This window comes from Camelus ferus, chromosome 17 (assembly GCF_009834535.1).
Source record: "Camelus ferus isolate YT-003-E chromosome 17, BCGSAC_Cfer_1.0, whole genome shotgun sequence".
Classification (NCBI taxonomy): Eukaryota; Metazoa; Chordata; class Mammalia; order Artiodactyla; family Camelidae; genus Camelus; species Camelus ferus.
The window spans coordinates 37,410,658-37,938,083 of NC_045712.1; the positions used below are offsets into that span (position 1 = coordinate 37,410,658).

At 44.7% G+C, this 527,426-nt stretch overlaps 5 protein-coding genes, 4 long non-coding RNA genes and 3 other non-coding genes across 15 annotated transcripts; 4 read left to right on the forward strand and 8 right to left on the reverse strand.

Moving 5' to 3' along the window:
- Window positions 1-3,785: 3,785 nt before the first annotated feature.
- On the reverse strand, window positions 3,786-64,768 carry SACM1L (SAC1 like phosphatidylinositide phosphatase). Its single transcript, XM_006173917.3, has 20 exons — window positions 64,577-64,768; window positions 43,778-43,875; window positions 40,777-40,851; window positions 39,414-39,541; window positions 35,892-36,041; window positions 31,339-31,398; window positions 30,410-30,443; window positions 25,525-25,626; window positions 23,456-23,541; window positions 22,605-22,691; window positions 22,044-22,112; window positions 15,486-15,565; window positions 13,038-13,136; window positions 10,485-10,623; window positions 8,661-8,730; window positions 8,488-8,560; window positions 7,754-7,847; window positions 7,552-7,644; window positions 6,906-6,963; window positions 3,786-5,451 (listed from the first exon to the last, which is right to left on the reverse strand). The coding sequence occupies exons 1-20, from the start codon at window positions 64,606-64,608 to the stop codon at window positions 5,315-5,317; spliced, it is 1,764 nt and encodes a 587-aa protein (XP_006173979.2). The 5' UTR covers window positions 64,609-64,768; the 3' UTR covers window positions 3,786-5,314.
- Window positions 5,773-10,580, forward strand: LOC116657229. Its single transcript, XR_004312298.1, has 3 exons — window positions 5,773-5,882; window positions 6,865-6,988; window positions 10,449-10,580. It is a non-coding gene; the product is annotated as an uncharacterized LOC116657229 (long non-coding RNA).
- Window positions 64,769-65,042: 274 nt separating the features above from the next.
- On the forward strand, window positions 65,043-65,115 carry TRNAR-ACG. Its single transcript has one exon. It is a non-coding gene; the product is annotated as a tRNA-Arg (tRNA).
- A 2,837-nt stretch (window positions 65,116-67,952) lies between these two features.
- On the reverse strand, window positions 67,953-128,547 carry LIMD1 (LIM domains containing 1). The gene is given in 9 exon segments (XM_006173916.3): window positions 67,953-71,964; window positions 73,261-73,329; window positions 73,821-73,872; window positions 74,491-74,621; window positions 78,951-79,013; window positions 81,701-81,768; window positions 102,142-102,243; window positions 127,123-128,403; window positions 128,406-128,547. Coding segments are annotated over 9 exon segments (2,019 nt in total). The 5' UTR covers window positions 128,521-128,547; the 3' UTR covers window positions 67,953-71,826.
- LOC116657230 lies at window positions 103,948-111,127 on the reverse strand. The gene is made up of 3 exons (XR_004312299.1): window positions 111,117-111,127; window positions 107,149-107,154; window positions 103,948-104,285 (listed from the first exon to the last, which is right to left on the reverse strand). It is a non-coding gene; the product is annotated as an uncharacterized LOC116657230 (long non-coding RNA).
- TRNAV-CAC lies at window positions 115,509-115,580 on the reverse strand. The gene has a single exon. It is a non-coding gene; the product is annotated as a tRNA-Val (tRNA).
- An 18,592-nt stretch (window positions 128,548-147,139) lies between the features above and the next one.
- LOC116657231 lies at window positions 147,140-162,034 on the reverse strand. 2 transcript variants are annotated; one of them, XR_004312300.1, is made up of 3 exons: window positions 161,818-162,034; window positions 155,249-155,374; window positions 147,140-147,494 (listed from the first exon to the last, which is right to left on the reverse strand). It is a non-coding gene; the product is annotated as an uncharacterized LOC116657231 (long non-coding RNA). The 2 variants fall into 2 exon arrangements; XR_004312301.1 differs by lacking the exon at window positions 161,818-162,034 and adding an exon at window positions 155,562-155,696.
- A 1,972-nt stretch (window positions 162,035-164,006) lies between these two features.
- Window positions 164,007-296,469, reverse strand: LARS2 (leucyl-tRNA synthetase 2, mitochondrial). 2 transcript variants are annotated; one of them, XM_006173915.3, is made up of 21 exons: window positions 296,313-296,469; window positions 294,365-294,619; window positions 289,305-289,433; window positions 275,768-275,859; window positions 273,165-273,225; window positions 249,187-249,276; window positions 240,494-240,637; window positions 224,651-224,758; window positions 223,321-223,480; window positions 214,272-214,376; window positions 211,444-211,559; window positions 208,307-208,590; window positions 204,578-204,676; window positions 201,692-201,829; window positions 186,967-187,067; window positions 184,402-184,584; window positions 182,719-182,888; window positions 181,039-181,116; window positions 177,309-177,420; window positions 168,708-168,835; window positions 164,007-165,450 (listed from the first exon to the last, which is right to left on the reverse strand). In XM_006173915.3, the coding sequence occupies exons 2-21, from the start codon at window positions 294,596-294,598 to the stop codon at window positions 165,271-165,273; spliced, it is 2,712 nt and encodes a 903-aa protein (XP_006173977.2). In that variant the 5' UTR covers window positions 294,599-294,619; window positions 296,313-296,469; the 3' UTR covers window positions 164,007-165,270. The 2 variants fall into 2 exon arrangements, with proteins under 2 accessions (XP_006173977.2, XP_032314917.1); XM_032459026.1 differs by lacking the exon at window positions 296,313-296,469 and adding an exon at window positions 295,365-295,729 and having other exon boundaries at window positions 164,010-165,450.
- Window positions 195,116-195,187, reverse strand: TRNAA-AGC. The gene has a single exon. It is a non-coding gene; the product is annotated as a tRNA-Ala (tRNA).
- A 97,649-nt stretch (window positions 296,470-394,118) lies between the features above and the next one.
- TMEM158 (transmembrane protein 158) lies at window positions 394,119-395,997 on the forward strand. Its single transcript, XM_032459027.1, has one exon. The coding sequence runs from the start codon at window positions 394,475-394,477 to the stop codon at window positions 395,357-395,359; it is 885 nt and encodes a 294-aa protein (XP_032314918.1). The 5' UTR covers window positions 394,119-394,474; the 3' UTR covers window positions 395,360-395,997.
- A 34,586-nt stretch (window positions 395,998-430,583) lies between these two features.
- LOC116657233 lies at window positions 430,584-452,421 on the reverse strand. The gene is made up of 3 exons (XR_004312302.1): window positions 452,359-452,421; window positions 439,850-439,982; window positions 430,584-430,647 (listed from the first exon to the last, which is right to left on the reverse strand). It is a non-coding gene; the product is annotated as an uncharacterized LOC116657233 (long non-coding RNA).
- Window positions 451,751-508,254, forward strand: CDCP1 (CUB domain containing protein 1). 2 transcript variants are annotated; one of them, XM_032459028.1, is made up of 9 exons: window positions 451,879-451,987; window positions 478,162-478,371; window positions 483,439-483,801; window positions 484,733-485,101; window positions 496,993-497,214; window positions 498,253-498,633; window positions 500,041-500,406; window positions 502,460-502,547; window positions 504,915-508,254. In XM_032459028.1, the coding sequence occupies exons 1-9, from the start codon at window positions 451,906-451,908 to the stop codon at window positions 505,345-505,347; spliced, it is 2,514 nt and encodes an 837-aa protein (XP_032314919.1). In that variant the 5' UTR covers window positions 451,879-451,905; the 3' UTR covers window positions 505,348-508,254. The 2 variants fall into 2 exon arrangements, with proteins under 2 accessions (XP_032314920.1, XP_032314919.1); XM_032459029.1 differs by lacking the exon at window positions 502,460-502,547 and having other exon boundaries at window positions 451,751-451,987; window positions 504,915-505,093.
- Window positions 508,255-527,426: the final 19,172 nt, after the last annotated feature.

A 527,426-nucleotide genomic window follows, 5' to 3' on the forward strand; every position in this document is an offset into this window, starting at 1 on the left:
TATTTCATATTCTTTTTCACAAGAGGCTATTTTTGCATATGGCTCCTTGTGCTATACAGTAGAACCTCCTTTTTAATCCATTTTATAGTAGTCACTATCTGCATATCACGAATTCCCAATTTATCCCTCCATTTCCTCTTCTTTTCCCCCTGGTAGTCTTAAGTTTGTTTTCTATGTCTCTATTTCTGTTTTTGTTTTGTAAATAAGTTCATTGGTATTATTTTTTAGATTCTACACGTAAGTGATATGTGACAATTTTCTCTTTATGGCTCCCTTCACTTAGTCTGACAATCTCCAGGTCCATACCTGTTGCTCAAAATGGCAGTATTTTAGTCTTACTTTTAGGCTGTATAATAATCCATTGTGTGTGTATATATATATATATATATATATATATATATATATATATATATATATATATATATATGTGTGTGTGGTGTGGTACGTACGTACACACGTACGTACACACACAACACACACACACACCCCACCTACCTCACATCTTTATCCAGTCCTCTGCCAGTGGACATTTAGGTTGTGTCCATGCTGTGCTATGAACATGGGGTGGGGAAGGAGGTATATTTTCAAAGTAGATTTCCCAAGAGTAGGACTGCTGGGTCACAAGGCAAGTCTATTTTTAGGTTTTTCAGGAACCTCCACAGTGTTTTCCATAGTAGTGCCGAAACCACCCTCCCACCAGCAGTGTAGGACGGTTCCTTTCACTGCACCGTCTCCAGTATTACCGTTCGTGGACTTTTTAATGGTGAACAGTCTGAGCGGTGTGAAGTGATACCTCGTAGTTTCGGTTCGCATTTCTCTGATAATTACTATAGTACGTCCTGAGTTCGGCGTCTGGTTGCCGGTGGAGGTCCTTCATTGTTCTTTCAGGAGACTTGTCTTTTCACCGAGTGTTTTTCCCCTGCTTCTTCATTTTACTTATCTCTGTGTGACTCTATAGATTGAGGAGTGAGTCACCTACTGGCATCTTGAAGGGCTGTTTTCAACTGGGAGCATCCGTGTGTGCCTTGCATGCATCTAATATTTTTGTTGTGGGGGCTGTTTTTAGCATGTACAGCTGCCACATCTTTCCTATATGTGTGTCAGCTGTTATCTCCTCGACAGGGGTTGTGATTGGTGTTGTGGTGACAGATCCTGCACTGGATCGTGCGTAGGACCTCCTCTTTGCTCTCTGGTTGTCACAGCCCTCTTGGGGGCTGTCTGCTCCCCAGTTGTTGGAGTACAGGCCCACAGCTCCATTTCTGAGCTGCTGTGTGAGGCAGGACTGGAGCACTTCTGCTGGGACAGGAGCCACTGGGTATTCCTCTGCAGGAGCTGCCCCTTGTCCCCTAGCATGCAGGCTCACACAGCACATTGGCATTGGTCCTGCTCTCAGCCCTGCCGCAGCTGTGGGAACGCAGGCCGCCTGCGCTGGTGCCCCGCCCCGTGCACTGTACTCACACTCCAGGTGCTTCCACTGAAGTCAGGCCCCGGGCCCTGCTGTGGGTGCACATAGTCGTGCAGCTGGAGCCGCTGTGGATGTGCAGGGTCAGCCCAGAGCCCAGTCCTGCCTCCATCTGCTCAGCTGGTGTTAGTGCTGGACCTGCCCTCGCCGTACACCCGGGTTCTGCTCAGGTGTCCTGGACGCGCTGAGCTTACAAAGGCACCAGTGGTGTAAGTCTGCAGGTGCTGCCTTGGACAGGGCTCAGATTTCACCCCAGCTCCCAGTCACGCCACCCCTCGGAGGGAACTCAGATTTCAGCCCGGCCTCTACCTGGGGGCAGCCGACCAGCACTTGCAGCCCTGCTGTGAGCAAGCTAAGGAGACTGCTGTGGCAGGTCCTGGCCCTGAGTTCGCGAGCACGTGTTAACAATGGGGCTTTTCTGGTGCACCCGGGCTCCTCTGCACACTCCTAGTTTCAGCCCACACCACACTGCAGCCTCTCGCGGCTGTCTCCACACAGCAGACCCCAGTCCTCTCCCCAGATCTGTCCTCTGAGGTCCTTGCTTCAGCTCCCAACCCCCACACGCACCGGTGGGCTCGGGCCTTGAGCTGGGGCTGCACAGATCCTGTGCTGGTTTCTGTTCTGCCTGTGGCAAAGTGGCTGCTTCACTCTTCTCTGAGCCTCTGAAGCGCCCTTTCTGTCCTGGCTGATGTCCCCGCCAGTGAAGAGGTTTTCCAGGGTGAAGGAACTTTTCCTCTTTCCCAGCTCCTTCCAGGTCCTGTCCTGGTCCCCACCCGGTGACGTGATTTTTCCTGTAGCTTGATTGAGATCTGCCAGAGTTCAGCAGGTATTCTGTGAGAATCGTTCCACATGTAGGTATATTTTTGATGTATTTATGGGCGAGGGTGAGCTCCCTGTCCTTCTATTCTGCCATCTTGAAGCCCCTCCCATGTGATTTGTCTTGACCAGTGAAATGTGAACAGAATCGACTGTCACCTTCAAGCTGAAACTTTTTCCTTTTATTTCTGCCAGGACAACTGGTAATGTTCCAAAGTGCCGATGCTCACCACTCCGGCTCCCAGGATGCAGGTGTCAGGTACAGAGCTGCAGCCGACCCTTCAAGGAAATAGAGTGAGTGAGAAACAAACCTTTTTTTTTTTTAAACCATTGAGATTTGGGGATCATTTGTTACTGCAGCATAATCTGATCAATCTAGATTGACAAAGAACTTTTTCTTACTCCATAGGAGGGAAAAAAGACCTAAAAGTGAAAAAGCAAACTTATGTGAAAAATACGTCTTTCAGGTGCAAACAGTGCTGGGAAATGTTCAGTAAATTCACCACCACTGAAATTATATATTTCTTTCATAAAAAGTCACCACAAGAAACTTAAAAGACAAGCCACGGACTAGAGGGAGATGTATGTAGTACACATAATCAACCAAGAATTATTCTCCACAGAGTATAGCTAACTACTGGAAACGGCAGACAACCTCAACACGCACAGCATGGATACGCCTCACTCCCCCGGCACTAGCTCCGAATCACGCCTTTGGGTTTTTCTCTCTTTAGAGGTTGTGGGAACAGATTTCTAAAATGGCCCCCCAGAAATCCCCACTTCTGGCATTCATGCCCCCATACCATCCTCTCCTCCTGAGCTGGACCTAGTGACTTGCTTCTAATGCACAGAATGTGGCAAAAGCGATGGGATGACACTTCCAAGATGAGGTTATGAGAGACTGTGACTGACATATCCTGCTGGCTTTGCTGGACCAAGCTGCCATGTCGGAGTGGCCCAGGTGGCGAGGAACATACTATTTTATGAAAGAGTTATCTGAGTTAGGTTAACTTACTCTGACACCTGGACTCACTCCCCAACTTGTTTAAGCCGCGTCCCCCCCGAAACACCCCTTTACATACACACACACACACACACACACACGGGCAGGGGTCTCCTGCCCGCAGGGGTGTCCGCATCAGTGCTTCCCTCCTGCTAGCGGGCAGCTTCCTGTGGTCTGGGAGAACGTTTTCTCATAAGCAACACTGTCCCAATTCTCGGTTATGACCTCTATCATTTTGAAAAATAAAGCACAATTTGGAGCTGGGGATACAGAGGACACCTTTTAATGAACATTATACTTTACCAAACATTCCCCTGGTTTGATGTGTAACTGAAAAATAATTACAAGGATAAGCACACTTCCTCAAGTGGCCAAAGTGAAAGCAGGCCTGCAGAAGCTATTCCTGTTCTTGCTTAATTACATCATTTGATTTTTGACTACACATTGCTTTGCATGATTTTTAAAATTCTAAAGTACAAGGTACAGGAATGACACCAACAGGAGTTAGAAAAGAATATGACATTTTATTTTCACTTATGGATTTACAGTACATGAATTTAGAAATAAAATCACTGCAGGGTTCTGGAATATTGACACCTTAAGATTGAATACACCGACGTTAGCCTACTCACTGCAAAACAGCCACATTAGCAGTTCAGATTTGGTCTTTGTGGTGTTAAAATAAGTTCTTAATGTGAATGCCCAGTAGCATCTGAGTAACATAGTACAGCAGACGTGAACTAAGGTTAGATAGCTCATCTTTGGAACAAATTATACTTAAGAGTAGGTAGTTCTAATTACTTACCCTATCATGAATGCCAACGACTGATTTTAAGCTACACAGGGTTTTCCAGCTATTTCCTTTAGAGTTTCTAAAAGCAACAACTCTTATTAATGTTTATAAAAGGTAATATTGAAAAAAAGGTAATGCTGAAATCAAGGCGCTTTTAGAGATATTTAAGGACAACAAAAGGTATTACTAGTGAAACTACATTTTTTCAAGCACAACACAAATACTGGAGCAGTATTTGAGCTATTTTAAAATAGTGGCAATTATGCCACCTCATATACTCTTCTAATATTTAAACTTCATAATTATAATTTGAACACACGTCCACTTAGAACTCTGCGCAACTTCTAAAGCCTGTTTTTCAGGCTTGCTTTTGCACATAAAGTTTAAGTTGGTCCTTGATTAGAACTATAACTACGTGGAAGCACTAAATTGTAGACACTTACTGACAGCTACCAAAAACCTTTACAGAGTGAAAAGCATCACTACTACCATGCGTGGAAAAGCAGCCGCTGCCTCCAAGTGCGACACCGAATTCAGCACCAGACCCACGCACAGGCCGGCACGTTCCGAGGGATGACCCTCAGAGGAGCCCAACGACTCTGACCCACCAAAGGCATTTTCCACGCCGGGGCAGTCCTGACAACACAGGCGGCTTTGGACCTTTAGCGTAAGAGAAGACTTTACATTCTTTGATTTCATTTACACCTTTTAAAAAAGATAAAGTATATTCTAACTCTCTTCATCACACTCTCCTAAGGCAGCCCAACTAAAACTGCAGAGGAACACGAGACCCAGGCTCCTCCTCCTCCGCGCGTAGTCAGGTTATTTTGCCCCAAAAGTATGCTTGCTAACAGCAACTGCTTCTACAGTGACAAAACAACAGAGCTAGAAAAATAGTTTTACTGTTTTAAATAATGACATTAGACTTTTTAAATATATTACTTATTCTGCAACAGTTGATTAAATTGACAGTGAGCAGATTCCTTCCATTCTGTGAGCTGAATTCAGGTTACATTTTAATTATAGAATAGCTTCAAATTACAAATATAACCATCCCAACAGTAAGAAGATCATCAAGGCAGTAACATCAGGTCAATTCTAAGTCATCACCCCCACACAAAGCACAATATGTGCTTCTGGATAAAAAAGACCTCAGGCCGATGTGGAAAGCGGGTCAGTAAAGACTCCAGTTCTGCATCATGGAGTCTTCCAAGCCAAGCCGCTTTCCACAGACACAAATTCAGTCTATCTTTTCTTTCTGTACCAATCTGGGAGCATCAACAAAGTCTTTGCCATTGTAAAGAATGATAAAAAATGTTCCAATGCTTGCAACTGCCCAGAAGAGCACATAGGCCAGTGTTTCTGTCCAGGTGTCACCTGTTGATTTAAAAAAACAATTGATAAATAACAAGTCATTTTATTAATACGAGCTACCTCCACTTTCAGCCGTTTAGCGTATCTTGACAACATTTAAGTTTACAAACAAACCCACAGGAAAAATAAAAACCTTTAACTTAAGGTTTCAACCTTAAGTGGCTAAACTCAAACTCTGGCTGGCTAGCTAGCATCAGAAGCTTGAGAAAGCATTGATGGCTTGACTTCCCCGCTTCTCGAGAGGTTCCACAGGGAAATGTGAGTATTAGTCAAGAAACCATAAATGAGTTTCGTTATTGTGGTCTGTTTTGACAGTGTGGCTCCCAGAAATTGGGCAGTGTTTTAAAGAAGTCAGAGGATCCAGGGCGTGCACAAAACCGTGAGCAGCACACGTGGGTGGTCCTGTCCTCTCGCCCCGGACCTGCTTCTGGACTGTGAGCTAAGAATGGTTTTTACATTTTTAAAGAGCTGTCAAAAAAAGCAACAGTGACCCTATGTAGTTTCAGATTTTGCAAACATTATCTAGCTCTTTTCAGGAAACAGTTGCTAACTCCTGCCCTAGAGTAACAGCAGTCCTTCCTGTGTGGTGACTGCTGCACCTGGGGTGGGGGTGGGGGGGGGGCGGTGATGACAGATGAACAGGTCCTGAGCCTCCCCAGGAGACGCTGGCAGAATTAGGGTGGAACAGGAGTCCTTAATTCAGCAAACTCGGGCTGAGGGCTCCCTATATCCCAGACACAGGAGAGAGAACAGCATCTGCCCTCAAAAAGCTGCTGCTGCAGGGAGAAAGACGATGGGTGTGTAAATCGTTACCAGAAATGCACACCAGGTGTGTCAGGGACACCGACGACATACAGCACCTCTGAAACAGACCTCCCTAGGTACTTACAAGGTGAACAGAGGAACGTGCTGTAAGAGGGGTACACATGGTGCTGCTGAGGACAGAGAAATGGCAGCCCGGAGCAGTCAGGGCAGAGGAGGCGACTGGACATGCCTCTCCCTGCGCCGCCCAGGCACAGACTCGAATGCCCAGAGCACTGAATATTACTTAATGAACAGAGACACCTTCATCTTACATGCTTATTGACTGAAACATAGGAAAATGGGGAGAAAATCAGTAAAGAGACACACTGGGTGTGTCAGGTTCTTAGGCAATTTTGCTACTAAAATTCAGTAAGTAATGCATCATCTGTAATAACATTTGTCTAACGTTACATGGTTAAATGGACTGCACATCCATGAATACTTTGCAGCCACTAAAAATGACACGGGAAAATGTTTATATTGCTCAGTTAAAAAAAAACTTTTTAAAACATCAAAATGTTAAGAGTAATTAGCTTATCTCTGGAAGGTAGGGTGATAAATAATTACTCTGTATCACTTTGGTAAGAAGACTGATCTGCTCACTTTACTCAGTATCAAGTAGCTGTGAAATGAAAGCATGTGGACAGACTTACCAGCCATAAGCAAACAAATAATGCACATGGAAAAGGCAACCACCATGATAATAGGCAACTGGAAAAGAGAACAGACACACCAGGTAAGATGCTGATAAGCAGCTGCAAAATCAGCTGTGCACGCTTTGCTTGAAAAAGAATAAAACTCCAGTGCAATCTAATATACAAAATATTTTTTCAACAAAATATTGTTACTTAGGGGCTCAATCATAACTGCCCAAATCTTCAAATGGGTTCTGGCTTTCCTCCAAAGGTCGCCCAGATGAGAACCCAGGACTCTGCCCACTGGGATGAGACCCTAGAGAGGCTCCTGCAGAGTCTGGCAGTGAGATGTGTCAAAAACCCACTTTGCCCTTCCCTGTCACAAGCCTGCCCCCAGCACTCCCTGAACCCAAGGGGAGCAGAGTCTCCCTGAAATGAGAACCTCACACTCCCGGTGCTTCTGTGTTCTCACTTCAAAACGATGTGAGAAAAGAGTCATGTCTGAAAGACAACCACTCCAAAGTTAGCTCCTCTCCCCGGGGAAACTTAAGCCCTTATGTTCCGTAAGAAAAATTTATCTTGTTTTATATCAAGGGCAGGTGGCACCACCTATGCCTTCAAGCTGTTAAAAGCACTGTGTCTGAAAAACATAAACGTTTCTTACAGCTAGGAATTTCAAATCCCTTGGAACACTTAAAGGACTGTGAGATTCTAATTCATCCACTGAGTAGTTCCCAAGAAATAAGTCGATGGAATCCTAGAACAGAAAAAAAGGCAATAACCCCCCAATTAGATGTGATTACTTTGCTGAGGAACTAAGATGTAGCCACCGGATGACCAAAAACTAGCATCAAATATAAACTTACCTGTCTAAATCCATCAGAAAAGTTGTTCTTGTAGTACCGTATGAGTGAGTTCCAGCCATCCATTAGAAGTCCTAACTGAGTTCTCTTCCCAGTTCTGGTTAAAAGAGGTTAAGTTTTGCATATTAAATCCTCACACAGTTTTATGGCCAGTAAGTATGTGGTATGGAGATAAGTGTGTTACAAAGATTTTTAACATCATCCCTGAGTATATAAAGGAAACATCCATCCAGTCCAAGAAATATGTATTCTCTTTCTAAAACATCACCACAGTGGGCCTGAAGAAGATGCTCAGGCCCACTTTGCAAGGACAGGAAGGCGAGGAGTGCAGGGCGCAGGCTAAGGGCTATGAGACAGCAGAGACTAGGCATCTTACTGTGCTCCTAGGGAATCCCTGCAGCAGAAGGTGGCCCTTCTGTGACAGTCACACCCCAATGTGGTCCCTGAAAGCAGCAGCAGCTCAGGCCCCAGACCTGCTGGCCTGACTGGGGTAACCCGGGTGCACAGGACATTATGAGAAGAGCTGAAGCCCATGGTTCTCAACCCTCACTGTGTGTCATAATCACCCGGGGAGAGAAGAAGCCCTAAGGCCGCCTCTCCCAGCAGCACGGGCTTGCTGGGTCTGAAACGAGGCCCAGGCATGGGTGGTTTGCTGTCGTCCGAAAGCTGCCCGAGCGACCTCCTGGGCACCAGACTTGTGAGCACGGGTCTGGCTGCCATTTTACCGCACAGCTTGCCTGGTAAAGTCAGTCTTCAAGGCACCGGTTCCCGCGTACTGCTTGGCACAGGCATTTGCATTGTCAGCCCAGGCTGTGACAAAAGTAAAAATCAGCTGATAATGCTCTAAACCCAAAATATTTATTTCGTTCAAAATCTGAGTAACTCGGCCCCTATTAAAGAAATTACCTACCGTTTTTGTAAATCTTCTCAAATTCATCTTGTTCTTCAAGCTTTTGTCCCACGTGCAAAACTCCTAGTCTCTGGAATAAGAAAACACATGTTTGTGTCTAATAGATTTCAGCACCCATGACTGAGGAAGGAAAAGCAGACAGTCCCCAAATCACATCATGTGGCCCTTGGCTGCAGGCGGGAGGTGCTTTCTTTGTCTGCGGGGACCCTGACTGCCCTCTCTGCGGCCTTCCCTCCGCCCGCAGGCCCACAGGAACAGTGGCAGGACTCCAGTCATCACTTCCTCCTCTCCTGCCACCCACCCCCCCCCGACTCTACTGCCTTTACCCATCTGCCCTCCTCACAATTCACTCCCTGACTTCTTACCCCCAAACTTACCCCCTAACTAGGGACCTCTGAGAACTGGATGAATGCTAACCCCCTAACTCCCTCCCCACAAACTGCACACAGGCACAGCCCTTTGCCTAGAATCTCAGAGGACTGCGGGCCATCCTGAACCTCTATGGACTCCCCTTTAGAGTTCGTGGCCCACAGATGGGGAACCCTCTGAGAACCCACAGCTCCACTGCTCACCCCGGATGACACCTGGCCATCTCTACCTCAGAATGGGGCATTCCCACCCCCAGGGACCTTTAACTTGGCTGGGGAAAGACTGCCCTCACTGGAAGGGGAAAGGCACCACTGGAGTCCCACATTAGCTGGCACGATGCTAGAGAACTTCCTGCCCAAAGACTCTCTGAAGGGTGGTTGGGTTTTATGATACTATTTTTAGCATGTAAATTAATCAAATACAAATCACAGAACCTAGTTAAATAGGTTTTTGTTAATCAGCCTTTGAAACCACCATTCCTAACATTGTTTCTACTGAAAAATATTATCTGAAGTAGATCGAGCAGATTGACCAGGACACAGTACAAGCTAGACAGTGCTCAAAGAGGGCAGCCACTCCTTTGCCACAGGCTCCTTGAGGATTCAGGGATTCCACAGTTCCTTCCCGAGTCCCGCTAAATTGTCATCAACAAAGCTGAATGTGCAGATTACTTAGGCAAAAGCCACTTGGGATGCATTTTGTCTGCCCCCCCCCCAACAAATGCCAATGTGATCTGGAAATAGAGGCTCTACTTATTTTTAATTCCAAATATAAGCAGAAGAAAATATTTTTACCTATTCTTCCTCAACAGCATAGTCTCAGAGGTAAAGCAAAGCTGTCAGAAACGTTTAACCTGGGAGTTAATATTCCTTGCCCACAATAAAAGAGATGCAAACGAAAACAACTTTGAGGTACTATTTTATACTATTAAAAAAGGACAAAAAGCTTTTAAAATAAAAATATCAAATGCTGGTGAGAGTTCAATGAAATGGATTCACTTGTCATTGCTGGCTGGCGTTAAGGTAAACTGGTCTGACCCTTTTGGAAAGTAAAACATGTATTCTCTTAAACCCAGTAATTACACTTCTAGGATTTAACCCAAAGGAAATAATTCAAGCTGATACTAATACACACAGGTGCATTCTCTACAGGGTTATTTACAAGCCCCAAATGCAGCAGCCTAAATGGCTTAGTAAATGTTAGTACAACATGACTGATGCTAGAGGAAAACGGCACAGTTCAGCACTGCATACACGCACCCACCACGTGCACATCTGCCTACGGCAAGACACACAGACAAAAAGAGCTGGGTTAGGGCAGAACGTAGTTAACCAGGTTCTGTGATTTGTATTTAACTAATTTACAAGCTAAATTTATTTTTGTTACTGGTTTTTAAAGATGAAGTTTCTTTCATTTTAGCTGTACTGTTTTAGTAAAAGAAAAAAGAATCTGTACCTGAAGCTGGGCCTGGAGCGAACGACGGGCCAGCAGGCTCTGGATCACGTTGGTTCTGTCCAGACAATCCATGCAGTTGCTGCGGAACACGCCTTCCTGGTTACTCACCACCATGCCGGCAGAGTCCACTAGAAAATAACTAAAACATATTTGTATAAACACTCTCATACCAAAGCAGCCAAGTCTACTACGGACAGACCTCTTACAACACAGGTCCACGTCAGAAACATTAAAACTGGTAAAGTAAAAGGTCACAAAAGGAAATGTACAGTCCAAGTGTATCTGGTTACCATGGACCAAAAAAGGAAGTTCGAATAGCGAGGCAAGACGGCCCCCATCCCAAAACAACTGTACCATCGAGCTCATTTCACCCAAGAGATGTGAAAAAGGAGCGTCGGGAGTCCTGGAGAGGCTGCTCTGGACATCGCCCTGCTGCCTAAAGGCCAGAAGAGGGCTTCCTTTGACATCGTTATTGTACCAATGCCCCACACTTCAGGGTTTCTCCAAGCACAGTCCCTGTGCTGTCTCTACCAGAATTCCCTGAGTTGTTTGTTAAAAATGAAGATGCTTGGCCTGAGACAAACTGAGTAAGAATATCTGAAGCAAGGGTTGGATACTGCACATTAAAAATATTTTAAAATCCCTTCTTAAAATGGGTAATATATACAAATAGTACAAAATTTATAACTTTTCCTTCTCCCCTTAACCACCCACATGTCCATAACCATAGTTACCAATTCCTGTGTTTCTTTCATTTTTAACAGTCTTTTCAGATAATTCTATGAACTCAAAAACCTGACAACACACAGTGTGGCAGTGAAGAGCATGGGCTTTGGTTTGCTGGCCTCAGCTCCTTGGGCAACTTACTAGCTGTGTAACTTTAAATAATTAACCAAATCTCTCAGAGCCTAAGTTTTTTCATCCACAAAATGGAGATGACATTAGGCTGCACTAAGGTTTAAATAAGATAATAAAGTGCTTAGCAGGGTGTATGGGACTGAACATCCAATGAATACTAGGTAATATTTATTGCAATTATTCCCCAAAATCAAAAAGGGAGGGGGAAATGCAATAGATTCACTAAGGGCTAAAAATCTTGACCTTAAAAATAAGGGCCTAAAAGAATGTGTTTAGACTAAAAATATACATAAGGTTCATGCAGAACTGATGAGGTTAAAATAGTCTGTACATACAGAGGGCATGTGAGACCTGACACCACATCAGAACTTATAAATACTTCATATTTTATAAATATTATTTTTTAAACTACACAGTAAGTCTATGAGCTAGGTATTATTATCTCTATAGTTGGAAAAAAACAAGATTTGAAGATAACTAACTTCCCCGGGGTCACGTGACTAATAAGAGATTTCACACTGACTGTAGGACCCCGAAGCCTAGATTCTTTCCTCTTCCCCAAAACTCCTGGGGAACAAATGTCCAGAGAGGTCATCAGAAAGTCCCTGGTGAAAGGGCCCCTGCCCCTGTGGACACAGTGAGTGCAGTGGATACAGATTCTGGTGTCCATCCTCCCTTTCTTACACACTTGTGTGGCAGCAGCTAACAGGAAAACCCAAGGAAGCCCCCTCTCTGACAATGCGCCGCCCCAGCCAAGGTTTCTCTACCTCAATAATGATACAGATCACCCCTCTTCCCTAGCTGTGCTCGTAACGAGAACTCATAGGGAAAAACAGTAGATTTAACTAGCTATGGCTGATTACTTAGTATGTATAAAAATATTTTTTGAAAAGCTGGGCAAACATCCACAGGAGAGGTTTTACTACGTTACTGTGTAACAAATTAAAAAGTGCATTTGGCTTGCCAGGGTTTTAACCCTGGTAAGAACAGGCAGAACAAAATGATAGGCTGGTTTACAGATTCCTCATTTTGGTTTTAAAACAGGTAAAGACTGGCATGTGCACAAAGTCCATACAGTAGGCCCGTGAACCCAGACAGTAACGTCCTACACCCACGTGAAAAGTAAGTACCACAGACATTCAGACCCTTTCATCCATGATTCCACCCTCAAGAATTTGTTAGCAAACAATTTAGCAGAAGTAAAAATATATTTATACCCAGAGTTATTTACTGCAGCACTATCTTTCATGGTAGGAAGAGAAATTTTGAAACAAACCAGATGCCCAATGTGAGCGAGAGCATTTAACAGCAACTGTACACAGTGGAACACAGAAGAGCTATTAAACGTTACCATCAGAGACCAGGTAGGCTAATGACAAAATACCTGTGATAGAATGTTTAGTGAAAACAGCTGAACATAAAACAGTAAGCTGACTTCAATTATATAAAAATCTGTAAATGTGTGGAAAATCATAAAAATATGAAAATACCTGGACTAGGGTCATTTTTAAGAATTTAAATTTTAAAATCACCAAATCTCATCTTTCAAAAGAAAAAAACTAAAAATGAGTATAGACACATGCTGTCAACCCAGTGGACTGTGTCTGTAAGTTTGCTGGATAATACATAATAAATATGATCAACGTGTGCACATACCTCGACCCTCAACCTCCACAGGGAAATCACACAGCTTACCTTAATTCGTCTTGCATTTCTGCCACCTGATCCAACAAAATACTTAGTCGATCCCATCTCATGTTTTTACATTCCTTATGGAAGTCAAAGGCAATATATCTACCAAAAGAAAAGATACTCAGAAACCGACTAAAAAGGATTCATCTTCCTTCTATTAATAACACCTTCATCCGCGGACCTTCTACCAGCGCGCACACATCACTCGGGAAGGGCAGTGCCTCCCCTGCTCTGCCACACCGCTACACGTGCGCACACGCACACACCTACCTTCTCAAGCTCGCAACTACTGAAGGAAAAAAAACTAAACACACACACTCTTCTATCTCCACACGTTCTTCCAGAGGCCCTCCGACAGGAGTAGAAAGCCCAGCAAAATGCTAAAGAAGTTAGCTCAGGAGCAGCGTGCAGGCATGAAACACAGAGCAGCCTCGTCCAGCTGAGTATCTAGCATCTGTTATTCCCAACCCCAAGTGCAAACAGGGTCCACCTTTTTTTCCCCCTCAAATCGATTAAAATGTTCAAACTGGTCAAATTCGATTCAGTTGAGATCAGACTGTTGTGTACTACAGGTTGTGAGAAGAACAGGCAGGATGGTCCCCACTCTGGTTATTACTGTCCATCCTGACAAAGTCACTTGATCAGTATCTAGACGTCACATGTACAAGTGTAGGGAGATTTTTCTTGCCTGTTAGTCTGTAATGGGTTGTTTTCGGTTATCTAGTATTTAAGAGGCATAAATGTCAAAGTCAGAACACATCTAACAGTGAAGGCGTCCTACCATGAGCTGGAAAATGTCGCCCCCCAAGAGGGGAAAAAGAATCATGAGCCAACTCCTGAAAGTAGAGGGAGGAAGAAAGCACGCAGAGAAGCTGAGCACCAGGCACACGGAGCTCCTCACCCCGACACCCTACTCAGGGACCCTGCCACACAGGAGGGGGACCAGACGGACCTCATGCTCCCGCCTACACAGTAACATGCACAGTAGGCATCTGCTCTCATGTGACTCCTCTGGTTCCAACAGACTGAAGCTAACAGAGTGTGGGCTTTGAGCAGGTCAAGAGAGGGGCGTCTATCACCTCAATGTTTATCTCAGGGGAAAAAGGTGTCCTTAGAAATTAGTATAAAAATAGAGGTTAGCCAACTGAGAGGCTAGACTTTGGGAGTACTGGGTGTTGCGGGGGAGCATTTTCAAAGGCAGCTCTAACAAAAGTGGCGGTGGGACAGCTGCTTTCGGAGTGCTCTGACCAAAAGTCACAGCTCTAGACTTGTTTGAAGAATTTACGTAGCTCACTAGCCCTTACATGCATTTGGATTCTTAAGCTTACTCCCTTCTAGAATTATATTTGTATCTTCTAAGAATATCTTACATCATTATTGTTTTTGATAACAATAGTGCTGGCGTGTTCACTCTTAGCAGTAGGTGCCCTCCAGGTGCCCTGGAGCACCAAGGGCATAACTTTAGACTCTGACTGATGCCTCAAGTTCTCAAAGTCAGCTGCTTCTACAAACTCTGGAGGCACCTCTGGAGGCGAGCACACCTACAGAAACCCTCTGAAGCAGAGGTAGGGTCTCAACCACAGGAGCCAGCAGACAGACTTTTTCCAGAATATCCATGCTGGCCTCTTTAAAACCCAGATTCTGACTTTTGAGGTCTTAGGTATAGTCTGAGTAATTCCTTTGAGGATTCTGAGGCACATCCTGGATGGGAATCACTTCTCTGATTCCTCCAAAGTATGTCTGGGCAGGTTCCACTGTGAGAAGGCAGAAACGTGCATGGAGTTAAGGGTCTGATGAATTTGCTAGTTTTTTTTGAGTTGGATAAAACAGAGTTAAAACTCCTCCCCAGAGGTTCATTATATATTCCACTTTTGTATATGTTTAAAATTTCCCATAGGTTAAAAAAAATTCTCCCCAAATAACCCAGTACCATTTCTTTGAAAGGTCTTCCCCCAATGCCTGTGACCACTTCCTGCCACAGTACACCCCGCCTCCTAGCCCAGCCTCCTGCTGCAGAAAGCTCCAAGTGGGCTGACTCATTACCCTGCACGTTCCCATAGGGCAACCTTTGATGTTTAGGACCCCCTCTTTTGACAAGGCTACACAGAGTTTGTAACTTGCCTGGTGACTTAAGGAGAGGCAAGCTCACGTGGTGGTCAGGACCAGGAAGACCACACCAAACAATCACAAGGAACTGAAATTCAAGACCCAACGGCCACAGCAACAAGGAGCTTCAAGGAGAGAATTTCAATCAGGGACTAAACTTCTACAAATGCAAATTAAAACTCGACTGTTAAGAAGTTATTCTGCAATATAAATCATGCCAGAGAAAATGTCAAGCTAACAAAATCATGGACAACAACAAGCTGAAATATGTGTAGAGTGATCTTCGTGTATATGGAAGTGCACATCTAATCTGAAAAGACCTGCAGAAGATTTCTAGCGCAGTACCTGATCATTCCATTCGCCAAGGAAGACACCATTGCTGCAAATGCCTGCTCAAGTGGCTTCTCTGAGCCCTTCTGGTTAACCTGTAAAAAATTTAAAGTATCATAGCTCTCTTTTAAGCTTAATTAAAAGGAGAGAGTGACACAACATGGCAGACTAGGAAGCTCTAAGCTCTTGTACTCTCAAAAAAACATCAAAAAGAAAGAATGAAAAAAGAAAAAGAGAAGCCATCTAAATCAACTTTGTAGGAGCTCTGGAAAACAAAGGTTTACAGCAACCAAGCAAACACCCAATCAAGATAAAGCCATCTTCAAAAGTGTAAGGCAGTTTTATAGCATTTTTCTTGCCCTGATCTCACCCTTTCCTCAGTGCAGTGATGATCTGAGACTTAAGCAGCAGCAACACAGTTTTCAGTACCCCTCTTCAAATCGGAGGGAGCCAACCAAACCTTATTTGCAAATTACTGTGTATGTTTTGTTCTGATCTGAAGGAATGACTGGTTTGTCACTGGCATATATCTGAACACAGGCAGACAAAGTAGTAAACACTGTTCATACAAGCTACAAGAGGACTACAAACCAGCAGATGCCTAGGGCAAGACACTGCAGGTGAAGAGATAAAAAAGACCGTCTAAAGCCTGCAGAAGAAGCTGGGGTGATAGTCTTTGGGAAATTAGGATATTCAGAGCACGCCTAACTAGTAAGGGAAGGAGCACTGCGGCACAGGACCGGTCGGCAGAGACTGGGAGACGGGTTGTTCTCTTTCTTGTTTTTCCCTTTGTTTGTCTTTTTCAGTTCCTGGTACTCAAGGAAACTTGTCAAAACATTAGGTGAACACAAGCTAAAAGAATAGAGACTTCAGTGAGCATAAACGACAAGGAATAGTCTTTGCAAAAACAGTTTTGAAAAGTCTCAAAACAAATGGATTACTACACAACAATCAAAACAAAAACAAAACAAGAGCCAACCCCTGGGAAAGATGAATCTGACTTCCGAGTTACCACACTGGAAACATTCAACGCCCGATTTTCAACAACAAAATCACAGGCATACCAAAAAAACAGGAAAACAAGGCTTATTCAGTGGAAAAGGATGAACTGACAGAAATCATGCCTGCAGAAGTCTTATTATAAAAAGCTTTCAAAATAACTATCCTAAATAGGCTCAGAGCTAAAAGAAAACATGGACAAAGAACTAAAAGAAATCAGGAAAACGGTATATGAAAAAAATGGAAACAACAAACAAATTATTCAGAGTCAAATAGTAAGTCTGGAGCTTTAAAGTATAAAACAAATTAAAAAGTCCCTAGAGGAATTCAGCAGCACATCTGAGCAGGAAGAAAAAGGAATCAGCAAACTTGAAAATAGGGCAAATGAAACTAAGTCGGAAGAACAGAAAGAAAAAAGAATCAGCAGCTGAACCAAGCCTAAGGGACTTCTGGGACACCATCTCGTAGGCAACATATTCATTATGCGAGTCCCACAAAGAGCAGAGAAAAAGGGGCAGAGAGATTATTTAAAGAGAAAATGGCAAAAAAAAAAAACCCCAAAAAACAAAAAAAAAAACCCAATTTGATGAAAGATATAAAGCTTTAAGAAGTGCACCAATCTCCAGATAAAACAAACCCAAAGAATCCCACACAGAACACATTATATAACCAAACAGCTGAAAGACACAGAGAGAGGATCTCAAAAGCAGCAAGAGGAGACTCATCACATGAAAGGGATTCTGAATAGAACTGTATGCCAGTTTCTCTTCAGAAACATTGGAGGCCAGAAGGCAGTGGGATGATATAATTAAGGTACTTAAAGAAAAGAACTGCCAACCCCAAATTTGATGTCTAGCAAAACTTCCTTCAAAAATGAGAAATTAAGACATTCTTAGACAAACAAAAGCTGAGGGAGTTCATTATCAGTCGATCTGCCCTACCAGAAATGCTAAAAGGAGTCCTTCAGGTTAAAATGGAAGTGCACACAAATACATGTATGTGTATGCATGACTGGGACATTGTGCTGTGCACCAGAAACTGACACTGTAACTGACAGTACTTAAGTAAGGTAAATAAATAAATAAACAAATAAATAAAGTCAGTCAATCAAGGAAAAAAAAAGTATACTACAAAGTAACTAAGAGCAACATAAAGGTATTAAGATCTCCAGTAAAGGTAAATACATGGGCAAATATAAAATGCACTTTGTAACCCTGGTCTGTCACTAGGACTTAAAAATCAAATGCATAAAAAATAATCATAAACTATGTTATTGGGAAGAAAATGTATGAAGATGTAATTTGTGACACTGAGACTATAAAGGGGAGAGAAAAAGCTTTAAGGAACAGAATTTCTGTACACAACTGAGGTTAAGTTGGTATTAATTCAAATTGGATACTGTAACTTTAGGATGTTATATGTAATCCTCATGGTAACCACAAAGAAAATATTTGTATAATATACACACAAAAGGAAATGAGAAGGTAATCAAAAGACGTCACCACAAAAACAAAACAAAACAAAACAAAATGGAGGGACAAAAACTACAAGAGGTATGGAAAAAAATAGCAAAATTGCAGAAATAAGTCTATAAATCAGTAATTACTTAAAAAATTAATGGATTAACTCTCCAACCAAAAGGCACAGGTTGGCAGAACAGATTAAATACATGATCCAACAATAGAGTACAATAATTCACTTTAGATCTAAAGTCACAAACAGGTTAAAAGAATGGAAAAAGATATTCCATGCAAAAAGTAATCAAAAGAACTAGGGTGGCCATATTAATATCAGACAAAATAGACTTTAAGTCAAAAACTGTTATAAGGATAAAAAAGAACATATATTGATAAAAGAGTGAATTCACCAGGATGATATAACAATTAAGATACATATGCACCAAACATCAGAGCCCCAAAGTATATGAAGAAACAATGAAAAAATTGAAGGGAGAAAGACAGTTCTACAATACTCGGAGACTTCAATAGCTCACTTTCAGTAACAGAACAACCAGACAGGTCAATAAGAAAATAAAGAATCTGAATTAGACCTTAGATACAGATAGAACATTCCATCCAACAATAGCAAAATACACATTTTTCTCACGCGTCCCTGGAACAGTCTCCAGGATAGACTGTTCAGCCACAAAACAAGTCTTAAGTAAATTTTAAATGACAGAAATCATCCAAAGTTTTTTTTCTGATCACAATGGAAAAAAGCTAATCATCAATAACACAAGAAAAACTAGGCATTTCAAAAATACATGTAACTTAAACAGCACACTCTTAAACAACTATTGGATTAAGAGAGAAATTAGAAAATACCTTGAGACAAATGAAAATGAAAATGCAAAACACCACATCTTACGAAAAAAAGCAAAAGCAATGCTAAAGGGAATTTACAGCTGGAAACATATACATCCATAAATAAACAAACATACATTCATAAATAAAACCTTTTATCAATTATACCACTTTTCACTGTAAGGAACCAGAAAAAGAGCAAATGAAACTAGCTTTGAGTATAAGCTAGCAAAGGGAAGGAAATAAGATTAGAACAGAAATAAATAGAATAAAAAAAATAGAGAAACAGAGAAAAGTCAATGAAACCAAAAGTTGGTTCTTTAAAAATATCAACAAAATTGACAAACTTTTACCTATAATGACCAAGAAAAAAAGGGAGAAGAATCAAATGACTAAAATCAGGAATGACAGTAAGGATATTACTACCATTTTGAAAAAATGAAAAGGATTAAAATATGAACATTTTTTGTCTATTAAGGAAGTGGATAATGTAGATGAAAGGAACAAATTTCTAGAAACATATAATCTATCACAATCAAATCATGAAAAAACAGAAAATGTAAATAGACTTATAAATACGAGAGAGACTGAATCAATACAAAGAAAAGCCCTGGACCAGATGGCTTCACTCTGATGATGGTTCACAAAGTTTCTACCAAAAATTACATGTGAACACTAATCTACCTCAAAATCTTCCAAAAAAAACTGAAGAAAAGAGGCTTCCTATTTCATTCTATGAGGCCAGGATTATCCTGGTATCAAAACCAAACAAAAACACTACAAAAAAAAAAAAAAGTAAAGATCATTATGTCTTATGAATATTGTTGCAACGCCCCCACAAATACTGCTAAATACAAATCAAAATCAGCAGCATACAAAAGGAGTATATACCAAAACCAAGTAAGATTTATCCCCAGAATGCAAGGGTGGTGCAACATGCAGAAATTAATAAATATAGCATACAACATTAACAGAATAAAGGGGAAAACAAACAATGATCATCTCGACTGATACAGAAAAAGTATTTAACAAAATTCAACACCCTTTCTCAATGAAAACACTCAACACAATAATCTAGGACTACAAGGAAACCTCCTCAACATGATAAAGGTCATAGATGAAAAACCCACAGCCAGCATCATCCTTGATGGTGAAACACTGAAAGCTTTTCCCCTAAGATCAGGATCAAGAGGATTTCGACTTTTGCCACTTGATTTCAACATAGTAGAAGTCCTAGACATGGTAATTAGGCAACAAAAAGAAAAAAGCATCCAAATTGGAAAGGAAGCAGTAAAATTATCTGTTTGCAGATGACATAATCATGTATGTAGAAAACTCCATGAAAAACTTTTAAGAGATAATAAATGAATTTAGCAAAGTTGCAGCATACAAAATCAAAATACAATAATCAGTTGCACTTCTATACGCTAATAACAAACAATCCAAAATGGAAACTAAGGAAACAATTCCATTTATAATAACTTCAAAAAGAATAAAATACTCAGGAATAAAATTAACCAAGAAGAGGAAAACTCATATACTGAAAACTATAAAACATTACTGAAAGAAATTAAAGAAGACATAGATAAATGGAAAGATACCTGTGTTCACAGGCTAAAAAGCTTAATATTGTTAAGATGACAATACTACCCAAAGTGATCTGTAGTTTCAACGTAATCTCTATTAAAGTTCCAATGGCATTTTTTTTTCAGAAATAGAAAGGACCCATCCTAAAATTCATATGGAAGGTCAAGTGACCCCCAAGTAGCAAATAACAACAACAACAACGACGTTGGAGGTCTCGTATTTCATGATTTCAAAACTTACTACACAAAGTCATAGTAATCAAAACAGTTTTGTACTGGCCTAAGAACAGACATAAAGACCAATGAAACGGAGAGCCCAAAAATAAACCATTGTTGAGCCGATTCTTGACAAGAGTGTCAAGATCATTCAGTGGGGAAAGGGCAGTCTTCAACACTGGTAATGGGGAAACTGGATATTCACATGCCAAAGAATAAAGTCAGACCCATTCTTTACATCATATACAAAAATTCACTCAAAATGGATCAAAGACCTAAACATAAGATCTAAAACTATAAAATTTTTAGGAAAAAAACAGGAGAAACTCATCAGGACATCAATCTGGTGGTTATTTCTTGACTATGACACCACGAGCACAAGCAAAAGATAATAAATTGGATTCATCAAATAAAGAACTATTGCACATCAAAGGACATTATTAAAAACATGAAACGACAACCTAAAGAATGGGAGAAAATGTTTGCAAAGCATATATCTGATAAGGAATTAATTCCAGTATATACAAAGTAGTACTATAACTCAACAACAAAATCTGACTAGAGCTGATTAAAAGTGGGTAAAATACTTAAGTAGACATTTCTCCACAGAAGATATACAATGGCCAATAAGTGTATGAAAAGATACTCAACGTCACACTAGTCATTAGAGAAATGCAAATCAAAACAAGACACCACTCCATATCCCTAAGGATGCCTCTAGTCAAAAAACAAAACAAAAAAGCAAATCCAGAAAATAGCAAGTGTTGACAAGGACATGGAAAACGTGAAACCCTGGTGCATTGCTCGTGAGAATGTAAAACGTAGCTACCGTGAAGAACAGTACGGTGGTTTCTTAAAAAGATAAACAAAGAATTACCATACGATCCAGCAATTCCAACTCTAGGTTTATACCTAAAAGAACTGAAAGCAGAGACTCAAAAAGATAGTTGCATACCAATGTTTAGAGCAGCGTGAGTCACAATAGCTAAAATGTAGAAACAACCCAATGTCCATCAGTGGATCAATGGATAATGTATATGGATATACACACAACAGAGTATTATTCAGTCTTAGAAAGAAATAAAATTTTGATACATGCTATAACATGAATGGACCTTAAAAACATTCTAAGTGAAAGAAGCAAGACACAAAGGAACAAATATTACATGAAACAATTTATATGGGGTACCAAGAATAGGCAATTTATACAGACAGGAAGTAGAATGGAGTTTCCAGGGGCTGAGGTGAGGGGTAATAGGAAGTTACTGTTTAATGGATACTGAGTTTCCATCTGGTATGGTGAAAAGTTCTAGCAATGGCTAGTGGTAATGGTTGTACAAACACTGTAAAATATTTAATGCCACTGAACTACACACTTAAAAATAGTTAAAATTGTAAATTTTCTTATGTTAAAAAAAAAAACAAAAATGATGCTAAGGTTTTATTCCAAGAAATGTTAAGAAACTTACCAGATTGATTATGATTTGTTTTCCATAAATAATTACTTGTGAATCAAAATGCCTCTGGAAGCCATCCAGCTAGAGGGAAAAAAAAAAGTTACATGCTTTGCCAGATTACATTATAAGAATATTTATATATGTTAAAAAAAAGTATCTCTTTAAATGTCCTATCTCTACAGTCAAAAGAATGACATTAAGATGGACCATGTCTTCTAGATATTCTAAGTACAATGTAGTAAGCAGTAATTATAAGCCATTCTACTCTGAACTATAGTAGTACAGAATACACGAAATATACTAAATATTCTAAATACTGTAAGGCTGCAAATCTTACTGAGATCTGTAAAATCGAAATCTGCCATATCATTATATCAGTTTGTTTTCCACATTTCTAACGTGCCATCTATACAGCCTTTTGGTTTAGAGGTTCACTAGGTGCCAGAACCAAGGACAAAGGCCTCAAAGATGTTGAATTCTGACTTATGAGGAATAAATACACGCTCTACATGCAAGCTATAATGCCACTAAGCTTCTGCTTATAGCCAATGAGAAAACATGGAAGATACACACATGATTTGCTACTTTGTTGATCAGTGGCTGTGGTTTGTACTTGAGGTTTGGTCTCTGAGACCAGTAAAGTGGTATTGATCCTCGAGTCTAAAAGAAAAGAAAGATATGTAAAAAGAAACATACACACAAACTTGTTTTTCTCAGCTTACTGTCAGGGGTATACACATATTAGTGACTGCAAATGAAAAAATAAAAACACAACCTATCAACTACGAAGAAATCCATGTGTACTTGCTCCTAAAGTTCTTATTTTGTGGGGATACATTTGGAAACGACGTTTTCCTCCTCATTTTATATACTGGGGTAGTAGACAGTTGTGTTTCTGAAGTCTAAAATAAATCAATTTATCTACAAGTAAGAATTACCAAGTTATGTCTGCTATATAATTTGGCATTATAATAAAATTAGAAAATTGCTTTATTCATTATGAAAAGAACATGTTTATGAACTTAAAAACATTTTTTGCCACTACTGCTCTGAAGCAGCAAGTGACTGACATCCCAGAGACTACGTCACACCGAAGGGCAAGGCAGGTAAAGTCTGTCCTAAGACAGGATGCTTGTCCTGTCACTGCTGTCCTGAAGAAGTCTGAAGAGTTAAGCGGACAGATGGCTCCATTTCCCTAATTCACCCTCCTAGGCCCTACCCTATCCTTTAGGGAACTGATTCAAGGGCAGGCAGTGTCAGCAGCTGAGTGTCAGATCTTTGTTCTGGGTGAACTTTTTCCACATTGTAGATGGTACTACTTTAAAAAAGGAGCAAAGAGGAGAAAAACTTCAACCATGTAACAGGAAATTACAATCCAAGTAGAAAACCAACTGGCTGGCTGCCTAAAAGACGCATTAACTTGCCTGTACAAATGAAGCCCTGCTCCCGTTGTAGTGCACAATTTGTTCTGTTTCTACAAAGTTAGCTGCATGGCCTTCAGAATCAATTCCTAAATTGGAAAAAAAAATAATAACTGTATTTATTATGTAAGAAAAACACCAGAAACTCACTAATTCTAACTTGAAAACAATTAAGTCAGTTCACATTAGTGGAAAAAAACTTATAAAACTACATTTCAAACAAACACACAATACACCATCAGAAAGCTCACAGAAATTTACTTATTTAAAGAGACTTTGAAGGGGAGTATTAAGGATCTATTAATAACTAGATGATGTTGCTATTTAGTATGTCAATTGTTGGTATATACACAGTTCCTGTAAAACAGTGTTTCTCAAATGTGGGACATATTTTAAAGACAAAAGTCTCATACCCTGAGAGTATGTCCATAGATCCCAGCTCAAAAAATACTATTTTAGAAGTTAAAACCATTAAACACAGTATTAAATGCAAATGTAGGCATTTTAACTGTTAACAGTATTTTGTCATAACGATGCAAACAGTCCAGCAGATGCTCATAATTTTAATTATCAGCGAAAGCACAAAAATTGTATATGAGAACTACAATTTCTATAACTCCATGAATATACCCACAAAGCCTAATTTGAAAAGCACTGCTCTTAAATATTTAGCCTTGATTTGGCTTATCCTTCAGAAGTTTGAAGCACTACTTAAAAATCTTGTGTATATTACCTACTTTTACTAAGAAAAGCTTGCTAAGCAAAGGCAACTTCCAAGCTAGTCCCTGACTCAAATTATCAGAAAAAAATAAATGAATTTTCAACCATCTCAAGTATTTATTAACCTCTTTTCTATCTGATACATTTCTCAAACATACACCATTTAGAGATGTAACATATAACATCAGTGTTTTTGTTAATATATTTCCAGAAGGGGACAAAATTATGAGTCAAAACAGCAATAAAATGCCTTCTAAATATCTTCTAAAATTATTTGTCAGAAGCATGGGTTGTACTTGGTTCTTCCCATAATTCCCATTGAGGAATAATAAATAGTTATTTTAAAAAGTGAGATTGAGAATAAGAGTGAGATTGTGTGTGTGAGAGAGAGACTGATCTTTATGAAGAAATTTCAAATATATATTAAATTGGAAAAAAAACTAAGGTGCAAGAAAATGTACACAAGATATAACTGCTGTTTACAAAAGGAGGAGAACATGCTTATTTGTAGTCAGAACTGACAAATATTTTTAAATTGCAAATCTTTTTATACTTTTGATATCTGATCTATATGAATGCATTGCCAACTCAAAATTTTTCATTAAAAAAAAGACCCCATCCAAGAAAACTCTAGTTACAATGAGGACTGCTAACTCTAATCCTGGTTCTGCGACCTTGGCCAGGTCACTCACTCGACGTCTTTCTTCCTCTGCCGCATCAGCAGATATACTGAAGGAGATTAACCAGATAATTTTTACAATTTCCTGGCCCAAAACTTGTACGATTTACCTAGGGTCCATAGAATTTTATACTGATATACTTGAGCTTAAAACAAATAGTAAGAGTTAGAGGAACTCCTTTTCGTAATGACAGTAACTTTGATTTTGAAAGCTTAGTTTAAGCAAGTTAGCATGCTGCTAGTACAAAGGCCAAAGAGTGCTCAGATGTAAATCTTTAAAGCCGAAGGAATAAAGTCAAATGTCAAGCTTTATACACGCAAAGAAACCAAAAGCAATAAAAGAAAATACTCTCTCGTATGAGTTTAGGTTATTGAAAACTACAGTAAATTCAGCTGTGCTTTCAGACATCCAGCAAATGACATGATCAACTCCTCCTGAAGCAGTAAGCAGCAGCCTCCAGCGTCTGACATCTGCCATGTGCCATGTGGCTGGAGTCAAGCACAGAAGACCTACCTAATTATTACAATGAAGCAGGAGATAAATATTTAGCAAGGCTATCAAAGGACAACGAAAATAAAATATAAAAGGTTACATTCGTGTCACCACGAGCCAAACATTAATTAGAAATAGGTACACCCCAGTACTGAATCATGCTGACAAAATTAATCTCACCTCTCACATAATAGCGCACACCAGCTCTGAAACAACTCCTCCTCGAAATGAGAATCCAATCAAAGTATTTTCCATTAATGGAACATGAGTGCATAGTAATAACTTAACTACATTAAGAAAAATATAATATATGGAGAAGTCATATGTATTATTTTCATTAAATTTGAATCTATCTTAGTAAAAATGACTCTGTCTTTGAGAGAAGAAAAAGGACAGAAGATAAGCAAACAGATCTTTTTTGGTCCTTTATGAATATCCAAGTCCTTAGTGCTATAATACTCAATGACATATAGATGCTGTGTTTAACTGCTCATTACAGTGTTTCTATTTAAATAATGATTTCCTTTTCCAGATATTCTTAACTTTCTGAAAGTAAAGACTTAAGTATTAACTATATCACAAAAAAATCTTTGAATGAAAAACAAATTTAAAATAGATTAACCTTCAAATAAGAAATGGAAAAAGGGGGAAAGAACTAGGCTACTGAAGTTTAAAAAAAAACCTAAAATATATTATATGCATAATTACAATTAACAGTTGGTAAGCATATAAATATTTACAGACCAAACTGTAAGTTAAAGATTATCCAGAAGCAGAAAATTTAACTCTACTTTTTCCTTGACACAGGAAAAGTGAACCTGAATATGAAAAAAAGAGCATATCCCCCAAGCTTTTCTGGATATAAAACTATTTCCCTCACCACCGTTAACGGTCCATGCTGCACACTGACTCACTACCACTCAGGAATGTGGGAGGGTTATGTACCTGGAAATTCTATGCTGCCGCAGAAGCCTTTGGAGATGGCAAACCACTTACATTAAAATAGTTATTGTGAAATAAATAGAAAAGAGTATTTATTACATAAATATTTATAAAAACACCCATTTATGGGGAGTTATTGCTTAATGGATACAGAATCACTGACTGGGTGAGGGGAACTTTTTGATGCTGTTTGTACAACACTGTAAATGTAATTAATGCTACTTACTAAACTGCTGCTTAAAAATGCTTAAAATGGTGAATTTTATGTTAAATATATCTGGTCACAATAAGAAATATTAAACATACACACACCCCCACACGTGACCCCCCAGCACCTCTGACGCACCCAGAGGGCACTCAGCCCTCTGCCTCCAGCTCCCTACTGCCCCCAGGAGGTAACACTATCTACTCAGCTCATCAACTTACTTGTCTTTCTAGTTTTGCCACTGAACACTTTATTGTTTAGTCTGAATAGTTTTTGACCTTTTTTTTTAATTTAACAGAATGTAAACATATATTCTTTTGGCTTGCTTTATTTGTCCAACATTATGTTCCTGAGGTTCACCTGCTGCCACGGCTGTATAATATTCCACTGCATGAATATACCATAGTCTCCCCATTCTACTGCCCGGGTTTCTTAAGTTTTTGCTATCACACAACAAACATGTCTGTTTGTGAATCTGTGGAGGTGACTCTAAGGAGCAGTACTCCTGGGTCACAGAGTACATTCACCATCTGACTGTATTAGAAAATGCCAAATTGTTTTCAGAATTTCTTTGACTTTTCATCCTTACCAACATTTGATAACTGTCTGCTTTTTAAATGTCTGCCGGACTGGTGGGTGTAACAGAGAGACGGGTTTCTTTTACTGTTTCAATGGCCTTAATTTTTTTCCTTCCTCATTTGTTTGGGTTTGCCCTATGGTTATTTTCTATAGATAACATTTAAAAATATAATTTAATTCATCATTATAAAGCACAACTGCATAATAAAACAAGTATCCATAAACCTGCCATCCAACTTCAGAATAGCATCAAAACCCTGAATCTAATTTCCTGTTCCTTCTTCATCCCATCCAACTGCCTTCTTGCCCAGAAGTAACACCTATGCTCTGGCATGTGGAGACCATTCTGCTTTTTGAGTTTCATTACAGGAAACCATGACTTAAAAACACACAGCTTGCTTTTGAGTTTTATAAAAATGGCACAACACTCTAAGTAAACTTCAGGCCCCGAGTAGGTTCTGAAGAGTCATCCTTGAACTGCATGGAGCAGTTCGCTCCTCTTCAGTGCCGCGTGCAACCTGTAAGGACTATACCACAGAGATGGGATACTGCTGCTGCTGGAACTCGTGGTGTTCTCAGTCTGCTCTAACAGTGGTGCTGTCGACATTCCTGTAAAAACCTCCTGGCATAAACATACTGGGTATGCAGATACACAAGAAAATGCCAAATAGTTTTTAAAACAGTAACCCAAAGACACTAGCAATATGAATTTCGAATGACTCATCCCTCTGTTACCTGGTATCATCTGAATTAATAATGACTTATCTTGAGCTCCCAAATCACAGTCCTTTAAAACCCACAGTGCAAGAGAAGATGCCACAGCAGCATTCAGTCATTTATTCACCCAAATTATCAATTTGGAACCAAGGCACAAAGATGAATCAGACATGAGCCCATCTTGAGAGAACTGAGTACAGCATGGGTGTGTCTGACTGCTTTATGAATCATTCTCCTCTGATTACGAGTATCCACCCAGAAAGCATGCAAGGAACAAGAGGAAAACAAAAATCATGCAGAATTTCACCACCATCACACAACTTTTCAAATGTCAGTGTATTCACTTCTAGCCGTTTAGTGACTCCCAGGGCCACACACTCCCACTTGGGACGCCCATTTCACACTTTCTCTTCAACCTCCAACTACTACTCACAGCTAACGGCACTGCTCCCAATTCCACCGTGAAAATAAAAGCCATCCACACGCTCCCACCACGTCTGTCTGCCTGCCAGCCTCCACATCCACCCATCTGCTTCCCTTCTACCCCGGGGCGCAAGCCGGATGGCGGATGAGCTGTCTGTGCACTAGACGCCGCCCCTCACACTACGACATCTCACTCTGAGTAACTCTATGACCTGACCTTCCAGTTCACTTCCTCTGGTTCCCCCACTTCACAAGTCCTTTGTCCTCACTGAGGCCGACAGTCCGTGGTTCCAGCATTTATTCACTACCCGGAACCCCCTTCAGGGTGTCGCCTCTCTTTCTCCACACCTTTCTCTTCTCTATACACATTCCTTGCTTCGACGATCTCATCCTGCTTCGTGGCTTTAAATGCCGTCTATAACCTGAGGACTCTCAGATTTCTGTCTCCAACGTGGACTTCTCTCCTCAATTCCAGTCCCATAAATCCATGTTTTCTTGACATCTTTACTTGGATATTTACAGAAGTCTCAAGCTTAGCATGTCCAAATCAAAGTCCAGATATTCTGGCCTCCCTCCCACCTCGACTCTTCCCCATCTCAGTGGATGGCTTCCTTCCACTTACTCTGGCCCAAAACCTTAAGATTCATACTAAAATCTCTTTCACCCCCCATGTACAGTTGGTCAGAAAATCCTTTTAGCTCTACCTTCAAAACATATCTAGAACCTGATTGTTTTTCATCACCATCAGTCTACCACCCTGGTCCCAGGCAACCTCTCACCCGGATCCCCTCCTTTGCTCACCTTTGGCCTTTCCCGACATCACTGTCAGAGTGATCCTATATCACTGTGCCAATCCTCTACTCTAATCCCGACAGTTTCTCATAACAGTTACAGTAAAAGACAAAACCTATAAAGCTCGGCATAGTGTGGGCCCAGCTCCCCTGTCCACTCTGCCCTGGACATGCTCCCGCCCTGGGCCCTCTGTTCTTGCTGTTCTCTCTGTAAGTATTCGGAACATCTCACTACCGTTCTTATCAAAAAGCTACACTAAACAAAAGCCAATGAAAAGCTTTGGATTTAAAGCTAAATGGATAAACTGCTTCTAAAATTGCCTAGAAAGAGTGTTCTGTAATTAATCTCATTTGAAATTAATCTGATTTGATATTATTTGCCCACTGACAATATTATTTTGGAATTTAACACACAAACACACACACACAGTTGGCCCAAATCCTTAAAGCTCTACCTAAACGGTACATTTGTTATTATTTTATCCTTGGAAGAACTTAAGAGAGCTCCAGGGAGGGGAGTGAAAAACAAAAACAAAAACCAGAATAAACAAGAGCTTTTATCCTAACATTTTCTGTCTTTCATTTCGCCACAACTGTGGAAGATGCTTCCTCCATTACTTTTCTGCTTTTAAGTATAACCAGCAGAATAATTTAAGGAAGTCACACTAATACAGTGAACAAGTAAGTCACCACTGTTGTGTTAGTTAATAATCTTCTCTGAGGGTCCTTGATAGAAAGACCCCCTCCGTTTCTGCAGGGCAGAGTCCCGATTACAGGTCCTCATGAGCACACTGTGCTTCCCCTTGAACAGCCAGCTCACCTGGCTTCCCTATTTTGATTATGGTGTCTATGATAAAGTAAATTTTTAAAATGAACTTACAATTAGATCACTCATTTTGCGTTTGCACTAACTGCCCCACCAGCATTATTCTTTGTACACTATTATTTTCACTTTTCTGTGGTTATTTCAAATGACAAATATGATTTTTAATTATAATTCTCTCCAAGTTGCTGATCACCCTAGTTTGAGTCTAACTTTTTTAATTACTAAGGAAAAGTTTCAATAGTCAGGCTAAAATTACTCTTGTTTATTGATACAAAGTCTAACAAAGGCAAAACATAGAACAAGTATTTCTTCTTTTAAACCACCAGCCCTGGAACTCTTTAAACAGAGAGAGAATAATTTAGTCTAGAGTTCATTCTGTTTAAAACAAAAGAAAACCAAACCCCCACTGGTCATTTAACCAGTATTCTAAGATTTTATGTTAATGGCTTCATTTTATTACCAAAAGCAATTTCTACTAATTCTAAAATACTGTCCTCATGCAACATTTGAGACTGTCTTTAAATCTGCCTTAATATGTAAAGAATGACTGCTAGAAAACTAAAGAGTAATATGTAAGGATACAGCCATGTAATACTGGAAGAGCAAACCGATGGACCTGAAATGAAGATACATGTTATTATTTAGGGATAAGTATACTTTAAAAATAAAGAAATGAAGCCCTACATAAAAAATATTTACAGATGGGGAGGTAGTATATAAATTTAACAAGGCAGTAAGCTTATGGGCAACTTTTAATTTTAAAAAACTTCTCTAATATAACATTATCTTTTCAATGAAAAAATTTAAGTATGTGCTACAATCATTTGGTCTTGAACATTCGCAGAGTCTGGAACACTAATAAAACTACATGAAGTTGCAGAATGTTTATCTCCCTCCTTTTCAGTCTTTGCCTATAACAACTTCACTCTTCCAGGGAAAAGACAGCCCTGTGCTGATTGTTTCAGTTCAAATTACTTTTCCAAAAAAAGCAAAGCAAATGCCAAGAAATAAAGCCATGATGCAAATCTACTTACTGAGATTCAATACATTACGCTTCCTGGCTGGGCCCCCTGTTTACACCTCATTTGTATAAAGGAGGACAGAGGGAGGCGACTTCTATGCCTGTGTATCCTGGGTGACTGAAGGGAGTCACACCCCACAGGAAGACAAGCGTACAGCTCTCCACTTGCCCGGGGAATTAGCTCTGGCACCTGATTTCTACATTATTCATCCATCAACACCCATCCTATCTCTCTTACTTATAAAAAAATATTTTTACTTAAGCATTTCTTTAAGGCTTCTATAGAAGATCAGAATAAAATAATTAGGTTTCCTCCACCTAGAACAATGTGAGAGGGTAGATCTGATTAGAGTTTGTAAGTTATAAATGTTTAGAGTTAAATTGGAATTCTTTGCCAAAATCCTTGGTGATTAGGTAGCCATTTTATTACATGTATTCAATTAAAGCCTGGACTGTAGCAAATAAGCTGATTTTATTTAGTGTACATTACCTCTGGCTGAGCAGAAAGTTCCCTTAGAAGATGACCATTCCATACAAACCGCTGGTCTGCCTAAGAGAGGAGTTTTAAAATTAATAAACTATCTCCCACCAAGTTGAGTTTGTACAGGAAGAAAACTGTAACAATCAGTGTCTCCACCTGGTGGCTAGAAGGTCTCCTTGGCATGCTCCACACAGAATGCTTGCCCTCCAACCTGGCCGTCCTCTGGGCATTCCCTTCTCCTTGCCTCAAGCCAGGGCTGCTGGCTAGACACAAACTGGAAGTCCTCGCAGGCTCTTTCTCTTATATTCAGTCAACTGTCAAGTCCTAAATCTCCGTCCAGATCCATCTTCTCTTCTGTAACTCTATTCCCACCACCCTGGGCCAATACTTGACTGCAGCCCAGCTACCGCCTCCCTTGCCTCCAGTCCTGGCCTGGCCCTTCACACCTTTCCTCCACGTGCTGCCAGCAGGAGATGTCGCCTGTGTGCTGGAAGTTCACTGGCTCTCTGTCATCTAAAGAACCGCATCGTCACATGGCCTAACCAGTCCTGGAATCCAGCAGCCCCTACTTAACTCTCTGATTTCATCTCTAGCCACTCTAACTTTCAAACTGTAAATACAGAAGAAGCTCCCTCAACAACACAGATTAGCCAATTCTATCCATTCTCTTTATAAAACACACCAGGGGACACTCCCCTGTCCCTGTCCCCAGCTGAAAGTCACGGGAATGGCTCTTGCACTCAGGCATAGCTAGCTGAATGGCATATTCCCTGAGATTTTGGTGTGTCCCAGGCAGACTGTGCCCATTTGTACTTGTTATTCATCATAACATAATTTAACTAAATATTTTATAAATCAATGAAATAAGACTTAAAAACAAACTGCTATTTCTATAAAGTTGAATGACTCAAGAATATAACTTGATAAAAGGCAAGCTGCTAAAAACAAAACTTCTGTTGAATTAGGAGTGGGAATGGCAACTATACAAAATTAGAGAAACAGTAAAAATCTGTAGGATTCTGCAAGCAGATTGCTCTGTAAGTGTCAAAATTTTTAACGAGAATCAAACTGGAGCACATAATGGATATAATTTATATAGGAAAGACAATTAGGAATCAAGGAACCAAAAACAAACAAAAGCTTATGGTCCTACAAACAATCGACCAATCAATGTAAAATTTTAAGTTGAGATAAAATGTTTACAGTATATATGGTTCGTTTATCACCTTTATGATTCCTTATGTTAACTGACTTTTTTTTTTTTTAACTGAAGTACCCTCAGTTATAATGTGTCAATTGCTGGTGTACAGCACAATGTCCCAGTCATGCATATACATACATACATTTGTTTTCATATTTTTTTTTCCCATCAAAGGTTATTACAAGATACTGAACATAGTTCCCTGGCTATATAGAAGAAACTTTTTAAAAATCTATTTTTATATATAGTGGCTAACATTTGCAAATCTCAGACTCCCAAATTTATCCCTTCCCACCCCCTTTCCCCAGAAACCATAAGATTGTTTACTATGTCTGTGACTTTATTTCTGTTTTGTAGATGAGTTCAGTGTCTTTTTTTCTTTTTTTTTAGATTCCACATATGAGTGATATCATATGGTATTTTTATTTTTCTTTTCTGGCTTACTTCACTTAGAATGATGATCTCTAGGTCCAAACTCTGGACTCTTGATTAGCTGATAAAAAATTCCTTCCCATCCCAACAGATGAGATGGCTCCTTCTTCTTCAGTTTAGCCTGATACTGCCACAGCCTCTGTCTAGAACCCTCCCTCTCCCATTGTCACCTGACCAACAAAGCCTAGTCATCATTAAGTCTCAGCTCAAAGATGACCTTCCCCTGTTAAGTCGTCCCTGACTCCCCCAGACAAAGTGAGTCCCACCTTACTTCAGAGTCCCACCACACTCTGGTACGCATATCCATGACAAAATTATCCCTTGTACTGTGTGCCTGGACATCCGCTTCACCAGTAGACTGCAGCCTCCCACAATGCAGAGGCATGTCTTTTCATTCTGTGTCCCCAGTGGCTCATACAGTGCCTGGCACAGAGCAGGCAACTGAGACATTTCATAGCACAAATGGAGACTGTAGCAACTGCTTTTAAAAGCAAGAGTCTCTTTGCAATTAAAAGCCAAAGTTCTTGATTGCTTAGCTTACAACTAAACTTACATCAAAGTCCAGATATAATTTTACAAGATTAGACTATAAAATTTTTAAAAAGCCAGTCAACAAAAACATTGACTTAGGCTGAACTATATGAAATTATCACTTTTATAGGTCAATAATGGTCAATTAATGGCAATTGCATATGGTCCAACCTAAAAGATAACTGACAGCAACCTTTGAAATTCCATCTGCCCCTGCACACAATAAATCTCCTAGAAGAAAACATAGGGAAAACATTCTCTGACACAAATCTTAGCAACATTCTCCTAGACCAGTCTACCCAGTAATGGAAATAAAAGCAAAAATAAACAAATGGGACCTAATTAAACTCATAAGCTTTTGCACAGCAAAGGAAACCATGAGCAAAACAAAAAGACAACCTATGGAATGGGAGAAAATATTTGCAAATGATGTGACTGACAAAGGCTTAATTTCCAGAATATATACACAGCTCACACAACTTAATAACAAAAAACAACGCAATACAAAAATGGGCAGAAGACCTAAACAAGCATTTCTCCAATGAAGACATATAAATGGGCAACATGCACATGACAAAATGCTCAATACTGCTAATTATCAGAGAAATTCAAATCAAAACTACAATGAGATTTTACCTTACACCAATCAGAATGGTCATCATTTAAAAGTCCATGAACAATAAATGCTAGAGAGGCTGTGGAGAAAACACTGCCTAGTGGGAATGTAGTTTGGTGCAGCCATTATGGGAAACAGTATGGAGATTCTTCAAAAAACTAAAAATAGACTTACCATATGATCCAGCAATCCCATTTCTGGGTATATATCTGGAGAGAACCCTAATGCGAAAAGATACACGCACCCCTGTGTTCACAGAGGCACTATACACAATAGCCAAGACATGGAAACAACCTAAATGTCCGTGGACAGATGACCGGATAAAGAAGCTGTGGTATATTTATACAATAGAATACTACTCTGCCATAAAAAATAATAAAATAATGCCATTTGCAGCAACATGGATGGACCTAGAGATCATCATTCTAAGTGAAGTAAGCAAGAAAAAAAAAGAAAAATACCATATATCACTCATATGTGGAATCGAAAAAGAAAAAAAAAAAAGACAATATGAACTCATCTACGAAACAGAAACATACCCCCAGACACAGTAAACAATCTTATGGTTACTAGTGAAAGGGGGTGGGAGGGGATAAATTGGGATTCTGAGATTTACAAATATTAGCCACAATATATAAAAATAGATTTAGAAAAAACAGTTTCTTCTGTATAGCACAGGGAACTATGTTCAATATCTTGTAACGATAACCTTTGATGGAAAAAATATGAAAACAAATATATATATGCATATGCAAGATTGGGACATTGTGCTGTACACCAGAGACTGACACATTATAATTGACTGTACTTCAATAAAAATAAAAATAAACTAAATTCTGTCTGCCCCCTAGACATATCTACTTCTGCCAATAAAAATCAAGGCAGCAATTATCTAAGTTCTTGAATAGCAGAAATTTTAAGTTGAGATCATCTGAGCCCTAGTTTTTTGGGGGCATTAATAATATTTATTTTAAACACTTTTATTGTGGTATGGTTTCTGTAAACTACACATATTACAGAAGTACAATTTGATGAATTTTGACAGATGTATATACCCATGAAACCACCACCACAATCAAGATAGCTAACATTTCCATCACTCTCCAAGATGTGTAATTTTCGAATCCCCAATTTATCCTTTCCCATCCCCTTTACCCTCTGGTAACCGTAAGTTTGTTCTCTATGTCTGTGAGTCTGTTTCTGTTTTGTAGGTAAGTTCATTTGTGTCTTTTTTTTTTTTTTTTAAGATTCCACATATAAGAGCTATCATATAGCATTTTTCTCTTTCTGTAGCCCTAGTTTTAAAGATACATTTATCTTAATAAAAAAGCAAAAAATAAGCAAAATCCCACCTTAAATAAAAGCATATTTTTCAAGTTCTTAAGTTCTTACTTTTCTAGTTGTAAAAACTTTTAAATACCACTGCAGAAAGAACATCACCTGTCAGAACCATTACTTTTACAAACACAGTTATGTTGCTAATGCTAGTAAGTGTTACACCACAGAACACTAAGAGCTTGGCAATAACCAACATGCAGGTTTAGGCTGGATTTCTGAAAATGGACACCCCTGGTTCTCAATTCTGTCTGTGTAACATACATAGATTCTGCGGTCCTGTATTTGGAATTCTGATGTACACTTGAAACATGGTGTGTTTTCAAAGCCCCATACGTGATCCTGACACAGCCAGAACAGAGAGAAATTAATATATATTGTCACAGATGAAACAGAAGCATGTTCCTTGAAATTAAAATAATAATAATAATTGAAGATTAAGCTTACCCTTTCCAAGAGACTCATTTCCTGGAATTCTGGACTAGTGTTGGACAGTCGCTGCAAAGTATGGGTCAAATCATACGTTGTTGAGAAGTAAAACCCATCCACAGTCAAGACATGGTTTATCATTGCTAGGAAAGTTTTATTATCTTGTAACTGTAAACAAAGGAGAGAGAACAAGCAGTTTATTGCATACTTGAAAAGGAATCTATTAGCATGACAAAAGAATGAAAAATAAAAATCTGTTAAGTCCAGCTCTGTAAAATACCACTGGCACAAAGACTGGGCAAGGAGGCTGTTCGCCATTTCCCTAGGACCTGGGACAGTTCCTGACACATGGCCAACGCTCGACAGCATAGGGTATTACATTAACTGATTAGGTAGTACTCTCCACTGGTATCCTTCACAATTTTTACTCTAAAGGACAGAAGAGTTATTTTAACAAAACATCACCACCTTAGGTTATGACCTATTGTGTGCTAGACACTTTACACAGATTCTCCTTCATCTTTGCAACAACCCCTAGTTTAGTGTAATGATTCTCATCTGATGGATGAAAAACAAATTCATGAGAGGCCCAGTAACACACAGAGTCAATAACAAGAGAACAGAACCATCCTCATGCCTAAGAAACTTTACTGGTTTCGGCTAGTTGGGAAATAAAACAAAATTCTTTTTTCATTTTCTTTTTTTTTTTTAAAGAGCAAAGATTGAAAAGTCCAGAAGAGAGAGAAGTGGCGAAGATGGTAGAGTAGGAAGACCTTGAGCTCACCTCTTCCTATAGGCACAACTATTCACAGGGCAACTACCTATGAAAATGACCTGAAGACTAATAGAAAAGATTTTTCACAACTGAAGATATAAAGAAGAAAGCGTTTCCTCCAAGATCAGGAAGAAGAAATAAACTGTCACTGTTTGCAGATGACATGATAGCATATACAGAAAACCCTAAAGACCAAAAAAACTAGTACAATAAATGAATTTAGTAAAATAGCAGGATATAAATTAATATACAGAAATCAGTTGCATTTCTATATGCTAACAGTGAACTAACAGGAAGAGAAATGAAGGAGACAATCCTATTTACAACTGCATGAAAAATAATAAAATATCTAGGAATAAATCTAAGCAAGGCGGTAAGAGATCTGTTATTGTAAAACTGTAAGACATCAATAACAGAAGACAACATAAACAGACTCATAGATACAGAATAAACTGGTGGTTGCCAGTAGGGAGGGGGGTGGGAGAGATGAGTGAAACAGGCGAGGATGAGTAATTAGAGACAAACTTCCAGTTATAAAATAAAGTCATGGGGATGTAACGTACAGTATAAGGAAGACAGTCAATAACATTGTAGTAACTTTGTACGGTGACAGACGGTGACTAGACTTATCATGGTGATCATTTTATGATGCATAAAAATATTGAATTACTATGTTGTACACCTGAAATGAATATAGTAAGTTTATTGTACTTCAATAAGAAAGAACAGAAGATCCAGTAAAAGTAATGTTTATTTTCTGATAATCATTTTAGCTGACTTTCCCAAGGAATACCGAGACTGACATTTTCACCTTGTTTTAAAAAGTAATTTTTCATGTTTGGTAATGTTTAATGTTTATCCAATTATTAACATGTCAGTCTACATGTTACAAATCTACATATTACAAAATTCTTAATTTGGCCTCAGACTTTAAAAAAAAAGGTGTAAATAAGCAAAACGTACACGGTGAAGAATGCCAAAATTAGTCACACGGCCCGACGATAAACTACAGCAATCAGGAAGAAACTGTTCAAGTAAATATTACTGGGCTATTAAATGAATACAACCATTTTTACCTTAAATTATCATGTCTTATAGAGAATGAATATATTAATACATTGATTGACATATATAATGTATATATAATAAAAAAATAAATTTTAAGTTTTAAGTATAAAAATCACTCTGCAGTTTTACTTAGTCAATAAGACAATAGAGCTAGCACTAATTTTTTAAGTGTTTATCATACTTAAGTATGTGTTTTAGAATAAGTTTTCTTTTAGTAACAAGCTTTTGGTAGTCTTGGGAATCAAAATACAACTTAAAAATTTTAAAAAGCAAACATATAAATAAAATTACATTTAGAAAACAAATACTCAATAGGTATAAATCTCTAAACATAATGTTGACTTAAAAAGAGTAATTTTCAAAAACTAGAACAGGGTTAATGCCATTCATATTAAGTTGTGAAAATACTTCAAGCAAAAATAGATATTGTCTGATTATGAACACAGGCAGTCTCCACTTTGCACGAAGGTGTGCGACTACAACAATGACCATGCTATCTTCAAAATCTTAAACTATCTTAATAATCAACAGGAAAAATTAAAATTGTTTCATAACACATTTTTTTATCAACACATTAAAAACTCCTACTCTAAGTTATGAATGTACAGGGAAATGAAAAAACAGTAAAACTAGTATTATTTAGTACACTGTAATTTAAAACATTAGAAACACTGAGAATTTAAAATACTTTATTTCTTGTCAAAAATGTATCAAGAATAGCCTGGACAGGGCTTGCGTTCTTCTCGTCACCCAACTTACGATGCCATCTTTCCTACACCCTGGTGACTGTCATACATCTAAGCCAGAACCAGCTTCTAACACTTTATTCTTTGCACTATGAAGTCATGAAATACTTCCATGAGTTCCTTTAACGTGAAGTCTGCTGTTGAGCTCACCTTCTCTTTCATCACAACAACTTTGTCATTAATGTCGACACAGTCACCTTCACTAAGACTTCGGGCTGTGCATCTAGCCTCTCGAACAGCGACAGCATCAGCAGTCCCGCCATCAGCTGCTGCTTCTATACTCTATTCATGTTTAATTTGAATTTCACTCCTAAGAGTCATCCCTTTTTGATTCTTTGCACTTTCATCTTTGGTGAACTAATTTTTTAGGTGTTATATCATGGAAACCAAAATTTAAACTGTGCTGTTGGGGGCTGGTGTCAACTGAATGAACTGTGGTAACTGAAATCCACGCATATAGGAATTGTAAAAGGAATTGTAAAATTGTAAAAAGGAGGACTGTATGAACATGTACACATACATTTATATTCACATGTGGCAAAAGTGAAGAAAACACTTTCCCTGGGGAAAGAGGGAAGGAAACAGGATAAGCGGAACTTCAAAGATATCTAATATTTCTTCAGAAAAAGGAAATGAAGTTAAATCTATGTGTTGAGTACACGTGCCTTTGCTGTTTGTCTTTTTCTCTCCGTGTGAAATTTCATATTTTAAGAACAGAGTCAGTCTAAAACAAAGCAAAACAAACCCAAGAGCAATAAAATATATAAAGAGTTTTTTTTTTTCAAATACATTTTATGGCTAGGTATGTAGAGCGACTCTGCTTTATTTGTTGCTTAAATAATCAGGCTTAAAAGAAATCCATCAAACATTCTTTGTGTTCCATCTCCCTCTCTCCCCACCCCATGGTACGTCCTGGGGGTTTTGCAATTAACAAGTGCTTCCAGTTCTTACCTGAATATCAGTTAAGTGCAACATTGTCTTCTTATAAGAAAGGACATCAAAATCCGTTGCTTTCCAGATTACATGATTGAAAAATTCACCTATTTTTTTCTTTTTGGTAATGACAATTAGATAATTACCTGCAAAAAGCAAAGCCAAACACACATAAATATGAACAAGGCAACTGTAAAACCAAAAGTAGCAGTCCTTATTGATCAAACTCTGAAGGCTAGCAGAACTGTGCTAAATAGATAAAAGACCCATACTTGTTTTAAAGCACTCTTATAATTTATGAATAGAAAGACCAGTATATTACTTAGAAAAATCTTTACTGACAGGTCCAATTTTTTCTCAAAAAGATAAAAGCAAAAGTTACCTTTGGAAGCCAGAGCAGTGACCCTCGCAGATAGAAAGCAGAGAGAGAAAACACCTCTCTCTCTCTCCCCCCGTCATCCCCAAAGCATCTGGGCTCTGCTTATGCATTTCCTAATGTGTAGCTTAAAGCATCGCAGGTCATGAGGTCTGGCCATGCAGGACAACATCCCTTCTACACCTCCCAAGCCCTTCACATCATTCTAAATGGTAGAGACACGTGCCGGGGTAGCATAACTAACTGGTTACCACAACACTGCAAAGAACAGTCAGGAATCAAGAAGCCATCACAGCACTGTGCATGAGACACCAGCTCTGATACTGGCTACCTCCTCCTCCCACAAATAAACAGGGAAAACCTTTACTCCTAGATTAGTTCTTCAGATCTGTTCAGGGCTCTACCACAAGTGCCCTCCCTGAAAGTTTTCCTATGCACATCTCTCTCCTAGGACCTGTCACACTGTACTGCAGTAACTTACTACTCAAATGCCTCTCTCACTGGACTGTCACTGCACGACAAAACGACTTCCACCTTTTATAAAGAACATCTAGTATGGTGCCTGATACAACAGGAACTTTTTTAAAAGGTCAACGAAATAAAATTTAGATAAACAAAATCACTTTCCTGATAATTCAGAACCAGGTAACTTGCAGCACTATGTCATATTAACCCCATTATGCAGCTGAAGGTGCAGAATACTCTGATCCATCAATGCATTAAAACTGTTATTTAAATACTCTTAGAATTTATGAAAAATGTCTAGTTGACGAGGGGTTTCAACTCTAGTTGAATAAAACCAAAATCAAAACGTTAAAAAATAGAATCTCAGGCTTATAAACTTAACCACTTGCTATTTGGGGTCTATTACTTATAGAAATTACTGACAAATACTTAACGTACAGATGTATTGCCAAAAGCAAGGTATAAAGTATGTCTTCATCTTCTACTCTAATAGTGTCAACTTAGTTACCTGCTTTGTCCATCTTTGTTCGTTTTTCTTACCTGCCACCAGGTGGATTGTGCCCAGAATACCAAATATTGGTCTTGTGACAGCTGAGGGAGGAATATCTTTCTTGACTTAAAAAAAAAAAGAAAGAAAAGGAAAAAGAAAGAAAAATCGCTTAGAAAAAGCTAACCAACAGAAAGAGAAACTTAGTTTCATGCCAACGGTTACTTCAACTGAATCAATATGCATGCTTTGTTCTAGGAAAGCAATACTCCTTCACTTTTGTTAGACCTCCATTTTGGCAGAATTAAAATAAAGATGTTCATGTTACACATAAAGGTCTCTGCCTGTCTAGAATATGGTACCAAAAGTAACATGCTTCAAAACCTCACCAGGTAACTAAGGGTTATTTCTAATGTCAATTTTCAACTAAATTCTTAAACCTCTTGTCAGACACCAATTCCCTATCCCTTTACGAGAATTAGAAAGTAAACGGAAGGAGAAGTTGAGAAAAAATTTTAATCTCAACGTGTAACAAATGGAATGCAAAAAAAGACCTGCCTGTTCCTGTCTAAGAACGTGGAAATGGAGACAGAGATCTGAAGGCAGAAGGAAGGAAAAGCCTCCTGCTCGTGTCCAACAGAAATTTATGCCGGTGTGCAGGAAGTCATCACCATTACCTGTGATTTTATCAACAATGCCCTTATTAATAGAATGCTTAGATGACAAGGTTCATTTCACAGCTGTTAAACTTTAAGCCAATGTGCTTCACAAAACATTTTGTAGAACACTACTTCAGGGAATAATGCCCAAAAGGTGGGGAGGTAGGGTCTCCCAGTCCAAGAAGCTTATTTTGCTACATCCATACTCCCCCTACACCCTCTTCCAGAGTCACAGTGCACAGCAGGAGAAGGAAGGCTCTGAGGAGGCCTATAGCAAAAGAAAGCTGTTCCACTGATTAATTCAAAGTTTTCCCAAACTTACGTGGCTATAAAACTTTTCTTTCAGTTACAGTTAACTTACCATCCTGGAACACATTTTGAAATACTACTGTAAACCCAAGTCCTGTTTCTTAAAGGCAGTCCTGTTACTCTGAATAAAGGTCTAAAATCCATTTGTTTCTCTCGATAATCCAGCTTACTTGTTAGCAATGCTATGCCACAATTGACTAACATGAAGAATGGAAATACCAGTGCGAAAGTTCAGAGAAAATCCTGAATATACTGAGATCATCTGATAAACATAAATGTACAATTGACAGAGATGTTAAGTTATATTAACTGGAGAAGAACAGTAATAAAACTATGATAATTTCTAAGAATGTTAGTTTTTCATGGAAGAAAACGATGCCTCTTTCTGCCTCTCTGCCTTTTTCATGCCTCTCTGTGGCAATAGTCTGCATTCCCAGTGGTATAAAGAAACCGGCAGAGAAATTGTGAGCGGATCAGGCCGTCATCATCACTGGCTTCAGGTCAAAGTATCTCTTCATGTGTCTGCTAATGACTGCGGTATCATTTTTACATCCACACTGTTCATGACCTTTAGCTTTGTCCACTCAAATGGGTCTGCAATCTCTGCTTACAAATAAAATGTCACTGAAAGATCAAAAATAATTGAAAATACACCCATGCTAAAGCTTTTATTTACTTATTTGTTTTTTGGTGGGGGGGAAGTAATGAGGTTTACTTACTTATTTATTCTTAGAGGAAGTACTGGGGACTGAACCTAGGACCTCACGCATGGTAAGCATGCGGTCCACCACTTTAGCTATATCCTCCCTGCCACGCTAAAACGTTTATGTTGTATCAATACAGTTTAAAGACGTAGTGTGACTAAACTTTAGAAGAAGTGGACAAACAGTGGTTAAAACCACAAAGCTATTCTGAGAGAGCAGCCACAGAGCAACAGTCATAAGAAATACCAAATTATCAAACTAAAACAGCTCTCATCCTGTTTGGTCAAAGAAAAAGTTATATATGGCACCTACCAGAATAACCAGATAACCAACGAAATTAAAACCTACAGTCATACTTCTCTTACACTTCAGCACCTATGCAAAATATTTTCATGTTACACTTTATCCATTCAAATGATATTTACTATTTACTGAATGCCTACTCTATGGTTACTCAAATACTATACTTAAGAAGAAAACAATATAGAACCCTGTCTAGAGGTGAATTTTTAAACAAATGAAATATGAAATTCTAAATGTGATTATCACGTGGTACATTAATTCGTCACCAAAATTATTTCACATTAACCTAGTCAGAAAACAGTGTTCCACACAACTGAAAAACAAGTTGTTTTTCATACCCCAAAGAAATAAAACCAAAACATAACTGGATAGATAAGACAGATAAATCATTCTGCCTATACCATATAATTTGAGATCTGTCCATCTTGCTGCATGTATCAGTCGTTTGTTCTCTATTATTACTGAGTTGTCCTACTGTACCACAATTTGTTTATTTGCTCACCATCTGAAGAACATGAGTTGTTTTCAGATTTAGGAGATTATGAACAAAGCCATTGTAACAATGAATAAAGGTTTTTATGTGAACATAAAAAAAATTAAATTAAATTAAAAAATAAATCATTCTGCCTAAAACACAAGTTTCAGTCAATGATACACATATTATTTTTCATTAAATTATCCTGTCATGAGTATTTTCAAAAACAAAGCAACTGTTAAAATTCCACATACTTAAGGCTAAAACAACCTTCTCACACTCCAATACTTTAAATCTTACAGCTAGAAAGGAACTCACACATCAATAGAACCAGTCCTATGACAGTACCACTAAAAGAAGAAAGAAATGATTATGTTTTAAATCCTTTCCAGTAGTAAAATGCTACTTAAAATTTTAAGATCATTTCTCCATTTCATGAAAAGAAGAAAGCATAAAATATATAAAAATCAAATGAGGTAGCAAGAATTGAAATTTTCTAAGAAGACACTCAGAGATCCGCATGCTGACACAGCTCTCATCAATTTAACTATTGCAACGTAGGTGTAAAATCTTTCTGACATCTCTAAACCTGGCTATAAAATACCTGAGAGGGTAACTTCTGTGGACACGCGGTCGATGATAAGTACATCATTTGCTCCATCATCACAAGCTTCTACATAAAATTTTTCAGGTGTAATATGCCTAGGAAGAAATTGAAAACCATACGTAAGTAATCAAATAAAATGACTCCCCAAAAAACTATTTTAACAATTTTAAAGGAACCCTCCTACACTGCTGGTGGGAATGTAAATTGGTGCAACCACTATGGAGGACAGTATGGAGATACTTTAAAAAACTATAAATAGACTTACCATGTGATCCAGCAATCCCACTGCTGGGCATATACCCGGAGAAAAATATAATTCAAAAAGACACATGCACCCCAAAGTTCATAGCAGCACTATTTACAATAGCCAGGACATGGAAACAACCCAAATGTCCATCAACAGATGACTGGATAAAGATGTTGTGTATATATATACACAATGGAATACTACCCAGGCATAAAAAAGAATAAAATAATGCCATGTGCAGCAATATGGATGGACCAAGAGATCATCATTCTATGTGAACTGGGCGGGAAAGAGGAAGAAAAATACCATATGATATCACTTATATGTGGAATCTAAGAAAAAGGACACAAATGAACTACTTATTATTTATAACTTAGATGACTGATTTCTTGAATATGTGTAAGCACATTTGATGGTCCTTTATGACTGGATTGCTGCATTCTGTTGAATCTTATTTTGTGGGTGGCTTTATTCTTTTGATAACTATGTAAGTTTAAAAAGCTAAAGCTCTAAACATTCTTAGGAACCATATATATAAAGGTACAGGAATGGTACATATATATAAATTTTTAAAAATATGTGCCGAGTATTGTATATATGTATTTACATGCAATATATTATATATGTGCAGTAAAACTAACAATTCTACCTAATAAAACTGAAAAGTGAAAAAAAACTATTACAACAATTTTAGCAGTGCTTACATTTGCCATCAGTTTCCCAGCTTCTGAATATCTATTACTCATACTCTCTTTTTCTTCAGTTCCCTTTTCCATAAAACGATAATACCAGACTCACTAAGTAGCACTGTTGTGGAGAAAGTGAGCTAATCTTTGATAAGCGCTTAGAACATCCGATACATAGTAACCAAGATCTAAGTATTAGCTAAAAATCATAAACACATTTCCAGTATATTGTTTAAAATAAACTACTTTAACATTTCAGGGTTTTTGTTGTTGTTAGAATGCCACATATGTGTTCTTGAAAAAAAATCTCATTCTGCAAAATAAAAAATAAAGGGGGTAAAGTTAGAGTTGGAACAGAGGAATCAAAATTCATGCAACTTTGTAAACTGAATCTAACAAAAATAACAGATGGCTCTTCGGGAGACCACGTGGATGACTCCAACAAACAATTCAGCATGGTTAGGGACTGCCTCAGGAAATAATGAACAAAAACAATAAAGTAAAAATAAAGATGTGCAGGCACTAAAACAACGGAGATGGAGGCTGCTGTTAAGGTGGGCACGTGAGTAAATACAGGTACAGGCCTGGGACTGGTTCCAGGTACCGAAGTCTGGGGATACTCAAGTGCCTCATATTAAAATAATGCAGAATGGTCGGCAATCACAGATTGAACCAACCACAGAACCCGCAGCTACAGAGGGTCAAGTGTACCGCCCTCCAGGAGCTGACCAGAGTTGGGGAGGGAACTAGTTTGTTTTTCCAGGGACTAATCTCTATTGTTCTTAAACCACACATGAAAGAACTTCTGTTTGTGCAGCAGCCAATCTGAGGGCTTTCGCCTTTCCTTTTTAATTCTGCTTCCTTTCTTCCACTCCCTTTGCCTGTGAAAAATCTTACATAAACCCACACACCATCACTGATATCATCTCTTATTTACTGACTGTGTATAAGTTATTTAGTGTTACAGATACAAGTCCTGTAGCAGAACAAACTGTAGTGACCATTTTTGACTAAGTTTTTCCAGCAATAATCAACACTTAATTACCCAAACATAACTTACATCATTTCATGGTTCATCTATAACTAACTTCTTAATGTCAGGCTAGCTTCCTCCATGGGTGGAGGGAGGGGAGCGGATATGCTAAGGGAATGAAAGTCAGTATTAACACAAATCAAGAAATGCTATGACAAACACTATGCTGCCCACCACCAGAAATTGACACGACACTGTAAACCAATTATACTACCAAAAAAAAGTTATAGAACAGTTAAAAAAAAAACAAAAAGGAAGAAAGAAAGAAATGCAACAAAGAAAACAAATCTGCTTCAAATATGGCAGTCTTCAATTCAAACAAAACATAATAGCTCATTTCTTTTTATTCCTGAACAGTATTCAATTGTGTGGATATACCACAATTTATTCACTCACTTGCTGATGGACATCTGTACACTCCCACTTTGGGATATTATGAATAAAGCTTCTATGAACATTCTAGTACAAGTCTTAGGGCAGACATATGCATTCATTTCTCTTGGGTGACTACCTAAAAGTGGAACGGCTGGATTACGTGGTAGTTGTATGTTTAACTTGCCCAGAGAGAGGAAAAAGGGGAAAAGGTTACAGGCACAAGGAAACATTAGGGGGTGATGAATGTATTCATTATCTTGATACTGGTGATGTTTTCACAGGTTTAAAATATGTCAAAATGTATCAAAATGCACACTTTAAATATGTGCAGCTTATTGTATGTTAACTATGCTTCAATAAAGCTATAAAAAAAAAAGAGGTCCTGAAACAAACTAAAATATGAAAAACTTCCAGAAAATCTAGTCACAGGATAGTTACCTTTAGTCTCAAATCATTAAAAAAAAAAAAAAAAGGAACAAAAAACCCCAAAACATCAGTCCATATCTGCAGATGTTTTGTGCAGGAGAAATCACACTCTAGAAGTCAGTAAATTTATTGAAAAGCTGCCATGTGCTAAGCATTATACAAGCACTAAGGGACAAGGAGGTAGGTGATAAACAAGTCACAAATAGGAAAAAAAAAAAAACAACTTAAAAAGTGGACTTGAAAAACAAGACTTCTTTATAAAAGCTTTCGAAAAAAGTGCAGTCTCTCAATCAGATGGCATCCTCCGGGGCTGAAATAGGCTCAGGACCTGGAAGAGTCTCGTGAAATGTTCTCCTACAATAGCCGATGCTATAACAGAACAGCCTGTCCCATCTCTAATGTCCTAAGTAACTCCATGAGCTCTCTTTAGAAGGTTCCAATGGATAACAAAGTGTCTCTCCTCTGTTATCTTATTTTTAAAACAAAGATCATAGCATTGATAAGAAACAGTCCATTACCAATGCTACTGTAGTGTTAAGTCAACTACGAATGACTTGTTCTAGACCCAGTAACATGAAAGCAACCATTCAGGATCACAGTCAATCAACAAACACATGCAAACACACGTAGGCCTTGTTTATACAGGAAATCAAAATCCAACATTCACACAACTGACCATAAATCTCTAATCAAAACATTACTTCAACAAATTATAAGAGCACTACATTAGGAGTAGTCACAAAGAAAAGGCCTCAAGATTTGCAGTCAAAAATTATCCTGACTTTGCTAATTACTAGCTACTTAATGCCAGCCAAGTTATGAGCGTCTACCCCATGCCAGGTTTTGTTAGGTATGAGTGGTACAAAGTTCTTGGATCACAGAGCTTACATTCCAGTGGGAAAGACAATCAAGATACAAAGAAGTAATTCAGTGATTTCAGACAGTAGTCCATACTATGAAGAAAATTAAGATAGGGTAGGGAGACTGGGGGTTAGGAGAGAGAGGATTGAATGAAACAATATATAAAAACTACTGGCACAACTGTGAACAAAGGGAAGCCATCTCTGCCCTTTATTAAGCCTGGCGATGAGAACGCTTACCCTAACTACCAAACAGAACAGCAAGCATTAAATGAGCATTGATAAAGTACTCTTGCAAAGCATAAAAGGCTGACTCAGGTATGATTTTTTTTAATCATTAACAGAAACATCCTTTAGCAGAGAAAGGAGAAAAGTTGCAAATTTTCATTATAGGACTCCGAACACACAACCAGAAAGGTTATCCAACTCATACTTTCAGAAATAATACAATAGAAGGTATCGATATCTTTGCCACATGGACAATCTGTAAGCAATTCTGTTTTGCTAGGAAGATACCAGAAACAAATTATATCTCAATTTAAATATACTGTTTGAATAAATATAACTGAAGTACACAAATAGCAACATATTAGCAGATAGCTATGCTTTAATTCATATTTGTCCTCAACTGTATTAAGCTAGCAATTTTCTGATATGTCTAATTACATATTATTACTCCAATAATGCTATTCTAAAAAAGTAAAAACACCTAGGTTTCACATTTTGGCTCCAGAATTACAGTGAAAAATCTGCCTTTCTCATCATAATTCCAAGTTTCTTAATACTCAAAAACCTAAAATAATTATTTTCCAACATATCTGGACAGAATTCACACCAATGTAAATCTGCATGTTTATAAGAAATACATTCTTCGAGCCAGAATATAACAGAAACAAATCTGAGAAAAAGTTACATTCTAAAATAAGAAACCAGAGTTGTATATTAGGGGTAAATCCCCACCCAAAATATCAAGACTATATAAAACAGAGCTCTGATTTACTAAAGACAATGTTCCAGAATAATAGAAATTTTGAAGAATTATGAATGAATGCCTTGGTTTATTTGTAAAGATTATGAGTCTACATCAAGAAAACAGCTTTTAGTACAAAACACAATGTTAGTTTTTAAAAGACAGTTTTTAAAAGACAGTTACACCCGGCTACTTCTCCCAGCAATCAGTTTTACTCTGCACAACTAAAAATTTGAACAATTAAACTGCAGACTGAATATGCTGAAAATGAAGAGTTTTACTGCAAAAGTGGTTATGGTTAGGCAGAATTCTAGAGATTAGCCCCCAAGATTCCCATCTCCTGATTATTCATTCAATCCAGGTATTATCCTGCAGATGGAATTAAGGTTACAAATCAACTGGATTGAAAATAGGGAGATTATCTTGGATGGTTGTGGTGGGTCCAGTGTAATCACGTGAGCCCTTAACAGCAGAAAACTGCATAAGAGCCCCTCAGAGAGATGCAGCAGAATGGAAGGAGAGACTTCAGTCAAGAGAAGGATTTGACAAGCTTCCTGATGGTTCCTGAGATGTTGCAGTCACATGCAGGGACAGGAGAGAGGCCTCTAAAAGCTAAGGGTGGCCTCAGGCTGATAGCAAACAAACAAACGAAAAACAGGGACTTCAGTCCCACAACCACAAGAATGTAGATTCAGTCAACACACTGAATGAGACTGCAAGTGGATTCTTCCCCAGAGCCTCCCCTGAAATGCCACCCTGCTTCACACCTTGATTTTAGCCCAGTGATGGGCTTTTGATCTGAAGTAACTAAGAGATACTACATTTGTATTGTTTTAAGTCTCTAAATTTACACTAATTTGGTACAGCAGCAATAGAAAACTAATGCAGTGATCAAATCCCTCCTAAAATGAAATAAACTTCACATTAACCCCTGGTCAAAACATACAAATAGAAACACTATCTTCCTGACACTAAGGAAACAGAGTTTCCTTCAACTGAATCTGTTATCTGGTGTCTGAGTTCCTAAGTGATAAAACTTCTTAAAAACCATTCTTAATAGAATGTCTTTAATTTATAGTATATTAAAACAAGGTTTTTCCTTACTTCTTAATCTAAGTAACGATGTTTTCTTGACTGGCTGGGATCTATTTTGAACACATCAATTTCTGTGCCATCCCACTGATGCCTTCAAATTATAGTAACACAGTCTGGTGAAAAAATTACAGGTTTTAAACTCTTACAAATCTGGTTTGAATTCCAACCCTATGCTTACTATCAGGAGTCCCTAAGCAAACCACTGAACTTCATGGCTCAGCTTTCTCACAGTTAAAAAGAGACAAATGATCAGTGAGGATAAAAGAGAGAATGTGTGTGACACGATCCACACTAAGAAAGACTCCAAGAAATGGTGGCATTGTTTTCTTACCAACTGACCTCAGATCACTGAGTTGTGGTTTTGTTTACTCTCCTGCTGTCCCAGTCTCTTGACAAAGCCATCACCATTGCCCCTACTCAGCTGCTTTACTTTTACATCTGGGACAAAGGCTGGGGAGCGTTCCACAGTTCTGACCACAGACAGAAGTCCGTAAGTTTTTTATATCCATTTTCTTCATATTGCTCAGGGGCCTAAGCTCTTCTAAGTTCTCAGTTGTATTTGGGGAGAGTTAGCACAACTGACTTCTCCACAAAAATTTTGTGCTATGTTTTTAATAACCAATGTTATTCTTGATATAAAAAATGATTATCAACATACCATCTCAGAAATCAAATTTCTCCACTTTTTAATACAATGCACAAAAACATAAAGCCTGTATATCTAAATAAACAGCCAACAGAGAAATGCACACACTGCCTTCCCTCAATAGCTCCACCCTCTTATACTGTGACTACCTTTATCTATACACGGTTGGCCCTCTGTGTCCATAGGTTCCACATCTGTGGATTTCACCAACTATGGGTTGAAAATATTCAGGAAAAAAATTTTCCAGAAAGTTCCAAAAGCAAACCTAGAATTTGCTGGGCACCAGCAACTATTTATATAACATTTGTATTGTATTTACAACTATTTACATAGTATTTACATTGTATTAAGTATTACAAATAATCTAGAGAGGATTTACAGTATACAGAAGACTGTGCATAGGTTATATGCAAATACTACATCATTTTATTTAAAGAACTTGAGTATCTTTGAATTTTGGTATCTGAGGGAGGTCGTAGAACCAATCCTCCTTGGATATCAAGGGACGACTCTAAGTGTGATTAAGCTTCTCACTTGAAAAACTTCTATAACAAAAATTAAGTATTTGAATGAAGTAATGAACTGAAAAAAATCGCACTTGTTTCCATACGCAAGTTTTGTTGTGTTATCTAACAGATAGCTTTTAGCCAGTGATATTTATAGTAAAATCAAATGTTTATAAGAGCAGAAAAGTCTTCTATTAAAATTTTAATACATAATTATAGAAAATGTATACATATAAATACATACAAATATACATCTAAAAAGTCTCCCTAATATAAGCAATTTAGAAGTTTTTCCCAACTTGGCATTTAAAACTGAGAGTGTGGCAACACTGAAAAAATATATACATCTTGGATTAAGACTTTAAACCATACACAAAAAAATATACAGCCATAAAAATAGGTCTTTACTAATTGTTACAGTCCTAATAATCACAGTAAAACTGAAAAATCACAATAAACTAAAGAATACTCCTTGAGAACAGAATAAAATGATAAGAGCTGCAAAACATGAAAACCTAGGGAGGAAAAAGGGGGAAAGAAGAGAGGAAGAGAATGGCACAATTCAGGGTGTTCAACATCCATTTAACAGGAATTCCAGAAGAGCACACAAGGAAAAAAGAAACTTATCAAAGAAATAGTATAAAAACAAACAAAGAAGAAACCTCAAACCAAAGGACAAGTTTCCAGATGGGAAAGGCCCATCAAATAAATGGAAAACACAGACACACACACTCACTCACAGGCACATTAATCGTAAAGCTTCAAAACACCACACAGAGACAATCCTAAAGCTTCTAGGAAAAATAAATAAGAGAAAGAAGCACTGAAGTTGTCAACAGTCACACCATTGGGCTATTCAACAGCAACATACTGGGCTATTCAACAGCAAGGTGTTTAAAATTCTGAAGGATAATAATTTCTAACTGAGAATTCTACTTAGCCACACTATCAAACTTGAGGCTAGAATGAAAACATGTTCAGATGTGCAATGTCTCAAAACATACTTCTCTTTCACTCTTAGAAAGAAGGAAAAGTTTTGTTGTGTTTTTTTAACCAAAATGGAATAAGTCAACAGTTAGACTGCAAATCTAACACAGGAGAGAAGTAAAAGAAATTCTCATGATGATGGTGAACAGAGGTTCCAGGACAACAGCTATGCAACAGGTCTAAAGAACAGCCAATCCAGATTAAAGCAGGGGGACAGGGCTCCCAGAGATAAGACTCAAAGAAAATGAACTGATAGTTACCAGACATGTTTGAGAGTTTTACTGTTGTCACAGAGACTGAAGATTAATTAGAGATAGGCACCTTAAAGAAAAGTGAAGCAAATCAAAAGAAAAAAAGGCACCTTTTAATTCAAGGAAAAACAAAGCGTTTTCATAAGAAAATGTAGTTTTAATACACTATCGACTTCTTTTGAGTCACATCTACACAACCATAGTAACATGAACACTGTACGTCTTACTGTAACTATAGTAAGAGAGGGAAGGAATAGAAACGTAAAAGTTAAATTCTCATCTGAAGTAGAAAGTCATCGTATGAATAAAACCAAAAAAAAAAATCAGGAAACAGCAATATAAGCATGTTGTTTAGAAATGTGGAGTAAAATAAAAGAAAGTGATTAAAAACATGAAAGCAGAGGTCTCTGGGACAGTGGGGACTGCGAGTGCAGTAGAGTGCTCTTTTTTTATTTTCAAGCTTTGTGCATTGTTTATTTTTAAACCATATAATTGTATTAGATTACAATAAAAATTAAGTTTAAAAATGTGTTAAAAGAACAGAAACAAAAATAAGAGTAACTGTCGACCAAGGCAGCGAGTCCTACCTAGCCCAAGGGCTCAGGGATCTTTGCTCCATCTTCCCTCTCACAGAGATGTTGCTAGAATCTAAGTTGCTGGTGCTGCCCCCCAGGCTGCTCTGATAGATGTTACTGAAAATGGCTTAAGAACTGGAGCAATGAACATATGCACGGTGACTGCCAGCTAATCAATACTTTTAAGAAGAATAATTATAAATAACAGCTCAGAATCCAACTAATCGTAACGGCAGGTGTCATCCCAACTCAGATATCTACAGGTGCCTTTGCTGACTTCCTCTCTTCCTTCCCCTCCTTCCATTTCCCACCACGTTTTAATTGGCCTTAATATTGATCTGAAGTATATTTGCTTTGTGTAACAAATTTCATTCTGTAAGTTTTATGCTTCCAGGTTTCATTTCAAAAGCTAGTGAAATTAACTTTCACTCTCTAGCACTCATAGTCCAAAACACTTGAGTAAACATTCAAGGTATAATTTTTGCTGAGGTTATGGTTTTATTGTTATTTTTGTGTTTAAATCTTCACCAAACATAAGCCTCTGCAGACAAGGACTCTGCGCTTTACCTACTTCCATTGGTATTTCTCGCACAAGATAGCAAAAGTTCAATTTTCTTAGAGAACAGGACATAATTAGTCAGCAAACATGCACATTAAGTTGTTTTTTTAAATATATGGCTCTTAGCTAATATTTTCTTCGGCTCAGCTAATATTTTCTTCTGCTCAGTGAAAGAATAAACAGAATTTTTAAAATTGTATCCTTTCTCTTAGCTAAGAAAAGAACATTGACAGGTCAAATTTTAACTGGATTTGAAGTTATACTATAACTTATAAAGAGGAGAAAGAGGAAGTAGGGTGTTCTCTGATCAGAAAGTCTACAAAGTATCACTGAAGCCAAGTTCTGCCTGGAGTTTTTCCAAAATTAACATGTCAACAAGCTATACTAAGTTCTCAATGTAATAAATACATGGAAACCAAGACAGAAGACTCAATGATAAAAATCTAGGCTAAAGCTCTCCCTGCTGCAAAAAGAATGGCCCTCAATTGGTGTGATGTTTCTTATGTCAATAAAACTCTCTCACATTACTTATTTTATGAAATAGATTTTAGAAGTTAAGACAAAAAGATTTCCTCCAAGAAGGTTATTTGGTCATTCATACTAATGGCCAAAACGCTTGTGAAAAAATGCTCAATATCACTAATTATCAGAGAAATGCAAATCAAAACTACAATGAGGTTTATCACTTCACACCAGTCAGAATGACCATCATTCCGAAGTCCACAAATGACAAATGCTGGAGGCTGTGGAGAAAAGGGAACCCTCCTACACTGCTAGGAAGAATGTAGTTTGGTGAAGCCATTATGGAAAACAGTATAGATATTCCTCAAAAGACTAAACAGACATACCATATGATCCAGCAATCCCACTTCTGGGTATATATCCAGACGAAACTCTAATGCAGAAAGATACATGTACCCCAATGTTCATAGCAGCATTATATACAATAGCCAAGACATGGAAGCAACCTAAATGTACATCGACTGATGACTGCATAAAGAAGTTGTGGTATATTTATACAATGGAATACTACTCAGCCATAACAAAGAATGAAATAATGCCATTTGCAGCAACATGGATAAACCTAGAGATCGTCATTCTAAGTGAAGTAAGCTAGAAAGAGAAAGGAAAATACTGTATGATATCACTCATACGTGGAATCTTAAAAAAAAAAAAAAAGACCCTATGAACTCATCTACAAAACAGAAATACACTCACAAACACAGTAAACAATCTTATTATGGTTACCAGGGAAAGGTGGTGGGAGGGAATAAATTTGGGTTTGAGGTTTACAAATGTTAGCTACTACATATAAAAATAATTTTTAAAAAAGTTTCTTCTGTATAACACAGGGAACTACATTCAATATGGTGTAATAATCTTTAATAAAAAATATGAAAATGAATATATATATGTACATGCATGACTGGGACACTGTACTGTACACCAGAAGACACATTGCAATTGACTGTACTTCAATTAAAAAAGATTATTTGGTCATTAACTATGCTGTTGATATCAATTCTCTAAAGTTCAAAGTAACACTGTATACTTAAAAAAGGCTCTGGTTCTACATAAACTGGTGAGCTTATCAGAATCCAGCAGGTATCAACTATTAACTCTAACTGAACAGGAATACTCCCTGGTTTCTTTCAAGACAGGGGATTCAATACCAACCCAGAAATCTGGTTTCTGTTAAGATGACACATATTTTGGAAGATATATCAAAGGAGGCTTGAGCGTGCTCTCTCTCTTCTTGATCCCAGAGACCATGCACTTCAAAGCCGTTAGGTTTTAAAAATAAAGGCCCAGGGAGATGTGTGGCCAAGATGGCAGAGTAGGAAGACCCTGAGATCACGTCCTTCCACAGGTATACCCAAATCACAACTATTTACAGAACAACTATCCATGAGAAAAACTGGAAGACTAGCAGAAAAGATCTTCTGTAACTAAAGACAGAAAGAAGGAACCACAACAAAATGGGGAGGAGGGGAGGAGACACAACACAGTGGAGACCCTACCCCAAGGGGGGCGGCTCACAAATGAGGGAGAATTCCAACTGCACAGATTCTCCCAGAGGGCTCTCCAGCCCGGCGTTCCTGCACCAGGAAGACCCCAGAACGTTTGGCTTTGAAGACCAGTGGGACTTACTTTCAGGAGAACTAGAGGGCTGTGGGAAATAGAGACTCCACTCTTAAAGGGCACACGAAATCTCACATGCTCAGTGACCCAGAACAGAAGAAGCAATTTGAAAGGAGCCTAGGTCAGACTCACTTGCTGATCCTGATAGGCAGGAGGCACCTAATGCTGACCCTGGGTGACAGCCATCTTTGGGAGCTCATCCTACCACAAGGACACTGGTGCTGGAATCCTCCTCCTCGCTTATTAGCAAAAAAACCTGGCCCCACCCACTGCCTAAACTGGCCCCATCAGCACCAGTACTGGGATGCCTCAGGCCAAGCAAATAGCTGGGCAGAGACACAGCCCTAACGACCAGCAGACCTGCTGCCTTAAGACCCTCTGAGCCCACAGCTGCCCCAGGACCCCGCCCTGTCCACCAGAGAGCCCAGGACTGGCCCCAGACACCAGTGTCCCAGTACTAGCCCCAGGATCCCCCAGATGCTGCAGCCAGAGATCCTGGGATATGGCTCCACCCATCAGTGTACTGGCACTAGCCCTAGGACCAGGTTCACCCACTACTGGGTAGGCACCAGCGCCAGCTCCAGCGCCACCCACCAACGGGTAGACAACAACCCCAGGACCACCCCAGCACCACAGCCTGTCATACCAGGACCCAGCCCACCCACTAAGCCCTGGCCCTGCCCACCAGCAGGCCAACACCAGCTCTGGGACTCCGTGGGCTCTGCAGCCAGTGAATATAACCAGTAAAACCATCTACATCCACAATAAGTAGTTAATGGATACACAAAACAAAAATTTATAAAAGATAATGTCAAAACAGTAAACATGCTGGGGCAGCAAAGGGGAAGGAGCAAAAATGCAGGGGTATTAAAATGTGTTTGACTTAAGAGATGAGCAACTTAAAATAATCATAGATAGACAGACAGATATACACCTACAAAAAAGGAAACATAATACTAAAGACAGTCAACTAAACACAAGGGAAGAGAACAAAAGAAGAAAGGAACAAAAAACAATCCCAAAGCAGTTTTTAAAAATGGCAATAAGTACATACCCACTAGTAATTACTTTAAATGTAAATGGACTAAATGCTCCAGTCAAAAGACACAGAATGGCTGAATGGATTTAAAACAAAAAATCCATATACATGCTGCCTACAAGAGACTCATGGGATTTAAAGACACACAGACTGAAAGTGAGGGATGGATGGAAAAAGGTATCCCATGCAAATGGAAATTAACAAAGCTGAGGTAGCAATATCAGACAAGACAGACTTTAAAACAAAGACTAACGAGGCTAAGAAGGACATTATATAATGATTACGGGGTCAATCTAAGAAGATATAAAATTGTAAATACATATGCATCCAAAATAAGATCACCTAAATAGAGAAAATATTAACTGACAAAAAGGGAGACATTGACAGTAACACAACAATAGTAGAGGACTCTTAACACTCCACTTACGTCAATGGACAGATCAGCCAGACAATCAATAAGGAAACGCCAGCCTTAAATGACACGTAAGACCAAACAGACTTAACAGATACAGAACATTCCACCCAAAAGCAGCAGCATATAGTCTTTTCAAGTGCACATGGAACATTCTTCAGGATAGTGTGTTGGGAAAACTGTACATCTACATGCAAAAGAATCAAACTGGACTACTCTCTCACACTATGTACAAAAGTAAATTCAAAATGGATTAATGACTTAAATATAAGATCTGAAAACAAAACTTCTAGAAGAAAACAGGCAGCATACTTTTTGATATCAGTCTTAGAAATATTTTTTGGGATATGTCTCCTCAGGCAAGGGAAACAAAAGCAAAAATAAACAAATGTAACTACATCAAACTAAAAAGCTTTTGCACAGTGAAGGAAACTCAACAAAACAAAAAGGCAGCCTACTGAATGGGAGAAAATATTTGTAAACAATATATCTGATAAGGGGTTAATATCCAAAGTATACAAAGAAACAACTCAAGATTTTAAAAAATGAACAACCTGATTTAAAAAATGGGCAGAGGATCTGAATAGACATTTTTCCAAAGAACAAATTCAGATGGCCAACAGGCACATGAAAAGATGCTCAACATCTTTTAGTGAATCCTGAGGGAAACACAAATCAAAACCACAATGAGATACTACCTGACACCTGTCAGAATGGCTATTACCAAAAAGACAAGTAACAAGCATTGGTGAGGATGTGGACAAAAGGGAACCCTCATGCACTGTTGGTAAATTGGTACAGCCACTATGGAAAACAGTATGGAGGTTCCTCAAAAAATTAAAAATAATGGGTGAAGGCGATGGCTCAAGTGGTAGAGTGCATGCTTAGCATGCATGAGGTCCTGGGTTCAATCCCCAGTACTGACTCTAGGAATAAATAAATAAATTAACCTGATTACCTCCCCCTACCAAAAAAAAAAAAAAAGAAAAATAGAACTACCATATGTTCCAGCAACTCCATTCCTGGGAATTTATCTGGAGGAAAACAAAAACACTAATTAGAAAAGATATATGCACCCACTATACTCAATGCAACATTATTTACAAAAGCCAAGACATGGAAGCAACCCAAATGCCCATCAACAGATGAATGAATAAAGATGTGTTTTATACACACACACACACACACACTGGACTATTACTCAGCCATAACAGAAGAATGAAATCTTGGTATTTGCAACAACCAACAGACTGAGAGGGTATTATGCTAAGCGAAATAAGTCAGAGAAAGGTAAATACTGTATGATTTCACCTATATGTGGATCTAAAAAAGCAAATAAACAAACAAAACATATATGCAAATGACATGATACTATATATAGAAAACCCTAAAAGCTCCACAAAACACCAGAGCTAATAAAAAATTCAGCAAGGAAGCAGGATACAAGATTAACATACAAAAATCAGTTGCATTTCTTTACACTAACAGTGAATCAACAGGAAAAGAAAGCAAAGAAACAATCCCTTTTAAAATTGCATCCAAAACAATAAAATACTTAGGAATAAATCTGACCAAGGAGGTGAAATACATACATGGAGAACTACAAAACACTGATGAAAGAAATTAACAAGACTTAAAGAAATGGAAAGAGGGGGGAGGGTATAGCTCAAGTGGTAGAGCACATGCTTAGCATGCAGGAGGTCCTGGGTTCAATCCCCAGTACCTCCTCTAACAGTAAATAAATAAGTAAACCTAATTACCTACCCCCACCATAAATAAATAAATGAATGAATGAATGGATGGATGGATGAAAGAAATGGAAAGATATTCCACACTCTTGGATTGGAAGAATCAATATCATTAAAATGGCCATACTGCCCAAGGCAATCTACAGATTTAATGCCATCCCTATTAAATTACCCAGGACATTTTTTTACAGAACTGGAACAAATGATCCTAAGATTTATAAGGAATCACAAAAGACCCAGAATTGCTAAAGCAATATTGAAGAAAAAGAACAAAGCTGGAGGAATAACCCTCCCAGACTTCAGACAATATTACAGAGCTACAGTAATCAAAACAGTATTGGCATAAAAAAGACATATGGATCAATGGAACAGAACAGAGAGCCCAGAAATAAATCCACAAACCTATGGTCAATTAATCTTTGACAAAGGAGACAAGAATATACAATGGAGAAAAGACAATCTCTTTAGCAAGTGGTGTTTGGAAAACTGGACAGCAGCATGTAAATCAATGAAGTTAGAACACTCCCTCACTCCATACACAAAAATAAACGCAAAATGGCTTAAAGACTTAAACATAAGACAAGACACAGTAAAACTCCTAGAAGAAAACATAGGGAAAACATTCTCTGACACAAATCTTACCATCATTCTCCTAAAGCAGTCTACTCAGGCAATGGAAATAAAAGCAAAAATAAACAAATGGGACCTAATTAAATTCATAAGCTTTTGCACAGCAAAGGGAAACCATAAGCAAAACAAAACAACAATCAACGAAATGGGAGAAAATATTTGCAAATGATGTGACTGACAAAGGCTTAATTTCCAGAATATATACACAGCTCATACAGCTTAATAACAAAAAACCAAACAACCCAATCCAAAAATGGGCAGAAGACCTAAACAAGCATTTCTCCAATGAAGACATATGAATGGCCAATAGACATATGAAAAAATGCTCAATATCACTAATTACCAGAGAAATGCAAATCAAAACTACACATCACACCAATCAGAATGGCCATCATTCTAAAGTCCATGAACAATAAATGCTGGAGAGGCTGTGGAGAAAAGGGAACCCTCCTACACTGCTGGTGGGAATGTAGTCTGGTGCAGCCCTTATGGAAAACAGTATGGAGATTCTTCAAAAAACTAAAAATAGACTTACCATATCATCCAGCAATCCCACTTCTAGGTATATATCCAGAGAGAATTCTAATGCAAAAAGATACATGCACCCCTATGTTCAGAGCAGCACTATATACAATAGCCAAGACATGGAAGCAACCTAAATGTGCATCTGCAGATGACCGGATAAAGAAGTTGTGTTATATTTATACAATGGAATACTACTCTGCCATAAAAAAGAAAATAATGCCATTTGCAGCAACATAGATGGACCCAGAGATCATCAATCTAAGTGAAGTAAGCCAGAAAGGGAAAGAAAAATACCATATAATATCACTCATATGTGGAATCAAAAAAGGGGGACACTATGAACTCATCTACAAAACAAAAACAGACTCGCAGACTTAGTACATAATCTTACAGGGAGAGGGGGTGGGAGGGGATAAATTTGGGAGTTTGAGATTTACAAATGTTAGCCACTATATATAAAAGTAGATTTTAAAAACCACTATATATAAAAGTAGATTTTAAAAACAGTTTCTTCTGTATAACACAGGGAACTACACTCAGTATCTTGTAATAACCTTTAATGGAAAATACATGACAGTGAATACATGTATGTATATGCATGATGGGGACATTGTGCTGTACACCAGAGACCGACACATTGTAACTGACTGTACTTCAATTAAAAACAAAAACAGAGGCAGAGTTACAGACACAGAGAACAAGTGGTCACCAGAGGGAAGGTAGATAGGGGAAGGAAAGAAATATTGAGGGAGATTAAGAGGTACAAACCTCCAGTTATAAAATAAATGAGTGATGGGTATGAAATGTACAGTGTGGGAAATATAGTCAACAACTATGTAATATCTTTGTATGACATATCATAAGTAGACTTATCAAGAAAATCATTTTGAAATGCACAAAAATACCGAATTCATTACAGTTGTATATCAGGAACCAACATAGTATTATAGGTCAATTATACTTCAAAAGCAAACACACAGAAAAGAGACCAGATTTGCGGTTACAAGGGGTGGGAGAGGGCATTGGATGAAGGCAGTCAAGAAGAGGGATGTGTGAATAATCTGAATGTTCACTGCACTGGATAGATTATACACATCTTCATCACAGTAGAGCTTAGTTTAAATCTCTTCTTAGTGTTCCATCACCTCTGTCTGACTGACCTCACAGCTATGACAATCTTTTAAAAAGAAAGGCGACTTCTTAACTGAGGAAACAATGTTTCTTTCCATACAAGCCGCAGCCTGATTCACTTTCTGAAAGATGTCCTGCCTTACTCTTATTTCACTTGACCTATCAAAAGAAAAAAAGTATGCTTTAAATGTTTCCAATAATGGATTTCAGTCCTGTCTTGTAATTTCAAATTTATCTTTATTTGCCATTACCCAGGTTTACACAAATGACTTAAAAAGAAAAAAGATGGATGTTTAAAAAGTATAAAGTTTAAAATTTTGAACAACTCAATGTTGTTTTCTATATTAAAAAAGAGTATGAAACAAATACGTATATGCATGCATGACTGGGACATAATGCCGTACATCAGAAATTGACCCATTGTAACTGACTATACTTCAATTAAAAAAAAAATCCATATGAACTTGTCAATTATTTCCCAGTGTAAGTGACTCATTTCTATACCAGACATGTCCAAGGACTAAGGTGAGAGCAAACTGATAAGAGAAAAAAAGGTAATTTAAACCATGCAGTGTAATGGAAAGATCACTGGACTCTGGGCCTGCTGTGGTCTGCCATGGTGTTTGGCTGTGTGACCTAACTGTGGGGCCAAGGGCAATTATCTCCTTGTCTTCAACAACGACGGAGGATATATATCAACCTAGACCTCACAGAGGCATCGGAAAGATAATACTGTATATGAAATGACTTAAGCTGCTGCTAATGCAAAAGAATACGTTCCAAGTTACCCGACTGTTCTTTTTGAAGTGCTGCTGGTAGGTGTTCTACCCTGGAAAGTTCTTTTCATTTTACTAAGGTGATCCACTGAGAATCGGCACTGCACCAAGCTTTATGCCAGGTACTGAGGAGGATTAGGGAAGAAATCAATGTTACGGTGTTTCTAATATGTTCTACATATTTGTAACCTAGTTGGAGAAAAAAAAGTATATATGATCTCATCATTTCGAGGTGGCAACATGAGTGGTTCAAACAGTGCTATGCCCTGAACATCCTAATGTTCAGCCCTCTTCTCCATTAGACAGTAAATACACCGCTAATGAATCTTAAGAGACAATGTGCAAACTCATATGGATCCTTGGTGTCTAGTCCCTGTGACAGTGAACTGTAATGGGAGCTCAGTGAAGGGAAAGACATGGGAAAAAAGGTTTCTCAGAGAAGATGAAAATCTGTTAAGTATGCTAGCTTCATCTACACTCTCTTTCAATCCTTATAATGCTCCTGTGAAGTAGGAACGTTCCCATTTTACAAATGAAAACCCAATTCAGAGAGATTAAGTAACATGGTCAGGGCACAAAGCAAGTAGCAGGTCAGGATTTGAATCTAAGTCTGTTCTGACGAAGAAAGCCTGAGCTTTCTTGGCTCTACCATAGATGTGATCAGCATGCAAAGTAGGGAGAGAGGAAGACATTCTGGATGGAAAGATTAACATAAGCCCAGGCGTAAAGCGAAAGAGGGTGGCCAAATCAGGGGGAATGGGAAAAAAAAGCACTGGGCAGTTATGGGAAATAAAGTTAGGGGATAGACCATGAAGAGGTTTGAATACAGATGGCTAAAAAATGTGGGCTTAATCCTATAAATCAATAAAATGGAACTAGAGATTTTAAGCAGGAGAGGAGAGGATGAAACTAGGGCATTAGGAAGGTGAACATCACAGGACAGAGATGGACTGGAGAAAATGTATGGCATAACATAGAACAAATTTTTAAAATCCCAAGCACTTCAATATTTAAATAAATTCAGTAGCAATATTTCCCTAATAAAATAATCAAACTATCTCTTGTATGGATCTTTCTTAAAATACATCTCTAGGCACTTTTTAAAATGGCCATTATGTCTTACTAATTCTTATATGGGTCAGAAACCTCTTCTACCTCCAAATGCATCTAAAAAAGAATATTCCTTAGGTCAGAGGTCACATTTTAAAACGATGCCTCAGCAAGGGCCAAACCAAAGAAATAACAGCAGTGACCCCAACTCACAAAACTCCTTGGCAAAGAAAAACAAAGTTGTAAAAAAGTTGTCCCTTCATTTACAGAAGCACTTAGAACTATTTTTTTCAGGGGAAAAAAGTTAAGAACTGACAAATGAGAATGACTTTCATATAACCTAGATTTACTTTCTTACCCAAATTTATAGTTTCCACTTCTTATAAAAATCAATACAAAAGCATCAGCCTCACCACTTAAATGCCAATTTCCTTTGTCTTTTATGGATATAGTTTGTTTCATTTTATTTTTTAAGGCCTGGACTGGTGCATTTAGTGCCTCTTTGGCAGCATATAATCTATCATCATAACTCTCAAAGTTCTCCATCCCATTCAATCTTAGCCACAGGAAAATTCAATTGCATTTTGTAACCTAACACTGAGCTGCAATCAAGCCATGGCTCCATATTGCTTAAACACAATTGAGACCTGGTGTAGGATCACCTGAAACCCTTAGTGACTAACAGATAAACAACAATAACCTAATTAGCCAGCAGAGCACACGTGACACTGGTTGGGCCAGTACCTCAGTCAAAGACACTCTGCTAGACTTATTCAATAACAACGTGATCACCTTGCAAAGGGGAACTGGGAGAGAATAAGGAAACTTGGCGAGGTAAATGTGAAGGAAAGTGTGCAGCTGGGGTTTTCACAGGGAATTACGGTAAGGCAGGTGGGCTGAGGAAAAAGCAATCATCTTTTACGCAAAACACCTGAGGTGGAGCAGATGCCCTCTCTCCCAATTTTGCACCTCTAAATTGAACCCTCCAGAAGTTAAATGAGCTTGAGGTTCTGGAGAGCACAGAAAGTGCCCAAACCACATCTTCATGTCCTCATATCCCTGCAAAGGAAATGTGATACCTATGCCTAAATCCCAAGATATTTTAACTTATTTAGGGATGGATAAAGCATCTCAAAAATTACATCTGCTTCTGCTGCCAAAGACATTCTCATATTATGGCCAATGGATTTTCAGTCTAGAGCTAAAGTATTAAGCAGAGTATACACCTGAAACTAATGTTGTAACTCGACTACTCTTCAATTAAAAGAATTAAAATAGAAAAACACCAAGTAAGTAGAACTAAGTTATTCACAGACAAGAAAAGTGTAGGGACTGATGGCAGTGCTAAGGGAAATACATACGTTTTTTCTAAAAATCGAGGACAAACCCCAAACCCTGCAAATACCTAATTTACAATTCTAACAACCAGAGCCTATTTCTCAAAGCCTCAAAGAGCTACACTTTACCGAAAGTCAACCTGCAGTGCGAAAATTCTCGAAAATAGCCTCTAGCTGTCAATGTGGACTTAAGAATCTGCTCTGTGCTTGGGCTGTATAATATTTAAAGCCAAAAAAATCCTTTCGGACCTTTAGAGTATTGACTGTACTTTAAATTTTTCCAGCATCCTAAAGACTGGTCGGGAAAGCTTCAATGCCCAAATAGAGAAAGGTTTGTCCACTTGTGTGTGGACTTTAACGTGCTATGGGTCTATCAAATAAGAAAAAAACTTTCTCTTTTTCACTCCTAAGCAATAAGGATAAATTTAGCCGCCACCTCTCCAAAAAAAAAAAAAAAGTGGCGAGGAGCGTGCTCCTAAGGGCTGCATCCAGACGCCGAGTCCGGCAGGCTGGAAGCACGTCTGCAGCTTCGCTCTCCCGCCATGGGCGCTGAGGCCGCGTCGGGCGGAGAAAGCCTGGCAGGACTGCCGCTCCCGGGCCTGGTGTGACTCGGGCGGGGCCTGGGGGCGGCCGCGCCCGGCGAGGAAGGCCAGGAGCGTGAGGGGCCCCCACACCCGGCCCGCCGCCCCCGGACTCAGGAAGCCTCCCTGCGGCCGACGGCCCACACCTGCCGCCCACCCGCTTCCCCGCAGACCCTCTCGAGCAACGGCACCCGACCCGCGGGACTCACAGCTTCAGCCGCTCGTAAGTCGTTGCCGCCATCCTGCACCGACGCCTCCTTCCTCTTCTTTTCCCCGGCTCCGCCCCGCGCCGCGCAGCGTACAGCCGCCACCTCTGCTACAGCACTACCGGTCACCCTGGCACTGCGGCCGCAGCGCCGGACCTCACCTCACCCGTCTCCCCGCCCCGGGCGGTCTGCGAGCGAACGGGAAGCGGCTATGGACAAACTTAGTGCGCGCGCGCGCGCCCGCGCTAGAGAATGCAAGAGACGCGGTCCGAAGCGTCGGATTGGAGCGGGCGGATGAGTGCCGTGACGTTGCCGCTGCGGATTGGCGGAGCGCGTTGACTGAAGCTTTGGCCCCTGTGGGCCAGCTCCGCGGCGCCCGGCGCCGGGCGGAAATGCAGTGCTTGTGTCACGGAATTGTTCAAGCTACACAAGGAGTGATCTATGTTACAGTAAGAAGTCTAGTAGTACGGGGCCAGTGGCGCAATGGATAACGCGTCTGACTACGGATCAGAAGATTCTAGGTTCGACTCCTGGCTGGCTCGAGGCGTACTTTTTTTCGCCACATCTGGGCTTGATGTTACAAGGTCTCCTTGGAAAAGACTCTGGTTAAAGTGTGAAGGTTAAATGTCTTTAATTTTAACGCCACTTTGTCCGAAATGTCATCTTTTAAGCTGTGGTTGGAACCTGGAGTTGTGTGAGGTTTGTAAATTGCCAAGCGCCCTATTAATGATGCACACGAGAAGACTCTGTAAACGGAGTACATTAAGGAAAACATATCTGGAGTGGTGGTAGTTTGGAGATGTGAGGGCGTGCTGTGGCTGGAGCGCATTTAAGGCAGCAGTCTGGCACCTTTGGGGAGCAGAAACCACCATGCATGGTGATGTGAAAAGCGGCGCAGTCCCGGTTTACCAGGATGGGGTGGGCTCCAGCTCTGAGTACAGTGCAGCTGCGCGCGCGCGAGGGGGTCCGCAAAGTGCCGGAGTCTACAGCCCTGTCCTTTGAGAGCTCCTGACCCCAAGTTCCATCGGAAAACCTTAGCACATGGGTGTTTTTACAGTATGAAGACCTCAGGTAATCTAGTGTGTTACCTACCTACCTCCTCATTTTGTAGCTGCCTGGCTGGGAGACCTGAGAAGGACCGAACCGTCAACGGTGGAAAGGGGAGTCGAAACTGAACAGTGGCTGAGATGTCCGACGCTGTCCATTAACTAATCATTAAATCAATTTCTTTCTCCAAAAGAATGTTTTTTCCTCCTGAGGAAATTATAGGAAATTTGTAAAATACAGAAATTTACTGGGAATAAAAATAATGCAAATTCCCATCCCGAGATCATTACTATTAGCGTTATAATTTTTTCCCTTACATTTTTTCTTCCACATTTTTAGTATAAATACACCTACACATGTACGTTTTTTTCAAATTTGAGGTTGTATCAGAAGTGTCTTTATGTTCTCGTTGTGTCCCCTTAGTTTTTTGTCTGAGATTTAAGGTCATTATTCTTTGAAGATAGCCCATCAGAGAACTAGGTATTTTAAACATCATCCTCTTTGTTGAGAATTTGAGTTGTCAGTTTAACACTTTTTTAAAAATAATGCTGTTGAATAATTTCTGATATGTCATAAATTTCTAGATGTTGGTAGACATCTAAATGTCAGGTAGACATTTTTAAGATCCATTTCACGGACGTTTTTAAGACTTTGGTACATATTTTCAAATTGCCTTCCAAAAACACTAAACAAATACACACTTCCTTCAACAGCATGTTTCCTTACATGGTAACACTGAGTATAATGAATTTCATTATGATTTCTTTACAATTTTCATAATTGAAAAATGGAAGTTCCTTTTACATTTATTACATATATATTCTGATATGTGTACTCATTTTTTTCTAATGGATTTGTTAAACTTTTTAATATATTAAGGATATTAATCTTTAGCTGTCAGACACATTACAATCTTTTTCAATTTTATCTTTTACATTTTCCTTTTTCTTACAATATTTTTGAACCTAGAGTAATTTTCACTTTTATATATTCCAGTTTACCAATATTTTACCTTATGGTTTCTTTTATTGCATATGTGCTCTTTTCAAATTGTTTTGTGTTTGTATTTTTTTTTCTATTTACTTTAACCCATTTGTAATTTATTTTGTTAGTCATCCCAATGGAAAGATCAAGTACGTCTTAAACCTGTAACTCTTATAGAGCAATTAAGGGTTCTAAGCTCTTGGACTAATTCAGTCAATTCCACAACAGTCCCTGTAACTAAGCTCGATGGTTAGCCCCATTTTTACAGATGAGGGAACTAAATTTGCTTACAGACATTGAGCAATTAGGTGGTGGACCATGAGGTAGAATTTGAATCTGGGCTTTTGACCCCAAAGCTGTCCCACCTGTGGGCTTACTGTGCACCCCATGAGTAGACTCAGGGCCATTCCCCATCTGGACATAGATGGCAATGACATCTGCTCCTCACCCCCCTCCCACGTTAGCAATCAGAAGACCTCATCTCTAGTCCTGATGCCACATCTACTCACCAGCTCTGGGCACTTGGACAGTTCTGCTCCTTTAATAAAATGGGGATTTAAATTGCAGCCAACTCTTCAGGAAAAGGATGCTTCCAGCTGAACCACCACTGCCCCGCAGAGAGCTCCTGCCGGGCTCTCTGAACATGTCACCATGTAGAAGTTCTGCCACCACAGAACTAAGGACACAAAGGTTAACCTTTCTTTGCCAATTGTGTAATACAAGCCAAGGCCTTTGTGAACCTTCAGTGAGACTGAAATTAATCTGAGCAGAAACAGGCATTCTTCTGGGGTTTTTAAAGGCCAAATAAGTCAAAATCAAATTCTGAGGAAATCAGTGGTAAGAAATCAGCCAAGTGTAGGTAATAAAAATTGACAACTTTAGCCAAGTTTTCTCTATAGTGAAATTTTGTTATTTATGTAAATACAAATATAATTTTTATGTATATGTAGACGAAGCTATATAAAAGATAGTGGTCCCCCTGAGCTTGGGTCCTCTTGTACTGCAGCCCCCCGTATGTGCAGGTATCACTGGCCCTCTTCACAGGGCCCTATAGGAACTGGAGCTCAGGGAACCAGGGCAAAGGCTGATGGGGTGAAATGCCACTGCTGTTGCTATGAGTAATAAAGTGTCCTTTGTCACTGATGTAGGAGTCTCATAAGTTTGGCCAGGATCCACGAAACCATGGCATGCTAGCTTATTACCTTGTGAGTAGAGTAAACTCTGAGACCCTTCAGTTTCGACATCCATGTGCTCCCTTAAGAATCTAGAGATCTAGAAAACCAAATCCTGTCAGCAATAAGCACGGTCTGCTTACTCCACATACACAAAGAAGACCCGGTCAACATCATTTTGTTGGAGATCACTTTAATAGTCTACAAATTAAGACAGTTTTATTGTCATGGTATTTGGGATCTTACAATAACAGTAAAGTTTTGAATCATTGTATAGTAACAATATTCTGCATAATTTTATAGTAACAGTGAAACTTTGAATAATTTTAGAGTAATGATATTTTGAATTAATCAAAGTAAAAGAAGAGACACAGAGGAAAATAATTTCCCTGCAGAGTGAAATTTTCATACACTACATGGAAATTTCCCACATCCGTCCAGTTCTGGCTCAGAACAACAGATAGCTAACATATCTTCCTCTTTTTTTTTCCTATTGCTTTTAAAAGTCGTTTCAAATAGGAACTGGGAAATCAGGACTTATTCCTGGCACCTAGGAGAATAGAAAGAATTTGGTTTCCTGGCTGACGGTTTTAACAAGTGCGTCAAGCTACAATGGTTTGGGGTCAAGTCCTGTACATATTCTTTGCAAGGTTGTCAGGGGACCATCCCAGCTCTCATGCTTCCACACACATGGGGAATGGTACACAGGAACAGACTGCAAAGGAGCGTGAATTGCAGATAATTCTCTCAAATTCTAACATTTCTGTTTCTCATCTCGCATGACTCAAGCCCGCGGAAACAAGGTGATGGTGGCACGCGAAAACGATCAGAACTCCTTGATTATAGTACCGGGGACCCGGGACTCAGTGGCACAACCGCAGTGGGCTCAGCCAAAAGGTTTTCTTGAAAGCACTAAACACGGAGAAATGCAAAGCCCTGCCGCCACATGCAGGCAGTGACCCAATGGGACTCAGTGCCCTTTGGCATGAAAAATGAACAAACAAATCACTCTTTACTCAGCTACAGATGGGGGGATAACATCTGAGAGAGAGGATCCTGATATAACTGGTCAAACGGGATTATTGGCTTTTCTCAGATCACCCATGCAGATTTTGAATGACCCTGGCGGTGAGGGGGAGGAGGGGCCAAGAAAAACTAACAGGAAAAGTGAGGCAAGGGAGAAGGCTGGAGGCTGGCTTTGGGGTCTGGAATCAGGCCATAATTCTCCTTGTTTATCTAAAGTCCAAGAGTTGTCTAGGGAACTCAGGACAGGGCTATTTGCTCTACCTCTTAAAACAAACTTACTCATCCTGGTCTACAGAGTGCTTGTGCATTCCTTCTACATGCCTATGAATACAACCCCATTACAGCTCTACTTGGCTAATAATTTATAGGAAGTTTAAAATACCCTAAGTGGGCACCCACTCATGGCTTCTGTGCAAGTGCCTGAGAAGGAGACAAAACTGGTGCGAGATTCCTACCCAACACCCTCTCCACGGAGCCTGGTCATTAGAGAAGTCGCTGCTGGGATTTCTAGGGTGTCCAGAGATTCTCTTAATTGTTCTTCTCAATGGTATAAAGTGTTCGCTGAGATATGGGATTGCTTCAACCCAGGCCACTTGAAAATTTTCATTTAAAAAATGAATCACAGATTTTTAAACTACGGTTGACCCTTGAACAACTTGGAGGTTAATCCTCATATAAACTATAGTCGGCTGCCCATAACCACGGTTCCCGGCACCTGAGGGTTCAACCAACCATGGACCGTGCAGTACTGTAGTATCTACCACTGAAAAATATCCACATATCCGTGGACCCATGCAGTTCAAACCCGTGCTGTTCAAGGGGCAACTGTTACCCAATTTGCAAACAAATCCCTGCTACTTCTGATGTGGCTCCAGGGCAATGTTTGCTCTGCTGGACTTGAAAGTGGAGCAAAGAAAGGTGTGTCAGCCAGCCTAGCTCGGCAGAGACAGGCTGAGACATACTGGCTGGCTCCATCTGCTCACCCGCCTTGCTAAGGCTGAGCTGGGTGACTTGCTGGGTGCGATCCCAGAGCTCACCTACCTAGCCCCATGTGCTCATGGATTTCTGGGAGGCTCAGCCTGTGAAAAGGAACCAGTGAAAGCCTGGGCTGACGTGACATCTGGCCAAAGGATGCCAACAGAACGCATTTAATAGTAATGGAAAAGACAATTCACGGTGACCGTTCTGTGCTTCTTAAAGGCAACTGCTACTAAATGAGTCCAAACTGGGCCTAGAATTGGAGCTGAGCCCAAGGAATAGTCTGCTAGTTCCTTGTGCCTTTGGGTTCCACTGACCGCCCTTGGAGGCCCAGCCACCCAGTCCCCTCACTCCGTGTGTGAGGTGAGGCAGTGAGGGCAGGTGCTCCCAGCCCACCTGGCAGTGGTGAGACGGCCCTGCCTGCCCTCCTGCGACAAGGCCCGGGGGCCCTCCTCATGGTCTGAGAGGGCAAATGCCAGACAATCTTTTTTTTTTTTTTAAACACTTTCTTCTCATTGAAATTCCAAGGGGTATTGACCTCCGGCCTCAGGAGTGTGACACACAGGACAAATTTCGCCTCTTCAGTACAGAGGTGGCCTTGAAATCTGGCCAGTGTGTGGCCCTCCCTTAGCCCTTGCCCCCTGGGGAAGCCAGCATGATGACTGCACCACGCACCTAATTTCAATCTGATCTATTCCAAGATGAACTTTAGTTAAGATTACAGTGCCCTGACCCACTGGACTCTGGCCTGGGTAAAACCAGAGATTCCTTACACACACTGGGGGGAGTCCAGCATGATGGCCGAATTCCTCCTTAGTCTGAAACTCTTTTCTGTGAGGTATTTTGTGTGTGTGGAAGACTGAAAGTAGTGGGAAATAATTTAAAAAGAAAAAAGAAAAGAAAAGGAAAAAATAGACAAAAGCAGTGTACCTTATACTGGTTTCTTCAAACGTAATGCCTGTGCCAAGAATTGGGCAAGAGAGGAGCCTGTGAAATGAGTATAATAACTTATCATGAGGCACTCTCTCCCATGCTGGCTCTGAGATCTCACACACAAAAACTCTCCTCATTTTTACGGGGCTAGGTCTCAGGACGTGGGCAGGCTTCCAAAGAGCCCACTGGTAAATAAGTGAAAACAGGCACAAGAGAAGGCCCACGGGAGATCCCAAGAGCTGTCTTTGCAGGAGCAGCTCCAAAGTCCCAGATTCCCGAGGGCTCCAGAGGGAGAAATCAGAAACAGGCGGGCGAAAGAGGCCTGGTGCCTGCACCAAGTTCTCGTCCCACAGGACACTTTGCTAGAATAGGACCAACCTCTGTCGGGCCCCCAGCTGCCTTTAAGGAGTGAGATTTGCAGGGGCCCACAGAATGCTGTCAGGGTACAAGCAGGAAACCCCGTCTCCCTTATTTCCAAACTCGGCTCTGGTTTACCAAGTAAATTCCTCCTAAGATACAAAGCACACGTCAGAGCTTGCCTCTTGCAATAATGCAGTTAAAATGTGCAGCCATTCTATGGAAGAACTGAAGCTCTGGAGTGGAGGGAAGTCCTAAATTATGTGTGTTTGTGTGTCGGAGGGGGGTGTTGGCAGGGGGTGTCTGGGTGCAAGTATTTTCCAAAGCAAAGGGAAAGGATTGAACGTATTGGCAGCTGAAATCTTCCTTCAGATGAAGTCAGTGCAAACCTTTCCCTCTGAAGTGTGAACTATTTCCAGAGGGGACCAGGGGTTCACTCAGGCACACTACTGAGATCTCCTGTCACATGCCACGCACTTGCTGGAGCATCTTCCTGAGTAATCTGAGGAAGGCGTGGCAGCGGAGAAAGGCACTTGGAAAACATACAATACCAGACGGGCAGCGGGCAGCGGGCAGCGATCCCTTCCCCGATGAAAGGAAAGGCACCCCCCAGGCACACACTCAGGAAATCACCTGCTCCCTCCTCCACTCCCCTGACCCCAATCCCACCCCAGGGGCCACGGAATTAACCGGCGGACTTGTCATTGTGCAACCCTGGCTTCTCATCCCCGCCGTGAGGTCTGCAGGAGGCTCTGGCTAGAAGCGGTGCTGATGCAGGGCTGCGGCCGAGGGGCCCTTCTCCAGCCTCTTCACATGGCAGGAGTGACAGAACAGGTGGTCCTCCAGGGGGTAGCAGCGGTGACCGTCTTCATCATTGAGCTCTAGACCGCAGTCCTGGGGTGAGGCAAAAAGGTCTAGCAGTGGCAAAACCAGACTCCAAGAGTGACACGGAGGCCGCGCACAGTCCCAGACACCAGCAGAGGGCGCCATGTGATTATTGTCCCGGCAGAAAACGCCGGTGCAGAGACGCAAGTCCCCCACCCAGTGAGGGTCTGGACTTCGCTGTCCAATACCCGTACCACTGGCCCCACGAAGCTCTCCAGCACTTGAAATGGGGCTGGTTGGAAATGGGATGTGATGTCCGTGTAAACACATACCCAAGTTCCAAAACTTGGGACAGGAAAAGGAGATAAACTATCATGAAAACTTTTTGATCTCAACTATGTGTTGAAATGATGACGTTTTGGGTATGTTGGGTTGAGTAAAATATTACCACAAAAATTAATCCTGCCTGATTCTTTTTACTTTTTAAATGCAGCTACTGGAAAACAAAATCATACACATGACTTCAATGTGTGGCTCTCAAATTTCTACGGGACAGCACTGGTCTGGAAAGTGTGCAAAGTGCGGTTGAGCGAATGTCTTTACCTTTTTCTCCAGCACCTGGGTACCACTGACAGTGATTCCCACCTAATTCTTCAGTGCTGGCAGTGGGACCAAGCTGTATGTCACCCATACCCGCTGCTCTCCCCACTGACAGCGTCACTAAATAAACCTAATCTCTGTCCCCAGGTAAATCCACTTAATTCTGGCTGAAACTCCATGGGCACTTAAAGCGTTTGCACAGCCCTGGCTCTCTGGACAGTCACGGAGCACCAGTGGCTCCTTTAGCTTGGGTGTGACACACGACAGAGAAGGGGCCCTACCCGCCTTCACACCCACCAAAGGCGTGCCTTCACACCTTTCCATGGCGGGAGGGGGGTGGTTCCTCATGATCTCCGGGGCTCAGCTGAGAAAGGTCTCCTGGCAGATAGGACGGTCTACAAGCTGGAGGGGAGGGAGTCTGTTTCCCAAATCACACACTTGCCTGACAATCTGGCCCCCAAACAGGACCTGAAACCCACGCTCCCTGAGACCCTCCACTCTGCAACTTCAGGGCGGGCAGCCACAGCCGTTTTGGTGGTTGGAATTGGTGGTTACAGATGCAGAGAAAATAGTAAAGGCCTTTGTATCCCAACATCTGCGTCCTCTCCCACCTCCCCACCCCCACCAAAGCAGGCTGCATCCCCTTCTTCCGTCAGTTCTGGGGGGCGGCCCCTTGCCCGCGTCTTGCCCCCATCAACTGTGGTGCTTCCCTCTTGGACTTCTAGAACAGGTCTGGTGGGCGCATCTAGGGCACGGGGTGCCTACCTCGCAGTGGTAACACTCCACGTGGTAGTCTCTGTCCATGGACACAACACGGATGGTCTCATCTGAGCCCTGGGCCAACGAAAGCAAGAACAAGAGGGTAGCTGGGGGGCCATCGGGCTCCACTGCCCTGGGGTGGGGGTGGGGTCCAAGCAGCAAGGAGGCGGCCTGAGAAGAGCAGGAATCAGTTGTGGACACTAACCCCGGCAGGACAAAGGACCCATGTGGCAGACGAGAGGAAGTGGGAGGGACGTGGTTCTACCTTCTGGAATGTCAGAGTCAACACTGAAAAAACCCAGCTGGTTTTGCTTCTCTGCCTATCTGCTAATCTAGGAGTCATATCAGGTCAGAGAGTTTGACCTGATCACAGGGACAAACAGGGTGAGAGGACACAGGGCTGCGGGAGGCAGCTAATGGGAGAGGAGCTTCTTCCATTTATTTCCCAGTTGAGATTTGAGAAGGATTTTTCCTGTCTAAGGACAGGACACAGATCTTGTCAGTGACTCAGGGAGATAAGTCATGTCTTGGAAGACCCCAGAAGCAGGTCTGAAAATGCATCTTACCTCAGGTGGAAGGATGGGGAGGCCACAGGCTGCACACTTGGGGGCTAACACCCTGGTGGGAGAAGCGAAGAAGCAGTGAAGTGTACACTGTGGTGTTTCTGGGAGACATGCCTGGAGCCTTCCTCGCCGGCCGGGCCCGCCTCCCGCCAGTCACTCCTCCCTCCAGCTCTCCTCATGGACGGGCCTGGCTCACTCCTGGGAGCATCGCTTTGGGATGGTTCCCCAATGGTAACAAGCGCATTTGGTCCCCTCACTCTACTAGGGACAGAGATTGCCCTGTCTGCTTACCCCCCTCACGTGCCTCGTACAGGCCCGGGCAAACCAAGGGTGGCAGACACCAGCACTGAATCGGTGCCTTTTGAAGTTTGGTAAAGCTGCAGCCATGGGGCTTGGCAGGTTCCTTCAGAGGCCGAGCCAGGAGTCTGATGACAGGTTTGGGGTTCTGTTTTTCCAGTACACATAATTCTTTAACCAGTTCCTGTCTGCACTGGCATCAGCGGACCCCCAACACCCCAGCTTCTCCCCTCCAAACCACTGCACGTCTGCTGCCCTGTGGATAACGGTGCGAGCAGCCAGGTGACGTGCCTCAGCGGGGTTCCACCCTGCCCTCCGCTGACTTTCAGCCAGCGTGGCTTCCATGCTCAGCTCCTCTCGCCCTGTCCCGCCTTACTTGTGGTAGTCCCGGACACAGTAGATCTTGTTCTCTGAGTCCACGGTGAAGGGCACTCCGTCCAGACACTCATTACAAATGACACAGCGGAAACAGCCAGGGTGGTAGGACTTCCCCAGGGCCTGCAGGATCTGGGGGCGCAAAGGAAGATGCCAGGACTCAGTGGGGATTGCGGGGAAGGAAGGGCCAGTGGGAGGGAGGGACATGTCAGGCTGAGGGACCACAGGAGAATGTGCCACGTGGAGCTCCCTCATCCCTGTTTCACCTGGACCAAGGTCAAGGATGATGAGGCAGGACAGGCTAACCTAGTTACCTGTGTAAACAGGGGCAAACCAAACAGGATCCTTCTCCTACACTTCATAAACCTCCAGGAAGGAATCTGGAGGGCTCTCCATCAGAAAAACTTTTATGATTATTTGCAGGAAATGATGCAAAGCAGGGCCTCAGAAGGATCCACCCCAGATCTGGGAAGCAGCCAGTACACGGAAAGATGACAGGAAACGCCACAAGGAAATGGCAGAGCTCTGGAAAAACCTCTTAACTTCTCCCTCTTGGGTGCCCCTTCTAAGCAGCTTTGACTCTACAGTGATAATCCAGGAGCTGTGACTCAGGCCGGATCAGCTCAGATCCAAGTGTAAGCAAAGCCTCTTTGTCACTGCTGCTTTAAAACGCAATGGAGAGAAAGCCCCAGGCACCCTCTTTCTCTCAGTGTCATTTGATCTGGACCATAAGAGGCCATCCTGAAACCAAGGCAGAGCCTAGACTTGGCGTTTGGGAGATAGCAGATGGAAAGAACGTCCTTGGTGGTGTCAGTGAGTCACCAGATTAACTCACCTCCGAACTGCCTATCTCCAAGCCTCTTGTTAGGTGAGACAAAACATTTTTCCTGTTAAGTCAGTGGTTCTCAAAGTATGGTCCCTGGACCTGCAGCATCAATATCCCTTGGGAACTTGTTAAAATGCACATTTCCAGGCCCTCTCCCAGCAGCAGGTGGGGTTTTTTAATTTATTTTTTGAAGAGTGACATTTATTTATGTAGGGTTTTTTGGGGGGGAGGTAATTAGGTTTATTTATTTATTTACATCTAGAGAAGGCACTGGGGATTGAACCCAGAACCTCATGCATGCCAAGCATGCACTCTGCCACTTGAGCTATACCCTCCCCCAGGGTGTTTTAATAAAGTGATTCTGATGCGTGCTGAAGTTTGAGAACCTCTCATTTGAGTTGAGTCTGGGCTTTCTGTGATTTACTGTTGAAAGCACCTTCGATGACTCAGGAGCAGGTTCATTTCTGTGATTACCTGCACCACGAAACTTAGCACAAACAACAGAACTCCAGAATCACACCAGTAAGTGTGCCCCACAACACCTGTCAGCAAGGAACATACTGAATGGTCGTCAGCATCCCCGGGTGGGATGGGGACCTAGAACCAAGGAGAAGCTTGGCAGAGCATCATGAGACCTGTAGGAAAGCCTTGCGGTGCTCTGCTCCTCCCAGCGCCCGACGCTGCCTGCGGAGGCCGCACCCCGCAGCCCGGGGCGGGGCCAGGAGGACTTCCTGCTGGTCCAGCTCTCCTCTGAAATCCCAGCCTTCCTGATTCCTCATTCCCTCTGGGATTTCGCTAACCTTCCAGGCTCCCCAGGCTGCCAAAATCGGAAGAACAACCGGCTGGGCTTCAAAGTCTACTTGGCAATCCGGACCTTGGAATGCATTCTGCCTCCAGCCTAATGCTGTCTTGGCAGAAAGAGACCCTTACATTAATTTAACCCACATGGTGCCAGAAGTGTGGTAGGATAAAATGTCGTTTTGCTGCATTCTGACTAGCTGCAATTTTTTTTGTTTCATGTGGGAAAACGCCCAGTTCCAACCTCCAAGCCCAGCGTATCCCCTCTATTAACAAAGGCAGGGCAGGGACAGACCACGTCCACCAGGAGCTGGACAACTGGGGCCCTGCTGGAGAACCAAGAGTGGCATCTGAAGGAATCTTTCTCTGTATTATTATAATTCTTGGTGACGATGAAGGGCTCGGTTTTGAAGACTAAGTATCCCTACCAGACAGACATTCGCTGACAATTTCCAAGTCAGAGGGCAGACCTGCGAGAATCCAGGGAGACCGTGTTATCCCGTGGGGTCGAGGTGGTCTCCAAAGCTCAGTTCCTTCCGTCTCTGTGCTCACAGGCTGATCCTCACCACGAACTGGAGAATCCTCCCCTCCACCCCTTGAATCAGGACTGGACTATGACTCTCTTTGATCAACATAATGACGAAGAAATGATGTTCTGAGACTTTAAAGTCAAGGATGTAAGAAAACCGACAGCTTCCACCCCCTCTCTCCTGCTGAACGGGAGCCCAAGACATACTACTGAGTAAGACTAGCGGCCACGGGGACAGAGGCCTGGAGTGGGAGAGGTCGTCTTGGGCCACCAGCTGAACACAGCTGAGTCAGTGACCCCAGCCAATGCCACACAGAGCAGGGGAATCGCCCTGCCAAGCCTTGACCTAATTCCTGACTCATGGAATCAGGATAAATAATAAATCACTGTTGTTTTAAACCATTAAGTTTTGACATGTAGCAACAGATAAATGAAATACCCTGAGTCGTAAAGAAGGCTTAGGACAACCAGAAATAAGAACAAGGTATAGTCATGTTCAGAGATGTGGACACTGTTGGCCTTGTACACGGTGGGTTGGTCAGAAGGGACCTAAAATCAAGGACCAATTCTGCTAAAGAAATGGAGCCCCGTGGAGCCGGGCAGGCACTTGGGGTGGGTGGGGTGAGGGGTTGCGGCTCCTGCCTCCCCTGGGGGAGTGGCTGGGGGGCCCTGTTCCCAGGAAGGCCTCAGGGGCTAATGTGGACACAGCTCACAGGGCCGAACTGTGCTGTGCTCTGTCAGAGCCTGGACGCCAGCAAGTTCTGGTCACAAACCGCAACAGCTCTGGTTCACTGTTTTATACACATCAGTGTAAAACCAGCAGAGGTGAGTGTTTATGTCCATCAAAGACATGCATAAGAAGGGGGAGGGCAGAGGTCAGTAGGAAAGTGTGTGCTTAGCAGGCAGGAGGTCCTAGGTTCAATTCCGAGGACCTCCATCAAAACAAACAAACAGACGAACAAACCTAATCACTACTCCCCCCACAAAAAACCAAAACCAAACCAAAACAAAAAAACTTCACCAAAAAAAAAAAAAAAAAGAAGACATGCATAAATGTGTTCCCAACAGCTCATTCATAAACTGCCCCAAAACTGGAAAACACCCAAATCTCCATCTGCAGGAGAATAGATAAATAAACAGTACTATATCCATACAATGGAATCCTACTTTGCGATGAGAAGAAATGAACCACCAACACAGGCAACAACACGGATGAACCTCAGAAACATTTTCCTGAGTGAAAAAAGGCAAACCCAAAGGAGTCTATACTGTACGATTCCACCTGAATGAAGTTCCAGGACCAGCAAAATGAATCTGGGGCCATCAGGGTCAGAAGAGTGGGTATCTGTGTGGAAGAGGGGCTTTCTGCATGTGGGACGTGTTCTGTCTCTTGATCTGCGTGGTGTTTACACACAGGTCTATACATATATATAGACATTCGTTCAGCTGTACACTTAAGATGTGTACCCTCTGAGTTGTTTCTCTATAAAAAAGGTAAAAGAAAAACAACAAAAAAAAAAACCGACTAGCAATTCCCTTCCCCAGAAAGGAATTAATGGATCAGCTTAGGGAGGTATTTAACTCAACTGAAAGAATGTTATATAGTGATTTTCTCTGACCAGTACATTAAAGAAATGTGACAGGGCCGCCCTCCAATGGTGAACAACTTGATCCCTGAGACAGAATGAGAACCCTGTGCTCGTTAACCTCACAACCTTACCCTGTGAGGAGGCCAGGAAGGAAGAAGTGTTCCCGCTGAAGAGATAAAGGAGCAGAGGCCCTGGGAAGCTCGGAGAGCTGTGGCTGAGCGAGGAACAGGATGTATAAAACCTGCTCCCTGCTCCGCTATCTCAGAACCAGCCACGGGCCCCAAAACTTCATCCGAGGAAATGTTAAGCTGGGAAGAATAGGGGCAAAAACGACTGTGTTTATCCGATTTCCTGTCCCCGCCTCCAAAGTGGCTTAGACTTCTGCAGTGAAAACACACTCTGTCTGGCGTCTCAGCTGGGATGCCATGAGGATCCCAGAGAACCGGTGTGGCCAGTGTGATGGGAACAGCCCCGGGGACGGCGCGTCATCAGACACACGACGCCGCGTGGACTGGGCGGCTAAGGATGCCCGTGCCGGCAGAAGCCAGGCGTGGGTCCCACCAGAGCAAGGGAGCAAGCTGCATAAGGTCTTCTTAACAAAACCAGCCACAACCACAAACCAAGGCAGGAAATACTGTCCTCAGTTACCAGCTTCTTTTTTCTCTGAACGCCTCCCCCCTCCCACCATGCTACTTCCTTGTTCGGCGGATCCCACTCACCATGTCCATGATCAGATGACCACAAAGAAAACACCTGTCAGCAGACTGCTGGAAACCAGAGTACTGCAGAGGAAAGAGAAAAGAAAGTTACGTCCAGGCGGGGCAGATGAACCTAGCTCCTTCCCCACCCGTCATGAGGATCCCAAGAAAGATGTATCACTCTATGCAGGAATCTGTCATTTCCCTGCGGACAACGGCGTCATGAATCATGGCATATCCTCTGCCGCAAAGGCCACACAAACTAATACCGCTCGCCCACCAACAGCTGCGCCTGGACACCCACGACACGCCAGGCTCTGCGTAAGAGGCTGCACGGAGAGAGAGGTATTGCTCTCTAATCCAGTGGTTCTCAAAAAGGAGTTCTCTGGCATCACCCAGAAACTTGTCAGAAACGCAAAACCCTGGGCTTCCCAGCCAAGACGCACTGAATTGGAAACTCAAGGGGTGGGGCCCGGCCACCTGGGTCTCCATAGCCCTTCAGGGGATTCTGACGCACGCTCAAGTTTAAGACTATCACTCTTATTTTCAAAACAATTCTGCAAGGTATGTATTACACCATTTCCCAAATGGAAGCAAAGGGAAGCTCAGAGAGGTTAAGTGATCTTCTTAAGGTCACACAGCCTATTAGGGGGAAGGACAAGATTCAAATTCAAGTCTGGGTTTGGTTAAAAACCCAATGAAACTAACTTTTATAGAAAGAAACTTGATGAATATTATTTACCTTACCAACACACACATACACACACACACACACACACACACACACACAAACACACACAAACACACAGAGCTGGAGTCTTAAAAGATACCAGGAACTCACTTCAGAAAACTTACTAGAGGAGCGGGCGGGCGGTCCGCCGCGAGGCGAGCCACCGCCCGTCCCCGCCCCTTGCCTCTCGGCGCCCCCTCGATGCTCTTAGCTGAGTGTCCCGCGGGGCCCGAAGCGTTTACTTTGAAAAAATTAGAGTGTTCAAAGCAGGCCCGAAAAAAAAAAAAATACTACATACTGCTACACACTGGAAGATACAGAAGCTTAGATGTCACAAACATAACTTAATGGCAGGGGGGTGGGGTGGGGATGTAAGAGAAAGGAAGGTGTAAAGTAAAAGGGAAATTTTTTGCAACTGTGCACCACATGGTGCAGGGTTTTACTGCCCAGCACCTCCTCCTGATTCTTAGGGTAACAGTTCTTTATTTTTTCATTTGCGATCCAGCCCCGCTCCCCAGTCCTGTGGTCCCGTGGTTCCTGTGGGCTGACCCCACACTAGGTTCCAAGGCGAGGCACTGGCTCAGACTGGGCTGATCCAAGCCCTGCCTTCCTCCAGCACCCATGACTTTGCCCGGAGATGAACACGTAACCCACCAAGAGCCCATTAGACTCCAGCAGCAGGACGGGACCTCGGCCCATCAGACTGAAAGCTGGGAGACAGTCAACTCTGGTGTGCTGCCACCATCTGATCACCACACACACAGCGCCTGAGAGTGAAGCGAACGCTGGGAGGAAAGGACCCCCGAGGGCACGCAGGAATGAATTTCCCTTCTGCTTAAGCCAGCTTAGATTTGCTTGTCTGTTACTGGCAAACACAAGTCATTATGAGTCAGTCCACGCTTCCACGAAGAAGCTGGCCTCGAGCCATCTCTGGGTCTCACACTGGTCATCCCACTGACTGAGCACCACTCCATGCCTGGCGCTGTGTTAGGTCTGAAGGTGTAAAGGTGAAGCAGTGTGTTCTCCCCCCCCAGCTGCTTACAGTCAAGCCAGGGAAGGGCAAGCCGAGGCAGCAGCACAGAGGAGGGGTGATCCACCGCGGGGCGGGGGATGCAAACGCTGTCGGGTGATCTGGGCAAACAAAGGGTGAAGACCTTCCAAGCAGGGACACAACAGTGCAGGCTAAGGCATGAAGGGACGGGACCATGCCGAGCGGGCAGAGAACCACAAGCCCCCGAGTGAGTGGGACGAGGCTGTGAGGGAGGCTGCCCAGGGCCATGGAGAGCTTCTGCGTGTGCTTGGAACCCTGGGGGCATGGGAGGAGCCTGGGTAGGTGGGTGACACTGCGCAGCAGTGTGGGGGCAGCTGAGCCACGCTGATGTCCTGAGCCAAGCAGGACTGGGGAGGACGCAGTGGCACCAGGCTCAATGCTCGGCAGCACTAGGGGAGAGACAGGAAGGAGGAGGGATCGAGGAGGAACCGAGGAGACTGTTCTCAGAGAGAAGGTCCCAGGCAACGCAGTTTTTCTGCTTTGGGTGACTTTCAAGCAGAGTGGGAAGGGCTGGGGGATGGGCTGGGAGACAACCCTGGGGACTGTCCAGAGGGCAGGGAGATGTCAGCAGCTGGCCTCAGAGGTGCTGACAGGGCTGGAGTTCAGATCTGGGAGTCACTGGCATGTGGGTAGACTGTGGGTGCGTGGGAGCAGGCAGGATGGATGAGAAGTCAGGAGGGCAGGGATCACAGACAGAGGTCTAAGAGCTGGGTGAGGTAGGCAGAAATGGGCAAAACACGAGGACAGACCACGCCACTCAAAAGTCCCCAAAAAGCACAAAGTCTGCGGTTTGTCATTTGCCCAGGAACGTGGGCCGCGCCGTGCCCCTGAAGAAGGAAAGTCAGGACCCTTTCTCCAGCAAGCCGGCTTCCAGAAGGCACTGGGGACCACGGAGAGAAAGCACTCTTCTGCCTGGCCCTGCCTCTCTGCACCCCCCACCTGACTCTAACTCAGGACCTCGGGGAGGAGAACCACGGACAACAAACTCACCAGGAAGTCTTCCTCACAAAACACTTTGCCGTTCACAAAATAGAAGGCTTTTCCTCTCAGCTTCCGGCCTGGGGGGAAAAAAACACAAAGGTGGAATGAAAATGTTACTATGCAGTGAAAAGCGAAAAATGAAAGGCAAAATCTTTTTAAGCAGAAATAAACATGCAAAAATGCCAACTGTCAATAACAGTTTTCAGTTACTGAAAACTGCTGAGGTCCTTGGCAACAGGCAGACTCAGGCCAGAAGACAGGGTATCCTGGTGGGTCTTCCTGGCAAGAAGACCGGGGGCTGACTTGGGAATCATTCTATACCCACTTCTCACACTCCCTGTCTGTTGAGAAAGAAGCCAGCGAGACACTCGGAGACAGAAGGCAGAGGCACCTCCACGAGGGTGTACCAGGCAACAGTCTCTTGTGAAGTTGCTGTTTCCCACAGGCGTTGGGGACTGTCACTTTTGACATGTTCCCCAGGGGATGCTGGTGACAACCTATCAGGAAACCCTATGAATTGGTCAGCTCTTTCTTATTTTCCTTATTTTTGCATATTTTTTTCATCTGAACGACAGAAAACACACATTGTTGGAAAGATGATGGTTCTTCCTGTTTTCTCTTGATCTAAATGGGGTGGGCAGGCGTGGGAAAAATTCAAAGCACCCCAACTCCTTAGATGTAACTTTAGTTTCCATAGAGCTAGGGCACTGACAAGAATAGCATACGTCATCAATTCCTGGGGTCCCTTATGAGAAAACACAGTGGGCCACGTGTGCAACGTAAGCAGGGAATCTTCACGGGAGACCTTGGGTCTGTGACTCTGCAGTATCCCCAGATCTGAGAGCACTTCCAGGACCTCCCATGAAACATACTCAACAGACTCCACCCAAAAACGGAATGAACTCTAAACATGAGTGGAATCAGGTCCCTTAGGGCTGAAGTCCACCTGAAACCGAAATCACAAATGTCACAAACATTAACAGTGCTTGAGACACAGGGAAGTCCCCTCCTCACACAGTGAGTGTCCTCGCCCGTGATGCCCCAGGGCAGGCAAAGAGCACAGGGTGACAGGGGAGAGACTGTCAATGAAGACTTGGAGCTCAGAGAGGACTGTGAAAGCATCAATGCAGGGGAAAGCCACAAGAAGGGAGATTCAACTATGAAAGCAAAAATTTCCAGATGGACTAAAGACCTCAGTGTGAAAAACAAAAGCAATTATAAAAAAATACAGGCAACGGTCTTTGACTTCGGCATGGTAAGGATTTCCAACCACTGACCACCCACTTCCCCGCCTCTCTACTAGGCTTATTAGGAAGATCCTGCCTTCTCCTGGCCGGGGCAGACCCTCTGCCTCGTGTTAGTAGCTGCCAGAGTCACTGTTAACTCAGTGTCTCCCCATCCCTCTGCTTCCTCTAGAACGTTTTAATGCTCTGAGGATATGCTACATTCCTTGAGGATGTAACTGTAATTTTAACTCAACCTCACACTAGGAGGGCTTGGCAGCAGTCTAACTAAGGACAATAAATGAAATAAAAGGAAAGGAAGTCGGGCATCAGGAGGTGGCTGCAACACAGAACAAGGCACTAGAATCTAAACTACCTAAAGAACACCAACAATCATAAGCAAAAGACAAGCAACCCAACGGGGAAAAAGAGCAAAGGAAGGTGCAAAGAAGGGAACACCTGTTAAACGCTGGCAATAACCATTTCAGAAGGTGTTCAGTCCCACCAGCAACAGCACCCGCAAATTAAAACCACGAGAAGATACTCATTCCCAGACGGGCAGAAATCCCGACGTCTGACAACTCCGTGTCTTGGTGAAGGTGTGGGACACGAGGGACCCTCACGCTGCTTGTGGGAGTGTTTTGACTGGAAAGACCGCTTTGGGAAGAACTGGCAAGAGCCAGCTGACATTACCCACAGCACACTGTAGGGACCCCCCAGTGTGCGGAAGGAGGCGCAGGTACGGATGTTCACAGCAGCAGTGGAATGAAAACCCAGAAGCCCAGAGCACCTTCAATGTTCAAAATGGAAAAATTGAGAAACACACTGAGGAAGAATCTGGAGTTACGGTCAATGGATGCGAGACACCACACAGCAATCAAAATGAATGAACTAGATCTGTATGTACTGTTCTGAGCTGAACATACACGGGTGTAAATGAGGAAACTTGCTCAATGGTGCATTAATATGAGATGGCGTGCATGTCAGTTAAAGTGAGCACATGTACATACACACACAAACTAACCCCATATATTGTTTACTGATACTTGTATATGTGGTGACAGTATAAAAGCTGGGACTGGAAGGGGCCACACACTCAATTCACAAGAGCAGCTGCCCTGGGGAAGTGGGAAATGGGGGGGGGGGGGACCAAGATGGTTCCAATGCATCTGTAATATTCTACTTCCTTTATTAAAAATAAGCCAAAATGACAACATATAAATGTCGGTGCATTCTGGGTGGTACATAAATAAGGGTTATTTCTTACAGTACTTTCCTGTAGTTTTTCCTTAAAAAATTTTTTTAACTTTCTTATAGTTTTTAAACTGCACACACACAACTTCTGTAGGTGAAACACTATAAACCAAAAGGCAAATGACAAACCTAGAAAGAATATCTGTACCATGTGACAAAAAGAACTTAACTCCAATATGCAAATACAGTCCAACATTTTAAAACCGGGCAAAGAATGGGAAAAGACAAATGACTAAAGTATATGAATGACCAATGAACATAACAGAATTTTTAACTTTTCTCATGACTCTTTAAAAATTGCAAGTTAAAATAGTATACCAAGTTTTATCTATCTGATTGGCAAAGGTTAAAAAGAATAACACTCAGGGTTAGTAATGACAATGACAGACACTCTCCGCTCTGCCGGGAATAGCAGAAACTGAAACAAGCCTTTTAAGACACATTTAATAGTAAACTTCAACAGAATTTAGAAAGTTCAGATTATTTTTGACCCAAACATTCTACTGCAGGAATTTATTCTAAGGAAAAAATCTGTCAGATTGTTTAAAAGATCTTCATCTCAGCATCGTTTATACTAGCTTACCAAAAAAATTGTCAAGCAAATGTCTAATTCTTATCAGATAAATTATAGCATATGTACTATTATGAAGCCATATTAAAGACTGTGTTTTCCAAAAATATTTAATGGCACAGAGAAATATTTAAATACGAGGTTAAAAATGTCTGTGTGTGTATACACAGATGTATACCAAATGTTAACAGTCATAATCTCTGAGTACAGGAAATGGTATATTTTTATTAGTTTTTTTCTGCAATGACTCTATTATTTTTACAGCCTGAAACAAACTTTAATGGAGTGAGAAATGTATGGCCCACATACTGGAAGGCTACAAGTCTTTCGCTCTCCAGACCTTCCCTCCTGCCCTACCGTCAAAGCTGTTCTAGGAGTTTCCCATCCTAGGACTTTTGCAAGCATTTCCCAACTCTGCTAGACTAGGGTAACCAGGATGAGTGCCTCCAGCTCAGTAATTCTGGGGTTCACTAACAGAACCCCTGACAGCCGTGGAAGTGACATTTAATTACTTGCCTGGCTTATAATTTCCCCCTCTATAAAGAGATTCCAGAGGACTCAAGGTTTTGGAAAATGAGAACCAACTGGAGCCTCCTGTCCACCTGGTGTCCCCATCAGGTGCAGGGTGAGAGCTGATCTGCTGCCCTCTGTCCCTCCCCGCAGCCAAGGTGACAAGGACACAAACGGCCCTCCCTAAGAGGAGCTGCTCAGCAGTGCAGGAGAACAACTCCCACACGGTCTGGCCGCACATCTGTAGAGCGTCCACGTCCTGCTGCTCCCTTCCGGGATGTCCCACTGGGATGTCCCACTGGGATGCACCGGTTCTGATGAGAGGAAAGGAAGCAAGGCTGCAGTTCCTGAGGAGGCCACTAGAGGGAGCAAGGAGACTGCCTGGAAACGCACGGGACTTCCTAGAGACGCCGCTTCAGAGCCAAGGCGTGGAGAGCGCGCTGCTCTGGCTCCTGGAAGGGGGTCCAGGAGGTTTAAGGAATCTGAGTGGGAATTAGCTTTCAGGTTTAAGAGAGGGTAGATAACCTCTGTTCCAAAAATTATAGAGGAAAATCATTACACATGCAACAGTGTTGAACCCTCCATCATCTAAGAAACACAAATTAAGAGCTTTCTCACTTATGATAACAGCAAAGATTTTTTTTTTAACAATCACATTTGTTTGTGATGGCCATCAGTGCGTATTTCTGTAAGCTACAGAGGAGAGTGTAAAATGAAAAACTCCCTGGAGAGGAAACTTCATTTATCTCTGACTTAGTGAGGCTCTCTGGGACTTGGCTTAGGGAAAGAATCAGAAACGTGAATGAATGTTTACTTAGATCCAAATTGGCAGCCTTAGAGAAATGATCCCACAAAACAGAGTACTTTTAAATGTAATATTATGCAATCACTTAATATACTATTCAAATAAGTATTTCAGTGGTATCAGAAAATGCTTTATACTACAGGATACTCAAATTACATTAGTAAGTGAAAAAAGCAAGCTTGACAGCTGTATTTATGGTACAACTCCATTTCAGTAACTCATACACATACACACACACACCACTGATAGGAAAAAAACTGAAGACTGCATACTAAAATGAACAGTGGTTAGCACTGCTTGATAGTATTAAAGAGAAGTTTCACTTTCTACTTTATAATCTTCTTTTTAAAACTTACCTAATTTTATACAGCACTGACAGGTCGTATTATTAAAGGTAAATTTCACTCACCACTTTGTATTTGTCAATATTTAAAACCTCTCTTCTCAGACTAAATACATTGGAAGATGGTACTAGAGAGACATTTCACCCTTTGCTTCTGACATTTCTAGATTAAATTTTTCTAGAATTTCTACATAAGAAACAATACTTTTGGTTTTTTTTAAAGACCTTATGTAATAATGTGAAAAGTTAAAAAAAAAAAAAAAGAGTAAAATCCCACTAATGTAAAGAAGAAATTCAAAGAAAAAAGACTGGAGAGGAAATTTGTTCAAGAATGACAGCGTCTCTGAGTGGACATGTATGGTGTCTGCATGACTGGGGACTGAGGGGAGCAGTTTCTCCAGCTGTTTGCCCCTTCACATACTTTCCAACACTTCCCCAAACTTTTAATAATGAGTAGGTATCACTTTGATCATCATTTTAAAAAGTGCCCAACTGGCTAGACAAATCCTCTTGCTACCCGGCCCCAGAGCTGAGAAGTCCCATGTCCAGACCCTAGAGGCCACGGGGAGGCTCAGAGGCTGCGTCTGCATTTTATTTATGAACGAAAAAAAAAATTGAGGACTCCCCCACAGACCCATGAAGGTGGGGCCTTCCTCCACTCTGAAGGACTCAAGCTCCCGTTTTCACTTAAGTTTTAAAAGACTCCCTGACTTTAGAAACTGGATCTCACACCCACATTTATTAGTTTGTGTTTTGTCAGAGTGAGAGGAAAAAAACCAACATCTGTTGATTGCCGTCTATGTTTCAAGTACTGTATTTAGAAGTTTCATGTACTAAAAAAATTTTAAAGCTGTCCAAAATCATTGCCACGCATGTTATTGCATCATTAGCCCCCTTTCTGTCCCCATCCGCCCCATGCTTTTCACAGAGACGTCCACAAACCACTCCCTGTCACCTACTCTAGGTTTTGGTCGGCGTGGAAAAGGTTTGCCAAAGAATTATGCAGAAACAGAACCTGTCACATATCAATATCACTGAGCGGTGCAAGGAGGCAGGAACTGCTTAATCTATGGAATCACTGGAAATGACACCCAGGCATGCTCCCAATCCTCTGGGTTTACTTTTCTCATCATAAAAACACATACTTGTGGGTGAAACATTATCACCTCCGTTTCATAAATTCCCAGGCTCAGAGAGGCTCACCCAGGTAGAAACTGGGTATGTCAGAACCCAGGTGGTCTGACTCTGATGTGCATGTTTGTTCCCGTTGTATCACGATCCCTTCCGTGCTGTTTAAAGCTTGCTGAGTGCACACCTACCTGTGGAACCCAGTTTCCCCCTTCCTACCGGGGAATGGAGAAGGGCATTTTCATTTTTTAAGGCGCTTTCTATGCACTGGGCACTTTACCTACATGTATCTCTTTAATTGTCTTGACAATTCTGTAAAAATCCCTTGCCTTGGCATCTACGTGGATGTAACCTGAGTGGTGACTGAACGCCACCTTCTAGGCACATTAAAGGAAGGTGAAGCCAGGCAGAAAATAGCAAGCAACCTCATCTTGAGAAGCAGAGAGGCAGAGAGAAGGTATTCTCCAGGCAGAATCACTCCAGATCTGGGCAATGAAACAGACACCATCCAACTAACCTGGAAATTCCTAGCATTGCGGCCACTGTTTTGAAAGTTGCAATCAAGTGTAGGACCCAGAACCGTCTCTTATGGACAAATAAGCTAGAGCAGCCAAGCACCACTAGGTGGCGCCAGACCACAGGCAGGACCGGGACAGGTGGGAGCAGCACAACCCGCTGAGAACTCCAGGCTAGCAGTGGAGACGGCTGGCTGGGGTCATTTCATTACTCCTGCCACGACGTGACCCAGCACTTTAGGCAGTTTAACGCCACTTATCGTATTATATGCAGTTTTACTGAGTCTTCATTTTGCAGATGGGGAAACAAAAGCTAACGAATTCAGGAAAACTTGCCTATGCAGCTAAAGCAAAGAAGAGTCGGGATTTTGTGTGCGTGTGTAGCGAAAGATTTTTAAAGATTAATTTTTTAAAAGGTAAAGTATACCTCCAAGAACAGGAGGCAGGCTGATCCACGGGCACAGGAGGAAACGCCAAGAGTCAGGATTTGAATGCAGTCTCTCTAATGCAAAGTCAGGACTCTGTCCACCACACTACATTACCCTCCTCGCCCCAAAAGAGGGCGGTCTCAGACCATGAATGGGGAAGAAGGTGGCTTTTTTGGCCTTCCCAATCACGCCTCTTCCCCACCAGACTCCCTTGAGAGGTGACAAGTTTCACTGTCCTCACACTTCCCATGGTGGCACACACTTGGAGCTGTGCTAAGCTCACCCAGATCAGAAGATACAACGGAATGGTTGAGGCCTGAACACCAGAAAATTAGGCCAGCGGTTCTCAAACGTTAGCATGCTTCAGAACCACCGGGTGGGTTTGCTAAAACACCAGATTGCTGGGCCCCCTCCCTGGAGATTCTGCTTTAGTAGGTCTGGGAAAAGCCTAAGCATCTGCCTTTCTAAGGAGCTCCCAGGTGATGCTGACTGTGCTGGTCCGGGGACCACACTGAGAAGCAACGGGCTAGGCTACGCCTCTGGCCTGTCTCTGAACCAGCATCTCCGCTTGATGAGATTCATCTCGGTCAAACAAAAGCGCTAAGAAAAGACCCAGACAGTCCTTAAACAATGAGCATCAAACATGAAGCTGTTGAAAGGGAGGGTGTGTCTGTGCTACATCTTTATAACTCTAGTTTCAGAATCACCCTGCTTCCGGCAGAGGAGTTCCCTGTACCGGGAGACAGCTAGTGATGTGCACATGAAAAATACAGCAAAGAAAGTGTTTTCTCAGAGCTTCAGCATACGGTCATCAAAGTTGCTCTTTATTTTCCAATCACAATAGTTTATAAAATATTGACTAATAAGTGTACATACAGACTCATCAAGAATTCACTTCAAAACGCCGCTCCCCATAGATGCCGAAAATGAGTTATTTTACATATGCCTTTGGGAACACCTTCAGATGAAAAGAGAAAAATGTGGATAAAGTCAGAGTACCCTGGTGAAGGGAAGAGCAGTTGAGGATGACACAAAGACCATTGTTGGCCATCTAATGTGACCAATAAAACTAAACTTGCAATGCTCACCATTCTCTCTTGTTTCTAGAAATAGAAACACCTCTATTCTGGAGAAGTAACTGGCCCTTGGTGTGAAGACTTCACAGCAAATTTCAGTTTTCAAAATACCTCCCTAAAAAGTAAAAATGCAAGGTTTTCCCAACAAGGAGAACAGTTCCTGAGAAATGTAAAAACTAGTAATTGTTTGGATTGTGGTTTGTTTCTTTTTTTAATTGAAGTACAGTCAGTTACAATGTGTTACTTTCTGGTGCACGGCACAATGCCCCAGTCATGCATATACATACATATATTTGTTTTCATATTCTTTTTCATTAAAGGTCATTGCAAGATATTGAGCATAGTTCCCTGTGCTATACTGAAGACAATTTTTTTAAAAATCTGTTTTTATATATAGTGGCTAACATTTGCAGCAACATGGATGGACCTAGAGATCATCATTCTAAGTAAGCCAGAAAGAGAAAGAAAAATAAAAATACCATATGATATCACTCTTAATGTGGAATCTAAAAAAAACCAAAAAGGACACTATGAACTCATCTACAAAAACAGAAACAGACTCTCACAGACATAGTAAACAATCTTACAGTTACTGGGGAAAGGGGGTGGGGAGGGATGAATTTGGGAGTTTGAGGTTTACAAATGTTAGCCACTATATGGATCATGTTTTTATTGTACTATTCCAAATGGTAACTCCTACCTGTGCTGTCCACGGTGGCTACTGGCCATATGTGGCTACTGGTATGGAAATTTGAATTAATTAAAATAAGATAATATTAAAAATTCAGTTCAAGTACTTGAACAAGTATATTTAAGTCCCTGAAGGCCACTTAGGACTAGGGCAGCTATACACTTGCATTATCCACAAACGTCTACCTGATCTACTTCTTCAAACAGCTTTTTCCAGAATATGTTAACCCTTAAAAGGTGTTGCTAATAACAAAGCAACAGAAAGAAACCAACCAGACTGGCTTGGCTCCAATGAACAGATCAACTTGGATCCCACAGGCTCACCCCTCCCCAGTGGGACGAGGAACAAGGCAGAAAGAGGAAAGGGAGAAAGCGCTCAGGTTGGGGTCCTTGGCTTTGCCACTTCCTGGAAGTGAGAGGCTGGCGGGTCCCTTAAAGTCCTGGGTTCCTTGGCAGAGGGTGATGTGGGGAGGACAAACCAGGGTCACAGTGGGGAACCAGCTCGGTGCTGGCCCATACTAAGTGTGTGGCGTAAGTTCCTGTTGCCAGGATCCCTTCAGTAACTTTCAGTTACTGAAGCTAAAAATCACGTCCACCTCCGTCTCCCTCTTCATCCAAATCCTCCAGGTCACTCCTCTCTTCTCAGTGGTTAAGGGCCAGGTTTGAGGGGGATTTCTTTTTAATTTCCATCTATCAGACTTATTTTCTTGTAAAACACAATAATGTAGAAAAACAAAACCTATACCATCCAAGCCCAATACACTCGGTCAAATTGTTACGAAAGTTTCCAAATGGTCTCAATGTCTGTGCGCCCCTCCTTCCCGGCCAGCACAGGTCGAGGACCACACTCTGGGCAGCCCTGCTCGGCACCCTACTTCTCTTTTCACCAGCCACTCCCAAGTCTTTTTTTCTCTCTTTCCCTTACAGTTAACAAATGCATTCTCTTTCTGTTTTCCATTCTCACTCTTCCAGACCATCATCACCTGGGTCAGAGAACAGACAGCTACACAGAGAAAAAATTCCTGGAGATTTGCAGAGAGTCCCCTTTGAGGATTTAGCAGAACAGATCATATGCATGTGAAGAAACTAACCATGGCTCCAGGTAAAAAAACGTCCAAAAGGATGAGCGAGAGCAGTGCCTGGTGTTCACGAGGGCTGGAAGCAGCGTCTATTCCCACCACACAGACGGGGAAACGTCATAATAATCTGTGGGACATTGAGTAAAATACTCAGAATTTGCCCTGGGAGTGGGGAATAATTAGCCCAAGACTGCGCTCTGATCTAAACTCACTTAGCAAATCATAAAAACCACACTGGAAAGGATTATTGTTTCCAAATAACTTATCTGCACCCCCGAAGATTTAATGAAACATAAAAATATCTAGGACTCCACAAGGTACAATTCACAATGTGTGGCATCCAGTCGAAGGTGATCAGGCACGCAAAGAGGCAGGAAAACATGACCCACGACGCAGAGGACAACCAGTCCACGGAGGTCAACCCAGATCTGACACAGACATTAGAATTGGTAAAGAAGGACATTGTAAGTTATTATTGTTCTGTTCCACATGCCAAAAAGGTAAACAGTGACACAGAAGGTATTTTTAAAAGGCACAAACTGAAATACTGGAGATGAAAGATACATTGAATGGCATGAAAAGCAGATTACACATTGCAGGAGAAGAGATCTGTGAAATTAAAGACATGGAGATAGAAACTGCCCAAAATGCAAAAGAGAGGAAAAGAATTTAAAAAATGAAAAGATCGTTAAATGAGCTGTGGGACAACTTCAAGATGATTAACCAAGGGCCCATGGGAGTCCCTGAAGGAGATGGGAGGTGGGTGTGGCAGAAAATTTGAAGAAGTGATGGCCAAAAATATTCCAGATTTGATGAAGGCCATAAATGCACAGATCCAAAAAGCTCAGCAAACCCCAAGCACAAGAAACAAGAAAAGTACACCAAGGGATATCATGATTGAACTTATCAAAATCAATGATTTTGATTTTGAGGAAAGAGGAAATCAGAGGAGAGAGACATGTTACCTACAGAGACAAAGATAAAGATGACATTGGAAGGAGGGGAGTATAGCTCACCTGGTAGAGTGCATACTTGGCATGCATGAGGTCCTGGGTTCAATCCCCAGTACCTCCTCCAAAAATAAATAAATAAACCTAATTACCTCCCCTCTCAAAAAAATTAATTAAAAAAAAAGATGACAAAGGATTTCTAACTGAAAACAACACAAGGAGGAAAACAGTGAAATACCTTTAAAAATAAAAGAAAAAACTATTGACCTAGAATGCTACATCCATTAAAAAGTATCTTTTAAAACCAAAGTGAAATAAAGATGAATTCAGACATTCAAAAGCTGAAAGAATTCATTACAGGCAGATTCACACTACCAAAAAAAAAAAAAGTTAAGGAAGTCTTTTAAGGAGAAAGAAAATGGTATCAAGGCAGAGAGGTGGGAAAGGGAAAATGTGGCTGTAAACAGAAGAATGAAAAGGATCAGAAATAGTAACTGCATGGATAAATAAGATTTTTTTCTTATTAGTTAAATCTCTTTAAAAGATAATTGAATAGAGCAATGGGATAAAATTGAGAGACAAGAAATAAACCCTCACATTTAGGGTCAATTAATTTTTGACCAATTTGCCAAGACAATCCAATTGAGGAAGAATGGTCTTTTCAACAGATGGTGCTGGGAAAACTGGCTATCCACATGCAAAGGAATAAAGGTGGACCTCCTCCTCACATCACAAACAAAAATTAACTCAAAATGGATCAAAAATTCAGTGTAAGAGCTAAAATTATAAAATTGTCAGAAGAAAACATGGTATGTTTCGCTGGTAGGGCAATGTGTTCTTAGATAAAGCACCAAAAGCGTATGAAACAAATAAATAGATAAATTAGACTATATTAAAATTTAAAATGTTTGTGCTGCAAATATAAATAACATCAAAAAAGTGAAACAACAGTCCACAGCATGAGAGAAAATATAGGCAAATTATATATCTGATAGATTTATATGTAGAAATGTAAAGAACTGTTACAACTCAATAATAAAAAGATAAATAAATCAATTTAAAAATGGATAAAGGATCTGAATAGACATTTCTCCAAATAAGACATACAGATAAGCCCACGAAAAAGTGCTCCACACCATTGGTCATCAGGGAAATGAAAGTCAAAACCACACTGAGATTCAACTTCACACCCACTAGGATGGTTAGAATCAAAAAGGCAGACAATCACAAGTGCTGGCAAGAAGGTGGAGATACTGGGACTCCCCTACATTGCCGGTGGGAAGGCAAAATGGTGCAGCCACTTTGCAAAACAGTTTCTCAAAAAGTTAAACATAGGGTTACCATATGACCCAGCAATTCCACTCCTAGGTATCTGTCCAAGAGAACTGAAAAACATATGTCCACACAAAAAATGTGCACAGGAATCTTCATGGCAGCATTGTCTGTAACAGCCAAGAAGTGGAAACAAGTGTCCACTGACTGATGAATGGATAAATAAAATGAGGTACCTACAGACCATGGAGTATTATTCAGCCATAAAAAGGAATGAAGTTCTGATACATGCATACATATATGGAAGAATCTGGATCACAGTCTACTGAGTGAAAGAAGCTAGTTAACAAGAGGCCATGTGTTATATGAATCTATTTATATGAAACATCCAGAATAGCAAATCTTAGATCAGCGGTTGCTTAGGGCTAGAAAAAGAGGGGTGGAGGGTGAGGAGTGACAGCTTATGTACACAGGGTAATGGGTAAGTGTCACCTTGAGGTCCTCCGACACTTACTTGGTGTTAGCTGTGTGCTCAGCATTACACTAAAGGTGGCAGATCAAGGGTTAATCAGGATCAGTTAAACACTTGTCCCCATTCTCACAAAACTGACCATGAAGGGGGAGACACAGACCCCTGCAGATGGTTTCAATCTAATCATAATTCAAGGCACCACGAGGCAGGTAAATGAACAAGGTGGACACGAGACCTGCATCCAAGGAGCCACGATGGAGATGAGATGGAGGATGTCACTCAGAGAGCTATATGTACCTGGTAGGAGGAGGGTGACAAGGCACAGGGATGGGAAAGGGTGGGTGATGTTCAGTGCGGCTGGGGATCCCGGGGGAAAGGGGGTGGAGGAGACAGTGGTCAGAGAGCAGACAAGAGAGGAATTGGAACTATTTGAAAGAATGTGTTCAACATCAAGTAAAGGAATTAGACCAAGACATTATGAGAAGTGGCAGAGGTCTTGGAGCCGGGGAGTGGTCCCCTCACAGCTGCGTGGTTGGAGGTGGGCAGGGCGGCAAACAGGACCTGAAGCAGGATGTCTGCTAGTGAAGCCGGGGCTGTGCACTGTAACAGGCTCCTTGGGGCTGGGGCTGGTGTTCAGTAAAGGGTGAGGACCACAGAGCGGTGGCAAGGACCCCAGTCCCCCCCACACCAGCTGTGCAACGGCTCTGAGACTCGATTTCCTCTTGTGTAAATGAGTGTGGCTGGAAGCAAATGAGGGGCATGAGACAGAGCAAACACTCCATAAACAGTGACTCATAGTACGACCCATGTCAGAGAAATGGGAGCACCGATGCAACCTCTGGTGCAAAAGAAATTGTCAGTGTATCTATGGGGAAGGCAGGGCAGGGGGAGGGAGAGGGGAAGAGAGAGAGACTGATTGGTTATAAGGAATTGGCTCACATAATTTTCAGGGCTGACCAGTCCCATGACCTATAGTCAGCCAGCTGCAGGCCCAGGAGAGCGATGGTGTAGTTCAGTCCAAAGGCAGGAAACAACTGGTGTCCCTGCTTTAGGCAGTCAGGAGGGAGGAAATCCCTTTACTCCAGGACGCTATTCAGGCCTTCGACTGATTGGGTGATGACCACCCACATTAGAAAGAGCAACTTGCTTTACTCAGTCTATCAAGTGTTACTCCCAGGTAGAAACCTTCACCGACATCCAGAATAATATCCAAACATCTGGGCACCCCATGGCCCAGTCAAATTGACACATAAAATTAATCATCACAGGGCCAGAGTGGGGGACAGACGTTTAAGAGAACATTTGAGACACAGAACATTTAAGAGAGAAGAAATGCTCTCAGCAAGATGAGAGACCCAAGGAGATCCAGGCAATGTCTGTGATGCCAGAATAAAGTTCAGTTTTCCGTAAAAGGTCTCACTCTCTAAACCCTGGATTCTGGCTCTGAGATAAGACACCCAGTGCAATGTCTTCATGCTAATTAGGATGGAGTGTCTCCTGGCATATCTGCACACCCTCCATTCTGCTCTTAGAGTGGAGGAGACACCAGGTACCAACAGGTCTCTCCCTTGGTCTGAGATTACTGAAGGAAAAGGTGCAGATTTCCACTCAAATCATTCATGTGCAATTATCAGGTGCTTGGAATGCAGATGTGGCAATTAATGCTACCCGTCACACTGGAGTTACCCTCGCAATACAGCTCAGAAAGCCCAGATGCCTTTAATGTCACAGGCACGAAGGATCTGATGTCCTCACGCTGTTGGGAACTTCATGGCCTCTGATTGCATCAACCAAGTCTGATCTGGGAAACCAAGTCTGGTCCCAATTCCAGTGCACCCGGCAGGACTGGGTTTGCTGGAGAGGGACGTGAGACCCTCTGATGACACTCTAAGTAAAAGCCACCCCTCTGCTCTCCTCTGACCTGCCCCCAGCCCGGTACCCAGCTCCGTTTATTTTGGTTGTTTCCTGATTTCACCCTCACCCACTGATTTCCTTTGTATCCGCCCACTCTCCTTTTCTCACATTCTTGGTCTTCAGCTTTTCCTTTAGATCCAGCTGACTCATTCAGCTCATACATAAATGTGGAATATGATGAGAAATACTGGGATGACTCAACAGCTCAGAGATGCAGGGATCAAAGCCCTTAACCCACTTCTCTCCTACAGGTGCATCCCCACCCACTACCGAATTCTAGCTCCCCTGTTCCAAGTCCCAGGCCACCCTTCTGCACTCGCAAGTCAAGAGTACCCTGGAAGGGACAGACTGGGATTTCAAAATGTAGAACAGATAAACAAGATTGTACTGTGTAGCACAGGGAAATATATACAGGATCTTGTGGTGGCTCACAGCGAAAGAGACTGTGACAATGAATGTATGTATGTTCACGTATAACTGAAAAATTGTGCTCTACACTGGAATTCAACACAACACTGTAAAATGACTATAACTCAATAAAAAAATGTTTAAAAAAAAAAAAAAAAAAGAGTATCCCGGAGGGGAGCGTACAGCTCAGTGGTAGAGCACATGCTTATTAGCATGCACGAGGTCCTGGGTTCAATCCCCAGCACTTCCACTGAAAAAATAAATAAATAAACAAATAAACCTATTTACCTCCCTCCCACAAAAAAACAGACAAGCAAGCAAAAAAAAGAGTAACACAAAACCCAACCTCTGCAGTCACACAGCTCCCGGCCAGCAGCTGAACCTAAGAAGCTATGGCAAGATCCCATGTCCGGAGCCAGCGTCTCCGAGCAAGGGTCGTGGGTCCACACGTGCTGGGTTCAACAGCCAAGCAGGCTACTTAACACGATGTAACCAACCAGAAGCAAACTTAACTCCCCAAGCCCCTGCTCATCCGCAAAGTGAGGGTGACAACAGTGCTGAACTGCTACAAGGACCTGGTGAGGGCTCAGGACTCAGGGCAGGGTGACAGTAAGCTAGAAGGCTCACCTGTGAATTACTTATAAATACTGAGATGATCGTCTTCAGGAAGCAGGCCTGCAGTGAATTAAAGGAAGACCTTCCTAATTCAGGCACCATTATTTCAGAATCTGGGCATCCTCAGAGGCTTGGGTGGGTAGCATTCACAAAGGCAATGAAGAAGGTTAACACGATGTCAGAAGCTATACTCCGACTTGGTTAAGAAAAACAAAACAGCCTCCAAGGACCCTCCCGTACTTCGGATGGGAGCTTACTGGTTGACAGATCGCCAGTCGCTGATTTGTTCATTAAGAAACCTCTGTCCCACAACACTGGGCTCGCTTCTAGCTCTTTGATTTATCTAAAGGAATGAAATGGCACTTTCGAATGTTCGAGAAGCAGGATTTCTCTCATGCAGACAGACTTCCCTCTGACGGGGTCTAAATAAACGTGTGAGATTTCACTACAGAATCCCTTCACAAGCTTTGACAGGCATGGATGTTTGATTTTTTGGAAGGTGGGATGGGCAATGGAATATATTCTTAGTTTTGTTTTTTCCCTAAGGTGTGGTTGGCAGATCACAGTGCACCCGCACCCCCACCAGGAGCACAAGCGCTAGGTCACAGCACTCAGTCACCTGTACATCCTTGACCTGCACATCCCAGCCCTGCCCCCTCAGTGGACAACACCTGGCCCTCGGCTGCTTTCCTCTGAGCCCAGGCCCGCCCTGGGCATAACCCCCATCGGCCTCGGGACGGCCTGCCCCCCAAGCCTCACCCCTAGGGCCAGGCCCCTCTTGTGGTCTATGGGCTTCTGGGGAGGAGACTGTCTAATCTAGTCCGTCATTTTCCAGCTCATACAGCTGAAAAATAATAGCGGCCATGAACACAGCAGACTGGTTTCACCACGACTCCAGGATAGAATATACTTAGTCTTTACAAATTCAACAAAAGCTTACTTTTTGAACCTCAAATGGCCTGGGGGTGAGAAGGACAGAGCCTGGCCTCCTCTCTCCCTCACAGTCTATTCTGGAAGGTGCCAAGGAGACTCCACTTGACCCGAGTCCAGCACGCTTTTTCTTCCTTCTCATTCTGCCTCTCTCGAGCCACAGACCGGCGCCAGCTTCTCCCCAGTCAGGCCACTTGACTTCCAGAGCACCATGGACACCAGCCAAGGTCACCCCTGCCCTCTTCACCGACCCTCCACCCACCCTACACTGTGCCAACGGCTTCCTGAGGGCATCCAGCTGGGGACACGGCCGCCTGGGGTGGGCAGAGCCCGCGGGGGAGGGGGGAGGGAGACCCACCGCACACATCTCCATGGCAACCAAACACACTCGCCACTGCCAGAGGAGGAGCACGTCAAGAAAGAACTTTAACAAACCACATCAACGCCCACGCATTGCACCCTGAATTCTCACCTCGGGGAAGGAACACCAAGGAAACAGTTCAGGAGAGGGAGAAAAACGCGCAAGCGCAAAGGCATCTGCCGGGGCTTCGGTAATAACCAACATGCCCGAAACCCGCTAAGAGCCGTCAAACCGTGGTACAGCTCAGTCGATGACCACGTGACTGTCAAAATGATTATTATTATTGCGGGTGAATTTATGACATAATGTTAAATCACAAAAGGATACCACGCTGTTTACACACTACTTTCACAACTCTAAAAAAAGGGGGTATAAATTTGGACAAAATCTAGAAGGGAAAATATTAGTGAAAATACCTGCTCCAGAATGATCACAAAACTAGTTTTCGTCTTTAAATTTTTCTTTGTGGTTGTCAGGTTCCCACAACTAAAAATGAAAGAAAACGCTGTTGCTTGTTGGCGGGTGGGGAGCCGGCCGTGATGCGATGCCCGGGAGAACGTGAACCAACCAGAGGCAGAGGTTTGTCTGGGGGAGGGGCAGGCCTCGGGATCCTCCCGCACAGGATGGGAGGCTCGCAAGGAGCTGCTGTAAGAGCGTCTCCAAGAGATGAGACAGTCTCTCATCTCTGATGAGGTGCAGGCTCTCTGCTCCACCCCTCAGAAAGGAGCCCTGGATAAGACCACTCAGCCACACCCAGGGCCAGCTCAGCATCCCCCAACCTGCACTGCAGTCACCGGCCCTTCTGTTTCAGTGTCGTCCCTCCTGGGGTGTGGGAGAGGGACAAAGGCACCTCTGGCAGGTCCTTCCTTTTGTTGCTTATGAAAGGAATAAATGATCTGAACCTGGAAGGAGCTGGTTATATTTTTACTGGTCAAATCGGTCAGGACTTGGCCTTGCGTTCTAAGTGTGTGTGAGCTCCAAAGGTCCCAACGTTACGTTTTAATAAAGTCTCGATAAGACCCAAGAGGTGAGTGTGTGCATGTGTGTGCGTGTGTGTCTGTGCACCTGCACAAATAAATCTTGATGGTGTTTTAAGCGAGCTTATTTTCATAAATGAAATGGGAAAACAGAGAACACACTCACACACACACACACACACACACACTTTAACCAGCCAGACAAATGGGGACGTGCAAGGCTAATCTAATCTAGATTCAGGAGCCATGGATTCAGGTGTCGGCTCCACTGTCCAGGTTTTTAACCTTGAGAAATGCTCTTCCCCTCTCTGGCCCCATTTTCTGTTCCGTGAATGAAGGAGGGGACGGACTGGATGAGCCCGGCCCCAGCAGTGCTATCTCCACGAGTCGAGGCTCACAGAAACAAACTTGAGGACCTGCAAAGCCAGGACGTGGGGCACCCCAGTGCCTCTCTCTGCTGAAAGCAGTTACTGGCAGGAGTAATTTAACTGAACAAAGGCAGATGATGTCTAGCGTCCATGAGAAGCTGCTCAGACACGTGCCTGGGTCTCCAGCTGCTCCCTGTGAGTGGGGAAGAAGCCGTGTGTCTACCCACAATGGGAATGCCACCGCTCACTCTCTGACAGAAGTCAGTTTCCTCCAGCAGCTGTTCTAGGGCCTGGTTTGCTGACACTAGAGTCACAGAGAGAGTGGTTCATAGTCTACGTGGGAAGGCAGGGCATGCCCAGTTCGGGAGATATGGTTCCTTCCTGCTCTTGGAAGAGGGAAGGCTTCCTGGAAGAGGAGGCATTGGAGCTGGGTCCTAAAGGCTGGACAGAATTTAAATGCATGAAGTGAGGGGGAAAGGAGGTTCCAGGGAGCAGCGTGATCAGAGACATGGATATGGAAAAGAGAAATTCAGTCTGACTATAATAAGGAAGTAGGAAGCAATAAGACAGACAGACCACAAGGGCTATAAATGCTAGAGCAAGTACAATCCCAAAGCAGCTGTCTTCCTAAGTGTTCGTATTTGTCATAATTTGAGGATAAACTCAACGTATTAAGGAACTGATAGCTAGTCAAGCAGCCGAGGGTGGAACCAGCGGACTCACCAATAGGTCCCTCCCCACAACCTTCTTAGTTTAATGATAAATTGTTTGAGGTGAAAAACAGCCTCTATTCAATATTTATCTTCTGTTTTTCTGGAAGATAGAACAAACATCAAGAAAGAGTTGCAGGAGCCAAAAGTCAAAAGACAATTTTTAAAAGAAGGCATGATAGCAACTCTTCAACAGATAAGACACAAACACAGGTCAAAGATTTTATTTAACTTATCAATTAATGATGGACTAATTAGATGTCACAACCGGGAGACTGCAAAGAACCATCTCTACGCAGGCCATCAGAAATGCTGGGGTAAATTTGCTTAACAGATGCAAAATCGGTTCGATCTCCACAGGGAGACAATCAACAGCTTCTCCGCCAGACATAGTCTGCACCACTGTGGACCAGAACCACGAGATTCTACAGCATAGAGTGTAATACAGCTCGAAGACAAGGAAAGGCCCAGAGACCCAGGGAATCCGATAACCAGACAGCTCCTAGGTTTCCACTGCGGACAGCTCAGGAGACTTTGTGATCCATTTCAGTCTTTCACAATTTTCCCTACAAAGGTGAATGCTGATCGAGGTGTAAACTGTAAACTCGCAGGCATGTGTTTTAATGGGAAATCACAGTGAGGGTGAAGCCCGAGGTTTGCAACCGGGCATAAGCCTGTGCCGTCAAGGCGTGGCAGGCCCTGAGCTCACCTGGTGCATTTCAGACTGGGAACCAGGAGGTTCTCGAGGGCTGTGCCACAAACCAATCGAGAAAGCCCCTCCCTTTCCTGTCTCCAGAAGCTTCTAAAATGAGGAGCCTGGCACTAACCCCAGGTGCTCGGTTCTGGCCACACCCGGGAGTCACCTGAGTTGCTTGGAAACAATACACGTGCGCCACTCTAGAAATTCCACCCCTAGAGCTTCTGATTGCACTGGTTGGGGTGGGGCTGGAGCATTACTGGCTTTAAAAATCTCCCTCATCCCCTCCCCCAGCCGCGTGATTCTAATGGACAGTCAGGACTGAGGACCACCCAGCCAGAAGATAAGACCCCTTAGACCCGGACGCTCTGTGGCTTTGTTGTAATGTTTTCTTTTAATTGATGGCTGCTAGCCTGGGTATAAAATCAGAGAACGTCAGTGGGACATTTTCCAAAAATGCTCCTCAAAATTAGTCTTTGGTAGAGACCAAGAAACAAGCACAACTTGTGACTCAGTCAGTCGTGGCAAACAGCCTGCAATGTGTTGGAATCTTCCACTGTAGTTGCCATCAGCTCAACGAGCAGTTTGCCGAGCTGAGCAAAGGCCTGGTCTCCTGACTTGCTGATCTGGACACAGTGCCCGTAATGAAGTACAAAGATGCCGACATGTGTCTGCTAAGAGGCATCGGCATGCATGCACACACAGGCATTCGTGCACACACACTTCACACCTGAACAGCAGCCTCCAAATAAAAGACCAGGGCCAAAGAGTTATAAAGAACCCCACCACACCTTGGGGTAACCCTTTGGTTGTCTGGTCCCCACGGTTGGGGAGGTAACTGACAATACGGGGGATGATGGTGAATCCCAGCGCTTTCCTCCCAATTCTGCCGACTTCTGATATACATTACAAACCTGACATTACTAGGGATTGCTCAACTCTCTGTCACCCGAGTGGGCCACAGGCAACCCCTGGGGCTCCGTGATAAGTCAGCTAACCCTGCTGGGCCTGGTGCTGGTGTGCAAAACCCTGCTACAGAGGACGCCCTCCTGCCTTCCTGCAGACCATGGAGGGCCGTGGGCCAAGTGTCTCCAGGAAGGATGCTCTTCGCTCTCCTCCCTTCCTTACCCTGCCCCCAACACAAACACACTTACTGCAGGCTGCGCAGGTGAAGCACGCGTCGTGGTAGAGGTTCCCCATGGCCTGGCAGGCCTGGCCGGCCCCGAACACCCCCTTGCTGCATTTCACACAGGCTCCTGAAAGGGAAAGAACAGAAAATACGAAAATAAATATATGTATGTCTATGCATGATTGGGACATTGTGCTGTATACTAGAAATTGACACATGGTCACTGACTGTACTTCAGTAAATTAATAAATAAATGAGTATTTAAAAAAAAAAAAAAGGAAGAAAGAATAAAAGAAAGAGCACAGCCGGGAGTCAGGAGGGAGCCAGTGTAAAGTGAGTCGATGGACAAAGCGAGATACCCATCTGTCCCCATACCAGCCCGTCACCAAATCCTGGCAATCACTCCTCTAGAAAGTTTTTCTCTCACGCTCTCTCTCCCTATCAGCCTTTCGACTCTCAGTCCTTTCAACTGCAGGAATCAGCCCCCAGGCTCAATCCCAGGCCCCCTCCACAGGGCACGCTAATGTTCAGAATACCTCCACATCTTCCACCTACTCCCTTGCCCAAAGCTTTCAAAGGTTCCCACAATTCCATCCAAAACGCCAAGTACACAGGTCAGGCAATTTCAACTAAATTGTTCCCTTTAATTCTCAATGGGAACCACCAATGAGGATCTTCACTTTTTGCAGAGAATGATCAGGCCCCAAGCCCCAGGCCATCAGACTGCCCAGCCAGCGCTCCTCCCTACGCCCATCCCCTGGCCACGGGGTCTCAGCCCCTTGCCTTTGCTCCCCTGCCGGATCCCTATGACCTACCCTTCTGTCCTTTTGAGTCCTTCAGGCTTTCTTCTGGACCTTCTCTACAGGGCTTCTGCCCTCTCTGGCTCTCTAACTCTGAAGACAACATGATGGACCAGAAATTAAAAAGCCAGGTTCTAACCTGAGCCTCCCACCAACTCACTTCTCTCACCATTTAAGTTAACCTGGTAAGTTCTCTGAGCATCAGTTTCTTAATTAGAAAAAAGAGGTTCGTTCTACCTGCCCCCACATGTTTCCAGGAGCAGGAAGAAAGGCTAGTTGTAAACCAGAAAGTTCTAGAGTCATCTGCCTCAGATAAGTCCACAACTTAGTAGCTACGTGACCAGGGCAGGTTACTTAAACTCCCTGATGCCCTGTCTTTTATCTATAGAAAGGGGGCAACGGCAGCCCCCTTATAGGGTTCCTAGGGGAGAATACACGAAGGGTGCTTGGCACGGGGTCCTTCTTTTATAAACACTCAATAAACAGGCATGTAAATCGTAAGGATGATAGTAACGTTACTGCATTAGCAAGAAGTCACTTCATTGTAACATGAGCTCTCAAAGAAGCTCCACGCCTCCCAGAATCTCACTCTGTGCATAAACCGAAGTCTCTCAATCTAGACCAGCCCAGAAGCTCTGCTGCAGCAGCCCGGGCTCTGGGCCAGTCCACATGAAAGGAGGCTTTGGAGTCTCCCTTCCAAATAACTCCCCCATGATAGTCAAAGGAAAAAAAATACAGTTATGTAAATAATGCTTGAAATTTTTTAAAAAAAGATTCAGGAACTTTACAAAATTGTCAAGTTAAGGCTGGTTTTACTTCTTTGCATCTTCTGTATTTAAAAAAAAATCTTAAAAGAGCAGGCATTGTTTTATAGCTAAAAAAAGTCTCATCTCAAGAAATGTTTGGATATGTTTAAATATATAATGTTAAAAATTCTGAAAAATTGATTATACATATACACACAATTTATAGACAAAGTATAAATATAAAATTGATTTTTCAAAAATTTTAATATATATGAAAAAGTCCCCCAGCGTCCAGCAGGGTAGCCAGCTCACATCATTGGTCAGGGACTCAGACACCTTTTTCTAGCTCTGGTTCCCATCCGGCAGGCTGTTCTCAGGCTGCAAATCTCCAGCCGCATTCTGCCTACAGAATAGAAAGCCCCGTGTTTCAGAGTTCTCATCATTTCAAGTGAACTCCAAGCTAACACATCCTTAAACGTGTCTGCACTGACCACACCAACCACACCAGGTCCACAGAGAACACACGAAGTCCAGGGCCTTCAAGTCGCTTCACCAACACTCCCTTAGGAAGCCGGTGTGGCTGTTGTCTGGAGGAACAGCACTGTGCCAGCCAGGGAAACTGGCTCTTGAGGAAATTTGCTTATGGAAAGCTCAAGAGATCACAGCGGTGGTTGTTTGTGGTTCTTCTGTTTTGACATTTTATTATGAAAACTTTCAGACGTGCAGAAAAGTGGAAAGAACCATACAGGGAACATCTATATGCCGACCACCCCAGGTCTACAAGTGTTAGCATTTTGCTGTCCGTCCCTCAGTCAATTCAACAATCCATCTTACGTCTGATGCACTTCACAGTAAGATGCAGACAACAGTCCACTGCACCCTGAACACTTCAGCCTGCACCTCATTAACGAGAGTTCACTCTCTGCTTACGGTTATTTTTTCAAGATAGAATTCAAGTAGTGAAATGCACAAATTATGTCTATCATCCAATGAGTTTTGACAAATGTAATGTAAACCCAGATCAAGATCTAGAATATTTTCAACACCCCAGCGAGTTCCCAGAGGCCCTTGCCTTCCATCTTCTCTTTCTGTCTGTGAACCTGCCTGTGTGTGTGTGTGCGCACGTGGGCACGTGTAGGATGAGACTGCTGGCAGCTGATATTCCCGTACTTAGCAAGCAGCACTGTGAAATAATAAATAAAAAGGCCCCATCAGGCCAGCCCATGGGAGTGGCTCTGCACCCCTAGCTCACCCCTGGGCCTCATCCAGGTGACCGCTCCTCTCCCAGGGAGGAAGGGAGGCCTCTGGGAGCTGTGGGCATTTTCTTTAGCTCTGACCGGATGCCGCACGCCATGTGGCATGACACAGCCATGACCCACGTACTGCGCTGAAGCGCGTTGAGGCCGGGGTGGGGCATGCAGTCAGGTGTAGGGGCGGCTGCGAGGGGGCAGATTTGAATGAATTATTCTGTACCCAAGTTAAGCAAGGCTTTTTCTCAGCAGAAAGTTGCAGCCTATGGACCTGGGTGGCTCTGGGCAGCACTGGGAGTCAACAGGCTCTGGAAGAGGAGCCAAGTGTTAGGGGCAGAGCTGGACCAGTGGCCCCAGCAACAGGCTTCCCCCTAGCCACAACACAAGCTCACGGGAAAAACCCCAAATGCGGCAGGTACCAGGCAGATGGCCGCCTCTCAAGTCTGGCTGTAGGAATCAAGGGAGAAGCCCATCACTAGGTTCCAGTTCGGGGACAGGACCACAGTGCCTCCAGTTGACTCCAAGGTGCTGCCAAGGTTGAGAACCACGGATGCAGATAACACAACAAACCCCATCCTCCCTGGCACCCGGGCCTCCCCTGCCTGCCCTCTCTCCCACACGCCCTATAGTTCCCAGGTCAAGGGTTGAAACTCTCACCAAGCCACAAGGGAAGTATTTAAGGCCATTCAGGGCTACAGCATCATTGCACAGTCTACTTTCTTCACTCTGAAAGCTGCTCAAAACCCACGTTGGCCTCATTTCACTGCAGTGGGAAAAGAAGTTTCTCTTGCAGTTTCCCAGTCACCACCATAAGCCAGAGCTAGCCTTGCCAGGCCACCTGCAGGTGCACTTCTGCCCCAGGGCCCTCCCATTCTCTGGCCTCAATCATTCCCGGCCCTCACTCTCCATAGGAAAAAGGAGTTCAAAGTACCCCGGAGCAAGACCTGCACCCCACCCTCAGCCGCTCCTAAAGCCACCAGGGAAGCCTACAGCTGCGGCTACTGGACTCACCCACCTGTGACCTTCCCCTCCCTCCAGTCTCTGCACAGAGGCCGGTTGTCTTTCTCAACTGTAATCTGAAATAGGAATGGCCAATCAATGTAGGAAAAGATGAGCCACATTGCCTGGAGGCAAATGCAAAGATGCCACTGACTCACGGGCAAAGACGAAAAGCACTGATGACAGTGTCATGGAGGATGCAGAGAAAGGACATTCTCGGACACTGCTGGTGGAGGCACAGATGTGGACGGCCTTTCTGGAGGGCAGTGTGGCAGCACGTATCAAAAGCCTTAAAAAACCTTCATGTCAATCAATCTGAGAATTTGTATTGAACTGTACACTATCAGAGGGTGGATTTACGGTATGTGAATCACATCTCAGCAAAGCTGTTATAAAAAAATAAACATAGTCGTTAAACTATTATTAAAACACTTACATATGGGTACTCAGAAACAATACAAATACCCAAATGAAGAGGTAGAATTAAATAAATACTATATAACTTTTAAAAATCATATTTAACAGCAGCGTTGTCCAATAAAACTTTTCCTGTGATAATGAAAATGTTCTGGAGGAGGGCACAGCTCAAGTGGTAGAGCGCATGCTTAACATACACAAGGTCTTAGGTTCAATCCCCAGTACCTCCTTTAAAAATAAAGAAATAAGTAAACATAATTAATAATTACCTCCCCCACAAACAAACAGAAAAAAGAAAACATTCAATTCTGAATTGTCCAATATGACAGCTCAAACATCTGTTGGGCACTTGAAATGTGGCCAGCACACCTTCGTAACTGTTTTTAAATTTAATTTTAAATGCCTCATGCATTGGACAACACAGTTCTAGAATATTCTTTTATGACATAAATTCTTCATGATACAGTGTTAAATGAAAAAAGGAGATGGGACCACCATGCATATGCACCACATTGTTCTCTCCTGTTTTTTTCAAGTATATTTATATGTAAAGACGTGATGACAAGGATGAACAATAATTACTGTCCACGGTTACTGCTGAGAAGTAGGCCTTTTGGAGGATTTTTTTTTCATTCTTTAACCTCTTCCTCATTTTTCATATATTCTAAAATGAAGATATACTACCTTCATAATCAAAAACAAGATTTAAGATTTAAACAATGTTATAAATACAATACCTCACGCAAACTGCTCAAAAATCCTTTCTGTCTCTGACACCTACGGGAAAAGTGCTCCTCAGAGCATCCTGCAGCCCCACAACCAGACCCTCCCCACACACAGAGTTGATGCTCCCCCATTGTCACCCCAAGCCCATTCACTTCCAGGGTCTTCTCCCACCCAAGTACTAACCAGGCCCGATCCTGCTTAGCTTCCGAGATCAGACGAGGTCGGGCACATTCAGGGTGGTATGGCCGTAGACTTCCAGGGTCTTCTCATGTGATTTCAGACCCACAAACAAGTTGTAGAAGTAATAGAAAGACTTTCTATACACCCTTCATCCAGATCTGCCAGACGTGAACTCTTACACGACCACAGGACAATTACTAAAAATCAGGAAATTAACCCAGATATAATAAATATTACTACATATTATTTATATATGTACACACACACATATACTATCCTATAGAGCTTATTAAAATTTCACCAATTGTCCCTCTAATGTCCTTTTTTTCTGGACCAGGATCCAATCCCAGAACTTAATCCACTGCACTGAGCTGTTGTGTTTACTTGGCCTCCTTTTATGGGGGACAGCTCCTCAGTCTTTGTCTTTCATGACCGTGACACTTTTGAAGAGCCCTGGCCAAGTGTTTTGCACACCGTCCCTCACTTTGGTTTATCTAATGCTTTTTACATGATCAGACTGAGGTTTTGCGTATTTGGCAGGGACTCCCCAGAAGTGATGACATGCCCTTTTCAGTGCGTCCTATCAGCATGTACATGGTGCTGACACGTCTTAACTCCCGGGGACAGAAACTCTGATCTCTTCTTAAGGTAGAATCTGTCAGGTTTCTCCACTGTGAAGTTACACTTTCTCTTTGTAATGAATAAGATGTTCATGAGGAAATCCTTTGAGGTTAAGTAAATATCCTTTTCCTCATTCTACGTGTTTGCCCATTATTCAGCATCCACTGATGATTCTTGCCTGAAACAATGACTACAATGGTCTTTCCAAGTGGTGACCTTTCTCTTTCCATCGTCCTTTCTACAATTCTCTAATGGAATCTTCTGTGTGAGAGTGTTTTTTTCTTCCTTTCTCCCTGTTTATGTCTTTGTTTCACTAGGGACTCATGGATATTTATTTTATTCTCTGGGCTGTAATCCATATTTATCATTATCCATTTTGTTGAAATTGTCACAGATTTGGAAGCCCCTTTCTCAAGTCAGCTCACTTCTAACGTCACTCTTCCTTGAGAGAAGGCTCAAAATTGTGCACACTTCCCAGGACTTCTGCATAAACATCAACTTCTAGAACAAATGTCAACCTTCAGCAGAGAGGCTTGAACCCACTTTGCAGGCTGCGCGGTACGGCACTTACATCCCTGCTCCTCACCTGTCAGGTTCTCCTACACAGAGCTCTCCTGACAGTGGTTCGCTTTCCCCTCAGCCCTTCAGAATCCCCCTGCCAACATCCTGCCCCCAACCTGCTTTCCTCCTGGACTATTTCCCTCCCTCTGGCTTCAGAATCCTCTAATACTTCAAATAAGGCTCAGCTCCATTCCTCACCAGCTTCAGCTCTCCGCCCAAACCAGGGTTGCCAGTTAACTATGAATTTTAGATAAACAGTGAGCAATTTTTCATTACAGGTAAATGAATAATTGCAAAGTATGTGTTATGTCCCAAACATTGCATGGTACATACTTACACACTAAAAAGATTATTCATTGTTTACCTGAAATTCAGATTCAACTGGGTGTCCTGTACTTTTATGTGTTAAACATGACAACCCAAGTTCAAGCATAAAGAAGGGCTGGCATTTACTGACTGCACAATTGGGGATCAATTTAGTCAAGAAGATAAGCAGCTAAAACACTTTACAGAGTTCATGATCCTTTTCTAGGGAGTGGTGTGTGTGTGTGTCTGTGTGTGTGTGTGTGTTTTCCCCTAAACACTTTTATTGAAACATAACATACATAAAGAAAACCCCCCAGAGCATTAAGTCTACCACCCAGTGACTTCACAAACACCAAGCAGATCAGGAAAGGGAGCATCACTCCTGCCAAGCCTGAGGAGGGCCCTGCCCCTCTCCTGTGGTGGATCTGGACAGAGTGGGTTTGTGCATAAACCCTGGGTTCAGATCCCACCTCGGGCACGAGCATAGTTTCCTGCCAAATGGGATTAAGAACATACACATTTCCTGGGGTAACTCTGAGGATTCACTGAGATCATGAAATGGTCTGAAACTGCTCCTGGCACTGTGGGAGGTACCCAATTAAAGTTCATTTCCTTCCCTCCCTTTCCAGGAAAGATATTTTCCTCCCTAGTTTCCTACCAGGCCTGAGGACTGAGAAGGAAAACGTACCAGCCAATCTCCTGAGGGTCACCCGCACTCCAAATACCTCACAGAGCCTCCTGAGTCCTTCCCGGAGGGGACCCCTCCGGTGCTCAGATCTGAGCTCCACCCCCACATCTCCCCCAGTGCATTCTAACCACATTGTTGGGGCAACTGCCTCCGCCCAGGCACACATGGGCACTCAATGGACATTTGCTGGTTGCATGAATGAATGAATGAATGAACAAACCCACACACCCTGCCCACACAGCTCCATGCATTTCCCCACTCAGCACTTTCCCAACCTCACTGCTGCATCATCCGCCCCACAATGGAAAATACAGCAGGCGGGGTGCCTGGTCCATGTCTGGGTCAGAGGGGACAGCTGTGGGACTGAGATTAGTGACCCCAGAGCAGTGAGACGCCCCACACGACAGTCTGATGCCATAGGAACAACTAACCATGTGGAAGCAGAAAGCAACAGGAATGAAAATCCTTTTTTCAGGAAAAAATAAAGTCCTGCTCTTTTCTCAGAAGTAACCCAAAGCTGATTTTAGAGATGCTTTCAATCCACATTCACTCGAGAAAAGGGTGTGACGGAGGACAAAAAGACAAAGTGAAAAGTGCTGGTCAAACCTTGAAGCTCAGGGGAAATGTCTTCTCTCTCCAATTTCCAAACAGAGTCCTCTTCCCTGCTTTTCCTCCCACTCCCCGGGGAGTCAGGAGCAGAGACCCCAGGCTGGGTTGAGCCCCCAGCTTCAGTGCCGGTGGGAGAGCAACGCCGGGGGATGTCCCCTTGGGACAAAGAGCAAGTCTGGAAGCCCACTTTGTTTGGTTCTGGTTACCCGGCGAGCCACCCAGACGAGCTACTTCATCGCTCTTTGCCGTAGCTTCCCCATCTTCAAGGCCGGAAGTGGTAACGGGCACTCTGCTGGGAGCCCGAGACACCTGCACAGACATCACTCCTTCGTCAACAGTCCTGAGCCTGCACACGGGAATAGAACGGAGGTTTTAACAGCACTTTTAGGCTTGACTGAGAGAGTGACACAGGGACACATCTGTTAATTCCCCTTTCTGAGAAAAGAGAAATCATTGCTCTTTAAGATACCCCATTTAGAATCTGCAGAGTAGGTGAGCTCCCTGCGAGGCACACACAGACATGAGTTTCCTGGGGGGGCCAAGAACCAAGACATCTTTCAGGGAGGGACCTGAACAACTAACCCACCCAGAGGAAGAAGCGTGGAATAGCGATGCCCACCGTGCATGAACTGGGAGGGGTAGGACATGAAAGACTTTCTAATAATCAGAACTGGCCGGCCCCTCTCAAGCCGCCTTGAGACTGAGCTCCCTGGACTGCTGGTGTTCCGGAGGCAGGAAGGTCGGAGCAGGGATTCCTGCTGTGTGGAGGGGGAGGGGATCCCGGCTCTCAATTCTGATTCTATAATTACCTGTATAAAATTAGATTGACTGCTGACCTTGCAAAAAATCAAGACAGCAGCCAGGATGACACAAAGTCCCCAGAAAGTTCCAGAAGCCAAACGGAAGTGGTATTTCCAACAAGCAACAGAAATGGAAAGTGCTTCATACACTGGCTTCTACATTCAAGTTTTGTATCATCCAAGAGAACCTCTACCAGCATAATTTTTACTAACTGTCTCAATTCACTCAGATGCTTAAAAAGTAAATATCTATGTGTTTAAAAATAGTCTGTCTGGCGGGAAGGGTATAGCTCAAACGGTAGAGCACATGCTTAGCATGCACAAGGTCCTAGGTTCAATCCCCAGTGCCTCCTTTAAAAATAAATAAGTAACTGACTGATATATATAAAATAGATAAACAAGTTTATATTGTATAGGACAGGGAACTACACTTGATATCTTGTAGTAGCTTGTGGTGAAAAACAATATGAAAATGAATGTATGTATATTCATGTATGACTGAAGCATTGTGTTGTACACCAGAAATTGACACAGCATTGTACACTGACTTTACTTCAATAAAAAAGATTTTTTAAAAAGTAAACCTAATTACCTCCCCCACAAAAAATTTTTTTAATCAAAAATTGTCTTAACAATTTGACACAACATTGTAAAATGACTATAAGTCAATAAAAAAAAATGTTTAAGAAAATTGTCTTAACAAGATTATCCCTACATAGAATGATGGGTGCCTTTTATTACTACTTTTGTCTATATGTTCTGTACTTTTCTACAGTTAGTTGTGTTTGGTTAAATGTTTTAAAAATGACAAAAACTACAGAAGAAAGCTGGTGAAAAACATCAAACCTTTAAGAAAGCACAGTAACTGCCCAAAAAAGGGATGAAAAGAAAATCGCTTGTGAAGCTATTTCAACAGAATAAACTGGAAGGGTATCAGCCAAGGGATACCAGCTGGGAGAGCAGGTGGCTTGAGACTGACAAGCAGAGCAGAGCCCAGAGAAACTCCTGAGTCAACTCGAGTCAAGAACCACAGAACTGGTGCAGCCACTGCAGAAAACAGCTCCTCAAAAAACTAAAAGTACAACTACCACATCATCCAGCAATTCCACTTCTGGGTGTACATATCCAAAGAAAATGAACTCTAATTCGAAAAGATACATGCACCCCAATGTTCATAGCAGCACTATTTACAATAGCCAAGACATGGAAACAACCAAGTGTCCACCAACAGATGAATGGATAAAGAAGTTGTCACACTCACCGAATGGAATACTACTCAGCTATAAAAAAGAATGAAATTCTGCCATTTGCAGCAACATGGATGGGCTTGGAGAATATTATGTTTAGTGAAGTAAGTGAGACAAAGAAAGACAGATATTGTATGATATCATTTATATGTGGAGTCTAAAAAATAATGCAAATGAATGTGTACGCAAAACAGAAAACAGACTCACAGATACAGGAAACAAATTTTTGGTTACAAGAGGGGAGAGGGAAGAGGGAGGGACAAATTAGGGGTGTGGGATTAACAGGTACAAACTACTATATATAAAATAGATAAACAACAAGAATGTATTATATACCACAGGAAATTACAGCCATTATCTTGTAATCTGCAAAAATACTGAATCACTATGATGCACACCTGAAACCAATATAATACTGTAAATCAACTATATATACACATATATATAGAACCACAGGGGGCTCTTACACTGCTGGTTAGAGTGTTACATGGCACAGTCACTCTGGGAAACTTAGTGGCAGTTGCTGAAAAGGTTACACATATTCCTACCCTATGATCTGGCAATTCCACTCCTAGATATGTACCCCAGAGAAATGAGCACATACGTCCACACAAATGATCAGAGTAGGCTTATCTGTAACAGCCTTACACTGAAAGAACCCAAGATTCCTCCAAAGGGAGCTGGAAAAACAGACCGCTGTATTCACACCATGGGGTGCTACTCGGCAGGACAAGAGGACCAACAACTGACACAGACGACAACAGAGATGAACTTCACAGACACTGAGTGAAGTAAGCCAGACAAGGGTACTACAGTAGATTCTCGCTATTTGAGGCAGTTATGTTCCATAAAGTCACTGCAAATACCGAATTAGTGAATGCTAAACCGCTGCTCACAGAGGAAACACACAATTAGGTTCCTGTGAGCCTCTGGTCACAATGTCTCTTTCCATCAATTAAACAATACACAAACTTGTTTTATCTGTTTCTGTTTAAAGATACCTTATTTCATATATACTGTTGTGACTCGAACATTGAACTCACAGCCAACAGCCCTATAACTCGTGCCTGAACGAAGCTTGTCTAACACACGAATTTTCTCCACAAGGCACATCACAGCCGTCTCAAGTTTAGGACCGCTAGACAGCACTTCAGCACTATACCTGGGCCATTTTAAACAGAGAAATCACCAACAAAGAGCACAAAAATGCAACAACACAACAAAACCCAAAGCATGGCACTAAATAGATCAAGGAAAGGACACTTTACAATATGGGAGCTGAAACAAGCAGGCAGAGCCTCTCCCCAGGCAGCCTCTGCTGGGAATGTGTGTGGGGCGACGCAAATTGTTCACCACTCTACACATGTCCCGAATGATCTCCAAAGTGCTGTGAGGATTGATCTGGGTTTACAAATGAATTTTAGCAAGTAGACAAATTCACCCATACAGAATCCGTGAATAATGAGAATCAACTCTATGAATATGCTCTATGTTTTGAAACAGGTGAAACTAATAAATGGTGAAAAAATCAGAAAAGAGGTTGCCTGGGGTGGACACTGACTGGAAGAGGCAAGAGGGAACCCTATGGAGTAGGAACTGCTGTCTTTTCTTTCTTTTTTTTTTTTTTTTTGAAATGGAGGTACTGGAGATTGAACCCAGGACCTCATGCACGCTAAGTCCCGCACTCTACCACTGAACCATCCTCCCACCCCCGGAACTACACTCTCTTGATAAGAGTGTGGGTTACACAGGTCGTGCGTTTGTCAAAACTCATTGAACTACACGTTATTTCACTGAATGTTATTCCTTCCCTCAGCTTCCTCTGCTCTCTGGCTGTAAACCTGGGCAGAGCTGCCCCTCCGCACACCCACACGTCCATTTTCAGGCACAGGTAAGCCAAGGGTGGCAGCCATAGCAGGCCACTGGGCAGAGGAAAGGCTGCCAACCCTGGCCCCTGGGCTTTTCAAACTGACCTCCAAGCTCGGCTAACAAAGGGCCTCTGTCTAAGCCCCACCACCTGAGAGGGAAGCCTCAGCTCATTCAGAACAAGCCCCAGACAATCGGGCCTATGGAAGCTGCCTGGAGAGCCACCCCGACCTGGCCACCAACCGCCACACCCAGGCAAGGTCTCCAGAGCCTGGAGGGAGGTTTAGGGAGTGGGGAGCCTGTCAGCCAGACTCCAGGAGGAGCCAAACCCCAAAGGGCCTGCTTCCCACCTCTAGACAGGAAACACCTCTCTAACTACAGGGACAGGATGGGTGACCTCTTTGGATGCTCTGCCTGCACCCGCTAAACTGAGGGTGCGTATTTAAGTTCCCAGAAAACTGGCTCAGCTGCAGATACCAGCTGCTCCACCACGCCCTGTGCAGATGCCAGCTTCACACCCCAGGGTACCTTCCTCCTCCACCAGAACACACACGAGCCTCAGTGGGTTCTTTGGGGGGGGAGGTGGGAGTGGGGGATGGCAATTATGAAACCAGTCTCCCTTGGACAAGTAACAATCTTTATGTTTAAGTATTTGTGGGTCTGAACGAATCAACCGAGCCTGGTTTCAGACAGGACAAGCAAAGTAAAGGAGCTTTAATACTTTTGAGAAAATAATAACTCTAAGTGCTCATACAGTAAGTGGCCGCCGCGTGCCACAGCCTGTTCCAAGTGCTTCGTAGAGCACAGCGCCATCCAACGTAAAAATAAGGCAAGCCACGTGTGAGCTTACATATTCAAGTATTAAAAGTAAGAACTGACAAAACTCAATTTAATATTTTACTTATTAGCCCAACATATCCAAAGTATTCTGATTTCAACATATAATCAATATAAAAATATTAATGAGCTATTTTGCTTTTTTCCACCCCAAACCAAGTCCTCAAAATCCAGGGTACATTTCACATTCAAGCCAGCCACCTGGTGAACAGGCTCAGCAGCCTCCTGTGGCTGTGGTTCCCCAGCTGGACGGCACACATGTACACTAATTAATTTAGTCCTCACAACAGCCACATCTGCATTTTCCTGATGGGGAAACTGAGGAACAAGGATGTTGAGCAGTCTGCCCAGGGCAGAGCCCATAGTCTTATATGGCTTTTCATCCCCACCAACAGCTCCTCAAATTCTGGCTTTTCGTGTAATGTAAATGTCTTCTCAGAGAAGAAAATCTCTCCAGGTTTACAGACTAGCTCCCCCGCCACCAGCCATGTCACCCATGTCCTCGCCCAATAAGCTCATCCTTCAGCTCAGACGGGTTGTCAGGGTCTGACAGGGCATCACAGCAACCAGCCGGCGCGGTCACAGAAACCCGTGCGTCTAGCATCCACTGCATCTCAGCCCACTGGCATCGTAACCAAAACATTTCAGTTTTTTACTCTGATTGCATAATGCTATAAATACACACTATGACTGATTCACTCAACAAATACTTCACAAATAATTTCTTTTTTTTTCTCAATGGAGGTACTGGGGATCGAACCCAGGACCTCATGCCTGTGAGGCATGAGCTCTAACCCTGAGCTATACCCTCCCCACCGTGAGTGACTTCATAGAATAGGCTGGAGTAGGAACTGCTCTTTTTGCTGTTGTATTTTGAATTTTTGTTTTGTATTTTGAATCATTTCACTGATTCAGTGTTTGGTTTTATTTCCTCACTTTCCTTGCTTCTTAAGAGCCGCTTTATCATAGAATGTAGTTCTGATTTCATGAGCGAGGCTGATGGTAACCAGGCATTATTAGTGGGAGAAGGGCATTTCAGAGTCACCTTTGCTGGGACGTGATCTCCCAGAGGGACCCGGAGGGGTGACTGGGAGCAGCGCCTGTCATCACCACCCACTCACCTGCTGCCCAGGTGTGTCCATTAACATATGTGTTTCTCATGCCCTCCCCACCCTGGGCTTCTGCGCTCTGTTGCTGACTTCTCTGCAAGTGAACGAGGGACCAGCATCCACAAGGGATCAGCTTCCACTCAACTGATGTACGCCCACTCCCTACATAGTGTGACTCAGGTCCTGCCTCTAAAACCATCACCCTCAGAGCAAGGAGTCTCCTCCCAGGCAATAGCCCTGAACCCCAAACAGGCCCTGGGGGCTTCGGAGCATAGGAAAGGAAATGGAATTCTAAGGAGCACAGGACATTCAGTCCCTGTCAGGTGAGGAAACTGAGGGCAGTAAAGTGAAGCAGAGTGTCCGAGCTGGCACAGCACATAAGCACCACCAGGCAGGCCTGCACCAGGCTGTGTCTGCTGCCAGCAAGTTCCACGTGACAATAACTCTGTAGGCTAATGCCCCAGGGCCTGGCCCTGAAATCCATCTCTCTCTAAGTTCACTTCCTTACTGCACCACCAGGAAGTGATGCGAACTCAGGAGGGGGAAAGGGAAACAGAACGGGCCATGTTTCAGCAGACAGGAACCTACCCGCATCCCTGGGGCGAGCCCTGACTGTCATGTGGCTCCCCCCGGACAGGGAGGCTCGGGAGGACAGGGAGGCTGCTGTTAGGGATTTAGGCAGCAAAAGGCAAATCTACTACTGTCTTATCAAGCCGATGTGACTGTCACATGCAGTCGGGCCCAGAGCCTGCTGTGACATGGTTCACCCCGACTCAGGGCCTACATTATAAGAGGGGTGCCTTGTCCACTACACCTCCCAGGATCAGCTGCGGGGTAGACCCACTGCTAAACTCAACTCCCTCCTCTTGAGTGACAGAGAGCATCTTGGCAGGCTTCCAGAGCTTTCTATATGTTACAAAAACGTGTCGGGGAAGGAAGGTAGAGGCCCTGATATGTTCCTAACTTCCAGTAACCGGGAGTAACCGGACCACGCTCTCCTGGGACATGCAGAGACGAACTGCAGAGCAAAACAGATGAGGGAAGAACTTGGCCAAGTCCAGACTCGTGGCTCTCAAAATTTAAAAATAACCTGGCTGTGGATCCTAAAGTATTCCCTTGGAAACACTCAGGCAGAAAGTCTCCAGTCTTCCAGGGTGATCCCTGAGATTCTGTGTCCAGCTGGTTTCCCTGGGAGGGGACAGATGAAAAACAAAACCTGAAGTAGATATAAATATTTGCTGGCAAGTGCTACCCTGCAGTTGACACGCCTTGGAAATTTTGGAGGCCTGTTTTGATTTAGGGTAAAGTTTCTGTTCAGCTCGCCAGATGGACTCTGAGCATAGTTCCATCCAAAGTTTGGTTTTGAGCATCTCCGCACATGGCCTGGGCTTGATATTGACTCTTAGACCAAGGCATCCTGGCTGCCCCCAAGGAAAGTGTGGGCTGGCACACTCCTGTCCCTGTCCACAACACTTGGGGCATGGCCCACTCCCTTCAGGGGAACACGAGAAGTCAAGAGTCTGAGGGGTTGTAGGCAGTCAAGGCCCCTGCGTGGCCCATATATGTGCCTCGGAGGCTCCACAGCTCCAACGCTGCCCTGCAGGGAGGGGCTGGTCCGAGGATGGGCTCCTGGCCTGAAGAGGAACCTGGATGTACTCACCCGCCAAGAGTGGGATACCTCCAGCCAGCTCAGGCACCCCTCACGGCCGGCCCTCCTCATTGTCCACCAGAGAAGGGGGAGACCTCAGGCCTGAACTACCTGTGGCCACAGTGCCCCTTGAAGTCCCTCAGTCAGAAAGCCACTGTGCTCCCAGGAGCTGAGGGCCAGCGTAGCACGGCGGCCAGGATCCAGGAGTCTGCAACCAGATTCAGCAAAGCTCCTTAATAAATGTAGTGGGCAGGTTACTTAACATCTGTGTACCTCAGTTTCCCCATCTATAAAATGGGTATAATAAAACAGGGTTGTTGGAATGACTAAACAAGTTAATGTGTGTGAGATGTTTAGCAAAGGGCCTAGCACAGAGCTAAAAACCCCTTCCCCTCCCCTCTTTGCACCCTAACTGAGCCTCTCCATTTCTTCAAGAGATATCCACCAAGCCCCAGCTATGTGGGGCCCTGACAGTGCCAGGCCCTGAGGCCACTGTCGCCTGTCCAATGACCAAGCCTGAGACCCAGAACATCTGAGGGCACCACAGGAGCCCTCGAAGGTGTCCTGGGACGTGTCAGCAAAAACAAGGTCAGCAAGCCCCATGGCCAGTGCTCCCAGCAGTCCCCCACCCTAGGGACCCGAAGCTTAATTAGAATGAGAGCCTTAAAAGTCCTCGAGGATGGGTGACCCCTGTGATACCAGTGGCTCCCCATGTGTGATTGTTTCCTAAAGCAGATCTCCAGTTCTTCCTAATCCCACTTCTGTCAGACACAGTGCAGAGCAAACTGGCCCCCAGCTCAGTAAATGCCTCTACATCTGGCCAAAGAGCCAAGAACACAGCACATCACCCACCTTCCTCACCGCGGCTCCAGCCACTACTCTGGGTTTTTTTGTCCCCTAGGGCAATAGAAATTTATTTAAAAAATTTTTTTAATTAAAGTATAGTCAGTTTACAAAGTTGTGCCAATTTCTGGTGTACAACACAATGCTTCAGTCATATAGGAACATATAGATACTCGTTTTCATATTCTTTTTCACTAGAGGTTACTACAAGATATTGAATATGGTTCCCTGTGCTATAAAGTATAAACTTGTTTATCTATTTTATGTATATTAGTTAGTATCCGCAAATCTAGAACTCCGGCCACTACTTTGGACTGGAGACTTTCTGCTGAAAATCTTAATGCTGGTTATTCTAAGGGTGGCAGGCATGTCAGTAATTCATGGTTCTCATTTTAATTGTATGTATTTTCCAGAATATCTAAAGTAAAAATGATTACCACTTACAACTGAAAATGTTAAGTAACTAAACAAACAAACAAAAAAGTTGTTTTTTAACTCTATAGAAGCCTGGAAGGGAGATGGGATACTGGGCTGCTCAGCCCTCAGCCTTATCCAGGCCCTCGTCACTGTGGACAACACTGCCGCCCAGTCCCTTGTTACTCGGTCAGCTAAAATCCAGGCATCCGAATGTACCCAAAGTCACAGCCACAAAACTTCGGGCCAGGAAGAGCCCTCGGAGGTGGCCCTGGATCAGCACAGAGGAACAGTGGGCAGCCCCACATCACACCTGCTGGCAGGCTCGGGCCCAGAACACCTGGCTGCCTCGCTCCCAAATGCGTGCCTTTCTTCCACAGTCTCTTCTCCCATGTGGGAGCCATAAATCAACGGATGTAAAGAAACATAACTTGTCAAAACAACCTCTAGCGAGAATGGCCATGTCAAAGGATCAGTTCGATGTTCTGGATTATGAATGGAAAGAGCAGGAGGATTTGATGGAAAAAAACAGGACATTTTTTCCCAGGCACAAAGGAACAGAACAGAAACACCCCAGGGAAGGAGGACCTCAGAAAGACAGCCTGACAGAATGAGGTAGCTGCTGTGGGACACGGATGTCAGGACTGGCCAGGGCTCCAAATGGAGACCCTGCCACCCCAAGCAGGATCGCAGTGGGGCAGCACCATGCTGGCCAGAGGATGTGGGCCGGGGAACGGCAAGGGCAAGGGCCCTGTGGGGAAGGAACTCCACAAACTCAGGCACCAGCCACCAGGCTGGCACAGTGGGAGCCAGTGATCACGGTGGGGCTGGAGGGACATCCCGAGTGAGGGCCTGAGGCCAGGGTGAGAGAAGAGGGGGTGTCACTGCGAGTGCGAGGGCTGCGTCCTCCAAGCCCAACGTCCTTCCAGGCCCAGTGCTAAGAGCACGGACATGTGGACCCAATGAACAGATAAATTCCTCTGCATGAATCTGGGCGTCTGCTCATCATCCTGCCCAAAATCTCAGAAATCTGTGTAGAGAGCTGGAGGGTAGGGATGGGGCTAAAGCATGTGATGGAAAGTCCATCCCTTCGGAGAACACAGAGGACCAAAATGGTGTTGGTGTCCTGACCACTGACCACTGAGGGAGCCGCCAGTGTCACAGAGTGGGACAGCCCAGCGGACGGCGACGGAGCCACTGTGCCGATGGCACCCACTCCTTGCCGTCCCAGCCTCCCACGGGCTCTCCAGCCATCCCAAACCCACCGTGATAGGTTTTTAAATATTCTCAAGGTTTTAGAAGTTACTCCAAATCACACGATTGCTCAAAAACTCGTGTTTGCAGTCAGAAGTCACAACTACAGTTCTCCTTGGAGTGTTGAGGTGACTGTAAGGGGGCTTCTTATGTGCTGGTCATGTTTGGTGCTTTGATTTGAGTGCTAAGTGTGTTCACTTTGTGAACATCTATAACACGTGTATGTCATACATCAACAAAAAGTTAAAGTACACACCTTCCTGGTTTTGAGGGGAAGATTGCCTGGCCTACTAAAAAACATACACATAGGCTACCCAGCTTCTAAAGGGTCGGGAGTCGCCATATCTCAGGGTGTGCACCTGCCGGGGTATAGACTGGCACAACTGGAGTCCTGAGTGTCATTTACAAAAGTTACCAAAGGGTCAGAAATCTACTTCCATGGCAATGGGAACCTGGATCTAGGAGTTCAAATGGTGGCACCATGTCTCCAAAAGGAATGTGGGCAGAAGTTCCCAGGTAAGCACACGTGGTCGTGCCTGCTACACAGAGCCAGATGGTTAATGATCTTCTGCCGCCTTCTGCTACTTCGGTACTTGGTTTGGGTTTACTGCAATGCCTGATATTTGAGGGGTAAGCAGGACCTCAGGGTGCACACAGGCCCCTGTCCTGAATTCTGCAGGGGCTGCCTTTCTTATAGGATTGGCCGTATTGTTTCCTTTTATGTGAAAAATGCTCTGAAAATCACCCTCAACTTTTTTTTCATTCAAGGCTGAATTTAAATCCCATATTTCAAGCATCTGTTACTAATAAAGTCAGATAAGAAGTGCTTAAAAAGTCATTAAGACAACATGCAGCTCAATGTTTAAGAGACTGTCAGATGGGAAGGAGGAGACAGGACACTTACAGGTTCCTTGTTTGGACAGCTTACTTAACCTCCTCCGTAGCTAGTAAAACAAAATCAAGTGTGACAGGGTCCCTGGCCCCTGGCAGGGCAGGGCCATCCCCAGGAGGACTCACACCTGTCCTCAGGCTCCCAGGCTAAGGTAGGACTGCCACTGCAGCTTTCTGGGTTCAAATGCTGCATGAGGAAGGGGTATAGCTCAGTGGTAGAGCACATGCCTAGCATGCATGAGGTCCTGGGTTCAATCCCCAGTCCCTCCATTAAAAATAAATAAATTAACCTAATTACCTCTACCCGTCGGGGGGGGGAAAAAAAACCACAAACCATCCCCCTCCCCGCAGAAAAAGAAATGCTGCAGTAGGAATTTCCACCCAAGACAGGAAAACTAAATACAGAGCCAGGCACTTCTCTCCCTGTGCAGGCGGGGCGGGGCCCATCTACCCACTTGCTGGGTGACAGGGACCCTGGAACCAGCTTCCTCTTGCCTCCCAGCCTCACTGGGTCCTAATGGAGTATGGCTCTCTCCCGAGTGGCACTAGTGGTGACTGGTTCCCCAGGCCCACCCACAGCAGAGAGGGAAGGCGCTGGGACTGCAGGCTGAGTCCCGAACCGTTGCATGTGGAAGAAGGTCTGGAAAGGGCAGGGAGCCCACTGCTGCCCCTGCAGAAGTTGAGGGGAGAGTGAATCTAGAGGGGCCAATAGAGACCACCCAGCCCAGCCCCAAAAAACCACCCAGCTCTCCCAGGCACGTGGTCAGGGCCCCGGCTGGGGTGGCAGCACCACCACCTAGAGCTGGGTGGTCTTGGGTACTTCACAGCCTTGGTTTCACAACTGTATGCACAGAATAATGGAGCCGGGCCATGAAGGTTAAATAGAGGCACTATGATTAAAATCATGGCCAAGGTCACTGTGAATGGGGTCTTAGCTGCCCAGGAACACTTGAGGGGTAGGGGGTGGACACCTAGATCTCCGGTCACTGAAGGAGCCGTGGCCCAGCCGCTGGAGGTGCAACCAGGAGGGGCCCTCATCTGTTAGCCCCTTCAGGGACTGCCCCAGCTACACAGAGCCACCTCGCCCAGTCACCCCCTCCGCAGGGCAGCCCACACCCGATGACCTGCCCACAGGGGAGTGTGAGGGCCAGGCCAGCTCACACCAACTCAGGACAGCTCTGAAGGGCTTTTCTAGCCCCCAAGCGCCCTGGGGGTCGGCCCAGGGTGGTCAGGCCTGCCCTGCAGCTGGGGCTTCTCCTCTACCCACTGCTGCTTCCTCCCCAGCCCTCCCCACCTACAGTCCCCAACAGCATCTCTTAGTAAGCCCCCTGCACACCAGACTGTGTCTCAGGAAGCCCAGCCTGTGACAAGTGGTGCATTTGTGTCCTTTTCCCTTAGGAAGGGAGGAGACGACCAGCGTGAGGAAGACAGATGGCTACCGTGGAGGAAAAGGTGGGAAAGAGGAAACAAAAGGCACGAGGGCCTCTGACTTCCTTTGCAGTGACAGCAGTGGAGTGGAAACCACGTGGGGTGGCATCCTCCAGGAGCAAGGCCCGGGGAGGTGCAAACCCAACAACGTTCTCCGAGCAGCATTAAGAGTTTGTCCTTAGCTCTTTCCTCCAAGACAGAAACACAGAGAAGCCACAGAGAAACACCAGAGAAGGAAAGAGAGGGAAGAAACGCCTCCTGGGACCAGACTGTCCCAAATCCACAGAGACCTAGCCATGGAAAGTGCCAGAAGACTCCTGGGAATGAGCTCATCAGTAACTGCACACCAAGGTGTCTTCAGACCCACGGTGGCAAGGGTTCACGAGCTCCTCCCACAAGGCCAAGTGCCCCTGAAGGGGTCTAAGTAAGCAACCCAAACACGGACTTTGCTTTGCTTCTGGCTAGAATTACATCGACTCTGATGGTGACCATTACGTTACCCTGATTCTCTCTGGCAAGAACCCTGTATCAGATATTCTTCCATTTGGAAGTAAAATTTCATCATTATTTAATAAATGCAGTATGCTGGACAGACAAACTCTTTCAAATAACACGGGAAGTAGAGAAGGGAAAGGCATCTGCTGACGGGAGCCCCTCAGCTGGCCCAAACGCCTCGTACTACAGATGAGGACCGAGGCCTGGGCAGGACCAGGGTTTGTTCAAGGTCCCACAGTGGGGCTAGACCACAAACCGACAGCCAGGTGCTCGGAGGACAGACTTTCTCCTCGGCCACAAGGCAGGGTCACGTTAAAGTGGCTGGAAGCTCAGGTGCCAAAGCAGGTGGAGGCAGGCCCTCTCCTGTGTGATGGGCAGTGGGGCCCCGGCCTGAGCTCTGCGGAGAGCAACCAGGCAACATTTAAAGGGAACAAAGCCCCCGCCCTGCAATCCAACCCCCCATCCCAGGAGTTTATCACACGTCTAGGCTTGCAGTTGGCCCCTTCTGAAGTTCACCACAAGGCTGCTTACGTGACCTGGGGCACATCCACACAGGGTGACACTGAGCCAATTCAACGCGTGCTGATGCAGAACAGCCGCCAAGACACACTGTTCGGCAGGGAAGGAAAGAGCAGGTGGACGGCAGGCTACCGCTGAGACCCTCAGGCAGACACACACACACATACACATTCATCCCACACCCAGACGCTCGGCTGGAGAAGGGGGTGGGGAGGAGACCAAGTTTTCACTGTATGTGGTTTTGTGTCTTTTGAATTTTCTACAGGTGACTACATGCTTAGTCAAAAAATAAAATTATGCAGGGAACTATATTTAGTATCTTGTAGTGACCTAAACTGAAAAAAGAATATGAAAAGGAATATCTGTATGTATTTGCATGATTGAAACACTATGCTGTACACTGGAAATTGTCCCAACATTGTAAACTGACTGTACTTCATTTAAATAGATAAATAAATACCAAGTTATAAACTTTAGTTTAAAAAATGAATAAATAAATAAATAAAGTATGGTTCCCTCTATATGAAATATCCAGAACAGATAAAGCCAGAGAGATAGAACATGCATTAGTGGTTGCCAGGTGCTGGGAGAGATGGGGGAACGGGGAGCTACTGTTTTATGGGGTGTGGATTTCCACTAAGGGTGATGAAAACGTTTTGGAACTAGACAGAGGTGGTGTTTGCACAATACTGTGAAGGCACTAAATGCCACTGATTAATTTCTGGATTAATTTTAAAGTAATCGAAATGACTACTTTTATGTTATAGGAAGTTCACCTCAATTTCTAAATAAAATAAACAAAAATAAATAAAATAGGTTTTCACACCTGTGCTTAGGAGGCAGCTGGTCATTGCTGGTTAGCAGAATGAGCAGGGAGGCTGAACTGTGGGGCTCAGATCCCAGCAACACCTAGAACCCCAGGTGAGTCCTGGGATAAATAATCTAACCTCTCTGAGCTTCAGTTTCCAGGCTGGTGAAATGGATGTAAGAAAGGAACCTGGGTCATGTGAGTAAATTAAATAGCCTCTAACACAGCGCCTGGCACAGCCCAAGCCCCCAGGGCCTCTGCTTTTGCTGTCTGCCCCCCGGTCTCCTTCAAACCTTGCTAGAGAATATGGGATCTTCCTTAACCACCTGATTTAAAACCAGAAACCTCCCTGCCACTCCCTGCCCCGAGGCTCCACCCCTCCTCTACCTTTTTCTTTCCCTCATATTTGCTTATTTATTTTGTTCATCTCTTGTCTCCCTCTACAGCACTGTCTGATCTGGAGAAGTCAGGGTTTCTGTCTGTCCTGTTCACAAAGTACCCTATGGCCCAAGGTAGGTGCTCAGTATACACGGGCTGAATGAATGGATAGTGTTAGCTAATGTCCCTGCTCTGATCTGGTGTGTAAACCTGCCTCTCTGAAAAAATAAAACTGCTTTTTTTTTCGTTTAATGAGCTTGAAATTAAAAATTGAAGACAAATACTGTATTTCACATTGATGTGGAATCTAAAAAAACACAAATGAACAAACAAAACAACATAAACAGGGTAACAGATAACACAGAGAACAAACAGGAGCTTGCCTGAGGAGAGGGGCGGAGTGGGGAAAGAAATAGGTGAGGGAGAGTGAGGTACAAACTTCCACCTGCAAGATAAATCAGTCACAGGTATGAAATGTAAAGTGTGGGGAATATAGTTAATAGCTATGTAATATCTTTGTATGGTGACACACCATAGCGACACTCACCGTGGTGACCAGTTTGAAATGTACAGAAATATCGTATCACTATGTTATGCAATAGGAACTAGCACAGTCTTGCAGGTCAATTACACTTCAAAAACAAACTCATGGAAAAGAGATCAGATTTGTGGTTCCCAGAGGCAGGGGTCAGGGAGCAGGAGAGGGGAACTGGATGAAGGCAATCAAAAGTATAAAAGTCCAGCTATAAGACAAATAAGTACCAGAGATGTAATGTACAACATGATAAATATAAACACTGCTGTATGTTATAGATGAAAGTCACTAAGGGAGTAAATCCTAAGAGTTCTTATCACAAGAAATTTTTTCCTATTTCTTTAACTTGTACCTACGTGAGCCGACAGATGTTCACTAAACTGACTGCAATCATCGCTTCATGATGTACGTAAATCAAATCATTATGCTGTACACCTTAAACTTACGCAATGCTGTATGTTGATTATATCTCAATAAAACCGGGAGAAAAAAAATTCAACAGAAGTTTAAACTAAAAAACCCGCAGTATTTCTAGCTAAGCATTTATTCCCAAAGGAGGGTATTTACAAGGGAGAAGAGAAGGTTCACAGTAAGATGGTGCTACGTGCTCTGCAACGTAAACCAGTGAAACGGTCACCCTGACCACTGACAGCCATGGGAGGTGTGAGAACCGTTCCTGCCAGGCTCTCATGAGCAGCCTCGGACCCTGACCCTGCAAGCATCTTGGGGCAAAATCGTTCATTCACAAAGAATGGGGTAGACCGAAAGCAGCAAGCCAGTCGTCTCCCTGTCCAGGGCTTTCCCTGCCCCGGCCTCCTCCACCTGGCAGAGATGCCTACCCCAAGGGCACTCCACTTCCCAGGGCTTTCAGGCCTCATGTGGAGAAATCGCGACCCCAATGATCCAGAGATCAAAACTGAAAAAAATAAAAGAAAACCAACTCTCAGACTCTTCTAAAAATAGGCTGTCTCCCTTGTAAGCTCTCCTAGGCTACATCATTACTCAACAGAAGAATATAAGCTGCTTTCCTCCCGCCTTCAAACACTGTGTGGAGGAAAAAAAAAGCTGAAGCCAGCAGTCTCCAAGAGTTTGTGGCTTTCAAAAGAGAATAAAACAAAACCTGCAAGCTGGAGTAAAACTAGCAAGGGGCATCTTCCATCCTCCTGGGAGCCACGACTGGTTGTCTGGGTGTCTCCTGGTTGCTGGCCAGGTGGTGGTGGGGAGGTGTTAAGTTAGAAGGCACCTAGTCCACTGGTCTCAAATTTCCCTGAATGAACATCAGGATCACAAGCCGGAGAGGTTTGTGAAAATGCTGATCGCTGGGTCCTACTCCAGAGTTTCTGATGCAGTAGGTGTGCGGTGGGGCCTGAAAATTTGCATTTTTAACTAGTTCCCAGGCAGAGGGATACTGCTTGTCCAGACTACATTTTGAGAACTACTGCTCTAGAAGAAAGACTTCCATGTTAGTGTTTCATCTCCCTCCACTGCACCTGTAGGCAGACATGTGGGCGCACACACACACGCGCACACACACGCGTGCGCACACACACACACACACACACACACACACACACACGGCTGTAGAGAGCCCCGGCCTGACCACTGGTCCTCAAAGAGCCAGACCTACCTGGCCCAGACAACAACCGATGGAACACTCAGAAGTACCTGGACCTGAGAAGCCCATTCAAGTCCTGCCTGAGCCAGTCACTGACTGTGAGAGGCTCTAAGTCACCCCCGAAACCCTTGAAACCCAAAGTCACAGCATTTCCCTTTTTTGAGAGCAGTCATGAGCAGTCCCACCCCGCTCCGCCCTTCGCACATGGGTAACCCCAGCTGCAAGATCTTTTTTCTGCCTAGGGATGCTTTCGAGTTTCTCTTCAAGTCTCAGAAGAAGCAGCTGAAAGAGGAAGCCAAAAAAACAAAAAAAGGCAGCCACTTAAGGAGAACTACAGCATCCCTTGTGGGGAGCACCCCCCCAAATACAAGGACCCTATCTCCCACCGTGGGCAACCGCACCAGCCTCTCACTCACCAAAGTAATCGGCCTTTGGGTGAGCATCCATCTCACGCTCCAGACGTTGGGTAAGGGCTTCTAATTTCAATTCGGCAGCAGTGGGCCCAAGCTCAGGGCCTGGGATGAGGGTCTGGCAGGGCAGCCTCACCCTGGGAGGACTGGGGTTTTCTGGGAGCACAGCCCCCAGGCTGCCATCAGGAGACCAGCCAGGGGGACCTTCTTTACAAGATAACTCAGGCAGGGTGGACATCACTGGATGGACGAGGCTGGTGGGGCTAAGCTTGGGACCAATGCCAGGGTCTGTGCAGCCTGGCTTGGGACCCAGCCCAGGGGCTGCACCCGGCTGTATGTTGTCCATGCTGGCTGGTGAGGATGATGGGACAGAACTGGAGAGGTAAGATTTGGGCCCATCCTGGAACCAGGGTTGAGGGTCCACTGTGGGTTTGGGCATCATGCCTGAAGCCTCACTCCCAACCCCCGAGTTTGTTCTTGGAAGAGTTCCTTGACTGGGGCGGCTCGGGGCCAGAGGCGCTGAGAAAGAAGGGGTCCTGGGCTGAGCAGGCCCCAGGAGGGCCCCGTTCTCTGGGCCTGGGGAAGGCAGGCCAGTGCTCACTCGCTGGGAAGTGGCTGTAGTCCAAAGACCTGCTGGCTTCTCACTGCTACGGCCACCAACACCACCACCATCCTGGCCGCTCTGAAATGACCTGCTGGAGCTTGGGGAAAGCTGCGGCTGGTACAGGTGATGATCCCTGGAGGGTTTGGACAGTGGTGGGTCACTCCCTGGGGTGCCAGACCACCCACTTCCTACACCCAGCTTGATGCCAGGGGATACTCCTTGTTGGTCGCCCCACCTGGGGCTTGCTAAGGAGAGGTTGTCATAATAGTCTCCATGGGTGAGGCAGGAAGGATCCTCGCAGGGTCCCGGCCGATGGAAAGCTGACAGCTCAGAACTGGCTGTGCGCTCCTTGGATCCACAGTCCTGGCTGCCTTCCTTCGAGCCTCGGACATACAGCCTGGCCCTCTGATCCTGGGGTGGGTACAAGGGCTGCCCAGACGCGATGGTAGTGGCTGTCCCAGGAACCACTGTTGAGGCAGCGAGAGGGGGCTTGGCAGCACCGTCCCCCATCAGCTTGCTGCCAGCACCAGCTTCCCCGTGGGCCTGTGCACCCAGACGGCCCCCACCGTTAACGGGACCTCGGCTCCCCCTGGGCAGGGTCTCCTCCTGCAGGAGCTGTTGCTGCTGCTGGAGGTGGATTTTGGCCATCTTGGTGGCAAACACCCTGCGTGTTTCCTCAAACTCGGGTTGTTGCCTGCACCCTTGTCCACTCGGAAGAGTCCATCCTTGGAGGCCTCGTACATGTTCAGGTCCTCAATGAATTTACTGGCCTCCAGGCCCAGGTCGTCGTATTTATCCATGTTGCAGACAAAGTTCCAGGCCTAGCCCAGGTGCTGTGTGTTGAGCGCGTGGAGTTGGGGAGGCGATGCTGGCGAAGATGGAAGCTCAAGTCCAGCCCAAGACAGGTAAAGCCTTCCACCTGCCCAGTATGAGAGTCATGACCCCAGGCCTTAGAGCCCAGCCGATGTTGAGGCCTCAAAGTCACTTGGACCAAGTTTGCTTCCAATTCCCTTTCCCCTCAGAGATGTCCACGTGGGGGCAGCTGGTGGAGCTCCGCCATCCGAGCTGGATGTGAGTTCTTCCCTCTTCAAATCTTAAAAGGAAAAATAAGGTGAAAAAAGAAATCACATCCTCCTTAAACAACCAAACTCGGGAACCCACAGCTAGGCAGCAGCCGCTGGACGGCGCCGGGGTGAAGCCACTCGACCGGAGAGAAAAGTGCAGAGGCCGCGGACCCGCCGGGCCGGGTAAAGGCGCGGCGGCGGGAGGCGCGGGCACGTCCCGGGTGCTCAGTCCTCCGTTGCTTCTCCCGGTGGCGCGGAGCTGTGATCTTGGCCCGCGCGGAGAGGGAGCGCGGTCCGGGGCGCACGGGCCGGCCGGGCCCCGGCAGGAAGTTCACGGCAGCAGGGCTGGCGGCCTATTGTCCGATGGCGGCGGTGGCTGGGCGCGCGCGGGCTGGAGGGCGGCGGGACGCGGAAGTGAGTGCGCCGGACGCCGTCCCCGCCGCTCGGTCGCCAGCCGGGCACGTCGCGAGCCTGAGAGGAGGCGGAGGCGGAGGAGGCGGCCGAGGGGCGGGGGCGCCGGCGAGGGGCGGGGTCGGCGCTCGGAGCGGCGGGCGCCCCGGGGCAAGACCGCGCAGGGCGGGGCTGGGGCGCCTAGGGGTGTGTCCCGCGCGCCCCTTCCAGCGCTGGAGCGCGGGGATGGCGCGAGATTTTCCCCGCCACTGCCGCCCCCTGCGAGGCCCGGCTCCCGTCCTTCGGCAGCGCTGGACGCGTGCCACCGCTCGGAGACCGCTGGCGGGTGGCTTGGACAGCTTGCATGGACCCGAGACGCACCACTTGGAGTTTGAGGGAGTCTCGAGGGCTCGCGCTCCCCGCCCGACCGTGCCTCAGTTTCCCGGGTGGGAAACCAACCCCTTATGCCCCTGGAGGCCGCCTCTGCCCGGGCCGGGCCGGTCCCAGTCCACAGGGTGCACGTTTGGCGACCGGGGGTGTCACCCGTGGGCTGGCCCAATGTCCTCTTCGACAGGCAGGGAGACTAAGGCACAGAGATAGAACTGTCCAAAATGCCATCGTGACCAGCCAGGCGTGGATGGAAGCCCAAGTCCTCTGAAAGGGGATTAAAACTCATGCTGTGGCCCGGAACACGCGTATTTGAGGTCTTCAGTGGGACAATATAAACAAGTGCCCCGGTGGCTCATTACTCACAACACAAGGGGATTCTTGACCCTGAGTAGATCCACGCGACTCAGGGGGGCGGAGGGCCTGACAACTCGGGGCCCTCCGCATGGCCCAGCACTCCCTGCACTACCTCCGAGGTGACCCTGGAGAGGTTTCATTTCCCAAACAGCAGCCAGCGTGATCCCAAGGCAAATATCAGGCCAGTCACTTCCCTGCTTAAACCCTCAATGATTACCCCGAACTTGGATTGGAATTGACCCCCCTACCACGGTCTTCCTGCCCTGGCGGGCTCTGCCTCCCTCAGTCCGATATGGGGCTCTTCCCTCCCCGCAGCTCTCCAGGAGCTTCCCGGAGTCTGCCCAGAGCTGGCCCTTGAACTTCTCTGTGGCTCCACCTTCCCATCTGTGCCAAAATCAATCAATCAAAATCCTCTTAGAACCCTTCTTTTTCAGTACCCTCTTTATTTCCTGATCAGTTCTGATCACTGTATACAATTATTTGTTCATCTGTTTACATGTGGTTTTTTTGGTGGTTGGTTGGTTTTCCACCCCACTAGACCATATCTGTATGCCCAGAATCTGCAGGTAGTAGTATCTAATGGTTGAATAAGTGAATTAGTGAATCTGTCTGCCAGGATTGTGACAAGGAACAAATAATAAAATATACATGAAAGTGCTTTGTACTCTGTAAACCCAAAGTGTAGTTCATGGGTGGGTAGTCTGGAATCACCAGGGAGCTTAATGAAAACGCAGAATCTCACAGCCCTGCCCCCCCACCCCCCAAACCTACTGAACCAGAAGCTGCATTTTAACAAGATTCCTATGTGGTTTGCACAGTAAAGTTTGAGAAGCCCTGCTGTAAAGAACTATACTAGAATGAGGTATTTTTACTTGTAAAAAATCTTGTAATTGTTTTTTAATCTGCAAAAGTAATACATGTTTATAAAACAATTTTGAATGATTCAGAGATACATAAACTTTAAAAAAAATTGCCCACAGTCCCCTTGTTCAGAGGTATTCAGTAACACTTGTTATTTAATAACTAGACTTACCCATAAACTGTGTGCTTTGCTTATGAAATTTCTAGAGCACTGGCTCTCAGAGTATGGTCCCAGAACCGGCAGCATCAGCATCACCTGGAACTGGTCCACATCAGTGGTTCCCAAACTTGAACATGCATCAGAATCCTCAGGGAGCTTAGTCAACGCTGGCTGATAGGACTGCCCCCCCCCAACCTACCCCTCCCCCCTCCCCCCCCACCCCAGTTTCTGATTCAGCAGCTCTGGGGTGGGGCCTAAGAATTTGCATCTCTAACAAGTTCCCAGGTGATGCACATGCCACTGGGTCAAAAACCACACTTGAGAACCACTGGTCTAGATAGAGTCCCAAGTCCCAAGCTTCCTCAAAGCACCGTGGCAGTGTCCCTTGATGCCCATAGTGGGGAGGGCATCTCTCAGAGTGGAAGGCTGTGGCCTGCTTTGCCTGACCCTAAGTACTGGGGATGGAGCTGACGAAGCACTGGAAACACACAGCCATCCCTGTGCAAAGTCTAGCAAGCCCAGAGCCAGCCTCCTGGGTACTCACTTATAAAACAACTGGGACCCTGGTGCTGGAGCCACAGACATCAGCCAGCACCTCTTGCAAATTAGTTTTCTCTTTTCATTCTACCTTATCAGCTGCCTGGGCCCATAATCCTTGGTCCCTTTCTGCCCCCTGCCCCAGCTTTGACTTACCTGGAGTGCTCAGAGGCTGTGGACTTCCCTCCCCACTCCCACTGCATTCTAGAAGCAGCTGCACCACCTCCTCCAACTAAATACATACACCTGAATCGATAATCCACATATTTCTTATCAGACTTTCTTGTCCCCTTTAGTCAGTGGAGTACCTTATACCTTTACAAAACCGCTTATAAATATGGCATCCCATGAGCACTGAACCCATGGTATACCACCGTGAAAGGGTACTTAGAAATGCTGGATGATTTATTGCTGCTGTGAATACTTAAGGGGCAGAGACGCTTTCAAATCCTGTGCCCAACATTTAGAATCCCAGCTGTGGTTATTTAATACCGGCCAGTTTTGTCTGTACCATATGCTTGGAAATGTCTGTTGATTAATACCTCAAAAAATGTGTTAATACTTGTACACCAGTTGTTTAACAAGCAAAATACTGAAGAGCTCAATATTGTTATCAATAAGTAGGCAGAGATGGATGGTTTTATTCAAGTGTTTACCAGTGTTTTGTTTTGCTGTGTTCTGTTTGGCGAGAAATGTCCCACGTCCTACTTTACCAGTAAAGCCGTTTCAAGACAGTGCCCTTCCTATATAACAGAAGCCATCATCAACACAGCACTTCCCTTGAAGTCTATTTTCACGAGCACAAGGATGTCAAACTTGCCTGCCCATGAACACAACTTGTGAAATGTGGAATTTTCAAGTTGACCTGCCCAGAATCTCAGTCACATCAATCAGATCATGTCCGTCCCCAGCTCTCAACCCTCCAGCAGCATCCCAAACCACACTTAGAGTAAGACCCTCCCCTTGACCCTATGTGATCGGGCCCCTTGCCACCTCTACCCACTAATTTCCCTTGCTGCCCACTGCTTACTACACTCCGGCCACACTGACTTGGCCCCTCCTGGCCCTTGCCCCTTACCATGCTTTTACTCGCTCACTGGGCAGACATGACTGGGCCCCTCCGATGCCCTGGGCCCTTTTCCAGGTGCTGGGGAGATGGCAGTGAACAAAACACACATTCCTGTCCTGTTTGGACTTACATTCCAATGTGGGGGATGGGGAGTGAACAATTAAAAACAAAAACCAAACTAGATACATGCCTTGTAGAGTTTATTAGCAAGTGATGAGAGCCATGGAGGAAAAGGAAGCCAGAAGAGGACATTAAGGGGAGGGGGCTGTTTGCAGTACATGGTCAAGGAAGGTCTCCCTGAGAGAGTGACACCCGAGGAAAGACCTGAAGGAAGAAAGCGGTGGGAGACAAACAGCCATCTGAACAACTCTTCCCAAGAGTGGCTGGGTAAAGTGGAACAGAGGAAAGAGTGCCATTAAAAAAGGTTTTAGATTTTTTTTTTTAATATGGGAAATTGTACTGCATCTTTCTGTGCTGCTGTGATGGGGGGGTGGGTTGAGGGAGAATTGTCAATGCAGGGGAGAGGAGAGGATTTGGGGAGTGGGGAGCCTGGGGAGCAGAGAGGGGCGGGGCTCTACTTGCGCATTCCCTCCGGGTCATAAGGAGCAAGGATTTGGGCAACAGTCTGTTGAGTCAGTATATACAGTGGTACCTTGGGGTGGTAGGTACTCCTGATTAATTTTCTCAGTGGAATAGCCACAGGCAACGGAAGCATGACACCTCCCCTCCCCGCCTCCTCACCCCACCCCAACCCGAGATCCAGTGCCTGAATTACAAGGAGGCAGGCCAGATCCGGGGCATGGTCCTCTCCAGCCAAGGTTCAGCAGCACAGATGTGGGTGTGGAGTAGGTGGCCAGTTGGGTCTAACCAGGGCTGGCTTTTGCCAAGTGAGTGCAGCGGAACTAGAGTGGACAAGGGAGTTGCCGTTTCATTTGCCTAGAACTCACATTCCAGATATCCATGTGACTCCCTCACTTCCAGTCCTCACTCCACTCAGCAGTCACTGCCTTGGTAAGTCTGGGTGCCCCTCTCTCCATCCCTGTCCCTACCTGCCAACACAGAGAACAGCTGTCTCCTCATCAGACTGCAAACCTCACAAGGCCGTGAATCTTTGCGCACTTTGTTCATTGCTATTTCCCCAGGAAACTAGAACGGTGCCTGGCACATGGTAGGGTCCCCAAATATCTGGTAAGTGAATGCATAAGTCACATCAGAGAAGGGACTATGGGTGTTACTATCTATAGGTGGAAAGAATTAATTAGACTTAACAGTGACCCAGATTCAGAGAAACAAAGAAAGGAGGCTGTGTGATTACTCTTGTCACTTTGTGTGTCACTGCAAACCTTCTGTAGATCTTGTTTGAATACCTTGTACCAAGTATTTATCTACATAATATATCACATAATTTGCTCGTCAAGAGTTTGACTACATAGAAATGTATGCGTGTGTGTTTGAAAATATAAAGGATATTGGGCTTATGAATATGTTTGTATGCATACATATATGTTTTTATGTAAGTGTGTATAAAGAATTGTTGACTAAACAGCATTTGAAAAACCCTAATTCAACAGACTGTAGGCAGTAAACGGTGCTAAGACAGGGGCCCTGAGAGGCAAAGGGCCCCTGCCTTTGGACAGAGCCCTGCTTGTTTTGCAGCTAACTGAAAGAGCTTTTCTGCCACTTCTGCTTGGCTACAATCAAAGTCCCTACGCACAATGCTGTGTGTGTCCCAAAGCTGGAGGGCTACTCCAGGGAGGGCTCTGAAAAGAATCTTTGTGTCTCAGCCAGGCACATGGATGAAGGATGAAGAACCCAGGGCTCCTTCGGGCTCTTTCCATCCCACTGATGCCTCAAGCAGACCGCCTGGCCCTTCCAAATCTGTTTCCTGAGCCTCGGGCTGCTCTGGCCCCAAGTTTCACTGTGAAATCATCCCACAAATAGAGAGAAGCAGCTGCGATGAAGGCCCTTTCCTGGAGCTCCTAACAAGCCTTTGTCTCATGACTGTCTACCCTGGAAAGCTGCCCAGGCCAGACTCAGATACTTGGGCCATGACCTTGCCCTACGTGTGCAGCGCTGGGCAGGCTGCTGAAACCCACTCTTCTCTAGTCTCAGCCCCACACCCCGGGCCTTCTGCCACACAGGAAGACCCAGCTGGAGGCATGTGCCTGGCCACAGGGCCCCACGTGGCTCCCCACACACCCACGGGGGAGGGAGGCTGCCCCCTGGCCCTGGCCCAACCCCTCCCAGGGCCATCTGCTCGGAGAGCAGCAAAAGATGTTTAACAGGACACGGTGAACTGGAGTGCTGATTTTTGAATCAGCACCCATCTCTGCTTACTCTTTCTTTTTTAAATAAGGAACGCCTATTTGTGGCTTGAAATTCAAAAGAAAATAATTGCAAAGAAGGAGTGAAAAGTAAAAAGAAGTGAAAAGTACAAAGGAGTCCCTTCTGCCCCTAAGCCCCTCCAGAGACAACCACTATCCTACGACCAAAGTACATAGGCACACACATTTCTTTTTTTCCTTTTCAAACACAGAAATTAAAAGTGCACTGCCCTCCCTTGCTTTTTTGCATTTAACGATGCTCTTGGAAATCTTTTCGCATCATTTCACAAGCAGCCGCCTCAGTCTTTTGAAGGGCTAATATTTCTTTCTTTGGGTGAGTCATGGATTTCTTCACCAGGCCCCTATTCACAGACACCTAGGTTGCTTCCAGGCTTTTGCTCTTACCTACACAGCAGCCATGGCTAACTTACAAACCGCATCACACCTGTGCAAGCGTAGCCCAGGGACAAACACCCACGAGGCAGGCATATTCTCGAAAACACCACCATGCTGCCTGGATTTCTTCATCGACACCACAGAGCCCTGCCTTGCTGACTGCTGGTTACCATCTCTCTGGGGTCGGGGTTAGAACCGTTGATGAGTCATAACAAGAACACCGATGATTAAGCCATCATACCACCTACTCTTTGCCCAGCACCTGCGTATGTTACAGGGCTGAATTCTCCCAAAAGATCAGGAGATAGGTTCTGTGATCCACTTGTGTATCCAAGTGAGGAAACTGAGGCACAGAGGAGATAAGGAACTTGCCTGCAGTTCCACAGCTAAGGAGACAGTGCATCTGGGATTGGAACCCAAGCAGTCTGGCTCTGTGCCCCACCACTTCTCCTAACAAAATCCTCTGCGTAGACACTTGGCTACTAAAGCTGCTTCCGGTGTGTGTGGATCACTAGGTGCTTGCCTGCAAAACACCAGTGGGAACTGTGTCTCCTGTTTCCAACACCACTGTGTACCCAGAGGGAGTTTGGACTAGCCTGTAAATTCTGTGAGGGCAGAGACCAGCTCTGCCTTGTCCACTCTGGTACCTTGCCTGCTGCTCAGTTATTGTTAAAGGAATGAATGAGTGAATGTTACACTGGATACTAATAATGCTAATGATAGCTGATACTGATGGAGCACCAGCTAAGAATTTGCCATAAATTATCTCATTTAATCCTTGCAACAGCTCTCAGAGATAAATCCCAGTATTACTCCCATTTTACAGGTGGAGAAACAGGCTCACAGAGGTTAAGTAAATTGCCTAGGGACATACAGCTGGTAAGTGGATGAGTTGGGATTTGATCGCTGGAGGTCTGCTCTCTGCCTTGAGTGATTTCTGAGGTCCTGTCTGCATCTAAGTTTGGGAATCCATGAATTTCCTACCTAGGAATTGACCTCCCCTGAGTGCAGCCTGGCGAGAATAACCAGATGTCCTTTTTAAAAAATTAATAAACCATTTTTAGAGCAGTTTTATATTGAGAGAAAAGTACACTTTTGTGTACTCAAAAGTACAGTTTTTAGTTTCATAGCAATGTTGAGCAGAAAATACAGAGATTTCCCGTATACCTCCTGACCCAGCACACATACAGCCTCCTCCACCATCGACAACCTGCGCTAGGGTGGTGTACTTGTTACAAACAATGAACTTAAGCTAACACGTCATTACCACTCGAGGCCCATAGTCTACATATGGGTTCATGCTTGGTGGTGGACATTCTACGGGTTTGGACAAACCTATAACGAGGTTTATTCACTGCATCACACAGAGTAACATATAGAGTAGTTTCACCGCTCTCAAACCCTCTACCAGCTCATCCCTCCCTCTTGCCTAACCCCTGACAACCACTGGTCGTTTTACTGGCTCTGTAGTTTTGCATTTTCCAGAACGTCATATAGTTGCAATCATATCCATATTGGCTCCTTTCACTTAATAATTCATATTTAAGGTCCCTCCATGTCTTTTCATGTTTGATAGCTCATTTCTTGTTAGCCCTGAACGATATTCCATTGTCTGGATCAGACACTTGAGTGTATTTATCCATCCACTTAATGAAGGATGTCTTGGTTGCCTCCAAGTTTTGGCCATCAGCTGCTATGAACATCTGCTGTGTACAAGTCTGTGGGGAGCATAAGTTTTCAATTCGTCTGTGTTTGGGAGGGCAGAGGTAATTAGGTTTATTTATTTATTTCAGTGGAGGTACTGGGGATTGAACCCAGGGCCTCGCGCATGCTAAGCATGTGCTCTACAACTGAGCTATATCCTGATCCCTCAATTCATTTGATTAAATACAAAGAAGTGAGACTGCTGGAGCATATGGTAAGAGTATGTTTAATTTGGTAAGAAACGACCCAACTGTCTTCCAAATGGCTGTACCATTTCAGATTCCCACCAGCAATGAATGAGAGTTCCTGTTGCTCCACATCCTTGCCAGCATTTGGTCTGTTCTAGCTCTTGCTAGCATTTGTCAGTGTTCTAAAGTTTGGCCTTTCTTATAGGTGCAAGGTGGCGTCTCGTTGTTTTAATTTCAACTTCCCTGATGACATATGACGTTGAACATCTTCTCATAAGCTTACTTGCCATCTGCCTATTTTCTTGGTAGGATACTTGCTAAGGTCTGTTGCCCATTTTTAAATTGGATTGTTCCTTTTCCAATTGTTGAGTTTTAAAACTTCTTTGTATATTTTGGATAACAATCCTTTATTGGATGTGTCTTTTGCAAATATTTTCTTTTCTTTTCTTAAAAAAATTTTTTTGGGGGTAGGTAATTAGGTTTTCTATTTATTTATTTAATGTAAGTACTGGGGATTGAACCCAGGACCTCGCGCATGCTAAATATGCACTCTACCACTTGAGCTATCCCCTCCACCCCCTGCAAATATTTTCTCCCAGTTTGTAGCCTGACTTCTTATTCTCTTGACATTGTCTTTTGCAGAGAAAAAGGTTTTAATTTTAAAGAAGTCTAGCCTATCAATTATTTCTTTCATGGACTGTACCTTTGGTGTGGTAGCTGTCAGCTTACCCAGTATCATCTAGATTTTCTCCTGTGTTATCTTCTAGGAGTTTTATGGTTTTGCATTTTGTATTTAGGTCTATGATTCATTTCAAGCTAATTTTTGTGAAAAGTGTAACATCTGTGTCTAGATTCATTTTTCTGTTCATGGACATCCAGCTGTTCCAATACCACTGGTTGAAAAGACTATCTTTGTGCCCAGCCTTCTTTTTGAAACTTTTGATAGAAATAGGGCACACAGAAAGGGTACAGCATGGTGCATTTTCATAAACTGAGCATCTCCAAGTCACCTAGATCTAGATCAAGAAATAAAACATGATCATCTCTCTAGAAGTCCCCTTGTGTCGTCACCCAGTCACCACCTTCCCAAGGGCATTTTGACTTCTAAAAGAATAGTTGAGTTTTGTCTATTTCTGTTTTTTTTTTCTTAATGTATTAAACAGAATTAACATGGTGTAAAGGTTAATTTTATGTATTAACTTGACTGGTGCCCAAATTGAACGTTGCTCTGGGTTTGTCTGTAAGGGTACTTCTGGATGAAATCAGTATTTGAATCACTGGACTCAGTAAAATAGACTGTCCTTCCCAACATGGTGGACAGCATCATCACCACTGAGGGACACGTACACACAGACCCAGCCCAGCAGAGCCTTTGCAGATCGAGTCTCATCAGTTGGACTTAAATATGCCCTGGATTGATCACGTCACTGAATGAAACCTACCCCTGCCTCTGGGGCTCATACATAGTGAGAGAAAGCTGCTCACCAGACACCCCACCAAATGGACGCTGATCGCAAAGCCTGATGACACCAGGAGTCAAGGATGTGGAGCAGGGAAGGCCCTCTCTCCTCCGCTGCTGGGGGTCCACTGCAGGACCACTTGGGAAATAGATATCTCATTGAGCCTACATGTAGATCTCACCCCCAGCTTCTCTGCTCCTGCACTGTCTCCAAGCAACCCAGGCCCTAGGACACAGGTACTGAAATTTCACAGCAGTATTGTCAGTAATAGCAGGATCCTGGAAAAAGTCCCCAAGCCCACGGATGGTAAAATGGGTTATATAAATACATATATTCCAGTCACACATTTTATGAAATACACTGCTATACGGTATCGTAGACGCATCCTAAGGTCCCAGAAGACTACTTACACCAAGAGACTGTTTTTTATAAAGTTAGAAACAAGCAAAAGTATAAGCACACACAAGGGAATAATTTAAAAAAAAAATAATAAGCTTCAAGTATTAGTTACCTCCCTGTGTTACTGTAGACGGGAACACATGAGCTTCAGTAACGCAGGGAATATTCCAGTTCTTAAATGGGATGGTGGGTTCGTTGATATGATTTTTAATGCTCTGCTTCACAACTTACATATATGGTTTATTTATATGAATCAAGTAATTCCTAATTAACTTTTAAAAATTATTTTTAAAAGTAAGATGTTGAAAGAATATACATCAAACTGGTAATAGTGGTTATCCTGATAACACAGGAGAGAGGATTGTGGGGGACTTTTATTTTCCATTTTATGCATTTCTAATCATTTAAATCCTTTAGAGTAAATAGGTTACAGTTTGTTTTGGTGGGTGGGGGAAGGCCAATAACGTTTAAAGATAGAAAGAAGAAGGGGGAGGGGATAGCTCAGTGGTAGAGTGCCTGCTTAGCATCCATGAGGTCCTGGGTGCAATCCCCAGTGCCTCCATTAAAAAACAAATAAATAAACCTAAAATTAAACCTAATTACCTCCCCTCCTGAAAAATCAAAGAAATAATAATAATAAATTTTTTTTAAGTTTTTAAATAACCTGCAAAGAAGAAAGACAGCTAAAAAGTAAACCATTGAGTCTGTGGCCCATTTGAAAAAAACAAGGCTGAACAGAAGCAGAAGGTGGTCTCTCTAGCCCGAGGTCTCCTGAGGGGGCTGTCAGGTTTACAGGGCCTCAGGTTCACACTTTTAATTACTGCCTTCAAGTGAAGACAAACAGAGAAGCACCAAGAAGATTGAAACAAGAAAATGTGTATCACAGAGCTTCATGCCTCTGTGCTTGTACCAGCCACACTGCCCATGTTGTGTACAAGGCAATCATTTAAAAAAAAAATAAATCCTGTAGTCAAGCTGTGCTTGTGGAAGTCTTGTGTGAGTCTGAGTGTGTTAAACACACCATTTAGTTAAATGTAAATATTTCAAATACGCCACAAACTTTGAACTCTATTTTGATGCTATTTGTTTTCAAATATACTGGGAGCCTCAACAAATCAAAGCAGCCAGGACCTCTCTTGACTCTTCAGAAGCCCTGTCTGTTTGGGATCCAGGGGGAAAAGGGGGTTAAAAATGAGTGTGTGCCCCTGTTGTCCAGCCCTGACCCCGTGGAGAGGATCTAGAATGCTGGAGCAGGCTGACAAAAGGTTGGGGGCATGAGCACCACGTTCCAGTGTGGACAGAGAGGGTGCACCCAACCCCCCCATGGCTGACACTTTGCTCTGTGGGCTCCAGAAAGTTCTGTTGCTGCTTCTGCTAAGCATCCTGTCTTCTATGTGAGATGGGAGATCAACTGTTGTAGGTAGATGAGACACCTATTTCACCTATTTTTTTTTCTCTTGTCTTGGAGAGACACCCGATTTTTATTAAGCAAATGAATTTCATGATCCACGGGGTTTCAAATTTGCAGAGCACATCTGAATGTAAAGATACCATCTTTATATGTATTTGTGTTTCGTGTAAAAGAAAATATGTTTTCTGATGCCCCAAATAATATAATCTTAATTGGCAAAAATTGGGAAAGCATGGCAAATGCATAGAAGAATATCAAAACCAGATCCCTGGGAAGCAAAAGCCAAGACAGAGTTAAAGTGCAAGTGATTAATTCCAAATGTCGGGGGGAGGGTATAGCTCAAGTGGTAGGGTGCTTGCTCAGAACCCATGAGGCCCCGGGTTCAATCCCCAGTACCTTCTCCATATAGAAATATATGAATAGACCTAGTTACCTCAAGCAAAATGTGTGCTTTGATATTAAAAAAAAATTCCAAATGTCGCCTGGGAGGGTGTGCGGACTGTGATGCAGGCCCAATGGGAAGAAGGAAGGAGGCTTGGATGTTTGGCAGAAATGACCCGGCCCTTATCATTCAAAAGTCCACAAATGACAAATGCTGGAGAGGCTGTGGAGAAAAGGGAACCCTCCTACACTGCTGGTGGGAATGCAGTTTGGTGCAGCCACTGTGGAAAACAGTATGGAGATTCCTGAAAAGACTAGGAATAGACTTACCACATGACCCAGTAATCCCACTGCACCCCAATGTTCATAGCAGCACTGTTTACAATAGCCAAGACACGGAAACAGCCTAAATGTCCATCGACAGATGACTGGATAAAGAAGATGTGGTATATTTATGCAATGGAACACTATTCAGCCATAAAAACCGACAACATAACGCCATTTGCAGCAACATGGATGTTCCTGGAGAATGTCATTCTAAGTGAAGTAAGCCAGAAAGAGAAAGACAAATGCCATGTGAGATCGCTCATATGTGGAATCTAAAAAAACCCACCAAAAACCAAAAAAACATAAATACAAAACAGAAACAGACTCATAGACATAGAATACAAACTTGTGGTTGCCAAGGGGGCAGAGGGTGGGAAGGGATAGACTGGGATTTCAAAATGTAGAATAGATAAACAAGATTATACTGTATAGTACAGGGAAATATATTCAAGATCTTGTGGTAGCTCACAGCAAAAAAAAAAATGTGACAATGTATATATATATATATATATATATATATATATATATGTTCATGTATGATGTACACCTGAAAAATTGTGCTCTACACTGGAATTTGACACGACATTGTAAAATGACTATAATTCAATAAAGAAATGTTAAAAAAAAAAAAAGAAAAGAAAAAAGAAATGACCCGGCCCTTAATACCCCCCCATGCTTAGTCACTTGCTGTGGCTGCTGGGAGAGAGGCTGGCCTAGGCTCCTCCTCTTGGCAGGATCTCTCTCAAAGGAAGAGCTGAGTGGCATATCTCCACGGCCACAATATGTATGTGTGTTACTGTGAATATATGTGTATGTACCTAAATTACTTTTGTTTTACAAAACTGTGATTGTATTGTACAGACTCCTTGGGAGTCTGATTTTTTTTTCGACTTTATGCTACTGAGTACACTGACACACATCAGGAAATGATTCTTTCAAATTATGATTCATTAAATGGAGCTTTGGGGAATCTGTGAGTTTTCTGAAATGATTTGCTAAATTTTATGAAAAAATACTTATATGCGTTTTCCCAAGGAGAGGGCTGGTAGTTTTCCTCACATCCTCTAAGAGGTCCAAAAAGGTTAAGGACCACAATCTACATTGTTTGTGGCAGTGGGACACCATGATGTGAAACCAGACCCCTACTATTGAGTGGTTTCCAATTCTTGACTACAGTGAACATGGATGTTCATAAATCTTAGCATAATGTGACTATTCTCTTGGGATAAATTCCTATACAAGCAATGCTGAGTCAAAAGGCATGTGCCTCATCTTTAAGGCTTTTGATGCTATTGCCAAGTACACTGATGCCTGGGAATAGAGAGACTTGGGCAGACAATAAGAAAATCCTGGTCGCCATATTTTCATCTCTTTTGTCTTCTCCATGGGTAGACATTATTATTCCTATTTTACTCATGAGTTCACTGAATCTCAGAGAGGTTAAGTGACAAGTTCAGGGTCACACTGGGTCCAAGCTGGGATTCAAACTCACATCTGTCTGGCTCCAGAGAAGCTAGACTAGGGGGGATTTTTTTCATGAAGAGCCCCATTACTTAACCATCCATAGGCTGAATCTTCAAACGCTTCCCCTCTGAATTATTTATGATTCTTGTGCTTGCCAGTGACAGGGGCCCTTTTCAACCTAGCTCAAAAACAAAGGAAGCTGACTACAGGATAGTCACAGTGCATAAGGCTTGGAATGCAGGGGATGCCGGTGCGTGAAGGATGGTGCTCAGTCAGGGTCCTGTCTCACCACCTCCTGTCTGCTCACCACGGACATGCCACTGGCTTCCCAGGCTGCCTGGTAACCATCGCCAACGCTCAGGTCCCGCCTGTTAGAGTCCAGGCATACATGGGAAGAGTGACTATTCGTTTTTGTCTCAAACTCAAATTCCTGAGAAGGAACTCTCATTGGCCCAGACTAAGTCAGGTGATTCTCAGCTCAGCCCCAGTTGCCGGGAGGTGGGGGTGGGCTGTCATGTATTAAGAGGAGCTCCGTAAACTAAGTAGTCATCACAACTAGGGAAATGCCATGACCTCTACAGTCTGCTCTAGAAAAAGGAGACTAGGATTTTCCACGGCCCCTCTTGGGCTCAGAGCAATAGTCTTGGAGGAGAGACACACATGTCCTTGACCTGGGGCTCCACCTATGAATGTGGGAGAAGATATGTAAGGCGTCATTTCATCGCTTAGCCTGTTCTTTGTGGTGCTGGCAGTGAGGCCCGGAGCAGATGAAAAGAATCAATTAGCCTTTTGGCTATGAACACTTAGCCTGCCCCTCTTTCAACCCATACATGCTCCCCATAGTCCAAAGGGAGGAGAAGAAGTAAAGGGGCAGATTAAAGTACAATAAAGGCACATAAACTTTCAGGGAGCCTGTTAGGGAGGTAATACTTAAGGGGAGATTTGGAGATTGGGAAAAAGCCAGGCATCCAAATACTGGGGGAACATTCCTGCAGAGGGAAGGCAGCCCCCATTTCCAGGGGAGCAAGACCAATGTGATTGGAGCATGGTGAGTGGGGGCGCTGAGGCTGGCAGAGGGGTCTCACTGGCCCATTGCTGGGTTTGCCCCTGGGGATTGTTAAGGCAAGTATGTGTTTGAGTGAAAGCTCAGAAAAGGTCAGCACAGCTGCCATGGTAAGAATAGACTTGGGAGTGGGGCTGGTGCCAAGGGGAGAGCAAGAAGGCAAGGAGGCTGTGAGAGTACTGGGGAGGTGATGGGGCTGAGAGCAGGGAGTGGCCCTGGAGCCATCCCAAGTGGACCAACTCAAGACACCTGGGAGGTGGAGCAGACAATGCGGATGGAGATGAGGGAGACAAGGCAATGGGGAGACTCAAGGAGAATTCCTTGATTTCCCATTTGAGCACTTGGATGGTTGGGTGATGGGTCATTTACTGAAAAGGAGTGGACTTGGAGAGAAACAAGGTTGCAGGGAAAAATCAAGCGGAGATGCAAAGAAGCCAGCTGAGTGGCCAGAAGAGAGGTCTGTCTGGACATTAGATTCAGAGTCACTGGTGTTTGAAACCACGAGCCTGAGTGAGCTCCCCTGGGCAGGCGGTGGGGCTAGAGAAGAATAAAGAGCCCAGGACCACGTCCTGAAGAGCTCAAAGAGAGGGAAGGGCCAGAAAATGAGCAGCCAGGGAGGGACCAGGAGAAGAAAGAGAGGAAAGCATATGAGGCATTAAGAGGAGGGTGCATCACTGTCCGGGGGGTTGCACCATGGAGGTCACTGGTGGGGCAGTTTCCACGGGGATGGCCATGACTCCCCCCTCCCCCCATCTTATGAGAATGAGGGCTGATCTATTTCATTTGGGTAATAAGAAAGTGGGTGACTACAGAAGACCAGAGGACTTGGGGACCTTTGTGCTACGTTTGTAGAGCAACATGAAAAAGAAAAAAGTGTCTGTGACATTTTCATCAACTGACATGGTTGGGGTGTGAGCTACGAGGGCAGCCTGCGGCAGGCTGAGGAATGCCCTCGAAGCTGCTAGAAGAACTGAGTGTGAAGATCTGGGTGTGTAGCTGTTCCCCTCCTGCGACCAGGGAGGAGAAGTGCCCCGCCGCTTGGGGAACGTGAGCCCTACAGACAGGAAGGAAGAATGCCCTGTTTATTTCTGTCTGCCCAATTTCACGTCTGCTGATGTCTTTACACCCACCTTCCTCCCCCTCTTTAAGCTTTAGTGGTTTAGGAGATAAAAATGTAGCCCTGAAGCCAAAGCTATGTGTCACGCTTGGTCAATTTGGTACAACCAGTCTACTGGGGAGCTCAAAATGGGAAATACTGAGAAGTGAAAATACTCACAACCCTCTAAACCTGTAAAACAAACACCCCCTCCCCCCAAAAAAGACAGAAAAGAGTTGCTCCACGCCCTCTGAGTGTTATGGATGGACCCTAAGACCTAGTGGGCGTCCACAGGACACCAGCCACATCTGAGGGCTGGTCCGAGCCACTATTTTTTTTCTTGTCAAAATAAAACGGGCCTTTTGTGTTGAAAATGATTTCGTGGTTTGATCTCCTCCGAGGACATCCAACCCTCAATGACGGGAAAATGCCTCATATAAACTCCCAGTGCTGTGGGCTGGCTGTCCTGGGTGACCTTCACTCCGGGTGAGCGGGGAGGCCAGGGTGGGACCACTGCCTCCCTCCTGCAGCACCCTACAACGTGAGAGCTGACCTAGCTGGGATCCCCCAGACCCCAGGATCCTTTTCTCACAAGGGCCAAGCAGATGGCAGGGCTGGGAGAGGACTGCTGGCCCTCGTGACCTACAGGCAGGCCCTCCAATCTCCTACTGTGGGGAGCTGGATTGCCTGATGCCCCAGATGCCAGGCTCTGAACCCAGGTGTGCTGAGCCCCTACCTCCCAGTGGGCTGCTCCCAGCCCCTGGTTGACCTTGGCAGGGACAGATGCTAAGACAGGCCCATTCCTGGAAGATTCGAGGCTCCTCCAACAGGCAACTTTGGCCTAAGGAAGACCTTCCTTCTCCCTTCCTTCTCTCCTTCCAGAGGTCAACCTGCATCTCCACCTGAGGGTCCCCCAGCCTCCTCCATCTCCCTCCCCACCATCTCGCATGGGCGTTTTCTCCAAGGTTCTCTTGCATATCGAATCCTATGTTGGTATTTGCATCTGAGAGTCCAAATTAACACACCAGAAATTGACAGGAGTGCAGCAAACAGCCCCAAGCGTTCGTTGCCTGAAGGGCACGGTCAGTCTTATGCATGGCTTTTACCAAAGCCTGTCTATAATTGGGGTCCTCACTCTGTCTCCTTCAGAGGACAAACGGCTTCCTTCATGAGAGGTGCACATCGCATCCCGTGTCTTTGTGGCACCTGCTGTGGAGTGCTGATGCTGAGCCCTCAGCCTGTCTTAATCCACTGCAACCCAAGTCACTGCAGGTTCCCATGATGGGTGCTCCAGTGAGTTAGTGCGCCCCATGTTCAAATGTGAGGGGACATGTGACCTCACACTGAAAAACATAGTGGGCGTTGGGGCAGAGTCAGCAGTTCCTCCTCTTGTGTGTCCGGGGATGTGATGGTCGCTGACCTTACCCAGGGATTCTGGGTGCTGTGGGACTGGAGAACAGGGAAGGGGAGAGGAGAAGGCGGATAACACAGTCCCACTTGCTGACAAATTGGCACTTTGTTTTTCTAAGTGGGTTCTAAAGTCCTGCTGCCACTTACATCTCAGCAGGGATCGTTTATCTGCTCCCTTCTCAAGGAGAGGCATGGGGATGGCAGTGAGTGCACAAGCAGGAAGTTTGAGAAATCAGACAGAAAAGAGCCACTGAAGACCTGTCCTGAGTTGAATAGTGCCCTCTGCCACACCTCCCCCCCAGAAATCATGTCCTTCCTGGGACCTCAGAATGACATTATTTGGAAATAGGGGCATTACTGATGTCATTAGTTAAGATGATGTCATACTGGAATAGGGCGGCCCTAAATCCAACGTGACCCATGTCCTTCTAAGAAGAGGAGAGACACTGAGACCCAGGAGGACACGCCACGTGAAGACAGAGACACAGGTTGGAGCGATGCAGGTGCAAGCAGGGAATGTCAAGATTGCTGGGCACCACCAGAAGCTGGGAAGGAGCAAGGAAGGACTCTCCCCTTGAGCCTTCAGAGCGAGCATGGCCCTGCCAACACCCTGATTTTGGACTTCTGGTCTCTGGAACTATGAGAGAATAAATGTCTTGTTTAAAGCATGGAGTGGTGGTACTTTGTTATGGCAGCCCCAGGAAACGGACACAAGACCCCCGCACAGAGGCAACAGTGGCACATGGCCGTCCTTCAGCTCCCTCTCAACCAGCTCAGCTTCCTGAACTCAGTCAGAATCCCGCAGTGAGGCAGACTGGAAAAGGCATTGTAATAACAGTCCATTCATTCATTCAACAAATACGGACTTGCACCTACTCAGTGCCTTGCCCTGTGCTACGTGCTGGATGAGCCACGGGAAGGAAGTAGGTGTTCTCGCGGCCCCCGGGAGCCTCGGGCTAACAGGAGACAGGCACACGGGACAGTCACATGAATGGATGGAGAAGTTGTAAAAAGTGCTGGGGAGGGCAAAGGACACCTTCCTGTGAGTGCAGTGGGGCAGGAGGCACGAGGCTTAGGTGAGGAGTGGGATAGGCAGCAAGGACTCGGTGAGGAGGTGTCGGTTCAACCAGGAGGGTGCTAGAGGCAAAGGGGAAGAACCTGAGGCAGGGTGGCTGGGCCTCTGGACCGAGCGGGTGGGCGGGGCGTGCGGGGCGGTGCTCACCCGCCCGGAACTGAAAGAGGGCGGGGCCGAGCTCTGTCGGGGGCGGGGCGCGGCTGGGAGACGGATGCAGCTTCCTAGGGCTTGTAGGGGTTTCTGGGTTTATTCTAAAAAAAAAAAAAAAAAATATATATATATATATATATATATAAATTTATCATTGTATTATCTAATTATTTTATTTTGGTGGGAATGGTAGAAGTAATTAGGTTTATTTATTTTTAGAGGAGGTGCTGGTGATTGAACCCAGGACCTCCTGCATGCTAAGAATACACTCTACCGCTTGAGCTATATCCTTCCCCCACGGGGTTTATTCTAAATCAGTGAGAAACACTCGCAGCTAAACCTTCACCCCAGGTAGTCATGCTCATGAGTGAATTTTAAAATAGGGAGAAGAGAGGAGCCCAGATGACAGGCTGTGATGAAGTGTCATCATCTCCTGGGCAGCAGTGGGTCACCTCGGCTGAAAATGCGCCTCCTTCAAGTGTACGTGTACAGCCCTCACCCCAAGTGTGCATGGAAAAACAGGCCTACATCTGGATTCCAAACTGAGAGGGAAAGGAAGGATAGCAGAGGTTGGAGCGGAGGTTCGGCGCTGGGCAGCATCTTAACCGTGATGACGGGTCATCTTGCTGTGCAAGTGTGGATGCCCACAGGCCTCGAACGGCCTTCCTCGGGGCAGTGTTTAGAGAAGAACATTATTTGAGTCTCATCTCCCCCTCAGGGCTGCCCTGGATCTCAGAGGCCCCGCTGCTCTTGTGTGTGGGGGTATCTCTTCCCAATGCAGGCAGCGAACCTGAGAGGAAGGGGGAGGGCTGAGAAGCTGGTCTCCTGTGTGGGTCACAGATGGTGGCAGCCCCAGCTCAGCAGGGCTTCCTTCTCCTCTTCTGTGACACAGCAGGAGCAGGCCAGGGCCCTGGGCAAAAGAGGATTCTTCATCTGCAGCCAGGAACATTCTGATTCCCATGGTGTCACCCAGGAGAGAAATTCTCAGCATCTCTGATCTCCACTGAGAGTCTCACTGTCCCTTCTTCAATAAATGAAATTACTTGGGTCTCCATTTTTATGTCTGTGTGCCTCTCATCACTTTACTTGATAATATGTACTCATTCACCCAGTCACTCATGATTTCATCCAACATTCATTGCAGTCAGCATTCTTGAGCTGCAAATAGCATCAACCTCAAATAAATCCAGAATCTTTAACACAGCTAAATGAGCTCCCATCCATATCTTCATGGTCCCCTGCTCTCACTCACTATGTCCTGGTCACTCTTGCCTTTCAGTTCTTCAAGGACGCTGAGTCCTTTCCCATCACCTAGCATTTGTACAGGCTGTTCCCTCTGCTGGGACCACACTACCTTCTAGTTTTCACCTGACTGATTCCCACTGCCCCCCTGAAGCCAGAGATCTCCCATTAGTCCTCATCACCCTACCCTAGTAAAAGCCAGTAGACTAGCATTTCACTTGGACATCATCTTGCTGCATCTGCTTCTGTCTCCTATGTCAGGGAACTCATAACCACTCTCTGGGACCCATCGTTCAGAACTGGGGCTCATCATGTTCCTGCAGAGTGGGTGGCTCACCCTCCTTTTCATCATGTCTGATTTCTGACCCTGACATGTGTACCAATGGAAACATTGTTGGAAACAAGTTCACAAAGTGAGACCAACTACGTGCTAATGTGCCGTCCTCAGTCAGTGAGGAAGTGAGGATGGCCATCTCTGGGTTACCCGCTGCTCACCCTCCAGGATGGGAAGACAATGCCTAAATCTTCTTTTCTTTCTCAAGGGAATTCCTTAGTTCCATCTAGATATGTACACAATGCTCCAAACATGCTTCTCCTCCCATAACATCCTCAAAACCTGCTGATCAAGGTTAGTGTTGCTTTCCCTGCCTTTGATCACTTTATTGTCTCCTTTTAAATAACTACTTGATAGAGCCGCATCCTTCAGAAGGGCTGGGTGTACTGGTCAAGGTCCTCTCTGCTCTGGGCTTGACTCAGTGAAAACCATGTTCTAAATGCCGTGTTGAACCTCCACCCCTCTGTTAATGTGCTCCTCCAAAAACTTACATGTCCATTCAAAAAATATTTAATAGGTATTAGCTTTTTGACCCAATTCACAGCCACTCATTATTGATGGAAATCAGAGAGGGATGAGACATAACGCGTGTGGTGAGGAGGGAGAGGGGGCAGGGGAGAGTCAAAGCCCAGGTCATTTCAAAGGCAAAGGCATGGTGGAAGGTGGTGGGGGAAGAACTCTGCCATGGCCTGAAGGTTCTGGGAAGGCTTCCTGGAGGGAAGCCTTGTAGATGAATAGTGGTTGGCCTGGTAAAAAAGAATGTCCTAAAAGACTTTCTGGGGGTGACACTCAGAGTTGCCATATCTCCTTAGCCACCTGTTCAGAGACCATATCTGCTGAAGGGAGGGGCCAGATACCCACTCAAGACTTGAAACTAAGTGAACTGAAACCACTAAAGCTATGACTGAGCCCCTGGAGAGTTCGACTCCTGAGCAGGTGAAGAGGCCAGCCCCCTCCACAGCTTCCTGACAGAAGACAGGGCAAGTCCTTTTGGGGGGGGGACATTTCCACCTCATTCTCTATTTTGCTTTTATACCTATGTCTGGAATACATTGAAAAAAAAATTATAAGACATGTGAAGAAGCAGGAAAATGTGATCCTTCATCAGGAAAAAAACAAGTAATAGAAACGGACCCACATATGGAGAAAAGGGAACCCTCCTACACTGTTGGTGGGAATGTAAATTGGTGCAGCCACTATGGAGAACAGTATGGAGGTTCCTTAAAAAACTGAAAGTAGAGTTGCTATATGATCCAGCAATCCTACTACTGGACATATATTTAGAGAAAACTAATTCAAAAAGATACACACATCCCAAAGTTCATAGCAGCACTGCTTACAATAGCCAAGACATGGAAACAACCTAATGTCCATTGACAGATGACTGCATAAAAAAGATGTACTATATTGATACAATGGAGTACTACTCAGCTATAAAAAAGAATGAAATACTGCTATTTGCAGCAACATGGATGGACCTGGAGACGTCACACTAAGTGAAGCAAGTCAGACAGAGAAAGACAAATACCATATGATATCACTTACATGTGGAATCTAAAACAACGATATAAATGAACTTATTTACAAAACAGAAACAGACTCACAGACGTAGAAAACAAACTTACGGTTACCAGAGGGGAAAGGATGTGCGGAGGGATAAATTAGGATTTGAGGATTTAACATATACACACTACTGTAAATAAAATAGATAACCAGCAAGGACCTACTGTAAAGCACAGGGAACTATATTCAATATCTTGAATGTAGAACCTATAATGGAAAAGAATCTGAATAAGAATATATATATGTATGTATAATTGAATCACTTTGCTGTACATCTAACATAACATTGTAAATCAACTGTACCTCAATTAAAAAAAATTAAGAAACAAATCCACACATAATGTAGATGTTGGGATCAGCAGACAAGGTATTTTCAAAAACCTTGAAATATCTTAAAGAATTCGTGTAAAAAGATAGACATATATAGGAAAAAATGGACTAATTCAACAGAAAAATGAAAACTTATTTTAAAAAATCAAATGGAAAATTTAAAGTTAAAGTATATAGTATCTGAAATGAAGAATTCATTATATAAGTTTAACAGTAGACTAGATGCAGGATAAAAAAGAATCAGTGAATTCAAAAACATGCCAGTAAATATACAATTACCATATGACCCAGGAATTGTACTCTTGGGCATTTATCCCAGAGAAATAAAAACTTATGTTCACACAAAAGTATGTACATGAATGTTCATGGCAGCTTTATTGGTAATAGCCAAAAACTGGAAACAACTCAGATGTCCTTCAGATAGGATGTGCATACCATGGAATGCATCTCAGTAATAAAAAGGAATGAAGTATTGATAAATGCAAGAACTTGGATGAATTTCAAGGGAATTGTTCTGAGTAAAAAAAAAGGCAGTCCCAGAGGCTACATACCATCTGATTCCATTTATGTAACATTCTTGAAATGATAAAATTATAGAGATGGAGAACAGGCTGGCTATTGTCAGGGGTTAAGGATGGGGTGGGGATGTGGTAGGGAGGTGAGGTGGTTATAAAAGAGTAACATAAGGGACCCTTATAGTGATGGAACTGTTCTGTATCTTGACTGTGGTGGTGGACACAGGAACCTACTTTGCGATCAAACTGCGTTGGACTAAACACACACAAACACACACATACACCAGATCACTGCAAGTAAAACTGGGGAAATCTGATCTGATCGGTGGGTTGTATTAATTTCACTATCCTGGGTGTGATAGTGTACTACAGTTCTGCACGAGGTTAACATTGGGGGAAAATGGGTCAATGGTACAGGATCTGTTTATATTATTTCTTTCAACTGCATGCAAATATATTGTTCAAAAAAGAAAGAAAAGAAGGGGGGAAAAAAAAAAGACCAAAACAGAGCATCAGAGGACTGCAAGACAGTATCAATGGTCCCAGATATATGTAAGTGACATATAAGATAGAGAGGAGAGGGAAACTGGGGCAGAAGAACTATTTGAAGATTTAATAGCTAAGAATTTTCCCAAATTGTTGAAAGATAACTCTCAGATGCCTCATGAACCCCAAGCAGGCCAAAAAAAAAAAAAAAAAAAAAACCACCAACAACAAAACAAGACAAAGAAAACCACATCTAGAGATATCCGGCTTAAACCACTGAAATACAGAGTTAAAGAGAAAACCTTAACAGTAGCCAAAGGAAAGAGGACATCTTCAATAGAACAACAGAAAGAATAATAACTAAGTTTCATCAGAAACAATGAAAGCCAGAAACCAACGGAATGGCATTTAAAATGTTGAAAGAAAAGATTGTTACCAAAAGGTCTATATCCAGTGAAAGTATAGGGAAAGGATTTCTTTCCCCAGACAAACAAAAGCTGAGAAAAACTGAGAGAATTTACTGCCAGCAGAAGCACTGTAAGAAACACTAAAGAAAACCCTCTAAGTCAACGGGAAATTGTTTCTGATTGAAGACCAGATCTGCACAAAGAATCAAGAACACAAGAAATGGAAACAAGGTCCTACTGTATACAGCACAGGGAACTCTATTCAGTATCTTGTAATAACCTATAATGGAAAAGAATATATATGTGTATAACTGAATCACTAGGTTGTATACCAGAAACTGATACAACATTGTAGATCAACTATACTTCAATTAAAAAAAAAAAAAAGAACACAATAAATGGCAAGAATTTGGGCAAATATAAAAGACAAATTTTTTCTTTTTAAAATTCCCTTAAAGACTGTTGGCTGTTTAAAATAAAAATAATAATCAATTTGTGTGGCATTTATAAAATATATAGAAATAGTTTGACCGTGGCCCATAATTGGACAAAAAGAAGGGGATACTGTTGTAAAAACAGTTCAGTGTGTTCACTGAGAAGTGCTACAACATTAACTCAAGGAAGACGACTATCAGGTAAGGGTGCATATTGTAATATCTAAAATAACCACTAAAAATAATTCACAGAGATTTAATAAATATATTATCTATTCAATGCCCACGACAACTGGGTAGAACGGGCATTAAGTACCACTCAGTTTCACAGGTAAAGAAACGAAGCTTGGAGAGACTCAAGCTTTGCCTGAGGGCACCAGATAAGGAACAGGTGCACAGAACTCAAACCTGAGTGTTCGGACTCCCCAAGCCCAATGCCCCATCCATCATTCTGAGGTTCAACAAACGTTCTCTGGGCGGAGCCAGATAATAAATATTTTAGGCTCTGTGGGCCACAGAGTCTCTGTCACAACTACTGAACTCTGTGCAAAAACAGCCACAGAAAATTCATAAATAATCGAGCATGGTAGTGTTCCAATAAAACTTTATTTATAAGCTACTGGCCCCTGGGCTACTGTTTTCCAATCTGGCATTATTCCATTTCCATTGCATTGTGATTCATAGCGAGGGTCCAGAACCACCAACAGGGCAACAGGCTCTTATTGGTCTAAACACATGGCTGTCCCCCACCCGTCTCCTGGCTTGGTTCCCCTGGACTGTGACCCCAGCATTGTGGTAAATAGAAACCTTAGTTCCTTTTCATTCCTGCCTCAGGGGAAATACTCAAGTAAAGCTCTGGGACTGCTGGACCCCGATTACTGCACCACAGTTTGCTCCCACATGGCTCCTTCTTTCCAGCCTTAAAATAAATCCATAGGAAAAATAAAATAATAAACAAACAAACAAACCCATAGAGCTTCCCCCAGCAGCTCCTCACTGCCTTCTCACACTATCTCCATGTGGCCTTTGGTCGAAGCTCCCTCCCCTGGGGGCTTCCAGTCCCTGGGGTCAGCCCAGCTCTTGACAATCAAGACTTTAAGACACACACAGATTATATTTGCAAGAGGCTGATGCGCTCCAATAAGGCCCGGTGGCTAACGCTCAACAGTGACTCTTGGCAGCCCAGGCGAGAGGAGCCAGAACCGAAGCCTTAACCGAAAGGCCGAGCAGGAAACCATCCTGTTGCCATCCTTTTGTTCTCCCGGCAGAGAAACCTCCAGATTGTCATTTACTGCTCAGCAGTTTCCAGTTTACAAAATATCCCCTGACTATTTTCAGCAGTTTTCCCACCCAGGACACGCATCTCACCCAACAGTTGGCATCACTGGGTCAATTTTGTAACTAAGGAGATAAAAACTTCTGCTGAGTTTCACAACTTGCTCAAGGTCACCGAGCCCACTTAGGGCCAGAATCAGAACTCAACATTGTCCTGCACCACCCAGCCTCACCCAAAAGTCTGTGACCACTTCTCGACCCTTGGAATCACTTCAAGACTTTGGATCAATGTTGAAGGTCAGTCTTTCAGCCCATCCTGACCTGCTGCTAAGGACTCCTAAGGTGAGAGGCACTGCAGGGAAGATTTTGCTTAACGGTGGAGGAGCAAATCCCGAACACCTCCAGAGCGTATTTCTACAACCCTGCGTGCTCTGGGCGCTTATCGGCACATGGCTTGGCCAGCAGAGCAGGATTTCAGTCCCACTAGCCTCCCTGACCGAAAACCTTTGTGCAGTGTACAACCTACACAACCACACCTGTAGCCTTACTGAAGAAGCAGTCTAGGGATTTCAAACTCTTTCCATTCTCCCAGAAAACAAATGAGCAAGCACCTTTGTGGACGGTACACAGGAGCCGGAGACTACCCAAACCCACAGGATGTCAGACCATTAACAAGCTGCCCTACTGTGTACGGTGCTAGGTCTGGAGACTTGAAGGTCACCAAGGTACCGTACGCTCAGTCTTCAAGGAAGTGGTCTTGTGGGGAAAATAGACACCAGCATGATGTCAATACAGTGGGGCCAATGCCATCTTAAGAGGTTAACTCAAGGTATTCAGTAGACACAAACGGAATACATGTTCATATTTCATCAAATTTTAAGACATCATCGGGGAGGGTATAGCTTAGTGCTAGAGTGTGTGCTTGGCATGCAGGAGGCCCTTGGTTCAATCCCCAGTACCTCCATTTAAACAAACAAATCTCATCCCCCACCCCTTGGAAAAAACACAACAAAGCCCAAAAATTAAAAAAAAAAAAAAGAAAGAAAAGACATCATCAATTTTAAAGTGCACCAGTATCTTAAGTACCACAAATAAACAAAATGCTGCCATTAACTGTTCATTTTCAGGTGTATTTTCTTAGCACAGCACAGAGCAAAGTCCAGCTGCTCAGGGGTTTATGGCAGCCTGTGGGGCTGCGGCAGCCGATGCAGGGGTGCTCAGCCCTGCAGGTGACCTGGTTGCAGGGGACCTGGGGTTCTCTATCCTTACCTGCAATCTGTCCCGGAGCTACTGCTCTCCCAGGAGGACGGACACAAGGTGCGGGGAGGGGAGCAGCCTCCAGCTCGTGTTCCTGGCTCTTGCACTGACCACTCCGTCTCTGGGAAAGATCATCACCTGGATAAAAAAAGAGATGGGATCTGGAAAGTGAGGACGCCTCCCTCTCCCCCCACTCCACTCCCGCCTCTGCCTCTCCCTGACCCCAAGGCTACCCTGTGGGAGGCTTATGTTTGTTGCTACCCCAGGCTGGCCACGGCCCAGACCTCTGACCCCTGCCCCGCCCCAGGGTTGTGCCTCAGCTCACCTGCCCCACCTGTGACCACCTGTGAGTGGCCGCAGGGAAGGGGAAGGGAGGGCTGCCGGAGGGGAAAGCAGGGAACCAAGGTCAGGCCTCTGACCCATCCTCTCCCCCTCTGCTCCCTCCCACAGGGCCCCTCTCAGGCCAGGAAAACAAGGCAACAGCGGGAAGCAGAAGGTTGCTGTCATGTTCTAAGCACTTATGGAGTGCCGGAGTGCCGAGCCTAGCGCTTGGCCTCGTACGTGTGTTGTATGTTGGTGTGTGTGGTATCGGGTGTGTTATGTGGTGTGTGTGGTATAGCATGTATGTGTGATGTGTTGAGTGTGTTGTATGTATGTGGTATGTGTGTGTTGTGTGTGGGCTGTGTGTGTGTTGAGGTGGGGTGTGTGTTCATGTGCTATGTGTGTATGTGTTGTATGTGTACGAAGTGTGTGAGGAGTTTGTGTGGGGGGAGTGTGTGAGAGGAGTGTGTGTGTGTGGTGTGTGTGAGAGGAGTGTGTGTGAGGAGTTTGTGTGTGTGGAGTGTGTGTGTGTGTGTGTGTGGAGTGTGTGTGTGTGTGGGGAGAGTGTGTGTTGAGTTGTGGGGCGAGGTATAAGTCCCCCAAGGACCAAAACCCGGTGAAGCATTTAGGGCTGTGTCACGTTTCCACCCTGAATAAACAGCCCTGACCCTTCAGAAACAGGAATCTGAAGAATTTCCCAGGTTTCCTGCAGGGCGTGTGGGAAACCTGCCTTTCTCTACCTTTTAAAATGCCCTACACCCTCCAAACCGCAAAACACAGCAAACTGTCTCCACTAACCAACGTGTGAATCTCACGGAGGGAGGAGAGTGGGGAGAACTGGAGACCAACCAACAGACCTTGGAGTAAAAACGGGTCATTTATAAAGTGGCACAAAGCAGGTCTGTGACTTCGTCCATTTCTGGAGCAAGGCCTGGAGTCTGGGACAGAGGGCAGGGCTGCACTGGGCAGGCAGGAGATGGAGGAGTCTGACTGCAAACTATTTCAGAGCCACAATTAGCAGCTTTCACAGATTCAGAAGGTAAACAGTCATCGCTCAGGAGATGCCTGTAAACCCAGGTGTCAGCAGATCACTGAGATATTTAGAAGACAACTAAGATGTACACTGACAACCAAGAGTTTGGGCACGGGGGCAGCTAGCTGCCCACTGGAGATGAGGCTTCCCATTCCCTTGTGCAGAGTTGTTGCTGGGAACTGTTTGCCCAGCCAGGACCATATCTTCCAGCCCCCTGAGACCAGGTGACCAAATTCTGGCCAAGAGAAAGTGGGCAGAGTGATGTCTGCCGCTTCCAGACCCGGCCCATAAAAACCTCCTTGTGAGATTCCATCTCCCTCTCTCCGTGTCTGCGGGCTTGACATCAATGTCCAGGGCAACCTTGAGAGCCAAGAGGTCAAGATGGCAGAGGCTCCGTCAGCCTGGGTTCCTCTGACAAGCTGGAGTAGAATGGAATAGAATCCCTCCTCTGCTCCCTTCTCCAGAGAATTACACTTACGGGAGTGAGAACCAGTTTGCCGTGTGAACCCAGCGAGGTTTAGGGGTTTATCTATTATAGTTACATTATCAGTTAGCTGATAATTAAAAAGAAATTATTGCTAAAGGAGACTGCTGGACAATCAAGACACCAGCAGACCACTAAGGTGCTATGGGTCATAACGAGGCAACTGGTAACTAAGAGGTCACTATGTTCCCTAAGAGGGGGACTGACTCCTAAGATGTTTGCTGATGCCTGAGACGACAGTAGTTGTCTTGGTTACGGCTGCTATAACAGAGTACCCTCGACTGGGTGGCTGATAAACAGAAAGTGACTTCTCGCAGTCCTGGGGGCTGACGTGTGAGATCAGGGTGCCAGTGTGGTGGGGTTCTGGTGAGAACCATCTTCCAGGTTGCAGACTGGCTGACATCTTGTGTCCTCACAAGGCCGAATGCAGAGCAGAAGCAAGCTCTCTCCTGACTCTCATGAGGACACTAACCCCATTCACGAGGGCTGCATCCTCGTGAATTCACCTTATCCTAGTTAAACTCCAAAGCCCCACCTGTTAATTCCATAACATTGGGAAGCACAGTTTCAATATAGGAATTGTAGGGGGACACAAACGTTCAGGCCATAAAAAAAAGTCAATTATAGCATTACTAGAAAGCTAACGTATTTCCTGGAAACTGACAACTAATAATGGAGATACTCGGTGACACCTGGCTTAGGTTCCTACTTAGACTATTTCTGCGTGGTGGCACCGTGTGTCCTGCCCGCTGACAGCAAGCCGCCTCCGGAGCCCACCTCGGCCCTGTTTCTACTGGAAGGGAGTTGCATTTTCCCTGATGAATGACATTCCAGGCCCTGTGAATTATATACCACCTTCACCTCCCCTGTTGACCCCAGTGTCCACTCCACACACTCACACTCCTCCCTCACCTCACAGTGTCTGCGAAGGAGGATCCCAGTTCTCCTCCTGGTCCTCAGAGCAGCCCATGAGGGCACAGCTGCAGCAGGTGTGGCCAGCGAGTCCACCTTTGGGTGTGGCCAGGGCGGGCCATCCCTGAGTAATCCCAGATGGGGTTCTTCGGTGGTGTAAGGAAAGGATGTTTCTGGAGAAGACACTGGCTTGGGCTGCTGTGAGGCCAGGTAGCTCTTACTGTGACCACAGGCCCAGGCTGGGTCTCCCCTGCTCCCTTCCATGGGATTCTACTCACGGTACGTGGAGTGAAGCAAAATTGACCCCCTGACTTCTAGGTCCCGCTGATGGGACCCAGAGGAGTCTCTGTCTGTCTGCCAGGGAGAGATGGCTCCCTGGGGGTGTTCAGTCCCAGGCTCAGAGAGAGAGCCCGGATCTTTCCCAGGCACCAGGGATGTGCTCACCCAGGTGTCCACAGACAGCAAGTGTGAGCTTGGCAGGTTCTATAGTACTTTGGGGACAACTGGAGGGAAGGCCAGAAATGAGGACTATCTTGGAAAACCCAGCATGTTCGAGGGCTGGTTTGCACCAAGGCCTTTGGGAAGCAATGGAATGGAGCGAGGTGGGAATCACAGCTCTGCCACCCTCCCATGTGTGGTCTTGAGTGGGGCCCCTACTGTGGTAGGGCACTCAGAACAGGGCCTGGTGCATAATTAGTCCTCATTAAATGGCACATGTTATTACTGTTGCTGGTATCAGGGAATCTCAGGCTGTGGCTCCTGCACACTGAGTGTCTGGTACAGGCCAGCTCTTCCAGAGGCCTGACAAGAAGCGAAATTCAAGTTCAGGGCTTGAGACCAAGGGAGGTGAGTCATGACTGGTGGTTTCCAGGCCCAGCAGGCCTGGCTGGGGCCTCGTTATTCCCTGCATCCCCTCCCTCACGTGGGCAGAGAAGATGGAGACCCGGAGTGAGGTCAACCATTCTGGACGATCGCTGGCCCCACCCTTGGCTCCCAGGCCGCTGCCCACAGGACTGGCCTTCCCTTAGCTGCTCCAGGCTCCCTGCCGGCACTGTCACCACCCACCCACCCGGGGGGACTCCCTCTTACTCACTGCTGGTCACCCTAAGATTCTGATCTCCAGACTCATCAGCTTGGATGAGAGCCTTTGGCTGCCCACCCTCTGAGCATCAGACAGAGACTCAGACCATGAAACAGATGTTTTCTGCCTGCTCTTCTCACAGGAAGAAAGGCGAACACAAACTCTTCTCATTTTGTCTACCCCATGCCTTCCACAACTAAGAGCATCTACCTCCTGAGCTACATTTTGCCTGACGGTAACACCCGGCTTTTCCTGCAGGGGAGGGGGTGGGGCCCCCAAGTGAAAAGAGCACAGAATGCGGGTCAAGATACTTCACCACTTAACATAGGGCCTCAAGCAAGTCATAGCCTGTTTGAGCTGTGGTTTTGTCATCTGCAACAGGGGGATGATAATGCCTTCCAGGTTGGTCTCACCCACTGCCTTGAATGCCGGGGCACTGCCTCAGGCCACCCAGGCAGGCATGAGGGCAGGGTGCAGGGTGCAGGGTGTGGGGTTGGGGGTAAGGGTAGTAGGGGTCTCAGCTTGTCCTGATCCCATCCTGTGCTCACTCCACGTCTCTTGCGATTCTGCTTCTGTCTAGAGCCTTTCCTTACCCACAGACTCGCTGCTTCTCAGGCTTGGACTCACCTTCTTCTTATGGTGGTCACCTTGGATGCCCTCCCGCCCCCCAGCTCCTCATCACAGGCTGGAGTGCCTGTCCCCCAGCTCCTGTGCATGCTGGTTGCTGACAGCCCATCTGTGTCCCTCTCTGGAAACTTTCCCTAAGCCAATGGGAGTCCCTTCATCCCAAGATGCCCAGAAAGTTATTAACCCCTCACCCCCTCAAGTGACAGACAGATTCAGGGTACAAAAGCTCAGCCCCCTTCCTCCAGGAGGGACAAGTCTGCCAGGCCACATACCTACCAGAGCTCTAGTTCAGAATTCCCGGGTCAGAAAGAACAAGAACAAGACATATTTCCTCCCAAGACACCCCAACCGCTTCCCTTCCGGAAGGCAGGTTGGAGCTGTGGAGAAAACACGAGCGGTGAACAGAAAGGCAGACCTGGGGCTGAATCCTGGCTGGAACAGTCACCAGTGCCATGACTCAGGTAATTCGCTACACTTTCCTAGGCTTCAGTTTCCTTCCTTATAGGATGTGGGTCATAATTCCCACTTCGTAAGCATCAATGTGAGCATTTAAGAGCAGTAGCAAACCCCCTTGCACGGTGCCTGGTGCACAGAATGACCCCGTAGCCTTGTCTGCCTCCTTCCCTTCCCTCCTTGGAGGAGAAAGACCAAGAGGGCAGCTGGCAGTGGAGGCCAGGGCAGCTGGTGCACGCACCATGCCCTCTTTGGCCCGTGTAACGGCCAACTCTGGCCTAACAGGAAGGCCGTCAGCCCGGTTGGATGCTGCTGCTTGTCTGGGTGTGCTCGTGGCCTTGTAACCCCGACCTGGGCTCAGTTCAGGAATCAAACTACCTAGAAATGAGGACCAAAGCCAACTTCTGATGCTCCGCTTTTGGGCTGGAGGCCTGCTGAGAAGCCCCTGGGCCATGAATAGCTTGCAAGGTGGGCTTCTCCACCCGGCCCAAGCCTCCTCCAGGTCACATCACTGCGCCATCTGCTTCCAGCAGCCTCAGGCCATCAATCAGTAAAATACAAGCCAAAGCAGCAGAGGCAACAAGAATGGTGGCCACTCCACTCAGTCAAGAGGTCCCCCCAGCAAAAACCAAGCTCCCCTTCCAATGACTGCTGTTGAGGGAAGAAAGCAGAGGCCGCTCAGGGAAACCTACTCTGGGCATAGGCAGCCAGGCCAAAATGGACTTGATCTGAGGGCTCAGGCTGGGTCACACCTGCCGTTTCCAGCTCTTGGCCTTTCATCCCTTGACCCACCCCTTCCCATGTCACAGTCCACGTGTCCTGGGGCAGAAGAGGATGCTGGAAGGAGAGGGGCCCAAAGGAGGTTTGGGAGCTTGCAGGACCCTTGTTAAGCCTTCATGACACTGGGCTACCATGTAAGGAAGAGAAGGTCTCCAGCACCAAGGAGAAAGCACTGTTACACAGATGGAAACTAACCAGGAGGAGGCATGGCCCCAGAACATGGAGAGCAGATAGTACTAAGCATTGCAATATATAACATATATTATAATTACATAACATGAGTAGGAACACTAAGGTTTCAGGGCATGAGCTGAAAACACTACATAGCAGGTTCTGTCAACAGGATCAAAATCCTCCAAGTTTGGTGGTTAAAACTCTTCTTCACAGGCCTGGGATGGCCAGGACGGCCATTTGTACCTGGGGTCATCCTTTTCTAAACATTCTCTTCTTTTTGACCAAAGAGAATCCCATTCTAGACATCAACCTATCCTTATCCAGGCAAGACTGATTATAATAAACAGTTCCCATTCACTGAGAACATACTATGTGCCATGTGCTTTACACACATTATCTCACTTCATCCTCACACCTCAGGGTACTATTATTTTTACTCCTGGGTTTTACATTTGCTGAAACAAAAGTTCAGAGAGATTGCATGGCTTGCCTGTGTCATGACGTTTTAAGTGACAGAGCCTCAGAGAACAGAGGTCTGGCTGACTCCAAAGTGCATGTTCTTGGCCACCAAATTGCTTTGTCCAGTAAGGACAGGAGAGTCCCATGAAGGGAATGTTACTTTCTGTACTTCTGTCCTCAGATTGCAAGACCACAGGCTGAGAGATGAGACGGAGCTTCCCACATCTACCCACACTGAGTGACTGTGCAAACAATACCTTCGTGGGGATGCTTTTTGCTTCTCTGGATTCCACTCTATGCAACAGAAGGGGCACATTCTAACCAGGGCACATCCTCATGGACAGCCAGATACCCTGAGTGGGAGAAAAAAAGGCAATTCAAGGGGACAGGTCCTTAGCTCATCTGGATCTTCACAAAATTGTAGATTTTGATGGTTTTCCCCCAATATGGAAATATGACATCAGAAAAACGAGAAAAAAGTAGACGGAAGGAAAGATTACGTATAAGGTTACGTAACCAATGATCTGTGGACAGATTTCTCTCTCTCTCTCTTTGCAGGGTTGGAATTTAAAGAACAATTATGGTTGGGATCATATTGTATAAGTATACTGCTTTATTCATAAGAAAATGTCCATATTCCACGTTTTTAAAAAATGATTTTTTGCCTGCTGCCTCGTCTTCCATTGACTGGATGTGCTCTATTTTCCTTCACTAGTTCCTTGAAGGTGTCTGTTTAGGTTGGGATGAGGCATGCCTATGAGGTTTCCCCACTCACTTACTGTTTTAGGGTCTCTGGGATCAATTTCATTTTTATTGGCAGACAGTTGGCTCCTGTGGCCGTGACATTTGCTGAGGGGATTCAAGGCCACCTCTTTCCCTGTGCACAAACTCTCTTTACTTATTTCCCCAATGGAACAACCCTGACATCACCCATGAGCCTGGGCCTTCTACTAGTCTGGCAACAACCTTCACCTCCAGTCCTAAGGGACCAACACTGCGCTCCTGGCCTTAGTTGCCACCCGTCCCTGTTCAGAGGGCACTGCTGTGATTTCCAGTTGGGAGGACTTCACAGGAGGGGAGCCTGGGCCAGACTCTGCTCAGGATGCCAGCTTCCAGCCAGCATCTCAATTTTCCTGACTTGTGTATTTGAAGCAAGATGGGCAATTAGGTAAGGGGCCTGGCAGACACAGTGGGTGGTCAGAAGACCTGGGTTTGCATCTGGTTCTTCTACTTATTAGCTGTGGAAACCAAGCAAATTATTGAACCTCAGAACCTGGGTTTCTTCATATTTATGAGAGAAGAATTCTTTCTCTCTTGAGTTATAGTGGAAATGAAGTGACATAATGCAAGCGAACTTGTTGAGGCCCAGTTTTTGACCTAAGCAAGACAGTTAATAAATGACTGAGATCATGCCTCACCCAAGGGATCAGATTTTTCTGTTCAATTGTTCCATTACTCCAACTATCTCTTAGTAGCACCAGTGAGCTCTTGTTTTGAAAGTTTTATCCTCTTACAGAAAAAATTCTCCAAAGCCATGCTGGTCAGTCCAGGGGCCTTGAGGCTTTACTGACCCATTGCTTTGGAGAGATTATGTGCAGATAAAGGGCCCCCTACCCTCATCTTGTTGACAGACCCAAGACCTTAGCTTACTTTAGGAACAAACAAGACAATCAAGCAAAACACTCACTTCCTCCTTGTACCAAATATCCTCATCTGTTTGCTTACATTTAATCCACATTTGCTGGTACACGGAAAGGGATCATGTACACTCAAGTCAGCTCTGGGAACATCTTTTTTTTTTTTTTTTTCCAGGGGGGAGGTAATTAGGTTTACTTATGTATTTTAATGGAGGGATTAGGGATTGAACCCAGGACCTCGTGCATGCTAAGCATGCACTGTAGCACTGTACCCTCTGAGCGATACCTTCCCCCCAGCTCTGGGAACATCTTAAATACCTGCTCGGGAGTTCTGGCCCCTGGTCCTAGTCCTTCCAAACTCTACTTTGTCGTGTTTTAGTCCTGGACCAAGCTCATTCCAATTAAGCCACAGGTCAGGGAGAGAAAGGACCAGTTAGACATGGTTCAAATGCATCAATTATTCCTGTGGTTCTCAAACTCTGCTGTCCATTAGAATTACCTGTGGAGCTTTTACGCTGCCTGATGCTCGAGTGCACCTCAGATCAATTAAACCAGGATTTCTGGGCATGGGGGCCAGGCAGAATATTAGGCTTGAGCCAAGTGAGGCAGTTGCTGTTGCTAATGTTCCTGAGTCAGAGTCGTCTCCCATGTTCTGTAAGTTCCACACTCATCTCACTTTGTAACGCTCCATGTGGAGTCAGGCACACAGCCAGGGCTTCTGGTGACGTTGGAACACCTTCATGTGTTGCTGATTAACTCCTAGAATTGGAATATGGTGGCTATTCCAAGATCACACATATGTCCAAAAGTCGTACATGACAAACACTTTATTCCATTAAAAAAAAATCATCTGTTAACTGCTGAACTGCAGGGGACCACATCTGAGGCTACTTCAGAAAAAGCCATCAGAGAACAAATACAGATTTTCAGCGCCACAGAATGGCTAGATTCTCCTCCTCCTCCCCCCATTAAATAGTAATCAGTGGCTTAGGCCAGTTCTGGTGAGACCACCCGTGCTGACTTCACAGAAAGCCAGGATTACCCTAATATGCAGTGACATGGGTCCAGTCCTGGTGTCTCCCTGGCAGCCTGATTGCTCTGGCTCAAACATAGGAGGTGGTGCCCGGGTGGCATCCGTCCCACCCTCTGCGCTGAACTTGCTCTTCTTCATGACTGCCTCTGGGGACCACACCCACGGTGGCATCGCCATCTGGGGCTCACGTGAGCAGACTCCCTGTCTGGCAGCAGCGGGCTCCGAGATGGGTTCTGTCTAGGATTGGAACCAGCTTGGTTCCGCTTCACTTCACAGCAAATTTTATACCCTGAGGGAGTGGTTAGGAAGTGCTGCTCACCGGTCACAGCAGGAAGCGGTGCTTCACCCAAGAGCCTGAGTCTCAGCGTCCAGCTGCGCTGGGGAGGAAGCAGCCCGCCCGGCAGGGCTGAGGGGCGGTGGGGATGCTGGCAGCGGGACTAACACCACTTGCCTCGATTCTGAGCAGCTTCTGAAGACCACAGTGTCCATTCCACAGTGGATGTTTGGACACGACCCAAATGTCTTCTCCAACTAACCTGAGGGTGGGAGACCACCCACCATGATGCCGAGGCTCTGTTACCTGCTCGACAGTGGCTGTTCCCGAGCCCCCGTGGTTCCCCTGTTTAGCCTCATGTTCCTGGGATGCGCCTAAGGCGGTGGTTTCCTGGGTCCAGGCTCCCAGGCTGCTCGAGAGGCATCGTGCTCACCTCACTTGCTCCTCCTTTCTCCCTCCTGCTCCTGCCCAGCCGAATCTCTAGTGGCTTCACCCGCGGTCTGACGCTTCCCCAACCCTGCAATGGTCAGGGGAGGAACAGGCTCCCCCTGCCCACCCTCATATTTCTCCTCTGCCCACACCCACCCTCTCCCCTGCACCAGGCCACGCTGCAGAGGTACCCTGTTGACGCCAGCCTGTCAGGGGACGAAGACACACATTCAAGACATTGGCTTTTCCCTGTCCCTGGGCCTCAGACTCCTTCCCGTCCCCTCAGGCCTGCAGGAGGGGCCTCACAGGCCCTGTGGCAGCTGCAGTGTCCCTGCAGTCACTCCTGCACCAGGAAGTTGATGAGGGCAGTTCTGGGGGAGAGGAAGGCCTTCTTGATGCTTCTTCCTTGTAAGAGCCTGATACCCAGCTCGCTTTGGAGAACCAGTTCGTGGACTTTGTCCTGGTCCCGGGCGACTTGCTGGGGCACAGGGATTTTGCCACAGGCTTTGTTGTTGATCTGAGAAGGAGAAAAGTCGAGACAAACCGTGAGGAAAGTCCTGAGAGGCAGGCAGCTTGATGCCAATACCCACCACCCGCAAAGGGTACCGCTGCCTCTGTGTGTGGATGGGGCACGGGAGAGAGAAGGAAAAGGCAGCTCCCAGCTTCCCGGAAGAACAAAGTGCAATTAGATGGGTCGGATTAATGCCTGAACACTTGGGAGAGGGGGAGGGAGAGGGAGCAGGCACCATGCTTCCTAAGCAGCCCCCCTCCATGGCAGTGGTGGAAATCATGTCACAAGTCCTCATCAGGAGATGGCAGGCTGTATCCGGGGGAAGAGGGATTACCGTGTTACTGAAGATCAAATCAAGCTCAGATCTGGCTACAGGGGGCGCCATCGAGGATTTACCCAGGTCTCAAGTGGACTACTTTCTGGGGAACACAGTCAACCTCCCTCTCTGGTGACTGGCTTCAGAAGGGGGCGCTCAAGTGTGACGACAAGGAAACCTGACCCACATCCCATACAACTCGCTTAAAATGGGCCAGTACAGCTCCAGACATCAGTGGTGTTCACCGAATACTGGTTCGACAAAGATCACCTTCACAGCAGATCTGAGCTGATGTTCCAGCCGAGGAAGGCGACACATGACCGAACAGCCCTGCTTCAAAGCCTCCATCCCACTGCTCCCCTCAGAACACTTACATTTCTTTTAAAGTCGCTGTATTATGACAGATTACTAGGAATAATTTCTGAAGATCCAACCAAAGCACATTATCAAGGGTCGCTTAATCACCCACTTCCATTTTTTCAGATTTATGGAGAACGCAGTGGCATTTTTATGGGCTGCGTTAGCCTAGATCACTGGGTGGGAAACAAACATGGCATCACCTCAAACAGAGACTGTTTGACTTTAATAAAGTCTCTCAGTCCCCCTTTGGTGGCCATGCAAGCTTCTGCTGCTCCGACTTTGCCACTACCACACCATGACAGTCCTGGTCCAGGCCTCAGCATCGTTCTCTTTTCCAGCAGCTGCCTGGAGGCCCCCAGCCGCAAGCCCTGCTCCCCCCACCCCACCCACCACGACTCACCAACTGGAGGGCTGCCTGCATTGGCTAAGGACAATGAAACCCTGTGAGGCAGGGCACAGCCACTCCATCCCCACTCTACAAAGGGCGAGGCTAAGGGACAGGAGGCGAAGCCACTTACCCAAGGGCCCCCTCCACCAAGCGGTGGAGATGGGTTGACCCCATGGACCCTCCCTCCACTGCCAACCCCCCGTCCTCTTGGGAGACAGTCGTCTTCTCTCCAGCACCACCTCTGCCTCTGCTCCAGCCCCTCCACAGCTCACGCCCAATGAGGGCTTCCCTGACTTTGCTCCTTCTCTTGGCGAGGGAAATGCTGCTCCTCCTTCAAAGCCAAGGTCCACGTCCCCTTCTTCAGGATGCCTTTTCCAATACCCCAACTGCCAGCAGTGGCCATGCTGACGCTAGCAACAATTAGCATTTACTGAGTGAGTTATTAAGCCCTGTTCTGCTACTGTCTCCTCACTTGTAAAATGGGGTTGGGCACGTAACTGCCTCGTCTGTGAAAGGGGAAAACAGCAGCGGCTGCCTCTTAGTCAGTGCTCACTACCTGTTGGTTAGTGGGTTTTGTCATTAGCGTGTCCAGAAGCAGGCTAAGTACCTCCTGGCATTATCCCATCTAATTCCTTCAATAGCCGGGTAAGGCAGGCCCTGTGTTGGCCTCCATTCTCTAACCGAGGACACTGAGACATAGAGAAATCAAGTATTCTGCAAAACCGAGACTTACGTCCCAGATGCTCCGACTCCCAAGCTCTTATACAAACTCCTGGTGTGTGCGACAGCTCGTGTGCTCCTGCGGACCATCCCTCCTGCGTGCTGGGCTCCAGGAAGATGAGGAGCCTCTGGGTTCAGAGCACACAGGCCCAGCTGAACCGTTACTAGTTACACTGTTCTGTGCTGTGGGCACGGCACCGAGTGAGATCACCTGGACACAGAACCCGGACCTCGACAGAAGTCCTGCCACGTAGCCCGGCACCCTGACCTGGAGGCTCTCCAGGTGGGTGCTCTCTCCAGGAGCCCTACAAGCATTTTAAATCTTAGATTTTCATTTCAATGATAGTCTACAATTATTCTACCAGTTAGCAAAACTAAATGCCTTTTCTGCAGTGGTGATTGAAAATGGAAAGACATTTTCAGACTAGAACTTCAGTGTTTCAAGCTGCCATCTCTCAGCTGTGCTGAGGACCAGATCTCAGGGGTACACAAGTTACTTAGAAATATGACTCAAGTTAAAGAAATCGTCTCTCTGTGCCACAGGCTGTGTTTGGTTTTGAGGATTTTTGGAAGAGGCCTAGCTGGGCAGCCCCTCCACCTCCCCTGTGGGAAGGTGAATTGGAGGCAGTGAGGAACTGAGTGCCAGGGGAGGTGGTGTGGAGACTGAGTGGCCAGGAAGGAGCCCGTTTCCTGGGCGACACTGTCTTTCCCAACATGGACTTGCTGTCCCTCGGCCCTTGGGTGGGCTTGTTCGTGGCACTTTTCACAGTTTGCAGTCATTTTATTTATTCTTCTCTTTCCTTTTTCTTTTCCCTTACCTTTCCCACTAGCCTTTAAGCTCCTTGAGGGCAGGGACCCTGTTTGTTGTGTTTGGTTTTGTGTCCCCAGAGCCTAGCACCATGCCTGACGTAGAGTAGGTGACTTGACGACGACTGAGGAGTAAGCGAACGTGGGCAGGGTGAGCTCCTCTGAGCCCGTGTCCTCAACTGAAAACAATGAGAACGCGATGCCTACCTTTCAGGGTGCTGAGAGTTAAACTTGGGATGGAAATTAGCTGCCCTCCCTGTGGCTGAGACACTTGCTCCCGTTAAAAGGTCCTCCACCCCTCAGCCTCTTTCCCTCTTCTGCCACATCAGCATATTTAAGAGACATTCCTCATAATGGGTCTCAGATTAAACAAGCATATAAAAATTACAAAAGCATAAACTAAGAGTTATTTGCTCGATAAAAGGTCTAAATGATCAATTACTTTTATTCATTAGAAATCCCACTTTTTCATAAACATGAGGACCACAAGTTTTATGCTCACAAGCTTTTGGGATACAGCAACCTCAAAACTGAAGGTGCTGACAAAGAAAGACGGACCGGAAGGTTGGGCAGAGGGTTTGGTGGGCTAGAGAGGCCTGGAGAGAAACCTCCGGACCCGGGCCATGTGGGCAGTAGGTTTGCCCGGCTCTGGGGGCTGTGGGGGACACTCACCAGAACCACCATCTGCACGACGTCGGGCTGCTGGAGGAACTGCGGGTCCACGGCCGGCCAGGCCTGACTCAGCACGCCGGCGTCCCAGGCATAGTGGGCACACAGCTTCCTCGGCACCAGTGCCAGGCCTGCAACATCGAGACACAGAGGGTCACTGAGCACCCACGAGGCTCGTGGGAGCAGGTGATAGAGATTCCCCCCAGCAACACAGCCTGAGGCCCCAGGAAGCCACACATGGTTTTCCACAGCCCACGAGGGGCCCCCTTCCTTTGGCCTGGCTCACTGTCCCAGTCTACATCTAGCTTTTTCTATCTTTCTTTTTTTCTTCAAACAGTACCCAGAGCTGTAAAGATGGATGGACACACGGTTCTAAAGTGTGCGTTTGGAAGAACAGGCTGCTGATTTTACTCAGTCTCTCTGCAGTCTTGTTGGTGAAGGAATCCTTTGTGCTCCTGAGAGCAGATCCCAAAGTCGTAAGCGGCATTTACTTCCTTTCTGCACTGCGAATACTTGTGGTCTGAGAGGGCCTCCCACCCAGTCCTTTTTCTCATCATTACCAGAGCCAGCATGCCGAGAACAGCAGGGTGCTCCTTCTGGACCTCCTCAGAGGAGCTCAACCTTTCCACTATACTTCCTCTTGAGAAGGGCTCCCGCCACTACCAAATTGGAAAGAGCTGTCCTGGGCTCAGGGTGGGTCAAGTGGGAGCAGGGAGGAGTGACACCCTCTCAAGTCTTGCTTCCCAGAGTCTTCATGCTGCAGCCCCCAAACCAGAGGAGTCTCAGCACCCAGGACTGCACGGGGACAGCCGTCAGTGCTCTGGAACTTCCACCAGGGGCTTCCCAGCGGGGAAAGTTTGATTTTCACGCCTCTGCCGATCTCAAGAGCACAAGAGATGGCCCCAAATGTGCAGTAAACACACAGAGCAGAAAAAACACTGATTACTTTTGTAATTTGAAAAGATATTTAAAAACAAAGCTTTCCCACACTGTGACATTGGTGCCAGATTTTTCTTCTGGTTTCTTTCCAAGGTTTCATTTTCTTCCCCATTCATTCATAATTTATTTTAACTATCCATAATTTATTTTGTGTATAATATAATCACATGTATCATTAAAAAAATTACAGGGCCAATTTTCCAAACCCAGTCTGTTAAGTAAAACTTCCCTTCCCTGTTGGCTTGTGATTTTTCTTTCACACTATATTATACTAGGGGTGATTTCAGGACTACTCACTACAAAGATACTCAAAACACTTGTCGGTGATGAGGCGAAGAACAGGACAGAATATAAATCAGCACACTGTTTCCTTCACTGAGGAAGTCTTGCTCCCAAAAAACTGGTCATATAATGTGACTGTGTGCTTAGAGACACAGCTGATGTACGTGCCAAGCCCAGGCTCCTTATCCTGTCCTGGACGGTAACAGCTCCCGGACCAGCCTCAGGTCTGCAGATCACTCTGAGTAGCACCGGTCCATTTCATTCTGTTGATCTCTGTCTTGGTTCCCGTTCAGGTATCATAGATTTGTTGTGGCTTCCTACGGTTTATCACCTGGCACTCTTGTAACCCTGTGCTGCCAGTCAATTTGAGGGAAAGGCAGGCCATCAGGGTCTGAGGATACAGTGGCGTAAAAGACGTACTCCTGGGGCACAGCTGGCCCCGGCACCCCAGGGTTCCTGCACTTCTAACACACGTGCTCCATTTCTAACAGATGCGCCTTTTGGCAGAAGCACAAAGGAGCTTCCTGCTTGTTCCTCAGAAGGGATGCTATTAAGACTCATATCTAAATACAAGACAGAGGTCAGAGAAGGAAGATAATCGTTTCTTTATTTGAGCAGGCTGGGCCAGTGTGGCCGGTCCTGTGACCCAGCTGCAGCGGGAAGCCCTCCAAAACCGCCGCATGGCAGTTGTACAGGATGCCTGGGAGATGAAAGGACCTTGGACACAAATGTTCTGGGCAGAAGCTGTTACAAATTCCACTTTAAAAAAAATGAGGAAGCCCAGCCTTCCTGGAGCAGTCAGGATGCTTATTTATAGCGGCCTGGGCCCCCGCCAGTGTTTCCATATAGATGGGAGTGGGGCCACCCTGCTTAGCAGGGAGGAACAGAAACTCATTGCCACACGTTCTACGTCATGTTTTTCCCTCCCAGCTCTTTGGAGGGAAGTAAAAATACCTAACGTTTGCATGGCAAACACAATGGTTTCTTTACGTGACATGGGTCACGTCAGGTCGAGAGCTGGCCTTTGGGAAGCTCACGGGGAAAGTCTGAACACAGGCTAGGAAGTGGCAAGGCCCTGGCACACAAGACCACCAGGCAGGGCCAGCTCTCGCTCACGCCCGGCCCCCTTCCTTCCCCTCCTCTGGAGAGCTGTTGTCGCTGACCTTCCTATGAAATAACTGAAACAAGGCTCCTCTCCTGCTCTGAGAGCTGGTGAGGTCGCCACACTGCTAGAGACACCTGGAGTGAGTGCTGGGGTGGTCATGGTGTCTGTGGATGGCCGGCCTCTCCTGACGGCCACCTGTAGGTCTGTCCCCCGCCCGACCCCACCAACACAAGGGAGGACTTGGGGATTCTGGGGCGTCTAACCCCCACCGTGTCTCGTCCAGCCCGGCAATTTCAAGGAAATGGACAGGAAGTCATGCCACTACACATTAGCCTTTACCCACAGAAAGGGTTCTGTTGACATTATTCTGAAATGACAGCTCTGACACAGCATACACGTTCCTGTATAAAATCATCAGAACATCAGCAGGTAACGTACTGTCCCCTACCACGATCACGCACACATTTCCAGATGTTTGCAGATTCACAGTTTTGTTGAAATAAGTGAATAGAGCATGTATGTACAGTACAACACTATAGCTACAATATTTAACAGCCATTTTTACGAAGGAAAATGGACCTATGGCGGTAGACTCGAGATTATGAGTTACTTTGGAAACTCAAGGGAGGGAAAAGGGTCACCTTGCTGTAACCCTCACAACTAAAGTGCTGATGGAAGACTTAGAGACCACAAGAGGCAGAAGCCTGAGGCAAAAGCAAGGCAGAAGAATCACTGTCACACTATAAAAATGGCCAGAGAAACAGAGATCTTATCACCACATTTAAAATAACTTGTATTTTGGACAAGAGGCTCATCTCAAAGCAGTACAAAAAAAAAAAAAAACAAAAAACAAAACACCCAAACAAACAAAAAACCCCAAAAACAAAAAAACAAAAAAGCCCAGAAAAAGAGGAGAAATCACTCAAATGCCCATCAGTGGATGGCTGTTTAACAACTTATGGCACATTCATTGGGTGGGACATCATAGAGCTGTTAAAAAAGAACAGGGTAGGTCTGTAAGTGTTGATACAGGACTACTTTCAAATACAGTAAGAGAGAAAACTGTGCACAGAATGCTAACATCTGTATGAAAAAGACAGACATTTCACATACAGGCATGGAGCTCTTCCGTCTAATCAGCTATCACACCGGCGGTGGAGGTGCTTGAGGGGAGCACGTGAGCACTGGGGCGACGGTGGGAGGGAACCGAAGACACACCCTTTGTAAGAGCTGAAGGTGTTACGATGTGCATGTACATGTACTTTTAATGAAAAATCCAGGTTGTGCTTTGCTTTAAGAAACCCAGAGAGGTACACTGGAGGCTGGAGTGATTTTCTGCATGCTTTTCTTGGGGACCTGGGCTTGTATAGAGGCAAGGTTGTGCTCAAAGAGCAGGGTGTCTTGGGCACTTAGGACAGACCTATCCTGTCACTGCCAGCTCCTGACAATTCCTGTCACTCTGCCCGGCGAGGGAGGAGACACGGACACCTCACACACCAGCGGGATGGATGGCTGTCTTTGGTCAGTTGTGCGTGTGTGTGTGCATGTGTAGCATGTGTCTATTAAAACCTCCTACAACTAGAAACAAATTCCTTTCTCCCTTCCTTCCTCTCTCGTGGTCCACCATGCTCCTGGACCAGAATCTCAACACTCAGGACTTGTGGGTTTAGAAAGGTTATTTAAAACCAAAAAACCCTTATATTCTGAAATAATTATGGATTCAGAGGAAGTTGCAAAAAAAATGTACAGGAGGCCCTGTGACCCCGACCCTAGCCTCCCGCAGTGGTAACATCTGGCATAACTACAGCATCATGTAAAAACCAGGAAATGGACATTGGGACAACCCACTCAGCTTATTCAGGTTTCACCTGTTTTATAAGCACTGCTGTGTGTGTGGCTTCATGTAAGCACCACCTCGGTCATGATGCAGAACTGTGCCACCACCACAAGGCTCCCTCGTGCTCCCCTTCTAAGGCCTCCACCCCTTCTGCTGGGGACCTAAGCCCTGGCAACCACTGATGTGTTTTCCATCACTATAATTTTGTTTTTTTCAAGAATGTAATATAAATGGAATCATAGACGAAATAACTTTTTAAGATTGGGTTTCTTCACTCAGCATAACCCCCTTGAGATCCACCCAAGCTGTTGCCTGTTAGAAAAGTCATTTTTGCAATGATGGAATTAGATCTTTAACTAGAGAACCACCAAGGAGCTCCCTGTTTGGAGATTTTCTGCTCTTTTACTGTCTTCCAACAAAGAAACCTTGTGTCCCTCGTCGGGAAACAGTATCGGTGACTCCAAATACTCAAAATTTCCCTAACACCCTCACGGATAGGACAACGTTCTATTATGGTAAACAAAAGATAACGTTGTAAATTCAGATGTGGTGTCTTGACCTTCTCGGATCTGAAGCTTCAGGAAGGAAAAAAAGATTTCCTCATCCTGTTAAAGTGAGCACACTGCCAAGACATTGGTTCTGTTTCTTACTGAAGGTCCCCATTGACTCTTTGAGCGGTTGGTAGAGGATATTAGGCCCCAAGTGCCTTGGGCTTCTCAGATGTTTCTTTTTATCCAGAGCAACAACAGCCATTTGCGAGGAATCGCCCCTGCAAGGCAGATCTCAACTCTGCTGCCCTTCGGGGAGGATGTCTCCCGTGAAAACCTGCTTCTCTGGGGAACTCTGGGAAATGGTAATTTCAGAACATTCCACCCTCTCTGACCATATTCCCACTAGAGTCATTGTGAGGTTTCCTCTCCAAGATGTAGGAATGAAACCAGAAGCTATATGAAAACTACGTTTTCTAGAATAAACCAAATGTATGTAAAAACTGTCCCAAAGCCTTGCAACAAGAATGACTGACAGTGTGGGATGATAATAATGACGCTCCCCCACAACACAGAGCTTCTATTTGCAAAGGACTCTGAACCCCTTGTGACACTGGCCCTCATCCGCTGCCACGTCCCCGTTCTCTCCAGACGGCACCCGATCAAGACCTGTGTGTTAATGACCAGGGTGATACACTCGGCTCCTCACTTGACTGTACTACAGCCCTGCTGCTCCTTTGTGGGGGGCCACAGGCATACACACGTGCAGAGCCAGGAGACAAAGGCGTACCATTGCTTCTTTGAATTAAAATAAAATTAGTTGCTATGACTTTGTAAAGCTTCAGGGAAGACCTTCTCAAGTGAGTGAACACAGACTACAGTGCCCTCCCCAGCTTTCCCACAAGTGCCTAGAACAGAGCCTGGCACAAAATACTGCTCACTGAATGGCTGAATGAGACCCGGTAGCAAAACTAAGATTCCGTCTCGACCCACTCCTATTGTAACACAGCTCACCAAAGCCCACTGGTGGTGTGTGGGAAAACCATGGAGTCTGAAATGGGCTAGTTTCTATCTTATTGCTTCAGTGCATATCCTGCTGGAGATCTTGTCACACCACTGAAGGACAGACCGGCGGGGGTAATGCCACAGTGTACACTTGTACGGTAAGACCTCTCAGCAGGGACAGGGCGCTGGAGAGAGCAGACCCTCTCTGCCACCCCCAGATGCCGGCTCACCAACACAGAGACTGGAGGGGCAGCAAGGAGGGAGTTTCTCCCATTTATATGCATCCCTCCCGGGAGAAATGAAATGAAGGAGGCACACAGATAACGTGGGACAAAGAAGGACGATAAAAAGGAGGATGTGTATATTCTAGGATGAGAGCGAGGATGTTTATTACAAATTAGATAAGTTTTGTTTTTAAAACAAGAGAAAACTGGGAAGGAATTAACAGTGTGCCATTTAAGAGACTTAATGTGATCACCAACGCTAAATGAAAGAGGCATGCTTCCTGCCTAAGGAAAAAATGAAAGGCTGCATGATCTAATGTAATATGGCAGCAGCCAGGCGGGCCTAACGCCACCCTCCCTGCAGGGCGTTCTGTCCATTCAGGCAAAGAACGGGCGAACGCCTCGTCCTGTGCAGTCTGTTCTAAAGCCCAGAAGCAACTCTCGGCTCACTTGGTGAAGTCGGTGAAATGCACACTGAGAAAATGCACACTGGTCTCGCTTAAGTACATAATTGCAAAATCCTAAATAAAACACTCGTGAATAGAATTTAACAGTCTGTTAAAGGTTTACTTCCCCAGGGTCAAGATAAATTTATCCCACAATAGCCTATTAGGCAATCAATTAATTGGACACAAGTCGTATCAACAGGGCAAAGGGGAAAATGAAAAGCAAGGGATACAACACCTCAGCAGTTGAGGAATGGATATTACATAAAATGTAACTCCCATTCCTAATATGAGTTCTAGTAAACAAGGATGGAAGGCTGCTTCCTTAACATGACAGGGAATATTCATTCTAAACCAACAGCCAACACCAAACCCAACGGGGAAGTGTCCCATTTAAGTATGGAAATGCTTTCCATTCTTAGGTGGATGTTTAAAGCCAGAAATTCTAGATATGACACATAAACCAAAAACTGGATGGTAACTCACCCCTGTGCATGAACGTTAGCATTCGGCTGAGCATTTTGAAGAGGCTTCAGATACCAAAAAGGATAGAATCCAAATTGAACTAATGGCTTTACAATGAAAGCAAGTGCATAGGTTCTCCTCTTCCTCCAGGGATGAAATACCCTTTCCTTTTGACAGAAGTACTTGCTGACACTGTAAACAGAGGGCACTGGGAAAACAACGGTCTCACCTTAGCTAAAAAGTAAAAGGAATTAATGCTCCCTCCTCCTGGGACACAGCAAGGCCCAGAGGTACAACAGAAGCTCCCAGAATTCATCAAACAACCACACCTCCAACAAGGGCTTTCTCCTTCTTCTGAGCCAGTCAAGACAGCCCTGCTCCCTTTCTCCTTCTTTACTTAGTGGCCCAGATGTCATCACTTCTTTCTTGCAATTCCTTGCCTTTTCCACCTCACGTTAGTCTCTAAAAGACTTCAACCGTGAGCTCTCATCCCGTGACTCTTTTGTAGAGTGAGTGGTCAACAGTACTTCTTTCATGACTTGGTGGTCCCCACGTGACATCGCGTGGCTTTTGGCTGAGATGTTCGGGAAGGGTGCTGCGAGGTCTGCCACTTCTCAGAGGCCCCCAGATAATTCTTGGCTGCCTGTCTCCTGCAAGCTCCGCTAGATCATCCACAGAAGTGACAGGAGACCTCCAAATACGGGGTCTAGGGAGTGGGCCCAGCACAACCACCACCGAGTCCTCCTGCACAGTCCCTCCTCACTCCCCTTCCATTTCCAGATCAGGGCCAGTGCTGGGGACAGTAAACCAACCACCCTTCTGCAGCTGCCAGGATGTAGAACAGCAGTGCTGCCGGGAAGCCGCTCAGATTGCCAACCCTGCACCAGCCTTCCTAAGGGGACCGAGGATAATTTGGGCAATATGACTGAATGGCAAATGAATTCTATTTCTTCTAACAAAGGAAGCGACTATAAACCTCCAGGTAATCCCATATTAAAATGAACAAAAAGTAGAGATGAGGAAGGAAAAGGAAAAGAAAAAAAAGAGCAGTTTAAGAAGATAGCTTCACGTAAAGGATGTTCAAATTATTTCTTAAAAGGAGCGGCTGTAGATACTCCTAGTGGTGGCCTATGAAAATCACCAACGGGCCCTGTAAAATGTTCTTAGGAGGCTGTGCAGGAGAGAAGAGGCAGGTCTCGCGGTTTCGGACCCAGGCCCCTGCCTGTGCATTGGAATCGCCCAGGGGCTGGTTAGAAACAGTCTCCCTCACTCTCCAGACTCCAGAATTGAGATCTCCAAGGGGGAGGGCGAGGCGGTGTCCACATTCAGCCTGCGGGAGCCTCAGGCAGTAAGCCCTGCCTCAGCACTTAGTTCAGGAATCACAGGCTGGTGGAGAGCACTGAGCCACAGCCCAAACGAGTACGTTTTAGATCTGCAGTGCAGGCCCACGTGCCCTTCTCTCTGTCTGTAAAGTGGAACTGAACATGAGTTTCCACCTTACGAAGGTAATTTGGGGACGTGATATCCAGGAGGCTGGGTTATAAGAAAGAACGTTCTGTAGGGACATCAATGTTCACGGTAGCCTTGGGGGGCACCCTGTTCCAAAGTGGAGAAATGCCTTTCCCTTTGGTGGGGGTGACAACGTGGAAGAAAGAGTATCACCATTCAGAGCACCAGAGAGAAAGCTCCCAAGTGCAGAGGGCAAATGCTGGACCCCATGGCTGAGGACATCTGAGTGCTGGGTGATGTTCAGAAAGGGGCTTGCGCACCAGCTGGTCAGTAGGAACTGGTCAAGCAAGGACTCCCCGCCTACCTGCCCAGAGCTCCGAGGTTATGTGAGGGGCCATGGGAGCAGCCATCACCATCAGGGCACACAGAGTGTCCTCGAACTCAGGGCTGTGGAGAACAACGCTCTGCGAAGCTTGCTGAGGAAGAGAAAAGAACAGCGATGTACACGTGTTGTTTATCTATTTTATATACAATAGTATCTGCAAATCTCGAACTCCCAATTTATCCCATCCCACCCACTTCCCCCCGGTTACCATAAGTTTGTTTTCTGTGTCTGCGAGTCTGTTTCTGTTTTGTAAGTTAATTTGTCTTTTTTTTTTAGATTCCACATATAAGTGATATCATATGGTATTTTTCTTTCTCTTTCTGGCTTACTTCAGTTAGAAATTGACACAACATAATAAACTGATTGTACTTCAATTAAAATAAAAAGCATAGCAATGTAAGAACACTGAGGTGTACACGATAAGCTTGGGTAAGAAAGGCCATGAACGTATCCAAAATCCAGAGACACAAGCAGGTGGGAAGAAACCCTCTTCACCATCATTTTTGCTCTGGGCAAAGAACTTTCCCCGTTTAATCACAGTATTAAAAATAGTTGGAGCAGCAATAACAGACATATTACTGTTGACTGAGCACTGACCACGCCCTTGGTCTGACATTAACTCATTCAGCTCTGACTATCCTGTGAGGGCGTATCGTTGCCCCACTTGACAGATGAAGCAGACAAGGGTCAGAGAGGGAGAGCCATCTGCCCCTAGCACACAGCTAACCAAGAGATGGAGTCCAGATTAGAATCCAGCTCGGTCCTAATTCAGAGTTAAACTCCTAGCCACTCTGCTAGGTTTTGTGTGTGTGCAGGACCTGTGGGAAATGAAGAAACTTGTTCACAGGTTCTACAATGTGGAGCCTCCAGGGCAGGGGTCCTCTTGCCCACCTGGGGGATCTCAGGGGTCCCCATTCCCTTAAACTCCTTTGCTAGTTTCTGCAAACATTCAGAGTCTTCCTGAGTTAACAATCAGTTAACCCAGTCACACCCATTCAACTTATGGGGCACCTACTAAATACTAGGCTTCAGGGATGAAACCTCCAGAAGGGCGTGTCTCTGCCCTCAAGAAGCTTACAGTCAATTGGGGAGGGAACGGACAAATGAATAGATGGATGTCACAGCGAGGGAGGGTGGGCAGAGCAGCCAGGTGAGAGCTGGGGTGTGTGGTCAAAGGGAGGCAGGAAGGGAGATTCGGGCTGTACTGGGGTGACTGCAGGAGGAATCATACTAAAAGGATTTCACAGAGGCCGGCGGTTCTCAAGGCCTCCTGAAAAGTCATGATAAAATGATAAAAACTAGCCTTTTTTTTTAGTTAAAAAACAAACACCCTAGCCTAATGTGGCTGTGGTACTCAGTACATGTTCATAACGCCCTGTGACCAAAACATTTTTTAATTTTAGCAAACACATCATAAAATTAAACCAAAAGTCATGGCCCATACGATGTATTTTACTGGGTATAGAGAGGCCAAAAGTATTATACATGGTCTTCTTCAAAATACATGAAATAATAGAAAAAAAAATATATTGGTCTCTGTCCCTGGTTCTGGGCACAGGGCTCCTAAAACCCTTCTAATTTCCTGAGTGATAAGAGTGCCAGGAGCATCTTTTGTTCTAATATTTGGTCTCTGACCCTGGTTCTCGACACTGAGCTCCTAAACCCCTTGGGGTTTCCTGGGTGATGGGAGTGTCTTTTGTTCTAATGAGGCAACTCTTGGTGGGCGCCTGAATAGCTCCCGGGGTGGGGGTCGGTCACCAGAAACACCAAGCCATGATTAGAAACAGGACTTTCACGGCCTCCCCCTATTCTCCAGGGAGGGGAGAAGGGGAGGGGCCGGCAATGGACTTGCAATCCCAGCGTACAGGGTTCAGGGAGCTTCCGAGTTAGTGAGCACGTGGCAGTGCTGGGGGAGGGCTGTGCTCAGGAGGATGCAGTTTTTCCATTACAACACGATCTTTGAAAAATCATCTATGAAACTGGAATAACTTCACGGGTAAGTGTATAAAGAAAGTCTCCTGGGAGGGCTGTGGACAGAATTAGCCACCAGAGAGTAGACATTTCATTTTTTAATTTAATTTTTCTATAATAATTACCCCTTTTTTTATTTAAAAAAACAACAACCCACTTAGCATAGAAAATGTGGGAGATACAAAACCGTTCCTGCAGGAAAAGCAAAAAAGCAGTGTATTTTATCTCAGTCACCCAAAACGCAGAAGTACGTGAATACACACACTCAGACGTGTAACATTTCCACTGGGGTTTGCACCACATGGACACTAATGTATTGTGTGTTTTCACTTAGTGTTATATCACGAACAGGTTCTGACAGTAAGTATTCTTGGAAGACACAATGGTTTAGGTGGTGTCACATTTCCTTCTTATATAAATCATTTCATTATTTCCCCATTGGAGGACATTTGGGGTTCCAAGTCTCTGTGATTATAAATCATCTGCCAATGGACATCCTTGGGTCAAAGGATACATTCAGTCCCAGGACTACCAACTCACAGCTGGAGCACTTCCTGGCGAGTTACCCACTCCCATCACTGGTGTCTGAGAGCATGTCTCACTGTCTTTGCAAAAGCATGCAGATTATTTATGTTAAAAAAGTCTATGCAAATGCAATCGGTAAAAAAACGGTATCTCATTTTAAATTTGCGTTTCATGATAATTAGTGAGGCCGATTTTTTTCTTCCACAAGTTTACTGACTATTTCCATCTCATCTTCTGTGACTAATTACCTTTTCACATCCTTTGACCACTTTTAGGTTAGGTATTTCCATAGTAATATGTAAGAGCTCTTTATATATTAAGGATATTAACCTTTATGTGATATATTTGTTAAAATGTTTTCCCCAGTCAATCTTTCAATATGGCATGTTTTAATATACTGAAAGTGGTTTTTTTTTTTAATTGAAGTATAATCAGTTACAATGTGTCAATTTCTGGTTGTAAGCATAATGTCCCAGTCATGCATATATATACATATATTCATTTTCATTGAAAATTGTCAAGTTTTATGTAGTTAAATCTAAATTTCTGCCATCATTCTTAAAAGCCTGGAGAGAGCTTCATTATAAGAAGCATTTGTGAATAGTTTTAATTCATAGTTTTTACTTTTTGTTGTCTAACTAGCTAATCGCTTGCCCAAGTTCCATCTGCTGACAAATCCTTTATCTGGCAAGAAAAATGACAGTCACATGTAGTAAGAAGATGAGTCTATACTGAAAAGGCTGATTTTTGTTTTCAGTGAGAATAAATCTGATCCACTTAGGTTAAACAACTGTAAACTGTTACGGAGGCCAAGGGAGAATTACAATTCATTCAGGAAATCAGGCAGAGGGGGCCACAGAAAAGAGCAGAGCTGGGAGAGAGGAGGCCTGAGTCTGGTCCTGGACATGTCACTCATCAATCAGAATGTCAGCTAACTTCCTTCCTTGTGCCTGGGTGTGGGTGTGCTCTTCTGTAGTATACGGGTGGTGGGGGGAGGGGTGTGAACCAGACAATCTTGAAGAACACTCCACGATAATACTAGGTTGTGTTGAGGGAAAAATCTTCTTTAAGACAACAGAGTCACACCAAGGAGGTGACACTGTGATGCTGCTTTCAGTCTCCAACCCAGGACCCTTCAGGCCACCTCCCCACATGGCTGGAAGCCACCCTCCCTCCTCTGATACCAGTAAAAGAGCAGAGACAGCCCACCTACCGAGAGGGCACTGCTGAGTCCCATCAGATGAGAAATCGCCGAGTTCAGTGAGAAGTCCTCTGTGAAATGGGCAGTCACCTATTGGTAAAAGTTGAATTATTCACTTTCTTCAAAATTCCTTTAAGCTTTCCACAAAAGATTGAATTATCCAGAAAATGTGAAGCTAAATGAATGCAACTGAAGGTGTTTATAAACGTATTCACTATCTCAAAAAGTCACCATAATGTTTCGTTAGCACAAAGATTTAAAAAATCAAAGTCAATGTTATTTCCAACACTCAAGACTGCTCCTCTTCCCCCATATCTGGGACAGACAGGATGTCACTTCTCCGTGGTTACATGACTTTAATTCACAATGAAGATTATTGGTATATGGGACAAGGTTAGTTTTATATTTTCAAACATGGAGACAACATAACACAAATACGATTTGTCAGACTTTTCCTGTTTGTGTGCTTTTTTCAATTTTGACCATGGGCAAGGATGTAGAAAAATAACACATCCTTAAGATGTCAAGAGTTCCCAACTGGTTGAAATAACCCAATTCTATTATCTGACAGAATAGAAGAATTTGCCAAATCCAGAGAGAAAATATGTGGTATGAAAACAATCATTCAGGCATCACTCAGATCACTAAGTTCAATTCTGTGAGCTCTGTTTCTCCACACTAGAGTAGAGAGGATGGAAATAAAGCTGAAGAAGTGTCACCAAATGAGACCCTGCTGGACCCATGGCCACTGTTGATTATACAAACCAGAAGGGAAGCCCTGTTCCTTCAATGTCACCTGTTAGTAGAGATCAGAGAAGTGACATTCACTGACTTTGTAAGTTTGAATCAGCACATCTTAAAAAAAAACCCAAAAAAACTCAGCCTAAGAAGTATTTGGGAGTCTCTGGTACCCATTAAAAAATGGCTTCGGATTCCCTAAGTGCCTTCCTTCAAAGACGTATGACATTTTCCCACAAAGTTCTTAAAAAGGTGAATATCATGGTATTACAGAAGACTTCTAGGTGAAAAATTTTAAAGGATATTATCAGTGAAGAGTCTTTTTAAATGATTTAGACAATAATATACAATTCTCTAAGAAGGTACAATGAACCATTCATTTATTTGCAAAAATTAACCCACAATAGCTCACATGAATATTGTGTAACAAAGTAACTGAGTGAGACGGTCATTCGGAGGCTGAGTATCAGCAAACTCTGCTCAATTCCCCACTAGCTGTGTGACTTTCACAAGACATTTAACCTCTCTGTGCCCCAAGTCTGCCCCCGTCTGGAAGATGAGGAGGCTAAAGAAGAGAGTCTCTTCATGCCCCTTTCATGTTTTTATAACATATATAGGGTGTCATCAGTGTGGTATTAAATTTGGCTCTCTACCTAGATGTGCTAAATACAGAAACATGGAAAGTGGGCCGCTTCCTAAGATCCAGGATGGACAAATGGGAAGCATCATTAGAGGGAGTCATTTCCTGAGAGCACCCCTTTTCATGAGGACCTTTGCACTGTTGCTCCGCCTTGGTGAAGTACCCAAGCAGTAAGATCAATTAATCAAGGCAAGTGGGGCCACCGTAATCAGGAAGCAGGAAGACCCATCTTTGCCCACCGAAGGCAGGGTGAGCCTCATAGATCAGGAGGGCTCAGTGACAGACCACCCAGTGTCCCCCGGAAGGCCTCTGACCTGAGAGATGACTGAGTTCTTGTACTCCCACAGCTTCCTGGCTTCAGCTTTCTCCTCGTTACTCAACAGCTCAGGCCTGGGAACCTTCACAGAAACCCTGGCCTCGATGAATTGAGTTGCCAAGGACCACAGACGCTGCTGCCATCTCAGCACCCCGGGGAGCGCATCGGCTGAGGGTAACGTCAGTGAGTGAGAAGGAGAAAGAGAGACACATGAGCAGGATCGGTTTGGTCACACGTGAGACTGAAGAGACACTTCCCTGAGCCTGAGGGGTTTTTCCAAGGGCAGGGAGAACAGTCCCTCTGGGCTTCCAGTGTCTGGGAACTCAGCAGGAATGACTCTGTCATTTCTCATGGCCCCAGATATTCAGAGCACAGGACAACAGGGCTACTGAAAGTGCCCCCATCAACTGTCACTGGCTCACAATGAGCTTGGAAGCTTGAGCATGGGTGTGCATGATGCTACTGCCTCCTTGGTTAGGAAAGCCTGCTGTGACAAAAGAGTCCTTGGAACTAACACTGTGCTTGGAGGCAGGGTTGACTTACACTGCAAGCTCCCCATCTCACGTGGACAGGTAACACGTGGTGGCAGTGGTCAGCGGATCTGCTTGGAGCCACACTGCTGCACAGCGTGAGGTGTTTTAACACAATCCCTGTCCTCACCAGCGCTGTGTGTATTACATCTTTCAGACACGTGCATCAAATCCAGAGGCTCATCTGATCTTCTGAAGAAGCTGAACAACTTCACCTGGTGGCCCTGGGTTGCTGGTCAAATTAGGGCCAGTTCTGGTCTTTTAGACTTTAGCCACAGACATTCTCAAGCCTGGATGCACAGCAGGACCTTCTGGAAGGTGTGTTAGAAACAGATTCCTGGAGCTGCTCCCACAGGGAGGGGTGGTGAACCTGCACCCGAGGGCTCCCAGGGATTCTAACGCAGTAAGTAGTTCCAGGACTGGCGTCTGTGACCCCTGCTCCAGACCACACTTCTCACCAGAAGTGGGTGCTGAACTAGACAGTGAGTCCAGGCATCTGACTTCTTCTCCTGTTAACACACTTGGGGCGGGCCACACGAAGGAAAACTGAAAGGCTGTTGGACAGCTTACTCTAGGGTATTCTGACACTGGAGATTATTTTCCTTCACCCTATTTTTAATCTAAATAACTCTGGAGGGATGAATCTCCCCGAGGGGGGCTCTGGAGGGCACTGGGGGTGACTGAAGAGGTCACAGGTGTCATCAGGACCAGGCCCCAAGTGGGGTTTTCTGGATTGGTGAGGGGCAATGGCACTATTCTGGAAAAAGCCTTCCACGGTAGACCACAAGGCGATGGGCCTCCGTGGACCACCGTGGGCCTGAGAACCATGAAAGCCAAAGTGGGGTCCTCGTAGAACCTGCATCAGGACACCATAGATTCACTAAAGGCAGACTCCGGGCCCCACGCTAGGGGCGGGGTCAGCAGGAATCTGCAGTCACAACGAGCTCCCCCAGTGGTCTGAGGCTCGTTCCTTCTGAGAACATTGGCTTAGGAACTGTACCGGATGTTGGGCAAACCGCCACCTGCTTCTTGGAGCTGATTCCTAGGACCCTCTACCACTGTCTGCAGCAAAGACACTGCCTTCCCAGAGTTCCTGCGGCCCCTGAAGGGGATCCCAAAGGAGGCAGGCCAGGAAGAGGAAGGCGACTTACTCTTCACATCCCACAAGATATCCTTCTCAGGAGGGGCGGCGAAAAGGATGTAGAGGCGGATGGTGTCGATGCCATACTGTTCCACCGCCTCCTCGGGGTCCACACCGTTGTGCTTGGATTTGCTCATCTTCTCCCAAGTCACGTCTAACTTCTCCCTCGTGCTTGCATGAACAGGAGCAGAGCCTAGACAGCAGAATAATGCATCAGCAGGATCAGAGTTGGTTCCACAGCAATATATTCAATAATACTGGGTGAGCAATTCAAAGTGTCCATTTGAAGACTCCCACTAGTTCACTTAACATGCCTCGTTCTCTCCCTGCAGATTACATTATAAAATGCTGCTTCTTTCATGAATATAGAGTACACACATGACGCCTATGCCAGCTTCTTCTCCATCACAAAGTAAGACAGAGCAACTTCTCTCCCTATAAAAAGTAAATTACTTATATACAAAAAAGGAATGTAGAAAAGGATAAGAAAGGTTCACATATTGCTCTTTCTTTGTGGACTCAGGGTCTCCTCTAGAAGCTGGCAGCCAACCAGTCAGGGTCTGAGAGCTCAAAGAGCCTGAGAGGTGACTTCACCGAAGGCCGGCTTCCCCTGTCCATGTTGAAGTCACCAGAACATGATCTTGCACCCTCGGGGCCCATGCAGTTAGCTCACTGGGCTCACACGAAATGTGGTTTCTCCTCCCCACTCACACACCATGGATCTAGGCAGTGCTGATGGAGGAGGCCTTCCACGGCCATGTTTGGATGAGGTGACCTTGCTAAGTGGGGACCAGGAAAAACATCTGACAAGGCTAAGCCTCTTTCTCAGGAATTGGAACTAAGAGACAGAAACTCTGTTCTGATGCTGTTGGGCACTGGAACCAGAAGGTCCTAAGGAGACGGGGCAAGATTTGGCACTGTAGCTGCCCAAGGTCGCTTGGTGAATTGAAATTAGGGAGAGCAGAACCCAAGCCTGGCAGAGGAAGAAAAGGGTAGAAGAACAGAGAGCAAAAGGAAGAGGAACTAGAGGCCCGAGAAAGACAGAGGAGAGGGAGTGGCCCAGTGGCTTCCTACGTGCTGTATTTCCTGCAGCTGGGTTTGGGTGATGTCCTGTAACCTTGTGCTAAACGTGCCTTTGGGTGGATTTCTGTTCTTTCCAGCTAAATATTCCCTGACTCCAATGGCAACCAAGGTCCCCGAGGGACCAGTGTATATACCTACAAGCCAACTCTTCATGAGAGGCACACCCATTAAGCAGATGGACGCCTTTCCCGGCTGATCCAAGTATGTACTCTCCCCCAGGGGGCAAGTCTGTGTGGGAAGGGACAAGATGTTCACAACACTGCCTGGCCCCATGACATCAGAGCAAAAGGGAGACTGAAGTCTCAGATGTTTCATTCAGGCTGCGGTAAGGCTCAGGGAACCATTGCCCCCTCTAACCCTTACCCCACGTCAGGGATGTGGCTGGACTTTACAGCACTGTTGTAAAAATTAGGAAAAAGGCATCTTCCTGAGCAAAGAAGTTGGCAGGCATGGCTCTGAAGTGTATGGTCTGGAGAGAGGCTGGACTTCAGGCCCTGCTCACCCCCTCGCTTGGCTGCCTTTGTGCAGTGCACAAACCGCACAGCCATATGGGGCAGCCCTGCCCATGACACAGAGAGCATTTCACCAACAGCTGAGTCAGGTGTCCCTGGATTTAGCTCCTTTCCCTCTGGTCTGTGTGGGAGAAGCACTGTCAATTTCTCCCATGGACTATGGTGACCCTTCCAAACCTTGAGAAGTTACTGCTTTAATTAGATAATTCCATTGACTGCTTCTACTTAAACCTTCCCTCTAGTGTTTGGCTTGGGAGGCTGCCTACCATGTCAGGGCTTGCTGGGTTTACCTAATTTCATCCATTACACACTGGTTATTCTAAATTTATTGGCCAGAGTTTTCACTGATGGGGGTTTTGCACAGCTGCCTTTCAGTCATCTAACATGTCATTTCTTTGTATGCTGGGCGCACATGATAAACCCTCGTCATGCCACCTAAAGATCCTGGACAATGAGTGAAACCAGAGTGGAAAGAAAAGGCCTGGGAAAGCTGGGAGAAGAGGAAGTCCAGGGAGTCAGCATGGACGGAGGCATTTGGCCAGGGAGTGCTAGACGGTGCTGCTCTGGGTGCTACGGAAGCAAGGAGAGTGGTGACCTCCGAGGGTCTGAAATGCCCCTCTAGAAACGCTGGGAGTGCCCCAGGCTTACAAGACTGTCTCTTGGGTCTGACGGCTCTGTCCCTGAGATGGGCTGTCAGACACAGGCTAACACAGGAGGTGAAGCCAGAGCTGGCTCCATGACACATACAAACGAAAACTCTTCCAGAAGCTGAACTGACACCCGGGCTGGATGGGGCGGGGCTGAGGGGCAGCCAGTCCGAGCCCCTGCTTCAGAGGGCACTGGCCCAGAGCAAGCGGAGGCTTCGAGACCACAAGGCTGAAGGGTCGCTCTCCGGCATTCCCATCCAGCTAGGGCCCGGCAGCACATGCCTGCTCAGTTCTCTGCAAGCACCCGGGTGGGGCCAGGTGGGCCATTCTCACCTGTGAGATCCACCTCCTCTCGCTGTAGATACTGTCCAGATGGTAGGCGGAATGTCTGCCCCTTGATAAGGCCTTGGGCCAGCAGCTTATGAAAAGGCTCTCTGACGAAAGATAACAGGGAAAGAAAATTGGTGGGGTAAGCACTTGAAGCATCCAGAAAACAGCAGGACACACCTTACCAGCCGATGGGTAGCGATAACTGCCCTTTGTGAAAACAGACAGGCTGACCAGTGCCACTTGTAAACCCAACTTGAACAAACAGTTCTTTATAAATAAGTGATAAGGAAATTAAGTCAAATCAGCAGAAATTAACTACTTTTTGATGTGGCGAAGTGGAAAGGACACAAGGCCTCAGATCTGAAGTTCTGTGCCACTTCTCAATGACTTTTATGAGCCAAGGCAAGTCACTAACTTGCTCAGAGCATCAGTCTGCTCATCTGTAAAATGGGGAAGATAAACCTCAAAGGATTGTGGGGAGGATTAAATGAAGTGACCACATGAAAACACTTGTACATTTTAAAGGACCACACAAACGTCAGTTATGTTGAGCATGGTATAAAGAAGGACTCAGGAGGCACAGAGAGGCTTGCGTTTGGGGTTTTGTTCAATATTATTTCTTCCTCCCTCACCTTTGATACAGTGCCCACTTACATTCTTCGTAAAATTTTAAAATCACACAAATTATACATGAATATACACTTTCTGTTCAAATTCAAACACCCCAGCTCCAGCCTTCCTAAGCCTATTCTCCTCTGACAAGGCTCTTATTATTGGTCTATACAGATCTATTTCATTTTAAAATAGCTATCTAGTGTTTGACATATGGGTGGATTATAATTTATTTATAGTGCCTGGCTTTATAAAAGTAGTGTTAGTCACACCCTTACTGGCTGAATAGTGATATATAAATGTTTAACTAAATTTAATATCTGCCAAATGCAGTTACAGGCACCACATTTCCCTTAAGAGGACAAGTAGAGGTTGACCCTCATACTGAGATCACTTTATTTCAGATTTGAAATTGCTTTGAAGCATGTGAGCAAGAGCTATCCCAAACTCAAAGGACGATTTGTGGAGACATCTGCTGAAAGCAGGCACGTACTTCACGTGTATAAAGCAGCAGGGGGAGCGTCTGAGCTGGGGGGACAGAGTGACATTCTCCACCAGCATCACTCCCGTGCGGCACACCTTTCCGTGTACAAACTTACACGGAGTGGCTTTTATTTAGAGGCTCAAAACCCCAACAGCCTCCAAGAGGCCAAGCAGACCCCAAACCTAGCTCTAGTGACGGAGGTAGATGGAACTGGCTTTCTTAATTTAATAGAGTCTCATTTCACGCGTGAGGCTGTCTAACTTAGATAAATCCTGATACTCGGTAAGGCCTCTGGACAGGCCCCGGATTTGTACATTGGGCAGCCCCTGTCAGGGTGACTGTGTGGACAGAGGTGGATTAAAGGAAACTTTCTAGTGGATTCAGGGGGTGGGGTGGAACAAAGAGATTGACTGGGAAAGAGATAAAGGGCAGCTAGAAAAAAGGATTTCCGACCTTCATATTTTAAAATTTTATTATGAGTGTGTGTATGCATATGTGGGGGATGTGTGAGTTTGGTGGTGTGTGTGTGGGGTGTTTTCCAAGGTGGAAACACATTCTATACATTTAACATTCAAATGGAAATGTAACACCTATTTTTGAAACCTCATTCAAGTTATTCAATGGCACAGGGCCCATCCAACATGGTACCGTGTTAACTTGGAAGAAGTTCCACGTGTGTATACATACAAAAACAGTCACCCCATTGCTCTGGCTCTAAAATCAATCTTAGTAGTAAGCTCTTTTGAGACATAAAACTGCCTTTCTTCTACCTCCAAGACATTCCAACAGCAAGGTCACAACCAGCACCATGACGTCCTTTTGTGCCATGTCCCAGCAAGAGTTCCAGAAAGTGTGGGTGACAGAAAGATATGAAAAATGATTTAAAAATACAACGCACTTGGATCTTACACTTCATTTTATTTTATTTAATTAATTTATTTACATGTTAGTGGAGGTACTCGGGATTGAACCCAGTACCTTGTGCAAGCTAAGCACGTACTCTACCACCGAGCTATACCCACTCCCCCTTACACTGCATTTTAATACGGAAGCACCTAGAAGGGGGAGCAATGGTGTCTGTGATCCCCATTTTCCAGGAACACTGGCACAGACACCATAAGGAACCTTATGTCCTCGGGCTACACAAGCCATACCCAGGGCAGGCTGGGGTTTTGATGCCTTAAGGACTCAAGTGTGCATTTTCCTCAGGAAGTTCAGGAAACGGTTCCCTACAGACCGAGCATCCAGTTTTCTCTCTGACCAGACCTGTCTACCTTCCTGGCCTCCCCACTAACACTGAAACGTCCGTGCTCCCCACAGAGGTCACATGACACCTGGCTGCTCCCAGAACACTGTGCTCCCCAGGACTCGGTAGGAATGCCCATCTCAGCCTGGGTTCCCACTCTTCACAACTGAGCTCAGGCATGCCCTTGTCCGGTGGCCATCCCTGCCCTCTGCACGCAGCTCCAGACCCTCCTGTGTGCCCCATGGTGTCCAGAACCATCTCTGTCTTCCATCCGATTTGAGGTGGCACCTGGATTTTAACTTCATTCCAGAAATACAGTTTTAAATACAATACGGTTTTAAAACAGAAGGTGAAAATTGTATGGGTGCTTCTTATTGGGCAGGGGAAGAGCCTGGATACAAATACATTTAAAAGCACAAATCAAACTGAGCAAGTGTTTTACCCAGAAGGGCTGCCTCTTCCAGCCCCCCGTAGTGCCTTCACTGGGCATCGGTGGGCTCGACAGGGTGGACATTTTTGAGCACCAGTTCATCTTTTAGGAATCTTCCTCAAATAATTATACATGCTACTGCCTAACACAAAAGAGACGGACTGTAACCTTGTCCCCGCCGTGCTCGTTGCCAGGAGGATGGATTTGCTGTTACCGTCTCAGGCTCTAGTGTCCCTGTACCAGTTTTTGAGATTTTCTTCCTTGCCTCTCACTGTGAGTACATGGCTTTGGTCACACTTGAGAGAAAGAAAAAAATGTCTTTGGGATTGAAGGAGGGGAGGAGTAACCTGGATCCCAAACATATAGAATAGTAGGCTGATCAGTAGTGTTTTGCTTCCATTTGCTTTCAGAAGGGGCGGGGGCAGAAACTAGGATCCATCCCCGCAGTTTATCAAGTGGCACAATGCCGCCCCCTTCTGGGAATGGGGGGAATTGCAATCTGCCAGAATCAGACCCAAACTTCAGCCTTTCTGCCTGAGGCCGCACTCCTCAGGCCTCATCTTTTACAACTCCCTTGTCTTTTCTCTCTTTTTTAAAGTAAATTTTTATAGTTTTTGTGGTGGGGGGAGGTCATTAGGTTTATTTATTTACTTTTTAATGGAGGTTCTGGGCATTGAATCCAGGACCTCGTGCATGCTAAGCAGGCACTCTATCCCTAAGCTATACCCTCCCCTCCCTGCAAAGAAAACTTTTAAATGAAATAAAGCACCACATACTGAAAAGCATATAAATCCTATGGGTAAAAATTGAGGAATTTTCACAACATAAGCACACCTGTGTAACCAGCATCCAGGTCAATGGCCAGAATGTGACCCACTGCCTAAAGCCTGCCTCCTGCCACTTCCAGGCACATCTCCCCACTGTGGGTGCCCCTAGCCTGGCCGCTAACATCATGGATCAGTGCTGCCTGTTTCAGAACCACTTCTAACCCTTTCAGAGTGCAGGATCTCAGAGGAGAGTCCAAACTGGAGGCCCCCCAAGAATGGCAGGTGTTCCCTGTCAGATAGCAACACACCCAAAACAAGGCCTGCTAGCTAAATAAGTCCTAATTAATCTCTGAGAGTTAGCAACGACACAACTCGATAGCTGAAGCCCAGGGTTGCAGTACAGTTGCCGGCAGGGATGGCCAGCGTGGCAGGGGTGGGGGTGGGGGAAGGGGGTGTTATCTATAGCAGGGATGGGGAGACTTGGCCTGACTGCCCTGGGGCCCTCGCCCACCACCACCCCGGCATCACTGATCCACTGCTGCACTTCCTGGTGGATTCAGATGAGCCTCAGAACTCTTCTCGGAAAGCAGAGTTATCACGTGAGATCTATCATTTATTTATTAGCAGGTATTTACTGGGTGTTTACCATGTGTTTGGCATTGGGCACATCATGGTGGGCAAAGCAATCCCTGCTCTCAGCGAGCCAGCCTGCCTGCTATCACTGAACAAACCAATGACCTACCACTCACAGAGCAGTGAGGAAGGAAGAGGTCCAGTCAGATCTGAAGATCAACTCCTTCCCATTAAATCCAAAGTACTCAGCTTGGCCGTCAAAGATTTCTCTCCCTCCCTTTTCACTTCCTTCGCTCTTCCTACATGTTACCCATACTCGCTTCCATGTCCCCACTCACACTGTTCCCTGAAGTGTGACCCAAATGGCCCATTTGTCAAAAGTCTACTCCTCACTTTCAGGCTCAACTCAAAAGCCATCTCCACTGGGAAAGTGTTTCAGACCCTCCTGGGGGGAATCAGATGCTCTTTCCTTGTTGCTGCATCCAATGTGGTGCCTGTAACTGCATGTGGCAGACATTAAATTCTGTTGTGTGTTCAGGTGAGTTGCTTTGCTGCCTGTCTTCCTCCTGTGAGGAAGCAGGAGGAGGAAAATCTTTGAAGATCCCTTCCAGTGCCTAATTTATAGTAGATGCTCAATGAATGCTAATTGGTTTGGGCTAGACCAAGTTAGACTTAACTCATCTCCTCTGAATGAGGAGTCACACTTGTTTATTCATTCATCACCTATTTGAGCGACAACTGGGTAAAGAGCGCTCTGCAATTTATCAAAGAGCTTACAGTACACTAGGCAGCCCAAGACATGCTCATAAATCACCACCACCACCCCAAGGAGGAGGCACTAAGTGTGACACGGAGGTGCACAGTGCCTGGGAATGAGGGACAGGGGACATCAAGGGCCCTGCTGGACCTGGAGCCCAGTCCTGATGGAGCAGAGGTCACATCACATTGCCAACTTCATTAGTCAGACTCACAACAGTGTAATTAATGCATTTTCCACTTGTCTATTCATTCATTCATTCACTCAACAAATGGTACTTGGGAGCAAACTTGTATAAGCAACTGAGTAATTCATGCATCATAATGACTGTGTGTAGCAGCGAGCTCTATGACAAAGTGAAAAATCTGTAACTCTAAACCACAAACCCCTTCTGACTCTGAAACCATCAAAGGTGGAGGTGTTATGCAGGGCCTCTGCCTTGAGGAAGGCCTGGATGGTTTCATTTTCATGCATACAAATGTGCGCTCTTTTCTCTGAGTCAGCTTTCTTCTTACTCCTTCACTACCATCCCAAGGGATGGATTACATTTGTTTGCACTGCAGCACAGCTATATGCAGGCAGAATGATGAAAAGTGATGGGACCGTCAGTGTTTCCTCGATAGTGGCGACTGCCCTAATTCAGAAATTATAACAGTTAATACCTGCTGGTCATTGAAAGGCATCTTTGTTCAAGGAAGGAAGGAAAGAAGTAAGGGAGGGAGGAGGATTACTGACTATTAGGATAAAGAAGGAATTTCAGAACATAGATTGATGGCCTATTTCAAGCACCCTTATCAAAATCACCGCATACAGGACTGTATCAACCAAGATGTGGCTAAAAGAATCAGGGTTCATCAGAGCCCCAACTAGTCATTGCAGATGACCCTTCCCCACTTACAAAGTCCTGGACAGCCTGTGACCCAGGCTCCTGCCTGGTCGGACAGCTACTATGTAGATTTGAAAAGAAGAAAACAGAAATCCGTGGATCCCTGAAAATAGTCTCTCACTTGGATTTTTCAGACTAAATTCACCTGGCTCTTCTTCCTTGCCCTTCCAGGACCATCATGTTCACATAATTACCACTTTCCAAGTATCAAGCCATGACTCATCCTTAAAATGTCCACTGTTTCTATTTCCCAGCAGCCAGCCAGGGGCACGGAAGAAAGCCTTATTAATACAGCAAGACTCAGGTAAGGCTTCTCCTTCCTTCCTTTCCGTTTCCCCAAGAGTTCCGTTTCTGGTGTGATCAGAGAAATAGGGAAAAGCTCCATGGACCATGGACAGCAGGTGGCAGATAACCCAGGAGCGGCAGCTTCTGACGCCACCCCTCTTTGTTGGCTGCAAACTGCAGGGAGAATTTCAATTCAGGGAATTTAGCGTCTCTCTGAGTTGTGTGAAAGAGGAAGAACAAAAGCAGACCAGACTCCGCGTTACAGCTGTCTCCCACAAAGGGAGAGAGAAGGCTTCCTGACCCCATGTCCGTGCAGATGAGCAGACACGTTCCCCCACTGAAAGCGCCCCCTGTGGCTTCCAGCCTCGCGCTGAGGACCAGCCAGGCTGGTGCCAATCCCACACTCACGAATCGCACTGGGAGGCCCAGCGCACTCCCCTACTTCAGAATATAAACCGTAAATGATTGCGCTTTATTTTCCGTTACAAAATTGCACAATCATTGTAAAACATCTGGAAAAAATCAGAAATGCATGAAAAAATAATAAAATCATCAACAAGCTCATCATCCCGAGAAAACTAGTGTTACCGCGCTGACGTAAGTTATTCTTGTCTCTTCTCTTGCTTTGTGTATGTGTGTGGGTGTGCGGGGACTTAGAAAGACAGAGACAATCAGACTGCATCTACAGTTTTATATCTTGCTTTTTTCCCTTCAGCATTACTTCAGATGCATTTCTCCGTGTTAGTCAACACTCTTTGCAATGTAATTTTAAAATGTACAAGAGTCCTCCATATAGATATAGGGCTATACTCTGCCCTTTCTCAGCATTTTAGGGTATTTAGGTTGTATTCAAATTTTGAGCTACTTGAAATAATACTTGCCCTATCACTTTGGTGTATAAGTTTGCATTTCTGATTATTCCCTTAGGATAGATATCTAGAAGTGCAATTAGTGTGTCCAGAAGTGTGATTGTTTTTTTTAAATTGAAGTATAGCTGGTATACAATGTTGTATTAGTTTCTGGTGTACAGCATAGTGATTCAGTTATACACTTATATATATTCTTTTTCATATTCTTTGTCATTATGGGTTATTACAAGATATTGAATATAGTTCCCTATGCTACATAGTAGAACACTGTTATTTATCTATTTTATATGTAGTAGTATCAGCAAATCCCAAATTCCTAATTTATCCCTCCCCCACCCTTTCTTCTTTGGTAACCATAAGTCTGTTTTCCATATTTGTGAGTCCGTTTCTATTCTGTAAATAAGTCCATTTGTGTCATTTTTCTTAGATTCCACATATAAGTGATATCATGTTATTTGTCTTTCTCTATCTGACTTATTTCACTTTGTACGATAATCTCTAGATCCATCCATGTTGCTGCAAATGGCATTATTCCATTCTTTTTTATGGCTGAGTAACATTCTATCATATATATACCCCACAACTTCTTCCTCCAGTCATCATAGTCAGTAGACATTTAAGTTGCTTCCATGTCTTGGCTATTGTATACAGTGCTGCTATGAACATTGAGGTCCATGTATCTTTTCTCATTAGAGTTCCCTCTTGATACATGCCCAGGAGTGGGATTGCTGAATCATATAGTAAGTCTATTTTTAATCTTTTGAGGAATCTCCATACTGTTTTCCAAAATGGCTGCACCAAACTACATTCCCATCAGCAGTGTAGAAGGATTCCCTTTTCTCCCAAAAGTGTGTCCATTTTTAAGTATCAGTATATATTGCCAAAATGCTTTTCATAAAGGTTGTTCCCAACTGCCTTGTAGTTTATAACACAGCTGCCCTGATTGGGATGCTACATGGAAAATGTTACCTCACTGCTGTTTAACTGTATTTCTTTTGCTGCCAGTGAGATAAACATTTTATGGTATGTTTTTGACCACTTGTATATCTTCTTTTGCAAGTTTCCTGTTGACATCAATTCCAGCTTAATCATCAACCTGGTGTTTCAAACACATAATAAAGGCATCTGCTGTTCCATGTGATGGCCCACCCAACCTGGAGACCAGCTTCTTATGTTTAACTTTTGGGGGGTGGGGGGTGGGGCTAGGTTAACTAATTAATTAATTAATTAATTAATTTTTTGATGTAGGTACTGGGAATTGAACCCAGGACCTCATGCATGCTAAGCATGCACTCTACCACTGAGCTATACCCTCCCCACTGAGACCAGCTTCTTATAAATAGTTAAGAGACTTTCTGAATGTTTAAGCTGCAGACCTAAATGTGCAAGTGCTGAAAGAAGGGGCCAGGACTCTTTTAGGAAATAGTAGAGATTATTAGATCCACATATGCCTTTACTTTTTGTATCTAAGGACATCTAACCAGAATCGTCGAGTAAAAAGGGTGCTCAGAGGTGTCTGAATCCCTAACCTCCGAGGCCACTGAGAACCCAAAGTGTTAGATCTCTTGTCCACATTGCTAATTACAGGCCCAACTGAGCGTGGGACAGAGGTCTTTGGACTCCCGGTACAGAGCTACTACTTGAGACAGTGGCCAAGGGGCTAAGAAATGAAAACAAAAATAGAACAGCTGTAGTCTTAAATCTCTCCTGAAATGACAATGCTAATCAAAAGGAATACAGAAATCAACATAAAATTCCAGTTTACACACATTTCAGGAAAAATAGCTAATAAAGAGAAATACACATGTGGTTGACAGTTCTCAATTTTTCCTCCAGGCCAACTTGATAACATTGTTTGAAGGTTTTAAAAAATTTCTAACCAGAGAGTTCTGAATTACTTATCACAGAAAGTGGGTGATTTTTATTTCATTTGAGGCTGACTGGTTTACCAAAACACCTCCGATAAAGAGGTCACGCTCAGAGAGAGTTTTTAGAGTCTGTCTCCCTGATGAGATTTAACAGGAGTAATTCTGACAACTATGCTGAGAAACAGAGATAAGATGATTCTGCACCTTCTTCAAAAAGGTCAGACTCTTGAGGACTTAAAATAAATTTTCCTCTTTTTGGTGGGGGGGCAGGAGGGCATAGAATCTTACCATCTTGTCAAGAATTTAAAAAAAATATATCACATAGGTATATTTCCATTTATCGCATAGAGCTATCCCTTACAGTTGACGGCAAAGCAAATTCCAGGTGTACCTCAAGGCTTTGCAAACTGGAAATTCATCTGAATAGAAACAAGTCATAACCAAAACTGTAATTTTAAAATTATACTGGAATGCTCCAACCTTTTTTTCTCCTTGACTACAGTTTGAAGACACTGTCAAGAAGTCAGGAAAGTAGCCAGGGCCTTCTCTATATCTCAAAATAGTTAGCCATTGAATACTTTATGGATTCACTCATTACTTCTACAAATAATTATTCCAACGATGAGAAATGTGCCCTATGGTTAAGGAGCCAAAAATCATTTATGGTCTTTGTTTCCACACCTATCTGAGAAGGATATATTTCTCATGTTTTATTTGGTCTTTGAAATAAACCTCTATCCAATTCTCCTACCTCAAGGAGAACATTTCCTTTGAGGAACACAAACTTTTATCTTTTGATATCAAGGGGTTAAACTCAACTTAAACAAATATTCACTGAAAATGTACCGCAATTCCTTAGATTGTGACAGTAACAGGACTCAATTTCCATCTTTGAGGGTAACTTTTATCTAGTGAGATAAAGCTTCCATAGAGAAGAAATGGTAAACTCTATAACCCAAGGTTCCACATCTGTGGATTCACCAAACTGCAGATCAAAGATATTTGGAAAAATACAGAAATAAACCCACACATTCATAGTCAATTAATCTATGACAAAGGAGGCAAGAATATACAATGGAGAAAAGACAGTCTCTTCAATAAGCGGTGCTGGGAAAACTGGACAGTCACATGTAAAAGAATGAAATTAAAACTTTCTCTAACATCACATACAAAAATAAACTGAAAATGGATTAAAGACCTAAATGTAAGACAGGAAACCATAAAACTCCTAGAGAAAAACATAAGCGGAACACTCTTTGACATAAATCATAGCAATATTTTTTTGGCTCTGTCTTCTAAAGCAAAGGAAACAAAAGCAAAAATAAACAAATGGGACCTAATTAAACTTAAAAACTTTTGTACAGCAAAGGAAACCATCAGCAAAATGAAAAGACAACCTACTGAATGTGAGAAAATATTTGCAAATGATATGATCAATAAGGGATTAATACCAACATATATAAACAGCTCACACAACTCAACATCAAAAAAACCAAACTAGATTAAAAGGTGCGCAGAAGAACTGAACAGACATTTTCTCAAAGAGGAAATGCAGATGGCCCACAAGAACATGAAAAGTTGCTCAACGTCGCTAATATCAGGGAAATGCAAATCAAAACTACAATGAGATATCACCTCACACCTGTGAGAATGGTTATTGTCAAAAAGAACACAAATAACAAATTTGGCAAGGATGTGGAGAAAAGGGAATCCGTGCACACTATTGGTGGGAACTGTGCAGCCACTGTGGAAAACAGTATGGAGGTTTCTCAAAAAACTAAAAATGGAACTACCATAATGATCCAGTAAATCTATTCTTGGGTATATATCTGAAAAAAAAAAAAAAACCCGAAAACATTAATTCAAAAAGATACATGCACTCCAATGTTCACAGTAGCATTATTTACAATTGCCAAGATACGGAAGTAACCTAAGTGTTCATCAACAAATGAATGGATAAGGAAGATGTGGAATACAATGGAATACTACTCGCCTTAAAAAAGAGCAAAAATTTGCCATTTGCAGCAACACAGATGGACTTGGAGGGCATTATGCTACGTGAAATAAGCCAGAGTAAAACAAATACTGTGTAACACTTACATGTGGAATCTAAAAAATACAACAAACTAGTTAATATAACAAAAAAGAAGCAGACTGACAGATATAGAGAACAAACTAGTGTTTACCAGTGGGGAGAGGGAAGCAGAGAGAGACAGGATAGGGACAGGGGATTAAGAGGTACAAACTATTAGGGATAAAATAAGCTACAAAGATATATTGTATAACACAGGGAATGTAGCCAATATTTTATAACTATACATGAATGTAACCTTTAAAAATTGTGAATCACTATGTTGTACACTGGAAGCTTATATAATATGGCATATCAGCTACACCTCAATAAATTTTTTTTAAATTCTAGAAAGTTCCAAAAAGTAAAATTTGAATTTGTCCAAGTAGGCAACTATTTACATAGCATTTATATTATATTCATAATTATTTTCATAGCACTTATATTGTATGAAGTATTGTAAGTAATCTAGAGATGATTTAAAGTGCACATTGGATGTGCCTGGGTTACATGCACACATTGTACCAGTTTATATAAGGGACCTGAGCATCCTTGGAGTTTGGTGTCCACAGCGGGTCCTGGAACCAATCAATATCCAGGGATGATTGTAATTTATTTATCTGAAGATTAATGCTGTTAGTGTGTTTAGTGTCCTTCTGATGCAGGTCAGTTTATTTTTATAGAAGAAGGTCTCTGGTATTAATGAGAAGAAAATTATTTTAAGTATTTAATTTATATATCTTAAATTGACTTTCTGTCCAGTAGACATTTATCTGTTGTGCAGGCACAGAGGGAAGGAGCAAGTCTGAGGGTGGGGTGAAGGCAGGAAGCTTTCAGTGTGCTGCATTTTAATGAGACTGTATTTTCGTCTGCATTAGGGAGTTTTTTTAAAGTAATGTATTTTTATCTATCCAGATTTTTAAAACACATATCCTTTGACTTAGCATTCCCTGGTCAGGACTTGAGCCTTAGAGATATGATCCCAGGCAGCTGCCAAGAATACAGATAAGGAGAGATACTGGATTTTATTTTTTCCTAATAGCAATTGGAAAAGTAGGTAGCTGCTTAAATAAATTATGCTATATCCATATGACAAAATACTATGCATAAATTAAAAAGAATGGGAGATTTGTAATATGCTGATGTGGAATGATCACTAAGATACACTATTAACACAAAAAAGCAAAAGACGAAGATGTAATATATGTAACATTTTAAAATGAGTATATCAAAAGAAACATGGAGATATGCAAAATAGTCCTCTGGAAGAAATCAAAAGAAACTTTTAACAGGTTGTGAAAAAGGGTAGAGAATGGGGTGCAGGGAAGGAGTTTTCAATATTCACTTTCTGTGTAGTTAAAAATTTTTGATCTTAGACATGTATTACTTTATTGTTATTTTTTAAATTGTTAACATGAGTTTATGTGGACATAACTCCCTTGGAGTTATGGAGATAATCATACATTCTTTCTCCCTTTAGAATAATTAAAAAATACTCTAAAGGACATTGTATCTAAAAAACCAAAAAACAAACACAGCAAAAACTGAAAAAAATTCGTTATTATGCAGTATGGCAGACAAGAGAGCCTGAATTACTGTCCCAATGAGAAACAAGTGAAAAGGCCAGATAAAGATTTAAAAAAAACCCCAAAAACATTTTAAATGTGTCATTGAGCAAGCAAATTTTAAGAAATGAGGTAAAAATAAATGTTTTTTCAGACAAATAAGAACTAATAGATAGATCTTCACTAAAGAACGTAAGAGATATTCTAAAGTATGTATTTCAGATAAAAGGGAAATTATTTCAGATGTTAAGGTCAGAGATGAAAGTAGAATGAGAAGGTATTAGTACATCTATAGATTCAACGCAATTCCAATTAAATCCCAACAGATAGTTTTGTGGAATTTAACCAGCTGAATCCGAAATTTACATGGAAGAACAAAGGCCCAGTTATAGCCAAGATATTCCTAAAGAACAAAATAGGAGGACTTCCTTTACTGGGTATTAAGACTTGTAAAATTAAAATTAAAACTCCAATGTATGGAATAAAGACCCTATAAATAGTCTTTTGCATATATATGAAAACTTGATTTATAATGCAGAGGGCACTACAGATCAGTGCGGAAATGGGTGGACTGTTTCAGCAAAGGTGCTAAAGACACTAAAAGCAACAGTCATTAAGGCAAAGATTATTAAAATTTACTACACTAAATTAAGAGTTCCTCTTCATCAAAAGATACCATAAAAATAAGACAGGCTAAGAACTAGGAAAAAATATTGCAATACACATAGCTGAAAAGGATTAGCATCCAGAATATTTATAGAATTCCTACAACCAATAAAAGACAGCTCAAAAGAAACACAGGCAAAGGACACCAACAGGGATTCAATGGAAGAAGAATCACAGAGGTCCGTAAACATATTAAAAATACGCCAAGCTTCTTTAAGTAAGCAGTGTCTTTACATTCAAATTTAACTCTCAAAGTGATTCATTATATAACTACCAGTTTGATGAAATTTTAAAAATTGGATGGTACAGTCACTCTGTCTTTATGATCAGCGGTTAGTTGAATCTGTGAGTGTGGAACCCATCCCTGTGGATGCCGAGGGATGACTGTACTACATGTTCTACTGACGAAGATGCAGAGCAACAGGAAGCCTCACCTCTGCTAGTGCGAGCGTAGGTTTATATAACCAACACTGGAAACCAGGTGGATGTTCCTTAGTGACGTGGAACACATGCATATCCTGTGATTCAGCAATCCTACTGCAGGGACACACCTAGAGAACTGCTGACAGGTGTATGTCAGGGGACGTGTACAAGGATGCTCAGAGCACTTTTGTTCATAAATGCACAAGACAACCCACAGACCATTAATGGTGGTGTGGACATAAACTGAGCTCTGTATCAGAAATTCCATTCCGTATAACAGAATACCAGATGGCAGTGAAATGGGAACGAAACAGAACTCCAAGCAGCAACATGGACGAATCCTCAGAAATGCTGAGCAAGGGAAGAGAGGATATGTGAAATATGACTCGATTTCTATAAAGTTCAAGCACACGAAACTAACCAACACATATTGTTTAAAAACATATACAGAGGTAACAAATTTAAGGAAAGCAAGAAAATAATAATTTAAAATTCAGGATATGGGTTAGTGGCAGGGAGGGGTGGTGGCGTATGGAGAGGGTGATCTGATTGGAGAGGGGGCACCCTGGGCATCTAAGGGACCTGGAACACCCTAGTCTTGGGGGGGGTGCACGGATGTTCATTTTAACTTTTAAAGTGTATAATACATTAAATACATATCATATATGTATGTGTATACATATATGTGATGTACTTCATGGGGAAAAAGCACACACACAACTTTCTGAACATTATGGGGACTAGATTATGACCAACAGGAACAGAATTTATGAATGGATTTACAATGTGGTTCCTTAGCTTTCAATCCATTATATACCTTTATCAGAGTGACACACTGAGGGAGGATTCAGTCAAGCTTAGAAACAGAGCTTACACAGAGGGACCAGGTGACAAACATGACCTCACACAAGAAGCCATTAAAAGCCGTATGACATTATGAACTGTCCTTCTCTGCCTCACAGGTGAAAATCTCAATGACTTAACTCAGTTCAACAGTGCAGAGCTTAAGGGAAGATCCTACGTGAGCAAGCAAACACCACACGCTAGAACTGACTAAGCAACGTAAATGGACTGCAGTGGTTAAGGCTGACGACGACCTCTAAAGCATTCGTGAAAAATACAGTTCTTCCACGACATATATTTACCTTGCTTCAGAAGAGCTGATACTTGCTTTCAGTTGCTGTTCAAGGAACTGAATTCTATCGCAAAGCAGTAGGAACGCTCACCTGTGTTTAACCATTTTTTGATTGTGGCAAAAATGACTAAAGAATCTCGCATAGAACAAGTGCATGACAGCGTGTTCTTTCCCTCCAATGTACAAATCCACAGGCATCCAGTAATCTGCCAGCGCTGTGCTGAAAGGGCTGGGAGGAAGAGAGACAGTCATTTTAAAAAACCCTGCTTTGCCACAATTGCATAAATTAGACAGACCAATTGTAATTTGCATATGCCCTGAAATAAATTATGTCGGAGAAAAACAGTGATTTTTCTCTTCAAAATATAATAAGAGAAAAAAGCTTACATAACAAAGGAGAAAAATGTCAGATCAGTGTTAATTTACAAAATTTATAGAAACTGTTTCAGAAACTATTATTGACGTATTTTAACAAATGCGGTTTTCACAGATAGTGAGGACAAGAGGAAAACACACCAGTGAAAGAGGTATTTTTATACAATGTGCATTTGAATATCTCGACTTATTTTAATTTTTATTATCATAGACAACTGAGATTTTTGAGTTCTTACCAACAGAGGGCAATATGGCATTTACCATGGAGACTCACGCAGACGCTAAATGTTCATTTGAAAACAGAAATTCAACCATATTTTTAAAGTATTCTTAAAACGCAGATGGTCGGCAAGAGCATCTACATGCCTCCTGAGTGCAGTGAGCCCGACAACTCTTCTCTCATCTAATAGAGACTTTGTCTTCAGTAGAGGTCCTGAAAGAAAGACCTCCTCACTGGCAGCTTCATTCCCCAGTCCTAATGGATGTTAGGGAGGAAAAGAAATGCCACTCCATTTTCTGGCTTGGACGCTTAGACGTGTGTGTGTGTGTGTGTGTGTGTGTTGGGGGGGCAGGGGGATTGTTGGGGGCTGGGTGGGGGGGCAGGAGAGCAGCACTGGCTGGGAAGCAGACCTCTTCACTCAAGGTAGAGTCCTCACTTTACCTTGTGGTAAAGGTCTTCTGATGAAGGAAACCTTTGTCTTTGGAGGATCTGTACTCCACGATTTCCCTTATTTGTGAATTCTCTTCCCCACACCTCAAGGCACTTTTTCCCAGCATGGACCAGGCTGGCTCCAGCTCAGGCTGCAAGCAGAAGCCGGCGTTCAGCAGGTGGGCCTGGCCTACCATCCTGTGTTTGCATCTTAATGCAGCTTGGTTTTCTCTCCTCCGGTCACAATGTCAGAATTTTGGTAAAATTTTTTTAAAATGTTGTTTCTACGTGAAAAATGGTTCCCCCCAAGAAATCTAACTGCTCGTGCAGGTGACAGAAAAGTAAATGATGTCAAGGATGGTACTCGGCCCGAAAGCAAGTTTATTTCAATAAATTGAGGAGTGAGATGTTGAAAGGAGCTATAGCTTGGATCTACGACCTGCTCTGGAAACCACCTGGTGAGAACACAAGCCAGTGTGGAAACTAATGGCAGCATTTTATGATGTGACACATGGTACTCCCAAACTGGGGGCTGTGGACGTCTCCAGGATGTATCCCTCACCAGTTAAGGGTCCCATCATTAAGTCAGTCTCCATCATCTACAAGAAAGTTTTCCCTTGAAGCATTCTGAGAGGTGGAGAGCCTCATTCCCCCTTGCGTTCTAAGGCAGCTCTTACTGAATGGAAAGCACCAAAGGTCTAGAAGGAAGACCCCGAAGAGGGGCTCCTCTGTGGGTTAGCCGGGGCTGCCCGGTGGTTTCCCAGCTGCCGCAGTCACCCTGTAGCCTTTCCATCACTGCTATTTACTCCAGATCTCACTCATTTCTGCATGGCCTGAGCTCAAATCACAGAATCACAGTACTGCAGGGCGGGCAGGAGCACCCGTCTCCCTGGAAATACATTATCTTACAACTAGTGAAGAAAATGGGGGTATTTTATACAGGGACCATGGGGTTTCAGAATAATTGTCCTCCCATGGATGAGAGCAGGCTGGCAAGGTCTTTGAAGCACAGTGTCTGTGGTTTTCCTGTGCTCCGCAACAGTTTTCTTTTGTTCTCATTTTCTGTCCTCACCTATCTACCTACCGCTGGCTCTCTTCCCCTGATTTATTTATTTCTGTTAAAGAAGCACATGCACAGAGCTGAAAAAAAATCACATAGTACTGAAGGTTTGTAATTTAAAACAGTGGTCTCCAGCCTCTCTCCTTAGCTAACCTCCCACCCTGCCTCCCGTCCCTTAGCCACCTTTAATTCTTTCAGGTGTTTTTTTGCTGGCAATGATTAAAAACTATGTTTACCACTCTTTGTTCAATGATCAGTTTTGGAAATGATCCAGTGACTGTGTGTGCAAAGAAGTCATGCTTCTCAGCTCTCTCACATTCCCCACCTCCTACCTTCCCCTGTAGAGTTACATCATTACTTTCAGTGAAGTAACATCACATCTTTACAATTGTATAAACGCGGTTCACCGCAGGACCAGTGAGGGTATTACAACAGCACCTCCTTCTTTTTCTGTACCTGGGATTTACTTGGCTGTGAAGAACCTAATTTAATAATCAAACACACTCCCTTTAAGAGGCCTGTTTCAACTGCTTCCAGATGTTCCATCTTTGGATCTCCTGGGCATTCATGCCAGCCCAAGCTCTCCTGAGGAGGGCAGACCTGAGCAGTTGCTTGCTCCCGAACCTGGGAACTCTCTGATGGACCATCTTTGCTCAGGGCTTCCCATTGGTCTGTTTGAGACTTTCTCAAGCTGCACTATGGTTTGCGGCTCCTTCTACCCCAGCCTCCTGCCTTCCCCGACTCATTTCACAGGCTTCGGACCAGCATCACAGTCAAGGGCTCTCCTGCTCCCCCACAAATCTCTTGCCCATCTAATTACATCTTGGTGTTTGCTTCTTGGAAGACTAAGACCCAGACGGACACCCACCCACAAATTCAGCGGGGCTCCTTACCTCTGTGTGTTCTGAGGGTCAGTATATCTGAAGTAGTACCAAGCAGAATCCACAAAGGTATCCATCGTGTCTGTCTCCCTCGTGGCTGCTCCCTTGCACCTGAGAAATAAATGAGTTCATCAATTGCTTTCTTTTTAAATATTAGTGCAGTTTTCTGCCAGCTTTTGAGAAATCTCTGACAGTTAGCATGGAATTTAAAATGTCCTAAGAACAATGCCACATCATGAAAAGGCAATTCAGAGAATTGACTCTTTCTGTGCTGTATAGTATGTGATGTTTTAAAGAAATTTACAAAATAAAAAATTCAATCTTCTACCATTAAAAGCCATATTTTCCTTCTCTGAATTTAGCATGGTAGAAAAATCTAACAACCTAAAAGAACAAGACAGGAATCTTGTCTCTTTCGCACATTAATTTCTATTTTAGGCATGTCAAGACTGCCTTCAGCCAATGCCTACTTTATGATGCTTATGAGGCAAGTCAGTTTATGAAGAAATGCTGAAAATCAAATGTAGTGAGAAGCTGTGCTAAAAAATGAACTTGGCTTTTTCTCTATCTTTGCTCTAGGGTGAGGGGAGCAGAAATCCACTGGGGTGACCTTAGGAAGAACAATCCCCTTGGGGGCTCAAAGGCAGTGGTGTGCTGGACCTAGCTCCTACTGGCTTGAGAATCAGCTGTTAGGATCTCTTCCCAGCTCTGGGACAAGTGACGTCAACTTGACAGTCTGAAATGAGCCCTTGGCAGAAGTACCTATGCCACAGAAATGGGACAACACTACAAATCTGAAGCCGCCCCATCCAGAGGGCTATGTAGTACACACCTACCAACACACTGCAGCCTAAAGGGAGAGTGAAGGGTGAAGAGTGAAGATAGCCCTATTGTTTAAGAAAGTGAATGAAGCGAGATGCTTGGTGTGTGAAGGGCTGCAAAGAAAAAGCAAGCCTCGTCCCAGGGATGCAGATGCCCTGGGGAGGACTGAGGTTCCACAAGGGCCCAACTGTGTAATTAATTTTGAAACATGTTATTAGGGTGATGACGGGCCTTTGGTACTGGAGCCAAAAGCCACAACTTCTGACGGGGGAGGAGATAGCTCAGTGGCAGAGCGCCTGTCTAGCATGCATGAGGTCCTGGGTTCAATCCCTAGTCCTCCACTAAAAAAATAAATAAACCTAATTACCTCCTGCCCCCAAACAACAAAAGCCACTTCTGGGAAGCCAAGAGAGGATACCCTTAGCCAAGGCTGGCCAAGGAAGGTGCTTGGCTTCCTTGAAGACCCTGCAAGGCATGGATCAGTAGAGGGGAAAGGGTGAGCCAGCTACTAACAGCTATTAGCAGGGGCCCTTTATGGCAGCGAGAAGCCACAGCAGGAGAACACAGCTCAGACTCTGGGATCTCCCTTTTGAAGAATGGAAACAGGACCAATCATCCCTCCAAATGCTGCCCTGTTGGCAGTGTAAGTCCCTGGAGGCTCTTGGAGGATGTGAGGAAGGGGATGAGGAGCCCGAAGAGGAACTGATGTATCTTCTGCTAATTTAGCAGGCAAGGGCTTGAGTCTGTTTTAAATTAAATTTTTTTTTTTTTAAAAAAGGCTGCTATAGATCTTGCATCTGTGAAGCAGTTCATACTGGTTTTCTCAATATTACTGGAGGAAACAGCCACTCCCCACCTCTTGCTTATTAAATGGAAGTGGTTGAGCAGAGGGCACCGGGGCCCAGTCATGACAAGGCTCTGGACTCCCTGGGGCCCCCTGCACTTAGAGGGCCTCCCACCGGGAACAGTGGTGGTTCCTGGGGTAGGAGCTTATCAGAAAGAGCCCCGAGGGAGTCCTAATCCTGTTTCCTACCACCCAGGGCTGCTCTAAGACGCTGATCTCAACAGTGCATCTTTAAATTACAGCCAGGTTTTTTTAATTTGGAGAGCGATCAATCAAAACACATACTATATCGGGAAAGAATTAGAAGATAAATGTTACTTCTTCTCCCTCACCATTAGGGCACCTGTACAAATTAGGAAGAAGATGGAGGATTCAACTGATAAAAAGACTAACGTCTGGTTAAAAATCTCCATGCTGATTTTCTTTTCAATGGTCATGTTGGACTTGAAGACAACCAACATGTTTTACTGCTGACACTAAAAGCCGGACTATACAGAAGAGGCTACTTGGTAAGTGGGAGGGCAGAAGATAATGACGGTGACGTTATTAACATTGTTTGCTCCAACAGTAATAACATTAACACTGGGTGGCAGGCACTAAGCCAAATAAATGCTTCATAGCCATTATCTCATGTAACCCCCAGTAACCCTGGGGGCTATACTACGCATGTCCCCACCTTGCAGATGAGTAACTAGGGCCCAGAGAGGTTAAGGAATCCACCCAAGGTCTCAGCAGTCAAGGGTGAGGAGTCCACCTCTGTTGGACCACTGTGCTGTCCTGCTTGGCCACTAGGGGCTCAGTGGCTGTCAGCCCAGCTTGCTCATTAGAATCATCAGGGAGCGTCCCTCAACCAAGACCAAGGCCTGGGCTCTGCCCTCCAGGAATCTGTAGCCAAGGTGGGAAACCTTGTCCCCAACACCAAGGCCCTGAGCTGCTGCAACTGGCAGGCTGAAGGCTACAGACGTCCCCGGCAGGAAAGCCCTTTGTCACTGCTTATCAACAAAGAGGGTTCCCTTCTGCCTTAAAATGGCCCAGAGCTCCCTACGTTCCTGCCTATAACCCCCATCTCAAATCTCAGAGCCACCCGGGTGAGGACCCGGGAGGACTGCTGGAAGCCCCTGGCAGGATGGTCCTAACACTTCCAGTTAGAGTGTTTGCTGTGTGCCACTGTACAGGGTTATAGGCATTAATTCTCATCTTCTGAACAGCCCCTCAAGGGGGTTATTTTAGCCCCGATAAGGGAATCAAAGCTGAGAGAGGTTAAGTGACTTTCCCGAGACCACACAGCTTATGAAGAGGCAGGGCCAGGACTTGAAGCCATTATCATCTGACTCCCCAGCCTGAGCCGTGTACTGCACTATGTGGTTACCTAATTACAAACCTAGTAACTCAGCTCTGTACTGGCAGAGGACTAAATGATTTTAAAACCACCCCATCATGATCTATAAAGCAGAGAAAAACGGCTTTTCCTTAGAAGGAAGAGGGGAAATACTACAGCTTGGTATCTGTTATATATTTGTTTAATCAGCTGGTTTGGCATCATAAAAATCACATTTGTGACATGCCAGTGAATTGACAGAAAAACATAATCCCACTTCCAAAATGAGACGAAAAGAAATACGGTTTCATTATATTAAAGAATGAACCTCTTGTCATTGTGGTTACCACTCTGCTACTTGTGATAAAATCGCCACTGTTATCATAGTCACTATGTGAGAAAATGGTAAGGCATTTTCTCTCATCTCTGAGAAGTTCTTTGGAATATAAAATGGAGGAGTGGTCTTCTCCAAAGCTATGAGGAGAATGTGTAGCGTTTCCATCAGTTGGATCAGATGTTTCCGGGAAAGATGTGAATTGACAGGGCTGCTTCCACCAGCTCAGAGGAGAGGAGAGGGCACCGATCACAGGGGCTGGGCCCCAGATTCCAGCCCCTTCTCTTAAAGGTTGCCAGAGACCTATGGTAGTCTTTCCAGCCAGCTGGAAGTCCGGAAGGGGGGTTAGCACCAGGAGGGAGGAGGGAGTCTGACACCCTAGCAGGGTTCTGGGACCACAGACTGGGGCCCGTGGTTCCTTACCTAGGGCAGGAGCAGTTCACCCACTCGGAAGCCGTAGCCAGTGGGGAGCCTCCCTTGCCGGTGAAAGAGGCGATGCTGGGCAAAGTCACGGGCAAGTCCTCCAGAGGCACGGGCACGGGTCCGCAGGCCGGGCAGTGGACCATGGGGATGGGTGTGCCCCAGTACCGCTGCCTCGAGACCAGCCAGTCCTTCAGTTTATTACTTGTCACGTCTCCACCCACTCTCTTCCTCCGGGCTTTCTCAGTCAGGGCTAGAAATGCATCCTGCCGGCTCATACCTGTGAACTGAGAGGGGAAGGAGAGAGATTCCCATTCCTCCCTTGATAAGAAAGAGCTGCCACCTCCATGCGGCCACCCTGGATTGCCACTTTCTGAGTGTCTGTGCAGGGCCACATCGTGATCTTCCCGAGCCCTGGGTACATTACCTTTGTGGTCCCTTCCTCCTTAAAATGGCATTGAAACTTTTATGGCTGTGTTGAATCAAGATACATATAATTTTTGACCCTAAGGGTTCACTTTTTTCCCTGATTTTAAAAGACATTAACATTGTTGCAGAGCTCCAGACAGTACTGGGGGCCCCGACACTGTGTCCACTGGGTCAGTGGGCCTAGTGACCCTGGTTTGTTGCTGTCCTTATCACTGAGCCCTGCCGCACCTGAAGAGACAGGCGATTATCAGCATTCGGCTGCCAGTCAAGAATTGCGTGATATGTATTTTTAATGACTACTCCCTTGTGGGGGAGAAAGTATCCAGGAAAGAAAAATTCAATATTCTCCTAGAGCAGAAAGAATTCAGGCAAGCAGGGGAACAAATTGAGGCCTCAGCTTGAAGGAGAAGAACCACCCCCTTTGTATTTAAACACTCCTATGTTAGAGACAGCAGGGCAGAACACTACTAGTAGAAAAGAGAAATTCTCTGTTGACCTGATGCCTTTCAGAGAACTAAACTCATGCTAAGAGTAGGGCCTGCCTGCCTTGCCATCAAGGGGGAGGTGGTTACCCTGGAATTGGTTCACTGCAGATGTACTGCACACCTGCTACGGGCCAGGCTTGTGCTGGGCGTTGGGGGGACGAAGATAAATCTGATCTGCACCCCGCGCCCCCCTCCTCAAGGAGTTTACAGCCATGAGGTGTAAAGAATGAGAAAGTACGGCTCTGTGCATCAAAAGCAGCCCTTTTCATTAGGGGTCTGCGGTGCCTTCTGAAGTAGGATGCTCTTTACCAAGGAACCACTTACACCCCGGGAGGGTGCTTTCTTTGTCCCACGTTCCCACTGTCATATAATTATGGTGCAAATGATCACAAGCTCTCCTGAAAGCCTGTCTTCTCCATGCATCATTGCTTTTTATGTTCCTGGAGCTCACTCACTGGAGACATTCACCATTCCTTCTCCTTCCATCCATTAAAAGAATTCCTTTATCCTAGATGTTCAATCTGGGATCACCAGAGGATTCAACAGACCATCTGAAGCTATTGGAAAGCCAGAGTGCATAATTAATGCTCGGTCCTCTGCTAAGGAGGGGTCATTTTCCTGGATATTTCAGAAGCCTAAATTTTGGCCATGACTGTCCTCTTTCTCGTCCCACAGAGGGTTATCTGGGGCTCCTTTATGGGCACCTTGGCTTGGCTCTGCCACATCCAAGAAGCCTGCTCAAACAAGTCTTAGAAAAGGCTGAAGGTTCAGTATCTTAAAGCATGACTCATGTCTGGGGATACAATTTTTGAAGTGAAGGCATAAACATAAGGTCAGAAAACAGTCACTGTTTATAGAGAACAAAACCTGGCCACTCCCTTATTCTTCATGTGACTGTCCTTATCACCTGAGCCCTGTTGCACCTACAAAGACAGGAGATTACCGGCTGCCAGTAAAGAATTGCATGATGTGTGTTTTTAGTGACTACTCCCCTGTGTGTCGGGGGGGGAAATATCCAAAACATCCTGCAGCTAGGTAGTCCCAAACCCAGAAAATCTAGATCTCCAAGTCTAATTACATCAGGATCACTCCGGGTGGGGCCAGAAAGCATCTCCCAAGTGTTTCTGAGACCTGGCCAGGTATGCAATCGCTGCTAAGCCAGGAGTTCCCAGACGTTACTGCACGTTAGAATCACCTGGGGAGCTGTGAAGGCTCCTGATGTCTGATCCATATCCCACCCCTCCTCCCCCAACCATCAGATCAGAGTATCTGGGGTGGGACTCAAGCATCAGTATTTTTCAGAACTTTCCAGGTGTTTCCAAAGCAGAGTTTAAAAAAGAGTGCTCTAAACCAGAACTCTCACGCTGTAATGTGCGTACGAATCACAACGGAGTATTATTAGACCCAGGCAAGGTTTGTCTACACTCCTAATAAGTGATGCCAAAGCTGCTGGTCCAGAGACCAGACTCTGTGTAGTAAGGTTTTCAGCCAGTGATTCTCCAGATGTGGTTCCTGGATCAGCAGCTGTAGCAGCACCACCTGGAAGCCTGTCAGAAATGCAGATTCCTGGGTGCCCCCTGGGGCTCCGGCATCAGAATCTCTAGTGGGGGACTAGGCGATCTGTGTTTTAACAAGGCCACCAGGTGATACTGGTGTGTGCGCAAGTCTGAGACTCACCGTCTAAGCCACTTCCCACTTCCCTCTCCCACACCTCACCCTACCTCTTTCACCGTAATTTCTGACCTAGTTCAGTATCGAGGCTGAGCTCAAATCCTGTCAGACTTACTATCTAGCAAGAGATGACCTTGACCAAATAAATAAACATGACTCAAAACTTCTCTGTTGATTTCTAAAAATGAATTAAACTTTAGGTGGAAATAAGTCAGTAATCTGGGGTGAACAGAGATCTCTAAAAGGAACAGCCAATTTCAGTCACCTGTCCCAAGGAATCGGTTTTCCAGGGAAGAGGTAATTTTTCGCAAGCAGAAGATTCCCTAAAGAAAGTTTAGTTAGACTTCAATAACCATACTATCCTAGGATCTGGTTCAGCTTGGAGTTGGTAAGCTTTTAGATCTTGAAAAAGAATATTATTTTGTTTTCATAGATTAAGAAACGGGGCTGCAAGACTTGGGCGTGGGGATGAGTGAAATGGTAGGTTGTAACTTGCAACCAAAGGAAAACAGTTCATCAAACTTATGTCAAGGTCACGATTTCACAGGCACCAACCTCAGCAGAGCCGCTCAGTCTCTCTGTGCCATCCGGCAGTGTTTCAATGACTTCAGAGTAGGGGAGGCCCAGGGTTTGGGCTAAGATGGTGTCCTCTGAGCTGGTGCTGGGAATTCCTGTTCGAAGGGGAAGAAACACAGAATGACTCCTTTGCAAATGCCCAAATCACAAAATAATTCATAGCACTGACACTCAGCTTTAGCTTCTGAAAGGAGACTCTATCTTTCTTAGTTACAGAAATCATATAACCACATCACATTCATCGGGGAAATGGAGAACAGTCTTGGAGAGACTCACCACCCTAACACAATAGCTTATCATATTGGAATTACTTCCTGTAAGTTCTCCTCCTTTGCTTAGCTTCTTTAAAAAAAAATCTGTAATTTAAAAATACACAGTGTTGGGTGCTTTTTGCCACATCCATAGTAAAATCACAAGCATCTAGGGAAGGCTCTTCTTTGAATTCCGTCAGTGACAGAGGAGGCGTTCTCTTGAGAAGCAGGGCTGGCTCCTCCGGCATTTCCCAGCACCCTAGAAAAATCCACTCAGTCAGGAAGTGGAAAGCTGGAAACCGTGTTTCTTCATGCTGTGCTTTGTTCCCAGAGGCAACAGTACATTCTGAATAGACATTTATTCTTCAACCCACATACACCCTTGAGGCCATGGAGTTGAACGTAAGTAAATCACTCATCCAGAGGCCAAGGCCCGCTGTTTCAGCTTCAGCTATTCATAAAAACAGGGTTTTTCGTTGCTACTTCTCAACCTGGGCCCTACTGATATCCTGAACCTTGTGTGGGGGCTGTTCTGTGCCTTGTAGGAGGTCAAACAGCATCCCTGGTCTCTGCCAGTACTGCTCCCCCTGTTGTGACAAATAAAAATGTTTCTAAAATTGCCAAATGTGGCCTGGTGGCCAAATCACCCCTGGTTGACAACCCCTGTGGTAGGGCCAACTGTCAAGACCGCTGACATCCTTGTGGACACAACGCACCATGTGGCACTGAGAGAGAAAACTAAGGGTATATGCAAATGCTCACGTCGGACTTCCATAAACAACCTCTCTGGAACACTGCCCTAAAGGGGTGGTTTAATGTTTGGCAGACATGTTCTAAAGCTCCTTGGTAAGATGGAAAGCTCCGTGGTGTGATGGAAAGTTCTCTGGTGTTCCAGCTGAGATTATTGACAAGAAGCATCTAATGAGGCAAATAAACATTCAGAGTGGACTTGAAGGATACTGATGGGTGAGGACAAACAGCAAGCAATAAAGATTACTGAAAAGTGTTCATGGTCAAGAAGGGAAAAGGTCACTTCCTCCATTCCAAAAGTGTGTCTCCCAGAGTAACAAGGAGCAATGTTCGAATGGACATCGTTGTGACCACAGAATTTATTTGACCACATAAAGAATGCTCTGGGCCATGGTGTTGGTCACGTGGGGCTCAGCAGAATGTGAACTGCTTGTAACATGCAAGTGAGATGCTGGTGAAAACACTACTTTATCTCTTGTCTACTTCTGTTTCTGTTCTTCCTGGAGGGCAAGAGCCAATAACTAGAAACTGTTCGTTATGGAACTATGGGGAAAATCAAGACAACAGGAAAAATGATTTCCCACGCATGCCCAAGAAAATCAGATTTTCCTTTTTCTTTTTTCCTTCAGAACTCTCAATATTGTTTCAGTACTTTGACTAAAAATACCAAAATGAAAAAAAAAAAAAAAAAGCCACATCAACAAGAGCTCCCTTTATTGTTTACCTTGGCTGGTCGTACTAATGAATTTTGCTAATTATAAAATGCACTAAAGCAACAGAAGATACTATTTCCTTTAAGCAACATACTTTCTAGGTTTGAATTACCAGAAGGGAATAACGTGAATGGCTTAATAGCTATTTCCTCTGTTGATATTTCTTCAAATCACTTCGTACAAAATGGATCTGAGAACTGTGAGAAGGAATATGATTTGATAAGAAATGTTATTTCTTCTGTGTGCCAAGAGAGAGACGGGACAGAAATAACTGTCCCTGCAGGTTCTGGTACTTCGGCGACGGGCTGGATCTACAGTAGGAAAGTTGTAAGAGAGACACTCGGGTCTGCCCAAGGGCAGGTCTCAGACGGGGCCGTGGTTGGTTCAATCCCAGAACTCCCAGACTTCCCAGACTTCCTGTTAGGTGACGATCGTTTAGAACTCTCAGGAATGAGTAAGGTTGCCAAGGATATTCAATTTACAGCTCTAAAGACATCTTTGATTTGACAGCTGTTTCACCATCCTCCTCCACAAAGCCTTCACCACAAACCCAGCCCACATCAATCATGCGTGTCTTCTTAACAAAAATTTTTAAGCTTTTTTGGGGGGGAGGGAGGAGGTAATTACGTTCATTTACTTTTTTATTTTAATGAGGACCTGGTGCATGCTGGGCATGCGCTCTACTGCTAGAGCTATGCCCCCCTCCACCTTCCTCCATCATGTGTGCTTTGAACCCATCTCAGCATTTGCTGTTGGTTCTGTGAGTCCTGGAAGTGGATTTTCACCTGAGTTGTACTGTTCCCCACATCATACGTGCAAGTCTCACCAACCAGCTCTACTGGCAAAATCCATGGGCCAGACACTTTTTATTATTCTCAGAAGCAACTAGCAAGGGGTGATAGACTCGGTATGTTTCCAAAATGTGGTTCTTAAACAAGAGATGATGAAATGAAGGGGCGTTGGTTTTTATAAAGAGTCAAAACAGATCATGAAATCTACACAGATCATGGTATCAACTAGTTCTTACAGGCTAGTATTTTGATCTTAAACCTGCTCAGCACATTATCCTGATTACATTTTAATAGCTACTTACCTATTTTTGCATCCAGAGAGCCCTCAAAGCCAGCATTGGCCAAGATGATGATTGGGACCTCCCGCTGGGTGAGCATGTTTGCAGCCGTCACCGGCGCGAGGCAATCTGAAAACGAGAGCAAACAACTGTGGATGCCAGTCAGCTGGGACTCTTAACACCACCTGAATCTCAGAGGAGACAAGTGAGAAAAATAAGCTTTAGAACGTCTGTGTTTTGTGCTAATTATTAAATAATTGGTCCTTTGAAGGTATTAACAGATAATTCACACTAGCGGAGAATCAAAAGATTAAACAGATACATGAAAATATTCATTCATGCTCCTAACCGAAGAAGTGAAAATGGCATTTTTACTTTCAGGTGGTGGAGTAAAGACATTCTGACCACTCCCTTTTCCTTTTGAAAAGTACCTCAAAAATGAAAGACGGAGAAACACAACAATCCATCTATGGTGAAACTAGGAGGTAACTGAAATTCTAAACCATACCACTTGAAAATGGAAATGGATAGGAGAGTAGAAAATGACTGAGCAGGGAGATTTCCAGACATACAGGGACAAAACAGTTCCTTCCCATGTGCCATTTCTAAGGAGACATGGGAGGCTGTGGTCCAGCAAAATGAAGGGGTAAATCAAGGAAGAGACAGACATGGGATCCAGGAAACGGAGGATCCAACAAAGAAAAGAGGGTAAGGACATTGGTAGGACAGAGACAGAGGGAAGTCCTAGCATGACAGATGTACAGCAGAGCCCTGGACAATGAACAAGTCAGATCTGAGCAAGACAGAGGGCCCCAGGGAACGTCTTTCAGGAACAAAAATGGAACTGATAGATTATCTGACAGGTTGGAATATGTCGAAAATTTAAGAGGAGTTTTAAAGAGCTTCTGGGAGGGCGTGGGAAGACTTAGTCAGAAATTCAAAGAACACAAAGCAAATGAAAAAAATGAGGACATCATGAACCTCGGGAAAAACAGAAAGTTATATAAAAAGGAGAGTGTAATTACCATATACTTGGCTCAGTTATGAACAATATTTATGTGATCATAATAAAACACTTAATTTGGAATTATCCAAACAATGTGTCATCTAAATGAAGCTTGTTACAACTATGGCAGCAGTGAGACAAGCCATGTCATACCTACATGAATCTTCACTGAATATATGTAGGATTGGAGCATAAAGACCCCAATAAAGTCCAAAAGGAATTAGGGATGAGAAGTGGAAAACAATTAGTGAGTTCCTTTGAGCTTACTGCAACATAAGTAATTAACAACAGCTATAATTTATGAATTATTACTATGTATACTTGCTATGTTTTAAGACTTTTTCTAATTATCTAAAATATGTTCTACAAACCCCAAAGTTAAAATAAGCCTAGGAATTGGGATTTATTTTTCAAAGAAGTAAAGACAGGCTCTGAAGGCATCCAGGCCAGCTCTGATCTTTCACGTCAGGCGTCAGGAAGCATAGGACAGGGTATGGTGGGGACAGAGTGAAACCCTGTAGACCAAATGCGTTTACAGGGATGAGGTTTGGCCAGGACCCTGGTACCATGGCTGGGAGGGACCTATGGTTCTCAAAGTGGAGACCCATAGTTTTGATTCCATACAGGCCTGTCTCAAAGAAAAGGTGTACATCTGCCAATTCCGCAATTCTGCCATGTTATTAGGAAGATGGAAGGTGAGGTGTGGTGGACTAAGAATAAGTCACTAGGTAACGTGTAGAAGTGGTGAAACAAGAGACAGCAGCGTAGGTACATTCCACAGATGCGTGGAGGTCTGTCCCGGAGAAACAGCCGTGGCACAGACTGCCAGGTGACCCCACATGTGTCTCTCCTTCTGACTCAGCAGTAGAACGTTTAGTTGGACACAGGACAGAGCAGTGGCAGCACTGGTCAGCCTCCCATGCAGTGGGCATGGCCATGGGGTAAGTGCAGAAGCCACTTTTAGGTCATGCTCTCAAAGGGAAGGAGCTGCCCTCTTTCCCCCCGTCTTCCTGCAATGCGATGAACGCTAGAATGTCTTAGAACATACAGATAAGGGCAACGCAGAAAGAGCCTTGGCCCTGGCCACGTCACAGAGCAGACGTGACATACCCACTCTGTCTTTCATGTGGGTAAGAAATAAATTTCCATCCTTCTAGTCACTGTTTTTCCAGGACTCTGTCACAGCCACCAAACTTATATCCTAAGTATCACATTCCCAAAGTTACTAAAAGCGATTGGGTAAGGAGGCTGCTGCTACTGTTGTGCTTAGTACTCTCTGAAATTTCACGTAATACACAAATATCACCTAGATTTTCAAAAACACAAAAGAATTTTTAAAAAGAGATATGGAAATTAAAATAATCTTGAAGTATTATCATTTTACACCGAAGTTAGCAAATACTTTTGGAAGGGCAGCAATGACGTTTGTGACGCTGCACTGAAATTCCAATGTCATGGGTATGGTACTCGAAAGTGACGTAGCCCTTTCAGAAACCAATAAAAGCAACACGTAAAAAGAGCTAGAAAAGGGTTCATACTCTCTGACCAGTAAAATCTCACTATTTGGAATGTCTCCTAAGGAAGTAATTCTATAGAGGCATAGAGGTATGTGGACATAATTTTTTTTAATTTAAGTTATATATTGGGGGGAGGGTATTAGGTTTACTTATTTGTTTATTTTTTCAGAGGAGGTACTGGGGATTGAACCCAGGATCGTGTTTATGCTAAGCATGTGCTCTACCACTTGAGCTATATACCCTCTCTCTGAACATAAATGTTTATAGTAGCTATCTCTGTAACAGCCTAAACATGAAAAAGGCCAAACATTCAAAATGGTAGGTAAGATTTAGGATATTCTATCAAAGGTTGATAGATCATTATGCGTAGATGAAGAAACAATTGGGAAGCCTGCATAAAAACAAAGAAATATTTTCTGATATCATAGTAAGTGAAATCTAAAAAAAAAAAACCAAAAAACAGAAGTAGTCTGATTTTTAAGATACATGTGTGCAGGAACATGAATATAAAAGCTATATGACCACATGCAAAAGAATGAAGTCGGACCCTTCCCTTTGCCATATATAAAAATTGTATTTAATTTAAAAATGGATTAAAGACCTAAATGTAAGATCTGAAACTATAAAACTTGTAGAAGGAAACAGAGGTGTAAATCTTCATGATCTTTGATTAGACAATGGTTTCTTAGATGTGAGACCAAAACCAAAAGCAACAAATCAAAGAATAGATAAACTGGACTTCATCAAAATTAAGAATTTCATGCTTTAAAGGACATCATCACAAAAATGAAAAGACAGCCCACAGAATTAGAGAACATTTTTCTAAATTATATATTTGATAAGAAACTTGTATCTAGTATAAGCAACTATTAAAATTCAATAATAAAAAGGCAACTCAATTAAAAAATGGGGAGATGATCTGAATAGGTATTTCTCTACAGAAGATATACAAATAGCCAATAAGCACATGAAAACATGCTCAACACCATTAGCCATCAGGTAAATGCAAATCAAAACCACAGTGAGGTAATGTCTCACATCCACTAGCATGACCATAATAAAAAAACCCAGACAATAACAGGGAGGAGGGATATATATATATAGTGGTAGAGTGCATGCTTAGCATGCACAAGGTCCTGGGTTCAATCCCCAGTATCTCCATTAAAACAAAAAAGAAAGAAAAAAATCTGAGAGAAGTTTTCAGCTTTGATTTTAAAAAAAAATAGATGGACAATAACAAGTGTTGGCGAAGATGTGGAGAAACTGGAACCCTCATACACTGCTTCTGGGAATGTAAAATAGAGCAGGTTGCTTTGAAAAACAGTCTGATAGTTCCTCAACCAGTTAAAAATAGAGTTACCATATAACCCAACAATTACATTCTTAGACAAGAAAATAAAAACATATGTCCACATGAAAATCTGTACAAATGTTTGTAGCAGCTAGCTAGAAAGTGGAAACAACCAAAATGTCCATCAATTGACAGGTGTGTAAAAAAAAAGGCCATATATACAATGGACTATTATTCTGAAATAAAAAAGAATGGAGTATTGACACAGGCTACAACATGAACAAACCTTGAAAACATTATGCTAAGTGAGCCAAGCCATCCATAAAAGGACAAATTATCGAATGAGCCAATTTATACGAAATGTCTAGAATAGGCAAATCTATGGAGAAAGAAAGTAGATTAGTGTTGCCTGGGCCTGGGGGAAATGGGAAGAATGGAGGTGACCACTAGAGGGTATGGGATTTCTTTGGGGGAGGGTGAAAATGCCCTAAAATTGACAGTGGTGATGCTGGTACAACTCTGTGGATATACTAAAAACCATTGAATTGTACACTTTAAATGGGTGAATTTAATGGTATGTGAATTATATCTCAAGAAAGTCATTACAAGAAAAATATGGGGAAAAAACATAGAGTATTGCATTAAAAGGCTGGATTTGTTTCTATTTTCCCACAGAAAAGGTCTATTATGACAGTTTTTCCATTAGAAAAAAATTAATCTTTGAACTTAAATATGAGCAGATTTGTAATGAATGCAACTTGCATGCTGTACCTGGTCAAAATCTATTTCTTAGAAAGAACAAAAAGTAAGATCTGAAGTTGCTGATCAGGCCTAGTGTTCTCCACATTCTCGGCAGTCCTGTGCCCGGCAATGGGAAGCAAGAAGTTGTGGAGAAATCTCATGTAATCTAAGCAGTCACACAGGGGTTAGATCACAGCTAAATGCTTTAGAAAATACAGAGGATTACTCATTTAATAATTAGTCATTACAAAGGAGACATTCCAGGCCAGAAGCTAGCTGTCCTCTGCTCTCAGGCCCCCACTGCAAAGAAGGCAGGTCTTTCACATCCTCTAGGAAAACAGACTCAAAGCTTTGGCTTAGTGTCCAGCAAAGCAGCGCTCCTCACAGCTAGGTCCCAGGGATGCTCTGTGTAAACAGGGTCCAGTGGTCAGTAAGTGTGGAGCATGATGTACAGCTTCCCTTCGTAGACAGCTGCAGCACACGTCAGCACAGCGAAGGCACTAAGTCCAGAAGCAACGAAACCTGCTTATTTTTGCTTTATTCCAGGTTATCTGAGCACAGAAGCCTTCCTCCACATAGCACCCATTAACACGTGCTGAAAGGATGCCAGTAGCAACAGTTTGGTTCAAGAACAAACTTATCCACAGGATCCCGTCCTTCACCCTTGTCCCACCCCGTGCTGATTCTGTGGAGACAGGGGCAAGGCAATAGGGAGCAATGAATTATTTAATGTTCTGGGGCTTTCAGGGAGATGAGGCTCTTCTTGCTAATGTGTCAATAACAACAGGGTTCCTAAGTCACCCATCAGGGAGACCTCATTTACCTGTTTGGCAAAAAAATGCATTGTGTGGACCACTGGTGACTCACAGCTGAAATGAGTGGTTCCAAAGCTCCAGGATTTGAATATTTTAATATGAAGGATGTAAGAAAAGACTCCAGGAAGACAGACAGCTTCTAGAAAGAACTCTGATGGTATTTCTCTATTGATGCTTTTTATGGGTTCTAGACAGAGCTTACATAACATGACTTATGTCAGAGGCGGTCAGCTGAGCAACGTCAATGATTATGGAAATACACTCAATTTCAAGAACTCCATAGGGAAGGACCTTACTTTTTGCTCTCTTAAAGGAAACTACCAATTATGGGACACCAAGCCAAAAACAGTACATTAGTCAGTAACATCAACAACCCAGTCAGCCAACCCAGAAATCAGGGAGTTGTCCCAGGAGCCTTCCAAACACCTCTCAGAGCCGTTCCCGCCCCTCCATTCTGATAGCCACTCTTCTACAGTCCTCACCATCTCTTACCCTATCTAATGGGGCAAGCCAGTTCTCCCGCCTCCACTCTGCTACTCAAGCATTGCCCTGTCCACCCGCGTCACCCTCCTCCTCGGAGCCCCTAAGGGCTCCTCCTGCATCCACACCACCTGGTCCAAAAGCCCCATCACCTGCACTGCTGAGAAAATGAAACTTACAAAGGCGAAATGACCTTCCTTAAGTCATAGGGTAGATCTGGGATCAGAACCTTGGTCATCTTGTGCCAACTCGGGAGCCAACACGCAGAAATCAACTTAGCAACTCCAGAACTCATGTTTGAGAATTTAAACTCCTGCCAAGTGATAAATTCAGCCACAACTGTGTGCTGCCATGACTTTCAGTGGTCACTGCTTTAATACGAGTTACCCTCAAAACCGGACATTTGAGGGAAAACCAACAGGCTTGCCTGATTTGAGCCAGTTGGCAAGGGTAAATGACAGCAGTGATATATCAGCCAGGTTTAAAATGTGACCTCAAGGCCAAAGGAGGCATACATTCATATTCATATGTTAATTTTAATTCACCTTTTGGGAAAACTGCATTGCACTCAAAGAACTGTCCTGGCCTTATGTGACTCATGCCACGTGTCAAAATCTAGAAACTTGACCTGCAAATTAATCTAGAGACTTCAAATAAATTGCATCTGCAGAAAGAGTATTTCCACTCTGAAAATTAGAATTGGAAAACTTGGAGCCAAGAGTAACATTTCATTTGGAATTATTTCAGAGATTATTAGAAAGAGGGGAGAACAAAGTGAATGAGCCATTCAGTGCCAAAATGAAGTGACCAGGCCAAGTTGGATGTGCTGATACCAAACTGATCATGAGAACGGTGCTCTCTGCAGATGTTAAAATTATTTTTTAATTTCTTGCATATGAACATGTTTTGGATTAAATAATGGCTTTCATGTCAGAAACTCCATCTTTTATAACTTATTAGCTCATTAATCCCCTATTGATATTACCTCATTTTAATTTGTGTCCCCAAATTAACCATAAGGAAAAAAAAAAATCTAAGGGCTAGATGTCTACATTCTTCAGTTTTTCAATTTTAGATATTCCTCAACCATCACAGCCCTCAAGGAATCTCAAAAAGCTCATGAGAGTAAAAATGATGAGTTTTCCCTTTAAACAGTTGCAAAGAATCCAATTTTTCTTTTTGAATAAGTGGAAGATAAAACTGAGAGAGATAGCTACACTGGGCTTTATAAGCACACACTGAAATTTTAACTCAGAAGAGTCTTCCTCTATTTCAATACATAACCACCGAAAGAGATGAAGCCGAGTGTTATCTGTCTTGTGCCAGTGAATTACATATGAATCTGGCTCCTCCTCTACGACCTCCAGGAAGGCAGGACTGCGAATGGCCACTGACACACAGTGCTCAGCATGCAGCAGGCTCTCAGTATGAACTGATCTGGACATTAATGTTGGAAGTAAACAACCAGAAGCCTTGAGCAGAGATAAGTTGAGATGATACTGTTTATCTTTCCAACTTGATTAGGAAATCTTCCATTCTGGCTATTTTTAGAATAGCACTTAAAAAATTTTTATACCACCATTCAAAAATTTTTATTTTGTTAATTAAAAAATTATTTTATTTATTTAATTTTTTTTAAATGGAGGTACTGGGGATTGAATACAGGACCCTCTACCATTGAGCTATACTCACCCTGCTTTGAAAATTTTTATTAATCTAATCATTTAAATAGACCTCCAGTAATTCAGACTCTGTGCTTTGGGTTGAAGTTTATAGTCTATGAAAAGAGAAGTGGGCTGAGATTTTTATAGAAATATTTACGTTTCTCCAGGGACCAACTTCTAATTGATGGGGGAGTTCCTTTCACTCGACCAGGATCCATAGCCCCTTCATCTGGTTAGAGAGTCTCTGAGTTACCTCTTCCTCACTTGTTATAATCTTGGTGGTCTACCAAGGAACGTGCCCAGCCTTCCCTTGGCTAAAAAAAAGGCCAGGGGCCCCAGTTATGCCAATCAGACACCTTTCCCCGCAAGAGGATTCTCAAACCAAGTGCCCCAAGCACAGAGGGCAAGGTGAGAGTAGATTCACTCAGTCAAGAGACTGTCTATTGTTCTTGCTGCCAAAACCCTCATGGCTAAGTGGTTCAAGTCCTCTTCCAGACTAGTTTTCCCCCAGCTGGGACCTGGGACCCTTTGCTGGAGTGCTTGTACCTGGACAAATGGCTCCTAAAGCAACAGAATATAAAGAAACTATAAGGAACTAAAAGTAACTGCATACATGCACAGTTGGGGCAAATCATGAACAATAAAATACAAAAAGGCCAAAACCCAACTCCACTTTTGAGTTGCCAGGAGCAAAAGCAGAGTACTAGCTTAGGCACGATCCCTGCACACTGCACCATCAAGGCCCCTCTGGCCCGACCCACCCATCTCCCAACCCTCACTCCATTTAAGGGACCAGCTTGCCTCCCTCTGGGAGTAGCAAGGGAACCTGTTACTTATTTTCACTCCATTGTGCTGCAGCACAAATCCCAATAAAGCCTTGCCTGAATTTCTTGTCTGGCCTCTTATTAATCTCTGTTGATTAAAGAGTCCAAGAATCCTTGTCAGTAACAGATCTTCCCCACAGCTTTCCAATATGTTCCCCTTTTCCTCTGATATAGCCAGAGATGGAGTCTGTTGCCTGCAACCCCAGAATCCTGACTAATGCACAGGCACCTCCCAATCCTCACTGACCAGCAACACTTGCTATGGCAATTCCAGGTCAACTCAATATAGCTCTTCAATGAGCAGGACTCTGCTTGACTGCACAGATCACTGTGTGAATTCTCAAAGACACTAAAATTCAGTTACTGAAAACATTTCCTCTGATTCTCACCAGTTTCCATCCTGTCCCTATCAGTGTAGTTTTATTTGATGATGAAATTACAAATTAAGCAGATGATTCTATTCCTATTAGAAGAGAGCTTTAATCTAGATTATATTTAAAGGGAAAGTTGAGCTTTCATTCAGAAACTCAAGAAGCAGATAAACTAGTACTCAAAGTGAAATCACAGGGTCGCTTAACATTTTCAAAGCTCTTTTCGATCCTCACATTTTAAAATCAAAACATAAAAAGTCAGGCCAAGGAGAAGAACACAAGATGACATGTGTGAAAGAACCATGAACTCTGTGAAATGTAAGGCATAAACGCCCCCCGTCTTAACCTTAACTTGCCGACTCACCTTTGCCAGGAATGAGAGCCTTCCGAAAGACTTCCTTCAAGGAGCCATGCCCGTGTAAGAGTCTGTGGCTGGGAGAGATGGCCACGTGGGAGGTGCCATAAACGGCCTCAGGCGTGGCCGTGTAGGCACTCAGCTTTTCTCCTGTGACTTGCCCATCAACCTGGCAGTGGGGAAGCAGAGACATTTCATTTCTCAGTCCTCCCTCTGGGCTGCTGTGCTCCCCAGCCACCTCCCCTCCTCCCACCCTCCTCAATCCCAAACAGTGGGGATAGCTTCTGACTGCAGCCCCAGGGCTCTGGGGGCCCAAGATGGTCCCTCAGGCAGGAGAGAAGAGGGCCCTCTTTCAGGAGGCCTCCCCCGTGCCCGTTGCCAGGCATATTTGGGGGCCCCAAATGGAAGGTGGTCAAAGCATGCTCAGAAAGATGTCCTCCCCAGTTCCTTGCTCCTTTGTTCACAAATTAATAATAACTGTCAATATTATTTGTCCTGAAAAAGGAGCTACATTTTCCTCCAGGATTTAAGCTACAGTTACCAATAAAGGCATCTACTTCTCTAACCACAAAAATTGTCATTGAGTCTAATTCCGTTTTGAAGAGAGAAGAAAGGACAGTCTGAGCTGAGCTCAGGACTGAGTGCTCCTAGGGCTGGTTAAGTGCTTTTCAAGGAAGAGTCATATATTAGGCACCAGCTGAATGCTAATAATGTGACAGACATGGAGGACACAGAGAGGCCGATGTTCCTTCCTTCACACATTCAAACATGTTCACAGAGTGCCAGTGATGTATGGAGCACCTGGGGCCCAGGACTAAAAGTCCACACTATGGTCTGAGTTGCCAATTAGGTGTCACCTATGGAGCCAGGCATGGGGCCACAGAGGCACAGCTACACAGCCCTGCACCTGCAGGACTGAGAGTGTTTCCCCCTGAGATGTCTCATTTTCAGGTGGGTCCAGGAATGGAGATAGAAACATTTTCATAATATAATGAGCAAGGGAGAGAATTTAGAAGACATTCCACGTATACAGCTCAGTGGCTCAGAGCCCCACCTCCCTCACCCTGATGGAGAGGCAAAGGACTTTAATGTGATCACATCTTGAAATGATCATTTTTTGGATATAATGGGTTAAATAAAATATGCCATTAAAATGAATTTCACCAGTTTCTTCTACACTTTAAAAATGTGGCTACTAGGAAATGTGAAATTACATCTAGGACTCCCAATACTGCATAGCCCTTGGTAGAGTCTCAAGTGGCTGGTCTGTTCGATGAGCTCTAAAAATGCAGGAGGGCTTTGTGAGCATTGACTGCTGGGGATACTCTTGCTCGATCACCTTTAACATGAAGTCCAGGTGGCAGCCCACACAGTCCCCGATCCAGTGGGCCTGCATGCCTTTTATTCCGTACCATTCCGGAAGGTCTGCCAACGCGTCCTGCATGGCCTGGAGGAATGAACGGAGAATGGAGAGGTAGAGCACACAGTTTACTAAAGAAAACGCAGATGCTCTGGGGCTCATGAAGGTGTGAAAAGTGAAGGAGGCTCAGGATTTAGCCCTCTTCATCTGCCAATGAGAGGAGCCCAGCAAAGGAGACACAGATGCACTCATCGTGACTCATTTCAGTGAGATGGGTTTCACCGACTTCCCTATTCTGAGTGGACCAAGGTCTCACGGAGGGAAGACAATTTACAAGGAAAGACCATGGTTAACATCTTTGATGGATGTGGTTAGTGCGTTCTCCTCCACAGTCTGCCAACTAAACAGAAGAAGTTCCCAGTTTATGAATTCTGAAACTAAGACAAGCCATTCACAGGTACAGGTGTTCTACAACTCAGCTGTATCATATATAGAACACTATAAATTCATTTTAAAAATAAAAATCAGCATAAGGGAAACCATCAAATTGACATGCTATTTTGATATATTGCTGTATTTACTCTATTTGCTATATTGATAGCATTTGCTATTAGAAGCACACATTCATTTCATCGTTATTTGTCTAATTCCAATCCTAAATTCCTATAAAAGGGAGGCTTTTCAATAAATCATTCTCTGTGGCCTCAAGCACATGCTGTCTGTTATTTGATGATGAGACACATTCTCTCAACAAATGAGTTTAAAAGTAAATCATGTATTTATAATGAGTCCAATTTGAAATTCCTAATTGTGTTACGCTTAATATAGGCAATACAATGATGCTTTGTGTGTCTAGTGTTTTGTAATTCATGAAATGCTTTTACACACATCTCTTCTCACACACTCTGGACAAGGTAGCTCATTTTCAGATGAACAAACTTTTGTTGAGAAAGGCTTTCTCTTGTAAGGCAGCAGGGAAAGATGCGCCAGGACTAAAACCCAGACTTGCCCATCGCACTCTTTTCCCTACAGCTCACGGACTCTTACTCTCTCACGGGAGAAAGAACTCAGAGCAGTTTCTATACTTGGCATCTATCCAGCCATCCATTCTCATTTACTCAGGAAAGCCTGGGAAGCTTCAAGACTCAGAAATTTCTTTTGAGGCAGAAATTGTGGATTTTTTTTTTAGTGGTTTTTTTTTTTCCTCCTGTATTTATTTATTTATTATTTATTTATTTTACTCTTTTTGGTGGGGGGAGGTAATTAGGCTTATTTATGTATTTATTTTTAGTGGAGGCACTGGGGATTGAACCCAGGACTTCATGCATGCTAAGCACACACTCTACCACTGAGCTATACCCTCCCCTCAGAAACTGCGGATTGCAGACACCATCAAGCTGACCAGCAATGTGTTCGTTCATCTGTTTATTTCCCAGGAATGTATTAACACCCATCCTCACACCGGGACCTCATCTAGGCATTGGGAACCTGGGCATACACAATGCAGGATGTGCCCAGAGTCCCTAACATGAAGTTCAAATAATGCATACATGGGGTCTGCTGCTATTAGTTGGGTAACTGATTAAAATGCAACGCCAGATGCTATTAGCATCAAAGAAGATGGGACATGGGTCATGGAGATGAATCAAAGGAAAAGAAAAATAGTGGGAAGGTAGGGAAGAAGAGGAGCAGAGTGAAAAATAGGGAGAGACACGAAAGAGTGGTGGACCACAGAGGAGAAGGAAAGACAACGAAAGTGGGTGGGTGAGGAGAGGAAAGCTCCAATAAGAAAAGAAATGAAGGAAAAAGAAGCAACTAAGGAGCGTCAGCCCAGTGTACGGTAGGGTGCAATGACCAGTGGCTGCAATGTAAAACACTGGCCTTACTGTCTGGTCACCAACAGGGTGAGCCTTCCCGCCACAGGGCTGTCAATCCTGAGTGACAAACAAAGGAAAGAGGGAACAGGCTACTCTAACAATAAAATAGAAATCAGACATGTGTCTGCAAAATGGGAAAAGGAGAGTACTGGAAAGCCTCAGTGAAGAGCTCCAGTTGTCCTTTTAACTCAACATCACACCAAGGCTCTGGAAAGGTAGGTCCCCTTCCTTTCAGCTGCCAATGAACATTAGTCACATGACACTTGGCATAATCCTCAGCGCAGAGACCCAACTACCCGAACTACTGATGTTTGTAGGTCATTTTCAACAAAATGATCCTAGGTGCTCCCATTTCTGGACAGTTACTCAAGAAAGATGAAAACGCTTTTCAGGAGAAAATGTCATCAGTTGGAAATGGTAGATATTTTAAAGCCTACCTGTTCACTTGGAAACGAGATCCATGAAAACCAAAGACCTGATAATGAAGATTCGGAAATATTTTAGGTAAGTTTTGAAACTTGATAATTCAGCACGGCCTATGCTTAAGACAACTTCATGATGTTGATGAAACTACATTCTGCTAGGAACGCTTGCCCAACTTCCCTGGGTGGCATCAAGGAAATCTAGAGTTGCTAGTTTTAAGTAAAATAAGAAACATGACCTAATGCCATTCACATGTTCCAACTTCTAGTGATCGTGAGGCAGCTTTTCATAGGATATGTAAAATACTTGATGGTTACAAGTAAAGTTGCCCGACAGGACCATTGTTATTTCTGTATTTGCCTGAGTGAAAAATGACTTCTGAGAAGGTGGTAGAAGTTCTTCTTTAGGTTCTTGATTGTTCGTTATGCTTCAACTAAAGTTGCTTTCTTTTGGTACAAACTACCACGTAGAAAATAAATAAGCTACAAGGACATATTATACAGCACAGAGAATACTGCCAATATTTTGTAATAACTATAAACGGGCCCCACCACCAACTATGGAAGCTTGAAAGGGTGTACTTTTCTCATCCCACTCTCCTCCCAGGTCCAAGCTAAACAGCATAACCAGTCATAGGCTTAGTACAGTCCTGGAACACTGGGGTAACCCGGAGGCACAGGGTCAACTGGTTTAAATATCACACCAGCACTGAGAGGCTGGAGATGCTGGTACCAATGGCAGCAGTGGCTTAAGCAGACCACTCCTGGGACAAGGTCTCAGCTGTACCCTTGTCCTCCCTGATTCCCGCCTAGGTCTCCAGCCTTCCCATCCAACTGTGAGGAAACTGATCCTCTTCTGATCAATTCCTTCTTGGCTTAAGTTAGCCAGAATAACTTTACATGGTTTCAACCAAGTTTCCTAATTATTAATGGAATAAGAAAGTTTCAATAATCTGATGTATCTCTGTATTAGCTGAAACTGTACTGTCTTGATATCAATGTAGCAAAAGTTTAAAATCTTGAATATATTGATTATATATTAATATTACACTAACAAAATACAATATGTTAATAAACTATTAATCAATCTTCTGATACCATTATATATTTTAGAAAGCTTTTCAATTTATGCAGCAATATAAGGGGTCTTAAATGCCAACAAGCACGTAACTAGGGCATGATGAACTCAGAAAATTACCCGTGGCTTTTCTGCTCCAAGGATCAATGAGGTTCCATTTAACTTCCAAGCAAACCTACATGTGGTCTCATGGGATCTGATCTCTCTTTTTTTAATTGAAGTACAGTTGATTTACAATGTTGTGTTAGTTTCAGGTATACAACAAAGGGATTCAGTTTATATGTATACACACAGACACATATATATACACATATAAATATATTCTTTTTCAGATCTTTTCCATTATAGGTTATTATAAGATAATGAATATAGTTCCCTGCTTTCCAAGAGATAAAACCCACATTATATGATTCGAAGATCAGCTTCAACTCCTACTCTATTGTTTCCTGCCACAGAAAATTTGGAGTTGATGGGTTTCATTTCTGACACATTTAAGGTCCCTCCCTTCCCCTGCATAACTAAGCCACAGTCTATAAACCCTCTCATTGTATTTTTCCTCTCAATTGAATTGTCAAGGCTGGAATAGTTCTTATGGAGGTGATTTTGGCTTAATCTATTCAGATCTTGATGAGGACAAAAGATTCAAATAGAATGAAATGTGAATGTTTTGATATGCTAATTGTGGGAGAAAAAAAATCCACCTGCTTAAAACCTCACCAAATCTATGAATATATTTAAAAATCAAAAGAAATGAAAAAAAATAAACCAAATGAAGCCAACATCTTGAGAACAAGTCAGCAAGCCCTTTTTAGTCTCCACTGTAAAATAAACTCATTATTCTCGACTGATTTTTGATGATCAAGGCTCCAGAAAACACCTGCCCAACAGCTTCCCACAATCTCTCCCTTGTCCCAGGGCTGGCCCCACCAAGTCTTCATCAGAACAAGAGCAACCTGGTGAGGATTTACAGTGCTACAGGTGTTCAGTCTAAAGAGCTGTTTTCATTTGTTTGTTTTTTTGGGTGTTTTGTTGAAATCACATCCTTTTTGTGGTTTTGCATTTACAGCACATGGCATTCATCTCATTTCATGCCCTTATATTTGCCAAACAGTTGGAAGTGCCTCCCTTCCCCATCCTGGCCAACCTCAATTTATAGAAATCTTACTGGTTCATAGAATCCAAAAACTTAGGGAAAGAGCAGGTTTTGAGACTCTTTATTAATGTGCTTTGAGATCCCTTTTCAAATAAAATCTGAGGGAACCCAATATCCAAAAGTTGAAAGCTGAACTATTCTAGGAGATGCCCTGCTCTCTCCTCCAACCCTTCTCCATCAACTCCCAAGGCTTGGGTACAATTTGAAAACCACTCATTTATTCAACTGCCCTCATTTAACTAAAGAAAAAATGGCTTACTTGACCAAGTCAACAGTAGACACCAAATAATATGAATGATCCAGATCTCCTGATTATTCTGGGACCACCATACTCAGTTTTCAGGTAACTTTCGGTAAATTAAAAAAAGACAACTTCTTCCATATGTAAAACCTAGAAATTAACAATGTGAGTGGGCTCTTCATTCAATTTCAACAATAATTATTGTGGTTAATACTCAGCTGAAGTCAAATCTCCTGTGGTTATTATTTAGCATATATAGAAAGTCCGATGGTTTACAGAGGGGCCTTATAATCATTTCACTACGCTAAGTCTGGAAAGGCAGCCACTGTTGTTCCACAGGTACACCCTGGGAATGAAGATGCTTTCAGAAGTTGAAACAGCAATGTATATGAATGAGTCGCAATAGAGGCCTGTGCTTAAGACAATGGACCACTAGGAGAAGGGCTGAAGGGAACATCCAATTGAAAAGGCTTTAGTTACACAGAATAGAATCAGGAATAAGAAAGAGGAAGATCAAAACTACAAAGCTGGGGATAAAAAGAGGATTAGCTATAACAAGGCTAATATGACTCTTCCTTCAAAGAAGCAGAAATAATGCCAGGAATAAATCCATACTTCCCAGGAGAAGGCGGGACGTGAGCTAAAGCATGAAGAACAAGGTGCAACAGGATCATAAATAAGAATTTGTGGCTTTAAAAACATGACACATTTTTAAAAACTGAAGTATAGTCAGTTATAATGTGTCGATTTCTGCTGTGCAGCATAATGTCCCAGTCATGCATATATATGTACACAAACATTTGTTTTCATATTCTTTTTCATTAAAGGTTATTATAAGATATTGAATATAGTTCCCTGTACAGAAGAAATGTGTTTTTCATTTATTTTTATATATAGTAGTTAATATTTCCAAGACATGACACATTTTAAAGATCTTGGTTAAAAAAAAAAAGTTTAGGCAAACTGAGAAATACAGACCTTTTAAAACAAGGGGATTTATTAGCTACTAAGGGGGAGAGTTGAGAAACCAGAAGACTGGATACAGATTTGAGATAGGACTTAATGAGATTTAATTAAAATGGACAGTTTTAAAAAGCTTAACACTTAGCCTACTTCTGAATCAGTGTGATTTGATTAGCAATTATTTTTTAATTATAACTTGCCTTTATTTTTTCTAAAACTTATTATTGTTGCCAAGATTTCTTTATTCTTTTTGTTTTTGGAATCATTTTGATGCAATTACTCCCAAGACACAATGTATATTTGAGCTGTGATAAAGGAAAATCAATTCTGAAGGCAGTAAGATATTTAAACAATGTAGATGTCCCCTCTGGAATATTCTAGAGGAATAAACTCTCTCACGACTCTGGCATGAAGTTAGGCATGCAGGTCACACATTAAGAAGCTCTGGCATGATGTTTACCTTGTCTACCTCTCTGATGGCCCTACTTTAACCTGTCTTCTGAAATGTGCTACGTATTTCCAGCAAAATCCATTTGTTGTGGCATCTCACTGCAATGCATTTATTCGCAAATACAGTTGTGCTGTCCAAGAGTCTCAGTTGCAGTGAAGGTGCTGGTAACCCAGAAGGGAAAAAAATCAGTTCTAAGCAAGGCCCTGCGCGGATGATGTATGACTTGCCAACAAGGTGTGGATCCCAGGACTGCAGGGGCAAAAGGAAGAGAGGCACCGAGGAGCCCATGCAGACATCAGTGTGTATCTCAGAGCCATGTGAAAAGGAGGGACAAGCCAAGTGCTATCAGATAGCTTCTGAAAAGCTGGAAAGGAGGAAGTGCTGTCTGGGTATGACCCTCAGGGATGGCTCCCTGAGCATGCTCTGTGTGAAAGGATGTGGTGAAAGATATCAGGAAGCTGTCGTGGCAGCCAATTTGGCTAATCTCTTCTTACTCATAGATTAACTCAGGCCACGTATCAGCCTTTTTTTTTACCCCCTTCTGACTTAGGCAATCTAAGTCAGCAAAACGAGTTAAATTCCACCAACTTTCACAAGATGGTAACTAGTTTCTGAAATGTCACTACCACACTCCTAAGAATGCAGATAACAGAGGACAAACTCTTTCAATGACACAGCCACCTGTCTGATGAGACAGCCTCTGATTCCCAGAGGCCACCCCCATCACCTCACTGCCCCTGGCTCCACAGGACAAAAGAGAATCTGTAACTGCAGCCCATGGGTGGGGGGAGGGGGGAGAAGTTAAATACACTGTAAACGGAACATGGTTCTTAGCCTCATCTGTGGCACTGGGCCACCCTTGCCTGAAAAGGTGGCTTTGTTCTGGGAGAGGGGAGTCTTGGGAGCAAGACTAAAAGCTTTTATTGGTCTAATCAAGAAAAATAAAATGGGGACAGCAGTCCCAGGGGACATTCTGCTCAATTACCTTCAAGTTGGAAGCCTGTCTGTAAATTTAAACTTGCGAGAACATGTGACCATCCCTTTCCAGGTCTAAAAAAGATGTGTAAATAAACGCTGACATAACCCTGCTATCAGGCTGTTTTGTTTGATGACTACTGAAATAATAATAATCATTATGGAAAAATGTGGAAAAGACAGTAAAGGATGAAGAAAAAAATAACATTTACCCCAAATCAACTTAAGCATCCAGGGAAATCACTATTCATATTTATTCTATAGCTTTCCATCTTATTTATATCCCATCTTCCATTGATTCTAAGATGCAAGTTTCCCCCACAAATCCTGAAACTGGGACATATCTTACAATCAGTGGTATCTTTGATTGACAGCATTTTTCATTCTTAACGGAGCATAAAATTTAAAACCAATCGTGTGTTAGAAGTGATAAAATTTGTATGAGTGTGTGTACTTGTGTTTTTTACATAGTTAAGATCATGCTGTTAATATACTCTTTTAAACCACAAGAGTTTGCATTTTACCGGAGTTCACAGCTTAATATAGCTCTAGAAAGGATTAAATCTCTATTTTGAGCAAATCTGACACTCAGAATCAGTAAGCAAAATATAGAGAGACATAGAAAGAGACTGGAAAATTGTCGCCTTCAATGAGAAAACAGAGTTTGAAACAAAGGACAACAATAGAATATGGATATCTACGTGTCTGTTAGTGACCGTTGGCTTCCCTGATCGCAGTGGAGTCCCACTGTCCTCTGAGCAGCTGGGTTCAGAAGGCCCGGGGCTGAGGGAAGGGTGCTGGAGTAGAGACTAATGACATAACACAGGACACTGCTCAAGCCAATTCCATCAAGAACAACCTAGAAATCCCTGCACTTTCTGCTACCCGGCCATTTGTGCCCGCTCCCTGTGCCTGTACCATTCCATCACTTGCTAACGCCCTGCCTCCCTGCGCTGCTCACCCTCCGACTGTGTGCCCTCCAAGTGTGGTTGTAGGGAATGCCAGTTGCCGGGCAGCCAGTGCTCAAGAGCAGGTGGGCAGAACGCAGGCCTGGGATGGAGGAGACCCAAGCTGGGTCCCGGCTTTCTGAGGCTTGGGGGCCTCAGTTATAAAATGAGGAATGGGCTCAGTGAAAAATTTTCCAGGACACCTCATGCTGGCCATCAGCCCTCCAGGGCAGCAGGAGGAGGGTAGGATGCGGGCTACTTAAAATAAAGCAACACCTTATCCCTTTGTTTTTAGACATCATATTGATTTTCATTTCCAGCAGCACGCATGAGGGTTTTTTGTTGGCTTTTATATTTTTCAGATCAGGGCAGGGATTAGGAAGCATGGGAGACTATGCTAAATGTGGAAGAATCGGCACAATGTTCTCTTGAGTTTCTTCTAGCATTAAAATTCAAATGACTCCCTAAGCTAACAGGGTTCATTGGTGACACCCACGAGCACACCCAGGGACCGTCCCCAACAAGGTGCTCATCAATCTCTTTCCTCCCATGGAGTCAGGCAACACCTCAAGAAGAAAGGAGGCCTTTACTCCAACAGGACCTGGCAGGGAGCTCAGTAAGGCTACTCGGGGTCGAAGAGCATTAAGGCATAATAGTGACGTCTGTCTTCATTTTTTCCTAATCAAATTTATAGTTTATTTCATTGTCAACACACAATAAGGAATATATTATTAATTTATTTCTCCCATTTTTCCCTTTCAATTGTTCATTCTATCTTGGAAACAAAAACACATAACAAAGGAAACCTTCCTGTGTGCAGAGCACGTGTGCTTCCTTCCTTCAGAAGTGCTTGTTCATTCTCACAGGCTTTGGAGCGGGTTGCATGCAGGGCTGTCTTTAGTTGCCTGACGGCGGGACAGGGTGTGGGTAAGAACTCAGGGCTAAGGAAGTAAGGCAGTCCTAGAGGCCTGGCCTAACAGAGACCACACGCAGGTGTGATTAGGCATCAGTGGGGGACGTTCCGGACACAGGCAGGAGAGGAAATCTAATTGCCTATACTGTCACGAAATACCATGGGTTTCCAAATCCAGAGCTGGGACCCGGCCCTGCTCCAACTCTGGTGAACTCTTCCAGGCAGAAGTTCCTTCTAAGGCCTGCTCAGAGCCAGCCAGTGGCCTTCTCCCAGCAGTCTCATCTTCACACCTGGCTGACATTAAAGGGCCTGTCCCCTTGGCTGTGGCCTTGGGAGGGCAGAGAGTCTCCTGATCCACTCCAGGCAGCCTCGGGCTTGCCCGCAAAGTGCCAGGGAACTGTCAGCCTCAAATCACCTGCTTTCCTTTTGCCTCTGTCCCCTTCCCATCCCTGTCCACCCCAACCCCCAGAAGGTCTCCCCTGTAACAACTCTCATCTGTGCCCCTTGGCACCGGCCAACAATCCCCCTGAGGAGGACAGAGAGAAGAGGATGAAAGACGGAGAACAGAGTTTGGCTTAGCGCCTAGGAGAGAAGAGGTCCTGGAGAGACAGGTTAAACACAGAACAGAAGGAATCATGAGATCTTATGTAAGAAGGAGCAGAATTTAACAATTAATTAGCTTTGTGAGACAGTGAGTCAAAACTAGATCCTGGGGATGGGAGAAGAGCCTGCTGTTTCTGAAGAAGAGACAGCAGGGCCTGGGGGAGAACTCAAGCAGGAAGCCGCTCTGAGGGTGTGTCAGGGCTGGTCTGAGTCCCGGGGTCTGTAGCTGATGAACTAGTTTTTACCAGGAGGAAGGATAAGGCCGCCCTCTGCCCAGACAGATCAGAGGGGCGTGGTGGGGTAAATGCAATCACAGCTGTAAAGCCACAGGGCTTTCAAGGGAAAACCCTCACAACAGATAAACCTCAGCCTTAGCTTCGTTAAATCTGGCCCTGGTCTGTGTCCTCACAGTCTTTTATCCCAACAGCCCTGCAGAGAAGCTGACAGCTCATTAAATGTTTCTCACTTGCTCCTCTTGGTCCTCAGAGACTTTGCTCCCTCAGCCAACATCGAATCTGTGCACAAGCCCCGCACATGAAGGCCCAGGCTGCACACACAGGACGTGACACTGGGTCCAAGGGTCTTTCTTAGGGAGTCAGGGGCAGAGTGGGGCCGAGTCGCCAAACCTCACCAATCAATCCCTTTGCTAAGTTTCCTGAGCAGCACAGGATGACTCTGGTGCTGGTACGAAGAGGCATTTCCAGGCACCACCTGTGAGCCGGCCTCTGTTCTGGTCCTCTGATCTGAAGGTAGGAGCAGAATGCCAGGCAGCAGCCCACTTTCCAAGAGACAGCCAAATGCTTTCACGAGGAACTCACGGCCTCAGGATTAGAGCAGCAAGGGTGCACAGGGATTCCCTTTCAGAGCGCAGGGAACTCTTGAACAGTCAGGGGCACCCAGGGGACTAGACCCTGGTGCCACTGCTCCACCGTGGCTGTCTTTCTGCTCCAGCCTCCTCCTCCACCTCCCCAAAGAGCTCCTGTCATGAACCTCACTCCCTCCCCTCACCTCTTTGCTTCTCCATTCTCAGCTTTTCCCTCTTTGCAGGGTCCCACTCCAGTAGTGCTTTCTGGTAAAGGTACCCCTACTTTACCCAAAAGTGCAGCCTGAAACCAAGGAATGAAAGGCACACGGTGGCAGGGAAATGGGTGGCTTATTACCTCCCATCCCCCGTGATTTCATAAGGGCTCACTGTTGCCCGTCTGATTCAGGAATTCTACTTGGAAATACTTGTGAAGCGTGCAGTTTCCTACACGTCCAAAGGCAACAAAACACGCCCTTACAGACATTCTGCACTTCTCATCTTTCATCACCTCCTCGGTGATACCACCTTGGATCACTGGGCAGAACTGGGGCTTCTCCTTGCCTCACCTGCCCCCTCCTGCAGTGTGACTGTGATCCCAAGGGCTGTGACCTCTCACATCTACAACTGTCCCCTGCACTAGCCTCCAAGCAACCAAAAAGCAGGGACGTCTGCTTTTCTCACTTGTATTCTTAGCATCTAGGCCAGGCACTCAATAACATCTGGGGAGAGAAAGAATGAACCCAGACTACCTGAGAAGTGGTACAGACTGCTGGTTAAGAGCTCAAGCACCCGGACTGGAACCCCAGTGCTGATACTTATGACCAGCATAAGCCTCAGTTTCCTCATCAGTAAAATGGGATAACAGGCATACCTAACCTCCAAGGGATAATATGAAGGTTAAGTAAGATGGTGTAAGTGGAAGCCTGAGAACTGATCAGATCGAGGGTAAGACGGTAGGAGGTGGGAGGCGATCACAGGCTTGGTTCATATTCTAGCAGTTGCCAGGTGATTCCTGAGAATTTAGAAAACATAACCACCCATTTGGTGTGGAGGTTGACTAAGCACCAGTCGGGATAGGATTATGTCCATCTAAATGCCAAAGAGGAACCCACGTGGAGTGCCCCAGCGGCTGAGGACCTGGGAGGAGGCAGCCTCTGGCGGCTTCAGACGGCAGCACAGAAATTGAAATCACAAATCTATTAGAAAAGTTCAAATGGGAAGCTGTCTCTCTATTTGTCTCGCCTTCCAACTGTCACCGAGCTGTCAGGAACTAAAGCGTTCAGACTCTGAATCCCTTTTGCTTTCAGTATGTAAGTCTCCAATCCACCCTCCTCCCCTTGCTCTCACCTCGCCGTGCAGCCCACAAGATTCCTCCCACACATCTCTGCCAAGACTAATTCATGTTCCTCAGATACTCCTACTGCCAGTTTTCCTTTTCATAGAACTAGTGGCTGAAATCACTTCTAATGTTTCATAAAGCAAACAATCCTAGGAAGACTGGGTTGGGGGTAAAGGGAGAAAAACCAAATACATCACAGAACAGCCTTAATAAAGGATTTTTATACTTCAAGTTTCCCTGTAATTTTCACATCAGGCATCGTCTTTGTAATTTGGAAGTTAAGTGAATGAAAGGAGGGCTCCTCCACAGCCATGCTCCCAAGCAGACCACCAGCTGACATCACAGAGGCAGCCCTCAGAGCTGCAAAACCAGATGCAAATACAGAGCTCTAAAGATAATTGTGGCAGGCACAGCTCACTGGCCATCCCAGCACCCACTTCCCATCCTCCTCCCACAACCATCTTGCCTATAGAAGCTAGAAAGCCCCAGACTTCTTTCCTAGTCTCCTTTGAAGCTGGGGGTAGTCACATGACACAACTGGGGCTAATAGAACATCAGTGGAATTTTGCTGGGAGTTTGTGGGAAAGTTCTCGCTTTCCAGTCACTCACATTGCCTCTTCTGCTTCTTTCTGTCTTGAGTGAAAATGTGATGTCTGTGCTGCAGCAGCCATCTTGCAACCATGAGGTGACAGGAAGGAAGAAAAGGCCAAGAGAACCACGGAGATGCCAGCTCGGAGCCCTATCCCAGTTCGGTCTCAGCAAATGGGATTTCTTATGTGGGAAAAGTAACTTTCCATCTGTTAAGCCACCATAACTTGGGTTTTTAGTTACTTGCAGGTAAAAGCATTATTGATTCAATATCTCACCTTTATCTATACAGCAGGCCATCATCATTAATGCAACACTATTACTGCCATACCAAGTTTTAGATTAGATGTTCTACCTCATTTGATCTTCTTTGAAGTTTTGGACTCATTTATCCAAGCATCAATTATTTTTACATCTCTATGCAAATGACTCATGGCCAGTGCAATCTCAGAAAGGGTCAGAACTATGTCCCTTCCAGGACTCCTTATCCCAGGGAGCAGCTTAATCATTCACTAGGGTCCAAGTCAGAGTCTTTTTCGATGACACCATCTCCAACATGCTCTCATCCAATATCACCAAGTTCTATAGATTTCACCATCTGAATATTTTTCTAACCTACTCATTTCTTTCCATTACCACCAAAGTCTAAGTTATGCAGGCCTGGACCATTGCAATAGCCTTCTAACTGGTCTCTCTGTATCCACACTTGCTCTTTCCACAGTGAATTTGTAAAAACACAAAACTGACCATGTTATTCCCTTCCTTAGGATCATTTAATGGTTTCTCATGGCTCCCATGATAAAGTACAAATTTCTTAAGACCTAAAAGGTGTTGCCTGATCTGACCCCCACCCACCTCTTCAGCTTCTCTTCAGCCTCTCCAGCTCTATGTTGAGTCTCTCCTCTAGGCTCTCTCAGTTTTAGCTATACTGTCATTATTTCAGCTTCTCAAACTTGTCATATACCTTTCTGTTTTCAAGGTATCACTCGTTATGTTCCCTATATGGAGGGAGGGGCTCCCCTATAGCTTTATGGCCCACTTAACCCTTATTCATCCCTCTGCAGCCCAAATAATAAATTTTCCATGTCAGATTTGTACTTTTCTGTTCTAGATTCCAGTTTTTAAAAAAAATTGTTTCCATTTCTTCTCAGAGGTTCCCCATCTGTTCACTCATTATGACCATCCTTCCCTTTAAGTCCCAGACCATTTACATATAGATGCCTCTAGCTTTATCTCCTAATTCCAAAAGCTGGGTTATCTCAGGAGCTATTTTTATTGGGCTGCCCTCCGTCCCTTTCTCCCCCTTTATTATGGGTCACAATTTCCTGATTCTTGGAAGTCTAGTAATTTTTTTATTATATGTTGGATATCACAGATGAAACCAACTTGAAGGAGCCTGGATTATGTTGTTTCCCTTTAAAGGTGTTGAGTTTTGTCCTGAAAGTTCTTCTTGAAACTGTAAGGCTTGCTTTTATTTTTTATTAAGGTGAGTCATTTTGATTTTGTTCTTGGCCAGAGGGTTTCATCCACACTTGTAATATATAGCCTTTTTGGGGTCCCAATTGCATACTTCTGGCTGGGCCATAACTCTGAGGTCTCAGAGCACTGTGCAGCCCCCTGGTATTTCTGTTCTCCTCTCAATCCTATTGCAAACATTTTCTATTAGGCCTTATGGAGTCTTGCTTTGTGCATGTACAGCCCTCAGCCAAGGACCTGAAGTGAACATAGGTATCTGCCCACCTCTACCACTCCTACGCCACTCCCTGTTCTCCTGATTTTCAGGGCAAACCAAGTGCTGACCTCCAAAGACAGCTTTTTCAATAATTCTGCACTGGAGTTCAGCAAGAACCAGGCAAGTCACCATGGTAACTAACCACTTCTGCTGAACAGTTGAAAATTCCCAGCTGACAGTTTAAAGAATAATGCCACTCAGGTTATTACATTTCCAATTAGAGGCAGAGGTCAAAACAAAAGCTAATTAGGTGGCCTTTCCACCAATGCCTATTAGAGAATCATCTGACAGGTCCTTGAAGTGACCTGACATCCTTCCTGGTAATGCGGTGGACCCCAGCTCTCAGGAGATAGGGGCTCCCACTGCCTGCGATGTTAGAGAAAGCAATGTTCTCAGCTTTCTTCTCGTTCAGTCTCTCAGTATTACTAGTGTGCTTCAAAGGAGCAAAGCACTATGTTAACAAGTTCTAAATGAGTAGTTTTCTAAATCCATATGCTATTCTCTGCTACATTGTGAATAAATTATAATGCGAAAACAGCCTCATTTAAGACATGTCTTTTGAGTGAGGGAACTAGAGGTCATACAGCCATATGGCACTGGTATTGTGAGCTGGTGTTCTGCAGTTCTAATTCAGCAGAGTTTTGTAGTGATCCGAGGTTATTTATAACTTTGTGCTTTCTTTGCATATAAGAACAGTATTGGACCCGACCCAAAGTGCATTTCAGCCCACTACCCTATTTCTGACGGACCAAGCCCCGGGCTACTTTGGAAGAATACAACTATCCTTCTTATGGTGACCACCACAGGGGAGAACTACCATGACATACCGTCAGTAGCCCTTCATGATGCTTTTACTTTTCAGATCCTGTTTACTTCCAGTCTTATGCTAATTCAGAGATTACCAAATTGCCATGGGAAATGCTCCTGATTTGCTCTAATCACTTTTCTCTGGAGTTTTAGGGAGTGATCCTTCAATTCCATGTCCTGAAACTTGGTAAGTTCAAAGAATACTTTGCAGAGTGGTTCTAGTATACACAGAACAGGTTATTTTGCCCAGGCTATTAGTGATTTAATAAGAAAGCTCCCTCTTTCAATGGTTGGTTTTGCCTTGAATTCCTGAAAATACAAAGAGCAGGAAGGCACCTTAAAGACCACTTGGTCCCACTGTCTCCTTTTACTGATGAGGAAACTGAGGTGCAGGAACTCGCACCAGTTTACACTGTTAATCGGAGACACAAGAAGGGATAAAGTCCAAAGCTTTGGTTCCTGGCTTAGTTCATGGAGACTGCCATCAGTCCTTTTAGATGGTCTTCTCTGGACCTTCTGAAATGTCATTCTGTCTTTCTGGGGTCTTACTAGAACTACACAGACGAAGATACTTTTCTCCTTTCTAGCTTTATTGCTGATATAATCGCAGATAAAGATGAATGTTTTTTGCCTCCATGGCAGTACAATGATTGTTGAAAGGTGATGCAACCAGATACAAACAATGGCCTACAGTGACCTCCAGGTGCTACTCTTGATTTCCAACTGAAAGACCTAAAAACCATCACCCTCCAGTGAGTGACCCAGTGAGTAACCGTGAGGTTCACTTGTTTGCTGTCTGCACACGCACAGCTCTAACAGCCCTTCCTAGGGTTCACCTCCATCAGTGAGGTTCCCCAATACCCAGAAGACCTTGGTGTTGCCTCCCAACACGTATGCATTACTGGGGAGCCTCCAGGCTGACACTCACCTTTGCATAAGCAGTTGTCTTAATAAACCACTGTCTGAGGTACTTCTGTTCCACCTTGGCTCCAGAACGCCACGAACAGCCTTGTTCATCCACCTGCTCATTGGCAAGCACTGTTTGATCCACTGGGTCCCAGTTAACCAAGGCCTGTTAAAATTCATGAAACAAAATGATGCAAGCTGGTGAGCAGATTGAATAGGGTCACTCTGAGGTTCCTTACATGTGAGAGGGTCTGCAAATGCAGTGTCTCTGCTCTGAGACTTGAGGGCATCTCCTTGGAGCATCACTTGGCAAGGAAACCACTAGCAAGCTGTAAAAAAAGAATGTAAACTGCCTCTGAGCTCTCCTGGTATTAGAACAGGCTTGGGAAGGAAGGCGGTAAGCATGTGTCCAACTCAGGTTTGGTATCTGCTTGTATGAAAAGATGAACCTGCAGGTTGGAAATCTTAGTATACAGAGGAAAAGAAGAAAAAAATGATACCTAGAACTTAGCAGTATTGGGTTATTTTAGGGGGAAAATATATTTACTTTTATATAAATAGCTAACACTTATTGAGTGATTACCACATGTTAGACACTGGGCTAAGTGCTTTACTAACATTGGCTCATCTAAACCTCACAACAATCTCTTGAGGTAAGAATATTATTATCCCTGCATTGCAGAGGAGGAAATTAAGGAACAGAGAGATTAAATAACTTGCCTAAGGTCACACAGTCAGTGAGTGACAGAGACAGGGCAGGAACTCAGGTCTCTAGGAACTGTAAACATTTTTGCAATTTTTTAAAACTTCTGTTTAAATTAAGGTACAACATACATAAATTAGTGTGGCTAAATCTTAAGTATACAGCTCAGTCAATTTTTACCATCACTCTTATCAAGACATAGAACGTTCCCAGCACCCCAGAAAATTCTGTTGTGCCTTCTCCCAGTAACATCTGCCCCACAAAAGGTAATAATATTCTGAGATCTGTATAGATTTATTTGGCTGACAGAACTTGTAGTCTCAATCATGAGGAAGTTTCTCTCCATAGAATTCTAATTCACTTCTATTCTCACTTAAAATAAATACCTCTGCCATCTACAGTCACTCCTTTATAATGTTTAGGTACAACTCAGTACAAAGAAGGCAATGAATACACAGATGTGTTTGGGCAGCAAAATACACATGGTTTTTAAAAATTTTGCTAAGCAATTCTAATGAATGATTACGGCTTAATGTTGTCCATTTGCTTCTCCAAATCCTTCCTCCCACCCATCCTGTACCCCAGGAAGCTGACTCCTGTGCCTGCGATAACCAGGACCTTGCCCTCTGGCTGGGTTCAACCAATGAGAGGCACTCTGGCTTCTTCCCAGGTGGGCACGGCCCCCGTTGGGAAGGGCTCTCTTACAGCTTCAGCCACAGCTCCCCTAGTTCCAGTATCGGCTCCCTGATGTTGCCCCTGCCGCCTGGGGTGGAAAAGGTTTCCCTCTGGTGCCACTGCCAGGTGGCCTGACTATCCCTTGTGGGTTTCTCTAAACTGCTCAGAAACGGTCTTTTCATTACATTTTCTTCAGTGACTGCTCTTGGGTAAGCCCTCTACTTCCTGCTGGGACCCTGACTGATGCAGAGACATAACTAAAAATTACATAAAAAGCAGGAGTGGAGGAGAGGCTAACCCATCTATGGGTTGTGATTTTACAACAAAAAAGTAGTACATCCACTGAAAAACGTAAGCCTATGAAGCCTAGTGTTGGAGCAGGAAAGACACGCACTGAATGATCTCCTCGCCCTTGCTTATTCTAGCGCCCCCGCTCATTCTAGCGCCCCCCTAAATCCTTGAATCCATAAATACAGAGACACAAAATACAGGACAAATTACCTTAGACCTAAAAACTTGAGGTTAATAAACCAAGGGTGACTGACTCTCCTATTATCACTGCCTGTATTAGGGGATGGGGGAGGGGTACCACTTAAAATGAAAGAAAAAAAGAAAAGGTCAAGTATTGTTTAGTAGCAAGGACAGCTTCTTCAAGAAGCACTCCCCCCCCCCCAAATCTATGCTCAAATAAAACGTGAAAGAAAGGGAGAAAAAAAGCCCTATACGCCTTCACCTCTGCCTCCTTCTCCCTGCAAACCTCAGAGGACACGGGAGAAACAAACACTCAGCACTGCAGATTGCAGAAACAAATAGGACTTTATTTTCTTATCAACATTGCCCACACGGCCTGGCATCTCTCAGACTCTAGGTGACAAAATGCAATGAGGGAGATGTGTTCCTAAGAGGTTTACACGTTATAATAAAAACCTGGTGTCAAACGAAAGACAAATAAAAGCAAAACACAAAAGTGATTTCCCCCTAGTGAAAACTCGTGGGAGGAGAGGGGAAAAACACCAAAGGAAATAAAGTCTCCAATCAAAGATGCATCATTGAGACCCCACTTGTGCTTCTTCCCAGGACAGAGACCCACCTCCAGCACAGAGACGCAGGGCCCAGACTCAGCCTCCCGGCATTTGGTAAACACAGGGGTGGTTAAAATGCAGGGCCTGTGGGGTCCAAGGAGCAAGTACAGCACGTGCAGCCTCTAGAAGCCCTGGAGTTGCTTCCCAAATCCCCTCCTCTGGGTCTCCTCTCTGTCTCCTCTCTTATACACAGCTCCCCTGCATGCAAGCCACGGTCTGTCTTCTCTTATTCCTGGATTTTCACACTTTGAACACAGACTCTGATGGATGTCCCAATTTTTCAGCAAGCACAGTCTTGCTACATAGAATATAGTTTCTGGACAACTTTGCTGACTGCAGCCACTTCCCTGTTCATTCTGCTATCACCTCCCAAAGCCAACTCCACGCTCCTTAGAGTTAACTAGTCTTAGTTGTAAAACACAGCGTACATCTGTATGTTGAAATTCACCTTAAGTCAACACTGACATCATTAAAACACCAGCAGAAACAATGAACTCAATTTTGCCCACTGCTTCCCTCACACGAGTGACCTGGCAACATCACAGAATGAGCTGCTCCAAATAATAGAACTTCTCCAGTTGATCAAGGGTTAAACACCAGGATTCATATTTTTTTGTTTGAGTGATTTGCGAGATGCTTTCAGCAAGCATTTTAGAAATATGCCCTACAACATGATTCTAAATATGAATCATGCATGTTCACAGGGTGAGTTTTGCACGGCGACAGTGGGTGCCCCGTGATTTTCACCTCCTCCCTCTCTCCTTGGCTTTTAGGCTCTCAGAGGTGTGGGTGACTGTGGGGACAACTGGGGGTTCTCCAGGCAATAGCATCCTGATACTGAGTTTATCATTTCTCCTTCTGCAACACAGCAGCCTGCTGCCCCAGTGGGCCTCCGTTCCAAACCTCATCCTTTCTCATCTCATCCGCCTCCTACCTCGGCTCCTCCTTCCCCTGCCTCCCTGGGCCTAACCCTTTACAAAGGGTGCCAGTCCCTTCCAGAGCACATCCTGCATTAGTATGCTTTTGTCTCCGAGCCAACACATCGCACTTCAGGCTTTTGGCTGCTCTCCATCATTATCCTCACCTCTTTCTCCTCAAGCTCTGCTTTTACATGATGGAAGAATTTTTCTTAGTATTCTGTCATGCAGCTTCAGATTCCAGAAGGCTGGTAAAACATATGATTTAGGGTATTGATTTTTCTCAAGGTCTATTAGCTTTTTTTGTAACAAAAGCACACTTAATTAAGGAGCGCCACGTAGATCTTATTAAAGGATCTAATTCTTGGAATCGATCTTGCTCCATTCCATCCAGAGTGGGCCTGAATTTGGACTGAGTCCAGAACGTGGGAGGGTGGAAAGTCCCCAAAGCTATTGTTTATTTATTACTTGCCACCACCTTCCAAGGCTACGAGGTGGGCAGACTGGGAGAGGCCGCCTATTTCTGCACCATGTTTCTTTAAGACGAGGCCACACAGCAAACCGAGCTTAGGCAGGTAAATCCCCAGCTGCCACTGAAGTCATGGAGACAGCCGAAGACAAACTCACAGATTAGGAGGTTCTCTACAGTTCCCTAGGACGTCCACATAGAGCACGGCAGCACTCTTTTCTCTACGAGCTACATCCACAGAACAATTCTTTTTAAACCCAAGAGGTGAAATTAATGTTCTCCCAAGTAGAGGTCTGTATATTCTTATTTTTGGCTGAGAATACTTTTGTTTGTGAGAGCAAGAAAGGATCCCTTTTGCAATGGAAATGAACATTTTGATGGACAGTACTTGTTAAGAATAAAAGCTTTAAACACCCCACTTCTGTCTCATAATGCTCTGCTAAAATACTTTTCCTAAATGTCCATTTATACAGATTATAGCAGATCTGAATTTAAGAATTAAGGCTACCTTCTATTTAAAAAAATAAGTTATGACAAGGCTATTAGAGAAAAAGTACTAATATATGAGTTAGTTTTGGCTAAATATGCTTTATGGGGTATGCACTATGCAGTCTTTCTAAAGCAAATTAACTTTCGAATGTTAATTTCAAAGTTTATATTTTGAAATAAACCCCAGAAATAGAATGCTAACTCTTATCAATATATTTCATGTTTTAAAGCCAATTTGAAAACGGCTATCCAATAAAGGAAATCTACCTGGAAAAAACACCTTGAATTAGAGCTAACACTGATCTTCAAATAATGTACCAAGAGTGCATGTTTGCATTCTAAGATTTTTTTCCCATAAGATCTTATCATTTAATAGTGACTTTAAAAAGTTAATACATCAAAAACATTTAAGTCTACAACTAGCAATAAAAACACTATCTTTCTAAACGAAAACCCATGAAATAATCTACATTGTTCTTCCATAATACCTTTCCATGGATGGGCTTGCTTTGGAATTAGCCAGGAAACTTAAGGATTTTCTACTTTTTATTTTTCCACTTTAAATACAGTAACGACTCCAGGTAACTGCAGGCTCATTAAGGTGGGCATTTATTGAGCACATACTCTGTGCCAGGCACCATCCTAGGCTCTCCACAAACATTCGCCTGTTTAATCCTTGTAACAACCCTATGAAGTGGGAGGACAGGCTTGGGGTATGCAGAACAACTGCACCCCAAAGACGTCCACGTCCTGTCACCTGGATGCCCATGTCACCTGAGACCAGTGAATATGCTGCCTACAGGGTAAAAGGTTTTTTGAAGATATGATTAAGTGAAGGATTTCGAGATGGGGAGATTAACCTGGATTAACCAGATGGGCCCAAAGTAATGGCGAAAGCTCTTAGAAGAGGAAGAGGCAGGCAAAGAAGAGGAGATGTGAGGATGTAAGCACAGGTCCAACAGAGTTCAAGGTGCTATGCTCTGGCTTTAAAGATGGAGTTGGGTCAGAGGTCAAGGAATGGAGGCAGCCTCCAGCAGCTGTAAAAGGCAAGGAAATAGATTCTCCCCTAGCGCCTCCAGAAAGAAGGCAGCTCTGCCAACATCTGATTTTTATCCCGGGGAGACTCATTTCATGGACTTCTGACCTTCAGAACTGTAAGACAATAAATTTGTGTTGTTTTAAGTGACCCAGTTTGTGGTAAATTGTGACAGCAGCAGCAATAGGAGACAAATATAGGCTGATCTCAGGAGAGAAGCAGTCAGAGGGAAAACTGGACCAAATTCCCCAGAAGCATGAGTATGGGGGGCAGTGGAGGGAGGGGGAGCATCACACTGATTTGGACACAACTTGGGAGAAGAGAGGCATCTGGAGCCAGCAGGATGGCTGTGCTCGGCAATGGGGGTTCCCTGAAAACCTTTCCATCTTTAGAAAAGATGCTGAGTGGATTGGCTTTGGATCCAATCCAATAGTGATGAGGTTAAGCTTCCTATTTGGGTTTGGTGTGCTTAGAACTGAAGCAGTGTGAACAAACCAGGAGCAAAAGGGGAGGAACAGAATTGGTGGGAGAATCATGAGATTCCCACTCCAATCAGCATATTCGGTGTCAACCTAGCAGCCTGACAGACCCCATCCCAAAGGAGCCTCCCTTGCTCCAGGTGGATCAGAACTGTATCCAGAAGGGGTTTCCACACTGGAATCACCCATGAGTCCAGGCAGAGGCAGTAAGATATCTGAGCTACATTAGGTATCCCAAGTGATAGCAAGAAGGACGAACAAAAATCAAAGTTGTAAGACATGAAAAAGCCACAGCAAAGCAGAGAGCATCCTGCAAGTAAATGTTCACTATATTCCAAAAGTCAGCTTAACTATACAATACATAGATACCAAACCTCAAGTGTTCTGTAAAGGAATACCACTCAGCCCACATAAGGGCTCCATGGGAGAAATATTTATACTATTGCATTAGTCATCATTTTCATATCCCCTGCATATAAAATAAATAGTAATCATGCAACTGAGGAGCTGTGACACTGGCTAATGTAACTGATACTGTGTACAACTTCTTACCTGCTTTAAAGAACTGTTCATTCTGTCCCACAGAAAAGACTGTCCCAAAAGTTAGGTTTATTGCTTTGTAGGACATTAAGCAGTTTTGATTCTATTAGCTAATTCATTTCAGCATGCCTTTGACTCTATAAACCACCCTTCCTTGAAGTCTCATTTGAACCAGTCTTAACATATAACTGGTTCTCTCACTAATTAATGAGCTGAAATCTCTGACATATGCTCATTTTGTATTTGTATGGGAGTCACGTTTGAAAATTATGCTTTAACAATACAAAAGGTCTGATGGGGAAGGTATAGCTCAGTGGTGTCCGAGGTCCTGGGTTCAATCCCCAGTACCTTCATTAAAATAAATAAGTGAATAAATAAGCCTAATTACTTCCCCCCAAAACAATAATACAAAGGTCTGTTGCAGTCAGGAATGTTGACAAGTACTCCTGTCTCTCACCATTCCTTGCCTAACAGGGCTCTGGGCAGAGGAACAGTGACAGTGTGTTAAGAAATTAAAGTGACCAGGAGGGTCTACAGCAGTTGAACATTAGTATGACTCAGTTCCACAAAGTTCTCTTTGTCACTTTATCCCAAATGCTAATGGGAGCTCAATACTTTCTTTAAAACAAACAAGCTTGACAACATCATACTTTAAGCAACTAACATTTTAATATCCCTAACTTAAAGATGAGAGTCGGGTAGTGATTGCATACTTTGTACAGTAGTTCTCACAGTGTGGCTCATAAACCTCTGGGATCCCTGAGATCCCTGCAAGGAGTCTTCAGGTCAAAACTATTTTCATTATAATAATAATGTGTGGGTAAAAAAATCCATTCAGAGTGTAAAATAGACCAACGCATTTTAATATAACAGAGTACAAACAGTTCATTGATGTTTAGATTCAACATTGCAACTGACCTTTAAGAACCAACCACTTGTTGAGTTTTGGTGTAGTATCAAAGGAGGATATTCGTAATTATTTGAAATTATTATTATAACACTCCTCCACTATTAGCAGGGTCTGTTCATTAGTTCTTCTGGTACTTATCACTATAACTTTAAGTAATAAAATGTCAGGACTTCAAGTTTGGCATACTAGCTTCAGACAGTTCTGCTGACTGTCTGACATGTAATATGAGATAGTCATCATGGTCATACAGCCTTCCTCCCACTTGACCCCTCTTCTAGTTTCTGTTATCTTTGTTATCTTTAGCTTTAATAGTTACCTTTCAACTTAAAAAAAAAAGTCTTCTATTACTCCTTGTTATGAAAGGTATAGGGATCATCTCACACTAGTTTCCACTTCTCTTCTCCAATTTCACCTCCTGATTTTTGTTAGCTATATTATTTTTTATATTATTATTTATGGTTTAAGAAAGTTTAATAAATTTTGTGTTATTCTTCTATTCCAAACTGAGCCTTCTATGTGTGTCTCCATACAGACTCTAAAAATCTTTAAACTTAAAACATGACTATATAAGTACTGTTCTTTATAAGACTAAGCAGTGTGATGTGACTCACGGGAAAGTAAATATAATTCAATGTTGTTGAATTCCTCTGATCAAAGGAGAATGCCTCATGCATAAAGGTACAATGGGTTTTCTACTTGTTACTTCTGAATTTTCTAGATCAGTGCTGCCTAGTGCTTTTCTTACGGAGAAACATGTTCTATTAATGATGCGAATGTTCTATGTCTGCTGTCCAACACCAGCTACCAGCCCCTGAATGTGGCTGGTGTGACTGAGGACACAAATTTTAGTGTGATTTGATCTTAATTACTTTCAATTTAAATTTCGTTTTTCAATTAAAATTTTTTTTTCATTTTAAGTTTTTTCAATTAAAGTACAGTCAGTTACAATGTGTCAATTTCTGGTGTACAGCATGATGTCCCAGTCATGCATATATATACATATATTCACTTTCATATTCTTTTTCATTAAAGGTTTAAATTTAAATTTCAACAACCACATGTGGCTAATGGCTATCATCTTACTGGACAGTGTAGTTCTAGGCTGTGCGATGATGCTTTCTCTAGTCTCCCACCATATATGGGTTAGGTACTGCTACTGAGCCCCTGCCACAGCCAGCACCCTGGGAATTCAAGGGTGGAAGAAGCCCAGGCCCTTCCCTGAAGGCAACAAACTAAGCCAGACAGTAGTTACTTTCTGGGTCTGCTGAGATTGATTTCATGAACTTGAGGTTGGGTTCCTTTTCACAGCTACTGTCTAAACAGGGCTTATTTTATTTCTTACTTAACAAATGATGTGTTCTAAGAAGATGGAGAAGATTTACGGAACTTTTAAAATATAGCTAACTTTAACTTACCTCCTTCTGATAGGCCAGTCCAGCTTCATAGAGTTTAATAAAGAGATATTGAGTCCATTTGTAGTAATCTGGTAAACATGTGGTTATTTCCTGCCAAAGAGGGAGAAAAATCATGTACAGGCCATTGTAAACATTCCCTCTCCCAATGTATGCCTCAGCCTTGCAATTCCATTTTGAAAAGCAATCATGCTACAGAAATATTTACCAACCTATAATATTTTTACCAATTCATAAAGTAAGGGAAGAAGCAATTCTGGGCAGAGAGATTTTATTGTGATGGCACCTTTACCTTTTCTAGGGCATGTTTAATGTTGAGAAACTTGACTTGAGTTTTCTGCACCACCCTACCCCCACATTCAGGCAAGTAACAGGTGAATTATGCTGTACAAAATTCGGTATTACCATTCTGTCAGCATAAACATATTTGGGGAGCCATGAAGCTAATTCATAAGTGTAGTTCATTTTGGAAGCAATGACAAAATTTAAGAGAAATATTTGCCTGATTCAGTATGATCCTCATTTGAAAACAAATCTGTGTTTCTATATATAACTGAGGCCTCGTAGCTCTTTTTTAGACTCATTATATTCCATTTATCTCATTATGTGAATCAGGCTGTGGTCTACTTAGAAAGCCCTATTAAAAACATTATCAAATATTAAACTTAGTGAGAAATCACCTGGCTTGTATTTCCAAGCCTTAATCGAATGTTCCCAAAATTTATTTGCTGTCTCAAAAGCACATTTGCTATAGACTCTTTAAAATCAGGTTATTAATTCACGAACCAATAAATTTAATTAATTAAATTGATTAGCCGGTGAGGTTTGCAGTTGATGAAGTCAAGTAAGCATAAAAACCTCTACACTGTCACACAGTTTCTTTTCTAGTGTTCTTCTTCAAAAAAGAGCTAAGGAGAAATGGATGCAGGCCAGGTGACATTGTGAATGGTTCCATTTGTGGACTACTGATGGAAGGCATACTTCTATCAAAAGTGTTAACAACTCTTATTAAACAACAAGGACCTACTGTATAGCACAGAGAACAATATTCAGTAATTTGTAATAACCTATAATGAAAAAGAATATATACGTATGTATAACTGAATCATTAAGCTGTACGCCAGAAACTAACACAACATTGTAAATCAACTATACTTCCATCAAAAAAAAAAGTGCCAACAACTCAGTCTTTCTTCAGATGAAATGAGTACATGAGGGGAGAGTTCAAAGCCCAGGACAGGAAGGTGAGTGTGGCAGGAACTGAGCAAGGTGTCAGGTAAACTCTTGCTGCCTGCAATGGGCAATATTTCTTATGTAAGATTCTTGGGTCCTTTTGTATGGGTCCTTTTGTTTGGTAATAATAGCAGAGGAATAACTATTAGAAAGCAAATAACTCAACTCTGATCACTGGCTCCACTCACCCCTGCAAGGCAGGGAGTGATTAACCAGCCAGTCCAGCTTTGCCCACACCATAGCTTTCCCATCAGGCCGCCCGAGCCACGCGTACACACAGCCTCCACCAGTTCCCAAGGCCCCAGGGATCTCAAGTCCACAGGGGCGTCACATGTAAAGCAACTTCACCAGCACAAGAATCAGACCAGCGCGCTGTGGGCGGGCTTGCTCCCCCAAACCTCCACATTCATCCTCATCCCATCATCTTTTACTCACCAGCTATCCCTCTACAAGGCTGCCATGGAACTCACTTTCCTGACAAGCAACTTAAGAATTCCCACTGCTAACAAAATCCAAGGTTTCAGAAACTAAATTCAAATTACCCTGGTCCACAAGATGAACTGGAACAGGGAATGGGGTGGAGGTAGGGGCAATGTAGTGGAAATATTCCCAGATCTTGTTAACATGCATGTATTTTTCAGAATTCTTCTCCATCCAAGGTTTAGAGAAATAGGTGCAGCAAAGATGACAAAAGAATGACAGCTGTTAAATCTAAGGGTTGGGCTCTTTTCTCTATTTTTCTGTATATTTAAGTTTTTCATAACAAAAATATCAAAACATTCCTAATGAATATATATGTATATACATGTATATTTTCTCAGCCTCTGAATTGGCTTCCACAGATTGAGAGTAAAAATTACACAGCAATAGAATAGCATGATAATCTTCACTTAGGTTTGTGGTTTTGAAGATCACTTTTATCTAAAACAGAAAAAAGATGACAGAGCCAGTCGGGGGTGGGGGTGAGGGGAGATTGTTATCCAGCCAAGCATTAGCCTACTTTCAGTCAGACGTGTGATGCAAAGTGCAGTGTCTTTGGAAGCGTCTGTTCCAAGCCGAGGTGATGGGTCGGGGGTACAGGCCCCCTGCTTTCACTCTGCCTTCAAACTTGGGTCTGGCCTGTTTTATTTATACTGTGGTTTTGGTCAAGTCATTTGAAGAAAAAGTGCTGCTGAAAGAGTACAGATTGAAAACCACGGCTCCAGGACCGTCATTACAATCCTGGCAAATTTGTTTTAACACGTGTTCACCTCACTTGCACTGTCCCCTCCTGCTGGGTGTTGGAGTCTCTGCTGAGAGGAGGCTGGGAGCGTCCTGAGGACAGGAATTTCGCCCCTACCCATTTGTTCCCATCTGCTGCACACATAGCCCAGCCACGACCCTCAGTACTGCCCAGTCTGTGAAGAAACGCCAGAACAGGAGTCCAGTCTCATAAAAACTGTAAACATAGTCGGGGAGAGACCCTGCTCAGAAATTCATTTCCTAAAAAAGTGATAAAGCCTTTCTGGAACCTCCCTTGATTTGCTGATTTAAAAAAAAAAAGAAAAGAAAACAAATCCTCAAAACTAAAAAATCCAAACAGCTATTTCTAGTCTTCTAAGGCCTCATCTCAGGAAAAATCATCAAAGACATTTTTCTGAAAGTAAACTGCTTAAAACCTTAAACTGTAGTCAACTGTCTAGAAATGGAGACTCCCTTTTCATGTTTTGGGAAGGACTTATTCAAAACCTAGCCCTGCAGACAAAGGTTTTCTGGGGTTTCAGTACCCACAAAGATGTTAGGATCCCTTCTTTCCTTTTCCTAAAGCAGGAATTTTTCAACTGGGAAACATTTGCTCCCCTGGAAACGAATGGAGACATTTTTGTTTATGACAACTGTGGAGGTGAGGGGGACACAGGGGAGGGAACTGCTAAAATTGTCTGGTGGGTAGAGGCCAGGGATGCTGTTAAAACCCTACAAATGTACGAGACAGCCCCTAGAACAAAAAACTATCCAGCTCCAAATGTCCATAATGCCAGGGGAGAAATCCTGCTCTAAGGGTTTTGATCTTTTTAGTTTGAGTCCGTAACCACAGACAGGGAGATTAAGGGGGATGAGCCAAGCAACTCCCTGGAGAATATTCCATAAAAAGCGATAAAACGTCCTTGGGAAAAGTGGAAACATGAGTAAATTAACTTCAGTTTCCCTTCTCCAGCTGCTGGGACCCCATCTCTCTCGAGCACATGGTGCAGTGCACATGGGAACCCAGCACGACACAGCCACCGGCCCTTCTGCCAACCCTGAGACCAACCAGAGGGGAGACCAGAACGTCTTGAGGGGAAGCTGTAGGCATGCCTAATGCTACTGCCAGGGAATGAATGACTTGACAGTCTAAATTTTAAATCATTTAATATGCCTCCAAGTAGCTGTCAGGGTTGGAAAACCTCCTGTAATAAATTCATGTAATAAATTCCCAATTTTGAAGTTAGAGAGGCATACAGTTTTCCTTGCTACAATATCATTTTACACCCGCCCATGAAAGAGTTGTTGAACAAATACATGTTTAAACATCATCTGTTGGAATCAGGCCCAGAGCACCCAAATATTTAGGCCCAGTCCAGCCTGTACCCCAAGGGGGAGCCCTCTGTCTGTGGGGTGGGGATCCCTACCCCCAAGCACCATCTTGGGAGGACTTCTCAGCGAGACCACCAGAGAAGTCAACGAGGGCTGTTGACTGTTCCAAAATCCCTTTTCATTCCTGTGCCTTCCTCTGCCCTGCTTTCCAAATAAGCCAATACCTAGGTGAATGCATCCTTGTTTTTAAAATGAAAAGTCGGGTAAGTCAGTTAAAGCTCCAAGAGCAACTGCAATTCAGCCACACTTCACAGAGATCTATATTAAGGTGTCAACTTTTATATCCCCCTGAGATCTAGAAAGCACAATCCAGCTGCCAACAGACCAAATTTATACATCCAGGATCTCAACTAGAATCATCCCTCCACACTGCAGTTTTACATTCAACAATACCTGGTTTTTAGCATTAAAAATATTTTGCACATTCACAGCCAAACCCAGGGCCCAACAGAGAAGGTGAACTCCCTCAGAACACAGGTGAGGATGCAGACATCATCCTGGGAGACCTGCCACCCACAACTCAGTGACTGCACAAAATAATAACCAAGCCAGCCTTGCCAGGACTCCTGCACCCAGTGATTTAGCAATGACGAAATCCAAGAAGGCTGAGCCTCAGGGGCCCACCTGACATCCCTGATAGAAAACAGTCTGTGAAGGAAGAATCACCTGCCGTGTACCTCCCTGAGGTCTCCTCAGGCTGACACTCCTTGCACCAGGAACAGAGTGAGAGAGAGAGGGAACCAAGGGAAAGACAATCCACTTTGGAGCCATTTGACTGGGTTCGAGTCCTTGCAGCAACGTTAGCTTTGTGGCCAAAGCTGAGTTTCCCTATCTAGAAGAGGGGGTGATGAGGCCCATCTGAGAAGGGCTGTAAGGACAAAGGTGATGTGTGTGAGGCACACTGGGGCACGTGCAAGGGATCAATGGTGATACTTCCCTTGACTCGAGTCAGACTGTGTTTTGGGAGGAGTGAGACTGGCGCCGTGACCACACCTGCACGGAGGTGGCTCCTGCCCTCGTGGGGCTATTGGGACAGGGTGAAAGGGAGAGGAATGGACCGGGGTCAGAATGGCTTTTCATCACCATCCCTTACCAAACAATGGCCTTCTGAATGAAAAGAGATGGTGTTTATGAGGGAAAGACCAAATGACCCCGACCCAGAAATCCACACAGGGCTGCTCCCAGGCACGTCAGGTGGCATCGCACGCCTCAGGGACAGCCAGCTAGGTCGCCTCCTACCCCTGTCTTCTGCTCTGGCAGGATCTAGCTGAGTCTCTGTTTCTTGGTCCCACTGCACTTTTGACAGTGGTTGGTCCCAGATCACAGAGCAGCTAACGTCACTCAAAGCCATCATGCATGTAGTTTGCACTGCAACCTCACAATGTTTAGATTGGCTATCAGGATTTTAGAAACTGAAACCAACCAAAACCTGAGGCAGTGTATTTATCAAGTCAGTCATTTTGTGGCCCTGGACATCGGAAAATAAACAAAATAAGAAAGGTGAGCAACCACCATGCATCATGGTTTCCAGAGAGCAGGCATTGCCTCTCCCTCTCCTCGGTCTCACCACAAGCCTTCTGCCTCCAAAACAGCTAGTCTTGTAAACAGAGGAGAGAGGTAGGGATGCATTTCTGTCACTCGCCCTTTTCTGCAACAGAGCCGAAGGAACTGTACAGTAATGACCTTGCCTTTCACTCCTTCCCCGGTTCTCTAATTCTGAAGGGGAGGGGTTCTGAAAGCAAGCACAGCTTAAAGCCTAGAGAATCCAGCCTCAGGATTCACCTTGCACAGCTTAGAAAAAATACATATCCTGCATCAGCTGTTCCTCGCTGGTGATGGTTCAAGGTTCTAGTTCACAGCTTTGTGCACCTGCTGTGTTGGAAGAAGGGAGAGGGAGGCTTACGAGGAAAATCTGCTGGAATAGGACATTTGTGGCCACCCCCACACTCAGTCCTCTAAACTTAGCACTGGCTCTCAAACTTGGTTGCACCTTGGAATGGAGCTTTAAAAGTTACTGATGCCTGGGTCTCACCCTACTCCCAGAAATTTCACTGCAAAGAGGTTCTTCCCAAATATATCTCCCTCCCAAATGCTGCACAAGCGATGGAGTCCTGTCCTGCCCTTGTGTCGTCACAGAACTTAATGAATAGGGCTTCAACAGGAGCTCAGGGCACAGTTTAGTCCCCACAAGATTTCTAACAAGGCCCCCAGTGCACTGTGCTGAGAAGGGACCCTCAAGGACATGGCCCTGGATTCAGCTCCTCCTGCGCCTCAGCCCCACTCCAACGCTGATTTTCTTAGTCCTTACAGTCAATCCTCGCTATGTTTTTACAAAATAAACCTAAGCAAACAATAAGAAATGACCACCTCAAAGTCCACCTCCATCCAACAGATATGGAAACTTGATTAGGTAACTACCTGTGCTCAGTGATCAGCTGCTGAAAAACACCAGACTGTCTGACAGCTCATTTCTCTTCCCAGAGGAGTTACAGTTCCGGAAGGGAAGCTAAAGAAAACCCACAAGAGTGGCCTGGCCCTCCCCTGGGGCTTCACAGGAAAAGGAAGGGGGAAGATGGCTAACTCCTCACTGAGAGGCACTTCTGGATCCATAGGCAGGAGGGGGCACAGAGAGTAGAGGCAGACCGCTCAGTACAGCCCTGGCTTTGAGTTGTAATTAGTAAATAACAGGACACATTTGTATACAGCTCGGTGCCCCCATCGTGTACACCACTCCTCCCTCTCTCATCTCCCGTCCCACGTCCCACGTTGGCTCTGCGCAGCAGGTGCCAGGCACGCTGCTTTGCCCTGAGTGGCCTGCCCGAGGCTGTCCAGCTCTCGGGTGGCGGAAAGGAGACTGGAACCCAGGTCTCTGGACTCAGGGGCACCATGCAGTGAAACAGGACCTCGGGAAGTACAGCCTGGCTGTGCCCAGACTGTGCCCTGACTGACTCAAATGTGTGCTCCAAGGAGGTCTGTGTAAATCAAGCAGAAGGAACAGGTTGGAGCACTCCCAGATGAAGGAATACTGTGGTGAATATTCTTTTAGGAATAACAACAGCAGTAATAGTAAAAACAGCAGACATTTCCCCCTAAGATGGCCCTCAGTGATTCCTGCCTCCTGGTACTCACAACCATATGAAATCCCCTTCCGGGTGGAATCAGTGTGCTGCCCAGCCCACGTGGAATAACAGGGAGGCCTAATGCTCCATGCTTCTGCCCAGCTGAGTCATAAATGCAAAGTACATCTCCATCTTTTAGGACGTATTATTTAAGTCCCCAAGTTCTGCTTACCTTCCTAAACAGGCTGTCTGCTCCTAAGGGCAGGTGAAAGGCAGTGGATGGAAGGAGTGATGGGTAGGGGGCTGAAGATTGAGGTCTGAGCACTGGACTCAGTCCATGGGTCTGCTGTGGACTCGCTGGTCACCCTGGACAAATGACTCACCTCTCTAGGCTTCACTTTCCTCATCCAGAAAATGGGATGCTATAACTGTTGTGAGGATCAAGGGGTCTGAAGAGGGTCAGCCTGCCTTTCCAACACTGTCTGACCCAGTATGCATGCATGGCAGGCGTTTAATAAATCTCCATTAAAGCAACAAATAACATCAAAATTCAGGAAGTCAAGTGTCGCTATGTTTAAAAAATAAAGCTTTGAGACAGAACCCTTGTCTTAAATATAACAGGTTTTCTTAAAAAAAAAAAAGTAGAATATCTTTGTTCTTGGAATCAGTCTGGCTTATTCATACCAAATGTCAAATGTGGGTTCACATGAGAGATGTCGCCCCAATTCACACCACACAAAGTGTTCAAAGAAACACGTGTGCAGAACCTTCAGACCTCTAAAGGCAAATAAGAACCACATTTACCTCCATTAGCAACTTCTACGACATCAAAAACAGGCAACAGCTTTTCAAAAGGAGACACCCTTCAGATCAGTTTCTCAGCAACCTGGTATAAGACTGGTTCAGAATTCTGTTTCTCCGCATTTAACACATCAATGAGAAGACATCCACTGAGGGCCTACTACTTCCCAGTCCTTATCCTGAGACTCACTAATTGGCTGCAGTGATAGAAAAAGGAGGTGCAGAGAAAAGGAAGAAGGGAGTGTCCATTCAATTCAAGGTTCTGTTTGCTCATTCACTCACTGAATGATTCCACAGACATTTACTGAGTACCAGTCACATGTCAACACTGAGTCAGGGGGCATGAAAATTTAGGCCATCTATAGCCTTTTCACAGTCTTTCCTCTCTAGCAGTTTCTCTGAAATGCCATCCCTGCTCCTATCCCATCCATTCCCATTTGCTCCTGAGAGAAGAGAGAGGCAATCCATCACACACACTAATTCCCACAGATGTTCCAGGCCCTAGACCCATCCCTCCCACCTCTCCAGGTTCTGCTTTATTCCATCTCATTTGCATCTTTCCCAAGAACCCTTTGTCACCTACAGGCCCAGCGAGGGTTGCCTGTCCCAGACCATATGGCCACTGCTTCCTCCTTCCTAAAACTCTGTGTTATTCCCCATGACTGCCACCGCCCAGGTTCCTGAGCCTCACTGTTCACTCCATCTTGGCCCCATCCTCTCACGCCTCTTCCTTCAACCATCTATTAAATTCAATCTTCGCTGAGTTTCTGCCTCTGGCCTCCTTCACCTTCCCTGTGCTCCTCCTTTTTGCCAAGCTGAGGGAACAGGTGTTAATAGCAGGGTAATTAATTCATCATGAACCTAACATTTGTCTAAGAACTCATTTTTATGTAATTATGTTTCTTCATCTCAGGACTAACTTCAGACTGAAAATGAGCATTTAATGAAAATTGAAAATGATAAATGCTAGACACTCTGCCTTTAGGGAGCATGAATTTTATTCTTAAAGGTCTTGTTTTTCAGATCTAGGGCTACAGCTAAATTTTCAAGTAATTTGAAAGGTTCCTGTTCTATGTGCTCTTGAAGTCAATTTAGAGAATGAGTATTAATGAAAGGGAAACCATGGTCTTTGCAGTTTTGAAGATAACTCATACTGTGTCTCTTAACTGAAATCAGATTGATCAGTAAGCTCCTCTTTTTGCTATTCTCTTGATCATCATTTTCTGAGTATTGTCATTTTTATGGTAACCTAAAAGCTGTCTCCTGCTACAAACTACACAAGATTCTGTGAACTATCCAAAACCAGATGAGAAGCAACAATTTGCCTAATTTCCTGGTAAATGTTCTTTGCCAGATGACAAGAAATTCATCAATGTAGTCAAACAATACAGACAGCTTTTCTAACTAGAAAGTTGGGAAAAGAAAACCCTCCATTAAACTACAGATGAGATTAATGGGTTTGAGTTGCAATTTGTTATCAGTCTACTTGGGCGGATGCCAGCATTTCAACTATCCAAGCCAAACCAGCTCTCTACAATGGTTCAATTTTTCCGGAAGGAAAAGAACATTAATTTTATCTGCAACATGCTTGAAAATTTCAGGATCAACAGGGCATAGTCATCTGAAAGATATTTTTGAGACGTGAGTTCTCTAGGTCTCCTGAATAATAGGAAAGCTATTAGTCAGATACGGGCATGGATTCAGAGGAAGAGGAAATATAAATTCATCAATTCCACGGATACACAACAGTGACAACCATGCCCAAAATGAGCTGTTTTGCTGCCTGCAAACTCCATAAACAATGAGTAGTAGAAACACATCACAGCTTGAAAGAGTTCATATGTGACACAGACCAAGAAATAAACTTAGAAAAAAATAGTATAGAAAATTATTTTGAAGACCTTTCAGTCCAATGATTTTTAAGGGATGGACTAGGGCAGGGAAATACAGATCAGAATCTCACAGGAAGAAGGGGGAGATTTAAAACTGCTCATGCCATCTTCTTCTTCTGGAGAGATGGAACAGATACACTTTCCCCTATATTTTCCACTAAGTACAACTAAAAACTCTGAACATTATATACATGTAAGACAAACATCAGACTCCAATAAACTGAGAAGAGAAGCAGACTAATTAGGGACCTCAACACCTGAGGAATGACATAGTGGTGAGTTCCATGGATTTTCGTTATGCCTCATAAATCTGAGAATTGGAGCTAATGAAAGCAGTAATCCAGAAATGTCAAAGAGTGAAGGAAAGAAAGAAGGAAGGAAGGAAAGAAAGAGAGAGAGAAAGAAAGAAAAAAGTGAGAAAGAAAGAGAGAGAGAAAGAGAGAGAGAGAGAAAGAGAAAGGAAGAAAGAAAAGAAAAAGAAAGAGAGAAAGAAAGAGAGAAAGAAAGAAAGAAAGAAAGAAAGATAGAAGAAAGAAAGAAAGAAAGAAAGAAAGAAAGAAAGAAAGAAAGAAAGAAAGAAAGAAATCTTATAATAATGAAAAAGCATATGAAAACGTATATATGTATATACATGCATGACTGGGACATTATGCTGTACACCAGAAATTGACACACTGTAACTGACTATACTTCAATTAAGAAAGGAAAAAAGGAAGAAAGAAAGGAAGAAAGGAAGGAAGGAAGGAAGGAAGGCAGGAAGGAAGGAAGGAAGGAAGAAAGAGGTCCTTTAGCCAGAGTACTGGGAAAGGGACAGCCTAGTAAAATAGAAAATTTAGACAATAACTGCTCTACTTCAGTCAACACTACAGGAAAAAAGAAAAAAAAGAGAGGGAGAGCCCTAATCCTACCAGCAAGGGCTTAGTCAAGAGTCTAGACTTACAACCTTGGGAGGCAATAACGAGGCACCCCAATCTCTCTCTCCATCAGGGTGGTGTCAGAGGAAGCTGAGTACAGAGCCGGGACGTTCCTATCCCTACTGGGCACTAATGAACAATCCCCCATGGAGGTGTTAGCAGAGACCACAGAGGGGTCTGGACTTCTACTCCAACCAGCAGTAATGAGGTACCCCTCCCTCTTCCTGGTGGGACAGTATCAGAAGGGTTCAAATGGAGGGTTATCCCTGCTTAGCAGTTAACGCCACCGCTTCATAGTGTCAGTGGAGTCCAAAGGGGACAGGAACAAGGTGCTCCTTTCTAGTCAGGGTGATATCAATGAAGGCCTAGTGGGGAGTGTTATCAAGGTAACCCAGCAGTGACAAGGAGGTCCTCCCTCCCTGGAGGGTCAGTGATGGCCATGTGCAGATCCTAGACTCCCATGTCCTCCTACAAGCGAAAAAGAGGTGTCCCCTTTATCCACTGGAGCAGTACGAGAGGAGGACTGCTAAAATATAAGCTTTAAATAAGATCCAGAGTCTTAAAAGAATCCCACAGTTGTCAAGGTTTCAATGGAAATTTATTAGCCATACCAAGAACCAAAAAGATCTCAGGCTGAATGAGATAAGACAATCAACATATGCCAATACCATGATACAGAAAGTCAAAATTATTTGACAAGAATTTTATTTTATTTTTAATTCAAAAAAAATTTTATTGAAGTATAGTCAGTTTACAATGTTGTGTTAGTTTCTGGCATACAGCACAGTGATTCAGTTTTATATATGTACGTATGAAACTGAATTCATATATATATTCCTTTTCATATTCTTTTCCATTATAGGCTATTACAGTTATTAAATATAGTTCCCTGTGTTATACAGTAGAACTTTGTTATTTATCTATTTTATATATAGTAGTATGTATCTGCAAATTCCAAACTCCCTATTTATCCCTCCCTTACTCCCTTTTCCCCTTGGTAATCATAGGTTTGTTTTCTATGTCTGTGAGTCTGTTTCTGTTTTGTAAAGAAGTTCATTTAGGTCATTTTTTTAGATTCCACATATAAGTAATATCATATGGTATTTTTCTTTCTCTTTCAGGCTTACTTTGCTTAGTATGACAATCTCCAGGTCCATCCATGTTGCTGCAAATGGCAGTATTTTATTCTTTTTTATGGCTGAGTAGTAGTCCATTTTGTGTGTGTTTGTGTGTGTGCGTGCCACAACTTCTTCACTGACAAGAATTTTAAAGAAAATCTCCAAATATTGGGAAACCAAACAACACACTTCTGAATAATCCATGAGTTACAGAGGAAGTTTCAAAAGAAATTTTAAAATATATTGAACTGAATGAAAATTAAAATATAATAAATCAAATTTAATGTATCCAGTGAAAGTAATGCCTACATCAGAACTGAGGAACAGTCTCAAATCAATGATCTAAGGTCTTATTTCAAGAAACTAGAAAAATAAGAGCAAAATAAACTCAAAGAAAGTAGAAGGAAGAAAATAATAAAGATAAAAGTAGACATCATTGAAACTGAAAACAGAAAAATATTGGTAGAGAAAAACCAATGAAACAAAAACAATTGGTGTTTTGAAAAGATAAATAAAATGAACAAAGAAAACTAACAAAGAAAAAGAAAAAGAAACAAATTACTAAAATCAAGAACAAAACAGGGATATCACTATAGACCTTGCCGACATCAAAAGGATCACAACAGAATACTATAAACAACTCCACAAGAATTCGACAACTTAGATGAAATGGACCAATTCCTCAAAAAGCACAGACACCACAACTCACCCAGTATGAAATAGATAATTTGATTAGCCCCATAACTATTAAAGAAATTGAATTCATAATTTTAAAACTCCTCAAAAAGAAATTCCCAAGCCTGGATGGTTTTATTGCAGAATTCTAACAAACATTTAAAGAATTAACACAAATTCTACATAATCTCTGCCAGAAAATAGAAGGGCGAGCCAAACTCATTCACTGAAGACATTATTAATATCGACACAAAACCCAGACAATCCCAAGAAAATAAAACTGATAGGTGAAGAACTGATCAGATAAATCCAAACTGAGAGACATTCTACAAAAGCACTACCCTAAACTCTTCAAAACTCAAAATCATTGCCTTAGTCTGCTTGGGCTGCCATCACCAAATACCATAGACTTGGTGGCTTAAACAGTAGAAACTGATTTTCTCACAGGTGGCTGGATATCTGAGATCAAGGTGCCAACATGGCTGGGTTCTGGTGAGAGCTCCCTCATTGGCTTGCAGGTGACCACCTCACTGTGTCCTTCCATGGCCCCTTCTGTGTGTGTACACAGAGAAAGAAAGAGAGAGACAGGAAGCTCTCTGGTGTCTCTTCTTCTAAGGGCACTAATCCCATCCTGAGGTCCCCACTCTCACGACCTCATCTAAACTTCCCAAAGGCCTCATCTTCAAATACCATCACATTGGGGATTAGAGCTTCCACAAATGAATTTTTGCGGAGGGGGACACAAACAGTCCATAACCACCATTAACAAATAAAAAGGGGATTGGGGTACGGTAGGTAGAATGGCTTCCCACGAAGATGTCCACGCCCTAATTCCTTGAATCTGTGAATGTGCAAGTTAAGTGGCTAAAAGGACTCTGCAGATAAATTTCAAATAGAGAGATTATCCTAAATTAGCCCAGTGAGCCCAATGTAATCACTTAAGCAGGTAAAGGCAGACGTCTTCAGCTGGAGTCCGAGAGATGCGGCAGAGGGAAAGTCAGAGGGATGTGAAGCATGAAAAGGACTTGACCCACTGTTGCTGGAGGGAAGGCATATAAGGAATGCAGGCTGGAAAGCCCCGCCCCTTCCCCAAAATAGTTGGAATAATCCTCCTGCTCATTAGCATATGAAATACAGGCCCATGAAAACTAACAGCCCAGCCCGTTGCTCAGTCTCTCTCTTGCCTTCTGAGATGGCCGGCACTCTGTCTATGCGGTGTGTACCTATTTTTACTTTAAACTAAAGTAAGTTGGATGGCACTTGGTCTATGGAGTGTGTATCTCCCTGAATAAACTTACTTTCACTTAAAAAAAAAAAAGAAGAAGGAACTCAGGCAGGCTCTAAGAAGCAAAGACTGGCCCTTGGAGGACATCCAGCAGAGAAATGAGGACCTTGTCTTACAATCACCAAGGAACTGATTTCAGCCAACACCCTGAATGAAGTAGCAAGTACGTTTTCCCTAAAGCATCCAGTAAGGAACACAGCTCTGCTGACACCTTGATTTGGGCCTTGTAAGACTCTAAGCAGATGACCCTGTCAATCCCACCTGAATTTCTGACGAACTGAAACTGTGACATAATAAATTTGTACTGTTTTAAGATGCTAAGTTTGTGGAAATTTGTTATGAAAGCAATGGAATACTAATACCAGAGACCTGTCTAGGATAAAAACAATTACAAAAGACATTCTGGAGACAACTGGGAAATTCACACATGGACTGGATATTCGATAATAACATGGAATTACTGTCAATTAATTTTCTTAGTTGTCAAGTGATATGGTGGTTATGCAGGAGGACGTCTTAAGTCTTTAGACAGGAAAGCTGAAGTACTCAGGGCTGCAGGGCCACCATGTCTGCAAGTTATGAAGCAAATATGGCAAAATACCAAGTGCTGAATCTTGGTAGAAGGCAAATGAATGTCCATTGGGCTGTTTGTTCAGTTTTTCTGAATAATGGAAAATATTTTCTAATGAAACGTTGGAGAAAAAAATGTTAAGTTAAAGAAGCTAGTGACAAAAGGACACATACTATGTGCATCCATTTATGTAACCATGAAAAACATAGGCAGGACGTAAAACTCAACTGAAAACAAGGCAGTGATGATCATAAATGTCAAACAGTGGTTCCCTAGCGTAGTGGTAGTAGGGAGAGACGAAGTTGTGATTTAGGGCTCATAACAACTACATATAAAATAGACAAAAACCAGATTTCTTCTATATAGCACAGGGAACTATATTCAATACCCTGTAGTAACCTACAATGACAAAGAATATGAAAACAAATATATGTATATGTATGACTAGGACATCATGCTGTACACCCAAAATTGACACATTGTAACTGACTCTACTTCAATTAAAAAACAAAAGAAGAAGGGCTCACAGAGAGCTTTCTGGGTGCTGCAAAATTTTATTTCTTAACCGAGATGGTGGCTATACATCCCAACGTGTTAAGCTTTACATACATGTTTTATGTTCTAGTGTACACATGTGCAATATTTCACAATGAAAGAAGTTATAAACATAATCTTGTATTTTTAGAAACATTGACTATTTAAAAAAAACTGTTTTTATTATTCATTTCTGCTCTACTTTATGTCAGAAACAATTGATGGTAGGCCTGCATTATGATTTCTACCTAATAAGGTTTGGGAGCAAAATCATTCCTAAGATTCTTCTCTGAACAGAAAAACAAAACCACAGACCTACTGCATCAGAAACCCAGGGGGTGGGGCCCAGAAATCTGTGCTTTAACAAGCCCTCTTGGTGATTCTGATGCTCGCCGATGTTTGAGAACCACTGATATAAGCACAGACAAAAAATTATCCTTGTTATTTTCATGGAGAAACAACTTCACCTTCGAGACCTTTTGGATAACCCTTCCCAACACGCCTAGAGCACAATGTATCACACACCTACGTTCTGTCAAGAGGCTGTACTGGCTACTGTGCAAAACTGACTTGGAGACCTGATTTAGCCTCAGGGAGAGAAGTTTTATACTCATATATTCTAAGGTATTTCAAGAGTAATCTGATCTCTTCAATAACCATAAGAAGCTGAGGCTCAGGGGGCAATAGATCATGCCCATCATGTGTGAATGGCAAGACCCATCACCAAAACCCAGGCCTCTGGGATAAGCGTCCAAGATCCCACCTTTTAGAAGAATTTAACAAGCTTTAAACTGAGAAATTCTATTCACATTAGCCAGAGGGTGCACCTTAGATGGGGCTCATGACCACCAATGGGCACTGAGGATGAAACAAGTAATTTCTTGAATGGCCAAATTTTTGAGCAGCTCCAGCAGATGTCCATTAGTTAGGGCTGAAAAGGCCAAGAATGCTATCCTGGCTGAGGATAAACAAAAAACTTAACCTCCATGTTTTAGGTTGGTAAGTGTGTGCTAGGTATTCTCGATGAGATGAGATGAGATGGTCCCAGCCTCGACATGACTACAGCCCTGAACAGTAACCCTTCTGCATCAGCACCAACCTTCCTTTAAATGAAAGCACTAAAGATAAGCTGCCAGTTCATTTCAGCTAAATCAAAAGCACTGCCTCTTCTCTCCCAATCAAAGGAAAAACCTTCAGAAAGGGGTTAATTTTATGATTCCAAGGGACAGCAAATAATCTAGAGCCAGAGATCTACCAGACAAACTGCTTTACCTCTGCAAGAACTTGAAAGAGGACTCGGAGAGTCAAACACTTCGAGGGCCTGTTACATGTTGTCAAGGCAACCACAGCTCTGAGCTCGCACAATGGGAATCTTCCCAACCATGTTTTCAATCATTCACTTGCCCCAAGTTCTTTTCGTTTTAAGCTATTCTTTACATTCCTTTAAAATGAAAAAAAAAAAAGTTAAAAATACATCTTTCTATTATCCTGAGCCCTCATTATTTCTTGGAGTTTAATGCTTCCTATCCAATGGCTAGTCCTCTATGTGAATAAAATTCCAAAGTGGTAAGAGCCTTGAAGCAATAATAATTTTCCCTTTGTAATCAGACAAATCATGCTGTCTTTGAAAATAAACTCATGTAGGTATGATCCAAAGAGCTTGTGCGTTTCAGATGAAAAGACAGTGTTAGTCCCAAACCAACTGGTACTAACCGACTTAATGACATGAGTGTGGGAAAGAAAAGGCTAAACAAAGACCAGCAGAATTGCAGGCAACTGACAAGACAACCAGAGAAATCTGCAAAATGACTGTAGTCCATGATTTTATGGTATGATTGTTAACTGTTTTAGGTGTGATAATGGAATTATGAAGAAGGAAGGAAGGAAGGAAGCAGGGAGAGGAAAGGTGAGTCTTCATCTTCTAGAGATATATACTGAACTCTTTACGGATGAAGTTATGCAACGTCTGGGGCTTGCCGCAAATAATTTGGAGTGGAGGGATAGAGATGAAATAAGATCAGTCACAGCAACTGTTGAAGCTGGGTGATGAGTGTCTGGAGCTTCCCTATACTATTCTCACTTTTTTTAGTTTAGGTTGGAAATTTTTCCATAATAAAAAAATTGTAAAAAAAAAAAAAGGCAAGAGAGAAAGAAGAAAGAAAGAGAGTAAAAAGAAAGCAGGTGAGTCAAGGAAAATGGATGAGAGAGAACAAGGGAGTGGAAAGAGGACAGTGAAAGGGAAGAAAGATGGAGAGAAAGGGAGAAACAGAAGCAAAGAGATATGTGCACATGGTGGAGATGCCACGGACGCCTCAGTGACCCCCATACTTTACACAGGCTGTGTGGCATTGATGGATAGAACTGGGAAAGGCTCAATGTCATAAATGCCTGTCCTGGTAAAATTCTGATAGAGCACAGTTCTGATGTGCCTTTTCCACTGCTCTAAGATGGCCACACTCCACATCCCTCTTAGCACACAGCCTTCAGGGAATGTGGGGAGGAACACACATTTTGAGTTCGTTTCAATGGATGACTGTCTTGGGGGCAGTAATTCCTGTGTTTGTCTAGCTTCCAGGGGACTGATGGGCAAAGCCATCAGTCTTATTACTGGGCACCAATATGTACAGAAGACAGAATGTAGAAACAGGAGAAAGAAATCAAACATGGGCATTTAAAATCCAATGAAAATGAGTGCAAATAAAAACTCTTTAGATCTCCATAATAAATAAACTCAGCAAAGGGTCAACTCTTGATTATTCCAGTAAATAAGATAACAAAGGTTAATCCAAACATCATTCATGCCCAGCCCTGGAATATATTTCCATTTTCTTTTGTTTTGATTTTACTTTGGAGTATGAATATTTAGGGGTTGCTCAGCAAGCACCATAGACAACTAATAAAGCCTTGCTCTGGCAGATTCCATTACTTTGAATCCTATCTGGTTTGGGCTTTTATTTTTGCTTCATATACTTGTCTGGTTTTGAAGGGAACTTCTAGGGACTGCCCCCCAAACAATTATTCAGGCCCCAGAATCCATTCCAATCAAGATTCATCACCAACATCCGGTCAAGAACCAGCTCAGCCACCAGAGCACTGGTGAGAGGGCAGAGATCAGAGGCAGAGACACCCCTGCCTCAATGGGCCACACCACACAACTCAGAAGCTAACTGTCCCAAGAAACTTACAGGCCATCTCCTAAGACCAGTGCGTGATCACCAAGGCCATAACCTGAACCCACAAGAGTAGAATGTGGGCCACACCCTCTCCGGAAAGGCTGCCAATAATACCACAAAGTAAATGCTCCACAAAAAAACACATCATATCTCTCTCATTGCACAGTTTGAAGTTTCATTACTCTTCTTTTAGTAAGTGTTCAGCTATTCAAATTCAGCTTTCAGTTTCTTACTTTCTGTCTCAAGATGATACAAGCTGTTTGGGGAATAATATCTGAAAAAATGAAACACACAGTGCTGAGCTGAAAGATACCATTTGATTATCATTCTGGTTCAACAGAAATACATTAATTCCAGAAATGTATACTTTTTTTTTTTTTAATTCAGAGAATTAATCCTTTTATGGAAGAAAGATGAGAATGCATTTCCAGAGCTGGACCATTCCTACAAGGATTCCCATCCAGGCAAGGGAGGAAGAATGAGGCCATGACCCAGGTTTTCAAGTTAGCTTTCTCCATCTGGGGGAAGGAGATAACATTTCTGAGCCATCTTATTTTTTAAATAGTCTGTTAATTGTCAGCTAGCCATCTGCTTAATTATCCAGTTTTTATGAGACTTTAGGAATGTTTTTTGCAGAGGGCACAGATTTGCCTTGTCAGTTAAATAAATGATTCCTCTACCGCCTCGCTTTGCTGCTCTGTATGACCAAACAGATTGTAAAGGTTTCATCAAATAGCACTGGTGGATTTCTGGGCAAGAGGGCATCAAGAACGCATATATCTCAACTTGTCTCCATGACGCCCATTAAAATGGCCAGGAATATAAAGATGGGGGTTGAGGGGACTGCACCAATATTGGAAGCAACAGAGGTGCCGCTGCCATGCCAAAAATGTCAAGTAATTTTGAGACGGGACCAGATTGAAGAAGAATACTGTAAGCCAAATAGCATCTCCCCCTCTTAAGAACAGACTGGGTTCTTGAGAAGCAGGGCTCTGGCCCCCACTTGGAAGGGCAAGTGCAGAGGGGACAGTGGGCTATGGAGCAGATGGGAAGTCCTCAAACTGGACACCTCTGGCTGTGGTGGCTCAGCACCACAGAGCACTTCAAGTCAGGGGTACCTGTGATGCCACAACTCATGCCTGGGTAAAGATCAGACCAAAGGGAAAGATGCACCCAGAGCAGTGGATTCCCCAGACGCAGACAGAAATAAATGAGGCAGAGACTATGCCAGAGTTTCCACTCTGCTCCCCTCGGGCTGATGGATCTCTAAACTGAAATACTAGTCCACCTCACCCAGGAAAACAGGAGACAAAATCCACAAGGTGTCTATGAAAATATTCTGAAACAAACAAGGAGTACACAGCATTCCAAACTTATAAAAAGATTTATTACAAGAAGCAAACATAATTTTTCAAGAGCATCTCCTTGTATTCTCAAGAAAATTTCTGAACCTATGTGGTCTATGAAATGAGGTAAGATAGCAAAATAATAATAAGAAGAAAAAAGCATCTGGTCAAGAGGCTTGAGAAAGAAACAGGAACTGAATGAGATGAGGAAAACTAAGAATTAAGCTAAAAATACAATAGCAATTACTATCTGCATTAGAAACCCACAAACAGCCCTGATTCAAACTGAACCAGTGATGTGGAAGGCAAACATGAGAAGTCCTTCCACAAGGCAGAGAACAAAGGGACCAAAATCATGAGAAAGATGCTGAAAACAGTGGAGGACAGTGAACAGAGCACAGACCGAGAATCAGCATTCTTGAGAAAGAGAGACTAGAAAACTGCCACAAGGAAAGACCCACAACTGTGCATCAAAAGTGGTCACCAAGCCCCAGGCAAAAATAAAGCAAAAGGAGGGACACTGATGAGAACTTTAATGGCAAAGGCAGAAACAAGGATTCCAACAAGCATCAAAACGAGGGTAGGAAGATGACTGTATTACAAAGAGACAATGTGGGCTGGCCTCAGACTTCTCCATGGGAGGTCAACAGGCCAGGTGGTGGTGGTTACATAAATCTACACATAAGATTAAACTGCACAGAACTACTACCACTACACGTACACACAGAGTGTGTGCATATAAAAACTGGGGAACTCTGAATAAGATTTGTACTCTCGTTAATAGTATTGTGCCAATGTTAATGTCCTGGTTTTGATATTGTATTGTCATTATAGAAAATGTTATCATTGGGGGAAGCTGGGTGAAGGGTATTTAGGGCCTCTCTGTACTATCTTGGCAACTTCCTATGAGTCTATATATATATTTTTAAAGGCAGTAGATCAACGATCAAGGTCTACTAAAGAAATTTGAAAGATAAAAGAATTCCATACCCCAGGAAGTTGTTGGACATGGGAAAAAGCAACAAAAAGTCATTCTCCATTATGAAAATAGTATGTAATGTCAGAAGATTCAAAGGAAGAGCTAATACAACATTGAAAAATTTTTCGTGTATCTAAGTTTTGAAAATAGGCGGTCATGTTCTGTAAGGTATACTGATGAGCACTGAAGCTAGTTAAGGAGCATTCAAATTAAGTCACTGTTTGAAGATGATTTTAAAACCAAAAGCAAATATCTATGTTTAGGTTTAAGAAATGATATATGGTCAGAAAAATTACAATAATAAAAAAAATTAGGCCTAAAATCTCAGAACATACCCCCCAAATCTCTGGAAAATAGGTTTAGAAAGTGAAAAAAAATGTAACTGCCAGCTAATCTCCTTATCTTACATGTGAAGCAAAAACATACATATACACTGTTTTATCTTTCTTGTTGATACTAGACATGTGGTTTCTTTTAAAACTCTTAAAACCATGTTTTAGCAGAATTTAAATAAAAAGAACTGATATACTAGGTATGGAAATAAACACAAATGGCTTACACTTTCCTGTTAAAGACAAAGACCCTGGACTAGCCAAAAGAAGGTTTCCCCCATCTGCTTTGTCCACCTTCTAATTTTTTAAATTAATTGTATCTTCATGTGATGCACCAAAAGAATTCAACAAATAGAGGATAAAAATTTTTTTAAATGGGCAATAAATATCAAGGAAATAGAAACACAAGACAGTAGGGATAGCATTGTCGATATCAGACAATAAGGGAAAGTACTGTTGCCAGGTATTAAAGCCAATTATAAAGCAATTGTAATTAAGTAGTTTAATAATGACATAGTAATAAACAGATCAAATGAAAAGAAAGAGAACTTAGTGTGTGATAATAGTATAAAAGAACATGGTTGCAATAAAGGTAGCCTTTTAAACCAGTGAGGAAAAGACTGTTAAAAAATAAAAAAACAGCAACAATTGGTTGCTTAGAAAATGTAGGAATTCCTTATACACTAAAATAATCCCAGTTGCATTAAATGTAAAAATTAAACAACAAAAGATCGAGAAGAAAATATGAATGTATTTATCTATCTCAAAGGCCTTTCCAAGTACATATTTGCATGCTAACAATAATCCCACTACAAACAAAATGCAAGGCAAAGGATAAACTGAGAAAAATATTTGTAACAAAATGAAAATCATCAAGGACAAACACCCCCTACCTAGACAGGCAAAAGACATTGATTAGATCTTTCACACACACACACACACCCAAAATTCAAACATTCACTAAGCACATGAAAAGAACTCCTTACCACTAATAATAAAAGAAATACAGATGAAAACAAACTGTATTACAACGTGGGAGTGAAAATCTGTATAACCTTTATGGAGAATAATCTGCCAAGAGCAAAGTAAAAAAGCAAATTATACCTTTAAGTTTCCTTTAAGTTCAAGTACCATAAGCTTTACACTTCTTCATGGCTTCTTAAGAATTCAAATTAAGGAAATAAAACATGTACTAAAATTTGTGCTCTAAGTGTGGGGGATGAGCACCGCAGTCACAGACTGGCTGGTGGATGAGCCCAGCCCTGCCACGTGGGTGACCAGCAATAAAATGATGTCAATTAAAGTACCCACGCGTTAGAGCTTTCTAGGGGTCTGAAGAGAGAATGGGTGCCTGACCCATGGGAACTGCTCATTAACTATTAGACAGAGCAGCAGTGGTGATACTTCTCTACGACTGTGCACTCACAGGTTCAAAGTCCCTTATCTAAAATGCTTGCAGTCAAATGTGCTTCAGAATTAAGACCTTTTTGGATATTAAAAGATAATAGTGTATTTACCCAACTAGGTCTAAGACAGTACCTGGTAATCAATTATCTTACTATTTCTAGAGTAAAATATATGAGTAGTCATCCTAAGTGAGACAAATATCAGTTCAGGTTAGGTTTTGCAGTCAAGTGAGTTGTGAAAAAATTTTCCCTTTTTAGAGCTTTCTGGACTTCAGATTTTTAAAGGAGGGATTGAGAATTTGTGTTTATAATAAAGAAGGATTAGACTCTAAATGTATGATAATAAGGGATAGGTTACATAAATTATGGTATATTCATAAGATGAAAAACAACAGCTATAAAAAAAGTCACCTTTTCAGAATATTTAATGAAATGAGAAAATGTTCATGAGTAGCAGGTGAAAAAAAAAAAGCAAGATAAAACATATGCATTATGAATTCAATTTTGCAAAAGTATATTACATAAATGTTTATAATTCCAGAATAAAAGACTACATGGAAACATGTAGGACGTTAGATTAGCCATACTGACTTAACGTTCTTCTTTACACTTTTCTGTATTTTCTAATCTTTTATGACAATCAGAAAAATAATCTATTAATTTTTGGAACCATTTATGGTTGCTGTTCCCATGCAGGACAAGGGGAGTTCTCATCTTAGAGGGTGAATAAGTCCGTCTCTGCCCTTAAGGAGTCTACAGTCCCATCTCTGGAGAGCTTGGGACATCATTCAAGTCTCTCCACATTAGGATGCATTTCATCCTCTATCAGTGATTCCCCACTGGCACCTCAGGACAACTTGACCTGGGCACCAGGGCTTCTTCACACCTCCAACAATGAAACCCTGGTGACCTTGCAAGTGAGTGGCAAAAATGGCACCAGTGCTGCAACAAGAACTTGATTCAGGAAACTATATTTGATATCTTGTAGTAACTTATGCTGAAAAAGAATATGAAAACGAATATGTGTATGTTCGTGTATGACTGAGGCACTATGCTGTACACCAGAAATTGACACAGCATTGTAAGTTGACTATACTTCAATTAAAAAATTATATATACAAAAGAACTTGATTCAGCCATGACCTTATCTAAAGAGGCTTTAAAAAAAAAAAAAAAAAGGAAAAAAGCAGGGACTGTTCAAATGTGTTTGACTTTCATTCTTTTTCACTGTACTCATCACATCTCAATCATTTAAGAAATTGTAGGGGAGGAGGAAAAGATCTCATTAGAGTTTCTTCCAGGTGCTTCCTATGAGTAAAAGGATGTGAACTTGAACTTGACAGGCCCAGTAATGAGAAGCATTTTGTGGAGTAAACGGGACACTAAGATGGATCATGACATTGGAAAGGCCTTTTGTGGAGAGGACAAGCAGCAGTTCATCTTACCTAACAGATCACTCATCAATGTCTAAGGAGTGGCCTTTGGCCAGAGATTTGAAGGGCTCAGCCCTAAGTGTCAAAGTTCCTAATACCCAGCTGGTCTTCCCTGAACTCCTCCCAGGTCTGTAATTCCCCAGTGGTTTAATACACAGTTTGAAAGCAGTTTATACCAAAAGGCTATTTGTTATGAGCCTCAATTCCAAACTTGGAACAAAAGATAGATAAATGATCCATCAACTTAATCCCTAATCACCTAATGGAATCACAAGGGTTGAAATTTAATCACTTTACATAGATTCCAGTAGTCATTTTGAACTAGTGCTGAGAACAGGAGAAATCTTTGTGCAAAGCTTTTACTGAACATAAATCAGAAATTCAATATGAAGTTAGCTCTCTGAGTTTAATCCCTCAGAAAAATTTGTTTGCACGCAAATTACCCACTGGGGATACCTTTTTATTTGTGGAGTGCTAATCCTTTCCTCCTGCTTTCTGTCGCCCTCCTTTCCCTCCTTCCAACCCAAAGAGGAGGAATCTGGAGTAAACATGCACAGTCCCGTGTGCAGTCGGGACCCTGGTGAAAACAGAGACCTTCCAGGAAAAAGGCAACTTACCCTATCCCAGCTGAAGCACAGGCCCAGTCGATCAAGCTGTTTCCTCATGTGTCTAATATTACTGTGAAACAAAGGAAAGAAAGTTTGGATTTTAGAAACAGGAAAAGCCATGAACAAACTACAATTTGAGAATGTGAAAGGGAAACTGGAAGAGTCTAGATTACTTCAAACGGCTTTAAGTGTTGTTGGCAAAAAAAAATAATCACTAAGAATCAATGAAAATATCTGCATAGTAGAAGAGACCTACTCTTTGGACCCTGGCAGAATCCACTAGAGACCACAGTGGTCTTTGGCCCTGGGGACTGACCCTTCCCCTGGCCATTCAGGTAGGCAACTCCTTGGATTTGTGTCCATTTATATGTCTGTATTCTGCACAAATTTAAGCCAAGTATTTACAAATTTAAAAGCAATTGAAACAGATAAATAACAAGTTTAGACTGTATAGCACAGGGAACTATATCCATACCTTGTAGTAATTTATGGTTAAAAAGAATATGAAAATGAATATATGTATGTTTCTTTATGATTAAAGTATTGTGCTGTACACCAGAAAGTTGACACAGCATTGTAAACTGACTATACTTCAATAAAAATATTAAAAATAATAATAATAAAATAAAAGCAACTGAAAAGAAAAATCTTAACATACAAATTGAAGGAATCCAAAGGAAACCATACAGTGCTTGTCAGTCAAAAGCTAAAACCTACAACTCTCCAACAGCTGGAAAAGAGAGACATGGATGAATCAACTTTAATATAATATGAAATAAGGAAATAAATTCTTTTTTCTTTTTAAAGAAAAAGGACTAATTCATTTCTACTGTGTCCTCCTTCAGTTCCAGCAGAATGAAAATATGAAAAATCATGAAGAAGTGGGTGATCTCAGATAAGCTAGCTAACAATACCTGATTTTAATTCCAGGCCTCATATTAAGCATTTTGCAGAAAAGTGCTTGCCTTAGACTGAATGTTTTTGTGTCCTGCCCCCAAATTCATATATTAAAACCTAATCTCCAAAGTGATGGTGATGGTATTTCAAGGTGGAGCCTTTGGGAGGTAATGGGATTAGTGCCTTTATAAAAGAGACCCCAGAAGGCAACCCTGCCCCTTCCACCACGCAAGACACTGAGGGGAGGTGGCCCTCTATGAACCAAGAAGTGGATCCTCACAAGACACCAAATCTGCAGGTGCCTTGACTTTGGACTTCCTGGCCTCCAGAAGTGTGAGAAATACATTTCTGTTGTTTATAAGCCACCTAGACTATGGTATTTCTGTTATAGCAGCCGACTAAGACAGTGCTCAATCTTTATCCATTCATAAGAGGTAAGAACTATGACTGTCCCTCTTTTATAGATAAATAAACTGAGGCACAGATAGGTTAAGTAATTTGCTCAAGGCAATTAGCTAGCAAGAAGGAAAGGCAGGAGTTGTACCTGCATGGCCTGATTCAGGGGCCATCTTGTTTACTCCTACGCTCTAGAAGGGAAGTTGGCAAACTTCTTCTGCAAAAGGCCAGATGGTAAATGTTTTCAGCTCTGTGGGCCATATGGTCTTTGTCACAACTACTCAATTCTGCCACTGTATCATGAAAGCAGCCATGGTCAATACATAAACAAATGGGTGTGGCTTGTGTTCCAATAAAACTTTATTTACAAAATCAGACAGAGCGGAATTTGGCCCATGGAATTTGCCAATCCTTGTCCTTGCTTATATCAAATTTATGCCATATTTGACTCATTTTTGTGAATCACCATTTCTTCCTTTTTTCATCACTCCCATTAATTGAGAATTAACCATAACTGGAAAAGTGGAAACTAGGGTTAGAAAAAAAAATAGAAATAGATGGTGCAGTATATATATATTACAACATAACCTTAGGCAAGATAAAGCAAAAGGAGGTGAAAGACAATGGGGAAGGACCTTGAACTGCCCTCTACACCTCTGAGAGGTGGGGTGAGGAAGGGCCCCAGATCTTTGTGAAAGGGGCTGGAGTGAACCCAGAATACTGGGCTGGATTCTGGCATGAGGCTCTCAAGGCTTTATCAGGAGGGAGAAGAATGGGCACTGCTGGCTCACAGGTATACGGAAGCCTGAGGCACAGGTGGGGTTGGGACTATGTCCCCCTTGGAGAAAAGCCACACTCAGAATAAAATGACCATATATTTCTTCACTGAATGTCTAAGTTCCTCTTGCTTCAGAATGTGAAGGCAAAAAATTAACACAATTTACAGAGAAAACCATACTGCGGAACTTGGATAGAGCTCAAACTCTGGTCAAAAAGATGAGGCGCATTGTAGAAATTTAACAAATAAATGTTACCCTTTCCTCAACATTTTTCCTTCAAAATGCAAATACTCAAAAGGAAGGATAACTTTGTAAATAACAAAGCATCAAAATGAACACATGAATGAATATCCAAACCCTCTGTTATTTCTTAGACAAGAACACAGCATGCTAAAAGGCAAACACCAATATAGACGATCTTGTTTATTGCCTGGCAGACTGCAATATTTTGTTTGCTTTGCTTTCTACTTCTCATGCACAGGTTAAAAAAATTTTAAGGGTTCTGTATACAAGTGTCTGAATATGCCTGCAAACACATACCTTTGTGTCCAACTTTCTGGATGTAGATTCCTCTCAATCGCAGCATTTTCAGCAGGCAACCCAAATGCATCCCATCCCATGGGATTGATGACCTGGTACCCAGAAAAGAGACATCAGCCACAGCAGATTGCTAAAGCCTTTACCAGTTTTCTCTTCTGGGCAATGAGCAGGCATTCTCTCCTTCTAACATGTCTTATCCCTTCCTGGAGGATTTCAAACTATGCTTTTCAAAGCCAGCTGGCTACCCAAGACATAAGCACAGAAGAGAATTTAGAAGGTTATACACCAAGGTGCCAAGAGCAGTTATCTCTGAGTAGGTGTTTTCGTGACTACTTTTTACTTTCTTGTCTGTATTGTCTAGAATGAACCCAAACTGTTTTTCTGAAATTATAAAATGTTTCTTTCAATTTCAAAAAATAGATATACATCAAAATGAATATAGGCATTCCAAATGCTTGCCTCATGTTAGTATTTTCCAATTAAGGTGCTGTGCTGTCCAATAGGGTAGCCACTAGCTACATGTGGTCAGATAAATTTAAACTTAAATTAATTAAAATTAAATAAATTTAAAATTCAGTTCCTCAGTCACACTAGACACCTTTCAACTGTGCAACAGCCACTGTGAATCACTTCTGATGAGATATTTCCATTTTCTCAAGAACAAGGAATCCCAAGATCTTAGAGCTTCGAAGAAGCTTTTGAGATCTATCCTCTACCCCCACCCGCTTTATTTGACAAGTTGAAGCAACTGTGGCCCAGCAAGAGTAAGCAGCCTAGCTAGGTCACACCAGAAGCAATTACTTCAAGCCAGGACATGCCAGTAAAGCATTCATTTCTGCAAATGGACGACCAGTCACAGCTCAGCTGGCAGCTTCAACAGCAACTTCTCTCAACCTAACTTACACTTCGTGAACGGGAACAATGGCTTGAAACACATGCTGTGACATCCAGGGACAGCTTCAGGAGGCCAAGCTCTCTAGCCACTGTCACGAAGGACACCTGCTCTGAAAACAGTCCCTTACCCTTCTCTGATGCTAATTTCAGCCACAAAGCCACAGACACAGCTTCTCTCCCGGCCAGATTTCTAAAGTTTGCCTGTAGGTGAGGATGGCCTAAGGGGGCGCCACTGTTTCTAGGAAACAGCCCTTTCCAGCTGACCTTTTCACGTCCTATCAAGCTCCTAGTCTGTCAACTGCCAAGAGCTGGGTTTGTTTGTTTGTTTGTTTGTTTGTTTGTTTGTTTGCCTGTTATCACGCAGAGAACCTGAGCTTCTGTTCCCACACGTCTCCTTGGATGGCGATGAATACTCAGGCGCACCTGCTAGCACCACCTTAACCCCCCTTGCATGTCACGATGGGACATTTTCCACTAAAGAAACAGGTCTTGTTTTCTTTTATAAATAACTTTCCCCTTGATTATCGAAGTAATCCATACTCACTATAAATAACTTGGGGCATGGAGAAAAATATTCAGAAGAAAATAAAACACCCATAATTCTACCATATAGACATCCATAACTTCAATTTGGTAACATCCAATTTTTAAAAATTGGGTCATAATATTTCTATGTGTGTTTTTTATCCCCTTTTTTTCCCCCACTGTGCACTTAAAGAGTTTTTTTCCATCTTTCTGTCTTGTTCAAGGACTCTTTGAGGTGCAAATGATGATCATTCACGGCCATCTCTGCCTCAGGTCCATAAGCACCTACAATTCAAAGTGTCCCCAACTGGACTCATGCTCCCTCCCCAGCCCCCAGCCCCCAGCCCCATCCTCTACAGAGGTCCTCTTAGGAGGTCGCAGCAAGAGAATAGGCACCGTCCTCCCAGTGGTAGGGCCTTAAAGTCATGCTTCCATTCTGCACGCTATTCTTTTTTAATTAGGTTTTAGTTCTGATGGAAGAATTCCATCTCAAGAAGACTATGCATCTAAAATCAGAGTCGTCCTAACGCCTTTGGCTGGTAAGTAGGAAATAACAAAAAAGGCTCACTCTTCGGAGGCTGTCTGGTCTGAGGGGAAAGATCCTAAACCCAGAACTGCATTTACCAGCAGTGGGACCTGAGGCACATCACTTATCCACCGTGACTGAAAGCAGCCATGTGAACCGTGGAAAGTTACTCGCCATGATGCGTCCGGCACAGCACAGGCACCCAGTAAATGGCAGGGCTGGCTGCGGTGGCAACGCTGTCATCTGCTTCATTTTCAGCGCCTCACAGCGTCTCACACCACCGGTTCCCTTGTCAGGATCTCAGCCCGTGTCTCTTCTGGTGGCTCTCGGGCAACAGGCAGGAAGACACCTTGACCTCACACACATCCTCATCCAAGTACCTTCCTAACGGTGGGCTACTTATGACAAGTCTCCATAGCAGGTTGGTGCCAGGAACTGGAAGTTCTTAACCAAACTGGACAGACCATGAGGCTCAAAGGGCCAGCCAGCTACTTGGCCTCTTTTTCCATAAAAGAGGCCCAGCAGTTCTTTTTTCCACCTAATTAATGGTTCACATCAGGAGCTTCGTTTGTAAGTAGCCCAGCTGTTCTTGCCATGGCTGATTGGACCGGGGACAGTCCATGAGAAGAAGGCGGCCGCCTGTGCCACTGGGCAGGAAGGGCCCTGCCTCTGCCTGCCCTGGGCAAGGACACTGCCCAGTAGATTTTGCCGTATTTGGGCTGGTGGTGGGTCTGATCCACTCAGCCTGCTTTCTGGAAGGGAGACGGGCTTGGGTAGCAACAGTGCTGTGGATCTCTCCAGCTTGCTATTGCTTTAGGAGAGGCTGGTTTGCCATGTCCTCTGCCTCCCCATCCTGGGAGTCTGGAAAGTTCAGGAAGGCCTGGACTTCCAGTCTAGCAAGACCTGACTCCCAAGCCATCCACCTTCAGCCCCTGCATCCACACGCCTGAGGCCAGTCTCAATAGGCTCCTCCTCTTTCTCCTTAATTGGATGCTTTTCAAATTATGAACATAATACAAGCTTATTAGCAAGTGAAATGCCACAATTCATGGTATATAAAGGCAAGCTGATCCTCTCCTCCTGGCCCAGGCTCCCATTCTCAACTCCTTGATGTAACCAGTAACACCAGTCTTTGCATTCTTCCACACCTTTCTCCTCACTCAAATACAGATATACAAGCATATGCACACATATATAGGAGCTGGCTGGGTTACTTTTATGGAAATAGAACCCGTTATACACTATTTTATGACCTGTTTTTTTTCATTGAACATACTATGGACATCTGTACAAAATATGCAAGTATTCATGTGCATATGTGTGTATATAGTTGTCTTTTTAAAAACTTCCAACATTCCCTATGTTAGATAGGGAATATCTATTCTATGTAATTTTAAGAAGCTGTCTAGACATAACCCACTCTAGCTGATCTTTCAGATCTGAGGTCTCTTTTTCTCTTGCTCAATGTGGCTGACCTGAAGTATTTCACCTTTCTAAACAGCACCCTCCCCTTCTTCGGGGAAACTGCTCCTCCGCCAACTTCACATAGTCTTGCTGTGAACTGCCAATTGCAAAACCCATCAGTCTGGCTACAGGGAAGGCATGTGCATGAACCCTCTTCCAGGCTTGTCTGATGCCTGGAGCTGGGGGTGGGGGTACAACAGAGACCAGGATGACAGCCACACATGCTCTTCTCTCTTTCCTCCTTGCTCAGGAGAAATGAGGATATGAGACCAGAGCTCCAGGTGGCCCTGCCTTCCACCTGGTGGAGATGTCTGAGAAAACACAGCTGGCGTGGAGAGAGAAGCGGAAATGGGAGGTGGACAGAGACTGGGGATAGTGATGTGCTTCAAGGACCTGGTCCCAGTTCCCAGGGAGCCCTAGTCCTACAACATTTCCTTTGGTTCTGTTACACCAGGATCCGTAAAAACAAACAAAGCCTCCTTTTTTTTGCTTAAGCTGGCCTGGGCTGGGTTTCAGTCCCTGATAGCCAAGAATCCTGATGAAAACATACACCTTTTAGGACACAGCTTTCAGGAGTACTGCTTAACCCATAGATGAAAAACACTTCCCTGTATTAACTATTAAGCTTCACAAGTTTTCTTTTCTTTGTCTTTTTAATTTTTAAGAGCTAAAATAATATAAAATTAAATTAAAACCTCATACTGTGGCTTTGTGCTTGATTACTAGAAAGTTCTGCAATATTTCCATGGATAATACCGGAGTACGGCTTCCAGTTGTGCTTTAATTCTCCCAGGGCTGCTTTGCTGGCAGAATAATATAACTACTGTGTAACCATGTTCCCCGAGAAAGAGGAAAACTTAATTACCACTTGGTTTCTTTGTTGGAACTGCCAAAATGGCACCAATTCAATGTTTCTGCCTATGAACATTCTGTTAGGTTATCATCCATATTTTTAAATAAAGTCAATACAGGGACAGTCAAAAAATCTGCCTGGATTTACGTAACATACTTATTCATTTCTATTTTTGTTGTCAGATGAAATTCACATGAAAAGATATTCTTAGCTCACATGTTACCCACGCTGTCTATGAAAATAAAGTTAGAAAAATCTAAAAACTTCTTAATATTTCAGTCTTACCAAAAATTAACAAAAAACAAATGTCTGCCCTAGAATACAGACTATCAGATGGCCTTTTTTTCATCTTAATGTCAAGATAGTTCTTTCCACCATGGGCTGGACCACTGGAATCAATGTTTCTGTGAGCCAAGTTTCTATGAAACAGGAAAAGGTCCCATTATTTCTATACCCTGGGTTTTCCAGATACCCAGTGACCAACTCATTCTTGTGCTATAAGATGATTCTCTACTGTCCACGGGGAACAAAGGAAAGACCTACAATAAGATAATAAAATACCAAAGCTTGTCCCTTTCCCCGAGGCAAAGACTGAACTTGCTAGTCAAACTGTTAAAGCCCATTTATGTAAAAGATACCATGTCAGTGCTTCCTTTGCCAACCTTGTTCACCTCTTGGTGTCTTCTATATAGTCCATACCCTTTCTAGATACATGATACCCACTTTCTCACCTGTGATTTCTCTATGGCCAAGACTTTCCAAAACATTCACTGGAGGAACTCAAAACTCTTCTTGGTTCTAAAATTTAGATTCTTTTCTAACACCATAACTTGGTTTAATCCTTTCATAGTTCCACAAGTAACAAAACCTACAGCTCACATATGCCAACTAGACAATTTATCCTAAACAAATAAAAACACTTCAACATCTGTATGCACAGTCTAGGGCCACCTGAGCCTTCTCAGTTCCCTAGGCATTAACCTCTTCTTGGATAGGAGTGCTTCCAGCAGAAAGAGAATCAAGAAAGAGTCCTGGCAGCTATAGCTTGGAAATCTATAAAATAAACTTCCAGGGTGTGAAAAACCAGGATTGCCGGCTGTTCTAACAAATGTTCTAAGTATTTATAATTGAGTGAGAGGCTAAGGGGACAGGGAAATAACCCAGAAATTAGGGCGATCAGGACAATGCCCCACCTCTAGATGAAGGAACAAAAGGAGGAAGCAGATATCAGAGCCCAAAGGCTGAGACCAGTCAGTTGCAGAAGCTGAAATAGGGAGGTCTGGCCAAATGCAACTGGATTAGTGCATGAGACACTAACCTGGGCACAGAGAGAGAGATCCCCTAGCTTCTTCCTTCCTCCTACCCTACAATCTTGCCAGAATTTTTTCTTGTCCAAAACCAGCCAGAGGCCAGCTAACACCAGCGCTTAGGAAACATGGCCTGTAGGGGTCTGCCCTCCTGCCATACAAAGCAAAGCAGGGGATGGACCTGACAGCAAACTGGTGGAAGACCAGCATAGGAACACAGGTAGGACTACAGAACTGACCACAACTTGAGATATCAAAGTGGGGTTAGGGCCAGCTACTGCTGAGGGGCAAACACAGGGATCAGTGCCCTGGCAAATCAGACCAGAACTGGCCAGGAAGCGAGGTATGGGAGCTGGGGCAAGGCCAGCCTCTGGTGTGGACTCCATCACGTGACCATGGCTCACCCCTCAGGACCTCTTGCCTCCCTTCAGGCAGAGGTGGGCACCTCAGGGTTGGCAGGCAGGATGGATGGCACACAGACGAGGAGAAGGGATATAGGAAGAGCAGAGTCACACATGACAATGTGCAGCTGAAGCCCCCAAGGGATGTGTACTGGAAAATGATAGGGACCACTACCCAGAAGGCCTGGGCAGGGTGGGCAGTCAAAGGGGACTAGCCTTCTCTATGCTGTATTTCTCTTCTTTAAAGGGGAGAACACAGAATTTTATGTACCATATTAAAATACTTTTTTTTTTTTAAAGAAGGAAGAAAAGAACAGACAAAGGTCCAATTCTTCCTCCAACACAGGAAGGAAGATCAAGTAGAGTTAAGACGACTTCAAAGGTAGAAGGGAAGGAAGCTGGGCCAGCTGGTTGTCTGCCCTCCCAACGAGAGGGAAGTACCAATTCCCCAGGAATGGTCAGCTTTCTCTCCCTTTTAACATAAACCAAAACTTTACATTTGAAACCAATTCAGCTTCTAATTGAGAGCAACCATGGTTACTGCTTCTCAAAAAAAATTGCTATTTTCAGAGAGTGCTGTGGTTTCTCTGGAGTAGATTCAACACTTTTATTTCCAAGAAATGAGAAACTCAACGTTTAGTTTCATTGAGCAAGTGTAATAAGCTACCATTATTACAGACTGGGGATCAAAATCAAGCGGATACCTCAAAGTAAAGAATCCAAATGACGGTACCTAGGCCCAAAGCAGAAGCCTTTCTCTGGGAATGTGGAGGCAGATAAATCAGCCAGTTTCCAACCAAAATACTGAACTGGTAATTCATTCTCTCTTTCAAATCACATCTGAGAGGATAAGCCCTGGAAATCCACTCTCTACTTTCAGATGCTACAGAGATTTGAAAATTTGAAAGCTAAAAGCCATGAGATGCACTCTCTGGGCACTTCATAAACACTTGTTGCCTGATTGCCAACTGAAAACTAATGAAACATATATTACAGTTCACTTGCTAAGAACTCCCCTTGCCTCCTGGTATTTGTGGGTAGTTGCATTATGATCATGCAGCTGCCAGCCACACAGCCTCAATTTCCTTCCTCCTCCACCGTGAACAGCAAAAAGGCCCAAGCAGAAAACTCTGCTTGGACAGAGCCTGCAGCATATTAGTCCAGCCCAACCCCGTGAGGGGGACCCGGCACCTTGATGCTTTAATTGTCCTGCTTCTGGCCCGGAAGGTGCTGAGGAGACCGGTCGAAGTGGAAGGTGGGTCATTTATTTTCTAACCCTCTGTGCATACAACATAGGAAAACACAACAAAGTCACTATATAGTGATAAGCTTCAAATGTGTCATCAGACATTGTTTAAGTTTAAGAAGAAACTGACTGGCAGTGTGGTCTTTTCTGATTCCTCAAAGAGAATAATTGATCTCTGGCTTCAAGTGTCCCCTGCTTAAACACCCAAACCTCAGGACTACCTTTATTATTGCTATTATTAATTGGGTTACACTGGAAAATCGCATTACAGTTTTTAAATCATTTTCTCATTGATTAACTCATATGAATCTTGTAACAAATCTGTGAGGTGGGAGGTAGGTAGGAAGCTGTCATTGACTAAAGCTGCAGATTCCTGATCAACTCATCACCCCCAAACCACCTCTCTGCTCGTCAAGTCCACATGTAATCAATTTGTGCGCCCAAGGTCTGGTACAGTGGTTTGTGACTTTAGCTTTCCCCAAGAGAACTGGGATGATCATGATGTCAGGCACATCTCCATGAACGACAACAAGAACGTGGGGGACCCCAAGGATCTACTTGCACTCTTGTCTCATGTTTCTCCTTTGCACAACTTACTTGCTGTTCTAGGAGGAAACCAAAATAAAAGCAACCTGGAACTTTCCAAATCATCATTCTCGCCCACTGTCAAACCCAAGTTACAGTCTGTGGTCTGGCCAGGCTCACAAAATGCAGTATTTGCATTGTATTTAAGTAACAAAGAATCAATAACCCAGACTATATGAAGAACTCCTACAGTACAAAATGAAAAAGACAAACAGCTCAAGAGAAACTTGTCAAATTATGTGAGCAAGCCAATTAGAGAAGAGGAAACTCAAATAGATAATAAACATATGAAAATATCTCAGATTTCCTAGGACAGTACTCAGGAAAATGTGAATTAAAAACAGTTAGATGCCATTTCCTATATATCAAATTAGCAAAGATTAAAAAGCCTAACAGTAAGTGTTATCAAGGATGCAGGACAGTAAGAAATGTCACTCACTGCTTGTAGGAGTATAAATCAGCACCAACACTCTGGAAAGAAATTTGACAAGATGTGTTTATGCTGGGATTGTACACACTCTGCAACGCCTCTCCTCCCACAGGCTAAGTCAGGTTCTCTGAAGCAAATATCTGAAACAAGCTAAAACTCTAGGTCAATGCGAAAATGGATAATTAAGTAGTCATGATTATACAGCACTTAAAATGGATGGACTAACTCTAGAGACACAGTCAGAATAAATCTTGAAACAAAATATTGCCTGAAAAAACAGGCAAGATATTAAGTAAGATGGCTTTTGTATAAAAGTAAAAACACACAATACTTCACGTAACTGCGTATGTATCCTTAAACAATCTATAAAGTAAAACCCTGAAAACGTGAAGGCAAAGGAGATACACTAGCTTTTTTTGTTGTTTTAACTGAAGGATTGGAATCTGATTGTGGAAAGACACAACTGTATCTGTAACATTAAAAAAAAAGAGTTGAGGCTAATAAGATTAAATGATAAGATCTATTACATCAGGATGGCAGGTCTGAGTATTTGTGATAATGATCTCTGTACTTCTGTGTTGGAACTGTTTATAATTTTTTTTAAGTATCATATTTAAACTAAAGGGGAAGGGGAAAAGGGTGGGGAGGGATAAATTTGGGAGTTTGAGATTTACAAATGTTAGCCATTATATATAAAAACAGATAAAAACCAAATTTCTTCTGTATAGCACAGGGAACTATATTCAATCTCTTGTAACAACCTTTAATGAAAAAGAATATGAAAATGAATATATGTATGTATATGTATGACTGGGACATTGTGCTGTACACCAGAAACTGACACATTGTAAATGACTATACTTCAATAAAATAAATAAAAATAAACTACAGGGGAGAGAGACTACCTAGGGAGACTAGACAGAGAAAAAAAGAGAAGGCAGTGTAGACCAGAATCTGAGGAGGGCAGACAAAGCCCTTGAAAAACACATCTTAAAACTGACACAGAGTAAAACAAGATCTGAATAGCCCTATATCCATTAAAGAAATAGAACTGTCATTTTAAAACTTCCCACAAAGAAAACTCTAGGTCCATATACCATCACTGGTGAATGCTATTGAACAACAAAGGAAGAAATAACACCAATAATACACAATGCTTTCAGAAAATAGGAAGAAGGGAACATTTCCTAGCTTGTTTTATGAGGCCAGCAAAATCCTAATGTTAAATACAGACAAAGACATTATAAGAGAAGAAAATTACAGATCAGTATCTCTCAGGCACATAGTGATATTAACAAATGAATACAGCAATATATATGTTCAAAAAACTAACATCATGACCAAATAAAATTTGTGCTAGGAACACAAAGTTGGTTTAATATTTTTTTAAAAATCTATCAATATAAAAACATCACATTAACAGATTAAAGGAGAAAAGCCATATGTCATCTCAAAAGATGCAGAAAAGGCATTTCACAGAAATCAATACCCATTCACAATAAACATTCTCAGCAAACTAAGAATACAGGCATAATCTCATTTCACTGCACTTTGCTTTATTGCATTTCACAGATACTGCGGGTTTTTTCACAAACTGAAGGTGTGTGGCAACCCTGCCACTGAGCAAGTCTATCAGCACCATTTTTCCAATAGCATCGTTTTTTAAGTAAGGTATGTACATTTTTTAGAGATAATACTATTGCACATAATAGACTACAGTATAATGTAAACATAACTTTTATATGCACAGGAAAAACAAAAACTTCGTGTGACTCACTTAATTGCAATATCTGCTTTATTGCAATGGTCTGGAACTGAACCCACACTATCTCCGAGGTCTGCCGGTAAAGGGGAACTTTCCAACCTGCTAAGAGTATGCAAGATGGAGTAGAGCAGGAAAACCTTGTGAAGGAAACTGGGAGGAAGAAACGAAGATGCAGGAGAAAAACCTAGAGAGTGGGGTCTCATGCTAAGAGCACAGAGTCTTTCAAGGAAGGGGAGGCGGTCTACTGTATTACGTGCTACTGCGGTGAGAAAGACAATGACAGAGACACAACCAGGGAGGTCACTGGTGGCCCCGAAGAGAGCAGACCTGGTGCGTAGGTCACTCCACTTTTTACTTCCCATCTGCTGTTCTTAGGGTGCCTTAGAATGACTTCATTCAAGAATCAAGCAAATCAACCAACAAATAACTTACAGAAAAAGGCAGAGCTTACTGAATTTTTCTTAGGCCTACTGACTGATTTTAAACCTAAGACTCTAGTATTAGCTATATAACATAATAGAAAGCTCAGTGTATGGATTAAAGCTGGTGCTCGAGGACTATTTATTGAATGAGTCAATCAACACACATGTTAGACCTTGCTTTTCCAGATCAGACATTCCTTCCCTCCTTAGAGTGAGGATCATTGAACCTGACCTGAATCCAACCCCTTTCTATCCCAGGGACTAGTCCTGACATCAGGAAAGAAGGATTTAAAATAACAGGAAGCTCAACAGGCTTTCCCACTGTTGACCGTTATAGAGATTTCTGGTTTTGTCCATTATCACTTAGAAATAGCAGGACAAGTTTTCACCAAACTTGGCAGGTATTTTATGGATGATCTGATTTAAATATGGGCTATGAAAATTAATAATAAATTAACTTCAGGAGAACCTGGAGGATATCCTCCCAAAGACAGCTTATCATCTTAAAGAGAGCAAATGACTTCTGGTTAGCAGGGGGGAAAGCGGGGGAAGGGGTGTAAATTGGGAATTCAGGATTTGCTCATACTAACTGCTATATATATAAATAGATAAACAACAAGGTCCTACTGTATAGCACAGGGAACTAGATTCAATATCTTATAATAAACTATAATAAGAATATGGAAAGAAATATATATATAGCTGAATCACTATGCTGTGCACCAAAAATTAACACATTGTAAACCAAGTATACTTGAAAAAAAAAAAGAAAAGAGAACGAGAGCAACTGAAATTGAGGAACAGAAGGAACCCGAGGTGCCTGCTGGTCACACCAACTAAGACACTGTAAACCAAATAAGAAAGAGTGGTTTCAGGCCTCAACCAAGTCAGAAGTCACAGTATAGTAATACAAGTTGCAGGCAACGATCTACAGTCAAGCTGTTTCTCAGAAGGCAACTCCATGCAGGTTCCAGGCAGAAGAGAGCATGGATTGGTTTATTAAATGGCAGTGAATGACTTCCCAGATCAGAATAAATAATAATCATGGCTACCACTTACTAAGGGATTATTATGTGCCGGACACATGTACGACTTCATTTAACCCCTACAACAACTCAGGAGGGAAGGATAATTATTATCCCTACTTTAAAGACGAGGAGAGTGATTTTCAGGGATATTAAATGACTTGTGCTGCATCACTCAGCAAGAAAGTGGTACAATGGTGTTCAAAGCTAGATTGCCCAATCCCTGGGTCCATCCAGCCTGACCTTGGGCTTCAGTTATTGTAAGGAACTCCATTTTGTCTTTTGGGCCCGAGCTGCCTCCAAGGGTCCGAGCACCTCTGGGCCTGGGGATTTACCTTTAACTTTCTCTGTAACATCTCATCCATTCAAGGGAATTAGAATCCCACCTACACCCCTTCAACCACCCATCTGCTAATGTATCATGAATGTTCAGTTTTGCTCTAAAAGCTTAATCTTCAGCAACTGGCCTGCACTCACTAATTGTCCAAAATAAGTTGGCTTAAATTAAAAAAAAAAGTTAAATCTAGTTGAAGAACCACAGTTACGTAAAGAATTATACTTCATGCCAAGAGCCAATTCATTCTGCACCACCTCTTTCTAATAAACATAGCGGGAGTGATGGAAAGCAATGTCTGGGAAAAATAACACCTGGCATAGCCCAGGGAGACGTCCCCTGTAGAAGGCAGATCTCTGAATCTGACAGTAAAAGTCGTTAACTCTTCAAATGACAAAGAGACGTTATAACTTGCCTTCCTTTTTAGGAACACTTCCTGCTGCCAGTGTCAGTTCAGCATAAATTTTCAAACCAATTATGACAATGGATGCACTTACCTTTCTAAAAGAAAATCTTCACAAAGAACTGGGAAGTGACAGATACCCTTTACACAGGCCCTGGGAGGTTAATAATAGCAACAACCAGTGGGAGTGCCAGGAAATGTTTAACAATGGACTGTCTGGCAGAAAAAGCCCTGATTTGTCGGGTTTGCTGATTTCCATGATGTAAATACTCCCACCATGGCGAATTTCAAGCTCCTAAGGTGACTAATAATTAACATGAGGTTGGGCACAGTGGCTCTCAGGAGCTGGTGCCAGCAGGCTCCAGGCCCCCGCTGGCGATGCTAGTATTTTTTAAACTCTTATGTGCTAGATGTGTGCTAAGTGCTTCATAATCATTTTCCTTGAATCCCTGTAACAGGCTAATGGGCAGTACTATTTTATCCCCATTTTACAGATGAGAGAAAACTCGGTCTTAGGTTAATTCAGTAATTAGTCGAAGGTCACACAGCTACTAAGTACTAAGAGCTGGCATTCGAATGCTGGCCGTCTGGTTCAGCGGTCCAAGTGCTCAGCCCCACTTTGATCCTGCCTCCCTTTGTGGTGATCATTCCTGCTTCATCTTACAGATGACATGTTGCTAAAGAGTAAAGCGCAGGCTCTGGGCTAACTGGCAGTGGGGTGAGGGGGTCTGACCCACACCAGCCATGGAAGGGTCTTTCTCTTCCTTTCCTGGTAAATTTCACCTTGTCCTTCAGGAACCCTAGGCAGATGTTCCCTCTTCAGTGGAGCCTTTCCCAACTGCCCCAGAGTTGTTACTCCCCACATATTTTTTTCTTACAAAAATTTGACTGTTTCCATTATAAAATAAATACATGCTCATTAGGGAATATAGAAAATATCAAATACAAGGAGAAAAATCTCTTGTGGCCCCACCTCCTACTCATAACATTTGTTTCACATTCCTACTGTTGATTCATTCCCCTGTATGGTGTTAGTCTATTTATTTATGGGTTTATGGGCCTCATCCCCATGGGACCATGAACTCCTTCTAGGGAGATATCATGTGTAACCTCCTTCCACTGCACCCACGGCCCACCTCCATCCTCAGCACAACACTCAACACACAGCTGCCCCCAAATGAATCCAGACGCTTTATTATGTCCTCCAATTCATTAAATGAACCCTGAGCTTTTCCTGTGTATCCTCACAGCTCTCCTAATCTTAACTAAGATTGGTTTTCTTCATGTGTCCTGAACACATATTACCACATTCTTGTTGTCCTGAGTAGGCACTGCCCCATCATGCATCTTTCCTTACCTGCATCCCTCTCATCTTCTGGAAGCGGGCAATGGTGTCACTGATGGTGTACACACGTACGTGGCCCATGTGCAGCTTGCCGGAAGGATAGGGGAACATGGAAAGCACGTAAAACTTAGGCTTTGATTTCTAGGAAAGAATGACCAAAAAATGACAATCAGTATTCATCAAGCATTCCCAGGGAATACTATTTTGGCATTTTACCCAAGATAATACTTTAACATTTTAGAAAGTTTTCTTTTTAAAAAAATTCGTTCCCACAAGGTAAATTGACAAAAATATCAAATGCCGAATTCAAAGCCCTGGCTTCACCTAAAGAATGTCCAAAACAATGCTGAACAACTGCAAAGTGCTAATTACCCATATGTATTTTTAAATCCGTCTTTTTCTCTTTTAAAAGCTTCTCTTTCAGAATAGCTATCAAGGTCTTAAAGAACTATGTGTTTTTCCAAATGAAGCTCTGACACATATGTCCATGTACTTCAAGGAAACAATAGTGAATCACAGAGAAGTGACAACTCTAGAAATGGAGCCCCTCCCGAAATTCCCTGCAGCTGTGTAGACTTGGATGGAAAAGGGTCCTAAGGCACCGGTTCAGGTCCCGGGTTTCTTCGCTGTATTGTGAGCTTATCTCTCAACAGAAAAAGTTGAAATGGGAAGGTAATGAGAAAATCATAGCCAGGTTGCCCTTTCCCAGGGGGCGATCTACAGGAAGCCTCAGGCCAGGGTTATATAACTCTCCAGCTTCCAAAGCCACAGCTTCATCATGAGAAGCAAAAAAAAAAAAAAAAAAAAGATACTTGCATCAGAACAGGTTTAACACAGGGCAGGCGGTCCTTATTGGAACACTGACTTTTGGTGCCTTAATTCTTCCACTGTAAAATGCTGAATATTGACACAAGTTTGTGCACACGAGAGGATAAGGCTCCAAAGGAAAGGTGGTAGTCATTTAATTGACTTCTTATTGGGGGCCTGTTGTTCTAGGGCAGGGATGGTGCTTTAATCATCTCCCCACCTCCCCCTCCCTGGCTGCCCCAGCAGGAATTTAATAACTCTTGGATAAATGTTTGTTGGCCTTTGTGCTCTGACAGCCCGATTACGAGTCTCTGTAGAGCACTTATTACCGAAGGGCATTTTTCCCAGCACACTTCACCAATCCTGTCCAGGTGACAGAAGCGTCCCCACTACCCAGCCTTAAATCTTCCTTTGGGGGAAAAGGGGGTGCCTCTGAAGAAAGGAAGAGAACAGGTGTCTGCTTCTGTGTAGTCACTAAGGGTCTGGGCTGTCTGATATTATCAGTATTTTATTTATTTCGCATTTTGTTTTTCTCCTTCTGTCTTTACTCCCTTCCTAGAGCTCTACTAGAGTTCTTTAGGCTTTGCTTCTCCAAAATTAATGAAAACGAATGCAAAAGAGAATATTCATAACCATTCTTTTGTGTATGTTAGGGGGGCTATATTTTTTTGCTAAGTATTTGCATGACTGATCATTGACACAGCCAACTGGAATCAGGGGAGCAGAAGAAAACAGAAATCAGATTCTTGCCAAATTGCATTTGACCCCTTGCTTTAAACTTCCTTCAGCAAAGAGGTTAAACATATCTCTAGCAGGAGCACTACATGTAGCAAAACAGGCCAGAGTGGTACCTTCCTCTGTACTGCCCACCCTCTAGAAACTAGCAACTGAGTGGTAAGTAAAGCTGCTTGAAGGAAGAGAAAAGTGAATAAATAAGGAGTCTGGATAAATATATAAACTAGGAAAGATGAAATACTGACGTGCTAGCTGTTGTCAATTTTCTAGAAATGAATGGAAAGTCCCACACTGATCACACACTGTCATTGGAAATGCAGATCCATAACTCTTCAGAAAACCTCAGGAGCTTGAGAGGATCTGAGATTCAGGAGTCAGTGGGGACTCAAGACTTCCCTTCTTTAAGAAGGTTAAGAGACAGATAATCCTCTCAGCTTGCAAACAGGTCCCTCAAATGAGGGGCAAGACCTCATTCTGTTACTTGGTGCAGAATTGGAAATAAACTGACCATCCACTTGATTCAAACCTTACTCATTGCCATGGGTTAGGCCCACTGCCTTTCCCTTGAGAATTTTTAGGGACATGGGAAAACAGCTATTACAGAGTTCTTTGGGATCTGAAAAAACAATAAAATCCTTGATATAAACTATTTCTAGTCTTTCATTTTAAAGTTCTAACATTAAACCTATTTTTTATTATAATCACCTTGTTTTTATTATAGTGACATATATTTTTCATATTATGTTTATTTAACAGTCTTGCCCCAAACATTTCCCACATGTAGCTTCTTCATTAACATTTCCTTTCTGTAGTCTGTCCAACAAAGATTAAATTTAGGGCAAAACAGAGGGATTTGTTATATACTAGCTAAGCCAAACTACAAAACTGAGTTTACAGAAGATATATAGAAAAGTACTGCTAGCAAGTCTTTGCTCTTCACAGATATTTTTGTTTATTGCAGAAAATGTATTAGGCTTACTGCTTGTCCCTGCCTTCTGCTTTTCTGTGTGAATTAAGTCATTTTCCTCTGTGACAATGAAATGACTTCTATCCTCTGGGGGTGGAAAGGAGGGTAGGAATTATGGGAGTTTATATTATAATTGAGCAGGAATCTGGTGGAAAAGGAAATTCTCATGATCATATAAAAGTGTAAGAATTTAAGCCTCTAAAAGAAATTAAGATTGGAAGCGATGGGAAAAGGCTGGTTTTTATAAGTGGGTCCTATTATTTTTGTCAACTTCTGATGTCAGGAGAAAGGTAACTTCTGTCTCTTTTATAGATGAATTTAAAGGATGGAGGGGGAATCCTGAGACCTTAGGCAAAATCCTTTGCCTTTGTGGGCTCAGCTTACAATCTGTAAATCAAAGATGAGGCAAAAGAAGGTTCCGTGTGAAAGCTCAAGCTTCAGAATCAAATGTGTCTGGGTTTGAATCCTGGGCTCTGTCACTGGTTAGTTGTGCATCTCAGCAAATTACCCAACCTTCTTCTGAGCCTCAGTTTTCTTACCCCTCCACCAAATGAATATGATAATGTCAACCCTTAGGGTTGTTTCAGGATTAAATGAGATAATAAATGCAAAGATGGTGGCTGACACACAGTAAAGTGATCCTTAATCATCGTTGTAAAAAGAACTTCCATTTATGATGATGATGGCAAGATATTCAATTTCAAGAAACTCATTCATGTGGATTTCAAATGTTGCTAATACCAGAGTGAGGTCGATTCGGAATGCTTCCAAATCCACCAGCATCTAGTCATATTTTCAGTTCCTGACAAAGGTAACATATTTTTATTCCTCTTGTATCTTTCATGTATGTAACACTTCAGTTTGTAAAATGTGTTCAGTTACACATTTTGTCATTTGATTTTCCAAACAATTCCGTGAGATAAACAATGCAAGGAATCGGAGGCTTAAAGAGGTTAAATGATGCCACTGAGATCATACTGACTTGGGGGCAGAGCCAGTATTACTGCCCAGGCTCCACCAAGCACTCTCTCCACTTAATCATTCCTGGATTCAAACCCAGAGAGCGCCACCAGGGGATCACCCAAAATATCCCTAATACTATTTACCTGATTAGTGACACATCATTTATTTTGATCCCTTTAATTTTGTAGAAAACTACTCACTTAAGAATGCAACATCACAAGATCAATAAACTACAACTTCAAAATGTTTGGAAGTCACTAAATTATAACCTAAACCAATAGAAAAAAGAAAAAAGCTAATTTTAGGCTCCTCATTCAGAATTACACTGCTCCCTAAGGTCTGCTTCCAAAATACACTTCATTACATTAGTCCAGTCATGTTGCCACGAAGAATTTTCACTTCTTAATGAGGTAAAAGCCAAGCATTTATTGTATAATGATGCATTACATTCAAACTTTCCTTTTTATCATTTCACGTGTTATATGGTACATCTCTTTCGATACCAGATTTTCTTTGTAACCGATGCCAAAAACTATCCTTCAGTTTAACACAAATAGCTCCCCACCCCCATTTTTCACAGAAAGAATGAGTCTGATAAGAATAGGAATCATGAAAAGGCGGTTGCAGCACAGTGTGGTCCTGTGCGGATCCATATTTACTCAACAGCTTGCCTTTGGCCTAACCTCTGTAATTAAACATAGAGGGTCTGTATTATTTGACTGGTAACTATTAGGTCAGAATTTAAGAGTAAAACTCTATTTTATAGTGCTGTGCTCTGATCAGATTCAACTTTTTATGTAACAAATCACATCTTCCATTTGTCATTTTGACCAATATCGAGAGATAAGGATTTAATGCATCCAAGACTGATCCCCAGCAGGCTGGCTTCTCAGAGAAAGAGCTGCCCTCCAGCAGAGCACTCCATGGAAACTGGTACAGCCAAGTACTTAAGATATTTAATTCAGGTAGAGCGCTGAGCTGGTGCATACAGACCAGAAGCCAGGGATCTACTAACTTACGCAGCAAGGTTGGACTCTGGCCCCAGATCACACCAGGGAAGGGCTGGTACTTCCCAAACCATGATGGCAGAACAGAGTTGGAGGCCAATGTCATGCCAGGGGAGGGGCAGGCACTTCTCAGAATATGCTGCTGAAAAGTTCCACAGTTGAGGACCCCAGGTGCCTCTCCTAGAGTCTCCCATCTGATCCTGCCAGATCGCTGTGTGCTGCCCCACCCTGGAATGGACCAGGAAGGACCTGACACCTGCTATGGCTCCTGTCTTGATGTGTTTCCCCAGTAAATGCTGCTCCAGAATGCCCAGCATGGCGCCATCTGCACACACCTTGCGGGTACATGCACCACACTGAAACTCGTCCAAGCACCATCCTTGTCTCATTCCGGTTACCCCTCACAAGCATCCTAGGAAGCAGGTGGGCACTACTATTATCACCGCCCATTTTCAATATGAAAACTGAAGCCCAATGAGATTTGGTCATTTGGTTCAAGGTTACATACTTAATAACTTACCCAAGCAGTCTGACCCCAGTCCAAGCCCTCAGTCCCTCTTCTTGACCCTTTTAGAAGCTCTTAGAATACTCACATCAGCTTCTGAAATTTTGAAAGCCTGTTCTTTTATTCGTTGATGCCACCATTTCTCAACATCCTTTCTCGTCTGCAATGTGTACTCCTTGGTCCACTTTCCTGTGGCGCTGTAAATATCTCTGAAACAGCCCGGAATCACTCTCCTTCCCAACTTGATGACATCTGGCCCACTATTTGGCTGTCTTTTCAGAAAAGAGGCATATAAACCCAGTCTCTGCCAAGCAGAAGCCATTCTTCAGAAGGCAGGAAGGCCCTGAAAGAAAGGGTGGAGAGCACAAGTGTGAGCTGCCTGGAACCCTCCCTGAGCTTGGCCTTCCATTCAGGACAGCCCATCCTGAGCATAAAAGCAATGGAAGAATTCATAAAAGAAAATATTAATAAATCTCTCTAAAAAGTGTAAAATACCTGCATATCAAAAACACCATGAACAAAATTAGAAAGCAAACAATAAGCTAAGAGGAAATTGCCAAAACTGCAACAAAAGATTATCCTTCTCTATAAAGAGCTCACATATGAGAAATGAAACATTAAAAACCTAATTTTAAAAACTGGCAAAGGAGAAAAGGAAAGAGGAAATACAAATGACTAATAAATATATGAAAAAGAGCAACTTCACAACTAATCAAAGGAATGCAAATTAAAACATGGAAATATTTTGCTTATTGGATTGGCAAAACCTGTTATTTTAAAAATGTGCATTTTTATGCACTGCTGGTAGAAATGTAAAATGATTCCACCTCCCTGAGGAGCAATCTGGTAACATCTGTCCAGACCTTTTAAGAAAACTCCACACGCTTTGTGTTAGGGGCACCCCAAGACTCAGTGGGGCTCAGCATATAGCACATTCAGGGCTATGCTTTATTACAGTCTTGGAGCTCTGCTCAGTTCCCTTCTTTTACTTCCCAGACTCTGCTCTGAGCCACTCCACCACTAACCCCTGATGGGCACTGCCACTTTCTGAGGGGGAGTAGCCATTTTATTGGAGGACCAGGCCATACCATGAATGTGAAAGGTGTGATCCATGTCTTGTGTTAGGGTCAACTTGGTCCTTTTCTTCCTTAGCTCTGTCACATCCAGTTTCTTGTCTAGATGTTAAGAATCTTGTCTCTTCTTCCACATCCTTCCAAAGCATCAATCCCCACTACCCCAATTCTCTTTAGAGTCAGCCCAGACCTCAGCCTCACTTAGGGCTTAAGGTTAAGTTTTTTGAGAATAGTGGGGGTAACGTGACATAAGCAGGAGGTGGGAGGAGGGGGCTGAGAACTGGACCCAAAATGACAATCATACATGGACAGAGAAACTGAGGAAATGAGTAGAAAAAGACAGGCAAAGAAAAAGAACACATTGGAGAAGCATATGAGGGCATTTGTGCGCGCCCTAAGAAAGTGTGCTGGGAAAGTATTCTTAAAGGAATCAAGTTTTGTCCGTCCCCCCCCCCCCCCAAAGCCCCTAACTCCCTATGTGACCTCGGGCAAATTATTTCCTGTCTAGAAAATCAGAGTCTCCTTAAAATGAAAGATGAAACCCAGACGATCTCTGAGGATCTTCGGGCTCTAACATGCTGTGTACAATGACCTGTGGCTCACAGAGACGATTAGAGTCAATGGATGACTTTTAACAAGACCAACCCCCCCGCCCAGGGAGTAAAGATCCAGGGATGAACTGGGGTAGGGGAGCGGCGGTGAGAGGAACTTTAGCGCAAAACTGTATGTACATGTGTGTTTTTCTGGGAGAGAGTCCAAAGCTATCAACGGGGTCGCTGGCTCAAATAGTCTGAAGATCTGAATCTCGGAGACTTCCAGTTTGGAAACTGCAGGGCTCCGAGACCACCAAATCCAGCCCGCACCTTTCCCTTCCGGCTCCCAGCAATTAGAAATCTACTGATCCAGGAATAGAGGAGATAAAGCCTTGTCTCTTGTCCCGCTGAGCCACGGTCAGGGGTTTACCTGCTCACAGGCTCTAGCCTGCGGATCCTTACGCCTCGATTCCCACCTTAGGCGAACACCAGTCTGTCACCATGGGCGCCGCCATGCTGGCAAAACAACAACTTTATTGATGGTGGCCGCCGCAGACACAGACAGGCGGGGGCGGAGTCGAAGGAGGTGGAGCACTGCCTTGTCCCCACTCCCGGCATTCCTTGGGTCGGGGACAGCTGCATGGCAGTCCCGGTTCCGCTGTCCTGTCACAGGCACCGTCCCCGGTCGCCAAGCCCCGCCCGTGGGCACAGTCCTCTGCTCTGCATCTGGCGTCAGCAAAACTAGGGGTCAGATTCTTACAGATGTAGCAAGCTTGTGGAAGCCATCAGTTCGGTGGCCCCGAGAATAACGTAGGCGGCACGTAGTGTAAAGACCGCTGGAGGAGTCCTGAGGCCAAAGTTCGAAGCCCATCGTAGCTACAGCCTCCTGTGGGGCTTGGGCAGGTCTCTCAACCTCTTGATCCTTAATGCACCACATGATGGTTAAAGCATCTTCCCCTGTATCTTGTAGCTCTGGGAGGGGTATTACCAGGCCAAGACTGGAGGTAAAGTGTACTTTTCTCACCTGCTACATGGGCTGGGAGTCAGGAAAGCAAGATGCCAGACCACCCACTTTCCTATTTCCTTGCTACAAATATATAAATGAATCAGTGAATGAACTGCAAAGGACCTGTAGTGTTAAGGTATACTTTTCAAAACTGTAAAACTTGTTTAAAGGAGATTTTGAAGAACACACATATGTGAGCAATCAGGAATCCCAGATTTGCTAATTGTGCAAAACTGGTTGATATCCTATAGGATAAGAAAAAGTAATGTTTGGGAGCTATCTTTTTCTACAGCGCTGAAATCAATTGTACCTGTAGCAAACAAAATTAATCCCATTACTTCTATGCTACACCTGTATTCTAAATCTTAACTTTTACAGAGCTGAACAATAGAAGACAAGCAAGTGTACACACCCCATAGCACCAGATAATCCCCAGACCAGCACTCCACCCACACACTGTATCTCTTGCCCATTTCCAAGTCTTTAACAGTTTCCTGATAGTTCAAAATCCAAATACTTTGTTATTCAGTGTGGTCTTCAGACCAGCATCAGCCTCACTTGAGAACTTGCTAGAAATGTAGAATCTCAGGCTCCACTCCAGACCTGCTGAATTAGACTCTGCATTTTAACAAATCTATAGGGGATTGTTAGGTGCATTGAAGGTTCAAACTCACTGTCTTAGCATGTGAGAGTTAGAAAAGATCTTGAGAACATTCTAGTCCAGCCTCCTCATTTTCCAGATAAATAAACTGAGGCCCATCAGAGCTGTCTAGCTCAAGGTCATAGCCAGTTAGTACAGTCATCTCAGGGTATCCCAGGGAGATTGGGTCCAGGACCCTGCAAGGATATCAAGATCTGAGGATGTTCAAATCCTTTATTAAAATGATGTAATATTTGCATATAACCTATGCACATCCTCCTATATACCTTAAATCATCTCTAGATTACCTATAATACATGATACGATGTAAATGCTATGTAAATAGTTGCCAGTTTGCAGGAAATTCAAGTTTTGCTTTTTAGAAACTTCTGGAATTTTTTTTCAAATATTTCCCATCTGTGGTTGGTTGCATCCCACAGATGGGGAGGGCTGACTGTAAAAGGTTTGGTATTCAAAACTGGGTCTCTAGCTTGCTAGGATAGCGTCCTTCCCAGACTGCAGAAGGAAAGGTTACTAAGAGCTTAGACAACTTCCAAGCCAATCCTCTCATTTCAAAGATGAGGACACTGAGGCCCAGAGATTGGATACAGCTTGCTTGAGGTCACACAGCTAGTTGATGGCAGAGCCAGGATTCTAACCCAGGTCTCCTGATTTCTCTACCCTGGAAATGGGATGCTTAGTTTAAATTGATATCATGGAAGCAGTGACTCTCACATTAACATACCACACAAAGCGATTTAACCTTCAGGTATGTCATATTGTATCCATATATAACAAGAGTGCCTTTTCTCTAATTTACCACCAACACTAAATTCTAAGTAGCCTCTGCCCTTATTTTGGTTCAGAATATCCCTTTCCTTTTATGAATTAAAATTAACATTGACATTTTTAGGAGATTGTTCAAATAGAATTTTTCTAAAAGTTCACTTGCTTTACTGAAAGTTGCTATTTTTACATCAAAGAAGACAGTAGCATGAAAGTAAATATCTTTCACTCTTAAAGAGCTTGCTACAAAGATACATTATTAAATGAAAGAGACAAGTTGCTGGGCTGTGTACAAAGTTATCCCATTTTTGATTTTTTAAAAAGGAAAGGAAATAAATGAAATACATGCATTAGTATATACATGGAAAGAAATCTAAAAAAATACAACTCAAACTATTTCCTGTGATGATCTATAGGGATGGGGGGGGGGGTTCTATGGGCCTCTTTCTTCATGATAGTTTCCTGTGTTACTCTTGCTTTTTCTATTAGCCTGTGTGGTAGGCTGAATAATGGTCCTTAAAGATATCCACGTCCTAATCCCTGGAACCTGTGAGTGTCAGTTTAAATGGCAAAGGAAACTTTGCAATGTGATTTAAATTAAGGATCTTGAGATGAGAAGATTATCCTGGACTATCCTGGTGGGTCCTAAATGCAGTCACAGAGAGAGGCAGAGGGAAATTTGAGACCAAACAAGAGGCAATATGACACTAAGCAAGACACTTCCTGGCTGGTTTAGAAGATGAAAGAAGGACCATGAGCAAAGGAAAGCAAGGAATGAAGCTCTAGAAGGTGAAGAAGACAACAGTATACATTCTCCCATATGATTCAGCAACTCCATTTCTAGGTAGATACCCAAAGGAATTGAAAGCAGGATCTTAAAGAGATACTTGCACACCTATGTCATAGAGGCATTATTCACAATAACCAAAAGGTGGAAGCAACCCACATGTCCATCAAGGGATGAATGCATAAACAAAATATGGTACATAGATACAATGGAATATCATTCAGCCTTTAAAAAAGAAGGAAAATTTGACACAGGCTACAACATAGATGAACCTTGAAGACATTATGCTAAGTGAAATAAACAGTCACAAAGGACAAGTATTATAGGATTCCTCTTGTATGAGGTACCTAGTTTAATTCATAGAGTCAGAAAGTAGAATGGTGGTTGCCAGGGGCAGGGAGGAGGGAGAATGGGGAGTTACTATTTAACGGGTACAACATTTCAATTTGGGAAGATGAAAAGTTCCAGAGATGAATGATGGTGATGAATGCACAACAATGTGGATGTATGTAATGCCACTGAGCTGGACACTTAAAAATGGTTAAGATGGTAAATTTTATGATTATTTTACCACAATTTAAAAAAAGAAGGGAAAGAAAGGAAAACAGATCCTCTCCTAGAGCCTCCAGAGGGAGTACATTTCTGTTGACACTTAGATTTAGTCCTAGGGAAACTAATTTTGGATTTCTGACGTCCAGAACGATAAGAAAATAAATGTGCATTGTTTAAGGTACCAAGTGTGTGGTAATTGGTTATGCTATTCAGCTTCTATGCCTTTGTATACAGGAAAATATTAAGAAGACATTTTGTTAAATAAAGAGACTGATGCCCATCAACATTTGTTTGATTTCATGCTTGATTGGGTGTTGTATGTTATTAACATTCCAATTTGGGGGTCTTCAGAAGATTCTTTCCATGGCACCCTCTTGTCAAAGGAGCCTAACTCTCCAGAGTCAGACCCAAACATTAGTTGTCCCCTTTGAACAGGACTCAACCTGAAGGGCAGGTCAAGGTCAAACACGCTAGAGACCAGAGAGTCGTTAAAGAGAAGGAAAAACTCTCATACTTGAGTAAGCGCTGCTAGTAGCCATGATAGTGGCCAGCCTCATCCTATTCCATTGGTCCCTCCCTTGAATGGAGTTGCTTCTAAGGTTTTACTGTAAAGTATAACACTTACTTTAAAGTTTTTGGTAAATAAACACTCTTTGTAGTATCTCACCTCTAAGGTACCACCAATACTAGCAATAACCCCCATCCTGGTCTTCACACCCTTGCGTATCTCCTCCCACACTATGCTGGGCTGGATTAGCATGACCAATAGAATACAGCAGAAGTAGGTGTATGTGACTTTCTACAGTAAGTGTGTGTGTGCGTAGCATCACTCACTCAGATGGTGGGGTGAGGGGGTACATCATGAACAAGCCTGTGGAAAGAGCTACATGGTAAGGAACTGTGGCCACCTGCCAGCAGCCAGCTCAGTGGGCTTGGAAACAGTTCCTTCAGTCTGGTCAAGTCTTCTAAGATTGCAGCCCATGCAAACAGCTTAATTGAAACCTCAAGGGAGACCCTAGGAAGCCACTCTCAGACACAGTGTGAGATAGAACATGTCTGTAGTTTTAAGCTGCTATGTTTGGGGATCATTTTTACTCTGCAACAGATAAATCATGCACTCTATCACGTCAGAAGAGTTTCCTCCTACTCTCCAGTCTAGGATCCAGTCTAGGGTACCCCGTCCATTAAGATACAATTCTTCTTGGTTTCCTCCAGTCGGGGACAGCCCCTCCATCTTTGTCAGCTTTGCATGATCTTGATATTTTTGAAGAGTACCGGTCAGGTATTTTGTACAAGGTCCTCCTGATTTAATTCAGGATTTGTATTGGGGGCAGACATGCCTCAGAAGTGAAGCTTGAGCCCTTCTTGGTGCATTTTTTTTTAAAGGAATAGGAAATGCATGAACATGTCTGTAAGGGAGTGAAGACTGTAAAGTCAGAGGAGGAATCAGGCAGCAAATGGAAGGAATAACCAAAGGAGAGAAGCCTGGAACGGTGAGAGGGGGGCAGGACGCCGAGCTCCCGGGGGTGGACCTTCACATTTTACTCTGTGTTAAAACACTGAAATTTTAAACAACAGACATGTTACTTTTGGGATTAAGAAATGAAAAATACTTTTTTCTTTTTGCTCCAGGCTCAATCTTGTTTCAGAAATGACACTACCATTTCTTTCCATATCATGAGAGGCTTCTACAGCACAGACACTTGTGAATTTTACTTTCCCTCCAAGTAGTCACTCCGTGTCCTCTACCGGCCAGTGTTTGATCTTCAGCCTGAATGGCTGTACCTCCCATCCCCCGGTCTCCCCTTCCAGCTTCCCGGCATTTCCTTCTCTGGGTCCCTCCTGTCTTCGTTTTCATTCAGCCAGAGCTGCAAACACTGTAAGAGCCAGGCTCTGCGTCAGGAAATGGGTAGACAAGGAGGAAGCAAACAGGCTCCTCGACATCAGGAGATCCTCATGTTCAAATTGTTTCTCTAGTTCTCTCTGCCCGGTGCCCCTGCCTTTCCTCCATCTGTGTGCCTTTCATATTATGGGGTTTGATCTTCCAAGTTTCTCCTCTTCCCCCCTTCTCCTCCTTCTCCTCATCCTCCTCCTCCTCCCCCATCCCTCTCAATCCTTTTGGACTGTCTCTTTCTGGTCCCTCCCACGTCACCTCCTCACCCTCTTCCCACCTCATCTTGCCCCACCAACTCTGTTGGAACCTACTGAGCTTCAGACACTCTGGATTAATTTGAGCACTATTTTAAAACCTGTAATGACCAATTTTTTTAATGTAATGACCAATTTTTTTAAATGTAATGACCAATCTTTGCTGATTCCTTTAACATCTTTGAGTTTTATTTGAACCACTGCAGCTTTACTTCTCTACTCTTTGTTCATTTTCCTTACCTCTTGCATTTTGCTCTGCACTCTCTTTGATTAATACAAAAGCCTGAAATAGGAAAACAAATATATGTACGTATGACGGAAACATTATGCTGACACATTGTAACTGACTTTACTTCAATTTTAAAAATATATATTTACAAAAGCCTGCATGTCAGGATTTCCAGGAATAGGAGTCTCCATTTCTTTGACTGCTTCTTTCCTTAGTGTAAAAACAAGACCGTTTTCCCCTGCTTACCTCACTAGGTAAAGCAAACTCACTAGAAATGACCTTGAAGTGCAAGAGTTATAAATAATTCCCAACCTGGCATTTATTTCCATGCTTTTGTGACCTTTCAAAAACGAAATCCTGGACAGCCATGTACATTCTTATCTGAGCTGTCACGTTTCAGACACTGATTCAGATCCTCTGGGAACAACTTTGTCTTCCATTACGGAGAGGAAGGCAAACCCCAAGATTCTTGTAACTATCTGGATAAAAATGCCCCAGCTGTGATAAATCACTTAAGGTACAGATAGGCTTGTCATCTTAGATTTTTTTCCCCCTCACCTATTCCTCCCTCTTTTCTGATCACTGCTCCTGGACTTCCCTTTAAAAAACCATCCCTCACCCCAACTCTGAGCCGTTTAGTCTTGTGAACTTGACACCTCCTCACCCCCACCCCACCATCACCCCTGCCGCCAGTGCCCCAGCTCTGATGTCTGGCTTAACCTAATCCACTCCTTCCATCCCCTGACCACAGAAACAGTTGAGGCAGGCACATTATCTAAGCCAGACTAACCAGAGGGAAGCATAGGACTTCTGCTGGGAACCAAGAACCCAGATTATCTTTCCTGCTATGTGGAAATAAATATCTTAGGAATTGTAGCAGCCATCCCAGAACCAGATGGACAAATCTTCTAAAACTGAAGGCAGGAAGCCAAGAGAGGAGTTGGGTCCTGGTGCTACAGAAGGGTCTGCCAGATCAAGCCCAACCTGAAGCCAGCTGCCTCTTAATCCTTTTCCCGACTGGACCTCAACCTCTGGACTTCTGTGTCTATCTTTGCATGGCCCAATTGTAGCAAGAATCCTGCTAAGTCAGTTAAGCCAGAGTCCCTTTGCCCTATGTTTGTTCCTCATCCCCCACTATCCCCTAGGTGATGTCTGATCACGCTGGCCTGCCTTCAGCAAGAATCCTGTTAGGTTGGCTTAGCCAGACTCTTCCCTCACCCTTCATGTCTCTTATTGGTAATTTTCCATCCACTGACCCTCACTCTGCTCCTTGGCTATAAATTCTCACTTTTCCTTGTTATATTCAGAGTTAAGCCTAATCTTTCTCCCCTTCTGCAAAATCTCACTGCAGTAGTCCCTATACCTTTAGCAAAAGTCCCCCTGAATAAAGTCTGCCTCACTATTTTAACACGTGGATAATTTTTTCTTTAACAATTCTTGCTGATCTGAAAGTTAAGCCTAGCACTGATAGGTCAAAAGACTCATGATGACCTCTGCAAACCCAGCGTCCAAGAGGTCAGTAACCAAGAAAATGTGAGTAGATACCTTTCTGAAGAGCAGTCTTGGCCTTGAGTGGCCTAGAGCAAAATCAGTACATATTTTAGGTGCCTGATATTAAAAAGTACCCATTTTGGCATCCCATCCAGGGTACAGTTTGCTAAAAGAGACCTCTTTTGTTGACTTTTAAAATTTTAGGCTTTTCTCCCCCTGAGATGCCTTACAATTTTGAGTATATGAAAAAAACCCACTTGCAGTGACTCACACCACAATTATCCTTGGATGCAGAGACAAACCTTGGGATTTAAGCTTTTAATCTGTTCATTACAGGGGAGGAAAAAAATCCTTCCCATTGCTGCAAATCTCCTTAGGCCCTGTGATTGCTTCTAGAAAAAAATAATCCTATTTGAAGAAATACTGAATGTATAAAACAGTATTGAGTTACATTTGACCTGAGATATTCAGAATTTACTCTTTTCAGTCTAAGAGTGGGCTATCAGTTCCATATGTTTATCTGCAAATGTATGAAATATATCTTGCCCATCTTTTGGTGATATCTGACATTTTAATAAATAAATGTGAATAAGATCTTATAGGTCCTACACCTCTGCCATTAATTTGGGTCACACCACCTTTTGATATCTCTTGTATTCTTGCAGAGTTAATTAGTCCTTGAATTTGTATATATATATATCTCTTCTCTTCCCAAGTAGACAATAAATTAATTAAATCAATGATCACATTCCTCTGATCCTTGATCAGCAGTGTAGTTTTGTACACAGAGGATGGCAAGTTGTGTGTCATTCCCCGAGATCTAGTTTAGCGCGTTACAGCAGACGAATAGACAAAGCATAAGCTTCAGCTTCCAACTCTGCCCAATTTGTGAGGTGTAGGAGTCATGTATGGAAAGAATTTCACAAGTACTAGGCACGTGGAGGGAGCGTAGGAGGTGGTGGGCTGCTTTTAGTGGGAATGATGATGTAACAGCCCCTCAGTGCCCTGCCGTGGCTGGAGGGACTTGCCAGTACGTCCTTCACCTGACAGTGGCTTCCCAGTGGCTGGTGACAAACACACCCAGAGTAGAGAGGATGCACCAAAGAGTCTCTGCTTTTCCTACTCATCCCCTTTCAGAACAACCAGACTATGTGTCTGAGGAGCACCTCAGAGTTCCTTCTTTCTAGCCTCTTCTCTTTCCACTCCCTCTTCATTCCCTGTGGATCCCTCCCTCTCTCCCACAGAGTTTCTAAATCCTTAAGACAAATAAGCCTTTCTCTTCCTAATACTGGTTGTCTTTCATAACAGAATTTCACGTTCTTATGCTGAATGATCTCCTACCCACCAGGAGGGGATAGAAGATGAAAAGAATAAAAGCGGAAAAGGGACTGAAAATCCTGATGGCTGAATAATAACAAGGATAAAATCATCAGCATCTCCAGCACCATCACCGTTGTCTGAACTCTTGGCCTGGAGCCCAGGGTGAAAGTAGGATGGGAGAGGGAGGGAAGAAAGAGGAGTTGAGCTGAGTTCAAAAGCTTGATTGACCACAGGAGGAGACGGAAGAGAGGGAAGAGGAGGAGGAGGAGGAGGCTGGGCAGGAGGAGGAGACTGAGGAGGAAGAGAAGTACGTGGAAGAGGGAGAAGGCACCTTGGGACAGGGCACACAATGAGATATTGTCCCTGGCTCTCAGCTCAGGGTGGGGAAATGCCATTCCAGAGTCTGCAAAGGGTTGAAAACAGAAGATGACACTACAGTGCAGTTAACAAGTCAGTTGCACTACTTTGCAACCATTTAAACCTGGACCGTCCTGTCCCCAGAAAAAGGAGGAGGATGCTAACAGCCTTCAACTACAGAACCCTTGTTGCAGGCCAGGTACTGTGCCAAGCCGGGTGGCAGCAAGCTGGCTATCTCACCTCTCTAATCTTCAGGCTCTTCACCTGTAAAGAGCTAGAAGTGGTATCTACTTCATAGATTTATTGTAAGAACTCAGTGAGAGAATGCATATCAAGTGGTTAAAGGCAGTCTTTTAGGGGCAGTGGGGCTGCCCCTTCTAGAAGGTGTGGGTGGGGCAGGCATGGAAACCTTTCCAGCGTGTAGATCCCGTGAAAGTGTAGCCCACTTGGTGCTGATAAATCGCAAAGAGGTTCAATACTCTTCTTCAGGTTCCATCTCCACATTGTTTCCAAGGTACGGGACAGGGACGTGGTCCAGGTTACTTAAACCTCTGTCCTCAAACATGTACATGCATATAATCACCCAGGGGTCAGATAGTCTGGGGTGAGCCTGAGATTCCACATTTCTAACAGGCTCCCAGGAGACAGCAATACTGCCAGACCACAGACTGCACTGAACACAGCGAGGGCTAACTGATAGCTTTGGTGGGACAGAGTCAACTTATAACATGAAAGCAATGCAGAAGTAAGGCAAGATGCATGAGTACCGATTTACTTCCTAATATTCATTCTCTTAATTTGGGGAACAAAGTCCCATCTGAATGAATGGGAAGCTTGAATAATGAAACCTCTAATAAAAAAGAAAAAAGGAAGGAAGAAAGGAAGGAAGGAAGATGAAACTAAATGAAAGTGAATTACTACTAAGGCCATACAGTAAAAGGCGATGAGAGTTGAGCGAATTTTGCCAAACAGAGATTGGTCCTATCGAACCTACTTGAATAAACACATTTAAATCATTTGAAATTAGCCAACTGTTCACCAAATGGGGCTTCCAGAGTGCTTGGAAAAGATTTTCTTTTTTTAAGAGTGCTTAACATCTCTCCACCCGAGTCCTGTTTACATATTAAATTTGCACAGCAGATCCAAAAGCAAAGACTAATCCCTATCAAAATAACCATGTTTCTTTTTGAATCGAACTAATCACATACGAACAATTCAATTCAACCCATCAAATAACATCTGGACATCCTGTACGTGCTGAGCAGCGTCTTCCACTCTGGAAATGAAGAGAAGACACTGAATGTGAGTTCTCAGAGCTCAGGGTCTAACGGTGGAGACAGACACGGAACTTTCCCGCATCTATGACAGTGGTCAGCACAGGGACGGCAGGGCACAGAGGAGGGACACATCTCAGCCTGGAGAGAAAGGAGACGGCGCAGTGGGTATAAATCAGGAAAAGCATCCTAGAGGGGGCAATTTGAGCAGTTCCTTGTTTGTGTGATTGGAAAACAGCTTCTGGATGTTCATTCTTCAAGTTCCCAAAACTGGATCTTGGGAGATGGGTGGTCTACTGCCAGAAAAGCAATCTCCGGAGTCCTCTGGCCTCCCTAGTAATGAACTTCTGGCTGGGAAGTCTTCGGTTCCTTGGCTTCTTTGCTAACCCATTACTCTCCCCCCTTCCTCCCATCCCTCTACCTCATGGCCAATAGGGAGAAGAGGCAGTGGTCCTGAGCAAAAAGAAGTCTCCAGGAATTACACTAATGTATGCAGTAGCATCTAATTAGCATCCTTTGCCAGCAGAAAGCACATAAATAATTCATTGGTTCTGCTCTAGAATGTCTGATAGAGTGGTCCAAACTCCCTTGCAGAAAGGGGAAGCCTCAGGAGCTGGGGGAAGGCTGAGAAGGAACACCAGCTCTCAGGCTGGAAAGTCTTCACTCATGGGCCCACAGTGCTGCTCTGATGGAAGCGAGCAAAGCCATGCATCACTTTCCTTTTTACCCAAGAAGGAGATCCCTATTCTATAAACAAGACCCTCTAAAAGAGCGGAAACTGACCAGATGTGACCCACTTTCAAAATGGAATAGAATTCACTGTCAGGAAGCCTTAAAAGACTGACTGGTGCTTTCTACTTTCTGTCTCTTGGAACACTTGCTCTGAACCCTGAGCAGAATGCAATCCAATTACCCTGAGACCATCCTGCTGGAGAGGCCATGGTAGATATTCTGGTCAACACTCTGAGCCCAGCCTTCCAACCACCCCCAACAAGGCTCCAGACACGTGAGTGAAGCCATCCTGGACCCTCCAGTCCACCAGCTGAGTAGCACTGAGTAATCTCAATGGACACCATGACGGGTCGATCTGCCCAGATTCCTGACCCACAAAATCACGTATTAAAATTGTTGTTGCTTTAAGCCATGGCAGTGGATAACAGGAACAAACAGTATTTAACATATTTTAGTTCAGTAGTTTATAACTCTTGGTTTTATATTTAATAGGAGAAATCTCTTTTCCAATAAAATCTCACATGGAACCCTAATATGTAAAGAGATCCAAGGACCTACTTTGCTCCAGGATGGAGGATATGAACTCCCTCAACTTTTGTCTCCCTGCCCCATGGCTAAGGCACCTCCAAAAAAGTGTATGGTCCTCAGAACACAATTTAAGACTGCAAATCCAGTCCTACTCCTTGTTTTACAAACACTATACTCAAAGTCCAAGGGCTAAATAGCTTGCTTTATGTAAGCAGTTCTCAAAGTGTGGTCCCTGAACCAGGAGCCTCAATACCATCTGGAAACTTGTCAAAAATGCAATTCTCAAGCTGTACCCCAGATCTACCAAATCAGAAACTCTGGGGTGGGGCCCAGGCATCTCTCATAACAAGCCCCACAGAGGGTTCTAACGCACGCTAGAGTGTGGGAACCACTGCTCTGTGGCACAGAGTGAGGTAATGACTTCGACTTGATCTGACCTGGGTTTGAATCCTGGACACTTCTTATCTTTGTGACTGTAGGCAAGGTATTTAGTGTCTCACAGCCTCCATTTCCCTCTCTGAAAAGAGAAGAGAGGAGTAACTACTGTTGACTCCCTCTTCCATTCTTACATCCTCCTCTGATGGTCCCAACCCTTCTGGGTAACTGAAAAGGAGAGAGGGCTCTAAGCCCCAGACTGATGTGGTGACTCTGAGCCCTGTTGAAAGAGTGAGTGGCTGTCATTTCCTGAATTGGGTTCTGGAGTTTCCTTCTAAGCAAACTTGATTAATTCAAGAAGAGCAGGGAAGGCAAGGAGGATATGCAACCACTGAGATTTTATTTACATTGAATGACCACCAAAATTTCTGAGAGGAGACTCAGGGGTCTCTCGCATGTGCGCTCAAGGGCACCCCTGTACAGAAGACCCTGTCTTTCCCTCCAGTCCTCAAGCTTCTGTCTGCAGCATCAGCCCAAGAGCTGTCTGCCCCTGCCGGGCTCCTCCCCGGACCTCCCCCCCAAGATGAAGCAAGCCAGACCACAGCTGGTTCCGTCCCTAATGACTGTTTTCTTCATGTGCCTGTTTTTCCTTCTTTCTCCCAATAATGCCAATACCAGAGAGGAGGTTGTCAGGGCAACCCAGAGTGGAGGTGAGAAGTTCATCCTTGATCAAGACCTTAAGTCTGTTTGGTTAAACACCCACTGAGTTCTTGGCTGCCCTCTATTTCCTGGAAGCAAGAATGTAAAAGTTCTACATTTTCTGTTTTTCTCCTCTTTTCTCTTCTTCTAATCATCTTTATTAACTTCTCTGTCTCTCTCTCTCTCTCAAGTCAGCCTGACCTGTGTACATTCTCCTGAATTTACTAGCTTTAACTCCCTCTGTTTCTACTAACTAACCTTGATACCCTTTTCTCCCTGACTCAATATATTGAGACCCTCCAGTACCCTGTCGGATCAGTGCTGCCCACACCATCCATCTTCATACACTGGTGGGGGAGGGATTAGATGTGGTCCAGCACCCAGAGGGCTGGGGGCATGTGGCAGATACACAGATGTTGGGCTGGTGATATTACTGTCTTATTAATCCCTGTCTCCTTGGCTGTCATTCTCTCCATTACAAAACCAGGATGTTAGTACTTAGGGCTGCCACAATTGTGTTATGATACCATTCACAATTAAAGAATAGAGAGAAATAAACCAGAATACAGTGATTAGGTCTAAGAGATGAGAGAAAAATTTTTACATTTTTCTGTATTCCCTGATTTTTCAGTAATGAGCATACATTACTTAAAAAAATTTTTTATATAATTATAGATTTATAAGAAATTGCAAAAATAGTACAGAGAGGTCTCATGTACCCTTCTACCCAGGTATATATTACTTTAATAATAGAAAGTGAAAACAAAAAAATACTCCTAAGCACACAGGAGCCAATTTGAGAGTTCCGAATGGCTAAATCTGAGAAAATCTGAGCAACAAATAACCGTAGGAATGGATTATAACCCATAGGAAAAGAATCCACAAGTCCATACTGATATAAATACTTGAATAAGTAGATAAGAAAGAGATGGGACAGTTTCTTCTTTACAGTAGAATTCCAATTAATAGATATAGAAGGAATGATAGAAACAGGAAATCAACAATAGACAAATAACACTGTTAATAATTGTTGTCCAGAAGCATTATCAATGGCTGCTAAATCAATGGGCAAAAGAATGAGAAAGAGTATATTTGCACAGTCTCAAAGTGTCTCCCCACAAGATAATTATTAATTACAAAAGGAAAAACAGAAACCGAGCAGACACCCAGCACCTTAACCAAGTGATCAAAGTCACCATCACCAGTAAGAAGACATGTTGGTATCATGGATCCCTGATATGATACACAACATCACTTCTGGTGTTCTTATCCAAAATGCATTACCTCAATCTAATCACGAGAAAACCTCAAACAAACTCAAGTTGAATGACATTCTACAAAATGCCTGCTCAGTACTCTTCAAAAGAGGCAAGGTCATAAAGGACAAGACAAGACTGAGAAACGGTCCCAGGTTAAAGGAGCCTAAGGAGATGTGACAGTTAAATGCAGGATCCCATGAATGTGGGATCCTATGTGGAATCTAAACTATAAAAGGAGACTACTGCAAAAACTAATGAGCATATCAATTAGGGTTCTTGGTTGTAAGCAGTGTAAACCAACCCTGGTGAAATACAATTTATTGGAAAGCCATCAGGGCGGGGAAGAGGAGGCCAGGCTTAAACCTAGACAGACTGGTTCTGTAAGTCTAGCTTCTAACAACTGCATTTTGTTTCCTTTTGACAAATAAATAAGCCTTTAGTGAGACTTTCTGTGTTGCAGGCACTGGAGACACAAAATTGAACAAAGAATTGGTCCCTGATCTCAGTTATTCACAACCATGTTGGTATCACCAGTCCTGAGCACAGTGCCAGACTCCCAGCAGGTGCTTAATGGCAATTGAATGAATCAATGAACCAAGATGGCCTTCAATGATCCTCACTTCCAGATATTGACTCTTTAGGAAGTCCCCTCCTATACTTAGTAGCGTTGTCCTGTGGGACCAGTTTAATATGGTGGAAGTGATGGTGTGTGATTTCTGAAGCTAGCTCAAGAAAGGCATTGTGGCTTCAACCTTCTTTTCTAGGATCACTTGCTCTGGGGCAGCTGGCTGCCATGTCACAGACACTTAAGCAGTCCAGGTTCACATGGATAGAAACTAAAACCTCCTCCTAAAAGCCATGTGAGGGAACAATTTTGGAAGCAGATCCTTGAGTCCTCATTACGCTTTCAGATGACCGCAGCTCTGGCTGGCATCTTGATTTCCCCATCATGAGAGACCCTGAGCCAAAACCACCTAGCTAAGCTGCTTGCTCTTAAATTCTTAACCCACGAAAGCTATGTGATAATATTTATTGTTGTTCAAGGCAGCTAAGTGTTCGGAAAGTTTGTTACCCAGCAATGAATAACAAATATAGTCAGTGAATGAATGAATGTCAGACCTATTCTTTCCCTCTTGTGTCTTGTGCTTATTTATCATTATAGCATTGCCATGACGACATTTGATTGTTTACATGCCTGCAGCACCTGGATGCCCTGAGGACATTGATGGTCCTTTATCTCTGGGTCTCCAGTGCCTGATGCTCAATAAATACTTGTTGAATGGATGAGTGCAAAGGGACAGAGTCCTAAACCTATCTTTATCCAGAGTTCTCCAGTAGTCCTAAAAGTATTGCTACTGGGAAGAAAGAATAGATTTTTACTGAGAACACTGAAGTCAGTAGGGTTTTTTTCCTCCTGACTTCTCATCATCAATGTTTTCCAAATATTGTATTCCAAATAGTTCCAAATTTGACATGTAAGTGTTTAGTATGGAGATCAGTACTCTCCCACCACCACGTGAGTTGAGGAATGGCACCTCCCTCCAAGCCACAAAGGTATAAAATGACCCTTCACAGGTCCCCTCAGTGGGCTGGTTTGTCACTGTTTTGTAAATAACACAATGTATAGAAATTAGTTATATTTAAAGTTAAAAATTTCCCATCTGCTTGGAAAATTAACAAGCAGTCATTGAAAATTAGGAGAATTATTGATCGATATGGAAAATATATAAAGTTCAGTGGGAAAAGCAAGGATAATATCATATATGCATCACAAAGACTGTATTGAGCAACTCTTCAGATGTGCTTGGCCCTGTCTGTCTCTTAGTCCAGCGCATGCTGGAGGGACCAGTTCTGGGGGGGCTCCAGCCAGCTTTTCACAAGTGCAACCTGACATTATGTGTCCTCTGCTTATGCCTCTCACGCTGGGGCTTCTTGTCAATGCTGTTGCCTGGGACCTCAGGGAAACCCACTTGGCACCTATGAAAGGCAGCTCACAAATGGGGGGATTTACCTCACGGGGAAAGTTTTTTGCCAACAGGGGCTGGAGCCAATGGAAAATGCTTCTTCCTTTCTCCCCCAACCCATGGAAGGTCTTCCTGTGGCTCCTCAGATGATTTTGGATCCAGCGCCCCAGGTGCACTCAGCTGTGGCCAATTTAATGACACGTTCTTGCCTGCTTCATGCCCTATTCCTCCTTCCTGCTCCCTGGAATCACGTTCCTCAGTAAAATCCTTGCACAGAAATTTTTGCTCCAGATTCTGCTTTCTGGGGAACCAGGACAAGACAAGAATCACAACGTTTAAAGAAAATGTATTTATAGGGACAGAGACTGCAAGGAAAAGCACCAATATGATGATAGTGGTTGTGTTAGTTGGGGGTGGGGTGAGGATTATGAGTGATTTTTTTTCCTTATTTAAAACTTTTTCTTAAATGAAGCTTTGCTTTTACAATTAAGAAACATACATTTAAAAAATCATTTCCAGGGCAGAAGACCTAAACAGACATTTCTCCAATGAAGACATACAGATGGCCAATAGGTACATGAAAAAATGCTCAACACCGCTAATTATCAGAGAAATGCAAATCAAAACTACAGTGAGGTATCATCTCACACCAGTGAGAATGGCCACAAATGATAAATGCTGGAGAGGGTGTGGAGAAAAGGGAACCCTCCTGCACTGCTGGTGGGAATGTAACTTGGTGCAGCCACTATGGAAACAGTATGGAGATTCTTCAACAAACTAAACCTAGGTGTACCATATGATCCAGCAATCCCAGGGAAAACTGTAATTCAAAAAGACACGTGCAGCCCAGTGTTCATAACAGCACTATTGACAATAGCCAAGACATGGAAGCAACCTAAATGTCCATTAACGGATGATTGGATAAAGAAGTCGTGGGGTAAATATATGATGGAATACTACTCAGCCATAAAAAGAATGAAATAATGCCATTTGCAGCAACATGGATGGACCTAGAGATTATCATAGTAAGTGAAGTAAGCCAGACAGAGAAAGACAAATATCATATGATATCACATATGTGGAATCTAAAAAAATGACACAACTTATTTACAAAACAGAAACATACTCAGTCATAGAAAACAAATTTACGGTTACCAAAGGGAAAAGGGTGGGGGAGGGATAAATTAAGTTTGGGATTTGCAGATACTATACTACTACAGATAAAATACATAAATAATAAGGTTCTACTGTATAGCACAGGAAACTATACTCAGTATTTTGTAATAACCCAGACTGAAAAAGAATATATATATAAATATATAACTGAATCACTATACTGTACATTGAAAACTAATGCAACATTGTAAATCAACTATACTTCAATTTTTTAAAATCAGAAATCATTTCCATTTTTAAAGTTGTTGTCAGAAATGGTACTGAACCAGACAGAAAAACTGACAGGATGTCATTTGGAGACCTCTGCTCATATGTTAATTACCTTTCTTAAGGGGCAGGGGCAGGGGAGAGATACTGCCAGGGTCACTGCTCTGTGGGGGACACAAGGAGTGGAGGTAATTGGTCAGAGCATTGCTAAGGAGAATCTGCCCTCTCTACCGTGCTGGTTTCGGAGTTTGACGTGGAGTGTTTTTCAGCATTTTGACCAGCTATAATTTTGGCATTTTCTTTTACTTAAAAACCCTCTACTAATATTGATATATTTAAACATCCCAGGAACTTTTGAGGCTCTTCTTTGGGAAAAGCTCTTCAGCTCTTATGGGATCTCCTCATCCCACCTAGTCAGTGGCCAAGGTTAGGGCTGGGGTCCCAGGGAAAATGACATAAGAGATAGCGGTTTTGGTGGGAGACAACCTAGGAGTTCCTATGGGTCAGAACAATCATGACAGCATCTTTGGGGCAGGAGAAAAGCATTGGAGCCTGGAGGAAACCAGGGTTAACAGAAGGAAGGTCAGGAGCAGGGTGGGGTGCGCCAAGCAGGGATGTCCCCTTTGGGCTGGTCTGGAGTCTTAGCCCTCCTTTTGAGACTGGTCCTGGTAGGTGACACACTTGAGGTTGTCAGCTCCAGTCCAAGAAGGCAAGCAGATATCTGGAAATTTCAAGCTCCAAATCCCTACACTGTGTGCATTTCCTAACAATGTTTCCAGAGGCACCCCGATGTGTTGGTTTTGCTTTTCATGCATCGATGTGGGAATTACCAAACAGAGAATCCCTGGTATTCCAGGAAGCCAGATAACAGGGCTTAGGATAGCATGTCGGGTACTCTCTGGGCTTCCCTTCACTAAAGTGGGGGTGTCAGTGAGACCCCAAAGATGGTAAAAAGTCAGTTTCAGAACAGAGTCCCCCAGGGCCTAGCTTGTTCCTGCAGCAACTCCACCCCATGCCCCCCGCCTGACACACACACAAACATACACACAGTGATGCTGAGATTCCTCTGTTTGGATCTGAGCCTTAGAGTCTTCAAATGTGCTTTCACACACCCTGGAGGTACCTGGGGTAGTGATCCACATTATCACTCCCATTTTACAGAGGAAGAAACAGGCCAGAAGAAGTCAAGGGGTTAGAAACACAATAATCTGTGTCAGGCTCAAACCTGCCAAGCCCTCTGGCCCCCATGTTTAGTGGTCTTCCCACTATACCCTTAGTCCAGCAATTCTCAAACTTTTCCATTTCAGAACAACTTTACACTCTTAAAAATTACTGAAGCTTTTGTAAGCTCCTTGAGGGCAGGGGCAGGGTTCAGCTCTTCTTCAATTCCCTGTGCCCACCCCTCCCCACGGAACTCACACACGGTAGGTGTCAATTCTTATGACGGGTGAGAGAGAGGGTGAAAGAAAATGGAAGGAAAAACGATCCCAAGTCCAACATGACTGTGGTGTTACCCACCCCTCCATCTCAGCAGCTCGTCCCTGGATGCCCCTGCCGGTCATAAACACTGCCCCTTCATGAATGTTCCACAGTGACCGACAGTTAGAGCCTACAGGCCAAGAGGAGCTGCAGACAGTCGAATCGTCATCAGAGAAGAGGCAGCATTTATTGAATATGTACTGTGTGCCAGGCACAGTCCTATCACTTGACATGGGTGGTATTTAACCCGATGTGTCAGCTGGTATTATCTTTACAGATGAGGAAACTAAGGTGCAGGGGAGTTAAATCACCTGTCCATGGTTACAACATAAGTACATGGAGGAACCACAGTCTGCTCCAGACTCAGCTGGCTTAACCACTCCTCAGTGCTGCCTCTCAGAGTGGGAAAAATTAATCTGGAAGGGGCTGCCACAAGATAGGGGCACTTCAAGGGAGACGACAAGGCCTCAGTGAGGGAAACACAGCCAGGGAAGCCGACCCTGGGCCACACGCACCCCTGCAATCACTTACAAATATACCCAAGTTCAGTGGGGTGCAGGGAAATGTTTAACGACCAGCTCTCTGGAGTGGGAGGGACTGATTTGTAAGCATTTGGTCATTTCCATTGTGTAAACATTCTCCCACTATGGCTAACTTTAAGAGACTAATGATTTAACACCAGTTTACAAAATTCCTGAATATTGAATTGGCTCTTGTGAGCCTGTAGGATGCGACTCCAGCATACCTCTGTACAAGCCCACCCAGCAGCACTGATTTGGCCCCATAGGTACCCAGCCACATGCTGGACACTACCTGAACAACTACCACAAGATGGGCTGTTAATGACATTATACAGACAGTGACATTGCAGCTTGCAACACATAAATAATTTTCTCAGGGCCACGAAGCTGGAAAGAAATTGAGCAGGGACTCAGATTCAAGCCTCTAGACCTGCTCTGTCCAGGACAGTAGCCACAAGCCACAGGTGACTATTGAACACTTGATGGGAGGGCTGGTCCAAACTGAGATTTTACTGTAAATGTAAAACACATGCCAGGTTGTGAAGACTTCATAAGAGAAAAAAAAAGAATGTAAATTACCTCATTTATGTATTTTTATATTGACTGTAGGTTGAAATGATCATTTTGGATATGTCGGGTTAAATAAAATCTACTTTTGAAATTGATTTTCTTTTTTTCTCATGTAGCCACTAGAAAATTTAAAGTTACGTATCTTGCTCACGTTATATTTCTATGAGCATGACTTGACTCCCGCAGCATCAGTCTCTTTGAGGGGTTCTTCGGAGAGAAGGATGTTTGCCTTGGTGCTGAAAGATTACGGCTTGTGAATCTGAGCTGTAGGGCGGACCCCTGAGAAACGACAGTCTGAGCTGCGGTGTCCCAAGATGAAAAGTGGCTCCTATTGGGACCCAGCTTTTCCAAGCTATCTTCTTCCTGAATTTTAAGGCTTGAATTTTTCCTAACAGCAGTTGCCTATGACCAAGAGGGTGCCATGTCAGAAGCTCATTGCTGCCTGCTTCTCAGTGAATTTGCACACCCTTGTGTATGTGTGAGGAGAGCAGGAAAATCAACGTATTTTCTCTCAGGCTTCTCTCCACCTGGTCTGCTAGACACGATGAACCTCTGTTTCACCAATCTGCCGCTATCTCAGGACAAGCAAAGCCAATCGCAAGGAACAACTTCGGCCTTCTGCAAAACCCACCAATCTGCATCTACCCTTCAGCACACCTTATCTGCATAGCAACTTCCACTTCCCCGGACCTGAGTGAGAACTATTGGCGGGACCGTTCATCCCCGCCCCTCTTTCAGACACGCCCCTTTCAGGCTCGGTATACCCACCAATCAAAATTTACTTCTTAGTACCACTTATTTGCATAAGAACCCATCAATCAGCTTATTTGCATAATAATCCACCAATGGGGATAAATAACCCAGCCTCTACACAGAAAAGCAGGCCGACTGGAGATCCTCTTGCAGGTTCCTGCCAAAGCCTGCATGCAGTGTGGGTTCCAGTCTAACTGGAGACCCCCTCTGCAGGTCTCTAAAAATAGGCTTGATTCTGCGGTTAAGCTATCTCTCTTTCCTTTTTTTCTCTTCGACTCTGACATGGTCCACAAGCACAGTTGTTCAGTACACTGCTGGTTGTGCTTTGGATTCATCACACTCAGTAACTTTTAAGGCTATTTGAAAGTTAACAGTCATTGAATATCTCTAAAGGGCTTTGTTTTTTCCTTCCCTTAAGCAAAAAAAAAAAAAAAAAAAAAAAAAAAGCAGCTCTTCCGGCCCAGGTGACATTAATCTGACAATCACATGGAGGTAATTATCCAAATACAGCCTTCAGAATCCATAAACATACACTGCCACAGCCTCTAAGGCGCCCGAGAAGGACGCTGCTGCTAGAGGTCTGGGCAGCCCCTGGTATCCCTCACAACCAGGGAGGGTTTATAGAAAGGCTCATCACAAAAAACAGGTAGGCTCTGGAGATGAAGCCTTCCTGCTCATAACTGCTTAATTAGATGGAATATTGCCTGCTGGATTCAAATTAGATGAGCTTCCATGTAGACACAGCTGGCTACAAAGGCTCTGGAAGGACAGGGGCAGGGCAACACTGACGATTCCAGAACATGTGATAGGACAGGGTGAGGCCTGTGTTAGGAGAAGGGAGTTATTAAAGTCTCTTGCCTCTCACTGCCATTCAGTGTCTGCAACGTTGGGCTGCAAGTAGCAGAAAATCCAGCTCAAACCGGCTTGTCATTTATTATATCACATAACAAGAGGCAGAAGAGACTGTGCCTCAGGCAAGGTACTGTCATCAGCTCGATGTCTTGGGAGGCCCAGGTTCCTTCCCTGCTGCCTGTGTTTAGTGGCACCTTGTCATCACAAGGTGGCTATGTTCTCTCCACGTAGTACATCCCAGTTCGGAGGCGAGAGGGAACATCTCTCTCACTGGAGAGGAGGAAGCCTTTTCCCAGAGGCTCCTCCCAGAGACCTCCCCTCACATCTCATTGGAGGAACTTGGTCACATGCCCACTCCTGAGCCAGTCATTGGCAAGGAACATGGGACTACCTGGATTAGCTCTGAGTTTAACTGAGTCACCTCTGAGTCACTGGGGGGGACCACGGCCTCTGCAAAATTCTAAGGTTCTGTTAGTAAGGAAGAATGTCTTCTACAGATACCACTTACATTTAAATGGAACACAGGACAGGACTGGTCCTTCTGCATTCCCACTGACCTTCTTCCATTTGTCTCTTCCTCCTTTTTACCCTTTTAATCTCTCTGTTCTAGTTCTAATTGTAGAGCATATAAACCAAGTCAAACTGGCTAAAGACTTGAAAAAAATTGTTGGCTCAAGTAGCTGAAAAGTTGAAGGGAGATTTGACCCAGTTTGAGCCAGGGGTTTGAAGGTATCTTCAAGGAGAGCTGGATCTTTGCCCTCCTCTTCTTTGATAGCCCTGTGCCCGCATATTTCTCAGGCCAGCTTTTCGTCTCTATTTGTTAGCTGATATGGCCTTTGGCAACTCTAGGCTTCTACAGTCCTCTGAATCCAGGATCTAGAAGGATGGTGTTCCAGCTAATAGGAGCCACCTATGCAGTTAATAGTAGTTATTGCTGTATTAAAAAATCACTCTAAAGTTAGCCTTCCAGCTATGTGCTCACATGGTCTTTCCTTAATGAGTGCTGGTGACAGCTCTCTGGTGTCTCTTGTAAAGGCATTAATCCCATCATGAGGCCACCACTTTCATGACCTCATCCAATCCTAATTACCTCCCACAGGTGCTATCCCCAAAACCCATCACGTTCAGGATTAGGGCTTCAACATATGAATTTGAAGGTATAACATTCATTTTATAACAGCCAGTAAGACTCAAATGGCCAGGATCTGGTATCATCTAAGTGCTTTTTCACTCCATGTCTGGCACAAGGGGTGGGATGACTCAATGATTAAGGGCTTATATTCCCTCTCTCCCCTCCCCTGCCCTCTCCTCCTCTCTTCTCTCTGGTCTGGCGGCTCAAGGCCCTAAGAGCAAGTGTGTCAACAAACAAGACAGAAGCCACATGATCTTTTAAGCTGGAGTCTTAAATGTCAAATGGTGTCACTTACATCATATTCTGTGGTCAAAGCAGTTATGACCCTGCCCTAATTCAAGGGCAAAGCCATGGGCTACAGTTCTAAGGCAGGAGTAGCAAAGAATTTGTGGCCATGTCTTAAAACCACCACAAGGGGTCCCCCTCTCTCCCAGAGTCCTCAGGATCCCAGAAGAGAACACTGATTGGCCCTACTGGTGTCCTAGGACCACCTCTGGACCAATCACCATCAGCACATGGATGTGGTATATGTCTTAAGTGGTCAGTCTTGGATATAAGCTCCAACTTGTGCCAACTGATGGACTGTGTGACCTTGGAGGGAGAGGGTTGAGCCGAAGAGTGCGTGTAGGCCAGCAGGGACCTTTGGGTTCATGACTAGAGTCTATTAGTCTTAAAATGATGAAACGTACAGATTCTTCTCCACTATTTCGCGTTGGTAAAAATCGAGAAAGAAGAATAGCTAAAGGCAAATAACATTAAAATTGTGTCCAAGCAGACCCCACTCCCTTGCCTGCCCCAAGACTGTCCTTTACTTGAGAGGACCAGGCAGAGAATTAGCCACTACAACCCCTAGCCTTCACTCAGCTTTCTATGAATTGCTACCTCCATCTGGTCTCCCTAACTCTGTTCTCTTCTCCCTCCAAAACAGCCCACCAATGGCCAGATTTAACTCCCTGAAATGTGACTTCTACTTAGGATGTTCTATGGACCAAACTCCGATCATGTCATTTAAGGCTGATGAAAGCCTGGCCCCACCTTACTTTTCTGGCTGTATAATTTTATGACTATATCTGACTAGCTTATCAGCATGAACCCCTGCCTCTGGCCAGGCAGATCCTGAGAACATGCCTGGTGAGGCCCTTGTTCCACTTCTGGCCATGGTGCCTTTCTGCTCGTCTGCACCTGATCAGCCTTCAAGGTACGACAGCTCACCTCCTCCTGACACCACAGACCACAGGGGTTTCCTCCTTCCCTGAGCAAATGCACTGCCCATTATAGACCATTACTGGTCTCTGCATTTTTCTTCTCTATTCTGTCTCCTCTAAAACTCACCTACAAACCTGGCATCTCCACTCCTGGGAAGGATTCTCCTCTGAAGCAGGAGTTTAAAGAATTCCAGGGATTCTGTGTTAAGTTACTCTGGTTGCCACTTCAGCTCCAATAACTGGATTCCTAACTTGTGCCTGACAAAAATAATGACATCCAACATATCCAAGTTCTGTCTACGTGCTTTCCATGTGTGTTCCCATTTCATAGTAAAAACAGTTCTAGCATTTTTTCCCTCCCCTTTTACAGAGGCAACTAAAGCACAGAGAAGGTAAAACCTGCCCCCTCTTCAATGGAGAGAACAAAGACTCTACCTCTTGATGTGAAAGTGGCAAACTTTTGGAAGACCACATTGCATCCATGTTTAGAAAACACAAGCTACGACAACATGTACTCCTTCTTAAAATTACTTTCCATTTTCAAATAATTGTGAAGATTTGCAAAGACAGTACAGAAAATTCCTGTGTGCTCTTCCCCCAGGTCCCTCTGCTGTTAACATCTTACATAACTGTGAGTCATTTATCACGGCTCATCCAGTCACCAGGTCTCCATGGCCTCCTCTGATCTGTGCAGCTTGTCAGCCTTTCCTTATCTCTCATGGCCATACTACTTTTGAAGAGGACTTGTCAGATGTACACTCATGTTGCTAAATATACAAATCTCACATCCTGCTTTAATGATGTATGAAATTTAAAAAGTAAATGAAATTCTATGACCACAATGTTGCTGTCATGTTGTATGCTTTTCCCACTCTGCATGACCACAGGAAGATTATGATTTTGTCACCTGAGAGATATGGGCCCTCTTTCTCATATGGAAAACTATTCATTGGCTTGTCTGAGCCTTATTTTCCCTATTTGATAATAGAAGAGGGGTGGGGTGGGGCTAGATGGTCTCCAAACTTTGCCTCAGCTCTCAAAGTTGATCCCACAAAATCAGTTCCATTAATTTAAAGTAGATTTTTTGATCCTTAAAGCTTGGTCAACTTTCTACCTTGATTCCTAGGTAATTAAACAAAATTGAATGAGTTCCTTTAAAAGCCTGAAACCTAACTGGTCTCTGTCTCTGGGCGTTCCCTCTCACCCTCCCCTCACTGCACAAGACTCAAGACTCTGGGAGGGTGGGGTGGACCTCAGGATTCACCATGCCCCAGTGCTCAGCCGAGTGGCCAGCCTCAGTCGGCACTCTGAACATTGGATAGATGAATGAAATCACTGCAGATGGACTGCCCCCATTTGCCTCCACATTGCTCTGTTTCTTTCACTAACTTCTATAGCAAGTACATTTTTTTTCCTTCCAAATTACACACTCAAGCCCTCCAGGGTGGTGACCTGGGGTACTATTTCCTTTATCCCTCCCCACACTGTGCCCACTGTATCAACCTCAGAGGGTGGTCGAGGAATATTGTGGAATGATCCATTTGTTCCTTGGGCATCAGCACAACTGACTCTGGGCACATTTGAGTGAAAGAATTTGTCATTCATTCTTTCAGCAGATACTTACTGGAGACCTAATACATGCCAGTGGTTTTCTAGGTGCTATGCCCTGTTCTCCTGGGGATAGGATGGCCAGTCTCTTGAATAAGAGGACAGTTGAGCAGGGCTCTTAAGACTGATGGCTAAATGTATTGGAAAGATAAAACAGGGTATATGTGATACCAAAGCAATCTGTGTCTCAGCTTAAAAATAAAAAGAAATATATGTATGTTCCTATATGACTGAAGTATTGTGCTGTACAACAGAAATGAATACAACATTGTAAACTGACTATACTTCAATTAAAAAATAATAATAAAATAAATAAACAAGATATTTTATTCCTGGTGAACTACATTATTGGTTTTGCTTTATTTTGCTGGTGGGTCTTGGGTTATTTTGTTTTGTTTTTGGCTCAAGTGGCCTATTCATGAAGAAAAGCCTGAGGGACAAGGGCAGCCTAGAAATGTAGTCAAGGTAAAAGGAGGTGTTTGGGTTTACAGTCCATCTACTCTAGAGCCAGACAATTAAGTGTCACATTTGGAGGTGGGGCTTGGAGGTTCACAGCCAGGCCAACTTTGATTAGAGTGGTTGACCTGGTGTGCTGTCCCTGAAACTGAAGGATGCCATTTGGAAGCCACTGGACAGCAGGAGACCCTCAATTCTTCTGGAAACCTAACCCCTCTTCCAGTTCTGCACCCCTTGCTCAAGTCACCTGTCCACCACACCCAGAAACCACGACCCTCCCTCGGCTTCAGGCCAAGTGGGGACAGACCATGCTTCTGAATTTTCCACCCTGGAGGGGCTCTCATTTCATTTGTCTCTCTGTTAAAGAAAGAAACATATTTCCTTTCAAATGGAATCCAACAGTTTAAAGAAAAAAATCTATTGAACTTTGTCTTTCCCTTTGGTCTCTTGGTAAGACAGATTTGGGGTTTGATTCTGTCAAAATGAGAAATTTGCATTGTTCCCTAAGATCAGAGATTGGAGGAGTTTCTCTCTTCTTTCTCTTTCTTTCCTTTTTTAAGCCCCCAGGGGCACTGACTGTCAAGGGAGCTGCATCTGACTCGGGGCTCCCTAGCATGGCGCCCGCTCTTCCCAGCGCACACCTCAAGCACAGCCAGCATGGGCTCCACGACCCAGGAGTCCATCTCAGGGTGCTGGGTTTCAGCACCATGTCACCCCAATTTCAGGAGGCACCACTCACATCCTCATCCATGGTGGGGCAATGCTGTGCCTGACAGATAAGAGGAAGCGCCCACTTGATGAGGCACTGCCTCCCCAGAGGCCTGGGTTTAGTGGAAGGAACCCGCAGTGATCCTGCCTCTAACTGCTGTGTGACCTTGAGCCTCTCAGACCTGTGTCTCAGCTGCAAAATGTGGGGTTGAAACAAATGAGTCTTTTCTTACATGCGGGTCCTTTATCGACTGATGCTAAAAAGGCAACAGGTCACAACGCTCAGAGTCCCATCTTGACCAAACTCCATTGGCCCCATAACAAAACATAAAGTGTTTCTCCCCAAGTCCAAGAAATATGAAGCTTTACTTTTTCCAGGTCTGTCCCACCTCTATGGCAGTAGCTACAAAAATGGCACTTTGCAATATAGAATGAATGAGGAAGTGAGAGAGTCATAGAGGCGGGGCTGGGGTGAAACACAGATTTTCAAACATAGCAAAGGTTACTGATGGGTGAGTTGGTTCTTGCTAGCACCGCTCCCCTTTTTCTTCTGCCAGGTTCTCTTTTGGGGAACCCCATCTTGCCCTCTGGAGGTGCTCTGGAGGGACAGTCAGCCAAGGTTCCCTGCCTCCTGGGACAAGGGGCCAGCATCTGTCCCAGGCGAGGCCAGTCACTCTGTTCCCAAAAAAGATGGAGTGTGGACCCACTGCCCAGCCCTGGAGGCAGCGGGAGAGGCTCCACTCAAGGGCACTGTTGCCCCAAAGAGACTCTCCATTCCTTCCTGTTGTCTACATGCTCCTGTCTTCCTGAGACCTAGATGTTCAGCTTCCCTTACATTCCTTCCTTTCTTCCTTCCTTCCTTCCTCCCTCCCTCCCTCCCTCCCTTCCTTCCTGTGTGTAATTTGGGAGGAAAAAAATGCACTCTTTCTAGAAGTTAGTGACAGAAACAGAGCAACGTGGAGTCAAATGGGGCAGTCCATCTGCAAGTGATTTCATTCATCCATCCAACATCCTGAGTGCCGACTGAGGCTGGCCATTCTGCTGGAGGTAGGGTGACAGTATTTTTGAAATGTGTTTTTGCCACAGAGGCCCTTTTCTCCAACTAAATCTAGCATGGACTACCCAAGACAGATGAAAGTAGAGCTCCTTGTCCTCCTGCCTGTTCTGTTTCAGCTTCCCCAGATCTGCTTCCTCCAAATCCAGAAATCTCAGCCACCGTTTCCTCTGTTAATACCTACATGTGAGAAGTTAAGCTTCCTCGGGACGAGGGGGCAAGGAAAGATGGGGAGTAACAGCAGCATTCATGGAATACCGCCAGTGTTCCAGGCACAGCTGGGAGCTTCGTACACACTGTTTTAGTTAATACAACCAACCTACCAAGTGGGTTCTGTTGTTATCATTTTGCAGAGGAGGAAACCCAGAGATCCAGCAACTGGCTGGAAGGCATACAGGTGTAAGTGACAGAGCGGAGATATGAACCCAGGTCTCTTGTGATCTAACACAGGGAGACAGTCCCCCACTTGGCACTGTTCTGAGGTACATAGTATGCCTCTGCCGCTCCTGCACGTCCATACCACCAGCAATCCCCACCCCAATGGCCCTTGACTTACCCCAAATCCTTCCATTTCCACTAACAGAAGTGTTGATATAATAAAATTCAATAAAGTGTTGAATAAAAGAACACGGATTACATGGAAGGAGTACAGTTTAAAGGTGAAGAATACAGGGTCTAGCATCACATGGCCTAGGTAAATCCTAACTCCACTGCTCACTAGTTGTGTGACATTGGGCTAGCCACAAGACCTCTCTGTCTCTCATTTTTCTCACCTGGAAAATAAGACATAATAATATTATCTATCATGATAGGCAATATAACAGCCCCACAGATGTCCACATCCTAATTCTCTAATCCCTGGAACGTGTGAATGTTATATTATGTGAGGAAGGGGAAGTAAGGTTGCTAATCAGCTGAACTTTAAAATAAAGAGATAATTCTGGATTATCTGGGTGAGGCCAATGTAATCACAAGGGTCGTTACATGAGGAAGAGGGAGGCAGAAGAGTCAATGTCACAGTAATGAAATGTGAGAAAGACTTGACCAGCATCACTGGTTTTGAAGATGGAAGGGGACCATGACCTAGGAATGCAGATAGCCCCTAGAAGCTGGAAGAGGCAAGAGAGTGGTTTCTCCCCAGAGCCTCCAGGGAGGAATGCAGCCCTGCTCACACCTTGAGTTAAGCCCAGTGAGACCCATTTCAGGCTTCTGAGCTATGGAACCAAAAAGAAAATAAATGTGTCTTATCTTAAGACATTACACTTGTGGTCATTTGTTACAGCAGCAAGGGAAAACTAATACACTCCACTCAGAGAGTTGTGGGGACTACTGGAGACACTGCTGGACATGCAGGTACGCAGTGAAGCTGTGCTTCCTCGTTGGCTGGTGTGCAGAGCCGGGAGCTAATGAGAGTGGTGCTGAGCCGAGCCCGGTGCCTTCCAACTGTCCCTGTCCACCCGCCCACCCCTGCACCTTCATGCCCTAATTGCATTGGATGCTTCTTCATAATCATGCCCTGGATGACTCCCTTCCTCATGCTGAATTCTAAATTGCACTTGAAGTAGCTGGTATAATGGGAGCCCTCTGATTAGCTTCTGTCTGAGCTCCAAAATGAGGGTAATCAGAGTGGTGGACAGATCTCACCGTGTGCCCTGGGATTGAGGTGAGGGCAGGGGATCTCTCCACCACAATTTTCTAATAAGACTTGAAGAGCTTTTAAAGAGCTGGCTCATCTCACCCTGCAGGGCTGTGGTCATCCTCCCTCCTCTCCCCTCCAGAAACACAGGTTCTCAGACTTGTCCCTCTAGGATCTGACAGCAGCTGCCTTAAGCCCCTCCTTCATCCTATTCTCTCCTCCTCCAAGATTAGACTTTGTTCTCAAGGGTAAGAAAGTCACATCCAGCCAGCCCCTGAGATCTAGATCAGCTTGACTCAAACTCCTTCCTCACGTGGCCTGTGGAGCCCAAAGCCCCCTCGAAGATTTCTGAGGATTTTCCAGCAGGGTCTGGCTCTCCTGTGGTCCCGTCTGCCCAGCAGAAGTTCTATGGGAATGCTAATAAAGCTTCAATTCTAGGGCTATTCCCTTGTGGAGGCCCTAGCAAATTGTTCACATGGCCATATGTTTTTGTCAAATTGGCAAAAGTTTGATATTTTTACATTCTTTTTTCTTACAGGGGATCCCACCAAACTGTATGAGCTTCAGATTCTACGAAATTTGAATCTGCCCCTGTACCTAGCCCCTTGTCTGTGTGCTACAGAGTATTCACCCCCACACAAGGCTCAGCTCTTTGTTTTCCTCCAAAAGGTATCCAGGTATTACTGAGTGTGGCATATACAATGTGTGTGTGTGTGTGTGTGGGTGGGTGTGGGTGGGTGGGTGAGTGGGTGCATGTGTTGGGGAGTGATGGCACTGTGGATGTGAAGAAAGCGTTTACAACTACAACTGGCCACAAGGCGTCCTCATTCTTAGAAATTTCCTTTGGCCACCACCATTGACCATCTGTTTCTGTGACCTTTATGCCAAGGGACACACCCTCTGGGTAGCTCTGGCTTCTCTCTGCCTCATTTCTGTTTCCTTTTTCCTCTCAGGAGCACAACAAATTCCTTTTACTCTCTCATCTCTAACTATTACTTTTGACTTCTTACATTGTAACCTCCCTGCTCTGCCCTCAAGAAGTTGATTGTGGTATTTTTCCAAGCCAGCTTTCCTAAGAGGATTTAAGGTACTTGCTAAGAGAATATACTTTACATCACAACATGGTTATCACAGAAAGTGTTGGGTTTTTCTTTCTAGGGCTGACCCAGGAGCCTGGAGGATCACACAGCAATTGGGGTGCAGGGGAAACCTGCAAGCTGAGGTGATTGGGAAAAGGGAGGTTGGCTGAGAACTTTGGTTTAAAAAGGTGTATTGAGATGCTGGTCCTACATCCATTTTTCCCAACCCTTTGGAAGGCCCTGGGACTTACTGCCAGCTGAATAACACTAAGGAGAAGGGACTATTCCCTCCTTTGTGCCCAGCTAGACCCTAACCACTGCTCACAGTGGCTCCCATAATATTTTACTGAATGTTCTGTTTATGCATCTGCCTCTGCCTCCATGATTCTAAGTCCTTGATACCAGCACAATATGTTAGTTTTTTCTTTTCCTTCCCATTTAGCATAAGGCCTGGCACAATAAATATTTCTTGAAAATTTCTTACTTGTGAATGGTGACAATATTAGAAGTTATCCCATAGAGTGATTCTATAGATTGAATGAGGTAATCACCTAAAGTTCTTAGCATAGAGTTTGCCACAGAGTAAATACTCAAAAAGTACCCCTTGTTAATATCATTGAATGAATGAATGAAAAATGTACTTTGGTTTAACTCATCAGTACAAAGTTTTACATAGCCTTGGAATTCCTTTTGCAACCTTTTTTTTTTTTTTTTTTTTGCTATAGAGAACTGAAAGAAATGGCATGATAAAAGAAAAGGAAGAGAAATAAAGTGGAAATCACAACTGTTTAATTCTAACTAGAGATAAAGATTTTGCCTTTTAAATTTCCTGCGCAGTAATCAAATGCAATGCCACCTATGGCTGGAGAAATGTATGCATTGTCAGTGAAAGCTGCCTTCTTATTTTTTTTTTTTCCGGAATTACAGCGAGCCTTCCACACCTGCAGACTTAACCAACTGCAGATCAAAATTATTCAGGGAAAAAAAGATTTCAGAAAGTTCCAAAAAGCAAAACTTGAATTTGCTGTGCACTGGCAAATCTTTACATAGCATTGTATTTCTAACTGTTTACATAGCATTTACACTGTATTAGGTAATATAAGTAACCTAGAGATGATTTAAAGTATACAGGAGGATGTACATAGGTTATATGCAAATACTACATCATTTTATATAAGGGACTTAAGCATCCTTGGATGTTGGTATCTGTGGAGGTTCTGGAGCCATGGGACCACTCCAAAGTTATTGAGGACTCATCATGAGACATTCACTGTGCTAAATACGTTACCTACACTCCCTTATTTAATCTTCACAAGAACTCTATAGGGATCCTGTTTTGGAGAAAGAGAAGAGAGAGATGGGTGCTGAGACTCAGAATGTATCTATAATTCAGGGGAAAGAGACATTAAGGAGACTTCCGAAGAGAGAAGATGAGCTGGAGAGGTTGGAGACGTGGTATGAAAGGAAGCCTTGGGAGGAGAGAATTCCGAGAAGCAGTAGTGGAGAGTAGGGCAGAAAGTGTCAAGGAGAACGAAAAAGAAGACTGTGAAAGGTAGAGGTCTTACAGTTGGGAGGCTCGGGGTGACATGGAGGAGAGCAGCAGCCAGAGGGCAGGATGTGAAGGAACTGGGGGCAGGGAGGAGACATGGAGGCCTGGGTGCAGACGTTGGGCGGTAAGTCTGTGACCTGCGTCTGGACTGGAGAGGGGCTGGCCCAAGGGAAGGAGAGAGGGACTCGGGAGAGGGTGGAAGCAGTGAGAGAAGGGGCTGAGGTGCTAGGAGGAAGAGAGAGGGGTTGGGCCCCAGGAAACAGGGAGAGTAGGGGAGATGAACAGGTCAGGGTCCCACTAGACATTGCCAAGGCCCTGAGGGGTATCATTGCGGCAGGAAGGGAAAATGGGAGAGGACGCTGCAGACTGATCTGGGGTGAGAGGAAGAGGAATCCAAGAAGAGACAAGGAGAGTTAGAGAGCAGAAGCCTAGACAGGTAGCCCTCTCCGAGCGCAACTTCCTCCAGGGCCAGTGATCTGCATGTGCTCCTGTCAGAGGGGACGGACTCAGTGAACAGGGTGAGAAAGAAGACAGGAAACTGCGGACAGACAGATCAAAGCCTTGAAGGAGGTGAGGGAGGAGAAGGAATCTAAAAGTTTGGAAAGGACAAGAGCTTCCCCACTTCCCCACATGTAGAAAGGAAAATGTAACTCATATAAACCCAGAGCCCCAAGTCCTCCTGCAGGAGACATTCAAATAAATACCAGGTCAACGGCTGAAAATAACCGAAGAACCTCTTGCTAAATTTCTTCAGATCTTCTTTATCTCTCTCAGATGCACCAACCTCCTCTTTCAACTAAGACTGTAGGATCTGGTCTCAGTCTCTCCCCTTTCCGACCCCCTCCAACTCCCTTTCCCGGACCTACTCCCCCAACCCCGCCTTTTCTCTGACTCATTTTTATGCAGATCAATTGGACCACTCTGATTTCCTTAGTTGTAGAAATCTATTTGTCTGTTCATCTAAATCTAATTTTTCATCTTTCCTGTTTACCCATTTCCTAGATAATACAAAACAAAGGATGCCGACCAACAACGCCAAACCACCCTCCTTAGGAGAGGGAATGCAAACTTTTACAATTTAAGATCCTTTCCCAAAAATCCCTATCAGAAGAGAAAAGGAAAAAAAGGGCAAAACAATAGAAACACCTTGAGGCAGCCACAGAGAGATGGGGAACTAAAGAGGGTGGATCCCAGTGAAGTCTGGAAGCCCCACCGTAGGTCCGTGCTCCCGGCCCTGGATAGACTGAGTGAATTCAGAGCTTGGTGACCCAGCCTTGGTCCCACGGAGCAGCTAGAAAGGACTGATGGGAAATGCAGACCCACTTGTCTGGGTGTTGGGAGGGAAGGCAGATTGTAGGGGGCTTTTCAGATGCAGCAAGCAAGTGCACGTTACCAGAAAAGCCGCCTACACAGCTCAGGAAAATAAAAAGATTTCCAGGCTGATTTGATTCTTTTGAAAAACATTGATCTTTGACTTTATAGTCACTTGCAAATTCTGTTCAAATCAAGAGGCCAGCTGGTCTCCCATGGAAAGCTAGATTTTAGCTGGGGAAAAAGAGGAATAAACAAAGTCTTAATTTTAAAAAGGTAATCTTTTACACTAAGAAGGCAATGTGTTTACTCTTAATTTACAATGAACTCCTTTTGGTTCCAAAGCATTCTAATTATCTAGAATTCATGATGACTTGAAGACCTATCCACACCAGCCAATTATCAAGCTGTGTCTGCCCTGAAAAGGGTTACAGAGTGGGAGTCAGAGTTTATCTGCTAGCAGAGAATTTGCCTGGGAAATGATTTATGTTTCCATTATATCAAAATTACATGGGCCATTTTGGAAAATCCTATATCATAAATGTTAACACTAGAGCTAGAAATGAATTCAAGGGTCTTATGTTTATCCCTCTCTTTTCTGGAAGATCTCTGACATCTGAAGCCAATGATTGTTTAAGTCTGTTTTAGAAAGTCCCCAGGAGGCAGAATTTCAGTCTCTGGTTTTTAGTACCTAATCACTATTCCTATCAGGATGCTCTTTCCAGAGAACTTGATTTTCTCCATCTGCAACTTAAGCACAGGTCTAGGGAAAGCAGTAATGAACCATCAGTGTGGTTTTTAAGTACATACTTCCCCAGGGTTAAGGCATCTCTGCTGTGTTTGTTATTCTCTCTACCTCTCATCTGTTCCCAGCTCTGCCCTGTGTACCTCAGGCTGGTCCTGAGGATGGCAGGACTGCGGGTTCCCTCACCTTCTGGATTCTGGTTGGGTTGGCCAGTGCGAGGCACCAGCAGAGACCTGCGTGGAGGGGGAGAGCCAGGGAAGGTCTTCCCTGTTGGCTCTGCTCTGGCCCCGGCCATGGCCCTGGCCATGGCCCTGGCTGTGGTCCTGTGACCCCAGCCCCTGTGGGGCTGTCCTCCTTCCCGCTCCAGCTCTCTCAGGCCTCCAGGAAGACCTTCCTCCTTCTCAGCTCTTCAGATCCAGGGATGGCAAGAGCCCACACTGTGGCTGGTCTCTGGGTTTCCTTAACCTGTGTGGACTCATTGAGCCCCAGCATTGAAGTCCCTCAAACTATAAGGGCTGAATTCTGTTCTGGTGAACAGACCCTGACCAGTGAACTGGGTGACAAGATGTCTTGAGCCTTTTGACGACACAGGGCAACCCCTTGAGGTAGCACATTTATTCCATTTCCTTTCTGAATTACTTTAAAGGGTCTGGGTTTCCCCAACTGCTCGGAGGCCAAGGGACCTCTGTGTGTCGTGGACACATCATGCTGTGCCCACCATAGAAGGTGCTGGAGTGGGAACTTGGGGTGGTAATGAGGAGAATCTACCCTGCCATCTAGTGCCGCAGGGAAGCCAGCAGAGCACCGTTTTTCTATTGAGGGTGGAGTTTGCTTTGCGGGGTGGGGGCTGCAGAGACAGCCTCCAACTACAGCGCGGTGCCCTGCCTTTGGTGCTCTGACTTCTTTCACGCTGCTGTGCTGTGCAGACCCCTCCTGGAACCCAGCTCCCCTTCTCCTGCCCGGCACAGCCCTTCTTCTGGAACTCTCTCCAAACATACAACAAGAAGTGAGATTAAATGCCTCAGGAGCAGCCAACGACATGGGCCTAACAAAGGATATCTGTGATGTGGGACAAGCCCCTTCTCTCTCTGGGCCTCAGACACCCCTCTGTAAAGGGAAGTCCCGCCCTGCCTCCCAGGGGTCAGCCAAGACTCTAATAATATGCACATGAGCACTTTGAAATGGTTTCCGTATAAAATTAACTTTAGCATCATCTAATCTATTCTTTTTCCTCTGACACCCAGACCCAAGACATCAGGAAATCCCATCAGCTTGTCTTTGAAAAGGTACCTAGAATCAAGCCCCTCAACCACCCACAGCCTCCGAACTGGTTTTCCCCCCATTTACATCTACTTTTGCACTCGCCCCAGGGGTCTGTTTGCCACTCAGCAGCCAGAGTAATTCTTTAACACAGAAGTGAAAAAACAAGTCAAGACCTGCAAAGGCTCCCCAGCTCACCCAGATACAACCTAAAGCCATTTAAAGTCATCTACAAAATCCTATGATCTGCACCTGGCCTTGACCTTGGTGCCAGACTCTTTCCCTGGTCCACTCATCCGCCCTCCTGCAGGCCGGCTGTGCCACACAGGCTCCCACCCCAGGGCCTTTGTTCTTGCTGATCCGTCTGCCTGGAGCCCATAATGGGCTCCCTCTACTCATCCAGCTCTCTGCTTCATTTTCTCCATTGCACTGCCCTCCCTGTGATGTGCAGAGCTGCCCCTTCCTGGCTCCCTGCACCAGAATGTCAGTTCACTGCTGGTTCCCCATGGCAGCGCCTGGCACAGAGCAGATACTCAGCAAACATTTGTCACATGAAACAATGAATGAAGGGGATTAGATTTATTCCCACTGCTTTGACATAGGTCTCTCTGTTCAGAATTGGGGCCTGGTGTGGGTTTGCATCGTTACAAGGCAAAGCTGTGTGGCAGGAGTGTGGGCCCACGGCTCACATGAGCTTGTGATGAAAGTGGGGGACAGAGATGGCGAAAGCCCACAGGCAGATTCGATTTTTTCTAAAGAGGGGAAAATTCAATTTTGAAACAGACATGTCAAAATTAGACTTGGAATCACATGGTCTTCAAAACAAAAGAAGAAGCTAGGATTGAAATATGCTTAGTGCTAATATTATTCTACAAACATTCTGCAAACATCATTCTAGACATGTAATGTCTTTATAATTTCCTACCTGCTGTAACAATACAAGAGCGCTGATGCAACAGTCTCTCACTCCCCTGCCACACGCACACACAGATGAAGAGGATGAAATAGCAAGTGGTGGCAGGGGTGGGGGGAGATGGAGGGAGGACCTTCTGGAGGGGACCCCCGGCTTTGCCAGCTCAGACAGATGTGCCAGGAGTTGAGAGGAGGAGGGAGCCACTGGCTAGTGGGGAGTTTTGTGCAGGAGGGAGGAATGTGGGCTGGGTCTTTGAGATGTGAGTAGTGCGTGCCTGGAAGCAGGGATGTCATAAGCACAAGCAAGAGGTGGGCAGGAGATGGGGTGCAGATGACCTGCACTAGAAAAAGAAGGATAGGAAGAGGCAAGGAGGCTGGTTGAAACAGGTGAGAAAGAGCTTCCCTGCTGGTTGGAGTTGTGCCTTCAGCTTTGGTGTCTCAAGCCTCACCCCCTCTTCATCCAGAGCATGTGGACACAGCCCTGGGTGCGGGGCAGGTGAGGTCTCGTTGCTGCGGATACAGCAGAGAGCAGGCAAAGCCTCTATCCCGGGAGCTCTTGGTGGGGTTCGAGTGGGGACTGAAACCCAGACACCTGGGCTCTGGGACCGATAAAGACAGAATCCACCACCTCTCTAGTTACCACTTCCCTGGCCCAGTAACCCTTTGCCTGAACAAAATGACACCAAATGAGCCCAAAGGATTTAAACTGTTGGTTTGTTTCCAGGCCAATGGGAGCTTCAAGAGCCACAAAAGGACACGGTCACACAAGAAGACCAAGCAAGCAATTTGTGATTAGAGGGTTCGGTGTTTGAATCCAGACTGCCACTCAGTAGCAGTGTGGCCTCGATGTGGCCCTAGGTGGCCCTGGCTTCTCCAAGGCTCATTTCCTTGTCTGCACAAGAGAAATCCTAGAACCTGCTGTGGGGATTCTGTGAGACAGTGTACAAAATACTCTCTGCCCAGTGCCTGCCAGGAGGACGTGCCTGGGGACACGCCAGGACGATCTCTACAGGAAAACACAGCCAGTTGGTACTTCCCAGACACTGACACTCCTCTGCCAAGAGCAGGGCACCGCCCAGTCACCAACCTGGAGGGGGATGGGCTCAATTTTCAAGAGACATGCATTAATGACAATGACCTAGTTTTTTGCAGGCAAAAGCACACCTATAAACTTCTAACCTTGGCCTGCTGCTTTTCGGCGGTTCAAAGTGTTCCCACATCTCCTATTTCATCTTATTTGTACGTAGGACAAATGAAGGAGGGAGAATACGGGAGGGGCAGTCCAGCCTGTCCCACGTGTCACTCGTCTGTGAGCTGAGGACGAGTGGCCCTGACCAAGTCTGGCAGTGTGGCATCAGCTACCCTGAGCATCCTTGTCCCTCAAAACTCAGGCCCCCAGAGCCCAACCTGGAGGAGACCAGGCTGTGGCCAGGAGTGTCCAGCTGGAGCTGGACCCTGATTCTTGCCTTGGCTCATCCTGTCCCCATAAATGTCCTCCTGGGGAGAGGGTGGATGGCACACAGGTTCCTCTTACACTCCTTCCTCCTGCTGTCTGGGCACCATAGCAACAGATGCACCTCCCGGAACTGTGGCTTTTCTGCTGCTTGGTTCTGAGCAGCACTGCTGGCCAAGTGGACCCGACGAGGATCCACAACTGTTTAGCAACACCCCCACCTTTCAGGTGCTGATAGCTGGGCTGCTGGCCACTTTCAGGGAGTAGGTCCTGCTCTCACTGTTAACTGTGGGACAACCCCTGGAGGTCTTTCCATGAATTCCCTGGCTATGCCATGCTTTAAAAAATGGTGTCCATCTCCTTAAGACACTGTAAGACTCTGAGGACAGGACCCTGTGTTTGTTAAATCTGCAGCCACAGCATCTTACACATGGTAGGTGTACAGAAAAGGTTTGCACAGAACGCCTTCGGTGCCAGGTCTCACAGGCTATGACAGGAAAGACCAGGGACTTAACAAGGTCAATAGCTCACTATGGGGGAGCCAGCCTTGGAAACCAGAGCACAGCATGGTGGCAGCTAAGAGGACGGGTTTGTGGCCAGGCTGCCGGGGTTTGAATCCTAACTCTACCGCGTATTAACTAATAACCTTGGGCAAGTGGTTTTAACACTTCTGCATCTCAATTTCCTCATCTGTAAAGTGGAAGAGATAAAAGTATCTTTGGGGCGGGGGAAGATATAGTTCAGTGCTTGGCATGCATGAGGTCCTGAGTTTAATCCCCAGTACCACCGTTAAAAATAAACGGATAAATAAATAAACAAACCTAATTACCTCCCCGGCAAAATAAATAAAACTTTAAAAATCAAAAAAAACTTTTTAAAGTATCTTTCTGTCTAGTACTTGAAATGATTAAATGAGATACTATCAGTAGAGTGTGGAAAATTGGTCCCAGTACATAGTTAATGCTCCATCTGTGTGGACTGGAAGTATTTAATAGTTTTGGTATGCTAAAGTAAAAAAAAAAAAAAGAAAAAAGTTAAAAAACAGAACATTTTGTGTGAGTTATTAGTATATGTATGCAGCAAAGAGATGGAAGTAGTTACTCCAAAATGCCAGTGAGGGTTATCTGTGGCTGGTGGGATTATTATGGATGACTTTGATTCCTTTTACATATGACTTTTGAAATTAGGTATTCCAAAAACTTGTTTTAAAAAAACAACCTGGGGCCTCTAATTACTACCTCCCCCACCTCTTCCTGAATACGATTTTGGATTCTAAGGAGACACCCCTGCTGTTTCCAACTGCCTGGGAATGAAAGGAAACCTGCCCGAGACATTTCAGCTGGTAGTGGAGGCTACATTTCTGCAGTAGTTTGCTCGCACACCCAACTAGGAAATGAGACATCTTGTGTTTTGAGTGAATCTCTCCCATTAATCATGGGGATACTACAGGTCTATCCCGCAGAGTGACTGGTATAATTACAGCCGCCGTCTGCACAGATAATGCCAGCAGCAAAGAGAAGTGTGCGTGAAGTAAGTCTGAGTCTTTCTGGAGCTTCTGGAAATGTGATTGCTTCCTGGAGCGACAGAAGCCAGAGGTGAGAAGGTCTGAGTGGTCCCAAGATCTCAGGTGGAGAGGAAGCGTTGTGACAGCTACTCAGGGGCTTTCCTAAGACTCTCCAATATGTGAGTAAATGTGGGGTAGGCCAGAATATCAGAGAAGGATTCCACAGTCCAGGAATTGCCTTCAGGACAGATTACCCAAGTCTGACACAAGATTTTCCCAGTCAGGCTCTGTGTCTGCTTTGCAAGCGAAAGCAGTTTGTACCCATCAAAATGTTATGATGTGCTCAGAAGCGCATCCACATACTTCACTACAAAACGTACAAATTCTAGGGCCTAAAGAAGTGGACGGAAGGATGACCAATAAAACATGTCCATTCCCAGCCACCTGCTCTGGCTGTTCCCTGCCCTCTTTCTAGCTGTGGGCTCCCTGTGGGACCCTGAGCAACGCCAAGAATGTAGAAACTGAGACGGCTCTGAGAACCATAGAAAACGGCGTTCTCCTCCCTCATGGTATCCACAGTGTCATGGGAACAAGTCTTAAGCACGTCTTCAGAGAAGTTCAGAGAAGAAAACTTTTACGGTGGTTCATATACATTATGCCCCTGCCTATAAATAATCACATAAAATCAAAACACCAAAACTTTTCCCCATTCAGCCCTCTCCTGTCACCATAGCAACAGTCAACCCCTGATAAATATTAAGGGTGGCTATCAAGACAGCTGGATAGTTCTCACTGGGACTTTTCACCACTGGGTTCTGGCCGGACAGATGAGGCAATTCTGACACACAGAATGAGAGACAGTGCGGTAGAGTGGTTAGCAGTGCTGGCTCTGATGTTTGAATCTGGCCCTGCCCCTGCCCCTGCTGGCTGTGAGACCTCGGGCAGGTTAGTAACTTCTCCCCTGTAGACCCTTAACTTCCATCCCTATACACGGGGTTAATACCAGCCACCATTTCTCAGGGTTTACCTGAAGATTAAATGAGATTACGGACTCAAAAGTCCCTAGGGCCAGGCACACGGTAAGGTGTCTACAGAAGGTAGCCATTATTAAATTATCAAACTGATTACGTTTATTCTGTGTCTCCCACCAGGGACACAGAATAAAGCACAGGCGTGTGGACAAACTGTATATAAGGGTCCCCCAGAATGTTTAGGACTTTATGCAAAAATCAGAAACTCCAGGAATTTAAACCAAGACATAAATTTCCTGATGCAAGGATTTTCTTACTCAGAGCAAAGACCTATCAAGGTATCAAGAAGCTAAGGGATTTATTTCTAGAACATATTTCTCCAAGTTCTCTTGGTAATTACCTAACTTTAGTTGACTTCAGAAGAGAAAAAGCAGGTGTCAGCCTTTGTGTGGGAGTTTTCTTACACAAGCATTGTTACATGTTTATCTTCCTGAAAGGGGGAAATAAAGGTCATGTTAACCATGTTTAGGGTTCAGAGCACAGACACTCATTTAGTTTTAAAAGGCACATGTATTAAAATAACTTTTCAATGGTCAGCATGACTTGGATGGAGACACATTCTGAATTTTACTATTATTAAACCTGTCTCTCTAAGTGAGATAAAACAATTGGGACAGAAATCAGACTTTCAGACCTCAGACTGGGTCACAGGGAACATTTCTCTATTATAAAATAGGCATTGTACAATTTGATCATAAAAAGACAGACAACACAATACAAAAATAGGCAAAAGATTTGAACAGATACACACAAAAGAATGAAGATACACACAAATGGCCGATAAGCACATGAAAAGATACTCAGCATCATTAGTCATCAGAGAAATGAAAAATAAAACCACAATACACCACAAGACAATGGCTAACACAAACACACAAATTCACAGCAAGAAGAACTGACAATATCAAGTGCTGACAAGGATGTGGAAAAAGTGGGACTCTTACCCACTGCTGATGGGAATGCAAAATGGTGCAGCCCTCCTGGAAAACAGGATGACAGTATCTTTTTAAGTTAAATATAAACTTACTATGTGACTCAGCCATTCTACTACTAGGTCTGAAATGAAAACAGCTGTCCACACAAAGATGTGTGCGTGAATGTTCACAGCAGCTTTATTCGGAATCACCCAAAACAGGAAGCAACAACCAGTGGGTGGATAAACAAACTGTAGAATATGCAGACAACAGAATGGTACTCGGCAATAAAAAGGAACAAAACAGTGAATCGTGGAATGACACAGAAGAATCTCAAAAACATCATGCTAAAGTAAAGAAGTCAAACCCAAAAGGCAATGTATTACATGAGAGCATTTATGTGAAATTCTAGAAAAGGCAAAACTGTCATGACAGAGAGCAGCTCCATGGCTGGGTGAAGCTGGTAGGGGCGGAAGAGCAACCGCACGAGGGGATTCTTAGGGTGAGGGGATGGTCTGGTCTGCATCTGATGGTGGTTACACATAATTAATTTGTACACAATTACTCACTCTTCAAACTGTATGTGGGTGAACTTTACTATATGTAAATAATATATTAAATGCAAACATAAGCATTGAGTTCCGACATGACAGCCTTGGGGAGAGGGAGCTGCAATCAGAGGATAGGACTGGGGTGGGAGGGCAGGAGGGATGCTGTAGGGCATGGCTCACCCATGTGATGCCTGATCCATATGATTTATCCTCTAGAATCAAGCCCATCAGTTATACCTGGGAACCTAGCACAGCCAACCTCTGTTCCAAGAAGGGCTGTTAATATCATATCTATAGGTTTTTTTTTTTTTTTTCATAATACAAACCTAGTGCTTTTTACTGTTATATTGATTTTTATTACAGGGCATGACTCATCCATGTGATACCTGAACCCAGTGATTTATCCTCTGAGATCAAGCCCATCAGTTATAACTGGGAACCTAGCACAGCCAAGCTCTGTTCCAAGAGGGGCTATAATATCGTATCTACAGGTTTTTTTCATTATACAAACTTAGTGCCTTTTATTGTTATATTGATTTTTATTACAGCTACAAAAGGAAATGAGGATAGGTATCACCATACGTCAAACAGCAGATGAGAGTGGTGAGGACTACGTTTATGGAGAAAGCATATGTGAAGTCGAGTTCATAGAAGACATTCACAAATGGCAACTATTATTATTTGCCTGTTGTTGATGTGTCAGCATAAAAGTGTGAGTCCAGGCTTCTCGCAGGGGAGAAGCAACACAGAGCACCAAGAACAGGATTAGAGCAGTGAGTCCCCAGCCTTCTTAGTGCCAGACACCGCCCCAGTGACTTCTCTTTAGAACAGGTATTCTTATGATGCCCTTTTTAATATCCTGAACGTAACAATCGACTCATACACATGATTTAAAAGAAATTAACACAATGCCCTAACTGCAATAAAAAGAAAAAAACAAAAGGAAAAGAATGTATAATAAAATAGCATTCATTTCAAGCTGTAAATGCTTGATGCAAGTATGCTAGAAAACACTGATGGCGACACCAACATCTGCTCTGAAATGCAGGCCAAGAAAGGTGAGTTGAATTAGCAACTCGGTTGCCACCACCGCATTGCTATTGGTGACATGATCTTCCAAAATGGTGAACAGCTCTGGGAAAACTTCCAAACCAAAGTGTATCAATTTGGGTTCCAGACATAAAAGCTAACAAAATCAAATAGGATACTCTGGGGAGAGTTCAATAAAGATACTGTTTCAAAGGAGAAGGCAGAGGGGAGGGGCACTAAAGGGATGGTTTCCGGCCTGAGGCTGGGAACTGGGTGTGTGTGGTGGGGGGGTGGCGGGTGGGAGGGGTGGTTACTGAATCCTATTCCCAGCAGCTGTCTCCACCGTGGGGAGGGCCCTGACTGAGAGAGAGCATCTTGTCACCTCTGGGCCAGGAGTAAGAAAACCGGAGATTGGATGACTATTTTCCATCTCTCTCTCTTTGTCCACAACAGGTTTCTAACAGCTGTTTTCTTTTAAAAATGTTTGGTGGAAAGAGAGCTTAGATGATTTAAAACAAGCAGCCAGGTGGGGAAGACCTACAAGAGACATGATCAGTTGGTCCAGCTAACCCAGGACCCTCTCTGAAGCCCCTTCTGTCTACAGTTTCTTGGCTTCCAATCTGACTTCCTGTCCCTGCTGTCCAGGCCAGTGTGGTGGTCCTCCCAGCCCCCACCATCATTCAGATAGCCTCCAGCTTGCTCTCCTTCTGTCTCCATCTCTTCCTCCAAGCTGAATTGCTGCATTTTAATCCGGTCCAGGAAGAGCCAAATGTGCCTCAGGAAGCCAAGAGGTCCCAGAACGGCTGAGGGGAGCAGGGCAGGGGGTCCTGGGCTTCCTTCCACAGCCCAGGCAGGGGGCTCCAAGTCACAAGGGCTGGGCCCTGGTGTCCAAAGGGGTCTGAGATCAGCTTTCGGAGGTGCAGTCCTCTGAACCAGGCATTCTGAACCACGATTCTGGGGGTGGGGCTTTTGCAAATCAGGCCCTTATAGACTGGGGATGATGTTCTGTAGTTCAATGGAGGGAAAATCAAGAGGTAATTCTAAGCAGGTCTGGACTCAAAAGGAGCAGCTGAAGAGAGATGAATGAAGTGGGAGGTGGGGAGACATGGTCGGGAGGAGCAATGAGCTTCATCCTGGTGGTTTATTACGGGCTCCCCATGGTCACAGGATGGGACAGGGCATGAAGGCTTACTGGGATCATGAGCATGCTCCCAGCCTTTGCTCAGTGTCCCCTGTGTGCCAGGCCTGTACCAAGGGCTTTGTCAACACCACAGCTCCTACCCTCTCAGCAGGCCCCAAATTCCAGAGCAGATCCCAAGGAGAGAGGAGCTGTGAGTGACATCTGAGGTTGTCTTTCATTTTACAACCTGATAAGAGTGATATACATGACACAGGATTACTCTTCTTAATATAAAGGATGGTGCAATCAAGAAATTATGGAAAACATTATACTAAAAAAACCCTACGATGGGCTAATGAGCATATGGAAGTATGCTCAGCTTCCTTAAATAATCAGGTATGAAAACTAAAATTAGATACCATTATGTCTTCATCTATCATAACATTTTTAAAGAAAATTCTGGTTTGGTAAAGTTTTGACAAAATGGGCTGGCGGATGTATAAATGAATCAACCATGGCACCCTGTCAGTGTATATCAGAAATCTTGTACATAGTACTAACCTAGTAATTCCATTCTAGAAGAAGATAGATAAGGATTTGTTTGCAAGGATGTCTGTCATATGTGTAAAGAACAAAAATTGGAAATGCCCCTAATGCCCAACAATAGGAAAACTGATCAAATATTGGATGGATCTCACACACATGAACACATACACACACACCTCCCCACACAGAGAATTCATGAGCTTAATTTTGTTCTTAAAATGAATATTTGTATACTTTCTCTCTTTGTCTCTTTATATGCATGCAGAGAACAAGACTGGCAAGAAATGTACCAAAATGTATTTATCTTGGGATGGTAGGACTATGGGCTTTCTTTTTTCCTTTAAATTTTCCCACTATGACCTTGAATTCATTTCATTATCAGAAAACAAAATTTTTTTAAATCGGTGAAGTATGCTTGCCCAAAATGAATCCTAATCATTTACCCTCTAACTCCCACTTTGCACGAAAGAGGGAGAAACAAGTGAAATGACACCACCAAGAAACGATTTGACAAAACCCCCAGGAACCTTCTCTAAAGAAACCGATCATCTTCTCCAAAAGTCAATACGACAAGGGACAAAAAATTGGGGGAAACATTCTAGATGAACGAAAACTAAACAGGCACAGCAATCATACACCATGCCCCTGACTGGGTCCTGACTCAGAGCCAGGTCTAAAAGACACTGTGGGAACAACCAGGGAAAGTGAAATATCTGTCGGCATTTTGATGTTTCCTTGGCCAAACTACAGACGTGCCGCCCAGCTGGCAACTACCTGACCTGCAAAAGCCTCTAGAATCACAGTCCGTTATTAGACACACTCAGAGAAGCCATCATAGTATGTCCCTAAACCTGAGGGACATTCTGCATAACTTCAAAATAGCAGCACATTTTTCTTCTCCATGTTACATAAAATGTCTACCAGAAAACTAAAGTCAGTTTCGATAACTAAACTTCCAGTAAGTACCACTTATTAAACAGCAATGTCTTGGCTTACTGCACAGTAATTCCCATCCAGGGGGGACACATGAGATGCTGCAGGTGGGCTGAACAAAGGAGACCACCCAGCACTGTCCCCCGTTCCCTACAGGCACCTGACACCCCCCAGGTCAATCCTGAGGTCAGGAGATGTGGCTGTATGTTAATTACATGTAATTAACAAAAGGTAGGAAACTCTTGATTGGGGGCCCGATTTTACAACATGTGGCCAACTTTACCTCACTAGATTCTGTTATTTGGTTCCAAAGCTTTCGTTTGCCGGTGGAGGGACAAAAATACCTAACTGCTAATAATTGTCGCTAAAGTTAATACAACAGCCTATGATCTACAGAATTCTTTTACAGACGTAGCACATTTAAAAGGCTCCAAATCTCCCAAGTGGGCAACTGTTCCTTTCAGTCTTGAAGTGTGCCTTGGCTGATGAGAATTTTTGCTAGTCCCCCGTTTTCCTCTGGGATGCAGGGGTTGGGGTGAGCAGGGAACCCACAAGTCTGTGTGTACGTGAAGTAGGGGATTGTTTTCCCCATTTTATAGACTTTATACAAGGATAAGTATAAAATATATAAGAAAAAAGATGTATAATGTAATATGTATATTTATATATAAGAATATGTGTTTACATATATATAATATAAACATTATATATATATAATGTAAATATAAAATATGGGAGATTGACACTCAGAGAAGAGCCAACTGCCAACTGCAGGCAAAACCCCTCCAGGATAGCCTGCAGGGCCAGCAAACTCGGCCTATTCCTCTGTAACGAGCAGGGAGGTCAAGAGTAGAAGATTGGGGGGGGTGTGGTTTGAGATGGATCTTCAACAGTGGAAAGCTGGTGGGGACTGGACTAAGTTCTTGATATAATAGTTGAAATACAAAGAAAGGAAGTTTTTGAATGAACCTTAAGAGTAAACAGCCATTTGTCGTGAGAAAGGTGCTGTTTACCCTGGCGAAGGCTAGTTGAGTGCTAAATAAAAATTCAGATAAATGGATTTTCAGGAGTTCATGAAACCAATAATTAAATTATTTGTAACTTTATCCTCCCAGGCAGAAATTTTCTGCAGAGACTGGAGGATTAATTTTCATGTACACTGTGGTCTTAGAACTTAATCCTATTAAGCTGGGGCGGGGGGGGGGGGGCTGCAGGTGGCTTCGTGCTTTGACGGTAGTGACTTGCCCAAGGTTGGCTGGAGGTTGACCTAAGTTTTCAGATCCGGGCCCTGGCCCTTCCTCGCACCACAGTGCCTGTCTTCAATACAGTGATGCTGAGCTCACCCTGCTGAGACTTTGCCGAAAAATCCTCAGACAGAGGATGTGTAAAGATATGGAAGCCCCAGGAATATTGTGCTGGGTTAGTGTTCCCCTAAAATTCAGGTCTACTCAGACCTTCCTTGGTCTTTGTAAGTATAATTGGTTAAGATGAGGTCATACCAGATTAGAGCAGGCCCTGAATCCAGTGACGAATGTCCTTCTAAGAGGGTCATGTGAGGACACACAGGAAAGAAGGGGCAGAGATTGCCATGATGCAGCTACAAACCAAAGAACACCAAGGATTGCCAGCAACCACCAGACACTAGGAAGAGGCAAGGAAGGATTTTCCCTGAATCTACCACAGGGAGGATGGGTTACCCAGATTTTGGACTTTCAGCCTCCAGAACTGAGAGAGAATAAATTTCTGTTGTTTCAAGCAGCCAACCCCCTCTGCCAAGTGTCGCGCACACTCTAGATTTGCAGCCCCCACCAGGAACCCTGGTGCCTTGGGGTGGGCTGTGCAGCCTCCTTGGGCTCTGAAGTGGGTGGGGAAATCTAATGAGGGCAGAGGGACACTGTCCAGGTCATACCTTTTTCTGGTAGCCTGGACACTTTGCCAACATTTAAGAGGGGACTCTAAAACATCCCCCTCCACCATGAATCCATTTTGGAAAACCTTCCAAGTACAACATCACTCCCCACTGTGTCCCTCAATTTTCCCCTCCAGAGGGGACAGCCTCGTGCCCTGTCCGTGCTGCACAGGAGAAATCAGAGCATGTGGGAGGGCAGGACTCACCGACCTCCCTCCTGGGGGGCAGGCAGGCAGCCTTTCCATTAGGACAGGAGCACTTAGAAATCTGGGCCACTTCAGAAACCTGCCGGCAGGAACCAGCAGCTGTTTCAGAGGCCTGCTCAGAGTACCGACTTAACCCACCAGCCTAAGAATAGCTTAGTCCTTTTCCCCATGAGAAATAAGGGTGAAGAGTCATTCACTTGGCAAATGATGATCAGGTGTCCCATCCCTGGGAGAAGACGGAAGTGACTCCAGTTGGAAATCAGGAGATGTAGGACATGAGGTCTTGTCCCCCAGGAAGCTATTGGTGAAAATATTAACTAGAGTTTGAGTGCTTGAATTTCCAGAGTGAGTCCTTACATATCCTTTCATCCATCTTGCTGGTGAGAAACTGAGGCTCAAAGAGGCTGAGTGATTTGCCCTGATCTGGAGCCCTCAGGGGATCTCACCCAAGACGGGGAGCTGGAACCACAGTTCAGTTCCAAGTTTCACGCTCTTCCTCTGGGGACACGATGTGTACACACGTTTCCAGGGATGGAGGAAGGAGTGGCAGATGGCCAGAGGCAGTGGGAACGGAGGTCCAAAGTTCCAAACTGATCCTTGAGTGTGGAGGAAGGAGCCTACTGAGAACCCCACCATAGAAGCAAGGTGGAAATCTGTGGGCCCCCAGCACCTGGGAGGCAGGCATGGAGGGCAGGCGAGCAGAGAGCCTCAAATGTAGACTCTGGGCACTGTCTCCAAAAACGGAGAACAGGGAAGGATGGAATAACCAACCACTCCTCATGACTTCGTAAGTGGTCTTAATCTGTTCCCCAAAAGCCCTCACGTGGCTGGGGTGGGGTGGGAAGATTTTAAAATCCTGAGGATGGTCCCAGCCCCAGAGATCCTGACTTCATTGGTTGGGTGTAAGGTGTGGCCTGGGGCTGTCGGTCCTCTCGGGGGTGCTGGGGGCAGCCAAGGAGGCGGACCCCTGCTTCCGAGATCTCTAGGTTCATAATCCTGTGTCAGTGTTTCTCCTCCTTCTCTCCTTATAAAATTATACAAGGAGCCTCAGGAGTTGTAGGCAGGACATGGAGTTAACATCCGACCACCAGAGGCCTACCCAGGGCTGGGTGAGGAGAGCCGGCCTAAGGGACCTTGTGTATGTGTATTTTGTGTGTGTTCATATTTAGGAATAATTTACCTATAGTAGAACTGACCCTTTGAGGTTTACAGTTTTATGGCAGTTTTGACAGAGGTATATGATCAACCACAATCAAGATACAGAACAGCTTGATCATCACAAAATAGTCTCGAGGGACACTTCTGAATGTAGTTCTGGTGGCCTGATTGAGGGCAGAGGTTCAAAACCTTATCACCCCAATTCTCTGCCCCTCTCACAGTAGCGTGTCTCTGGTATCTTCTATTTCTGGTCCAGGTAACTTTCCTGCTAGCTGGAAGCAATTATTCCCTAACACGCCAGCTCTGCCTCGTTAGAGCCTCTGTTGAAAAAAGCAGGTTGCTAATGTCACTTTTCTTGCTTCTCTTGAGACCAATTTTCCTGACCTGCCCAGCACCCACTGTCAATACCTCCTACGATCACTAAAGCCACTGCTGGTGGGGGGGAAAAATTCACCTGTTCCCCAAAGCCATCATAAGCACTTTCCTCACACAGCTGTTCCCAGCTCCTGAGACATTATTTAATTGGTTTGGAGGTCACAGGATCCTCTTCCAATTAGGGTCCTGTCGCAGCAGCTGTCATCTGCACCAGGGGACAATCCAGACCCAGCTTTGGAGGACAAACAGTCATCTGCTCTTTGAAGCAGCATCAGTTCCTTAGCAGCTGTCTGGTTCCTTTCCAAAGGCAGGCTGCCCTGGAGGCTGGAGATCATCTTTACCTCCAGGTCAATTACTGGGGAATCAGGATGGAATGAACAGAACAAGAATTCCCAACTCTGCCCCTTTCCCTTTTCCGGAACATAAGGGTAGAACAGGGTTTCCAGATGGAAGGGGCCTTCGAGATCTTATCTTTCAGATTTTATGGAAGGAGAGGTGTCCTGGCAGCAAGTCAACTCCACCATCCCTTTCCCTATGATGCTCATGCCACAAGAACTCTGACCTCAGTGTCCAGGCCAGGAGGGGGCCCAAGGACAAACTGAGTGGCAGGAACATGATGAACAGGGAGCAGTGCCTGTGTGGAAGTGTATTTAACAAAGTCTTCCCAGGTAAGGAGGACTTGTGAAAAAATGAGAGGCCAGACTGGGACTTAGGTTACGTGGTGAAGTCAATGAAACTGCAGCTCAAATGATTCCTCCTCCACAAGTCACTCCTTTATTAGTTTAAAGTAATGTCCCCGTGTTCACAGGACCCTGCAGATCAGCCCTCCCCTGGGCCTTGGAGTGACTTCAGTTCAGGCAAAGCCTCCCAGACAGACCAGGGCTGGGGCCCTTCAAAGGGAGCTGGGAGGCTTGTCTGGGTCTCTACTACCCTCCCAATGGATTTGATGTTTCATTTCATTTTGTTTGGTGGAGATATATACATGACTTTACCTTTTTTAGAGCAGTTTCAGGTTCACAGAAAAATTGATGGGAAAGATGCAAAGATTTCCCATATACCCTCTGCCCTACTCACACATAGCCTCTCTCAGTATCAACATCCCCCACCAGAGCGGTACAGTTGTTACAATTGATGAACCTATGTTGACACATCATAATCACCCAAAGTCCACAGTTTAAGGGAGGCTTCACTCTTGGTGCGGCACATTCCATGGGTTTGAACAAATGTATAATGACATGTAACCACCATTACAGAGTCATACAACATAGTTTCACTGCCCTAAATATCCTCTGCGCTCCACCTGTTCACCCCACCAGCCCCTGCTATCCCCCCAAATCCTAGAAACCACTGATCTTTTGATTGTCTCCATTGTTTTGCCTTTTCCAAAATGCGATATAGCTGGAACCCTATAGCATGAAGCATTTTCAAATCGGCTTCTCTCACTTAGTAATATGCACTTAAGTTTCCTCCATGTCTTTTCATAGCTTGAGAGCTCATTTCTTTTTAGCACTGAATAATCATCCACTGTCTGGATGGACTACAGTTTATTTATCCGTTTGCCTACTGACTGGAGACACCTTGGTTGCTTCTAAGTTTTAGAAATTATGATTAAAGCTGCTATAAACATCCATGTACAGGTTTTTGTGTGCGCCCAACATACCTGTTTTTCATGGGAGTGGAAAGAGGGAGACCCCACATCCCCTCCCCTGCCCCAGGCTCATCCTGAGACCATGGCCAAGCTCCTGGGCATTGCAGCCCCATGGACCACGCTCCTTGCAGGTGAAAACTGCACGTGCCCTCATTCGGCCTGGGGCTGCCTAATTACCTCCAGATTTAGAGGATCCAGAAGTCAAAAGCAAATAAGACTAGCTGAAATCGTTGTGCTGTCTTGAAGACAAGCAGCACCTAGTGACAACCAAGCTGCGTTGGTTTCTTGGGTCTCCACTTAGGCTGCTCCACATGCTGTAAACCCTGTCCCGCCCAACCCTGCAGGCTCTTCAACAGCTTAGACAACACCTTGTCCACGAAGCTGCTCCCGAGTGCCCAACTAGGAAGCAATGCCTCCACTCCCTCACCCCATTTTTAGCAACCTAATTTTAGAATCACTTTAAATTCATGAAGAAGTTCAAAGATAGTAGTGAGTGTTCCCATATACCCCTCACCCAGCACCCTCTAATGTTAATATCTTAGGCTACCATGGTGCATTTGCCAAAACCAAGAAACCAACATTTGTACACTACTGTAAACTAACACTTACACTTCATTCAGATTTTGCTAGTTTTCCCCTAAAGTCCTTTTTTCTGTCCCAGGATCCCCTCCAGGCTGCACATTACATTTAGTTGTCATCTCTCCTTAGATGTGACAGTTCCTCAATCTTTCCTGGTTTTTCATGATCTTGACAGTTTGGAGGAGTGCTGGTCAGGTACTTTGTAAAAAGGCCCTCAGTCTGGGTTTGTCTGATGCTTTTTCTCATGCTCAGATGGGGTTATGGATTTCTGGGAGGAAGGACAGAGGCTAAGGGCACCCCCATCCTCATTACACCTCATCTTAATTACTTATTGCCACATTCTCCTAGCCTCTCTTCCTGCCTCTTTTGTCCAATCTTTCCCCCACAGAATGAGTCACAAGAAGTACCTATCATCTCAGGCAGATGCCTGAGTGGATGCCACACACCCAGCACTGTCCTCGCCCTGAGGTTCCTAAGATACCATCAGAAAATAATAATTACAATAACAAATACCTCTTCCTGGTTCCTTAGATCTTGGGGACCTAATAGAATCAAGCAGCAGGGATGGTTTCCTATCCTTGGGGGAGGTCTTGGTTCTCCCTCTGGTTCTTTTGGGTGCTGGTGGCATCTGCTGGTGGGGTGCTCTCTGCAAAGATGGTAGGCCTGGCCCTCATGAGGTGTGTTCTGCCTCAACTCAGCCCCCTTTGTTACTGAGGATGCCCTCAGAGAGGGACAGCTGGGCTTCCTCTCCAGGGGGTGGGTATCAGCACCCCTTCCTTCTCCCACTAAAAACATGGGGTTCAGTTGGGAACAGCTACGTTTGAGTGGAGTGAGGGGCTGGGGGAGGCAGATGTGGGTCAGAAGGCAGTGGGGGTGGGACTGGATAAATCCCCTTAGTGTCCTGGGCAAGAAGAGACACCTATCATCTGTCATGCCTCCTCCCTATATGTAACTCCCAATGAAAATCAAGACCAAAATGTGTACATATGCTGAAATTATAACAACTTAATTACCTGGTTGCCATGGTTCTGCATAGGTCTGTTGAAAGTGAATTTCCCTCCCTCCTTTCGCTTTGTCTCCCCACCACGAAGCCCAGCTCACGGCTGAGATCCCTTTCATTTCCCAGTGCCTTCCCAGCACTCCTCCTCCCCGTGTCCCCAAGGTCGGGACAGTCTCATTCTTCTCTGGCTCTTTACTCTTCAACCATGTTGAAACCAGTTGCTTTTCAAATGTTAGTTTTGCAAAGATCTTGGATGCATTCCCTTCTGAGAGAGTCGAAGAGCAGCGCTCAACTCCCCAGGGGTCGTCAGTGGCCAATGGCTCACAGACAAAGGCATGCCAAGAAGCTGTGAGGCTGGCACCACCCATCAAAGAGACACAGGGCACTCTGAACCCCGAAAGCCCACAGTCAGCCTGCAGCGTCACTTCCTTCCAGATGGTTGATCTTCCCAGATCATGCCTCTCCTTCATTCACATCCCCAGCCAGGGTGCCGGAGACACTTCTCCTGGCTCCAGAGCCCATTGGGCGCATCTCGTCCCAACTTTATTCTGTGGCATCATTTCAACAGCTTGAAAGAGGCCACGGTGGGAGTGATTACACCATAGCAATCAGCAAACGCTACAACCCAGGGCTCCTGCTCTTCCCAGAGCTGGTGACTGCCCATCCCTACTTGGTTTCCCAACAGCATCACAACCCTTCTCCAAAAAAACCAATCAATGGGGGATCCCCTTTCCCCAGATGCTTGACAGAAATCCCCTTCTTTCCACAGCTTTTCTAACCCCATAGTCACACCTCCAGTACCCTCCTTCCTAGCTCCACGTCCTTGGGCAAGTCCCTGGTTTTTGTTGGCTTTCTGGCCTCCCGCCCATGAAACAGGGAGAGTACTATCCAGCTTGCAGGCAAGTGGCATCTAATGGGGCTTTAGAATGGACCTATGCCACTGTAATAGGTGCCTTCCGGGCAGTGCTGAGTCTACGCCTCTGTCCTCTGGAGGGAGGTTTTCCTCTTCCCCACAACCAGCTCCCCAGACTCGTCTCTGCAGACACAGAACCTAACCCTGGCAGCGTCCCAGGGTAGGGGCAGTGGGAGTGGTCCACTGTGCGGTAGGCACTAAAGGGGTTGCACTATCTGTAGAAAATTTTAAAAGAACACAAGACTGGCTGAAAGTTGGTCTGCTTTTTAAAAGTCACCATGTGCCAGTGATTCTAAGAAATGTCAATGATAAAATACTTCTTACTGTAGATCACAGGAAACTATATTCAGTATCTTGTAAAAACTGATAATGGAAAGAATCTGAGAAGGAATATATATATACTGAATCACTTCGCTGTATACCTGAAACTAACACAACATTGTAAATCAACTGTACCTCAATAAATTATTTTAAAAAAACAAAAAATAAGTAAATAAAATATTCCTTCCCTCTTAAATGCAGGAAACTGCTCCCACCACCTTTCCCCTGAGCAAGCCTCTCCTGGCAGCTGCCCATCCTGGGTGTCCAACAGTTAAGGGAGAGACCTGGTTACAGTGAGGCTTTGGATACACTCACAATCACAGCCCCAGGTCTCTCACTCATTGGCCCCACAAATACCCTGCTGTCTGGTGTTCTGGGAAGATCACATCATTTTCCTACACTGGGGTCTGCCACAGACTTCCAGAGTGGCTATCATATTTTGCAGTTCATTCCATCAAGTCAAATCGAGGCTATTTCCCCTTAAATCTGGACTGGCCTAGGATCTGCTTTGACCAATGGTGTGTAGCAGAAGTGATGATGTCCAAGTTCCAAGTCCAGGCTTCAAGAGGCCTTGCATGCTTCTGGGTTCACTCTTGAAACCCTACCACTACTGTGTGCAGAAGCCCAGGCCGCCTGCTGGGTGATGAGAAATCACACGGCTCTGTCAGCCCCATCGCCTGAGTTGACAGCCAGCCAACACCAGCAGCATAAGTGAGGCCATCCTAAACTAGACACTTACCAAGAGACCTGCCAGCTGACTGGAGACATGTTAAGTCACGCTGAGCTCAGCCATATCTGACCCAGACACACAGGACCACTCAGGTGACTGGTGAACTCAGAAGCCACAGTTAATGTCAGTGTTTGAAGCTACTAAGTTTTGAGGTGGTTTTTCATGCAGCAAAAGCTAACAGAGACAGTGTCTTTGCTCTTCTTGTTCTTTCTCTCCATGTCTGCAGGATGGATTTCGACTTCTCCCTCCAGTGGAAGTCATTTCCTTCTTACAGCCTTCTCAGATTTCCCAGATTGGAGCTCATCTCTTCTTCCTACAGCTCTTGGTTCCTCCATGTCTGTGTTTATTGCGATCTGCTTTGCCTTAGATGGATCTGCACACAAGCCCTCAGTCAGGAGGGGCGTCAGGTCTTGATCATCATCGTAACCTCACAAGGACCTAAGATGCAGTAACTCTGAGCAGAAAAATCACTCAGAGAGCTGGCTAGTCTTGCAGATTCCCAGACCACTGCCAGAGATTCTGATTAAGTCTGGGAAGAGGCCCAGAAATCCCTATGCTCACAAATACCTCTTGGGATTCAGTTGCCTGCAGTGTATAGACCACACTTAGACCAGCACCACAACAGGGAAATGCCAATGAAATAAACACAGGAGGACTTTGAGGCCCTGGGGTTGGGGGCCAAGTAACTTGTCCAAGATCACACAGCTGGAGAGTGATAAAGCCAGGATTCAGACCAGTTCCAGACAGAGATGCACATACTCTCTATATATTCTTTGGGAAGGAGAACACACCATGTGGGCCATTTGTACGGGTCCAAGCTCTAAGGTTATAACAGTAGCCATTATGGACTTTCCTCCTGTAAAGGAGATAAACAATTTCAGGAGAACATGCACACACACACACACACACACCTTTAAACAGCTGTTTCTCAGAGGGTCTGTCCCAGCAGACAGCCCTCCTCCTACTCAAACATACTCCTCTCTGTCCTGGGAAGGTGTTGGATTAATTGCCAGATGTTGCCGGCATCACCTCTGATGAAGAACCAGCCTTCTGCCCCAGTGCTGAGAAACACAGAGATCTCAAGGTCTGAATTTGCCTTCCCCAAATCCTCAGTGAGGTAGCTTTGATGATGTACTAGAAGGGGCCAGGTGTGGAAATAAATGAAGACCACCCAAATGAGAGCCAGCAAAGTCTCTTTATTCAGAGTTGCTGTAGCAAGGGAGTCAGCTCCATCACTTGCTTTTGGCAGACTCACGGCAGGCAGAGGAGTGGGAAAGCTTTGGAGTGGAGGAAGGGAAGGCTTCAGGTGTGCCCTGATTGGAGGCTGTGGGCAAGGGGTGCTGGAGGCGGGGAAGCTTCTGTGGCTGATACTACATTGGAAGGGGGATTCGCATTAGGGAAGCTGGCAGTTATCGATGACAATGTCCAGGCCATTTTGGGCAGGCTGTTAACGAGGGCTGTGCCTTGGCTTCCTGAGCTGGTGGCAGCAGATTGTGGGTCAGAGTTCTATTTTTATATACAGTGTGGCTGTATGTATTCGTACAGTTAGTCTCTCCCTGTCCTTACTTCCTGCAGAGCAATCCAGCGTCACAGTTTCCATGACATGTGAGATGTCTTCCCCCAACCCCCGCCCCGACCCCCAAGCTCTCAGTGTCCAGAGGACACAGCTGAGTGCAGCTTAGACAGAAATGCCACCTCTCTGGGGGCTCAGAGTGAAGCTCTGCTCCCATTCACGTCCCAATCCAACATCAGAGACATCTGTGGAGGAAAATCCACCTTCTGAGTCACCAAGAACCCCTGTGATGCCCACTCCACCTCCACTGCCTCTACGACTGTTCAAACACAGTCAACCACCTTTAAGTTTTCACCCTGGGGCCTCTTAGGAGGGAAATTTTGCACAGAGGACCTCCTGACATATCACTAATTGTGGAATAAACAGATTTCCGAGAGACAGTCCACCCTCCCACTTCTTTTCATGGACAATCCTCCTTGTGGTTCACGCAGGGAACCTGGGAGTCATCCGGTAAACTGCCTGCCCACCTCCTACATGCAGTTCAATGTTTCCCCCAGTCCTATCAATTCTACTTCCAGAAGCCTTCTCAATTCTGTCCAAGTTCCCAGCTTTCTCGTCCCTACTGGCCCCATCTTAATCCAAACCTGCAACCTCTGTCACCTGACTTTGCAAAAGCCTCTTACAAGACTCCTGGGTTAATTTAAGTGACCCAAAGCTAGCAAACTTTATTTAAAAAAGAGATACAGAGAGGTCTTTTTTTTTTTTTTTAAAGAAAGCATAGTGGAGGGTTAATGTTCTCCTCTAGGCTTAAAAAAGAAACCCCTCAAATATTTATCACTTTTAGAAAACAAAGATGGCATTTAAAAATCTCATTACCAGGGCACTCAATTAGAACAAGAGACATTTTAGAGGTTAAAGGTCATAGTTATAGGGCAGAGCAACCAGCTCCAAAATCCAGATATCTTAGAGACAACTATGTCAGAAACAGCACTTGCAAAGACAGTTTTAAGATGTAGAATAGTACCTGCTCTTCTACAGCTGCAGGGAAGGAGGCCACATTTTTCTTTCTTAGCGTGATGAGAATTCTTTCACCAGTGGTTAGAAGGACCTGCAGTTTCAAGATCAAGCCCTAGAACTTGATTAGGAAACAGACGAGTTTGCCCAAGGAGCTCAAAACTTGTGGAAAGACATATGGCAGAAAAAGAAGGCTGACCAGTGGAACGTGCTGCAGGGGTGAAGTGTTGCCTCTGCACCCTACTCTCCTCCTCTCCTTGTAGCTGGCTCCTCACTCAGCAGAGAGGGATCTTGTGAACATGACCATGTCCCTCCTCTGTTTAAACACATCACTTGGCTGTGGGACCCATTACTTGTTGAGTAAAGGCTCCACCCTGCTGGGGATGATCAGGTCCTGTCCATCCTGTCCCCTCCCATCCCTGCTTCTCCAGCTGACTTTTTTGTCCCTGTTCCCTTCACTGGGGAGGACTCACACACACTGCCCTCATGCCTGGCACACTGTCCCTCCAGGCCAGGCCCACTCTCGTTTACCTGTCAGGTCTCAGCTTAAATGGTTTGTTTTATCTCAAAGAGGCCAACTTTGACCCCCCTCCACCCTCAAAAACCAAAACCAAATGATATCTTTCTGTTATATCCTTCCTCAGCACCTAAACTTTTATAACACTTGTCACAATTTAAATATGTGTAACATATAATAAATATTTATTTTTACTTCTTCATTTTATATCTGTCTCCCCTCTGGACTGTAAAGTCCATAAAGGCTGGAATGCTATCTGACTCTTTTCAACACTATGATCTCATCTGTAATACTTAATAAAAATATCAAGTTATAATGTAGCTGGCCCTATTCTGAGTGCTTTAAGGTAATCAACAGCATTTAATAATATTTACTGAGCAACGATTATGTCCTAGGCTAGACATGGTCATAGGTGCTGGGGACACATCAGAAATTCAAAATAGGCAGAAGTCACCACCTCAAGGAGCTGACATTCTAGTGGGGAAGACAGGCAAGAAACAAGATTAAGTCAGTAAGTACAGTATAAGGTGGTAAGTGCTAAGGAGAAAGATAGTATTAGAAAGGGGGTTGAAGAGGTATACAAGATACCCATTTTCAGGGTCCTGTAGACAAGGAAACTGAGGTACAGAGGAGTTAAGGAACTTGTTCAAAATCTAATCCTCTAGCTATTAAGTGGCACACTCAAAACTGAAACCCAGATTCTGATGCCCCATGACTAACCACCATCCCCTCCTGCCTCTCAAAATAGGAGCTCATTAAGACTGGATGAAGGAAGGAATGGAAGAATGAATCCAGGGGTTACCTGTGCTATTCAGAGACCTAGCATGCACATCTGGAGGGACCACTGTGGTTTAGACAACTGGTTTTCAGACTATGCTTCATGGAGACTTAAGTCCATTGAGACCTCTCAGGAGCCACTGCAGGAAAGGGGGAGCAGGCAGCCAAGGACATAGGGCTTCCAGGCCCTCTCCTCCCTCCAGCCAGAACAGCTCTCCTTTTATCTGTCATATATTGGGCTTCCCGGTAACCTGTGTTTTGAAGGGAGAACAAAAATTTTACAACATCTCTTACAGACAAAAGCATAATCAAGGACACTAGCATAGTCAGAGTCAGTGTTGGAGCTAGTTGGGGCTTTAGACATGATTTGCCCAAGCCCTTCGCTTTACTGAGGTGGAGAGTGAGGTTGAGAACAGTGACAGGGCTTATCCAGAGTCACAAGGCCAGTGACACAATGAGTACTTGGACTCCTATCTTCAGTCCAATCCCCTTCCTCTGTACCACACCACCACTGATGACAGACGACTGGGCAGCAGGGAGGAGAGTGGGGCTGGCACTGGCCCCACAGAGACTGCTGTGAAGTCGGCTTGGCCAGCATGGCACTGGTTAACGATCACCAATCCCTCTTCCTCTTCTTCCTAGCCATGTGGCTAGGCTACATTTCCCAGTGCCCCTTACCTATACATTCCCCAGCCTCCCTTGAGATTAAGTGTGGACTAGTGGCTGGGTTCTTGCCAATAGAAAGTGAGCAGCGGTGACAGGTATCACTCTCCAGGCCTGGCCATAAAACCCTCCCACATGGGGTTCATATGTGCCCTTTCTCCATCTGCTGCCTTGACTTAGAGGAAGCCACATATCGAAAGGGATGAAACCACAGGACGGAGAGAGCCTGGGTCCCTGAATCTCCACTAGGAGGAGAGCCACTGCCAAATCATTTGTTTTAGACTTTGGGTGAATGGAAAATAAATTCTTATCATGTTTGAGCCATTGTGTTTTGTTAGGATTGTTTGTTCCAACAGCTGGCATGACCTTAACTAATCAGCCAGGACCTTCAGTCAACAGCTCTCAGAATCTCTTCTCTGCTTTTTAAAGATGAGGATTACATTACCCATCTCTTGGGTTGTTGCAGGATGATGTGGAACTCCCAGCATGAGGCCTAGCTGAACTCGTGACAACGGAGATAAGCCATTAAAAGGTAATTCTGCTAGAGCTGCCAGATATTCAGAACCACATTCCAGGATGACGGAAGAGAGGAACATAGCTGCCTCTGATAACAAAGATCTCTCAAAAATGGTGGATTGTGATTGCATTCAAGTCTAGCAGAAAAATGGAGAGGAAAAAAAAAAAACCCCAGAAAACCTGAAACAGTAAAATACAGCAGTTGAATTCCAGGTTTTGGAGTTGGACAGAACTAAATTTGAGTTCCTGCTTTGCCACTTAGAAAGCTGTGTGACTTTGACAAATCTTTTTATGTCTTGGAGTTTCCATTTCTTCATGAAGATAAGGTATCAACTAACCCACCCCAGGGTAAGGGAATCGAACGGTATTAATGAGGACTCTTGGTTGCAGACAACAGAATCTGTTCTAGCTCAGGAATTTATTAAGGAGAATAGAAAACTTACAGCAACATTATAGGGGCTGAGGAAATTGGCTCTGGACTGAGCTTCCAGGAACAGCTGCCCAAACCACACTGCCCAACTGGCCCACCAAAAGAACTGCTCCTGTGCCTAATCAGGAAACTGCAGGATCAGGAAGCGGCCACTACAATAGCTGACTTGAGAACCACGTTACCTCCAGCCCAGCCTGTGCCAGGTAAACAGGTGCCTTGTACACTGCTTCTCTGCTTAAGTGACTCAGGTACAAATCAAAGTCTCATAGGAGAACTTCTGGAAATGAGCTGGTAGGGGATCTGGAAAATACCTAGCTTTTCAGTCGTTGCAGTGTAGAAGGGTATTCTGGGAAGAGACTGGAAAGGGTGTTGAGTGAGCCAATATTTCCATGGAAAACAGTGCAGTGCCTGGCACACAGAAGGTGCTCAATATGCTGTAACTAGACTTAGCAGAGCTCAGTTGCTAAGGGCCTGAACTCTGCAGTCACTCTGCCTGGGTTCAAATCCCTGCCCCACCACTATCAGCGTGTCACGCTAGCAGCTTAATCCCCATCACTATACTTCAGCTTGCACATTGTACAGTTAGGCTTGTTTCAGTTCACTCATCATAAATTATTATTACTTTTATAATAAATAAATGATTATTATAGGTCTTATACCTTGTTGGCTAGCCATGGATATTAGATGAGTCAATAAGTGAAGCACTTAGAGACACGCCTGGTCGTGGAACTTCAATTAACATTAGCTACCACCAGCCCACTGTTTGGGCTGGTTTTCGGGGCTCCAAAGAGTAATTGCATTTACTAAGGGCCTCGGTGACACCATGTGGACATCTAAACTCTGCAAGCCCTGCAGGTCAACTTTGCCTCTCATGATTACCTCATTCCTTTCCCCAAATGTTACTGAGTCAAAGAGCCTGACGATGATAAATGGTAACCATTAAGCCTTCCATTAATTGCTTTATTCATGATATTGTATTGGTCCTCCCAATATCCCTTTGGAGACTGTTATTGTCAGCCCCACTTTACAGGTTAGAGAACTGAGGTTCTGGGGTGTTAAGTGAATTTCCAAGGGTAAGTATGGTTGGTTAGTGTCAGATGTGCTATCAGAAGCCAGCTCTCTGCTCGTGGTTGTAAAATACTAACCTACATTCTTTTTTATGCTGTCCCTAGTTCAAGGGAGCAGAGCTGTGCTCTCCTAGTGGTTTGGTTCTGATTTACTGATTCCTGAAGTAGAGCAGTAAATCAGAAACAGTCCTTGTGTTAGAGGAGCCTGCTGTCACCTAGTATATAGACAATTAAAATGTGATCCATGCGATGGGAAGTGTGTCCAAGGTACAGAAATAACACAAAAGCACTCTAGACTAACTAGGGCTTCGGGGAGGAGGTGAAGGCTGAGGGGGCAAATCACTAAAGTTGGGGCAGAAGGCAGGGCAGGAGAGGAAGACACACCACACAGAGAGCAATATGTGCAAAGGCACTGAGGTATGAAAAGTAGCATGAGGTGTCCAGGCAGTGACAAGGTCTGTGTATCCGAAGCACAAAGTACGATACGAGCAACAGGAGAAAACAGGATTGCAAGGATTGTGGGGAGCCTTGAGAAGCCACATTAAGGTAGAGGGGAGCCAGGAAACAGTGGAGGGTTTTCAGTAGCTGAAGGGCAGGTATGGCTTATGTCAATGAAAATTCAATCAATTATCAAGTTAAGAAGAAAAAAGGGAATTTTATTCGAGCCAAACTGAGGATTATTACCCAGGAAGCAGATTCTCAGAAAGCTCTGAGAACTGCTCCACCTGTTAAAAGTTGAAGGCACAGCCTTATATGGTTTTGAGACAAAGGATCATACATCAAAATGACATATTGATATTTTACATAAAATTCACCAAGGATACATAGTCCAGGTAAGCAGGCACAAGGCGAGCAGCAAGTCACCAAGCCCCCCTACAGAGCTGGGAAAGAACATTATTCTTTTTAAGACGTTACATTGCTAGTGTCAGAAGAAAGAAAAATAATTGATCTGTATGGTTGAGCAGGCACTCTTCTCTGAGGTCTGGTTAATGGTAATGCAGATGCACACTGCATGTTAGGGAGGGAGGAGGCCCCAACAGACAGAGAATTTTTTTTTTTGAGTTACTGCTATTTTTAATTACGAAAAGATGATGAAGTAAACTACAAATACAACACAAGATACAGAATAGAAAGAACTGGCATTCTTTGGAACTTAAAGATTTTTGCCTTAAGTTCTTGAACATATTTCATAGTCTTTAGATTTTCAAATGGATGTATTTTTATATCATCCAGGCAAAGAAGGAAAGAAATCTTCATGTCTGTTACCGGCAATATTGAAAGCAGAGGAGATGGATTGAGACCAAGGGTCCTGTCCCATCAATATATCCTGCGTTTTATGGCTGGAGCAACCCTTTGTAGTTACTTTCATATTTTGTGGCTTTGGCTTTTATTTTTTTTTAATTGAAGTATAGTCAGTTTATAATGTTGTGTTAATTTCTAATTTCTGGTGTACAGCATAGTGATTCAATCATACATATATATATTTCTTTTCATATTCTTTTTCATTACAGGCTATTACAAGATATTGAATATAGTTTCCTGTGCTATACAGTAGGACCTCGTTTATCTGTTTTATATATTGTAGTTAGTATCTGTAAATCCCGAACCCCCAATTTGTCCCTCCACCCTCCCTTTCCCTTCTGGTAACCGTAAGTTTGTTTTCTATGTCTTTGAGTCTATTTCTGTTTTGCAAATAAGTTCATTTGTGTCATTTTTTTAGATTCTGCATATAAGTGATATCATATGGTATTTGGCTTTCTCTTTCTGGCTTACTTCACTTAGTATGATAATCTCTAGGTCCATCCATGTTGCTGTAAATGGCATTATTTCATTCTTTTTTATGGCTGAATAATATTCCTGTGTGTGTGTGTGTGTGTGTGTGTGTGTGTGTGTTTGTGTGTGTGTGTGTGTACACATATATATACACCACATCTTCTTTATCCAGTCATCTGTCAATGGACATTTAGATTGCTTCCATGCTTTGGCTACTGTAAATAGTACTGCTATGAGCATTGGTGTGCATGTATCTTTTCGAATTAGGGTTTTCTCCAGATAGAGATGCCCAGGAGTGGGATTGCAGGATCATATGGTAAGTCTATTTTTAGTTTTTTAAGGAACAGAGAGAGAATTTTATGTTTAAATTCTTTCTTGTCTTGCTTTAAAATAAAATTTTATTTCATCATTTACATTTTAGAACAATTCCTGTTTAATGGGCAGGGCTGAATAATGTGCTGCTAAAACGGGTTGTAGTCCTGCCTCAATTTGGGGAATGGACACTGAGTTGGAAATATTCCCAAATTCCAAATGCTGAGTCCTAACCTTGTATGATTAAGCTCTCACTCCCTGAGGAATTTAGGAGAATAAGCCTGAAAACCAGTCTGGTCCTGGCAATTTGAGGGATGCTTATAGCCAGGTAGCCAGCTGTCTACTTTCATCTGAGTAGGTTTTAACTTTTAATGTGGTATTAACATGTATACATAACAAGATCTATTGGCCACTACACATGTCTTTTTTTCTACCATCTGATCTAAAGCAATTTTATTGTCTAAAAATTTTATAGTTACAAGAGGAGACATTGAGGTCATAAGTTTGCAGCTGCCATCTGCCAGCAGACACTGCTTCCAGAATGGCTGGTGGCATCTCAAGTATGACAGTTCAGAAAATCAGAGTTCTCATCAATTCAGGAACATGTCTGAAATCAAGTCCACAATGGGCACCTAGTGTTTCACCTTGAATGTCTGAACCACAGCTACTCCATTTTGATCTTCAAATGCATTCCCCTCCTAAAGGTCAAAGCAGATGTACAATGCATGTACAAAAGGTCATAAAACAGGCTGCTTTGGTCAGTAAAGTTAAGCCAAACCATGCAGAAGCCAGATGACTTCCCCATACCTCAACATGTGCAGACTTTCCTATCATTTCCCCTTCTCATTAAAAATAATTTAATATAAATCATTGATGATTAAAAATATCTGTCCCTCAATGCTGGGGTGGTGGCCCTTGCTCCAGGTTTAGATCATGTCCCTCAGTGCTAAGCCTCCTTTATATATTTACCCACTTTGGCGGAAAACTAATCAGATATTGGGAACAGGCTCAGTGGTATGTTAATGGAGAAACACTTTACAGCCCATATATTTTATCACTTATACCCAATTGTTACAAAAGCATCATACATGTGCTTTTAGCAATTGACTTAAAGCAAGCATTGTTATACCTCATGAGTAGTTATACTCTATGACAACTCCATTAGAAAATTCTCTTTCTATCCTAAACACTGAGGGGAATATTGATAGGGAGACAAACATTTGGTAAACAGCTCAATTAGAAAACATAGATTAAAGGCCAGTAATATTTCAGACAAAACCAAAAAACTAACCATATTCATCGGTTCATTCAATCCATGTAATCAATCCCCTTTACCAAAAGTTCCATGAAATCAGACTTTTCATCAGAATTTTAAAATATCTTACCCAACTCAGCAGTGTGATTTAAGAAAAAAAAAAAGTACTTGTCAAAAAGCCCTTTTTATGAATCTTCTTGAAGATGAAACAGTTTTGCAAAGCAAGAGCTTAACTGTCTATGAATGACAAAGGACCCCAAAAGGCAAGGTAAAAGATCCCATTACAGTGTTTTTGACAAAGAAGCTTAACCAAGTTGCTGTGACATACAACATTCTAAGGCAACAACGAGAATCATGACTGACAGCATTATGCCAGGACATATCCAAATTTCAGGAACTCCACGTAATTTCTAGAATATCTATACTAACAACATTTATCCATACCGTATAATCTGAGGAGGCTTATCACTCATTTGACAATGCTTCCCGTGTAATTCAACATACCAACCAACCCCAGTTAGTTTAATATTTCTCTCTGAGATGTCTCAGGAGCCCTCTGAAGCCCTCCCAAAGCCAGCTGAAATCAAAAGAACATTAATTAGAACTTCATACAAAGTTTGTCAAAAATATTGAAAAGTTTCACAAAATCTGTCTAAGTAAACTTGTTCCCTTAACAGAAAGAAAGCAAATCCAGTCCTTCACCAGACCACTTTTAACAAAATCCATTTACCTAATTAAGTTTCATCTAATCTCAGCCCAACCATGCACAGAACTCCTTTTTTAGAGCTCCACTTCTGCAAACCTTCCATAATTTTCTGTATTCTGTATTCGTATATCAGTTTGTCCCTTATTTTTTTCCATCTAGAAACAACCAGCTCTGGGACCAAATCACTTCCTTTTGCCTTAACAAAATCCAACTCCATTCCTCATACCTTTTTTCACTCAAAACATGTATCTTACTTTCCTACTGTATACCAAGATGTTTCCTTTATTATTTCTAGTGGCCTAAATTACACATTTAAATTGGAATCCTTAACTCTTAAAAATCTTAACCTCTAGTGAATGTTTCAGTATCTTATGTGTTTGGAAATGACTGAGCTATACAACTATTCAATAAACTTCCATCATTTAACCCAATCTAGCACCAACTCCAAAATTTCATGTCACCAAGTATCTAAAGAGATCGCCTTTAAGTAGACATTCCAAAAACATAATCATTTCCAAAGAGTTCACCCAAAAGCTCTTATATCACCCGTGCACAATTCATTCATAAGAATTTCATCATTCCAAGCTAATTAATGTCTTTCTTTCTGCTGACAAACTCTGCAACAGAAACATGAACATCTTGACCTAAGTACAATAAAAGACATGTCTGTATTGATTATACCAACAAGCTTAAACTAGCTTTAATATCAGATTATCAATACTGAACATTTCCTAGATCACAGTAGCCTGAAATTTGTTCTGTCTAGTTTCTTTTACTTAGAAGTATTTAATTTGTAAGCCATTACTTTTAAGTCAATTACACAGAACTCATTTACAAGTTAATTTTTTATGTAAAGACAGACAGAACCAGAGATCTCAGTTTTTCTGCTTCAGTTTAAAAAAAAAAACAAAACTTTGGTGTTTTTTTCTTTTTGAGAGCCCAGGTAGACCATTTACATCTCAAAGGCACAGGAAGAGAAATGCAAATCTCTCCTCTAACTGCTTTTACAAAACCCAACCATCTTGGCTATTTTCAAGGATTTATTTTTCAGTTCCCAAATATACACTAGACAATGACATATATATATATAAAATTCACTCACATTCACATGTCTCACTTTCAGCAAAACCAAGAAGAGAAAACAGGACTTGGACTCAAGTACCAAGACACACACTCATACACACACACACACACACACACACACACACACACACACACACACACAATAAAAGCCAAATTGCAAAAGGCCCACTTTGATATAATGGCAGAGCCATTAGGGGCCTTTGTTCCCCAGATCTTAGGGACTACTGAACCCACAGTGTTACAATAAAAATATCATTTTCTTTCATTATGGGGGCATAGCTGAAGAGCTCCCAGTTTTGCAAAATAAACACTAGGAGGACTGTAAGATGGAACAGAGCTCTGATCATCCATACTTAATTATTCATGGCCGATATTATCAAATAGCAAGCAAACAACAATTCAAAACAGTCTTGCAGGGTCACAGTTCCTTAGTCCCAAAAGGGAGATTCCCAACCAATGCCCTGTCAATCCAAAAGGGGAGAACCCCAACCAATGTCCCATCAGATATGAAGCTGAATGAATGACTAAGGCTATCCTAAAAGGGCAAAACCAACCAATGCTCCGCCACAGGTGAAGCCAATGCAATAGAGAAGGATACCCTGGTGTTGTCACATATGAACACTGTTACTCACCAAAGATGTCTCAACCAGCCAATGCAAGTACTGACATGCATACAAGCAACAAACATGGTCCCATAAACAAAAGATCAGATGAGGTATAGCCCAAAAATTCCACTTTCACTCCCAGATGGAGACTTCCAGAGTAGCCTGGCTCCCAAAAGAGAGTGGATCTAGAGTGGCTCCCAATGAGCCCAAAAGAGCTCACTTCCCAGAAGGGAATGAGTCCAGATGGAGAGGATAGAATTTTCTCATCCTGCACAAGCTGGAGTGGTTCACCCCAAAATGATACACATAAAAACACAAACAACAAATAAGCTTTGGTTGCACAATCAGAGGCGATGACGTCTAAAATTATACTTCCACTCCCAGACGGACGCCTCCAAACACATGGGTCCAGCTTTCAAAAGAGAATGGACTCTGAGTGGCTGCAACAAGCCCAGAGTGTCTCACGCCTCGGTGGGAATGAGCCCAGATGAACCAGAGAGAATTCCCAGCCTGCACAAGCTGGAGTGACTTATCCTCAAGTGACACAGAATATGGACCACAGCCGTACCTTTGCTGGGACGGCCGGAGCCTGTTGGGGGAGCCCCTCCCAGTTTCATGGAAGGAAGTGAGATCCAGCAGCTGCTGAGACCCACAGAAGGGGCTGCCTCTGGCTAGGGCTGAACGGCCACAGGCAGAGACTCCTGCTTGGCTTTTCCCAAACTGTTACTGAACACAAGTTCATGTGCCTAACACACCGTGAGGCCAAACAATACTGAAACGTTGGCTAGTTCGTGCCCAAAAAACTCCTGAACTCACTAAAAGATTTCAGCTGAGCCTTTTCTAAAGGCTAGCAGAGGGAGAAGCATTCCAGGGTGTGTGATTAGCTGGGCACAATTCTCAGATTGGTTGATGGTGATCAGTCCTTAGGTACTGAAGGTCTGGGGGTTACATGCTCATGATCATCAAGTAGTTAATTCCTTCCCTTTGGTTGTGGTTTTTAGCATCATAAAAACTCAGGAAATATACATGAGATACTATTATCTGGATGCTTCAGACAGGAGCTACCCCAGAGGATATGGGGGAAGGGGTCTGTCCCGGGAAGATCCCATAGAGTCCTGCTCCGTCACATTTTGCCTGATATTTACATAGCCACTCTAGCCCTCTTATGGTTGCTGTTTGTATGGTATATCTCTTTCCATTCTTTTACTTTCAGTCTGTTTATATCTTTGAATCTGAAGTGCTTTCTCAGAGAGTAGACAACAAGAGGCAGGGTAGGAATGCAATGGGCTTTGGAGTTAGTACTCGGTCCTAAGATTTAAATCCTGTCCCTGGAAGCTGTGTAACTTGCTATGATTCTTAACTTGTGTGAGACCCAGTCTTGTCATCTGCAAAATGGAGATAATAATACCGACTATTGCAAAGAGTGAGATGGTCTATGTGAAACTCATGACAATAGTCCTGCTACATAAAAGAATCAACAATAACTTTAGGGCAATGACAGGGAGTAATTCCAAGATGCAGACCCAAGATGCTGAAGGACCCTTCAAACTATTTGAATGGAGCCCTTAGAGACATCTTAAAACAACTCATCTTTTTCCACCTAGAAGTTGAGACTGGTTTTTTAAAGTTCTGTAGCATAATCCTGATTTTAATGGGTGTCTCCTTGGCTGTCCTTTAGACACAAAACCATCTGCTGTCTCTGCTCTATCCCCATCTCCCCACTCCCATTAATACTCCTCTCCAGTTTGACACTGGACTTGAAGAAAAGATGTGCATTTCCTTTGTGGACATGAGAATTGTGTTGTTCCAACAAAAGCTGGCAGAATCCTCTTTGGATGTGTTGGCAGCATTTTTATCACCTAGACATCCACTAAAAACTTGAACATGTCTGGCTTTTAATTGCCTTGCCCACCCACACAGAAGCTGTTTGGAGCATTAATCTGGGCTGTTTAGTACTTTCTGATTGTAACTCTACCGATGTAAACAGAACCACAGCTCTTTGTTGAGATGAGAGAAGACTTGAAATTTCTTCTTCTTCTCTGGTAGGGCTTTCTTAAGAATTATCATCAAAGAACCCATCCACTTCATAATTGCAAGGGATATACAAAGAAGCCATCAAACTACAATGATAAGGTCACAAATAAAAAAAGAGGGGAGGGAGAAAAATGGGAGAAAAATGTAAGAGAAAGAGGTGATAGGGAAAATAGTTATTTAATGGGATCAATGCCAACATCGTCACAAATAAGGGAAAGTTGGAGGGGTCAGGTATGCCCACTGTGGATCTCCTGTGCATGAGCCACTGTGTCAGAGTGAACTGGAATCAAGAAGACCTTTCATCTGAGCTGGTACCACCCATGTAGGTGGCTGAGAGAGGCCATCTATAGCCACTTTGGCAACTCTTGTAGGGACAGAAAAAGTCAAATTCACCCTGCCACAATGATACCAGGGGTATGATAGTCATGCTCGAGGTAGGGAAACATTTTCCTTATGTTAAGACTGGACTTACCTCTGAGGGGAACAAGGTCAGTGCTTGCTTTGTGAATAACTTAGTGGGGAAATTGGCTACAGCTATCATGGGTGGGGAGACTGGAATGGAATCCTTAGCAGGGTGTCCTCTGGGCAGACAAAACAACGAGTGTCTATTTGAGGTAATCACTGAAGTTCGTGGATTCTTCATCACACCTCAGGAAGGACTCTGCTTTTCACTAAATTAGATGACGTGACCCCAGCAGCTATCGGATACAATACTGCACGAGTTTTCTACCTCCTCCACAAAAGCCTCTCACAACCTTCAGTTCTCCCGTCGTCCTTTGAGCTTTGAGGTGGGGATGGTGATTACAATACTAATTACAACAACTAATTAATAAGGATTTTCCATGTGTTATGAACTCTACTGAGTAGCTTCCATACATTCACATTCATTTCATTTTCACAGTAGTCTCAAAGCTTAAGCACTGCTAATGTCACCATTTTACAAATAAGGAAATCACATGCATAGAGATTAACTTGCTCTAGATCGTAAGGTTAGTACATGACAGAGCCAGGATTTGAAGGTGTGCCTGTTTCCGAAATCCATGTGCTTAAGCACTGCTGAATGCCGATGGCAAGGCGTGAGCTAGATAGAGCATGAATGAAGAGAGAGCAGGAACTCACCTCTTTTTAATCTTCTAGAGCACCAAGGACAAAGCTTTGCACAATTATGTCCCTCATGAAAATCTATCTGAGTTCTTCTCTGGAACAGTGAAATATCAGTTTCAAGACCTTTGGCCTCACTTACCTGGAGATTGTTGAATAAGGGAGGTGGGTGGATTGTTTAGAGTTTGTTGCAAAGTATCTAATAGACAGGTTAGGCTTCATGTGTACTTAGAACAAAAGCATGTGATTGTGGTTCGTGCTGATTTCTGTTTTCTGCCGAATCATACTGTAATGCCCATAATTTTCAGATCTAAGAAGATTTATATCTGAGTCCTTAGTGTTTTCACAGACTAACGTCAGTAAGTCTATCCACATTGAAACTGCCTGTTTTAAGAGGTTAATGAGTTTCTTCTTCTACTGATTTGGTAGATGCGTTATTTTGTGGTCTCTAGATGATCCCAGTTAGGCACCAAATGCAGTCTCCATGGGAACTCTGGTTCTAGGGGTGAGTTATTATTTTTGATATTACTGAGGTCCTGGGATAAAATGGAGAAGTCAACAAAAAACTAGGAATCAGATGTGTGTAGCAGGCGAGTACCAGATTTAACCTTTCACATGAGAGGATGGAAAGCATCCGGAGAGAGAAGCTTGGGGGCTTTCTCACCAAGAAGCCAATGGGAGAGAAGAACATGGCAGGGGTGGCAGAGTGGAACTGGGACTCTCCAGGGCCTGTCATCAGAACTCCTCTAAGGATAACTTTGGGTGGGTAGGGGGCTTACAAACAAGAGAAATTTATTTCTCACAGTTCTGGGGACCAGAAGTCCAAAAGCAGGGCGATAGCATGGTCGGTTTCTGGTAAAGGCCCTCCTCCAGGCTGCAGACATCTGACCTCTTGCTGTGTCCTCACATGGTGGTAAGGACAAGGCAACTTTCTCAGGCCTTTTTTTCCCTCCTTTTTTAATTAAAAAACTTTAATGCAATTTTAAAGGTTACTTTCCATTTACAGGTATGACAAAATATCGGCTCTAGTCCCCGTGCTGTACAGTACAGCTAAGGCTAACTTTCACCCCTCCAGTCCTGGAGATTTCATGTGTAGAACCTGAGGCCAGCATGTTTGAGTGAAAGTCTAGCCCAGGTTCCATTCCTCCAAGCCTTAGGCCCCACGGACTGGTCTCTTCTGAGTAAGTTCTTAAATACAGACATGAGTCAGACTTGGGCTTTTTATCCAAAGAAACATGTTCACCTTCTCAGGTTCACTTGAGAATTCACTTGCCTCCTTCTTTCTCTCCCTTGTTCAACAGCCCAACCTCCATTCTCAGACTTGGAAGAATCACAGGATGCCCTGGTGGCCTCCAAGGGGCCAGACGATGCAGTGCAGAACTGAGGGATAGTTCCCTGTGAGGCGGACTCTGACCAAGAGGAAAGAGACAAATGATGATGAAGAAGATGAACCCGCCCTCCTTTCTCTCTACTGTAAAAGGCTAGCTCTCCCTTGCAATCATTTTGGAGGAGTCCCATGTGCTGGACAAAGGTGCCTGCGAAGTTACCTGCTTGTCCCTTCTCAGCTTCTCATGAAGTGGTACCCAGGGCGGTAACACATGGCATCATGTTGTTTTGCATCTTTTCTTATCCCCTTCTCCTTCTCTTTTTCCTTACTCTCACCACCCCGGGCTAGACCCTTCTCAAACAATAAATGTCAATGGTTTAATCTGTGCTTCAGGCTTTCTTTCCCAGAGGACCCAAGCCAAGAAACCCTTCTCATTATCTTGTCTGGTGTTCACCCAGATATTTGATCAAGTCCAGACTAGCCACATCCTTAAAGAATCTGGAAGTGACCATCCTTCCTTCCAAATTGAGAACAGTCTGTGCTCAACTGTAGTATCAGTCACATCAAATAAAAAAGGAAATAAAATTTAAAAAGGAAATGAGGCAGAGAAAGAATCAAAGCAATAAAAAATTTTACAACCACACACTGAAACTTTTCTCTGTAAGGTAGATTCTTGTATCTTCCCATTTGCAAGTGACAAAACTGAAACTCAGATGTTTTATAGCTTAAGTGACTGAACTGGAACTCTTCCCCCATTTTCTAGATGCTCATTCTCCTCCTGGTACCTCTCAGGACCACGTCTTAAATCCCCACTCCAGTAGCTGCCAGGAGAGAGCAATGGGGTCTCCTCACCCATGGTCAGCATATGCTTGGGCAGAACTTCACAGGTTTGGGCCCAGGACAAGTGAGCTGGCTACAGGCCCCACCCCTGCCAAGAGTTTCCTCAGTGGGGAAAATGGTGCTGTGTCAACCTTTTGCCCACCTGCGCTCCCTCGGACCATGGAACCCAGGTGTCGGCAGGCTTGCAGAAGAGCTCACAAATCTGAAACCCAGTTCTCTTTCTTTGACAGTAGCTACTCTAACAAAAGAGATCAGCAAGCTGCCCTTCGTTGCTTCTTCTCCTCCTTGTTCACCCCCATTAACTTCTGATCACTTCACTGTCAGCCCCAGGCAAGAGAGGAGAGATGCCACCATCAGCCTGTCTGCTATTTAACTTCACTCTTAAAGGTTTCACTGGCAAGAGGTGCTCCTATTATGTGTGGATTTCTTTACCCCTGAGCTACCTGAAGTTTGATCCCCCACCAGCACCATCAGCATTATCTGGGAATTTGTTAAAAATGCAGGATCTCAGGCTCCACCTTTGACCCACTAGACCAGAATCTCTGCTTGTGGGACCCAGGAATCTGTGCTTTAACAATCTCTCCGGTGACATTCGTGTGCATCAAAGTTGGCCTCTCAGAATGGGTATACAGTGTGTGATAATACTGCTGTCATGTGAAGAGTCACAAAAAGAGCCCTTCTGGAGAGCAAGCTTTCAAAAGTGAGATGGGCAATCTGACCATGGGTATCAATCACCTCTGCCACCCCAATGGGCACTCAAACCAGTGGCTATAGCGGCACAGACAGAGATCACGTATGAGCTCAGCAACAGGGACTTCCCCTGACCAGGATGATCTGGCTGCTGCCCTCCTGTTTTCCCAGTTTGCCAGCAGCACATGATTTGGTACCTACTTCAGGTACCCAGTGGCAGGTTGTTTATAACCCCTATCACCTGGAAGGGGGGCACTGATTTGTCCTCAGGTAGAAGAGCCCACTCTGGATTTAAATTTGCCTCCCATGGCCACCACATTTCTTCCATCAACATCACGAGGGGACCTAACTGAACACTTTATTCCACCATTGCAGTATCCCACATCACATACATCTCAGAAAGGAATTTATTTTAGAGTGAAAGAACTGAGGAAGTGAGATGAAAAATATGGCATTCACTGGTCTTATAGAAGGTTAGAATGTTTAGGAAAGACTCAGTAACAGTGTTTGTTGAGAGAAAACCCCTTGCAAAGTTGAGTCACTAGCCTATCGAATGAGTCTGTGCTTTGAACTAGAAATCAGTGTATGGTGCGGGTTGTCCCACGGGCAGAACACCTGGCTCTGGGAAGTCAAGTAAAAGTGGGTGGACATGGGACGGCATCTCTCACTATGCCATCTAAAAACCCACTTGCAAAGGCTTTTATTTCCTATTTATGCTGGTTATTCTGTGTTTGTTCTCCCAGATCTCTTCTCGCACCTTCTGGCCCGTGATAGCCCTGCAGACTGTCTCACTTGGCTCCCACACTGGCCAGCCTCTGGATCAGCCAAGGGACAGCACAAGCAGGTACGTGGAGGCCAGAGGAAAGAGAGAGGCAGCTGGGTATTTCTTCTCCATCTCTCCAAGCTTTGGCATCGCATCTTTGTCAGGGGCTTTTTCCTACAATATGGTTGCTGCCGGGTGACCCCACTTCAGCTCCTCTCTCATTGGACTCAGGTAACAGTGCTTCCTTCTCGTACATCTTCCAGCCTGGGAGCCTAGGGATGGTAACAGCTTTCTGCTCTATGTTAGTCTCTGGGTGTCTCAACATCCTGTGTTCAGTCCTCTAACCCTGACCTCCCCTCTGTCAGTGGCCCCTCAGCCAAGTCTCTTCACTTAAATCAAGTGAGTTGGATTCAGTTTCCTGCTGGGATTCTAACTGATACATTATTTCTGCAACTCAGCTCTGCTGGCTGCGAGGGCTAATACCCAAGAAAGGAGACAAAAGAATGGTTTCATGATATTGAAAACTGCGACTGCCACTTGTCCATCTCAATGTTTTCATGCCACTTGGTGAATAGGCACAAAGAGCCTGCAGGGACAGGTGCTCTTATACAAATAATAGGGGCTGCGAGCAATACCACCTACACAACAGAGAGGGTTAACCCTTGCTTACATCAGGCCCAGTATAAAGAAAAGTTAATGGAAGACTTCTACAATCCCATTCAAGCAGGACCACCAAGTACACCAATTCCTCAAAAATCACGGTTTAGGGCACCTCACTGGGTCAAGAACTCTGTCCAGCTGAGATGCTGTTAAAGAGAAAAGGAATGTGGAATAGGTTTAGAGGAAGGATGTCAAAAACCCCAACTAGGGCTAAGTGAACCCTGTTGGCAAGAGTGAATGCTGAACTATCTACCCATATTTTCTTCCATGCATGTATTTTAGTTCTTTCTTGCCCCCCCTTACCTGTTCCCCTACTGTTTTTAAGATTTATTGCATGGATAAAGGGGTATCAGACTCTGGGAATGCCACTTGTCTGATAAGGAGGCCTGAGGCCCTGAGAAAGTCCAGCCTAATCCGCCCCCCACCAGGCCCCACACTATCGCATGGCTCTGGAGAAGCGGGGCCAGCTCATTAGAGCCATCTGTGCCCCCTCCCAGCACAGCGGGTATTTTTACTACATGGCAGCCACTGTATCCCCTGGCATCTTGAGTGAGGTCTGTGAATCATTTGCAAGATTGGCAAGATGTGCCAAAGGGCATCTTTGTTATATTTAGCAGGGACTGTTTTTGAAAGACTTGGGGTTGGGAAGAAAAAAAATTAAGTTTCATGGTTACACCTCGTGCTATGCAATCTACTGAGCTGAAAACCAGAAGCCAGAGTGGCCTGGCCGGGGTGGTTCCTGTTCTCCAAGTGGCTCCACCAAGGGTACTGGTAGACACCAGGGCGACGGAAGGAGGAGGCAGAGTAGTTCAGTGTGGTTCCCAAGGGGTGCGGGGGTCCTCAAAGTGCAGAGAATGCCTCCAGTGTAATCATGGGACAGTGGGGGCTGCAGGGGAGCAGAAGGAGCTGGCATTGGGGTTAGAAGACATCATTCAGGTTCTAGCTGTGATCTTCACTAACGACAGGCAGACCACAGAGAGACTGTGGGTTGGGTTCCAGAGCACTGCAGTAAAGCGAATATTGCAATAAAGCGAGTCACAAGAATTTTCTGGTTTCCCAGTGCATAGAAAAGTGATGTTTACACTATACTGTAGTCTACTAAGTGTGCAATAGCATTATGTCCAAAAAAGTACTACCTTAATTAAAGAATATGTTATTGCTAAAAACCGCTAACCCTCATCTGAGAGACTTCAGTGAGTCACAGAAGTAACATAAAGACCACCGATCACAGATCACCATAACGAATATAGTAATAGTAAAAAAGTTTGAGAGGTTGCAAGAATCACCAAAATGTGACACCGTGATATGAAGTTAGCAAATGCCATTGGGAAAATGATGTTGATATAGACTTGCTCAGAGCAGGGTTGACACAAACCTTCAATTTGTAAAACAACAAAAACCCTCAATATCTGTGAAGTGCACTAAAGCTTGGTACAATAAAACGAGGTCTGCCTGTTCTCTCCTTGAGCCAGCTACCCTCCTTCTTTCCACCTGCTCCTCCTTTCCTGTAAAATAAGAATAATACTGAGCTTGCAAGGAATCTGGCAAGCAGCAAGTCAGAGAATCTGAGAAAAGACTTTGGAAACTGTAAAGTGCTGGGCAGAACAGCAGCTGTTAGGGAGAGGTGAGAAGGAGAACCTCAGAGCCTCTGGGATTTCCTCTTCCTCCTGGGCAGGGCCGGGTGACCTGGAAAGTAGGCTAGACGAACTCCCACAATGCCCTGGGGGAGGAAGTATGTCAGAGCAAAATGCTTTTCAGCTCTGACTTCAGTCCCCATGTCACTTTGTTCTCACTACTTCCTCTGGGGAAGGTATGTTTAGCAGTGTTTAACTGACACTGCCTGTTTTGGTGTGGGCAGCCACATGCCCAGACAGGATAGGACAGAGCTGATTTCTATTCTGACAGTGGAAAAGATTAATTCTAGGCCCACTAAGCTGGCAAGATCCTCTTCTGTGACCACACAGTCATAGATACATGGCATCCCAGCAAAGTGTGGAAGCCCATGCTGGTCTGTGGCAAAAGAGGGAGGCTGGGCTGCTGCTCCAGTGAGCATTGGTTTACACTTCTCTTCCCAAAGACGGCTATGCAAAGTGAGACTTTTGCCATATCGCATACAGTCAGTAAAGGAAAATGTGTTTGCATTTCTCAAGTCCTGTGAACCACCTCTGGGAGACAGACTCCAGCAATCCCCTTTTTTGGTGAGTTCACAAAGAAAAGACCCTTGTTTCCTTAGCAAGCACATGTTCTGTCTTTTCTGGGTACCCGGCTTCAGGCTAGGAATGCGGGCAGGGTTTCAATAGATGGTAGCATTCCAGTTCTTATTTATAAACCACTAGGGGCAAAGGATACTGGACTTGGAGTTAAGGGACCCAGTTACTTCCCCTGTCTGTGACGTGGTTTCCTCATCTTTCAAGTGGGAGTTCAAAGGATTGTAACGAGGATGAAATAAAAAAAGAATGGTTTACGTAATGCAATTGTGAAATATTAGAGCTGGAAGAGACCTTAAATGTGTAAGTAGTTTCCCCAAAATGTCCCTCCACCCACTGGGGAATCAAGTCTCTCAGTATTCACTCCCTTAGATCCTAAGAACCCTTGAAGCTTCCATGACTGAGTCTCTTGGTAAGTTTACTTTTGGGATACTTGCCCTTAGAACCCAGCTACCAAGTTGTGCAAAGCCCGCAAGCCACATGGAGAAGCGATGTGTAGGCACTTTGACTGCCACAGCTGAGCTCTCCGCCAGTAGCCAGAACCAACTACTAGCCATGAGAGTGAGCCACCTCGATAGCCAACCCAGTCAAGCCTTCTGGTGACCCTAGCCAACATCTGATGGCAATTGGACAAAAGACCCCAAGTAGGAACTGCTCAGCTGAGCCCAGTTAAATCCAAAGAATAGTGAGTGATAAGAAATTGTTCTTTAAGCTACTAGGTTTTAGAGTGTTTTGTTATACAGCAAGAGAGAACTAGAAGGAAAATCTTCTATCTCAATGGTTATTAAAACTGGGGGGACAGAGGCTCCTTTGAGAATAGTAATCATACTGGCTACATTCTAGGCCTTATGCCACATGCTTTACTAGTAAATAAGATTAAATACAAAGTCCATTGTTTAATCCTCCCAATAACCATCTGAGGTTGGTACTGTTATTATCACCCCCATTTTACAGATGAGGAAAACAGAGGCTGAGAGAAGTTGTCTGATGAAAGCCTCTTTTCCTAGAAAAATATTCTCCTGCACCAACCATGATAACTCTCGGACACTTCTCTGTGGAAGAAGCCCTGATAAGTCTAACTTCTATATTTGACATTAGCCATCTGTGGGGTAGAGAAGTGCAGCAATTTGCTTAGGAGTATTGCCTTAGTTCACAGGAAACCTTTCTCAAGTTGGCAGGTAAAAGCCGTATGAGCCAAAAGCTGGTGAGCCTCCCTAAGGAAACGGGCACCTCAGTCAAAACACGTCCTTTATACATGGCTACTCCCCAAATAAAGTATGTGTGACTGTGCGTGTGTGTATGTGCATGAGTGTATGTGAATGTTTAAGGAATGAAAACCATAAAAGTGCTGGAAGACAATAATGGTAACTACAGCTAACAGGAAACTTGAGAGAATTGCGAAAGACAGAAAACAGGTAAGTCTGAGTTGATTTGGCAAAGTGAAATAAAGATCACATAAGCTTACTCCTCTAACTCCTACGGAAATGACAAAAACAGTAATCAATCAATCAACCAATCAATAAACAAACAAACAAACCAGAAAACTTACCAGTTGGAGCCAGACAAGGGCATAATCTAATGACATAAGAATTCAAGAAGCAGTGACAAAGGGGAAAAAAATAACTCAGAATATGATGGAGTGCAGCCTACCTCCTACATGTAGCTCTAGTGAGTCAACAGGATCCTGAGAATTCTACTTATAGACCTATTCTGGAGAGAATGTGACATTTTCTTTTCCTCTTCTATTTGGGTGGGGGTGGGGTGGGAGGGAACGTAAAAGTGGTGGAAACAGCCACTGAGAGGAGAAGGGAGATGCTTTCTCAGGTAAAAGCAAGGGCTTCGGGACTCCATGGTGAATTAGGAGAACACACACCCCTACTCCATGCTCTTAGATTACAGAACAAGAAATACTTGTAGGGAAATTTCTCACAGAATATACTCTGTGCGGCTATAGTTGCCCAGGTTCCAACTATGAAAACATACCCCAATAAACAAAAGGAAAGAAAAGAACAAAGCTTGCCAAGCTTGAACATATTCTAAAACAAAATACAACTCAAAAAACAGAACATGAGTGCTTCTTCTAATGAATTCAATGACTTAAATGGAACAGGAACTAAAAGGTAAGCTGATAAAATCGATAGACTATAGTTAAAGTACATCTTTCAGAATTAATAAAACAAATCGAGGACAAAGAAAAATACCATGAAGGAATTAATACAAATATTAGAAACAGGAAGAAACAGAAGGCTTAAAATCAAATTGCTGTCATAAAAGAAAAATTTATAGTATGATAATGCAGAGGAAAAATACAAAGATATTAATGCACGAGAAAGATGAGAACAGATATTATGAATAAAGACAAGCCAATGCAAAGAGGATTAGAATGCCTGAAAAAGAGAAAGAAGCAATTTGAACATCCTAAGACCTTCCAGCAACAAAATATCTTAAAATGATACACACACACACACACACACACACACAAACTCCTTTAGCGCAATTAAATAGTCTGCAAGAAAGTAAAGGGATTCATCTGTGATTCAGAAAGTCAGCAGGAATACACCCCTCGGCGGTAAATAAAAACCAAAAATCACTTCGCAGCAGTGGCAGAGACCCAGAGCAGCAAAACCCGGCATCAGTCCAGGACTCAGAGGGGATTACACCTTGAGAAAAGGGGTGAAGTGGAAGAAATCCAGCCTATCAGAGGCTGACTGCAAGAAACAGTGACCAGCCCTGTTGGAGGAGAAATTCTTCCCCTGAGATTTCAAGGCCACTAGCCAACAACACTCATACAGTTTTGTACACCGAAATATACCCCAAATCCCAAAGTAAGAATTTAATTTAGAGGGGCCCAGGTCTTCCGTGCCTAAAACTCCTGAGAGAGACAAGAATGTACCTTCAACCCAGGCCTCATAAAACTCCTGCAGGGAAAATTCCATCTTACATGAGGTCACCGTATAAATCCAGAAAACGCCCCAATAAACAAGTCACCGTGATGAGTAAGAGCCAGCAAGAAAAAAAAAAGTTACTCAGAAAGATGAGATATTAGAATGATCAAATATAAAACATTGTTATAATATGATTATGTAAATAACACAGAGACTTTAAAAGAAGCAAGAAACTATACAAATGAGCAAATACACTATAAAAGAACTAAATAAAACTTCTTTCAGAAACGAAGCCTATGACAGAAATTAAAATATATGAGAGGGCTGGGAAAGCAAAACAGACGCAACTGAAAGAAGAATCAATGAATTCAAACAGAAATCTTGAAGAAATTACACAGAACGCAGCTCAGAGAGGCAAAACCGTGGAAAACTGCTTAAGAAAGTCCGACGCTCATTAGAAAAGCAGGTATCACAGGGAACGGGGGGGGGGGGGGGGAAGCGTCAATATTCAAAGAAATACTAGCTAAGAGTTTTGTTTTTATAGAATTGGGTAAAGATAGGAATTCTCGTGTTTAGAAAAGTTCCCCCCAAATCCTAAACAGGATAAACCATAAAAACGTCCTACCCGTTCCCCCGCCTCAGACGCTTGAGCAGCAGCAGCAGCCACGCCGCTCCCGGAGCCGCCTGCCTTCTCCCGCCGCGCGCCCTGCCCGCCTGCGCATGCGCGGCGGCCGCCCGCGTGCTCGTGGCCGTCTCCTCAGGCGGCCGCCGGGCCCCGAGGGCGCGAGCCGGGCCGCGGTTCTGCCTGTGTGAGCGCTGCGCCGCAAGGCCGCCCCACCCGGACCCCCAGGGCTGCCGATGACAGAATTTAAAACAAAACAAAACAAAAGCCATACCCAGACACATCAGAGTGAAAATACAGAGTGCCAAAGACAAAGACAAGATCTTAAAAGGAGGCTGAAAGAAAAGATTATCTACGAAAAATATAAAGATCAACACCTGACGTCTCAAATATGGAAGCCAAAAGACAGTGAAATAGTGTCTGCAAAGTGCTGATGGAAATAACTATTGACTAGATTTTTTTTTTTTTTGAGTGATGTTGATGTTTATTGACATCAATGCAAAACAAAGACCAAAAGTTGCTGTTTAACAGGAACAAATATTGGTGCAGTTTCCTTCCTGGAGAGGGTATGCACTCAGTTCATGAGACTTAGGATAAAACAGAATGGATTGTCAAGCACCAAATAAGGGTTAAGCTTTACTTACTAAGATAAAAATTGCTAAAGGCAAAATGAGATATTTTAAAATATTTTTATGCTAAATTTACATAAGCAAAAACAAAAAATAAAACTAATCCTAAAACTTGAGGACATAGGCTATAGACATGACATGACTATTTGAATTTTTCCATAAGTAAAAATTTGTTATATCTTTCACTGTAGTTGTAGTATAATTACATGCTTGCTGCTTGTACACTACACAAAGTCAACTGTCGACTGAACTTAAAAACCCAACAAAACAGTATTTCTAGAAGGAGTGAGAAGAGAGGAAGAGTGGTTGCAACCACAGGGAGAGGGTCATTAAATGACAGTGCAGTTCCTTGGAGGTTTATGCTACCATGTGGAAAATAAAAAGTTATGACAACTATTAGGTAATCTAGAAAAATGCTTAAAATAGTGAGAAACAGGACCTACACTTATATGTTAAATATGCCTACCCAGGGCAACATAATAGAAGGAAATAAACTTAAGCAGTATTAGTAGTGGTATTAAGAGAGTGGGATATTGACTTATTTTTAAACTTTTCTGAAATGGGGTTATTGTTTTTATAGAAAACTTGAATTTCCCCAGGCCTTACCAAACTAGAGAAACAAGTTGAGGTCATAGAAGCAGTAAGTAGTTGTGCTGGCTTTGCTTTCTAACAGATTGGTGGACTGATGGTGGCTGCTTGGAGAGCTACACTGTGATGTATTCCGAAGCCCCATTGAAGCTCAAGGGCACAGAATGCTGAACAATTAATAATGTCTGTTACAGGAGCAGAATCAGAAGCAATAGTATATGACCTTTGTGTTTGTTATCCTAGACCAGGAAATTCCAACTTGCTTATGGCTTTTTTTTTTTTTTTTAGTTGAGATAGCCTTACCACACAGCAAAGTGCAATGATCTTAAGTGTTCAGCTTGATGGGTTTTGACAATTGTCTACACAATTGGAACTACCACCCCAAGCAAGCTATAGAACATTTCATCATCCTGGAAAGTTCCCTCATGTTCATCGCAGTCACCTTCCCCACCTGCAACCTCATTCCGATTCTTATCACTACAGATTTTTTTTGACCATTCTTGAATTGCACAAAAGTGACAAAAAATTGTGGAATTTATTTATCCATTCTCAAGTTGATGGGCATTGGGGTTGTTTTCAGTTTGAGGCTTTTTAAGAAAATAGTTGCTTATGAACATTCATATACAAATCATCTTGTGGACATGTGTTTTAAATTTCTTGGGTGAATATCTAGGAATGGAACTACTGAGTCCCAGGGTAGTCACAGGATATATGTTCAACTTTACAGGAATCTGTCAAACAGTTTTCCACAGTGGTCATACCATTTTGCATTCACACCAGCAGTTGTTCCACATTCTCACCACCAGGTGGTGTCATTTTGAGGTTAGCCATCCTTGTAGCCTGAAATGGTTTTTCATCATGGTTTCAATGTCTATTTCCCTGATGACTAAAACATGGGAGACCTTTTCATACACTTAGTGGCCACTTGTATAGTTCTTTTGTTAGGGGTTCCTGTGTGTTATTTATTGAGTATTAAAATGGTTTCATCCTTAAAAGGGAGTGTTTGGGAAGTCTCTCCCTGGGCTGCGATCTGGCTTCTGTAACTTTATTTAATTGTTGTTTGGTTGCTACAGAACAGAAATTGCCATAACTGGCTTTCTCACCTCTGGTAACCAGGGGCTCTTTCCTCCTGCTTATCTAGCTCTCTGAGTGCTCCTCCCTGAGACCTCTCTTACTCTGCCTTGAGATGCTGCTGTTTTCAGTTCTGTCTGCCATCCAGCCACATGCCCCTGGTTGCCCTGTTTCAGAGTGTGGGTCTGTTGCTTGGTTACCAACTCAGAGGCCCAGCTCTGGCTGGTCCATTCCTGCCTCGCCTCCCAGTTCCTCCTGCCTCAGAGCTGGGCATCTGGACGTGACTGCTCTAGGAAGGCTCGGGGTTCGAGGGTATTGATTCCACACCCATTAGTAGCAGCTGCTAAAGAGACAGCGTGATCTAGTTGTCTGGCTGTCGGGCTTGTTTTTCCCCTGAGTTGAGTACTTTATGGGTACTTTCCTCCCAAATGGAAACAAGAAAAATAAAACTATTTGTCACTACTCTAAGTGGGAAAGAAAAATGCTGGTAACGTGAGCAGATGGAACTTCATTTCTCCTTTTCTCATAAAAAACTATTCTCTCCATATCTTACCGTCACTGTTCCCAGCGTCCTCCTTATGCATTATTTCTTAATTAAGATCAATGTTCTAGTTGTGGAAGAGCCTTAATCATGGGGATAGAATTTACATCTCTCTGGCTATGTTTTACCAAGACAAGTTAATAGCCCCATCTCCTGCTGGGTGGCTCACGAGGGAATGAATCAAAATAAGTTAATAACCAGGGCTTTTCCTGCCATAGACGCAGCTGCCTGGTGTGTCTAGGCTGGGAAGACAGTGGACACAGCTGGCAGAGTACCAAGAACCAAAGCTGTAGGGGATTGTTGCATATCTGTTTGGAGACCTGTTTCCAGGATGCACAAGGGTGTTGGGTGGTGGAGTGACCTGCACTTAGACTCAACTGTGTTATGAACTGACCATGACTTGGGATGGTTCTTACTCTCCTCCACTCTGTTTTCACTTCTGTAGAATGGGAATAACAATGCCTGCCTTGCCCGTGAATTCAGCAAATAAATATTCAGCCACGTGCCAGGTGTCAGAGCTAGCACTTGAACAGCACAGAGGCTGTCTCTGGCTTCATGAAGCTAGAACCCTGGTTGAGGAGTTGGACATTAGAATCAGGAAATAAGTAATGTGTGATGAACTTTATACTGGAGAAGGACAGAGAGTTACAGGAGCCTAGAGGAAGGGCACTTAAAGCAGGCACAGAGGTCCAGGGAGGACTTCCAAAGGAGGTGGCATCTAACTGGCCCCCAAGGGAGAGTGAGAATTAATCGGCCAAGGAGATATGAGAGGAGCATTCTGGATTGGGAAGAGCATGTGTGGAGGAAGGACCTCAGTAAGAGAAAATGCAGAGTGTGTTAAAGAAACTAAAAGACTCAGATGGCTGGGCCTGGAAGGCAGAGCAGGCAGAGAAAAAGGAGAGTCAGTGAGAACTGGGCTATACGACAGCGTGGAGCAGAGACAACTTGCACCTACTATGTTCTTTTCAAACTCCTGACCTGGGGGGAGGGTATAGCTCAGTGACTGAGTGTGTGCTTAGCCTGCATGAGGTCCTGGGTTCAATTCCCAGTACCTCCATTAAAAAATAAATAAACAGATAAACCTAACTACCACTCCCCCAATTCCTGACCCAAATAATTCACAAGCATGATAGTAAATGGTTGTTATATGCCACTGAGTTTTGGAGTAATTTGTTACCAAGCAATGGTGACAAAGTATGTGTTATCTTAATGAAGTTCAGTGAGGTTAGAGCAATGGAAAAGTGACGCCTGCAAAGCTGTGACTGTCCCTCCTCCCTTGGGTCATTTCATCTGAAGACCTGACTGAGGGAGAATCTGCTTCAAGATCACTCATGTGGTTCTTGGCAAGATTCAGTTCCTTATGGGCTATTGGACTGAAGCCCTCAGTTCTTCCCTGGATAACGGCCAAAGGCTTCCCTCAGTCTCATGCCATGTGGACCTCTCTTTCCACAGGGCAGCTCACAACAATGACAGCTGGCCTACCTCAGAGCAAGTGAGTGAGGGAAGTCACCTGTGATAGAAGCCATAGTCTAATCTCAGAATTGACATACTACCACTTCCGCTGTATTATGTCCATTATGTGAGTCACTAAGTCCAGATCATTCTCAAGGAGAGGGAATTACACAAAGTCATGAATACCAGAGGAGGGGATTACTGGGAACCATCTTATAGACTTGCAAACCACATTGTAATTCACCCCACTAAAAACTCAGAATAAAGGAAAGGAAATGAGATCATTTCATTAGTGAAGAATAAGTGCTTGACAAAATTCAATATCTATTCAAAATAAAAATAATTCAGCAAATTATTAATAGAAGACAACTTTCTCAACCTGATAAAGGGCATCTATGTAAAATCTAAAGATAACAACATACTTAGTGATAAAAGAATGAATGCTTTCCCCCTAAGCCCAGGAATAAGGCAAGAATGTTCACCCTTATCACTTCTGTTCACCACTGTCCTAGAGGTCATAGCAAGTTCAATAAAGCAATAAAGCAAGAAAAATAAATGAAGGATATAAACATGGGGCAGGAAGAAGTAAAACCATCTCTATGTGTAGACAATATGATTGTGTATAGAAAATCCTAAGGAATCTTTTAAAAACTTACTAAAACTAATAGATGAGTTTAGCAAAGTCACAGAATACAGTGCTAATATATAAAAATTAATTTATTTTATACTGTCACAAACAATTGGAAGATAAGAATTTTAAAGGTATCATTTATAATAGCATCCAAAAAATACAAAATATAATGAAAGATGTGCAACACCTTGCTGAAAAACTACCAAAAAATTCAGAGCAAACTAAAGATTAATGGAATAAAGGATAAAAGCATTCACATGATCATTTTAACAGAGGCAGAAAAAGTCACTGAATAAATGTCAACTCTTATTTATGATCAAAAATCTATTTTAGAAAACTGAAGTAAAAGATAAATCCTTAAATATAGCTGCCAGAAACATATATGGTCAGTTATCTATGGCTGGGATGAGAAACCACACCAAAACATAGAGGCTTAAAACCACCGCGGTGTAACACTTTTCATGACTCTGTGGGTGCTGAATTCGGGCAGAGTTCAAAGCTGGGCCATTTTTCCACTCCATCTGGTATTGGGTGGGGTCACTCACTCACCTGCATTCAGACAGTGGCTGGGCTGGGTGAGAAGGTTCCAGAAGGCTTCACTCACGTCTGGCACCTCAGGCTCCTCCCCTGGCCTCTCCCTCTCTGAGTGGCCTCTGGTCAGCTATAATCTAGCCCACGCTCCTTTACTGCATGCTGCAGCCTCTCAAAGGCATAGCATCACTTACAGCACATTCTGTTGGTCAGAGCAAGTCATAGGCCAGCCCAGAAACAAGTGGAAGGGAAGGGAAGGGAAAATAAACCACAGCTCTTGATGGAAGGACATGATGGAAGGACATGATGGAAGGACAGAGTGGCAGGAATTGATGGTGACTATCTTTGAAAGCTATCTACCACAATTAGTGAACAGATGAATGAATACGTCAGTTATAACCTTCCTCCCAATTCTCACTCTGGTTAAAGAAATGAGGAGACAAAATCCCACACTCCTGCTTCTTTTTAGCCTGTCTTTCCTTTAAGCAGAATATAAACTGGTGACAGGTTTGTTATGTGTTTCCTGGTCTGTATAGGCTCTAGTATGAAGTTAGCTTAACATAAAATGACTGATAACTTTTAGCATCTTCCTTTAATGTCCTTTTCTTTCCTCCTGCCCCTCTACCCTCTTCTTACATTCAGTTTCTTATCATCCTCTTCTCTCAAATTCAAACCTAAGACCAGAATCTCTCATTTGAGGGTGAGGAGGCTATTTCAACTATGTGCACCTTCTAGGACCCAAAGAAATGACACTCTAGTCTTAAAAGGTCACCAGTCTAGGGCAACTGTTATTCAGAACTGGGGCCTTCATACAGAGCCCAAAAGTTTTATCCCACTGGCAGGTCCATGGCCTCCATTTGGAAGGCAAGTTCTGGCCAAACCTAATTGTTATGTGGCTTGCTGGACCTTAAGCCTCAATAGTTACTCTCTGGTTTGACTTGAATCCCCTGACCACCCTTTCGGAGCTCTGTATCTAAAATACAGTAGAGCTGTTATGCTATTCGATAAACCCAAAGCCCCAGGCTGAGTGACAAGTCAAGAGCACACAATACAATCTAACAGAGGGGCGGCTGGGAGAGCCAAGGCCCTTTTGTTTTACATATAAAGGACACAGTCCAAGTTCCAGGAAGCTAGTGACTCAAAACCATTGCAGAAACCAATGAAGGATTCCATCCACATATAGGATTTTTCTTCCTTAAAAGGCAGTGTATAAAAAGGAACAAACCAGCAATATTTCCTGGAATTCGGAGCCCAGACAATGCTTTCATATTTCTTTATCTTGGGCCTTCTGGAGAAAGTCTCTCAGTGCTGGAGGAGAGGAAGAGAGCGCCCTGGGAGTCCTGCTTGCCCACAGCATTTCAGCAGACGCCAGAGTCTGGTAACATCGATTTTATGTATTTTGTTGAAAAGATTGTGTGAGTGGGTGTGTGTGTCCTGATGCCCCTGGCTTTAATCATGCCCTCATTCCTTTCTCTTTTGGAAGAGAGAAATAATGTATAATTTGAGAGCTAGAAGAGACATTTGAGGTCACACTTGCTCATTAACAAATGTGTACACAGAGACCAGAGAAGCAAAGTAACTCACCTGAGGTCACACAGCTGATTGGAAACAGGGCAACAACTCAAGGCTGGTCTCCCGTATTTCAGTGAGAGAGTTTGTGCATCATCTAAATATAGGTGAACACTTGCTAACACATTTCTAGGTACAGGGAATTTGATCAAAATGAGCTTAAGTGTGTACACTCTAGAACAAGTCTATTCAATGCTGTGGCCACTACCCCATGTGGCTTCTGAGCACTTGAACTGTGGCTAGAGACACTGAGAAACCAAATTTTTAATTTTATTTAACTTTAATTAATTTAAATGTACATGTAAAAACTACTACCTGCTTCAGTTACTGGAAAACTTGAAGTTTATATGGAACAGCTTGGGTATGTGTATCTACATAAATTTTATGAAATATAAAATACAGATCAAGTATTTCCAATGAAAATACAGTGATTGAATTGGGATGCACTATAAGTATAAAAGGCACACTGGATTTCAAAGACTTAGTATGAAAAATGTAAAACATATCACTAGTAATTTTTCTGTTGATATGTTGAAATAATCTTTTGGATACATTGGGTTAAGTAAAATATATTAATTTCACCTGTTTTTTACTTTTTGGGGGGTAATTAGGTTTATTTATTTATTTATTTATTTATTTATTTATTTATTTATTTATTAATGGAGGTACTGGGGATTGAACCCAGGACCTCATGCATGCTAAGCACTCACTCTACCATTGAGTTATACTCCCCACCCCCTTAATAAAATTTAATAAAATCCAAATGACAAGTTGATACCAGCATATTGAAGGATTTGGTGGGGGAGGACAGGTTGATCTGTTAGTTATAGAGGGCCTCCCAAGCTGTGGATTCCCATCTAGCTGGTGACACCTTCCTCACTAGTACTGCCCACCCATCACTCTCATCCAACCCTTCTGGGGCCACCCCTCCTATCTATGTGCCCCCCTGGGATTACTCAGCATCTCCCTCCTCTTCCATCCTCTGAGACCACCCAGTACCTCTCTCTCCCATGGTTGTAGTGAAAGGCAGCCTCAGATTGCATGACCACAGTCTAGGAGTCAGGCAGAGAGTCTGGGACGGGGCATGGAGTTTGGACCAACACATTTAGGCCCACACAGCATGCATGGTCTCATGCACAAGCAGACACAATTGCATTTTAGCAAGTCATACCCAGATAGCATGATGTCCTAGGTACATTTTGTTATCCTCTGAATACAAAACACCATGAACTTCACACTTTGCCTCGTCAGCCAGCAAGGTGCCAGACAGATACTTGCCTGACGCTAAAGATGATCACCACGAGCCAAAACACTCCTATGCCTGGCTTACATTTTCGGTCTGGCATCTAGGAAACGCTTCTTGCAAATCAGCCCTCTCAAGGAAGCTGAAGACCCTTAGGTGACATTTTAAAGCAGTTGCGCTATGATAGCTTTGAATATGCTGAAACAAGAACAAAAACTCACAAAAAGTATTTTTAGCTAGTATAGTTCCCAAACAACAGTACTCTAAAAACTGCACAAGAATCACCTTGAGAGGTGTTTAAAAATATGGATACCAGGGATTCTGGTTCCGTTTGTCTTGGGTGAGTCTTGACATCTGGGTGACTAGGATTCTGAAATGCAGGAAGATAAAGGCTCTGTACTTGAACTTGTTGCCACCCAGCCATCACTTGCAAATGGGCAAGGATTTCTGGAAACAAGGATCCAGGTAGAGAAGGGTTGTATCTCCATCCAAACAGTATGCAGATTTGTCAGGATGGGACACATAGAGCTAAAGGGTCAGTAAAGCAAGCAGCTTAAGTAGGCATTCCTAATTGTCCGCCTATTTGAGACATAACCATTTCTCTTCCTTCCTGTAGGATTTTTGATATAAGGAGAGTTTATCTGCCCACCTCATCCTCAGGCTTTTGGGCGTTTGATTTTCCATTAACCTTAGTGAGTAAAATTAATAATGAGGCCCGTAGTGCAGGAAAGTTGGTTTATGTTTTTTGTACACGAATCTTGTCAAAATAGGTACCAGGCATTCTAAGGAAGACCTAAGATTGACTTCAAATTCCTTATTAAAGTATCAGAGGAGAAACGGAGTCTGTATGTTTTGAGTTTTGTCGAAGACTGTCAGGCTTCCTCACCGTTGCCTGGGCTTGTTACCATGCTTGGATTAGAAGGTTACCCATCCTTGCCACTGCTCAGCCCAGTTTAATTAACACCTCACCCTCAGTCCCCAACATCCCTTTAAACCACTGCTCTCTGCCCAGATAGACTTTTACACCTGTCTTAGCAATTCTGAGAAGGATGCTTTGAAGTGCCTTTTCCAAATCCCCTGTTAATGATCTGGTAATTATTGTGGTGACTTTTCAACGAAGTGTGAAGTGCTCAGCTAGCTGTCAGCCAAGAGAATCCCCAGGCACCTCAAAAGAGGGACACATGAAGGGAGAAAGAGCAAACAAAACAAACAAAACAAAACAAAACAAAACACCCTGAGCCTAGGTCTGTCCCCATGTCACAGGGGCAGCCCCATCTGGCCAGAGAAGAGGCCCTGCCTGAAGCTGGGAAGGCCCCAGGAGCTCCTGTTGGCAGATAAGAGCTCTCTAACTCCTGGGAAGAGTGCGACTATAGAATCTGGGGAAACTACATAAATGACCCTCAAAACCCCACTGGTACCCTAGTAGGTAATGCTGCATCCCCTGGCTGGCTCCAGGGAGAAGCCACAGTCCTGCACGTAGACTACCATATTGTCCTTGGTGCCCTCCTCCCTCACCAAGTGGAGCACGTCCCTTCCCTTCACAATCCACATCTATTGTCAGCAGTCAGGGCTCCTGTCCAGAGAGGCCCGAGCGAGAGCTACTGATGCTTTTCTCCCTGCCCCTCAGATCCCAGCAGCCAGCGGGGGGGGGGGGGGGGGGGGGGGTGTCAAAGAGGGTCCAACTGTGCTGGGTACTCCCCACATCCAGAAGCCAAGTATGCCACCCATCTCCACACCTGTGCTTCCCAACACCCTGTTCCACTGGTCAGGGTGTTGGGTCTCTCACAGCCTGACGACCCCTCATAACCAAAGAGGCTGCAAAACACATCAAGGACTCCTACCTGGTCCACGTTCTCGCAACATCTGAGCTGGCCCATCCTCCTCCTTCCCCCACAGCTAGAAGACAGTCCCAACCGAGAAGTGAAGGGCCAGCCCTGAGGACCCATTTGACCATGGAGTCTTAAGGAGTAGAGGACATCATCTGGGCCAGGCCCCTTGTTTTACTAATGAGACACTGGAACTCAGGAAGGTGACGTGATGCTCTCAAGACAGAAGCCTCACCAGCGAACGCCGGGGCGGGACTAATACCAGGTCCCGGGGGCTTCTCTACCACCCGTGGCTCTTCCACCAGCGCCCACCATCAGTCTGAGGTGCCTTCATGTCTTCATGTGCTGACCTGGCCTGGTCCTCCTACCCCCAGCCTCAACCAGGAGAGAGCAAGGGCCTGGGGAGGGGGCAGAGACAGCGAGGCCAGCTGTGCCCTTGGCCGTCTCTGACATGCCCTTCGTACAGTGTTAACTGAGTACAGCTGCCAGTGGGTTGATGGTCTGACCTGGCTTCTGGCGCCCAGACTCTAACCCTTGCTGGCACTGCCCTGCTCCTGACACGGCTCCCCATGATGGCACCTTCTCTGCCCTGGACACCATGGGAGCTGCCCTGCTTAGTTGCTGGAAATCATCTTCCCAAGTCATGGAAAGATCTGAATCTCTTTAGTTAAGCAAACCCAGCTGATGGGCAGTCTGGGATCCCCTTCTCTGTTCCTCTGAAGGAACTGGGAAGGAGATGCTCCCAGCATAAATATTTTTTGTAACTTTTTCCATCTCCAGGAATAATACAATAATAATATGTGACAAGAGGAAGAAAACACTGTTCACCAAAATTCCTCTTAGGGAGAGTATTCTATATGTTCAGAAGAAATGCTCCGAGCCAGTGGTTCTCAAAGTGTGGTCCTCAGATCACTGCATCACTTGGAAATCACCTGGGACCTTGCTGGAGATGTAGATTCTCAGGCCCACTCGTGCCCCCCATGTCCTGCTGCATCAGAACCACTAGGGTGGGGCCCTCCAGGGCATTCGGGCACAGTTAAGGTCTGGGAAGCCAATTTTGGGGGAGATAGGGAAGCTCCAGAACACACCCCAGTGGCAAAAACCCAGGCTCAATGGTCTTATTAGGAGGAAGGGTCTGGTTCCTGGCATGGCTTAGGTCAAGGGAGTCCTGGGATGAACTGGGAGGTAGGAGCTGGGGGAAAACTCTTCATGACAGAAAGGAAGGACTTTTGAGGTTCCCCGAGGAAACCTAGAGGGGAGGAGAGTGAAGGTTGTGAGGCTGGGTGCCGCGCAGGAAAAAGCAAGAGGAAGTCAGACCCCTGTAACAGGGAGTATCTCATGAGATTGTTGGTGGAATCACAAGCCTTATGCAATATGCCTTCTCCCCAAACTGCACACAGCATTGGCAAAGATTATACAAACAACCACAAGAGTCCTGGGGGTTCCACACTCTGGACATCACAAGAGGGGCTAAGTTCTGCGTGGTGGTCTCAGTGCCACCCCCAGCAGAAAACTCTCTGTAAATAGAATTGTCATGGCTGCATACTCCTTCATAGTGAGAACATTTCTGTATTTCCTTAACCATCCCCTTATTTGGGGGCATCTCGTTGGTTTCCAATTTTTCTCTATCGTAAACAACATATGATAAATGTCTCAGAGCTACAAACCTTCTCTTTACTCATGATTACGACCTTGGAACACAGATTCACAAATGTTGAACAACTTGGTTCAAATGCTGAGTACTGTGAAGAACAGAAATTTCCCCTGAGACTGAGTAGGGGAGGGAGTGCTGCCCAGAGCATTTATGAATATGATGTAGGAGAGAAAAAAAAAGTGTCCTCTTTCTCGGAGAGAATTATAGAGGTTCACAGAATAGAGCCAGGCATTCCGGGGGCTGTGAGGAGAGGGCGTGTGGAGGGGCTTCCCAGTAACATTAAAGCTGTGTTAGAGCTGAGGGTGTTTTAAGTGACAACGAGAGGGTTGACAGAGAGTGGCTGCATGTATTTGGTTGCAGGTGTCACACTCTTACCTCTAGCCAGCTGCCAGCTTCACAGCTGTGCTTTTAAGCTCACAGTCTGGTCAGAGCAGGGGTAGTGCAGGCTTCAAGTCCCGCAAGATCTAGGGTCTCAAATGACGACACCAGGCCTTCCAGCATCTCTCAGCTCTTGCTGTTGGAGATTCCTTCCTACTGCAAACAGACTTTCTGTGTGCAGGGAGAGAAGGGGCAGGGAGTGGAGGAACAGGGTGGGCAGAGCTGCAGACAACTCCAGTCTCACTTGGTCCCAGCTAGAGACGCCAGAGGAGAGAGACGCCTTCACTCTTCAAGCTTCATGTGTCAAATTCCAAGGAACATCTCTGATTGGCTGGCTTGGGTCACGTGCTTGTTCAGTAGACAAACTCATCGTGGTTACACAGTTGGGGCACTTATGATTGGCTAGGCCTGGGTCACATGTCCATCACTGAAACCCAGTCCCGGTGCTCTAACTGGTAGCCTACACCAGAACCATATGGATTTAGGGAGCATCAGATACCCAGGAGAAAGGGGTGTCCTTTCCAGAAGAAAATGGTAGACAAAACCACAGATGTTCACTATCTGTATTTCTTCATACCCTGGCAGCTACTGTTGATTCATCACAGTATTTCCCCCTTGAGCCAAGATTCAGCCTTAGAATTCTTCTTAACACAGCACTCAGGCAATGAATTCTAACCAATCCAAGTTAGCCTACAAGATAAAAGTGATTTGCCATTTTGGAGCTTAAAGCAAGATGCCAGATCATTGATGAACAAGAGACTAAAGTGAACTGGATTTAAGGAAAGTAAGTCACAGAGGTCAGTTCAGAACTCTAATGGGTCCCCTCTGCAAGACGCCCTCTTGGGGGACGGTATGTCACTGCAGGAATGAATGTGCTGTGACAGTGCAATGGTTGGACATTGGTGGAGTACGGGACATTGTAAGATTCTCTGTTTGTCTTTGGGAGGCCAAATATGTTTTCTTTCTATTACTGTCACTCAAAAGTGAGTTGCAAGTGGGCAGTGCAAGAGATGTCTGAGCTTCATTCATTAGATTTCCACAGGGTTTTGGCTTTAGGAGAAGTCTGATCCCTCCCATTTGTGTGCTCCATCATTTGGTCAACAGCCAGCCAGAGGGGGTGAGCCATGGTAGGCTATGGTGCATAGGGCTGGGACCACAGGCCCAGCTCCAGGGCAGCACTGGGTTCTTCCATGGAAAGGCTCACAGCTCACAGCTCACATCTCCAAAGTGCACAGGGCAAAGCAAACCCAAGAATAATCAAGATGGAAACTGCTATTGAGGGTAGCCAGCCTGGGTGGTAAGGACAGGGCACAGCCATCTCTGGATGGCCTTGGTACACAGTTTCAAGCGGGTAGTCACTTGAGGATTCTGATACCATGCGAGGGACTGCAGGAGTTTGGCTAGCAGACCAGGTACCATGAAGCGTGACCATATGGCCTCAGTGATCACAGGCTTCAAGTTCCTGCCTATTCCCGTGGACTTCTTTAGGACCTGAGGCTGGGGTTAGTTCAGCCTGGGCTCCCAGCTCACATGCAAGTCTCCTGGGGCCTGACCCAGGTCCTCAGCAGAGCCGGAGGAAGCAAGGCTTAATTGCATCGGAAGGGAAGCTTGCTAAGCATGCTGACACTCTCAGCCCATGCAATCAATCTTCCATCCTGTAAATGGAATTAGAAGTGTGATTCTGGCAATTATAAAGCCCATCATTTCCCTCTTTTTCTCTAAGTAAATTAGAAAGGCTCTTTGCTCTCACTTTGCAACTGGACCTCATTTGTAAAGTGCAGCTGTAAAAGTGCTGCAAAGGACTGCACTTCCAGAGGTGCCACATTTGATGCCCAGCTGGCCAAGGGTCTTGGCTTCCTTTCAGCCCTGGTTTTGCTGCCAACCAGACTATGATTTTTGGCAAAGCCAGAACCCCTCTCTGGGCCTCAGTTTCCCCATTTATAAAATGAGGAGTGTGGATGCAGTGGCTTCTGTGATTCCTTCCAACTCTCATGGCCAGTAGAATTTAAATTTGCTTGATTACCGGAATGGCTCTGTGTAAACAGGGGTAAAGCTTTTTTTAAGCCAGGAGCCATCCTGCTCTCTTCATTTCCCACTTACAATGCGGAACCCCTGCAGGTACAAACACATCCATTTTCACAGCAGTATGAGGACAGAGGAGCCACTTGCCCTTGTTTCTGGAACCAAAAGCACTAACCACACCCGCTGAATGCTGACCCTGTGCAGGCCCTGACCTGTTTTGCAATAAGAGTCCAATTGAACCCTCACAAGAGAGCAGCTTTTAGGCCCATTTCACAGATAAGAAAACTGAGAAACAGCAAGGTAGTGTATCCAAGCCAAGTCTGCCCGGCTCCGAAGGCCCCGCCCATATTCACAACTTTCTCAAATCCCCAAATTCCAGGACTTCAGTAGAAAAAGAACATGTGGACCAAGAAGACCCCTCAACATGAAGGGAATGCCAGGCAGCACCCCTGAGTGATGCAGTGTGCCCAGGCAATTGGGAGATGTCCCTAAACATGTGGGGCCAGTTGGTCCACCAGGAAGGGGGGTGGTTAGAAGATGTGAAAGACTTTGACAAATGTGTTTCAATGTTCCTGACTCTCTAAATGGGCTCTTGCTTCCTCCGCCTCCTCTGCCTCCTCCTTACCTTTGGAAATGGAATGCTAACGATTTCATCTGAAGGGAGTGTTTGGTGCTGTTTAGAAACAGCATGAAATAAATTTTTATGACTCTGGTAAGGGGGTGATGGGGAACATTCAGTTGCCTTGGCTCTGATGACCCAGCTCTGTCTCCCACATTTCCCATATTGAAGTTCTCAGAATTTACAATTATAAATGCTGAATGACATTTTAATTTTTTATAAGGTGGATAAAAGAACTACAAAATATCATTTGTTTTAAGGGTTGTCTTTCCAAATAAATTAAAGTACCATCAAAGTTTTAGAAATGCACATTACCCTACTACAAAAAAAATGTTTTCAAAAGATAGTTTCAGTTAGGCTCCTCTGGCAGATGCTAACTCTGGAAATAAGTGTTAATGACAGTTTTTTTCACAGAAAAGACTCTGCTGTCCCCATCAATGTGGTTTAGTCAATACCTCTTGAATACTTCTTCAGGTAACTTATACATACGTTATCTTAGGATCCATCAATGTCATACCTGAGGGCCCCCACGTTATCTCAGGAGCCCTAGGCTGGATGTCAGCCCATCTGAGCAGTCCCTGCTGAATCTTAGGTTCCTGACCGGCACTTACTGAGCACCTGCTCTGTACCAGGTGCCCTGCTGGCCCTGGAGGCAGAGCAATGGACGTGGGGAACCACAATCCAGGGCTCCATCTGTAAGGATGCACCGGATGGGGACGACATCCTCTAGAATTTCAGTATTGGTGGTATTTATAAGTCGGAACTGAGTGCAAAGTAGATGTAATTGGAATGCTGAAGAGATGCAGATGACCTGGACTTTGCCAGCAGCCAGGCTATCTTGCACCTGCTTCCTCATCATTAAAACAGGACAATAACCTCCAAATCACAAGGTTGTTGGTGAAGGCGGAGGCCATTTAGCAGGGATGTGATTAACAATGAGGTTGCCGGACGAGGTTTGAATTTTGGTTCCACCACTGTGATTTTGTACAAGTGACTTATAATCCCTCTGAGCCTCAGTTTACCTTGTCTGTAAAATGGCCACAGTAATCTCATCTCCAGGAGACAATGGTGGGTATGATTTCAAGTGCTTGACACAGTGCCTGGAGCAGAAGAAGTGTCTTTTAAGGAATGGTTATCATCGGTAAAGGTACCAATGCCAGGCCAAGCTCAGAAGAGGGGCTCACTTGGCAGGATTTCTCTCCCCTTCAAATTCTTCTACACATGTATCACCCAGGCCCCATTTTCCTCCTCCCAGGTCTCTCTTAGACAGTCCCTGTCTTTCCATTACAGCCAAAGTTTATTTCCTCAAAGTCTTTGCTGAAATCTTACCAGAAGCCCAGCATGATGTTAGACTCTCTGAATAGAAAAGAAACACCAGCAGTGGCCCTGCCCACCACACACACAGGGTATCCACAAGCAAATAATGAATGCACCAGACAGAATTAAGTCTTAGTAACAGCTTGAGCTGGCAACAGCAGCCTTGTCCCAAGGCAGCCCGTGATTAATTATCAAATGAATTGTGCAGGCTGTAATTGCTACCAGAAGTGTGTGGAAGAAAATCTCACTTCTGACCACAGTGGTCAGGGAGGATAAACCTTCATACCCTGGAGATCTGGCTGAGACACTTGTGGAAATCACGAAGCAACAGGAAACTACAGGGAACAGGACCGTCAGGCTCCAATCACCCAAACACTGGGGGCTTCCAGCCCTCCCCCATGCCTGCTACAGAGGTCCAGCTCTTCAGCTGTTTCAGCAATCAGCCCACAAGTTTCCCATCTGAGGAATGGGGTTTCTCAGGCAGGTAGGAATGAAAGAATTTTCTCCCCCATTTCCCAGTGCCCCCCCCAACACACACACCGACACAACTACCACAACCTGCACAAGTGACTGATATAGTTGAACCTCTGCTTTCTAAGCCCCTCTTTTCTCTGTCCTATTTTTACGATTCTTTTGGGTTTTTGCTTATTTCTCAGTCTACAGCATGTGGTAATAATACATTCACTCCACCCACATAATAAGAGAGAACTAACAAGTTACTGTACCTGTAGCACGCTGAGGTCATTGGATGAAAGGAATTCAAATAACCAAGAGAGACCTTTTTGTTAGGTATAATTTCAATAGGCAGCACAAGGAAAAATAAGCCAACACAGGGGAGGGACATCGGAAATGAAGTGAAAGGACTGGGCGTCATTACTAATTATTTTCTTTGAAGTCCTCATGATTGTTTTCTAACAATACAGTTCAGGTAGAAAACTTGCTATTTATATTTTATAGACAAAATAGAGATGTATCAAAGTCTTCCATTTGTCTGATAAAAATGATAGGACTTGGGGAGATGGAAGGAATCTCATTTGCCTCTCTCCCTTAAATCTGATAGAAGGAAAGTCTGGGCTTATCTGGAACATTCTTCCTAGTCTTTCAGCTTGCCTTGGCTCATACCCCTCAGTGCTGCTGGCCGTCAGGCTCTGGCAGATCAATTCAGCCTTCCAGTGCGGACTCTGCCCAGCCAGGAGGTTCCCCATGGCGCCTGGCTCCTCCACCAGCCTGGGCAGGGCAGGGCCAGGTGGGCGGGTCCTGGCCCGCAGGCTGGTAGGAGCTGCGTGAAGTCTTGTTGCCAAGTCAGAATAATGACTTGCCCAGCAGGGAAGAGGCCAGGTAGGTTTGGGACCTTTATTTTGGGGCTGTTTTTACATCTTCCTCAACCTGGTTTTACTCACTGTTAGAAACAAGAGACAAATCTGCCAGAAATGTATCATCAGCCACCAAGCCTAGCAATGTAGCTGTGTTCAGAGAACTTAGCTGGTTTAGAGGAAGTGTTGTTTTGGTGAGGGTCTGTTTCTGCTCCCTCCAGTCCTTCCCACAGACTCAGGAACAGCTGGTGCTCAGGGAGCAAGCACACTGGCTTTAGACCACAAAGATGTCCCCTTGGAGCAGCATTACTGAATTTTCCTACCAAGTGTAAAAGGCCACATTGCTACTGAAGTGTTTTGTTTTGTTTGTTTGTTTGTTTTAATATAAATCTGATCTTGGCACATTATTTTTGACAGGTCTCCCTCCACTTAATATCTTAACGGGGATGACTCTTCTCTTGACACGCATTCTACATAGAAATCCTTTCTATGCATCCTTTAAATGCATGCTCACTGGACCTGCCAGGAAAGGGCCCTGCACCAGAGGAGCTGTTTCCCGGGAGTTGAAGTCCCCATGGGGAACCCCAGAGCCACAAGGCTACGGGGCTCACCTTGCCACCACTGACCCTCTCCACTCCGAACTCCTAGAGTTCTTGGAATTTTCCTCGGGGGTTCGCTTGCGGTGAGAACATCAAGTAAATCTATTGCATTGGAAGAGCCTTAAAACCCAGCCAAACTCTCCAGATTTTAAAAGACAAAAGGCAAAAAGACTACTGGCCAGGAGGTCTGGTTCTGGCTCTTGGGTGGCCTAGGGAACTCATCCCCTCTCTCGGCCTGTTTTTCCTTCTGTAAAAGAAGCGGGGTCCAGCCGAGGACTAAGGCGATACATCGCAAGCCCCGCTCAGCTGTGACGACGGGGTGGTCGCCGGGCCCCCGAGCCTCCCTCCGAGGACGCAATTATTTCAGAGCACCTTCTCTGCTAGGAGTTGGACTCAGGCGATGTAGCGGAGCCGCCCCGTGAGTCCGCAAGCTTGGCGGGCCGGGCCAACCCCTGCCCGGACGAATCGGTTGATCCCCACCGACGCCCCGGCCCCGCCCACGCGCCCGCCTCCGAGGCCCACCCCCGCGCGCTGCCTGCACCCCTCCCGACCTGCCCCGCGACGCCCCCGCTCCCGCCGCTGAGCGTGCCGCCCCGCCCTCCCCGGAGTCTCCGTACCACGCGGGCGGAGGGCTGGGCGGGACGGGGCGGGACGCGCGGGAGGCGGAGCCGAACCGGGGAATCCTGCTCCCGGCGAGTGCCGGGCCCCGCAGAGCAGCCTGCCCGTCCGAGGGCCCCCGCACCGGGGGCGGCGGGGAACCCCAGACGCCACCGCGCCGGGACGGAGCCCCGCGCCGAGCGAGCAGCCGCCACTGCCTCCGCGCCGCCCTCGCGGACTGGAGGGGGGCCCGGCGCTTCCTCACTCCGCCCGCCGCCAGCCCCCGCGGTCCCGCCGTCCGCTCGCCGGCCCGTCTCCCGCACGCCATGCAGCCGCCTCCAGCCCCGCGCGCGTAGGCGCCCGCCGCAGGCCATGCTGCCCCTGCTCGTCGCGCTGCTGGCCGCCGCCTGCCCACTGCCGCCAACCTGCGGCGGGGCTACGGACGCGCCCGGCCTCCTCGGGGCGCCCCTCAACGTTTCGGTCAACGCGTCGTCCGCTGGCGAGCCCGCCGCCCCGCGGCTGCTGGCCTCGGCAGCGCCTGGGGCCCCCGAACAACCGGGCCCGGAGGAGGAGGCGGCGGCGCCGTGCAACATCAGCGTGCAGCGGCAGATGCTGAGCTCGCTGCTCGTGCGCTGGGGCCGCCCGCGGGGCTTCCAGTGTGACCTGCTGCTCTTCTCCACCAACGCGCACGGCCGCGCCTTCTTCGCCGCAGCCTTCCACCGTGTCGGGCCGCCGCTGCTCATCGAGCACCTGGGGTTGGCGGCGGGCGGCGCGCAGCAGGACCTGCGCCTCTGCGTGGGCTGCGGCTGGGTGCGCGGCCGCCGCCCCGGCCGCCTCCGACCTGCCGGCGCCACCGCCGGGGCGCCCACCGCGCTGCCCGCCTACCCCGGTGCCGAGCCCCCTGGGCCGCTGTGGCTGCAGGGCGAGCCGCTACATTTCTGCTGCCTGGACTTCAGCCTGGAGGAGTTGCAGGGAGAGCCGGGCTGGCGGCTGAATCGCAAGCCCATCGAGTCCACGCTGGTGGCCTGCTTCATGACCCTGGTCATCGTAGTGTGGAGCGTGGCCGCCCTCATCTGGCCGGTGCCCATCATCGCCGGTTTCCTGCCCAACGGCATGGAGCAGCGCCGGACCACCGCCAGCGCCGCCGCCGCCGCCGCCCCCGCCGCCGTGCCCGCGGGGACCACCGCCGCCGCCGCCGCCGCCGCCGCCGCCGCCGCCGCCGCCGCGGCCGTCACCTCGGGGGCGGCGACCAAGTGACCCACCCTGCTCCTCCCCGCGTCTGCCCTGTGTCCGTGCTCTCGGTGCCTTTCCCGCCGGGAGCCTCGGCCGGTGTGCTTCGTGCTGTAGTGACCGTTAGTTCTTCTTCCGGGGAGGGGACCGCCGGAGAGGCCCCAGAGTGTGGGAAAAGCAAGGTTTGTGCCGCTCTTCTGGCTCCGAAACGCGGATGCAAGCCCTTGCCCTGCAGGGTGGGATCCGCAGCTTGGAAGGCTGAGAGGAGGGAATTGGGGTCCCTTTCCCCTCTTCGCGTCCCCCTGCCCTCCTCCCTCCCCACACCCACGTGCCCTATATTCATGGCAGAAAATGACCAAATCCTGTGTATTTGTTTTATATATTTAATAACTGTTTTAAATGAAAGTTTTAGTAAAAAAAAAATCAAATTGCTATTGCTGTAGTAAGAGAAGCTCTTTGTATCTGAACATAGTATTTGAAGTTTGTTGTTTTTTAATTTATTTAAGGGGGGCATAGGAATGATTTAACACTGATATATTGTTACCGCTGAAAATGAACTTTATGAACCTTTTCCAAGTCTATCTATCCAGTGATGTGGCCAGGTGGGCGTTTCTTCTTGTACTTCCGTGTTTTTTTGGCTTTTAATACAGACATTTTCCTCCAGAGATGCGTATGTAGCTTTTTCTTTATTTGATTCAGAAAAGGACTCCAAGAATTATAAGATGATCCCCTGAACCGTGAGGAAGGGAATCCTCAAAAAGTTAGAGAAGTGCTAACTCTTGTTTCCCTCGCCTGTCCGGGAGAGGTAGGATAGAAACCATATTGCTTGCCCTAATGGCAGTTTTTTTGCCTCTTACCACACTGTCCCCCACCCAATACCCCTCAGCCTCACTGACACTTGTCAGGGTGGCATACAGGGTTTTATGTGATTTATCGCTTTACCCATTTCCCCCAAGCTCTGCAGAATACCAGGTAAAGTGCCAACATGGTAAAATCAATAGTTCTGAGCCAGTGTCTTTGACGGAAATGATTCATTTTAAAAGGCATGCAGATTTTCTTTTCATATGTGTAAGCTTTACTGTATGAACATGTTTCAAAAGCTGATTTTAAAACTTGAGATATTTTGGCATTAAGATTTTTTTCAAGGTAAACTCTTAGGGACTAAATAGTTCATGATCACACTCCTGGGTTCCCATGTTACAGTGTCTGCTGGGCAGTAGTTTCAGATTCTTCCCAGTTTTCAGAAGAGTAAATGAAAAGCCCTTAAAGTGACTTAATATGAAAGCCATTTTAAACACCTTAAAAAATTTTTAAGCTACTTTTCCCTTGCTCCATCTCCTCCCTACTTTTGAGTGAATACTTGATACTGTGTTAGAGCATACTTGTGTCGTGAATACTAGGTACTGTTCTTGACAGTTCTCCAAGTGGGATCCCTGGAACAGCAACATCAGTAGCATCTGTTAGAGATGCAAAACTGGGCCCCACCCACCCAGAACCTACAGATGCAGAAACTCTGGGGTGGGGCCCAGCAATATACTTAACAAGCCCTGGGAGGGATTCCGATGTGTTTCAAGTTTGAGATCTGCTGCCTGGTAGCAGAAGGGAACGTTCAAAGTATGTAGCCTTCTTTTATCTTGAGATGCCTCTACTATATCAAAGAAATGGGACCCTCTTTTCACCCGAATCTGTCTGAAGGAGAGGCTGGGTCATTGCCCTGCAGCTTCAGCTGTCCTTCTGGCTCTTTGGGGTCCAGGATATCGCTGGCAGAGAGGAAGGGGTGAGGGTGGTGGTCTTTATCTCCTGATCCAGACACTGAAGAAGTTCAATGTAATGTAAATCTGCTAGCCTCACAAGTCATCATAAACCTTATACCTGCAAAGCAAGGTGGTTGTGAACTGCACTCTTCTCTAACCCTGTGCTAACTAGTAGGAGAAAATCAATAACTTTGCTAACCTTGGTCAATTTTAATATAATCATAGCATGTGTCATTCTGGAGGGCACATTAAGTATTCCTAGGACAACACACACATACATTATTCTCTGTGATTTTTTCCAAGATGGAAACTGAGGCTCAAAGAGGTTTAGCATTTTGCCTACAATCATACAGCTACATGAAGAAGCAGAGCTGAAACCAAACCTGGGTCTTCTGCCTCCATGACTAGTATTTTCCCATCACCAGAAACTTCCCTTCCTTGGAGAATTAGGAGCTAGCCACTCAAAGTCTGATCCTCTGTTGACCCACCCCTGTCACTGTCAGATTCTGGGCAGCCATGAACACAAAGGAGCCAGAGAGCATTAATTTTAAATAAGACACTTAGGCACTTGGTAAAACTTTCTATTTAGATAGATAGATAGATAGATAGACAGACAGACGACCGACCTAGATCTACACACCCACACACACAGCATAGACATTCACACTGGATGGTCTGGTTAGTTCTCCTTTATGCTGACTGGCTGCTTTCTGAGAGCCAGAGCTCTAAGCAGGAGACTACAAAGTGAGGATGAAGCCTGTGTCCTGTTGGTCTCTTTAAGTTGGGACCATTCACTAGGTAAAGGAAGTCAGACACTGGCAAGCTCGGCTTCAGGGTCTGTGCCCCCCGTCAGTTTGATTTACATCATCTCAGCAGTGGAACACTTCCAAGATTGCATTTTACTAAAAGGTCAATCAGTACTTCTTTGACAGGAAAGAAGTGTGCCACTGTAGCCTGTGTGCATGCGTGAGCACATGCATGCAGAATCCCCAGATTCCAGTCCATTCTTAAAGCTTCCTGGGGACAGCTTGAGTTGCCTGTGACGTAGCTAAGTCCCCAGGATAAATCATCATTCTCAGTTATTCTTGCTTTTCCTGAGAGAGAGAGATTCCCCCTGAGGAGGAGGTGTACCCACCCTACCAAACCCAGCCACTGCTGTCAGCTGCCCTACTGAGTTGTCTACATTCCTCATGGGAGCTGCCCTCAGCCCTGAATCTACATACCATGGTCTCCTCCAGGGCTTGCCTCAGCTGAAGAGAGCCTCCCAGCCCCAAGCCACACCCCCTTTCCAGGGCCCCACATCCAATGACTGACCGACACCCGGCATAGTACTCCCTGGACAGCTCCGAAGGGCACTGCATCTTCAGGACTCCTCACCGGGTTAGCTGAGGCTTCCACTGAGACTCCATGGAGGCTTTTGATTTCTCCCTCTGCCCACTCCTGCTGCCTCCCATCCCTTCCCTTCCCTTCCACAGGTAGTAATCCAAGAGCACTCCCTAAGAAACCTCCTGAACACTGATCCTAGCTCATAGCCTGCTTTTCCGGGAACCCAACTTGTGACTGGCAGTTTACCTAAGGAGATGCAGAGTTGTTCCAGCCACATGGTCATTAGGCATGTCTGAGGAGCAGATCACATGAATTCTTTTTACACTGATCACATGTTTCTATTTTTCTCTTCTGTTTGGATAGTTCTTTAATATCCACAATTAATGGTGATATGGGACATATCCCCTAATGCCAATTCTTGTTGAATTATTGCACTATGTATATATAGTCAAAAGAAGAAGGCCTGTTTCTTACCCTCTCAAATCATGGTATCTATCAGTCCAGATACACTGGGTTATGCTGCAATAAGTAACCCGAACATCTCAGCAGCCTAACACAAGGAAGATCTATTCCTTGTTCATGCTACATGTCAGGTGAAGGATGGGCCACAGGAAAGGCATTTGGGGGACCTACAATGGGATGGGCACTGGACAGTTGGGAACAGGTTCTGCTGGCTTCCCTCTTCTAAGAGCAACCCCTGAGTCTACAGCCCCATCAACTCTCCTCTGCCCCCAAAACAGTCTTCTCCTTTGGCCCTGGAAGGCTCGCATCACTGAGTTCCAAACTCTCTCACCCAGCCTGAGAGGCATGCCCCATGGTGCTGGCTCCAGGCTGTCACCATGTGTTGAGAGGGTACCCGGGGTGATTAACACAGCTCAGAAAGGACACTTTGCTACAGAGCATCATCCTTGTACTCTTGCTTGAACACAGATGGTATCTATTCATTGTAGAAGTGTTAGAAGTGATGGCACTAAAAAAGAAGGGAAAGAGAACTGATCTTTCTACTACCCCCAAATTAGCCCTGCCAATGTTTTGGTGCATATACCTCCAGTCTATTTTTACACACATATATGTGTCCAGGAGTAGTTATTTATATTGAAACTAGAATTGTGCTGTACCTGTTTTGAAAACTTTTCTTTGTTATACAAGTGCTACATCATAGAAAACAGAAAATACCCTTCATAAGGTAAATGAATCAATGTCAGCAACAACTACAGCATCCACAGGGATCGTGGCTAACATTTATCAACAAACGTTCATGCATATATTATCTATATTTTAACGCCAGCAGGCAGCCTGCTTCTCAGAGCCCTGCTTTCTCCACTCAGGGCCTCCTTGGTGGTTCCCTCCCTCTACAGAAGGTAATGGAGGGCTTCTCGGGGCAGGGGTGTATGAAGGCTGTATTCCTGATGTGGGTCAGAGGTCAGCGGCACAGGATATTGAAATCTATCTGAGGGCCAAAGGCTTGATGGAGACTGTTGTGGGGAGTTGGCAGGGGAGGTCTTCTATCTTTCCAATCCCAACTCTATGATCTCCAGATACATATCAAAGCCAGACCAAACTTCCCACCCCTCCTGGAAAAACATCTCTACTTGAGTCTGAGGTTTCAGATGAGGCTGATAAGGAACAGGACACAACTTTAGAGGTTGGACAATGCGCTTCATCTCCTCCAGTCATAACCACGGAGCTGCCTTGTATTGTCTGGGTTTATTTGAAGTCTTTGGTATGAAATGAATTCTGAGATTCAACAAGCAGGAAGGATATTGCTCCTGTATAATGCTGCCCCAAAAGCTGTCACAACTCCAGATGGCCAAGTCACAGCTGCATTCAGAAGCCTCTGCTGCTGGGGGCGGGTACCAAAGACAGAACCTCCCAGATAGAGGAAGGAGATGGGGCCAGAGGTGGGGCATCTGGCCAAAGACAGGAACCATCACTGAGTCAAAATCTATTCAGTACCAATCACAGTAAAGGGACTGAGTTAAGCCCTTCTTGGGGGATCTCGTCTAGGACCGGGTTCCCTAGAAGCTGAGCCTGAGATGAAGAGATTCATACAGGGGATTTAAGGTGGGATTCTCTCAGGACAGAGAGCAGAGGAAGCAGGAGGGGTGTGGGGAGGAGCACGGCAAGGGTGTGGTCTCCGCTGGAGTCGGCTTCAGCCTGATCCCATGGGGGCTCTGGAGCAGTAACTCCAACACAGAGCTGCCCCCGCCGGCTCCTGGATGCAGAGCGCTGGTCTTTTGTCCTCCTATTTCAGTCACTGGCCAAAGTCTGGGTGTCAGGGCTGCACAGCCTCTCTGGCAGCTCCCACTTAGCTCGGCCTAGTTCTCCAGAGAACAGCAGCTGGGAGATGTCAGCAGCCCACACTCCCAGCAGCTCGGGGAGGGGTGCGCAGGTCTGTAAAAGGGGTCTGGGCGAGGCACCCACAGGATCCACTGAGACCTCACCTCACTCGTGAGTCCCATTCCCAGCAGGGTGGGTGGGGAGTGAAGCTGAAAGGCACCGGGTGAACTGCAAACTGTCCCACTCGTGGGCTGACCTGTTTCAGGCCTTTGCCAGTCTCAGGTGATGTCTGGCTGGCCAGCCTTGCCTCTGCTTGTCCTGCACTTATGCTAGCTGAGCTCTGTCTGGTAGGCTGGCCCTCCCTGATAAAGTCAGAAGTTCCTGCCATTCGCTTCTGCATTCAACGTCCTGGCTGCCTGGTACCTGGCATTACAAGGGAGGTCCCACAGCATTAGAGTAGCATAAGATACAGCATTAGCATCCCTGAGACTCTCAGCAGACTGGCAGGAACATATGACAGGGCACCAGGCCACCTGCTCACGGTACTGGCCTTGCCATTAATGAGCTGTTTGGCCTCGGTTCCTTGCCTACAAAACAAGGTTATTGAATGAGGTGAGCCCTTTGTCCTTCCAGGCCTGCAGGTTTCCAGGTTAGTCAGACCACACCAGCTACAAAGACATACCCCTCAGGCATTTTTTCACTAGGGAGACTGAAACAGAGCCAAGGCCACTCATCTTTCTGGGTGACTTGAATAGGAAAAATATGATACAAATAAAAGAGGGTTTTTAAGATATCAGAGAGGTGCTTTTTTGTTTGTTTGTTTGGTTTTTTTGTTTTTGCCACTGGACAGCTTGCATTGGCTGCCTGTGTGGGTCTACTAATCTATAAAATTATGATTTTTTGCTTTCCTCTATTCAAATGGCCAGGGCCAAGGAATAAAGGTCTTTTAAGCCAAAGAGGTGAACAAGAAATGAGAAATTTTTCACATTAAAAACAAAATGACTTCTTTGACTTTTGAGCTAACACTGGCTTTCATACTCTCAGGCAGGGTCTACACAAGGCCCAGGGACAGGAGGCAATTAGCATGGTTGTGCACCTATGACATGCCGGTAAGTGGACCTTCCAAACCCTCACAGCAATCTTAGGAGAGAGGCAATATTTTCACTGTTGTAATGATTTATGGACAGTTTCAGGCTCTGGGAAACTGTATACCTTACTCCAGTTCACAGCTCAGACACAGAGGAGCGTCACAAAGCCCACCCCTCCTACGAAATCCATGCCCCCTTGCTAAGGAAGGGTTTACACACCCGTTCTAGTAATTCTTCCGGAAGATCCTTTAAAGCACACAAACAAACGTGAACGCATCTAACACCTGCATCCCTTTGTTTGCTTTTCTTTTCTTTTTTTTTGTTCCTGTATAAACCAGATTTAGAACATTTAGATCTAACCAGGCATATTTTCATTTACGGTAAACAGAAGTTTATTTTTAAGCAGGTTTTTCCAAATTAAAAATTAAATGGTCAGTTAGGGAAATTGTTTTTCTAATAAGAATCTCCAGTGCCAGACTGAAAATATGCATCCCACAGAAGACAAGGTCATTCTTACATGGACTATATAAGATTTGGAGTTTGGGTGCTGGATATTCAGGGAAGTTCCAGGAGAGCCTGCTGCCTAGAACCTGTCATGTGAGGACACAGTGAGGTCACAGTGAGATCACATGCAGCCTTCCCTACTGGAGGAGAAGCCACCAATGCCAAGTTGAATTTGGGAGCAGCACACACACTCTGCTGGGGGAAGAGGGAGAGCTTGCTGTAGACATTGCTCCCAGGTCATCCTGACTATTCCCCTATGGGTCCCTGTGGGCTCTGGGCAAGATGCCTGTTCTACACGAGACATTGGCAAAATTCTTCTGTAAAGGACCAAGTAGGAACTATTTTTAGCTTTGTGGGTCACGCATACCGTCATCACGACGACTCAGCTCTGCCAGGGTTAGCTCAATGACTGCCATCAGAAATATAAAAATGAATGGGTGTGGCTCTATTCTAGTAAAACTGGGTATGGACACAGAAATTTGAATTTTGTATAATTTACACAAACTCTATATACAAAATTTGAATTTTGCATCAGTTCCATACATTATGAATTGTTTTGATTGCTTTTCATCCATTAAAAATATAAAAATTATTCTTAGCTTGCAGATCGTACAAAAGCAGGTCCTTTGCCATAGTTTGCAGACCCCTGCTCTACACCATCCATCTTCCAAGTCCAAATGACTGAGGAGTTCCATCCTCAGGCAAAGAGCTGGAAGCGGGGGGAAGATATAGCTCAGTGGTAGAGCGCATGCCCAGCATGCACAAGGTCTTGGGTTCAATCCCCAATACCTCCATTAAAAAATAAATAAATAAACCTAATTACTCCCCCTGTCCCCCCAAAAAGAGCAAGAAGCATGTGGAAAGGAGGGTTTGCAACCAAGGAAGGCCCTGGGGAAACTCTTTCTGCTCCTTCCCTGAAATGCCCGTCTCAGGGTATCAAAGTTCTGATCGTCCGAGTTGACAGACCCTACTACAACACAATCATAAGTGTGATGGCGCTTTATGGACCCCATTTAGAAGTTACGTGTCCTTGTCTGTCTACCTGGTAGATTAGAACTGGGAACATAGCAGACTGAACCATGCCCCTATTACTATCCCAAGGGCAGGCACCAGGCTCTTTCAGGTGTGTCCGACGCTGAGGGTCAGGCTAGAGCCCACTTGCTCTGTGAGCAGAGCAGGCAGAGGAGAGGTAGCAGCCGCTAGCCAGACACACTGGCGTGATGGTATAACGATGCTGCAAACTGATTCTCAAACCCTTCTGCAGGTCTCCTGGCCACAGCAGGGAATGCCCCTCCACTCCGGGGAAGCTGAGGTATTTACCTAATGCTGCCTCTTGCAAGAGGGAATTTTTTTTTTAATATTATGTTTTATTTTTAAAAATTCATGTAAAATGTATCTGCTACCCCACAGTTTGTTTTCTTAAAATTTAGTTATTTCAACTGATCAGCAAATGGTTCTCTTCTGGTTGGCAAGGGCTTGTCCTATGGGGAAGGCAGCGAACAGACATGGGGTCCCTCCAGGAGTGCCCCAGCCCCAACTCATGCAGCTTCCAAATCCCTTCTAAGTATAGATCCATGACGAGTGGGGTTATTAAGGTCAAATGAGCCGTGTTTATTATGACTCACATCCGTCTCATTCAGGAGCCCCCAGATCACACTTAATTAGCCAGATGAGATGGCAGAATTCCTGTAGACTCACTCCAGCCTACCAGTTCCATCCAGAGGGGAGCCAAAGACCCAGCAATGCTTGACATCTTAGCTCATGGGATGGTTCCAGCAGAACGGAGTGAGCAGCAGGGCCGGCCAGCTGGGGCAGAGGCATTGGGCAGTGAGGCCAGAGTACTCACGTTCAAATACTGGCCCTGCCACTTGCTAGCTGCTTTCTGGGCCTCAGTTTTCTTGTCTGTAAAGTGGCAGTAGTAACAGTACCTTTCCATAGGTATTATTGTAAAAACTTTAAAAGATAACCTAGCCAAGAGTTTACTTCCTCTCCATGCTCTTCCAGGAACACAGATTCCAACTGGAATCTGGCTTTGCCATGTACTCCCTTGGGTTAAATACTTAACCTCAGCTTTCTTGTCTGTAAAATGGGTATAACAAGGCCTATCCTTGCAGGGCTGTTGGGAGGAAGAGTGAGTGTGAAGCACAAGGCTCATGGACATGCTCAACAAACAGTACTGGCAGTATTATTACTCCCGGGCAGCAGTCCACTCCAGCCCAGGAGACCACCTGTCTCAGTATCACTATATGCCAGGCAGGCCATGGTGAGCCCTGGGTACAAAACGGAGATCAAACAGGCCTGGACCTTGCCCTCACAGAACATGCAGCCTCACCTAGTCACTTCAAAGGACCAAATTTTAATCCATGCTTATGGGTAATTGATAGAAACACATGTATGTTATTCTTACTATTAGTTGCTGTTCTCAGAAGCATCACTGAAGAGTGTCGGTGACCGCTGGTGTCATGGGCAGCCGGGCAAGCCAGGCCAGTGCTGTGAAAGGGTCGTATGGACTGAGTGCCTTTGTTCCTTTTAAAAAGTGTACTTTTTTTTTAAGTGCATAATGGGGTAGAGATGTAAAGGACAGACTTGCCTCTATCAACAGGTGAAGGGATAACATAGTGCAGTCTGCACATATCATGGAGTACTATTCTGACTTAAAAAGGAGGGAGATTCTGACACATGGCACAATATGAATGAATCTTGAAGACATTATGCCAAGTGAAATAAGCTAGTCAAGAAATGACAAATACTGTATGACTTCACTAGTATTATGAGGTACTTAGAGTAGTCAAAATCATAGAGACAGAAAGTAGGATGGTGGTTGCCCAGAGGGTCGGAAGAGGAAGAATGGTGCCTTGTTGCTTAATGTGACCAGACTTTCTGTTTGGGGTGATAAAAAAGTTTTGGAAACAGTGATGATAGTTTCAAAACACTGTGAATATAATTAGTGCCACTGAATTGTACACCTAAAAGTAGTTAAAATGGAAAGTTTTATGTTATATATATATTACCACAACAAAAAAAAATTTTTAAATAATAATGATAGAACTAAGGCTTAGCTGTCTCCAACCAAGAACTGACCATAAAAGGTGGGTTTGTCGTCTGCCCAGGGGAGTGACCCAGAAGCAGCTCCTTGCCCCTGAACCAGGAGCCACCCTGCTCTCTGTGGCAGCCCTGCCCATCCCACTCCGGGCTGGCCTCCTTCTAGTGCCACGTGAACCTCATCACCAGCACTGATGGTTGTGGACAAGGCATTCAGGAAGGAGAGCTGGCAGACCCTCTATTCCCGGCAGTGATGCCGGCAGTGGGACCCTGGGTTTCTAGCTCCTGGTGGATAGGAAGCAGGGCCCCCTGGGCAGACAAGCTCCAATATTCCACGAAGGAAATGAGAGAGAGAGAGGCCTGCTGCCTTTTCCTGTTTCAGCCAATTCCCTCATCTCTCTCAGGTCTGAGTGGTGCAGGAAAAGCATGATAAAACCATTCCCTCAGTCTCCCCTACCATTGAGAATTATTTCTTTTGTCATTATTCCAAGACTCCCAGTGTGTCTCGGGGGCTGGAGGCAGCCACGGGGCTTGGATGGAGTTCATTATCAGGCACAGACTCAGGGCAGAACATAAAAGATTCAGCCTTGACATTTTACAGAAGGAAACAAATTTCTGCAAAGTCATTGTTGGGCTCAAAGACAGAGGGAGAGCATTTTCATCCAGGCACAGGATGAAAACCCTTAACAACCCTGGCACTGGTGGTGCCCATAGGAGACCAACACTGACATCATCTGACCCATGACCACGATGAGGCACTTACATTCTGCTAGACTTGGATTCTTAATCTGTAATATGAGGGGACATCGAACACCTGCTGGTAGGGCTGTTGGTGCCTGCACTCCCCATAGCACAGTCTAGTACCCCTTCTAGTTTCTCAGCCATGCCCTACTTTGCTGGAGAAAAGTGGGCTACACTGGACCACTGATGTGTACTAATATTGAGAGCTATTGTTTACTGAGATGCTACTGGTGTCAGTCTGTTCTGAGAACTTTTAAAGATGCATATAGAAGACTTTCATGTTTTCCCATCCACACTTCCTCCCCAAGGACCATGTCCATCCATATTGGACCAGCTTCCAAATACCATCATTTCTGACTCTTAGGACACTGGCTGCTGAAGCCTGCTATGCCCATGCATGCAATAGGCCAGAAGTGCTGAGGAATTAAGGCACCCCAGGGGGACCCCCAAATCAGTGGATTTACCCCAGCTCCATAGCCGCTCAGGCCAGGTAACACTGATGGGGGCTAAGCATCCAGTGCCCCCAGTGGCAGCACACTTGCAGGATAAGTCACTCTTGCTGCTCTCTCCCCCTCCCCCGTCTCACGTTCTTCTCCCCAAGTGGTATTTCCTGAGATCACCTCCAAAATAAAGTACTTACATCTGAATCTCAGGGTCTGCTTTTGGGGAACGCAGATTCAGATAATGCATAATTGCATTTATTCTTTACAAAGAACCCAGGGAGGCAGATCCTTTGCTCTCCCTCTTACAGATAAGAAACTGAGGCTTAGAAATATTTAGTAACTTGTCTAAGTTCCCACAGTGGTGAAGCTTGGGCTTGAATTCCAGCATCTGGTTCCAGTGCCCCACGAAGCCCTCAATCACAGCTAGCCAGCCAATGTGCCCCAGGCAGTGGCTTGCCAGGGAAGCGTGAGGCTGCAGGAGGCAAATCTCCTCCCCTTCACCCCACTTTAGTCCTCACCGCGAAGGACGCACCAGCTCTGAGAGAGCGAGAGCGAGAGAGAATGCCCACCACCAGGTGGCGCCCTCTCCAGGAGGCTCAAGCGGGCTCTGCGGGGACTCTGGACACTTAAAGGTAAAAGGTCGTTAGTTCTGGCCCTACTTGCTCAGAACTAGCTACTTGGAAGAACCAAGGTTCCTGCCTTCTGCCTTCTGCCTTTCTACAAAAGGCAGAGCCTGAATTAGGAGGTTTCTCAAAGTCCCAGGACTTCTGGGCTGTCTGAATAACCCACACTCAGACTTTCTCAGCTGCTCAGGGGGATGACTGAGCTCCTCTCTCCAAAGCTGCCGGGAGGGTGGAGAGTTTTAAAACCCTCTCTGTGGTCACTCAGGGCAGCAAACCAAACTCTATTTCCACTCAGCCCCCTGCATTGTGGGACTAGGTACCCCATTCTGCCTCCTCCTTCCCCAGGGCCTGTAGATGGACCTGGGGCGTGGGGCCAATGGTCAGGTGCAGTAGGACGGTTATTTTGGTTGAGCTGCCCCTGCTCTGGCCTCTGGCCTCACCTGCGCCCCATTCTCTGAGGTGATTCCAGCCCCCGCAGAAGTTGCTCAGCACCTAGTGTCACTGCCCCCAGGACACAAAATGAGCGCTCAAGATGTACGGGGATCCCACTCCTGCCTCCCTGCTGTTAAAGTTCTGATTCCAGACTCACATGTCGTGGGAAATGAGTCTGACTTTATTTTTTACTTAATAAGCTGTACAAACAAACTCAAATTCCCAAGTACACCTACAGAATCTGCTATTTTTTAAAAATTTATTTTAACATCTAAAAACATATCACTGGCTGTCTTAGGTCAGGTTCCCCAAGCAGACGTTGAGAAGAGCTCTGTGTGCAAGTGACTTATGAAGGATGCAGTCTCAGGGAAGCCACGCCAGGGTGCCATCTCAGGCAAAGTGCCATGGAAGGTAGCTTTAAGGCTGATCCGTAGGAGCCTGTGCAGTGTAAGTGGAACCTCAGAATCACCCGCCTCCCACCCTCAGTGCTTCTAGACAAGACTTCCACGTTGTCACACCCCATCAGTCATTGGTTAAGGGCCACCCTAGAGGGATGTAAATTCTCAGGCAATGCCTCCCCAAATAGCCTAAGACTGGCTTTCCAAAGACTCAACAGGGTCAGCTGTTGAAAGTGTGGCAGTAGGGACACACACACACACACACACAAAACAGTAAAAGGGATCTGGGAGATCTGAGCAGAGCATCATCATTGTCCTGCAAACCTGCCTTATTCCATAGCGGATACAGGCTGGCTTAACAAAATTAGGTATAATACCAAAAATTTTAAATGATTAATTGTTGGAGTTGAGGCAATGGAGAAACAGAGATAAAAAGTAAACAAATCCAGAGAGAAGAGTCCATGATGGTAGAGCAGAAGGAGCAGGAGCTCATCTCCTCTCACAACCACAACAAAACCGCAACAACTGCAGAACGACTATCGATAAAAAAAAGACTGCAGCCTATCAGAAACGATCTTCCACAACTGAAGACATAAAGAAGAAACCACAACGAAATGGGTAAGAGGGGCAGATTCTCGACATAATCAAATCCCATAACCTCTCCCCACCCCGCCCCCCCGCCCTGGGTGGGTGACGCTGGCAAACTAGAGAACAGTTACATTGTAGAGGTGCTCCCACAGGAGTGAGAGTACTGAGCCCCACATCAGGCTCCCCATTCCAGGGGTCCAGCACCAGTAAGAGGAGTCCCAGAGCATGTGACTTTGAAGGCCAGCAGGGCTTAATTCCAGAAGCTCCACAGGACTGGGGGAAATAGGGACTTCGCTCTTAAGGGACCCATGCAAAAATCTCACACTCGCTGGGACCAAGGGAAAAAGCAGTGATTTCATAGGGGCTGGGGCCAGACCTACCTGCTGTTCTTGGAGGGTCTCCCTGGGGAAGTGTGGTGGACGAGGCTGTGGCTCACCCTGGGGACACAGACATGGTGGCGAACAGACTGGGGAATATTCATCTGCATGAACTCTCCATCCTAGAGGCAGACATCTTGCTTAAGTCATTAGCACCAAGACCTGGCCCCTCCCAACAGCCTGTAGGATTCATTGCTGGGACCCCCTTCCCCTCCAGGCCAAACAACTAACTGGTTGGGACGCATCCCCACCCATCAGCAGACAGGCTGCAGAAAGACTTATTGAGCCCATAGCCACCTCTAGACATGCCCCTAGATACAGCCCTGCTCACCAGAGGGCCAAGACCCAGCTCCACCCACCAGGGGCAGACACCAGAACTAAGAAAACAACAATCCTATAGCATGAGGAATGAATCCACAAACTCAGGCCAAACTCTACCCTGGGACCAGCTGGCCCCTGGCCCTTGGGTGACAAGAGGGGAGTGCACTGCTGGGATGCATTGGACATCTCCTATAGAGGGTCATTTCTCCAAGGTCAAGAAAAGTAGATGTATCCAGAAGGAAACTCAGTATGCTAGGAAATTTCTAGGTAAGGATTACAATGTCAGCATCGAGTTTCCCAGCAGCCAAATCAAAGAGGGAAAATTAATTGAATGCAAGATGTATGATGCCCACAGGGTTTAGACTCTCTTGCTGGTCCCAGGATTAAGAATTTTCTGCTGGTGGGAATGCAGTTTGGTGCAGCCACTGTGGAGAACAGTACGGAGATTCCTCAAAAGACTAGGAATAGACTTACCGTATGACCCAGGAATCCCGCTCCTGGGCATGTATCCAGAAGGAACCCTACTCCAAAATGACACCTGTACCCCAATGTTCATAGCAGCACTATTTACAATAGCCAAGACATGGAAACAGCCTAAATGTCCATCAACAGATGACTGGATAAAGAAGATGTGGTATATTTACACAATGGGATACTACTCAGCCATAAAACCTGACAACATAATGCCATTTGCAGCAACATGGATGTTCCCGAAGAATGTCATTTTAAGTGAAGTAAGCCAGAAAGAGAAAGAAAAATACCATATGAGATCGGTCATATGTGGAATCTTAAAAAAAAAAAAACCCAAAAAACCAAAGCATAAATACAAAACAGAAATAGACTCATAGACATAGAATACAAACTTGTGGTTGCCAAGGGCAGGGGTGGGAAGGGATAGACTGGGAGTTCAAAATTTGTAGATACTGACAGGCATATGCAGAATAGATAAACAAGATTATACTGTATAGCACAGGGAAATATATACAAGATCTTGTGGTAGCTCACAGTGGAAAAAAATGTGACAATGAATATATGCATGTTCATGTATAACTGAAAAATTGTGCTCTATACTGGAATTTGACACAACATTATAAAATGACTATAACTCAATAAAAAATGTTTTTTTTTTAAAAACATGATCCCACTGCATTATTTAAAAATGATATAAATGCAAACAAAAGCCAACAACAGATATTACTTTAGAACTGTTGAATGAGGAAAAATGTTTTAAAAAATCTTAATATCTAATGCTGGTGAGGATGTCCTCATGCAGGCACTGGTGACAGTATAAATTTATGAAAGCAATATGGACTCTAATTTGGAAATACATATCACTACCAAACCCCTTCAAAGCAGAACAAATGCCCTTGGCAGGAATGGGTACTCCTGGGAGACAGGCTTTTGACTTGACCTATTTTCAGGGCGATCACTCAGGAATGTGCTAGAGTTATTCTGTACCACCGCTCGCACGTGGTGAGCGTGCAAGTATGTAGTCAGAGTCTCTAAAACATCCTGGGTTACAGAGGCAGTAATAAGAGAGATAAACCCACTCACTCCTCCCATGAGAATGGCAGAGGGCACCGCGTGGTGCCTTGGCGGAGTCTCACTCTGAAGTTGGCATCACTCGCAGGGGGCTGTCCTTGTGGGGATTCTGGGGACCTGGGAAGGCTTATGTCTCTCTGGAAGCAGGCTGGGTTGCCTCCTGCTTTCTGTAACCATTTCTATGTGTTTCCATATCCTTCATCAGTAAAGAGACTTGACTTCCTCGAGCCATGTCTGCTGCATCTTCCCATCAGGCACATTGCATCCTGTGTTGACATCCATGTGGCCGTGTCTTCTTGACACAGGCTTCCCAAAAAGACTCTTTCAGCTGCTCCTGGAAAGGTTGTGCTTCTATAAACTCTCAGACAGATCATCAAAATCCAGAGCTGTAACCATGGGGAAACGCTGAAACTTACATCTGCCCTGACAATCAGAACAGCTTAATCCACTTTCCTGGCAATACCTGCATTTTTGTCGGCACTCTGAGGGTTCCCAGAAACGCTGCATCATCCCCCTAAGTTAAACCAGCACCTAAGGTGATACGTCCTGGGTTAGTGAGTCTATTTCCTGGTGTTACTGTCATGTTCGTTTGATCTGCTTATTGCGCAAACACCTATTCTTTGAGTAGCAGCTAAGTTCTCGGCCCTAATCTCTGTGAAGGAGGGTGCTCATGCTGAGACGGATCCCAGCTTTTTGACAATCTTGATGATCAGAGGAGGACTGGGTGAAAAGATGGGCAAATTTGACTCACTCTTTTAAAATGAGAACTTTTTTTTTTTTTTTTTTTGCTTTCCTCAAGTCAGGAGTTTGAGTTCATCTTTGAAGGAAGTCTGCTTCTTTGGGGAAAAAGCCTTCAATAGACGTGTTAGTCAGGGCCTTTTTTTAAATTGCTGAGGGCATAAACCCATTTCAAACCAACATGGGCCAAAAGGGGAATTCTCTGTCTAGATTAAGTAACTAAAGCCCAGGAAGTTGGGGCGTGCAGTGGAGCTCAGGGGAGGCAGGAGCCAAGATTCACTCACAATTCTCTCCCTCTCCTTCTGTTCCTTGTGTCTGCTGCTCTTGGCTCCCTGGCTTTCTCCACAAGGATAGAACCAACTTCACAGTCAACCCTCACCTTACTCTGGCTCCCCACACCTGCCCATTCCAGGAGAGATCCGGAGGAGGTCTACTTTCTGGTCTTTGGGAAGGAGGAGAATGTCCTAGCAGTGCCAGCAGCTGAGGGCAGAGGTGAGGGAGGGGATGGATGGAGTGTGTGTCCAGGTCTCATGGACTCCACAGAACTTCAGGAGCTGAGGTGAGGATCAGGGCTGCTGTAGACTGTTGTGTAGGTTGTGTACTGCACAACCTTAGGAACACCACACACTGGTGAGGGCTGAGTCAGTCTCTCTGAAAGCGATTTACAGTGCATCACTCATGCTGAGAAAACAGACTGCACAGGTGACACAAACCACAGTCACTTAAGCGGGGGACACAGTGGAAAGAGCCAAGACTGAAGTTGGGTCAGATGAGTGATTATTATTTCAACCCAGACCAGTGGGAGCCTGCAGAGAAGGACAATACTGCAGGGCCCTCCTCAACTGCTCACATTTTTGAGATAAAAAGGCTAGGGAAGATGCCTTCATGAAGAGAAAGGGCCTTATTAGGAAGTGTACACTCTCACCTGGCTGAAAGACATAGTTATGTGAAGTGTTTTTGGTACATTTTTTAGTAAAGGATCAGAAAAGTACATAAATTGTAAGTGCCCAATCCGATGCATTTTCATAACACAGTAAACACACTTGTGTAACCAGCACCCGGTCAAGAATCAGAACTTACCAGCACCCGGAGCCCCTCAGTTCCCCTCCCAGGCACTTTCCGAGTCAGTTGTGCCCTTTTCTGTGTTAGAATGTACGTCAGTGAAAGCTTCAGGCAGCACAGACGTGTTCTGCCTGGTGTTGAATTTCACCCAGTGGAGCACACAGTTGGTGTTCTTTTGTGGCTGGCTCCCGTGGCTCACCATGGCTCACTGTTACGTCGGGGACATGTCCGTGTGTGGCTGTGCACCATCACAGCTCATGTACCCGTGCTGGGTGGTGCCTCATGGCGTGAATATGCCACCACAACAAAGTGCCACAAACTGGGCAGCTTCCACAGCAGACATGTGTCCCTCACAGCTCTGGAGGCTGCAAGTCCAAGAACAAGGTGGCAGCAGGCCTGGTGTTTTCTGAGGCCTCTCTCCTTGGCTTGCAGACGGCCACCTTCCCACTGTGTCCTCACATGTCTTTCCTCTGTGCACGTATACCTGGTATTTTTCTGGAGATCCAAATTTCCTCTTTTCACAAGGACACCAGGCAGATTGGCTCAGGGCCCACCTCAACAGTCTCTTTTTAACTTAATCACCTCTTAAGGGCCCTACCTTTAAATACAGTCACACTTTGAGACACAGGGGGTTAGGATTTCAACTTATCAATCTGGGGGGGACACAGTTCAGCCTATAACAGTGCCGTTCCACTTCGAACAGGCATGTGAGTAGTTTTTGGTCTCTAGCAATTACAAATAGGGCTACTGTGAACATTTTTGAACATCTTTTTCAAAACATATTCACCCATTTTGGTTCACTATACACCTAGGAGTGGCTTTTCTGGGTCATACAGTCTTTGTGTGCTCAGGTTAGTAGTTACTGCCAGCCAGTTTTCTGACGTGGTTATTGCAGTTTACTCTCCCATAAGCAGTGCAGGGGAGTTACATTGTTCCACATCCTCTCCAACACTTGGAATTGTCAGCCTTGTAACTTTAGCCATTCTGGTGGATACATAGTTGTATTTCATTATAATTTTATGTTGAGCCTTGAATGGACTAAACTGCACCCCCCAAATTCGTATGTTGAAGCCCTGGCCCCCAGTATTATAGTGCTGGAGACAGGATCGATACGGAGGTAATTAAGGTTATATGATGACCTAAGGATGGAGCCTGGATCCAATAGGATTAGTATACTTAAGAGAAACCAGAGCCTTTTCCCTCTCTCTCTCTCTCTCTCCATGCGAGGACACAGCAAGAAAGTAGCCAGCCAACTATAAACCAGGAAGAGAGCTCTCACCAGAAACTCAATCAGCTAGCATATTCATTTTAGACTTCCAAGTCATTTGCCCATTTTCTACTGAGCAGTCAATCTTCTCGACTGCTGTGTATGAGTTCTTTATATATTCTGAATCCTCTGTTGGATCCATTTACTACAAATACCCTCTCTTAGTGTGCAACTTCTTTTTCACACTCGTAAGGGTATCTTTTGATGGTCTGAAGTTCTTAATTTTAATACAGTCCACTTAATTAAATTTTCCCCTTATGGTTAGTGCTTTTTGCATATATTTAAGAAATCTTACTCTACTCCAGAGACTGTTCATTTTAAAGGCAATTTTAAGTGAAAAAAAAAAATGAAGGTTCAAAGTAGGGTGAATCATTTAAAGAATTTTAAGCCATATTTTTATGTACATCTGAGTCATAATGTGAAATTTTCAAATCCTTAACATAGATTTTATATCTAATTAGATTCTGAAAATGAAGTTAACTGAGGAGGTAATTTTTAAAATCATAGAACGTCAGGGTTGGGAGAGTCTTAAAAGTCTGGCCCTTCAACAGTTAGATTCAGGCTGACAGATACTCCTGAGCACAGCCCTGTGCCGAGCTCCCTGCCAGGAGTCAGGAGTGTGAGAGGAAGGGGGAGCGCCGTGTCCACAGCACACGGGGCCTGGCAGGGAGGGCAGTGGGCACCCAAACTGTCAGGATGCAGATGCCAAAGGAGGGCAAGTGGCTGTGATGGAGGAGAGTCCAGGCACTACGAGGACCCGAAAGAGAAAAGCACATCTGCCTGAGACGGGACTTCTCGGAGGAAACAGAGGCCAGGGAGCGGGAACAGAGGGCCTGTGGTGTGTGTTCCTAAGGGGCTGGACTTGAGTGGGGCGTGTGCAGTCTGCCTACAAGGCTTCTGCGTGCCTCACAGACCCAGACTCCACAGCCCTTCCTAAACCTGGGACGGCAGCAGGTGACTGGTTGGGAAATCTGACCTCCTAGATCCAAGGACCAAGGCCAGGATGCTGGGAGGGCTGCATCCCCAACTTGGTAGCATCTCGTTACCTAGATCTGCTCTTCGCAAGAGATGGATTTTCAATGCACCAGAAGACTCCCTTGCAGAAAAATTGGCTTGGAAGGCCATAATATGAAAAGGAAAATAGGCAAAAGGAAACTTCCTTCGCCGAATCTCCCAGAATGATAATAACCTACCCTTTAGTATAACCATGTTTTGATTTTTAAATGCCTTGCTTTCTTGCAATAATGCATAACTATCAAAAGAAACAAGGTGGAGACTTGTTGCAAAATTAAAAAAAAAAGATGCTATTTGGATAATAAAGAGAGAACAGAAGAGAACAGACTTGATTAAGCACCAGCTGCATTTTAGGCTATTCTACACACTTTATGCATATTATCTCATTTTATCATAACGCAAAGGTAGGGTACAACATTTCCTATTTGACTGTTTCTGTGAGCAGAGATTCAGAGAGGTTAATGACTTGCCCAGAGTCATACAGCTCAATGGGGACAGAGCCAGAATTCACACTTGGGACTGAGTCTCACCTTCTTTGCCTAGAATTACTGCAAAGAAGCAGAAATGCATGATGCGTGTGGGGCCTGGTTATTTCACTGCCACAAAAAAAATACAAATACCCCAGGGTGGAGAGGGTAGCAGCTTAATGTGACTCAGGGGACCTAGCTGATTCTGTGAACAGGTCTCTTCTGGCCAGAAGCTCCATGCTCCTTCCACGAGCCTGCGCTTCCTAACAGTCACAGAGGAACACCCCTGTCTTTCTGCTGTCTGGCCTCCAGATGTTCCCGTCTTGACCTTCCCTTCTAGGTCATCCTCTGGGCTTCTAAATAGGTTCTCTTTTCTGTTGATTAAAGTAATAATAATAATATGTTATTGTTGTTGTTATTATTATTTAAGGCTTTGATTCTAGGCCTGCAGCATACCATTATCCTTAATTGGGCTGCATGATGATTAGTGATGACTCACTTATTGGCGATTTGGGAGTGTCCTTACATGCCTGCAAGCTTGGAAAATATTCCCGGAGAGCCTTTCCTGGTCCCCAAGTCCATTTATCTTCCTGGCGTCCTTCCCCAGCCTTACACTCCCCTGTTCTCCCAGTCCGCCCAGCCCCCATATAATGAAGTGTCTCACTGATGTGTGTCTTGCTCAGATCAAAGAACTCGGCGATGTTTCAATCAGCCAGCCGTCCCCCAGCTGCAGTGCATCTTAGTGTTCTGTGGGGCTTCCGCACTCTCTTTGCTCACAAGAACTGTTAGTTCAGCGCCTTTTTAGGAAAAGATCCCTCAGCGGGAAAACAGGAGACCTGGAGAGGTTTCCACCCGAGGCCCTGCATACCAAACATGGCTCAGGAGGAGAGGAGCCAAAGTGATTGAGGAGCTGGGGGAAGAAGGGTGAGCGGAGATGCAAGCAGGTAGGAAAGGTGCCTGAAAGTGGATCAGGAAGGAGCACACAGACTGAGGCCGCCTTAGAGGAAGCCAGCCTTGGAGGAAGACTCGGGAGAATGATTTCACCCTGCGTGGAGAAGGTGGTCGTGACTGTATTTCCTGAAGATGGGTGCAGCAATGTCTCCCACCCCTCCCCCTCCCCCACACTCTTCTAGAACCTTGCCAGTCCCCCATCACGAGGTGGGGTCTAACTCCTTTCCCCTTGACATCAGATGAGCTTTTGTGACTGTTTCCATGAACAGTCATGCTTGAAGTGATGCTACGTGAGACTTCCAAGGCCAGGCCATGCAAGATGAGCCACATTCCACCTGTGGTCCTCACATGTGAAGCCTCCAGCCCTCTGGAAGCATTTTGACTGCCTTGAGGCCTCCATTTGTGAGGAAGCCTAAACTAGGCCACATGGAAAGGCTGCCCAGAGGCCCTGACAGCACTTGAGGAGACAGAGGTGCCCAGTCAGCTCTCCGAGGGCTGGGTGCCATCTGATCACAACCACATAAGAGACTCAAGCCACAACTGCCCAGATGAACCTTTCCCAAGCTCCTCACCTACAGAAATCATGGGAAGTTACAAAATGACCACTGTCTTAAGGCACTACATTGTGGGGTGATTCGTTATGCAGCACTGGATAGCAGGAACACGGGTTCCAGCCAAGTGTGTATTGACAGGAAATGAGGTGGGGAGTTGAGGTCACTGCAAATCACCTGAGGAAAGAAACAAATTTGCTTGCCTTTCCTGGACTTTTCTTTAAATTAAATGAATGGAATCCTCACCAGCTAGTGACTTCAAAATGATGCTAACTTCCCTTATCACAGACCAATGGTGAGGTCCCACGCTCCAGCAACCTGATCACTGGCTGTCAGCAGCTCTGTGGTTCAACCTGCTCCTTCTGGGAGTCCCAGAGCGGTGCCCTCTCAGGCCTGCTAACAATGCTGCAATTTCCACCCTCCACTGCCCCCACTTCCTGCCCCAGCTTTCACTCCTCCTGGTCGGGAGTCCCTGCCCACAAGGCCACCTGACGGAGGCGCTCCACTGCCACTGCTCAGTATCAAACACCAAGGAGCAGACCAAGGGCGTCCCCTCGGCAGGGCAGAGGTGAGGTGACCAGTCCTCCCCACGGCCAGCTCCTCACTGGGCTGCCTGGCCCCACGGCAATTGTACTTGGATCCAGGGGCTCAAAAACTCTCACTTGAGTAGCCTCAGCCTCAAATCCCTTCCTCCATCGTGGTTCAAAGAGCAGGTGACGTAGCATCCCTCCTGTAGACCTAGAACTCCTCCAACCCACTCCCCCACATAAAACTCATCCCTCCTCCCCTCACTGCAGAGCAAAAGCTCCCATGTATCCAGCGATGCTGGGTGGAAGCAGTGTGTTTTTTACACATCGAGGCCCCATGCAGCCCACCAAAACCGCTCTCCTAACCAGAATTATCTCAGCTGAAGCCCTCATCTCCACGGTGTACATCAGACCTCTGAAGAGCCAGAAATTCAGAAAAGGGCTATTTAAATTGCATTTCAGTGAAATGAGGGTGAAGGAATGGAAACACAAAAGCTGCTGACAATAAAACCCTTTCAGTTATGGGAATCCTTCCTGGTGGATGTTGTGAGAGCATCATTGCAAGTTTCATTCTGGATGTGAGCAGACACCAGTGCCATCATGGGAACATATCACAGCAGAGTTATTTGCAAACTACTTTGACTTAAAAATGCATTTAAATGATGCCATGCAAAAGGAGATGACTTTATACCTGGAGACTGGAAATCAGCTAAAAGCTGGTTATCTGAGTCCAGGTCTACACGATTAGTTGAATCCATTAGTAGAAAGGTACTTTCATCAGGGCACTGGAGGGGTCTGAAAGGCCCACCATGGTTGGACTGAACATTTTTATAACCGTGCAGAACAGAATCTGGGTTGAAATTTGCAGCTGTTTCCCTACTTGGAGTGTCTAGACAAGACATTAAAGATAAGGAAACTATATTTCTTGAGACCTTATGAAAATTAAAAGCATGATTTAAAAAAAAAAGTAAAGATATAGCTTTAAAGATTTTGAGACAAGGAAAGACATGGTCAGTGTTAGAGAAAGTCAAAGGAAAAGGAGTTAGAATGGAAATGTTGAAAGGGAAACGACCGTGATCACAGCCTGCGAATGAAATCTCATGGGAGACTCTCCCAAGCAGCAGCATATTCAACAGAGCTTACACTCACGGCTGCTCAGATTAACACTTCCCCTGGCCCCTACCTGCCCTGAGGTTTTTTAGGAAATAACCAGAATGTCCTAGACTGCCAACAGTACATCACCCCAGCAGAGAGATCTGTCTGACCCCCGTCCCTTTCCTCCCCCACCAGGGAAATGACGACCTTCTCTGGCTGGGCCCTCTTTTCGCTCTGTCTTCCATGACTTTGAGAACAATTAATTCAGTCCCATGGAGGCCGACGTCGCTACATACCCAATCACCCGTCCAACAAACCCAGTTTTATCCTGATATCCACCCTCCTCCGTGGCAGTTATATAATTTATGGGGGTTGAGTCCATCCTTATCCCTAGGAGTGTGTCCTAATTAGTCTAAGCCAGTGTTGGTGGTACCATTTCCTGGCCTGTGATTGGCTTAGGCAGGAACATATGATAACACAATCCTGGCCAATGAGATATGAGTGAGAGTTTATGGGGAGCTTTGGGGAACTATCTCTTTACTGATGAAAAGAGACACACAGTGGGAGATGCTGCTGCCTTTTGTCCCTAGATGTTGTTGGGTCCACTCATGATGCAGGGGCTGAGGTGACCATCCTGTGACAAAGGGGAGCCGAGGACAGAAAGAACCTGGGTCTTTGGTAATGTCACTGGGCTGCTGAATTGTCAGCCTTGGAGACACCCAGACTTGGGTATATTTAATCCTTGATCCATTTCCAGTTGGTATTTCTGTTGCTTGTATTTGGAAATATACTAACTGACAATTTAACTTTCTTCCTCCTCCATTCTTCCTACGTGTGCCCAACTCATGCCTTAGGGAAAGGGAATTAGGGATGCTCCTTCTCTTTTTCCTTTTTTATTCTTTATGTGAGCCCAAAGATGGCCCTAATAAGTGCTGTGAAGTTTAGGAGACAGCTCAACCTTGCACCTGTATCGTAGAAATAGAGACAGACCCTTGAGTTTTAAAGTGAAATGGGACTTCAAGATCCAAAGCATTGGATCTAATTTCAGAGATCACAGATATTTTTGAAAATCTGATAAGAGCTGAGAAGTAACATCTTGGAAAAATGCACATGCCCACACAGTGTGCCCACATGCTAAGCTTTCAAAGACGCTTCTGGAAGCACTACTGAGAATCCCTACAGCTGAAAGGATGTTCATGGTGCTGTGAGTGCAGACTATTCTAGATTGCTTTATTCAGGAAATGAAATGAAGAACATTTTCTCCACCAGAATTCAGGAGGAGGCTTTAAAACAGAGCAGTGGGTCAGGAGGAGGGTAGGAGCATACGGTTCTCATGAGAGAAGTCATAAGAGACTGGAGTGTGTTCTCCCAAAGTTGGTGGAATGAGAGGGGGATTGGGGTGAAGGGAGAGGGACTTTGGATGACAACCAGGTGGGAAGGGGAAGAAGATCGGCAACCACCCAGCTGGCAGACGGCCCTGTGTTTGATAGGCTTCTCCTTATGACCCCTCACATCCTCAGTGAAGTTTCCAAACTCGGGAGATGTTGAGAAAGGTTCGGTTTCATGCAGAAAATAGTGATGGGGCTAAAGTTCACATCTGAGTTTGATGTGAGGCAACACACACAGATGTGGAGTGTGGAGACAGAGAGCAGCATAAAGAAGAAAGTGTGTGAGTGTGTGTGTGTGTGTATGTGTGTGTTTAAGCATTAGGAATTGGAATTTGCAAAAATGTAACGTCACCGGGCTGCTGCTGCTGAAGCAGACTATCAATGACCTAATCCACTACACAGAGTGTTCAAGTCAAATGTGCCAAATCTCCAAGGGGCAGGAAGGTCCCACATGACATTCGGATCACACACAGCCCTGAGCTCAGCACCGTGCCCAGAACGACACAGTTAGCAAGGGATGAGCTGGGAGCCCAAGCCCATTCTGACTCAGATCCATACTCAGATCCATAAAGTAAAGAGACGCGTTTTCAATGTTCCTTTTTTCAACTCCTGGTATTGCTGCAATATCATCTACTGATTTTTTTTTATTGTCACTAGGCAACAATCCAGCTGGATTCATTACTCTTTCACCCATGTTACTTACTCAAGAGTCTATTATATGTGTAAGGTATTCAAGGCTGGGTTTTGGTTTTCAGATCCTGACTTTCCTCTCCTCCCCTCTGGGATTTCTCAGCACAGGAGCTGCACTCACCAGGAAAGAGAACTAAACGGGAAGTAAAGCACTGCCACGTGAATACAGAGCAAGAGCCTGAGAACTGCGGGGACCAGGTGCCCTGGGTGGCCTGGAATGTGCCCATTTTGTGACTCTTTTCCCCGTATCCGTATGAATAACTTGCCCTTTCACTCTCAAAATGCCCCACTTGGGTGATAGATATATGGTGGCCCAACTAAGACTCCCAGTCTCAGGGACAAGCTGGTTTGGAGAAGGCAGCTCAGGGTAGGGGTCACTAAGTGGTCACTTGATTCTCACTCAACCCCCAACCCGCTGAATCTCAGGTACCTGCATCCACAGCCTCCAACCTCAGGTGGAGAAAACGGACTGAAAGAGAGGTAGACCTTGCCAGGTGTGAGGACTGCACGGAACAGAAAGCAAAAGAGGGTGGCTGGGCCTGCCCTGAGAAAACAGGTTTTTCTTCAGCATACTCATCCCATGGAGATGGGAAGGGCAAGAGGAAGTTCACCAAGGTGCCCTCACCTGTAACACGAGTGAGCTTGCCCCTGAGTAAAACGTGGTCCAGTGGATGTCTCGGGCTCTGACCAACCATACTGCCAATGCTTCCTTGCTTGGGAGGAGTTAGATGGGGGAGACAGCCTAGGACGACCCCCTCTCCCTGTGACAGGCAAAGCATCCGGCAAGGGTGCCTTCAAGATGGAATAGGGTAGGTTCCTGGACACTAGGAGCATCTATGCTGCGGCCATGAAGTCGGAGGCGTAGTTCACATTTCATTATTTTACACACTGAAGAGCTCTGGACGCTGTATCTCTTCACTGGGTTTCCCGACTCTACAGACATCATGCAGTTTGCAGGGGGTGTGGCGGGAAGGCATGTGCACCCACGGTGCGAGGTAGACTGTGGTAAGAAGCCTAAGGGAGATCCAGATCGTGCTCCGGGTCCTTAGAGGAGGAGGCTTCTGGAGGGAAACCTGGGAAGACTTTAGGCTCAGGTGAGATTTGAAAGAGAGAGCGGGGCTTCAGTGTGTGGAAGTGGGAAAAGGAAAGCATTCTAGACAGTCTTTTTTTTTTTTTTTTTTTTTTTTTTTGGTAGCAAGGGAAAAAAAAAGCCAACTCAGACTGCTTCATGAAAAGTTTTTCTACAGGCAGAGAATAGGAGGCAGTGACTTGCCAGGTTCACGCAGGTAAACTTGCTTGGTAACCAAGCCAGGACTAGTAGTCTTTATTCTGGCTTGGCTGCATTATGAGGGAGGGGGAGAGGTGCAGCTCCCTGGATTCCAAGAAAAATAAACTCTCTCCAATGATCTCCACTAAGAGAAGGTGTAGTTACTGCGAGGATTGTGCTCAGAAAGCCAGGGAAGCCTAAGATCCAGTCCTGGGGAAACTTTGGGATGGGAACATACAGGTAGATGTACTTGGAAAACTTGAACTCTGATTCTCCTGAAGGCTCTGTGCCTGCAAGAGGGGCTCACTACCCACGGTTAGCGGAAGCACTGCCCCCTGCTTGATGACCATGCAGGAGCCTAAAATGAGACAGAGGCCTTAGAGGACAATGCTTGCCCTCCCCAGGATCTGCCCCACCTCTCCTCCTGGCCACCAGACCTACAAGTAGGGTTAATGTTTAGCCTAGCTGGAATCTTAGCATAGCTAGTTTGTTTGGTTGGGGAAGTGCTGGACACACACACGAAGGAAGGAGAGGGACTGTGTGTTGAAGAAGCTGCAGCTCTTGCCTAATAAGTACCAGCAGGATCTGGGAGAATGTGCCTGGAAGGAGAGCCTGCTGGTGATGCATCAAGGGGGTCAGAATCTAAACTAAGCAAGGGAGAGTTGTTGATATGAGCACTCTCTCCCATGACACAAGATTTAATACCCAGGGAAGGTCCTAGGGGCTTGTCCTGATACCCTGCTGAGATGACTCTTAGAAGCTTGGGTAAAGCAAAGCCCACATTAAATGAAGTTGAAATGCCAAATCCACCACGGAAGATTCTAGGAAAATAGATCAAAAGATTCAAAAGGTGGGCAGCTAGAATAGGTCTAATGTATAAGACTGAAAGACCCCCGAGCTGACTGTGTTCCCCAGGAGGGCCTGGAGGTCATTCCATTTGCCAAGGCAGTAGGAATACTCTGGTAAGGGGGCACCAGATTGTTGAGCATCTCAGTGCTGGCTGTCTGCTGTAGGCAGGGGATAAATATAAGACATATTATTACAGAACTGGGCTCCCTGGTAGCCATGAGGATGATGGGATGTAGGGAACACTAAGTCTTCAGGTGATAGCACTTAACCATCAGACTCAAGGTGGGCGTAACTACCATAATGGACGACAAACTGGAATGGCAACCAACAGTGCCCAGCCTGCACAGATCTACAGATATAAATAATATAAGATGATGCTCCTACTAGCAAAATAGACGGTCAACTAAGAAGGGTAGGCTTTATACATAAAATCAGGAGTGATCAAGGATGAGCAGAAGGCCAAGCTCAGCCACCTCAACCAACAATCACAATCCCTTGCTCTGTTTCCAGACTTGAGCCAGTTCGTAGACTCAGAGCCCATCAGCTAAAGGAGATGCCAGGTCCCCATAAGGAAGAAGCCTGCAAAATCATGCCAACTGAATACAGGAGTGAATCTCTCAGTCTCTCCCCAGAGGAATCCCCGGATGTTTACTCAGGTAACTGCACAATGGGGAAAGAGAAGTGCCCAGATCTCGGCACCAGAGAGCCATCACATCCCCCCTCCAAGACCGAGGCTTGTAAGGGTTGGGCAATAAGTGAAGCTCCCACCCAGCTTCATCTCACAGCAGGTCTGCTGGGTCCCTGGACCTATGCAGTGGTCATGTTTTCAGCTCCCAACTGTTTAACTGCAAAGGACTTACTCCTCTCATTTGTTCCTTTACCAGTAAAATAAGAGCTCCTAAAACCATATCCACTCCTGCCAAGACAGTAAGTCACAAATGGTATCACACTTCAGGGGGATGACAGAGATTAAGCCACCCACAAAGGTCATCCCCAATATAACCCCATTTAATTCAACAGCCTGGCCCCTGCAAAAGCCAGACTGACCACAGTCTGATGACAGTAGTCTTCCACAAACTCCATAAACAATAGCCCTGTTGCAGTTGCTAAACCTGATATGGTATCTCTGAGCAGATTAACATAGCTCTGGTAAGGGGTGTGGCAAATGCATTCTGTTCCATACAGACCAGTCTACATTCACATGGGACAGACAACAGTATACACTCATGGTCTTGCCCTAGGGTTATGTTAACTCACCTCCCTGCCCCCACAGAGTCTAAAGGGACCTAGACTGGCTAGATACTCCTGGGAACTTCGTCTAGGTCTACTCTATAGATGCCATTATGTTAATTGAACCAGATGTGCAAGATTAATGGCAAGTACCTTGGATGAACAGTCACTTCAGAGAATGGGTCACACAAGGACTTGAGGGCCCAATGGTTCTGGGACACAGGGAGACATTCTGTTCAAAGTAAAAGATAAAATTTTGTCCTTTTAGTCTTCCATCTCTGTGAAAGTAACACAACACTGCATATCGTTCTGAGTTTTGGAGGTAGCATTTTGAGAAATATGCTAAGATCCATTTTAGGAGTGACACTGAAAACTGATGGTTATGAGTGGGGCCCAGAACAAGAAAGGGCCCTGCAGCAAGTCCTAGTACAATCCTTGCAGCCCTGCTGTGTGGGGCACGTGACTGGTGGGTTCCCATGCTACCAGAGGTACCTGAGGAAGAAGAAGAAAAAGATGCTATGGGGAGCCTCTGGCAAGCCCCAACAGGAGAGGCACAGCACAGACCCATAGGGTTCTGGATCAAGGTCATACAATTGCAGGGAAGAACTACATTCCACTCAAAAGAAGCAATGGGCAAACTACTGCATCCTGGAAGGGACTGAACATATGCCCATGGGACATCAAATGACCATGTGGCAGAACTGGCCAGTATGAGCTGGATAATGTCCGACCCACTAACTCATTAAGCTGGCAGGCTGAGCAGCAATCCCTCACACGATGGAAGTGGTACATCCAGGATCAGGTATAAATGGGGCCAGAGGGGACAACTAAGCTGCATGACCAGGCAGCACGGACCTTCAAGCCACATCCATCAGTGTTGCACTGACGTCTCTCCTGCAGCGCACCTCAGACCCGATGACGGGTCCCCTAACGCCAGCTGACAGAGGAAAAGGCCTGAGCTTGGCTGCTGGGTAGGGGAGCCCAGTGTGTGGGTGGATGGATACTGGTGCACTGCACCCGTTGTCAGGGTGAAAGACTAGAGAGAAAGAGAACATCCCTGATGTACGGGGTTTGGGGCAAAGTGCACCTGGTCATCCATCCACCTTGCGTGGTTAGAGAGCGGCCTGAGGTGAGAATGCACACAGATGCATGAGCAGTGATAAGTGACTTAGGCAGTTGATTAGGGGCCTGGGAGGAACAAGATTGGAAGATCAGGAACAAGGAGATCCCAGGAAGAGGCACAGGGTGGACCTACGAGTGTAGGCACAAGTTGTGAGGATTTCTGTGCCGCATTTTAACACCCATCAGAGAAGATCTGCTCCAGAAGAGGCATTAAATGCTTAAGTGAACAGAATGACTCGGCCAGGAGTTGTGTCAGTCTCTGCCCCCGACCACCCAGTGTTTGCACAGTGGGCTCGTGAACAGAGCAACCACGTGGCAGGGGTGGAGTCTGTGCTTGGGCCACTAGCTTGGGCGTCCACTTACCGCTTGACACTGCTGAGGGTCCTCCCTGCCAGCAACAGACATCACTGAGACCCCACCCCAACAAGCCCCGTCACACTTCCATCTGTTCCCTCCCTTACACAATGAGGGCTACACTTACAGCCCCCATGGCATCAGGCATCAATTAGCTAAGGGTGGTCTTCACCAGCCAGAGATTCTACACTCAGCAGTAATTACAGACGGCGAGTTATTTCTGCAGAAGCCCACTCAGTGCAGCTCACTTTGTAAAAGGACAGGAAACTGTCTGCCTTCCAGGGGTGGAGCATTGTCTGGGAAAACACCAACATTGTGGAATTAGGAGTCCTTTCATTCTACCCTGATCTAAAATGGTACCTTTTGAGGAGTGCCTGGATGGCTATGACTTAGTTCCCAAGATGCGCCTAGCAGGGCCCCAAAGGGCTCTTTAACCCGGCTCCAGAGTGGAGTCCCACAGTCCTGACCTTCATTTTCCTGGAAGGCAGAGGGAAGCTAATCGCAGTGAGAGCCCCAGTACCTGGTACCTCGTATTCTCACACCTGCTATCACCCTGGACCTTGGGACAACTCCACAGATGACAGGAGTTCCCTGTGTTACTGGAAGGACCTGAAGCTCCAAGACGGACAGCCCATGGTCTTCAGCTGCTATGAGCCAGAATCTGTCCCATCCCTCTGTCTGCGGAGCCACTGGCCATGGCCTGCTTTTGTCAGGGTACCCTCTGGCCCCCTTTGGTTTGGGCATAAAAACCCAACTGTAGTTTCATCACTTTTCTGTCTCACATTTAGAAGCCTAGAGTTTGGGGGTTGTCTCTTTTTCTTTCAGCAAGTGAATCGCCATCTGATGCCTCTCTGGAAAATGGAACAAACGAACCTGCTCAGAATTGAACCTCTACCTCCCCGGCCCCAGCCCCTTAGGTTTGGCGCTCTGTTTAAAGAAGTGCATGTGTGTAGGGCTGGTGAGAACACTGGCTTTGGGACTTTTCACGATGAAAGGCAGGAGCACACAGATGCTCCTGTCTCCTAGGCAGGTGGGGTCACTCTGGCCCTTCTCGGGGTGGCTCTAAGCCAGTAGCTGGACACATGGAGAGATGCCTGGACAGGGTCCATCCCCACCAGGCTTCCAGCAGCATGTCCTGCTATCGCTCTGCCAGGGGAGAAGGAATTGATGTCAGCAAACGAGAGGGAGAACACCAGGACTCACAGCGACCCTGTCCTCTGCTCCAAGTCCATGCACCCATTTGACAGATAGAGCTCAAGCTAAACCTGAAGAGCAGGTGCTTGAAGCCCCTGGGAAAATGGGAAGAAGGATGCCTGAACCGTAAACAAGATCCTAAAACAAGAAGTTGGTGGCCTGAATCTTTGGGGTGGGAGATATCCTGACGGCCCCAAATCCAGCCCCTAGCGCAGCACTACACTTGGTAGGTCTTCAGTAGCGGGCAGTGGTGGGATGTTGGAATGAAAGAGGACTTGAGCCCTTGTGGCTGGGAATCCTGTTCCCACAGGCTTCATATTAAGCCCCATTGTCTGTCTTTTTCTTTCCAGATTCCCCAGCCCTGGGGGGGCAGCCCTCCACCCTAAGAGAAACAGAGACATGGATTAGTCAGGACATTCCTTCCCTGCCAACTCACCCTGCCTGCCTGGGATCAGAATCGGCCAACGCCCATTTCAAACACACTGGTTCCACTGGCCAGCCACCACCCTCGGCTGATACCCACCCAGTTCTGCCTTTTAAGGGTGGCACCTGGTTCGCTGTTTCTCGGAGGCCCACACCCTCTTTGCAGCTTCACCCTCTATTTTAACCCTCCCACAGAAGCATAGAAACAGATAATCCTGGCCCCTGGGAAGCACCTCCAGTTCTCAGAAGTCAGGTAAATGAGGTCTGGTTTATACTCTGCATACTTCCGAAAGGACAGGAGGCTGCTTCTTACAATAAGAAACAAATAGACAGTCCACTATCACTGCCAGGAATGAAACAACAGTAACGATCCAATGAAGTCCCTGTGTGTTTATTTGGCAGGGGGCAGGAATTTCTTGTATCAGAAATCCTGATTCAGGAAGAGTACTGCAACTTATCCAAAAATCTTGCTCTGAGCCTCCTAGCAGGCAAGGGGAAAAGTGACTTATGCTACTTTCATTATCAAATAAAAGAAAGTATACCATATCTTCTCAGGAACCCAGGTTCTCAGCAAATTTTTCTAACCCAAAGAGAGCCTTCAGAAAAATAAATATGGAGGGGAAGGAAAAAGAGCAAACTTACTCCCAGCTTTGATGCCTTGACTACTAAATGCTAATTAATTATTACCTGCAGACAGCAATGAATTAGCATAAGCAGTAGCATTCATGGAAAGTTTTACAAAATACACCAAGTTATTTTCCCAGTGCAGTTTCAAAATCAACTGCAAAGCCTACAAAAATGCAAAACTCTGACCCCAACCTTAGACCTATAAAATCGGAATTGCTGGAGGGAGTGACCCACAAACACACACTTCCCTTGTGCTCCCCCATGGAATTCCTGGACACCCTAAAATTAGATAACTGATTCAGAATTTCCTTATATTTGGCAAGTGCATTCCAATTTGGACCAACGAAAAGCTCCTCTTCCCTTACAACTGTACTTTAAGCAGCGAAAGATGGCCCTTCTCCCAGGACTATGCCAGCTGTATTGAAATGAGATGTTTGTAAGTCAAGCCTGCCTACTCGCACCTCCCCTACCCGCCTACTCCCAGCTCCGCCCCGCTGTGTTAGTCCAGGTCCTCAGAGAAGTAGATGCCAAGAGGGATTCAACATGCAAGGATTTTATCAGAGGAAGTACATGTGGCAGGAAATAGAGAGGGAGCAGAGAAGGCTACAAGGTGAGTCTGACCCCCAAGTGGGGTCGCCAGATTTAGCAAATAGTCAGCATGCTCAGGTAAATATGAATTTCAGATAAACAATACATTATGTTTTACTATAAGGATATCTCATATAGTATTCGGGACATACTTATACTAAGAATTGTTTGTTTGTCTGAAATTCGCATTTACCTGGGTTTCCTATATTTTATCCCACAGCCCTGACTCCAAGCAAAGGAGAAAGGTAGGTTGAGTGGGAGCATCCTGTGCTATCTAAGGAAGGTGCAGCCAAGCCACTGGGGAGTCCTTGAGCTAAAGTTAGGGGACATCCGAGCAGTCCCCTGTCCCCAGCAAAGGACTGGCCTTAGTATGCCTTCTGTACTCAGTATTGATGGGTCGTGGGAAGTGCTGTGGCCTCAGCACAAGGGAGGGGTGGATTCAGGATCCAGGAGCCAGGGCCCTGGGGTCAGTTAAGCTCTCCGTACTTGGAAGTCGCCAAGGCACACACTCAGAGCCGCCATACCCCAACACACAGCCCAGAGCCAGCAGCAGCTGCCATTGGACACCTGTCTTCCAGCCCCAGCTCAACCTCCTCGAAAAGATGTCAAGGAAAAACATCTCTGCACCAGTTGCCCCCTCCCTACACTCCCTACCCCATCTCATAAGTACACTGGAAAGAGAGACGAAGTGATGGGCCCAGTACTTCCTCAGTTCCCTCTGGCTGCCCCCAAACAGTAGAGGGAAGCCACTGCCTAACCCCACATCCCAGACAGAGCGCCGACCTGGAGTCAGGCCCGGCCAGCTCGGGCCCTGAGGGCAGGCAGCGGGCCTCCCCAGAGGCTGCCCAGGTCTCCTGGAGAAAGGAACTAGATCACACTTCCTTCCAGACATCTGTCTTATGTCTGACAAAAGCTCTCAAACTTTAAAGTCAAGATTTTGTCAACTTTATTCTTGGTCTTGGTCCCTGCAGCCTGAGCTTTGGAAAGCCTTCAGAGAATGAGCGAGGAAATTCAGGTTCGTTCAGCTCTCTGCCAATCCTTGCACCAGCTCTGTGCACCCTTCCCCCAGCTTCTGCATGCTTTGCTCCAGGGCTGACCCCTGCAACTCTCAGGAGATTGCACTGGAGCCGCCTCGCCCTTACAGAGAGCCTCCCGCTCACCTATGACCAAGAACTCTCTTCGTGGGAGGACAAACACCAGCTCTTCTGCCTCCAGGTGAGACAAGCTGAGGGCTCTTGTGATGCCCAGTATCTGCCCGAGGCTGCGCTTTACCCGAAATGTCCCCCCCGGAGGCAGAGGGCTCCTTCCCTTCCCTCTCCTGCTTTCCCCACTGCCTAGGTTCTCCAGAGAACACTCCCTTCATAAACTGCTGGCACAAGTCCTTGGCCAGGTTCTAGAAGAATCTGACCTGAGACTGAAAACACAGTCTTTAAATGTCACTGGACACAGGCTTATGAGTTGGGCTGTGCCCTCTACCTTCAGAGCTGGATGTCAACAGGAGTGTTTGGGACGCCAAGTCACAGTTGGAGAAACTGGGCATTCAGGAGGTGAAGAGACCTGCCCAGCCTCACGGCAAAGGCAAGTGCTGGGATTCTGCCTCTGATCTGTTCCTCTGAAGCTAAGCTCCAGCTGGCCCTCTCTGCCTCCCCAATCTAGGCTGGTTAGGAGGTGTTTCTACTTGTTTGTCTTTTAAATTAAAAAACACTTTAATTCAAAGCTCACCCGTTAATGGCAGTGCCAGGATTCCACCCCAGAGTGGTTGGTTCCATCCTGGGCAGAGTTCCGGAGGCAATGCAGCCACCTGCTCCCTTGACAATCGAGCCTGGTGTTCAAATGTGGCTGGTGGTGACAGGGGATGGGTTAACACCATACCCCAAAGGCCGTGGCAGGGCAGAGAAGTGCACTTTCAAATGGAGCAACAAGTTCCAGCTTCAGACTCCCAGAGGAGGTGTTCTCAGCTTGGGGCCCTGGTAATGTCTTGGGGGATAAGCTGAGACTGCTCACCTTCACCAGGTTTCCCCAAGCAATCCTGGTTGGCTCCGTTCTCATCTCCATGACCTCTCTCTCTCTTTGTGCTCCAATGACCCTGAACACACAGAGCTGCTCCACCCCTCCCGGCCTCAGCTTGACTTGTTCCCCTGCCTGCACTGCCTTCTCCATGTTCCACTCTGTAAACAGATCTTACACCATCTATTATATTGATGGCTGTTTGGTACAGTGGTTAAGGGCTTGGGATCTGGCTCTGAGATCCTGTGACCCGGGCTCTGTTCCAGGCTCTGCTGCTGAACAAGTGTGTGAAAATGGGCAAGTTATTTAGCTTACCTACAGCTCTCGCCATAAAGTTCTGGGGGCCGGGCATCATTCTGGGTAGATGAGATGTAGACAGGGCACTTGAGACGCAGCGTAGACTCTTAATGTTTAACTAGAGTTGGACTGACTTGCTGTACCTCACCTAGAGCAGTAGAATGTGCTTTGCAAGACAAAGAGACAAATTAGTGTTGGAGTTAACGACCCAGACTGCCTTCAGCCGAGAGCCTCTTCATGGACAATGTTGGTTTCAAACCCCAGCTCCTCCCTTTCCAGCTAGGTGACTTTGGGCAAGTCTCTGATTTACTTCCCAAGGCTGTTGGAAGAAAGGATAAGTGCTTTGGACAGCATAAAGCAAACGCCATACAATGGGGAGATGTCTGTGCCAAACAGGGGCTTCCTGGAGACAAAAACAACAACAACAAAAAGGCAAAAGTATGGCTTTCTAATGGTGAAATCTAAAGCACACCCAGGCCAGAAGAGGAGGTACATGTAGAAGCAGGTGACGTGCAAGTTCTGGAGGACCCAGCTTTGACGGTCTCACCTAAAGCTGATTCTGGGCTCAGCCAAAGCACCATCAGTCCTAGAGGGAGAGAACTCCATAGAAATTCAGAGTGAAGAGTTCTTGATAAAATAAAGTTTTCATTCAGGAAAAGCTGTGTGTGGAACTATGCCAGGTACCTACATGTTTTATTAGTGGCTCATTTATGCTTATGACAACTCTGTAAAGCAGATGTCATTACTCCCATTTTATAGATGAGGAAACTGAAGCTCAGAGGTATGGCAAACTGCCCAAGGATATGCAGTCTATTAATGACTGTGCCAGGATTCCAACCCTGTGTGACTGGTTCCAAGGTGAAAATTACTGTCACTTATTGCATGTTACAATCTTCCTCTCCTGTATTATCTTATTTGACCTTATCACCAACCTCTGAGATAACAAATCAATCCCTGGTCGAAGTTCAGCTCACAGTGGGTCCAAGTGGTCCATCCATGGAGCTGACTGATAGGCATTTCTGCAGTCCCAAGTGTATAATGTGAATGGATATACTTGGGAGTAAAATCCTTCATTGGTTTCTTGGGCTGGAGGGTGGGAGCTACGATGGTGGAAAAGGCCAAATGGAAGCCCCTGGAACTGCCCCCACCCATGTCATATCCCTCGGAGAATGGCAGAGACTAGTGCTGCTCTCAGCATCCTAGAATATGCAAGGATGGTAGTCCCCTACCAAAGCCAGATGGGTCCTGGAAGATGACAGTGAACTACCTTAACTTTAATGAAGTCATAGCCCTGATTGCTATTTCTGAATATGGTATCCTTGCTACAGTAGATGAACAAGACTTGATCTCGTAACCTAGAGAATGGGAGAAAATATTTGCAAATGATATGATTGACAAAGGTTTAATTTCCAGAATATATACACAGCTCATACAACCTAATAACAGAAAAACAAACAACCCAATCCATAAATGGGCAGAAGACCTAAACAAGTAATTCTCCAAGGAAGATATACAAATGGCTAATAGGCACATGAAAAAATGGTCAATATCACTAATTATCAGAGAAATGCAAATCAAAACTACAATGAGATATCACCTCACACCAGTCACAAAGGCCATCATTCAAAAGTCCACAAATGATAAATGCTGGAGAGGCTGTGGAGAAAAGGGAACCCTCCTACACTGCTGGTGGGAATGTAGTTTGATCCAGTCGTTATGGAAAACAGTATGGAGATTCCTCAAAAAACTAAAAATAGACTTACCATACAATCCAGCAATCCCACTCCTGGGCATATATCTGGAGGGAACTCTAATTCAAAAAGATACATTCACCCCAGTGTTCATAGCAGCACTATTTACAATAGCCAAGACATGGAAGCAACCTAAATGTCCGTCGACAGATGACTGGATAAAGAAGCTGTGGTATATTTATACAATGGAATTCTACTCAGCCATAAAAAATTATAAAATAATGCCATTTGCAGCAACATGGATGGACCTGGAGCATCATTCTAAGTGAAGTAAGGCAGAAGGAGAAAGAAAAATACCATATGATATCACTCATATGTGGAATCTCAACAAAGGAAAAAGAAGACACTAATGAACTCATCTACAAAACAGAAACAGACTTGCCGACATAGTAAACAATCTTATGGTTACTGAGGGAAAGGAAGTGAGAAGGGATAAATTTGGAAGTTTGAGATTTGCAGATATTAACTACTATATATAAAAATAGATTTTAAAAATTTCTTCTGTATAGCACAGGGAACTATATTCAATATCTTGTAATAATCTTTAATGAAAAAGAATATATGTATATATGTATGGCTGGGACTTTATCCTGCACACCAGAAATTGACACACTGTAACTGACTATACTTCAACAAAATCATAATCATAATCATAACTGGCAAAAGCATTTTATTTCCCCCACCATCCTTGTCAGTAAAGGGGATCAGAAATAATTCATTTTCACTTGGGAGGGACAGCAGCACACACTGATGCACCTGCCAATGGCTGTTACCTCTCCCGCCCTCTGTCATACCATAGTCCATCGGGACCTGTCTTACCTGGATATCCCTCAGAACATCCTTGTTCACTGCATTGAGGAGACCATATAATCAGAACAGAGGACCAAGAACTGACAAATATGTTAGAGATGTTAATCAGACACATGAACTCCAGAGAGTGGAAGAAAAATCCTAGCAGGACTCAGGTATCCACCAGACTGGGCAAGTGTTTAGGGGTCTAATGGTGTGGGGGCATGCCAGAACATCCCCTCCGACATAAAGAACACATTGGAGAATTAGTGGAGAGGGTGATCTGAGAGGATGGGGTGCCATCCTCCAAGAGGCACTATGCACCCTGGCACCCTGAGTCAGTGGGCATTGTATAGGGCTGTGTCCCCATTAGGGGAATTCACAGTCTGGAAACCAAGCAGGGAAAGCCAGAGTGGCCCCAATCACTGTCACTTCTGAGAACCCCAGTGGAGAATTTCATGTCCCACCCCCCCCCCCACTGCGGGTTTAGAAATTCTGGTTTCCAGAGGAGGAAATGCTTCCACTGGTGACACAGTGAGGACTCCATCAAACCCCAAGCTGCAGCTGCTGCCCAGGCACTTTGGGCTCCTCGGGCTAGATCTCAAGCTTGTGGGCAGCTGGAGGCAAGAAATTCATTACTTCTCCAAGTGTTTTGTGTTTCTGAAGAACATAAATGGGAAGGAAGTGGGTTCACACCAGCCTCTGCACCCAGGTCTGAATTGCCAAAGGGCAATTCAGCTCTACCAACAATTCTGGCTAATTTTGGTTTTGTTCAAGGCTCTGTGTTAGGCACAAAGAGAGGGGTACAAGGAAGGTCAACAGTGGAGGTTAGAAAACACATGTACAAGTTCTTTTACTTTCCTCACATAAACGATGGCGGCCAACTCCCCTTCCCTTGATGGGGCTCGCCTTTGGTTAACCGATTCTAAGCAATAAAACACAGTGGGAACGACACCTTGACTTCTGAGGCCAGGTCATAAAAGAAATACAGCTTCCTCCTGTCTGGCTCACTCACTTTCTCCCTCTCTCTCCCCCTCCCCCTGCTGTGAGGAGGCCCAGGCCATATAGAGGGAGCCTCAAGTGGGCCAACAGCCCCAGCCCAGGTCCTACGCAAAACTGGTATCAGCCACAAACCGTGTGAGTGAGGAGCCTTCAGATAATTCCTGCCCCAGCCTCCTGCTGCCCCAGCTGTCGTTGTAAAAGTGAGCAACACAGAGGCAGTTGTCGTTTTAGCCTCTACATTTCAGGACAGTTTGTAATACAAGTAATAGGCAGGTGGGCACAGATACACAGACCCAGTCCTTGGAGGACAGACGAACCCACCTCTGGACAACACACAGCTGAGCACAGTTATCTGGCACATCCTAATGCTCCTTAGCTGCCAGATGTTTGTTCTGTTTGTTTTCAGACGGAAGAAGTCAGTTCTGAAGTGGGTTTCAAGCACCGAGTTTGAACAGAACAACAGATGGGCAGCCCAGGCAGGGGCAGTGAAGGAAGGCCTCGAAGGGGTGAAGGCATTTGTGCCAAACCTTGGGGGATGAGGAAGAGAATTTCAGGAGCAAAGGGCAGCACCGATCACAGAGCTGGAGCTGGAAGGGGCCTTGGAGCCCCCAGCCAATCCCAGCATCCTCGGTTAAGGATTGGTGGTGAGACCCCAGAACCCATGTTCCCCAGTGTCCTATTCTGGGAGCCTGGACACTGCCTCAGCTGGGCACCCACAACCACAGCTCTCGCCCTGGCAGGTGTGAGGGCTTTGATGTTTGTCCACTGGAACTGGTCCCAGGACGGACGTTTCAACAGCGTGTTCTGCAGTCCTTATCGCTTATTCTTGTCTCACTCTCCACCTTGACCCCTGCAGGGCCCAGCAATTTCTCTCACTACTCAGTGCTTAATCAGCACTGGAGTAAATTACTCAGACTTCATCAGGCCCTCACTGATGAGCACTTCCCTCTTGTCCTCCTGCCAACATTGGGGCTGGGTCGACCAGCCTTCCCTGTGGCTTAGCGGGTAGTGGTTGAGAACCAGCTTCCCAGATGAACAGCTGCTTAGTATTTTTTTCAAGTTATAAAGGCACGATAACTGTATTACAGTAAATGTTAGACGATCAAAGAAAAAAAATTAGCCGTAATTCCACCACACCACGCTGCCAGCTCATCTGCTCATCTTTGTGTATTCTTTTCCTATAGCATTTTTAAAAACTTGTTAGAGTCATACTTTACATTTAATTGTAAATCCTGAGTTTTCCATTTAATGTTGTAGCATACGCTTTTATCATAATTTTCTTTCCTAATGAATATGTAGCAGCACTGAGCACCTAAACCACATTTTCTATCATTGTTACTCCACTGTTTGCCATCTAGGTGGTTTCCAGCTTTTCCCTGCAGTAAACGTCTTCCTGCCCAGAGCTTTTCCTCAGGACAGATTCTGGGAAGAGAAATGACTGGGTCAGAAGGTGTGGGTATCTTTTATGGTTCTGGATATGGATCCTTTGTCAAATGATCACAGTGACGTTTTTAGTTTGAATTGTGATTGTTATAGTTGATACAGTTGTTATTATGACGTGTTAGCTGATCAATGTAGAAAAATCTGAAGAAGTTGAAAGAGGCAAATAAAAATCACCCATATTTCACCGAGATAAAGATAATCATTATCAGTAATATGTTGGTATATTCCTTTCCTATATTTATTCTTCTTTCTGTAAGCTTGGTGTTTTTTGGTTTGTTTCAGTGCATGAGTGAATCAACATAATTCTGATGATATTCCAAATAAACTGGAGATCACAGTTTTCCTTGAGCATTACAGCTAAGCATGTTCCACTTTATTGCAAACTCTTCATAAATATCAAGTTTAAGAAACGCGTAATTTCCCACTGGGTAGATGCATCCTCATTTACTTGCCCATTATCCTATTTGGGGACACTTAAACTGATACCAAAATTTTGCTTTTAAAAAATTTGTCAAATAAATTTGCAAGTTATGATTTAAAAAGCAATTTGTAAGTTAGGTAAACTGAAAAATTATGGAAACTCATGATAGAAGAATTGACTAACTGGTCTTGATTGTGGGAAAGATTAATTTAAAAGCTCTCTCCTAGATTCATGGTTGGAATCTAAACAACCAAGGGTGTTTTTGTTTTGTTTCAATTTTGACAATCAAAGCAAGCCCAGTGGAAAGAATCTCGATTGGGAGTTGGGACACTTGGCCTCTGGCTGTGTGACCCTGGGCAAGTCACACAGCCCCTCGGGACTTGATAAAATGAGTAAAGTAGATGGTGCTGGCCCTGGCCCCCACCGCCCGGGGCTGGTTCCCTGTCCTGTGCCCACATCTTTGTTAAGAGCTCCTCAGTCCCCACTTTTGAGTTGCCACCTGCTTCCTGCCGCAGAGTCACACAGCAGCCTGGAGACACTCATTGTACAGTCCGCGGGACCAGGGTGGGCTGGCAACAGTGCCTTGGAGCAGAAAGTGTGTTTGATGCACAAGCCATTCAAAACGATTATGCTGCTTCTTACATATAGACATGGAAAGATAATCAAGACTCATTATGCTGAGAGAAACAAAATCCCGAGGGGTAGAACAAGGCGATAGTATGTTATTATTTGCATAAAAATAAAATAGAGAGCCAGATACACATATTAAAAATATATAAGGAGCTCAGGACCCAGGGAGCAGCAGGGCTACACAGTGACCAGTGGCAATCACAAAAATTGTGGATGCTCGTGCCCCAGATAATCACTTAACCTACACAAGGTAGCTCACCAGAGAGGCCACTTGGTAAAGGACATATGATGTTTCAGAGTGCTTGCCAGATGCCAGGCATGGTCGGAGGAAGTGAAGCCAATTTCCCCAAACACTTTCTCAGCCCCTAGGCTGACCTGTGGCTGAGACCTCACCCCCTACCCCTGCTCAGTCCCATCAACAGGCCAGCGAGGGCTGAACCCTCAGAAACTACAGATAAAAAGAGAGACAAAAGGAGAGGGGAGGGTCAGGGATAGGGAGGGAAGGGAGTGAGAAAAAGGAAGAAACACTGGCCATCTTCTGAACAACCAGGAAGATCTTGGCAAAGTTTTGATGATACTTCATTTAGAACAAGCTTTTAAAAACTGTATGCTTTAAAGCAGTCCGCCTCTCAGATGCCTTTCTGCCTTCTAGCAGCTCAGCTCAGAAAGGGGAGGGACTGTCCTGCCTGGGATGGGACCTGAGGTCCCAGTGGGCCTGGCCTCCAGTCTCAGCCCCATCTTGCCGGCACAGCAAAAGGTGCCCAGGCCCTGCCAGCAGCCAGCCTCCGGGAGCGCTGGGCACCAGCACCCCCGTTAGCTCTCCCACTGAAATGAGCCACCCCAACAACCTGACAAGGCTTTGGCGCAAGCCATGGAAGGTGTGAAGGCCCCGAGAGGAAAGGTAAGAAGGAGTAGAGTCAATATTTTCCAGGTGTCTTTTTCTTATCTGTCAGGAGCAGTCGTCAGTGACAGAGTGATTAAATGAGATGGAGCATGTGGGGAACGAACATGAAGCAGACGCCCGGGGTGGAAACTGCGGGGAGTGCATGGAGTGGAGAGTCCTGCCCAGGGTGACACACGCAGCAGCAGGCAGAGGGGACCCTGGAAGACAACCAGTCTCCTGAGGCCTGAACGCCACTCACTGCTTCTGAATCTTCTGGCCATTATTTTGCCAGGCTCCTCCGTTCAAGAGGCTGGGCTGGCTGGAAGAGAATCACTTTCTTGCTCTCTCCTCCCCACCTTCTGGCTGCGGTCAGCAACTCTGAGCATCAAGCCAAGCCTGACTACAGGCCGTGATGCGCTACAGAAAATTTCTCTTCTGCCCTCCTACCTACTGCCTTGTGCCACCATCAGGAACTGAGATGGTCAGTGTCTCCAAGTCTTTTTTATTCCTGAAAAATGACTAAGGAATCAGAGATAAAAATGTTGTCTTTCTAATAATGGTTGCTGCTTCAGAGTACTTGCCAGGTGCCAGGCACTGTGCTCAGTGCTTTACATGTACTATCCCACCTGATGCTCACAACAACACTATCAAGTAGATCCAATTATTTATCCCCAGTTTATTGGTGAGCAAACAGGCACAGAGAGGTTAACTGACTGGCCCAAGATAACACAGCAGGCTAGATTTGAAGCCAGGCAGTCTAGGAATGTATTTCCTTAAGGATAGTATTGCATCTCTCTACTGATAAAACAGATCAGAGGACTCAGCATAGATCTGTGGCCAAGGGGCTTTTTAATATCTCACTCTTGAGTTGGACTGGTCTAGCCAATCAGTCTGGCCATCTGCCTGAAGGGGGTGGGGAGTGGGCCCTGGGGTACATCTCACAGAGGGAGCAGAGGAAACCTGCAACCCAAGCTGCAGGATACCTAAAACCAAGGAGGCAGGTTGTCCAAGTAGGCAGAGGTGGGGTTTGAGGATCTGGCAGGCTGAGTTTCTTAATTCATTTTCTACTTTTCACTGGTTCTGGAGAATATCCATAGATGTGCTGTGAATACTGTATTTCCTCAATTCTTAAATACCATGAATGTATCTGACACCATTACTGTAGGTACCTCTAAGAAAGAAAAAATATAACTATTTTCTTATTTAATCTTCTGTAAGATGCATGCATCCCAATTTCAGAAATTAATATGTGAGAAAAAAATGAGTGTCTCTGAATCAATGAAATATGGTAAAAGGTTTCAACGTGAAACAGGTTAAGGAAACCTTTGAGTTAAACAGGTCTTTTTATTGCAGGATTTGTCAGAGCTTTTAACATGCTCATGTGCACACTGAGTCTCCAAGAAGTAAGGAATGAGCTGCTTCCCACATGCGTTGGTCCAGAGAACCTTTTCTACCTGAGTGTCCCAGAGAAGGGGCATTCTGCAGTGCCAACTCAGAAAAGGCTACTTTAAGGAAAACAGTATGTGGGAACTGAGTAAATCTGAAGAGAAAAAGATCAGACACTGGAAGAGAGACCTCAGAAAGATGACTTTGGGGAGGGAACTGAAGTGAGGGCAAGGGCAGGAGAAAAGATGGAGAGAAACACAGGCGTCTGCCGCTTAAAAAGAAGCCAAAGCTCCGCCTTAAATGAGAGGGATTGTAACTCGCCAGCCCCAAAGTGTGGGCTGGGCCCGGTGCCCTCCTCCCAAAGAGTCCTCTATGGAAAAGTCGGGGTGGGGAGAGAAATCTGACAAGCACCATCCCAGCCACATGATCAAGATTAATTCATCAGTGATAAGTCTTGTTGATAGTTTGTACTCTTGCTAAGATGTAATGAAAATGTCTTTCACCTTTGTGATCTTCCTCCCCGAAACACATAATCTCAGTCTAATCCTGAGAAAAATATCATACAAATCCCAATGAAAGGGCATCTCACTATATACCTAATCAGACTCAAACTGTCAAGGTCATCAAAAGCAAGGAAAGGGGGAGAAACTCAATCAGCCAAGAGGAGCCTGAGAGACATGATAACTGACTGTAATGTGGGATCCTGGACAGGATCCTGGGACAGAAAAAGGACTTTAGGTGAAAACTAAGGATATCTGAAGGTGGACTTTGGTTAATAGTCACGTATTTGTGTTGCTTCATTAATCGTAACGAACGCACCATACTAACGTAAGATGTCACGACGGGAAACTCTGAGGGGAATAGGGGCTACCTGGAACTTCTTTGTACTATCTGCTTAATTTTTGTGTGTATCTAAAACTGTCCTAAAAAATAAAGTCTACTAATAAAAGAAAGGAAGGGAAAAAAACAATCCAAGGAGACGATTATCTGCCCTGTGGGGAAAAAAAAGAAAGAAAAGTGCTGCTTTAATATAAATGGAACTCACCCATTCTGATGGGGATGTTCTGTGGTTTAGGAAATCTTCCCGCTGAGCTGTCAGAAGTCCGTAGAGGAAAATGAACCAGAGGGTGGTAATGAACATGGCCATGTTTTCTGATCCAAAAATCCATTCAGGAGACCTGAAAATGTAAATGCGTTAAATCAGGACTCTTGTCAAAAATCTAAGATGGACTGTTGGGTGTACTTACTACTTAAGTGGAAAAGAAACAAAAAGGCCACTAACATAGCAGTGGGAGATTTCAACTTGGCCAAGGACAGCTGCAGAAATGTGATGAGAATGGGAAAGGCAAATTAACATTTCAGAAAGAGAATTGGCTTGAGTTCTCAAATATTTATCCCAACTAGACCCTGTTCCTGGTAAATATATATTGATTACTGTTCGCTTCATTTCTCTGACAAATATTTTTGAGAGTTGCGAACACTGAGCTAAGGGAGGTCACCCAGATGAATAAAATGCGATTCTTGCCAGCCACAGAACCAGAAACTCTGTGTTTCATCAATTCTAAGACACACGTCTTAAAAACTTTTAACATCTCTGAAACTGGGGTGCTTCTCAAAGTCGTTGCCCCCCAGTGGCAGTCCCAGCGTGGCAGTCATGCCTGGACGCACTCACACTTGGCCATCACTGTTCATACAGCGTCAACTTTCATTGACTTACACGCATGGGTGGTTCTACCCATATGGTATCTAATTATCATTTAAAATACTGTCAGAAAGATGACAATATGATTCAGTATGGAAACAAAACAGTTGGCATGGGCACAGGAAGGCATGGAAATAGGGCAGAGGGGCATAAATGTAACAGCAGAGCAGCAGCTGTCTGCCATTAGAGGAATGACCACAGTTCCATATTTCCCTACAAAGGTAGAACTAAGTGCTTATGGGACTTAAGAAAGAACATAGAAGAAATAGAATTTGATTAAGCTGTTTTGTCCCTGTGAAGTGTGCAAAAGGATGGCAGACCACACACCAAGCAACGCAAGGTGCTTAGAGGAAACAGGATCCCCAGGACAGATGAAGGCAATGGGACATCTCAACCACAAGAGCCCTGGTGAGCGGTGCCCCTGCAGCGAGGGTTGCCTTGGGAGCGTCGGACATCCAAACACCAGGTGGCCCCTGACATGGACTGACGTTCTAGCAAGTGCGATTCCACCAAGGAAAGACTACAACTACGGGGCTAGTGGAAAAGGAAAATGCTAGCTTGACCTTGATATTCTACGGCGACATGCCAGAGGTGAATTCATGATGTCTTTTCTCAGTTGTACATAAATAATGGTGTTTCTTACCATGGGTGGTATCTTTGATTTGCTTGAATCTACTATGTGTAATAAGGGAGGAAAAGGAACAGTCTTCATGGAGGGAAAGTTACCTTCATGATAAGGTTAGTCCTGAGGAATCCAAAGGCGTTAGAACTGAGGTAAAACACTGGGCACCAGTAGCCACTAAAGACACAAAAAGGAGACAACTGGTGCCTCCTGACCAAAGCCCACAGCCCCACCTGTGCAGTGGACCTGCTGAAAAAATAAAACATGAGCAGAACAGGCCTCAAGATCCAACTTCCAGTCTATAGTAAATATAGAGGGCAAAGGAACAGGACCAATGATTCGATTTCTTCAACAAATTGTAATTTATTTAATTATAAACACATAAGAAATAGGAAAAAATAAGAGATGGAGGATTTATTGATTAAAATGAATTTGGAAGACATATCATGGACTTCATGGTTCACTTCCAAGGAACAGAGCAGGGAAAGGGGAAGATAGTTCATGGTGGGGAAGCCTAGAGACACCACTTAACCCAGAGATGAAGGTGAACACCACCAGTGACATCGTGTGGGTGTCACCCACCCCTGAAGGGGTGTGAGGAAGCCTCTGCACTGTTCTCACCAAAGCCCACATCCTTGGTATGATCATGAGACAAACTCCAGACACAGCCAGATTGGGGGACACTCTACAGGATACCTGCCTAGCAGTCCTCAAGACTGTCAAGGTCATGATAAACAAGGGAAGACTCAAAAACTGTCATAGAGTAGAGAAGTCTAAGCAGACATGATGACTAAATCCAAGCTGGAATCTTGGAAAAGAAAAAGGATGTCAGTGGGAAAACTGGTGAATCCAAATAAAGTCTAGAGTTTAGTTAATGGTAAAGTACTGGTGTTAATTTCTTAGTTTTGATAAATGTCTCATGGTATGCAATATGTTAACATCAGAGAAACCCCGGGTGAAGAGTACACGGGATTTCTCTGTACTGTTTCTGCAACTTTTCTATAGATATAAAATTATTCCAAAATAAACAGTTTATTTTACAAACAAAGACAAACTAACCAAATGCAGTACAGGAACCACATTTTGATTTTGATTCAAATAACTAAACTATTAAAAATGATATTGATGAGATAATTATCAGTTTGAATATTGACTATATCTGATGCTATTAAGGCATCTTCAGCCATTTAGGTGTAGGTGTGATGATGGCATTGTTGTTACCATATGATCAAGCAATTTCACTCTGGATATACACACAAAAGGATTGAAAGCAGGGATTCAAGCAGATAGTTGTACACCCATGTTCATAGCAGCATTATTCACTACAATTGAAAGGGGAAAACAATCCAAGTGTCCACTGATGGATGAACAGATAAGCAAAAGTGCTATATCCACACAATGGAATATTATTTAGCCCTAAAAAGGAAGGAAATTCTGACACATGCTACAATATGGATGAACCTTGGAGACATTATGCTAACTGAAATAAGCCAGACACACACAAAAAGACAAATTTTGCATGGTTCCATCTATATGATGTACCTAAAATAATAAATTCTTAGAGACAGAAAATAGAATGGTGGTTGCTCAGGGGCTGGGGCGATGGTTGTACAACAATGTAAATGTGCTTAATGCCACTGAACTGTAGACTTGAAAACAGTGAAAATGATAAATTTTATGTTATATATATTTTAGCACAATAAAAAGACTCCCAATCTTTTGGAGACATATTCTGTAATGTATTGAGGATGAATGATATGATCTCTGACAGTTATTTCAAATAACACAGGAGGTGCAGAGAGAAGAGGATTATTGAGTGAGAACAGGACAGGACCGGGCTTGAGTTGAAAATCACTGAAGCTGGATAAGGAGCACACAGACGTTCATAATCCTATTTTTTCTATTTTTGTGTATAATTAAAGTTTTACATAAGACAAAAAAAAAATCACTGTGACAAAGGAGATGAAGTCAGTTTCAGCTTCCTCATCAGTTTTCCACGCAGAACAAGCATGCCCATCCCCGTGCTGCAGGCGCCAAGTCACATCAAGGGGGCACAAAGCCCATGAGCGCACGGGACTTAGTGGTCTTCCTCGGGGGGTGCCTCTGAGCTGCCTGAGGCTATGGATTGGATTCTCAGCCCATTAAGTTACGGGGGGGGGGCACTGCAGACAAAGACAGTGACCAATGGCTTCAGTGTTGCTGGGTTAGCCTATCCAGCTCCCAAACCAGTCCTGGACCTATGGACATCTCAGAGCCTCAGTTCACACCCCTTCCCCACCTCCTCCTCCTTATGAAGCCATCTTCCCATCACCCGACCTACTGTGACCAGGGGGAGGGGCTTTGGCCAGTCTGGGGAGGAATGTTTCAGCAGAGCAGTGTGAGTGGAAGCCAGGCTTTAAAGGCTGAGGGTCAGAGGTGGGTGGCAGTGTGGTGATGAGACAGGGGGGAAGAGGGCAGGGCAGCATTAAAGGAATGTCACAGCAATTAGCACCAAGATGGCAGAAAAGTCCACTTCCAAAAGACCTAGAGGGCCAAGATGGCCGGATATTTGAACTCCGGGGGACCTTGAGCTTCATTATACACACTGTAATGTACTAGCATGGTGAATGACGAACCCACAGGTGCCATGACACCTGAGGACAACCATTAAAGGTCAAGAAGAGGGCAGTGGCCCAGTTTTTGGGAATCTCTGCCCCTTCCCCAAAGTAGTTGGAATAACTCTCCCACTTGTTAGCATATAAAAACTAGCAACATCTTGCCTCATGGTTGCTGTCTCTCTCTTGCCTTCTGAGACAGCCCGCACTCTGTCTATGGAGTGTACGTCTGTCTAAATAGATCTACTTTTACTCAACTGTGGCTCACTCCTGAATTCTTTCCTGCGTGAAGCCAAGGACCCTCACTTGATAGAATGCGTCCCAGGGACTCAACGGAGACCTTGGGACACAGAAACCGGTGCCCCATTTTCCTATATTGGTGAGTGGGTGGTGGGTCTGAGGATGGGCCAGCCCCATGCGTTGGCAGAGTTGGACCAGGGTTTTTTAGGAAGCTCAAGCACTCCTGGATGGACACCTGGCTTCTGTTCTGAAAGTCACCTTCTGTGTGACTTGACTGTGTCACGTCTCCCCCCTCCACCCCGTGACTCCATCCGGCAGGAGGTGACAACCAGCTGAGCTCCACGTTCTCCAGCTCAGTAGTGATGACTCAATTCCAGCTCCCAGGGGGGAGAAAATCTTTAAAGGCATTTTAAAGGTCGTTTTCCTCCCAAACTTAAGCAAAAATATGGAAAAGAAAGGAGCATGGCTGGCAGGCACGGGCTTGATGTGGGTATGGGTCATATCCGGGGAGGGGCAGGGTCTGACTTTCTTCGCCCTGAGGGCAAGAGACTTACAGGGAGCCAGTTGCACAGGCTTAAAAAAGGAAGTAGAGGAGAGCTGTCTCCCCCTCCACTTCTCCTTTCTGCCCCCAGTCATTTTACCTTGACCTCCTGGGTGGCACGATTTGGGGAGGTGATGGAGTGTGGATCCCTGGGCTTCAGGAGAGATGACACCGGAGGTGTCAGCGCCTGCTGGCGAGGTCCTGAGTCACGCAAATCCAAGTTCACTCAGCTCCGGGTCCGCAGCAGCGTGACTAGCTGCTCCTCAAGGGTTTTCCTTGTTTGTCTTACTCATCCCAGGACTGAAATTGTACCACGCGGTTCCCCCTTGGGCAAATTACTTGGCAAACTAGGAACACCGATCTCATCCCCAGACCACAGCGAGTTCCTCTGTTTCAAGGCGTACAAAGGGGCCTCAGCAAACTGTGACTGGGAGGTTTTTCTCCCTCAAACAGTGGTTGGCATCACAGCGAGAGTAAGGGCTGTTTGTGCCCTGAAAGAATCCCCACTTTGTGAACTTGCTTAATCGTCTAGAAAGCAAGGTCTCAGAGAAGCTGCCTCACGCAGACAGATGTCCTTTCCACCCTCTGTTCAAGCCAGATGAAGTCCCCTATGACAGACACTGGCCTGTCCCACAAGGCCAGGGTCACTGCCAGACACCTGGTGTGGGCCACAATGGCCTCTTTCTAGAAGCCAGGAGCCCCACCCCTCTTTAAAATGAACACTTACATTCATCTTTTCAGGGTCCCAAGTTTCAAGGAGCATCCCCAGGCTCAGCTGATCGGGTTAGCAGGGCCACCCATGCTTTCATTGGCTTATGAATCCATTCATTCCCCGGCTATCTGCTCAGCAGGGACTGTGTTCCAAGCACTGGGAACATCCAGATGAGTAAAGCAGACTCAGCTTCCTGTCTCGGGGAACTCACACTTCCACGCTTGAGTGAGATTCTGAAGAAGCTGGCCTGCAGAACCCTCTTTCCAGAGCTCTCCACTCCACCTCCAAGGCTTCCACCCCCACCGAGCTGACACTTCCTCCCTTCATGCCGACTCCCACAGCCAAGGCAACCTCAGCCATCTTCACTGTGCATTTACTATGTGTCAAGCACTGTGCAAACTCTGCTATGGGCACTGTCTCACTAATCTCTGCAGCACCCTCTGAAGGACACCCTTGAACGGCCCGGTCTGTGAGCAAGGAGACCGAGGCATAAGCTGGTGAGCTGCAGAGCCTGCGTCTGGCTCCAGGACTCCTGACTGCAGAATCGCACTCATCGTTTCTGGAGCCATTCCACCCTGCTTATTTAGGTGAAGTTCCTTCTTGCACTGAATCTGCTTTCCCTTAACATTCCACAGCACCAGACAAACCTCCTATGCTTGCCTAAGGATGAGGTCCAGTTACAAGTGACTAGAAGCCCCAAATCACAGAAACTTAAAAAAGAGTTTATTCCTCTCTCATGTAAAAACACCGGTAGGCGTCCACTTCATGGTGCCAGCTCCTTCCTCCTGGCTACTCAGCTGGGTGTGGCTCTGATGCATCTGGAGAGCACAGGTATGCTGAGGTGTGGGGTATGCACATCTTGGCCAAACATCACTATTATTTGAGGATCTCATCCATAAAAGTAATGACTTCATTTGATTTTATTCTGTCCTGCCATTCACTTGGGAGGGATCCCCAGAATCCTCAGTCATACATTTTACAACTGGACTCAATCTGGACTAAGCCTAGTGTACATCATCTTGGGATCCCTTCCCTCTCCTTTGAGCTGGATCTTGTGCTTCCTGTGTCCAGAGGCAAATATAAGATGAAGATAAGAAAGCTCAATAGGAGTTCCAGATGTGCAAATACTAACTACTGTATATAAAATAGGTAAAAAAAAAAAAAAAAACAGATTTCTTCTGTATAGCACAAGGAACTATATTCAATATTTTGTAGTAACCTATAATGAAAAAGAATCTGAAAACAAATATATGTATGTATATGTATGACTGAAGCATTATGTTGTACATCAGAAACTGACATATTGTAAGTGATGATACTTCAATTAAAAGAAAGAAAGAAAGAAAGATAATTCAAGTATCACTGTGCACCCCTTCCAATGGCATGTGCTCATCTGGTCACGTTTCTTGTAAAATTTGCAAAGGCACGTATTTTAACTGCAAAAGAATTGCCTCCCCACCTCCTCTCCATCACACCTCCCCTTACACAATGCAGCACTGAGTGCTTATGGGCATTCTAGGATCTGGCTAAGGTGAAGTTGAATTGAAGATGCATTTAATTGGGGGTTGGTGGGGTATCTTTACATAGTTCATAGTCACTTCTGTGTCATTTCTTACCCTCATGTTGCAGTAGTGGCTTCCAGGAATACTCCTACCCACTGGGCTGACTTGTCAGATGAAGAGACCAAAAGCAGCAAGGCGAGAAGTGGTATCACATTTTGAATCTGTCCTACAGGGCCCAACCAGAAGTATGTAGGTTGTGGAGGAGAATGAATCAAAGCTCATCTGGAAAATTCTTCCAATTATCAAAACTAAAATTTTAAGCAGAACATTCAGTTCTCATCATGTCTTCTCAAAAATGGAGGGTTTTTTTCCCTATCGGAAATAAATGGCTAATGTAGCATGTAAAATATAAATGTACCATACTATTTTGTTCTATAATAAGAATCAAACCTATAGAATTTATAAGAATTCCTGAATTTTTTAGAGCCCAAAACTATAGTGTTTCTACAAACATTGAGTATTTCTGTGTGTGAATTCATGTTTTATGCGTCCCAACAAATCAAAACTGTAACTTTTATCTGATGCATTGTCATGATGAAATCTGATAGTTCCAGAATAGTACACACATCACTGAAGCAAAATGACTTGAATAAATGAATGAATGAATGCTACAGAGCTGTACCAGTGAGTTAACAGTAAAGATGATCATGTTGTTTTTCTGCACTTTGTGACATTTGTGATATTTTTCAATTCTTTAAGCTTGTAATTTGTTGTGATTTCTTTCTTTATTCTAAATAAATAATCACTTTTCACACTTGATTTTCTATTTGTAATTCTGTATTCTTTTTCTTAAGGTGATTAAGTTCAGCCCCACAAAGATGTATCCATTCCTTTCTGTGTCGCATGCATTTCTTGTTTAAAGGGAATACATCCTCCAGTACTTTCCTGAGAAAAGGTCCATGGAAGTTTGTCATTTTGGAATTTTTATGGTTTTTATCTTTGCTTTAGATCTTGGATGTCTAAAAGTGCTCCCTTTTCAACCTTATCACTTAACTGGTAGTTTGGCTGGGAACAGAATTCTGAGTTGGAAGTTATTCCTTCAGAATTCTGAAGGTATTGCCTCCTTATCTTCGAGCTTCCAGCATTGCTGTTGGGAAATCCAAAGCCATTTTGATTTTTGTTTCTTTGCATGAGACTCATTTCGACCTCTAGAAATTACAGAATGTTCTCTTTGTTCATAGGTTTCTGAAATTTTGCTGTGATGTGCCTTGACATGAGCCTAAATTATCTATTGTGCTGGACACTCTGTGAGTCTTGAAGTCTAGAAACTCACGTCAGTCAGGCCTGGGGAATTTCCTGAATTATGTTATTGGTGATGTCATCTCTGTTTCATCTGCTGTCTCTTTCTAGGAAATTCAGATGTTGGACCTCCTGAACTGAACCACTAGTTCTCTTTAACTTTTCTCTCCTACTTTCATCTTTATCTTTTTGCTTTATTTTCTGGGAAATCTTTCAGCATTTCCATTTAATTTTTTCAATATCTTTGAAGTTTTCTAAGAAATTTTCTCTTTTGTGGGTCCCTGATATTCATTTTTATAACATCCTGTTCCTGCTGCAGAGATACAATGTTGCCTGCTATCTTTCTAAAGAAGTTAGTCATTGTGTTGTCTTCTTCTGCTTATATAGTCTCTTTTCTCCAAGTTGCTTTTTTTATTTGGTTAGTTAGTTGATTTTGAGTCTATCATGTTAGAAGCTTTTCTCAGATGTCTTAAAATCCTAACCATCTGGTCATATTTAAAAGTGAGAGATTAGCAGGGAGAGTATAGCTCAGTGGTAGAGTGCATGCCTAGAATGCACAAGGTCCTGAGTTCAATCCCCAGTACCTCCACTAAAAAATAATTAATTAATAAAAACTTAATTACCTCCCTCTAAAAAGTTAAAAAATAAAATAAAAGTGAGACATTAAAAAGCTGAATTGGTGGGGCTTACCAACCAGGAACATCACTGGAGGTATCTGGTTAGCCTGTTGAAGGGGATAAATGTATCTTTAGGTCCGTTTAAGCTGGTCAGATTCCCCAGAAGACTAACCATCTCTGGTATGGATGGCAAAACCCTCTCAATCTAGGAGGCAAACTGGGGTCAGGTGGCTGGAGAGCTAAGCATGGAGGATGCATACATTTCTCTCATCTACCTATTTTTGAGAATGTTTCCTAGGCCTTCAGCCATGCCTGGCTCTCCTCAGCCCAGATCCCTCAGTCTTAACCTCTTTAGAAAACAAGGCTTCAGACTTCCACTGGGGGGATGGGGAGCAGTTGCCCAGCCGGGGGGGGGGGGGGGGGGGGGGGCAGTTTCCAAAGATCAAATTCTAACATTTCTCAAACAGCTTACTCCCAGGCTCCGATGTTTTAGCCCCTCCTTCACCCGCCCATTCCAGAATACCTTGTGCTGCCAGTTCCTTAGGGTTTTGTTTTGTTGTAGAGTTTTGTGGGGGGTTTGTTTTGTTTTGTTTTGAATTTAACAGTATAAATTATGCTATTTCTCACTTTTCCCTATTACTGGCTTCCAGTTACCACTTGTTTATTTGCCTTCCAGCTTCCAAGAGAATTTTGCTGTTGTCTTCTGTCTGTTCTCCCCATCTTTGTAGGCTTATATCTTTTTCAAAAATCCCTGTTTTGTAGCTTTTACAGGGTTTCCAGAGGGGTCAAAGTTAGATGTAACAGTCTGTTTTAAAACTCATCTTTCAATCTGTCATTTTTCTCTGGCAACAGACTGCAGCTGCCTGCATTTCTTCCAGTTCAGAAATAACCTTTTAAAATTGACTCCTTCCATGCAGCCAAGTTTGTAAAGACAAAACATTTCCAAAACTTGGCAATGCTTTGCTTACACTGTACTCTAAGAACCAAGCCATTACCTCAAGACATCTTGATTTCAACTCTGTGGTTGGGTTGTCATGCAAAGGAGGCTGCAGTGACTTCCTGCTTGCCTCATCTCTTTCTCATTCCTGCCATTGTCTAGAACCATCACTAATCTTTCACATCTGAGAATTACTGACTCTTGTGTCATTTACAGAATGTTAGTTTCACTCTTCCAGGGAGGCTAGTTAAGCAAACTTTGGAGATATGAGGCAGTAAAGAAACACTTGTTCCTTAGGTTTAAAGCTGTCATGCAATATTCACAGTATTTTCAACTTGACACATTGCCACTCTATTATTATTATTATTATTATTATTATTATTATTATTATTAAAAACAATAGTGTTATGGGTGCTAGGAAAAGATGCTGGGGTATATATATGCCTGTTTAGAATTAGGGAAACAGACAAAATCTGCTTTACTCTCCTGGTCAGCATAAACATATTTAAAGGAGGTTTAGATTTTCTCAAGATTTCTTTCTCTTAATGAACAAAACGAAAAGACAACGTATGCAATGGGAGAAAATATTTGCAAACGATGCAGCTGACAAGGGCTTAACTTTCAGAATATACAAACCACTCATACAACTCAATAACAAAAAACCCAAACAACCCAATCCAAAAATGGGCAGAAGACCTAAACATTTTCTCTAATGAAGACATACAGATGGCCAATAGGCACATGAGAAGATGCTCAATATCACTAATTATAAAAGAAATGCAAATCAAAATTGCAATGAGGTATCACCTCACAACGGTCAGAACGGCCATCATTCAAAAGTCCATGAATGACAAATGCTAGAGAGGGTGTGGAGAAAGGGAACCTTCCTGCACTGTTGGTGGGAATGTAATTTGGTGCAGCCACTATGAAAAACGATATGGAGATTACTTAAAAAACTTAAAATAGTTACTATATGATCCAGCAATTCCACTCCTGGGCATGTATCAGTGGGAAACTCCAATTTGAAAAAGTACATGCAGCCCAATGCTCATAGCAGCACTATTTACAATAGCCAAGACATGAAAGCAACCTAAATGTCCATTGACAGATAATTGGATAAAGAAGTTGTCTCACACACACACACACACACACACGAATACTACTCAGCCATAAAAAAGAATGAAATAATGTCATTTGCAGCAACGTGGATGGACCTAGAGATTATCATACTAAGTGAAGTCAGAGAAAGACAAATATCAGATGATATCACTTATATGTGGAATCTAAAAAAATGAGACAAATGAATTTATTTACAAAATAGAAACTCACAGATATAGAAAACGGACTTATGGTTACTGAAGGGGAAAAGAGGGAATAGATAAATTAAGAGTTTGGGATTTGCAGACACTAACAACTATATATGAACTAGATAAACAACAAGGTCTTACTGTACAGCACAGGGAACTATATTTAATAGCTTGTAATAACCTATAATGAAAAAGAATATGGACAAGAATTTGTATATATAAATGTATAACTTAATCACTACGCTGTACATCAGAAACTAACACAACGTTGTAAATCAAATATACTTCAATTTTTTTTAATGTAGCAGCACAACCCTATTTGTTGAAATCCCTTCATGTGTTATCAAATTCTGCCTCCATAAATTACTAACTGGCCTGGAGACCTTGGGCAAATTGCGTAACTCAGTTAATTCTGCTTCATCTGTTTTGAGGAAGGGTTGCTGTGAGTATTAGAAATACTGCCGGTGAAGTTTCTGGAGTAGCCTACAGACTCTCACAGTCCTGATAGGAGTAGCTGTAGTACCGGCTTTAAAGTCCAGCGAACCTCCAGCCCAAGTCAGGAAGCAAAGGAGAGCTCACAGAGGCGGAAGCCAGGGCTTGCGTGAACCACAAACGTGATTCCCCTGAAAAATGGGCCGCATAGTGGCCTTCTTTGTCTCCTGGACAGGGAACGGAGGTCGAACTGGCTTCTCCAAGGACAACCTTCGCGCCTGTAGACAAAGACTGGATCACCCTCAGCCTTGAGAGAGAGAGAGGGCGGCTAAGTCCAGAAGGTGGTAGCCAGTCCCAGCACTCTGGGCGGGAGAGGCGGGTGCGGAGGCAGGAAGGGGAGGAGGACAGGGAGGAGGGGACTGACCTGGCCAGCTGCTGCTCCGGCGGCGCAGGGCGGAGCCGGGGCGCGCCCGCCAGCGCGCAGGTGAGCGAGCCGGGGCGGAGCGCAGCTCAGCCGGTGCCAGGCTCGGGTGCCCGCGGCCGCCGCTCCAAACCACGGGCCACTTTCCCCGCCGAGGCCGAAGCGCCCCGGAACCATGGCCGGCCTGAACTGCGGGGTCACAGTCGCTCTGCTGGGGGTCTTGCTGCTGGGCGCAGCGCGCCTGCCGCGCGGAGCGGGTGAGTGCGGTGCTGCCTGTGCGCGGGGCGCTGAGGGGCGAGACCGTCAGCGCGGGGTGAGGAGAGTGCCGAGTGGGGCGAGGGCGGCACAGTATGGGTGCACGGACGGCAGGGGTCCCCGCGACCGCCTGGCTCCTGGGCGCACCGCGTCGGGCGCAGTGACCGTACCTCTCCTGCATTCCGAGCGACCTCGCCCGGGGCGCAGGCCGAGGCACGTGGAGGTGTGGAGGTGTCCCCGTGTCCCCAAGCGGGGAGCCCCGCTGTCGGGGCCATAAACCCAGCGCAGACTGAGCAGGAAGGGAAAAGAGCCCGCGGAAGCCGAGTCCGGCGGCCCTGCCGAGGGTGGCGCGCCGCGCGTCCAGGGGCTTTACCTGGTGGCGCCGAGCAGGGCGTGGAGAGGGAGCTGCTCTCTCCGGCGCACTCTCACCTCAGCGCCTGGGCCAGAGAGGTGCGAGAAAACAGTGGTTTGGCGCCACAGTTCTCACCAGGTCACCTTTTTCCCTGTGCGCACGCTCCTTTCTCTCTCTCCCAGAGTTTAGGAACAGGAATTGAAAAATGTTTAGGAACAGAAATGAAAGCGCTTCTGCGCCTCAGAGGGTCTGCAGCACAGCCGCCCTTCCCCCGCCCCTCGCACCTGTGGGTAGTGGACTTGGAGGCCGGGAGGGGGTGGGCAGAGGGGGCGTTCCGGTGTTGCCTGTGAATTCCGAGGTGTTCCGGTTGGGGGCAGGGACCGCCATGTCCCAGCTCCCCGGGCCTTTGAAGAGGCGCCCTGTGCGCCCTGGAAGTGTTAAAACCATAAGTAACTTGGTTTCTTCATATAAGAACTTGGTTTGAGGCCTTTCCTGATACTTGCACAGCTTTTGTGTTTTTTAAAGAGCTCTCCAGAAGCAAATTAGGTCTTTGGTTACTCTTTGCGGCATCTGAGAGGGCGTTTGTGTTTGGCAGGTAGGTAAATTAGGGTAGATTAAATTAAGGAATCAAACTAAGCGGATGAGGTGAACTTGGGCGTTCCGGCAACTGCCGTCAGGACAAATGCAAGACAGGAAAGCTTCCTGGTTCCTTTCCCCAACAGCATCACGTGGCATATTGCTACAGGCTTGTAGGGACATTGAAAAGATCGTGTGCGTATTTACTGTATTTACTGTAATTTAGGCCCGAGTTTTCAAGATTTCCTTTGAAGAAGAAAATCAGTTTAAGAATAATTTAGCAACTGAAAATATGTGTAAATGTGTGTATAGGAAAAATGTGTGCCCCACGCTTGGGAGCTGTCTTGAAACTTTGGGAATTGTCTGAAATGTTTCCGGTTGTCTATGATAACAGTTAAGAATGCCTCCAGTAAGAGGAGGGTGTACATCAAGGCATCAAGGCGTTACTAACGACAACCATGTCTGAACTGGCTTCTGTTGCACATCTGATTTCTCCCTGCGGCCTGGAGAGGGCTACCATTTTGGTCTCCAGTAGCTCCAATGGAGTCTGTTCCTTCTAGGAAGTTCTTGACTGTCAAAGCCATATCTCATGGTTTATTGTATAAATACAAGGAAGCCTAGGAACTCTCCTGTTTCACTTTCTCAGATCCTTCCTGTGGTTTCAGGAACTGGACCTGTGAGGCCATATTGCTGGTCTACTGAAGGCTGTGCCTTTGTTGTTGGTACCGTCACAGAGTTCATCTGTTTTGCCCAAAGGCTTAGGGTTAGTCTAACTGGTGGGGGCCTTTGAGAAGTTACTGGAATCTGTCCCAGAAAGATGGAGAAAGCCAGAGAGCCTGGCACAGTGGATTTGTTTTTATTAATCTCTGAACTCTATTAAGACTCTGTGGAGTGAAAATGGATCTGGTGTCACTATAGAGATGAAGAGTAAAAGAAAGTTTGCACCCTTGTGGGTGTGTTTGTATGAGTTTGGTATTCCTGCCAGCTCTCCTACTTTTAAAAATGAAGGACTGGTTACGTGAAAACCATAACCTTGTTAAAACCTCAGCTTAGTAGCTTTCCAAGAACTACTCAGATACCAGAGTCGGGTCAGTGACCCCATTCTTGCTGCCATTGTTTCTTGCCAGAAATACGAGTAGACATCAAATGATGTGTTCACTCACCCTGGGTCAGTGAGTGTGTTCATCATTCTTCAGATTCAAATGAGGAGCTGGTGACTGCTGTCTGGAATGTGTAACTGGCAGGACTGATGAGTCCTCCCCCCACCCTCCCCCACACCCACACAGATCTGTGTGACACAGTCAGAGACGGCTGCTCTGCTGGTCGTAGGAATGTGCTCAGGTCCTGACCTGTCAGCCTCAGGGTTCACCTCAAATACTACCACTTCATCTGTGAGGACTATACCCTGCCCCTCCCCCATTCTTCCAGAGGTTGTCCCAGCCTATAAATGTGAGTGAATGAAGTTGAAAACAATACTTTAAATGTTTTAAGTAATACATGTATAATTATTGTAGAAAAACTGGCAACAATATAACCAAAGTGGGAAAAAAGTCATCTGTGAGCAAGCCACCTCGGTCATTTTGGTGTATAATCTTGTTGTGTATATATGTGTATATAAAACCAAAAATGGGACCATCTCATTGTATGGCTTTAACGAGTCCCCTGATGTTGGACATTAAGGTTGCTTTCAATTTTTCCTACTAAAAATAGAACATGTCCAACAATAGGGGACTGCTTGTATCAATCTTGATAGGTATGTTCAGTGAAAACACATTAAAAATTATGTGGCATAGATTCTGTAATGACATGAAATGTTATCTTTGTTTTGCCAACATTATAAAACAGTGTAAGCTAGATTACCCCATTTTATACATCTGAGAAGGTATTCTTATGGTTGTATTGTTCTGCACATTCTTGACTATTTTATCCAAGTAAAATTCTGGAAATAGAATTGCTGGGATGAAGAGTAGAGAAAAGGTTAGGGCTTTGGATACACATTTCCACGTTGCCCTGTGAGGAGCTTGTCCTGTTGTCCTGGGGTACATTCTGGCCCACAATGTGTTAACGCCTGTGCCCCACGCTCCCCTGGGCTGTCGTCGTTGTTTCACTAGCATCTATGGAGGAAGCATTCCTCCCTCTACTATCAGCAAGCAGGGTTTGAACAGTGTTGGTGGGTATTCAAGAATTTTAGGCATACCCCAGCTAGCTGGTACTAATAGTCCAGCAGCACTTTTTTTCCTATTAAAAAAAAAAAAAAAACCAGAACTGAGTCCCTTGGCTTATAACACAAGCCTCACCTTCAATTTTGCTCAGTTGTGTTGCTTTGGGTTTGGATGGAGGAGAAGAGGAGTTTGCTGGTCAGAAGGATCCATGATTGCGGTCAAGATGGGTGGGACAGTGGGGGTGACACGGGGGAGCCATAGCTAAGGCTCTCCACCTGGGTGATTAAGAAAGGTTCCTACCCTTTAATTATCATTCTAAATTATAAAAATTATTCCGCAATCAAATTGTTTCAGACCACTTCCTACAACCTTGTAATTAGCCCATCACCTTCTCCCAGGCAGCTGGCAACGTTCTAGAGAACCTGGCAAGGAAAGCCAAGTTTCCTCCCTCACCTCTTTGTAGCCTTGGGTTTGTATTCAGTAGGTCAGTGTTTTAAAAATTACTAACTACTGCCTGTAATAGCTAACACACATTGAGCTTCTGCTCTGTGCCGGCCACTCTTCTGAGTATTTTACAAGTGAGCATCTCTCACATAATATCAGTAATTCATTCCTAAAAACCAGACTTTCTGCACAAAAACATTGATGCCGAACACCTCATTATTTCATGTGGAGGAAAGCTGTCACAGTCCACTGCACAAAACCCAAACCCTCAACAGTTTCCAAAAGTGCAGTAAAGCACTGGAGGATACCCATATATAATTAACAACCAGTTCTATTAAATGTAAAATGCATAAGGTAACTCTTTCAGATTGCCAGACCATTTACTGTATGGGGCTCTTCACAAGCAGTTGCTTTGTGTGTAATAACTTGCTGCACCCGTTTGTTGACTCTCCACTAGATCCTGCCATCCTGCCTATTGTATGTGCAGCATGCATTTTGTTTAACATGTTGTGTTGTGTTTGGAGATGTAAATATACATGTTTCCCAAATAGACATTGGCCAAAAGTAACTATGATAGATGACACAATGTTTGAGTAATAAAAACGAAGCTGTTTCCTCTTGATAAAATGTAAATTGAGGAGGTGTTCTTGAGTAGACCTGTTAGTCATTTGGTTCTCCATCCTCAAGCACGTACTCCTGTAATGCCATGAACAGAGGGACACAGGAAGGTGAAGTAACTTCCCCAGGGTTTCCCAGCGGGTATGTAGTAATACTGAGATGGTAGACCAAAATGGTCTGCAGGAAAAAGTATGACTCCTTCTGCCTCTGAATCCAGGCCTCTTCCCAGAGGCATCTATGGTTTCTTGTGCATTGTTCTTGAGCTACACTGTGCATATACAAGTTTATAAATATATATATATCTATATATATATATATAGATATATCTCTCCTTTCTTTACACAATCGTGAGCATAAATATAGTACATAGTTTAAGATGTGTCCCCTACGCTCCTTGATTTTTTTTCACTTAGTAATGCATCTTGGTACTCTCTATACCAGAACATATGGAGCTGTCACATGCTTTTTGACAGCTGCATAATATTCCTTGTCACAGGGACACCTTGTTATACTTAATCCAACCCTTATTAATGGATTGTTTCCAATCTTTTGTTGCTATAAACAGAGCTTCACTGACTATCTTTGTGGTTGACTTTGTTAGGTATATGGACAGGTTTATCTGTAGATGAAATTCCTGGATGAGGAATTTCTGGGTCCAAGGGTTTGTACGGAAAATGTCAGAGGAAGTGAAGGGCAGTGAGTAACAGGTGAAGCAACTTGCCTGAAAGCCCAGCAAATGCATGGCGGTGCCGTCTGTGAATCTGGGCAGTCTTGTTTCAGAGTACTGGCTTCTCACCACCCCAGGCTGTGATTTACTCTACTCTCTATTTCTTCCAGTTGAAATTAATCATAAACTTTAGGCAAGGGAAATATTTTTAATTTATTTTCAAGTATTTACTTTTTGGTTACATGATCAATGTATGAGCACTGTGTATTGAGGAGGCTGAAGATGGTCATGGGCTCTGGTAGCTCCTCATGTCTGCACTGAGGACTGATTAGTTCTTACTGACTTTTTACCTTGATATGTCTAATAGTTATGGTGTAACATGTATTGAGCTGCTATAACAGAAACCCAAATATATATAATGGCTCGACCATGATGGACGGTTAGTTCTTGCTTATAGAAGGTCTCAAACAGGGGATCTCCTCCAAGCAACTAAATGGGGACCCAGGCTCCTTCCACTTTCTGGCTCCACTGTCTTCAAGAAGTGTGGTTCTGTGTTCATCCATTTCAAACTGATGGAAGGAAAATGAGCAGGAGGGGTCTTAGTTGGAGGGTTTTATGATTCAGGAATGGAAGTTGCTTCACATCACTTCTGCTGCCACTCTGTTGGCTCAGACTCAGTGGCATGGCCCCATCCAACTGGAAGGGAGGCTGAAGTGTAGTGCAGGTGTGAGCCCAGGAGGACGTCGTCATTGTCCATTGGCAAGGCAGTGGACAGAGTGGTAGGAGCGCCAGACTTAAGAGTCAGGACACCTGGTTCTAACTTCAAGTCTTGTCAACCATTAGCCTTGTGACTTGGGAAAATTTGCCTTGTCTCCATAGGCCTCAGTTTTCCAGTCTTTCATGTAGGGGCTTGGACCATGCAGAGGAACCACCAGCCCTAACATCTTATGAGCTGATTTGTGGACCTTCTGGAGACCCCTGAGCTAGTGGAGCCACTCAGACATGTTCATATCCAATCCCCATGAGGAGAGTGGCTGAAATTATGCTTGGCACATGGCAGGCACTTAATAAATATCAGTGGAATAAACAAATGGATAATCCAAGTCGACCCTCATGCCAGGTTCTTCTAGGAGAGGGTACAAGCTTATAGAAGTTAAATGACTTCTTCAAATCACACTATGAGAAGGGTGGCAAGGGCAAGAAGTTCTAAAGCCTGGGTCTTCTGGCTTCAAATCTGATGCAAATCAGACAGAAGAGGAGTAGGAGGGAAGCAGAGTCCCACTGACTGCATGTGTGCACTGGGAAAACTGGAGAGGGGAAAAAAGAAAATGTGGGTTGACAGATGGGACCACAGCTCTCTGTGTCCCTACGGGGGGTGGAAGACACCTCCTGGGTGGTCGGGTTCACTGCCTTACCCCAGGGCCTGGGGTCTTCCCTGGGAGGAACATGCTCATAAGTCTCTGCTGGTCCCTTTAGACGTGTGTCCCAGAGGGAGTGGATGGAGGTGTGGGTGGGTTTTCAGGAAGGCAACCCCACTCCTGGAAACTTGCAAGGGAAGAGCCATAAAATGATGGAGGACTGCTTGTGGTACAATGAAAGAAGCAGATGTCAAGTAGTGTGCGGGTACAGTGGGACTCGAGTCTTAGGAAAAAAGACTGGAAGGAAGTAGTTACACTGGGCGTACTGGCCCACGGTGTAACTCAGCAGAGCCCGCCTGGGCGAAGGACAGTTTGCTGGTAGCAGTAAAGATCATGACAAGGACTCTGTATCGTCCTGAACATTCTCCCATGTGAACCACATCGCTCCACAATATCCCAGCTTGGTTTGGTTGGTTTGGTTTTCTCTAAATACTGGCACTGAATTTGTGATAGAATACAGTAGAAAAATCAGAGTTTGTTTTACAGACATATGCTTCACAAATTTTTATAAAAATTAAACGTTCTTTCTTCAATTACTGTACTTAAAAAATGATCTACAGGTTTCACTTTTCTCCTGAGCACAGCCCAAGCCAACGGCACCACTTGAGAGCCTTGGCTGATCTGTCTTTGCCAGGGAGGGGCGGTCATCTTGGACCGGCTGTCCATTCTGCCAGATGGACGTGTAGCTCAGAAATATGGCTAGGAGACCATTAACCACTGCACCTCAGAGTGTGAACATCTTTAAATAATATATTTGGAAATGTTTTGGAAAAAACGTAAATTAAAACTGTTCCATGAGTACAGATGATATAACTTTAAGTTTTAAATGAAGTGCGAATATTCCTTACCCTCAATGCAGAAGATCAAAGCATTCTAGGTGAAATGTGCCATTTCTACAAGAATGTACCAGTGCCAACCTGCTGCCTTTGGCTGGGACACTAAAAGACAGTCTTCAGGAATGAGTTAATCAGCTTTCTGAGTCCAAAATTTACATGGAGTTCAAGTCAGGCTGTTGTTTTGGTTTTGGAATCTGCCCACTTGGCCATGTTCAATGTCACACAATGCTTGGAGGTTGGAGCCATGAGGAGGCTTCTCAACGCTTGACAGTGTGTGGTCCAGCTGGGAGCCGGGCTGGGAAGGTGGACGTCCAGACACATGCCAGGTTCCTCCAAACAGATGCCTTATCTTCCATCATTGATCTGGTGGCAGGAACATCAGGCTACTTCAAACGAGGATGTTTGGCTAAAACATTGTTTAATCTAAGAACAACTCACAAACATTTGGTGAGAGGTCCCAGCACATCATGGATGATGCAGAGGTGGTGAGGTGAAGCCCCTGAGTTTGAAGGGCTCAGGGCGTCTCCTGGACCCAGACAGACACTTGACTCTGGTGCAGAGCAGCAGACCGGCCATGGGGAGAGGCCAAGAGCCAGCAGCACAGAGGGCAAAGTTTTCGTATGCTGCTGCTCCTGCTGGAAGTCTACACTATGCTGGAGGCCCTGGGACACTGTCTCAGCCCAGGGAGGACTCAGCCTGTGACGATGGGCCGTCCTCACCGCCCACAGCCCTGCTGACAAAGCTCACTGAAGTGGGCCTTGGAGCATCTTCAAGGCATAGACCTAGCGTCTTGGTCATTGTTGCCTTCTGGTTCTTGCTCACTGCCGCATTTCTCATTTCCTCAGACCAAACATCCCAAAGGCCCCAGATTCCTGACTGGAAACTGGTGGGAGGCACTGGAGAAATGGAAATGGAAGGACTTGAGCCAGAGATCTCAGTAGGCTAGTAGTTACCTTCTAGCTTTTTGGAAGCAACGTCATTCAGACAAGCCTTGGGGTTGGGCAAAGCTTCGTTCAAATCCTAACTCCACCACTTATTAAGTAGGTGACTTGGGCAAGTTACTCAGCCTCCCTGAGAGTCAGTGTCCTTCATTCCAAAATGAGGACAGCAGCATCTCGTGGCTGACTGGCGGTCCCCACAAAATAATGTCTGCAAATCACTCAGCACAGTGGCTGGCCTAGAACAGATTCCTCAGTTAAGATTTGTTATTAGTTTGCAGTGGGCCCAAGAAGAACACTGAGATTTTCAACAGCAGACAGTCTGGACCAAACTGCCAGGCTGTTGCCTGTGTAACCAGGCCGCTCTTGGGAGACAGTTAGGTTGTTTCAGGCTCTGCTCCTACTCCCTCTGCCTCAGTCCCTATCCCGGTGCCGTCAGCTTTCGGCCCCTTGTGAGGACATCGGGAAAGCTAGAAGTGAAGCTCCTGGATTAAAAACTGCAAGAAGGTGTTTTCCATGACACTAGAACATGTTTTTAAAAACTGTTTGTAAGTGAGTACCTGCGCGCGTATACACACATACGCATTTCCTTTTAGCGGAGGAACCGACCAGACCGGTTTTATATAACTTACCCGTCATGCCCAGTTACAGGTGAGGAGCGAACAGGTGTGCCCGGTGGGCTTCTGAGGATTACAGCTGTGTTTGTACGCAGGTGTCGGAAACTGGTACACTGGCTGGAGTGTGCCAGGCCATGAAATCTGAGCTGGATCTTCCGTGGAGTCTGCCCCGGGCCCCTGCCTTTATCCCTGCTGAGAGATGGAGGAGGATTGCCCAACTGGCCTGGAAGTTGCTGGCAATCTTATCAGGCACTTCAGCCTCAGGCTGTCAAGAGTAAGTTCTCAACTTGTCACAACATAGAAGACATTTTTCAAATTGTAAACAGTGCTTGGGTCATCTCACAGAAGCCTACCCCAAACAATACAGCTGAACCTTTGAAATAACATCTTCCAGCCTCCCTGCTCTCTGCCTCTGTGGGAATACAGTTCAAGTTCTAGCCAGGAACCTGGGACACCAGGGAAGGTGTGTCCTGCTGCCACCTGGAAACTCCAGAGAAGCATCTTCCGCTCCTTCCCTTGGTTGCTGGAGACTGAAAACAACCCCAATGTCCATCATTCAAAGCCTGGTTAAATAAATGTTGGTCCATTCAAACAGTGGAATGCTACACAGGAGTTTAAAAGAATGAGGTAGCTCCATGTACAGACATGGAGGGACCCCCAAGATGTATTCTGGAGAGGAAAACACAAGATTCAGAACCATGAGGATGGTCTGCTACCCTTTGGCAAAATGAAATGAAATAAAATGAAATCAGGGTGCCCCACAGTTATATAGTCATATTCATCGATTACCTGTCGGAGGACACGCAAACTGTTATCAGTGGTTGACTCTGGCAACAGCACCAGATTCTAGGTAAAATAAAGAAATTTTATGGGTAAACTCTCTTTCTTTTTTTAAATTTGTGCTCCATATGTTATTTATCTAAAAGTAAAATGTATTTTCCAGCTTTATTGGGGTATAATGTCTATTAAAATCCACCACTCTCCATGGCATGTCGGGTACATGACGCAACGTTTCGATCACCCTGGGAAATTCCTCCAGACCCCTTTGCTGACAGTCCCTGCCCCTTGTGCCCTGGCAACCATTGATTTGCCTTCTATCACTACAATTTTGCCTTAAAAATAGTTTTAAATTAAAAAAAAAGTTTAAGCTGGGTATGGGTATAGTAATGATTCTGTCTTCCAAAAGGTCTTCCAACTGTAGTCGCTTCCTGCAAGAATGTGGTCATGTGGAAGGGATAGAGTAGGAGTATTAAGCCACTAGGAATCAGGGAACTAATGACCACAACTGCCTTCTCCATTTGGAGCAAGTTTTCTTGATGAGCAATTTGCTACATTTCTCACCCACCCTACCCCCAACCCCGTCCCCTTTTAGTGCCTAGCACTGAGCAGGCCTAGGGAATTTGATTTTTGCCTAGAATATCTTGAAAAGATCTAGCAAAGTCCTAGGTCATTTGGTGACAAATTCCATTCACTCCGCAGATGTTGGAGGCCCCTTGTGCTGGGTGCTTGACATACAGAGGTAGGAAGCCCTAGTCCCTTGCTGTCTGGGGGCTCACCACCCAGGAGAGAGTCAAACAGGTAAACCAGGAGCTACAAACAGGTGGCCTGGGGGCCTTGGCCCAGACCTGTTTGATGTGTTTTGGAAAAAAGCTGAATTACAACGTATTTAGTAGAGCACGTTACCTTGTGATTCAACGAAGACCCTCCTCACTGTGTTGGCTTTTCTCATTTATATTTCCTGCCTGGGCTCTGAAAGCATTTGAGTTTGAGACACTGTCCAATGTGTTATGTACAGCAAAATGAATGTATAAGAACCACAATAAAGATTGGGGATGGAGAACACCTTCCACAGGCAGGAAAGGAGAAGGAGGAGGACAGGTGTTCTGGTGTCTGAGGTATGAGGACCATCAGAAATAAGACATGCCCTGGAACAGAAGTGTGGCTCTCTCGTTCTTTTAAAACCGTTCTCCCACCATCTCTGAAAAGACAACTTGCTAAGTGATCCTCTATCTGGAAGAATGTAATGAAGGGTCATCCTTCAATGTGTGATTTATAACTGGAGACCAGCTGTAAGAGCAAAGCAGAATGTAATTGACTGACGAGTAAATGCCTCACTACCCTGGGATTTTCTAGCTGAGTTTTCTTCCCATCCTCTTCTTCCTCCTTTGGAAACAGCACTTAGCAGTAGGACCAACTCCTGCTGTGAGGAAGGAATACGGTTCGTGAAAAGGAAAGTGCTGCTGCCTCTTTCTTCCACCTGTAAATTACATTACACAATGTAATCTGGAGCCAGGCTCCTGAAAACCCCCATCTCAGCCTTCTGGGCCCCTCAAATAGTTTTTCACCTCCCTGAATTTTTGACATAATTATATTAAGATCATTCGCTAGTCCCAACACTGGCACGGTCCAGGTGCCAATAGTGGCCACCCCAGGTGATGTAACACCTCCCATAAAGACCATCGTTGTTGATATAACTCCATCCATGATGGCTAAGCACCCATAATGTCCATTCTTGTTGACTTAATGCCTCCCATGTTAATACTTTTCGTAACAGCCATCCTCATGGACATAATACCTTCCATAATGACCATCCTTCTTGACACAGTACCTTTCTTAATGGTCCTCCTTATTGACATGACACCTTCCATAACACTTGATCTTGTTGACATAACACCTTCCATAATAACCATCCTCTGATGTAACATAGTCCACAACTGCCCTCCTCACTGACATAACACCTCCTAGGGCTGTCCTGGCCTCTCTGGGTGAGGAAAGCATGTATCTGTCAGGCCCCAAAGATTTCCTGGAGTGTGCAGCCTAGCTTTGCTGGCCTTTTTTCCCCTGGCCCACCTGGTTTGCCAGAGGAATCACTTTGCTGACCTGGCTCATGGTCGTTGGAGAGAGCTTCATTCAAAGACTTACTCTCCATGCCAGGCCATGTGGATTGCTTGCCCCCCAACCCCTACCCCTGCCTTGAACATTGCTGGAAACAGTGGTAACTAGGTTTATCGTGGTGATCATTTCATGACGTATGTAAATCAAACCATTGTGTTGTACACCTTAAATTTACACAGTACTTTATGTCAATTATATTTCAAACAAACTGAAAAAAAATTTTTAAATAAAAAACAATAAAGAGATTGCTGGAAATAACAACAATAAGTACTAACCCTTAGTCCCTAAAACAAGAGGTTTAAACGGAAGGCTGTTTTCCCTGTTGGCTGCTGCCCTGGCTCCTGGGATGGTGATACACTCACACTCCACAGTCATGTCCGCGTAAGTGATCAAGAAGCTGGGCCTCTGTAGTTAAGAAATAGGTAGACGGAAGGCCTCCCCACCAAGACCAGTTTCACCCCCCTCTCAGCTGCCACTTGGTGGAGGCTGACATCCCTGTCTGCAGTGGGCAGATACTGCTGTCTGTCCATCCAGTGGCTGCAAGGACAGAGCAGGAGTGAGTCAGTGTGGTCATCCTCCAGACAGTGCTAGAGCAGAGGGTGGACTGCTGCCAGAGGAGGGGGAGTAAAGGCAGTGGAGAGGTCGTGAGGATGTCAGAGGTGAGAGGGTGAGCAGATGTCATCTCCGGTCGCGCAGTACGTGTTCATGAGTTGGAGTTGGGGTCAGAGCTCTGAGGGGCAAGATTACGAGATCCTACTGGGTAGGGAGTTTGTTGTTTTAGATGACTAGCCTCCTTCCTCCCTACAGAACGTTTCCTGTGGTCACAGGAGCCTGTGTACCAGGGCAGAGGGCAGGGCAGGTATTCAGAGTGGGTGTTTGGAAAAGAAAACAGCGCTCTTGTCTCTGTGTCGGTGCTGTTGAGTATACAGACTGAAACAAGCCTCTCTGACCATTGCCCCTCCCTCACTGGGGTTGGGGCCAGCACTTGAGCCCAGGCTGCCCAGCAGCCTGTGACCTTGGTGGATGTCTTGGAGTAGCTGCAGTGCGTGGGCTTTGGCGTAGGCAGTCCTGGTTTTGAATCTCAGCTGGGCATCCTCCCAGCTGTGAATGGGAACAGTTCACCTAAAGGAAATATATAGGAAGTCCCTGGCACATGGCAGATGCTGAACAAATGGGGGCTGGTTAGTAATTACCATGGATCCTGGATGTCACCTCCCACCAGCCTTCAGCTTTGGCGAGCCCTGCACAGCCAACACTTTCGGACCCCTGGGGTTTTAAGGCCAGGCTTCCCACCGGATTACACCTTGATTTCTGGTTTTCATCTGAGGACCCACCTGTTCTTGCTCTGCCCAAGATCTAGGCGACATGACCAGACAGCATCACCTTCTCTCTGACCCACTCTTCCACCTCCCTCCCTGTCCCCTTCCAGCATCTAAAGTTTTACAGTAAATATAGTATTTTGAGACATCCTCATTGATGTACATTCCCTTAAAGGCTATCCACTTGACACAACACCTTCTATAATGGTAACTCAGCTCAAAGTATTGTCTAGGCCCAGTGTCCTAGACAATACTTTGTATTTGTCCAAACCCCTTTCCTTGAGCAGCTCAGCAGGTCCTACCTGGTACCCTATCTGGTTTCAAGTTCTGAATTAGTTTTCTACAGCTGCATAACAAACTATCACAAACTGAGTGGCTTAAAACAGTACCCTTGAATTAGCTCACAGTTCTGTGGGCCAGAAGCCCAGATATGGTGTGGATGGAGTCTCTGCTCAGTCTCACAAGGCTAACATCAAGATACTGGTCAGGCTGTGCTTATCTCGAGCTTGGGGTTCTCTTCCAAGCTCACATGGTTGTAGCAGAATGCAGTTCCTCATGGTTATAAGCCCAAGGTCCCCCTTTCCTCACTGGCTGACAGCCAAGGCTGCTCTCAGCAGTTGGAGGCCACTCACATTCCCTTGCCACGTGGCCCTTCCCATCTTCAAAACCAGCTACAGAGAGTCTCCATCATGTCAAATCCTTTTACTGCTTCAAATCTCTTTCTCCAGAAAAAGCCCAGTCTCTTTTAAGGGCTCAACTGATTAGGTCAGACCCACCAGGATAAAGCCCACTGGGCCGTTATAACATAAGCTCATCACATGAGTGACACAGTATTCAGAGTCCCTCCCACACACAGAGGGAAGAGAAAAAACAAGGGGGTGAGCCACTGGGGTCATCTTAGGATTCTGCCTACTACAGAGTTCAGAGGCTCAGGGCCTTTGTCCCATCTGTGGGGATGGTAATGATGTGGCCATCACTAGTTGAGAGCCTGCCCCTTGCCCAGCCCCACTCTCTGCACTTTACACAGACGGCTTCATTCCAATGCTTGTAGAAGCCCTGCATAGTTCATGTTTTCAGCCAAATACTGCAGACGAGAAACCTGCAGTGTAGAGAGGTCAGGTGCTTGTCCAAAGTAGCCCAGCCAAGCGTAGGCCCAGAGAATGAGTGAGGTGCCTGGGCTCAGGGCAGGGAGTGTTTCTCACACAGGGTGATGTTGGAGGGCAGTGTTGGGGTGGCCCCCAGAACAGATCTCTGTCTTAATGGAATCTGCTCTCCTGCTCCCCATCCCTGCTCCCTCATGAGTGGATTTTCAAAGCTGCGGGCTGACCTAAATGAAAGGTGGATGTTTTACTATAATTCAAAAAGATAATGCACCCCAGTGCTCATAGCAGCACTATTTACAATAGCCGAGGCATAGAAGCAACCAACAGGTGAATGGATAAAGAAGATGTGGTATATATAAACAATGGACTATTACTCAGCCATAACAAAGAATGAAATAATGCCATTTGCAGCAACATGGATCGACCTAGAGATTATCATACTAAGTGAAGTAAGTCAGACAGAGAAAGACAAATGTCATATGACATCACTTATATGTGAATCTAAAATATGATACAAATGAACTTATTTACAAAACAGAAACAGACTCACAAACATAGAAAACAAACTTATGGTTACCAAAGGGGAAAGGGGGTGGGGCAAGGGATAAATTAGGAGTTTGAAATTTGCAGATACAAACTACTATATATAAACTAGATAAACAACAAGGTTGTACTATATAGCACAGAGAACTATATTCAATATTCTGCAATAAACCATAGTGGAAAACAATATGAAAAAGAATGTGTGTGTGTGTATATATATATGACTGAATCACTTTGCTGTACACTGGAAACTAACACCACATTGTAAATCAACTAAACTTCAAAAAAAAGAATTTTTAAGTGGATGTTTTAATAATGAAGCATTTCCCTGCCCACCCCCCCCACACACACATCCCATTCTTACATTATCCTTTAAGAGTTAATGAAGAATAAGGTAGAAATCGGCTGATACAATCTGCTGGAAAATCCTATGTTAAACTAAACTCATTTTTTGTTTAGCCAGCTCGTGGCTTACATTCAGATAAGTAGGAAAGTGTTCTTTCATATTGCTCCTAATCATCAAGGAATGCAGCCCCATCAGAACATGTTTCAAGGCAGCTGTGCTCACCTGCCCCCAGCCAAAATCCGTTGTTCAGTTGGTAGCAGAGACAAAGTGAAGATCTCTGAGTCCAGTGCCCAGTGACTGAGCAGTGTTCTGACCTGGTTCTCACTTTTCAGAGAAATGCTCCTGGTTATCTTTCGTAGTCTTTTGCCATCTTTGGAGTTTTCTAGTAATTGAACATCATTTTTTGCTTAAAGAAGAACTTCTTCCCCTTCTCACAGAGCAATTATCACGGCTATGTACGAATTTGAATCTGTAGTTTTGCTCACTTTTTGGTGGTTATTCAAATCAGTGATCAGCAACTGATTTTCAGGTTTAAAAGTGAAGCACACGTATATTATACGAAGTGAAATAAGCAAGACACAAAAGGACAAATCCTGTAAGATTCCTCATGTGCAATGTTCCTAGAGTAGCCAAATTCACAGAGGCAGAAAGTAGAGTGGTGGTTGCTGGGGGGCTAGGGGTGTGGGGAGTTAGGGTTTAATGGGTGGAGTTTCAGTTGGAGAAGATAAAAACGTTCTGGAGATGGACAGTGGTGATAGTTGCACAATATGAATGCACCTCGTGCACTGTACACTTCAAAACGGTTTCCATGGTAAAGTTTGTGTTATGTATATTTCACCACAATTAAAAAGTGGGAGGGGGGCATGTTTGCAGGGCTTATTTGTGAGCATAGAAAGATGTTTCCCTTTTCTTTGTTATTTATTTTTCCACCACAATAAGAAAACAGTGAAGTACCCTTTATGATTCCAAGGCTTGCTTTGTAAATTGTGTATCTGATTCTAACCCCGTACTTAGAGGAAGACTTGACACACACCAGTGTCCCTCCTTTCACAAATTCTGGGGATATGAGCCTCCTGCCCCCTCAAGTTAACTCCCTGCGCTCAGCGCTCAGATCATGGGTAAGGATCATTTCATCGGAAGCCAAAAGGCTTCTCTCCTTCATCTTCACAGTTGGACACCCGGCAGTTTTTTGCAGCAAGAACCGTGTAGCTTGAGGGCAGAATTGCTAAATTGTTTGTGGATGAGACCCCGTACCCAGCACCATGCAGACACACAGAGGTACACAGTGAGGGTTGAGCATCTCATCAAAGCTTCAAATAGTTAGCAACAGTTTTTCTGAGTTTTAAAAAATTGTTTTATGGAGGTGTACAATAAAATACACAAATCGTAAGGGTACAGTTTGATGAATTTTACATGTGTATGTACATATATGCATGCGCTATATACGTGGTGGGGGGTCATTCCAGTAACCGGGAAGTTTTCCTCTTACCCCTTCCTAGTTAGTGTCTCTCCCCTAGACCTTCACTTACATCAGCAAAAATTGATTTTGTCTTCTTTGACTTTGACATGAATGGAATCATACAACATGTAGCCATCTCCCGCTAACTTTTTATCAGAAGAACTTGAACAACTAATCTCTGATGGCAAGATAGGACCGTTGGCAAAGGACTCTAGGGCTGGAACAGTAAAGAAATGGGAATTTCAGTAACTTCTGAACTTATGGCAGGCAGGGGAAGGGAAGGCCCCTTACTCTGTGTGTGTCCCTGAGCACAGATACACATGGGTTCTTTTAAATCTGCTTTGATTCTTCCCCATCCGTCCTCAGTGACTTTCATGGTCGTGTGCTTCATACTTCAAGGTCTGACAACATGAATCTTTTTAACATCTCTGTGACATTTTAGCATATCATCATAAATTACTTGTAGCAGTCATAAACTCAGTTATATTTGTGGTTTAATTCTGCAATTCCCTTGTGCAAAGTCTGTTATTACGCAGCGTTCTCTACCTCTTGGAAATCATCCCAGTGCAGTTCCATTCACTTGGAGTTAAATGTTAAATGTTAAATTCTGGGTCTTGGGGTGGCAAGAAGCCTTAAAATGGAGCCAGAGAGGTTTATACATAGGTGTGTTCATTTGCTTCAGAATGTGGCCCACACAGGGCCACAGCCTAGTTACGAGTCTCTAACATACATCTCCAATATGCCGTGTGTTTTTAATCGGGGAAGGAAACAACAGAAACAACAGAAGGTTCAGATGGCTCCCTGCAAGCCCACCACGACCTCAGAAAAATAATTCAAAGGACAGGCCCTGCAGACAGTTGACCTCTAGTGTCCACTTTGGAGGATTGTTCACTTACTTTAGAAAATAACTGACTTGCATCATTGCATATAAATTTCCCTCCTAAAGAGTTTGGGAATTAAGAGTAGGGAGTGAATGGATGGACACAATGGCCCCGTTTTGATAAACTAGTCCGACAAGTCAGATTGACCAAGAATGCACACAGTTCCTTTGAACATTGCTCTTTGAACTTTATTTTATTGTCTGTCCTCTGTGATTATTTGAAGAGCTATGGAAATAGTAAACTATTTTAAAGGGAACTGTGGGTCTCTTTCACTAAGGGGGTGAAAACATGCCTTCATATGGGAGGTACACATGCTGTCTGGTGCTGGGGAGTGGGATAGTCCCCTGCTCTGTCACCGCATCTTCCTCCAGACTTCCCGCAGTCCCCCCAGCTGGGCCTGAACACCACACTCAGCTTCGCCACCGGGGTGCCGTGCGGGCGGCCCTCATCCCACTTCCCCTTACTTCTGAGAAAGAGAGTGAAGAAAGATTTGCCCTGCTATCCCAAGAGGCTACTTTTCCGAAGCCTGGGGAGTAAGATGGGGGGAGTTAGGAGGGGGACAAGGTTTTAGGGGACAGGGGAGAGTGTTGGTGTGACTTCTCAATCAGGTCCTGCTTGATTTCCAAACCAATGCGCGGTCCCAGCTCAGATACCTGAAAGGGCAGGTGGGAGTCTCCAGGAGGAGGCGCTTCCTGTCAAGCCAGCCAGAGGCCTGGATTGAGAGTCTCTCAGCCCAAGTAAAGGAGAAGGCAATTCGGTAGGTGGGGGCTTGGGGAATTCTCCTAAACGCATCTCTGATTTTACCCATGAGTCTCACTGACAGTGGCCCTCAGAAGTGAGCCCTGCAGGCTGGGGCTTCTGGAAGGTGCTTTTCTTCCAAGACCCGGCACTAGCTGTTTATACCCAGTGCTTTGTTCCAGAATCATGGCTACTTTTCTTCTGCCACCAGCTCGGTCACACACCTCTGACACCCACAACCCCTAGGCAGACCTCACAAAGCTGCAGAGCCATCAGCGGCTAAACACGCCAGTTTCCCCTTCTCAGGTCCTCGCACAGAGACACTGCCAAAAAGACACAGAAAAGAACTACACCCCAAACATTTTGAATTCCACAGAACTTTAAATCTTCAGTTTAAATTCAAACCATATTTTCAGATTATTTTAAAGGGAACTGCTTGTGTAACCATTTTAAACAAATACCTTTCCCTTTTGATATCCTGGAGATTCCCCGGACAGCCAGCAGGTTTTAATCCATTTCAATTTGAGAACAAGCCTACTCGAGAACAGGCAGTTCTCATCACAAGGCTCCCAGCTGTGTGTGGAATTCCCTGGGCAGGGCTGGCTCTGCTGACAAGCCATTTTTCATGTGCTCGGCTCCAGTGTCAGGGCTGGGGCACAAAACCTAGCTCTGCCTCTTAGTAATCATATGCTCCTGGGGAAGTTACTTAACCTCTCTGAGCCTCAGTTTCATCATCTTTAAAATGGGGATTCATGTTAGAACCTGCTCTGTGGAGTGAACATTTGTAAATTCTTATCAAAGGTAAGCATCGAGCTTGCACTATTAAGTACCCAGTGTGATTATTAAGGCTGGCCTGGTACCTAGATTCCAAAGGTTTCTTATCCAAGAGAGGCTGATTAGTTTCTGAACCAGCAACTTGGATTGTGGTTCTTTTTATGTGAATGTGGGGAATTAACTATCTCCAGACAGGTGGATGGGTGATCTTCCTGCTCTTGGTGAGATTGTCACCTCAGATTACCAGTCTGTAAACAGACCTGGCTAAGTCCATGCCAAAGAAATTTAAGGTGTCTACACCAGTTGTCCCTCCATGGCCTGCAAGTGTTGCTCCCCCAGGATGGATTAGCAAGGCTCCGAGTTTGGTGGTGTGACAGCCTGGCACCCCCTCCCCACAGCAGACCCCATTAAGGTGGGTTATGTTGGTGGTGATGCCCAGCCCCGCAGTGTCAGCCAACAACTCCATGCACTTCATAACAATGTCAGCACTTCCTCCCCTTCTGGTCGTTCCCACCAGCTCTGGCAGCTTCCATGAGGGCTGCTCAGTGTGGTACCTGCTGGGGAAGTAGGGAGGGCAGGGTGCTGAGGTCGAACCAGACTCTCCCAGCTGTCTCCTGAGCTCAGCAAACAGGGAAGTGAGGTCACTTCTCTGAGCCTCAGAAGGGAGCTAGTCACATGAGTCAACACATGTAGAAGGACTTTAATAGCCAGTGAGCAGGGCCAGGGCAGGGTAGGGGAGGGGAGGCGTGGAAGATTTAAGGCTGCACCCACACTTGCACAACCCTAGAGAATGAATGCCTCCTTAAAGTTTGCCCCTAGGTGCCTCACCTGCATCACCATTGTCCTGCCCATCCAGCCAGGACCCTGGGCTTCAGACTGAGAGCCAAGCGGCTACTCCAGTTGTTTCCCTGCTTAACGTCCTTCGGTGGTGCCCCAGCATGAGTAGCAGTAGTTGTAATGTGCTATCATTGCTAGTAACGATAACAGCTAACATCGATTGACTACCTGGCACCGTTCTAAGCACTTTCTAGATATTAACTCATGTAGTCCTTTCAACAATTCCATTATTATCCTCATTTGCAGATAAGGAAAGTGAGGCACAGAGAAGCTTAGGAATTTGCCCCACAGGACACACCTAGTAAGTGGTACAAAGCCAGGAATTGATCCTGGGCAGTCAGGTTCTAGAATCCAAGCTCTTAACAATGACACAAAGCTGTTAAGATATGCTAGTGCCACTGGGTGAAGCCTAAACTCCAAACCAACAACCGGCCCCTGCCTCTGTCTCCAGCCTCCTCTACGCGCATTTCCTTGCCCTCTGGCCAAGCCAAACTCTCTGGAGTGGTTCCAAGGAAGCCGTCTTCACACCTGTGACTTTGCACCTGCTGTTCCCTCCACCTATCCTTCCTGACATCCATTTCACTATCCTTGGCTGGCAAACATCTATGCATTTTTCTAGACCCATCTTAAGTTGTGCCTCCTCTGTGAAGTCTTACTTGACCACCCCAGACAGTTGATAGCTGACCTCAGTTTCTTCAAGAGTACCTTGACCTTCCTAGTGCCCTCAGATTGCTGTCTATCTGATGGGGTCTGATGGGGCAGATAAAGAAGCAAACTACATTCAACTTATGTGAATTCAGCAATTGCCTCCGCAGGGAGAAATCATGTAAATCGTGTGAGCGTCCCTGTGCAGTGAATGAGAGGTGGGAGGGTGAATCACCGTCCCTTCTGTTGGTGTCACTTCCTCAAGCTTTCAAGGTATGAGCATCCACAATTTAACTGTAGTTTGCAAACCTAGCCCCTAAAATCAAATCATGCTTTAACTGGTACTCAGCCTGAGAAGTACGGAGCTGCTGCATGGGGGAGCAAACACCAGCCACGGCCCCGTGGACTTGCTGAGAGAGTGATGTTGGTCTGCAGGGTGGTGACGTCTTCCTGAGAGAGAACAGGGCTGTTTTTGCCCCAAGTGATGTTCTTCTTACGGGCTTGCTTTGGAATCTGACTCCCACTCAGGCTGTGACTGATCAGCCAGGCTGATTCACGACTGTACTGCATGATTCCTGTGTCTGAGTCCTCGACCTCCTGGGCATCCGTCCCATATGTCTTACTGTGTATCTCCTGGTGCCCAGGCTGTGCCTAGTCCCTGGCTAGGAGCTGTTCGTTCATCGTCGTTGGAAAGAGAGAGTGGATGAGAGCAGGGTGTCCCAGGAAACCACACCGAGATTTGAGGCAGCAGGCTCTGACCCATCTAAGAAGTTGTAAATCACATTTGTCAGTCTTTAAAACTGTATTTGACACCTCTGGGAACAGAGAACTTCCTTGTGTTTATCTGGTGGAATCCCTTACTTGCCTCCGTTTACCTTACAAAGACACAGCACGGCAGGGAGAAGACATAACAGGGGCGTTTGTAGAATATCCTGAGATATATGAATAGTAAATGGTGAATTACGAATGGTGATGAAAACAGTTGGAAATTCCCACCAGAGAAGCCGCTGGTGAGGCAGAAACTAGGCAAGGCATCCTAATAAGGAAAGGTCGGAAGGCAGGACAGCTGAAGAAGATTGCTGTGACTCATGAGCGCACGTGTGGTGCCTGCAAGCTTTCCGAGTGCTCGGAGACTGGCAGCCCGCACGCTGCAAGCATCCGTGAGGTCGCCTTGGATGTCTTTCAGCCTGTGAGACCTCGAAATCCTGCCAGAATCTGGCGCTTTGTCTGGGTTTCTGTGAACTTCGGTAATAGATCTTCCAAAATACAAAGGTCCGGGGGAGACAAAAGAAAGAGATGTTGAGGAAGAAAATGTCCATCCATTTTCTTTAAATTATAGTACATTTATCAAGGCCAGGGAGTGGGAGTGGTTGCAGGCGGCTGAGATTTATTCCACAGCGTTGGAATTTCCAGTTTCAAGGTATGATTAATGGTGGTGAGTGGGGAAGAGGGAAAATGTGCAAGCTAGATGTCATTCTCAAACTCCAAGCATTTGTGAAAACATGAGTTATAAGCTATTTTACTCAAGCAGTGGGGGTCTCTGTGCTACTTTTAATACAGTGATATAAGTACCTGGGTACTTAGAGTTGGTGGGGGGTGGGTAAGGGGGGGGTCCATATTTCAAGTGCGTACACGGTTGAATCAATATCTTCTCACTCCCGCCCTCCCCCTCCAGCTGATATATTTATCACTGAGGATGAGGGGGGCAGTTGAAAATGTCAGTCCTATGGTGTCCTTGGCTGTGACCCTAGGAAACATCATGTAATAGAAACGGTGTCCTGACGCAAAGGTGCGTAAGCCTTGGCTTTGCAGCCCACGTGTCTTTAGCTTTAGTGTTCCCTGGGCTCTGAGCTGGAAGCCAGGTGTGGATTCTCTGGCCTGGGGCCCTGAAGGAGAGATATGAACTGTGGCCTGACCACAGAACATGCTGGGTTGGGCATCTTGAAATCAGAGCACAAAAACATGGTAGGATGGTAAAAGTATGCCCCAAGTGAGTCGTTTAACCCCTACAAGGCTTCATCTGCTTTCTTTCCAAAAAGGGGTTTGGATGAGAATGTGAGTTATTTAGACCCAAAATAAAAAATGTAAGCAACAGAGGTATCATTAGCGGTTCATGAAGGAAGAACTGGCATATTCAATCATTAGAGCTGGGACAATTGCCTTTCCATATGGAATAAATAAATAAAAGGGCATCCCAACCTCCAATTATAGGGGGAGAAAAAGTGTTTCCAATACAGATTCCCAGGTCCCACATTGGATCTACTGTGACTTGGAACGTCATCATTTTTTAAAAATATATTTTTATTGAAGTATAGTCAGTTTACAATGTTATGTCAATTTCTGGTGTATTCATCATTTTTAAAGCCCTCCACAGACCATTTAGAAACCCCTACTCTATACACTATTAACTCCCTGGGGGCAGGGACTCCGGCTGTTTTTGTCATTAAATCATTTGCACTGTGGATGATCCCTGGACTGTAGTTTGAACCCAGAAAATGTTTGAATGAATAGATGATTTCAAAGATTCTAAAAGAAAAAAATGAATTTCTAAAAAAAGATTATACATTTTTCTTTGGCTCTCATTGATAATGGAATCAACTGTCATATATGCAGAATTATTTGCGGTGCTGACCTGGAGGAAAGCAGGAGAGAAGAACTCTGAATGGGGAAATTTTAGTGAGATCAGCCTTTTCTTCTCAACATCTCATTTAAAGCTATTTGAAATTATTACCCATACCTTGGGAGAAACTAGGCCCACTCCCAAAATATTAATAAACCATATTTTAACTGTAGTCGTGATTATTCTTTTTTTCATTTATTAGGTGCCTACTTTGTGTAGAAACACAGTATCTCCAGCACAAGTTTTTCCCCTCTTTTTTATTTATTAAGGCATAACTTACACATAATAAACTTCACCAATTTTGTGTACAGTTTGATGGGTTGTAGCATTTGTGTACAACCTATAATCACCACCGTGGTCAAGATACCAAATGGTTTTCTCATCCTGCAGAGTCTCCTCGGCCCCTTTGTATTCCATCCCCTCCGTCTACCTCCAGCCTCAGGGAACCGCTGATCTTCTCTGTGTCTAACGCTCAATTGAAATAATAATCATAATTGTAGGGTCAGGCATTTTTTAATGTTTTGGCCAAAGGGTGTAAAAACAGACAGGGGAGAAATGAGAATGAGGGAAAAATTGGTAACTTAGCCAGCGAGGCTGCAGCCCTGAGACTGATGACAGCTTCACTTGAGAGTGTCGGAGGCCCTGGGAGAGCACGCTGAGCCTTCGGAGATGGGGTGCTCCAAGGATTTTTTTTTTACAAATAACATGGTTAGACATTTCTATAATTACAGAAAGAGAATGCAAGGGTTGATGTATATGGCTCAGATCTGACAAGTGGATTTCTAAACATGCATCTGGACTCATTCTTAACCTGGTATCTTAAAGAACCCCTGGGCCATCCGATCTCTCAGAAGATTCCCAATGGCCATGGCTGCTTGAAGATGAAGCATTTGAGTAAAGAAACTTCTGCCTCAGAGGATATTTTCTCCTTCTGAGGCTATTAATTAAAAAGCTCAGAGTCCCTGGTTCCCAGCAAGATTTATTAGCCCAAAGTGAAATACAGGAATGGTGATATGTCTACGAAAAACCAAGTGCAGCAAAGACAAGAATGTGGAGATTTTGTATGGCGCTTGGGAAGCTCATAAAATCTGCCTCCACATGGGCACCAGGCACTGTTTGGGTCCTTAAGCTACCGCTGAAAAGGACAGGCAAAACCCTGCTGCCTTCCTGTAGGCAGCAGCTCACGTTCTGATAGCAGGAGGTAGGAACAAGTTACACGGTGCTTTCAGAGAGGAGAGCAGGGATAAACGGAGAGCACGTGCAGGACAACTGGGGTGAGGGTGGGAGGAGCCCTTTAGGTGGCTGCTCAGGGAAGGCTGCTCTGAGGAGGTGATCTTTGAGTGAGATCCAAATAACAAAAAGGAACCAGCTCTTGCAAGAGAAAGAGCATTCTGGGAATCAAGACTGGCACATGCAAAAGCCCTGAGGTACAAGAGAGGTTGGCATGTTCAAGAAAGAAGGCAAAAGTGGCCCAAGCACAGTGACCAAGATGAAGAGGGGTACAAGCTGAGGTTGGAGAGATAAGAAGTCTTGCTCCAAAAATGCAAACCTGAGCCCTCTTGAAAACAAAGTCACAAAGTCAGCTGTTCTGGTGCCCCTGCACTCTGAGAGATATATGTGGCTGGGCTGCAGTTGGGAATACTTACGTCTGCAAAATCACTTACTTCCTCAGATAATGATCATAGACCCTGAACTGGCAGGGAACGTAGAGCTAGTGTAGCCCAACCCCCTCATTTTACAAACGAAGGAACAGAGGCCCAAAGAGGGTAAAGTTCTTCCCCGATAAACTAGAGGAAATATTTGCAGTTCACTATCACAGATTGAGAGATCAATTTCTGCCCTATATAAAGAGCTGCTGGCTGGAGGGACTGGAGCAGAGTGAAGAGGGGAGAGGGAGCCACAAGGAGAGGTTGACAAAAATCCAAGTGTTTGATCCCGCACAGCTGCTGGGCAGGGGGGACACGGGTGCGGTTGTGCGCTGAGCGGAAGGAGAAGTGCATCCAGCGCTCAGGCAGGCCAGCAGTTCCCATAAAGCACATGGTTGGTCATAAACTGGAAAGAGCTCAAATGTCACTGAACAGGTGCCTGGATAAATAAATGGCGGCCTCTCCAGACAACAGAATACTGCTCAGTAATAAAAAGGAACAAACCACTGATCCGCACAGTAACGTGGGTGACTCACATGCGCTGAGCAAAAGAAGCCAGCTACAAAAGGGAGCACCCTGTTTTACAGGAAGGTCCATGTTGGGCAAAACTACTTGACAGTTTTCTGGGAACAGGAGTAGAGGTGAACTGCAAAGGGTACCAAGGGAGCTTTTGGGGGTGATCAATGTTTTTCTGTCTTGAGTGTGGTGGTGGTTACACGTGTGTACACTTGTGTCAAAACTCTTCAATGGGTCCTTTTTTAATGTATGTAAATTATATCTCAAGTTGTTTTTAAAATAAATTTTTGAAAGGAGGGGAAAAGGCAGAGCTTTTGGTTAAATTGCTCTTCTCTAGCTAAATGCTTACTGAGCAACTCCGTGTACAGGCACCATAACAGGGGCAGACCAGCCGTTCCTGCGAGCCCCTGGGCTCCCTCCTCCCACCATCCACTGCCCCCAGCCAGTCAGGCCCCCGGAGACCACAGTCAGAGCCCAAGTCAGGGAGGGGACAGTGGCTACTCAGGAGAAAAGTGGCTCTTCCTTTTGGTCTGAGGGACGTGACAATCCCTAAAGCAAAGGAAATGGGAAGGAGGTTGGGCTTGTTGCTGAATCAGCGCCCGGTCCTGCCCAGCGGGCACCCACCCTACTGTTTAGTAACCAACTCTCTTGCTTGATACTGTTTGTTCAGACAATCTCGCTGACCCCCAGTCTGAGGTACGAGCATTATATGGCTCTAACTTTCCAAGTTCATAGACACAATAGGTTAATATCTAATTTCTGCAAGTTGTCCTGGCCTCCACTCCTGCATGTATGTATGCAGTGGGCGAATGAAGCACCCAGGGCAGGGGACCGCGGCTCTTTGCAGGAAAACATGTCTCTCTGTGGAAAGACGGTTCCCGTGTGTGGTCTTTCATGTGCAGCCATACTGTGAAGAGGTGTGGCGGTTTCTGTGATCGCTGTTTGATCCTGCACAGATGGGGTACCTGAAACCATACTGCTCCGACACTTAGGATGTGGTACAGTGTTTGTAATTTTTAGGAAAATTAATAAACCAAACACAAGACACATGTCAATGCCCAGCCCGCAGTAAGGACACCACTGTCATTTTGCATCCTCCTCCTTCTCAGACCAGGGAGGAAGGAACAAAGTTCAAGGAGGTCATCCTCCTAGACCAGCTGAGGGGATGGCAGCAGGTTGGCAGACCTAACTGGTCCCATTCACTCCATTTTCCTTCCTTCCTCCAGAAGCTTATGAGATTGCTCTGCCACCTGGAAGCGGCATTTCAGTTCTCATAAAGCCCGGGACCCCAACTCTGCCAGTAAAGGTCTGTTACATCATCATTTCCACAAGATGGGAAACCAAGCTGTCCATCAAAGCTGGAGAGAGTAGAGTCTTTTCCTTTAGCTGCCAGAATCCAGAGAATCACTTTGTCATTGAGATCCAGAAGAATATTGGTAAGTACACACTCTTGGACTGCTTGGCCTCCCCGCCTGTCTTTCCCATGCTCAGCCAGCCTCTGCTGCTAACAGATAAGATCTGTTCTGAAATGGCACAATCTTCAGCTCTTGTGTGGCCAATCACGATTCTCAGTGTTTTACATGGTTTCAGTCATTTAAAGTAGCCCTGGGAGAAGTTCACAGAGAGAGTAAGTTGTGTAAGATGGCGCAGCTAGGAAGTAGCAGCGCTGGAAGCCAGGCGCTCTGGATCCAGAGTCCTGGCCTGTAACCACTATGCCGCGCGGTTTTCTGACCAAGCTACAGACACCTGGGCGGTGCTCTGTCTGGTGTGCTAAAACCTTCTGGCTGAGCAGGAGCAAAAGTCAGGGAAGTTGGAGGACAAAAGAATTGAAGGTTGAGAAGATAAGAGTGAGGAAATGGGTCCACAAGGCACAAGGGGAAAAACAGCAGCTTTGCAGGCGGAGGGACCTGGGTTTGGCTTCAAGCTCCAGGGCTGCTGATCATGTGACCTGATCTCTGTGACTTTGTTTTCTAGTCTGTAAAATAGGAGTCACTGTACCAACCAACAGGGGTGTTTTGAGGTTGAAATAAAATAATAGATTGAGAGTGTATGACACACCAGAATTCAAAAAACTGTAGGTATTTGGTATCATTATGATTCATAATTTGAGCTTGGGATAGGAGATTGACAAAAGAAATAATAATTGGGCAAAAAGAATTAAAGGTATACTTTCCCAATCATTTCAAGACAGGATGCCAGCGAGGAACTACTAGCTGTATTAACAACAGAGAGAACACTCTTTTGATCTAATCAAAGCCATACTCAGAAAATTTCTTCACCTTTAGGTGGAAATAAATGAGTCAGGAACAGATCAATGAGGAAGAAGAAGGATAAGATAAACCTTAGGAAGATGGAATTCATAAAAATAAAGGGGGAAATTAAAGTACCTAAAAGAGTTTTTAAAACTATGTTTGAAAACTAAAGCCAAGACCTGTTCTCTGTAGAGACCAATTAAATAAACAAATCTCTGACTAGTCTCCTGGAAAAAAGAGAGAAATTACAAATACACAGCATTGAATGCATAAACATGGATTTAATGACATACCCAAAGGTGATTTCCGAAATTTTAAGGGACTATGTACAATGTTATGATAATAAACGTGAACATCTGAATGACAGGATGATTTCCAGGGAAAATTTAATGGGTCATATTGACTCAAAGAAAGGTAGGAAACCTGAATAAACAACATAACCAGGAGGGAAAAAATGTCCAAGGTGAAGGAGAAGAGGGTTTGGCTTAGTTAGAGATGGTTTCATAGAAGAGTCCTATAAAACTCCGAGTAGTAGGTAATTTCTATGATGCTTAAACCATTCTAGAGAAGGTTTGACGAACTTTCTCTGCAAAAGGCCAGATAGTAAATATCTTAGGCATCATGGACCAGATGGTCTTAGTCACAACTCCTCAGCTCTGCTGTTAAAGTACAAAATCTACCAGAGACAGTAGATAAACAAATGGGTAATGAACATCCCACATGTTTATTAACAATAACAGGTGTCTGGCTGGATTTGGCACACAAGCTATTGTTTGCCAAACCCCATTCTAGAGCATTGAAAGGGGTAAAGTTTCACAGTTCATTTTTACAAGGATCTTACAACTCTGATGTCAGAATCTTCCACCAAATAAGAAAGAGAACCGTAGACCAATCTGTTATGAATATATGTATCAAAAAATCCTGATTAATATATAAGTATATCAAATCCAAAAATTAGGGCTTGTTGGAAGACTGGAAGGGTAGTTCACCATTAGCCAATCAGTTAATGTGTACTGCCTTGTGTTATTAAGTGAGAGGGAAGAAACGGCATTTGATCACCATAGTAGATGATTTTTAATGTTTTTAATAGAATTCTCTTACACTTGCCTCCCACAGATTCCCTCAGACCCGCCTCCCTCAGGTTCCTCACACTTTCCTCCCCTCAAAGTTCCTCACACACACCCCTCCAAAATAAAAGAAGTTCTAGTTAAATACTTGGAGATATTCATAATAAATGCATAGCATGTATATGAAGCAAGATATATAATTTTACTGAAAGACAAAAGAGAAGAAGTTAATAAATGGAGCAATACACCCTTTTCCTTGGTGAAAATCTCAGTATGTAAAAATATGATGTAAAAATCATCATTTCTCCCTCAAGTTAATTTCTCAGTTTAAGTCAATTACAATTAAAATCTCAATAAAGCTTTTACACAGCTGAGGAGATTATTGATATACTTAAGAATTCAGAGGTATGGCTTGTTCCTATTATAAGAATGAAGTCAATCTATGTATTTGACATAGAAAGACCCAGATCATTTTGTTCTGTGAAAACTATGCAACCTATAGGAGGAAAAGAGTTTATATAGTTTAATCTCACTTTATTCAATTTAATCTCACTTTATTGAATATTTATAATCATATTGAGCCCAAAGTTTGGAGGGATAAACACCAAATTGCTAATGTTATATTATTTCTGTAGTGAGTCTGGGAGAGGAACAGGTAACATTCATTTTTGTCTTTCTATTTGCCTGTCCTGTCATTTTTTTTTTACAAGCACTTACTTTTATAATCATTAAGCCAAGAAAGTGTCATTTTATAAAAGGAATAGGGTACCACATCTCATCTCACAAGACGTAAGTCACAAGTCTAGGATGCCACACACAGTTTACCATATAATAAAGACTCATGCTTACAATTTTTGAAAATGATAAATAAAATTTTTAGATTATAAATCTAGACACTGGAATCAAGTTCACTGTTCTACTTGCCTCTCATTTTTAAAACCTTTTCTGAATAAACATCCTGAAAATTTCAAAGTTTGGCCCCTCTGTTGTCATCCCTCTTGAAGGGCCCCATTGAAGCTAATGAAAGTAGAAGTCAGTGCTGGGGGAAAGGAGTTGTGAATCACTTCAGAAATGACCCTTCTCATCCTTTGGTTAGAAATCATTTTACATATTCAACATCTTTGCCCTGGACGGGGAACCAGAGAAGACTTGGAGGCATGCCCATCATATTGACTACTTTCATTTGTGTGTCCATCCAAAAACAAAGCTCTTAGCGACAAACTAAAAGGTGCTTACACAACCTGACACTCCCCAGGGTCTCATGGCTTGTGGCAGAGCCATGGTTGGGAGGAGATGGGGCTTTTGGACTCCAGGTTCTTGGGATGGAATTAAATCAGAACCTCTGGAGTGGCCCAAGCTCAGGTGGTAAATTTTTTAAATGTCCACAAGTGAGTCTAGTGTGGAACCAGGGCTATGAACCACTACCTTAACAGGGTTAAGTGATCCCACAGGACACGGGGACCCAGTAAGAGCTACTCCATATGGCTCTGGGCACATGGGAGGTGCAGGTGGAAAGCTATAAAAGAACTTGATAAAAACAGTGAAGTTTCCGTGAGCTCCTAAAAATAGGTACTGTCTTTACCTACACACAAAATCTCAGTTTAGCCTAGTCACCTTCTTATCCAACCTTGTTTTACTGGTTAAGCAGCTCAGTCTGTTGACAAGCATGCACATTGACTAAACGCAGCCTGGGCTTTTGTCCTGGGATCATGTGCACCTCAAGTGCCACACCCGTCACCTGGACTCAAGGGCTGCTTTGCCTAAATGAGAGGTTTAGTGTGATGACCTCAGAGGTCCTAGCAGCTCTGAAATTCTCCCATAATTCCATCGAGGCGGCAATAGTTTCAGATACCCCACGAGAGCAGCAATAAAGACTTGTGGATTATTATTACAGTAGCCAAAGTCCATCGCACCTTTCAGATTCCCTGTACTCGGGACAACAAAAGCCTCGCTGTTAGGCTGCCTGGTTTCTGTTACTTCTTTTGCATGTTCTCGCTCAGTGCCTCCCTGACAGCAACGTTCTTCCCTGTGTTTTAAAAGGCTTAGGAAACAAAGTACATCAAAGGTTGTCATTAGTTGTTAGCCTTTGGGGAAAAAATAATTCACCTGCAGTGGTAATAAAATACCAGCATTAAAGTCACGAGGAAAGAAGATGACTGTGCCTCCGGGTTCCAGCCATTTAGGGGTTGTACATTCGGTATATACTCAGTCGTTGATGAGTGTGTTGATGGGAAAAACCATTTTTAAAAGGTAGAGCTTAGAGCAGCACCCTAAAAATTGTGAAATCATGACTTGCAGGATAGAGGAAGCAGGGTGTCCCAAAGCACGGGCCCCGCTGCAGGGGCCTCCCTGCAGCTTCCGGTGAGGCCTGGGCGCGGGCCCACCAGCTGGACTCCACCAACTTGCTCTGGGAAACAGTGCGGCCTTCCCCTCAGTATCCAAAAGCAGAGTGTTCCTATGACATTCTTCACAAGGCAAAATGGCATGAAGCGAAGAAGCAACCTGAGGACATGTTTTGCTAACGGATACACACAGTAAATCGAGATAAAGCGCAGGTGCTCACAGACACAGCTCAGAGCTGCGGCGGCTTGATGCTGGAATGCCGAGTGTAGTTGCCGGGGAAGGAGGTGCGTGCTGCCTCTGTGACAGCTCCCTGCAAAATACACACTAAACGCTATTTGCACTTTTTTGTTTTCATAAAAGCGAGAATCCTCTTTGGATTTATTTTGGTTGTCAGAAACGGGTACTAACATTAAGTCTTCCATAAAAGCAAAGTGATGTAAAGCTGACTTTTAAAAAGCAGGGAGACCTGTAGTGAGGAGGTGACCTGGGTCTGGTTCCCTGGTAGCAGAGTATGATGTGGGGATTCTGCTTTTTAAGTCATTTATCAAGAAAGCGCCTTTGAAAGAAACCTAGGCAGGATGGTGGGATGGTGTCAGGGGCAGGGAAACCTCTCAGGCTTTTCTGCCCCAAGGCAGAGGGCTGCTCCCTCCTCCCCTGCCAAGGCACCTTCCCAGAGGGGGGGGCCTCCGCGAGCCGCCGGCAGCCAGCACCCACCCATCCAGAAGATGGGTGGCCCCCTGGTGGAACACCACCCCTCAAAGTGACCACTACAGGGGCTGAGGTGGGGAAGTGGGGGGCCCAGTAGCATTTGTGACCAGATTGTTTTGTGACTGTGTTTCAGACTGCGTGTCAGGCCCATGTCCTTCTGGAGAGGTTCAGCTTCAGCCCTCAACGTCGGTGTTGCCTGCCCTCAACAGGACCTTCATCTGGGATGTCAAAGCTCACAAGAGCATCGGTCTGGAGCTGCAGTTCTCCCTCCCACACCTGAGGCAGGTCGGGCCGGGGGAGAGCTGCCCAGATGGAGTCACTCACGACATCAGCGGCCGCCTGGACGCCACAGTGGTCAGGATCGGAACCTTCTGCAGCAACGGCACTGTGTCACGGATCAAGATGCAAGAGGGAGTGAAAATGGCCTTGCACCTGCCCTGGTTCAACGACAGGAACGTCTCCGGCTTCAGCATCGCAAACCGATCATCAGTAAAACGTGAGCGCGCCAGGCCTTCCCCGCTGTTTGCTGAGGTTGAAACCTACCAAATCACCCTTGTTCTCGGTTCAGAAGTGGTCAGATGTTGGCAGTGTTGTACGATTCCATCTGAATACCTTAAAGGAAGTCCCACTCTCCTGTAAGCATGCGGGCCACTCCTGACATGAACCCCCCTTCTCTACTAAACAAACCGGGAGATGGCTTTTCCTTGTCCTTTGTATGTGAGACTTGTTTTCAAGAAATGAAATGGGACTGGTTGTATAGACCTACCCCTTGTTTACTCCATTTCTCAGGTCTTTGTCCTGTCTCCTGTCTCTTCCACATTGTCTAGAATTGTATCGGTGGTGTGCTAGAGTGGCTCACAGCGGCTCGTAAGTGCCGATGGTTAAATGTTCTGCAATTTTGTAAGCTGGTGTTAAACAGCCATTACTAAAACTCCAGTTGCATAAGCTTAATTAGTTTAGAAACAAAGGTAATAAGTACTCAGAACTCATGCCTTCCTAGTTACTGTACTGCATTTGACTGTTCTCTGTGCTTTGAGGTTATACATGCCCATTGGGTCTGGGTGGTGGAAACACTGTGATGTGAGAGGCTGCCCGTCTCCTCCCAACTCCACGTTCATCGTCTCCCACTGGAAGCTCGAAATCAGCTAGAGTGGGAGTCTTGACGCCAAGGAAATGGGCGGACGCTACAAGTTAGGGCTTTATTTTTTTCCCCTGCTGGGTTGATTATTAAACATTTACTCACACACCACTGACCCATCCTCATTCTCACTCTCTACCTTGAGTGTAAACGTACCTCATCCAGACCCGCTGCTCAGGACGGGAGACCCACCTTCACCTCTTCTCTACCCTCGTTCCTGCAGCCATGGATGACCCAGCCAGGGGCTAATTGCCTCCTATTCTCTCTTGTTTGGGTTCTGCCCTGACAGGCCTGTGCATCATCGAGTCTGTGTTCGAGGGTGAAGGCTCAGCTACCCTGATGTCTGCCAACTACCCAGATGGCTTCCCCGAGGACGAGCTCATGACGTGGCAGTTCATCGTTCCCGCGCACCTGCGGGCCAGCGTCTCCTTCCTCCACTTCAGCGTCTCCAACTGCGTGAAGAAGGAGGAGCGGGTCGAGTACTACATCCCAGGCTCCACCACCAACCCCGAGGTGTTCAAGTTGGAGGACAAGCAACCCGGGAACATGGCCGGGAACTTCAACCTCTCTTTGCAGGGCTGTGACCAAGATGCCCAAAATCCAGGGATCCTCCGGCTGCAGTTTCAAGTTTTGGTCCAACGTCCACAAAATGAAAGCAGTAAGTGAGCCCCACGTTCCTTTTCCTCCCCCTCCTCCCCAGTGCCTTTTTTCCTTCCTGGGTTAGTCTGCTTTGGGTGAGTTTCCCTTCCTACTTCTCCCCTGTGGCTCTGGCGCACTTGGACGCTGGACCCTGTAAGAGTTTCAGGAAGTGCGTTGCTAGGCAGTGAGGCCACATCGTTGGTGAATGCTGGGCCTGCCGTTTCATTTCAGCACAAAAAGAAGCTAACACAATCTGGCATTCAAGGTGCTAAGTTACTTTTAATGAAGGTGTTAAAAGGTTACTTTTTAGATCTCACGTCTGGACTGACCCTACACTGTGAATCAGGATGTTGTCAGCACCGTGATCTGTGACAATAACATTTTTATTGGCTGAGTGCCCCATACCATGGGCACACACCTTGCGTGCCAAGCCCTGCCCTAAACACAATACTTACAGTCTCAGCTAATCCTTATTACAACCTTGTAGGGGAGACAGGAGTAATCTTCATTTATTGATGAGAAACCAGAAGGTTCAGAGAGGTTATGGAACTAGCCCAACATCACACAGCTTGCCAGGAGCAGAGCAAGCTCAGAACCCAGAGCCTATGCTTCTGGACCACACAGAACCCCAGGTGGGTTGGTGAGAATGAGGTGAGTTGTGTATCATTCCACACACGTTTACTGAGATGCCTGAACCTAAAGCAGGGTCATTGGGCCCTCCTGCAGCAAGGCACTGTGCCCAGGACACACCACTGAAGGAAGCACCAGGCTCTGGGGAGCTCACTCTTACGGAGGCTCTCACCTCAGATTTGTGTAAGTACAAGTCAGCCCCCCAAAGCAAGCACCTCCTTAAACTTGCTGAGTGCCTTCCTTGCCTCACGGAGGGGAGTGGCATGGATCTTGAGATAAAAGGTACAAGATGAATACAGAGTGGCTGGCTGTTCCTGGGCTCATCTGTGAGCTGGAGTCTGTGAGTTGTGACAAGTTGTCTTGAACCAGGACACCTGTGACGTGTGCTGAGGATGGGTTCTGCCCACAGGGCTGGTTCTCATCCCTGTTTTTATTATTATTTACTTCCGGGAAGTAGACAGAACCAGGCAGAAAAATTAGGTGGGAGTGTGGAATGGCATGCTGTTTATTGTTGGCAGCTGATAAACATCTGAAAAGTGACCATGTGGGGATCCACTCCCAGGGTCGCCCCTCTGACCCTGTCTTGGGAGTGCCTGGTCCACACCCTACTTGGAGCCTGGCTGCCTGGGAAGCCTCAGTGCCTCCATATCTTGACCCAAGAGTCCTTCTAGTCCACAATAACTGTGTAGAAGGCATAACTGTACATACCTGTGTGTGTGCACGTGTGTCCATTGATACATTTTCATGACTCCACTGTCACAATTTTATTATCAGAATGTTGAAAACAGCCATGAAAGGATTCGGAAATGGAGTGGGTTTGAATTTTAGAAGATGGACGGTTTGTTTATCATCTCAGTCTTAGTGATGTGCTGCTGAATAATTCTGTTCCCTGTAACATCAGCGGGATTGATGTCTAGGTCTAATCAAATTGTTAAACATACTGTTACCAGCATCATGAAGGGTATGGCTTCAGTTTTGAGGTAAATAATAGTTAACTGCACTTTAGATGTGTTTAGCAATGTCCAGGCTTTACATAAAGTAGGGTTTGCATTTTTCTAGAGTGAGCAGACTTGGTCAGCAAGAGTGTCTTTAGGGGTAAAATTAGGCTAGGCTGGACTCCCCAAGAGCTCTGATTTCCAGACAGCTCCATCTTGATCATTCGAACCCCAGTGTGGACCCTAAACTTCAAGAGATTGCCCAAGACAGCCAGCCCTGTGCACACACACATTTGTCTGGTTCTGTAAATATGTGTGGACAGCTTGTTTTGCAGGCATCATAGCGCAGTGGTTAAGGGCACCCACTCTGGAGCTGGCCTGCATGGATTTGAAACCCTGGTTCCCCTACTTACCTAGTGGTTCTGGCAAATCACTTGATTGCTGTGTGACTCAGTCATCTTAAAATCGAGATGACAGGAGTGAGCTTGTAGGGGTGTTGTGAGGATGACATGAGGTCGCAGTGCTTAGCAGGTAGTAAGCACTCTTTAAATGTTATCCTGCAGGGTTCAAGGTCAAGGACAGGGTACAGAGTTGGAAAAGACCCAGCACTTGTCCTTAGAGATTAGACTACAACTCAGAAGAGATATGAGACTTGTAGGAAGCGGGAGGTCACATCCCAGAAGGATTTTCTTCTCTTTTTTTTTCTTTTCATATCTTGATTTTGTTTTAATAATTGCAACCTGTGTCCCCTATTGGTGTAACATTTGGTCTCTACGTGGGTAGCCATTGCTCCACAGGCTCCTCTGGAGATACAGCGGATACTTGTAGGGGCCCAGGGCTCTCTGTCACTGGGATGGACGGAGTTCTCCGGGGTGGGGTCCCTTGGTTCTGCTCCAGCTGCTTCTGTCTGCTGTTTTCATTCACTGTCTTCATCAGCTGGTGGTAGCAATTACTGTTGGTCTTGTTTCTCTCATGCACATTCTTGCCCAAGTGATAGATGTTTCAGGGGAAATTTTGGTTGGCATCTCTGGCTGCTTGGCTGACTTCCACACCTTGGCACTGTCTCCGCACTTGTGTTGGCAGCGGGTCATCCTCTCCGTCCTTTTCTGAGTGCTTGTGGATGGCTGTTGCCCACTGGCGTTTGGTTGTTCCACACTTGTGGTTGGTTGGAACTGCGGTTTACCAGTAATTTCAGCCATGCTGAAGCCTCCCAGGGGTCCACCCCAGGGTTCCTGGCATCCCTGTGTGTACCCTTTCCTAGGCGATGAGGAGCCACACCCTTCAGCTTTGTTTGGTCATCAAGTCACTGCTCCAGCCAATGGTAGCCCTGGGATGGCTTAGAAGTCACACAAAACACCACTCCCAACCCCTTGGGGGGCGGTGAGAGGGGGAGCAGGATGCACAAGGAAATGTCTGTGGGTAATGAATACTTTCACTATCCTGATTGTGTCGATGTATATACAGGTGTATTCATAAGTTCAAAACTAGTCAAATCCACACTTTAAATATGCACGGATTATTGTAATTCAATTATTGTTCAATAATGCTGTTTAAAAGTTATGTTCCCTGCAAGAAAACAATTTTGAAAAGAAAAAAAAGCAGTTGTTGGTGAGGGGAAGTAATTTATCACTGACATTGTTTAGAAATGCTGGAGCATGGTGACGATAAAAGCAAGCCTGGCTTTACTCAGACTTGTTATTGTTTTAAAATTCTTTGTTCCCCTTTTATTACCTGCACGGGGAATGAAACACCCCCCACTGCCCGGCCCTAGGTAGGCCACTGCATGACCCCAAGTCACTTAGCAAGAAAATGTCCTAATCAGTATTGGATTTGTGGCCTCCAAACTCTGTTACTGGGGTTGGTATTGGTGATTTTCTGTAGAGTGAGGTTTTTTTGATCCTTCTGAAGGGTTTTAGTTGCTTATAGCATAGGGTAGGTTACAACACACACCACTAAGAGGTAGATGGCTGGAAGTGATTCGTCTGTGCCCTTTTGGTGGGTGCCCTGCCACCCCATATACATCAGGCCTCTCCACTGAACCCCCCCCCCCAAGCCCAAGTAGTAATGCCAAGCCCCTTCTCCTCCTTGTCTGGGAGAAAAAGTGTTAAGAAGGGAATTTGGGTCCTGTGCTCAATTGCTCGCCTAGTCCTTATTCCCAATGTCTGGCCATCTGGTCCTCCACCTTGAAGGACCCCCACCTCCATTCCTTCTCACAGCCACCTCTTCCCTTCCTTCCTCCCCAGCAGCAGAGAACTTGCAGAGACACACTCATCCCCTGGACGCAGGAGCCTTTCACACATTGTTGACTTGATTGTACCCATCCCTGTTATGTAGGATTGGATCTCTACGTGGTTGGCTGAAACTCACTAGCTGGGCCACTGGAGACCAGCAGATGGTTCTGGGGTCTCTGGCTCTGCTCTGCAGTTACTGCCTGAACAGCCATTACTTGGATGGGGGGGTTTCTCCACGGTCTCTCAGTCCTGCTCCAGCTGATTTTTATTTATTTTCTTATTCAGACTGTGGCGAGAGACTAATAGTGTTAAGAGTCTCACTCTCAGGTTTTTTTTCAAACCCCCTTGAAGAGTTCTTTTTACCTTTGTGGTTTCCTTCTGCACCTGGAAGGGCAACAGGGTGAGCCCAGAGTGGCTTTGGTTTGGGGGAGGAGGGTGGTGGCTGAGTGGAAGTGGAGGCGTTATGAGAAGGAGTATGGGCTGAGAAGGGGATTTGTACCAAGCAAGGACAAGGTGAGAGTCTGAGCGAGGGAGTCTTTGGAAAAAGAGGAGCATGACTGAGGTCATCTGGCATTGTTAGCCCAAAAGCGAGTGGTTTGCACTCATCACACACCATGTTGTGTTTATCCATCTGAAGGGCTTGTCCTGCTAAACTCCCAATCGGGCATCTTGTCTTATTCCTCCATCTTCCTACGCCCAGCACAGTTTCCAGCACATTCCAGGCCCTCTATAAACCCTGTTGCACTAATCTCAGGAGGCAGCCTCTGGTCCAAAGTGGCTTGAGAGCCAGATGCACCATCCAAAGGCACCCCCCTCAGAAGGGGCAAAGTAGATAGGACACTGTCACGGCACCGGGAGCACCACTGCTTGGGAAGTCAGGTGAGGGCAGAAGCAGAAGCAACAAGAGCAGAGGCGGAGCTGGGAGGCCTTCTCAAGCCAAAGAGGGCAGCTGTCACAGCAGCCTCACAAAGCCAGAGCCTCGGCAAGGGCGGAGGCAGCTGTCAGAGGCGCCCAGACCCCTCCTCATCCACAGTAGGACCTGACTCCAGTAGGACCCAGACTGCAAAAACAAAAACAAAAAGATCGTTTCTGAATGTGGGCAGCAGGCGGCTGTTACCTTGAACCTGATTGTCTGCCCTAAAAAAATCCCTACTCTCAACCCTCTACTTTGCCGAAAATATCAACCAGGCTCAGACTTGACCCAGGGGACTCCTGCAGGGAATATCTTTCCATGGCTTGACTGCAAGCATCTTCGGTTTTAAGATGAGTAACGGACAGGCTGACCCGGACCTGAGGAATGACTGATCTGACCAGCTGGGACGGGATGTGTGAGCACTGACGGCTGACACTGCCCAAAATGTGAAGCTCGGTGATGTCTGAGAGCTTGGTTTACATTTGTCTCCACCAAACACATCTCCTTCTTCAGTGCTCCACAAGGCACTCACGTCTTTTCTGACGGTACAATACTACGATGTCATACCTGGTGTTATTACCACTTCATACCTGGAGATATAAAAAAGTAAATTTTGGCCCTCTGGAGTTTCATCCAATAGTCACTATAGAAAGAGAGCTTCCCTGTTGTTGTACACAGCCCGTTTCTCTTTTTATACTATCATTTCTAAAAGGTTCAAGTGGCCTGGCTGATAACAACCCTATGAATTAATGGTCGCCTACCGGTCTGTATCATTCCCTTTAGCGGGAGCAGACCGCTAGCCTACTGCCTTACGCAGCCTCCTCTAGCTTTTGGAAGATGGGTTTACTGGCTCCAAAAACACCAAGCAGATTTAGTGTATCTTCAACCTCGGATTTCAAGGTTATCGTGATTCAAATAAGGTAGATGGACGTGAGTTTCCAGCATGTTACACCAGGTACTTCTGTTAACCAGTCCGGGTAAATGCTGGTTATGGAGGCAGTTGCCTTGCTTCTTTTTCAGCTTTTATCACCCCCAGAAGCCACCGGGAACCCTTAATTAAATATTGACTCTGTTTTTGTTTTTTGCTGGATAACTCATGCTCTGAGAGGCTTTAATTTGCACCGGCAGAGCTGACAGTGTTGTGGCCTCTGACTTGTTCCCAGTGGAGCACATTTTCATTTTTAAGTGAGAAATCTCTAACTGTAGGTACCGCAAACATGATTAGGGCCTTTCTGAAACTTCAGTCAATAACCTACCTAATCCCTTCAAAGGTTCCCAGTGTTAGTAAGTATCAACTAGTGACGAGTTGTCTTTTGGTTTTTTTGTTTTGTTTTGTTTTGTTTTGTTTTTGTAGGAGAGTCTTTTTAAACCTCAGGGTCAAATTTTTTACATGAAGGATACATCTGCACTGTTGTAGAAAAAACATGGGATTCTTTTACAGCAGGAAACTGTATCCAAATCACAGATCTGCCACTGTTAGCTGACGCACCTTGAGTAGTTAATTTGAACCTCTCAGTAGTCTCTTCTCAACTGTAAAAAGGTGACGGCCACACCTACCCTCCTCCCCGCTGTGAGGATAGGATGAGGCAACTTGTCGAAGCACACAGAAGAGACTGAGTATAAATTGCCCTGTCTTTCCGCAGATTCACGAATGTTAACGGTGACCTTTACACGTAAAGCAGCCATCTGTGCGAGGTGAGGGCTGCACATTTCCATCCTGCTTTGCCGGCTGAAGCCACCTAGGAAGACATTCCTTAGGCAGCACATCAATTTACTGTGTCTACCCCTCGAGTTATTTTGAGATCCAACCAAACTAAGTATGGAAAGAAGGCATGTAATGAATGGAACTCGTGTGCAAACTAGAAAGTGGAATGCCCCGTGTTATGACAGGGAGCCCGGAGCCTCCTGACCCTTCCCGAAATGGAAGGTCTGTCTTTTGCCCCAGAATCAGGACTTTTTCTCAACAAACCACACCCTCTGTTTTAAGCTCAGCTGTCAGATGTCTCATCACTGTCCACCTGGTCATTATACAATAACTTTCAAAGGAAACGTAAACTGTAAAACTGCAGTACTATTTTGCACCAGAATGTCTAAAATAAAAAAGACTGGCCACACCAAATGATGGGGAGAATGTAGAACACTGCTGGCGGGAGTTTAAAATGGTACAACCACTCAGGAAAACTAGCTGGCAGTTTCTTACAAAGTTAAACTCAAACCTACCTATGACCCAGAAATTTCACTCCTCGGTGTTTCCCCAGGAGAAGTGAAACCATGCATCTACTCGAAGACTTAGAAAGGAATGGGTACAGCAGTCTTATTCACAAAAACCCCAAAGTGGAAACAACCTAAATCTCCATCAATCGAAGAATGGAGAAACAGATGGGGTATAATTGTTCTATGGAATGCAGCTCAGCAGTAACAAGGGGAAAGGCGACGGATACCCACAGCGGCATGGATGAGTCTTAAACACCTTTTGCTGAGTGAAAACAGCCAGAGCCATAAAAGTACAGACTATGTGATTCCATGTACACAAAGTTCCAGGACACGCAAAATCTGCAGTGACAGAAGTCAGAAAGTGGTTGCCTCTGGGGGGACTTGACTATAGTCAGGGCGAATTGACCGGAAGGAGGCACAAAGAAATTTTCTGGGATAACAGGAACATTCTAGATCTTGCTTTGGGTGATAGATACATTAGATATATAACACTGTCAAAATTCATCAAACAGAACACTTAAGACCTATGCGTTTTATTATGTGTAAGTTATATGTCAAAAAAAAAAATCAAGGGAAGATACATCAAATGGTTAAGAGGGTATCTTAGCCAACTCAAAATGGATATGGCAGGAGAATGAGGAATAAACCTTTGTTACTCTAACCCTTCCGACGTGGGGCTCGTTTGTTACTGCAGCATAGTTTAGGCTAAGCTGGGCCCACACTCCCTCTCAAAAATATCATGAGAATTAACAATCTGACATGTCACTGACTCTACCATGTGCCACGGATGCAGGTAAACAAGAAAAGATGTTGCGTCCGTGTCACAAGAATGGGCTGTAATTTTTCAAAGAGCTTTCAGCGTGCCGAAAGGAGCTCTTAGAGGCTAAAAATACAGTGGCAGAAATGAAAAACTCAAGAAGGGCTGAAAAGTAAAGATGAGGAAATCACCCAGAACATGGAATTCAGAAAAGGCTGGGGAGTTGGGAAACAGGAGGAAAGGTAAGAAGATCAGGGGACCAGTCAAGAAGGCCCAATCTCTAAATAAAAGGAGTTCTAGAAAGAGAAGACAGAAGAAATGGAGGAGAGGAAATCATCAAAGAATGTTTTAGCAACATTTCCCAGAACTGATGGATATGAGCTGCCAATTGAAAGGGACCGTCTAAACACAATGAACAAGAAAGGACCCCACGCCAGGGTGCATCACTGAGAAATGTCAGAACATCACAGACGTAAGCTTCCAGCGAGAAGGAAACAAGTTTTATAAGAATAAATAAAACCAAATTACAGTCAAGATTATCAGCAACACTGGATGTTAGAAAACAAAACAGTCAAAATTCTGAATGAATATTATTTCCAACCCAGAGTTCTATACCAAGCCAGACTATTAGTTAAGTATGAGGGTGGGATAAAGACATTTTAGACCTACAAGTTCTCGAAAATTTGACCTCCTTACATGTTTTCCTAAGAGGCTCCTGGAGGCTATGATCCACCTAAAAAGAGGGTAAAAATCAGTAAAGAGAAGGATGTGGGTTCCAGGATCTACTGCAAGAGAGAGGGGCAAAGGGAACCTCTGGATGGTGGTGACAGGGTCCCAAGGCCATACCTGGGCCCCTTTAGATCAGAGCAGTTGAGAAGGCTCTGGAGAGATTTCTTCAGTTAATGAAATACTTAATGTTCTCTTATGTATTGAAAGGAGATTTGTACAAGTGAGGGAGAGTTTGGTGCCAAATTACTGATAAGTGCATAAGTAAGGAAATGATTAAAATGGCAGTAATTAATTCTAGGGAAAATAAAATCTTGTGCAGGAAAGGATATTATAGCACACAAATAACATGACTATATAAACACTGTGTTAATATTGTTAACATAGCCATGATAATGCCAACACAGAATAATGATCTAACTAGAAAGAAATAAGATGGTAACGATTGGGAAGATGGGAGAAAAGGAAGTGTGTGGTGTGGGTGCTGGTGGGCATGTGTACTATGTGTGTGGGTGTGGGGTGTGGGAAGGGGGAAGTGAGTGTGGAGTGAAGGAGGGGAAATCCACATCTTCCTTTGTGGGAAACCAACGAATAATACCTGGAACAGAAATAACAAGGGGCAGGAGAAGCATGTTGTTGAGTGCTGTGGAGGTAATTTTAAAGAGAACCTTAGTGAAAATTGTTGTTCTGGGGAGCGGTCACAGTGAGGAGGGAGTTTTGTTTCCATAATAAATCTTAGAGAACTATTTGATTCTTTAAACCAGTGGTTCTCAGCCAAGAGCAATTTTGCCCCCTCCCCACCCCCAAGGACATGTGACAATGTCTGGAGACATTTCTGGTTGTCACAGCTGGGGAGCCATGGGGCTGCTACTAGCATCCAGTGGGCGAAGGCCAAGGCTGCTGCTGAACACCTCAGAATGCACAGGATGGCCCTGCAACAAAGTGTTCTTCCGCCCCAAATGCCAGAGTTGCCAAGCCAGAGAGACCCTGCTTTACACATGCACGTAACTTTGATAAGAGACCAGTGAGGAAAGAGGGAGAGGGTAGCGAGGCTCTTGGAGTGTGTGATTGGGCCTCAGTGAAGGTGAACAGGTTTGTAGAAGCAGAAGGGCTCCTGACACAGCCAGGGTGGCCAGTAGGGAGGCTTTCCCCGAGGTAACAGTGAAGATGAGTTTTAAAGGGTAGTAAGAAATGAGCTGAATGTGGGGCTAGGAGGTTGAAAAGCTAACCATTATCTAAATCAAATCATATTTAAATTAACAACATTAGAATATGTACCTCAGCTCTGAACATGTCATCTCTCTGATTAAAGCACTATTAGACTGTTTGGTAAAATTTACAAAGACATAGGCAATAAGAACTAAAGAAAGGAGTCAGCAGATATGACAACCATAAGACAATTCCCTAATTATGCTTCTAATTTGATGCTGAGCTCCCTGGAAGCCAGTTCAAAAGAAGCAATTCTTATAATTATATGATTCCTGTTACCAGAAAGGAAGGAAGGAGCCCATCAGACTCTCCTGGGAAACAGAGCTATCCCAGCTGGCATTAAACTTATTCACTGGAGCTCCAGGCAGAGAGGCTAATAGCCCCGATGGACACATTGGCAACACCCTTGAATTGCAAAGGCAGCACCACCTTGCACAGGTGGCTTCCTCATGTAATGGCTTTCTATAAAAGCAGAATGAATGAAATTAAAAAGCAACTCAGTGAAAAGTGATCCCCAGGGGTTCATAGTGCCGAGCCTTCTGGGGGTGACATTATAAAATGAAGTGACTCTTCTTTCACCTGACAATCAGTTATGGGATTTTATCCTGAGGAAATAGATAAAAACTAAACATATACATGTGCTTATTAGATTCTTTTACTTCTAATGGCAAAATCATAGAAATGACCTAAATAACCAATAATTGGGCAGTTTTTCCAAATTACATAAGAAATACATACATATCTTCTTATTAAAAATCCAACGTTACAGGCAAAGCTAAAATCCCTCATGACCATCTGTACTGTCTCCTCATCCAGGCCTCCCTCCCAGAGCTTCCACAATTATAAATCTGCTGTATTTCTCTCCACATCTTTTTTCTCTTCACTTACATATGTAAGTATGTACATGTAGAAATAGCTATTTCATTTTACATAGAGACTTGACGATCAAATGGTGTCATGGTCAACAATACGGTTCTATGACTTGCTGTTTTGCTTAATACTGTATCTTGGAGTTTCTTATAGCTGTATATTTAGAGCTCCCTCAGTATTTTTAACTGCTATATAATATTCCATCAATGAATGTCCCATAGATTGTTTAACGATTCCAGTATTGCTCCAGTAACTATTACAGCACTGCAGTGCAAATATGGACATATGTCCCCATGTCACACTGCTGGGTCCACAGGGATGTACGATTTTTATTTTTATACTATATACTTTGTTTTAATTTACTTTTCTTTGACTACAAGTGGTATTACAAGTGATATTAAGAACTCTATATTTTGGATATTTGGACATTTATATTTCTTCACTCAATCATTCTATGGTGCAAATATTTTCCCCCAGTGTGTCCCTTGTCCTTTAACATTATTTACGGTACCTATTGTCAGACATATATTTTAAACCCTGTTTTTTGGGGGGTTTTTTTGGCTTTTGTAATTTATGTTTACTCCAAATTAATAAAGATATTTTCTTTGTTTTTATTGTAGTGACTGCTTTGAGGTACCAATGTAATTTTATTCTTTTACAAATGGGAGAGACCATTCTTCTGGCCCAGTCTATGGAATAGTTCATCTTTTTCTCACTTATTTAAGTATAGAATTTCTTAGAGACTAAATTAGAATGTCTGTGGATCCATCCTGTCTATGAATCTTCTATCCCTGCACTAATACCAACTGCTATTAATTACAGTTCATGGTAGGAAAGTATTTAAACAGGTGATGCTAAACTCACTTAGTTGACTATTATGTATAAGATTAATGAATATTTTTAAAGATTAGTAAATATGAAAATGGTATAGTAAAATAAGTATATCTGCATAAAATAATGAAGTAAAAGCTGAGTTTAAAACTTTAGATACGCTGTACTTTTAAGTAGATGAAAATATACATGCATCTGAACAAGGACAAACATGAGTTTGAAGAAATGAAAGTAGTTACATAAGGGTGGTAGATATGCAGTCCACTTTTTTTTTAATTTCATTTCAAGCCATTGTAATATTGTCTTTTTAAAAAAATATTTCATTTGTTTATTATTTAATTATTTTATTTTGGTGGGGGGTAGGTAATTAAGTTTATTTATTTTCAGAGGAAGTACTGGGGATGGAACCCAGGACCTCCTGCATGCTAAGCATGTGCTCTACCACTTGAGCTATACCCTCCCCACCGTGTTGTCTTAACAATAAAAGAAATTCCCAATGTTCCCCAGCCATAAAAGGTTTTGTGCTCATTTTTGCCATCTCATGGGTTTGTTCCTGATCCATTCTTCACACCTTCTTTCTGCTTATGGTTCCAGATAAAACCTATGTGGTTGACTTGAGTAATGAGCGAGCCATGTCGTTGACCATCGAGCCGCGGTCCAACAAACCGAGCACTGACTCTGTCCCCGGCTGCTTCGTGTGTTTGGACCCTTGGACCTGCAGCACCAACCTCACCCTGACACCTGGATCCAAACACAAGATCTCCTTCCTTTGTGATGATCTGACTCGCCTGTGGATCAATGCCGAGAAAAACATAAGTACGCCCCCGCCCCCTTAGCTTGCTCCTCCCGAGCCGTGGGCTGCTCTCCCCTCCCTGCCCTGAATTCTCAGTGGGGCCTACTGGCTAGGTTGTAAATCATCAGAAATGCCCCCCTCAGAACAAAGGCAACCAAAAAGGGCAGAGCAAGATGGTGGAGCCATGCACCTTTGGGACCAGCAACCTCTGTTGGAACGTGCATCCTTCGGAAGTGCATGACATCCCCCATGTCCGTGCTGACATCTCCTCTGTCCAGCCTCTGGTCTCCCTCTTGTGAAATCCTCATAGCCTTCCCTAACCTCTCCCATCCGCATGCCCCCTGCTTCAATGCTCACTGCCTACTTGTCTTCTCTGGCATGAGACCAAGTCTTGAGGCCAAGAAGTTGGGCTGCTTCCATTTTTTTCCTGTCCCTTTAACTCCCACCGGTGCCAGACATGGGCTAATTATGTAAGAAATGTTTGATCGATGGAGGGCAGCAAAACCAGTAGCCACCTCCCTGCTGGGCCACCATCAGCTCTGGTGTGGCTGCTCTTAGAGCCTCCGCTGATGCAGCAGCTGAGGCCACGAGAGGCAAAGCTGCCTGCCCAAGGACACCTCATTAGGAAGTGGCAGAGCTGAAACACCAGCTGAGATCTCCCCAGCTCCACTCCCTGCTCTAACCACTATGCAGAACTGCCTCCCTACGGTCAGGGATTATGGGCAGCAGGGCTGGGAGAAGGAAAAAAACCTGAACCCTGCCCATGTGGCACTTAGCATCTCAGACACAGGTTGTCTTAGATGAGAACTTGAGCAAACAAGAGAAAATTTCAACCCTGAATACTCCTTAGAAGTTGGTCTGCCAGTTTAGCAGAGAGTGAGAATGAGAGAGAGCAGGAGGGGAAGCTAGCAAAGGAGCATCAAGGAGCCAGGAGTGCAGGACAGAGCAGGAGAGGGGAGACCAAAGGGAAAAGCAAGAGAGCCTCAGGCTGATTTGAGAGCTGGGGAGGGTGAACGTCCAGTCTCCTCCCAGCCTGGGTACCCTGAACCCCTCTTTTCCAGCCTGCACAGACCACCGATACTGCCACAGGAAGTCCTACTCACTCCAAGTACCAGGGTACATCCTCCAGCTGCCTGTGCAGCTGCACGACTTCTCCTGGAAGCTGCTGGTACCCAAGGACAGCCTCAGTCTGGCCCTGGTGCCAGCCCAGAAGCTGCAGCAGCACACGCACGAGAGAGCCTGCAATGCCAGCTTCAGCTACCTCTTGGCCAGCGCTGTCCCCGGCCAGGACCTTCGCTTCGGCTTCTTCTGCTCTGGAGGCTCCATCGAGCAGATCCGGGTGAAGCAGAACATCTCGGTGACCCTCCGCACCTTTGCCCCCAGCTTCCAGCAAGAGGCCTCCAGGCAGAACCTAACCGTGTCCTTTATCCCCCACTTCAAAGGTAACGGGGTCTTTCAGTCTCTCCCCATCTCCCTGCCCCCTTAGCCGTTCTTCTTTGGGCACTTATCTTATTTTGGTTCTGTGATCATCTTAAGTTGTCAGTTTGAAGAGCAGGGACAGCTGAGTGGGCTGGTCCTCACACAAGATGATCAGTCCTGATCCTGACTTTACCATTAACCTAGTGTGGAAAATTCCAGGAGATAGAAACACAAGACTCACTGACAGTGGGAGGTGATGGTCAGTAGGCAGCAGAACAAATAATCAGGCTCGAGGCTTTTTTGGAAGCAGGCAGGGCATAAATGAGCGCTAACCAAATAGTCCCAAGTTCTGGATTCTTAAGGTGGCAACATAAAAATCCTTATGCAGACATTTTTACCAATTCTGCTTTGACAATTTGGAATGTGGTCCGGAGGGCATGGAGGAGGGACTGCTGAGAGATGAGTCTCTAGAGCATTCTCCTACACAGAGGAGCAGACTCCTCCTGGGAGGCTGGTGTCTGATCTTCCGAGACAGGAAATGAGGTTTAAACTGGTCACGGCGGTGAACTCAACATGGTTGATTTTAAAATTCACAGTCACCCTTACAGGTTGCTCAGTTCATTTTAAAATTGACCAAGACCTCTATTCAAGGTTTACTTGGTACTTCTGTTCTCAGAGGCATGGGTGGGAGGGTGATGAATCTTTGGTCCTAAGATTAAGGTCAGTCCAGGCTGCCTGGTGTCTTCAAGGCTACCAGAGAAACTCCTTCTGGAGAGTCTTTGAAAATAAGACACACCCTCCTCAGAGTGAAATGCTGGGGTTTTAATCTCACCTGAAGGTAAAGGGTGAATTAGTTGACATGTCAGAGGCCTTTTCAGCTTTGCTGAAATTCTGAAACTTGCAGAATTCTAAATTCTTGAAGTTTTCTAAATCTCCAAAACAGAGATCAGTTTATACCAATCCCACTGCAGAGCAGGGCATTAGGTGGATATTAGCTCCACTGAGGGCATTTCTGAAAGGAAGCCAGGATAAGCACTGGTTTGGCAAATTGGCCTGTTTTTGGTTTGATTGTTTGGCTGGTTGATTGTTTTTTTTCAAAAAGCTGGAGAACCTAATCTGAGACTCTAATCTTGTGTTGACCAATACAGTAACCACTGGCCACGTGTGGCAATTTAAATTTATATTAATAGTAAACAGAATTAAAAAATCGGTTCCTCAGTCACACCAAGCACACTCCAAGTCTTCAGCAGACGCGGCAGCTACAGCTACTCTGCTGGCCATTGCGGATCCAGAACCTCTCCATCACGGCAGGAAGCGCTTTCTGATAGCACTGGTCTGGACAGTGTAACATTGTCTGCTCCATCCTCCTGTTTGCTCCATCTTGATTGAGTGAAACAACATCTGTATGGATTCTCCTCCCTTTCCTGCAGAGGATGGTGTTTTCACGGTGACCCCCGACAGGAAAAGCAAGGTCTACCTGAGGACCCCTAACTGGGACCGGGGCTTGCCGTCCCTCACCTCGGTGTCCTGGAACATCAGCGTGCCCCATGACCAAGTGGCCTGCCTGACCTTCCTCAAGGAGCGGACTGGTGTGGTCTGCCAGACGGGGCGTGCTTTCATGATCATCCAGGAACAGCGGTCCCACGCTGAGGAGATCTTCAGCCTGGAGGAAGAGGTGCTGCCCAAGCCAAGCTTCCGCCATCACAGCTTCTGGGTCAATATCTCCAACTGTAGCCCCGTGAGTGGCAAGCAGCTGGATCTACTCTTCTGGGTCTCACTTACCCCAAGGACTACAGGTAAGGCCTTTTGGTGGGTGGTAGTGGGTCACAAATTGGCAGCTGAGGGGTCATGAGCAAGCCTGGAAGGCGAGTTAGAAAACATGAATTTGAGTCCTGGTAGTCCATGTATCATTCAGCTATTGCAACAATAATGCTGCATAACAAGCACCCCAGAACTCAGTGGCTTAAGAATGCCATTTATTATTGCTTGCATGTTGGCTGGGCAATTCTGGTGAGCTGGGCTTGTCAGGGTTCATTCAATCAAGCACTTGTGGGCAGCTTCAGGTTGCCTAGAAAGCTTTGTCAACCTTGGCTGGGCCCTCTCATGTGTCTGGGGACAGCCAAGATCAGCTGGAATAAGTTGGCTTCCTTCTCCTCTACATGGTCTCTTCTCTAGCCTGGGCCTGTGGCAGAGGCAGACAGGTCCTAGAGAGGCCAGGGGAAGCACACAAGGTCTCCTGACACATAGGTTAGAAATTTACACACCATCCCTTCGACAGCATTGGTTTGACCAGCCCAGATTCATGGGGTGGGCAGACTCCACCTTCTGATGGGAGGGGCTACAGAGTCACACAGTAAAGGACATGGTTCAGGGAGAGGGCAGAATTGGGGCATTTTTGTAGTCTATCTACTATTAATCTCTCTCTGACGTAGGAGGAGTCTCTTTACTCCTCTGATCTTCCTCATCTTCCTCGGTAGAGAGCAGATGATGGTAACTATGCAGTGAAAGTATCACTGGGGATTCGGTGTTGGTGATTAAAATGTGGGGACCTGAAAAGTGTGACACAGATACATGGTGCTGGGATTTTTTATTTAGCGCAGTGAAACACTGGAATCTATGAATGCCCTAAGTCACAGTGAATCCCTCAGTCAGAGGCCTCAGAGCCACGATGAGGATTTCACTTTTCTGCCCAAAGTGGCAGGATCCACTGAAGAGTTTTAGACAAGGAAAGCATGAGTGGCAGGGCAGTCAGTGGTGGGGCCGTGCTCACTGTTTATTCCAAGAGAGTCACAGAGCATCGCTGTGTTGGAACCAGAAGGGACCGTGCGGGTTGTTCCCGCGGCCCCGTCCCTCTCTGGCGGTCAGGGAGATTGCGTGTCCACCCGAGGCCACGCGGCTGGTGAGCAGCAAGAGCACTGACTGCAGCCAGAAGCCGCCAGTGAACAGCTCTCTCACACTCTCAGATTAGCGCCTGGATTTTCTTCCTTGTTACATTCATATTCTGTCATTCATTTCTATTCCTATTTTCTCTCAGTCTCACCTTCTGTCTTCTTGTTGGACAAGCCAGAAATTCTAAATCCCTCTTTGGTGCAGGGCTCTCTGATTTATTTTCTTTTTCCCTTTGCACAAGTGTAGGAGAGGGGGACAGCACACGTGGAACCACCCTCTCCTAACTCCCTCACCTCTGGCCTCTGACCCCCTGCTCTCTCTCCTCCACCCTCTGCTCTTCTCTCCTCAGCGCTGGCTGTGGCGACAGGGGGAGCACAGCTGGGCCAGGCCAGGGGTGGCCTTTGGAGTAGGTCTGGTAGGTCCCCCAGTTTGTTTTAGGTTCCTTTCACTACCCCTAGGTTTAGTGGCTTAGAGGATGACCATTTTGCTTGCTTGCAATCCCGTGGGTCAGGAAGTTGGACAGGGCCCGGCAGGGGTCCCGTCTCTGCTCTGAGATAATCCAGGGCCTCAGCCAGATGCCTCGAACAGCTAGGGGGCCCTGGGATAGCTCACCTTGGGGCTCACTTTTGACTAGGAGCCTTGGTTTGTTCTCCACTTGGCTGCTAGGGCTTCCTCACAGCGTGGTGGGCTCAGCATATCAGACTTCTTACATGGTGGCTGGCTTTTCCTCAGAGAGAAAGGGCAAGAAGCTGCCAGGTTTCTAAAAGGCTCAGCCCACAACCGCCACAGCCCAGATTCAGAAGGAAAGGAAGTAGATTCCCCTTCATGTGAGGAGCAGCGTGTGCATACGGGGAAGGAAGGAATGGGCTGCAGCCATCTTTGGGGACCGTCTGCTCCAGTTCATCACCCGCCTAACCCCACACGTCTCCTCGTCTCCCTCCCTTGTGTCTCTGCTCATAGACCTGACTGTCATCATCCTCACCGTGGTGGGAGGTGGCGCCTTACTGCTGTTTGCCCTCGGACTCATCATTTGCTTTGTGAAAAAGAAGTAGGTGGAATTTCTCAAACTGTCTTCACTTGATCTGACTCCTCCTTACATCACACAGGCCAGAGCTATTGTTAATTGTTGACTTTTTTCCTTGCGTTCCATTTTCCCCCCAAAGATCAATCAATGTTAAGTAATAGTGCCAGATGTGAATTATGTTTGGAGGGGGAAAAAAATTCCATACCTAGCAGGGAAAAAAAAATTATAGATGTGTGGTGACATTTTAGCCTGCAGTTTTTAACGCAGCTGCCTCAGCACGAGTTCCCTGTGAATCATTTACTGTCCACTCATTAGACTGGTCATCACAGGGGTGAGCTTGGCAGGAAAATGCTCACGTAGGCCCCGCCAGGCCAGGCCCCTCTCCATCACCTTGAGGAAAACGCACACACGCTGCCCAGCTCGGTCCCCTCCAATTTCTTAAGCAAACAGTTTTATGTTATTTACTGGACTTTAGACAAGCACCAAAAACCAGCCCTGTGGGCCAAAGGAAGGAAGACCCAGTTAACTGACTCAGTTTCACCTTCCACCCAACTCAGGTTGACAGCTTCTGTTTTACGAGAGGGAAGTGTTGACTTTCTTAGATGGAGTACTGCTACCAGATTTCATCAATTCTACTCAGATTTCTGATTAAAGCCATGTTGTGGGCGGGGGTGGGGGTGGGCATCTATTTTCCTTAGCATGATTTTACCTTCCAAAAAGCTGGAGAAAAAAATTTTGTAATTAACTGGGGCCGCAAGCAAACAATTACAATTCCTAATCAGCAGTGAGACTGCCTCTGTCTCCGTGTATGCAGACGGGCTGGCCTGCAGCAGATCCAGGGGGACGCTTCTCTGTGAAATGGGAGTGTACACATCTCTCATGAGGGCGAGGACTTCTTGTAACAAAATATTGTTTTATTGTTTCTTGCAGGAAACTTTCCTGTCAGGGGTGCACAGTGTGTCCCACCCAGATGGGAAAGCATGGCATTAACACGGGGCCCCAGCTTCCTCATCAGGAGGGAATTGGGCGAGGCAAGGGGGTGGGGTGGCCAGCACATGCCTCTGTCTCTCAAGTGCCCCAGTCCTGGCCTGAGAGTGACCAGCCTGGCCTTGGGGTGGGGGAGACCACTGGCTGGCAGGCAGGTTTGCATAAGACCCATCCATCTTCAACTTGGGATTGGAAGGCAGACAGGTTCTGCAGTGAGAAGGAGGGAAAACACTGAATTTGCTCATTAACCATTTATTTCCTGAGGGCCTCCTGGGTGCTGGGAACCAGGCGAGGTGCTGGGGATACACCCGTGAGCAAGACAGTCTGGTCTCCTGCTGTCTGTGGGGACAGAGGGACTAAAGGGGCAGGCAGGTGAAGGGTCGGTGTCAGGGCAGCCTGAGAAGAGCCTGGTGAGGACAAGCGAGGAGCTTGTGGGAGGGGCGTCGTCACGGGGCGTCAGGCTGGTGCCCTTGGAGCCCGCCACCCTGGCCAGGGAACTCAGTGTTACAAGCTACATGCACTGGATTTATTTTTATCTCTGAAAAGGGCAGGTTCACAATTAGTGAACCACCAGCTGCGCATTATATGGTCCATTATGCTAATTGAGCTAACGTCCTCCATTTGAATCTCTGGTCAGCTGAAAAGTCAGCGTCCCCTGCTTTCCACTGGTGGAGGCGGAGGGCTTTGTTTTCCGGGGCAGGGAGTGCTGATGCCCATCCACGTCCAAGTACCAAAGAACATTACAAACCAAACGTTAATGGTTTACAGAGGAACTCGGGCACCCCCACCTTATTTCTGTCTTCTTTTTAGCTCTTTCCTCAGCTGGAGGTCACTGCTGAAGGGACTGGATCCCTCTGCTAATACTGAATTCTGCTGTCCCCAACTCCAGCTAGAAACTAAGACGCAACTCTCCATCCTGAGTCTTGTATGTTGTCCTTTAGACTCTAGACAGTCATAGCCTGTCCTCGTGTAAAAGTGGGATGAAGCATTAACTGTGAGAAAGAACTCAGAGACTCACAGAAGGTTGGGCTGGGCATACCAGTGCCTGATGTGGTTGATTTGAGACACTACCCCGTTTCTGGTAGGAAAGAGGGGTTGTCAGATGTCTCCACCATTGGATGCCACGCAATTATTGAAGCAAACTCAGGGGCAGATGGTGTTAACGGTGACCTCTCTAAACCACTGTCTGCTCCTCTTTCCACCTTGGAAACTAGAGGCAGAAGTTGGTCCCTTCTAAAAGTTTGCTAGTGACAACAGCTTCAGTTTCATACACTAAGCGATCTGAGGGACTTAGGGGAAAAACGGTCAGAAACCTGAAGGATCGGGCAGGTTCCAGTAGGGATGTACGAATGGTGCACCTCTGAGGTCATTTCTTCCTGACCTCTGTCTTGTTCCCTTTCTCAGTAAGAAAAAGAAGATCAGCAAGGGCCCGGCCGTAGGTATCTACAATGGTAACATCAATACCCAGATGCCAATGCAGCCAAAGAAGTTTCAGAAAAGACGGAAGGACAACGACTCCCATGTGTATGCCGTCATCGATGATACCATGGTGTACGGGCACCTGCTGCAGGATTCCAGCGGGTCCTTCCTCCAGCCAGAGGTTGCCACCTACCAGCCCTTCCAGGGCCCCATGGGCGACTGCCCCCCCTCCCCACCCCCCACCTGCTCCAGGGCCCCGACCGCAAAGCTGACCACAGATGAGCCATCCCCTGGCTCCCCTCCTGAGTCTGAGAGCGAACCCTACACCTTCTCCCACCCCAAAGACACGAATATGAGCAACGGGAACACGGACATTCCCTTGCTGGACACCCACAAGCCCACAGAGCCTGGGGAATAACTTGGACCCACTCCAAAGACTTTGCATAAAGCAGGGCACCGAGACGCCCTTTAGGGTTCCCAACCCGAAATCCTAAAAGAAGAGGAGCTGTACGGAAGGACAAAGAGGTTTTCCTGGACACCAACTTCTTCTGATTTCCAGGTGGACCCATTCCGATGATGAGACGTTGAAAATGAATTGTGATCTGGGTACAGTCATCACAGTGCATGTCATTCTAAACTCAGGTTGGGTTGTAACCAGCCCATAGTGAGAGGGGAGAGGCTCAGTCACCCAGGACAGGGTTGCAACGAGCCCTAGATTTGGATTTGGATTTCGACTTCTTCAGGTTGACAGTTCCGATCCCTAGGAGCCCACCCGAGGTCCCTGCTCTCACTGGGGTCCCCTGGGTGAAAATGACAATGTGCCTTATTATTATTATTAATATTTATTTGGTGGTCCTGTGTATTTAAGAAGTTGAATGTCTACCCACTCAGCTCTTTTCACCTGACATAGTGACAACTCATGCTGACTAGTTAGACAGCTGGGTTTTGACTTCTGCTGACCACTAGATAAACATGTGCTTGCCCCCTAGGAGGTGGAATAGGTTGTAGTCTGTCCAGCCAGAAAAGGCTGTGTGTGTGTTTGAAGGCACTGACGCCCACCTGCTTTGACAAGAGCCCTCCTGGTTCTCTCGCTCGGCATGTGGTTATCCCACTGCAGAAATACATCCTCAGTCCCATTGTCCTTTGACCTAGAAATAAGAGACGTTTTCTTGAATTGCTATGTGTAGCTCTCCCAGCTGCAATGATACTTTGGCATTTAAACAGAAACTGAGAGAGTATTTTCATCCTCTAAAAACATTTAAAAATACACCAGAGAGTGGCCACTCGTATTCTTTTCCTAACACGACTGAAGCAAATTACCGCAAACATGGCGGCTCAAAACAGCACAAATTTCCTACCTTATGGTCCTGGAGATCAGAAGTGCAAAGTGGGTTTCACTGAGCTAAAATCAGCGTGTCAGCAGAGCTGTGCTCCTTCTGGAGGCTCCGGGGAGAATCCGTTTCCTTGCCTTTTCCAGCTAGTAGAGGCTGCTCACCTTCCTTGCCTCCGATGGTGGCCATGTGACATTCCTGCATCCCTCTTTTACTTACAAGAAACTTTCAGTTATAAAGGATCCCCCCACCCCCAGATAATACAGAATAATCTCCCCATCACAAGATCTTTGACTTAATCACACTGAAAAGTCCCTTTTGCCTTGTCACGTAACATATCCAGATGTTCTGGGGATTAGGACACAGATCATTATTCTGCTGACCACACCTTCCTGCCCCTGCAGGAGAGACTACAAGATGACCCGGCCCACAGGTGTGCTATGTTTAGCCTGCAGCATCTTTCTAAAGAATTAGTTCCCAACATTTAAAATTATAAAATGTTTACATAAAAATCCAGGTCAGAAGATCAGACCACGCTGGAGCTCACATTCGCACTGAGCAGCAAGTGGCGGGAGTTGAAATGCAGCTCCATCGTTAGATGGGGCATCTGGCTCACCAGTTCGCCGCAGGCCCCACCGCTCCCTGTCGCCTCCCACACTGAGGCCGAGTCTCCGTTGCTACTGATCAGTGCCCTGCAGATTTGCTTCTCTCATCATGAAATGGAAAGTTCAGGACCCATATCTCATCTCAAATAAGAAGACCAGCCTCGAGGCTCATGTGTGATTTAGGAAAGTTTTTTTACACACAGCCTACATCCTTCATTTATACTAATTACCACTTGGCTCCTGTGGGTGTTTGCCTTTATGGACCCTGCTCTCATCTGGGAGAAGAGGGATTGTTTTGTGACTTGTCAGCACAGTCCCAAGATCAATGCTTCTGTGACGAAACCTTCTTTAAATAATAGATTCACATCTATTGTGTTCAGTGACTTTCCCTTGGAAACACACTGCCCAGACTTGTCCACCATGAAAATGAGTTGTCTCCATGAAAATGAGTTTTGCAATCTCCTAAATGCTGTGTTCCAAGGTCTGTTCAACTCTCTCCAGAAAGAAGAGTATGTTGTGTTTTTTTTACTTTTTTTGTTGTTGTTTTACTTATGCCTTCGGTGCTGCCTGTGACACTTTTACTTCTGAATGGCTGGCTCTGTCCAGGGACCCTCAGCCTCCTGACCTGAGATGCTGGCAAACCTCCCCCATGAAGGGCCAGAGGAGGGCCGTGGCTTCCTTCCCTCCGCTGAAATTGTATCATTATTTAAAATCACCGTTGGGACTCTGGCCCTCCATTCTCTGCCTTCCCCAACCTCCTGGCCTCTTCTGAGGGTCACTCAGCCAGTGCCCTGCATCCCACCCCAAAGTGTGGCTGTCATCAAACACGTCACCTTTACTTACAAGGGCCCCACGTGGCCATCTTTTAACGGAGAGCTCAAAACTCCCGGCCAAGTTGTGGGCTTCCTGAGATCTCAGGTGGATTTAATGTCTCTGAAGACACACCTCCTTGAAGGGGCCAGCCCGACGTACCCCTGGCACTTTTCTTTGAAGCCTGGTCCCCACTTCTGTAAAATATTTCAGGGTTGCTAGAAACCAAACATGTTTGTTGAAGCCCAGCTTGTGCCAGCACGGTGCCCTCCATGCTGGCTCTGCAGATGCTGGGCGGCCCTTGCGCCCATCTGCTGTGGCTGTGACAAAGCCCGGCTCAGACAGGACTGAATAATGCTGCGGTCATTTTGCATGAGAGGAGGACGTCCCAAGGAAAAAAGAGTCAAGGAGGAAAAGCGTTAAGTCCGTGGGACATGACTTTGGTCAAGCTTAGGACTGGTTTGTGTGGATCTGCAATGCTTCACTGGAAATAATTTATTTGTTGTAGATAATTTTTAGGTAGCATTTTATTCATTTCCTACACTTTTTTAAATAAAGAAATATACAGTAAAAAAAAAACAAAACATCAGGTTGTTTAAATGCTTTGGCTCCTTGTCCCCTGGCTCAGCAGAGGCCCAAATGTCCCAGTTGTTTACTGGGACAGGTTCAACATGGCTCAGCAGATGCCGTCTTCTCTGTGCGGTTCTGGCCCAGCAAGCGGGCTTTGGGCTGCCAGTGGGTGACTCAGAGGCCAGAGTTTCTTTTGTTCTGTTCTTACTGAGGCAACTTGAGCCCCCTCTGTGTGAGCCCCCCAATACCTGACCCCCATAGAAGCCTGGGGCCACCCTTGCCACTGACTGCTCTGAGCCCAGAGCAGGCTACCAGCCGCCAGAACAAAAGCAAAGGAAGTGCATGGGGAGAGGGGAGCTCCAAGTGGGCCCCCACCACCCACCACCCCCTTGGAGAGGAGACCCAAATGCATGGAGGAGACCCGGTGTCGCTGTGTGACAAACCAGCCCAGACCTTAGTGACTTAAGAACAGTCATGTATTTTACCACAAATCTAAGTTGAGCAGAGTTTAGCAGGGATGGCTTGTCTCTGCTCCGTGGGGCCACTCTGAGGCAACTCAACTAGAATCCATTTTCAAGATGGTGGATCACACAGCCAGCAAGTTTGCACGGTCTGCTGGCTGGGAGCTTTGATTCTTAATCACTTGGACCACTCACTCCGTGGGGCTTGCTGGGCATCTTCAAAACACAGAGGCTGGGTCCCCAGGGCCAGTGTTCCCAGAATCCTGAGATCTGGGCCTGGAAGCTGGCAGAGCATCACTTCCACCCTTGTCTATGGGCGCATCAGTCTCCGAGCCTGCCCTGGATTTAAGGGGAGTAGGCGAAGACCCCACGTCTCAGTGGGAGAGGGGTCACGAGTTTGCGGCCGTCTTTAGTACACTGGAGTGGGGCTGGGGAGACCAGAGCCAAACGTTCAAGCCCTTGGGCAGCTCTGACCAACACCTTCTCCCTTGACCACTATGTCCGCATCCGTGCCGCACCCCACCTCTCCGACTGCCGCTGCTCCTAGATCCTGTTTTTGGATCTCAAGTTTCAGTCTTCAGCCTTCTGACCTGTTCTCTTTGCACATTGCCCCTTGGGGTTCCTACTGTGTCCTCTGCTCTATGATAATGCCCCAAATCCTGGCTGATATCTATCTGGGCACCAGGCCCACAATTCTGGCAGCCTGGTGGATTTATCCACTCGTATATCCTCATGTACCCCAAACCTGAATACTCAAGGGGTAAATTCATTCTTTCCTCCTCTCCCCTTGCTCTAAATCCTCTCCCTCTTTAATGTGAGTTCATTTCCTGACTCTGTCCCTAACTAGCTGTGTGGCCTTGAGTCAGGTTCTTTTTCTCAAATGCCTACACAGGATTGAATCTTCTAAGGGCACTTCCATCTCTAAAGTGTTTTGATTCATCCGGGCCCAGAATATTGGGCCCACCTTTGTTCATCCCTGCCCCTCACCCTGGGTTCTCCAGGTTCTTCTCCCATCTGCCTCTCCTCCTCTCCATTATTCCTTTTTATCTTGTGACTCCCTCTCTCTGAAATCTGTGCCTCTGGATTTGTCCCTCAGGACAAAATCCTCACTCTCCTGCTGAGCCACAGCAGCTCTGGTTTGCCACCTGGCCCTCCTTACCTCTCCAGACCTCCTTCCCTCCGCTCAAGCCATGACCTCAGAGCTCCATCCCAACAGGACTCAAAATCCTCAAGGTACCTCGTGGGCACACCCACCCGAATCTTTGCTTGTGCCACTGTTCTTGGACCCTCAGGCAGAAGCTACACTTCCTCCCTATCAATGAAAATCCAACAGTGTTTCAGAGTTTACCGCAGAGCCCACTTCCTTCAGGAAGCCCTCCAGCTCCATGAGCTCTCCCTCTAAAGGCCAAGAATCCATACCATCCTAACACTTTGCACTGAGGTTCATTAGTTTCGTTACTTAGAAGCTTGTACTTGTGTTCTTCTGCCTCACTATTGGTACTTCTCTGAGAGGGAGGGGCCCATGTTCGGTACTTGGTTCATCTGCCTTACATTGCCCCACACGGTGGCTGCCCTAGGAATAACGTCTGTAACATTTAATTGTCAGAATAGAGGCACGAAGTACACGCTGTACTTCAGCAGTGACTTCAGGCAGGTGTCATACTTCAGGCTGCCAGATGGAGGGAAGGAGTTGGATGCCAGGCACATACTCTGTCCTAGAAGTTTTGCAAGCCTTATCTCATGTCAGCCTCTGGTGATCCGTGATCCCAGCAACAGTGAGTTGCTTAGTCCAGTCCAGCTGCTGTAGCAAAATACCATAAACTTGGTGGCTGATAAGCGACAGAAATCTACTTCTCATAGTTCTGGAAGCTGAGAAATTCAAGATCAATGTGCCAGCAGATTCGGTGTGTGGTGAGAGAGCTCTGTTCCTCCTAGATGGCCAGACTCACTATGCCCTCATTTGTAGAAGGAGCAAGAGAGCTCTGTAGGGCCTCTGTGCCTTATAAGGGCACTGACCTCAATCATGAGGGCTCCACCCTCATGACCTAATCACCTCCCAAAGGCCCCACCTCCTAATACCATTACATTGGGGGTTAAGTTTTAACATATGAATTTAGGAGAGGGGGACACAAACATTCCATCTATCGAAGAGATCTAGATAAGACTGCATCTCTTTCCCAGTGGAAACCCACCCAGACACTGGGGTTGGGGCTGCTGAGGCAAGAGCTAAGCACATGAATCTACTGAATATAAATCCAAATCCAGGGCTACTTGGTGCCCAGCAGGGCCTCAGTGTCACGAAATGCTGCATAGGGAACACTCCTCAGAGATCAAAGGATCAATCTCATATTCAACCTGTCAGTTCCTTCTGGGTTTGTCCTAGAGCAAAGCGCTGGGAAGCAGATCATGGCCAACAGTTCAGACCTAGAACTGTAATAGCCAAATTCCAGGGCCAGCCCTCAGACCAGCCTCTGCAGGTGACTTGAAACGGACCTGCCATCTGTGCGGGGGAAAGGTCCTTTACTGTTTACCTGAGGTTATTCACTCTTTCAAAGTTTTATCACTTTAAAATAACCCTATAAGATCTTTGAAGTGCTCTCTCTCTCTTTTTTGATTTTTTGTTTTTTATTTGCTCAACTTAAAAAACATGTTTTTGTGGGTGGGGAGTAGCTCAGGGGTAGAGAGCATGCTTAGCATGCACGAGGTCCTGGGTTCAATCCCCAGTACCTCCATTAAAATAAATAAGTAAAAATAAAATAAGGGGTGGGGGGCGGAAACGTGTTTTGCCTTTTATTATGGAAATCTAACATGCACTAAAGCAAAGAGAAGAATAAACTGAACATATCCATCAACCAGATTCAACCATTCTTGTTTCATCTGAGGTTCTTTTAACCAAGACTTGGTGCCTGGAATCTCCAGAGTGGCTGGACCCTGGAGAACCTGGCAGTGGTTACCTCTACCTCCCCCAAACTTCTACCACAGAGCTCAGCAGCCAGGCTTCCCTAGGACCTCAGGAAAATGGAGAGAACACCAAAACCAATAGGCTTTCAGAATCCTGGGAAGCTTTACTCACCTGGTGATGCAGATGTAGGGGAGAAAAAGTGTTTTTCCTCTACCCATCCTAGACTGACAAAAGACAGATTAGCAAAGGAAGAACAAACATGTTCATTGACGTGTGCAACACACATACACACTGCAGAACTCAGTGATGAGTAACTCAAATGGATGGCTAGAACTCAGGCATATATAGCATCTTAAAAGGACATTAAATTTGTAGAGCAGTGGCAAGGCAAAGGAAAAGTACTTTGAGCTTCTAGGAGTGGCAAATTGTGGGAAGTTAAATATTTGGGGGAAACTAATGGAAGATAAGGGTTTTAGCAAGGTGTGCTATGTAGATTTCTCTGGTGCTGTCTGTGGGCTCAGAGTCTAGAGTCATCTTTGGTAAGTAAGAATCACCCTGTCCTTCCTGGCGGGGAGAGGACAGAGAGTTTTTCTTGTGTCTACTTCTCCTTACTTGCCTGCAGCTCAAAATAATCCTTATGCCAGGCCAGCATATTTTGGGGTGGGATACTCTGAACCCCTCATTCTCCCATTTGAAACAAATTAGTTTTACATATTAAAAGTTGAGTTGGCAGCTGTGGAGAGAGATTTGTGTTAGACGTTGTGACTTAAAGAGATCTGCTTAAGTTAAGCCTCTATATGCTGTGAGCAACCAGGCACTTAATGAGGCACATTTCTATTGAAAATGAAGGGGCGAAAGGGTTAATGGTTAGAACAAACTGTAACCTCAGCTTTTGAGTCCAGAGGGTAGTGACAAGATTTCTAGGTGGTAGACTCAAAGCATGTTTAGCTGGTGGGGTAAGAATAGCAGTGCCCAGCCAGCAAATTTCCTCATTTGCGATTTGAATGTCTGGCAATAGCATACACATCAGCGTCACAGTTACAAATAGTTCTCTGTGCAGAGTATGCAGGTGTCCAGCTTCACTGCAGGGCTTCTTCTCCTTCTGCTGCTCCTTCTCCTGTTTTCAGATAGTCTCAATAAAGATCTGGGCAGACAGCTTTTAGTTCCCAGTGGCACTAAGTTGGAAGGTGAAAGGAAAAAATGGAAATGTTAATTACTACAATGGACAAATGTCAGGAGCAAATTTACAAAGAGGTAAAAAAGCCCTGAGACGGTGAGCATGTCTGGAATTCGACAACCCACAAGAATACACTATAGTTACAGTTATAGTTTTTTCCAATTGACATATAGTGGATTTACAATGTTTCAGGTCATCCTATAGTTTTTTTTTAATTGAAACATAGAATTTCTCTCTACAGTTATCCCCATTTCTATCAGAGAAGTCTATTGTGTTTGCAAAATAAATACAATCTCATTAAATCTGGCTAAATTATTTATGTAAGTGCAGCAAAAGTAGTAACATTTGTCCCCAGAGTGAAGAAGACCTCAGAATTGCTGAGAAGCAGCTGTGAACATCAGCCGTGTGACCCAGACAGGTGACCTAACTTCTCTGAGCCAGTTTCCTCAACTGTAAAATGTGAATCCTAATACCTACCTAACAAGGGGATTGTGAAGGTGGGAAGAGACGATGTATATGACAATATCTGGATTTAGTAGCTACTCTTCCTTAAATCTGCATTGAAGAGAAAAAAATATTGCCAATAGGCTGTCTGCTTATTTTGGCTTGGTCTCATCTTCAGCAAGATGGTTATCTTTTCCTGTGAGTTGACAGTTCTCTAGCTAATTGTGTCCAACTCGAAGATGCTGTACTTCCCGTCATCTCCAGACTCATTTAGCTGTCAGCTCCAGCAAGCCGGCATATGATCCTGCAGCATTAGTGCAGCCCTAGAAAGAGATGTTCCTGGGAGATGCATCACAGCGTGAGCCATGTGAGCTCAACAGCCAAAGAACAGGGAACTGTGGGGTTTCATTTCCTAGCGCTACGGCAGTGTGATGAGATATTTGGCTGCCCATGTCTGAGGCAGCCCTGGGTATATGGGCTTGCCTGACCAGGCGCTCAGATCAGAAATGGAACCCCATGGAGACATGTGAGGGGTGCAACATCCCAGCACTGTGACTTGAAGTTACCATAGCAACTATCTAGTCTTATCTCCCTGCTCCATCCCCACCCTCAAAGGACACCTTTCCTCAGTGACAGGAGGCTGGATGTACAGGACCTCTCCTTGCAAGATGGTCAGAAATTCATCACTTCTTCTCCAATGTAAAGTCAGTGCCTCTAAATAGCCTCTAAGCATTAGAAAAGTTTTAAAAAGAAATGTGGGGGGAAAACCTTGTTAAACAGAAACTGTAGACAGACAGCATTTGCCTTCATGGAAGGAAACTGTGTGACTGGGCAACTTTACCCTGTATACCCCTTTGTAGCTTTTGAATTTGAACCATGCGAAGGTATCTTATTTTAAGATGAAAGAAAATTAAAACAAGAAAACTTCTTAAAACTCAGGATTCTGCGGTGGTTAAATGTCTCAAAAAAGTGTTTCAGCCTTGATGGCCTCTAGTGAGATTTTCAGAGACTTTAAGCCTCCTTTCTCCCCTCCCCACCCCGCAGTGGTGGGACCAGTTTGTCTGGATTTCAACCCCGCTCTGGTCAGAGATCGCAGGTTATTCCCTGAGAGGCTGGAAAAGGCTGGAAAGTGTGACAGTTACTCAAACACCCTGGAAGCCACTTCTACACCACCTCGGGGACACCATTCCTCAATGTTGATACTCCCAGGCCAAGAAGTCTTCTAGGGGGCTGACCACCAGCCCTGGGAGAGGAGGTGCTGCCTCCTTCCCACCTCAGCTCTGGAGAGAGGAGTCCCGGGCACCAGCTGGTGAGGTGACTTCAGCCCCTGTGGGGTTCCCCACATTGCCCAGCACATTCAGACTGAATTCAGTTTTCTTTTTTTTAATTGAAGTATAGTTGATCTACAATGTTGTGTTAGTTTCTGGTGTACAGCATAGTGATTCAGTTACACACACATATATATAAATATTCTCTTTCATATTCTTTTTCATTATAGGTAATTACAAGATACTGAATATAGTTCCCTGTGCTATACAGTAGGATTCTGGGGTTTTTTTTTTTTTTTTTTTTTTTTCTGGTTTTTATATAGGAGTTTGTTTCTGCAAATCCCAAACTCCTAATTTATCCCTCCCACTCCTTCCCCTTTGGTAACCATAAGTTTGTTTTCTATGTCTGTGAGTCTGTTTCTGCTTTGTAAATAAGTTCATTTGTGTCATTTTTTTTAGATTCCACATAAAAGTGACATCATATGATAATTGTCTTTGTCTGACTTAACTTCACTCAATACGATAATCTGTAGGTCTAACCATGTCGCTGCAAATGACATTATTTCATTCTTTTTTTATGGCTGATTAATATTCCATGGTGTGTGTGTGTGTGTGTGTGTGTGTGTAAAATATATATACCGCAACTTCTTTACCAATCATCTGACTTCTTCAGGATCCAGGTTGGAGGGACTAGAATCTGCTCAGATCTTAAGACAGGGACCAGGGTCGGGGGAGGCGGGGGGCGGACTATTCCCTGGAGTTCAGAGAAAAATCATTTTGTGATGCTATGTTATTTAAAGAGAAAAAAATTTTTTAGCCAAAATCCAAGTCCATAGCCCTGTGGGAGTGAGTGAAAAAGCCATTCTGCCTCAAACTTGGATTCAGTGTGCACTTGGGACCCTGGGCTGGTTCACTGGGTATCAGGCTATCAGCAGGAGCCAAGTCCATTGTAGGTCCCTTTCTTTTCAGGAGACACTAATTGCTTGGCTGCCTGCCACCCACAGTGTCGTCTGAGCTGTTTGCAGGCTGAGCACAGGCAGGATCCTTTTATAGTCCTGGGTTAGGTCTCCTTCCCACCTTCCACCTGGGGGTAGAGTGTGAACCTGCCCTCCAACCTCCTCCCAAGGCTGCCAACCCCTCACCCACACCCACCGCTGGTCACAGCGGCCACCCAGGAGGTCAGCCTGCAGGCTAATTTTCATGGATCTTTGATCTCAAAGATTATCAACTGATTATACTTTCTCTTTTGATTTGCAAAACACGTTTACAAACAGTATTTCGGTTTCTTCCCACTTGAAACCCTGTGCCTGGCACTTAACAACTCAATAGATTCTAAATTAAAATTGGTCCTCACCCCTGTGAGGTTCGTAAGCAGGACTAATTGTCTTCCTCTTCTTTCTTTCTTTTTTTTTTTTAATTTAAATGATGGTATTTAAAGAATGTGTGATTTTGCCCAAGGCCACACTGCTAGTAAGTGGCAGACTTCCTGCTTCCCAGCCTGAGCGCCCCCAGGACTTCATAAGTCCCTCCAAGGTATATTTATAAAAACTTTCTAGTGGCTGCTGGTCTTCTGCTCAGTATTTTGTGCTCCCGAGGGCACAGGCTCTCCCGAGCTTTAGAGCAGGCATTTGGTGTTAGGGATTCTGTGACTCAGGATTGGGCCTCTTTCCTTTCTTTCGCTTAGCTGTCTTTCTACAGTCACTAGTGGGCCAAAAAGCTCAACTGAAAGTTGCCAAAGGAGAATGAATCAGTCTTCTTCCTCTGCAAGCCCATTTCCAGGAAAGCCAAACATTCCTGAGCAATGGTCCTTTCCACTCCAGAAAGATATCAAAAAGGGAGCTGCAAAAAAACAACTCATTTATCAGATTGTACTCAGACATGGCCAACTCGCCTTCCCCAGGTCACTGGGCAGGATAAATCTGAAGACAGAGAGAAATGGCCACAAAAGAGGCTTTTGTCCCTTCAGTCTAATCAGGTTTAGTTATTATTTTGCGGAGTATCCACAGTTGGAAAGTTAGGCAAAATGATGGACTGAATGTCCTTTCTGAATCTCACAGGGAATTGTCTAACAAGCTCACCTAAGGGTTATATAATACTCTAGGGAAATGAAACTTTTGGTTGACTTACTATTGAATGGGACCTAAATTCTGTGAGAGCATATATTCATTGTAGAAAATTGTAAGTTGCAAATGATTTTTGTCAGGTAGAGATGCAAACGAACTCTATCCCACAGAGAAGTTAACCTTAAAGGTTATGGTTTTATTGCCCTGTAGAACATTAACCAGTTTTGTATCTAACATTGCCATCTTATTCTTATTTCCCACTGAATACACATTTATTATATATCATGAGTCTTCAGAAAAATAAATAATTTTTGTGGGCTGTCTTTCTAAAATAAGCTACCACCTTCAAGAGAAGGAGAACAAAATGCCTCTGAAGCACCCAGAAATTCTGCTCTCCACTGTCAGCCACTCTGAGCTGGGGGTTGGCTCTCTGCACTGTTGCCAGGAAAACACAGAACAGGGAAGACTCCACTGGTGTTCAGTTGCAGAAGACTTGGCAGGAACTTCCTCATCCTGTTGGGGTAGAATGGTCTGTTCCAAGGAAAAGGCTAGAAACAGGGGAGACTATCAAAAACTCACGGAAAGGCCCATGGAAAGGCGGGGGACACTGGGGGAATTCAGAAGCCCCCATGTGGAGCTAAGGTTTAAACAGTCTCATCTTCTTATCCAGTAATAGGCTAAGTTAGTTAAACTGGGGCTTGTACTAGCTGAAGAATTGCCCACTCTCCAGCACTAGTTTGTAGGCCCCCTAAAGGCAGGGAAGATGTATCAATACTGAAGATCCAATCTGATGAGGACTGAATATCAAAGGGCATGATGGAACTTTGTGGAGTGATGGAAAAGTTCTATATCATGATGGAGGTGGCAGATTCCATGGGGGTAAACATTTGTCAAAACTGATCAACTGCACACTTAAAATGGGTGTGTTTTGTTGTACGTAAATTACACCTCAACAAAATTGATTTTAGAAAAGATTATTCAAGATTTCCTGTATTTTTAAGATATTCTGTGACTCATTCTAAGCAATGTCTCATTTGGAGGCCAGATTTCACTCTCCTGCCATTTTCAGAGTTTCTATTTGAAATGCAAATACTTACAAAAACTTTGGGAGACCCAGTGGAGGCGGAGGCCTTTCCTTACATTACATTTGTTCCCTTTGAGAACAAAAAACTAAGATAGATTCATAATTTGTTATTAGCTGATCAACTGCCCTTCATTTCAGCTGGCAAAGGCAAAGAACTGTGAAAAATTAGAAGAAATGTTAAAGATTGTCTAGCAACCAACCAATTCATTTTACAGATGAGGAAACTGAGGCCCAGTTAAAGGAAGGATAATTGAAAATGTGTTCTTCAGAGGTGATTTTTTTTCCAGTCAGGGGCTAAATCTTCCTCACTTCCTCTTGAAAAGCAACCCAGTGATATTTCTGCAAATAACAGTCTCTGATGAACACTGGCAACACAGGTACTTCCAATAATGAGGACAAAAAGGACTTACACCTTTTTAAAAAGTATGTAGTGTCAAATCAGTCCAATATATTCAGAATGACGTTGTTTTTTCAATTATATTTTCTTTAAATAACATGGGTAACAAGCCCTTTTGAGAAACTAAAGCCTTTATCTTTGGTGTTAAAAAAAAAAAAAATCAATCTAATTTATTTTCTCCAGGCCAGGGACATCAATTTTTAAGATGCTACAGAAGCTGCAAGCACAGACTTCTTGCACAAATAGATCAAGATGTTTCTATTTGTCTTCAGATCCTCACCAAGGGTTGAACAATAATTGAACATGGCACCACATCTGCTTTGATCTGCAAGAAGAATTTCAGTGTGGGTAGCACTCAACTGTGTGGTATTTAGTCTGTGGTGTATCCAATTCAACTCAGTTATTTCAATTTACTCTTATTGAACACCTACTATGTGCAAGACAGTGTCCTAAGGCCGAATGCTGGTGGAGAAGTTGCCACGTAAAGTGCTGTGAGGGGTCAGACACGGGGTGGGGGAGAGGAGGAGACTATGAAGCTTAGGAGGCAGCATTCGCTCATTCATTCAACAAGCATGGCACCAATCGAGGTGTAGGATGCCTCAATTCCATTAGATCCTTTCTTGAGTTGTTAAGACACTTCTAAACTGGAAGAGGAATGAACGTGGGGCTTGGCTGGAGAGGTAGTCAGAAAATGTGATCAGAGTTCTTTGCCAATTTTTATTCTATTTTTCCCAATTCTGACCTTTTGTTTCTAGCCCTGCTCCCAAGGCAACAGAGCACGTTGCAAGTATTTCACAAACAAGCTACATTAATATAAACTAATTAAAACATATGGAGATGATTTCTCAGCAATATTCTTTAATTAGTAACTTCCATTCTGGATACTGAAAAAGAAAACCATGCACTCTGTCACAGCCCTCGGGAATGCTGAGGGCTAGAGCAGCCAGAAGTTTATAGATCCTGCACCTGTGAGCAAAAGGTCACCTCAAGATTTAACTTTGATTCCAAACTTCTGCACAGAGAACTGCTGTTTCTTTAGGAAGAGCAACCTAATATTTTCTTGACATGAAGGGGACAGGAGACCCATATTCAGGCCACCAAGGACTAAAAGGAACCACATAGGATCAAATGGGGAGGGTGGCACCCTGGGGCATCCTTCATCCAACTCATCAGACCCAGAGTTTGGGATGGAGAAGGGCGGGCCCTTCTGTGATGCTTTAGTCCCATCTCAAGTTCCTGAAGTGTCATTTTCCAGATCTCCTTTCCCAAGTTCTTTAAGGACCCAGACGATCAGGAAGAGAGTTCTGAAGATCATGACTGTGTTAGGAACGAGCTTCTGCAACAAACACGGTCCTAGACCCCTCTCTGGACAGCCGTCCTAAGATGCTAAGTAAGGGATGACATGAGGAAAGTGAAAGAGAATCAGTGAGCTTTGTCTTCTCAGTTGGCCAAATTCTTCCAGCAAATTCCCATGAAGCAGCTCGTGTCACAAGCGGATCATTAAATAAAGGACTGCTGGTGTTCAGGGGGTATCTCTCTCCCGGGCGTCTGGAAGGCCTGCCCCCCAAATGACAGCAACAACAAAAAATGCCCACCCAACGTTTCTAGGTTACCTCAGCTCCTAATCCTTCCAGATCTTTCTAGTTTGAAAAGCAAAGCTGTCATCCTGGGGCTGTGAGGCAAGGACCTGAGGCAGACATTAGGTGTAAAATAAGCTACAAGGATATATTGTACAACACAGGGGATACAACCAAAATTTTATAATAACTCTAAGTGGAATAAAACCTCTAAAAGTTGTGAATCACTATACTGTACATCTATAATATTGTACAGCAACTATACTTCAATTTTCAAAAATTACCAAAAAAGAAAATTTCTTTTAATCTACCAAGGGAGGACAATTGGTGCAAAAGGTGCCTAGGCTTGAGGGCTCCAGAGGGTCAGAAAGCCTGGCGGCCGAGAGAGGGAGAGTCGCGGGAGCAGGAGGAGCAGAGAAGGGCGAGGCCCCGAGAGGGGCGGGGCGGGGGCGGGGCTGTTGTCCGGGGCCCGGGGGCCGGTTGGCGCCATTGCGGCGGGGAGCGCTGAGGAGCGCGGGCCGCTTCGCTCCAGGCCCGCCCTGCCCGCAGGCAGCCCAGAAACAGGAAGCGCACGCTGGTCAGGGCGGAAGAGCACCGAGGAAGCTAAGAACTTCGCCTTGTCCGGCCCACAAGGAACCTTCCGCATAGGCCTCGCGGGTAGAGGCGAGAACCCCTGGGCCCTCGTCAGGACGCAGAAGTCCGTGAACACCAGGTGTGGGAGAGGAAACTGCAGGGCGAGGGCATGGGCAGGTGGAGAAGGAGCAGTTTGTCCGTGAGACTTTGCCGAGGGCTTGTCAAGGTCGTTTCTCGGTAGCATTTTCACCGAGGGCAGGAGAGGTTGCTGTCTCGGTTGGGGCCCCTTTGTCCTTTGGAGCTTGCGGTTCCCCACCTGGGGCCCTGGTCCTCCCCCAGAGAAAGTGCGCAGCTAAAAATGTCAGCAGTGTGATGGGAGTGGTGACAAAGGCCAGCCAGCCGGCCGGCCAGCGGCACTAGTCCATCCCCGCAGGCAGCAGCCACCCCCCCACCCCGCCTCCGCCCCGCCGCAGAAGAGGTAGCCCAGATAGAAAGTTCAGAAAACCTTCCACCCACTTTTGCATTTCTTCTCTTCGAGCTCACAGAGCTTTTAGTCTGGTCTCTCCCGAGAAGGATGAGTTTTCCTAACTAGTAACGACTACTCCCACCCTTGAGTTAAGGGTTGAGCTGTTATCTTTGGCTTCTGGCAGGTGACGGTCATTATTCGTCTGTTTTTGTTCCTGAAAACCTGTGCAACCTTTTACTTTTAACCTTTAAAGTTCTTTTTATTCATTTATTTTTTATTTTAAGTATAATTAATACACAGTGTTACAGGTGTATAACATAGTGATTCACGATTTTTAAAGGTTGTACTCCCTTTACAATTATTATAAAACGTTGGCTATATTCCCCATGTTGTGCAATATATTCCTGTTGCTTATTTTATACCTAATAGTTTGTACCTTTGTCTCCTACCCCTATATTGCCCCTCCCCCTTCCATCTCCCTACTGGTAACCACTAGTTTTTTCTCTGTATCTGAGCCTGCTTCTTTTTTGTTGTATTTTTTAGATTCCACACGTAAGAGATATCATACAGTATTTATCTTTGTTTGACTTATTTCTCTTAGTATAGTGCCCTCCAAGTCCATCCATGTTGCTGCAAATGGCAAAATTTTATTTTTTATGGCTGAGTAGTATTCCATTGTATGTTTATACCACATCTTCCTTGTCCATTCATATGCTGATGGACACTTACGTTGCTTCCATATCTTGGCAATTCTAAATAGTGCTGTTGTGAACATTGGAGTGCGTGTATCTTTCAAATTAGTGTGTTCATTTTTTCCAGGTATATATATAGGAGTGCAGAGTCATATGGTTGTTCTATTTTTAGTTTTTTGAGAAACCTCTGTATTGTTTTCCATTAGCTGCACCAATTTACATTATCACCAACAGGTTCTCTTTTCTCCACATCCTCCCCAACATTTGTTATCTGTGTTCTTTTTGATGATGGCCATTCTGACAAGGGTTCTGTGCATTTCTAAATTGGTGGTTACTCAGACAACCCAAAGTGGAGTCTTGGGAAGAGTTTCATAAAGGCTGCTCTGAGACAGGGACCAAGCATCTGCTCTGGAGTCTTTCCCTTGGCAGCTTCCTTCTGACACACAGAGGAAGGCAAGGCGGAACACTGACCTATCTGGGGGTCCCACTTCAGCCTACGCTCAGAGGTGGACTTTGGACCCCATTCCTGGAGTAGATGTCCTTCCCCTGTCCATCCTGACGCCTCCCTCAGCACTTATCTGTCTGATCTTGCCAATCCCCCCACCATTTCTCTGGTGCTGTTCTCAGTACTTCCCCAAATCTCTTTTCCCTTGGGGAGAATGCTGTAACCTGAGGTGTGCTTCTCGGGCAGGGAATTCCCAGTTGGGGTGAACTTGATTTCCCCTTTTCTTTATCTCCTATGTTCCTATTTCCAGCTTTGTTTCAACCTGAAGTTCTTAGCTCTTTTCTCCCCCTGAAATGATTGGATTTTCACTTTCAGTCCATCTCACATTCTCTGATCCTTCAGTCTTTCCTCAACCTGCAAGTGTTTTTGCATGCCCGCCATTGTGCATAGCTCGCTCTCATCCTAGACGTGTTTCAAACTTAACTTTGCAGCTCTGCAAAGGTTCAGTGTATTTCCACGTTTGCATGACTTATTCAAGGTCACAGAGCAACTTGAGTTAGAATTGGAACCCTAGTCAGGAGATTCATCTACATCTCAGCTCTATGTACTGAAACCTTTTTTTTTCATCAATCATTATCTTGCCTTTCATTTCTTCTCTTTTTCTTTCATAGGATGGATCCAGCACCTTGGAGACAAACTCAGGACCTGACCTCCTGTGCACCATCTGTCTATGCCCTGCAGCCAAAGACCACCAGGAGCAAAGTTGGTTCTACTGATTTGTTGCAGTGAGGGAGACTGTGTGCAGGTGAAGACGAGGAGTCACGGACATCTCAGCACAAGAGACTTAAAATACAACTTGGACTTGTGGTAAGTGATGTGGGGGAAGTTTCAAGGAGACGGGTTTGCTCTGGATTGGATGCTGTCAGGAAGCAGGATTGATTCTATGATCAGGAGTTTCTATTTTTATATAGAAGGTGAGACAAAGGCAGCAGAGCTAAAGCCGTGGTTGGTGAAGAGACAGCCATTACTGTGTGTTAGCTGGGGGTGGAGGTGCTGGGTGATGATTGTGGTTTGCACAGTGGCTTTGTTTCTGTCTGTGCTCAGACATGATTACAGAGTGGTCTTGTTTTGTCAGCCTCGTCTGAGGTTGGTGATCTGTGACACCGGCTCTGTTCAACAGGAGAACATTGCAACCTAGCTCTAACTGCCTGACTAGTTGGAGCCTGATTCCAGGGACTACTTTTCTCTTTGTCATTACAAAGGCAAAGTCTTGATCCTCAAGTTCCAGCCTTCTCTATATCCTAGTCTCATATCTTCACTGGTGGGAAAAGGATTCTCACATTTGAAGGGGAAGAGGAGGAGGGATGGATGAGACTAAGGAGGGGGATTTGTTTGGGGTTGGGGATAAAACAGCATCTTAGCTTAGAGGTTTCGTATCTCTGTCACCTGAGTAGATCCAGGGTCCCATTCCTCTACCTGGACAGAATGAGATTCTAAAGCCATGTTCGGGAGTCAGGGAAGGAATTAGGATAACATTGGTGTGCAGGTGTCCTATGAATTATTGGAGGAAGTCAGGTAGAGGGGTGGGGAGGCAATAAGAAGTGGCCATTTTTAGTACAGATAATCCTCCCTTAGAAATATAATCCGCTCTCTTAGGAAACATAGGTAGCACGATCATACATCCCCATTTACTGGAACATCTCTGATTTTAAGTAATACAACTATTTAATTACCTTGGATATAGTTTGGCCACATATTATATTGTTTTATATGATTTTATTTTTTTAGTGGAGGGAATCCCATTACATGTTGCATCCTCTGAGAAGCAGATAGCAAAATGGGATTAGAAGTGAGAGAGATTTGCTGGGGGAAACACCTGTGAAGGATCAAGGGTCCAGTGGTGCAGGAGTCGGCAGGGAGACTGTAAAGAGCTGGGGAAAGAAGGACTAGGTGGGAAGAACCTCGGACCACAGCACACTGCTGGTGGCCAGGTCGCCGGGGAGTCCCCAGGCTAAACTTTCCCCTTAGAGGAGTCGTCTCAGGCAGGAATGGTTCAGCACTGGTGCCCCTGCCCTGCTCACTCATGGCCGAGCGGCAACTAGGGAAAGACTGGTCTCTGTCCCCAGGGTGGCAGCTGAGGCTGGCAGCCAGCACTGCTTCTGGCGGCAGGTTCCGTTACAGCCATCTGAGCAGCAGCCTCCGTGACCACACATTTCTTCGGTTACCAATATCTTTTTTGTTTTTGAGTCATTGAACCGGTCAAGTCCTCCTGGAAGCAGAGGCCAAGACAGGATTAGACATGCAAGAGATTTGTTAAGGGAAATGCCTGTGAAGGATAAAAGGGGAAAGAGAAGAGGGAAAAAACTTACACAAATGTGATTTAAACTCTAGACTGCTAGCAAATAAATTCATAAGTTTTGGGGTTTTTTTTTTAAGCCTGTATTAAGTTATAAGTCCTCAGTTTTGCCTTGGGAAATACCGTTTCTTTATAAGTCCTGTTAATTGATGAAATTGGAATTTGAACATCAAACACACAAGGTCTGCCTCAACTACTATTTTTTGTACGGCTCCTTTCTGTAAGTGCTTCATGTGTGCCCTCTCCCTCACTGCTGCTCAGCTGGAGGGTGGTTTGTGTCCCCCCACTCCCTGCCCGGGGACACTTGGCAGTGACTGCAGATATTTGGCGCTGTTACAGCTGGAGCTGGTACTGCTCCAAAAGTCGGATTGGTTTGTGGAAGCAGGTGGGTGAAAGCTTACCAGATATGGATTCCAGGCCTCTCTCCGCTGCCTTCTCCCGGGGCCTTGGAGAGAGAGAATAATTTAGAGGGGATGTGAACAGACTGCAGTTACCACAGGTAAGGCAGCCATGGTTGGTGAACGTGAGAGGCTAAGAAATTTGTCTCCGTCCGTGTCTGTGAGCTTGGCCCTGATGCTGTGTTCTCCCGGTGCGGCTGAGAGCTCAGTACAGCTCAGAGATTGTCACTCTTCCATGGTCACAGAACTAGAAAGGGGCAGAGCTGCAATCCAAATCCAGGGTTTCTTCCTGACCCTATTTTACTACCACCGAGTAACTTCAGCCTGGTTTAAAGGTTTCCTGGTGAAACTTGGTGATTAACTGGAGGAAACACAAGTTTCCCAGTTTGTCACTCATCTAGCTATTCGGCTTATATGTCTTTATCTGAAAAACATTTTCCTACCAATACTGCCCACTTATTTTCACAACCATGCAGAACAGGAGAGCTACTCTTAGGGGGCAAAACAGTCCCGTCCCTTTGTCTTTGAACTCCTTAAAATGGCAAGTCCCTCAGATCCAGGCCTCATGGCCCAGTTCCTGGCAGAGCACTTGGCATATGGTGGGCATTCACCAAGTTCACAGTTTGGAGAAATGGTTTGCACAAAGCTTCTTTCTACTAAGAAAGGGAGACTCTTGGGCTCATCTCTAGCAAGCTGTGTAACCTTGGCTGGACACTTAACCTCCCTGTGCCTCTGGTTTTTGTCTGAAGAATGCATTGATGTTGAGATGTTTCTCCCCTGGCTGTGTTCTCACACTGATGAAACAGCAGTGCACTCTAGAGGAGAAGATGGTTAGCTGTTTCATAGGTTGTGTTTTTAGCTTGAAAGAGAGACTCATAAACCATGCTCATAGATGAGTCACCCATGAAAAGCAAGTGAAGTACAATCTAATGGTAGGCTTCAGAAACAGCCCTGGAAGATCTGGGTGGAAAATGTGTTTTTACTGGATTCCCTACCAGCAATCACAAATACACACCAGTGCACATCACCGTCAGCTCTTTTTTACAAACCTTTCACAATCATATCACAAAATACCTAAAAACTTTCTTTGAGATTCAGGAAGGACTCAGTGTACATGATAGATGGTACATGGGCTTTGGAACTCAACAGACCTGTGCTGGAAATCCAGCCCATCCAAGGATGTTCTTAGAAAAATTATCCTCTCTCTACTACATTTTCCTCAACTATAAAATAGGCTTAATAATACATCTCTCCTAGGTCATTATGAATATTAAATTAGGTAATTTCTGAGTTGTTGTCAGGACATCATAAGGGGCTTCTGGGAAGTTGCCCAGCAACACCAGGAATACACACATTACTCATTTTCTTTGTTTTTATTAGTATCTCCACTGGCTCTCAACAAAGCCAGAATCAAAAGAACAATGAGCCTGGAGATTTAAGGCATCAGGGACACATGAGTGGGTTAATATTTTCAGTTGAAGCAAATATGTGTCTGTGTGGGGAAGGGGAGTTCACATTTCATGGGCCAACTCTGACCAAGGCTTGAACCAGCCTCCTCTGCCCGGCAACTAGTGGTTGTGCAGTAGTGGCTCTGGTTTAGGGAGGATAGGAGACGTTGGGGGAGATGGGGAGCCAGGAAGAATATTATTTGTAAGGGTGAGGCAGGAGACTTGTGTCAAGTAGCAATGGAACCAGAGAGGTGGGGCCAGATTTGAGACTTCCTCAGGAAATAAAATACAGGAGTCCTGCTGACCTGAATCTCAAGTGTGACAGACACTGAGGCACCTGTGATGCCTCACAGGTCTGGGGCTGGAGTGACTGGGAAGGCGGGGACCTCCTGTCGAGATGGTGAACTCAGGAAGGGAAGAGGACTGAGTTCCCTTTTGAAACATGTTGGCTTAGGTGCCTAAGGACTCCTAGGAGGCGGTGTGCACCAGGCATCTGAATCATATCCATTTGGGGTTCAAGAGAGAGAGAGAACAGTGCCTATGGTCACTGCGGAAAGTGAGGTATCCAGTACAGTGGGTGAGCCTTGCTTGGGCAGAGGAAACAACCACCAAAAGCTTTCTTTTCCGGAGGGAGTTCTACCAAAGACATTCCTGAGGACAGGTGGGCAGAATCCTGGACTCAGGAGTCTGAAGAGATCATCTGGGCTAAACTCACTTTGCAGCTGAAGAAACTGGGGGCCATGATGCCCCACAGGCCTTCTCCAGGATCCCACAGCAAGTGCCACCATTACCAGCCCCAGGTCTCCCAGGGCACCTCCTTCTCCACACAGAGGGTCTCCCTCTGTACTTCCTCTCCTTGACTCTGCCTCCCCTTGGCTGGGACGGGCTAGGCTGAGGAAGGCTGTAGGAATGGCCAAATGCGAAAGGAGGATTAGGAATAGGAGCAGCAGCAGTGACGGGACAAAGAGGAGAGGTCAAGGCTCAGTAGGGGCCTGAGCGCATGGATCTAGCACATTGGCGAGAACCAGCAAGCTGACAGAGAAAGACCCTTCTAGAAATCACCCCCTCATATGATGAAACAGGCATCTCTTAATTGGATAGATGGGTCTTTCATTGGTTCATGTATCCTATAATGAAGCAGGGCTCGGCATCAGCATCATTCCAACCTTTCACTTCTAGATTTGTAAATGTTGAGAAACCTTGTTGGGATAAATAAGTTGGTAGGACTAAGAAGAGTGATGTCACTTAACCATTGGACTTCTTCTAAGATACAGGTCAAAAGCGCTCCATCATGAGAATCTATTTTGCATGGTCTATGAGCTGACAGCTTGATTAGGCTCTTCTCCAAGGCTGTTGAAGGCTGAGAACTGGAAAGCACTCAACTTGCAAAGGGAGTTTTTACTCTGTCTTTTGCTTCCTCAACACCTACA

Excerpts from the sequence above, each read along its gene's own strand:
- SACM1L (XM_006173917.3), bottom strand. The coding sequence starts at position 64,608 with ATGGCGGCAACGACTTACGAGCGGCTGAAGCT. Across the intron at positions 39,542-40,776 it reads CACAATCCACCTGGTGGCAG|GTAATTATCTAATTGTCATT; the intron begins GTAAGAAAAACG and ends TGCTTTTTGCAG. Across the intron at positions 23,542-25,524 it reads TGTGCGCTATTATGTGAGAG|GAATTGATTCTGAAGGCCAT; the intron begins GTGAGATTAATT and ends TTTCCAATTTAG.
- LARS2 (XM_006173915.3), bottom strand. The coding sequence starts at position 294,598 with ATGGCTTCTGCTTGGCAGAGACTGGGTTTATATGCCTCTTTTCTGAAA. Across the intron at positions 187,068-201,691 it reads CAAAAAATGGTTAAACACAG|AGAGCCTTTTCATAAGCTGC; the intron begins GTGAGCGTTCCT and ends ATCTTTCGTCAG. Across the intron at positions 181,117-182,718 it reads AGAACTCAGTCATCTCTCAG|GTGACTGCCCATTTCACAGA; the intron begins GTCAGAGGCCTT and ends TTTTACCAATAG.
- TMEM158 (XM_032459027.1), top strand. The coding sequence starts at position 394,475 with ATGCTGCCCCTGCTCGTCGCGCTGCTGGCCGCCGCCTGCCCACTGCCG.
- CDCP1 (XM_032459028.1), top strand. The coding sequence starts at position 451,906 with ATGGCCGGCCTGAACTGCGGGGTCACAGTCGCTCTGCTGGGGGTCTTG. Across the intron at positions 451,988-478,161 it reads GCGCCTGCCGCGCGGAGCGG|AAGCTTATGAGATTGCTCTG; the intron begins GTGAGTGCGGTG and ends TCCTTCCTCCAG. Across the intron at positions 500,407-502,459 it reads ACTTACCCCAAGGACTACAG|ACCTGACTGTCATCATCCTC; the intron begins GTAAGGCCTTTT and ends CTCTGCTCATAG.